Raw genomic sequence first — 464014 nt, 5'->3', positions numbered from 1 at the left:
GAGAACCAAGGCTGGGGATAAGCAGCCCAGGGGCCAAGATTTGAAGCCCTTCAGCTTCCCTTTCTGGAATGAATATGCCCAGAGGGATGGGCAATGGGGAAAAGCCTCTGACATCAACCCATGCCAGCAAGGTGCTAATGAGTGACTTTAGAGGCATTTTCTCATTTAATCCTGACCACATCCCCATGATATAGGCGCTATGATTATGCCTAATTTACAATTGAGGAACCTGAGGCCAGAATTCAACAACTGTTTGAAGATTCTTCTCCTAATCCAAGGACTGTGCTGGGCTCCCTGGAGGCCAGAGAAATCACAAGACTGTGTCCCCTATAATCAACCTGTGAGAAGCCTGACCTAGCTCCTGGCCTTCGGAAAGAGGACAGGCTCCAGGAATCAGGACCTTTGATGCTGGGTAACCTTACCCACACAACAAACTGTGGAAAATTCTTAAAGAGATGGGAATAAATACAAGACCACCTGACCTGCCTCCTGAGAAATCTGTATACAGGTCAAGAAACAACAGTTAGAACCAGACATGGAGCAACAGACTGGTTCCAAATTGGGAAAGGAGTACATCAAGTCTGTCTACTGTCATCCTGCTTATTCAACTTCTATGCAGAGTGCATCATGTGAAATGCTGGGCTGGATGAAGCACAAGCTGGAATCATGATTGCTGGGAGAAATATCAATAACCTCAGATAGGCAGATGACACCACCCTTATGGCAGAAAGCAAAGAAGAACTAAAGAGCCTCTTGATAAAAGTGAAAGAGGAGAGTGATAAAGTTGGCCTAAAACTCAGCATTCAAAAAGCGAAGATCATGCAATCTGGTTCCATTGCTTCATGGCAAATAGATAGGGAAACAATGGAAACAGTGACAGACTTAATTTTTCTGGGCTCCGAAATCACTGCAGATGGTGACTGCAGCCATGAAATTAAAAGACACTTGCTCCTTGGAAGAAGAGCTATGACCAACCTAGACAGCATATTAGAAAGCAGAGACGTTATTTTACTGACAAAGGTCTGTATAGTCAAAGCTATGGTTTTTCCAGTAGTCATGTATGGATATGAAAGCTGGACCATAAAAGCTGAGCTGAGCACCAAAGAACTGATGCTTTTGAGCTGTGGTTTTGGAGAAGACTCTTGAGAGTCCCTTGGACTGCAAGGAGATCCAACCAGTCAATCCTAAAGGAAATCAGTCCTGAATATTCATTGGAAGGACTGATGCAGAAACTGAAACTCCTATACTTTGGCCACCTGATGCGAAAAACTGACTCATTGGAAAAGACCCTGATGCTGGGAAAGATTTAAGACAGGAAGAGAAGTAGACAACAGAGGATGAGATGGTTGGATGGCATCACCAACTCAATGGACATGGGTTTGCGTAAACTATGGGAGTTAGTGATGAACAGGCAAAGGTACGCAAAGCCTGGTGTCCATGGCGTTGCAAAGAGCTGGACATGACTGAGCAACTGAACTGAACTGAACTGAACCTAACCAGGGGCTTCTGGTGGCTCAGTGGTAAAGAATCCGCCTGCCAATGCCAGAGACTTGGGTTTGATCCCTCAGTCGGGAAGATCGCCTAAAGAAAGAAATGGCAACCCATTCCAGTATTCTTGCCTGGGAAATCCCATGGACAGAGGAGCCTGGCAGGCTGCAGTCCACGGGATCACAAAAGACTTGGACACGACTTAGCAACGATACAACAACAACAACAACCTGACCCAGAGGGGATGGGGCTGGAGTTCAAGGCAGGGACTGTGTACCTGCCAGCATCAGGGGTCAAGCCAGGAGGTGAGTGGGGGAGACAGGGAACTGCGGGAAGCTGTGATGGCCCAGGTACCCAGGGCTGTGACCTTTCTGACCTCATATCCTGGCACTTCCTCTTCTCCCTTATCCTGTCGCTCTCAAGCTTACACACATAGACTCACCCTTCCGTGCCTTTGCACAAGCTGTTCCCTGAGCCTGGAATGCCCTTTGAGTGCATGCTAAGTTGCTTCAGTTGTGTTCACAGGCAAATTACTGTCGTTCTCTAAGACTCAGCTCCAAGTGTCTGGCTCTGGGCTCCCACCTCTAGCTCATCCCTATCTATTAGATCATAATTGACTCCTTGAGAGTCCCCAGGACCTGGCAGAGGAGTGTTGGGGGGCAGGGGTGGGATGATGGTAATTCCTCTTCATCACTGCTGGACTGCCTTGTGTTCCAGCCCCTCATCCCCAGTGGTCACTCTCAGGGGACCTCCTCCCCCATGTCTGGCGCCAGAATTCCTTCATTATTCTAGTACCTACCACAGGGAGGCACAGAGATCCTTCAATGAGCAAAGGCTGGCAGTGGCAGCTCCGGTTGGTCTCAGGTCCCGCCGATTGGGCCCCAGGTGGCGCTATCAGCCAAGGCAAGAGCTGGGAACCCTCAAGCTGTGGAGCCTCTAGCCCTGGTGCAGCCTGGCACACAGAGATGGTGCAAGGCTGTCAAACCCTTAAATTCCAGAGCTGCTTCTCATCCTATTCAGTGTGTCATATCTAATTTAAAAGCTCAGGATGTCAGGCCTAGACTGACAGTGGTGATCCTCCCAGTGCCCAGATACACAGGAACAGCGATCCTTGCAAGGCCACACAACTGAACCAAGAGTGCCCGTGTCTCCTGAGAGGTCCAGCGTGGGCAAACACCTGGGCACAGTCATTTCACCCAGACTCTGCCACTATCAGCTATATGACGGGATAGCCATCTCCTCTCTTTGAGTCGAAATCCTACTGCCTCCTGTGGGCAGTGAGAGCTGAAAAAATGGCCAGAGTGCTGGATTCTGGTGCAGGGGTACTGTTTTGGCCAGTGCCCAATCCCTGAGCCTCAAGGACACTGGCTGTGAAATGGGAGCCAGATCCAAGGGTTCTGAGCAGCTGGCGTCAGGATACCTCTGGGCAAGGGAGGCCTGGGTGTGGGGCCAGTGCCTTGGCCAAGGACAGGCCGCTCCTGGAGCTGCCAGACGGGAAGCATTTTCCGGGAGCCGGAAGGGCTGGCGGAGCCCAGGGCTAGGCTGAGTGGCCACAATGGACCCTTGTGTGGAGGTTTAGCTTGGACCCACCCGCGGGCCTGGCCTGGGATGGGGTGGGTCCAGTTTTCTGATCTGCAGCCAGACCCAGCTTCCAAGCAACTCATCCCATGCCCAGAGACTGGGATCCCAGTCCAGCTCCAGACTGATGCCCACAGGCTCGCTGCCTGTGCCTGAATTTCCACCATCTGTCTTCCTGGAATCTGCTTGCCTGAATGACCTCACACAAAATGAAAAAGTCCATCTCCCCAAGAGGAGCCCCAAGAGGGCAGGGGTGGGCCTACTCCTCTGGCCAAAGGGAGCTCAGGATAGACTCCAGAGCCTGCCTGGTTCAAGTTTGACAAAGATTCCTGGTTAGGGGGCCCATCTGGGAGATCTCAGCTCTAGCCTTGGCTGAGCCTTCATTTTCTCCTCTGCTAATGAGAAGGAAGGAGGGGTGGTAATCCTCATTTGAGGGGACCCAAATGCTGGTGGGGGGACTTTCAATGAATCTGGCTCCCTCTCTGCCTCAGGAAGGACTCCACCTAAACCAGACAGTCTCCACTCATTCTCCCCTTCTGCGGGCTCCCAATCAGACTCACCCTTAGAACCCTGCCTTTGAGGCAGCCCTCAGGAACCCCTCTGGACCCTCATGTAGGCTACACGGTCTCCATTTTGGGGGGCTCCCATGGTCTTATATCCATCACTGCTTGGAGCAGAGGATCCTGTCCACCTAATGCTCATGGTCATCTCAGCAGCTGTTGCTGGGCCCCCTGACATGATCAGGCTCACCAGGGAGCGCTTCACATCAGCCATCTCTGTGAGGTCCAGTAAACTGCACTAAGCATGAAAGGAGATGATGCAGAAGAAGCTGTACATAAACTGTATATACCTCTATGAATTGCTAATATTTACAAGACGGAAATTTTAAAAAGACCTTGTACTTAGATCAAATTTATAAAGCCTTGGGGTCTAAGATGAGAGGAAAACAGTGGAACGTGACCAGCACAAAGGTGGATTTGCTATCTGGATGCATTAGCAGAGGCTTAAAGCCTAGAATGTGGGAGGTGGCCAACCAGCTCTTCTGGGTAGTTTTGTGCCCATGTCTCAGGAATGACTTTGGCACTGATGCCCCTGCCCAGGTGGTTTTAGACCAGGAACAGAGAAGATGCAGAGTCACTGTCCTCCCAGCTTGATAGGGCCACTTGGGGCCATAGGGCAGCTGACTTTGTGCCCCAAAGGAGACTTGGGGAGATCCTAGGAGGCTGGTCTCAGCTCAGAGTGAGAAAGGCAGTCCTTCAGCAGAAGGAGCTTCTTCTAGGGATAAGCAGTGAGGGTGTGAGAGTGGGGTTTGGATGAACCCAGCTGGGGAGTCTGTGAAGCGGAGCCCTCTTCTGGTGGGGTGGACTGAAAGCTTAGGAGACCCTGTCCATGCTAGAGCTTTGAGAGAGTCTAAGCTCCTGGATCGTGCTAAGAATCTGAGCTTCTGAAGCCAATGGCGCCTTGGCCCGAAGCCACTGGGAGTGGGTATCTCAGCAACACCAGAAGCCATGCCATCACCTCTGTTTGCTTTGTGTGGCTTTGTTGCAGGGTGTGGACCAATATACCTTAAAAAAAAATGCCAACAGGAGGCAAGATCCTGCTGTCCCAAGGTCGTTTCTGTTGATCTTTGTCGCTGTCACAACCGGGTAGCTAGGAGCCTCGGCGGTGTTTGGAGTTGGCCCTTGGCTTCCTCCTCCCCCTACTTCCTTGCATTGTCAGCCCTGGATCCCAAACCTAGGGACAAGAAAACAAGCTTTGGAAGTAAACAAACTCAGGCTTGAGTTTCTGCACTACCATCTACCAGCTGGGTGGTCTTAGGCAAGGGGCTTTGCCTCTCTGAACCTCTGTTCTTTCCATGACTTGTTAAACATGGTCAAGAATGTCTGCTTTGAAAGTTGTGGGGATTAGAAAGAATATGTGTTAAGGATCTGGCACATACAGAAGCCCAGGAAGTGTGGGCTCCTTTCTCCTTGCCCTTTCTTCTCCTTGGAAGACTTTGGAGCAGTAAGAAAATCTAGACTGGGAGTCAGGACGTTCTGAGTCTGGTCTGTAGGTTTTGTTGTTCACTGGCTGCCTGGCCTCAGGCAAGTCTCTGGCCTTCTCTGACACTGCTTCATCATCTGAGAAACAAATCAGGGGCACCAGACCATCTCTCTAGGGGTCCTTTCCTTTGCCCAGATGCAGAAAGAACACTGACTTTCCTGAGCATGGCTGGGAAATGCTCTGACCGGGAGGCAGCCCTCTGGTATGAGGCTAGACCCTGTCCTGACCCACAGGTGACCAAGGACATACTTTTTTCTCCTCTGGACCTTGGTCTTTCCTGTAGTGTAATGGAATGGATGTCATGGGCTCTGTAGCCCCTTTGGCTCTGATGATCCAGGATCCAGTGACCCCCATGGGTCGGGCAGGTCCCCTGTCCATGGACACTCCCATCCGCCTCCCCACCTATAGCAATAATCTCAAGTATCGCATTCTCTGTGGCAGAGTCCACCCTATATCCAGCCTCATGGTCTTTCCTTCACCATCTTCTCTAAGACCCTGAGAGCTACTGGAACTCTTACCTCACATTTCCCTTCTCAGTGTTCAGTGTCCCATGAGCCACTGGCTCTGTCTAGGTCCTTCTTCCCTGAAATCAGGATTTTCCCCAGTAGGGAATCATCTTGACCCCCTCCCACTCATCTCACAAGAACAGAAGGAATGCTTGCTTGTGGAAAAGCCTTCATGTAATGATGGCTGCACTTCTGAGCACATTGCCTATATCCCCACCATAGCAGAGGCATCCTTTTTCCTGAAGCTCTGCAGAAACGCATGCCTCAGGTTGGGCTATAGGCCCAGAGGACTTTACACTTTGCACGTCCTTGGAGAGGCATCCAGAGCACTTGAGAGAGCCCTGCACTTTGGCGTCATGAGCCCTGGCATGTGAGGTGAGAGGCGGTTGCTGTGTTGATCCGGTTCCAGACAGCTGGCAAATGGCAAGTTCACAGCCTCACACCCACTGTGAGGGCTCTAGAGGGCATCTGGAATGGTGAGAGGCCATCACGGCTGCTGGAGCCCCGCCCCTGCTCAGTGTCACCACGGGGGCCCTGCCCAGGTACCGCCCCACCTGCAGGAAGAGGGCTGCCCAGGTGCAGAGGCCGGGTCCACCCTGCCAGCTCCACCACGATCTTCATCTGATTTCCTCATGAAGAGGTTACCAGAGATAGAACTTGAGGTCCTCCTTCCCTGTGGAATTGCTGGCCTTATTGGCTGCCCTGCTACCAAGTTAGTGAGGTCTAGTCAGTATTTCTAAACACACCTGTTCCCCTCCCTCACACTCTGAGGCTGGGGGCCTCCACAGTCCTGAGCCCTGTTTCCCATGGACTAGCTGACCACATTGTGCATGGCAGTCAGCATACTCCCCAGCTCGAGTTCTCTGGGGAAAGGGGATTGAGTCATCTTGATCTCCATGGCCCATGTTAGGGCTTAGCAAAAAATAGATACTAAATTGTTTCTCCCATCTATGCCCTGTTTTGAGTCCTCCCAGCACTGACCCATAAAGGCCCTAGCAGGGACCTTCTTCCAACAGAAACAAAGAGCCATTGGAGTGGGCCGTCCTAAGCTACAAATGATGGAATGCTAACGTTAGCCTCGAAGCAGATCGTGAAGGGAAAGCAGGGCTTGTGAATGAGATATGAAGGGCGCTGTGGGGTCCCGCCAGTCCCTCCGCTTTGGTCTCAGCCCGCTGTCTGCTTACATCCTGATTCCAGCCCAGCCAGACGTGCTGCCTGTGAACTGCCACATTTCTAGGTGTTCCATCTCAGGGCTGGGCCTCTCACTACTTCCTCCTCTTGAATGCTTTCTTCATCCCCTTTTCCCTGGAAATCCTCCTGGCTCCAGAGTCTACTAACTGTGGCACACAGAAGTGACCTTTCCTCTCCACATTCTCTCGGTTTTTTCTGCTTATCAACTCACTTGGCCCCAGAGCTGTTGGTGCTGTTTTTTTTAATCTGTCTCAGGAAGGTGCTCTGAGAGAAAGCAAATAGCAGCCTCTGCAGCCTCAATTCCCCATCTGTAAGATGGGGACAGTGATCCCTACCCTTCCAGGCTGATATAAGGATTAAATGAAATTAGTCAGGTCAGAACACAGCCCAGAGTCATGGCACTTGTCTACACACATGGCAGAAGGTAAGGCGTAGCCAACCTGCACCAAAGATTCAGGGGTCTCTGGGCTGGGGTTCTCAGCCCAGTGGCAAAACTCTGTTAAATCACTGAACACCTCACCTCACCTCACCTCCCAGGCACAGGGAGGAGTGGTCTGGGGACATGGGAGTTCAAGGGGAGAGGGCAGGCACATTTTAATGTCTAAGAAATTAACATTGCTAGTGACTATTAACTACAATCCAGACTTTAATTGGATCTCACCAGTTTTTCCAGCAATGTCCTCTTTTCTTCCAGGATCCAATCCAGGATACCACATTGCATTTAGTCGCTGAGCCTCCCACTCTGGTCTGTAGTAAAAGAGACTGATTTTTTTTTTTTAACTGGAGGATAATTGCTTTACAATGTTGTGTTAGTTTCTGCTGTACAACAATGTGACTCAGCTATACATATACATAAATCGCCTCTCTCTCTTTAGCCTCTCCCCATTCCCACCCCCCGCCCCCCCCCCCGCCACCGCTCTAGGCCATCAGAGTAACAAGCTGAGCTCCCTAGAGACTGACTTTTTAACTGATGATTTCACATGGAAAACAAGAGTGATTTTATCGTGGCTTGCTTCACTTTCACTTTCACAATTTCACTTTAGAAAATCCCCGTGATCCGTGACTCTTCTCACAGGAGCAGTCCACTCCTTCACTGTGATGCCCCTCCCAGCTTTCAGGCCCCTGGATGCCCCAAAGAGCTCATGCCCATCTCATTCTCCCTTTCCCTCCTTTTTCTTACTGCAGGGATATTTAATTCTGCCCTGCTGCTGCAACCCACCATGCCACATCGTCTTTAAGAATGCCAATGGCCTTTATAATGGGAATTACGAAACAGCTGAAATTTTAGTTCTACTTCGACTCTCTTCTTGGGGCAGAAACATTTTGCTCTCAGAGGAATGAATGGGGAGAATCACCAACACAAAATTCCCCCCCAGTTCATCCTCCCTTTCTTCTTTTCTGCAGTTCACACTTCCCTTTAGGGAACCCTGTGGTCCCAGGGAAGGCAGCTCGAGGGGTGGAAATAAGACCTAAGGTAGACCAGTCAGTACATTCCATCTCTTGGCCACAGTGATTGGTTCAGGAGAGGCTTGTCACCCGAGGTGACCAGCCAGAGTGAAACTTGGGACTTTTGCAGGCACCCTGTTTCACAAGTTCTCTGTTTTGCTTGGGGTGGGGTGGGGGTGGGGGGTTGGGATGCATCCTTTGGAGGTGAGAGGTCAGTGGCCATTTTGTTATCGCAAGTGATTGTCAAGGAGTTTCATTCAACCTGTTGAGGTGGACAACATGAAGCAATTCTGGGTCTTTTTTTCTTCCTAATTACTCCCTTTCCTCTTTCCTCTTTTTTTTTTTTTTTTAACATCATGGATAGAGTTTTTATAACTTTCTGGTCTCATTCAGTTATTTAAACTCAGACCAGCAAAGTTTAAAACTTCAGTCTCCTATCCAATTCATAGCAATTCTTTTACGCTATCCAGCCTAGAATTGTGACTAGAGGGGCTTAGCATGGGAATGGACCATGATGTGCCAGTGACACACTCTGCTCTTTGCTGGTCACTAACTCCTGGGGCTGGGGAGGAAGCTTGACAAGATCTCCTGCCAGCCCAACTTCAACCTGCAGTAGAGAGGGTTCCCTGGTCTTGCTCTGGGTCTTTCTGGCCTTGGTGGCCTCTGTGATATGGTGGTCTCCACAGAGGGGATGTGTGTGGTTTCTTGGGTGCTGTTTAGCTCTACATTGGCCCCCTCTTTGCCAAGGATCTCCACAGATAGGGGCCACCTGGCCTCCCTTTGTCCCTACCATTGGCTAGTCCCCAGCCTGTCCCTTGGATCAGGGGTCCTACTGCTTGGCCTTGTGCCTGCTGATTGGCCATCTGGTTCCTGTACCTCCTCTGACCCTCACACTCTTTCATAAGGAGCCATGGGAAGTATGAGGAACTGGGAGGGGTGGCCCTATTTTCCTCCACCATATCCTGGTTTTGACAAGCTTGCTGACATAGGCCCTTCCATGAGCTTATCTCCAGAATGCTCTAATCCACTATCTGTGTTCACAAACAACCCCTGTCTCATGGGAACACAGCCTGGGTCCTCCCTGCCCACAGCCCGGCTTTCTCCCTACACTTTATTCAGGCAGCAGCACCAGCATGAGCCTTCAGGGTTCTAGCTCAGAGAGAATATCCAGAGGCAGAAGCCTCTCCCCCCTGTGCAGGCACCCCAGTCTCTTCAAGGAAGCTCTTGGATGTCTCTATTCTCTCTCCTCTGCCTTCCATATGCACTTCTTAGCTTTGAAGGGGAAGAGAAATCCGGAAGATTTAGAACCTCTATTGGTTGAAATGTGGAAGAATTAGCATTAAAAGGGGCCTGGAAAGCCGCAGTGGAATTTTCAGCCAGGATCTTCTCTCTCACTTCAAAGATGAGCCCTATGCCTACATCTTTGATCCCCGCCTTTCTCCAGCACTAAGTAGGCCCCTGCCTGCCTCAGCTCTGAGCTCTCCATCTCCTATAAAGGGGAAAAATGACGTACTTAGCTGAACTAGCTCAGAGGTACATCTACCACAAGATGGCTTTCCTGATCACAGTGAAAATAAGTGCTGGAGTGTTTCAAATTCCTAAGTCCTTCGCATTCATTAGTTTGCCCTTCAATCTGATTAGCAAGTAGGGGCCAGCAAGTGCCAATCCTCCTGGGTACCAGACTCTCCTCAGTGGAAGAAAGGATGCCCAGGGCTTTAGCCTGAGCTTCAGACTGGCTCTGTAAAACTGTCTATTGGTTGCTAGCCTCCTGCCTGCATCAGCCCATGTCTCCTGCCAGGAAAGCAGACTCAGGAGGCTGGGTATATCAGCATCCCTTCTGCCTCCCCAGTTGGCACTGGCTCCTGCAGCCAGAACTCTGCTGCTCTTTCTTATTCTCTGAGGACTGCCCAACTCACCTCCCCTTCTTCTTCCTCCCACTCAGTTAACAGGGAGAATTTCAGAGATAGCATCATTTAGGGGCCCAGCAAGGCCCAGATGGCCCACTCAATGGAAAATGGAGGATGTTTCTTTTCTTTCTTTCATTAAAAATTTGTTTTTCTTTTTGGCTGCACTGTGCAACATGTGAAACTTCCCCAACCAGGGACCAGGGATGGAACCCGTGCCCCCTGCAGTGGAAGCGAGGAGTCTTAACCACTGGCCCACCAGGGAAGTCTGAGTATAGGGGAACCTGAAGTGCAATAACCTGGAGCTAGTAGTAACAGAATGGCCTGAATGGCCGAGGGGGGTGAGGAGCAGTTACTAGAACCTGGAATGAGAGAGTCACATAGAGTCAGCCTCTTTGAGAGGAGCAGTGACCTTTAGTTGAGGGACAGAGCCAACCCAAGTCACTGCCACAAGAAGGGAGCCAAGGGAGTAAATTACCCTGCCCTCACTCTCCTCCCTCCCTGGGATCTCCATTGGCCAAGCCCAGCCTGAAGCCAGAAGCAAGGACTTCTGTTAACTAAGTCCACCCAGGTCAGCCTTCTGGGGCAGAGAGCAGAGTAGGGAAGGCTAGAGAATGGAAAATATCCAGCATAGGCAATCCAGCATCTGGGGAGTTTGTACCTTTTTCAGTAAAGCTTCCCTATCGCTGTACCCATGGTTATCTGTTCTAGCCAGGCCAGATTCTCCAAGTACATCTTGTCCTACAGCTCATGGCTCACAGAACAAATCTTTTCAGTCTTAACACACGTGGGGAGCACTTGTCTCCTTTCTGTTGTCTTTAAGATAAACCAATCCTGGCACCTCTCCTTATCACTGCATACCACTTTAAATGGCACTGGTCATTCTTGCACAGAGTTGAAGGCACTGAATTGCAGCTTTGAATCCATGTTTGGTTCCTACTGCCAGAGCCTCTGCCTGCCTGCCTGCTAAGTCACTTCAGTTGTGTCTGACTCTTTGTGATCCTATGGATTGTAGCCTGCCAGGCTCCACTGTCCGTGGGATTCTCCAGGCAAGAATATTGAAGTGGGTTGCCATGCACTTTTCCAGCCAGAGCCTAAAACCTCTTAATTTTTGCCAATTTTCTCCTTCCATCCCACCACCATCCTGTAACATTTCATTGGGAAGCTCTAACCACGACTCAGCATCCTCCTCTCTTGTCCCAGGAGCTACGATCCCTGCAAATATCTCTCCTTTCTGGTAGCATGTAGCCTTGACCAGAGGTTTTCAGTGCTTGTCTAGGAGTCAGCTCCATAGAAGCAGCTCCAGCTCCAGGAAATCCTGTCTCTGAAGCTAAGGCTGAGACGGGAGGGAGTGGGGGGGCCAAGTCAGCCAAGGGTATCTCCCCCAGTCTCCCTCGCCCCTTCCTGGAGATACTCTGGCTTCTTAATAAGTCATGTGTTCTTCAAGGTTCGATTAAACAGCCCGGGGTCACACAAGGAAGTTTGGGGGAGGGGGTTTGACATCAATCTTCTGAGCTCATTTCATAAGGGTACACATCTCTGTTTTTCACGGACTGCTATTTTTCCTATTCCCATTTCTGGTATCAGCACCTTGATTTCCTTTGGGAGATTTCCCTGCCTGTGCTCTCAATTCAAGGATTTCTTGTGTGGCTCACCCCATCCTCCTAGCTCCAGGGTTGGAGAAGTAACTCAGCAGGCCCATAAGACTCAACCCTGGTACTTTCCGCAGAACTCAGGACAGTAAGCTCTTTCTAGTAGTGTTGATGATATCCTGATTGTACTTCAGGGCATCATCTTGCCACCTCATGGGGGGACATAAACTGAGAGAGAAGCCAACACAAAAGAAGGCAGAGTGGTGAGATGGAGACAAATTCTTGGAGCCTGGATCTAGCCACTCCTGAAGCTAGCCCTATTCCTGGCTTTCACATTTTTGTAAGCCAATAATTCCACCCTCTCCTTTTATGTCTTAGGGTTTTCTTTACTTGATTTGATTAACACATTAGAGTTGAACTTCTGTAATTTGCAACCAAAAGGATCATGATTAATATACCTTCTGAACAATCCACTTTTTAAAATTGAATTATAGTTAATTTATAAGGTTGTATTAGTTTCAAGTGTGTAAAGTGATTCAAAAGAATATATATATTCTTCAGATTCTTTTTCATTATAGGTTATTATAACATATTCAGAGAAGACAGTGGCACCCCACTCCAGTACTCTTGCCTGGAAAATCCCATGGATGGAGGAGCCTGGTGGGCTGCAGTCCATGGGGTCGCTAAGAGTTGGACACGACTGAGCGACTTCACTTTCACTTTCATGCATTGGAGAAGGAAATGGCAACCCACTCCAGTGTTCTTGCCTGGAGAATCCCAGGGACGAGGGAACCTGTGCCTCGATAATCTGGCTACCTGATGTAAAGAGCTGACTTGTTGGAAAAGAGCCTGATGATTGGAAAGATTGAAGGGCAAAGGAGAAAGAGGCAACAGAGGATAAGATGATTAGATAGCATCACTTACTCAGTGGATGTGAATCTGAGCAAACTCTGGGAGTTAATGGAGGACAGTGGAGCCTGGCATGCTACAGTCCATGAGCCAGACGTGACTTAGTGGCTGAACGACAACAAGAACCCTTGCTATCCCCTTTGGTAACTGTAAGTTTGTTTGCTATGTCTGTGAGTCTATTTCTTTCTTGTAAATGAGTTCATCGGTATCATTTTCTTTTTACATTCCACGTATAAACAATATCGTATGATATTTGTTGTTCTCTGCCTGACTTATTTCACTTAAGATGATAGTGTTGGGAATTCCCTAGTGGTTCAGTGGCTAACACCCTGTGCTTCCAATGCAGGGGGCCCAGGTTCAATCCTTGTTTAGGGAACTAGATCGCACATGCCACAAAGAAGATCCTGGCTGCCTCAACTAAGACCCAGTACAGCCAAAAATGAGATAATCTCTAAGTCCATTCACAACGCTGCATTATTTCATTCTTTTTTATGGCTGAGTAATGTTCCATTACATATATATACGACATCTTTTTTATCCATTCACCTGTTGATAGACATTTAGGTTGCTTCCATGTCTTGGCTATTGTGAATAGTGCTGCTATGAACGTTGGGGTGTATGTATCTTTTTGAATTATAGTTTTCTCCAGATATGTGCCCAGGAGTGGGATTCCTAGATCATATAACAACTCTATTTTTAGTTTTTTCAGGAAAGCCCATACTGTTCTCAATAGTGGCTGCACTAAGTCACATTCCCACCAACAGTGTAAGAGGGTTCCTTTGTCTCCACACCTTTTTGAAAACTCCATTCTTGATCAGGCCAGAATGCTGACCTCATAGCCACAACTTCCCTTTGGCAATGAGGTAATAGTCTAGGGTCATCTCTACTTGGGCTGAATCAGCCCACACTGGCACTTTTGCACCAGTAGGGAGGGAGTAGCATGTTGACTTTTTAATTTTTATACTGCTAAGAACTGCAGATGGTGATTGCAGCCATGAAATTAAAAGACGCTTACTCCTTGGAAGGAAAGTTATGACCAACCTAGATAGCATATTAAAAAGCAGAGATATTACTTTGCCAACAAAGGTCCATCTACTCAAGGCTATGGTTTTACCAGTGGTCATGTATGGATATGAGAGTTGGACTGTGAAGAAAGCTGAGCACCGAAGAATTGATGCTTTTGAACTGTGGTGTTGGAGAAGACTTTTGAGAGTCCCTTGGACTGCAAGGAGATCCAACCAGTCCATCCTAAAGGAGACCAGTCCTGGGTGTTCATTGGAAGGACTATTGCTGAGGCTGAAACTCCAATACTTTGGCCACCTCATGCAAAGAGTTGACTCATTGGAAAAGACCCTGATGCTGGGAGGGATTGGGGGCAGGAGAAGAAGGGGACGACAGAGGATAAGATGGCTGGATGGCATCAACGACTCGATGGACATGAATTTGGGTGGACTCTGGGAGTTGGTGATGGACAGGGAGGCCTGGTGTGCTGTGATTCATGGGGTCTCGAAGAGTCCGACACGACTGAGCGACTGAACTAAACTGAACTCAAGAACACTCAAAAAAAAAAAAAAAAAAAAACACTCAACGTGAGATTTACCCTCTCCTAAGTCCACAATAGAGTAACGTTAACTGTAGGTACAATGTTGTATGTTTGGCTCTTTACTTAGGGTAATGATCGAAACCCATATTAAGTTGAAAATTTAATTTCCTATCAAAAGCCCCAGGCAGGCAGCTACTGAGACCACGTGCCACAACTACTGAAGCATGCCTACCCTAAAGCCCATGCTCTGAAACAAGAGAAGCCACCTCAGTGAGAAGCCTGCACTCCACATCTGAACAGTAGCCCTGGCAGCAATGAAGACCCAGCACAGCCAAAAGTAAATAAATAAAGTAAAAAAAAAAAAAAAAGCCCCGGGCAGGGTCCAAAATTGCACTTCAGGTGTGTCTGCCCTCCCACCACAGCCTCTACTCATGGACCTCACCAAGGAGCAAGCAAGACTCAATACTCCTCTCAATTATCCTAAAGCAGATCCTCACTGGGCTTCCCAGGTGGCTCAGTGGTAAAGAATCTGCCTTCCAGTGTAGGACATGGGTTGGATCCCTGGGTGGGAAAGACCCCCTGGAGAAGGAAATGGCTACCCACGCCAGTATTCTTGCCTAGAGAACCATGGACAGAGAAGCCTGGTGGGCTATAGTCCATGGGGTCGCAAAGAGTCAGACATGACTTAGTGACTGAGCACAAGCATGAACTCTTCACCACGAGGCCTTAGTGAGAAATTGCCGTCATATTGAAGACTGCTGTTTAGAGATGGAGTAGGGTTTACATCAGATGACTCTCTCCCCTCAAGTTATCCCAAGCCTTTCTCTTTTCCAGGGTTTCCCATGCCCTCTTTTCCTGCCTCCTTTTTTTGAAGCACAGTTTGCTCTGGGCTTTTCTTCCTTACCCATGATATAAGGCTGTGATCTAGTGTAGGAAAGGCCAGCACCCTGAATTAGACTTTGTTCTCAGCAAACCAGAAACCCTCGAACTACCTTGTTATAGCTTCCTGAGAAGGCATGGGAGGAAGGGAGGTTTTAAATTGTCTGAAACAAATATATATATATATATATATATATATATATATACACACACACACATATATATACACACATATATATGTTTATATATGTGTGTATATATATTCCTGCCATGTGTTTTAATTCTTTAGAATCAAAGATATACCTCTATACTAAATCACCCTCTAACTGAAATTTCTGCAAGTTACCTGGAGTCTTTTTAAGAAATTATTCTTCTGCTTAAATTGGTCAGTTTGTTTCTGTCACTGGTTCCCACAGCCCAACTGATGCAGTGGCTCTCTTCTTTTCCTTAGCCTCTGCTTGCTCCTATTCTGACTCAAGTCCTTCTCTCTGTCTTCCTGCTTCATCTCCTGCTGCTAATGGCTTGGCTCCTTCCTCAGAAGGAGGATGAGGAATGCTGGGCCCACCTAAGCCTTGTTGCCCCAACTTGGGAAGAGCTCTGGGCCTGGCCATCTCTGCAGCCTCCAGCAAGTTTGTAAACCAGCTGCTGTTGGGATGCTCAGCCTTAGCTAAGGGAGGGGGCGGGGGAGCATATAGAACAGGAGGAGGGGAGACTCCTTCACAAAACAGCAAGCATAGCAAACACTCTGGGGTTTGGTCGTTCAGAACTGGAGGTGACCGTCCCTTTACCTCAGAGCTGGTCACATCACACCTGGGTTGTGGCCTCTGAATCCAATTCCCAATCCAGGAGAGAGCCCTGGACTGACTGAGGCCTGGGTGACCAGAAGAGACAGACAAAGAGGGAACCGAGAGGGAACATCACCTACAAGGGCCTGGTGTGGGAAGGAGGGAGCCCAAAGGACATGGTCTCCATCTGTACCTACTGACAGCTCTCCTAGCACAGGAGCAGAGTTGTCCTAGGTGGCCTGGAAGGAGCACCAGAAGCACATGTGAACATTACAAGGGGGCTGAGAAATATGTTCTTACAGCCAGAGCTGTGCCACAACAGTCCAGGCGACCTCTGACGACAGTGAGCGCTCTATTGTTAGAACTGGGTAAAGTCCAGGTGACTATCTGGCAAAGCTCCAATGGAGAGGGTTCCTATGAGATTAAATTGGCTGAACCAGGTACTCTGTGAGGGCTCTTCCAGTCCTGAGCTTTGATATTTTGTATGTTGCCTTGGAATAAATAAAGACTGAATGACTACTTAGTACTTTGTTTGCTAAATGCAGGTTGATTTGTGAAATCAGAAAGAAAGTGAAAGATTTAAATTAACTGGTTGTTCCAATAAATGTAAGATGCTTGAATAAAGACTGGTTCATTCATTGATTAGCTGAATGAAGATTGATTGCTTTGTTGCAAGAATGAATTAACAAATACAGGGCATAGATAATCAGGCTGGTTAAATGAAGGTTTGATTCAGTTCCTTGGTTCCTGCTGTATTCACTTATCGTATCCTTTATCCTGCTTGTCTCTCTTTTTCTTCCTAGTGTAGTCTTGAAGAAATGTTTTCATTTTTGTGCTGGGTATGGAAAACATTGCAGGCTAAAGATTCCTCTTCCATAATCAGGATTTCATTGTAGGCAAATTTAGTTGCCCAGGCATGTGCCTATGGTGACTGATCTAACCTGCTTCATGACTGATGAGAGATCTGAATTTAGCATCTTGCCAGGGGAACTGAAGGTCAGAGCTGGGGCTGGGCCTCATCTGGGCTGGCTCATGTGTAGGCAGAAAAATGCTATCTTTGTGGGTTAGCATAGGGTGCCTATTTGACAAGAAAATATCTTCCCAGGGTTTCCCTGGTGGTACAAAGGATAAAAATCCACATGCCAATGCAGGGGACATGGGTTCCATCCTTCCTCTGGAAAGATCCCACAAGCCGCGAGACAGCTGAGCCTGTGCACCATAACTACTGGCCCAGGGCTCTAGAGCCCTCGAGCTGCAACTACTGAGCCCATGTGCCATAGCTACTGAAATCTGCATGCCTAGAACTCATGCTCCATGACAAGAGAAGCCATCACAATGAGAAGCCTGCACACCACACAACTAGAGAAAGCCCATGTGAAGCAATAAAGAGCCAGTGCAAACAAAATTTGATTTATATATATAAAAAGAAAATATCTTCCCAAACATTTGTTTCAAGGTTCCTAAAATTCCAGCAGTACAGAATCACACCTTCTTTGCACAACAGAGCTGAAAGACTGTCAAGGTGGTACATTCCAACAACCTATTGCTCAGATGATTGCCTTTTGAAGTAAGAGCCCTGGTAAAATGTGAATGGAATCAGGGAAGGGATGTATGTGAAACTCTAGTGGGTAGATTAACCTACTAGCGCCATCAACTCCTTGAGTTGCTTTGGTCTGTCCCCAGTGTGGTTCAGAGGGATCTGGACACAGGCTGGATAAGTCTGATAGAGAGAGACAACCCGAACACCTGAGTACAATCCTGGGGTGTAGACCTGGGGGAGGGGGCATGGTGGAACCTTGAAGAAGAGCAGCTGGGAGCTCTGGAAGGGTACCCGAGAAGGACCTGCAGGAAGTGAAGTGCAGAAAGAGGCCCAGAGTTGGCTTTCCCTCCCATTTCCCAGGGTTGTCTTGAGCTGACTTGGGTGCAGAGCGATAATACACTTGTCTGTTCCCCCTCACCCTGCCTCAGGAAGTTGAGAACTACATGGAACTGGTATGATTACTCCATCAGCTTAGGATACAAATTATAATCACATTCCCCCACCCCACCCCAATAATCGCCTAGACTCCCACAAGATCTTATTAATAGCAGGTTTTATTTGTAAGACTGTCCCTCTGGAGGCTGCTTCTCCCACCTCATCAGACTGCTCACACACCTCAGGGATTAACTGATTTCAAACAAGGTTGGTGCTGAGCTCCAGGCTTGTTCCACCCACTGCTCAGAAGCCCAGCAGCTAGGAACACACAACCACCAGCACAAGTCCCCTCTCCCATACCACTGAGTTCCCCTGGGAGACCCAGGGGTCCTTACCCCTCTGAGCAGTGGAGCTTATTGGGGATAGCTGTCTTGGGACAGACTTGAATACTTTTGAACCTCACAAGGGAAGGGGCTGGGCCTTCTTCCACCAGCATTCTGGAAGCTCCTTCAGTTCAGCTCAGTCATTCAGTCATAACGACTCTGACACCACATGGACTGCAGCATGCCAGGCCTCCCTGTCCATCACCAACTCCCGGAGCTTACTCAAACCCATGTTTGAGTATGGAATGGATGGATGGAATCGCTGATGCCATCCAACCATCTCATCCTCTGTCATCCCCTTCTCCTCCTGCCTTCAATCTTTCCCAGAATCAGGGTCTTTTCAAATGAGTCAGTTCTTCACATCAGGTGGCCAAGTATTGGAGTTTCATCTTCAGCAGCAGTCCTTCCGATGAATATTCAGGACTGATTTCCTTTAGGATGGACTGATTGGATCTCCTTGCAGTCCAAGGGACTCTCAAGAGTCTTCTCCAACACCACAGTTCAAAAGCATCAATTCTTGCGTGCTCAGCTTTCTTTATTGCCGGGGTCCAGCCCCGGTGGATCCAGGGAATTCGAAGTGGGGATGGCGTCGGTGAGGATCAGGAAACAATTGCTTAATTAAACGTTAATTAAGGATATAAAAAGTGGTGAAATAAGGATAGCTCAGTGAGAAAATTCAGTGGAGAAAAGAGGCTGAATAACTTGGTTTATGTGAAAAGCTAATAAAATTCCAAAATAAGGAATTTACATCACCTACATAGGCCACAGGCATCCTCCCGTTCTCCCAAAGGAGAGGAGACACTAAGGCCTCCCCGGTAAGATCTTAGAAGCCCAGGGAAAATTAGTAGGCTTGACGAGCCTCCACGCCCCAGATGGGAATTCAGCCGGAAGGTGAGAGAAAGAACGACATGGGGTGACCAAGTTTCGGTGAACAAGGCCCGCACTTTATTTTCCAAAGTAGTTTTTATATCTTAAGTTGTGCATAGAGGATGATGGGGGAAGGGGTAGAGTCAGCAGTAAGCCAGGCTTTCTTCCTGCAAACTTATCATATGCAAAAGTTTAGGTGATTTACATCATCTTTTGGCCCGGAGGCCTGTCAACATTTTTAGATCCTTTTTTCAGAAAACTTATTTTTCTCTAAAGGTGATTATTCTAAAGTGAGGCGCCACCCTCCGAAAACATTAGATAAAGTTGCATTCCTATAGGGCAAAGGTGTGGTGGGCTATAACAAGAAAAGAATTAACTCAAGGGTCCAAAGTTACAAACATTAAAGCTACTACTTACATTCCTATACACCAATTATATTAATCAATACACTTCCAGGGACACAGTAGGTAAGGGATATGGAAACTTAGCAGCAAACATTAGCCCAACAAGTGAAAAACCCTTCACCAATACAATTTCTAATCAATCTTTTAACTGCTCAAAGGAATCTGTATTTAGATAGTTTAGAACATCTCATGCCTCTCACAGTTGGGAGGCTCTGAACAATCACAAACAACCTGAACAACCACATCCCCATGGAAAAGAAATGCAAAAAAGCAAAATGGCTGTCTGGGGAGGCCTTACAAATAGCTGTGAAAAGAAGAGAAGTGAAAAGCAAAGGCGAAAAGGAAAGATATAAACATCTGAATGCAGAGTTCCAAAGAATATCAAGAAGACATAAGAAAGCCTTCTTCAACGATCAATGCAAAGAAATAGAGGAAAACAACAGAATGGGAAAGACTAGGGATCTCTTCAAGAAAATCAGAGATACCAAAGGAATATTTCATGCAAAGATGGGCTCGATAAAGGACAGAAATGGTATGGACCTAACAGAAGCAGAAGATATTAAGAAGAGATGGCAAGAATACACAGAAGAACTGTACAAAAATGATCTTCACGACCCAGAAAATCACGATGGTGTGATTACTCACCTAGAGCCAGACATCCTGGAATGTGAAGTCAAGTGGGCCTTAGAAAACACCACTACGAACAAAGCTAGTGGAGGTGATGGAATTCCAGCTGAGCTATTCCAAATCCTGAAAGATGATGCTGTGAAAGTGCTGCACTCAATATGCCAGCAAATTTGGAAAACTGAGCAATGGCCACAGGACTGGAAAAGGTAAGTTTTCATTCCAATCCAAAGAAAGGCAATGCCAAAGAATGCTCAAACTACCGCACAATTGCACTCATCTCACATGCTAGTAAAGTCATGCTCAAAATTCTCCAAGCCAGGCTTCAACAATATGTGAACCGTGAACTTCCAGATGTTCAAGCTGGTTTTAGAAAAGGCAGAGGAACCAGAGATCAAATTGCCAACATCCGCTGGATCATGGAAAAAGCAAGAGAGTTCCAGAAAAGCATCTATTTCTGCTTTCTTGACTATGCCAAAGCCTTTGACTGTGTGGATCACAATAAACTGTGGAAAATTCTGAAAGAGATGGGAATACCAGACCACTTGATCTGCCTCTTGAGAAATTTGTATGCAGGTCAGGAAGCAACAGTTAGAACTGGACATGGAACAACAGACTGGTTCCAAATAGGAAAAGGAGTACATCAAGGCTGTATATTGTCACCCTGTTTATTTAACTTCTATGCAGAGTACATTATGAGAAACGCTGGACTGGAAGAAACACAAGCTGGAATCAAGATTGCCGGGAGAAATATCAATAACCTCAGAGATGTAGATGACACCAACCTTATGGCAGAAAGTGAAGAGGAACTCAAAAGCCTCTTGATGAAAGTGAAAGAGGAGAGTGAAGAAGTTGGCTTAAAACTCAACATTCAGAAAACGAAGATCATGGCATCCGGTCCCATCACTTCATGGGAAATAGATGGGGAAACAGTGGAAACAGTGTCAGACTTTATTTTTCTGGGCTCCAAAATCACTGCAGGTGGTGACTGCAGCCATGAAATTAAAAGACACTTACTCCTTGGAAGGAAAGTTATGACCAACCTAGATAGCATATTCAAAAGCAGAGACATTACTTTGCCAACAAAGTTTCGTCTAGTCAAGGCTATGGTTTTTCCTGTGGTCATGTATGGATGTGAGAGTTGGACTGTGAAGAAGGCTGAGTGGTGAAGAATTGATGCTTTTGAACTGTGGTGTTGGAGAAGACTCTTGAGAGTCCCTTGGACTGCAAGGAGATCCAACCAGTCCATTCTGAAGGAGATCAGCCCTGGGCTTTCTTTGGAAGGAATGATGCTAAAGCTGAAACTCCAGTGTTTTGGCCACTTCATGTGAAGAGTTGAGTCATTGGAAAAGACTCTGATGCTGGGAGGGATTGGGGCAAGAGGAGAAGGGGACGACAGAGGATGAGATGGCTGGATGGCATCACCGACTTGATGGACGTGAGTCTGAGTGAACTCTGGGAGTTGGTGATGGACAGGGAGGCCTGGCGTGCTGTGATTTATGGGGTCGCAAAGAGTTGGACATGACTGAGCGACTGATCTGATCTGATCTGAACAATCACATGTGGCCGGAAGAACCTATTCAGGCAGGCTAGAGGACTTCCAAAGGAGTTTGTAGTTTGAAACACTCTTGTCACGCCCAGGAACTTTATTAACTGGAGCTGTAAGTTAACTCTTTTTCAGAGAGAGGTGGTGGGGGACAGCCCCCCGTAAAGTAAGAGGTGTAAGTGAGAGCACAAAGCAGTAAAGTAGGCAGATTCTGGTTTTGGGGGTAGATGCTTGAGAATTTCCAGGGGGACTCCTGAGGCTCAATCCCGCCTTTGCATATGCCAAGCCTCCTTCCTCATGACCTTTGCCATGGGCAGAGTTCCTCACACTGGCTCCCGGCACTTTATAGTTCAACTCTCACATCCATACATAACTACTAGAAAAACCATAGGCTTGACTAGACGGATCTTTGTTGGCAAAGTAATGTCTCTGCTTTTTAATATGCTGTCTAGGTTGGTCATAACTTTTCTCCAAAGGAGCAAGCGTCTTTTAATTACATGGCTTCAGTCACCTTCTGCAGTGATTTTGGAGCCCCCCAAAATAAAGTCTGTCACTGTTTCCCCATCTATTTGCCATGAAGTGATGGGACTGGATACCATGATCTTAATTTTCTGAATGTTGAGTTTTAAGCCAACTTTTTCATTCTCTTTTACTTTCATCAAGAGACTCTTTAGTTCTTCTTTGCTTTCTGCCATAAGAGTGGTATCATCTGCGTATCTGAGGTTATTGATATTTCTCCCAGCAATCTTGATTCCAGCTTGTGCTTCTTCCAGCCCAGCGTTTCTCATGATGTACTCTGCATATAAATTAAACAAGCAGAGTGACAATATACAGCCTTGACATACTCCTTTCCCTATTTGGAACCAGTCTGTTTTTCCATGTCCAGTTCTAACTGTTGCTTTCTGACCTGCATACAGATTTCTCAAGAGACAGGTCAGGTGGTCTGGTATTCCCATCTCCTTCAGAATTTTCCACAGCTTGTTGTGATCCACACAGTCAAAAGCTTTGGTGTAGTCAATAAAGCAGAAATAGATGTTTTTCTGTAACTTTCTTACTTTTTCAATGATCCAACAGATGTTTGGCAATTTGATTCTTCTGCCTTTTCTAAATCCAGCTTGAACATCTGGAGGTTCATGGTTCATGTACTGTTGAAGCCTGGCTTGGAGAATTTTGAGCATTACTTTACTAGTGTGTGAGATGAGTGCAATTGTGTGGTAGTTTGAGCATTCTTTGGCATTGCCTTTCTTTGGGTTTGGAATGAAAACTGACTTTTTCCAGTCCTGTGGCCACTGCTGACTTTTCCAAATTTGCTGGCATGTTGAGTACAGCACTTTCAAAGTATCATTTAGGATTTGAAATAGCTCAGCTGGAATTCCATCACCTCCACTAGCTTTGTTTGTAGTGATGCTTTCTAAGGCCCACTTGACTTCACATTCTAGGATGTCTGGCTCTAGGTGAGTGATTACACCATCATGATTATCAGGGTCATGAAGATCTCTTTTGTATAGTTCTTCTGTGTTTTCTTGCCACCTCTTCTTAGTATCTTCTGCTTCTTTTAGGTCCATACTATTTCTGTCCTTTATTGTGCCCATCTTTGCATGAAACGTTCCCTTGGTATCTCTAATTTTCTTGAAGAGATCTCTAGTCTTTCCCATTTTACTGTTTTCCTCTATTTCTTTGCACTGATCACTGAGGAAGGCTTTCTTATTTCTCCTTGCTATTTTTTGGAACTCTGCATTCACATGGGTGTATCTTTCCTTTCCTCCTTTGTTTTTCACTTCTCTCCTTTCTCAGCTACTTGTAAGGCCTCCTCGGATAGCAATTTTACTTTTTTGCATTTCTTTTTCTTGGGGATGGCCTTGCTCCCTGCCTCCTTATACAATGTCATGAACCTCTGTCCATAGTTCTTCAGACACTCTGTCTATCAGATCTTACCCTTTGAATCTATTTCTCACTTCTACTGTATAAGGGATTTGATTTAGGTCATACCTGAATGGTCTAGTGGTTTTCCCTACTTTCTTCAATTTAAATCTGAATTTGGCAGTAAGGAGTTCACGATCTGAGCCACACTCAGCTCTCAGTCTTGTTTTTGCTGACTATATAGAGCTTCTCCATCTTTGGCTGCAAAGAATATAATCAATCTGATTTCAGTGTTGGCCATCTGGTGATGTCCATGTGTAGAGTCTTCTCTTGTGTTGTTGGAAGAGGGTGTTTGCTATGACCAGTTTGCCAGTTTTGCTATGGGAAAACTCTATTAGCCTTTGCTCTGCTTTGGAAGCTCCTTTGTCCCCTGCAAATGTGTTGCCTTCCTCCCCAACTCTGCATCCCATTGGATCTTGTGAGAGATAGCCTTTGTCAGGCCACAAGCATTCTGTTTTGTTCTGCCAGGGGCTGTTTACATCTGATAACCTAAAGTGGCTGCTAAAACAGAGAGGGCCTCCTCCAAGCTGGCTGGCTAAGTCCTTCCTCAAGGACAAAGAACAAGAAACTTCCTCCTGTTACACCCAGCCTCCTCCACTTAGCACTGTAGAAGAGAAGTGGCCATGAGTCAGGGACATTTTGAAACGATGGAATCCAGTTGGGACTGGAACCCACAGTCATTTAACTGAGATCACACACCTGGCTTCAGGACTTAATGAAGCTCTGGTTCTTGATGTCTCATTGCAGAAAGAATTCAGTGAGAGACAAAATGATAGGTAAGAAGTGGATTTATTTAGAGAAAGACACACTCCACAGACAAAGTGTAGTCCACCTCAGAAGGCGAGACAGGTACTAGGGTATGGGGTTGTCATTTTTTATGCTGTTATTGTTCAGCTGCTAAGTCGTGTCTGACTCTTTATGACCCCATGGACTGCAGCATGTCGGGCTTCCCTGTTTTTCACTCTCTCCCAAAGTTTGCTCAGATTCATGTTCATTGAGTCAGTGATGCTATCTAACCATCTCATCCTCTGTCATCCCCTTCTCCTCCCGCCTTCAGTCTTTCTCAGCATCAGGGTCTTTTCCAATGAGTTGGCTCTTCGAATCAGATGGCCAAAGTATTGGAACTTCAGCTTCAGCATCAGTCCTTCTAATGAATATTCAGGGTTGATTTCTTTTGGGATTGACTGGTTTGATCTTGGACCTATTTGATTCTAATTAGTTTATGTCACATCCTCGGGTTATGTCGTTCTTTTAAGGGTTATGTCTTGCCCATTTCCTTCCTGTTTCAATTTTACACTGTGCCACCAAGTTCCTTAGAAAGACTTCAGGGACCTCTAGGTGGGGGACAGGGAAGGAGACAGGGAAGGAGAGACCGAAAGAAAGTATCCTCACACATGAGCACCCCACCCCAACACGTCACCAGCCCTTCTTGTCTCCAGTCAGCCACTGCCAGCTCCTCACCTAGACTTCATGAAGCCACCCAGAGAGGAGGCATGCCCTGCCCAAAGTGACACACTTTCATAACTCACTGCCCAGTGGTCTCTCCTGGGCTGGGATGCTGAGAACAGACCACGCTGGGGATGGCAGTGTCTCTCTGGGAGGTGATAATCTGTGGCTTCCTGGCTCTAGAAGCCTCTTCATCTGGGCCATGGTGGGGCCCAAGTCACTAGGAATCAAAACTAGGATGGTCCCCAGGGAACTCTGCTCAATGTTATGTGGCAGCCTGGATAGGAAGGGAGTTTGGGGGAGAATGGATACATGTATATGTATGGCTGAGTCCCTTTGCTGTCCACCCAAATCTATCACATTGTTAATCTGCTCTATTTCAATGCAAAATAAAAATTGAAAGTTTGAAAAAAAAAAAAAAAAGCAAACTAGGGTGGTCCCACACCTAGGTGCAGAGGCAGCCACCTCCTTCTAGATGTGGCAGTGTCGTCCCTACCCCCAAGCACTTCCCTGCCCATATACTTCCTCCTCCAGCCATGCCCCCTCCATCATGATTTCTCCCAACTCACAGTGTCCTTAATCATTTTTCCAGCCTATGTCCTCAGGAGACCCCTTCAGGCACAGGATGACAAGGCAAGACAAACTGATAGCTCAGACAGTAGGTTGCCCAGAGGAGTTTATCCAGTCAACCAACTGTCACCAAGAGGCTGCCTGAGGTGCTGGGGAACTTTGATTTGGAGAGCAGGGTGTTTGGGGCCAAGGTCAGGGGCCTAGAGGACAGACATCTCCTCCTACTCTAGCTGCTCTTGCAGGCCTAAAATTCCCTGTCCTTAATTTCCCAGCAAAGTGAGAAAGTTTTAATGGAACCCATTCCCAGCCTCAGAGGTCAAACAGCAAGGCCCTGACCTGTGGGGAAATCTTGGAGCGCTTCCTGACGTAAGGGACCCCCAATTTGAAATCCAAGCAATCTATGAAAGTTGGGCAAGCCCAAAGGGTAAGAATTAGAGGGAGGTGGTCTAGTCATAAGGAGGTAGCTCTCACACTGCCATCGGGGCCTCTGTGTCCTGAAGACCCAGTGTGAGCTGGGATGGGGGGAGGGTATAGGAGAGGATGGTTCTGGGTCCTTGCACGGAGGGATGGGGAGGGACGGTAGGGGATGGCCTGTTTAGGAACCTTCAGTTCAGTTTAGTTCAGTCGCTCAGTTGTGTCTGAGTCTTTGCAGCATGCCAGGCTTCCCTGTCTTATCACCAACTCCTGGAGCTTGTTCAAACTCGTCCATTGAGTTGGTGATGCCATCCAACCATCTCATTCTCTGTCGTCCCCCTCTCCTCCTGCCTTCAGTCTTTCCCAGAATCAGGGTCCTTTTCAAAGAGTCAGTTCTCCGAATCAGGTGGTCAAAGCACTGGAGCTTCAGTTTCAGCATCAGTCCTTTCAGTGAATATTCAGGACTGATTTCCTTTAGGATGGACTGGTTTGATCTCCTTGCAGTCCAAGGGACTCTCAAGAGTCTTCTCCAGCACTACAGTTCGAAAGCATCAGTTCTTTGGTGCTCAGCTTTCTTTATGGTCCAATTTTCACATCCATACATGACTACTGGAAAAACCACAGCTTTGACTAGATGGACCTTTGTTGGCAAAGTAAGGTCTCTGCTTTTTAATATGCTTTCTAGGTTGGTCATAGCTCTTCTTCCAAAAAGCAAGTGTCTTTTAATTTCATGGCTGAAGTCACCATCTTCAATGATTTTGGAGCCCAAGAAAATAAAGTCTGTCACTGTTTCCATTGTTTCCCATCTATTTGCCATGAAGTGATGGGATTGGATGCCATGATCTTAGTTTTCTGAATGTTGAGTTTTAAGCCAGCTTTTTAGAGGAGAGTCTTACACAGGTGAGGGCAAGGTGCCCAGACCTCTCAGGAGCCCAGGATATGGAATCCCACCACCCTGGGAGGAGCCTCCAGGCCTTCCAGGGTGGGTCTTAGCTGACAGCCTGGCTGGTTGTGAGAGCTCTATTTGGCCTGGTGGCTTTCTTCCTGACAACTTCCAAACTCCCTCAGGATGTTTGCTTTATCTCCATCTGATAACCCTCTCTCCCCCTACCCCAGGCTCCTCTTCTCTGCCTCTGTTTCCACCTATCAGCCTGGTGCAGCACTGGCCTCAGAGATGGGTTTGGGATGACCTGTGTGGGGTGGGGGGTGAAGGGGGGGTGGGGATAAGATTGCAGTTCATTATTATTTGGAACCCTATCACATCAGCCAGAAGGGGACATGGGAATTGTCTAACACAAATTAACTATTTGATTAACGAAGAAGCCTAGACCTAGACCTCGATGTGGGGAAGGAGTTGTCCAGAGTTATTCAGTGAGCTAGGAACAGAAACAAGATTAGAACCTGGGTCTTCTGAATCCTACTGAGCACCTTCTTTCTCTGCCCAGAATCCTGCAGGAAGGAAATAAGCCTTGTAGCTAGAGCAGTGAGTCTCAACCTTATGTCAGTTCGAGACACTGTACTGAAGTTCAGTGTGGCCTTGCGGGATTCTTTGGAGCCAGTTTGCTGATAAACCCAGACATGGGGACTGATGCCTGATTTTTTGGTTTGTTTCTTTATTTTTGCTGCTTAGTTTATTTTATTATTATTTTTTAAACTTTTTATTTTGTGTTAGGGTACAATTGATCAGGGCTTCCCTTGTGGCTCAGACAGTAAAGAATCTGCTTGTAGTGCAGGAGACGTGGGTCTGTGGCTTTGATTCCTGGGTCAGGAAGATCTCCTGGAGAAGAGAATGACTATCCACTCTAATGTTTTTGCCTGGAAAATTCCATGGACAGAGGAACCTGGTGGGGATCCATGGGATTGCAGAGTTAGACACGACTGAGCTACTAACACTTACACTTTCATAGCTGATTAACAAAGAATATTGTTAATACTTTCAGGTGAATAGCAAAGGGACTCAGCCATACATACAGGTATCCACTCTCCCCCAAACGGCTCTCTTATCCAGGCTGCCATATAACACTGAGCAGAGTTCCATGTGGTATACAGTAGGTCTTTATTGATTATCCATTTTAACTATAGCAGTGTACAAGCAACTATAGTTTATTCTGGAAGTCTTTCAGTCTGTTTCTGCTTTGTAAATAAGTTCATTTGTATCATTTCTTTTTAGATTCCACATGTAAAGGATGCCATGTCTGACTTACGATACTTCTCTGTCTGACTTACTTCACTCAGTATAACACTCTCTAGGTTCATTCATGTTGCTGCAAATGGCATTATCTCACTCTTTTTAATGGTAATATTAAAATATTCCATTATTTTATGGAGTATTATTGGAGTACATATATAATGGAGTAATATTCCATTGTATATATGTACCACATCTTCTTTATCCACTCCTCTTTTGATGGACATTTAGGTTACTTCCATGTCTTGGCTGTTGTTAACAGTGCTGCAATGAATACTGGTGTGCATGTGTCTTTTCGGATCATGGTTTTTTCTGGATAAATGCTCAGGAGTGGGATTGCAGGGTATATGGTGGCTCTATTTTTAGTTTTCTAAAGGAACCTCCAGCCCAGTGTTTCTCATGATGTACTCTGCATATAAGTTAAATAAGCAGGGTGACAATATACAGCCTTGACGTACTCCTTTTCCTATTTGGAACCAGTCTGTTTTTCCATGTCTGGTTCTAACTGTTGCTTCCTGACCTGCATACAGACTTCTCAAGAGGCAGGTGAGGTGGTCTGGTATTCCCATCTCTTTCAGAATTTTCCACAGTTTATTGTGATCCACACAGTCAAAGGCTTTGGCATAGTCAAGAAAGCATAAATAGATGTTTTTCTAGAATTCTCTTGCTTTTTCCATGATCCAGCGGATGTTGGCAATTTGATCTCTGGTTCCTCTGCCTTTTCTAAAACTAGCTTGAACATCAGGAAGTTCCCGGTTCATGTATTGCTGAAGCCTGGCTTGGAGAATTTTGAGCATAACTTTACTAGCATGTGAGATGAGTGCAATTGTGCAGTAGCTTGAGCATTCTTTGGCTTTGCGTTTCTTTGGGATTGGAATGAAAAGTGACCTTTTCCAGTCCTGTGGCCACTGCTGAGTTTTCCAAATTTGCTGGCATACTGAGTGCAGCACTTTCACAGCATCATCTTTCAGGATTTGAAATAGCTCAGCTGGAATTCCATCACCTCCATTAGCTTTGTTTGTAGTGATGCTTTCTAAGGCCCACTTGACTTCACATTCCAGGATGTGGAAACAGTGTCAGACTTTATTTTGGGGGGCTCCAAAATCACTGCAGATGGTGACTGCAGCCATGAAATTAAAAGACGCTTACTCCTTGGAAGGAAAGTTATGACCAACCTAGATAGCGTATTCAAAAGCAGAGACATTACTTTGCCAACAAAGTTTCGTCTAGTCAAGGCTATGGTTTTCCCAGTTGTCATGTGTGGATGTGAGAGTTGGACTGTGAAGAAAGCTGAGCGCCGAAGAATTGATGCTTTTGAACTGTGGTGTTGGAGGACTCTTGAGAGTTCCTTGGACTGCAAGGAGATCCAACCAGTCCATTCTGAAGGAGATCAGCCCTGGGCTTTCTTTGGAAGGAATGATGCTAAAGCTGAAACTCCAGTACTTTAGCCACCTCATGCAAAGAGTTGACTCATTGGAAAAGACTCTGATGCTGGGAGGGATTGGGGGCAGGAGGAGAAGGGGATGACAGAGGATGAGATGGCTGGATGGGATCACTGACTAATGGACATGGGTCTGGGTGAACTCCGGGAGTTGGTGATGGATAGGGAGGCCTGGCATGCTGCTATTCATGGGGTCTCAAAGAGTCGGACACAGCTGAGCAACTGAACTGAACTGAACTGAATAATTAGCGATGTTGAACATCTTTTCATGTGCCTATTAGCCATTTGTATGTCTTCTTTGAAGAGATGTCTATTTAGGTCTTCTGCCCACTTTTTGAGTGAGTTGTTTTGATGCCGTTAAGCATCATGAGCTGTTTATAAATTTTGGAGATTAATCCCATATTGATCACATCATTTGCAAATATTTTCTCCCACTCTGTGTGTCTTTTCATTTTGTTGTTTCCTTTGCTGTGCAAAACCTTTTGAGCTTAAGTAGGTCCCATTTGTTTGTTTTTGTTTTTATTTCCACTATTCTGAGAAATGGATAGAAAACATATTGCTGCAATTTATGTCAGAGTGTTCTGCTTGTGTTTTCCTCTAGGAGTTTCATAGTGTCCAGTCTCACATTTAGATCTTTAATCCATTTTGAGCTTATTTTTGTGACTGTAGTTAAAGAATGATCTAATTTCATTTTTTTTTTTTTTTTACATGTAGCTGTCCAGTTTTCCCAGCATCATTATTGAAGAGATTGCCTTAACAACATTGTGTGATCTTGTCTCTTTTGTCATAGATTCATTGGCCATGGGTGCATGGACTTATTTCTAGGTTTTCTATCCTCTTCCATCGATCTGTATGTCTATTTTTGTGCCAGTACCATACTGTTTGATAGAAAAGGGCATGGCAACCCACTCCAGTATTCTTGCTTGGAGAATCCCCATGGACAGAGGCAGAGGAGCCTGGCGAGCTATATTATAGTCCAAAGGGTCACAAAGAGTCAGACCTGACTGAGTGATTGACACATACACCATACTGTTCTGATGACTAGCTTTGTAGGATAGTCTGAAGTCAGGGAACCTGATTCCTCCACTCAGTTTTTCTTTCTCAGGGCAGGAGACTGATGCCTGTTTTATTAGATGTTCTGCATTCCAGCCATGCCAGGATATTCTCCTGTCAATTTGTTTGTTGTTGTTTAGTTGCTAAGCCATATCCAACCCTTTCACAACTCCATGGACTGTAGCCTGCCAGGCTCCTCTTTCCATGGGATTTCCCAGGCAAGAATACTGGAGCAAGTTGCCATTTCCTTCTCCAGGGGGTCTTCCTGACCCCGGGGTTGAACACAGGTCTCCTGGGTTGCAGGTAAATTCTTTATCACTGAGCCATCTGGGAAGCCAATCAATTTGTTTAGATTATTATTATTTTAAAAAATATTTATTTATTTGGCTGCATCTTAGTTGTGGGTTTCCCAAGTGGTGCTAGTGGTAGTAAAGAACCCACCTCCCAATGTAGGAGATGTAAGAGATGTGTGTTTGATGCCTGGGTTGGGAAGATCCCGTGGAGGAGGGCATGGTAACCCACTCCAGTGTTCTTGCTTGGAGAATCCCATGGACAGAGAAGCCTGGTGGTCTATGGTCCATAGGGTTGCAAAGAGTCGAACACAACTGAAGCAACGTAGCACACATGCATGCATTTTAGTTGTGACACAGGATCTTTGTTGTGTCATTCGGGATCTTTCGTTGTGGTGCACGGACTCTCTAGTTGTGGCCTGCAGACTCAGCAGTTGCTGTGCTCAGGCTTAGTCGCCCTGTGGCACATGGGATCTTAGTTCCCCAGCCAGGGATTGAACTCAAGTCCTGTGCACTGCATGGTGAATTTTTACCCACTGGATCACCAGGGAAGTCCTTGTTTAGTCCATTAATTAAAGTGAATGTATAACATTCTGAAATTCAGGTAGTGATTTTGCAGACACTCATGACTGAGGCTAGAAACCCGGTTTGAGAAATGAGCTGGAATGACAGACAATCCTGGAGAGGTGAGCAGACAGATCTACACTGCAGAGTCCTTGTGATAGGGCACAGTGTGGGGCTGGACTCCTGCCCTCTGCCCCACGCCCCAGTCCCTCAGCCTTTGCCCTGTGACAGGCAGTCCTGGGAGTGTCCTTCCTGTGGTTTGACCACATGAGAATCTGCAGGTTCCCGACAGAAGTCAGAGTCCTTCCTTGATGAGGGATCCTGGGCTGGACATGCCCTTTTCTGGGCTTCAACCTCCGCCTGTAATTCAATGAAGTGAAGGGATTGGTGGGGAAAGGGTAGGGGGAAGGAAGCAGGAGCATCTGTTTGTTAGAGCTGCTGCTGAAAACTGGGCAGCTTTTCTGGTAGTTGAGATAGGTCCAGAGCTAAAAAGATCATCTTACCCTTTGCTCCAATTCTGAGACGTTGTCTTTCAGAAACAATCCAAGAGGGAAAGGTATGGCTCTAGAAAAAACTGATAATCATCCTTTGGTTATAATCCAGTTTGCCCCTCAACTGGAGGTTCCTTGTGTCAGCCCTGGAAAATCAACAGATCCCTCCAAGTTCCCCCAAAGTGATCTCAAATTGTTATAGCAGGATTTCCCTGGTAGTTCAGTGGTTAGGACTCCATGCTTCCAGGGGGTGGGAGAAGGAAGCGAATCAGTGTGAAGTCAGGGGACCCAGAGCTCGAGCACAATAGGCCTGGTCCTGGAGAAATGGAAGTCCAGCTGACCTCAGTGAAGTTAAGAGCCAGGACTAGGGCCACCTCTTTTTTTCACCCTCTGTGGGCCTCCCAGCTTCTTTGGCTCAGGAACGCCCAGGATTCCGGGCATGTCTGCCTGTAGCCTTCTAAAAATACCCCGGCTGCCCAACGCCTCCCAGATGTCTGAGCGCTGACTCTGTGATTTCCCTGCTGGTAATAGGTCAGTCCTGACATGGGCAATTGGGCTGGCTCAAGCCACTTCCTGTGCCTCCCACCACCCAGTCTACCAGAAGCTTAGCCCAGCCCCTCCTCCCAACCCTTGAAAGGCAGGCAAGGGTAGAGGCCTGATGGCCTGAACGGAGAGAGCTCAGATTGTTGACTCCAGGCCCTTCTGAGAACAGACAGGAGACCTGAGGTCTGAGGACTTGCCCAGGGCTCTTTGGAGCAATAAGGTCCTCCCCAGTCCACTCCCCAGTGCCGCCAAAATCTTGGCTGTCTGGGTGTTGATACTACACTCTGGCTAACTTTAGGATGCTTCAGAGGCCCCTGAAACAACTCAAAGAGAAATATTAAAATAATTAGGTTCATCTGGTAGGTTAAATTATGTGGGAAGTATTATCAAATGAGTAATGAATCTTCTTAGGTTATATTATATGGTAAATATCACTAATATAAATATTCTATAAGTTATATGGAGTTCCTAAAATTCTGACATGTCCTGCTAAAATGTTATCAGTCATGATTCTAGTCACTATCTTAGAGTATTGTGTGTCACAACACCAGCACCCTATTCATGCCTGCTGCCCACTTGCCACTTGCTGTCTGGGGTCCAGATCTGAAAGCCAGATCTGACTTCCCCACTTCAGCTGTAAGCTCCTGACAGCAGCAATGGGGAGGATCTCTGTGATCTCCATGGTGCCTGGAAGAGTCTCCAATCTGGTGCACATGTCAATAAATGTAGATGGGATTAAATGCCATAGTGGCAGCTAGGGCTGTGTGCAGAGCCCTGGACCAGGGCCTAGAGCCTCTGGGTTCTAATCCAGGGTCAGCCCCTGTGATGCTGTTCAGTTCAGTTCAGTTGCTCAGTTGTGTCTGACTTTTTGTGACCAGATGGACTACAGCATGCCAGGCTTCCCTGTCCATCACCAACTCCCAGTGTTTACTTAGACCCATGTCCATTTAGGCGGTAATGCCACCCAACCATCTCATCCTCTGTTGTCACCTTCTCCTCCTGCCTTCAATCTTTCCCAGAATCAGGGTCTTTTCAAATGAGTCAGTTCTTCACATCAGGTGGCCAAGTATTGGAGTTTCAGCTTCAGCAGCAGTCCTTCCAATGAATATTCAGGACTGATTTCCTTTAGGGATAGACTGGTTGGATCTCCTTGCAGTCCAAGGGACTCTCAAGAGTCTTCTCCAACACCACAGTTCAAAAGCATCAATTCTTCTGCACTCAACCTTCTTCACAGTCCAACTCTCACATCCATACATGACCACTGGAAAAACCACAGCTTTGACTAGATGGACCTTTGTTGGCAAAGTATTGTCTCTGCTTTTTAATATGCTGTCTAGGTTGGTCATAACTTTTCTTCCAAGGAGTAAGCATCTTTTAATTTCATGGCTGCAGTCAGCATCCTCAGTGATTTTTTGAACCCAAAAAAATAAAGTCAGCCACTGTTTCCACTGTTTTCCCATTTATTTGCCATGAAGTGATGGGACTGGATGCCATGATCTTCGTTTTCTGAACGTTGAACTTTAAGCCAACTTTTTCACTCTCCTCTTTCACTTTCAAGAGGCTCTTTGTGTTCTTCTTCACTTTTTGCCATAAGGATGGTGTCATCTGCATATCTAAGGTTATTGACATTTCTCCCGGCAATCTTGATTCCAGCCTGTGCTTCATCCAGCCCAGCATTTCTCGTGATGTACTCTGCATATAAGTTAAATAAGCAGGGTGACGATATACAGCCTTGATGTATTCCTGTCCATGTCCAGATCTAACTGTTGCTTCTTGATCTGCATACAGATTTTTCAGGAGGCAGGTAAGGTGGTCTGGTATTCCTGTCTCTCAGAATTTTCCACAGTTTGTGGTGATCCACATAGTAAAAGGCTTTGGCATAGTCAATAAAGCAGAAGTAGATGTTTTTCTGGAACTCTCCTTCTTTTTCTATGATCCAGTGGATGTTGGCAATTTGATCTCTGGTTCCTCTGCCTTTTCTAAATCCAGCTTGAACATCTGGACGTTCACGGTTCACATACTGTTGAAGCCTGGCTTGGAGAATTTTGAGCATTACTTTATTAGCATGTGAGATGAGTACAATTGTGCGGTAGTTTGAGCATTCTTTGGCATTGCCTTTCTTTGGGATTGGAATGAAAACTGACCTTTTCCAGTCCTGTGGCCACTGCTGACTTTTCCAAATTTGCTGGCATATAGAGTACAGCACTTTCACAGCATCATCTTTTAGGATTTGAAATAGCTCAACTGGAATTCCATTGCCTCCACTAGTTCATAGTGATGCTTCCTAAGGCCCACTTGACTTCACATTCCAGGATGTCTGGCTCTAGGTGAGTGATCATACCATCGTGATTATCGGGGTCATGAAGATCTTTTTTGTATAGTTCTTCTGTGTATTCTTGCCACCTTTTCTTAGTATCTTCTGCTTCTGTTAGGTCCATACCATTTCTTCCTTTATTGAGCCCATCTTTCCATGAAATGTTTCCTTGGTATCTCTAATTTTCTTGAAGAGCTCTCTAGTCTTTCCCATTCTATTGTGATGCTGTATGTCCTCGTTAATTGCTCTGAATGAGCCTCCAATTAATGGGCTCTGGAGGAGATGGTGTCCAGGGTCTGAGCCAGCTCTGCTGTCCCAAAGCCATGAACTGATGGTCCGTTAGGTATTCCTGTCTTCTTTGCTCCACTGTGTGTGGGGAGAGATGGCATATCTGGCTGGTTCCATCCAGCTCTAGGTTCTCAGCTTCTACTCATCCCTGGGTATCTCTGAACATCCCACCTCTGGCCCCACCCCTACCCCTAGACCCCACTCTTCCAGAGATGCCACCTTCTGACTCTGCAGTTGGGTACCCAGGAGTGAACACACCCACCCCATCCCCCTACCTACTAACTGAATGAACTTAGGCAGAGCATTGAGCTTTTCTGGGTGTCTGTTTTATCACCTGTACAATGGAGATATGTTAGAGGAATGTTAGGAGAATCAAAGGAGATTCCACCTGCAGAATGTCTTCCCTGACCTGTCAGAATGGCTCAGGTGCCTTTGCTGGCTCCCCGGTTCTGCCTCCCTCCCTCAAACCATGTCCACACTGTGTGGTCATTGTCTCTCCATGCATCCATCCCCCACCAGACTGGGGGCTCCTCAAGGCCATAAGTCCCCAGGGCCTAATACAGAGTCTTCACAAATGAAGATCATGGGAAGCTTGTTGACCAACAACGTGTGAATAAAGCCTGGGGGAAAGGCAAAGGGTCATGTAGAAGTCTGGGAGTCTGATTTTGGAAGGGCTTTGAGAGCAGACAAGAATGGTAGGTAGGAATACGGAAAGCTGCTTGCAGCCCTGCTTTCACTTCTCTGATTGGCGAGTTTATCTATGAAGATCCCTGAGAAGCAATTTCTTCCCTGAGAAAGCTAGTCATCTGGGCACATGATGCACTCCACTGTAGAACTCTTTACATGTTTGTCTCTCTCCTCACAATGTGCTGAGTTCCCTGAAGACAAGACCTTGTTGGATCTCATTATGAAGGTGAAAGTGAAAGTCGTGTCTGACTCTTTGCGGACTATACAGTCCATGGAATTCTCCAGGCCAGAAAAATGGAGATTCAACCCCATGTCAGATTCAGAAATCATTGTCTCCATCTATTTTTTTCTCTCCACAACCTTTTCTGTACTCACACTGGATCTAGTGCTTGTGGCTCAGCTGGTAAAGAATCTTCCTGCAGTGCAGGAGACCCAGGTTCAATTCCTGGGTTGGGAAGATCCCCTGGAGAAGGAAATGGCAACCCAGTCCAGTATTCTTGCCTGGGAAATCCCATGGACAGAGGAGCCTGGCAGGCTATAGTCCATGGGGTCGCAAGAGTGGGACACAACTTAGCGACTAAACCACCACCACCAGCCTTGGGGATGAAACTAAGTTACCAAGTGGTTGTCTTCCTTCGAGAGGCACAGGAGGGTTAATTTAAGTATGACCAGCGAGGACTGGTAAAGAGTTGTAAGAATATATTCCCAAACCCCATTTTTGAGCTTGGACTTTTCTCTGCTGAGGGAAGGCTGTAGAAGCCAGACTCTTAAGTATAAAAGGTCCCTGAATAAACCAAAGATGTTTCTCAAGCCCTTGATCTGAGCCTGTTTACTTGCATCTTACACATTAATTTTACACCCTTGGTGATCTGGTTGTAGACCATTTAAAGATTAATTGGCAGCCAGCTTAGGGGTGAGAAGTTGCTGTTGCAGTCAAGTAGGTGGGCACTTACCAAGGCAGCAGAGAAGCAACACTGTCGGATGGGGGCAGTGAAAGGCAGACAGAAGAACAAAACATTAGACAGGCAAAAACACTTACGAGCAACACAGATTGGGACTATTTAGTTCAGGTTGGGCTAAGTCGCTCAGTCATGTCTGACTGTTTGCAAACCTGTGAACTGTAGCCCGCCAGGCTTCTCTGTCCATAGGATTCTCCAGGAAAGAACACTGGGGTGGATTGTCCTTTCCTTCTCCAGGGGATCTTCCCAACCCAGGGATCAAACTCGTGTCCCTTAAGTCTCCTGCATTGGCAAGGGGGTTCTTTACCACTAGTACCACCTGGGAAGCCCTTTTAGTTCAGGTCAGGCCTCCCTAAAATCAATGCCCTGGGTACGTCACTGCTTCTGTTCTGGGGAAATCCCTTTTTGAACCTCAGTCTTGTGGAGGCTTCCCAGGTGGCGCTAGTGGTAAAGAACTTGCCTGCAATGCAGGAGACATAAGAGTTGCAGGTTTGATCCCCTAGAAGGGATGGATACCATTCCAGTATTCTTGCCTGGAGAGGCTCCAAAGAGTCGGACACGACTGGAGCACCTTAGAACGCTTGCACACTTCCCACCTGTAAAACAGACAGGCTCCATCAAGGGCTCTGAGTGTTAATAATTCTGCAAGAGTTCCCTCATGTGAGGCTGTTCACTTCACAGCTATACAGGTCAAATGAGGTCAAGACTCCAATCTCCGGGATTTTGGGTAATCAGGCTTTCCTGCCACAAATCCCCAAGTGTGGAGACTGTCCTTAGCGGGAGTCCACCACCAAACCTATCTGGGCTGGGCCCCCAGAAAAAAGAAAACTCCCAGGAGCTGGCATACAGCCCGTAGCCCATGGTCAGCTTGCTGCCTAGGGAAGGGGTGAAAAGGAAGCCTGACTCTGAGTGAAACGGAAGTGCCTGAGGTCTGACAGTTGCTCTCAGCGTTCTGCAGCCAAGAAGGAAGTAAAACTGTCTGGGCACCTTGCAGCTTCCACCCTGAAAGCCCATGGGACAGCAACAGGTGAGAGCATAAGTGTGTTCTCTGGTCCAGAGCTGGGGCCCATTCTGGTGGGGGTGGCTGGGAGACAGAAGTCCCTGGAGAATAGGGAGATATTCACAGCCTAGTGGGAGATAGTTAAAAGAATCATGGATTGACTGTGATTATCAGTGTACATATGGGTGCTGAAAACCTGTCAACAGAGAGCACCCAATCTAGCCTGGGGTCAGGGAGAGCTCCAGAGTGGGTTAAGTGACAGAGAACCTGCCCAAGGTCACAGAGCTAAAAAGCAGTCCCACTGTACCAGAGACTTGAAAGGAAGAGGAGTTCAGAAAAAGACACAACTAAATAGAAATCTAGTCAGCTTGCGCTTAGTGCTGGCATCCAGATCTTAACATGGCCATGGAGACCTAGAGGCAGGAAGATTAATTCTGATCTGGGAGAAGGAGGAAGGTTTTCCAGGAGCAGGGATTTTGAGTAGAAGTTTGGAGGATGAATATGAGTTTATCAGGCAGAGAAGAGGAGGGAAAGGGTGAAGGTGGAGGGAACAGCAAGTTCAGAAATGTCAAGCTGCTAAAAGAACCTGATGAGGTCTGGAGAGGTGTGTATAAATGTTGTGTTTGGAACAAAAGGCACCTAAAATGGTGAGACTGAGAGGTGAGGCCCAGTAGGTTAGCAGGGGTCATGTGGTGAAAAGCCTGGAAACTCACATTAAGAAGCCTGGGCTTCATCTGGAGGATGGAGGAGCCTCAGAAGAGTCTTGAGCCACAGGAGGGCAGAGGATAGAAGAAAGCTGGGTTGGGGGAGAGACAGGAATGTTGGCAAGGAGGCAGTGACAGAAGATTGAGAGTATTAGGTCACTGTCAGACCCAACCCCTGTTGAGAAATTGAAACTTTTTAGGAGACTACAGAGGCATGGAGGAAATGGGAACTGAAACCTGGGCCCTGTTGCGGCTGCGGTCTGGGCAGGTGTGCTTAGCAAGGGAAGTGAAAGCGTTTGGCTGACTGGCAGCCCAAACCTGAGGAAGGTGAGAGAGCTTGGGAGGGAATGTGGGAGACTTGTTCTGGGGTGAGAGCCCTGTTGCAGGCTAAGGCAGCGTTAGGTGCCACGTCCCAGGAGGCAGAGAGGCACCTGCCACTGCCACTGTGCCGCCCTCTAGGTCCCTGCCCCTCAGAGATCTCACTTCCTTCTGCCAAGCCTTTGCTCAGATGTCTCTTGAGATAAGCTTTTTGTCCCTCTCCTCTCTGCCTTTCCAGCACCCTGTGATTCCCCATCAGGCCCTGCCCGGCGCTCCAGGGAGCCTTCTCTGGGCAGAGCAGGTTCCTGACTTCCCACCCTGCCTGAGTGGAGGCCTGGCCATGCCCTGCCTTGAGGCAGGTCTTGTTCTGTGGTCTTGGTTCACTACTCCAGTCACTGTTACCTTGCAGCAAGAGCCCCTCTCTCATCTGACTCTTCCCACAAGAGTGCATTTAGAGAGGACAGTCATAATCAGACCCTGGGGCCCTCAAAGAAGCCACACTGCACTTGTTTGTCCTAGAGCAGGTGCATGGGAGGGCTGTTCATAGGCCACGCTGGTTGGGTCTTTGTTCTGGAGAAAATCTCGACCTGACATGAGTCAAACAGGCAGGTCTAGGTGGAGGGTCCCGTATTCTTTTTTATAGTCTCTCTCTCTCTTTTTTTTCTTTTAATTGAAGTATAGTTGATATTGGAGAAGGAAATGGCAACCCACTCCAATGTTCTTGCCTGGAGAGTCCCAGGGACGGGGGAGACTGGTGGGCTGCCGTCTATGCGGTCGCACAGAGTCGGACACGACTGAAGCGACTTAGCAGCAGCAGCAGCATAGTTGATACACAATATGATGTAAGTTACAGGTATACAATATAGTGATTCACAATTTTAAAGGTTATATTCCATTTATAGTTATTATAAAATATTGGCTATATTCCAACCTTGTAACTTATTTTATACATAATAGTTTGTATTATGCCTATCCATCCATATATTACCCCTCCCCCTCCTCCTCCCCCTCCCCACTGGTTTGCTCTGTATATCTGTGAGTCTGTTCCTTTTCTGTTATTTTTACGAGTTTGTTATATTTTCTAGATTCTAGTTTCCACATATACGTGATATCATTTGGTATTTGTCTTTGTCTGATTTATTACATTTAGTATAGTAGTCAGGAGGCTAGCAGGAAGCAATTCACCTCTAAGGGTTCGATAGAAGGGGCTTAATGAAGGGACTGCTGTATTGAGATGTGGGCTGGCGAATGGAACAAATGAAAAATGGTGAGGGACCCACTCAGAGACTAGGGCTGAAAGGAGGGACAGGAGTCCCATCACTGGAGCCCAGTGAGAGGTGGGCCTGCCAAGAAGAAATGGGATCAAGGAGGTCGGAGGGGAGGCAGCAAAGCAGGGAGGGAGCAAAGGGAGAAAGCCCAATGTCTCTCTTCTCTCATCCTCTGGTCTCCTGTCATTTCTCATCATCAAAACCCAAGTAGAAGCCAGTTAGCAAGGGTGCCTTGTGATGCAGCCCGCAGGGATCAACCTCTTGCAGGGCTGAGGGTCTGGGTCGGGGTGCAAATAGAGGATAACCATCTCCAGATATGCCTGAAAATTTGTCACCCAGATGAATATCTGGATGATGCCTATGGCTTTGACCCAGTCATTTCTCTGTGATCAGTGCTGGGGTGGAGAAGGCTTTCCTTACTGCCCTAGAAAGAAAGGACCAAACTTCACGTTTACCTTCCTATTGCTATCATCTAGAAAGCACTGTCTGGGGACTTGGAGAATAACAGAGCCACAAGGGTCTCAAGGGTAACCATGTGTTTTGCTGAAAGTTTTAACTTTCATTTCAGGTTCAAAGGATTTGTTAACAAAAGAAACCACTTGTTATAAGTAAACAATTCCAATATTTAATAGAGAATTATCTATCTTACTTTCAGTATACAATCATTAAAAAAAAGAGAATCAATATATAATAGAGAATTATCTATTTTACTTCCAATAAACAGTCATTAAAAGGAAAGAGAAATAGAATACGAAAGGAGAGTAATAGTACATACATCACCAAATTGGGTTTTGACCGACATGCATATTCAAACAGCGCTGAGAAGTCCCGTGTAACAGCAATCTGGAGTCCCAGTTCAGGAAAAGTCCCGGGCAGCGCGTCTACTCCAAGAGTGAGACTTCAAAATTGTAGTTTGGGGGTTCCCCTTATAATCCCAGGCTGCGAACTGATAGCATCATCAGAGCAAACTGCAGCTCTGGTTTAATCTTTTTTATAGTGCTATTTGTTTTGTTTTGCAAATCTTGGAATGTTGTTAAGCCCAGCATGGGTGGCCAGACCCCCTCCAGGGGCTCAACAATTCCAAGATCTGTCCCCTATCTAATCTGTGGTGCCAGGTGGCTTGTACTCACAGCAGGCAGGTAGTCAGGACAGTGTCCAGGCAGGTCAGAAGCAAGGTCAGAGGCCTGCGCTGCTTCCTCAGTCTCTGAAGCCTAAACAAGATTTTTGTTGTTCAGTCACTCAGTTGTGTCTGACTCTTTGCAACCCCATGGACTACAGCATGCCAAGCTTCCCTGTCCATCACCATCTCCCAGAGTTTGCTCAAACTCATGTCCATTGAGTCGGCAATGCCACCCAACCATCTCATCTTCTGTTGTCCCCTTCTCTTCCTGCCTTTGATCTTTCCTAGCATCAGGAGCTTTTCCAATGAGTCGGTTCTTTGCATCAGGTAGCCAAAATATTAGAGTTCCAGCTTCAGCATCAGTCCTTCTAATGAACATTCAGGGTTGATTTCCTTTAGGACTGATTGATTTGATCTCCTTGCAGTCCAAGGGAATCTCAAGAGTCTTCTGTAGCACCACAGTTCGAAGGCATGGATTCTCTTGTGCTTAGCCTTTTTTTTGTCCAGCTCTCATGTCCATACATGACTACTGGAAAAACTATAACTTTGACTATATGGACATTTGTAGGTAAAATAATGTCTCTGTTTTTTAACACGCTGTTTAGGTTTGTCATTGCTTTTCTTCCAGGGAGGAAGCAAGAAAGTCTTTTAATTTCATGGCTGCAGTCACCATCCACAGTGATTCCCTAATACCATGCCAACATACATAGTACCTGAGAGACAGAGAGAGCTGGGCCAATGTGAGATAAACAGTATCCAGATTATACAGTGAAGGGCCACATAGCTAGAAAGCAGTAGAGCCACAATTCAAACCAGTTAGTCTGACTTGTTTGAATTTTGGACAGAGGAGCCTGGTGGGCCACAGTCCATGGGGTTGCTAAGTGTCGGACATAACTGAGTGGCTAAGCACAGCACAGTCTGACTTAGAACTTAACCCAAGCTCTTAGCCATGACCCCAAGCTGAATGCCCAGTGTACAGGGAGGAAAGGCAATGGAGTTAGTGTGACCCAGCGCAAGGTGCATTGTCCTTCAGACCTACCCAATGTCCCCTTTGTGGTCCGTGCACTCACAAGCCTCCCACTGTGGGGAGAAGCAGTGAAGTCACTACCCAGTGTACCTTGTGAGGACAGAGGGCTCAACAAAAACAGACGACAGGCCTGAATAGGCCCTCAGGCAACACCCTCCCTTAAGGAGCTGTACTGGGCCTTCTATTCTATTATCTGGCTGCCCACACTTAACACTCCACTGCTGGTAAGCCTCAGGTTCTTCAGGCTTCCCAATCCATCCATCCATCCATCCAGGATCCCTTGTCCTAAGTGCTGGGAACATAGTGACAAATAAAACCTCCTCCCAGAGGTCTATGGGGACGGGGAGCACTGATAGGATGGGTGAGAGGAATGCACATGCTTATTACAAAGTGTGAGAAACACCCTAAAGGGGTATCACTTTTCCCAAAAAAATCATTTTAAATTTTATTTATTTTTGGCTGGGCTGGGTCTTCATTGCGGTATGTGGTCTTCTCGTTGCAGTGGCTTCTCTAGTTGCAGAGCATGGACTCTAGGTGTGCGGGCTTCACTAGTTACAGCATGCAGGCTCAGTAGTGGTGGCTCGTGGGCACTAGAGGGTGGTTTAGTTGCCTCACGGCATGGATCTTACTGGACGGGATTGAACTTGTGTCCCTGCATTGGCAGGCAGATTCCTAACCACTGGGCCACCAGGGAAGCCCAACACTTTTCAACATTTAGAGCAAACATCAAAGTGGGACACCCATGGAAGACCACAGTTTACCTCTGCAGGCTGATTTCCTAGGATTCACTACTCAGGCTGCTCCTAAACATGGCTCAGGCCCATCCAGCCTGTGGTTTTTGCTCTCTCTCACTGTTCCTCTCCTGGGAATGTCCACCTCCCATGCATCAAAGCCCACTTCCCGTTCAGCCTTCCGAGTCCCCTCTTTTAGACAGAGGCAGCTTCCCCACTTGGAGCTAGCACAGCTAGCTTTGGAATTTCTTACTCATGCTGGAACAATAGTGAAGCAATTCTAGATCTTGTTTCTCCATCTGTAGCTCCTGTTAATTCAACTTTTCATTTTCTCCTCCTTGAATACTACATTTGCTCTAAAAGTTTGACAGTTTGGCAGCCCAGTTTTTGAGAGAAGAGGTTGCATGAGGCCAGAAACTATGACAGAGTCGTTAATCATCTGGATACCGGAGTTGCAATCCTGCTTCTAACTGTGTGATCACGGGGAAGTTATTTAACCTCTCTGACTTTTGTTTTCCCATCCTTAGTGAAGTGAAAGTCACTCAGTCATGTACGACTCTTTGCGACCCCATGGACTATACAGTCCATGGAATTCTCCAGGCCACAATACTGTAGTGGGTAGCCTTTCCCTTCTCCAGGGGATCTTCCCAACCCAGGGTTCGAACCCAGGTCTCCCACATTGCAGGTGGACTCTTTACCAACTGAGCTATCAGGGAAGCCCTTCCCATCCTTAAAGTCAGGATAACTGGTGTTGTGAGAATCAATGAGTTAATATAGTCAAAGCCCAAAGTACCAGGCTGTGCCTGGTACTCCATCCGCGTATAAGAAATTTTAGCTATTATTATTACAGCTATCATGAGGGGTCAGACCAATGTGTAAACAACTCCTCACACCCAAGCAAAGCTTGTGCAGATACACAGAGAGGCTCAACACACAGGCACACTTTGAAGATGAGGCTGGGTGGGTAACTGTAACCTCATTTTAGAGATGGGCATAGGCTCAGACAAGGCAGGGGCATTCATTCATCTAACAAATATTTATGGGCAATTACCACATGTCAGGCACTGCCTCTCTTCCCACACAAAGATTTCTGAATCCTCAGGGAGGGGATGAAGGTACTGTGTTTTAAACAAGCACCCTTAGGTGATTCTCAGCTGAGGCAAGTCTGCAAAAAACACTTAGATTCCAGGATACTAGGGCAAGCATCTGGCCAGATTCCAAATTTGGAACTGGGTTTGATAGGAAATACCATCTTCTGGTGGCAGATTTGCACATTAGTTAAGAGCACAGACCCTGGAGCCTTGATTAATTGGGTACAAATCTTAGTTTGCATTACCCTTAGCGACTGCAGGGTAAAATGTGGCCAATAGTATTACCTACTTCAAAGTTGTTGTGAGAATTAAATTATTTATGTGATGTGCTGACACATAGTAGCTATTATAAAGTGTGAGTTATTATTATTACTGTGCCCACTGTAGATAAGCATCAGAGAAGGCAGGGGTGGTGGATTTGACGCTTCTTACCCCAGGATTGGCTCTGCCTACAGTGTTGGCGGTGTCTGTCTCTTCAGGGAGACTCACCACCTGCTCCCTTCCGCTGGAAGAGCTTTCCTGAGCCAGGGAATTCCCTCTCATAGCAAGTGACAGAAGCTCCCAGCATTCTGATGCCACGTGCACTGCCCACAGCAACATGGCAGGAATTAGATCCCATCGTGGGGCCAAGGCTGGACAGGGAAGACAGGTGGGTTTAGGGATTGGAGCTGTCCATTTAGGAGGGCTGAAAATCAGAGAGGGAGTACAGGTCCTGGGGAAGCTTCTCTCCACACACTGGGCCAACTTTGGTTGAGAGCGGTGCTCAGCTCACCCATGCCACAGTACGCTGGTGTGTGGATGGATGTGTTGCAGACAGGCAAAGGGTGGGTGCCCAGAGAGAAGGCAGGATGCTCAGGGCCTCTGCCAGCCCTCCAGGACACTCATTCTGGCCTACAGGCCCCCCAGCAGGGAGCAGGCAAGCATGTTCTGTTTTGGCATTAACTAGGCAAGCTGTGGGAAAGTAAGCAGCAGGCTTCCTAAGCTGAATAGGGTCTGCTCCCTCCACAGGCCAGTGCACTGTGGTTATAGAGCGGTCCCTCCCCGGCAACAATTCTCTCCCCTGCTCCCTGCCTAACCCCCCAACCCCCAGCTCAGCCCGGAGGGTCTTCTCCGTGGAAGAGGCTCCCAGATGGGTAGCATCCCATGCCTTCCAGGCTGGGAAGCCCCAGTGTCCCAGAAGAGGAAACGAAGGCTGAGGGAGGGCAGGGACTTCCCGGGTCCTCACAGTGAGTCAGGACAAAACCAAGACTGTAGCTGGGCTCAACCTCCTCCCAAGGGAATTCCTCTTTTTGTGTTTTATTATTTTTTTAAACTTGCAAACAAAACCAGAATGAAAATGCAGGGAAGCTGAAGGAAAACACATGCACACACAGAGGAAACTCATATTTGTAGGCCAGTATGTTGTAGGCATTTTATATAAACATTCCCATTTAATTCCCGTCACAACCCTGCAAAAAATCATTATTCTCCTTTTATGGACAAGGGAACCTGGTTTAAAAGAGGTTTTAGGACTTGGTCAAGAATCCAAAGCTAGGCAGAGGAGGAGCTGGACATCTGACCCAGGTTTGCTGACCCCAAATCCCTGTGCTGTCCACCCAAACCTGTTTTCCCCATTGGTCCAGCTGTACCCATTGGTCCAGCTTCATAGAGTTGTAATCACAGTGCAGCTCCCAGTGGGAAGCCCTGGTCAGCATCCCACATGGCAGTCATTCAGCCTTCCTTAACGTATCCCAGGTTGGGTAGTCACTGGCTTACATAGCCCCCCAGCCCTTTACAGATCATGTACCTGTTATTTCATTGGACCTGCACCCACCCACCTAGGAGGAACAAAGGACAGAATCTGCAATGTGCCAAAGGTCACACTCAGCAAATGCCTGGTAGAGATAGGACTAGATCTGTGGCTTCCTGCCTCTTGATGTCAAAATCATGTGATGGTTAGCTCCTATTATAGCCTTGGGACTGTCCCCTTACCTCCACCCCGAGCTGTAATACTCCTTGACAGGGGCACCGACAGAGCACGTAATTCCCTACCCCAGTGCCTGCCTCTCAGGGACTCACCTCTGGCCTTAGATCCCTGCTACCTGACTCTCCTGGGCTGACCTGCATGTCCTGACCTTACTGCATACCTTTGGTTCATGTGTTGAGATTGTGGGCTGCTGGAGTACAGGGCCTGGAGTATACCCCAGATAGCTGCTTACAAATGAGCCCAGAATAAGGGGCTTGTTGATGCTGGATAGAATCTAAGATCTAGTTCTGCCACAGACCCACTTTGTGCCCTAGGAAGAGCTCTGCCCTCTTCTTGTGGCTGATTTTGAAGCTTCACTCCAGTGGGCTGTGATTCTCTGTCTGAGAGCTGTGGAGGAGACAGGCTCATTTCTACATCAGGCTTAACAGAGGCCTGTGTGAGAGATACCTCAGGCAGGAGCAAAACCCAGTGTGTGTATGTGTGTGTGTGTGTGTGTGTGTGAGCTGGAGATACAAGGGGAAAGGTGACTAGGGTAGAAGGGAGGTGAATGGGGGTGGGGTTCACAGACTGCATTGTCTGCAGCAGCATCCCCAGGTCGGCTTGCAGGGGTGGGGTGCGGGGCTCAGGCAGGAGATAGCTGGCGTCTGGATGGGGAGACAGGTAGTCCTGAGCAGTCTGCAACAGTGTGAGTGGGAGATAATGACAAAGCAAGGAAGGGAGTAGAGGAGGTTTTGAATCCCCACTACAGCAAGGGGTGCCTTGGTGCACAATGGGCAGATGGGATGCTGGCCACCTTCTCTGGAGAAAGCTTTGAATGGAGTACTAACCTGTCGTGGGTGTCCATTCTGGGGTGCTGGAGTGGGTGAGGTGGGGTGCTGTTCCATGTTAGCCATGCTCAAGTGCTGGTGCATACTTTACCTGAGGTTTCTCCTGGGAGTCCTGTGGAATATGAGAATAGCTTGTCTTTCAATGCCCACTCTTACATCTGTACCAGGTCAACGTTCAGTCCTGGCTCTGACTTAAACTTAGAATCACATTCCTTCCAGGAGACTATATAGCTGCAGGCATGCTGAAGGGAGAGCACAGCTTCAGAGCCAGAGGTAGTCAGGGGCTAGGCTTCGCTCTCCTGTCCTAACTGTGTGACCTTGGGTAGGTCATTTTACTTCTGGGCCTCAGATTGTGAAATCTGTGAAATGGGTCATATGTACTGCTAGGGTTTGTGGTGAGGGTTAGAAGCAATGAAAATAATATGCTTAGTTCAGAGCTTGAAACATGGAAGAGGCGAAATAAATGGTGGCTATTATTAATTCCTTCCCAGGGTAAGAATCCCATCTGTGGCCTCCTCGATGGAAGGGAGCCAGCACCTGGTTGCACAGTCACAGGGATGGAGGAGCTCACTCCCTCCAGGGGCCACTCTGCCTGGAAAACCTCCTTCTTGAGATGCAGCTGAGACCTGTACCAGTTCGGTCTCCAGGGCCACAGGAATGTATTATGGCATTTCCCCCAAAGAATCTCAAGAGGTCTGACTGTAAAAGAGTGCTTGCCTGCATCGCAGGAGCAAGGCTCTGGAAGTACCCAGCCTGGTTCAAAGGGGACATTTTAGTCAGGCTTACATTATATAGAAATCTCTTTCTCTATCCCTGTGGAGTCTGGAACATATGGATTGTACCCTCCCAAATCTGCTTTTTCCCCTGGGTGAACTCTCCCAATTCCTTTGAACACTTCTCATAGAGGCAACCTCAGGTGGTGCAGTGGTAAAGAATCCACCTGCCAACGCATGAGATGGGAGTTTGATGCCTGGGTCAGGAAGATCATCTGGAGGAGGAAATGGCTACCCACTCCAGTATTCCTGCCTGGGAAATCCCACGGACAGAAGAGCCTGGCGGGCTACAGTCCATAGGATCACAGGGAGTCGGACACAACTGAGTGGCTGAGCACACATAGAGGCAAACAGGAGAACTGAGTTCTGGTCCCAAATCCATCACTTCAGGGCAAGTCACTTATCTTTACCGAGCCTCTGGTTCCTCATTTGTAAAATGAAGAAAACAACACTCCCTCATAGGATGATAGTGAAGATTAGTTTGGAAAAGTAATACAAAAGTCTGGGGTTGGGAAAAGGCACTTGGTAAATATTAAACACATTTTAAAAGAAACCACATTTTTGAGAAAGCAGTTAGCAAGTAAGCCCATCTGATGTTGCCTCCTAGCTTCTTACAACACCTGTAAAGGAAATCATTCCAGAAAGTCAGTGCCATTCCTGGCTTCAAAATAAGGGCAAATCAGGTGGAGGGTACCCTCCTCAATCCATAAAGTCAAGTCCCAGGGTTTGACTTCAGCTGTGAAGAGCTTACTAGGTTCCAGGCTCATTCACTTACCTTATTCTGCAATTGTGGATCAAGGCCTAGAGAAGGCTTAGCAGATCAATGATAGAGACTGGATCCCAAATTTCCCAACATCCAGCACCTTTATATGCCTAGTGCTCACTTCCAATAAAGAGAGGTGAAGGGAGGGTAATTTCTGGACCAGGCTAGTTGTAATCTTTTTTTGCAGGACACTGCATCTGGGCAAGCAGTTACCCCTTCCTCTCCACTAGCCCAGTGTCATTCATGGAATGGTTAGCCTGGAACTCAGCCACGGTGAAGGCCCAGGCTGATTGTTCCTTGTTCACCCTTGTGTCCCCAGTGTCTGATCCAAGGCTTGGCACAAAGCAGGACCTTAGAAAATACTTTTTGGATAAATGATGAATCAGCCAGCATGTATTAAGCACTATACGAGAGGCCCTGTGGTAGAAGAAATTTTATTTAATATAACGAGCCTGTGAGGCTGGTTTTAGATGCCCATTTTACAGGTGAGGAAATATAGGTTGAAAGAGATGAACTGATTAGGTCAAGGCCTCACAATGAACTGCTGGTAGAACTGAGCCCAGCCTGGCTACCTCCACCCTAGGCACTAGCTGCCAGCCCCACAGAGGTCAGGGAGCTGGGCCTCCACCCACTTGTTCCCTTGCCCCAGGCTTTCCCAGATACTAATTGAGGACTCTGATAAAGGGTTCACTTTGAGTGGCCTCAAGGAAACCAGAAATAGCAAGCCTAGTCTTCCAATTCCTATACAGGTTAATCTGCCTCAAGCATAGCTCTGATTCTATCAACTTCCTATTCAAGAATCTAGGCTAACAATGTAAACAATCTAGGTTGTTCCATCGTCCTAATAGCTGGCCAAGAGGATTTGGTCAAGTTACTTGGGTCTCTCCAGGCTTCACTCACTTTCCTCTTTTGCCTGACCCCGCTTCTGAGAACAGGTGTTTGAGACCCCAACTTCTGATTAACTGGGGCATTCTAATTCACCCTCCACACATCCCTATGGCTCTGGAAGAGGTGTTTTTCATTTTTCTAAGGACTTCAAGGGAGGCTGATATCCCTACACCCAGATGGTCTGGATAGAGGAGGAAGACGGAGTCCGGGAAGCAGACCAGAGCATCCTCGTTGGGAGATGAGGAAGCTTGAGCTCACCCAAATAGCTAGGCGCAGGCAGAGTGGACTGGCACCCAGAGTGGGATGGCACCTAGAGGTCCTGACTCTCATTCAAGAGCTTCCTCCACTGCCCCTGGAGCCTCCTTTACTTTTCCTCTTGATTATCATCTGCACCTGTTTCTCTGTACCCTCAAGAACACTCCGTTACCCAGAGATTCTAGCACTGCTGTGTAACCTTCATGAAGTCTCCACTCCTCTGGCCTTCCATCTGTGAAATGCGGGATGGGGTGGGTCCTGGCCTTAACGACCTCATGCTCTTTGACTTGGACGCCCTGTAGCAGACGACCGATTTTTCCTTTGCAGGGCAACTAGTCGCCCTCGCCCTCACCCAAGCCAGGCATTCAGCGCCGCTGCGAAAGGACTTCTCCGCGCTCGCTCCTAGGTGCCTTGGCCCGCCAGGCTCATCTGCACGAGAGGGTAGGGGTGTTGGAGGACCATGAAGCAAAAAAGGCACTCTGCTACTCCCTCAAACAAATAGGCGTACTGCCTGACCCCCCTCCCGCCACACTGTAACTAACACACACACACACACACACACACACACACACACACACACACACACACACACACACACACACACACACACACACACACACACACACACACACACACACACACACACACACACACACATACACACACACACACACACACAAGTGGGCGTCAGGAGAAGACGGAGGCTTACGCGCGTGCGTCGGCGCAGAGCCCTCTCCCGCCCACGTGCGCGCCCCCGCCGGAGGCGCGCACCGCGGCGGGCAGGCGGGAAAGCGCGCGGGAAGCCCCCGGTTGGCTCCGGCTGTGGGGGAGGGAGGACAGGAGGCGTTTGGAACGTGCCATTCTCGTAGAGAACGGGGGGGATTTCCGTGCTGCGATAGCGTTGTTACCCCTCTCATTCGCCGACCGATCCGTTAGCTCCCTCCGTTCCCCGCCGCCATACGGAGCCCCGAGCTGCGGCCGCGCTCCCTCCCAGAAGCCTGGCCCGGCCCCTCGAGCCCGGCTGTGGCCTAAGCTGTCCCCTCCGCCGCCGGAGTGGGGCGCTGCGCCGCGCGTTGGGGCCGGAAATTCCCGCGGCCTGAGTGGAGGAACCGAAGCACAGAGCGCGGCGCCGCCTACCACCTCCCGGGTCCCGGCAGAGAGGGTCGGGCTGCCTTAGTGGGGGTGGGAGGGCCGCGTGTGAGGAACTGCGGAGCCGGTGGCGAGTGGGGAGGCGCGGAGGGCAGGGGACGAGACGACAGGGTTGCTGCTCCAGAGGCGCTGGGAGACCCTGCGCCCCCGCAGCCGGGCCCCCGCCCCCTCGCGGTCTCCGCCTCCTTGCCTCACACACCCCCCGGGCCGCCAGAGCCCAGGCCTTCCCGGGGCTCCTCCTCCTTCTCTTCACACTCACCCTCCGACCCGGGTTCTCCTGCCACCCGCCGGCCTTGCAGCTTCCCGGGCGAGTCTTCGTTCTCAGGCTCTCCTTACACACACACACACACAAGCACACGCCGGCTCCCGGGGCGGCCCTCTCCTCTCGACCCTCCTTTTCCCCTCCTCACTTACGCTGCCGTGGGAGGAGGATTGATGTCCCTTCAGCATCATGCAGCCGCCGCCGAGGAAGGTGAGGATGCAGCTGGGGGTCTTTGAGGTTTTGGGCGGGGATGCGTACAAGGAACGCGGCTGGGGCACCGCGGCGCCCCCTCCCCCTTTGCGCAGGGGGCCGTGACCGCCGTCGTCTCGGGCTTGTCACTCACTTGCCGCCGGTTCCTGGAGGGGGGCGCGCGTGTTTGGTGCCTTCGCGGCGGAGGGGCGGCCGTGGCTCGTCCCCTCCACCGCACAGGAGACCACCCCCCAACCCTAGACATTTCACAAGAGTTTCGAGTGTGCGTGTGTGTGTGTGTGAGCGAGCGCGCATGGCAGTGCTACTCTCTGCAAAGTGCTTTCTCTGGGGCTGCACCGAGGGGAGGTGGGGGAGCCCTTGCAGCTTTGCAGAGCCTTGTGTTTGAGTGATTGTTTAGTCTGCACCAGGTTTGAGCCCCCCTCTCGCTTGTTGCCACCCTCGCGCATTTGCCGATTTACAGAACATTTGTTACCAGCCTGGCCTTAAGATTTGGCCCGCTTTCCCCACCGGGCGACCGAAAAGAAGTCGCAATAGCCACCCCACCCCAGGGGAAAACAACAAATTAAGCATTGAACGGTCCTGCCTTTCTCTTCCCGGTTCCTGCCCCGCCCCTCCGACAAGGGGGAGAGGAAGGTGGTGATTCTCTTCCCAGGAGAGCGAGAACCTGGCGGTGCGTGGCGTGTTCGCTGCGATCTGGGCTTGGAGTGGGAGTGACGAGTGCTCCGGGCTTGTCAGCAGCTTCAACCCTTCCAGAACTGTTTCAGTGTCCTCTTCCCCAGTTTTTTTTTTCCCCCAGGGACAGAGGCTGTGTCCTTGTCGTTTCAATCTTGCAGATGGTTACTGTCTACTCAGGGTGCTGGGTGGAGGAGGCTGTTCTGTCCTCCCCTTGTGGGCAAACATTTGGTGAATGCCTAACTCACTCGTGTCTGCTCCCTCTTCTTTTCTGTTTTTCACCGGGTTCTCCAAGTGAGTCTTTTTCTTTTCACACGTAGCCCTCCGGTAGCCCTGCTCCGGTGGCGGCGAGGGTTCCAGGCCCACTGTAACCTGAATCCTGGCCTGGCGGGTGAGGCACTGGCCAATTTGCATTTACTGTGCTGTTTGAAGTGGAAATGCCACGGGAACCGGCTTGCTGGGGTGGCTTAAAAGCACTGCCTATGCTGGAAGGTCACTTTTGCTTTCTTCTTCGTGAACAAGAGATTGTGATTTGATGTGCTGTCAGCAAGGGCGGCATCCTGCCAGTGTGCTTCTCCTAGCCATTATAAAATACTTTTTGTAGTTGATGGATGCATATAATTTCATGATTGTGTAAATTTCAGTCATTAGATATTAGGCATTCTTATATCCCCTTCTCCCATCTATGCTCTGCTCACCTCTCCTTATGGTTAAGACATTTGAATCCTGTTTGGAAGAAATAGAAGACAGACTCTTTTAAAGCTCTAAGAAGACCTAGATAGGTATTGTACATGAAATGAAACGACTGGCAGTTTATTTTGCACCTCTTTAATCTGTAATTTTTATACTCATGTACTTTCATTTAGCTTCTGCTTCAGGTGATTTTGGCTAGTTGTTAAAATTAAGTATCTGCAGTAAACAAAATTAGGTGGCTAATAACAGGATTGTGGTCCTCAGAGGAGAGGCAAGTAACAGTTATATATTCTGACAAGTATTACATATTTTCCTTAAATAATTTTTTAAAGTTGCGGTAAGCCCTTATAAATATATGGTATATTTCAGGTGAAAGTTACACAGGAACTGAAAAACATTCAAGTTGAACAGATGACAAAACTTCAAGCCAAACATCAAGCAGAATGTGATTTGCTTGAAGATATGAGGTAAGGTTATAGTAAATAGTTGGAGAACTTCTATATCTCTGTTTCAAAGAACCTTTGAGTTACCAAGCCCCAGGAACTGATGATGGAATTTCCTTTTGGATTTCCTGCCTTAAGGCTGTTAGAGCTTTAACTCAGCTAAAAATTTTAACTGGAACTAACACAATACAAACTTTTTTCCTTCAGTGGAGAAACCTATAACTTTCACTTATTTTTATGAAAAAAAAAAAGTTCTTACAAATTTATCAAATTATATAAACAGTGAAATGGAAATTTTTATTTAATCCTTCTACTAAATTGACCTTTCTGCATTTATTGACCTAAACGATTTCACATGGAATTTTAAACTGACACCTGGTTAATGATTAATATCTGGGGGTGAGCCAGTCAACCTCAGGTGATTATTAGAACATGACAAATATAAGTTTGAACATTAAATTTAGTGGGACATGTGTTTATCAGATTTTATTGTTAAACTTAACCTGTATCCACAATCAGCTAACTTTGAATTTAAAAGGTAAGACATCTTGCCAGCATTGGGAAAGTCAGTAACTTTCTTTATAGAGGTAATCATGACTCAGTTTATTGAAAGAAACACCACTGTTTTAGCAGTTCTATAATACAAACTGACAGTTCAGCAAACATATTTTTGTAAAGGTTGATTTGCATGTTGAAACAGAGTAGCTGCCATTCTTATTTCCCTATATTAATGTACTTATTAAATTGAAATTGGGTCTGTAAGCCTCATCAGATTTTTTCCTGTGCTGCACAAAACCTCATGTTGATTTCATGAAAAATACCAACTATATGTTGTCATATTTATGTGTTCAGTTAGCTGAATTGTTCATAGCCCAAAGATTTTTATTTGATAGTTCTTTTTTTCCCCCCTCCCATATTTAATTTAGGTAGCGTTTATGACTATTTCTACTATTTACGTACCTTTTCAGGGTTTCTAACTAAGGCATATTAATTAGACTCATCCAAACTTGGATAAACCAAGATCATTGTTTTCTGACTGGAAACTACTTTTTTTTTTAACTTTTATTTTTACTTTGGCATATAGGTGAGTAACAATGTGTTAGTTTCAGGTGAAAACTATTTTAGTTCTGTATTTGTTTCTTTGCTTTTCTTGTGTCCACAGGGATGTTTTTAGACTTAAATAATTCCTGTGCAAGATACCCGAAATTTTTCATATGGTTAAAATTAAGTTTGTAACAACTATTAAGTGAACTAAGGCATTTTATATTTTAGCAGTTTAGGAAGGCAGACTCAGTTTGTAAGTAAAGTTCCTCTGTGGGGTATGAATAGTCAGTAGTCATTGTCCTTTTGATTATATTCTAAAGACTTCTTGTTTGCATTCTTTTCTCTGTTTCCCCTGTTGCCTCTTCCTTGACTTATGGTCAACTAGATGGACACACAGTTGCTGCCAAGTTGGCGTAGGTTGTTGCTCCCGCTGCTACTGTTTAGTTGTTTGTATTATTCCTGACTTAATTACATTTCACTTGCATTGTTGTGGTAATATCCTAATTATTGCTTTAGTGTTCTCGTATCTTCTAATCTTCTCCCAATCTCCGTTTAAATCTGTTTTCCACATTGTCTTCAGTTAACTCTCTAATCACTGTTACATATGAGGTTCTCTGTGGTCTTCTGAATAAAGACCAAACACTTTGATATAGCATATGTAGCCCTTTGCAACCCAGTTGCAAGCTACAAGCTCCGTTTTCCTGGCTTAGTTACTACCATTTCATGCCCATTTATCCTTCCTTCTTAATCCTCTGGCTTGGCCACTCAGGACTTCTGGTTATCTAATTGTGTTCTCTACATTCATGCCTTTGTTTGCACCCTCCCGGTTTTCATCTGGCAAATTCTGGTTGCCATTTAAGTTTGTGAGTTTGCTCTTCTCTGTGATCTCAAATGATTTTGATTTGCACATGCTTCTGTCTTCCCCCATCATATGAATTCCTTGAAGTCATAGGCTAAGTCTTACTCGGGTTTGTATCTTTGTACTTTTTGTTTAAGCTGGCAGAATTGTTAAGTGGATGTAACTGTTAAGTGGATTATTTAAGTGCAGTTTATTAGTTTTTAGGTGATATATTTTATAAGCTCTATTTACAGGGAGCTGTAGGTAGTGTTGGGTCTTCTTGGGTGGTTCAGTGGTAAATAATCTGCTTGTCAATGCAGGAGAAGCGTGTTCAGTTCCTGGGTCAGGAAGATCCCCTGGAGAAGGGAATGACAACCCACTCCAGTATTCTTGCCTGGGAAATCCCATGCACAGAGGAGCCTGATGGGCTACAGTCCATGGGGTCGAAAAGGAGTTGGACACAACTTAGTGACTAACAACAATAGGTGGTGTCATTGAGCTTGTGTTTTAATTTGACTCATGTAGGCACTTTAAGTTGTACTTTGGCTATTTGATGTTGAGTATATCTGTGTATGTGCATGCTCTTTGTGACCCCCATGGACTGTAACCCACCAGGTTCCTCTGTCCATGGGATTTTCCCGGTAAGAATACTAGAGTGGGTTGCCATGTCCTCCAGGGAATCTTCCTGACCCAGGGATTGAACCAGAGTCTCCTGCATTGGCAGGAGAATTCTTTACTACTGAGCCACCTAGGAAGCCAGAGTATTTATGTATTTATGTATAATATGTAAATACAGTGAATGTTGGTGTGCCAAGGATTAATGGGATTCTTTATATTTTAAAGGAGTGTGTCCTCCTTTGTATTAAATAAATGAGATGAATCCCTTCAGTCTTATATAGTTGTGAGCAGAATACTATATTACCTTCTAAAACATAACTTTAGATTTCTGATTTGCTTTTTTCTCCCTAATGGTAATGCAGAATTGGAAGTTTAAAATTGTCTATTCTCAATAGTCATAACTTTTATTGCTTGAGGAGAAGGTGGTCTGGCTTTTCTGGTCTGTCTTAGCAAGTGGAATGACCTTTTAAAAATTCATTAGAAATCTCTGAGCTTGGATTTTTATATGTATTTTGTTGTAAAGGATCTTGCCTGCTTTTCCTTTTTTGAGGCTCTCACCACCACCTTCCTCCCTAAAATCCCATAAATAGCTCTCCTTCTCACTGATGCATCCCCCACCAGTGTTATACTCAGTTTAAATTACTATGAATTTACTCTCCCCAAATTCAGATAACTTTGATTTTTAACATAAAGAAGTAGACAGAGAAAAAATTTTTGTGACTTTAAAAAAGGTTAAAAAAAAAAAAAAGTCCACAACACATTAAACTGTAAATAGGAAAATTTTATTCTGGGTTATAGCTTCCCTTGGAGAAGGCAATGGCACCCCACTCCAGTACTTTTGCCTGGAAAATCCCATGGATGGAGGAGCCTGGTAGGCTGCAGTCCATGGGGTCACTAAGAGTTGGACACGACTTCACTTTCACTTTCATTTTTCACTTTCATGCATTGGAGAAGGAAATGGCAACCCACTCCAGTGTTCTTGCCTGGAGAATCCCAGGGACGGGGGAGCCTGGTGGGCTGCCGTCTATGGGTCGCACAGAGTCGGACACGACTGAAGTGACTTAGCATACAACATTCTGGAAAAAGCAAAAATTATGAAGATGGATCTTAAAAAATTATATAAATGAACTTATTTACAAAACAGAAATAGATTCACAGACCTAAAAAACAAACTTATTGATTACTAAAGGGGATGGGGGTCTGCGTGTTTGATCCCTGGGTGTGGAAGATACCCTGGAGAAGGAAATGACAACCCACTCCAGTATTCTTGCCTGGGGAAATCCCATGGATAGAGGAACCTGGTGGACTACAGTCCATGGGGTCATAGAGAGTCAGACACAACTTAGTGACTAAACCACTATTACCACCAACCATGGCTAGTTCCCCACTCCCTCTCACCTTGTGGAATTTTGAAAGGAGGCCGATTATGGTATTGTGTTTTTTTCCCATTGCTCTCCTCCCCTTCTTCAGTTTATTTGTTCTAGGGGTGCATGTGGAAGCTGGTGTATTGGGAGTGAAGTATGAGAAGGAAAGATAACTCATTTGTTGTTAATCAGGGACATTCCATGCTTTGGGGAGATTTTATACTGAAGTGTTTCCTGTTGACTTTTGCTGTCAGCAGTAGACAAGCACACTTTACTTTCTTTTTAGTTTATTATTAGTTTATTCTCTCTTTGCTTTCTAAGGCCATGTATAAGTAAGTTTCTGAATCCTACAGCCTATGTGTTGTTTATTAATATAATGTATTTCTTGTTTATTCTAATGACGTGCTAACTCCAGTCAATAAAGAAAGTTCTTTGAAGGGACCCAGAATATAAAGAACTGCCTTCTTAGCAGACATTTTTAGGTTGTTATATAATATTTTAAAAATCTTAGAATTTTAGAGTCAGGTGGATACTATGGTATTTGTTGATTTTATAGATGAAAATGGAAACCAAGGCACAGTTGAGAGGAAGTAAATCATATTGAGGTGGACTCTACCCACTCCAGTATTCTGGCCTGGAGAATTCCATGGACTGGATAGTTCACAGAGTCACAAAGAGTTGGACATGACTGAGTGACTTTCACTTCACTAGACTTGTTTACTTTCCCGTATCTGTATTTCCCAAGCTTTTAACCAAGGAACTCATAATGGCTCCCATATTTGGAAACATTTGCCTATCAGAATACATTTAACAAATAATTTGTGGTCTTTTTATTTTTCATATACTGAGCTGTGAGTCAGCTTTGAGTCAGTATTTTAAAGCTAGTAACACGAGTACAACCAAAGGCAAAGATACGTAAACTTTACCTCAGAGAGGGCTAAGTGTATGTATGATTTCTTACAGATGTTCTGAAAAATTTAAACTGGCTCAAGAAGCACTTGTCTTTTCACTGTAGACATCTGCAGGTCTAGTGACCTCAAGTGAGGAATTGCTGTGCTATATGTTACCTTCTCTAAACTATTGGTTCATGGGGGTCACTGGGGATTGGATTCTGAAGTCTGTTGATGTGAGCTCTGAGACTTTTTTTTCATTGTCTCAGATACCTTTATATATAAAAGGGAAACTTATAGGTAATCTGGCTTCCCAAGGGTTCCTAGCGGTAAAGAACCAGCCAGTGCAGGAGACCTAAGAGACTCAGGTTTGATCCCTGGGTCAGGAGGATCCCCTGGAGGAGGGCATGGCAACCCACTCCAGTATTCTTGCCTGGAGAATCCCATGGGTAGAGGAGCCTGGCGGGCTACAGTCCATAGGGTCGTACAGAGTCGGATACGGCTGAGTTGGCTTAGCACACAGAAGTAATCTGGTCTTGTTTGTTGTTCATACGCTCGTTTGTTTCCGACTCTTTGGGACTCCATGGACTGCAGCATGCCAGGCTTCTCTGTGCCTCACTGTCTTCTGGAGCTTGCTCAAACTCATGTCCATAGAGTTGGTGATGCTATCCAACCATCTCATCCTTTTCCCCCTTCTCCTCCTGCCTTCAATCTTTCCCAGCATCAGGATCTTTTCTAATGAGTTAGCTCTTTACATCACGTGGCCAAAGTATTGGAGCTTCAAAATAAGTCCTCCCAATAAATACTCAGAATTGATTTCATTTAGGGTTGATTGGTTTGATCTCCTTGCAGTCCGAGGGACTCCCAGGAGTCTTCTCCAGCACCACAGTTCAAAAGCATCAACTCTTTGACAATCAGCCTTCTTTATGGTCCAAGTCTCACATTAGTACATGACTACTGGAAAAACCATAACTTTGACTAGATGGACCTTTGTCATTAAAGTAATGTCTGCTTTTTAATACACTGTCTAGGTTTGTTATAGCTTTCCTTCTAATGAGGGAGCATCTTTTAATTTCATGGTTACACTTACTGTCTGCAGTGATTTTGGAGCCCAAGAAGATAAAGTCTATCGTTTTCTAATTTTTCCCCATCTATTTGCCATGAAGTGATGGGACCAGATACCATGATCTTAGTTTTTTGAATGTTGAGTTTCAAGCCAGCTTTTTCACTCTCCTCTTTCACCTTCATCAAGAGACTCTTTAGTTCCTCTTCGCTTTTTGCCGTAAGGGTGGTGTTATCTGCATATCTCAGGTTATTGATATTTCTCCTGGCAATCTTGATTCCAGCTTGTGTTTCATCCAGCCTGGCATTTCACGTGATGTACTCTGCATATAAGTTAAGAAGGGTCAGATCAAATCAGTCGCTCAGTCGGGTCCGACTCTTTGCGACCCCATGAATCGCAGCACGCCAGGCCTCCCTGTCCATCACCAACTCCCGGAGTTCACTCAGACTCCTGTCCATCGAGTCAGTGAGGCCATCCAGCCATCTCATCCTCTGTCGTCCCCTTCTCCTCCTGCCCCCAATCCCTCCCAGCATCAGAGTCTTTTCCAATGAGTCAACTCTTCGCATGAGGTGGCCAAAGTACTGGAGTTTCAGCTTTAGCATCATTCCTTCCAAAGAACGCCCAGGACTGATCTCCTTCAGAATGGACTGGTTGGATCTCCTTGCAGTCCAAGGGACTCTCAAGAGTCTTCTCCAACACCACAGTTCAAAAGCATCAATTCTTCGGTGCTCAGCCTTCTTCACAGTCCAACTCTCACATCCATACATGACCACAGGAAAAACCATAGCCTTGACTAGATGAACCTTTGTTGGCAAAGTAATGTCTCTGCTTTTGAATATTGTATCTAGGTTGGTCATAACTTGCCTTCCAAGGAGTAAGCGTCTTTTAATTTCATGGCTGCAGTCACCATCTGCAGTGATTTTGGAGCCCAGAAAAATAAAGTCAGCCACTGATTCTACTGTTTCCCCATCTATTTCCCATGAAGTGATGGAACTGGATACCATGATCTTTGTTTTCTGAATGTTGAGCTTTAAGCCAACTTTTTCACTCTCCACTTTCACTTTCATCAAGAGGCTTTTGAGTTCCTCTTCACTTTCTGCCATAAGGGTGGTGTCATCTGCATATCTGAGGTTATTGATATTTCTCCCGGCAATCTTGATTCCAGTTTGTGTTTCTTCCTGTCCAGCGTTTCTCATGATGTACTCTGCATATAAGTTAAATAAGCAGGGTGACAATATACAGCCTTGACGTACTCCTTTTCCTATTTGGAACCAGTCTGTTGTTCCATGTCCAGTTCTAACTGTTGCTTCCTGACCTGCATACACATTTCTCAAGAGGCAGATCAGGTGTTCTGGTATTCCCATCTCTTTCAGAATTTTCCACAGTTTATTGTGATCCACACAGTCAAAGGCTTTGGCATAGTCAAGAAAGCAGAAATAGATGTTTTTCTGGAACTCTCTTGCTTTTTCCATGATCCAGCGGATGTTGGCAATTTGATCTCTGGTTCCTCTGCCTTTTCTAAAACCAGCTTGAACATCAGGAAGTTCACGGTTCACATATTGCTGAAGCCTGGCTTGGAGAATTTTGAGCATGACTTTACTAGCATGTGAGATGAGTGCAATTGTGCGGTAGTTTGAGCATTCTTTGGCATTGCCTTTCTTTGGGATTGGAATGAAAACTTACCTTTTCCAGTCCTGTGGCCACTGCTGAGTTTTCCAAATTTGCTGGCATATTGAGTGCAGCACTTTCACAGCATCATCTTTCAGGATTTGGAATAACTCAGCTGGAATTCCATCACCTCCACTAGCTTTGTTCATAGTGATGCTTTCTAAGACCCACTTGACTTCACATTCCAGGATGTCTGGCTCTAGGTCATTGATCACACCATCGTGATTTTCTGGGTCGTGAAGATCTTTTTTGTACAGTTCTTCTGTGTATTCTTGCCATTTCTTCTTAATATCTTCTGCTTCTGTTAGGTCCATACCATTTCTGTCCTTTATTGTGCCTATCTTTGCATGAAATGTTCCTTTGGTATCTCTGATTTTCTTGAAGAGATCCCTAGTCTTTCCCATTCTGTTGTTTTCCTCTATTTCTTTGCATTGATCACTGAAGAAGGCTTTCTTATGTCTTCTTGCTATTCTTTGGAACTCTGCATTCAGATGTTTATATCTTTCCTTTTCTCCTTTGCTTTTCACTTCTCTTCTTTTCACAGCTATTTGTAAGGCCTCCCCAGACAGCCATTTTGCTTTTTTGCATTTCTTTTCTATGGGAATGGTCTTGATCCCTGTCTCCTGTAGTGTCACGAACCTCATTCCATAGTTTATCAGGCACTCTATCTATCAGATCTAGGCCCTTAAATCTATTTCTCACTTCCACTGTATAATCATAAGGGATTTGATTTAGGTCATACCTGAATGGTCTAGTGGTTTTCCCTACTTTCTTCAATTTCAGTCTGAATTTGGCAATAAGGAGTTCATGGTCTGAGCCACAGTCAGCTCCTGGTCTTGTTTTTGCTGACCATATAGAGCTTCTCTATCTTTGGCTGCAAAGAATATAATCAATCTGATTTCATTGTTGACCATCTGGTGATGTCCACGTGTAGAGTCTTCTCTTGTGTTGTTGGAAGAGGGTGTTTGTTATGAGCAGTGCATTTTCTTGTCAAAACTCTATTAGTCTTTGCCTTGCTTCATTCCGTATTCAAGGCCAAATTTGCCTGTTACTCCAGGTGTTTCTTGACTTCCTACTTTTGCATTCCAGTCCCCTATAATGAAAAGGACATCTTTTTTGGGTGTTGGTTCTAAAAGGTCTTGTAGGTCTTCATAGAACTGTTCAACTTCAGCTTCTTCAGCGTTACTGCTTGGGGCATAGACTTGGATTACTGTGATATTGAATGGTTTGCCTTGGAAATGAACAGAGATCATTCTGTCGTTTTTGAGATTGCATCCAAGTACTGCATTTTGGACTCTTTCGTTGACCATGATGGCTACTCCATTTCTTCTGAGGGATTCCTGCCCACAGTAGTAGATATAATGGTTATCTGAGTTAAATTCACCCATTCCAGTCCATTTCAGTTCGTTGATTCCTAGAATGTCGACATTCACTCTTGTCATCTCTTGTTTGACCACTTCCAATTTGCCTTGATTCATGGACGTGACATCCCAGGTTCCTATGCAATATTGCTCTTTACAGCATCAGACCTTGCTCCTGTCACCAGTCACATCCACAGCTGGGTATTCTTTTTGTTTTGGCTCCATCCCTTCATTCTTTCTGGAGTTATTTCTCCACTGATCTCCAGTAGCATATTGGGCACCTACTGACCTGGGGAGTTCCTCTTTCAGTATCCTATCATTTTGCCTTTTCATACTGTTCATGGGGTTCTCAAGGCAAGAATACTGAAGTGGTTTGCCATTCCCTTCTCCAGTGGACCACATTCTGTCAAATCTCTCCACCATGACCCACCCGTCTTGGGTTGCCCCTCGGGCATGGCTTAGTTTTATTGAGTTAGACAAGGCTGTGGTCCTAGTGTGATTAGATTGACTAGTTTTCTGTGAGTATGGTTTCAGTGTGTTTGCCCTCTGATGCCCTCTTGCAACACCTACCGTCTTACTTGGGTTTCTCTTACCTTGGGCGTGGGGTATCTCTTCACGGCTGCTCCAGCAAAGCGCAGCCATTGCTCCTTACTTGGATGAGGGGTATCTCCTCACCGCAGCCCTTCCTGACCTTCAACGTGGGATAGCTCCTCTAGGCCCTCCTGCGCCCGCGCAGCCACGGTCCTTGGACGTGGGGTTGGTCCTCCCGGCCACCGCCCCTGGCCTCGGTCGTGGGGTAGCTCCTCCCGCCCGTCACCCCTGGCCTCGGGCTTGGGGCGTGGGGTATCTCCTCCCGGCTGCCGCCCCTGACCTCAGACGCAGGGTAACTCCTCTCGTCGCCGCCCCTGACCTCGAACATGGGGTAACTCCTCTCGTCGGCCCCCCTGACCTCGGACGCTGGGTATCTCCTCGCGGCTGCTGCCCCTGACCTTGGACGTGGGGTAACTCCTCTTGGCCGCTACCCTTCGGGCATGGGGTCCTCCCGGCTTCTGCAGAATTGTTTTTGAAGCTTATTGTCTTCTGTCACCTAATATTATTTATGATAATTCTTCTGACAGTTGTTTGGTTTTTAACTTTTAGCCACACCCCGAGGCATGTGGGCCCTTAGTTCCCCAAACAGGGATCAAGCCTGTGCCCCCTCCACTGGAAGGCAGAGTCTTAACCTCTGGACGTCCAGAGAAATCTCTAGAGGGTTTTTACAAAACAGATTTATTGAGATCTAATTCACTTGCCATACAATTAACCCATTCAGAGTGAGTTTTTTTTGGGGGGGGGTATATTCATAGGGTTATACAACCATCATTATACTTCAGAACATTTTTGGTCTCCTTTCAAGAAAGTGCTTATTAGCAGTCACTTCCCATCACCTTATCCAGCCTTAAGCAATTACGTTCTTTCTCTGTGGAAGTAAAATCTATATAAATGGAATCATACAACATATGGTCTTCAGCTTTTACTTAGCGTAATATTTTCAAGGTTCATCCATGTTATGGCATCAGTACTTCATTCCTTTTTTATGGCAGGATAATATTCCATTGTGTGGATATATTACATTCTTTTAATCTGTTCATCAGTTGATGGACTTTTTTGCTATTATGAATAATGTTCCTTTGAGCAAATTTTTCTGTGGACTTATGTTTTCATTTCTCTTGGGTATATACCTAGTAGTGGAATTGCTGAGTCATGCTGCCGCTATGTCGCTTCAGTCGTGTCATTGCTGAGTCATGAGGTAACTCTGTATAAACTTTTTGAGGAACTTTGAAATTGTTTTGAAATTGTTTTCTGAAGTGGCTATACCATTTTATATTCCTGCTAGCTCTAATGTATGAAGGTTCCAGTTTCTATACATTTTTGTTATTTATAATGTTTGTTATTGATTATAACAAACATCAAATCAAATCAAAATGGCTTTTGATTATAGCCATTCTAGTAGGCGTGATTGTTGTTGCTTAGTTGCTAAATTATGTCTGACTCTTTGTGGCCCCATGAACTATAGCCCGTCAGGCTCCTCTGTCCGTGGAAGTTTTCAGGCAAGAATACTGGAGTGGTTTGGCCTTTCCTTCTCCAGGGATCAGTCTAACCCAAGTCTCCTGCTTGGCAGGCCTATTCTTTACCACAGAACCACCTGGGAAGCCTTTATTAGGTGTGAAGTGGTATCATATTTTGGCTTTGATTTGCATTTCCCTAATAGCTTATGATGTTGAGCGCTTTTGTGCGTGCTTATTGGCTGTTTGCATATCTTCTTTGGAGAAATGTCTATTCAAATCCTTTGCTCATTTTTAAATTGGATTGTCTTTTTCCTGTTGAGTTGTAAGAGTTCCTTTTTTGGCTCTGCTGGGTCTTAATTGTCATGTGTGCTTCTCTAGTTGTGGCACGGGGGCTCTTTAGTAATGGCATGAAGGCTTAGTTGCCCCATGGCATGTGGGATCTTAGTTCCTCAACCAGGTATCGAACCCATGTTCCCTGCATTGGAAGGCAGATTCTTAGCCACTGGGCCATCAGGGAAGTCCCATAAACGTTCTTTATACATTTATCTTATCAGCTATATGATTTGCAAATATATTCAGTATTTTTCCCACTCTGAGGTGATTCTTATGTGCTCTAAATTTTGAGAACCACTCCAGTGGTAAAAAAGAGTAAGAACTTTGAAGATAGACCAGAGATTGAAACCCAGCTCTGCCACTTATTAGCTGGATCATCTAGGACAAATTACTAAGTTCTCTGAGCTTCATATTTCGTGTATATAAAATAAGGTTAATGCCTAACTTTTTGCTGCTCTGTAAAGAGTTAAACAAGATAGGTAAAACGCCAAGTATGGTAGATGTTCACCGTTGGTAGCTTCAGGACATGCAAGATAACAAAGTAAGTTATTGTGTTTTTTTTTAATTTAGTTTTAATTTATTTTTAATTGGAGGATAGTTTCTTTTCAGTGTTGTGGTTTCTGCCATACATCAGTATGAATCAGCCATAGGTATACATGTGTCCCTTCCCTCTTGAATGTCCCACCCCATCCCACTTCTCTAGGTTGTAATAGAACACCAGTTTGAGCTCCCTGAGTCATACAGCAGATTCCCACTGGCTATCTATATTTATTGTGTTTTATTAATTCTCATAAGCATATATTTTTACATTCTTAGATTTCTAAAATCTGGATCCATCTTATAGTTGCTTTTGTTTGTGATGTGGTGGTTGTCTCTTCATGCACAGAACTTGCAGAGTAGTTTTCAGCAGGCTTGGAAGAAAATCTCAGAGATATGGTTTGAATACAAATGCTGGATCACCCAGGGATTTCATGGCACAGAAGATGATATTGTGTGGAAAAACAGTAGTGACTGATTTAAAAAAGTGATTCAGAAGAATTTGAGCCTGAGTGTGACCAATTTATTCACCAATTTATTTCTTTTACCTTTTAAAAATTATGCACAGGAGCAATGTATGCTAAAATTTTAATGAAGTTTAAAAGAGCTCTTTTAATAAGTAAAGTTGTGATACAGCATTGTATCAATTTAAATGGGAGCATTTTTTCTTAGTGTAACACAGTGTGACTTGTAATCAGTGGAGTTTTAGATAATGAAAATTGGAAGTCGCAAGTCAGGTTCTGGACCCTGGTCTTTTTTGTTCATTCAGCAAATACTATTGTTTCTCAATCTAGTATTCTTTCAAATTAGAATTTAAAGATGAAGTAAATCATGAGAGGGAGAATTTTTTTTAAACAGAGTTAGGTAGAATTAAACTAAGGACTAATAATGAAAGTTACCCACCACTTGGGTTAAGAACAGAAGTGCTGAAGAATTTTTATGTGCGATTTTCCTTGATTTGGTCTTTTTAGCCACAGTTATGTGAGTATGGAGATTGTAAAGGTGATCTGAGTGGTAGGGTAGCTGATCACAGCTACTAGAATGAGCCCTAGCTTAGAGATATACAACATGAATATGAATCCTAGTTGTTAATCTTTATTAATTATGTGACTTTGGGCACAAGTCACTTAAACTTCTCTGAGCCTCATGTTTCTTATCATCAATGATAGTTTTAATACCTTAGGGGGTTATTTTGATAATTAAAGTAGCTCACATAAAAGCTTTCTTGCTTAGTGCATGGAACATAGTAGATGCTCAACAGATGCATGTGGAATGTAATTTTGTTAAGTAATTAAGAACATCAGTTCAGAAATCATGGTCTTTGACTTACTCATCCTGTAAAGAGTTAACCTGTGAATTAAAAACTGTAATGAACCTCAAGGATAAACTGTTCAGTAATGCTGAAGAATTTCCTCCACCAAGTTCAGCAGTCCTAGGTACCTTCCATCTTTCTATGTGTTGATAATGACTCCCCTTGTGATTGCAGATGGCATATGCAATTCTAAGATGCTAATCTCATGCAACATTAGGTGGAAAAAGAGGAAGTGCAATTTTTCCTTATGCAAAATTTCTCTCCTTACCTTCCCTCCTTTCCTTTTACGAGGGAAGACAATTTCTACCAGAAATTTTCCCAAAAGACTTTCCCTTGTATCTTGTTGCTTGAGTTTGCTTCATATGCCCTTGCAGCCTAGCTGCAGAGGAGGCTGGGAATGTGATTACCTTCTTGGAGAAGTGGTACTTGCCAGTAAGAAATAGATATTGGTGGCACTAATACAGCTTTTCCACGTTACTTATTGCCCTGTTTGCCACAGGGACCCATTTCTAGTTTACTCCTAGTAGTTCCCATAAAAGTGTAAAAGATATGTTGATGTTAGATTATGAAAAATATAGCTAGAATTCCAGTTGTTCCAAGAAGATTAGGAATAAGAGATTCTTTAGAAACCATTTGTATCTCCTTTCGATTCCTTTGAAGTTCACTGACTTAGGCCAGGAGCAGGTTTTTGCATTTACCTTAAAAAATGGGCCAGTAAGCCAGTAGCCTCTTAGGAGTCTCCTCTTAAAAACACAGGAGTGGTTAATGATCTTGCCACTTTGGGCCTTCTGATAATTTGGGGAAATCATGGTCTAAGGACCCTCCAGATAGTACCATTTTTGCTAAAGTCCTTTTACTTTTTAGGTGAAAGCATTAATAAGTAGTAAAGTGGCTAAACTGAAAGCTGGGAAGGACAAATATGAGCTTGAATTACTCCTAGCTGAGTAATTTACCCTAATAATTGAGGATTGGCAATTCAGTCTTGAATGTATAAAGTATGAAACCTTTTACCTGAGGAGGCCTGTGGTGCTCAGTTGATGTTTGTCTTTGTAAATTCTTTGAATGCCCGTTTGAATCTCACAGATGCTGTTTGTTGGTATCATTCTTGAGGAATGATCTGATGCATAAGCAGGAGTTAGTTTGTAAGTCTGGTTTGTGCTGTTGACTCTTGAGTGACTAGTTTGGGAAGTAGGCACAGAAACTTGCAACCATCTCCTTCGTTCCATTGCTGCAGATTCCCTGTCTTGTGTTGGTCAGGACTAACTTAATAGAATATTAGCTGTTATTTTTATTTCATTTTATTGTTTCTTCATAGTAGTCTTGGTTATACTTTACATTCCATTTGATCTCATTTTCGGCATTCATGTGCGAGTATCTTGTCATCTGGTTGTTTTCTGTTTTGTGAGTAATCCCAATTCAAAAAGAAAATGTTATTTCTGGTGTTAAAGAAAAGTGTTAGCACATCTGTGGTCCTACAGGAAACAACTGGGAATGTATACCCCTTGATTATATTTTAGTGTTGTTTACCCTCCACTGGTGGCTGGAGAAGGAGATAAGAGGCAGAGACTTTTAAAAATAAATATTTTTGGCTATACCCCACAACGTGTGGGACCTTAGTTCTCCGATGGGATTGAACCAGTGCCCCCTGCATTGTGAGGCCAAGTCTGGACGATCAGGGAAGTCCCTTAGACTTTTTATTGTATGCCTTTTTGTGTAACTTTGAATTTGAAACTATGTAAATATTATATACTCTTAAAACTAAAACTAAATGATTCAGTATTGGTAAAACAAAATTTTTTTTAAGCTCTACCATTAAGTGTCAATGTAGCATTTACTTATTTATTTATTTTTTTGGTTGCGCTGCGTCTTCGTTGCTAGTCGTGGGCTTTCTCTAATTGTGACGAGTGGGGGCTCCTCTTCATTGCAGGGCACGAGCTTCTCATTGCGGTGGTTTCTCTTGTTGCAGAGCACAGGCTGTGGGTGCATGGGCTTCAGTATTTGCAGCATTCAGGCTCAGTAGTTGTGGCACATGGGCCTAGTTCCTCAGCATGTGGAATCTTCCCAGGCCAGGGATTGAACCTGTGTCCCTTGTCTTGGCTGATGGATTTCTATCTACTGTACCACCAGGGAAGTCCAGTATTGGTAAATATTTTATTGCATGTCTGTTAGAGATAATAAACTGTAAGAGTTTATATTGGGGGCTTCCCTGGTGGCTCAGAGGATAAAGCATCTGCCTGCAATGCAGGAGACCCGGATTCGATCCCTGGGTTGGGAAGATCCCCTAGAGAAGGAAATGACAACCCACTCCAGTATTCTTGCCTGGAGAATCCCATGGACAGAGGAGCCAGTTGATGATAAAATGTCATTTTTGGCTTTCTTTATTTTTATTTTATGTTTTCAGTTTTGGCCTTTAATTAGTATTTAGTGAAGTTATTTTCATCATTAATAGACTTTACAGTTTATTTCTAATATATGCCAAATATTAAGAACACTTGATTCACAGACTTCTGTTTGTAAAACGACTGATCTCAAGCAGGTTATAATTCAGAGTTGGGAGAAACAGGCTTTGTGTACTACTCTGTTCCTTTCTTTCTGTGTTTTTTAATTGTTTTGTCTTGAAACAAGCAAACATTGGGTGATTAGATCATGTCCAGGCTCAAATTTTATTTTAGTTAACTTTATTCAGAGGTTTTATATCATAGTCATCATTTAACATATTGTTTCTATGGTAAAATGTATTTTGCATTATTAGCCAACTTTCTCGTTGGGGAATTCTTTTCGTCTGTTTTACTGTAGAGGTATGTTATATACTAGTTTTCTCAGCTCTATTGACCTAAGTGAATATTTTTGGTATTCCGTTTTCTTCTCTTGCAATTTTAGCTATACCTGTCTTTTTTTCAGGTGGTGGTTTTAGGTGTTACACCATGAGTTTTTAATCTATCATTGTTTATCTTGAGTTAATAATACTAGATTGGTGAAAAGTAATTGTGGTTTCGGACCATGAATTTTAAATCATTATAACTAGATGCAGACATATCTTTATTAATCAAAATAGGAACCATTACAATCAACACATTTTTGCCAACGAGAAATAAGTCTATTTATGCCTGTAGCTTAAAAATCCATGCCTTGGGATTCAGTGAACTCTTGGAAAGCATTTTCTGCCTCCTGCTGGTTGTGGAAGCATTTTGCTTGCAAAAAGTTGTTGAGATGCTTAAAGAAGTGGTAGTCGGTTGGAGAGAGGTCAGGTGAATGTGGCAGATGAGGCAGTACTTCGTAGCCCAGTTTGTTCAACTTAAGTGTTGGTTGTGCCACGTGCAGTCGGGCATTGTGGAGAATGGGGCCCTTTCTGTTGACCAATGCCGGCTGCAGGCGTTGCAGTTTTCGGTGCATCTCATCTATTTGCTGAGCATACTTTTCCGATGTAATGGTTTCACCAGGATTCAGAGAGCTGTAGTGGATCAGACTGGCAGCAGGCCACCAGTGACCATGACCTTTTTTTTTTTTTGGAAGTTCTTTGGAGCCTCTTCTCGGTCCATTCACTGAGCTGGTTGTCACATAAAAATCCACTTTTTGTCACAAATAACCACCGATTGAGAAGTGGTTCATTGTTGTTGCATAGAATAAGAGAAGATGACACTTCAAAACAATGATTTTTTTTTTTATCTGCAGTTAGCTCACGAGGTACCTACTTATCTAGCTTTTTCATCTTTCCAATTTGCTTCCAATGCCAAATGACCATAGAATGGTCGACATTGAGTTCATGGGCAACTTCTTATGTAGCTATAAGAGGATCAGCTTCAGTGATCAGTAATCAGCTGATTGTTGTTAGCTTTTGATGCTCCGCCACTACTCTCCTCATCTTCAAGGCTCTCATTTCCTTTGCAAAACTTCTTGAACCACCACTGCACTGTATGTTCGTTAGCAGTTCCTGGGCCAAATGTATTGATGTTGTGCGTTGTCTCCGTTGTTTTATGACCCATTTTGAACTTGAATAAGAAAATCACTCAAATTTGCTTTTTGTTTAACATCATTTCCATAGTCTAAAATGCATATAAAATAAATAGCAAGTAATAATTCATTAGCAAATGACATAAAGCAAGAAATGCACATTAAAATGATATATAACATAACCACATTTATTTAAGAATGTATTCCAATATCAAATGGCAAAGTTCAGCAGTGTAAAACTGCAATTACTTTTGCACCAGTCTAATACAAAGTGTAATGTAATATCTCATTGTGGTTTAAATTGCATTTCCATTTAGTGTATCTTGAAGTTCAGGTCTGCTAGTGACAATTTAGTTTTGTTTTATGTGAAAATTTCATCATATAGTCATTTTGAGGGTATAGTTGCTGGGTAGTGATTGCTGGCTTGACACTTTATTAAAATTGAAGTGTAGTTGGTTTACAATGTTGTACTGTATAGCAAAGTGATTCAGTTTTATATATATATATATATATATATATATACACACACACACACACACATATACATATGTATGTGTGTGTGTAGTCTTTTCAGATCATTTTCCATCGTAGGATGTTGGACATAGTTCCCTTTGCTATATAGTAGGACCTTGTTGTTTATCTACTTTATTTTTTATAATTTTATTTATTTGGCTGCATCAAGTTTTACTGGCTGCACGTGGGGTCTTTGTTGCACCATGTGTGATCTTTTGTTGTGGTGCATGGACTCTTTAGTTGTGGCTTGAGGGCTCAGTAGTTGCAGGACACAGGCTCTCTAGTTGTGTTGAGCAGGCTCCAGAGCTTTTGGGCTCAGTAGTTGTGGTGCATGGGCTTAGTTGCTCTGCAGCATTTGGGATCATAGTTCCCTGACCAGAGATTGAACCCTGGTCTCCTTCATTACAGGGTGGATTCTTAACCACTGGACCACCAGGGAAGTCCCGTTTATCTATTTTATATATAGTAGTGAGTACTTGTTAACACTCCTAATTTATCTCTCTCAGCCCTTTTTTTCCCTTTGGTAACTCTGTTTTCTGTGTCGTCTGTTTATGTTTTTTAAATAAGTTCATTTGTATCATTTTTTAGATTTCTTATATAAGTGATATCATAGGATATTTGCCTTTCTCTGTCGGATTTTACTTAGTATAATAATCTTCAAGTCCATCCATGCTGCTGCAAATGGCATTTTTCATTCTTTTTTATGACTGAAAGATATTCCATTTTATTTATATGCCATATCTGCTTTATCCATTCATTTGTTGATGGGCATTTAGGTTGTTTTCATATGTACTGTAAATAGTGCTGCTGTGAACATTGAGGTGCATGTATCTTTTCAAATTAAGAGTTTTCCCTGGATGTTTGCTTGCAAGTGGGATTGCCAGGTCGTATGGTAGCTCTGCTTTTAGTTTTTTGTGGAACCGCCATACTGCTTTCCATAGCAGCTGTATCAATTTACATTTCCACCAACAGTTTGAAGTGCTCTGAAGTGTTCCCTTTTCTCCACATCCTCTCCAGCATTATTATTTGTAGGCTTTTGATGATAGCCATTCTGACCAGTGTGAAGTGATACCTCATTGTAGTTTTGATTTGTATTTCTCTAATAGTCAACATTGTTGAGCATCTTTCCATATGCTTGTTGGCCATCTGTATGTCTTCTTTGGAGAAATGTCTGTTTAAGTCTTCTGCCCAATTTTTGATTTTTTTGTTTTTTTGATATTGAGCTGTTTGATCTATTTGTATATTTCGGAAATTAAACCCTTTTTTGTCACAGCATTTGCAGGTATTTTCTCTCTGGGAAATATTTCTCACCATTCTGTAGGTGGTCTTTCATTTTGAATACATTTCCTTTGCTGTGCAAAAGCTTGTAAGTTTGTTTAGATCCCCTTTGTTTATTTTTGCTTTTATTTCTAGGATATACCACATTTCATTTATCCATTCATTAGTTGATGGACGTTTGGGTTGTTTCACTTTTGGCTATTATGAATAAGCTTTCTGGGAACATTCATGTACATGTTTTTCCCATATACGTGTGTCTTTACTTTTTTTTTTTTTTAACAGCAAGGCACTTTGAATAGATTGATTTTTTAATTTGTTTATTTTTGGCTGTGCTGAGTCTTCTCTAATTGTGGTGAGTTATGGCTACTCTTTGTTGTGGTATGTGGGCTTCTCACTGTGGGCCTCTCTTATTGTAAAGCACAGGCTTTAGGTGCATGGACTTCAGTACTGCAGGCTCAGTAGTTATGGAACATAGGCTTAACCTGCCACACTACATGTGAAATCTTCCTGGACCAGGAGTTGAACCCGTGTCCCCTGAATTGGCAGGCAGATTCTTAATCACTGGACTACGAGGGAAGTCCTATTTTCATTTCTTTTGAAAATATACCTACTTGTGGACTTGCTTGGTGATATTTTTTTACTCTGTCTGTATTTTTATTTATTTATTTGGCTGCATGGCATGCAGGATTTTAGTTCTCTGACCAGGGATAAAACCTGTTCCCCCTGCAGTGGAAGCACAGGGTCTTAACTACTAGACAGTTAGGGAAGTCCCTTTTTTCTCTAAATATTCAAGGAACTTCCAGACTGTTTACCAAACAGGGACTACACCATTTTATATTCCTACAACGATATATTTTTCTAATTTCTCCATATTCTTGTCAGCACTAGTTGTTGTCAGTTCAGTTTAGTCACTCAGTTGTGTCTGACTCTTCGCGATGCCATGGACCACAGCACACCAGGCCTCCCTGTCCATCACCAACTCCTGGAGTCTACTCAAACTCATCTCCATTGAGTTGGTGATGCCACCCAACCATCTCATCCTCTGTTGTCCCCTTCTCCTCCTGCCTTCAATCTTTCCCAGCATCAAGGTCTTCTCAAATGAGTCAGCTCTTTGCATCAGGTGGCCAAAGTATTGGAGTTTCCGCTTCAGCATCAGTCCTTCCAATGAATATTCAGGACTGATTCCCTTAAGGATGGACTGGTTGGACCTCCTTGCGGTCCAAGGGACTCTCAAGAGTCTTCTCCAACACCACAGTTCAAAAGCATCAATTCTTCTGTGCTCAGCCTTCTTAATAGTCCAACTCTCACATCCATACATGACTACTGGAAAAACCGTAGCCTTGACGAGACAGACCTTTGTTGGCAAAGTAGTGTCTCTGCTGTCTAGGTTGGTCATAACTTTCCTTCCAAGGAGTAAGCGTCTTTTAATTTCATGGTTGTAGTCACCATCTGCAGTGATTTTGGAGCCCCCAAAAATAAAGACAGCCACTGTTTCCACTGTTTCCCATCTATTTGCCATGAAGTGATGGGACTGGATGCCATGATTTTCGTTTTCTGAATGTTGAGCTTTAAGCCAACTTTTTCACTCTCCTTTTTCACTTTCATCAAGAGGCTCTTGAGTTCTTCTTCGCTTTCTGCCATAAGGGCCGTGTCATCTGCGTATCTGAGGTTATTGATATTTCTCCCGGCAATCTTGATTCCAGCTTGTGCCTCACCCCAGTCCAGCGTTTCTCATGATGTACTCTGCATATAAGTTAAGTAAGCAGGGTGACAATATATATATATAGCCTTGACGTACTCCTCTCCCAGTTTGGAACCAGTGTGTTGTTCCATGTCCAGTTCTAACTGTTGCTTCCTGACCTGCATACGTATTTCTCAAGAGGCAGGTCAGGTGGTCTGGTATGCCCATCTCTTTCAGAATTTTCCACAGTTTGTGGTGATCCACACAGTCAAAGGCTTTGGCATAGTCAAGAAAGCAGAAATAGATGTTTTTCTGGAACTGTCTTGTTTTTTTGGTGATCCAGCGGATGTTGGCAATTTGATCTCTGGTTCCTCTGCCTTTTCTAAAACCAGCTTGAACATCAGGAAGTTCACGGTTCACGTATTGCTGAAGCCTGGCTTGGAGAATTTTGAGCATGACTTTACTAGCGTGTGAGATTGTACATTAGTTATATCTCAGAGCCTCCCAGCAACAATAAATTCTGTCATCATTGTTGTCATCATCATCACCCCCAGTTTATAGAGAAGGAGACTGAGTGTCAGATTGGTTAAGTGACTTGCCCAAGATCAGAGTACTGAGTGATGAAATATTTGGCTTTGAACCTGTGTGTATGCCTGATTTTAAAATTTAAGTTCTGTGTTTCATTGAAAATCACTGGTATATATTGTTTGAAATCAAGTGAAATTTCATACTGTTTCCGAGCAGTGACAGCACCTATGTAGATATTTTCTCAGTCTTTATTAGATTTGGGCAGAAATCCAGTGAATATAGGAACATGGTTTCCCTAGTTTTGATAGTTGTACTCAGTTCTCTTAAAAGTAGAAGGCAGACATCTTTCAGGATTATTTTAAATAAATGGGGCACAGCATTTTTAGTGCCTACATGTCTAGATATTTGGGAGGGAGTGTCTTTGTTTCAAGAGTTACTACTTAGAATAGATACCAAAGAAGAAGTGTAAGATTCAGTGCCTTGCAAATCTTTCAGTCTGGCTAATTAGTACAGGATGGAAGAAGGTCCACTGGGTGGAATTTCATGGTTTTTCTGATCCAGGATTGTAGAAGTACTACGTGAAAAAATGGAGTTTTAAAGATCTCTTGGCTCTTCCAATAATGATATCTAGGTTAGGTTATATTTTGAAATACTTCCATAGTCAAAAATGCCCTTTTTTTGGGTTGTTTTATAAGTTAAGACCAGGATGTTTTGTGGTCACAGGGTGAAGGATACCATTTCTGAATAGAGCTAAAGTCCTGCTATATACCAAGATTTTTTCTGGCCACCTAATGATGTTTATTTTTAACCTTCTGCCAATGTACCTAAAATAAAATATATTCCACAAATAGCTTAGAATCAGCTCATACTGGGTGGTAGAAATGTGTATATTCTCATGATACTTTATATTAGTAAATTCACTTTAATAAAAGATTGCTATTTAAATGTTTGAAGCTAATGTTATGAAAGTATTGAAATGCTTTTTATTTAGGAAATAGGTGCTTATTAGCCAATTACATTGTTTCATTTTATATGCATGAGGACAAATACTTTCCTGAGGAAAGAATGGTTGTATATTTACTTTTAGGAAAATAATCATATTTTCAAAGTTTCATTTCATACTTTATAAAAAATATAGAAGAATAATAGTAGCAAATTGTAAAACTTTGTTAAGGCTTAAAAAATGGCTTTGACGATGGCCTATTTTGTTAATATAGCATCTTTTGACATTTGGTCTAGTCTTGATATATTAGCACATGTACTAAAATTTAAGTCTTCACACCTCCTATATGTTATATATCAGTGTTGTTTTAAGGAAGGAGAAAGCGAGGAAAAAGACGTCACTGTTTAATTTTATGAGTAACTGTCAGGCTGAAAGCTGTGAAAAATTTATGATGTACTATCTTTTAAATGTACAGTGTAATTCAAGTGTGAGGAATAAGATATATCTTGCACTAATGATATTTAAAGACAAATAGTAGGAGATTGTTTGCTTTAATTTGCATCCTTTAGAAATAAAAATTTTCATTTAATTAAATTGTTTGATATTTGTTCTTTGCCATGATCTCAAAAGAATGTGTGTTCCATTTCAATAAAAGATTATCTGACTAATGAATGTTTCCCACTCTTTTCCTGGCAAAGAAGACTTGGCATCTTAAATTGGATCTTAAACACGATATATCATAAATGGAAACATTTAGAGTCATGGTATTCAATGGTGAACTTGATTATGGATCTCCTGACAAAATGATTTGGCAACTTGGTTAATATTGATAAATCTTAATGAATGGTAACTTTTTTTTTCTAACTTAAAAATGCAGTTTTAGGTGGGATTTTTTAATACTTTCATTCAGGTCTTTTGTGTGAGTGTGCACATGTGCCATGAGATCAACATTTTGAAAAATGAGAGGACATAGTAATCTGTTATCATGCAACTTTTACTGAACTGAACTGATGCTATTTAAAGGATGTTATGATAAAATGCATTGGAAGAATTCTTGTGACTGTCTCATCTTAGGGCCTATTTTTTTTTTTTAAACTTATTTATTAGGCTTCACCGGATCTTGGTTGCAGCATATGGGCTCTAGTTCCCTAACCAGGAATCGAACCCCAGACCCTTGCATTGGGAGCTTGGAGTTTTAGCCACTGGACCACCAAGGAAGTCCTTTTTTTTCCCCTTAGGGCCTATTCATGACAAGCTTGGTTTCCATTTCTTTGTGATAAAATTATCTGTTTTCAGGTAACTAATTTTGACGTTAGTTCTCTTTATTTATACATAAAGAGACAAAGTACATCAACAGCTTAAAGGCAAAGAAATTTAAAGATGCCCAATTAATATGTCAGTTGATCAACACATGTAACTAGAGAAAAAGCAGCTCTATTTTAGGCTGCATTTAATCACTCTGAGAAGTTATGTTCTCCAGCTCTTGTGTTTGGAAGTAGGGGGCAGGGAAAGGAGGAAAAATAGTTATGTGATGAGGAAGATCATAGAGTTTTTCCAGATTTTTGAATATTGCCATCACAATTTGATGACATTGCCTTCTTTGAAATAGTTTTGAATTCTCTGAATCAAACATAGGTTATTCAGATATAGGTGCTAACAATGCATTGTATAAGGAAGAATCACCTGTGTACGTTACAAATGATTGGCCCTACTCTTAAGATGGAATAGGAAATGGTGACCCACTCTAGTTTTCTTGCCTGGAGGGTCCCATGGATGGAGGGGCCTGGCGAGCCACAGTCCACGGGATTGCAGAGAGTCAGACACAACTGAGCAACTAACACACATACTCTTAAGAATCACAGTTGGTTGATTTGGGGGAGAGATCTGGGCATATATGTATTTAAAGGCATCACAGATTATTCATATTTGTGAATAAAGATGAGAACTGGTGTTATAGGAGTTGCCTAATACACATTTCAGATCTTCTTCCTGACCTTAGGCATTCCAGGAAATATTCCCTTGGCTAAGAGATGCTATAGGAGAGGTGGATTTCTAAGATGTTTAGAATTATCAGTTGGACAGTCAGTCCTGAATAGATTATTTGTAGGTTGAAAATGTCAACAAAGGACTTCCCTGGCAGTCCAGTGGTTAAGACGCTATGCTTTTACTGCAAAGGATGCAGGTTCAGTCCCTGGTCGGGGAATTGAGATCCCACATGCCACATGGTGCGGGCGAAAAAAGAGAACATGTCAGCGAAATAATGTGTGACTTTTCAAGTTTATTTTACTTTTAACAAAACCTTGTTAGATTAGTAAGAAGGTGCTGGTCTCCTTTGTTATTGTTTTTCTTCCTTTCATGTGTACATGATTTTTAAAACTATATCTATAATGACTTAATTATTTTGTTTTTGGTGAAACAAGGAAGGATGAGTAGTTTTATAATTTTAATTCTCTGATTCTCAAAGTGTGTTTCCTAGATTAGTAGTATCTGTACCAACTAGGAACTTGTTAGAAGTACAGTTTGGGGGAAAAATGAGGATTATAGTTTGGAAGATAGCCTCTCAGATAGCCCCAAGGAACCGCTCTGAGGAGGTAAGAGGAAAGATCAGCTATATGTGATTTTGGTGAAGGGCGATATGTGCAATTAAGCATACATTTTGGTAGAAGGTTGCTGCTAGTCACAAGAAGGTTGCTACTAGTCACAAGAAGCAGATGTCTCTGTTAATGATTTTAGTGCTTTTCTAGATGGGAGAAAATGTAAGAAATCGGGCTCATAAAATCTTCTCCTGAAGATATCTAACTAATAGGACTTTAGAAGTCCTGTTCTGCCAGTTTTTTCCAGAGAACAGAGTGCCTGATTCCTTATCTCCACCTTGAACTCCTTTCAGGAGTTCACACTCCTTTCAGGCTGTTTGAAGTTTAGCAGCTGCGTTGGCAGTGACCTAATCCTTGTAGAGGCAGATGGTAAGGGACAATTTTTGGTTAGCTCAGTCCCCTCATTGTCCTAAATTCTACTTTGGTTTGGGAGGCACTTCATGACCATTTCTGTTTTGTCCCATGGTGCTAGGAATGCTCATTCCTAGGTCAGGCAGGGATTTTGTTGATAGTCACAAAATGCGCTTTTACTGGACTGCTGCTGCTGCTGCTAAGTCACTTCAGTCGTGTCCAACTCTGTGCGACCCCATAGACGGCAGCCCACACCAGGCTCCCCCGTCCCTGGGATTCTCCAGGCAAGAACACTGGAGTGGGTTGCCATTTCCTTCTCCAATGCATGAAAGTGAAAAGTGAAAGTGAAGTCGCTCAGTCGCGTCCGACTCCCAGCGACCCCATGGACTGCAGCCTACCAGGCTCCTCCATCCGTGGGATTTTCCAGGCAAGAGTACTGGAGTGGGGTGCCATCGCCTTCTGCATTTACTGGACTAGGTCCTGTTAATAGTAGCTGAAGTCTCTGGACCACCTGTCACACCACCTGGTATGGTCCAGGAAATGATTCCCTCTGTTGCTTCTTCCCATATGTAAACTGTTACAATCATTGACCTTATATAGAACTATTTAGTCAGCTGCTTCAAGTCACCTAGTAGTCATTTTATCAGAGGCTCATGCACACATTTGGTAATGCAAGAAAGAATAATTTTGCAAAACAGGCAAAATACAAATAATATAGCTAGTAGTGTTAGTAAGGTCATAAGAATTTAAGCCAAGAACTTCTGCTAGGTGTTGCCTAGTGTATTCTCAGATCATTTTACTTAGCCTGTTCTGTACCAATCCTTATCTTTGGGGAGATTATATTTTGGTATTATTCATAGGCACCCAGCCCAATTTCCTAGTATTATTAATATGGTTTCTTGATTCCCAACATGAGGGGAATCTTAAATCTAAATGACTGCAGCCTGGTGTTAACCACATAAATCCATTCCACAATTGAGGGAGGTTATATTCTTTGGCTGAAATTTTGCTTGTTGTTCTGATTGAGTTTGAGTGACCCTGAAAACAAATTTGTGTTTATGGCCAGGGTCATACACAGCAGGTATTATTAATTGGCCAGGTGAGGGTATCCCACCTAATAACATCGGCTAGTTGCCTGAACAGAATTATATCTTTTTTCTAGAGCAAATTTCCTAAGGGCTATTCAGTTAGAGCCTTGGAGTGGAGAAATCCACCAGGGTAGCCCGAAAGTACTGGATACAGGTAATTGACCATAAAGCTAACAATTAGATTAACTTTAACTGTGTATAAGGTTGTGAAATGCATTTAGTTAGCAAGCAGAGATGTGAGCAGTTATCAAAGTAATTGGTATACAGGCCTGGTCTTGCATCTTGGATCACCTGTCTACTTCAGATGTTGTCATCTTCTCATCCTGGCTTGGTAGTGTCTTCTCTGTTTGGGCCTTGTTTTAAGGTCAGCTACCCTCTCTATAGGCCAATCCATGCAGGGACTTGTTCTAAGTGTAAATATTAATTCAAGAGTCTGTTCCCTTCAGTTTTGCTGTGCAGGAGGTAGTTAAGAGTATTTGATGTGTCCTCCATCTAGGTGAGAGATTGCTCTTTAAATTATGTCTCTTCTAGTATACACAATACCCTGGTTTCAGGTCATGGGCATCTGATTTTCATCCAAAGATTATTTAGATAAGCTTTAGAAACAAACAAAATTTTAATAATTCAATTAAACTTTTAATTGACTTTATTTTTTACAATAATAAAACATAACAGCAAGGAGCTGTCTGAGAAGTAAGTCTTAGGTAGTAAATACAGACCTCAATTAACAAACCTAGAGTTTAATATCCACTGAAACATAATACTTTTCTCTCTCAAAATTACCCTCGTTTCTACTGAATATAGCCAAATTAAGACTAATTTATTTGCAAAATAAATCTGGTTTCAATAAACTTGGCCTGATGATTTATATAATTGATCACATGGGGTTTTTAAAAATTGGCTTTGCTGGAACTTTTTATAAGGAATTTCAGATTAAACTTTTTAAAAGTAAAAGAAGCCAGCTTTTCTGGCCACTTAGATCCAGGAAAGCCATGCCAAAGGCCTGTCACATATTTCACCTTCAGATCTAGGTGAATTCCTCCCTTTTTGAAGTCCCCCAAGTGCGTGTGGATCACAATAAACTGTGGAAAATTCTTAAAGAGATGGCAATACCAGACCATCTGACCTGTCTCTTGAGAAACCTGTATGCAGGTCAGGGAGCAACAGTTAGAACTGGACCTGCTGGAAAAACAGACTGATTCCAAATAGGAAAAGGAGTACGTCAAGGCTGTATATTGTCACCCTGCTTATTTAACTTCTGTGCAGAGTACATCATGAGAAACGCTGGACTGGAAGAAGCACAAGCTGGAATCAAGATTGCCGGGAGAAATATCAATAACCTCAGATATGCAGACGATACCACCCTTATGGCAGAAAGTGAAGAGGAACTAAAAAGCCTCTTGATGAAAGTGAAGGAGGAGAGTGAAAAAGTTGGCTTAAAGCTCAACATTCAGAAAACTAAGATCTTGGCATCTGGTTCCATCACTTCATGGGAAATAGATGGGGAAACAGTGGAAACAGTGTCAGATCTTATTTTTTTGGGCTCCGAAATCACTGCAGATGGTCACTGCAGCCATGAAATTAAAAGACACTTACTCCTTGGAAGGAAAGTTATGACCAACCTAGATAGCATATTTAAAAGCAGAGACATTACTTTGCCAACAAAGGTCCATCTAGTCAAGGCTATGGTTTTTCCAGTAGTCATGTACGGATGTGAGAAAGCTGTGAAGAAAGCTGAGTGCCGAAGAATTGATGCTTTTGAACTGTGGTGTTGGAGAAGACTCTTGAGAGTCCCTTGGACTGCAAGGAGGTCCAACCAGTCCATCCTAAAGAAGATCAGTCCTGCGTGTTCATTGGAAGGACTGATGTTGAAGCTGAAACTCCAATACTTTGGCCACCTCATGCAAAGAGTTGACTCATTGGAAAAGACCCTAATGCTGGGATGGATTAGAGGCAGGAGGAGAAGGGGAGGACAGAGGATGAGATAGCTGGATGGCATCACCGACTTGATGGACATGAGTTTGGGTAGACTCCAGGAGTTGGTGATGGACAGGGAGGCCTGGCGTGCTGCGATTCATGGGGTCGCAGAGAGTCAGACATGACCGAGCGACTGAACTGAACTGAAATACCTTGAGATTCCTGCCCCTGTTAGGAGATGGCCTTCCTAATTTATCTGATAAAACTGCTGGTAACTTGAGCGTTTTCAGCTTCTGGGAGGATCAGGTAGAGAAAAAAGATAAATGTTTCAGTTCTGCTTACAAAGGTATAGTTGCCAAATTTCTGTAAGTCATAATTAGCTTGAGGGGAGGGATTTCCTTATATCTGGAAAACAGATTTAAAACTAATAATGTTGCCAGTCCAGGTTCGATGCATGATGCTGGATGCTTGGGGCTGGTGCACTGGGATGGCCCAGAGGGATGGTATGGGGAGGGAGGAGGGAGGAGGGTCGGGATGGGGAACACATGTATACCTGTGGCGGATTCATTTTGATATTTGGCAAAACTAATACAATTATGTAAAGTTTAAAAATAAAATAAAATTAGAGAAAAAAAAAAAAAAAAAAAACTAATAATGTTTCAAACAAAAATCAGTGTGCTACTTGTGAGTTTAACTCCTCTAGGAGTCACCCTCGAGTCATTTCAGCCCTCTTAAGTGGCTCAGTTTCTCCTTTGTTAGTCTGAGACCACTGTGGATATTCAGATCACTGAATGGCCAATTCTTCATGACCTGTCCACCCTCCACCCCAGGTGAGAGCAAGTCTTAATGAGTGGGTTTCACTATGGGACCACTGCATGGTATGAGGACTCTGCGTACATCACTCATATTTCAGTTTCCCGAGGAAGCTGTAACCGATGGGGAGGAATCTTGTCCCTCTTCTTCGGAGCGAGGCTCACATGTAATATCTTTACTTTTATCTCAACAAATTCTGTCAATACACTTTTCTAAATTTGGCTATAGTTGCTTCACAATCTTATGTTAGTTTCTGCTGTACCATGAAGTGAACCAGCTCTTATGTATCCATATATCCCCCTTGTCACTGTTAGAGCACTTGCTGAAATCTTAACCAATACTAATGTGATGGTATTAGTCAGTGGGCCTTAGGAAGGTATTTACATTCAATTTTTGGTATCATTAGGTTTTTCTAGTACTCTGTTCTGATGTGAGTGAGAGGACTAAAATTCATGCTTGAATTTTACCTTATGGTTAAAGAAGAACTGGTTAAAGAACATCAGTCCTTTTCAGAATCTTCAAAAAAACAGAAAATGAGGGAACACGCCTAACTCTATGATGTCCTTATTACCTTGATAACCAGTCAGGCAAAGATACCACAAAAAACTACAGATCAGTATCCCATATGAACATTGACTTAAAAATCCTTAACAAATACTAGCAAACTGAGTCCAACAACACATTAGAAGGGTTATACACTATGACAAAGAAAAATTGATTCAGGAATGCAAAAGTTCAACATAAAAAAATCAAGGAATAGAATGAAAGGAGAAAAAAAAACACATGAACATTTCAGTAGAGGCAGAAAAAGCATTTGACAAAATTCAGTACCCTTTCATGGTAAAAACACTCAGTAAACTAGGAATTGAAGGAAGCTTCCTTAATATGATAAAGGGCACATATGAAAAACCCACAAGTAACATTATACTCAGTGGTGAAAGGCTAAAAAGCTTTCCTCCTAAAGGGACAAGCCTGGCAGCCCACTCTCACCACTGCTTCTCTCTTGTGACTTTTTGACACTCTATAAGCATATCTGGAAGCAGTGTTTGCCTCACTGGGGTTTTTTGTTTGTTTTTTAAGTTTTAAAAATTCATCTGCTCTCTGGCAGCACTTTTCTCATGAATGTTTCTCAGCTACTCTCTTTTTCTTGTGCCTTTTTTTCTTCTTAAAATTTTGTATTTGCATAGATCTATTCTTGCTCCCTTTGGGGTTATTTTTGAATGAACAGGGTTTTTCTTGTACAACTTTCTAGGATACCAAACTTTTTAGAATACCAACTTTTTAGGGAAGTTACAGTCTTTCACATTTACAGTCATTTTTGTTGTACCAGGATTGAGTGTATGAGTTGTTTTATTTCTCCTCAGCCGGAGAAGGTTGGCTACTGCAGGACCATGCATAGTACAGGCTCTCTCATATTTTTTTTCTACTACACCAGCAATCTAATTTCTACCAGTGTAAATTGTTTGTGTGATTTCTAATTTAATACTTTCTCCTCTATTTCTTCAAACTAAACAGCAAAGCTTCCTCCACCAGCCTATGTCCCTTGTTCTTGTTGTTGGGAATGTGGTTTAAATTTTATACCTCAGTAAGTGCAGTTGAAGAAATGTACTCCCCACATCTTTTTGAGTTTTGTAACCTCATGCCTTATATTTTACCCTCTTTCTCCGATTTAATTGTCTCTCCTCAGGCCTCTCTTCCACTTACATTTCATGTTTCCTAGTTTTATTGGAGGTCATGTTTGCATTTTGTTTTTTATTCTATTTGTTGCTTTGGGGTAATTTCTGAGAGGAGAAGGGAGATTCTGACTTTATTATTTAAGACCAGAAGTACTTTAAATATATTTTTTGGTAGTGCTTTGCATATTTAATATTTTAACTGGATTAAATTTCATAATTATAAACTGTGGGTGTGATATTTTCACTTAGTAAATACTTTTCTAGTGTTTGCTGTGTACCAAGTCTAAGTGCTTTACCAATATGTACTCATTTAATCCTCATAATAATCCTATATGAGATAGATGTTCTTTTTATTCCTATTTCATGATAGGAAACTGAAACATGATCAGGAAAATTAACTTGCCCAAGGTTACCTAATTAATAAGAAATAAAAATGCTTTCTACTTTTCACTCTATGCCTATAGTATTTGTGGATCTTGGCATCATTTGTTTATCTTATACTAATAAATACCTTGAGAGCAGAGTCCATGTCTCATTCATTTTTACACACCCAGTGCATATTTAGTAGAATACCTGAAATTCAGAAGATGCTCAATGAATGTTGTTGGTGAATTAATATTTTTTATTAGGAGCAAAATAATTTTCTCTCTGTCAGATTTGTATAACTTCAGTTGTTCATTCTACTTGCCTTGTTCAAAATAAACTTTTTTTTTTGTATTCTCATGTCATCATTTTAATGCTATTGCCATATTTTTGGTAATAATATCTCTAAAAACAGGTGCTATATTCCAGGACAAAACTGTAAAGTTTTCTTTATGAAAGAGTCACCAGTGTCCTGATAAATAACTAGTAGTTCCCTTACCCCAGTTTGCTATCTGTGCTAATGAATGATTTTTTATTCTGATGTTATTGTTCAACTTTGTTATTTGTAAAGTAAGAGGTCAACTAACTCAGAGTAGTAGAAATGTGGTGATCATCTTACAGTTCATTTGTTTTTCTTGCTCAGTTTTATTCCACTGTAAGAATGTATCACTGTTTGTTGGCCTACTGTCCCACTGGTATAATTTCCTGTTTAGGGCTATTTATGAATAAAAGTGCTATAAATATTTTTGTTAAGTGTTTTTGTGGACATTTGTTATCATTTCTCTTGGTAAATTTCTAGCATTAGAAATATGTCAAGATGGATGTTTAGTTACGTAAGAATATATTTTTTTCTTTTCCCTCAAAATGGTTGTACCATTTTATATTCCCACAAACAACATGTAGAGTTTCATTGTGTTTTGTGATACTTATCAGTCTTTTTAATTTTAGCCATTGTGGTGGGTGTGTTTATTTTTAATATTCATCATTATGGTTTTGATGTCCCATCTCTACTACCACCATTAATAAATTGAATGTTCTTAGGTGTTCTGCTTATCCTGGTGATGAATTACAGAGTTAGGGAGTCCCCAGACAACTCTCACTCCTGATACCAATTGCAGATCTGGAGGCCTCCTAAGACCTCCTCACTTAACAGACTATTTTCTAAAACAGGTGTACCATGTTACATTGCTGTAAGCACTGTATGAGAGTTTTCAGTTCTCTAGGTCCTTGTTGGCACTTGTTTTTGTTCATCTTTTAGTAATAGCAGCCATTAATATTTTAAAAGAGATTTTATGAGAAACTGATGTTGACTATTAACAAATGCCTTTACGTCTTATATGAAGATTATCAGAAGATTTTTTGCTCTATTCTCTTGCTATCGGTTCAGTTCAGTTCAGTCATTCAGTCATGTCTGATTATCTGTGACCCCATGAACCGCAGCATGCCAGGCCTCCCTCTCCATCACCGACTCCCGGAGTCCACCCAAACTCATGTCCATTGAGTCAGTGATGCCATCCAACAACCGTCTCATCCTCTGTCGTCTCCTCCTCCTGCCCTCAATCTTTCCCAGCATCAGGGTCTTTTCAAATGAGTCAGCTCTCCGCACAAGGTGGCCAAAGTATTGGAGCTTCAGCTTCAACATCAGTCCTTCCAATGAACACCCAGGACTGATTTCCTTTAGGATGGACTGGTTGGATCTTCTTGCAGTCCAGGGGACTCTCAAGAGTCTTCTCCAACACCACAGTTCAAAAGCATCAATTCTTCTGTGCTCAGCTTTCTTTATAGTCCAACTCTCACATCCACACACGACCACTGGAAAAACCATAGCCTTGACTAGACAGACCTTTGTTGGCAAAGTAATGTCTCTGCTTTTTAATATGCGGTCTAGGTTGGTCATAACTTTCCTTCCAAGTAGTAAGCATCTTTTAATTTCATGGCTGCAATCACCATCAGCAATGATTTTGGAGCCCAAAAAAATAAAGTCAGCCACTGTTTCCACTGTTTCCCCTATGGTAAAATCCATAAAAAATTTGCTATCTTAACTGTTTATAAGTGTAGAGTTTAGTGCTGTTAAGTACATTCATTTTGTTCCACTGCCACGACCATCCATCTTCAGGACTCTTTGCATCTTGCAAAACTGAAACTCTGTGCTTCTTAAGTAATAACTACTTTATCCCCTCTTCTTAGCTCCTGGAAACTACCATTCTACTTTGTGTCCATGTGATTTTGACTGCTCTAAGTCAAATCTTACATAAATGATAACATACAGTATTTGTCTTCTTGTGACTGATTTATTTCACTCAGCATAATGATCTCAGAGATCTCACAGTTCATTTGTGTTGTTGTGTATGTCAGAATTTCCTTCCTTTTTAAATTTAAATAATAGTTATTCATCCAAAACAAATGTAGCAAAATCTTAAATACTTTCAGTTTTTATATGAGATGAATAGTTATGTTGGTAAATTTAAATAATTATTAAAATGAGTTTTGTTTTATTGCCTTTTTTCTATTCCAGCTCTTTTCTGTATATTTTTCACTTTTCACTTTGATATCTCTGCCTTATTGAAGTGTTTTTAAGAACACAGATACCTGACACCTCAGAGAAAAGCCTTTAAACCCAATATACATGCATGTGTGCTAAGTTGCTTCAGTCATGTCCAACTCTTTGTGATCCAATGCACTGTAGCCCACCAGGGTCTTCTGTCTATGGGATTCTCCAGGGAAGAATACTGGAGTGGGTTGCCATGCCGTCCTCCAGTTAAACTCAATATATTCAAGGTAAATTGTTAATGTTATCATGTTTCATTGACTCTACCTTGCCTGTGGTTTGTAAAAAGTGAAAGTGAAAAGTTGCTGAGTCGAGTTGGACTCTTTGCAACCCCATGGACTGTAGCAGCCCACCAGGATCCTCTCTGTCCATGGAATTCTCCAGGCAAGAACACTGGAATGGGTAGCCATTCCCTTCTCCAGGGGATCTTCCTGACCCAGGGATTGAACCTGGGTCTCCTGCATTGCAGGCAGATTCTTTACCACTAGCGGTGGTTTGTAAGGTCCACTGGTATTTCATGTACTGTTAAGATAGAAGAAATACTGCTAATTACTTAAAAAATGAATAATAATATCATAAAATGGGGCTTCCCTGGTGGTGCTAGTGGTAAAGAATTTACCTGCCAATCCAGGAGATGCAAGAGATGTGGGTTCGATTCCTGGGTTGGGAAGATCCCTTGGAGAAGGGCATGGCAACCCACTCTAGTATTCATGCCTGGAGAATCCCATGGACAGAGGAACTTGTCAAAATTGTTTACTGTAAAATCTATGAAATATAATACATGTGTGAAAAAGGCTCTCATCATACTATAACATGTGGTCCCCTTGTACTTTGTTGACTCTTATAAAAGACTAGAATGAAGGAAATTATTTGACTATTTCATGTTGAGAAGCTGATCAAAACTTGATTTTTGCCTTGTTTTCTGTGGTTCCCTCTATGTTATTATATTCAGTAAACATTTTTATACCTACTATGCACTAGCCATACTGATGACAGTAGCTAACGTGCACACACACAAATATATCCACACCTGTCTTTTACTCTGTGCTAGACACTATTTTGAGCACTTTATATATTGTCATTTACTAAATTTTACATTATCCCTATGAGGTAGATACTATTACTATACCCATTTTACCAAATAGAAACCTGAGGCACAGAGAAATCAAGTGACTTGACCAAGGTCATACAGCTAATAAGTGGTGGAGCTAGGATTTGAATGTCCTAAGATTGTCTTAACTCCAGTCTATGGTGTCAGTGGTATTCTTAGATACATAGATCATTGACATATTGTGCCTTCCCTCAACACAGCTTATGAAACAGTGTTTGAGGGTATGTTGATAACTTTGCATAAAATTATTATTATTTTTTTGGTAACGAATTTTTACTTTTATTTGTGTTTTTAGGACATTCAGTCAGAAGAAGGCTGCTATTGAAAGAGAGTATGCACAGGTAAGCTGGCAAGAGGAGGTCCCTATCCTCTCATCCTTCTTTGGCTTACAGGCAGATATGGTTGTTGGAGAGAAGCATTGGTATCCCTGCGTTCTCCTCTTCTTTGGCTCTCTCACTTTTTCCCTCCTTTTACTCCATTTGAATCTTCAGATGAGGAACTGAGTTGCTTCTTACTACAAAGAAGTTTATGAACATTCTGGGAGAAAATAATATTCACAATATTCTGAAGTATTTACAAGTATAAATAATAGTGAATAGATTTTACAAGTATATATATTCACAACCGTACATTTCATCCCTACGACTCATTTATTTTGTAACTGAAAGTTTGCTCCATTTGATTTCTCTCACCTGTTTTACTTACCTGGTTACTTGTCTCATAAAAAGCTTTTTTGAATAATCCAGGTTTTTTTCTTCATGATTAGATTTAGGTTAAATTTTTAACAAAAATACTGCACAGGTGATGTTGAGCCTAATGAGGTTTTATGGTTTGTTGTTACAGATAAACTAGAGCACATCCCTGATATTGCCAATTTTCTAGCCTGATTGAATCTTTAACAGTGATAGCAGACCATTTTATCATTTATCAGTTTTCAAGATCAGTTTTCATGCCTTTTCTGTTTTTTGGGGTTTTTTTTGCGCTAAAAAAATGAATATTTGTTATGTTAAAAACATTTGCAAGGCATAATTAAAAATTAAACATCTGAGAATGTTTTAATTTTAACTTACACATTTCAGTTTAAATTATTAAATTTTTTAAAATGTCAAAGTTGGTGTATTCTTAGCTTTCATTTATACACATTTAAAAATCTACTGAAAATCAGAACATTTATCTCTTGCTGTGGAAATTTCCTTTAGAGAGTCTGCTTGTTGTTAAATTGAAAGTATGTGGAACGTTTATGCTGCCACCTATCTAATGGATAATATTTGATAATGACACTTCCTTTCTGGGACATTCCATAGTTTTGGCTATTTGTTGTTGGTACATCATCTAAACAATCAAGACTATTTAAATATATTTAAGAAATGGGATCATAATTTATGTGAACAACTTCTTTGAATTTTTAGTTTTCTTTATCAATTTTACCAATTTTAAAGCAGTCTTTTAAAATATGGTAGTTGTGTTTTTTGTTTCTTTCTTGTATTTAATATTCTTTTTTTCCATGTGGTATATAATAGGTCTTTGTTGGTTATCCATTTATAGCAGTGTATTTAATATTCTTTTAAGTATTTTAATATTTTGGTTCATCTCTGTCAGGAGCTAAGTCTTATGAATATTGATAATTTCCTTAGTTGAACTGTAGGTGAATGGGGAATCTATGCTCTGTAAGGAATTACTCTAATTTTCTTATAAAAGTATTATTTTAAAATTAGTTTATTTAAAGATATACCACTTTTCATGTGTTGAGAAAATATTTTGAGCACTCTTCCAGCTTTTGTGGATATGCATGCCAAAAAAAGAAGAAGAAAAAAAGTCCTAGTACTTACAGAACTTCTATGGTTGTATATTAACTTCCAATTAAATGTATTAAATTCGTTCTCTTCAGGGAGTTCCCTGGTGGTCCAGTGGTTAGGACTCTGCACTCTGTCAAGGGTTTGATTCCTGTTTGGAGAACTAAAATTCCATAGGCTGTGAAGTGCTGCCAAAAAGAATAATAATAAAATTTAAAAATAAAAAATAAAAAAAATTCTCTTCAAAACAACTGATGTGGCATTATAGTCAATTGAAAAGAATGAAGTTATTCATAGAAGTTATTACTTATGGTATATGTTGTCATCGTCTACACAAAGAATTAATGCGCCAAAAAGTTTGAGTATTATTTGTGAGATTTAGAGATCATACAGATGAGCTGTTCCAATAAAAAAAATATGAAGGAAAAGAATTTAAGTGGGATTGATCAGATGACAGCAACTTTAAAAATAGTACCTTGAGTACATGCAACCCACTCCAGTGTTCTTGCCTGGAGAATCCCAGGGATGGGGGAGCCTGGTGGTCTGCTGTCTATGGGGTCGCACAGAGTTGGACACAACTGAAGTGACTTAGCAGCAGCAGCAGCAGCAGCAGCAAGTACATACAGACTAAACTTGTAATATGTTTTTAGGGGAATGTTAGAAGAAAGAAAGAAAACAATACTGTATATCCTTATTTACACTTGAAGGAATTTGAGCCCTAAATTTTTTCAGGTTTCTTGCTACTTTCAATTTCCTATAAGAACATTAATGTTTTATTTTTAAGCACGGTTTGTGAAATTCATTTTGTAATTCTCCAGAAATAATAGATGTATGGCATATCTATTTATACAAATAGAGCAAATGAATCTCTAAAAACACAGAAGCAATGTGAGTCATTAAACAGCATTAAGTATTAGGGTAAAATTTAGTCTGGCTTTTGACTACAGTTAGCTAACCACTGAGGTATTGGTAAAATTATTTGGAATACTCAAACTGAAGTTGCTAAAGGCGAGTTCTGTGTATTAATATACTTCCTGTAGTCTTTGGCAGAATGCTGGTAGTGAAGGAAGGATACAAAAGGTTACTGTGGCTGGAGAGAAAGAGCAGGAAAAGTTTGTGAGCTTTAAGGGCGGCTCCTTGTCTGAGGACAAACACAGAGCAAATACGGACACCCTGTCAAAAAGCCTGTGGTATCATACAGTCACACCTCAAGTGCAACTTTTTGCTATTTTTATTCTTTTAAGAAAGAAATTTATGAAGAGTTGGGCATACTACCCACTATCCTGTGTGTGTGGCAGGGTTCTGTTTTAGTGAATTTGCTCACAGTAAAAGTTTCAAATGTAACTTAATCTAGCTGTGTACAGTTAGCTTTCTGGCCATTGCTCTTAAAGAATCATTGGTAAAGTTATTTAAAACACTGGACTATATACTTGGAGTTTTCTATTTTGCTAGCCTTGTCCTGTAGAGCAATAAAGAAAACTATCTTGAGAAAAAGTTGAGGATTATTTTCTGTGTTCATGTTGATACTTATGTTTTAAAATTATTTTACTTTTGAACTCCTTAACTTATGCAACAATAATTAGAAATAAATTTTGGGAGAAAAGCAGACAGATTTTTTTCCTCGAAATTCTTGATATACATAGTTTGATTTTTAAAGTTTTAAGAACTATTAGGAGAAACAGTGGTAGATCTGAGTAAACATTAGTATTCTTTGGCATGTAGATTTGCTATTATAGTTTAGTATTTTTTTAAGAAACTTTGTTATATTTAGTTTTATTATCTTGCTTGTTTATTTGTTTTAATTTTAAGAACTTATTTAGCTCTGATCACACATATAATTGAGGATTTATATGCAGGATATACTTTAAAATTTTATTTTTTATTTTTTCATTGAAGTATAATCAATTTACAATATTTTATTAGTTTCCCAGTGTACATACAGTATAGTGATTGAGTTTCTTGCATATTATATTCCATTATACGTTATTATAAGAAATTAGGTATAATTCCCTGTGCTGTACAGTAAATCCTTATTGCTGATCTATCTTATGTATAGTGGTTTGTTAATTTTATACCCCTAACTTGTTGCTTCCTCCTTTCCTCTTCCCTTTTGTAACCACAAGTTTGTTTTCTATGTCTTCGAGTCTCTTTTTGTTTTGCCTATACCTTGATTTGTATTTTTAGATTCCACATATCAGTGGTATTATACTGTATTTTCTTTCTCTGTGTGACTTACTTACGAAGCGTTATGTTCTCTAGGTGTGTCTACAGTGCTGCAAATGGAGGTATTTCATTCTTCTTTATGGTTGAGTTCATATTCCAGTGCATGTGCCACATGTGTGTATCTCATATCTTCTTAACCCAGTTGTTCCTTGATGGGCACTTGGGTTGCTTCCATGTTATCATGGCTGTTGTAAATGGTGCTGCTGTGAACATTGAGATGCATATATCTTTTCAAATTAGTGTTTTCATTTTTTCCTCATACAGATCCAGGAGTGGAATTGTTGGATCATATGGTAGTTCTATCTTTAGTTTCTTGAGGAACCTCCATACTGTTTTTCATAGTGGCTACAACAATTTACATTCCCACCAACCATGTAGAAGGGTTCTCTTTTCTTTAATGGCTGGCTCCTTAAAGGGAAAAAGTGAAAAATGACAGGAGGGAAAACTATTAAGTCTGAGAACGAGAAAGAAAAAGAATTGAAGAAAAGAAAACAGAGCCTAAAGAAACTGTGTGATACTGTCAAACAGACTAATTATACATTGTAGGAGTCCCAGAAGGAGAAGAGAAAAGGTTAGAACTAGGCTTTGAGTGGTGTTATATCATGTTTGAACAGGGTATATTTTGCTTAGTTTTTTTTTAAAAGAACTTTTAAATAAGGATAGTGGATATAGCAGGACAATACACTATTTGCATTGTTAAATAGGAATATTTTTTGATGTTATCATAAATGAGATTGTTTTCTTAGTTTTCTTTTTATATAGGTTGTTGATATAAAGAAGCACAACTAATTTTAGTATGTTGATTTTTGTTTTCTTCAACTTTAATAAATTCATTTATTCTGATAGTTTTTTTTTTAAATAGAGTCTTTAGCATTTTCTGCATATGGGATTATGTATTTGTAAACAGATAATTTTGCTTTTTCCTTTCTGATTTGGATGCTTTTTCTTTATTTTTTATTGTCTGATTGCTCTTGCTAGTACTTCCAGCATTATGTTGAATAGAAGTGGCAAGAGTGGGCACCTTATGTAAGTTGTGTATATAACTTTTTAATCATGTTTTGGACTAGTAAGTTTTAAAGTCAGGAATCTAGTCAGTTAATTTTTAGGTGATTGATGGGCAAATTGTGATGATATCTAGTTATAACAATGTTACATTAATATGTTACATCTGAGATTGTCTATTTAAAATAGAATATTGGCATATGTAATATATGTATGTTTACATATTACTATGTAATGCCTGATTTTCAGAGTCATTTGTGCAGTAATAACCTCAGATCTTAATGCCAAGTTGCTATAGCATAAGCCTGACTGGTTTCATGACTTTTAGAAAAGTGTTGTAGAACTTTTAAAGAATGCAGAATTGGCAGTCCTGGCAGCTCAGTGCCTCATGCCTCTCTTAGTTCACTGAAAGGCTGAGGTATTCTCATTCCTGGTATTACTGTGGGGGTGCAATACATTACGTGGGAAGCTCTGATTTAGAGCTAGTAGATAAGGAACATATTCTCCTTTAGAGCCTCAAAAAGAAACAAGGCTGCTGACACCTTTATTTCAGACTTCTAGTCAGCAGAATTCTGGGAGAATACATTTCTTTTTTAAAAATGTATTTATTTATTTGACTGTGCTGGGTCTTTGTTGTTTGGGCTTTCTCTAGTTGTGGCGAGTAGGGACTACTCCCTAGTTGTGATGCATGGGCTTCTCACTGCGTGGCTTCTCTTCTTGCAGAGCACAGGCTCGAGAGCATTTGGGCTTCAATAGTTTCAGGTCCCGGGCTTTAGATTACAGGCTTAGTAGTTATGGTGCATGGGCTTAGTTGTCCTGTGTTGTGTGGGATCTTTCTGGACCAGGGATCAAACTGGTCCATGTCTTTGGTATTGGCAGGATTCTTTACCACTGAGCCACCAGGGAAGCCCTATTTCTCTTTTAAGCCACCTAGTTTATGATACTTTATTACAGCAGCTCTTGGAAACTAGTATAGTAACCGACAATAATTTTCTTATTCTGGTATTAATTTGAGACACTTGATGTAGTTACATGTATAAATATGATTGAAAAGAGGATATTTTCCCTCCTGACTTATGGTAACCATAGTTTTTGAAATACTAAGTATTCGCTAGACATCATTATTTTATTTAAATTCTTAAACACTATAAGATACTATTATATCTTGTACTTTAAAAGTAAGTCACCAAGACTCAGAAAGGGGAACCCTTACGCAGTCTGAATGTTGGTGTCTGACCAAAGCCTATGTTTTCTTTCCTCTCTCACTGTTTCTTTATGTACTAACAGAGGCCAGTTTCTGTTGGTGGCAGTAGCTAGTATTTATAGATTTTCTTCTTTAACTCACAATTTACGTTTGTATAATCTACACAGATAAAGAAAGACGGTCTCTTAAATGTGCCTTTTCCTAAAGTTCTGAGTTCTATATAATTTTAGTATTTTCTTGCATTTTTTATTTTCAGCCAAAGGCCAGAATATAGAAATAAATTATATTATTCTGTTCATCTGGGATCATCAAATAACTAAAACCATTAAGTACCAAAAATTTCTCATGGAAGTTCTGAAAACTTTAGAGTTACCTCTAGAGAATCAGAATGATTACAATATCCATTCTTGTTTATTAGCAGCTTAAAGTAGATCATTCAGAACAAATGGCTAGTGATTGACTTTTATTTAAGAGAGCCCCCCAAATGGAGTGACTGCTAATAAAGATGAATGTAATTGATACAGTATCATCTATCCCATTTATGATGACTGGTTATAGAGAAAATCAAACCTTTAAAGTATCTTTAGTGGAAGAAGATGACACGGTCTTGAACATGATGGTTTTCATGTTTGACGACAGATGTTTTTGGAGGGGGACTTGTGACACTGCTGGATAAATATTGAAACACTGCAGGGATCAAATGTATATTTGTGCAGCTTCTTAATTCAATCCCTTTGCAAATAGTATTTATTAACAGTGTAGTTTGGCTAACATTGAAGACCTACCATGTGGCGGCTGTTCTTAGGTGGTAAGAATGTCCTTAATAACATTAGAATATTTCCTTTCTGAAGTGAAGTGAAAAATTTGTATGGGTAATGAAAAATAACATTTTAATTGGCCTTGTTGTTCTTCAGTTGCTAAGTCTTGCCTGATTCTTTGTGACCCATTGACTATCCTTCACTAGAACTTTGCAAATATACAAGTAGAGTTTTTAAAAGTAGTATATATAGGTAGTTAATTTGATCATGGTATCTGGTCCCATCACGTCATGGGAAATAGATGGGGAAACAGTGGAAACAGTGTCAGACTTTAATTTTTTGGGCTCCAAAATCACTGTAGATGGTGACTGCAGCCTTGAAATTAAAAGACGCTTACTCCTTGGAAGGAAAGTTATGGCCAACCTAGATAGTATATTCAAAAGCAGAGATATTACTTTGCCAACAAAGGTCCGTCTAGTCAAGGCTATGGTTTTTCCAGTGGTCATGTATAGATGTGAGAGTTGGACTGTGAAGAAAGCTGAGCACTGAAGAATTGATGCTTTTGAAGTGTCATGTTGGAGAAGACTCTTGAGAGTCCCTTGGACTGCAAGGAGATCCAACCAGTCCATCCTAAAGGAGATCAGTCCTGGGTGTTCATTGGAAGGACTGATGCTGAAGCTGAAACTCCAATACTTTGACCACCTCATGCGAAGAGTTGACTCATTGGAAAAGACCCTGATGCTGGGAGGGATTGGGGGCAGGAGGAGAAGGGGATGACAGAGGATGAGATGGCTGGATAGCATCGCTGACTCGATGGACGTGAGTTTGAGTGAACTCCGGGAGTTGGTGATGGACAGGGAGGCCTGGTGTGCTGCAATTCATGGGGTCGCAAAGAGTCGAATATGACTGAGCAACTGAACTGAACTGAATTTGATATTATATATAGTTTAAGCTTTAGTAATAAAGGAGGAGCATGCATTCTAGGATATTAAAAATCTGAAAGAAGAGAAGCAGTCTCTGTAAAATAAAATATTTTTATTAATTTGTAGTTATTAGCAGGAATCATATAGCACTGTTTCTTTGTGATGGAATTGAATTGTTACATTCTTCATAAAAGTAAAAAGGACATGCTTACTGTCTTTGAGTTAAATCTTAATCTAATGGAGAAATAGATCCATAAACAAACGAAACTAGCTCATCTAATTTTGTGTAAGAGAATCATTATCCATTGTTAAATAAATGCATGTCTAGGAAGCATCACGATGAACAAACCTAGTGGAGGTGATGGAATTCCCGTTGAGCTATTTCAAATCCTGAACGATGATGCTGTGAAAGTGCTGCGCTCAATATGCCAGCAAATTTGGAAGTGGCTACAGGACTGGAAAAGGTCAGTTTTCATTCCAGTCCCAAAGAAAGGCAATGCCAAAGAATGCTCAAACTACCGCAGAATTGCACTCATCTCACATGCTAGTAAAGTAATGCTCAAAATTCTCCAAGCCAGGCTTCAGCAATATGTGAACCATGAACTTCCAGATGTTCAAGCTGGATTTAGAAAAGGCAGAGGAACCAGAGATCAAATTGCCAACATCCGCTGGATCATCGAAAAAGCAAGAGAGTTCCAGAAAAATATCTGTTTCTGCTTTATTGACTATGCCAAAGCCTTTGACTGTGTGGATCACAATAAACTGTGGAAAATTCTGAAAGAGATGTGACTATCAGACCACCTGACCTGCCTCCTGAGAAACCTGTATTGCAGGTCAGGAAGCAACGGTTAGAACCAGACATGGAAAAACAGGCTGGTTCCAAATAGGAAAAGGAGTACGTCAAGGCTGTGTATTGTAACCCTGCTTATTTAACTTATATGCAGAGTACATCATGAGAAGTGCTGGGCTGGAAGAAGCACAAGCTGGAATCAAGATTGCTGGGAGAAATATCAATAACCTCAGATATGCAGATGATACCACCCTTATGGCAGAAAGTGAAGAAGAACTAAACAGCCTCTTGATGAAAGTGAAAGAAGAGAGTGAAAAAGTTGGCTTAAAGCTCAACATTCAGAAAACTAAGATCATGGCATCTGGTCCCATCACTTCATGGCAAATAGATGGGGAAACAGTGGAAATGGTGGCTGACTTTATTTTTCTGGGCTCTAAAAATCATGCAGATTGTGACTGTAGCCATGAGAAGAAAAGATGCTTATCCCTTGGAAGGAAAGTTATGACCAACCTAGACAGCGTACTAAAAAGCAGAGATATTACTTTGTCAACAAAGGTCCAAATAGTCAAGGCTATGGTTTTTCCAGTAGTCATGTATGGATGTGAGAGTTAGACTATAAAGAAAGCTGAGCGCCGAAGAAATTGATGCTTTTGAACTGTGGTGTTGGAGAAGACTCTTGAGAGTCCCTTGGACTACAAGGAGATCCAACCAGTCTATCCTAAAGGAGATCAGTCCTGGATGTTCATTGGAAGGACTGATGTTGAAGCTGAAACTCCAGTACTTTGGGCACCTGATGCAAAGAGCCAACTCATATGAAAAAACCCTGATGCTGGGAAAGATTGAGGGCTGGAGGAGAAGGGGACGACAGAGGATAAATTGGTTGGCTAGCATCACTGACTCAATGGACATGGGTTTTGGTGGACTCCGGGAGTTGGTGATGGACAGGGAGGCCTGGAGTGCTGCGGTTCATGGGGTTGTAGAGTTGGACGTGACTGAGCGACTGAAGTGAATTGAGTGCTCTTCAGTAGAGCACTGCTTCAAAGTATTGCCCACGTGAGAGAAAGATTTTGCACTTTAAATCACCAGTTCAGTTGAGTTTGAATTTGAAATTCATATCTGAAATCAGTTTTTATCTTTTCTCTTAATGTACATGTTGTGTCTTTTATGATCAGCAGTCACATAGGTCTCTTGTTTTTTGTATCTGAACATTAGTTGTTCTGTGGTAAGTGGAACTGTCTGTCTCTTTGATGAATTCTTTACATAACCTGCAGAGTGACTTCTGGGTAAGCAGCATAGCCTTATTTTAAATCAGCTGGTCTCAAAGAATGTAAAAATGGGTGAAACTCCATCCAGCCTTTTAATATAATGTATGAGTAAAAATAATGAGCAGAAATTTGATTTTAATTTAAGTTTTAATTTAGTTTAAACTGCTGTTACTCTAACATACGGAGAAGGCAATGGCACCCCACTCCAGTACTCCTGCCTGGAAAATCACATGGATGGAGGAGCCTGGTAGGCTGCAGTCCATGGGGTCGCTAAGAGTCGGACATGACTGAGCAACTTCACTTTCACTTTTCACTTTCATGCATTGGAGAAGGAAATGGCAATCCACTCCAGTGTTCTTGCCTCTAGAACCCCCGGGAAGGGTGGGCTGCCGTCTCTGGGGTCGCACAGAGTTGGACACGACTGAAGCGACTTAGCAGCAGCAGCAGCACTCTAACATAAATTGTTGCTCTTTCTAATTCTCTAAGTTGGTTTGCTTTATGGATTTTCTGAGAAAGCAGGAAATGACCTAATGCTTTTGCTTTAAAAGAAGAAACCATAACACTGCCCAGGAAATACTCACCCCTCACTTCCCCACCTAGAGAGTCCTTTAATACAGGATTATATTTCCCTCGTGATTTATGTCTAGTACTTAGTACAATATCTGGCACACCATAAATGCTTAAATAACATTTGGTGGGTGAAATGAAGAATGCTTTTTTCATGTCTGCTATGAAAATTCCAACTCAGAATAGGAATCAATAAAATGTTATTCTTAAGCCAAAAAGGTGATATTGCTAGAAAGAAAGAAAAGCATATCTTTTGACCATTAATTGATAGCCACAGGTGGCTTGTGTAATGTAAATTTATCCTTTATATTCTCAGAAATCAATCATTTAATGAAGTTTATATTTAAATAGTTTGCAGAAACTTTATTTCTCATATGCTGGGGTCCGGCCCCGGCTGATCCAGGGAGTTCAAAGCGGGGACGGCGTCGGCGAGGATCAGGATACAATAGCTTCAATTAGGTATTAATTAGAGATATAAAGAATAATAGAATGAGGATAGCTCAGTAGGAAAAATCAGTGGAGAAAAGAGGCTGAGTAGCTTGGTTTACACGGGAGACCGATAAAACTTCAAGACAAGAAGCTTGCACCACTTACGTAGGCCGCAGGCATCCTTCCGTTCTCCCGAAGGAGAGGAGACACTGAGGCCTCCCCGGTCGGATCTTAGAAGCCCAGGCATAATTAGTAAGCATGGCAGGTTCCGCGCTCCAGATGGAGACTCAGCCAGAATTTGAGAGAGAGAGAGACATGGGGAGACCAGTCTTTCGAGGAACTGATCCCAATTCTTTATTTTCCGTGGTCTACGTTTATACACTGAGATGTTATGCAAAAGTCATGCAGGGCTCAGCAGTCCTGACTTTTATCAAAGTCAGGTGCTTCATACAAATGTATACAGAGGTCTTAGGGGTGTTACATCATCTTCTGGCCAGGGGGCCTGCTGACAATTTATGACCCTCTCCTTGTGACAGCAGTCAGTCAACCAGGACACTTATTTCTCCAGGGGTGATTATTCTTGAAACAGACACCACCCAAATAAAGTTACATTCCTATAGGGTGAGGGTGTAGTGGGTTTTAGTTAAGTAAAGAATTTACTTAGCCTAAGGTCTAACGTGATTAATATCAAAGGTTAATACTTATTTCTTCTATATATTCATTAATGTGTGTAAGGGCAGGGGATGTGGAGACTTAGCAACAAACATTGGCTCAACAAATGAAAACCCTTCACCAATACAATTTCTAGTCAGCCCACTATACTTATACTAATGGTTTTCTAACTTTTCTAAGGAACCTGTTTTTAGAAGGTTTAAAGCGTCTCATGCCTCTCATGGTTGGGAGGCTGTGAGCAATCACATGTGGCCGGACAAGCCTGTCAGGCAGGCCAGAAAACCTTCAGAGGAGTTTGTAGGTTAAAACACTCTTGTCACGCCCAGGAGTTTTTATTAACTGGAGCTCTAAGTTAACTCCTTCTCCAAAAGAGGTGGTGGGGGACGGCCCCCCGTAAAGTCAGAGGTGTAGGTGAAAGCACAAAATAGTAAAGTAGGCAGGCTCTGGTTATGGGGGTAGATGCTCGAGGATTTCCAGAGGGACTCCTGAGGCTTATCCCGCCTTTGCGTATGTCAGGCCTCCTTCCTCATGACCTTTGCCATGGGCCGAGTGCCTCACTCTGGCCCTCAACACTCATAGTAGGATTAAACTCTTACATCCACTTAATGACATTTGCATTCAGTTTTTAAAATATTATATGTATATAATTTAGCAGAATTATACTCTTCGTCTTCACAAACTAATAAATGTAAACTAAACATTGATTCAAGGATTATTCATTTGTATTGAACTGCTATTAATGTTGTTAACTAATTTGAATGAACATATATTAAAATAATTTTATTTATTTATTTATAACTGCAATGGGTCTTAGTTTCAGCATGTGGGGTCTTTCACTGTGGTGTAGGCTTTTTGTTCTGGTGCTTGAACTCCAGAGTGTGTGGACTTAGTAATTGAGGTGTATAGTAGTTGCGGTGCACAGGCTCAGTTGCCCTGCAGCGTGTGGGATCTTAGTTCCCTGACCAGGGATTGAACCTGTGTTCCCTGCATTGGACGGCATATTCTTAACCTCTGGACCACCAGGGAAGTCTCCAAATATTTTTTAGTGACTTAAACTTTAGAACTCGATGAGTTAGGAAATATAAGCAAGTGGTTTCTTAAATCATTTTTTTCAGGGTCTCTACAAAGATAAATAAAACTTGATTCTTTATCCTCAGAGGATTTAGTCATGTAGGATAAAGCAGATATGAGAATGAATATATAGTATAAGGCATAAAGAATAAATAGTAGAAGGCAAAATCAAGTAGTTTCTAAATCACTACTAAGTAAAAAGTACTAATTTAGTAGTTTCTAAACCACTACTTAGTAGTGATTTAGTAGATTCTAAAATCTTGTATTTAGCAAGATTATAAACAGAAACAATACATATAATAGTGAATGATAAGAGAAGACTGTGGATAAGGCATTGACTATCAATTACTTTTGGAATAAGATATGCCAGTTCTTAAACTGAGGCTCTCTTTGTCCAGTTTGGCTCAGTTCTTAAACACTGGGGCCCATTTTCAATGCTTTTAGATTTGGGGAATTAGGCATCTTGACTATTTGCTAAATATGGTTCTCTAGAGAATAAGAATTTTCTAAATGAAGAATATAACGTGATGGTTAAGAATATGGTGTGAATCCTAAGTCTGTCATTTACTAGCTGTATAACATTGGGTGGTTTACTTAATCACTCTGTGCTTCAGATAACCAATCTATAAAAATAGTATGATGATGATAATAATAATACCATATAGAGTGCTGCTGCTAACTTGCTTCAGTCGTATCCGACTCTGTGCGACCCCATAGACAGCAGCCCACCAGGCTCCCCCGTCCCTGGGATTCTCCAGGCAAGAACACTGGAGTGGGTTGCCATTTCCTTCTCCAATGCATGAAAGTGAAAAGTGAAAGTGAAGTCGCTCAGTCGTGTCCGACTCTAGCGACCCCATGGACTGCAGCCTACCAGGCTCCTCCGTCCATGGGATTTTCCAGGCAAGAGTACTGGAGTGGGGTGCCATATAGAGTAGAATAGAATAGAGTAGTCATTTGTCTTTATTTCTTAATAGAATATGCATTCTCATGGATAGACACTTCATAGCAGAATAAATGACTGGAGAGTCTAAGATAAACAAGGTAACAATGCATGTGAATCTATGTGTGTGCATGCACACACTCACATAGATTAAGAATCCAATTGTAGTGAAGTGAGATTATAACTATACTTAAAATAAGGGCAGGGAAACTGAGCATTTTTGTTACTGTTGTTGTTCAGTTGCTTGGTCATGTCCGGCTCTTTGCGATCCCATGGACTGCAGTGCACCAGGCTTCACTGTCCTTCACTATCTCCCAGAGTTTGTTCAAACTCACATCCATTGAGTCGGTGATGCCATCCAATCATCTCGTCCTCTGTCGTCCCCTTCTCCTGCCCTCAATCTTTCCCAATATTAGGGTCTTCTCCAATGAGTCAGTTCTTCACATCAGATGGCCAAAATATTGGAGCTTCAGCTTTTCAGTCCTTCCAATGAATATTCATGGTTGATTTCCTTTATGATTGACTGATTTGATCTCCTTGCTGTCCATGAAACTCTTAGGAGTCTTCTCTAGCACCGCAATTTGAAAGCATCAATTCTTTGGCACTCAGCCTTCTTTATGGTCTAGCTCTCACATTTGTACATGACTATTGGAAAAACCATAGCTTTGATGAGCATTTTAGAGCAATCTAGGATTTTTAATATATCCCAAGTTTCAGGAAGAGAGCAACTGCTTTTTGCTTTTTTGTAGAGAACATTGATGTTTAGGTCAGAAACAGTGCTAGAATTCTGAGCGATCTAAAGCCTGGATGGTAGTTACCTAAGTACCTTCTCTGATTTTTAAAATATTTTCTCTGACTCCTTAAAAATGATCAGTACAAACTGAATGAGACCCCCCCTTTTCTTCTATTTAATTTTCCATTGTGTGCTGTTAACTAGTTCTCTATTTCTGTTTTTAATTCAAATAATTTAATTTGTACTTGTGAAGCAAGTACAAATTTAATTTGTACTTGTGCTTCCTTCCAAATTCTTTCTTTGCAGCCAAGTATATTGTAGTAACTAAATTTTTCAACTATTGTCATATTGAAAGGATGTTAAAATGGTAATATGCTTAATTTTATTCCCTTTTATTATTAATACATCTAAACATGCAGCAAAGTTGAAGAATATAACAGTTAACACCCATATACCCACCTACCATTTAGTATACTTGCTTTATCACGTATCTATCCATATATTGGTCTTTCTTTCATTTAGTATTCCATTTTATTTTTGATGTGTTTCAAAGTAAATGCAGACATCAGGACTCTTTCCTCTAAATTCCTCAACTAAACTTTGTTTTTGAAAGATCTATTTTTCCCCTTTTTTATTTCAGTGCGCACTGATGTTTTAAAACTTTTTATTTTCTATTTATTTGCTTTATTTTATTTGTATTATTTTTGTTATGACTGCACTGGATCTTCATTGCTCTGCGTGGTCTTTCTCTAGGTGCCGCCGGCAGGGGCTACTCTTTGTGGGGTGCATGGGTGTCGCATTGCAGTGGCTTCTCTTCTGCGGAGCACAGATCTAGGTGTGTGTGGGTTTCAGCAGTTGCGTCACTCAGGCTCAGTAGTTTCAGCATGTGGGCTCAGTAGTTGTGGCGCATGGACTTAGTTGGTCTACAGAATGTGGGATCTTCCCAGACCAGGGATGGAATCCATGTCCCCTACATTGGCAGGCAATTCTTATCCACTATACACCAAGGAAGAAGTCCCATTCTCCCTTTTTAATATAAAAGACAGGTTGGCAAGCTACAGCCATCTGGCTTGACACCTGCTTTTGTAAGTAAAGTTTTATTGGACCATAGTCAGTGCTCATTTGTTAGTGTTATCTCTGGCTGCTTTCTTGGTGCACTGGCAGAGGTGACACAGGGATCATATGGCCTGCAAAGCCGAGAGTGTTTACTCTCCTCCCTTTACAGAAAAAACCTGCAGCCACTCATACAGAGGCCATGGAACTTCTTTCTGATTCACTGATAGTGATTTTGTCAATCAAGGCATTTATCTTCTATCCTATTTATGTGGAGCAAAAATCTTCTTTTCCAGTTAATCTTCTTGGATGCATGACAGTCTTTTGGGAATTTGAAGACAACTTATATGCTTGCTCTCATCTCTTTCTGCAAGTCTGTGCACCACTCCTAGTCTTCCCAGTCGTAAAATTGTGTGGTTTATTCAGTTCACACTTGAATGACCTATGTAACTCAATTTTAAACCTTTCACCTATCTTGTTTCCTATCATTATTCCTCAGACATTGATACTCAGATCAAAATCCAGTTTGTTAATCCTATGGCTCAGAGCAGTCTGTTTCTTCTATATTTTAATTTTTATTAAGTTTTACTATGCATTTCTTATGTACTGTTCACCCAGTGATGTTATTACTGTTAATATGGACTAAGATGCATTATCCTTACAGGTAGCTATATTATATTAGTGGCTTTTATTGAACTTAAATTCAGAACCACTAAGTCTTTTATGTATCTTACTGTTATAGCAGATCTTCTCCATTCTTTTCTGAACCCGCAGCAGAACTTTTACCTTTGTGAGAGTCCACTGTATCGACATAGCTGACTTTGCCAGTTTTATTGAGAAGTTTTTGCATCTTGAGTCTGTCATTCTTATGTTTTCTATTTTTCTTAGTTGTCCTGTGAGAATTTAACAGTAGTTACTTCATCATCACCTTGCTACATGTGCACAATCATTGAACACAAGTGAAATTTTTGTGGGAGTTTCTCTTAGAACTTGTGGTAAAGTGAATAATTTCTCAGCAAATAATCCTCTCCCATCCTTTTCCTTGGGCTGATATACTCATCTCTGACTCACTGACTTTGGACTTGATCATATGGCTTCCCTGAGCCAATAGAATGGAGATGGAAGTGGCAGCAGGCAGTTTCTAAGATGAGGCTTTAAGAGCCCTGCAAAGTTTCTTTTAGCTCTCTTGTACTTCACCCATTTCCTACAAGAAAAAAAAGATTGCCTCAGTTAATTACTGCCCCTTTGGATTGGGTTCCAAAATAAAAGATAAGTGAAGGAGCACTGAACTTGATTCACAAACCTAAAGAAGAGATACTCCAGCCAAATCTGAGTTCATAACGAATTTGTATTTAATACTGTAAGCCATTGGCATTTTTGGAGTTGTTTGTTATGCAGCATTAGTTCACCAATAGCTGATCCTTATACGGTTAAGCAAGCCATTCTGTTTGTAGGGAATCGTCTCTGAAATGCCTATTACTTGTAAATAGCAAAGTGATACTAGACCATCTTGAACCCTGGGTGAAAGGAGATCAGAGGTAAATTTTGTGCTAAGATGCATGTCCATGGCAGAAGATAAGAGATCCTCTGAGGAAAGGAACTATAATTACTAAATTATACAGGATACACAGATATATGCTACTGCTCTGGCTTGTGCCTCAAATGCTTTGGGTCATTTCCTTACTTCTTTGCAGTTTGATTTACTACCATTGTTCGTTTTTTCTACTTTTATCTGTTCTGTTTTCTATTCCTCCTCATGTTCTGTGACGTTTTATCACTTTTGGAAATAGTATATGTTTTCACAGACTATAAGTAGTATGTAAAGAAATAACAGAATAAGACCACTGGAGTTCTAGTTCTGGCTCTATCATTTGTTAACACAACCACTCCAAATAAGTTACTTACACCATTTCCTCCTTTTCATAGTGGGGTTAATAAATAACTCACAGTTGCTGCTAAGCTGAAATGAAATGACAGAGTCATTGGCTCAGCATCATTTGTATATAGTCGTTTAGGAAATACTTATTGAGTGAACTCTGAGGAATACAGTGCTTTGCACATTATAAAAAAATCAATGCATTTTATGGCATTTTGATAATCACAGTCCTAGAAAGTACTTGTTGGTATCATATTGATGCCAAATGAAAAGAAAAAAGAATTCGACTTCTATCTGTGGAATAAAGAAGATAAATATTTGCTGCTGGAAATCATGGAACAGTTTTATAGATGTGTTTTGTGTTACATCATAGCTTAATACTTTATTTCAGGACTTTTTACAGTATCCTTGAAAGTGAATAGGTATTGTCAATAGCTGTTGTCTTGTTTTTTTATTTTTATTTTTTTTAAATTTTGGCTGTGCTGTGTCTTCATTGCTGTGTGCAGGCTTTCTCTAGTTGTGGCGAACGGGGGCTACTCTTCATTGCTATGCTCGGGCTTCTCATTGTAGTGGCTTCTCTTGTTGTAGTCCAGAGGCTCTGCTGCTGCTGCTAAGTTGCTTCAGTCGTGTCCGACTCTGTGCGACCCCATGGACTGCAGCCTACCAGGCTCCTCCGTCCATGGGATTTTCCAGGCGAGAGTACTGGACTGGGGTGCCGTTGCCTTCTCTGACAGAGGCTCTAGGCACAGGTTTTAGTGGTTGTGGTGCATGCTCCGCAGCACGTGGAATCTTCCCGACCAGGGATCGAGCCCACGTTCCCTGTGTTGTCAGGCAGATTCTTATCCACTATACCAATAGGTGGTATTTTTTGTTCTATCTGAAGAACAGATATTAAGAAATAAAACTGCCTTTATTCATATAGTTCTATCTTTATTCATATAGTTACTTTTTATTCATATAGTTCTATCTATATGAATCCAAGACAGAATATAATAAGATTGTTTATGCTCTGTTCCCTCTTCTAGTTTACATTTATTCAGAATATAAATTCAAGTATATATCATGCCACTGAATATTATGAATGATCATATTCTTTTCATATAACCTTGGATAAGATACAGTGAAAACAATGAGGCTAACAACTTTTCTCTCCTATTATTTGGGCATGTATCAGACATTTTGACTAGTTCATAGGAATCCTTTTGTTTTAATTTAAAAATTAGTTGTAATTTTAAGAATTCACACATTACAGAGGTACATACACTAAAATCAATTGTCTTCTTTAGTTTCTTTTCAAATTCACCTCCTTTTGTTTGGCGTGAGTCTTTTCCTTGCACAGGGGAAGTATTGATAGGCCAGACCTGAATGTGGCTTGCATTATTTCTTCCCACTTTCCATTTGCTGAAACTTAGTCACACGGTCAAATCTAATTTAAGAGGAGGCTGGAAAAATCTCATCTGTGTGTATGCCTTGAAGGAGGGGAAAACATGGATACCAGTAAAGCTAGCAGTCTCTGCTATATGTTTGATTTTAAAATTCAGAAATATTTTTTTATTCTGAAAATACTATTTTATCTATACTGTATACTGCTGAGTCAGTGTTTTAAGAGAACAATAATAATTGTATGTAATTTAATTGATTAATTCCTTTAGTTACACAAATGGTCAATGGGTCTGGTAACCCAAATAGGAAGGAACAATTAAAGAAATAGAAATTTTAAGTGATATATTTTAAATTCTTGGCAGGTTGCCCAGAAAAGTAGGTGGAGAGTGATAAATATTTGTCTATGAAAGCTAATAATATTTGCATTCACTACTTAATAGAGGCTTTTAATGATTTAATCTATGATGCAAAGAGTTTTGTCCTATACCTAATAGAAATCTTGTGTATATTTCATTACATATATAACTGAGTATTTCATTTTTTAAATGATTATGTAAATGGTATTATGATTTTAAGTTCCACTTTTCATTGCTCGTTTGTAAGAAAGTAAGTGACTCTTGTGTATTAACTTTGTATCCTGCAACCTTACTGCAATTATGTCATTAGTTCTGGAGGGTTTTTTTGTTGTTGATACTTTAGGATTTTCTGCATAGATGATCATGTCATCTGCAAACAAAAGGCAATTTTATTTCTTCCTTTCCAATCTGTATATCTTTTATTTCTTCTCCTTGTCTTATTACATTAGCTAGTATTTCCAGTATGATGTCAAAAAGGAGTAGTGAGAAGGGACACCCTTGCCTTGTTATCTTATCAGGAAAGCTTCAAATCACCCACCACTAAGTATAATACTAGTATTTATCAAGTTGAGAGAGTTCCTCTTTATTCCTGGTTTGCATGCATGTATGCTCAGTCACTTTAGTTGTGTCTAACTCTTAAACCCTATGAACTGTAGTCTGCCAGGCTCCTCTGTCAATGGGATTCTCCAGACAAGAATACTGGAGAGGGTTGCCTTGCCCTCCTCCAGGGGATCTTCTTGACCCAGGGATCAAACCCATGTCTCCTGTATCTCCTGCACTGCAGGTGGATTCTTTACCCACTGAGCCACCTGGGAAGCCTGATTCCTAGTTTACTGAGAGTTTTATCCTAAGTGGGTGTTAGGTTTTGTCAGATGCTTTTCTGCATCTGTTAATATGATAATGTGACTTTCTTATTTTTGGCCTGTTGATGTGATGGATTACATTAATTGATTTTCAAATGTTGAATCAACCTTGCATCAGATCAGATCAGTCACTCAGTTGTGTCCGACTCTTTGCGACCCCATGAATCGCAGCATGCCAGGCCTCCCTGTCCATCACCAACTCCCAGAGTTCACTGAGACTCACGTCCATAGAGTCAGTGATGCCATCCAGCCATCTCATCCTCTGTCGTCCCCTTCTCCTCCTGCCCCCAATCCCTCCCAGCATCAGAGTCTTTTCCAATGAGTCAACTCTTCGCATGAGGTGGCCAAAGTACTGGAGTTTCAGCTTTAACATCATTCCTTCCAAAGAAATCCCAGGGCTGATCTCCTTCAGAATGGACTGGTTGGATCTCCTTGCAGTCCAAGGGACTCTCAAGAGTCTTCTCCAACACCACAGTTCGAAAGCATCAACTCTTCGGCGCTCAGCCTCCTTCACAGTCCAACTCTCACATCCATACATGACCACAGGAAAAACCATACCCTGGGATAAATTTCACTTGGTCATGGCATATTTTATACATCACTGGGTTCCATTTGTTAGTATTTTATTGAGAGTTTTTGCATCTACACTCATGAGTTTAAATCTGTAATTTTCTTGTAATGTCTTTGTCTAGTTTTGGTATTAGGGTAATGCTGGCCTCATGGAGTAAGTTAGGAACTATCCATTCTGCTCTGTCCTCTGAAAGAGATTCTAGAGGATAAAGCTCAACATTCAGAAAACTAAGATTATGGCATCCAGTCCCATCACTTCATGGCAAATAGATGGGGAAACAGTGGAAACAGTGGCTGACTTAATTTTTCTGGGCTCCAAAATCACTGCAGATGATGATTGCAGCCATGAAATTAAAAGACGCTTACTCCTTGGAAGGAAAGTTATGACCAACCTAGACAGCATATTAAAAAGCAGAGACGTTACTTTGTCAACAAAGGTCCATCTAGTCAAGGCTATGGTTTTTCCAGTGGGCATGTATGGATGTGAGAGTTGGACTATAAAGACAGGTGAGCACCAAAGAATTGATGCTTTTGAACTGTGGTTTGGAGAAGACTCTTGAGAGTCCCTTGGACTGCAAGGAAATCCAACCAGTCCATTCTAAAGGAGATCAGTCCTGGATGTTCATTGGAAGGACTGATGTTGAAGCTGAAACTCCAATACTTTGTCCACCTGATGTGAAGAGCTGATTCATTTGAAAAGACCCTGATGCTGGGAAATATTGAGGGCAGGAGGAGAAGGGGACGACAGAGGATGAGATGGTTGGATGGCATCACCGACTCCATGGACATGGGTGTGGTTGAACTCCAGGAGTTGGTGATGGACAGGGAGGCCTGGTGTGCTGTGGTTCATGGGGTTGCAAAGAGTCGGACATGACTGACTGACTGAACTGAACTGATATAATTTCTTCCTTAAGTGTTTGGTGGAATTGACCAGTGAACCCATTTGGACCTGGTGCTTTCTTTTTTGGAAAGTTATTATTGATTCAGCATCTTTAATCACTTGAACATCAATTATTTAAATGTACTAATTAAAAGATTGGATCAATAAATAATACCCAACAATATGTTGTTGACAACAAATTCATTTTATATATATGTTTGTGTATATATGTGTGTGTGTGTCTGTGTGTGTGTTCAGGGGAGGCCTATTCGTATTGTTTATTTCTTCTTGTGTGAGTTTTGGGCCAAATTGTGTCATTCAAGGGATTAGTGTGTTTCTTCTAGGTTATTGAATTTATGGGCATAGAATTACTCATAGTATTCTTTTATTATCCTTTTTATGTCCATAGGATCTGTAGTGATACTCCCATCTTTCACATCCTATATAAGTAGTTTATATCCTGTCTCTTTTTTTCTTAGCCTGGCTAGAAGCTTATCAATTTAATTGATTTTTTTCAAAGAACCAGCTTTTTGTTTTATTGATATTCTCTGTTGGCTTCCTGTTTTCAATTTCACTGATTTCTTTTCTAAGTCTTATTATTATTTATTTTCTTGTACTTCCTTTGAATTTAATTTACTATTTTTTCCCCTTAGTTTTCTGAGGTGAAACTTAGATTATTGATTTTAGATATTCTTTTTATTTAATTGAAATAAAATAATTGATTTATTTGACTTGACAGTGTTGTGTTAATTTCTGCTGTACAATAGAGTGATTCAGTTATACATATATATACATTCTTTTTCCTATTTTTCCATGATGGTTTATGACAGGATATTGAATACAGTTCACTGTGATATATATAGTAGGACCTTGTTGTTTGTTCATACTATATATAATAGTTTGCATCTGCTAATCCCAAATTCACAATTCATCCCTTCAACCCCCACCCCCACCCCAGGAACCAGAAGTCTGTTCTCTGTGTCTGTGAATCTTTTGTTTCGTAGGTAAATTCACCTGTGTCATATTTTAGATTCCACATATAAATGATGTCATATGATATTTTTTTCTTTTTCTGACTTAGTATGGTATTCTCTAGATCCATCCTAAAACATATGGAAATTAAATAACACACTTCTAGATAATACATGGGTCAAAGAAGAACCTCAGGAGAAATCTCAAGAGAAATGTTAAAATATGTTAAACTAAATGAAAATGTAAACAACTTATCGAAATTTGTGGGATACAATGATACCAGAGTTTAAAGGGGTATTTATAATATTAAATGCATAACATATTTTCACTGTGGTCTGAAAGCAGTCATTGTATGATTTCTGGTCTTTAAAATATTATAACTTGTGTTTTATGGTCTATCATGTGGTCTGTCTTGGTGAATCTTCCATGTGAACATGAGAAGAATGTGTATTCTACTATTCTTGTATGAAATAGTTTGTAGATGTCAGTTATTTGGTTGATGGTGTTATTGAGTTCCACTGTGTCCTTCTTGATATTCTGCCTGCTGGATCTGTCCATTTCCAGCAGAGGGGTGCTGGGGTCTCCAAATATGATAGTGGATGTATCTAAAAATTTTATTTATTTTAATAGAGGCTAAAAAGCAGAGACATTATTTTGCCAACAAAGGTCCATCTAGTCAAGGCTATGGTTTTTCCAGTAGTCATGTATGGGTGTGAGAGTTGGACTATAAAGAAAGCTGAGCACCGAAAAATTGATACTTTTGAACTGTGGTGTTGGAGAAGACTCTTGAGAGTCCCTTGGACTGCAAGGAGATCCAACTAGTCCATTCTGAAGGAGATCAGCCCTGGGTGTTCATTGGAAGGACTGATGTTGAAGCTGAAACTCCAGTGCTTTGGCCACCTAATGCAAAGAGCTGACTCATTTGAAAAGACCCTGATGCTGGGAGGGATTGGGGGCAGGAGGAGAAGGGGACGACAGAGGACGAGATGGTTGGATGGCATCACCGACTCAATGGACATGAGTTTGGGTAAACTCTGGGAGTTTGTGATGGATGGGGAAGCCTGGCGTCCATGGAGTCGCAAAGAGTTGGACATGACTGAGCGACTGAACTGAACTGAATTACTTTATAATGTTGTGGTGGGTTTTGCCATACATCGACATGCATCAGCCATGGGTGTACCTGTGTCCCACCATCCTGAACCTCTTCTTACAGTTCTACTAGTTTTTGTCTCACGTGGTTTAGTGCTCTGTTGTTAGTCATATGCATATTAAGCGTTGTTATGTCTTTATGAAGAACTGGCCCTCTTATTAATGCCCTTACTTATACCTGATAACTTTCCTTGCTTTGAAGTCTGCTCTGTGTGAAATTCGTGTAGCTACTCTTGCTTCCTTTTGATTACTGTTAGCATAATGTATTTTTCTCCATCCACTTACTTTTAATCTATAAATGTCTTTATATCAAAAGTGGGTTTCTTGTATACAACATATCATTGCATCTTATTTATTGATCTACTCTGACAGTGTCTGTCTTTTACTTGATGCGTTTAAACCACTGGTGTTCAGAGTAGTTATTGATATTGTCAAATTTATGTCTCCCATATTGGTTACTATTTTCTATTGCTGTTGTTCTTTGTTCCTTTTTTAGTATTCCACTTTTTCTCCTGCTTTTTGTGGTTTTGACTGGGCCTTTTATATTATTCCATTTTTGTCCTTTCTTAGCATATTAGTTATATTTCTTTTTAAAATTTTTTATCATTTGCCCTAGAGTTTGTACTATACTGCTGCTGCTGCTGCTAAGTCGCTTCAGTCGTGTCTGACTCTGTGCGACCCCATCTATTTGCCATGAAGTGATGGGACCAGATTCCATGATCTTAGTTTTTTGAATGTTGAGTTTTAAGCCAGGCTTTTCACTCCTCTTTCACTTTCATCAAGAGGCTTTTTAATTCTTCTTTGCTTTCTGCCATAAGGGTGGTATCATCTACATATCTGAGGTTATTGATCTTTCTCCTGGCAGTCTTGATTCCAGCTTGTGCTTCATCCAGCCTGGCATTTCGCATGATGTACTCTGTATATAAGTTAAATAAGCAGGGTGACAATATACAGCCTTGACGTACTCCTTTCCCAGTTTGGAACCAGTCTGTTTTTCCAGGTCCAGTTCTAACTATTGCTTCTTGACCTGCACAGAGATTTCTCAGGAGGCAGGTAAAGTGGTCTGGTATCCTCATCTCTTTAAGAATTCTCCACAGTTTGTTGTGATCCACACAGTCCAAGGCTTTGGCATTAGTCAATAAAGCAGAAGTAGATGTTTTTCTGGAACTCTCTTGCTTCTGTGATCCAATGGAAGTTGGCAGTTTGATCTCTGGTTTTGCCTTTTCTAAATCCAACTTGAACATCTGGAAGTTCTTGAACTGTTGAAGCCTCACTTGGAGAATTTTGAGCATTACTTTACTAGCGTGTGCTGCTGCTGCTAAGTCGCTTCAGTCGTGTCCGACTCTGCGACCCCACAGACGGCAGCCCACCAGGCTCCCCCGTCCCTGGGATTCTCCAGGCAAGAACACTGGAGTGGGTTGCCATTTCCTTCTCCAGTGCATGAAAGTGAAAAGTGAAAGTGAAGTTACTCAGTCATGTCCGACTCTTTGCGACCTCATGGACTGCAGCCTACCAGGCTCCTCCGTCCATGGGATTTTCCAGGCAAGAGTACTGGAGTGGGTTGCCACTGATGAGTGCAATTGTGTGGTAGTTTGAACATTCTTTGGCATTGCCTTTCTTTGGTATTGGAGTGAAAAGTGACCTTTCCAGTCCTGTGGCCACTGCTGAGTTTTCTAGATTTGCTGGCATATTGAGTGCAACACTTTCACAGCATCATCTTTTAAGATTTGAAATAGCTCAACTGGAATTCCATCACCTCCACTAGCTTTGTTCGTAATGATGCTCCCTAAGGCCTACTTGACTTCACATTCCAGGATGTCTGGCTCTAGGTAAGCGATCACACCATCGTGATTATCTGGGTCATTAAAATCTTTTTTGTATGGTTCTTCTGTGTATTCTAGTCTCCTCTTCTTACTATCTTCTGCTTCTGTTAGGTCTGTACCATTTCTGTCCTTTATTGTGCCCATCTTTGCATGCTATCTTCCCTTGGTATCTCTCATTTCTTAATGAGACCTCTAGTCTTAAGTCTTTCTCATTCTAATGTTTTCTTGTATTTCTTTACATGATTACTAAGAAAGGCTTTCTTACCTCTCCTTACTATTCTTTGGAACTCTGCATTCAGATGGATATATCTTTTTTTTTCTCCTTTACCTTCAGCTTCTTTTCTTTTCTCAGCTATTTGTAAGGCCTCCTCAGACAACCATTTTGCCTTTTTGCATTTCTTTTTCTTAGGGACAGTCTTCATCACTGCCTCCTGTACAATGTCACGAACTTCTGTCCATAGTTCTTTAGGCACTCTGTTTAAGCATATAGAATAAGAATAGTTCTTATTTCCACTTTGCCAGACAACATTTATCTTATGCCTATAGATGCGGTGGTCAAAAGTTAATCTATTTCTGTATATATCTTATTGATAAGTGAAGATATAACCTATAGAAGAGACTTGGTATTGTTAAGAAAGCAGAGCAGAGTTTCGCAGCAAGGAGAACTTAAGGAAGAGGGTGGAATAAGCTGTGTATGCCATCTGAGAAATAGACATCAAACACAAGGACACATACACAACCCTCCTGATTGCCACCCCTGCCCCCGAATACATACAGTATACAGCCTTTTCACATTGGCATCTTTCACTTGGTAATATGCACTCAAGACTCTTCCGTGTCTTTTCATTACATGTGTTTGTGTATGTGTGTTTTTAGATCTTACACATATTGTGGTGGTAGTCTTAATGAAAGCACTTTGCCTACACCAAGGAAAAAAAAAAAAAACCTGCTTGTTTTTCCACATGACTGCAGAACAATTATAGCTTCTACTAGGAGCCCTTCTCCTGTTCCTGGGAAAATAGCTGGGTTGGCTGGCATTTGCATAATCGTCTTTAGGGCTATTGTGGGTGGGTTTGGACTGCTGACACAGAGCTGCAGACTGGCCACCTGTCCAGAACTTGGCTTTTGTGCAACATTATTATCTATTTCTTTATAGTGTTATTTCTGAGTGATGAATACTTTGATTAAAATATTATGAAACCATTAGGAAATGTTGAACTTAATTCTTCCATTTTGGGGGAGAGAGAAATTTCCTGTCTCTTCCACTGGCACAACTATATATTTCCATGCCCCCCCTGGCATAGTTTTGTAACTGCCTTTGTGAAATTATCCTCATGAATATTAATTAGGGATGTGAGAATTTAAAAGGAAACTTCAAAATGATTTGTATTCATTCTTCTATAAATTATAAATTAAGTATTGTCTAATGTTTTGTATAAGTCCATTTCACTTATGTGGAATAGTTAAACATTTGAAGTCAGCAAAAGAAGAAGAAATATCTAAGGTCTTGCAATGCTAACCAGTCCTACTTCATTCACTTTCCTTGATAATTAATCCCATAACTCATTTAGGAAGTCTCTGTCATAATAGTGCACACATTGCTGTTTTAACTAATTTTACTAGTCATCTATATTCAGTCTATGATGGGAAATTTTTGTTGTTTTTTTACACTTACATATGACATAATGTTGATATTTCTTATACATAATAACCAACTGAATTAAATTTTTATGTTAAAATTAACCTATAATTGATTGACCCTATAATCATACTATGTAAGGGAAGTATAAAAATCAAAGAAGTGATCAGTGACTTAGTAAGCATTTTTTAAAAAAATTACATGCCAGAGTTATTTGAGGACAAAATTTATATGGTTGTGATAGTCACTTCTCATAGTTCTCATTAAATATTTATTGAATGAATTAAAGATTGAATACTGCCAAGAGACATTATTAAATACCTATAGTATACACATCAGGTACTTTTTTAGTGTGCTGTTTCATTTGTTTAATGCAAGTCTATTTTTTGAGGTAGATGGTATTCTTATTTTTTAATAGACTTTAAGTTTTAGGAGTTTTAGGTTTCCAGTAATTTTGAGCAGTAAGTTTAGAATTCCCACATACCCTCTGCCCCTGCACATGCATGGGGCATGTGGGCATGTGACTTCCCTATTAACATTCTACACCAGAATGATACATTTGTTACAGCCAATGAACCTCCATTAACATTATCATCACCTGAAGTCCATAGTTTACATTAGGGTTAACTCTTCATGTTATACAGTCTATGGATTTTGATAAATGTTTGGTGACATGTATCCAGCATCATCAGATCAGATCAGATCAGTCGCTCAGTCATGTCCAACTCTTTGCGACCCCATGAATCGCAGCACGCCAGGCCTCCCTGTCCATCACCAACTCCCAGAGTTCACTGAGACTCACGTCCATCGAGTCAGTGATGCCATCCAGCCATCTCATCCTCTGTCGTCCCCTTCTCCTCCTGCCCCCAGTCCCTCCCAGCATCAGAGTCTTTTCCAATGAGTCAACTCTTCGCATGAGGTGGCCAGAGTACTGGAGTTTCAGCTTTAGCATCATTCCCTCCAAAGAAATCCCAGGGCTGATCTTCAGAATCAGACTGGTTGGATCTCCTTGCAGTCCAAGGGACTCTCAAGAGTCTTCTCCAACACCACAGTTCAAAAGCATCAATTCTTCGGCACTCAGCCTTCTTCACAGTCCAATTCTCACATCCATACATGACCACTGGAAAAACCATAGCCTTAACTAGACGAACCTTTGTTGGCAAAGTAATGTCTCTGCTTTTCAATATGCTATCTAGACTGGTCATAACTTTCCTTCCAAGGAGTAAGCGTCTTTTAATCTCATACTATCACACAAAATAATTTCAATGAGCTAAAAATCATCTGTGCTCGACCTGTTTCCCTTTTATCCCTCCTAACTCATGGAAACCTCTGATCTTTTTACTGTTCCATAGTCTTTCTTTTTCTAGAATGTCATATGGTTGAAATCGCACAGAATATAGCCTTTCAGCTTGCCTTCTTTCCCATTATGATATCTAAGGTTCTTCTGTGTTTTTTCTTTTGAGAGCTCATTTCCTTTGAATGCTCGGTAGGTGTTGTGAGAGGCATCAGAGGGCAGACACACAAACCATAATCACAGAAAACTAGTCAATCTAATCACATGGACTACAGCCTTGTCTAACTCAATGAAACTAAGCCACGCCGTGTGGGGCCACCCAAGATGGGTGGGTCATGGTGGAGAGGTCTGACAGAATGTGGTCCACTGGAGAAGAGAATGGCAAACCACTTCAGTGATGTTAACAGTGATGTTAAAGCAGAGACATTACTTTGCCAACAAAGATCCATCTAGTCAAGGCTGTGGTTTTTCCAGTGGTCACGTATGGATGTGAGAGTTGGACTGTGAAGAAGGCTGAGCACCGAAGAATTGATGCTTTTGAACTGTGGTGTTGGAGAAGACTCTTGAGAGTCCCTTGGACTGCAAGGAGATCCAACCGGTCCATCCTAAAGAAGATCAGTCCTGGGTGTTCATTGAAAGGACTGATGCTAAAGCTGAAACTCCAGTACTTTGGCCACCTCATGCGAAGAGTTGACTCATTGGAAAAGACTCTGATGCTGGGAGGGATTGGGGGCAGGAGGAGAAGGGGACGACAGAGGATGAGATGGCTGGATGACATCACTGACTCAATGGACATGAGTTTGGGTGAACTCCAGGAGTTGGTGATGGACAGGGAGGCCTGGCGTGCTGCGATTCATGGGGTTACAAAGAGTTGGACACGACTGAGTGACTGAACTGAACCACTTTTATGGTTGTTCAGTCACTAAGTCTTCTAAGTCTTCAGTCACTAAGGCTTCTCCGTCCTTTACTATCTCCCAGAGTTAGCTCAAGCTCCTATCCATTCAGTCAGTGATGCCATCCAGTCATCTCCTCCTCTGTTGCCCCCATCTCTTCCTACTCTCAGTCTTTCCCAGCATCAGGGTCTTTTCCAATGAGTCGGCTCTTCAATTAGGTCGACAAAATATTGGAGCTTCAGCTTCAACATCAGTCCTTTCAGTGAATATTCAGGGTGATTTCCTTTAGTATTGACTGATTTGATCTCCTTGCAGTCCAAGGGACTTTCAAGAGTCTTCTCCAGCACCACAGTTCAAAAGCATCAATTCTTCAACATTCAGCCTTCATTCTCACATTTGTACATGACTACTGGAAAAACCATAACTTTCTCTGTACAGACCTTTGTTGACAATGTGATGTCTCTGTTTTTTAATATGCTATGTTCATCATAGCTTTTCTTTTTTTTTTTTTTTCATAGCTTTTCTTCCAAGGAGCAAGCTTTTTTTAATTTCATCACTGCAGTCACCATACCCAGAGATTTTGGAGCCCAAGAAAATAAAGTCTGTCACTGTTTTCATTTTTTCCCCCATGTATTTGGCATGAAGGTGGGACTGGATGCCATGATCTTAGTTTTTTGAATGTTGAGTTTTAAGACAGTTTTTTACTCTGCTCTTTCACCTTCAAGAGGCTCTTTAGTTCCTGTTTGCTTTCTGCCATTAGGGAGATATCATTGGCATATCTGAAGTTATTGATATTTCTCCTGGCAATCTTGATTCCAGCTTGTGCTTCATCCAGCTCAGCATTTCACATGATGTACTCTGTATATAAGTTAAATAAGCAGGGTGACAATAGATAGCTTTGATGTACTCCTTTCCCAATTTGGAACCAGTCTGTTGTTCCATGTCCAGTTCTAACTGTTGCTTCTTGACCTGTATACAAGTTTCTCAAGGGGCAGGTAAGGTGGTCTGGTATTTCCATCTCTTTAAGAATTTTCCAGTTTGTTGTGATCCACACAGTCAAAATATTTAGTGTAGTCAGTGAAGCAGAAGTAAATGTTTTTCTGGAATTCTCTTGATTTCTCTATGGTTCAGTGAATGTTGGCAGTTTAATCTTTGGTTCCTCTGCCTTTTCTAAATCCAACTTGTACATCTGGAAGTTCTCGATTCACATACTGTTGAAGCTTTACTTGAAGGTTTTTGAGCATTACCTTTCTACCACGTGAAATGAGCTCAGTTGTATGGTAGTTTGAACATTCTTTGGCATTGCCCTTCTTTGAGGTTGGAATGAAAACTGACCTTTCCCTGTCCTGTGGCCCCTACTGAGTTTTCCAAATTTGCTGGCATATTGAGTGTAACACTTCAACAGGACCATCTTCTAGAAGTTGAATAGCTCAACTGGAATTCCATCACCTCTACTAGCTTTGTTCGTAGTAATGCTTCCTAAGGCCCACTTGACTTCATACTTCAGGATGTCTGGCTCTAGGTGAGTGACCACACCATTGTGGTTATCTCGGTCATTAAGACCTTTTTTGTATAATTCTTCTGTATATTCTTGCCACCTCTTCTTAATCTCTTCTGCTTTTGATTGGTCCTTCCTGTTTCTGTCCTTATTGTGTCCATCTTTGCATGCTATATTCCCTTGGTATCTCTAATTTTCTTGAACCGCTTTTATAATGAGGAGCTTTAAACTTGTAACTGTCTTGAGATAGTATTTATTGGCATATAACATATGAGCCTATCAAATTGGAAAGTTAACTATCGAATATTTATCTCATCTCTTTAAAGTTGTGTTTTTGTTATGCTTTCTAGTCAATATAATACATAAATACAAAGCATTGGGGTTATTATTTAAAACTAAATATACATATACTTTTTAAATGATAGATTATTCAATTGAAATAGCTTTGGGATCTCTACTCTAAATTATACTAGTTCATTTTGAAAGATCTCATGATAATTAAAAAAGTAAACTATTTTATTGTAACCTTCCTCTCCTTTTAAGTTTATCTGGATACTCGTTATCTTCCCTTCTTTGTTTGAAACAGTGTTCATCTTTCTAGTCAACCTTTCGTCTTGACCCTAACCCTTTCCAGGTATGTTAACCTTATTTTTATGTGCTGTGCTTAGTTGCTCAGTCATGTCCAACTCTTTGTGACCCCATGGACTGTAGCCTACCAGGCTCCTCTCTCCGTGGGGATTCTCCAGGCATGAATACTGGAATAGGTTGCCATGCCTTCCTCAAATAATGTTTTCTCTTGGTTTTCAATTCCTGTTAACACTGGCTTCTTCTCTCAGTCTGTTTTTCTTCCATTTTTAAATTAACAAACAAAACCTTCCCTTTAACACACCTCTTATCAAATTTCTGCCTTCCCTTTATATATATTTATGTGCGTGTGTGTGTGTGAGAGAGAGAGTGATGTGTTGCTATCCTTGATTGGAGGAGGCAACTGTATTGGAGAATACTTTAGCACCTGCCATCCAGGAACTTCCTGGTGGCTCAGACGGTAAAGAATCTACCTGCAGTGCAGGAGACATGGGTTTGATATCTGGGTTGGTAAGATCCCCTGGAAAAGGGAATGGCAACTCTAGTATTCTTGCCTGGAGAATTACATGGACAGAGAAACCTGGTGGGCTGCAGTCCATGGGGTTGCAAAGAGTTGGACACGACTAGCAACTAACACTTTGACTTTCATACATGAAGAGGAATTTAAAAAGCCTCTTGATGAGGGTGAGAGAGGAGAGTGAAAAAGCTGGCTTAAAATTCAACATTCAAAATACTAAGATCATGGCATCTTGTACCATCACACCATGGCAGATAGAAGGGGAAAAAGTGGAAAACAGGGACAGATTTTATCTTCTTGGGTCCAAAATCACTACAGATGGTGACTGCAGCCATGATATTAAAAGATGCTTGCTCCTTGGAAGGAAAGCTATGAGAAACCCTAGACAGCATATTAAAAAGCAGAGCTATCACTTTGCCAGCAAAAGTCCATCTAGTCAAAGCTATGGTTTTTCCAGTAGTCATGTTCAGATGTGAGATTTAGACCATAAAGAAGTCTGAGCACCAAAGAATTGATGCTTTTGAATTGTGGTACTGGAGAAGACTCTCGAGAGTCCTTTGGACAGCAAGGAGATCAAACCAGTCAATCCTAAAGGAAATCAATCCTGAATATTCATTGGAAGGACTGAAGCTGAAGCTCTAATACTTTGGCCACCTGACATGAAGAGCCGACTCCTTGGAAAAGACCTTCATGCTAGGAAAGATTGAGGGCAGGAGGAGAAGGGGACTGCAAAGAATGAGTTGGTTGGATAGCATCACTGATTCAACGAACATGAGTTTGAGCAACTCTGGGAGATAATGAAGAACAGGGAAGCCTGGGGGTGCTGCAGTCATTTAGCAAGAAGTCAAATACAACTTAGCGACTGAACAACAACAGTACATGAAATTGTATCAGAGACTGACCTCATGCTTTATGGAAAGAAAAGCTCAGATTCTCTCCTTAGTTTGTGTGTGATTTTTTTTTTTTATTTCAAAGTTTTTTACTGTGTTATTTTTTACTGTTAAAATACACATACAATTTATCATCTTAACATTTTAAGTATGCAGTTTAGACATTGTTGTACAATCTCCAGAAGTTTTTCATCCTGTCAAACTAGAGCTTTATATCCATTAAATAATTAGTGTCCGTTCTCATCTCCCTTCAGCCCCTGAAAACCACTGTTTTATTTTTTGTCTGGTGAATCTACCTCATTTAAGTGAAAACTGTATAGTATTTTTCTTTCTTTGTCTGCCTTCTTTCATTTAGCATTATGTCCTCAAGGCTTATTTGTATGATAGGTGTGCATCAGAATTTCTTTTCTTTTTACAACTGAATAATATGAAATTGTTTGTATATACCACAGTTTGTTTATCCATTGGTAGATACTTCAGTTGCTTACATCTTTTGGCTATTATGAATAATGCTGCTATGAATATGTGTGTGTGCCCAATCATATCCAAGCCTTTTCGACCCGTAGACTGTAGCATGTCAAGCTCCTCTGTCCGTGGAATTTTTTAGGGGAGAATACTGGAGTGGGTTGCCATTTCCACCTGTAGGGGATTTTCCTGATCTAGGGATTGAACTCAGATCTCCAGTGTCTCCCGCATTGGCAGGCAGATTCTTTACCACTGTGCGACTTGGGAAGGCTATGATTATGGGTGTATAAATATCTATTTGAGTCCATCCTTTAATTCTTTTGAATATATACCCAGAAATGGAATTGCTGGACTGTCAGGGGAGTGTATAATTTCCTTGGTTCTGTCTCAATGCAGCAAAGATTTGAAATGGGGCAGGGGTTGGGGAAAGCAGTGTTATAGCTCGGTTACAGCTCAGTTTTATTTGAGAAGCAAAGGAAAATACATCCTCAAGGCATGATGGTGGGCTGACCCAAAAGAAGAGAGGGGCTCAATTTGGGCTCTTTTTATATGGGTTTTCTCCTCCTGCTGAGCCTGCTCTTGTAAACTGGGCTAGCCACGAGGGCTGTTTGTTTCACCTGATGTTCTTATTCTGGCTCTCACTCTGGTCCTTGGATTTTCTTTTGTTCCATTTTCACAGGCTTTTCCTTTCTTTGTCTTTTAGCCACTGCCATTTTGGACTCCTTTTTCCTGTTCTAACTACCCAACAGGACCATATGATAATTCTATACTTAGTTTCTTTTTTATTCCCTTAAAAAAATTTTTTTATTTGAGTATAGTTGATTTAAATGTGCTAGTTTCAGCTGTACAGCAAAGTGATTCAGTTACACATACATGTGTCTTCTTTCTTTTTCATAATCTTTTCCCATATAGGTTTTTACAGAATACTGAATAGAGTTCCCTGTGCTCTGCAGTAGGTCCTTGTTGGTTCTATTTTATCTATAGTTGTGTTTATGTTAATCCAAAACTCTGAATTAACCCTTCGCCCCCATACTTAATTTCTTAAGGAACCTCCATACTGTTTTTCCTAGTGGCTGTACCATTTTACATTCCCACCAACAGTTCTAGTTTCCTGCATCCTCATCAACACTTGTTGTTTTCTGTTTTTTTTTTTTTTTGATAGTAGCCACCCTAATGGGTAGTGAAGCTTTTAGACTTTTAAATTTATGATCAATATTAAGATATTTTTAATGGTAATTAGTTTTGATTTTGTCTGGGGAGTGTGTAATTTCCTTGATTCTGTCTCATCACAACAAAAATTTGAAGCTACAGACGGACCAGTGTTACAGCCACGTGTAATTTCCTCATACAGACCAGTGTTATAACTCCATGTTACAGCTCAGTTTTATTTAGAAAGCAAAAGAGAATATATCCTCGAGGCATGAGGGCGGGCCAACCCAAAAGACGCAAAGAGAAGCTCCCCCCCCTGCCCCCCACCCAATTTTGGCTCCTCTGTTTATATGTTTTTCTCCTCCCCCTGGGCCTGCCCTATGTAAATTGGGCTAGCCAGGAGTGCTGTTTGTTTTATCTGAGGTCCTCACTCAGGTCCTCGAACCTTCCTTTGTTCTGTTTTCATGGGCTTTTCCCTTCTTTGTCTTTTAGCCACCAGCATTCTGGACTCCTTTTTCTTATTCTAACTACCCAACATTCCCCCTTTAAGAGACTTGAGGCCCAGTTCTTTGGGAATAGTGTGTCGAGGTCTCTCTGGCTACTTCCTGCTGAACTGGGATGGTGAGGGGCATTGGGCCTCCCCTCTTGCTAGTCTCAGGTCTCAGAGCCCTTATAGTGGTGTCCATCAAAGGGTGAGTGATATTTTCTCTGTTTGGCTGTAGTTTTATATGTTCTTGTTGAACAGGCACTGCATATTGTAGCTTGTTGACCTGGGCAGAGACAAAACAGGTTAGACAATTGGTAATATGTGGAGCAATCATAAGCAGCATCAATATGGTGATGACAGGGACTAGTAGGGGCATTAGCCAACTCCAGATTTCCCATTGCCAGGAAGATCCCCCAAAGAGAGATTGTAGCCACCCTGAGAACTCTCCAGCTCATTCTTTGAGATCCTGTAGGGTCTGAATGTTTTTCTTGAGGACTGTGAGACTTTAACTTGGCTGGAGGTATTTACCCAGAAACGACAAGTCTCATTCAAGATGACTCAAGTCCCTCCTTGTTCAGGAATCAGGAGATCTATCTCCTGTCTATTTTGAAGTACAACCCCTGTTAAGCAGTGTTGGCTCTGTAGAACTATCCTGAGAAATCTTATGCCCCAAAACTTAGTTTTGAGGGTGTTCATTAGAATGACACTCATTTGTAGTCCTAAATAGGTTTCTGAGATCTCCCAGGAGCTCACAGGTGTGTTGAGTGTCCTCTTCTGTTTTCTTCCATGGCTTGACTAGTGAGTAGTGAATCCAGGAATCATGTCCTGGTACCTTGACTGCTGTGGGGGTAGAAAGTATTACAGGGTAGGGGCCCTTCCATGTGGGCTGGAGTTGAGCCTTTGGAGACCCATCTTTCCAGACTTTAATTAGGACTTGAGTCCCTGGAGTATATAGTGGTGGCGCTTTAGAATCTTTTGGGTCCTGGTTGACACCCCCAAGCATATATCCTATTGGAATTGCCCAAAGCCATGGTATAAGACTGGAGGGTCTGAATCTCTGGATCTAGGAAGAGGTCATTGACATAAACAAAAGGTCTCCCATATAGCATCTCTTAAGGACTAAGACCAGCCTGTTCCTTAGGGGCAATACAGGTGTGGAGGAGAGCTATTGGTAAAGCCTCCTTCCATCCCAGGGAGGTCTCCTGGGTTATCTTTTTTATCGCTGATTATAAGAATTCATTGGCTCTTTCTACTTTTCCTAAAGACTGAGGCCTCCAGGCACAGTGGAGATAATAAGTAATGCCCAATGCTCTAGAGACCTCTTGGGTGACCTTAGAAATAAATGATGTCCCATTGTCGCTTTGTAATGACCTGGGCAGACCAAATCTCAGAATGATTTCATGGAGCAGTTTTTTTTTTTTTTTTAACCACCTCCTCAACCTTCTGAGTCTGGGTGGGAAAACCTTCAGTCCATCCTGTGAATGTATCTGTCATGACTAATAAGTATTTATACCCTTGAGAAACTGGCATCTGGGTGAAGTCCATCTGCCAGTCCTCTTCTGTGTAGGTCCCATGTCATTGAACGGGCTGGGCCAGCTGGGGTCTTCAAGCTCCTTGGGAATTGTTTAATTGGCAAGTGGGACAAGAGGAGACCACTTGGCTTATAGTTGTTTGAAGGCCTGTCCGTCTGAAGGGCCTTTCTAATAATCTTTGGAGGGCCTTTTCCCTTAAATGAGTGGTGGCATGTAAGGAGTTAACCAACTTCCATTGGAGGTTCCCAGGCAGAAAAAAGAGTCCCTCCTTTTGGAACCACCCCATATGATCTTCTTGAAAGCCCTCACTCTTAGCCTTAAGAGTCTTACCTTCAGTATATTGAAGGAGTTTCTGGCAAATTAGTCTGTGGAACTAAGGTGGCAACCCCTATTACATCATTGTTCTGTAATGCTTCTCTCTTAGCTGCCTGATCAGCTGCTTGGTTCCTTCATGCCACTTCTGTGCTCCCTTTTTGGTGTCCTTTACAGTGGGAACTGAAACCTCGGTGGGCAGATGTACTGCCTCTAAGAGCCTAAGGATTTGGTCACCATATTTGACTGGGGACCCTTGGGTGGTCAAGTGGCCTCTTTCTTTCCAAATAGCAGCATGTTCATGTAGCGCCAGAAAGGCATATTTGGAGTCAGAGTAAATGGCTACTCTTTTTCCTTTTCCCAGCTCTAAAGCTTGAGTCAGGTCTATGAGCTCAGCTAATTGGGCTAAAGTACCTGGTGGCAAAGGTTTACAGCCTTTATGGTCTCAAAATTGGAGACTACTGCATATCCAACTTTTCTTTTTCCATCCAAGACAAAGCTGCTTCCATCAGTGTACTAGATTTCTGCAGGATTGATCAGAGGATCTTCTTACAATCCCTCTTGGGGTTTTATCCAATGGTCCAAAATTTCTAGGCAAGAGTAAAAGGGGAGAGAGCCCTTGGGGGTAGGCAGGAAGGTAGCTGGGTTAAGAACCTGACAAGAGGTTATAGTCAGGCCTGGATTTTCCATCAACAATACTTGATATCTGAAGATCCTTTGGTCAGACATCCATAAATGGCCTTTCCCATTCAGGAGTTATTTCACTTGGTGGCTGGTAAAAATAGTTTGCCCCCAAGAGAGAGTTTTAAAGCATCTTCTATCAGGACTGCAATAGCTGCAAGATTTCAAAGGCAGGGAAAGATCTCTTCCTAATAAGGGAGTGGGACACTCAGGGACCACCAGAAACTGGTGGGAAAATATTTATCCATCCCAGCAACAAAGAAGTGCTCAGGTGAATATTTTTGCAATTGTTTTTCCTGTAGCACCCGAAATGGTACACGTTTGCGGGGAGAAGGCTCTGGAGCAGGAGGTCAGGACAGAGTAGGTAGCCCCTGTATCAACCAAGAAATTCTCGGACCTACTTGCCACATCCAGTTGCACCCTTGGCTCCAGCCCCTTGATGGTTGTCTGTAACAGGCAGGCTGGCTGGAGTGGGCTGCTTTAGTCCTGTTGAACCATCATGAGGGGAGGCTTGGCGCTTGATCTTGAGGCTCTTGGGTCCTGAGGGCAGAGTGTCACCCAGTGTCCCAGTTGATGGCATTTGTAGCAAGCAGTTTTAGGAGACTTGTCACGGTTTGGACACACTTTGGTCCGGTGTCTCACCTGTCTACAGATTAGGCATTTGCCTTGTGCCTAAGACTTGGGGTTTGACGTAGGGCTTCCCTGGAGGGCGGTCAGCATCTGGGCATGCCTTGTCTCTTTCCTTTTCTCCCTTTCCTGGGTCATGGCCTCCCTTTCCTGTTCTCTGTTATAAAAGGTTTTGGTGGCTCTCTGGACCATCTCATCTAAAGAGGCGGCAGTGTCCTGCTGGTGTAGCTGTTGTATCTTTATCCTGATGTCTGATGCACATTGGAACAGGAATTTGTCCCTTAAAATCACTTGTCCCTCGTAAGAGTCTTAAGTCCAGATTTGTAAACTTTTGGAGGGCCTCTTTTAACCTTTCCAGAAAAGCAATGGGGTTCTTGTTGGGCTGCTGAGTTATTGCTGAGACTGGGCATAATACCACAGCTAGGCTTCTTTCTATTTCCATGGGTGGACTTCCTTAGGGATGAGTCTTTCTGAAGCTTATCCTACCCAGTACTGTTGCAACCTGAGGCCCGGGCATCCCTGGATCAGGGTGCAGATCCCCAGGCAGGTTGAGGCATGGCAGCTTCCTGGAGATCAGCAGGTCAAGGCATGTTGGCCTCCCGAGAATTGGTCCCTGGGCAGGTTGAGGCATGTCGACCTCCTGGGACCCATGGACTGGCGGATCCCCGAGCAGGTTGAGGCGTGACAGCCTTCCGAGGGCCAGATCCTTAGGCAGGTCAAGGCAGGTCTACCCCCTGGGACCCCCAGACTGGAGTTGGGTATCCCCAAGGTCTCCAATGTGACCAGTGCTGGGTAGAATTAAGGGGTTGTAATCTTAACTCATTGCTGGTTTGTCCACTGTGGATGAGAATAGATAACATGATGTAAAATAATTCAAGCCTGTGTCCTGAGACTGCAAACCTGGTGAAACAGTCATAAGCCTTATCATCTTATTGCTCTGAGGGAATGTAAGTCACTGATTTCCTCCCCTAGTCCTCCATAAGAGCAGTTTAGGGTGTTTCCAATGGTAAACATTTCATTGTCATAGACCCGCTTTAGTAGTTGCAGATGTAATGACAAAGGAGTGGGTTATTTGGTCCTGTTAGGGGCATTAAGAGTATTTTAATAATAAGTGGGGTGGAGCAATGTGGCCTACAAGGGGGCAGGGTCCTGACTGTAGAGTTAGTAAGTGGCTTAAGAACAAATTGGTAAGAGGCAACAGACCAGATGTTCCATAAAAGTGGAGTGGAGATTTGGTCCAAAGTTATGTTTGTAACTTTAGGAGAAGTGTGGCAAGGGTTTGGGCCCAAACAGCCTGCAGGGCTAACTCCCAAAGTGGCAAACATTATCCCTGGAAGCCCAATTGCCCTTGAAGGGATGCCACCAACAGATGGACTTCTAGCAGGCATTGTGTGTTCGTCACCCACCCTGGCGGGTCCACTGAGAGATGCTGTTGTTGCATGTTGTAGGAAACATGGAAGATGAAGGGCTGACTATCTAGAGGGCTTGGATATTGTACATTTTTCTCTCCCAAGGGCCAGCTGTTTTCTGGTTGTCCCTCCAGAATATTGTAGAGGCACCATTGTGGACCCAGATGCAACTCAGGAAAAGAGCATGAAACAGGAGGGAAGGAGTCAGGGCACAACTTTTCAAAGAATGACATAGCCCAAGGGCATAACATAAACCAATTAAAATCAAATTGGTCCAAGATGACAAGTCAAATTCAACTAAACCTTGAGCCCCAGTCTGCAAGCAAAATGATACAGAGGTGCCAGGACAGTTCCAAGGCACTGTCAAAAGACTGAGGAGTGGGTGGTTCCCCAATTGTTGGAGTGATCCTCCCACTCATTACCATATGGAATCACCTAGCTCATAAAAACTAACCACACCAGATTCCATGACCAGCGCCCTCACCCTCTGTGATAGCCCACACCCTGTGGAGTACAGCCCTGGGATTTCTTTGGAAGGAATGATGCTAAAGCTGAAACTCCAGTACTTTGGCCACCTCATGCAAAGAGTTGACTCATTGGAAAAGACTCTGATGCTGGGAGGGATTGGGGGCAGGAGGAGAAGGGGACGACAGAGGATGAGATGGCTGGATGGCATCACTGACACAATGGACATGAGTCTGAGTGAACTCCAGGAGTTGGTGACGGACAGGGAGGCCTGGCGTGCTGCGATTCATGGGGTGCAAAGAGTGGGACATGACTGAGCAACTGAACTGAACTGAACTGAACTACTCCTTGGAAGAAAAGTTATGACCAACCTAGATCAGATCAGATCAGTCGCTTAGTCATGTCCGACTCTTTGCGACCCCATGAATCGCAGCACGCCAGGCCTCCCTGTCCATCACCAACTCCCGGAGTTCACTCAGACTCATGTCCATCGAGTCAGTGATGCCATCCAGCCATCTCATCCTCTGTCGTCCCCTTCTCCTCCTGCCCCCAGTCCCTCCCAGCATCAGAGTCTTATCCAATGAGTCAACTATTCGCATGAGGTGGCCAAAGTACTGGAGACCAACCTAGACAGCATATTAAAAAGCAGAGACATTACTTTGCCAACAAAGTAATGCTAGTCAATGCTATGGTTTTTCCAGTAGTCATGTATAGATGTGAGAGTTGGACTATAAAGAAGGCTGAGCACCGAAGAATTGATGCTTTTGAACTGTGGTGTTGGAGAAGACTCTTGAGAGTCCCTTGGACTTCAAGGAGATCCAACCAGTCCATCCTAAAGGAAATCAGTCCTGAATAGTCATTGGAAGGACTGATGCTGAAGCTGAAACTCCAATACTTTGGCCACCTGATGTGAAGAACTGACTCATTTGAAAAGACCCTGATTCTGGGAAAGATTGAAGGCAGAAGAAGAAGGGGATGACAGAGGATGAGATGATTGGATGGCATCACCAACCTGATGGACATGAGCTTGAGCAAACTCTGAGAGTTGGCGATGGACAGGAAAGCCTGGCGTGCTGCAGTCCATGGGATCACAAAGAGTCAGACACGACTGAGCAACTGAATTGAACTGAACTGGACTGTAGCCCACCAGCCTCCTCTGTCCATTGGATTCTCCAGACAAGAATACTAGAGTGGGTTGCCATTTCCTTCTCCAGGAAAGGATCGAAACTGCATCTCCTGTAATGGCAGGTGGATCCTTCACCACTGAGCCACCAGGGAAGCCTGACTTTAAATATTAGTTGAGTGTGAACATTAAGTACTCAGCTGTTAGCTTTAATGGTTAATTATGTTTTCTATCCTACAGGAGAAATGAGGAAGAATGGCTTTCATTGGCCTTAAATATTCAGTCACATTTTGTCTGTCTCTTCTGGATTGCTCCCCTCTATTTTAAGATAACTAAGGATGCTTTCCATACTGTTTATGGAGTTCTTACAACAAGAATACTGGAGTGGTTTGCTATTCCCTCCTTCGGTTGGAAGGAAAACTGTAACCAACCTAGACAGCATATTAAAAAGCAGAGACATCACTTTGCTAACCAAAGTCCATATAGTCAAAGCTATGGTTTTTTGAGTAGTCATGTACAGATATGAGAGTTGAACCATAAAGAAGGCTGAGCAGCAAAGAATTGATGCTTTTGAATTGTGGTGTTAAAAAGACTCTTGAGAGTCCCTTGTACTGCAAGGGAGATGAAAGCAGTCAATCCTGAAGAATTGAATATTCATTGGAGGGACTGATGCTGAAACTGAAACTCCAATACTTTTGCCACCTGATGCGAAGAGCCAACTCATTGGAAAAGACCGTGATGCTAGGAAAGATTGAAGGCAAAATGATAAGGGGGTGGCAGAGGATGAGATGGCTAGACAGTATCACTGACTCAGTGGATGTGAATCTGAACAAACTCTGGGAGCTAGTGAAGGATAATGGAGTCTGGCATGTTGCAGTCCATGGGATCCAAAGAGTCAGTCATGAGTTAACGACTGAACAACAAAAAACAAAGGGTCCAGCTCATGAAATTATTTACTTGTTGATTTGAAACATTCCAGTTTCTGCTTGAAGAAGGAACTGCTTTTTTAGCTGTCTTTGAGATCAAGTGGATAGTTCAGTTATGTTGACTAATATAACACTTTTGTTATTATTTAAAAACAACAGCACCTACCTTGTTTTTCCCCCTCAATAAGACCCTTCAGTCAGAAGCTTACAAATAGCTATCAGCTAATCCAAGCCTTGAAATCTAACTTTAATTTTAACAATTGAAAAAAACATAATTTTGATGATGTCTAGTGACTCTTTAACATTCTAAATAAGGCAAAGTTAGTATATTTTGCTCTAAAAATGTGTCATCATTTATGTCTTCAAATTGGTAATGTTTTAGGTATTATAAAATAAATCCCTTAAATTTATTTTTTGACAGCAAATAATATAAATCTCTATTGGAATATGACTGTAACACTTAGTGAAAACTATTGTTTTTCTTACTAATGGCTTCTAGCAATGTGAAAAGAAAAATTCCCAAAATGTGGGGGGAAGAAAAAAAATTCATAAAAGTATAATCATCATTTTGTGGTTAAACAGTCTACTGAAAAATGGAAAAATGCAGTAAAAACTATTGAAGTAAGAGAGAGAAGCTAAGTCAGTGCTTTTAGTCAGTAGGATTTTCTCGATTAAAACTTGTATATAAATTGTTTGGGAATAAATGGAAGAACTCTATAGGAGTCAACAAAACTGTCTGGAGTGGGATGGTTGACGTGAACTTGAAAATGATCAGATAACTGACATTTAGTATTTAATATCAGGTAGATTTGGCCTTTTGCCTCCTAAAAGGAAGATAACCTTTTACTGGGCAAACTGCCAAGTTATGTTGGCAACAGCATTGTATAAACTGGACATTTAACATGTCTTCTCTATTTAAGTCCAACAGGATTTATGCACATACTTTCTCTTCATTGTTGTAATAGCAACATTCATTGGATAGCTAAGCATAATTCAAGCAGATAATTTTCTACCTCTTATTTATGTTAAAGGAAACACAGCTTTATAAGCACAGTAAATTAACTTAAAATGATGTATCCTAGTTATTATTAAGACCACAACTCTTCAAGAAAACATCTTTTAAAATGTGTTTTTATGATTGCATTTTAAGCACAGTGGTAGTAATAGTGCTTTTACTCTGAGTTATGTAAAAGAAAGACATTGGAGGGTCTTTCTTAAAGTACAGGAATAACTTCATGGAAAACTTCTTTGAGAGTAGTTATCTCCTAAATACTAAAGAAGAGTTCATTATATAAAGTGTAAATGTAAGCTTTAAAGAACAAGTTGGTTGCTTTGAAGTAAAAATTTACCCCACCAACACTCCTCTGCATTTTCTTTATTATTTTTTATATCACAGTTTTTTTTTTTTTTTCATCTAAGTTTTGCCAAAACCTGAAACACCGCCTTCCTTTCTCAGGTGGTCAAATTCATATTTGCCTTTTTCAGATCCAGTTCCAGAGTACTTAAGTTCACATAGGTTTTCCTGACATCTCTCACTTTAGGAGAGTTAGTGACTTCTCTTTTCTTATACTTCTGCTAAATCTAGGATCATTTGTATCATAATCCAGCAGCCCTTTCTGCAATTAAGTAGCCTGCCTGTGTATTCATCCCTGGGGAAGATACCACTATCTGTCCATTTGTATAAAGCCAAAATACAGAGAGTCATCTTTGTTGTTTCCTTCCTTTTTATCTCTTCCTCTTGTGTGTTCATCTGCTCAGTTCAGTTCAGTCGCTCGGTCGTGTCTGACTCTTGGCGACCCCATGAACCGCAGCACGCCAGACCTCCCTGTCCATCACCAACTCCTGGAGTCTACCCAAACTCATGTCCATTGAGTTGGTGATGCCACCCAACCATCTCATCCTCTGTCATCCCCTTCTCCTGCCTTCAATCTTTCCCAGCATCAGGGTCTTTTCAAATGAGTCAGCTTTTCACATCAGGTGGCCAAAGTATTGAAGTTCCAGCTTCAACATCAGTCCTTCCAATGAACACCCAGGACTGATTTCCTTTAGGATGGACTGGTTGGATCTCTTCACCGTCCAAAGGACTCTCAAGAGTCTTCTCCAACACCACAGTTCAAAAGCATCAGTTCTTCAGTGCTCAGCTTTCTTTATAGTCCAACTCTCACATCCATACATGACTACTGGAAAAACCATAGCCTTGACTAGACGGACCTTTGTTGGTAAAGTAATGTCTCTGCTTTTAAATATGGTATCTAGGTTGGTCATAACTTTCCTTCCAAGGAGTAAGCGTCTTTTCTTTTCATGGCTGCAGTCACCATCTGCAGTGATTTTGGAGCCCCCCAAAATAAAGTCAGCCACTGATTCTACCGTTTCCCCATCTATTTCCCATGAAGTGATGGGACCAGATGCCATGATCTTAGTTTTCTGAATGTTGAGCTTAAGCCAACTTTTTCACTCTCCTCTTTCACTTTCATCAAGAGGTTCTTTAGTTCTTCGCTTTCTGCCACAAGGGAGGTGTCATCTGCGTATCTGAGGTTATTGATATTTCTCCCAGCAATCTTGATTCCAGCTTGTGCCTCACCCCAGCACAGCATTTCTCATGATGTACTCTGCATATAAGTTAAGTAAGCAGGGTGACAGTATATAGCTTTGACGTACTCCTTTCCCAATTTGGAACCAGTCTGTTGTTCCATGTCCAGTTCTAACTGTTGCTTCCTGACCTGCATACAGGTTTCTCAAGAGGCAGGTCAGGTGGTCTGATAGTCACATCTCTTTCAGAATTTTCCACAGTTTATTGTGATCCACACAGTCATATAAAGCAGAAATAGATGTTTTTCTAGAACTCTCTTGCTTTTTCCATGATCCAGCAATTTGATCTCTGGTTCCTCTCCCTTTTCTAAATCCAGCTTGAACACCTGGAAGTTCATGGTTCACATATTGCAGAAGCCTGGCTTGGAGAATTTTGAGCATTACTTTACTAGCATGTGAGATGAGTGCAATTGTGGTGTAGCTTGAGCATTCTTTGGCATTGCCTTTCTTTGGGAGTGGAATGAAAACTGACCTTTTCCAGTCCTGTGGCCACTGCTGAGCTTTCCAAATTTTCTGGCATGTTGAGTGTAGCACTTTCACAGCATCGTCTTCCAGGATTTGAAATAATAGCTTAACTGGAATTCCATCACCTCCACTAGTTGTGTTCGTAGTGATGTTTCCTAAGGCCTACTTGACTTCACATTCCAGGATGTCTGGCTCTAGGTGAGTGATCACACCATTGTGATTATCTGAAGATCTTTTTTGTACAGTTCTTCTGTGTATTCTTGCTCCCTCTTCTTAATATCTTCTGCTTCTGATAGGTCCATACCATTTCTGTCTTTTATTGAGCCCATCTTTGCATAAAATGTTCCCTTGGTATCTCTAATTTTCTTGAAGAGATCTCTAGTCTTTCCCATTCTATTGTTTTCCTCTATTTCTTTGCACTGATCACTCTCCTTGCTATTCTGTGGAACTCTGCACTCAGATGCTTTTATCTTTCCTTTTCTCCTTTGCCTTTTGCCTCTCTTCTTTTCACAGCTATTTGTAAGGCCTCCTCAGACAGCCATTTTGCTTTTTTGCATTTCTTTCTCATTCGCTCAGTCATGTCCAATTCTTTGCAACCCTATATGAACTGTAGCCTGCTAGGCTCCTCTGTCCATGGAATTTTCCCAACACTATACTGGAGCTGTTGACATTTCCTCCTCCAGGGTTCCCACCCCACAGATCAAACTCGAGTTGGCAGTCCAATTCTTTACTACTGAACTGCCCGGGAAGCCGACCATTACCAACCATTATCATGTCAGTTTTCCCTGCTAAATATCTTTATCAGTCTGGTTTGATCTCCAGTGTCTCCTCCACATTTTGAACTCTCATCATCTCTGCCAGAGTTGCATAGGGCAAGTGTATATGGGGAGGGGTGTAGGGCTTCCTTGCCTTCCCTGCATATGTCATTCTCCCACCATCTACGCATTTTCACCAACCTGAAAACTCTCTACCCCATACTGTTGGGATGTTTATGGAGGCTTCATCATGTGAGTATGATCAATTATTCACTCCATTCTGGCCCCTTTCTCCTCTCTAGAGATTAAGAAATGGGGCTGGAAATTCCAGGAATATGGCTTGGTCTTTCTGGTGACCAGCCCTCATCCAGGAGACCACCTCGAGTCACCCGATAGAACAAAAGACATTGCTATCACCCAGGAAAATCAGTGAGACTTAGGAACTCTGTGTCATGAACTGGGGCTCAAAGGCTAAATGTTAGAACAAAATTCTCCTAGCACCTCTATCTACAAGAGTTTTATGAGCTCTGTGCCAGGAACTAGGGACAAAGACCAACACGTATTTTATTTCACAAGGTATATATATAGCTTTTTTATTTGTTTTTTCCCACTTGACAAAATGCATTTAAGATTTATCCAGGACTTCCCTGGCAGTCTAGTGGTCAAGACTCTACACTTCCACTGTGGGGGATACAGGTTCAATCCCTGGCTGGAGAACTAAGATCATGCCTGCTGTGCAGCATGGCCAAAAATTTTCTGGAAGAAAAGACTTCAACATGAATGTTGAGGTTAGACAGAAAACAACAAAACTCTGTAAAGCAATCATCCTTCACTAAAAGATAAATTTTAACAAGAAGAAAAGGCTTATTCAAGTTGTACAAATTTTTTTATTAGTTTTTATTTTTATTTAGTTTTTATTACTGCATGGTACTCTGTTGTAATGATGTACCACAGTTTGTTCGTCTATTAAGGGACGTCTTGGCTGCTTCCACTTTCATGAATAAAGCCGCTTGAAACATTCATGTGCAGGGTTTTGTGTGAACATAAATTTTCTCATCAGTTTGTGGACTACCTAGGAGTGCTATTGCTGAGTCGTATGGGAAGTCTTTAATTTTATAGGAAGTTTCCAAATTGTTTTCCAGAGTGGTTGTACCATTTTACATTTCTGCCAATAGAGGCATGTCCTATGGCTCTGCATTCTCATTAACATTTAACATTGTAGTATTTTTTTAAATTTGAGCTATTCTAATAGGTATGTAGTGGTACCTCATTGTTTTAATCTGCATTTTCATAGTGACAAGTGATGTTCAGTATTTTTCATATACTTATTTACTATCATTACATCATCTTAATGAAGTGTGTGTTCAGATCTTTTGCTCTTTTAAAAAACTGGGTTGGTTTTATCCTTACTGTTGAGTTTTAAGGGCTCTATATATATTTTGGATGCAGTCCTTTATCAGATATGTTATTTGCATGTATTTTTCCTAGTGTCTTTCCCAAAGGAAAGTTTATTGTGATAAAGTCCAATTTTTAATTTTTTCCGTTATGTGTTACTTTTGATATTATGTGCAAAAGCTGTTTGCCAGAGGTAAAAGAGATTTGTATTCCCCTACATGTTTTGTACATGTGCTTTACATTTATATTTATGAACTATTTTGAATTAATTTTTGTATAAGTTATGAGATATGTGTTTATGTTCATTTTTTGGCATTTGATTATCCAGTTGTTCCAAGCATTTATTCATATAGACTATCCTTTCTTCATCTGATTGCATTTGTGCTTTGTGAAAAATCAGTTTACTGTATTTGTATGGATCTATTTCTTGTCTCTCTTTTATTCCATTGATCTGTGTGTCCTTTCTTTTGCCAGTACCACACTGTAACATTATAGTGTAGTGTTGTAACTAGCTTTGAACTCATAATGTGAGTCCTCTGACTTTGTTCATATTTTCAGAATTGTTGGGCTATTTCTGGTACCTTTACCTTTCCATGTACATTTTAAAATCAGTCTTTTGATATTTAGCTTTCTGGAATTTTTATTTGGATTGCCGTGAATGAATAAGTGAAATTCAGAATAAGTGAGATCTTAATAATGTGAACTCTTCTAATCCATTAACATGGGATTTTCTGATTTTTTTCATCAGTGTTTTGGACTTTTCCAAAAAGTGTTTTGTTAGATTTATTCCTGAGTGTCGTTTTGCCCACAATGCTATCTTTTTTTTTTTTTTAAGTTTCAAATACTACTTGTTCATTACAGGTGCACAGGAGAACAATTGAGTTTTATATGTTGTCCTTGTATCTTGCCACCTGCTAAACTTAATTATTAGTTCCAGGAGGTTTTTTTGTAGATTATTTGGGGTTTTCTACATAGACAATCATTTCATCTTTGAATAAAGGTAGTTTTATTTTTTCCTGTCCGTCTGTATCTCTTTTAACTTCCTTTGTTTGCCTGTTTGTACTAGGTGGGACTATGCATGAAAGTGAAAGTGTTAGTCACGCAGTCGTGTCCAACTCTTTGTGACCTCATGGACTGTAGCCCGCCAGGCTCCTCTGTCCATTCTTCAGGCAAGAATCCTGGAGTGGGTTGCCATTCCCTTCTCCAGGAGATCTTCCCAACCCAGGGATTGGACTTGGGTCTCCTGCATTGCAGGCAGTTTCTTTACTGGTTGAGCCACTAGGGACTACACATACAATGTGGTAAAGGATGGTGAGAGAGCACATCTTTGCCTTATTCTCAGTCTCACAGGGAAAGCATTCATTTTCTACTAGAAGTATGTTAACTGTAGGCTTTTTGTATATACCTTTTATTAGGTTAAGGAAGTTTCCTTCTGTTGCTAGTTTTTGAGAGTTTTTTTTATCATGGGTGAGTGTTAAATTCTTTCTCTTTTTGATTCTGTTCGGTTCTAAAATCAAATAGGTCATTTAATATGTCGTTGTTGTTCAGTTGCTGAGTCGTGTCTGACTCTTTGCAATTCCATGGACTGCAGCACGGCAGGCTTTCCTGTCCCTCACTGTCTACTGGAGTCTGCTCAGATTCATGTCCATTGAGTTGGTGATGCTGTCTAACCATCACATCCTCTGCTGCCCCCTAATATGTCATTAGAACTTAAATAATTACATTTTTTCTTATATAATTACATTTAAACACAATCTTTATTTTTGATAAAAGGAAGAGTCTTAAAATATGTAAATACATGTTTAATATGTAACATGAGATTAATACCTCATTTTATCATGGAATGAATAGAAAAATATGTAAAGGCAATTTATTATGTAATTTTAAATAATTTTTTTTTCTTTAACTTAAATTATATGATGTACAAAACAATGAAAAATATTTCAAAACTTCCCTTAAGGGGAGGGTGTTAAGTTCTTTATTACTATTAAAATAATTTTAGAATCGGAAAGGCATTGTATAATATACATCAGTTTGAGAAGTATCCAACTTATTCTGTGGACTTTAGTTTTTAACAATCATTTACACAATGTTGGGAATTTCATGACAAAATTGGATGCAGAAAAACTTGTGTGAGAGCCAGAGAGCACACTTCTGCTCAGCTTCTTGTGATAAATGGACAAAAGGTTAAGCCATCAGTCCATTTCCCAGTGTCTATTAAACAGTGACTTTCTTTGTGTTGCTTCACTTGTTAGAGCAATATAACAAGTGTTATTGAGAGGTGAAACAAAGCAAGTCTTACATCAGACACTGATAGCTTTTTAAAAGTTGAAATGGGATGTTATTGGGTGTTCCAAAGAGTATACTGATAGTACATTTTTGTGGAAACCACTGCTCCAGAGTAAACTGTATTAGAAATCAAATCAGCATTATATTTTAATGATCCTAATGTAAATATAAATAAATATTGTGTGTCTAATGCACCAGTTTTAGATAGTAATATTGTGGGCTAGGGAAGAAATTTAAAAAAAAAAAAATTGCCAGCCACAGGTTTATTTTCCTTAGCCATTTACTCATGGTAGAGTTTATTTTCTGTACAAAGAAACCTTTTATACATAAGATATAGCCTTAAGCATGATGTAAAAGGTAGACCAGTTAAGTATATAATGCTTTCAGAAGCATGCAGTGTTATTTATGACTTTTCCTATCATGGCCATGGAGTATTTCTTGAGCGTCCATGCAGATTAGATCTTGAACAGCTGCATGGAACACACAGGAGTCGTGATTCCTGTTTCTGTGAACTAACTTGAATAAAGTCTTTCATCTAAAGCTCTCGCTGTTTGTCTATTTCATGAATCCCTCATCTCATCTCTGAAGGGCTCCATTCAGTTTAATACAGTTCAACATTGTAGTTTAGATCTCTAGAAATTGCTTTTGTAACTCATAATGCACAAAAAAGATAACAAGTTGAAATAATTTCAAAAAAATTTTAAAGAATTATATAAAATCTACTTCAAAATGATTTTGAGGGTGAAGATTTAGAATGATAACTAGGGATTCTAATTCAAACTTAACTAGTTTTGTTAACTACTTAACTTCAAGTAGAATTTGTGTATTCTGAGTGTCCAGAAATTTTTCTGTATTGTAACAGGGCCTAATGGAATTATGAGAGATAAGTGTGTTGAGATGTTTGTTAATGAGTTCACTTGTTTTATGTATCTTTATAGTGCTGCCATTCTGGCCTCTTAGTCCTCATAATCTGAGGCTACTGTCACATCCCATGTTCTGTATGAAGTGTTCTGCAGCCACTTTAGCAGTGATTAAACTGAAAAAGTCACTATAATATTATTTAAATTAATTTGTTAGGAAAATATCAGATAATTTTTTCCTCCTGGGTACTTGTATCACTTACTGCCACTTTTAAGGCAGTAACCCATCTGTTGCTTTCCATTTTATGTTGAATGCTTCTTACTCTGTCTACATATTACAATTTCTTTAAGCTCAGGAATCTTAATTTACTTGAATCTTCATAAAATATGTACTTTTTTCATTGCCTGGGTATCTACATGTGTGTTCCCTTTTGATAATGAAGATGGTCAAATTTGACTGTAATTTTATTAATGAGCTTATTTATCATATTAAAACCATCTGGTCATAATGTTAGAAATCTGGTATATGTTTTTTTTCTTTGAGTGTATGAAAATTAAGGAGCCAGAGAAATTTTGGTCTAAAGGTTTCTAACTTCAAATGGCAAAAACACAAAAGGAGTTTGAGTATTATATATTAGGAATGAAATTATGTAGGTGGCATTTATTTATGCAGTCAGGGAACATTATTGGTATCAACTGAATACTAGGCTCTGCTATATATAGCCTGGAGACAGAGTGATTAAAAAAATGACAAGATTGGTACCTGAAAGAGCTTATAGTCAGCAAATAGACAAAACATGTTGAAACCAGACAGTAACAATGAGCAGTGTATAAGGATTATGAATACTGTAGGGTAGTGTGTTCATTGGAAGGAATGATGCTAAAGCTGAAGCTCCAATACTTTGGCCACCTCATGCGAAGAGTTGACTCATTGGAAAAGACTCTGATGCTGGGAGGGATTGGGGGCAGGAGGAGAAGGGGATGACAGAGGATGAGATAGCTGGATGGCATCACCGACTTGATGGACATGAGTTTGGGTGAACTCCGGGGGTTGGTGATGGACAGGGAGGCCTGGCATGCTGCGATTCATGGGGTCGCAAAGAGTCGGACACGACTGAGCGACTGAACTGAACTGAACTGAGGGTAGTGTGAGAGATAGCAGCTGAGTGAAGGGTGAGCTACTTTGTATACAGTGTGATTAGAAAAGCCCTCTTAGAGGAAGATACAAAGTATGACCAAAAGGAAGTACCTAGAATTCTGGTCTCTGAATATGGTTTCTCTCTGAAAGGAATCAGAATTCCTCGGAAAACTAGCTTACTGAAGATCTGGAATAGGAACTGTAAAAGAAAACAAAATTATTTAAATATGTTGGGGTCATAATGTGGGCACCAACTTGGAGGAACTCCCACTGACCACTGATGTAGCATTTGGAGCACTGAGAGAATAATGACTGCAATAGATTGAAACACATCCATTATTCAAAACATGTGAGTGCATAATGTTACTTTAAAAATTCATTCTTCACTTTTGGACCAAAACTAGGCAGTCAAATATTTATCTTGCCTTTCCTATAAGAATTGTACCTTAGCATACCCAAATAGTCCATGAGGGGATACTTCTTTAAAAAAGAATTCAAGCTAACAAATGCATAAAGAATGATAAACTGTTCTCTTTTAATGAAATGAAACCAAACAGGCAGTGAAACTTTCTACATTTTTCTTTATATACATTTTAATATTTTGTGTTAGGAAATCTAAAAATCAGTTTAAAGGAGAAGCAGCAAGAATTCAGCCAGTAGGAATGAGAGTGATGGGAAGATATTTCATACAAATAACGCTTTGAAAAAGGTACAAAATTGAAAAAAAATCTGTCCAGATTCAGAGAAGTTTTAATAATTGTGTTCCCTAAAGTACAAGGCATGTAAATGAGAGTGTTGTGGATAAGCAGTTGTTTGTTAGTTTTCAGAATACATAGGACCTGAAAACAGTGAAACCAAACTATTGTCAAGTTCAAAAGGAATTGAGATTCAAAGGAGCTTCTCTATTATTCTTGCTTGGGCTCATTAAAAAAATAATAAACATTATTATTTTATTCAACAGAAGCATTCAACAGTGGATTTAATTAAGCCAAATTGATTTGGCATCAGACCTTACTAGAAAGGTATCATGTATAGAATGCACCATCGATTTTACTCGGGCAATTTGTGCTGAAAGTAGGCAGCCAATTAATGTGATTGTTCTTCATCTCAGCACTTGATTTGTTCTTTTTAAAGTTGCATGTATGGAGATGAATACCCCAAACTTAACTATTTCTGATCCATTACATTGGGCCCTGTTACAATATTAGGGGACCACATATGTTTCCTTCTAAAAGTAGTATGTTCTATACTCTGAGTAATTTAACCTCTCTTGCCAATGAAATCTTCTTCTCTATTCAAATTCTGATACCCACTGTACGTGTTACGAATAAATACTGTTTTGTCTAGGTTCATGTTTGTATGGATAACAATAATTGGGTATTTCTTTGTGAAACAAATTTTTCCCATTTAAGTGATTTGTGCCATGGTGTTATTTAAAAAGAAGAAGAAGAAAAAAAAAACAAACCCTGAAGTCTTGTCTTGAAAATTACTAGTATGGAATAGCACCAGAGTTTGTGCATTAATTTTTCAAGCCTGTATTTACCTGTCTGCTCCAAATTGAATGTGTTGTACTATTTTCTGGTATATGAGTTTGGCTCCTTGGATTCAGAAATGCAATAAATGCTGCAACAGAGGAAAGATGGGAAATTGAGATGTCAGACTGAGTCATCAGAGCTCTGGAGGTGGACAGCTGTGTTCCCTGTGATATACCAGGGGTAGTTTGTTTCTATGGCTGGTCACATAGTTTGGTGAAATGAAAAGCATTTCAATTAAGTTTCAATTTTCTCATCTTTATACTTACCTTTTTCCTAAAAATGAGAACAAAAGAAGACTTTGAAAATAATGAAACCAGTTATAGTATTCTGCCATTTATCATTGATTCTTTACTTCTGAATTAAATTTACATATAGAAAGATGGGATTTGCTAAGTAGTATATTTTAAGGAAAAGAGCTTCCTTTATAGCACAATATTTATTTTATAATTTAATTTATATTACATTTGTATTTTTTAACAGGGTATCCAGAAGTTGGCTAGTCAGTATCTGAAGAGAGATTGGCCCGGAATAAAAGCTGATGATCGGAATGATTACAGGTAACTTAATCAGTATTCTTGCCCATTTTCTTTAAAACTTGTTTCACACAGAGCCATGTCACATATATATAATATAAAGACTCCAGGATTTTAAAAAATTTCTTCCTTTCTTTTGCTGTGTTTTTAGACATAATGTCAAAATTATTAAACAGTGTTAATGTTATACAACTTATATAATCTATATGCAGTAGATCATTTTCATGTATCTTAAGTCTAGATTATGTTCTGTTAAATTGATGGACACTCTCATAAAGAATTTAAAGTAGATGACAATGGAACACAACTTGTTTCCTCAGTGACCTATAGATGAAACACACTCTTATAGCAATAATGAAACAGGATAATGATGTTCTATCATGATCTTGATTCTTTACTTCTGAAACAAATTCTACATTTGAAAAGATAGAATTGTGTGAGCCTAGGGAAAAAGAGTTTGTGTGTGTGTGTGTGTGTATACTTTATACACACCCAGGGTATCCAGAAATTGACTAGTCAATATCCACATACAAATTTTAAAGAAGGTAGGTAACAATGGAATATAAATTGTGTCATCATACAGACGTTTTATAGCTGATTAACAATTTTGTGACAGTTTCAGGTGAACAGTGAAGGAACTCAGCCATACATATACATGTATCCATTCTCTCCCAAACCCTGCTCTCATCCACATTGCCACATAACATTGAGTAGAATTTCATGTGCTATACAGTGGGTCCTTGTTGGTTATCCATTATAAATATAGCAGTGTGTACATGTTCATCCCACACTCCCTAACTATCCCCAGAAACTGATTTGTTCTCTAAGTCTGTGAGTCTCTGTTTTTAAGTAAGTTCATTTGTATCATTTCTTTTTCGATTCCAGGTGTACAGATATCATATGATATTTTTTCTTCTCTGTCTGACTTAGTTCACTCAGTATGACAATCTCTAGGTCCATTTGTGTTGCTGCAAATGGCATTATTTCATTCTTTTTAATGACTGAATCAGATTCCATTGTATATATGTACCACGTCTTCTTTATCTATTCTTCTATTGATAGATATTCAGGTTGCTTCCATGTCTTGACTAATGTAAAGAGTACTACAGTGAACATTGGGGTGCATGTATCCATCATTCTGACTGGTATGAGGTGATACCTCATTGTAGTTTTGATTTGCATTTCTCTAATAATTAGCAGTGTTGAACATATTTTCATGTGCCTCTTGGCCATCTGTATGTTTCCTTCAGAGAGATGTTTACTTACATCTTCTGCCCATTTGTTGATAGGATTGTTTGCTTTAATGCTGTTAAACCTCATGAGCTCTTTGTAAATTTTGGAGACTAATCCCTTGTTGGTCACATCATTTGCAAATATTTTCTCCAAATCCATACAGATATCTTTAAAGTATTTATAATTTTGTTTAGACTTGGATGTCTTTTTTTGCAGTTAATTTGGAAGTATTTATTAGGTTTTGTACTCAAGACTGTCCTTAGTGTTGAGGGAAACTATGTCAAAGACAGGGTTTCAGAGTTTGCAGTCTGGTTGAAGTTACGACTAATTATTACTCATGAAGCAATAGCAGAGAATCCAGGGTAATTAAGAACTCAGTATTGAAATGTGTGGTTTGGAATCTGAATATTTATCAGGTTACTGGATCATAAGATAATTTCTTAACAGAGCTAGAAAACTGAAGAATATACAAGAAACCTTAACAGTATTGCTGATGTAAGTAAAGCCTGACCTAGAAAGAGGTTGCTTGCTAAACAGTAGAGAAGAACTCCAACTTATAGATAGGTTATATTCCAAGTTTGTTTGAAATTCAGGATGTGGGCTGCCAAAGAAATAAGGCTAAGGTTATGCCCCCAGGCTAACTTATACAACCTAACTTTTAAAAGTATGGTAAGCCACTGGAAAAGGGAATGGCAAACCACTTCAGTATTCTTGCTTTGAGAACTTCAGGAATACTATGAAAAGGCAAAAAGATAGGACACTGAAAGATGAACTCCCCAGGTCAGTAGGTGCCCAATACGCTACTGGAGGTCAGTGGAGAAATAACTCCAGAAAGAATGAAGGGATGGAGCCAAAGCAAAAAGAATACCCAGCGGTGGATGTGACTGGTGACAGAAGCAAGGTCCGATGCTGTAAAGAGCAATATTGCATAGGAACCTGGAATGTCAGGTCCATGAATCAAGGCAAATTAGAAGTGGTCAAGCAGGAGATGGCAAGAGTGATGGTCGACATTTTAGGAATCAGTGAACTAAAATGGACTGGAATGGGTGAATTTAACTCAGATGACCATTATATCTACTACTGTTGGCAAGAATCCCTTAGAAGAAATGGAGTAGCCATCATAGTCAATGAAAGAGTCCAAAATGTAATACTTGGATGCAATCTCAAAAATGACAGAATGATCCCTGTTCGTTTCCAAGGCAAACCATTCAAAATTGTAGTAATCCAAGTCTGCCCCAACCAGTAATGCTGAAGAAGCTGAAGTTGAACGGTTCTATGAAGACATACAAGATCTTCTAGAACACCAAAAAAGATGTCCTTTTCATTAAAGGGGACTGGAATGCAAAAGTAGGAAGTCAGAAACACCTGGAATAACAGGCAAATTTGGCCTTGGAGTACAGAATGAAGCAGGGCAAAAGCTAATAGAGTTTTGCCGAGAGAATGCACTGATCATAGCAAACACGTTCTTCCGATAACATAAGAGAAGACTCTATACGTTGACATCACCAGATGGTCAATACCGAAATCAGATTGATTATTTTCTTTGCAGCCAGATGGAGAAGCTCTATATAGTCAGCAAAAACAAGATTCCCTGGAGAAGGGAATGGCTACCCATTCCGGTATTCTGGCCTGGAGAATTCCATGGACAGAGGAGCCTGGAGGGCTACAGTCCATGGGGTTGCTAAGGGTTGGACACGACTGAGCGACTTCACTTTCACTTTCCACTTTCATGCATTGGAGAAGGAAATGGCAACCCACTCCAGTGTTCTTGCCTGTAGAATCCCAGGGACGGGGGAGCCTGGTGGGCTGCTGTCTTTGGGGTGGCACAGAGTCAGACATGACTGAAGCTACTTAGCAGCAGCAGCAGCAGCATTCTGCCTTCCTCTGCAAAACCTCACCTCCTAATACCATTATCACCTTTGAGGAACAGGATTTCCACATATGAATTCTGGGGGAACACAGACATTCAGACCATAGCAGGTCTTTTCTATGTAAATATTCCTTGGAGTTCCCTCAGCTCTCTAGTGACTATTTTAAGTAATCTTATCTATTTTCCTGTCTTTAAATATTGCCTATAAACTAGTAATGATCTGTGTTTTTATGAACTCTGCAGCTTGGGAACAGACCTCATTTTCTCTTAGGAATGTTAAGTAGCTGCTTCTCTGCTTTCACAGTTTCATTTGCCACAGTACCACCAACCATATATATGTCTTTGTAAAACAGGCCTACTCTCACCCCTTACTTGAAAATTTTCTATTGTTTCTCCCTTCTAATAGTATGAAATTTTTTAAAAATTATGATATCCAAAGCCACAAGGAATCTTGACCCCAAATTACCCTTCTTTCCTCCTTTCTGGCCATTCTCTTTGTTTCGTGCTTGGTTCCCCAGCTCTTGGGAGCGTTAAGCTGCAGCTGTATTGTAGTTCTTACTACACCTCGACTGGACTAAGTATCAGTCATTCCCTGCTTTTACTTCTGTTATCTAGGATGAGGGTAGTCTCCCTATGTACTACCAAGACCAACAATACGTGGACACTTATTTATTAAGCACCATACTTTTTCCTTGTATCAGTCACTATATAAGTTAATCTTAGATTATGAATTTAACTTGCCAGCGTTTTCTAGAGTCTTCTTGATGTGTGATGTTGTTTTCCAAGTCAAGAAAGATCTGTGATTTTGTTTGTTAGTTTTTACTTAAAAAGAGTAATAATGGTTTCATGTGCAGTTTTAAGAAATAAGACAAAGAGCGCTCTTACGATCTTCACTCAGTTTCCCCGGTGGCATTATCTTGCATAACTGTAATACAGCATCACAATTAAGACATCAATATTGATACAATCCACCAGTCTAATTCAGAATTCACCAGTTTTACATGCACTCGTTTGTGTGTATGTAGGTGTATGCATATTAAGTTCTGTGGTGTTTTATCACATATGTAGGTTTATGTGACCACTGCTGCAGTCAAATAAATTTGTTGGTTTGTTTCCTAATAAAAATTTTTCCTGATAAGGTTTGATCTGTTTTCCAGTGCATTAGTTATATGAGAAATAGTTTACAGCATGATTTTAGGTGGTATATGATCAGTTTTGTTTTTTTTTTTTAAATTTTTTTGCCACATCATGCAGTATGTAAAATCTTAGTTCCCCATAGGAATCAAAGCCATGCGTCCTACTTTGGGAGTGTGGGATCTTTTTTTTCCCATTATTTTTTTTTATTTGAATTGAAGGATAATTGCTTTACAATATTGTGATCTTTTTTTTTTTTTGCCATATATCAACATGAATTGGCCACAGGTATACATGTGTCCCCCCATCCTGAATCCCCCTCCCACCTCCATCCCCACCCTATCCTTCTGGATTGTCCCAGAGCACTGACTTCGGGTGCCCTGCTTCATGCACTGAACTTGCACTGGTCATCTGTTTTACATATGCTGATGTACATGTTTCAGTGCTATTCTCTCAAATCATCCCATCTTTGCCTTCTCCCACTGAGTCCAAAAGTCTGTTCTTTACATCTGTGTCGCCTTTGCTGCCCTGCATGTAGGATCATCAGTCCTGTCTTTCTAAATTCCATATATATGCATTAATATACAGTATTTATCTTTCTCTTTCTGACTTACTTCAGTCTGTAACAGAGGGAGTATGGAGTCTTAACCACTGGACCAGTGAGGAATCCTAGATCGATATTTTTGGATTCTACTAATTATAACTTAATTATTATGGCAAGTTTTATTTTTTAATTATAGTAGAATATGAATTGTAAGATACATATATCTTAATTTAAGAGGTCAGTCATTTTAACAAAAAAGATAACAATGGTATAGGAGATATGAGGCACAAACTATGTAAGATATACATGAAGAACTTAGGATACCCTTTTTATTAGAGTGAAGACACTTTTTTTTTTACTTTTTATTTTATTTTTGGTTGCGTTGGGTCTTCATTGATTCGCACGGGCTTTCTCTCATTGCAGCATGCAGGACCTACTCTTCGTTGTGGTGCGCAGGTTTCTCGTTGCAGTGGCTTCTCTTGTTGCGGAGCACAGGCTTTAGGTGCATGGCCTTCAGTAGTTGTGTCTTGCAGGCTTAGTTTCTGTGTAGTATGTGGAATCTTTCCAGACCAGGGATTGAACCCATATCCCCTGCATCGGCAGTTGGATTCCTATCCATTGCCCCACCAGGGAAGTCCAAGACTCTTTTAAAAAATTCTTTAATAGTATTGCTGGGACCAGGAGCAATCTTATGTCAACAGAATCGCAGAGGTTTGGAAGCCAGACAGATCCTGGGTTTGAATGTGGTCTCTATCATTCCCTCCTCTCCTTCCTCCCATAAATATATATTGAGTGAGTGCCTGCTGTGCCAGACCCTGTTCTGTGTGCTGAGGATACCAGAGTGAATAAGACAAAGCTTCTGCTTTGTAAAAGTAAAGATAAAATCAGAGTGTCTTCACTCTAATAAAGGGGTATCCTAAGTTCTTCATGTATATCTTACACAGTTTGTGCCTTATATCTCCTGTGCCATTGTTATCTTTTTTTGTTAAAATGACTCAACTTTTAAATTAAAAATATATATCTTACAATTCATATTCTATTCTAATTGAAAAATAAAAGCCTTCATTCTAATGAAAGACAAGACAATAAGCATATGAGTAATTAAACATTATGTCACTCTATGATAAATATAGTAAGCATAGTAAGAAGAACACACAGTACTGAGAAGTGCTGGGCACTGCAGTGGCTATACTGTGTAGACCATAGACTTTAGGAAGATAAGAGCAGAATCAGAGAGAGGTCATTTAGGTTATTATAGTAATCCAAGTATGGGATAATGGTGGCTAAAACCAGGGTAGTAGCAGTGGATAGACAGAGATAGACAGTAATCCATTTCCTTTATATTTAAAAAATCTAGTGAACAGTATTTCTTGGTGGATCAGATGTGGAATATGAAGGGAAAAAAAGAATCAGTGATAACTCTAGTGGTTTGGGCTTGAACACCTAGAAGTTTTGAGTAGCTGTCAATGAGGTGAAATAGATTAATCGAATATTTTAGGGAAATCAAGAATTTGGTTTCAGACATTAAGTTTTAAGATACTTACTAAATATCCAAGTCAGATATGTTAAACAGGCAACTGAGTGGTTACAGAAGATGTCTGAATTAAAAATTCAGAAATAGTCAGCATATTGACAGTATTTAAAGCCATGACACTGCATGAGCTTATCTAAGAGACTGTGTGGTTATGGGAGAGTAGAAGTTGTAGGAGAGAAGAAGCTGACTGTGTGGACACTCCAGCATTTACAGGGCAAAGACATCGAAAGGAACCAGCAAAGGAGACTAATCTGTGCCTAGTGAGATAAAAGTAGACCAAGAGAGAGTAATAATCTGGAAGCCAAGTGAAGAAAACATTTTAAGGAGGATAAATTAGATCAGTACTGCTGATAGGCTGAATAATAGGCCTAAACTTGAATTGACTATTTGGATTAGCCCACGGGGAGATCTTTGATGACTTTGACAAGTGATTTCAGAATGGTGAATGTTAAAGCCTTATTTGAATTGAATCAGGAGTGACTAGGAAGAGAAACAGAAGCAGTAATTTCAGGCATTTCTTTCGAGGAGTTTTGCTGTTAAAGGGAACAGACATTGGGGTGATAGCTAGAGAGAAATGGAAGGGTTGATGGAAGATTTATGTATTTATTTATTTTTAAGATGGAAGATATTATATGTATGATCCAGTAGAAAGGAAAAAGTTGATATTGTAGGAAAAAGCACAATTGCTGGATTGCTATTCTTGAGTTCAGTTTAGTTCATTCAGTCGTCTCTGACTCTTTGCGATGCCATGAACCACAGCATGCCAGGTCTCCCTTCCCATCACCAACCCCCAGAGTTTACTCAAACTCATGTCCATTGAGTCGGTGCTGCAATCCAACCATCTCATCTTCTGTCATCCCTTCTCCTCCTGCCATCCATATTTCCCAGCATCAGTGTCTTTTCAAATGAGTCAGTTTTTCGCATAAGGTGGCCAAAGTATTGGAGTTTCAGCTTCAGCATCAGTCTTTCCAATGAATATTCAGGACTAATTTCTTTAAGGATGGACTGGTTGGATCTCTTTGCAGTCCAAGGGACTCTGAAGAGTCTCCAACACCACAGTTCAAAAGCATCAATTCTTTGATGCTCAGCTTTCTTTATCGTCCAACTCTCACATCCATACATGACTACTGGAAAAACCATAGCTTTGACTAGATGGACCTTTGTTGGCAGAGTAATGTCTCTGCTTTTTAATATACTGTCTAGGTTGGTCATAACTTTCCTTCCAAGGAGTAAGCGTCTTTTACTTCCATGGCTGTAGTCACCATCTGCGGTAATTTTGGAGCCCAAAAAAATAAAGTCTGTCACATTTTCCATTGCTTCCCCATCTATTTGCCATGAACTGATGGGACCGGATGCCATGATCTTAGTTTTCTGAATGTTGAGCTTAAGCCAACTTTTTCACTCTCTGCTTTCACTTTCATCAAGAGGCTCTTGAGTTCTTCTTCACTTTCTTCCATAAGGGTGGTGTCATCTGCATATCTGAGGTTATTGATATTTCTCCTGGCAATCTTGATTCCAGCTTGTGCTTCTTCCAGCCCACCATTTCTCATGATGTACTTTGCATGTAAGTTAAATAAGCAAAACAATATACAGTCTTGACGTACTCCTTTTCCTAATTGGAACCAGTCTGTTGTTTCATGTCCAGTTCTAACTGTTACTTCCTGACCTGCATACAGATTTCTCAGGAGGCAGGTCAGGTTGTGTGATATTCCCATCTCTTTCAGAATTTTCCATAGTTTATTGTGATCCACAGTCAAAAGCTTTGGCATAGTCAATAAAGCAGAAATAGATGTTTTTTTGGAACTCTCTTGCTTTTTCCATGATCCAGTGGATGTTGGCAATTTGATCTCAGGTTTCTCTGCCTTTTCTAAAACCAGCTTGAACATCTGGAAGTTCACAGTTCATGTACTGTGGAAGTCTGGCTTGGAGAATTTTGAGCATTACTTTACTAACATGTGAGATGAGTGCAATTGTGCGGTAGTTTGAGCATTCTTGGATTACCTGGTGGGCTCAGACAGTAAAGCGTCTGCCCACAACACAGAGACCTGGGTTTGATCCCCGAGTTGGGAAGATCCCCTGGAGAAGGAAATGGCAACCCACTCCAGTACTCTTGCCTAGAAAATTCCATGGATCAAGGAGCCTGGTGGGCTACAGTCCATGGAATCGCAAAGAGTCGGACACGACTGAGCGACTTCACTTTGACTTTGAGCATTCTTTGGCATAGCCTTTCTTAGGGACTGGAATGAAAACTGACATTTTCCAGTGCTGTGGCCACTGCTGACTTTTCCAAATTTACTGGCATACCGAGTGCAGCACTCTCACAGCATCATCTTTTAGGATTTGAAATAGCTCAACTGGAATTCCATCACCTCCACTAGCTTTGTTTGTAGTGATACTTCCTAAGGCCCACTTGACTTCATATTCTAGGATGTCTGGCTCCAGGTGAGTGATCACACCATCGTGGTTATCTGGGTCGTGAAGATCGTTTTTGTACAGTTCTTCTGTGTATTCTGGCCACCTCTTAGTATCTTCTGCTTCTGTTAGGTCCATACCATTTCTGTCCTTTATTGAGCCCATCTTTGCATGAAATGTTTCCTCGGTATCTCTAATTTTCTTGAAGAGATCTCTAGTCTTTCCCATTCTATAGTTTTCCTCTATTTCTTTGCACTGATCACTGAGGAAGGCTTTCTTATGTCTCCTTGCTATTTTTTGGAACTCTGCATTCAAATGGGTTTATCTTTCCTTTTCTCCTTTGCTTTTTTCTTCTCTTCTTTTCACAGCTATTTGTAAGGCCTCCTCAGACAGAGGTTGTATAATGTACAGATGTGAAAAATTGGCCTTCAGAACATAAGTAATTTTTGGAGTAAAAAGAAGGAAAACACAGTATATGGGTGCAAAAGCAGGGAGAAAGGTAGATGTAGAGGGAGCATGTGGACGTTGTCTTCATGCTTCATTATCAGCTGAAAAGTGTGGTCATATTAGAGGTTTGAGATGAGAGGAAAATGTAGGAAATAATTATCTATAAGAGTAAGCAAATAAGTAAATTAGGGGAATATAGTAGGATTGCTGGGTAACACGGGCTTCCCTGATAGCTCAGTTGGTAAAGAATCCACCTGCAGTGTGGGAGACCCCAGTTCGATTCCTAGGTTGGGAAGATCCCTTGGAGAAGGGTAACACTAAGGTTTATTTGCAATTTAAACTGAGAATAGGTAGCATGATTATTTTCTCCAGCAGTGTTCTGTTGCACAGACATTGGTATGGTGTAAACAGAATTTTGGATTTAAACAAGTTTGGAATTTGTACATTATAATGATGGAAAGAGAGTGAGGCAGAGGTAACTAGGGTGTACATTAGAGAGTGATAATATTGGAAATCTAGTCTGGATAAAGAGAGCCGTAACTGGAGATTATGAGAAGGGAGTAAAAGACAGTGGAAAGGAGGCAGGTGAAATGGTTTGTGGGCTCTGATTGGGTTGAGTAATTGTTGAAGTGAGAATCCTAAAGGGAGTGAGGAGAAGCAAGAGGTGTTGGTCAGAGATTAGATGATTAAATTGGTATTAGAGTAGAGGGGTAGTTATTGATAATGGCAAAGTCTAGGTTATGACCATGAGAGTACTAGTTCCTGGTGAATAGCCACAGAAAAATTTCTCAGCTTCTTCAAGCCTTACTTTTTCTCCTCTGCAGAATGGGGATAATGCCTATCTTACAAAGTTGTCCTAAGGATTAAATGATGTAGTACATGTAAAATACACGCCATAGTGCCTAGCATGTGATAGGTTCTTAAGAGAATGTCCTTGCTTTCTTTTATAATTTTGAGTCTTTTTTCCTTAACTGAGCAGAATAGTAAAATACTGTAAATGCTTGATACCTTTCCTTATGTTTCAAAATTTTATATATGAAGCCTAGTGAAATGAAACTTTTAGGAACTCACTCTACAACCCATTATTATTTTTTCAATTGAAATGAAAAACACCACTGTCATTGGAACTACGACTATTATATTAAGAAGAAGTATTTCTACAAGGTACTTCTGTAGTATTTCTTCTACAGTTCTGTGACTGTTACTACTTATTCATTTAAAAGAATCTGTATGGCAAGAATTTTCACATCGTTTGTATTTAATTGTTATAATAGCCCTTTGAGGTGCATAGTGCTGATATTTTTATTATTTTTCCATTTGCCAGTAGAGGAAATCAAAGTGTAGTGAGATGTGTTACAGAAGATTTTATTGGTTAAACCAGAACTGGAACCCAGATCTTCTCACTAACTGGTAACCGAATTTCAGGCAATTCATGGTGTTCCATTGTTGAAAATATTTGCCTGCTATTTATTTGTTTGCTAATCTCTAAAGATCTCTTTTTCAACTCTATAATGAAAGGATTTTTCTTTTTATTTTACAGTCCTTATGATTTATACATTCATCCATCCATTCATTGTTTTCATTCAATACATACTTATTATAACCTTTCTAATTATTAGGCCATGTGCTAGGCCATAGAAATACAATTGTGAGAAAGACATACACCCCTGCCTTCAGGAAATTTTTTCCATAGTGAGACAGACAAACGTTAACAATTACATATAGATACTTATAATTGAAGGAAAAGTGCTAGCACCATGTGAACCATGTGAATAGTGAGGGGTTTGATTGCGTCTGTGTACTGGTTTGGTGGTGATCATGAGACTTCCCTGTAAGTGTCAGTCACTCAGTCGTGTCCGACTCTTTGTCACCCCATGGCCTGAAACCCACCAGGCTCCTCTGTCCATGGAATTTTCCAGCAAGAATACTGGAGTGGGTTGCCATTCCCTTCTCCAGGGAGACTTCCCTGAGGAAGTTCCATTTAAGCTGAGATTTGAAGGATGAGCAGCAGTCAGTTAGATGGAGAGGTAAAAGGAAGAAGGGGCAAGCATGGATGAAGGAATTCTTTCTTCCCTATTCCCCTCATCTCCTAAGATTTCTCTTCTTGCGTCTAGTGGATTTCCTACTACAGCACATGGTCCTCTATATTGCTGTAGTAGGAAATCCATAGACGCAAGAAGAGAAATCTTAGGAGATGAATATTATATCATTGCAATATCTCTTTTTAGCAAACTATAACTCATTGTTATAAGTTATAAAATATGTTTATAACTAGTATAGGATCATGTTGGGACTAAGGCATTTAGGAAAGCAGAAGAGAAGGTTTGAAAAGGAAATTGACTACGGAAAGCAAAGGATGAATAATTCTTTGACATTATCAAAAGATTGATGAGAGCACATTTATCAAGCAAAGGTGATGGAACTTGGTTGGAATGACTCCAAGCTGCAATGAGATGCTGGCTAAGTGTTATTACAACAGAGAAACAGATGTAGAGCAATAATACCATAGACTTCTTTTGTCTAACAAATAGACTTCTCAAGAACACAAGCAATTGTTCATGATTTTTTTTTTCCAGTCACATCCATTTATGTAAGAGAGCAATATAATATAGTTGAAAGAAAAGGTACTTTAGAGGTATTTGTCTGTATCTCAGTACTGCCACATTCTTGTGTAAGCTAGGGTGATCTTCTAAATCTGAGCCTCAGTTACCTCATCTCTAAAATCAGGAAAATACCTTAATGGAATAATGAAATTTGGTATTCATAATGACAGTCCTGAAACAGTGAAAGGCCTGAAAAGTCTGAATTATTCACTAATTTTTTATAGTGTTAGCTTTGTCTAGAATTGTAATCCTTGTATCACTTTACTCCAGTATCAAGAATAGCTAATGAATCAAAACAGCCCATTGTCAGGCTATAGAGAAATAGAGCGTATTCCATGTTTCTACTTGTTATGTATGCTAAAAACATTACTACCTATGAACCAATATAAATACACTTTAAACTATAAAGAAAGTATTAATTCTGTTTGTCGGTGCTAGCCAGAGAGCAAAAGGTTAGGCAACTTATTCTTCCTTTTCTCTGCCTAATACTTTTCTGTTCTTCTTTGAATTTAGGAGCATGTATCCTGTTTGGAAATCTTTTCTCGAGGGAACAATGCAGGTAGCCCAGTCTCGGATCAATATATGTGAAAACTATAAAAACTTCATTTCTGAGCCTGCAAGGACAGTGAGAAGCCTAAAAGAACAGCAGCTAAAACGGGTATTGTTTCTATTTGTTCTTTTCCTTTAATATCTCATTACTACATTTATAATCTGCAAGATTATGTTCAATTGCATTTTACGCTTTGAGTTTTTCTCTATGGTCCAAATGTTTCTGATTTTAACATAGATTGTCTGATTTCAACATGTTCCCTCTGGCTACTGTATTTTATTAATTGACAAAGGTGAGTGTGATTTGAATCTGAAAGCTCAGTAAACATTTCTTAGAAATAGCACTTTTCAATTTAACTCAAGGAAGAAGACCTACTTAGGTTGGTGTATGTTAAAACAATTACAATGTTATTAATCCCACTAAGTCTTGAGAAAATCTTAGTTTCAGTTTGATCCATTTTGCATAATTTAAAGGAAATTGACACATCTTGACCATATATAGCGAAAAGTGAAAGTGAAGTGAAGTTATTACCAAATTTGGGTTACTCTAAGGTTTAATTATATGGACTACATAAAAGTTTTTAAATGATTATACAGAATTTTAAAATTCATAGAATAGTATGATTTTTATTAAAAGCTTGTGATTGAAAGTAGGTAATTGAATTATATCCTCTTAGGAAATAGTTATAAAATTAGAGATTATCATGATGCCTATAATGGAAGTATTAATACTTTAAAAATTATTAAAGTAATTATTTAAAGAAATAATATTTCACAAGCCATTGTTTTGATTCTAATTGTCCTTTGGATTTTCACTAATTTTTACAAACAAAAACTAAATAAACTAATCTTCCATGTTTGCCAAAGATGATTTTAGTAGCACAAAATCAATGTTATTAATAAATATATCTCTTTCAAGCATTTACATAGTATCAATGGGTTTTAACATATTTCTATAATAATGCCTCTGCTCAAAATTCTCTTTCAAAACGGTACATGACCACTGACCAAACAAAGCTTTCGATTGGAAGAAAAAATGTTTTTTGTGTGTGTGTGTATCCGTCAGCGCACACAGAGAGAGAGTGGGAGACAGAGGTAGAGAACTGATCCAACTCCCTCCTAACTGGGAGGAAATATGATGTTTCAAATAGCCAGTGCATTCACCAAATCTAATTGAATTATTGGAAGTTCTGCATTTCTTAATATCAGAATATTTTGAAAGAGTTAACCAATTTGTGCTCTTCTATGATCTGAATTTCACTTAACATACCTGGGCAAAGAATGTTTAATGAGGTTTGACAAGTCCACTTATCTGTGAATTAACTTATATTATAGCCAGTAATAATGGTGTTTATGTTTTATCTAAGCAGTTGTTGAACACTAAATATATTTTGAGCATTCGAGGAGGGAATGGCAACCCACTCCAGTATTCTTGCCTGGAGAATACCACGGACAGAGGAGCCTGGCAGGCTCTTCATAGGTCACAAAGAGTTGAACAACAACTGAAGCGAGTTACACACACACCATATATTGAGCATACCTATCAGGACTCTGAAATTGCAGATGACAGAAACTTACTTCAAACTGACTTTAAACCAAGAAGAGAATGTATAAAAATTTCAGCATGGATGGAATCCAGACAGGAGTGGATCCAGGACCTCAAATGATGGCATTAGAATTCATGTTTCTTCCCATCCATTAGCTCTACTTTCCCCAGTGGCTTCATTCTTCAGCAACTCTCCATGGCATAGCAACTCTCCCCACATTGTGCCGCCCCTAACTTGCCGGATTTACAAATATCAGAGCTAGCAAGTCCACATTTTCCACTTTCCCCAAAGTTCTAACAAAATTATCAGAATTGAGGCTCATTGACTTATCTTGAGTTACAGAGGTTACAGTCCTCATGCAAACTACATGGATTAAAAACGGGAAAAGATGATTCTCCAAACAAAAATTGAGATGGATTCCCAATGGAGCAAGAAAAGCAGCACATGGTCACAAATATTGACTTCTCCATTGTACTTCCCAAACTTTACAACAAATTGACTCCACATAGGATCAAAAATCATCTATTTTTCCTTCTGTACTCCAACCCTTTCTTCGTACTTTCTTTTTTCTTTAGCCTCCTTTTGGATTAATCTTGTATTTTTCTTTTTTCTTTTAGTGTGATGAGAACACTTAACATGAGATCTACCCTGTTAACAGATTTTTAAAGTGTACAATACAGTATTGTTATCTATAAGCACAATGTTGTGCAGACAATCTCTAAAACTTATTCATTTTGTATAACTGAATTTTTTTATGTTTGATTATTTTATGTATTTCATGTAAGTGGAATCATGCAGTATTTGTTCTTCTGTGACTGGCTTATTTCACTTGGCATAATGTCCTCTAGTTTCAACCATGTTGTTGCATGGATGCATGCATGGGATATCTTTCTTTTTTAAGGCTGAATAATATTCTACTGAATGTATATACCATATTTTTAAATACATTCATGCATTTATCCACATTTTGGTTATTTCCATATTTTGACTTTTGTGAATAGTGCTGCAGTAAACATGGGAATACTAATATTCTTTGAGATCCTGATTTCACTTCTTTTGGATAAATACCTAGAAGTTGGATTGCTGGATGATGTGTGGTAGTTGTAGTTTTAATTTTTTGAGGAATCACTATACTCTTTTCCATAAAGAGCTGCACCACTTTGCATTCTCACCAACAGTGCACAAGGGTTCCAATTTCCCCCCAACCTTGCCAATACTTGTTGTCATTTGTTTTTTTGGTAATAAGCATCCTAACAGGTATGAGGTGATATCTCATTGTGGTTTTGATTTGTAGTTTCCCTGGTGATTAATGACATTGAGCAATCTTACACATTTTATTATTAAAATTTCCTTCACTATTAGCTTTTTAATTTTATAATTTTGTTATTCTTTTAGTAATTACTTTAGAGATTGCAATGTGCTTTTTTGACGTACTGTAAATTACCATGAATTGATACTTTTACTGCTCTTCAAACTTTAAGTCTATTGTGAATTAGTATTTTGTCACCTCTTAAACAACGTAAAAATGTTTTAATAACATAATTCCATTTACCTCCCTGTTAGGACTTCTTTGCTATTAGACTTTTTGTCTCTGTCCATGTCTTTTGTACTTTTTCTGCACTTTCTTTATTAATGTGCTTTTCTGTGCACTTCAGTCTGAATTTTCAACTGTTATCTCCCAGTTGATTAACACTCTGTTCTGCTATTTATCTTTTTCTTTCTGTGTGTTTTTACAGATTGAAGTAGAGTTAATTTACAGTACTGTGTTATTTTCAGGTGTACAGTAAAGTGATTCAGTTTTATATATTTTTCAGATCATTTTCCAGTAAAAGTTATTTCAAGATATTAAATATAGGTCCCTATTGCTATACAGTAAATCCTTGTTACTTACCTGTTTTATTCGTAGTAGTTTGCATCTGTTCAGATCAGATCAGTTGCTCAGTCGTGTCCGACTCTTTGCGACCCCATGAATCGAAGCACGCCAGGCCTCCCTGTCCATCACCAACTCCTGGAGTTCACTCAGACTCACGTCCATCAAGTCAGTGATGCCATCCAGTCATCTCATCCTCTGTCGTCCCCTTCTCCTCCTGCCCCCAATCCCTCCCAGCATCATGGTCTTTTCCAATGAATCAACTCTTCACATGAGGTGGCCAAAGTACTGGAGTTTCAGCTTTAGCATCATTCCCTCCAAAGAAATCCCAGGGCTGATCTCCTTCAGAATGGACTGATTGGATCTCCTTGCACTCCAAGGGACTCCCAAGAGTCTTCTCCAACACCACAGTTTAAAAGCATCAATTCTTCGGCGCTCAGCCTTCTTCACAGTCCAACTCTCACATCCATACATGACCACAGGAAAAACCATAGCCTTGACTCGACGGACCTTTGTTGGCAAAGTAATGTCTCTGCTTTTGAATATGCTATCCAGGTTGGTCATAACTTTCCTTCCAAGGAGTAAGCGTCTTTTCATTTCATGGTTGCAGTGACCATCTGCAGTGATTTTGGGGCCCAGAAAAATAAAGTCTGACACTGTTTCCACTGTTTCCCCATCTATTTCCCATGAAGTGATGGGACCGGATGCCATGATCTTTGTTTTCTGAATGTTGAGCTTTAAGCCAACTTTTTCACTCTCCACTTTCACTTTCATCAAGAGACTTTTGAGTTCCTCTTCACTTTCTGCCGTAAGGGTGGTGTCATCTGCATATCTGAGGTTATTGATATTTCTCCCGGCAATCTTGATTCCAGCTTGTGTTTCGTCCAGTCCAGCGTTTCTCATGATGTACTCTGCATATAAGTTAAATAAACAGGGTGACAATATACAGCCTTGACGAACTCCTTTTCCTATTTGGAACCAGTCTGTTGTTCCATGTCCAATTCTAACTGTTGCTTACTGACCTGCATAAAATTTCTCAAGAGGCAGATCAGGTGTTCTGGTATTCCCATCTCTTTCAGAGTTTTCCACAGTTTATTGTGATCCACACAGTCAAAGGCTTTGGCATAGTCAGTAAAGCAGAAATAGATGTTTTTCTGGAACTCTCTTGCTTTTTCCATGATCCAGCGGATGTTGGCAATTTGATCTCTGATTCCTCTGCCTTTTCTAAAACCAGCTTGAACATAAGAAAGTTCACAGTTCACATATTGCTGAAGCCTGGCTTGGAGAATTTTGAGCATGACTTTACTAGCATGTGAGATGAGTGCAATTGTGCAGTAGTTTGAGCATTCTTTGGCATTGCCTTTCTTTGGGATTGGAATGAAAACTGACCTTTTCCAGTCCTGTGGCCACTGCTGAGTTTTCCAAATTTGCTGGCATATTGAGTGCAGCACTTTCACAGCATCATCTTTCAGGATTTGGAATAGCTCAACTGGAATTCCATCACCTCCACTAGCTTTGTTCGTAGTGATGCTTTCTAAGGCCCACTTGACTTCACATTCCAGGATGTCTGGCTCTAGGTCAGTGATCACACCATCGTGATTATCTGGGTCGTGAAGATCGTTTTTGTACAGTTCTTCTGTGTATTCTGGCCACCTCTTAGTATCTTCTGCTTCTGTTAGGTCCATACCATTTCTGTCCTTTATCGAGCTCATCTTTGTGTGAAATGTTCCTTTGGTATCTCTGATTTTCTTGAAGAGATCCCTAGTCTTTCCCATTCTGTTGTTTTCCTCTATTTCTTTGCATTGATCGCTGAAGAAGGCTTTCTTATCTCTTCTTGCTATTCTTTGGAACTCTGCATTCAGATGTTTATATCTTTCCTTTTCTCCTTTGCTTTTCACTTCTCTTCTATTCACAGCTATTTGTAAGGCCTCCCCATACTAATTTATCCCTTCTCTCCTGCTTTTTCTCTTTGATAATATGTTTGTTTTATATGTCTGTGAGTCTATTTCTGTTTGTATATAGATTCATTTGTATTTTTTGGATTCCACATATAAGTGCTATCATATAATATTTGTTTTTGTCTTATTTCTTCATTTAGTATGATATTCTGTAGGTCCATCCATGTTTCTGCAGATGGCAAAATTTTGCTCTTTTTATCCCTAAATAATAGTCCAGTGTGTGTATGTGTATCGTGTATGCCACATCTTTAAATTTTTTTGAGTATCGTTGATTTATAATGTTGTCTTAGTTTCTGCTGTAGTGTAGTTATATACACTTATATCCACTCTTTTTTAGATTCTGTTTTCGTATAGGTTGTTACAAATGTTGTTTTCATTTCTTGACTATTGTGCATAGTGCTCCTGTGCTGTTCTGCTATTTCTAATCTGCTTTTAAAACTTATCTTTTGGAATCTTAGTGTATTCTTCAGTTCTAGAATTTTTTATTTTTTAAAAAATGGAGTCAATGTTTCTGATGCAATTCTTCATGTTTTTTCTTTCTCCTGTTTAATGTATTACTCCTAATCTCTGTTTCATAGTTCCACTATGTGAACACTATAGGTCTCTTTTTATCATTATCTGTTTTTTTGTTTGTTTGCTTGTTTTTAGTTATTTGGGTCTACTGCTTTTGTAAGCCTCATGGTGCTGGATATTATGGATAAAAATTGTAGAGGCTATGGAAGATGTTTTCTGTTTCCAAAGAGAGTTAAGTTTTTTAGCACGCAGATAGAATACTATTTAATCACTTTGATTCTGTTAGGGTCTATCTAGCGTTAGACTTTTTAGGCTTGTCTTTTTCACTTTTGTCCTTACTTCTGGGGTCTTACCTGAAAGTATAGGATATTTACCAAAGCCTTTCTGTTTTGACAAGACTTGAACTCCAGCCTTTTTCTTCTCAACATCATGTAGCTGCTCTGCTTATGTAGCTGTTCGTTGCTCAGCTCATTAGCCTTTTAGTTACTGTTCTTTCCTGAATTTCTTGGAGCTTCATTCCACACATGACATTTAGAAGTCAACTGATGACTTGGGGAAATTGCATTCAGATTTTGTGGCTTGCTTGTCTGTAGTACTCTACTTCCAAGATTGAGTCTCTCAAGTTCCTACTCTTTTGGCACCCTCAAACTCCAACCTCTGTTTCCACAGTCTAGTTAAAAAGAGCAAAAAAAAAAAAAACAAACAAACCCACTTTCTGTTTATATTCTACTTCTCTGTGCTGCTGCTGCTGCTGCTAAGTCGCTTCTGTCGTGTCTGACTCTGTGTGACCCCAGAGACCAGCCCACCAGGCTCCCCCATCCCTGGGATTCTCCAAGCAAGAACACTGGAGTGGGTTGCCATGTCCTCCTCCAGTGCATGAAAGTGAAAGTGAAAGTGAAGTCGCTCAGTCATGTCTGACTCTTAGCGACCCCATGGACTGCAGCCTACCAGGCTCCTCCGTCCATGGGATTCTCCAGGCAAGAGTACTGGAGTGGGGTGCCATTGCCTTCTCCGTACTTCTCTGTACCATGATTCAAAAATTGCCATAAGGGAAAAAGTCAAGGTGAATGTAGAGCTTACCTAGCTATGCTTCTCTTCTTCCAGATATCAAGTCCCTTAAGTCCAGTGTGTATTGCTATTCTTTAATTCTGGCTATTTCTAAAAATCTCTGTTGTCTAACTTTTATAGTTAATAGAGTAGAAGAGGATAGTCTAAAACAAATTGTTCATGATCAAAACCAATTTGACTTAAAATTCTCTAATATCTTTTTAATTGAAATATAGTTGATTTATAGTATTAATTTATTTTGAGTTGAATAATATAATGGTTTAAAATATTTATTGATTATGCTTCATTTATAGTTACTATATAGTACTGGATATATTCTTCGTGCTGCACAATATATTCATGTATCTTATCTCTTGCCCCTCTCCCCTTATCTCACTCCACTGGTAACCACTGGTCTGTTCTTTATATATACGAGTCTGCTTCTTCTTTGTTGTATTCACTACTTTATTTTTTAAATTCCACATATAAATATTAATGTACACTGTTTGGCTTTCTCTGACTTATTTCACTAAGCATAATACCCTCCAAATCCATCCATGTTGTTGCAAATGGCAAATTTTCATTCTTTTTTATGACTGAGTAGTATTCCTTCGTGTGTGAGCTATATGTATACCATATCTTCTTTACCTATTCATCTGTTGATGGACACTTAGATTACTTCCAAATCTTGGCAATTGTAAATAATGCTGCTCTGAACACTGAGGTGCATGTATCTTTTTAAATTAGTGTTTTCATTTTCTATGGATATATTGCCAGGAGTAGACTATTGGATCATATGGTAGTTCTAAGTTTTTTTAAGGAACCTTCATACTGTTTGCCACAGTGGCTGCCCCAATTTTTATTCCCACCAACAGAGTACCAAGGTTCCCTTTTTTCCCACACCCTTGCCAGCGTTTGTTATTTGTGGTCTTTTTGATGATAGTCATACTGATAGGTGTGAAGTCATACCTCACTGTAGTTTTGATGTGCATTTTTCTGATGACTAGTGATGTTGAGCATCTTTTCATGTGCCTGTTGGCCATCTGCATATCTTCTTTGGAAAATTGTCTATTCAGGTCTTCTGCCCATTTTTTAATCAGGTTTTTTTTAATATCAAATTGTTTGAACTGTTTATATATTTGAATGTTAACCCCTCTGTAACATTTTAATGTTCATGTTCTTTTTTAAAATTTTCTCTATTTTGTCAATTTTATTTATTGTTTAAATAGTTTTACAGAAAAATAGCTTCTTCACCTCAGTAGACTATTTATGTTTTCTACTCCTTTACCTTCTTAGTTTTTATAGTAGTTGTAATTAATACATGGATAATTATTTTTAGAGTATTCTGTTTTTTTGCGTTCTCTATTTCCTAATTTATTGTTAATGTTTCTATACAAGCTTTATGTTTATTATTTTTTACTTCTGAATACATCTTTCATTTATTCTGCTTTATGTAATCACTCCTCTGTTTTATTACCACTAAGGTAATAAGAATTCAATTTTTTTAAAGTTATTTTCTTAGGATGAACTTCCAGGACATGATTACCAGGTCAGAGAACCTTCAAGTTGTTAGCAGGTCTATCTATCCTAGTATCTGTGTCATACTCAGGAATCATACTTTTAATTTCTTCAGTAGAATTCTGAATTATAATATCCACGTTTTTCATTTTGTATGATCCCTTAGCTCTAATGTAAACTTACATTCATGTCTCTATTCAGTGCTAATACCTCTTAGGAAAAAGTTGGACATGTATCACATCAAGGCTTTTCTTAACCTAGGTACTATTAAGCTTCTTTTTAAGTATATAACTTAATCCTCCTCCGAAAATTGTATTTCTACAGAAAAAAAAATTTTATTTTAAAAATTGGAAAGGAAATCCTATTCCTTTGCAAATTAAGTTTGATGACTTATTTAATAAATATTTTTGGTATTTTGCTGTGTGCAAGCATTTTCCTTTGAAGAAGAACCCAAATTACTGTCACTTGAAAGAGTCCACTTGGGTGGTGGAAAACACTTGGTTGTTATTTTAATGAATGCTAGGGAAGAAAGGTCACAAGAGATCTCTTCATTGTGCACACAGGCTCTCTCTAATACTGTTTGATAAACTATCTTAGAAACTTATGTAAAGAGAAAAAGCAAGTAGGATAGACCCAACTAGAGTTTAATGAAGAGATTTTTGAGAAGTGCTTTTAAAAATATGAATAACACAAAATTCATCTAATATTGTGGCACATATAGAATGTAATTTAATTAACAACCTTTTATAGATGGAAATTAATTAATATTTATGAGTTATTAGCTTACCTGGGAGTAAGGAGAGATGTCTTTTCCTTCAAAGGGTAGGGATATAAGGAGTGAGTGGCTCTGTGTGTGTGTGTGTGTGTGTGTGTATGTGTGTGTATATGCATGTGCTTGTGTGTATGTGCTCATGTACATGTACCCATGGTGTTCACTCTGTGTGAATATTCCAAGATTCTATCCACATGGCTTGCAATCCTCAGGAAAACCTTTGACCTACTGTGTTTCATTTCCTCTCAAAATATTCAAATTAGCAACCTTTTCAGTGCTGTGTATCACCATGGGACTCTTGGGCTTCCCTTCATTGATTAGTTTTTCTGAAGCCAAGTTTCATTGTTTTGGATGTACATTTTGGATATAGATACCTTACACCTGACTCTTTTAAATAATCCATCCCTTTTGCCCATTAAACACAGCTGTATTTTTTCAGGCTATGCTCCACTTCCTGACTATTAATATCTAATTGTAGCCATGGAGCATTCTCTTAGCTCTTCACACATGCAAGCCTGGCATTATTGGGATGTTTAGCACTATTCTGTGGGAGTGTTAGGTTGTCGTGAAGGAGGAAAGAGGTGTTTTTGTTTGGTTCTACCCTTTATTCATAGCCTGACACTTATTACATGCTCAATAAATGTACCCATAGGGAACCTTTCAGATCTCTCTCTTCCTGTAGAGTAGTCCCTTTCTTAACACCTAAGTTACTGAGAAACTCTAGCCTGTATGTCAAATGTTTAAATTTCAATTTATTTGTGCTTTACCCTTGCTCTTCGGATGTTCTTGTTCTACTCTACACTGTTCATCCTGGCACAGTAGTCTCTTAACCAGTGTCTCTTCCTGCTTTGCTGATTTCTTCAGTCTCCACCATGTATTGACAGTGTTATTCCACGCTCAGAAGTTTTTCAATGGAGGTTTGAGCTGAATTGAGCTCAAACTGGGGAAACTGGCCTCAAACTGTTTCCAACTGGGGAAAAAAATTCCACTTTGGACATCCAGAAGGGTCCCAAAGCAGTGTTACTTGGGCCCCATTGTGTTATAAGAGTTATTCATTAAATATTTCTTTGAGTTATTATGTCTGTCCCTTCTCCTTGAATCTGTATGTGTATCCAAAGAGTTGAATTTGGGATAGTTTTGAGTAATAATTGTTATGTGGTACCCAGGTTTCTTAGTTTTCTCCTTCATCTTGGACTTACCATGTTAAACTCAGATTTCACTCTTCCTTCACTCACTTCTGACATGAATCCTTCAGTATCGTTTGTGCCGTCAGTTCCCCAAACATATAGATAGGAGACTTTATTAATATTATGAAGATTACAGAATTGCTTTAATCTTTTGCCTTTATTGCTGTGCTCCAACACTGAGAACATTTTCTTTGTTGCTCTTCTTATGCCCTAGTCAGTTATCAGCAGCACTCAGAGGTTATTTCTCAAAGCAGAGTTATTAGGCAAAATGTGACACTATTCCATACATTACTTGAAATGGGAGTACCAGCTGTTCACTGGGTTTTAATTTGCAATTTGAAGGGTTCTAAATGTGCTGATTCTTCTCCTGGGTTTCCATCCTGAGGGCATAGTGCATAGTTCTTAGGACAGACTCATTTTCTGTAAGCCTAAAGACTAAAATCATAATAACTGCACTTTGTATTTTACAGTGTGTGGACCAGTTGACAAAGATCCAAACTGAACTGCAAGAGACAGTAAAAGATTTAGCTAAAGGCAAGAAGAAGTACTTTGAGACTGAACAGATGGCTCATGCAGTACGAGAGAAAGCTGACATCGAGTCAAAGTATGTGTTTTAGCATTTCTGAAAAAGTAATTATGCAAATAAATGTTATTTTTGCCAGTACTTTGTTTTCTGTTAGTACAGGGCATTTCATCAGACCTGTAAATGTTACATACTTTAGATCAAATTTTTCTCTTACATTGGTTGATTTTATTTACATTAATATTAGCAAAATGAGAATGTTTGATCAGTTTTCACATTAAATTGAATTTTGAAAAAGAAAGGAGACAAATGAACATTGTATTGGAAGCTTAGCAAGAGTCTGCTTAAGTTGCTTAGATGTCTGAATATCAGGGTTTTAGAGCCTCATTTTTCTCATGCCAGACTAAATCAATTGTAGTTGAAAAATCCCTGATGCTCAGTGTGCCACTGAAGGATGATGGACACATCAAGTGAACAAGAGCACTGACCTCAGTGTAGAAATCCTGCTCTAGAATTTTCTCTTATATGAAGTTCTAACATACACTTTTTAATGTATGCTTTAGCAACTGTGTGTGATTTTCACTTTCAGTATATGTGAATTACAAGTCCTTTATTTAAAAATAATTAGGAAAAGAACGAACTGGCAGTTTATAACACAAAGAAATGTAAAGCTAGCAGTTAGAGATTTTTGCAATGACAGCTTGAGGAAAGATTAAAATTTCTTAAGAATAAGGACACCTGTGTTATTGAATGGTATTCTGAAGATGTCTATAAGGAAGGGTAATACTCCCATTCACTTAGTTCACCGATGGAAAATGTAGGAGTTTGAACTCCTAGTCATGGAATCAGAAAGTCTGTACAATTGAACACTTGTGCAGACTAGGAAGGAGTCAGGGGTGTCTTTCTAATATATTTTTCTGTCTGCAGGAAATTAAGCAATCTCATAGGCAAATGTTGTGAAAATTTAGGGGCTCCTGGAAAGTGTATTTTGTACCAAGGGATGGTAAATGAATATTCATAACGTGCTTAATGTTACTGGAAAACATATTTAACATTTCCCTTAGTTTATTTTCTTAATTATTTTATTTTTATAAGCATACAGATATTTCCTATACTTTCTTAAGAGTTGGTGAACCCATCTTCTCAGTAAGATCTGAAGTTTTTAGATTAGATTCTCTCCAATTAGGGATATCCTGTCATGGTGGTTTTTAAGAACTTGTTTTTTTTAATTCTCAGAGATTTGAAAACAGAGAATTGACAGATTTTGTAGAGCATATATAAATACCTACTTGAGCCAAGGTCCACGGGTGAAAATGAGGACAGTTATGGGGCTTTTCTTGAGAGGTATGGATTTGACACAGGGACTTTCCTGTAGCTCAAACGGTTAAGAATCTGCCTGGGATGCAGAAGATCAGGGTTCGATTCCCGGGTGGGGAAGTTCCTCTGGAGAAGGGAATGGCAGTCCCCTCTAGTATTCTTGCCTGGAGAATTCCATGGACAGAGAAGCCTGACAGGCTACAGTCCGCGGGATCACAAAGAGTTGGACACGACTGAGCGACTAACACACACACAAATGGATTTGGCACAGATGCTGATCACAAGAAACTGCCTCCTAATATGGTTCAGATTCAAAGAGGGTACAGCAGATCAGACATTTAGTTCCACGTGTAACTTTTCATGAAAATTAATTCTACAACAGGGAAAGAAATATCTCTTTATTCACTTGCTAAGTTTTTTTTTGAATGATTAGTCTATACTGGGTACCATGGATCCAGAAATCAGTAAGATAAGCTTTGCCCTCAAAAAGTCTAAAGCCTAGAATTAAAAACAAATGTGTATTAAAGTAAATTTATGGTTTGTTTATTCACAGTAAACTCAAAGAAAGTAAATGCCGAATGTCACCTAGTCATTATTTTAGTAGTTATGTGAAAACACTGTTATATAAGTCTAGAAGATAGATTAATTTTGCCTAATGAGAAAGGAAACCTTTATAGAAGAAGTGGTATTTGGGCACAGTTCTGAAGAATGGTTTTTCTAAGTAGAGATGAGAAGAAAGACCAGGAAGGGGAAGTGAAAACTGGGGTATATACAGTTTTGACAGATGATTTGACAGGTAATGGGATGTGTACATTCAGATGTGTACATGAGGAGAGAGCATAGAAGGAAGTATACAGTTTGATGGATGAGTTCCGCTTTAAATATATAGGTTCTGAAAAACCTGTGGGACCGTGGAGTTAATGTATTTGGTAGAAGGTTATATATCTGACTCTCACAGGAGAATTTGGGCCTGAAGATCTTGCTTTGGGGGTTAGTTGCATATCAGATGATAGTTAAAATGATGGCATCATATATAAAATGAGATGAGAAGTTGAGTTTGGAAACCTAAGGAACATTAACATTTGGAAAGTGGGTGAGGAAGGGGGAGTATGCAGTATAGTTCATTGTTTGTATCAATATATATTTTATTTGTTCTAGATGATAATCTTTGAAGTTAGAAACTTTATTATTTTACTTGTTACTAGTATTTTCTTTATTGCCACCCAAGGATTGTATGAGGATTGGCAAATGAAGCAGAAACCATAAACTTAAATCCTTATATTAGAAAATCCAGATGCAACTCAGACTATTTAGATAATGGCTACAAAAAAAGTAGAAATAAGTATACCCCAAACACAGTCTTTCTTAACCCTGAACAGGCACTCCAATTTTAAAGTCTGTAGCCTTTGCTTTTCTAGATCAAAATGAATAGGAATCTGACTAATAAAACCCCCATCAAGTATGAATATAATAACAAAGTAGAAAAATAACAGGAGTATTTTAGATCCAACTATTTTTTTTAAACAGTGGAGCAGTTGGGAGGCATATTTGTGCATCTAACAAGAGAGTGTTTTTCTCTTTTTAGAAAGTTGAGAGACAGCTTTTGCTATCCTCTTCACATTGGCTCATCAGAGACTGTCTTGCTCTGTCTTCCAGTACCAAATAGCCTGCAACTTTACTTCATATTATGGCATAGTGTCCAGCACATGCATTGACTTTTCCCATGGCAATCACCATGACACTGTAGTCAAGACAAACATTGCAGCTTCAAAAATCACTGGTCGTGGGAATGTTGGTTGTTCTTTAGCATTTGTCTGTTGACTTTCTCCTTACTTTTACCTCTAGTTGTTTGGGTAAAGCGAAATGGCAACCTACTCCAGTATTCTTGCCTGGAGAATCCCATGGATGGATGAGCCTGGTGGTCGCAAAGAGTCGGACACAACTGAGCGACTTCACTTCACTTCACCATATTTTTATTACTGATTTTAATTGTGGTTCCCCTCACAAGCTGAGAGGGATTGAGAGAAATAAGTACCCCAGAAAAGAGAAGGTTAAACAGAGTAAAATCATACAGGGTAGAAAGTTGCAGGGCTTTATCACTATGTTCTGAGTACTATGTTAAGAGTGGAGGGAGCACTCCAACAAGAACTGTTAGTGGGAGACATGATGGAATTAAGGCCTTTGTAGAGCCTGTCAATATCATTCCGTAGGTTGCCTTCCTGGCATTGTTACAGCCTGTTGCAGCCTATTGTTACAGGCCGGGGAAGCCTGCTAATCTTTGCCTCCATAGGTTGGTTGTCCATGGGCTTCTTTAAGCTTCCTTGCAGGTACTAAAGTATGTGCAACTATATGGTACTGGGAATAACCTATAGTTTGATGGCTTCTGTTTATTAGGCAATACCAACATACTAAATTTGTCAAATTGTATTTTCTCATTCAGGATATTTTTATTTTATTAATCCCACTATTTTCTTTTTCACCATAATATTAAATTCTTCCTGTAGTAAAATAAAGGAAAATAATAATTGCGTTTGGTTTTCTATTTATCTAGTTCTCTTTTAGAATGGTGTTATGGGAAAATGTCACTTTTTAAAAAAATTATTAATTATAATCATTATGTAATTTGATAGTTATTAAATATACTTTTCTATTTTCATTATAGATCTAAACTTAGTCTTTTTCAATCAAGAATCAGTTTACAGAAGGCAAGCGTAAAGGTGAGTTTTTGAAAACTTTATTTCACAAGAAACCTTAGCTTAAAAAAAAAAGAACTGGGCCTTTTGAAGGTGCAGTTAAATTATTTCCATCTAGTTTCCGTATAGAGAAGCATTTTAAAGTCATTAGGGAAGAACTTTTTTCCCAGTTCATGGAGTTTTTCAACGAGGTGTCAGCCCTTTGGATACTCCCTGCTTCTCAAGATTGCTTTAGAGGTAAATTTCTGTGCCTAACCTGCTTAGGACTGTTGCCTTTAGCACTTAGTCCAAGAGACTTTAACTGATCTTTGGGCTTTAGAAAGCTTTACAAAATCCATTTCACTTAGGTTTATACCTCTAAGCACAATATTCTAGGCCAGATGCAGGTGAATTTTTCCTGTGGTATCCTCAAGCTGTAGAATACCTGATAAATAAACTTAGTGACCTGCCTTTGTCTGCTAAGCTCCCCTCTAGCATGCATTTCTTTTGCCACATTAGAGTGTGTTGATTTTTTTAAAATGATTTTCTAACTCTAGCAGATTTACTGATGTCTTTGAAGATAAGAGACTTACTTAATTTGAGAATCATTATTGTCCCATCAGAATAAAATGAGCATACAATTTTGAAGTTCTCTCAAAAGCTTTGAAAATACATAAAGTATAAATAATAAATATTTGAAAACCCTCTTATTATGTGAGGCCTGGCGTGCTGCAGCTCATGGGGCCGCAAAGAGTCGGACACAACTGAGTGACTGAACTGAACTGAACTTACTATGTGGCAAAGTTCTGGTCACTGTTTATTGAGTTCTTCAATAGTGTTGAAGAATTCTTACATGCATATAAATGTTTCTTCACCTGGTCATCTTTACTTTTATTGGGGAACTGATTAAGAGTGGTAGTGCCCTTGTATGTTTTTCAGTGCTGTGTCGGTTTGCACTAACTATTTTTTCCTCTTACTATGTTTTAGTTAAAAGCCCGGCGATCTGAGTGTAATTCCAAAGCTACCCACGCAAGGAATGATTATCTTCTTACATTAGCGGCAGCAAATGCACACCAGGATCGCTACTATCAAACAGATTTAGTTAATATCATGAAGGTAATACAGCCTTAATATCTGCAGTAATTTTGTTTGAGTTGACTGTTGGGTGTATGGGATTGAGTCTATAGAATAGCAGGCAATACCTTGCTTTTTGCTGGAATATGGAATATACTTTGTATTGTCTATGTAACCTCTGTTTCATATAATTCTGAATTAATTTTAGTATAAGAAAATGTTTAAGAAAAATCATAGTAAAAGGTTGTATTATTCCCTAGCAGCAGCATTTATTTACTGTATAGTGTTTATTAATATATGATTATTTTTTAAAAGCTTCATTTCAGTTCAGTTCAGTCACTCAGTCACGTCTGACTCTTTGCGACCCCGTGAACTGTGGCACGCCAGGCCTCCCTGTCCATTACCAACTCCCGGAGTCCACCCAAACCCATGTCCATCAAGTCGGTGATGCCATCCAACCATCTCATCCTCTGTTGTCCCCTTCTCCTCCTGCCCTCAATCTTTCCCAGCATCAGGGTATTTTCCAATGAGTCAGCTCTTTGCATCAGGTGGCCAAAGTATTGGAGTTTCAGCTTCAATATCAGTCCTTCCAGTGAACACCCAGGACTGATTTCCTATAGGATGGACTGGTTGGATCTCCTTGCAGTCCAAGGGACTCTCAAGAGTCTTCTCCAACACCACAGTTCAAAAGCATCAATTCTTCGGCACTCAGCCTTCTTTATAGTCCAACTCTCCCATCCATACATGACCACAGGAAAAACCATAGCCTTGACTAGTTGGACCTTTGTTGGCAAAGTAATGTCTCTGCTTTTTAATATGCTGTCTAGATTGGTCATAACTTTCCTTCCAAGGAGTAAACGTCTTTTAATTTCATTGCTGCAGTCACCATCTGCAGTGATTTTGGAGCCCAGAAAAATAAAGTCAGCCACTGTTCCCACTGTTTCCCCATCTATCTGCCATGAAGTGATGGGACTGGGTGCCATGATCTTCGTTTTCTGAATGTTGAGCTTTAAGCCAACTTTTTCACTCTCCTCTTTCACTTTCATCAGGAGGCTTTTTAGTTCCTCTTCACTTTCTGCCATAAGGGTGGTGTCATCTGCATTTCTGAGGTTATTGATATTTCTCCCGGCAATCTTGATTCCAGCTTGTGCTTCATCCAGCCCAACGTTTCTCATGATGTACTCTGCATATAAGTTAAATAAGCAGGGTGACAATATACAGCCTTGACATACTCCTTTTCCTATTTGGAACCAGTCTGTTGTTCCATGTCCAGTTCTAACTGTTGCTTCCTGACCTGCATACAGGTTTCTCAAGAGGCAGATCAGGTGGTCTGGTATGCCCATCTCTTTCAGAATTTTCCACAGTTTATTGTGATACACACAGTCAGAGGCTTAGATTTTTAAAATTTAATCATTTTATACTTAATTGATAGATAAGCTTGTGCATTAATGTTTTATGATTTTGAGGTGCCTAGGGGTAAAACAAGAGAAAATATAACTAGTAGTTATATGAGGATGTTAGAATGGGTTACAGTTACTTATATACCAAAATTCGATCTTGGTTTTCCTCTATTTATACATCTATATGTATCTTTAACTTTAACTCAAGGAAAAGACAAAGGGTGGAGAAGAAACTTTTTTTAACCTGCTGCCAGTTTTGCCCTCATGGCTGGTAGACAAGTTCTGCTTTGAAATTGTATCTCTTTTTCTTCTGTCTTCTCAAGGGCCCAAACTTGATTATTCTGTTTTTATTTTCAACCCATCCCTCTCAAATACATTATTCTTAATGACTGTCCAAACACATTGCTTTGATTGAATTGCTTGCTCTACAAATCAGAGATGTTGAGAAGGGAGTGCAGCAAGTTATTGTTTTTTCCTTTTTTTTTTTTTTTTGATATGATGGCTCTGAGAAAGAGATAAACTGTCCAAAAACTACAAGTTCTTTCCTTGAAAATAGAGACAGGTCATATACTGGAACCTTTAAGGAAAAATGAAGGGATGGAGAGAGTACTGCTGAACTAAGAAGTATCCTATTGCAGTTTTTTTATTTCCTTTTGATTTATTGTGTGAAACCCCTTTTCCTGATTTCTGTGCTATTCTGACTTCTGCTGGTTAGAATATAAGAGATGAGAGAGATCTGAATTATTTTGACATCTCAGACGAGAACTCTTCAGACATTTTCCCATAAAATAGTTGACCTAGAGGTTTAGACATGTTATTAGGGGTTGCATGTGCTTCAGACTTACAAGGACCAACTGGAGACTTGGCAAATATATACTTTCCCCTTTGAATATTTTTAAATGAACATTGTATTAATTTAAACAGTAGCAAAAATAAAATATATATTTTTTTAATTGAATCCACAGTCAAAAAAGATTTCTTACCTAAAATCCTATGACCTTTTATATACCAGCAAAGGTACAGTATTATTTGGGGATCTGCTTCCTGCCAGAAAAAAAGAGGAGATTAATGGGCCTAGCTGGACCTCAGATTATGTATCTTTGAATACACTTTGAAGTCCTTTTACACCTAGGTATTTGATCATCATTGGGTAGATGTGCTTCAGATTACTCATTTCATGAAACATTATAGGGTATTGAATGATAAAAAATCAAGGCAGGAATCCCTCCTGTCCTTTAGAAACAGGAAATTGTATTCTCAAATTTCACATTGTGTGTGCTAATTCATTTCCTTCGTTATGCAAATTCTGTAGTCTGCAATATTGAATAATATCTATTAATTATACTGTTAGCTACTTAGTAAGTTTCTATCATTGAATTGATAGTGGCCCTTTAGTGGCTGTCTATTTTCTGGATTTTTGTTAATGTTTCTGGACTTTTGTTAATAGCTTAACTGGAATCTTTTAAACAAAATTTTTATGATGGTATAGATGATCTTATGTGCAAAGCAGAAGTAGAGACTCAGATGTAGAGAACAAATGTATGAATATCAAGGGGATAGTGGGTACGTGGGAGGAATTGAGCGATTGGGATTGACATATATACACTATTGATAATATGTACAAAATAGATAACCAGTGAGAACCTGCTGTACAGCCCAGGGAATTCTATTATATGCTCTGTGGTGACCTAAATGGGAAGGAAATCCAAAAAAGAGGGGATATATGTATACGTATAACTGATTCACTTTCTTCTACAGTAGAAACTAACACAACATTGTAAAGTAACTATACTCCAAAAAAAAATTAATTAAAAAGGTTTTATATGAATAGCTTGAAAGCAGGAAATTTAAGTCATTGATTTTATCATACAGTGATACACATTTAATAGTTACTTATAGTATGGTTGGAGAAGGAAATGGCAACCCACTCCAGTATTGCCTGGAGAATCCCATGGACCCAGGAGCCTGGTGGGCTACAGTCCACGGGATCGCGAAGAGTCCGACACTACTGAGTGACTTCACTTTCACTATAGTATGGTAGCTACTGTGCTAGGCTTTGGAAGAAGCAAAAATAAACAAGACACTCTTCTTATTCTTAAAGGGCTCAGACTAGTTAAAGAGAGATAATTTAGAAATGATAAATCAGAATAATGAATTCACATAAAAGGACCATGGATAGTAGTAATCATAACTGTCTTTTTTTTTTTTTTTTTTGATTACTTGATATTACCCTGCTGTTGCTGCTGCTGCTGCTGCTGCTGCTAAGTCGCTTCAGTCATGTCTGACTCTGTGCAACCCCATAGATGGCAGCCCACCAGGCTCCCCTGTCCCTGGGATTCTCCAGGCAATTCTAATCATTTTATGCATATTATCCTTTCTCATTTTCTTCTTTGACCTGGTTAGTGTGTATAGTTCATTATTTAAATAACACACTAGCCTATAAATGAATGAAATCCCAACTTTGGATGAACCACTCTTTACCAGCATCTAAATAATCAAGTCCTATTGAAGAAAATCTTTCAATAAAGCAGATTCATGATCATAAATTAATGTGGCTGTGCTGGGCTTAGTTGCTAAGTCATGTCTGACTCTTTGTGACCCCATGGACTGTATCCCACCAGGCTCCTCTGTCCATGGGGATTCTCCAGGCAAGAATACTGGGGTGGGTTGCCAGGTCCTCCTCCAGGGGATCTTGGAGGGGATGGAACCGAGGTCCTGTGCATTGCAGGTGGATTCTTTACCATCTGAGCTACCAGGGAAGCCCAAATTAATGTGGATCCAGTTTCAAATGGATCCTCAAAACTGTTCAGATATCCTCCTGTATTTCCCTGATTGACTTTCTCTACTATTTTCAACAATTTTGTCAACTTTTTCCCTTCTCTTAAAATCTCAGACTTATCCCAGCTCTTTCACACTTGGCAGGTGGTCTTTCTTGCTAATTTTTAGAGAAAAGAGAAACCATTAAAAGGGAATTCCATTACTGTCCTATTACAGGCTTCATCTGTATTGAAGACTCTTCCAAGAAGTCTAATATCAAGAGTTGTTTCTCCTTTCTAAAGATGATCGTTTCACTTCAGCTTTGGATGGTATCTCATTCCCTCGCACCTTCTCAGGGATTTAAAACAATTGACTATTCCTGTTTTTTTCCCTTATATTTCTGGGATGTTCTATTCTTAGATTAACAGTTGATAGCATCTTAGACGACAGCCCTCCTTATGTTTATCTTTTGTGTTACACTGCTCTGGTCTGGTTTAATTGCCCTCTGTGTGCCCTGTAATGGGGTTATTCTGGGACCTCTCTTCGCCTGTCTCCTGTGTAGTGTCCTCAACTGCCTGTATCGCATCTTCTTTGTTCTTAGTATACTTTGCTCCTTGGTGGAATACATCCTCTAGTACTTTCTTGAGAGAGTGGGCATGAGAGGTAAGTTTTTTAACATACTATGTTATGAAGGTGTTATTTTTCTGTGCTCATACTTAGGTGTAGAATTAAAGGTTAAAAACCTTTTTTATTCAAATATTGAAGACGATTGTTATCTTGTTTCCTGTTGTCTTGTATAGTCCATGGGGTCACAAAGATATTGAGAACTCTGAACCATCTGATTCTTCATCCTTCATATCTGCTCTAGTGTTTTTTCTTTTCAGCTTATGAAATATTTCTAGAATGTCCTTTGATTCTTAAATTAGTTTTTCCCTTTTTTTTTTTTTCTCTTTCTGGAACTCCTGTTATTAAGATGTTAGATCTCCAGGTCTAGTCCTGCAAATTTCTTTTTTCTTCTTTTATTGTCCTTTTTCATTATGCTCTACTGTCTGAGATACCTCTTCAGCTTTATAGTTTTTTGTTAAGTTTTTAATTATTTTCAGCATGGTTTTAATATCCTTTTGTTCTTTCGTTCATTTATTATCCTAAATTTTGATCCTTTAATATCCTGAATATCCCTTTTTTTATATATAACAGGTTTCTGTGCTTTATCTTCTCTTTTTAATTCTGATGGTCTCAATGATAGAGTTTATTTTGAAGTTTTCTTTTCCGTACGTGGTCTCCCTTTTAGTCTGTGGGTAGGACTTATGAACTTTGAGCTTCCCTAAATGGTGTTCTGGTGGGCCGTTTGTAGGGGAAGCTGAATATCAGTATCTTTATATCTCTCCTCTTGAGCTGATCAGAACTACTACTTTGCTCTTTTCATCATTTCTTCAGATCTCTTTTCTTGTGTTCTCCTTAACCCAGTTACACTCCCACCCAATCTGATGGTCTCATAAAATGATTTATCACATCTTTGAAGCACTTTGAAACATGGTTGTAGTTTTACCTGTATTTATGTGATTTATATGATAACTGCCTTATCTTCCACTTAATTATACATTCCATGAGGACAGTAATTATTGTCTGTATCACTTGAGGCTCCATCCTTGCTATCTAGTACAGTGTTTGATTCCTAATACATGTGAATGTTTATAAATTAATACTTATTGAAGAGTGAATGAACGATTACTCTCATTTTTATCCTTGCAGAATGAATCATTCTCATTTTACAAATGAGGAAACTATGACAAAGCCTAGATTCAACTCTGGCAGGTTTCTCTGCCTTCAGAGCTGGTGCCATTAGCTCTTTAAATTATACCCATTCATTAGACTTATTTCCTCTTTCCTTGTTAAATGTGGAATAATCCTGCCCTATCGTATCTCTTTTGATTTCTGTCAGGAGTGAATAAGACAATGAAGAGTGTTTTGTTAATTTTGAAAATTGGCATACATGTCATTATCATCCTATTAAATAACATAAATTCTGTTATTCTGTTTTAAATAAATCTTACTTTTTTAGGATAAGGACGGGGAGAGCGTAGAAGAGACCTTGAATGCTTGGGAGTGAGAATAGAGCAACTGTTTGGATGTCTAACATTGCTAGGTTCTTCTCTAGGTAGCTTAAAATACATTATTTCATTTAGCTTTTCATAATTTCATTATTTCATAATATCTTTCGAAGTAAATATTATGTTTTTCCCTGTTTTACAAATCAGATGGTGGAGGCACAGTGAGATTCAGCTGATCTATATAATAGTTAGGACTTAAATCAAGATTTCTGTAACTTCATACCCATATCTTTCCTAGATTTCATGCTGTGTTCTTTTCTACATACCATTCCAATATTATTGATAGTAAAATTTAGTATAATAAGCAGTAACATACCATGAATGTCATAAATTCTGAGAGAACTATAGAATAAAATTAACAATTGAAAATTGCAAATTCTGCCCCGTCATGATTATTCTAAAGAGTAAGATCATGTCAGTTTCTAAATAAAAGTATTTAGACAGGTTTCCCAAGGAATACTTTGTATACTTTATGATTAGAGTGGACATTAAATATATTGCTAGTGTCTGAGTATTGTCAGGCAGGTTTTTTTGAACACCAAAATAAAACAACAATAGCAACAACAAAAAAAGCTGTTGCTTGGCCATGCAAACTGGATAACTGATTTCATCAAATCTATGGGAAAGCAGTTCAGCTGACTGCTAGGACGTCTTGTAATTTGTTCCTCAAATGCTCCTTTTTTGTAGTGTTCTTGTGCAATATATAAGCTGATATTTTTACTTTTAGAAGCTTGCGAAATATTTTCTTAGTGGTTTGGATGAGGAACAATGAAGTATAATGCATCCTAGTAGAAAAGAGAACAAAATGTCAATCTAATGAAAGACTTTTTGAGAGCTTAATCAGATCGGATCAGTCGCTGAGTCGTGTCCGACTCTTTGCGACCTCATGAATCGCAGCACGCCAGGCCTCCCTGTCCATCACCAACTCCCGGAGTTCACCCAGACTCACGTCCATCAAGTCAGTGATGCCATCCAGCCATCTCATCCTCTGTCGTCCCCTTCTCCTCTTGCCCCCAGTCCCTTCCAGCATCAGAGTCTTTTCCAATGAGTCAACTCTTCGCATGAGGTGGCCAAAGTACTGGAGTTTCAGCTTTAGCATCATTCCCTCCAAAGAAATCCCAGGGCTGATCTCCTTCAGAATGAACTGGTTGATCTCCTTGCAGTCCAAGGGACTCTCAAGAGTCTTCTCCAACACCACAGTTCAAAAGCATCAATTCTTTGGCGCTCAGCCTTCTTCACAGTCCAACTCTCACATCCATACATGACCACAGGAAAAACCATAGCCTTGACTAGATGAACTTAATACCAGGACCCTATTTCTAGACAGATATTAAGTGGATGCCAAACATATCTGACTAGTTGATAATTAGGCAAAGTAACAAAAGGTGAACATCTTTATATGTGACCAAAATATAGAAAATACAATAATATGGTGTATCTTTTACAGACATTTGTCTTGGTTAAATGAAGAGAAAGTCATTATTGGTATCCAGGCCTCTTATTTTTAAGGCTTTTCTGACTAAAATACTAATTATTCCAAAAGTCTTCTTCATTCTCATGTAGAATTTGTAACTCTCATCTTCTTGATTTTAAATCATAACTCTTTTGGTTTCCCTGCCATCGCTCTAGATGTTATACCTCTGATTCACCTAGTAATGTTTATTCACTTAATAAATTAACATGGAAGACCTCAAAGAGGTTGACTTCAACAGAAGAGTCAAGACTGGCTCTCTGCTTCTCTTTACATACTTTTTCTTGGAGGGAGTAATTATTTGGCCTGTTTTTTTTTTTTAGTATTGTATGATTCTCAAATGTATTTGTAACTTTGCCCTTAAAAATTATCCATACTTTTGCCTTTCCATCAGTGGCTGAAACTTTCTAAACTAGAGGCAACTCTTCTTGAAGAACCCCCTCCTAGATTTCAGGTGACAACTGAAGCAGCAGCTGTACTATCAAATATGGTAGTCCTTAGGTTCATGTGACTATTTAAAGTAATTAAACATAAGTAAAATTTTTAATTCTGTTCTTTAGTAACAAGAGTCACATTTTAGGTACTCAAAAGTGACTTGGGTAGTGGCTGTCATATTGAACAGTACAGATATAGAATATTACCATCATCACAGAAAGTTCTATTGGACAGCAGAGATCTAAAGCTTATTTAGTTTTTGTTTTGCTCCCATCCTCCTTAATCTGACTATCAATAACCCTGGTCATCATTGTCCCCAGTAACCATAGCCATAATTGTATTCATATATTTTGGATTAATTGCTTCTTCATTTGCATTCTATATCTTGAAATCGAACAGAAAGAGGTGAGCAGCATTTTCTGTAAAGGGCCTAATAGTAAATATTTTAGATTGCTCTGTTACAGGCACTCAACTCTGATGCTGTAGGATAGTCATTGGTAATATGTAAGCAAATGAATGGCTGTGTTCCAGTAAAACTTTATTATAAAACTAAACATCAGGCTGGATTTGACCCACAGGCCATAGTTTCTGACCCTTGGTATAGGACTTTAAAACCTATGTATCAAATTTTCTAAATGTACAAATACATTCAGAGAAAAATTAAATGACTACCCATTAGCTTACCACTCAGCTTCAGAAATGAAATAGTACTAGCAAAATGGAAGCTCCCCGTGTGACTGCATCTCATTTTCTTAACTGAAATTTTAGTTGTTTTTGTTTTACTTTTATAAACAGTACTGCTATCAACATTGTTGTATGTGTCTCTTGGTGTATTTATGCAAGAATTTCTTAAGGAAATATACATAGAGTGGTATGTATTAGCAGCTTTACCAAAGAGACGATATTGTATTACAGCACTTTTTCTTATATCTTTTAACATTGTTTGTGTGTCATCTTAAACTCAACAAGTATCTAAGTGTATATTTGGTGATAGGCATGGTGATACGGAGATAAATTGGACATGATCCATATAAGTAGTGAGACAGAAACAAGAAGGTTATAATTCTCTAGAACAGCCCCTAAAGAGTACATGGAATATGAGATTATAGATCCTTTCTGCTGTTTTATTGTTTATATTATGACTGGCTCCCTGTGACACAAAAAGAGAAAATTAGGAGGCTTCTTGCCAATTTTTACCAAACTTCTAAAGCAGTGATTTTAAAATATTTTTAACAGTTGAATAATTGTTACAAGCTCCTACATAACAGTTGAATAACTGCTACAAACTCCTACGTGGAATCCTTATATAGAAAGCAGATAAAAGGGAAGTTGTTTGGTTAAAGCTGTGAGCTTTTTTCCCTTTTGGTTGGGCCCCATTACCCATACATGCATATGTCATCTTCTGCTTCTTTCCGTTAGTTCCTGAGACATTATGCTGAATACTAGAGTTCCTTGAAATATGATTTGAAAACAACTGTTCCAAGACAGGGTTTTGTTTTGTTTTGTTTTAAATAGAATTCTAAGCTTTAGCTGGCTAATCCTCATGCTACTTTTTTTTTTTTCAAAGTAATCTCTTAAAAATGTAAATCAGATCATGATAATGTACTGTTCATATTCTCCACTGGACAGGGCCAACAGGAAATTGAGTATTCTTACTTGAGAGCTTAATTGGGTGTCTTGGGCTGGAGAGTCAACAATAATTGATGGACAAAGGCAATCTTGAGAAAAAAGAACAAAGCTGGAGTATCATGCCCCCTCACTTTGTAAATCTTTGTTTTACAAAGCTACAGTAATTAATAAAAAGCATGATCCTGGTACAAAAACAGATGCATAGATCAGTGGAGTAGAACAGAGAGTCCAGAAATAAACTGACACACGTAGAGTCATTTAATCTACAGCAATAAAGGTAAAAATGTACAATGGAGAAAAGATAATTCCTTCTATAAGTGGTGTTGGGAAAACTAGGCAGCTACATTAAAAGGATGAAATTAGAACATTTTCTCACACTATTAAGAAAAAACTCAAATGGATTAAAAACCTAAATATAAGACCTGAAACCATAAAATTCCTAGAAGAGAACATAGGCAGAATACTCTTTCACATAAATCCTAGTGATTATTTTTTTTAGATCTGTTTATACTAAGGCAAAAGAAACAAAAGCAAAAATAAACAACTATGATCTAATTAAACATAACAGCTTTGCATAGCAAAGGAAATTGTGGACAAAACAGAAAGCCTACTAAATGGGAGAAAATATTTGCAAATGGAATGACCAATAGAGGATAAATATCCAAAATGTGTACACAGCTCATATAACTTAATGTTAAAAAAAAAAAAAGAAAAACAATCCGATTTAAAGATGGATAGAAAATCTGAATAGACATTTTTCCAAGGAAGATATACAGATGGTCAACAGACATATGAAGAAATGCCCAACATAGCTGATCATCAGAGAAATGCAGATCAAATCCACAATGAGATATCACCTCACACCTGTCAAAATGGCTGTCATCAAAAAGTCTACAAGTAAGCAGAGCTCCCTTGCCTACCCACTTGCATCTCTTACAAGCATCCTATATTAATAATTCTATGTCCTGCCTATCACTTTGCCTCTCCCTGAATTCCTTCTGTGCTGAGACACAAAGAACCTGAGCCTCAGTAAGTCCAGATACCAGATGCTAAAACCACCACCAAATGGAAGAAATTAACTATGTGATGATCATGAGCATGTAGCCTCAAGACCTATGGGTATTGAGGAGTGTAATGTTAACCCCTGTGATACTTCCCTGTTACCTCACCGTCAGCCAATCAAAAAGAATTGTGCATTAGCTGATCACATACTCTGGTGTGCCTCTTTCACCTTGCCTTTGAAAATGCTTTGCTGAAACTCTTCAGTAGTTCAGGGGTTTTGGAGCATGAACCACCCTTTCTCCTTGTATTGGTGCCTTGTGATAAGCACTGCACTTTCTTTCACCACTATCAGATGTCACTAGATTGGCTTTCTGGGCACAGGTAGACATGTTATCAAATCTAGGCTTGTTCTGCTCCCTGCACAGCAGGCCAGTAAATGTAAGAGACAGGGTCTTGAGGCAAGGAGTAAAACTTTATTTGGAAAGCCAGCTGACCAAGAAGATGGCAGACTAATGTCTCAAAATAACCATCTTCTGTGGGTCTGAATGCCAGGTTGTTTTATAAAACAGAGATGGGGGAAGGTGAGGAAATATTAATAAAATTAAAAAGGCAGAATGGAGAGGGAGAGGTGGTGAGGAAATAAAGTAAAAGGGGGCCATCCGTCCTGCAAACGTCTCTGGTAATGGCCAGCCTTCTAAAAGGAAGCCTTCTATGAGGGAGGGAGACTAATCTGGCACAGGCAGTATTGCCTTTTATGAAATAGTCTCAGAGGTCATAGAGTGTTCTGCATTGCATTCACTGAAAAAGTTACAAAGTTGTACCCATCATCAAAAGGGATTGATAGCATAGATTCTACCTCTCAATGGGGTGAGAGTACAGGGGATGCAGAGTTTATGGAAGAACATGTGCACCAGAAATATTGCTGTGGCTTTTTTTTTCTTTTTGCAAATGCACTTTTGCCACATGACCTTGTGTCCTACAGTCTTCCTAAATTCAGTTATTCTGCTGTCTTTTTTGTGGATTCTTTACAATTTTCAGTGATCATGATCATGGCAAATTGAATAAAGATAGTCTTTCTAGTCTATAAGTCTTTTTATTTCTTGCCATATATCACTGGCTAAGATCCTTAGTACAGTTGAATAGAAGTGGTGAAAGTGGTCATGCTTGCCTTGTTCTGAGATCTTTTGGGGAAAGGAAAGTGAGAAAACTAACTTTTTAATTATTCTGGTAAGATATAAATAACATAAAATTTACCATTTTAATCATTTTTATATGTGTAGTTTGGTGATGTTAGGTACATGCACCATGTTGTACAGCCATCACCACTATCCACCTCCACTGTCCCTCCTTTTTCATCTTCTCAAACTGAAACTCTGTACCCATTAAATAATAGCTCCCCATTCCCTTCTCTAGCCCCCTGGAAACTACTTTTCAACTCTCTATCTCTATTAATATGACTACTGTAGGTATCTCATGTAAGTGAAATCATACAATATTTGTTCCTCTGTGTTTGCTTTATTTCACTTAGCATAATGTCTTTAAGGTTCACTCATGTTATAAGTGGGCTTCCCAGGTGGCTCAGTGGGTAAAGAATCCACCAGCAATGTAGGGGACACAGGAGACTCGGGTTCCATTCCTGGGTTGGGAAGATGCCCTGGAGCAGAGCATGGCAACCCACTCCAATAATCTTGCCTAGAGAATCTCATGAACAGAGGAACCTAGTGGGCTCTAGTCCATAGGGTTGCAGACAGTCAGACACCCTGAAGCAACTGAGCACTCGTGCATAGATGTTATTAGTGTGTCAGAATTTCATTCATTTTTAAGACTGCACTTTTATTTTCTTCATTCTGTATAGCATGTAATTCTTCTTTACTGAAGAAGTGAGATGTTTGCAGTGTGAATCCTTGCTACTGGGGCCTTTAAAATTAGAAGTGGAATGAAGACCTTCATAAAAATAACTACATTCTAAGAACATGTAATAGTAATAGCTGTTATTTATTGGGGTTTTATTCTGTACAGGATTTACATTCATATGATCTCATGTAATCTTCAAGGCAACTCTATATGTACATGAATACTTCCTTCCAATTATGCATTACTATGAATACAAATGGTACAGATAGCAATCAGATCTCATTGGAATGTAAGATTCCTGAGAGTAGGTTGTCTTGTTTTGTTCCCTGTTTTATACTTGGCACCTAAAATTGACATTGAATGAATGAGGAGGGAGTGGTTCCAGTCGGTCTTTCTTTGTGGAGGGCCTTTCTTCATAGTTAGCATCTTAGCCAGGCCTTATATGGGATGTAGGATGTATGGTGGCAGAGTACATGATTTCACAGGAATGCACTCTATGAGCAGGGGGCCGAAAGTGATATATTGCAGAAATCACTGCTTCCATCTATCTTGGGGAGAGGTATGAGTGAGGAGAGAGCTTTGGCAGAGCTGAGAGTTCTTGCAATAGGGATTTTTAATGAAAGTGAAAAAATTTTGACCTTGAGGAAAAAATTCTAAAATGCCTTTAAAGTAGCTTTAAAAAAAAAAAAATAATGTGAGCAAATTAGGATGTGAATATTAGACTATTTATTATCCTAGCTTTTTATGCAGTTTTCAATGAAGTTTAATCTTTTTCCATTAAATTTGATTATTTTTTGTGTTAGGCCACTTTTATATATTAGAAATATTAGATTATTTTTTCTCACTGGAAATATAGATTTAGGTTTTCATTGGTCTTCCTAGATTCTGTAATGTATTTACTGTTGGTTAAAAAACTTGAAGTAGTGGAGATTGATGGTGTTAGCTTTGGGGCTAAGAAACGAAGTGACATGTGAACAAAGTCTTCAGCATTCTTAGCCATTTCTGGCTTTAGAAAGTTTTCTTTGTTTGTCAGTCATTTATCAAAACCTTTCCCTTTTGTTTTTCCTTTTCAAGCTATTTTGAAAAGGCACATAGTATTCATTTTTCTGATATTCTGGTAGCTTTTGCTTCTGAGTCTCAGGCTGATGTAATGATGTCACAGAATATAACACAGATTATATTCTGTCACTGAGGTAGTTAGTCACAGTTAAAAATAGTCTTTGCCTTCAGACAGGTGTTTTTCTGAGCAGAGTGTCTTATTCCTATGATTGAGGATCAGGCCTCACTTGGTGCGTTTGGTGATGTTTTACCTAGTGTGGACAATGTGTAGGTTTGAAGTTTCATTGAGGAAAGCATTTACACTTAAATTTTGTATTTCTTTATCACAAATAACAAGCATAAACTTTGCTCTGTGCTCAAACTCATAGAGTTTGCTGAATTCCAGTTTCAGACATGATTTTATAATATCTAACTTAAACACATGTCAGGTCATTTTGTTTTCTTATTAAATCAGTTAGTTGACACATACCATATTTCCTTGATTCTAAGATTCAGGGTTTTTAAAAATCTTTTAATGTTTTTAAATCAGCGGTGCATCTTATATTTAGTGATTTCTTAAAGAAAAAGGAAGATAATTTTTCCTAAATTTCTACTTTGTACAAAGCACAGACGAAGAAGTAAAAAAAAAAAGGTGATTAAACACTCTACTCTCAAAAAAATAAAGGCAAAGACTGGTCTTTGTCTCTTTCTTTTTGTCTCTCTTTTTGTTTCTGTCTCTCAGATGTACTTTTAAAAGTTAACTGACCAAAAAAAAAAAAGTTAACTGACTATGCAAGGTGGTACAGCCTAAATTCTTAGTAACCTTTTCTGCATAATTCATTAATCTGATTTTTATTCTTGAGAAAAATAGCTCAAAGCTAAATGAAATGAAATGATTTTAATACGATCCAAGAAGGAGTAAGTCTGTAGACGAAGAAGCACTGGGATGGAGTTTATTCTCTCATAAGATTTTGAAGGGAATAAGTAGACAATTAGCATTGAATCTAACATTCTGCAGCAGAGTTTATGTATTTACTTTAACAAGTGAGACTGAGGCTAAGTGATGTTCCAGGTGTACTATTGAAATTGATCTTAAAGAAAAGCTGATAAAAGGTAATGTATATACACACACAAATACATACATGCACACGCACGTGTGTGTGTAAGAAAAATCGTTTTTCATGTGATATGAATCCTTGGATGAGGCCTTAAAGTCATTACCCATAAATTTTTGAAGGGAACTAGCTGGTCTTGGTTTTTGTTTTGTTTTGCCAGTTTGTAGCAACATCTTTTAACATTACTATTATAAAACCATCAAAGCACCAAGGAGAAGTGTTGGTCAGAAAATGAATCTCAGATACATAGACGCACCGCTGGATCCCTGGAGTGAAGGTGACTGATCAGAAGCATTGACTTCTCTGAGCAGGCCTTATGTTTATCAAGTAGTTCATGGCCCTTAATGCCATCAAGAACAGTAGTGAGTTTTAAGACTTTCTGGAATTCCATCTCAGCACTATCATTTTGGAAATCAGAATAAAGGCTCATTTAGGAAATGAAAATTTATCCTCCATCAATATAGTTGGAAATAAAGATTATTTGACAAGAAGTGTTATAAAAGTTTTAATCAGAAGACAGAGAGATTTCTGCATGTTATAAAGAGCATTGAGTTGTATATCAAGAAGTCTATTTATTTGTTCAGAAAGTAATTTTGGAAGTGCTACTCCATACCCTACATAGAAACCTCATGGCTTCTTATTCCTCCAAAGGAAACCAAAAGGAAGTCAAGATAATTTAAAAGACACTGCTTGCTCTGTTCTTTTGCCAACTTTATTTCTTGATATTTAGATGTAATTTGCTTACCATAAAATTCACCATTTTAGGGTGTCGTGGGTTTTACTATATTCACAAGGTTTTACAACTCACACCCTACTATCTGTCTTAGTCTAGAGTATGTTCATCTTCCCAAGAAGAAACATTAGACCTCATTAACATCACTCTCTGTTTTCCCTCTCCACTAGCTCCTGCCAGACTAAACTGCTTTCTATCTCCATGGATTTGCTTTGTTCTTAATATTTCATAGAAATGGAATCATGCAATACGTGGCCATTTGTGTCTGGCTTCTTTCACTTCGTATAATGTTTTCAAAATTCCTGCATATTATAGCATGAATCAACATTTTATTCTTTCTATGATGAAACTCTACTCCATTGCATGGCTATACCATATCTTGTTTATCCATTCATCAGTTGATGGACATTTGGGTTATTTCACTTTTTTACCCTTTGTCTCTTTATTCTCATTTCATGAATCTCCCTACTTCACTCTGCACTTCAGTAAATGATTCTCTTGCTTTCCTGCCTGTCCCCCAGTATACTTTCTACCTCGTGAAGGCAAAGTTGTGTCTGTTTTATACTCAAAATTGTATCCCTGGAGCTTGACACAGTACCTAGCATATAATTATTTGCTTTCCTTGCCCTCTTGCTTTCCTGCCTGTCCCCCAGTATACTTTCTACCTCGTGAAGGCAAAGTTGTGTCTGTTTTATACTCAAAATTGCATCCCTGGAGCTTGACACAGTACCTAGCATATAATTATTTGTTGAATATATTAATGTATGGATCTGTTTACAAGTATTAAGAGCATAAAAATGAGAAACACTCTGCCCACATGAAGTGTACAGTGCAGAGCCAAGCAGGCAAGTAAGCAGTTATTTTGCAATAAATAATGCTATAATGGCACTATGTACAAATATAATGAGACCAGAGGAAGGAGGAAGAAAGTCAGGAAAGGCTTCACAGAGGTGTTTTTTAATGCAAGTTATTCTGTCTCACTTGATAGAATGTAAGGCCTTGAAAGGAGGAACTGTGTATTATTTACTGTTGTGTTTTATTCCATAGAATAGTGCTCAGTAAATATTTATAGAATTGAATCAAATCCAGTTTTCCTAGAAAACAGGCAAATTGAGAACATTCTAAATATAGAGACAACTATGATGCCGGACTACAGAGGTACGGTATCTGTACAGTAGAATGTGCAGTAGGAGCACATAGCAAGAGATAGGACCGGGCTGGAGGAAGAGCATATTACTGGACTTATATGCCCTACTGAGAAGATTCTGTGGACAGTGGGCTCTGAATCAAGAAGTGAAATGATCAGATTTTCACATTAGGAAGATGACTATGGCAGCAGTGTGAAAGATGGATACTACAAGCAAGAATAAAAATAAGGCCATTACCACCTGACCTGGGGGGCTTTAGTTTAAAAGGATGAGAGCATTGATTCAGAAGTTACTAGGAGGATTCTGCTGATCATGATGATAAAAGTTAACATAGAGTGCCTACTATATGTCAGGAACTGTGCTGGCCTCCAGATGAAAAGATAATGAATGACACAGCACTTGTCCTTGAGGGATGAGAAGGACAAATGTGTACCTTTAGAACATGGACACAGTGTGATAGAGCACAGAGTAGAAAGAATGACCAACCTGGTCTCAGGGAGTAAGGAAGACTTCTCAGAGATAGTGACATTTGTGTTGGGCCTTGAAGGATAGACGGTGGGATTTTCCTGTTCAAAGAAGAGCTGTAAGAGGCATCTTAAGCAGAGAGAAGAACCAGTGCAAAGGCCAGTAGAGTGTTTTTTCTCATCAGTGTGGTTGGAACATCAGTGTGGTTAGAGCCTTCAACCAGTCATCCTTTATCCTGTACATATTCCACTGATTTTTTTGCATTTGTTCCTTTAAAATTAATCCTCTTGATTTCTGTTCCATTATTCCAGTCTTTGGAGATTCATTTGAATCTTGATTCTTTCATTCTTGATATTTCATCTTTGTACATTTGATAAGCTTTCCTTCTATTTATTCCCCCAGGATTAGATAAAATCATTGAAATGGATAGAACTCTGTGGTTACTAGGTTAGTAAAGATCTACTTCCAAGTTTACCTGCCTCTTAATTAGCCACTGTTAATTCAACAGCTGTGAAACCTGTTAGCTATTAACACTCAATTTTTTCATCCAAGTTTTTTTCAGTTTTATTCATAATTAAGTATAATGTAATGGTTAAAGGAGAGAAGTTTTGGAGCAAAATCTGATTTGATTCTTGGCTCCATCACTTGATAGTTTTGTGACCTTGAGCAAATTATTTCCGTTTTGTCAGTTAACTCATCTGTAAAATGAGGCTGCTAAGTGTCCATATTGATTTGAGGAATATTTTGTGAGGTAAATGTTTATTAAGTACTGTCTCCTTTTGCCCAGAATATAGCAGGCACACAACTTGGTGGAAAAGTGCATGCTTGAATGCTCAGTAGCTTCAGTCATGTTCGATTCTTGGCAACCCCATGGACTTAACCCGCCAGGCTCGTCTGTCCATGGGATTTTCCAGACAAGAATACTAGAGTGGGTTGCCATGCCCTCCTTGGGGGATCTTCCCAAGTCAGGGATCAAACCCACATTTCTAAACTACACATATTTAAAGCAGCACTAAATACAGAGGAACACAATTCAAAATGGCCTGGAAGCACCACGATTTGATATACTTGTAGTTCAGTTCAGTTCAGTTGCTCAGTCGTGTCCCACTCTTTGCAACCCCATGAACTGCAGCATCACCAACTGTCCATCACCAACTCCCAGAGTCCACCCAAACCCATGTCCATTGAGTCGGTGATGCCATCCAACCATCTCATCCTCTGTCTTCCCCTTCTCCTCCTGCCCTCGATCTTTCCAGCATCAGGGTCTTTTCAAACAAGTCAGCTCTTCTCATCGGGTGGCCAAAGTATTGGAGTTGCAGCTTCAACATCAGTCCTACCAATGAACACCCAGGACTGATCTCCTTTAGGATAGACTGGTTGGATCTGCTCACAGTCCAAGGGACTCTAAAGAGTCTTCTCCAACACCACAGTTCAAAAGCATCAATTCTTTGGCACTCAGCTTTCTTTATAGTCCAATTCTCACATCCATACATGACCTCTGGAAAAACCATAGCCTTGACTAGACAGACCTTTGTGGACAAAGTAATGTCTCTGCTTTTTAATATGCTGTCTGCTGCTGCTAAGTCGCTTCAGTCGTGTCTGACTCTGTGCAACCCCAGAGATGGCAGCCCACCAGGCTCCTCCGTCCATGGGATTTGCCAGGCAAGAACACTGGAGTGGGTTGCCATTTCCTTCTCCAATGCATGAAAGTGAAAAGTGAAAGTGAAGTCGCCCAGTCGTGTCCGACTCCTAGTGACCCCATGGACTGCAGCCCACCGGGCTTCTCCGTCCATGGGATTTGCCAGGCAAGAGTACTGGAGTGGGGTGCCACTGCCTTCTCCAATATGCTGTCTAGGTTGGTCATAACTTTCCTTCCAAGCAGTAAGCGTACTTGTAGAGCAGCTAACAATTAGGGCAGGCAGAGAACATACTTTTTTTTTTAACTGAGCATTAAAAAAGAAAAGCAAGGCTAAAAGTTGCAATATTAAAATTGGAAGGCGTTTGATGTAAGCATTGCTAAGGAGCCTCACATGTAGCCTCACATGTACAATACCTTCCCATCCCTACGTCATCATAGATAACCCCACTTTGCAACCAACCAGTAGTATCTCAGATTGAAAGTAGGAAAGCATGGTGAATAAGTGTGCTTGTCTCCCCAAGAATAATTTACTCTCTGTAGCCTCATCCCTAAATTTCTGGCTCAGCTTTCTTAACATCTGGGAATTCTTTTAGTCACAGCCTTTCTTTACTTGGCATCCTTTAAGCCGTAAGATTATTACTCTCTCCCTATCCTATACCTTCCCTCCACCCCCAACATTATCCAAGCAGAGACAACTTTTTGGTGGCTTACAGAAGAGATACTATTTGCTAAAAATCTTGGCAAATCTAAAAGAAATGGGAAAGGCAAGTGAGTTTTGGTGTATGTCCCAATTGTAATAAATTAGTGGCTGTTTGGAATGCTGGGCCAAGAAGTATTCTGAGACTGCTAGGCTCAAAGGCCATGATCCATTAGCAGTTTCTGTTGTGAGTGTGAGAGGAGCAAATGCTAGCACATGGGCCCCATATTCGATGTCCCCAACCTAGTAAATCTCTGCTTTGGATTCATTTAGATCTATAGGAACAGCAGATTAAAACATACATATGCCAAATTAATATGTATTTGAAGTATGTAGATTTTTTCTATATATCTGTCCTTTTTAAAATATCTTCCTCAAACTCAGACTTAGGTCAGTGCATTAAATATCTGAGGTATCTTAATGACAGCAAAAACAAAACAAAACAAAAAACACCCCCAGAAACTTAGAGGAACTTGAATTGTAGTTCTACCTCTACCATTCAGTATGTGACTTACTTATAATTGACCCAGTGTCTGACATGCAATATTAAATACTTTTATTGCTCCTTTCAAAAAACACAGAAAGCTATTGGGAGCAGAGCTGAGAAATGGCTATCTTTGCGATTTATTGAAATCAGGCCCACCCTTTGTGGGGACTTGTCATTTAGTGTGACACTTGACCAACTATAGGAGCAGATCTTAAATTGACAGTCCAGATTGTTAATCTCAAAACAGACCAAGCCTTTCTGTTGAACAAAGACTGTAGACTATATGAAGTAGAAGAGAAAGATGACCATTAATCCAGGATTAAAGTTTCTGAAATTGGTGGAGTACTGACAGAAACTTAGAAACATCCAGGCTTGCAAATCATTTTAACCCACCAGCTCACCCTCCAGATAGAGGATGGCATATGCACACCCTAAGTATTTCTGGTGAACATGTATCATATTCTTTAGGTGTGTCAGGGGAAGAAAAGCAATTGAGAGACTGATCTAGTCCAGTGCTAGTTCCAAAGATGGAAACAGGTTAGGCATTTTGGTAGACTAGAAAGTTCTATTCTGAAACAAGATTCTGGAGTTTTGTTTTCAGCTTTAAAAAATTACTTCTTAGGAGTATTTGGTTAAGGTAGACTCTTTTTCCTAAATCTGATACGTTTTAAGTGATTACCGATAAGAATTAAGGAGATGAGACCTTTCTCTGAATGTGGTTTTTAATAAAAGGAGAATATAGAATTGGTGAACTTGGGTAGAAACTGATTGATCAATGTGGGAAAGTACTTTTCTATAAAAAAAATCCAGTTAGTAGATTTTGTCCCACAGTGTTTATTTACTTGAAATCCAATGACTGTTTTAGACCATTTCATTCTGTTTTTGTATTCTGCTCCTTAGTTCCAAAGGTTCACCTGCGATTTGACTTAAAGCAAGGCATTTTTCGCTTTGTAAAATACTGCTTAAGTTTGCAGGTGAAATAAAGTCAAAATCTTAAAGATTAAAGCAGAGTGAAGTAGTTAAGTGGTAAAAACATGATCGTGTGTACGTGTGTGTGTGTTTTCACATATGTATGTATGTATACAGTTATTGGACTTCCCATGTGGCCATAGGGGTAAAGAACTCACCTGCCAATGTGGGAGACATAAGAGACATGCATTCAGTCCGTGGGTTGGGAAGATTACCTGGAGGAGAGCATGGCAACCCACTCCAGCATTCTTTTTCTTTTTAAATAATATTATTTATTTATTTATTTTGGCTTTGCTGGGTCTTCATTGGAGAAGGCAATGGCACCCCACTCCAGTACTCTTGCCTGGAAAATCCCGTGGGTGGAGGAGCCTGGTGGGCTGCAGTCCATGGGGTCTCGAAGAGTCGGACACGACTGAGCGACTTCACTTTCACTTTTCACTTTCATGCATTGGAGAAGGAAATGGCAACCCACTCCAGTGTTCTTGCCTGGAGAATACGCGGGCTTTTCTCAAGTTGTGGTGAGTGGGGACTACTCTCCAGTTACGGTGTCCAGGCTTCTCATTGCAATGGGTTCTCTTGTTGCGGAGCACAGGCTCTAGGACGCACTGGTTTCAGTAGTTGTGACACGTGGGCTCAGTAATTGTGCTTCTCAAACTCTAGAGCACAGGCTTAATAGTTGTAGCACATGGACTTAGCTGCTCCACCACCTGTGCAGTCGTCCCAGATGAGGGATCGAACTCTGGTCTCTTGCATTGGCAGGCGGGTCTTTTACCATTAGCACCCCCTGGGAAGCCCACTACTCCAGTATTCTTGCCCGGAGTATCCCCATGGAGGAAGAGCCTAGTGGGCTGCAGTCCATAGGATCGCAAAGAGTTGAACACTACTGAAGCGACTTAGCATTCATGTACGGGTGCATATAGTTATCACTCAATTTTTAAAAGGTTAATTTTTATGTTAATTGTTATTTTAAATAATTTATGTTTGTATCATTCCCACCCTATAGAAAAATTGCAAGAACAGTAAAAAATGAGAAATCCCATTTAGCTGCATTCCTCCATTGATGTTTTATTCATTTTCTTCTTCTCCATTTAACATGTAATATATATGTATGTATGTGTTTGTAAGTGTATCCATTGTCATTATTCTTTTTCCAATCCATTTGAGAGCAAATTGCAGACATAATGCCCTGCCACTTCTAAATGCTCTAGAATGTTTTTTACCCCAAATAAAGCTACTCTTCTACCTAACTATCCAAACCTTAAACCATCCATATCAGGAAATTAGTATTAATACAGCACTACCATCCAGTCCATAGACACAATACAAATTTTACCAGTGTTCCAACAATAGCTTTTTTTTTTTTTTATTTCTAATGTGAAATTCAATCCAATACCATTGTACTGGTTCCATTTAGCTCTCATGTCTCTTTAGTCTTCTTCATTCTGGAAGAGTTCCTCTGTTTTTTCCTGCATTTCATGATCTTCGCAGTTTAAAGAGTATAGGCCTTTGATTCTGTAGGTTGTCCCTCATCAGGCTGGGTTTGTCCAGCATTGCTACATGTCCAATGTCAGGCCGTACATTCTTGACAAAAAGACCTCAGAAATGATCCTGTGCTCTTCTTATCATATCAAGAGACACATGATGTCAACCTCTCCTACCACTGGTGATGTTAATCAGTTGGTTTGTTATCTGATTGGTTGTTTTGCACTATAAAGTCACTATTCTTTCCTATACAGTGTTAAGTATTTTAGGGGAAAAGTGTGCCAACATCCTGTTGTTCATCAAACCACTACCCACAGTCTTAGCATACTTTGATGAAACCTTCCTGAGTCAGCCACTTCTCTGATGGTTGCCGAATGATGAAATATTTTCATCATTTCTTCTACATTTGTTAGTTGTCACTCTACCATAAGGAAGAAGTTTCTGTTCTTATCTGTCTACCTATGTATTCATATCATAGTCATGGATTTCTATTTTATTCAGTGGATTGCAGTTTGTTGCTTTTTTTATTTATTGTTGTGCTTAAATTGCTCCATGCTTGATCAATAGGAATCTCGTCAAGTTGGCTCCTGTCCTTCACACATGTGCCTATTATTCTCTTAGTGTTTCCTTTCTGGTGAAAGATACTCCAGTCTTATCATTTACTATCTTTGTCCTGATTCTGGAGTAAACTGTTTCCTAGTAGAAGATAATATTTAGAAGCTAAATTCTTGGTAATCAGTATGCTCATTGCTTCTGGGAATTATTGCTTCTAGTCCCTTTCAGTGACCAGGGCTAGGATGTGTAGACATATGCACAGCTATACCTGTTTCTGTATCTGTCCATGAGTGTGTAAACATAAATTCACCTTGAGATGTCCAGTTCCAATCTTACTACCTCAGAATTCCATCTAAGTTTCCCCTTATCTGTATTTGTATGCAAATGCTTTCTTTGACAGAAGTTAGGCTCCTGTTATCCTCAATATATTTACTGAAGCTCGGTCTCTTTGTATATTACTCATCTCATGACCACTCTGGTCACCTGCTAAACTTGGATTTTCCCCTCCCAAACTTGCCACTCTTGAATTTTCCTAATCTCAGTAATTGCAGCTATGTCCTTGCAATTGCTCGGGCCAGTGTCACACTTGTTGCCCCTCTCCAAATCCTGTATCTGTCCCACCAGTAGGTGCCTTCAGCTGTACCTATAAATAGGACCATTTTTTCCCCATCCCCACTGCTATTATTATTCTAAACTGAGCCACTGTTATTATCTCTTGCATGTACCTTAGCAAATCTATTTGACTCTCTGCTTCTACCCCTCCCTTCAGTGACTGTTCTTCATGCAACAGCCAAAGCAGTCCTTTTAAAACCCAAGTCAAGACTTCGCTGGCAGTTCAGTGGTTAAGACTCTGTGCTTCCAGTGCCGGCAGCACAGTTTCAATTCCTGGCTGGGGAACCCGCATGCCTCACAGTGCCCTACCCCAGAAAATAAAAAAACCTAAGTCAGAAGTCATTCCTTTGCTCAAAACCTTCTGGTAGCTTCTCTTCTCACTCATTTTAAAAGTCAAAACTATTAAGTCCTATGTCATCTACCACTTTTCCATCACTGTAATTCAACCATATTGGCCTTCTCACTATCAACAATCATTCTCTCACCTCAGGACCTTTGCCCTTGCGATTTCCTTAGCAAGTATCCCCCAGATATCCATATAACTTACTGTTTCTTCACTTTAGGTCTTGGTTTGAATGTGACTTTACTAGTGAGGCTTTTCTGATTACTCAATGTAAGATAGCATCCTTTTCTTCACTGTCTAATCCTTTACTTTGTTCTTCTTTATTGTACTTGTTATAACCAGTCATAATAATTAAGAACAGGGATTTGGTCTGGTTTTTCTTTCCACACAATATCCCCACCACCTTAGAGTAATGTATGACAAGTAGTAGACTCTCAATAAATATTTGTTGAATGACTTTTTGCGTATTCACATTTAATAAATTTGGGGAGATAAAAATGGTTTGGGTGACACATTAGTGATGTCTGTTTATATAGCTGTAAATTATGTATTTTACATTTTTTATGAGGAGAATTAGTGTCAATAAGCTAATAAGTATCAAGTAACCTGGCTTTTAGTGTCAGTTAACTTTCAAACTGTAAATCAGAATATAGAATTAGAGATTAGGGATATTTTGACAAAGACCCTGTTAACGGAATTGGCATCACCAGTTATAAGTTTCCAAGACCTGGATTTTACTTTTCTGCCTTAGTTTCTGATGCTTGGCAAACCCTCTTAAGACCATTTCTCAGAATATTCTTCCTGAAGTTTAATCTTTCTTTCTGATCCAAGACTGTTAGGCATCTCATTTTTTTTCTGGCATATTTTATTTTGTTTAATATTTAATATCATATTTATTTTATTTTCTATTGGAATACAGTAACTTCACACATTTATTTTATTCTTTCCACTTCCAGTAATAAAATTTTTTGAAATTTGATTTAGAGCCAGTAGAGAAATAGCTCTTTTTGCTTCAGGGTAGCCTGAGGTTCTTGAGAAGGTGAACTGTTTTTTTCACTTGAGGGGAGTTGTTATTGAAGTATAATTGCTATACAGCCTTGAGGTTAAACGACTGACATTAAGAAAAAGATAATTTTATCATGAAAGTCTTCCTCCAAGAGTAGGTTTTCATTGCCTTATATCTCTTGACCTGTGCAATCCTGTTTCTTCATCAGTCAAAAAGGGCTAACAGTATCCTTTTCATGAGTTGTAAATGTATGTAGGGACTTCCTTCGTGGCTCAGACGGTAAAGCGTCTGCCTACAATGCAGGAGACCCAGGTTCTATCCCTGGGTTGGGAAGATCCTCTGGAGAAGGAAATGGCAACCCACTCCAGTACTCTTGCCTAGAAAATTCCATGGATGGAGGAGCCTGGTGGGCTACAGTTCATGGGGTTGCAAAGAATCGGACACGACTGAGGGACTTCACTTTCAAACGTGTATAAGTGATTGGCACGTAGTAAGTGTTCTTTGAGTATTCAGTTTCTCTTTCCACCTTCTGTGATCTTCTATTAATCAACATAACAGCATTTTCAGTTCAGTCCAGTTCAGTTGCTCAGTCGTGTCCGATTCTTTGCAACCCCATGGAGCACTCCAGGCCTCCCTGTCCATCACCAACTCCCGGAGTTTACTCAGACTCATGTCCATTGAGTTGGTGATGCCATCAGCATTTTAGCTATATTAATAAACTCCTTTGTATCTAACCAAATTTTCTTACCAGGATAGCTAAAGTTGGTGAACACAAGTAAACAGAAAAGTAAGTATATGGAACTGTTTTTTGCTCTAAAAATACTGAAGGCTAATAGTAGATTAGTGTTTTCCCTTACAGACCTTATGTATCTTTCTGGCATTAAAATAGAGAAGAGAAAGTGACTTCACCTGAGTAACCAAGCAAAACCTATATAAATGAAAGTATGTAGGGAGTTTCCAAGCATTAGACTCGTGGCACTCTTCCTTCTTAACTTTATCTTCCTTTGGTAAAACATATGCAGGCATAATATGATGTAGGGATTTTTTTGGTTCTTACCAGAATAAAATGCTCTAAAATGTGCCTGTTGAGAGTGCTAACAGCGTGTGGATTCAGAAAGTTATCTTTTAAGTGAAAGAATGTGTTTTTTATAGTATTCTTGTCAGTTAGAATATTCTCTCAGCGTTATGAATAGCACCTTTATCTGCTTCACTCAACTCTAGCCTCATTTCCTCAGCAAGCATGATTGATCTCAGTTAGATATTAAGAGCTTATAAACAAACTTTGAAAAGGTAGATTTCAAATGAGTGGGAAAGTTGATTATAAAGGTAATGATGGTGAGGCTCTCTAGAGAAAGGAAAATTCTGATCCCTATACATACCAGATTTTAGATTTGTTAAAGATAAACATAACAGAGAAAAACATAGGTGAAAATTTAGCTGATCTTAGTACTCTTGCCTGGAAAATCCCACGGACAGAGAAGCCTGGTGGGCTGCAGTCCGTGGGGTCGCTAAGAGTCAGACACAGCTGAGCGACTTCACTTTCACTTTTCACTTTCATGCATTGGAGAAGGAAATGGCAACCCACTCCAGTGTTCCTGCCTGGAGAATCCCAGGGACGGGGGAGCCTGGTGGGCTGCCGTCTGTGGGGTCTCACAGTCGGACACGACTGAACCGACTTAGCAGAGGCAGTGTGAGGAGGAGATTTTTAAGTATTCTGGCAAAAGTGGACACTATATGGGAATATGGTGATAAATTTGACAATCCCAGAATTTTAAAATGTGTAATGCAACAACGATAATAACCACAATAAGTAACTTTTATTGAGCTAAGTGCCAAGGCTTGTAGTAAGTGCTTCACATGTAAACCACAGTGCCAAGATTGAGAAACTCTGTCTTAGAAGTAAACAATCTATAACTCTGGTCTACTGACCATGTTATACAGGCAGCAGTATCATCTGATGTTTTGCCATAGTATAACAAGTATTTCCAGCTTTCCAATCTGCAGCATGTTTTCTCTACTACGCTGCTTAGCAGATGTCACCTATACTAGCTTTTTGGTGGTTGTTGTTATTGTTATAAGAGCATTCCACTACAAGATACTAGTTCTGCATTAACTAGGATACAGGTTAACCTACAGAAATAGAGAGACTCAAAATGTAATGGCTCAAACACAATAGATGTTAATTATTTCTCATCCCATAGTTCAGGGTAGACAGGTTCTGCCTCAGCAAATTATTCAAGTACCCAGGTAGCAAGATGACTCTACCACTTTCTCAAATCACCTGTTTGGCCAAACCTGGATCTTGACTTATTTGCCTTCTAGCTAAAGAGTACAGGAAAGAGAACCTTTCTCTGGAGAGCAAAGATGTACTAGATCTTAAGATGTAGTGCTGAAAGTGGCATATATTACTCCTGTTCACGTTTGTGTTGGCTCCAAGGCCCACACCTAACAGCAGGGAAAGCCAGGAAGTATAATCCCACCACATTCCCAGGAAAAAAGGGAGAACAGATTTTGGTGGATAGTAGATAGTTTCTACCACAGCGACTATCTGTGCTGTTTCTAAATATCTGATAAGGTAGATGACAATGTAGAAGTGAAAAGGTTCTTATAAATCAGTAAGAAAAATTAAAACATCCTAAAAGAAATAAGAAAAAATTACAAACCGAGTTTTTAAAAAAGGAGATAATACTTTCATATATAAGTTTAACTAATTTTTTACAAAGGAGCCAAAAATATTCAAGGGGAAAGGATAGCCACTTCAATAAATGGTTTTGGGGAAACTGGATTTAACTGTATATATACAGAAGAAATTGGACCCCCTACTTTATACCATATACAAAAATTAACTCAAAATGGATTAAAGACTTAAGCATAAGACCTGATATCATAAAACTCCTAGAAGAAAACATAGGGAAAAAGCTGTTTCACATTGGTCTTGGCAGATTTTTTTAGATATGACACCAAAAGCACAAGTAACAGAAGCAAAGACATTTAAATAAGTAGGACTGCATCAAACAAAAGCTTCTGAACAGCTGAAGAAACTATCCACAAAATGAGAAGGCAACCTGTGGAATGGGAGAAAATATTTGCAAATCATAGATAAGGGGTTCACATCTACATTATATAAAGAAATCATGCAATTCAATAGCAAAAATCAAAAACCAAGCCCCTAAAAATCTCAGGTGAAAAATGGACAGAGAAACTAAATAGACATGCATGAGATTACAATGAGGTGAAAAATTAAAAGGAACTAAAATGTTTAAAAATAAAATATTTAATAATTTGAAGTAATATACTTTAAAATATAATTATTTAATAACAAATAGAATGTTATATATAACATTAATTTGTACAATATAAATATGTAATATAAAATATAAGCAATGATTAAGATATACCTAGTTGTTATATGTTATAATTCCTCTTTAACTTATGTTGTAGAAGATTATTTAATGACATGGAAAATAACACTATACTAACTTTAAATAGCTCATAAATAATATATAATATATAGCCTTAAATTTATTTTTAAAGTCTATTGTATAAATACATGTCCAGATAGATAGGATAGTCATCAAAATATTTAGAAGTGATTATTTCTAGATAGATTATGATTTTTGTACAGAATGATTTCCCATATATTCCTCCAACCCCATAAAATTCTGTTCCCTCTGTTCTAGCTGCTCTTTGTATATAGTGTACAGTTTTCAAATTCCATGTTAGTTTCTGATGCTGTCTCTTGAATAGACTGACATTTGTGTTTTATATACTACTCTACCACACAGGAGTGACTAAGCTATAATGTTTCCCTTAGAAGCATATTTTAGATGACACTCTGGTTACTTCTGCCCATTTGATTTGAATTTAACTGTATATATTACATACGTTTTTTATTTTATTATGTATATTGTTTTTACATTATATACTTTAATATAATTTATAGTTTTAACCTATATAATGCTAAGCAATAAGTGAAATACTATTCCATAGCAGTTTACCTATTTTCTGTTCACAGACACAATGAAGTACACAATAGAGTGAGAGTGTCATTAGTGTATATGTTAAGTCATGGGGGTAAAGCTGACCAGAAGATAGCTGCCCAAATTATAAATCAAAATCAATTATCAGTGTAAGTGAAAGGTGAATTAATGTATTTCTGTTGTTCATCTATCTGCTAAGTCACCTCAATCGTGTCCGACTCTGTGCAACCCCATAGACGGCAGCCAACCAGGCTTCCCTGTCCCTGGGATTCTCCAGGCAAGAACACTGGAGTGGGTTGCCATTTCCTTCTCCAGTGCATGAAAGTGAAAAGTGAAAGTGAAGTCGCTCAGTTGTGTCCGACCCTCAGCGACCCCATGGACTGTAGCCTACCAGGCTCCTCCGTCCATGGGATTTTCCAGGCAGGAGTACTGGAGTGGGGTGCCATTGCCTTCTCCGGTTGTTCATCTATAAACCTCATCAATAATTCTCTTCCGTTTTCTCCCCTTTAATTACAGCTGTTAATAACTAACAAAAGTGTGTGAATTTTACCTCTCCTGCCTTTCTGTAATCAAAGGTAGAAACCTTAATGAGTACTGAAATTAGAGAAAGTGAAGAAGCAGAAGAGATTTCTTTCAAAACCCCTAAATTAGCTGTAGATTTGTTTTCTACAGAATTTTAAGTCCCAACCAAGACTTGAGTCTTCCTGAACATCTGTGCTCTCCCATACCAGTATATACCATGCCATTCTGTGCTGACTTTGTCCTGATACAATCTCCCACTAATAACTTTCTCTCTCAAACCTTTCTGTCAGGCATCTTGGACTTTTGTTCAGTAGTAAACAAATTTCCTATTTCAACATCAACAAATTATAAAATATTTCAAACATATAGAAAAATATAAAAATAATATAAATGTTCATGTGTCCATTACTAAAGTTATCAAACTAGATTTAGATAAAATTTTTTTAAGGAAATCAGATACAGATATATTTTAAATCCCTTTGTGACTCATCTCTTCCATTTCTTCTTTCCTTGTTCCCTTGTTTCTACCCTAGGGACAGCCACTATTCTGAGGTTACCATCTTTTATTCTAACCATGTTTTCAATACTTTTTACAAATTCACAAAGTATATATTCATAAGCAATTTTAAAAATTGCTGTGTGCCTTTAAAGAAATTGTATACAGTGGCATTGTGCTTATTCTGCAACTTAATATTTTTAATTAACACATTATAGTTTTGAAACTTATCTAAATATATATAACTCATTCATTTTAGCATCTGTATTAAATGCCTTTTTATAAACTGCATTTGATTTACATATGCTATTGAAAGTATTTGAGTGATTTCTAATAGTTTACTATTAAAATGATGCTCCTGTGAATATTCTTGTACATATTTTCATATACACATACATCTGCACCGGAAATTACTAAACCACAGAGTATATACATAGTCTGCTGCTGCTGCTGAGTTGCTTCAGTCGTGTCCGACTCTGTGCGACCCCATAGACAGCAGCCCACCAGGCTTCCCTGTCCCTGGGATTCTCCAGGCAAGAACACTGGAGTGGGTTGCCATTTCCTTCTCCAATGCATGAAAGTGAAAAGTGAAAGTGAAGTCACTCAGTCATGTCCGACTCTAGCAACCCCATGGACTGCAGCCTACCAGGCTCCTCCGTCCATGGGATTTTCTAGGCAAAAGTACTGGAGTGGGGTGCCATGGCCTTCTCCGATAGTCTAGTACTACCCAAAGAACTGCACCACTGCATACTGTCTCCAGTACTGTATAGGTGTACCCATTTTCCCACATCCTCCTTAGGGCATAATATTGCAGATATTTTAATTTTTACCAGTTGTTGCGTTTTAAATGGTATTTTCTATTTTCATTTCCCTTATCACTAGTGAAGTTGAGCATTGTTCATCATTCCTGTTTTTTCTGCTGTGAATTGCTTACTCATATCCTTCATCATTTTTCTTTTTTTTTTTTTAATGTTTTTAAATTTTTATTTTATTTATTTTTGGCTATGCTGAGTCTTTGTTGCTGCACATGAGGATTTCTCTAGTTGTGGTGAGCAGGAGCTGCTCTCTAGTTGCAGTATGCAAGTTTCTCATTGCAGTGGTTTCTGTTGTGGAGCACTGGCTCTAGGGTGTGCCAGCTTCAGTAATTGTGGCACATGGGCTTAGTTGCTCCACAGCATGTGGAATCTTCCCAGATGAGGAATCAAACCCATGTCTCCTGGATTGGCAGGCAGATTCTTAACCACTGGACCATGAGGGATGTCCTGTTATATTTTCCTTATTGATTTGTAGGAATTCTTTTTATGTTATGGATACTAATTGTTTGTTATATATTAAAGGTAACAAAGTCCAGGAAGTTCCCCCATAGTTCAGTGATGCTGCCACTGCAAGGATCTTAGTGGGTTCTATTCCTGGTTGGACAACTTAAGATCCTCCATGCTGTGCAGCGCAGGCCACCCCCCACCCCTACAAAAGTAACAAAGCCTAATGCTTTTAAATTTATATCTATGAACAGAAGATTTGAATTTTTATGTAATCATAAATTATCATTCTTTTCCATTATTGTATTTTTTATGCTTCTGCCTAGATATCATATGGTTATTAATCTGTGTTTTCTTCTAGATGTTCTGAATTTTTTTTTTATAGACTTAGCCTTTAATCCTTTTGTAATTTACCTGTATGTATGGTTTAAGATAGGAATTCTATATTTCCTCTTTCTAGATAACCACTTGTCCTAATACCATTTGTTGAACAGTCAAATTTGGACTCATCTCTATTATAAATCTGTTGGACAATCTGATTTGGACTGACCTCTTTTATGAATCAGTTCCCTTATACATGCACATTTATTTCTTGGTTTTGGGATTGTTTCATTGGTCTTTTTGTCTGTTCCTGTCCAATATCACACTGTCTGTTCTTCAAAATTATATTGATTTGTAATGATCCTTCTCTGTTACCTTTAGAATCAGCTTATTGCTCTGTGTGTAGTTTAATTGGGATTACATTTAATTTATAGATTACTTGGATGATGTATTTTAATCTCGAGTCTTCTCATCTCAGCACCGGTTTCCTCTGTCAACTGAAAGTAGAGTGTTTCTATGAAACCTTTTATAAGCCAAAGTGGCATAAAACAAAGGAGCAATTACCTTAGGACACATCTTGCCAACAAATGCACAGAGTAAATAAAACACAGCTGCTAACAGGCACAGTTCAAAGCTCCGGTGGCTTGGTGCTGAGAGGCTGAGTGTAGTTTCTGGGGAAGGACTTGGCAGTGCCAGTCTCGAAGCTTGGGATGCGCACTACCTCTGTAACAACTCACTCCAAAACAAATGCTGAATGCTATTTTTGCTCTCTCTCTCTTTGTTTTTTAAAATGAAAATCCTCTTTAGATTTCTTTCAGTTAGCAAAAAATATATACTAATGTAAGCCTTTCATAAAAGTGAAATAGCATCGAGCAAGCTTTCAGAAAGTGGTTGCTGCTGCTAAGTCACTTCAGTCGTGTCCGACTCTGTGCGACCCCATAGACGGCAACCCACCAGGCTCCCCCGTCCCTGGGATTCTCCAGGCAAGAACACTGGAGTGGGTTTCCATTTCCTTCTCCAATGCATGAAAGTGAAAAGTGAAAGTGAAGTCGCTCAGTCGTGTCCAACTCTTAGTGACCCCATGGACTGCAGCCTACCAGGCTCCTCCATCCATGGGATTTTCCAGGCAAGAGTACTGGAGTGGGGTGCCATTGCCTTCTCCATCAGAAAGTGGTAGATACCTATATTTTTAGGATTTTTTTCTTACATCATTCAGTTAATGTTTATAATTTTCTTCCTGCTGATGTGGAACATCTTTTTTTTTCTATTATATAGTGTCTGTTGCTTTTTTGGATATATTTGCCTTATATTCCTTACATATTTCATTCATAATGCATATGAATGTAACTTTATTAATATATTGACAGTTTTTTAAAACAGCTTTATTAAGATAATTTTCATACCATAAAATTCACCCATGATAAATACACAATTCAGTCAAGAAAATTTATAAAATTTATAATTTTATTTTAGAAAACTTCTGTCACCCCTAAAAGTTCCTTTATACCTGTTTGCGGCTAATGCCAGCTCCCACTGTCAGCCCCAGACAACCACCAGTCTGTTTTATGTGTCTGTGGGTTGCTTTTTCTGTAGATTTTATATAAATGGAATCATACAATTTGTGGCTTTTTGTGTTTGGCTTCTTTTACTTAGCATGGTATTTTTTGAGATTTCATCAACTTTGTACCATGTACCAGCAGTTCATTCATGTGCAAGGCTTTGTGTCATCTATTGCTTTTATTTCTCAATGCATGGATATCCAGCTATGGAGATTCCTTATTCATTAAGTGGTTATTATATTTTCCTTTTAATTCTTTGAGCAAAATTTCCTTTGAACATTTTTTTTTCTAATTATTTACTTATTTGGCTGCAGTGGATCTTACTTGCAGTATGTGGGATCTAGTTTCCTGGCCAGGGATCGAACCAGGCTGCCTACATTGGGAACATAGAGTGTTAACCACTGGGCCACCAGGGAAGTCTTACCTTTGAACATTTTATAAAACTTGCTTTAAGGTCTGCTTCTACTAAATCAAATATATTGGCCTCTCAGGCAATATTTATTGCCTCTTTTTTTTCTCTGAGTATGGCAGACATTTTAACGTTTCTTTGCATGTCTCATAATATTTTGTTGAAAATTGGACTTCTGAAATTACAATTCTGAAAGATCTGGGTTCTTTACCCCATCCTACCCGCTAAGGGTTATTTTTGTTGAGTTGGGTAGTTGATTGGGTCATTGTGTGCCCAGACTAATTCTGCAGAATCTGTCTATTCTGCTGTATGCTGCTACTGGTCTCTTTGCTCAGTTTCTTTTTTATTCTTATTTTTAAGCCTGGATCTCGGTGATTCATCCCTGAGTCTGCATAGTTTGGTAGTCAGTCTGTGATTGGTCAGAAATTGCACTCAAATATCTCAAACCAGTAAGGCTTTTACCCTTTGGGTAAATGTGATTTTTGCTGGGGAGTGTATTCAAAGTCTAGTCCTTCTTACCTTGCTTTTTTTCCTCCTGTGTCTTCGAAGGTCTCATCTGGATGTACAAATAGCCTTCCTATTAATCTTGTGTGGCCTCAGCCTACAAAGGCTTGGAACGGGATTTGGATTCCCAGCCAGAGATTGAGACCATGTTACAGCAGTAAAAGCACCAGATCCTAGCCACTAGACCAGTGATCAGTGACAAGGGCCCTGGTCCTTTGTCCAGAAAAGAATTTCCAGAAAGACAGAAAGTAGTGAAGCAAGTAAAGTATTTATTAAGAGGAAAAAAAGAGTACAGTATGTGTGGATAGACACACAGGCAAACTCAGAGGAAGAGTCTCTGAGTCATGCCCTCTTGGCAGTTTAAATCATTTATATGGGCATTTCTTCTGGTTCTCCTTTGGGCAGTCATTTTGCTTTGCCTTATTCACAGTCCATATTTGGTATTCTTAGGATCCTTCCTGTGGTGCACACATTTCTTAGCCAGGATGGATCCTACCGAAGAGGCGTATGGGTAGCTCATCCCTTGACATTGCTCCCCTCTTTGGCCTGCAAGTAGCTTTTCTGTGCATATGTGGTCAGGGAGGTTTTGGGACTTCAGGAATAAGAGATATGTGGTCTGGGCAGGGCCCAGCCTCCTCTCTTAATTGTCCTGTTACTCTTGTCTTGGAGTCTCGGTCAATAGAGAATGAATCTCCAATTGCTTTATGGTGGGAGGTGGGGGTCATGGGTTGGCATCTACCTCATGCTTCACTATCAGTTAGGGATACATGGTAAGTTTCTGCTGTTTCATTTCCAGGATCTTTATGTTAAATTTATGGCTAATCTGCTCAGATGATCACCTCAGATGAGACTAGGACCATAGTCTCAGACTAGCAGAGCTACTGGTTTTCCTGATGCACTTCCTACCAAGATTACTACTTTTGTTAAATATCTCTAGACAGGGTACTCACCCTCTATGATGGCCCATACTTTGTGGAGTGTGTTTCTCTCTGAATAAATCTACTTCTTGCCTATCTTAAAACGAAACAAAACCCTCTGGACATGAGTTTTTTAACCCTTTGCTCCAAATCAAGTTAGTCTCTCTGGCAGTGAACCTGCTGGTTTTCATTGCCACCATTATCCTAATAGAACTATTACGTAACTGAATGGAGATGGGACCAACCCTAGGCAAAAATGCCTCACCTTGCCAGTATTCTTACCCAGAGGTCAACAGTTTTTCAATATATTGTTTGCTTTTGGTTGATTTCCAGAGCCTGTAATAGGTTTAAGTGAAAGCTGCTCAGTCATATCCAACTCTTTGCAAGCCCATGGACTGTACAGTCCATGGAATTCTCGAGGCCAGAATACTGGAGTGGGTAGCCTTTCCTTTCTTCAGGGGTTCTTCCAACCCAGGGTTCGAACCCAGGTCTCCGGCATTACAGATGGATACTTTACCAGCTGAGCCACAAGAGAAGCCCAAGAATACTGGAGTGGGTAGCCTATCCCTTCTCCAGGGGATCTTCCCAGCCCAGGAATCGAACTGGGGTCTCCTGCATTGTAGGCGGATTCTTTACCAACTGAGCTATCAGAGAAGTGTAATAGGTGTAAACACATACATTAAAAAAGAAGAAAAATCTCAAATCACTAACCTAACCTTCCATCTTAGGAACTAGAAAAATGAGAGGAAACTAAACCAAAGCAAGGAGAAGGAAGGAAATAATAAACATTAGAGCAGAGATAAATGAGGTAAGAAATAGAAAAACAATAGAATCAGCAAAACCAGAAGTTGGTTCTCTGAAAAGGTCAACAAAATTGACAGACTTTAGATAGACTGACTATATTTCTCTCCTACGCCTGCCATAACAAATTATCACAAATATGATGGCTTAGAGCAACAAAAATTTATTTCTGTCACAACTCTGGAAGCCCGAAGTCTAAAATCAAGCTGTCAACAGGATTGGTTCTTTGTGGAGGTTCTGAGGGAAGAGAATCCATTCCATACTCCCGCAAGTTTCTTGTGGTTGCTGGTAATCCCTAGCAGTCCCTTGGCATGTAGACTGGCATCACTCTGCTTTTGTTTTCATCTTACTTTTTCCCCTGTCTCTTTTTCTACTGTCTCTTACAAAAGAACGGATGAGAGTCTTAATTACACATGTAAAGCCCCTTTTTCCAAATAAGATCAGTTTCATAGGTTTGAGGAGTTAAGACATGGATATATCTTTTCCTTTTTTTTTTTTGACTGCACAGGGCTTAGAGGATTTTAGTTGCCCAACCAGGGATTGAACCACCACCCTTGACAGTGAAAAGACAGATTCCTACCCACTGAAGCTCCAGGGAAGTCACAAGACATGGATATATCTTTTATGGGCCACCATTCAATCCACTACACTGATACCTCCCCTCGTCCCACCCCCCCCCCCAAAAAAAAAAGATTTAAATTACTAAAATGGAATGGAAGTGTGATATTATTACCAGTATTACAGAAATCAGGATTACAAGAGAATACTATAAAAAACAGATGCCAATAAATAACATAGACAAAATGGACAGATTCCTAAAAACACAAACTCAAAACTAACTGAAGAAGAAATAGAAAAATGTAAACGATTTTATAATAAGTAAAGTGATTGAATCATAGTAAAAAAATTCCACTATAGAAAAATGTAGTACCAGATGGCTTCATAGGTGAATTCTCCCACATATTTGAAGAATTACCAAATTCTTCCAAAAAAACAGAGGGAGAACTTCCTGACTCATTCTATGAGGGTAGCATTATCCTGATACCTTCTAATTTTTTCTATGCATATATTGTATATACATGCTTCAAAATTGGTATCATTTTGTTTTCACAAGTACTTTTTTCATATAAAATGCATTTTGAAATATTCTTGCCTTTAAATATTACTTGAAAATGTGATTTTAATGACTGCATAGTATTTTATTATATTAACATGCCATAGATTTTCATGTCCCTTTTTGGGCTTCTCTGGTGGCTCAGAGGTTAAAGCATCTACCTGGAATTCAGGAGACCCAGGTTCAATCCCTGGGTCGGGAACATCCCCTAGAGAGGGAAATGGCAACCCACTCCAGTACTCTTGCCTGGAGAATCCCATGGATGGAGGATCCTGGTAGGCTACAGTCCATGGGGTCGCAAACAGTCGGACACAACTGAGCGACTTCACTTCACTTCACTTTGTCCGTTTATATAAATCTGTAGTGACGATTTTTTAATACTAATTTTTGTATACCTCTTTGATAACTTCCTTAAGACAGCCTTTAAGAAATGTGTTCCCTGGTCAAAAACAAAGATTCGTTAATATTTTCTGTATAGACTCATTACCTTCCACAAAGATTATATCAATTTATACCTGAAAATCTATGTGCAAAAGTACCTATTCCTGATGTTATCAAAGCTGTGTTTTAAAATTAAATAAATATACCTATAAGAGCAACAGTTTGGATGAATGTAATACTCTTAATTTAATATTATTTTAATTTTTTCCTACTGGTAAATTGCACGTTTTTATTTTGTGCTATGTAAACAACTCTTCAGAACAGTTAAAAGTTGAAGAAAAGAATGGATCATTAAATGGATAAGATAGTTAATGCTAAAGATAGTGATGATACATTAATAGAGTTGGAGTTCATATTTTATACCAAACAAACTGACAGCCAACATATTTTTACTAAGTACTTATATTCTCTTACATACTACTTTACATATGGAAGATATAGTACGGTTAGCTCACATTTTCATTGCAGGGCATTCATTCATTGATAATTTAACAGATATTTACTCAGTGCCTTCTGTGTGCCTTTTGTTGGAGATACAACATTTAACAAGATCCAGATGACCTCTGGCCCCTTAAAGGAGAATAAAAATATCAAAATAGTCTTATTCATTGACTACTTATTATTTTCCACTCATATTGATACTAACCTCATTACATACATTATTTTCTTTGATATTAAACTAATATTTGGAAACTGCATTTTGTAGACTTGCATGTGTCTGATCAAACCCATTCATATCAAATAAAATACTAACTTGCTTTTTAAAAGGCCTTTAGGTATTAAAAGTGTGGTGCTTTTGTGATAAGCCTAGAATGAACACACACACACATACACACAAAGCCTCATTCTATTTAAATGTTGTAACACTTTCAGTCTTCAGGCTATTGGTAGTTATGAGTTTAAAAGGCTAAGGAAGCTGATTCCCACTTAGGGCTAAAATTTATTTGTCCTGCTTCTATGAAATTAGAGCTAAGAATAATCATAAATGCCTTTTTAGTTTGGCTTTGATTGCACCTTCTACATAGAGGCTATTAGCACTGTTGCATAAAACTCTAATGGCTCTTGCCAGAGGAGACTGAAAAAACAGTCAGATGTTGTTGAAGAAGCTCCCTGAATTTTACTTCTTGATTACAGGAAGATTCACTCACCATCTTCATAGATTTCCTGTAAACCAGATAGTTTTCTCTAAGAGATCAAAATCTAACAGAGAAAAACTGGAATGTTTTTACCAAATAGGCAGCGTTTAAAATCAGAATAAACCTCTGTATCTCTTTAAAGAAATCTATTATAGGTACCATGTATGGAACTTTGGAATAAAAAACAGAAACTTAATTTTTGTCTGATAATTTTAAACCATTACTTAAAAAGATATTTAAGGCACAGTCTGTTACACCTGCAGTCTTACTTAGTGGGTACAAAAATGCTTAGTTATAACTTTTAGAAGCGGAATCATTGTTCTTGCTGAAAAATGGATCCTGTCTTTCTTGACCTTCCTTCCTTCTTTTTTGAATGTCCTGAGCTAATGCTTTTTCTGTGTTCGATTACTGCTGAGCACAGCAGAGCTTGTTGCTGGAACTGACTTCAGTATGGACATGTGAGTGTTTATAATAAGAAAAGCCAAATTATTTTCCATGGACTCTACACTTGAAAGCTTTGATACACTGAGTAACGATATGCCTCCCACTGCAACCCCCCTTATACTTGACTACTCTATTAAAATATGAAAACATTTTGCTTTACATGTTTAACTCAGAGCCCGCTTTTAAGACCAAAATGTCTGTGGTTCTTATCCTTACTGTATTTTTTAGAAAACATTTGTAATCTTAAATCAGCTTTAGAGTACAACTTAAAAACCATTTTAAAACCTACTGAATTGATTTATTAGGAAAACAAAAATAATCAAAATGATGTTAGTCTTAGGTAAGCATTGATAAATACTAAATCAGGAAAACAAAAATAATCAAAATGATGTTAGTCTTAGGTAAGCATTGATAAATACTAAATCAGTTGCTAAGAATTGAGCCACTTTTTAAAATTTAAAATGTGACAATGTAATTCTTAAGGTTTTCACATGTGCTCAGGCATCATTTCCTCCAGAAAATCTTCCTTAAACCTCCACATTTGTTCCAGTGCCTCTCTACTAGAACCCTGTATAATTAAATCATACTATTACATGCTTGTCTCCAATACTTGGCCAAATTCTTCATGGTTATGTACTCAAATACACACATATAAACACAGACTCAACCCTTAGCATCATTCTTGGCACAGTGTAGAACCTCAAGAAATACTTTTTGAACTGAACTGTTGAATAATTATTTTTTAACTTTTTTTTATTGGTGTATAGTTGATTAACCATATTGTGTTAGTTTCAGGTGTACAGCAAAGTGATTCAGTTATACATATACATATACATACATCCTTTTAAAAATTCTTTCCCCGTTTAGACTATTAACATAATATTGAGCAGAGTTCCCCTTTGCTATAGAATTAAGTCCTTGTATCATAGTACAAATTAATAGAAAATTCAGGTGCAAAGAAATGTAGCTATCATATATTAATGTACCATATATCTAAGATTGTTCCTGTCAGAGGCTATCTTTGAGCTATAAAAGATCAGACCCCATTCAGTACAACCACTTGTTGTAGTTCAGAAGAGCACTAATCTATTTCCTTTCCATTAATGGTTCTGTATATCCAAGAAATGCGTATTAACTCTTCCCTGAAATTTCAGTGTGAGAAACTTTCAGATTGCCTATATCTGGAATAATGCTTCCTGAATTAAAACTAGGGCTTTATATTCTTCATGCTAAATACTTTTGGCGTTTCAATACTTCAGTCTCAAAAGTGCACTCAAAAGATGATATTTAAATAACACAATCAAAAGATGAATGTGGGAAAATTCTAGATTCCATTCTAAGTTGGAATGCCAAAAATTCTTCTGTTTTCAACAGTCCTGTTTACTGACATTTATGTTTTTCTGGTTTACGTACCTAAAGATCTGAGTTTCAGTCATGTTAATAGACTTTCTCCTTTCTGTGTCCTTCAGTCTTTTGTCTCTTCACATCTTCTTGCTTCCAGCTATGAAACTATACCCATATCATCACTTCCTGTTGGTCATCAGGACCACAGCCGAGGAAGAGCCCCATTTTAGTATGGGAGTGGTACAGTTGGTAAACAAAAGTCTGCTATTTAACTAAGCAGGAGGCATGCCCTGTGGTGGAGTAAAAACTGAAAGAATGATGAAACTTTTTACCTTTGAATAATTTAGGACCCTGTTTTTCATGGGCAAAAATTCCTGTAGGCAGGCTCTTAGATTATTTTGATTACATTGTTATATAAATATGTATAAAAAAGCCTGGGTTAAAAATGTATGCTTTTGGCTTTTCTACAAGTATAAAACCAAAACAGTTATTTAATCCCAAGCAAATCTATAAAATCAGTGAAATTCAAATTGACAAAATTAATTAAATATAATAACTGATAATGATCCATTGACCCTAAATTGCTCCTCGAAATGTAAGTTATGATATTCTCTTCAGGGTCGAGTTCTCAGTGCCTGTACTACCTTATGCCTATAGTGACTCTGTTCTCTCACCACCCTGTTTGCTTTGTTAGTATAGCATCCACTGATGTCATTTTATCTTCACTGTGTTTCAAGTATGTCATTGACATTTTCAATTTACCATCATTTTAAGTTCAGAATCTATTCTCTTTAACCTAGGACCACTGGAGTAAAACTGCTAGGCCCACTGTTTGTAAACAAAAGCATTGGCACAGAAATCACATGGCAATACTCCAATAAAAGATGATCATCTGTATAATCCTGGGTTAAATTATATCCTTTAAAATGATTTATTAAAATGAAAGCAAAAAATGTAAATTCTCACAGATAATTTGTGGAGGGCAAAAATTATGTGATTATATCCCCAGCTTCCATTATAAGGAAAGCTACTCTAATTATTTTTGCCTCCAAGTATATATGTGAGTGACAAAATAGATTTGAGACTGGGATGGGGCAAAAGAGATTTCCTAAAGTATATACTCAGGCCAGTATAGTCTTGGTGTGAGTCCCTTGAAGTATGCTGCTTTAATTTACTCACCTTTGTCACATAATTTTACTTGATTGGTAATTCTGCTGTGTTTATTAAAAATGAAGATTGTTTAGCAGAAGGGTGAGATGGAAAATAATGAATGTCTGAGGGACTAAAATTCATGGATATTTAAAAGACAGTTGAAATGATATACATTAAAGCTTTTAAATCAAGTATTTGTGGAGTGCATGAAGTTCCTTACAAAGTTCTGAGATTCCCTGGAGCGCAGAGATAAAACATGATCACTAAATAAACAAATAGCAGCAGCAACAACAAATCCTAGGGAGAGGGGAATCTGATTTCTGGGCTTCCCAGGTGGCACTAGTGGTAAAGAACCTGCCTGCCAATGCAGGAGACATAAGAGACACAGGTTCCATCCCTGGGTCAGGAAGACCCCCGGAGAAGGGCACGGCAACCCACTCGAGTATCTTTCCCTGGAGAATCCCATGGACAGAGGAGCCTGGCAGGCTACAGCCCACAGGGTCACAAAGAGTCAGACACAACTGAAGCAACTTAGTGCAGGACAGAATTGCCACATTATATTTAAATGTCCTATTCTTAACCAAAAACCAGACATATAAAGAAACAAGACGATATAACCCATTCACAGAAACAAAAAGGGGCCAATAGAAACTGACCTCAAGGAAGCCCATACTAGAACTTACTAGACAAAGATTCTATTAAATCACCTCTTTATGAACGAAGATCATAAATATGATTAAAGAGCTAAATGAAACCACGTCCAAAGAAATAAAAGAAAGTATGAGAACAATGTTTTACCAAAGAGAGAATATCAACAAAGAGACAGAAATTATAAAAGGAAACCAAGTAGAAATTTCTGAAGTTGAAAAGTGCAGTAACTAAACCTAAAACACAGAGAAGGATTTGGCAGTAAAGCTGAACCAACAAAAGAAAAAATCCATGAACTTAAAGATCAGTTGAGATGATCCAGTCTGCAAAAGGAGTAGATAATTTAAGTCTGATTTAAAATATAGTGTAAAGTAATTAACCTCCAATTAAAATAAATAAATTATATTTTTTAAAAAAATAAATAAAATATAGTGCCTAAGGCAAACATTATAAAGTTTTGATGGGCTTATACTATATGAAGATATATCTCTATGATAATAATAGCACAGAAGACGGAGAGTAGAGCTATAAAGGGGCATAGTTTTTGTATTCTGTTGAAATTAAGTTTGCATTAATCCAAACCAGTTTGCTTACGTTAAAGTGTTAACTGTAATCCTCAGGCAACCACTACAAAAATCTTAAAAAGATCTAGTAAAAGAAACAAGGGACTTAAAACAGTATACTATTTTACAGACCTCATGAGGAGATACTATTCTTATCTCTCTATAGATGAGGAAACTGAGGCTTAGAGAGGTTATACAGCTTAAGTACATAATAGAATCAAGACTCAAAACCAAATCTTTCATCAAAATCCTGTATTATAGGTCCTCTATGGGAAATAGGTGAAATTCTTGGGTAGAATATAGAAATATTTAAGCTTTATTATTTTAATAACCGTCTTTTGTAAGTACCATACTCTCTAGTCTCTTATCAGATCAGAAATTTAAATTGGGGTCAGTGTTTCCCCAAAGTGTCGTTGCTAGTTAAGTGGTAGGTCTGAGATTTGAATGCAGGTGTATGTGGTTCAAGGCTTTCTATTGGACCATGCTGCTTTGAGGTTGCAACCCAAATATTGAGATGGTTTTAGCACATTCACAACTAGATGACACATGCTTCTAAGTAACTGAAAGAGGATGATACAGACTTTACAGAAAAGCAGTATTAAATTTTCCTTTCCTGGCTTTGTAATTCACAGATAGAAGCTTTGTTTTCCTCTTTCATAGAACCTGAAGTAACTCAGTGCTTTTAAATAAAATAACCAAGTAAAAATTTAGGTGACATGTTTCTAATTTTACTTTATATCAATTGACAAATTCAACCATATATTAAAGATATTTACAGTGATGCAAATTTAACCCAGAATTTGCTTTGATCTCTTTAAATTTGTAAAAATCTACTTTCTCTTTGCATCCTAGTTAAGTGCAGCTTAAAGTCTTCTCAGAAAGATACACAAGTGCAGGCAGGCAATCGTTGTTTTGCATCAATAAAGGAGGACTAGAATTTCATGATTTAATTTTAAGACAGCTCTTATTTATCATCATCTTGATATTTATATTCTTGACTTTTATCAAAGACTATTTAGAATGCCCATTGCTCTCAGAAAAAGAAGAGTTTGTTTTTTCTAGGCTTCATTAAGGAAACTCAAGAGATTTCAGCATAGCTCTGTTACTACAAAATCTCTGCCCTTCCTGGATCTATATAAGGAGGCCACTGTTTAAAGTTCTTGCGTTAGGGGAAATTGCATCAAATGCTTAGAAAAATGACACATTTTCTTTCTCCTAACTCCTAATTAATTTCCCTCTTCAAACAAGTTCCAGGAATTTATACTTTCCTATAAAATAAATGTGTAGTGGAACACCCTATAATTCTAAGCCTCTGAATTTGTCTTTAGGATATCCCAATTTTCCTTTACTATTTTGAGGATTTACTACTGTGAGTTTGGGTTCCAAACTCAACTGATTTTAGAGATCAAGTTGATCAAATGAATAAAGAAAGCAAAAGTAATATATAAAGGAATACTGTAATATGTAAGGAACATATATATATATATATATATATAATATAAGTAATATATAAGGAATCTGAAAAGAATATGGATGTTCAAAAGCATTCAGAAGCCTTTCAGCTTTTTCAGACTATTAAAATGATTAAAACAAAAGCCTCATGGTTTCTCAATTTAGATATTATAGACTTCTTCCCATAGCAATTGGTACCAAGTAGTCAGAAACAAAATTTGTGTTTAAAAGTTATATTTGAGTGAGTTCCCTACCAAATTTTTGCATGGTGAAGACCACTGAGAATCTCATACTGCCAGATTAACTCATATTTGTATAAACCTTGAAAGAATGCTTATCCTGCCATTTCTGAGGATATATATGAATTCTAATGTATCAATGAATATGAAATTTATGGTTGTGCATGCAGATCTCTATAGGGATAGAAGTTTGTGCACATCTACTGGTTTGAAATTGAACAAACAAGTGTACTTAGAGAACATTCTTGTGCCTTGTCATGTAAATGCTAGACAGGGCTCAGATGCATCTTTATCATGCATGTCCTTGTCAAACTTATAGTTGGGACACTTTTATTGTAAGCTTTAAAAGTTTTTACCTTACTTTAAATTTATAAGAAATACATGTAGCTTTTGGGTTGTATCTGATTAGGCTTTGAAATAAAAATTGTCTATTTCAAGCTTTTGGATCTGTTTAATTGAAAAGAAGCAGAAATAGTAAGGCAAGCTGTTGAATTATTATCACTTGCACCTAGTGATCTGTATGAATCAAGGGTGACAAGAGTGGAAGCTGCAAAAGCAGGCCCCAATTATAAGAGAGGGGAGGCACTGAAGATTTATTTTGAGAGTGAAGTAGATATAATCAGGCATTTACTTTATCTTAATTGGGTCGGCTTTACTCTGATGAAAAAATAACATTTAGCATGTAATTTACAGACTTAAATTTTAACCAGTCACTATTTCCCTTCTCTGAGCTTCACACTTATATATCATACTGTCTCTTGAGCTAAACCATTGTCTTCTCCAGTTGCGCTTCTTCTTGTGTTCTTGGCTCAATGTATGATATCTACTCACCTGCCTAGATCAGACACTTGGAGGTAAAGGTTTACTTTCCCCTCTGCCTTTCTTTCAACATCTAATCACTAAATCTTGTTGATTTCATTTCTTACTTATCTACTACCTTCCAGACATCCTGTTTCATCTGGGTTATTGCAGCAATCTCCTATTGCCCTGTATCTTGCCAACCCATTTCTACAGTGCAGCTAGGAGAATGCTTCCAAACCACGTATTTTACTTGACTGCTAGACTATGTTCATTAACGACTCATTGCATTTAAATTAAAGTACAAGCAAAACAAAAAAATCTTCTGACTGCATGATCTGGACAGGACTTACCTCTTGATTCTTCACTTATTCTCCCCATTTCTCTTCCCTGTTATCCCAACAATGTACATCTTTTAGTTCTTCCAATATTCCTCTCTTGCCTCTAGGTTTTCACAAAGGCTTTTCCTCTTTGTTGACGTCTATCTGTCCCTCTCCTTGGTTTTGCTAACTCTTGCTTATTAAGATTTTCACTTAATCATTATCTATTCTGGACAGCCCTCTTGTCTTTTTGCTTCATAACTCCTAATGATAGCATAAAATCTTAGCATAAAATAGGCACTTACAATGCCTATTTGTCTGTCTTTCCTTTTGGTTTGTTAAGTTCCGTGAAGGGAAGGATCTTGTCTGTTTACCCCTGTGTCTTCTGTGCTGAGTTCAGAGTTTGACATACTGGTAGTATTTAATATGTATCTGTTAAACAAATAATATGCCAGTCAGAATTCACATGCTAAAAAACAAAAAGAAAAATGAGCCCATACTCAAGTCCCATATCAGAAAGGTAAGCCTTTCCAGTATAAGCTGGAAAAGAAATTAATTTCACAAAACTTTGTCTAATGCAGTAGTTCCAAACCTTTTTAGTAGTGGCATTTTTTATATGGAATCCCAAGACATAAAACATATATGACTCTGCATCCCTTCTCTCCCTCAAATCCTATTCTCTTGACCACAGGGGTAAACTTACAGGCCAAGCTGGTATGCAAGAGAGAGCATCACACCCCTGCCCCTTCCTCAGGGTTATTGAGCAGATTTTGGCACTTGACCTAAATTAGGTGATCTCTGGGATGGAAGGTGAAAGATAAGTTGAAAATGGCCTATTCTTCCCACTAGGAGACTCAGACCAACTCACAGGGAAAAGCAGTGATGAGAAACTTGGCAGAGTAAAGCTGGGAGTGAGGAGCAGAGAAGAGGGGCAGAGACTGTCCTTGAATTGGGTAGTTCCTGAGCAAGCATCATCTTGTCCTTGTGATTTGTTTACCTGAGCCAACAAACTCCCATTTTGTGCAAGTTACTTTGAGTTGAATCTTTGTTATCTGCAGTTAAGAGACTCCTTACTAAAGGGTGATAGATGGTAATTGTAGCTTATATCAGCCCTTCCAGTAGGCAATTTAGAAGCATCCTCCTATCTGCAGTGTGCAAATGAGTTGGTGGGAGGGACAACTGTATGCCGAGCAATAGGAGATTGCAGCAATAATCCAAATGATATAGTTACTAAGTACTGTGATAGATAGCGATAAAGTACTCTGTGTGATAAGGATAAGTACTGTGATGGAAGAGTTTTTATAAAGCATTTTCAAGCTTCTCCTTTTTTTCCCAGTAATTTAATTCTGTTTTAGGGAACTAATTCTTTTTAATTATTGGATTTTTATCAAAGTCCATATATGCAATCTACCTAGTAAACACAAACCAGGTTGAGATAGTACTACCCAGAATTGCTTTGAACTTCATCTCTCAGACCATCACTGGTTCAAACAACTGTAGTTAACTTGAGGCAGGGGTAGAGCCAGTCATAGGGTAATCATCCACTTCTTTTGCTTTGAATTCTAACCATTTCTTAAGTTTTGTACCTCCTGCATTAACTTTATGAACATGAGCAATAATACACCTAGGCCGGAAGGCCTCCAGCTATCTTATTCTTATCAACCAGAAAAATTGGTACATAGGTAAGTTAATGAATTCTGTAACCCTATAAAATTTGGGGAGTTCTGGTTGGGTTCCCAGAATTCTTAATATTCTCATCATGTTCTGGGGAACATGATTATATGATGAAAGAAATATTTTAAAATTAATCTCTGTCTGGTAGAAGATACTTCCAATCACTTGACCCACCTCCTACCTAATGTAAATTCGTTAAGCCTCATTTGAATTGCTGAAGCCAAGAGATGCCTTTACTGTGTTTGGTACATGATTAATGATACATTTTTCTCTTAACTGGAATACAGTGAGAATAGCTTGCCTATGGGCTTCCGAGGTAGCACAATGGTAAAGAATTCGCGTGCTAATGCAGGAGACGCGAGAGACTCAGGTTCAACCCCTGGGTTGGGAAGATCCCCTGGAGTAGGAAATGGCAAACCACTCCAGTATTTGTGCCAAAAAATTCCATGGACAGAGGAGCCTGACAGGCTATAGTCCATAGGGTTGCAAAGAGTTGAACACAAGTGAGCAACTCCGTGTGGGTGCACATGTGTGCGTCCACGCGCGCACACACATACACACACAGACACACACACGCGGAGTGCCTCTAAGCTGGCTAATTCAGGGCATTTTTGTTGCTATATTAAACTCTGTAGAGTAAAGCATTCTTTCATTTATTCTGTAAATGTCTTTGAGCATCTGCTATCTGCCAGGCTCTGTGCCTGAAAAAGACTTAATCCATGACTTGCAGTAATACCCATGCAATATACAAATTATAGAAACACTAAGGAGGAACTGGTTAAATCAGTTTTGTAAAGCATTTGCAATATTAGTAAGCCATTAATAAATATTAGTTGCCTGTTAGCCATCATTATTACTATTTGAGTAGGTGAGAGAAGGGGAATGACATTGCAGGCTAAGAGAATAACTTAATTGGAAACGTGATAGTAAATGTCATTTTCCAGAATGACTTGTTGTGGTTGGGATATGATTACAGTACAGACAACAGTGATGAGAGATGATACTGATGAGAGGTAATTTGGGACTAGATTATAAAGGATCTTAGATACCAGCTAAAGAATTTTAACTTTTCAAAATGTATAGTGGGAGCTTAAAATTTTGGGGGATAGCACCACTTTTTCTTTCTAGTCTGATATTCTGATTTTCTTTTTTTATGGAAAATTTCCCATATACACCAAAGTAAAAATAGTAATATAATGACCCCCATGTATTCATCACTCAGCTTTAATGATTATCAATATGTAGCCAGTCCATTGAAGACTTTTTATGACATTTTTTTATTTGAATTTATTTATTTTAATTGGAGGCTAATTACTTTACAATATTGGTGATTTTTAAGCAAAGCAAAAAAGGTGACTAACACTGTGCCATTCCCTTACATTAGTTGATCTTTACAGTGTTCCATGGAGTATGTGGTATTCCCACTTTCCCTATTTATAGAAGAGAGAACCATCAAAATAATGAAGTAAAGGTTCTGAGATTCTAACCCATATCCAGCTTATTTTCAGAACTCAAGTTCTTTCCCATGCTGCCTTTGTAACTCTGAAGTAGAGCATGGTTCTCAGTTGCTCATTTGGCTACTTGATATATTGGTGCTATTGACCCTATTCACGATGGATTTCTACCTCCAGTCACTGTGCTGGAGTCACAGGGTCACCAGGATCTAAGTCTATGTAAATATTCAACCTAATCAGCTAAAATGACTATTTAGTCCAGTGGTTGTCAAAGTATGGTCCCCAGACCACCAGCAGCAAGTTGTTAGAAAATACAAATTCTCAGGCCCCACCCCCAATCTACTCAGAAACTTTGGGGATGGCAGCGCATGATGCCTGTATTCCCATTTGCTATGTTAAATAAGACGCTCCAGTGGTTTCCTGCAAACACAAGGTTATGACTATCTACCAAGAGCATTTCTAAAGCAAAAACCTCATATCAGCTGCATGTTCATTTTTTAACAAGTTCATGAAAAGTAGTCATAAGGTAAGAATTATTATTCAGACTTAACACCAGCAGTCTCTCTGGGGATGTTACATAACCTCATGGAAAGAAATCTTAAGGAATTTGCACTGTCTATATTTATAGTGCTTGCTGGTGCCATCTAGTGGTTTAAGCACAATGGAATTTGCAGTTTTATTACTGCTTTGAGGACACAATTTGTGGTTTTAAGTCAGTTTTATAGTGAATGTTTAATTAAATAACCAAAGTAAGAAAAAAATATTTTTCCTTACTATAAAACCTCCATTGAGAATTCTTAGATATAGCACAAAACACAAGCGAAAAAAATAGTTAAATTAGGCCACAACAAAATTTAAAACTTTTGTACATCAAAGGACACTATTGATAGAGTGAAAGGGTGCCCCAACAAAGTGGGAGAATATATTTGAAAATCATATATCTAGTAAGATGTACTTAGTCTCTCAGTTTTGTCTGACTCTTTGCAACTCTTCGGACTGTAGCCCTCTAGGCTCCTCTGTACATGGAATTTGTCAGGCAAGAATACTGGAGTGGGTTGCCATTTCCTTCTCCAGGAAATCTTCCTGACCCAGGGATCAAACCTGTGCCTCCTGTGTCTCCTGCATTACAGATGGATTCTTTACTCTCTGAGCCATCGGGGAAGTCCATCTAGTAATATATATGTATCCAAATATATACATATATGCTAAATCATTTTAGTCATGTTCAACTCTTAGCAACCCTATGGACAGTAGCCCACCAGGCTCCTCTGTCCATGGGATTTTCCAGGCAAGAATACTGGAGTGGGTTGCCATGACTTCCTCCAGGAGATTTTCCCCACCCAGGGATCAAAGCCGTGTCTCTTACTTCTCCTGCATTGACAAGCAGGGTCTTTACCACTAGTGCCACCTGGGAAGCCCAAATATATAAATAGTACCCAAATATATAAAGAACTCTTACAACTCAACAACAAAAAGACAAACAACACCAATTTAAAAAATGAGTGGAAACTGTTATATTTAAAATGGATAACCAGTAAGAGCCTATCCTATAGCACAGGGCACTCTGCAATGTTTTGTGGCAGCCTGGGTGGGAGAGGAGTCTAGGGGAGAATCGATACATGTATATGTGTGGTTGAGTCGCTTTGCTGTCCACCTGGAACCATCACAACATTGTTAATGGGCTGTACTCCAACATAAGATGAAAAGTTTTGAAAAAGTGTGTATTGGTGGGCTGCCATCTATGGGGTCGCACAGAGTTGGACATGACTGAAGTGACTTAGCAGTAGCAGTAGCAGACATTTCTTCAGAGAATATATACACATGGCCAGTAAGCACTTGAATAGACACTCAACACTATTAGTCATTAGAAAAATGCAAAATCAAAACCACAATGAGATACTACTTGGGCAGCTTGAATAATTAAAAAACAAAACAAAACAGAAAATGGCAGATGTTGTTGAGATTGTAGAGAAACTGGAACGTTTATATATTGCTGATGGGGATGTAAAACAGTGCAGCCACTGTGGAAAACAGATTGTCTGTTCCTTAAATAGTTAGACATAGAATTTCTGTCAGGAGACCCAGCAATTCCACTACTAATTATATACCCAAGAGAATTGGAAACAGGTGTTCAAACAAAAACTTGTACACAGATGTCCACAGAGCATTATTCATAATAGCTAAAAAGTGAAAACAACCCAAAGATTCACCAACTAATGAATAAATAAACAAAATGTGGCATATCCATAAAATGTAATATTTTTTAGCCATAAAGTGAAAGTTGCTCAGTCATGTCCAACTCTTTGCAACCCCATGGACCATACAGTCCATGGAATTCTCCAGGCCAGAATATTAGAGTGGGTAGCCTTTCTCTTCTCCAGGGTATCTTCCCAACCCAGGGATCGAACCCAAGTCTCCCGCATTGCAGGGGGATTCTTTACCAGCTGAGCCACAAGGGAAGCCCGAGAATACTGGAGTGGGTAGCCTATCCCTTCTCCAGGGGATCTTCCGGACCCCAGGAATCGAGCCGGGATCTGGCATTGCAGGCGGATTCCTTACCAACTGAGCTATCAGGGAAGCCATAAAATGATGTACTAATTCACTGATGAACCTTGAAAATATGTTAAATGACAGAGGCTGGCACAAAAAACCACATATCATGTGATTCCATTTATATGGAATGTCCAGAAGAGGCAAATTCATTGAGTTAGAAAGTAGATTAGTCGAAGATACAGAGAACAGACTTGTGAACATAGTGGGGGAAGGAGAGAGTGGGATGAATGGAGAAAGTAGTATAGCTCTATATACACTGCCATGTATAAAACAGGTAGTTGGTGAGAAGTTGCTGTATAACACAGGGAGCCCAGCAAGGTACTCTATGGTGTTCTAGAGGGGTAGGGTGGGGGGAGGGGAGGGAGACCCAAGAGACAGGTGAGATATAGATATATGTATATGTATGTAATTGTGGCTGGTTTGAGTGGTTGTATGACAGAAACCAATACAACATTTATAATGTTGTAGCAATTTTCCTCAACTTAAAAGAAGAAGAAAGTAGATTAGTGGTTGCCAGAGAGGGAGAGAAAGGTAGGAATGGATGTGACTACTTAATGGGTATGGGATTTCTTTTGGAAGCAATGCAGATGCCCTGGAATTAGATAGTAGTGATGGTTGTACAACATTGTGAGTGTACTGAAAGTCAATGAATTGCACACTTTAAAATAGTTCAATGGTGACTTAAATGTATGAATTTTCCCTGGTTTTAAGATCTCTGTTGATTTGCAAGAACCTTTATTTTTATTATTATTGATGTATTGATATATTTTCCCATCATTGTTGCTAATATGTATGTATTCTATTTGTTCTGCTTTTTTAACCGAAAATTGTTCAATGCATTGTTTACCATCTACACAGTTTCCACGATTTTTGTTTTGGTGGCTGTGCATATTTTAGTCACTATGTATATCATAACTTAAATCATTTCTCAAATGTTTAGTGGTTTTCTCTTTTTTTCAATTTTTAAGGAGTCCTGATCTAAATACTTAAATAAATAAGAATGTTTAAATTTCTTTGTAGATATTGTATTGATGTTTCTTTCCCAAAACAGAATTTCTGACTCTTTTTTTAAATTTTACTATTTCTATTGTGGTTTTTCTCTGATTGCTGTATAGTAAGAATATATGAATTTAGAATCCTACCAATAATGGATGAGGGAAAATGGAGGAAATTAATGTTTATAGAATGTCCATTCTGTTCCAGGCACTGCATATGGATCCTTTTCATCTATTATTTCATTCAGCTGCCATGCTTAATCTTATAAACGGACTAGAAATGTTGACATAGCTAGTAAGCAGATGAGCAAATATCAGAAACCAAGCATTTTGTCTCTCAAGTTTTATACTGTCCCCACATCTTTACCAGTATTGGGCTCTACCTTTTTTGAGTTCCTACTTATTAGAAAAATTCAGTGTTTTCCCAAGTGATTGTTTAAGATTTATATTTATTCTTTACTTAGCAACCTACCTATACCTTTTATTTTATATTAATAGATTTTAAACTGAATTTAACATTTAAACAGCAAGCATTGTATATCAGAGCTTTTTCATAATTTTTTTGCTTTTGTTTACTCTTTTATAGGCTCTTGATGGAAATGTGTATGACCATCTTAAGGATTATTTAATCGCCTTCAGCCGGACTGAGCTAGAGACATGCCAAGCTGTGCAGAACACATTCCAGTTTTTATTAGAAACCTCCAGCAAGGCAAGTTACCTTCAGTGAAGTATGCGATATATCCATTTAGAATCAAAAATGTCTTTAGATACAAACAAAATGAATGTACCAATGACATTAGAATGCTTTAAAGGACAAATTTTTTGAAAACAGTATTCCTTCTAACAAAGTTGAAAGGTGTTTCGTTCTTCTTGATGAAGGTCAAAAAGGGAGGTGATGATACAGGCTGTCTCAGGACAGCAGTCATTATTAGCATGTCTGTTGCTTTTGAAAAGAATAGTTTTAAGAACTTTATTTTCCACTCAAATTAATTTTGAATGCACTCAGTTCATAAAACAACAGAGTCATGTGTCGATGCGAAGAATAATAAAGGGACACAAAAAGGAAAATTAAAATTTTATAATTGATAAACAAATTAATGTTATAATTAACTTGCTTTAAACAATTAACCTTGCCTTCTATATGCTATCATTCTTTGATAGTTATCTTTTCATTCAAGTTTGCTAGCATGTCACACTGTTTACATAGAAAATAAATCAAATTGTTTTTCTTTAGGATCTGACAGATTAAAATTTTTTACAGTAGAGAAAGTATCCTTGGGAAGATAAATTGTTCCTGTGGTTAATTAATCTTATTTTCTTTCTGATAAATTAAGTGCATAGTAAATGTTTCCTGACTGAATGCATTTATTAAAATACATTCATTTTATGACTATTATTTTAAAAGATCCAGTTCAATTCTCATTTTTGGCCAGAGGAGTGGGAACTGGCCAGTACCTTAGAAAGTTGTTTGGAAAGGAATCAGGGTATCCATATTACAAGACAGAGGCCAAAGACAGGAAAGAAAAGGGCGCAGTCTATGTCCCTTTTCTTTTCCTGAATTGCCTCCATGTGTATTTATTATTTTCAGTGTACCATAGCTCCAATTCTATTTTTAGAAAAAAATTTTAAATGCTAAGTTCTCGTGGAAATACAAATATCACTAGTCTGGTGCTTTGAAATCTTGTCATATTTTTGTATTCTTATATTTTTACCCCTAGGATTCAATAAAAGATGTAAAAGGATGAACATATAGAGAGGATAAATGGATGGGTAGATGGATAGTTATGAAAGACAATGTAGAAAAAATGTTAATTAAAGAGTCTAGGTGGTGGTTTACAGGTGTTTCTGCACAGTTCTTTTTAATGTGTATACATTTGACATTTTCCACAAGAGAATGTTGGGGGTAGAAGTCTATAAAAATGTCTTGGTTTGTTCCTTTTATGAAGAAGTTGATTTTTAACTAGTAATCAGATTGTTTATATGTACTGGTCCATTCGGGTTTTCTGTATCTTTTTTAGTGTATTTTGGTAACTTCACTTTCCTAGACAAATTGTCTATTTCATTTATCAAATTTGAAGGCATAAATTTGCATATAAACTTGTTTGCCTCTGTAATCGTCTCCCTTTTTATTTCTAATATTATTTGTGCTTTCTCTCTTATTTTGATTGGACTTGCCAATCTATTTTATTAATCTTTTCCAAAAGCCAACTCTTGTTCTACTTCTCAGTGTTATTGTTCCCTATCTCCTTAATTACTACCTTTATAGTCATTATTTCTTTCTACTTTATTACAGTTAATGTTTGTAGGCTTCTTTTTCTATTAGGTTCTCTATTTTCAGCCTTTTCAAATAAATCCACTTGAGCCTAAAAAATTTCTCTTTCTACTGTAATTGCATTCTGTGATAGGTACATAGGGCTTTTTAAAATAGCATCTGCATTTTCCCCCCTCATTAACCCATGAATTATTTAGAAGTTTTTCCAGTTTCCATTTAATGGAGGGAGTACTTAGTGAGTGACATTTTTCATTCCTAATTTTGTCAGAGAGATTGTCCCTAGACAAAATTTTTTTTGAAATATTTTTCCAAGAATGTTTGAGCATACTGTCTTTAGTTTATAAAACAGATAAGCATTTAGTCTTTAAAATGTGCTACTATTTTATATAGCAGTTCACAGTTTTCTAGTTTTTAACACAACCTCCACGAGGTTGGTATTATCTTGCTCATTCTGTAGAAAGAAAAACAGACCCAGGAAGTTTATGTGATTTGCCTGAGGTCACAAACACACACATACTGTTTTCCATGCTCTACTAATGTCTATATTATCTCTTTAGCTTATATTGTTTTCATAGAAAATGAATTAAAAATGTATAAACTGAATTGGACACATAAAGAGATAAGCCTTTATTTTCCTCTACATTCACTCATATGGGTATCTTACTCCCCAGGGATGAGGAAGAAATAAGATGCTCTTATGTTTAGATTGAAAGTGGTAGTAATAAAAATTTAATAAGAATGATGTAACTAGGAGATGTGCCCTTTTATTCCTAGTACCAGAAGAGCTCACACCTAGAAGTTTTATGCCATGTGCTTTTCTGTTAACAAAGAGCTTGTTCTGCTACTTTTGTTATCCTGCTAAAAGCAACCTAGTGATCTGATAATCCAGAAAGAAGTTTAAAATTTTTTTTATTTTTATTCTACACCATTACTAGCTTGTCTTTGGAGGAAGTTCATTTTTTTTTCCACAGATCTAAATTGTAACTGTACATGTATTTTGGGGGTAATCCATAGACACATTGTAAATTTTATAATGCCCTCTATACGTTTCATTCCCTAAAGGGAAACAGCTGGCCCTAGGAACTTCTGTTTAATTTTAATTATTTATGAAAGCTTGCTTTTCTTCTTAATATTTTATGAAATGCATTGTTCATGTAACTGAAGCAGATACTGTCAGAGAGATTTTCTCTAGTATAGTAATTCTAAAGGTGGTTCTACTGGCCTTACAATTTGTTTATGTATGCTTGCTTTCTGTCTGTATAAGGAAATTCCTACCAATTAATAATATAGCTCTTTTAGCAACTCAAAAATAGCAGGGTTATTCTATATTTCTTCAGAAATTAAATTGTCTAGTATTGTCACTCTTAATACCTTAAAGATGTGCCAAAAAAAAACTTAATAAAATAAAGGGGAAAATCACATGATCACCTCAAAAACACAGGAAAAGCATATGACAAAATTCAGTACTCTCTTATGATAAAAATGCTCAGCAAATTAGGAATAGAAGGAAACTTCCTGAACGTGGTAAAAGGCATTTTTAAAAAACCTACATCATATATCATACTCACTGTTGAAAGACTGAAAGCTTTCCCTATCTAAGATAGGATCAGACAAGGATGCCCGCTTTCACCACTACTATTCACCACTGTGGTGAATGGGCCTCCCTTGTGGCTCAGCTGGTAAAGAATCCGCCTGCAGTGTGGGAGACCTGGATTCAATCCCTGGGTTGGAATGATCCCCTGGAGAAGGGCGAGGCTATTCACTCCAGTATTCTGGCCTGGAGAATTCCATGGACTGTATAGTCCATGGGTCGCAAAGAATTGGACAGGAATAAGTGACTTTCACTCATTCACCATTGTGCTGAACGTCCTGATCTGAGCAGTTAGGCAGGAAACAGAAATAGGAGGCACCAAAATGGAAAGAAAGAAGTAAAGGATATATTTGCACATGACATGATTATATATAAAAAACCTCATGCTGCTACTGCTACTAAGTCACTTCAGTCATGGCCGACTCTGTGCGACCCCAGAGATGGCAGCCCACCAGGCTCCCCCGTCCCTGGGATTCTCCAGGCAAGAACACTGGAGTGGATTGCCATTTCCTTCTCTAATGTATCAAAGTGAAAAGTGAAAGTGAAGTTGCTCAGTCGTGCCCGACTCTTAGCGACCCCATGGACTGCAGCCTACCAGGCTCCTCCATCCATGGGATTTTCCAGGCAAGAGTATTGGAGTGGGGTGCCATTGCCTTCTCTAAAAAACCCTATAGAATCCACAAAAGTCCTGGAGCTAGTAAATGAACTCAGCAAAAGTTGTAAATACAAAATCAAAACACAAAAATCTGTTATGTTTCTATACTTCATCAGTGAATTAACTGAAAGAAAATTATGAAAATAATTCGAGTTACAATAGTATTTGAAGAATAAATACCTAGAAATAAATTTAACCAAAACACAAAAGACTTGTACATTGAAAAATTATAAAACATTGCTGAAATTAAAGAAGACCCAAATAAATGGAAATAATAAATGTTTATGGATTAGAAGATTTCATATCTCTAATATTTCAGTATTCCCCAAAGCAATTTATAGATTCAGTGCTGCTGCTGCTAAGTCACTTCAGTTGTGTCCAACTCTTCATGACCCCATGGACTGCAGCCTACCAGGCTCCTCCGTCCATGGAATTTTCCAGGTAAGAGTACTGGAGTGGGGTGCCATTGCCTTCTCCGAGATTCAGTGCAATTCCGATCAAAATTCCAATGACCTTTTTTGCAGAAATGGAACAGCCAGTCCTCAAATTCATGTGGAACTACAAGGGATCCTGAAACATTGAAAAGGAAAAACAAAATTGGAGGACTCACACATCCCAGTTTTAAAACTTACTACAAAGCTATAATAGTTAAGAGTGTGGTGCTAGCATAAGGCTAGACATGTAAGAATTGAGAGTCCAGAAATAAGCTCAAACATCTGTGGCCAATTGATTTCCACAAGGTTGTCAAGGCCATTTGATAGAGAAAGAATAGTCTCTTCAACAAGAGGTGATAAAACAATAGCATAACCACATACAAAAGAATAAAGTTAAACCCCTTCCTCACTCCATATAAAAAAATTAACTCAAAATGGGCCAACAACCTAAAACTGTAAAATTATAGAAGAAAATACAGAAGTAAATCTTTGTGACCGCAGGTTTGCCAGTTTATTCTTAGAGTTAACATGAAAGCGCAGCAGCAAAAGACGATAGATAACTGAACTGGTGGGCTGCAGTCCATGAGGTCGCGGAGACTGAGCGACTTCACTTTCACTTTTCACTTTCATGCATTGGAGAAGGAAATGGCAACCCGATCCAGTGTTCTTGCCTGGAGAATCCCAGGGACAGGGGAGCCTGGTGGGCCGACGTCTGTGGGGTCGTACAGAGTCGGACACGACTGAAGTGACTTAGCAGCAGCAGCAGCAGCAGCATCAAATTACAAGTTTTTGTGCATCAAAGAACATTGTGGAAAATGTGAAAAAGGCCATAGAATGGGAGAAATATTTATAAATCATGTGCCTGTTAGGAATTTAATATTCAAAATATATAAATAACTTTTACAACTCAACACATAAAAGACAAATGACCCAATTTAAAAATGGGCAAAGGACTTGAATAGATATTTTTCCAAGGAAAATGTACACATTGTAAGATCCTAAGCACCATTTGTTATTCAGTTCAGTTCAGGTCAGTCGCTCAGTCGTGTCCGACTCTTTGCGACCCCATGAATCGCAGCACGCCCAGGCCTCCCTGTCCATCACCAACTCCTGGAGTTCACCCAGACTCACATCCATCGAGTCAGTGATGCCATCCAGCCATCTCATCCTCTGTCATCCCCTTCTCCTCCTGCCCCCAATCTCGCCCAGCATCAGAGTCTTTTCCAATGAGTCAACTCTTTACATGAGGTGGCCAAAGTACTGGAGTTTCAGCTTTAGCATCATTCCTTCCAAAGAAATCCCAGGGCTGATCTCCTTCAGAATGGACTAGTTGGATCTCCTTGCAGTCCAAGGGACTCTCAAGAGTCTTCTCCAACACCACAGTTCAAAAGCATCAGTTCTTCGATGCTCAGCTTTCTTCACAGTCCAACTCTCACATCCATACATGACCACTGGAAAAACCATAGCCTTGACTAGACGAACCTTTGTTGGCAAAGTAATGTCTCTGCTTTTGAATATGCGATCTAGTTTGGTCATAACTTGCCTTCCAAGGAGTAAGTGTCTTTTAATTTCATGACTACAGTCACCATCTGCAGTGATTTTGGAGCCCAAAAAAATAAAGTCAGCCACTGTTTCCACTGTTTCCCCATCTATTTCCCATGAAGTGATGGGACCAGATGCCATGATCTTTGTTTTCTGAATGTTGAGCTTTAAGCCAACTTTTTCACTCTCCACTTTCACTTTCATCAAGAGGCTTTTGAGTTCCTCTTCACTTTCACCGCCATAAGGGTGGTGTCATTTGCACATCTGAGGCTATTGATATTTCTCCCAGCAATCTTGATTCCAGCTTGTGCTTCTTCCAGCACAGCGTTTCTCATGATGTACTCTGCGTATAAGTTGAATAAGCAGGGTGACCATATACAGCCTTGACATACTCCTTTTCCTATTTGAAACCAGTCTGTTGTTCCATGTCCAGTTCTGACTGTTGCTTCCTGACCTGCATACAGGTTTCTCAAGAAGCAGGTCAGGTGGTCTGGTATTCCCATCTCTTTCAGAATTTTCCACAGTTTATTGTGATCCACACAGTCAAAGACTTTGGCATAGTCAATGAAGCAGAAATAGATGTTTTTCTGGAAGTCTCTTGCTTTTTCCATGATCCAGCGGATGTTGGCAATTTGATCTCTGGTTCCTCTGCCTTTTCTAAAACCAGCTTGAACATCTGGAAGTTCGGGGTTCACGTATTGCTGAAGCCTGGCTTGGAGAATTTTGAGCATGACTTTACTAGTGTGTGAGATGAGTGTAATTGTGCAGTAGTTTGAGCATTCTTTGGCATTGCCTTTCTTTGGGATTGGAATGAAAACTGACCTTTTCCAGTCCTATGGCCATTGCTAACTTTTCCAAATTTGCTGGCATATTGAGTGCAGCACTTTCACAGCATCATCTTTCAGGATGTGAAATAGCTCAACGGGAATTCCATCACCTCCACTAGCTTTGTTCATATTGATGCTGTCTAAGGCCCACTCGACTTCACATTCCAGGATGTCCGGCTCTAGGTGAGTGATCACACCGTCGTGATTATCTGGGTCGTGAAGATCTTTTTTGTCCAGTTCTTCCATTAGTTATTGGAGAAATGTAAATGAAAAGCAAAAGCACAATGAAATACCACTTCCTACCTAGTAGGATAGCGTTAATAATTAAAACAACACACATATAATAGTAAATGTTAGCAGGGATGTGGTAAAATTATAAACCTTGTACGTTATAGGAATGTAAAATGGTGTAGCCACTGTGGAAAACAGTTCAGTAATTCCTCAAAAAGTGAGACAGAGTTACCATATGACACTTCCACTTTTTTTGAAAACAAATGTTTAAACAAAAAAATTGTACAAAAATGTTCATAGCAGTGTTATTCATAGTGAAGTCATTCAGTTGTGTCCGACTCTTAGCAACCCCATGGACTGTAGCCTACGAGGCTCCTCCATCCAAGGGATTTTCCAGGCAAGAATACTAGAGTGGGTTGCCATTTCCTTCTCCAGGAGATAATAGCCAAAATTGTAAATACCCTAAATGTCAATCAACTGGTGATTAGATAAATAAAATACAGTTTATCCATACTATGGAATATTATTTGTTCATAAAAAGGAATGAACTACTGATATATCATATAACACATGTCCCACAGAATAAAAGAATACAAACAGCTATTACCATATAAAAAAGATGTTTTTATGGGCTAAGTTGTATCCCCTAAAATTCATATGTGGAAGTCCTAACCTCTGGTACCTCAGAATGTGACTGTTCTTGGATATCAGGCCTTTAAAGAGGTTAAGTAAAATGAGGTCATACAGATGAGCTCTAATCCAATATGACTGGTGTTCATAGAAGGTTAGAGTGCGAATAGGCACAAAGGGAAGTCCACATAAGACACCAGGAAAAGACGATCATCTGCAAGCCAAGGAAAGAGGCCCTCAGAAGAAACCACCCCTGCCAACACATTGATCTTGGGCTTCTAGCCTCCAGAACTGTGAGGAAACAGAATTACCTTGTTTAAGCCACCTCCTCTATGATCCTTTGTCATGGAAGCCCTAGGAAACTAGTACAGATGCTTAAATTTACTATTAATCAAAGAATTGGAAATTAAAATCACTATGAGATTCTATTTTACACTTATAAGATTGACAAAAATTGAGAAGAATGATTGTTGATGAGAATATGGATTAACAGAAGCTTGTATACTGCCCTGAGGGGTACAGATTGATATATCCAATTTCAACACATTTGGCGTTATCTAGTCAATTTAAAGATGCACTTAGCTTATGACTCAGTAGTTCTACTTCTTAGAATATAACATAGAGAAACTCTGGCCCCAGAGTGGGTACCAGAAGACTTTGAGATATTGTTCATAGCAACTTCCTTTGTCAGATTAGAAAAAGCTAGAAATAACTGTCCACCACCAGTGAGATGAATAATGGAATACCATATAGCAATAAAAATGAAAGCTCTGTAGGCACATGCATTAATATGGATGAGATTCACAAATATGATGTTAAGCAAATTGCAAAACAAGGACCTACTGTATAGCACAGGGAACTGTACTCAGTATAGTAACCTATAATGGAGAAGAATCTGAAAAAGAATGTGTATGTGTATGTATAGCTAAATCACTTTGCTTTAGCACTTGGAACTAACACAACATTGTAAATTAATGATAACTTCAATTTTTAGAAAAGCAACTTGCAAAGAATACACACACATTTATACAGCATTCAGAAACATCCAAGAAAACAGTATAATTTTGAGATATATCATATGTAATAACACTGTTAAAAGGAAATTTAAAAAGAAGAGCACAGTAAAATTTAGTAAAATGGTTATATCTAGAGGAGCATGCATTCATAGAGGGGCAGATAGTCCCCCAAAGGAGTAAAAAGTGCTTCTGGATGTTGAGGGGTTGTTTGCCAAAAGAATCTTATATGTTACAATGGGCCACAGTACATAAATATATAACATATACTTGTGATATTAAAATGTAATCAAAGAGGGCAACTAGGGGGAAAATGTCTTAAAGGGGTCCTTGGATTGGGGAATGGGAGAGATTCCTCAACTTAAAAAAAAATTTAAAAAAGGAAAGGTTGAACATGCCTTAGGAAGTAAGGTGGGAATGTAATAAGGAGAGGATGTATAGATTTCTACTGTAATGGTAATGTTTTATTTAATCTCAATGGTGGATACGGAGGTGTTCTTTAACAGCTGTTTATTGAATACTACTTTAGACAGAAGTCATTGTGCTATTTGCTGAAGGTTACATGAGTAACGAGATTGAAGGCTGGATCTCAGTTGTTACAAGGAGTGACTGAAGGAAGCAGAAAGGGAAAGATTACAAAGGGAATGAAGAAACTTTTGAAAATGAGGGATATGTCCATTATCTTGATTGTGATGATTTTTACAGATACATAGGAAAGTTAAAATTTATCAAAATATACACTTTAAATATGTACAGATTATTGTATGTATGTCAGTTATACTTCAGTAACACTTTTACAGAGAGAAAAATAGGCCATATATCCTAGAAAAAATGAAAATTTATTTTCACACAGAAGCTTACACACAAATGTTCAGAGTAGCTTTTAGGCATAATAGTTGAAAACTGGAAGCTCCTTAAATGACCTTCAGTGAGTGAAGGACCAAAATAAATGGTGGTGTTTCCATACTATGAAGTACTACTCAGCAATAAAAAGGAGTGAACTCCTTTTTGATACATGCAACAAATTGGATGAACTTGAAGGAAAGTATGCTGAATGAAAATAGACTTCCCTAGTGGTCCAGTGGTTAAGATTCCACACTTCCACTACGAGGGGCATGGGTTTGATCCCTGATTGAAGAACTAAGATCCCTCATGTTATGCCATGCAGCCAAAAACATATACCAAAAGGTATATGGTGCATGATTCCATTATGTAATATTTGTGAAATAGTATATTTATAGAAATAGAGAACAGATAAGCAGTTGCCAGGAATTAGGGATGAGGAGAGTAGAAGGAAGGGACTTTCCAGGTAGTTCAATGGTAAAGAATCTAAAGTTCAGGAGATGCAAGTTCAATCCCTGGATGAGGAAGATCCCCTGGAGAAGGAAATGACAACCCACTCCAGTATTCTTGCCTGGGAAATCCCATAGACAGAGGAGCCTGGGAGGCTACAGTCCATGAGATGGCAAAAAAGTCAGATGCGACTTAGTCACTAAACAAACAAAGTAGAGGGAAGTATTATGGAATAGCACAAGGGAGTCATGTGGCAGTGGTTCAGTTAAATATCTTGATTGGGATAGTGGTTGCATGAAGTTATACATGTGATAAAATTGTAGAAACCTTTACACACACATATCCCCAAATGAGTGCATATATTAATATAACTGGTGACATCTAAATAAGCTTTATGTTTTGTACCAGTGTCAATTTCCTGATTTTCACATTTACTGTATTTATGCAAGATGCTAACACTGGGAGGTGCACAGGATCTCTTTGCAACTTCCTTTCAAAATGAATTGTTCGAGAGAGACCAGTTACTAACCCGGTGACTCTATTGTACAGGTCTGGTTTTCCATGTACTTCTCCTACTCACTTTAAAAAAACAAAACATAGTGGCTGTACTAGTTTGCATTCCCACCAACAGTGTAAGAGAGTTCCCTTTTCTCCACACCCTCTCCAGCATTGATTGCTTATAGACTTTTGGATTGCAGCCATTCTGACTGGCGTGAAATGGGACCTCATAGTGGTTTTGATTTGCATTTCTCTGATAATGAGTGATGTTGAGCATCTTTTCATGTGTTTGTTAGCCATCTGTATGTCTTCTTTGGAGAAATGTCTATTTAGTTCTTTGGCCCATTTTTTGATTGGGTCATTTATTTTTCTGGAATTGAGCTGTAGGAGTTGCTTGTATATTTTTGAAATTAGTTGTTTGTCAGTTGCTTTATTTGCTATTATTTTCTCCCATTCTGAAGGCTGTCTTTTCACCTTGCTTATAGTTTCCTTTGTTGTGCAGAAGCTTTTAAGTTTAATTAGGTCCCATTTGTTTATTTTTGCTTTTATTTCCAATATTCTGGGAGGTGGGTCATAGAGGATCCTGCTGTGATGTATGTCGGAGAGTGTTTTGCCTATGTTATCCTCTAGGAGTTTTATAGTTTCTCTGATCTTATGTTTAGATCTTTAATCCATTTTGAGTTTATTTTTGTGTATGGTGTTAGAAAGTGCTCTAGTTTCATTCTTTTACAAGTGGTTGACCAGTTTTCTCAGCACCACTTGTTAAAGAGATTGTCTTTAATCCATTGTATATTCTTGCCTCCTTTGTCAAAGATAAGGTGTCCATGTGTGCGTGGATTTATCTCTGGGCTTTCTATTTTGTTCCATTGATCTATATTTCTGTCTTTGTGCCAGTACCATACTGCCTTGATGACTGTGGCTTTGTAGTAGAGCCTGAAGTCAGGCAGGTTGATTCCTCCAGTGTGGAGATTCCTTAAAAAACTGGAAATAGAACTGCCTTATGATCCAGCAATCCCACTGCTGGGCATACACACTGAGGAAACCAGAATTGAAAGAGACACGTGTACCCCAATGTTCATCGCAGCACTGTTTATAATAGCCAGGACATGGAAGCAACCTAGATGTCCATCAGCAGATGAATGGATAAGAAAGCTGTGGTACATATACATAATGGAGTATTACTCAGCCATTAAAAAGAATACATTTGAATCAGTTCTAATGAGGTGGATGAAACTGGAGCCTATTATACAGAGTGAAGTAAGCCAGAAAGAAAAACACCAATACAGTATACTAACACATTTATATGGAATTTAGAAAGGTGGTAACAATAACCCTGTATACGAGACAGCAAAAGAGACACTGATGTATAGAACAGTCTTTTGGACTCTGTGGGAGAGGGAGAGGGTGGGATGATTTGGGAGAATGGCATTGAAATACATATAATATCATATATGGAACGTGTCGCCAGTCCAGGTTCGATGCACGATACTGGATGCTTGGGGCTGGTGCACTGGGACGACCCAGAGGGATGGTATGGGGAGGGAGGAGGGAGGAGGGTTCAGGATGGGGAACACATGTATACCTGTGGTGGATTCATTTCGATATTTGGCAAAACCAATACAATATTGTAAAGTTTAAAAATAAAAATAAAAAGAATATTCAAAAAAATAAAATAAAATAAAAAAATAAAAAAACAAAACAGTGCTTCTTGGGAAAATGGCACTGATTCTAGATCTGGGACATAAAATATTTAAGGTAAACATTAAATAATTAGTCATAATGGAAAGCAAGGAGACTATCAAAAACTACTAGGTCATCTCCAGGGACTCAAGATATGATCTTGTTAGCCAAAGATGGGATTATTTTAGCATTGATAATCATAGCAGTAGATTGAAATAATCAAATATTTTTAAATCCATGACTTTAATAAATAATAATTTATTAAAGCTATAATTGATCATTCATTTGAGGTTACTAGGGAAACAGACCAATTTGAAAACTAGATAATCAAGGGAAGAGGCAAGTGTTTATCCTGTCTTATACGAAATCAGCCTCAAGGTAACTAAATAATTGAGTTTGAAAGTTTCTCTTATAGAAGTATTCTAGCTAATAAATGAAAAAGGAATGATGGAACCCTTGATAAAGTGATAGAAACATAGAAAACTCTCTAGTTCTTGCAGCCCCTAATGTCTAGGCATTTATCATCGTAGGTCTGTTCTATTCATTTCCTAGGGTTACTATCGGAGAAGGCAATGGCACTCCACTCCAGTACTCTTGCCTGGAAAATCCCATGGACGGAGGAGCCTGGTAGGCTACAGTCCATGGGGTCGCTAAGAGTCGGACACGACTGAGCAACTTCACTTTCACTTTTCACTTTCCTGCATTGGAGAAGGAAATGGCAACCCACTCCAGTGTTCTTGCCTGAAGAATCCCAGGGACGGGGGAGCCTGGTAGGCTACCGTCTATGGGGTCACACAGAGTTGGACACGACTGAAGTGACTTAACATAGCATAGCATAGGGTTACTATACAAATTACCATAGGGGATGACTTAAAATGACTGACATTTATTCCCTCTCAGTTCTGGAAGCCAGAAGTCAGAAGTGAAAGTGTCAACAAGGCTGCACTCCCACCAAAGGCTTTAGAGGATAATCGGTTTCTTACCTCTTTCAGCTTCTGATAGCTTCAGACTTTTGTTTGTCTGTGGTCACATCACTCCAGTCTCTGCCTCTTGTCTCACTGGCTCCTCTTCTGTGTTTCCTTCTGTTTGTCTTTTATAATATCACTTATCATTACTTTCAGAGACCAACCACAGAATCCAGAATATTTCCTAGTCTCAAAATCCATAATAATTATATCTGCAATGGACGTTTTTCCAAATGAGGTAGCATTGACATGTTCAGTGCCAAGGGCAGGGGTCTGTCTTTTGGAGAGCCACCATTCGTTCAGCCCACTACAGCTGTTAACGGCAAAAAGAGGCAAGTCAGAGGCAAGCCTCCTCACAGAAATAAACACCACCTTGCCAAAAAATAAAACAATAAATGTGAATGCAGTGAAACATCAACTTACAGGACACACAAGAAATAGAACACTACAAGGATGGAGTGAGCAAAATTCAGACTATGGGAAACTACAGAACAAAAACTCAGTTTCTTCAGCGGGTAAATTGCAAGTGAGGTGGGTGAGGGAGATGGAGGAAGAAACATATGTGATTTTTTTTTGGGGGGGAGGGTGCGCCACACCATGTGCCATGTGGGATCTCAGTTCCCTGATCAGGGATCAGACCTGCAGCCTCTGCACTGTAGCATGGATTCTTAGCCACTGTATTTCCAAGGAAGTCCCAAGAATCTATATATGAAAAGAAGCCTAAGCAACATCATCCATATGCTCTGTAGGAACCTTATTGTGATCCTAATGTGAAAAACTTTAAAAAATATGAACAAAAAATTAAAGTTACTGTTTTATAATGTTCATTGTACATTTTAATATACGTTTTCTAAAGTCTGTCTTTTAGATGTTACACTGAAATATTTATAGGTAACATAATATGTCTAGGACTTCCTTCAGTTTAATAGAAGGTGGAAGGGGTAGGTGGATTTTAGATGAAACAAAAATTGGTGTGTTTTGGAAGTTGGTTGATAGTATGTGGGGACACATTATAGTGTTTTCTTTTTAAAATATTCCATACCAAAAAGTTAAAATTTTTAAAAAGATTAATACCTCCCTCTTGAAAGGAAGGAAGTTGTATTTGTTGTGCTTCAGGGTTTTGGTTTAGCAACCAGAGGATGATCCTCTTAGCTTTTTCTGCATGGTGACTAGTGAGGCTGTGTCTCAGGACTGTATCAGGAGCTTTCTCAGTTATTCTAGCTTAAAGCTGGAATCCAGGAAAAGAAAAAACACATTTCCCTTTAAGAATATGTTTATTCAGCCAGCCTTCCCTGACCATGTATTTCCAATCACTCCTCCCTCCACCCCACCCCGGAGTCTGAATTAAATAGCACTTGCGCTCTCCTGGTGCCTTCTATGTACTTTGTTAGCGTATTTTAATTGTGTAATCTGTTTAATTGTCCGAGTTTCTAGATTATAAATTCCTTGAAGATACTAACTTTGTTTATTCATATTTATTCCTCTGTGTATAACCCCTTCTCTGCTGCGTTTAATATTAGGCCTGGTAAATTCTCTCAGTAAATGGTTGTTGAACGAAGGGGAGGGAAACAATAGAGAATTGGGATGTATTGGTAAGTAAAATACAAAATATACCTCCTACTTTCTCCATCTCCTGAATGAATTCTTTTCCCAGGTCTACTAAAGTATAGCCAAAGACTGCTGTAAACTTTATTTCCTTCTTCTGCCCATCTTCTGGCAGAGGTCTAATGAGCTTTAGCAGGTGAAAGACAAGTCAAGGGTAAGCAGTGTAGCAAACAAGAAACTGGATTTCTGTACAATCAAATGTTGTTGGTTTCTACTCTTTCCCAGGGAATATAGCAGTGAACTCTTTTTTAGAGGGCTCTCTTTCAGTGCTATTTGTTTTGCTAGTTTCTGTGTATCAAAATTTCTCTTCTCTGTAAAGTACTGTCTAGTCTGTTCTTCTTGGTATGCTTTAAGATGGTAATTGGATATAACTTCCTTAGAAATGTGGCGAGAAGTACTAGAAAAATACTGTTTTGTGTTGTGTACAAGGTTATCTGGCAGTTTCCTAGTAGATGGCAGTCTCCATAAAGCAAACTTTAAGAGGCCTTTAAAACTTTAGAACTGGTTTAGAAAAAACTGATGTGCTTCCCTGTTTGCATCTACCTATCCCCGTTCAAAAGAATAACATCTTGTGTAATAGCCATCTTTCTGCAGTCTTAAAATAGTACATATTGTCTAGTCCCCAAATCTGGGCTAGTTTCTAACCTAGTACTTTCCATATTTAGATTCTTGAGAAAATGGGGCACAAGGATAACAACTGTTATCCAAAATGAAGGGCTTCCCTGGTGGCTGGGGCTCCACACTTCCATTGCAGGAGGCCCAGTTTTCAATCCCTGGTCAGGGAAATGGATCCCACATGCTCAACTAAGACCTGATGCAGCCAAATAAATAAATAAAAATTTTAAAAATAAATGAAATGAAAAAAATTGTAATTATCATTTCTTTTTGACCACGTAGTACTGGATGATTTATCATTTTTGAAAACTACAGAAAAAACCCTAAATTTAAAAAATGCAATTATTGAACATTTTAACCTTAAAGATATTTTATTTTCTCTTTAGGTGGTACGAGACTATAATCTTCAGCTGTTTTTACAAGAGAATGCTGTGTTTCACAAACCCCAGCCCTTCCAGTTCCAGCCTTGTGACAGTGATACTGTAAGGGAATTCCAGATTTTCATTTTATTTGTTTTTAAGCTATGTTTGTGCTTCAATAACTATTCTCTTTGGAATAGACAGACAAAAAAGACTGAGTATATCTCAATTTTATAACAAAACTGTAAGGGTGCCAAGAAACTGTGACATTCCTTTCTAAAATATGACTGACACACCCAACATCTTTATGCTAACAACTTTCTACTTAGTAGGGTTAAATTATAGAACAAGTTACTGGAAATCTGAAAACTGAACTGAGGGAAGAAGAGAAAAATATTCAATAAATTTTTTTCAATTCAGATGTAAATTTATACTTTCTATTTATGAAATTCTTCACATGTATACTCTTCTGAAGAAACCAATGGTTTTTAACTAGAATGGAATTAATAAATAGAATAATGAATATGTGTATACAAATATTTTACTGGGTTTGTTTAAAAATTATAGGCCCTTTCAGATTTCAGATTTCTTAGGCTATGGAAGTATTAACACAAATGCCAATGTAACACGAATGGCAATGTATAAAAAGCAAACATTAATCATATACTTTTATCCTTGAGTTTGCTCTATGAAAAATGATAGCCATTTTGTAATTAAAAAAAAAAAAGAACCAGAATACTAATTTAATAACATTTTTTCAAAGGTATTTTACTTCTGTAAGGTAAGAAAGCACATATCTACCACATTCTCTCAATGCAGGTAAGCCAAGAGGGAAGTTAAGTTATGTTGGTAAAGTCTCTGGTAAACTTAGAATCAAGACCAGGGGAGTTTATGATACCAGAGTTTAATGGTATCAGTTTAATAGAAACCTTTGCTGGAGGTGTCTTCATTACTTTTCCTACTAAATTTAAAGCCCTGTTAGTGGCTATATAAAGGAATGTAGGAAATCAGGATTTCCCGCTAGATTATTAACCCTTGCCCTTAGTAGTGCCTTTTTTAATCTATCAGCTTTTGCTTAACGACTCAGAGACATTGTCCTGAGGATACCGGGTATGGACAAGTTTGTCAAGCTTGACTTAAAATTGTGACCCATTTGAGATTATTTTACCTTTTCCCAGTTTCCTCAGGAAAATGAGGCTGATAGGGACTCATCTCACTCATCTGAAGTCCCATGACAACCCTGAATCCTTCTTTGTTTCTAAACGCTGTGCTAAATGTTCTTAGCTCTGTGTCCCTGTTTGCCTTACAATTCTAACTCTATGCTGTTTTCTGTCCTTGTGCAATCTGTACTGGGCAGAGTTTAAAAGCTGCCCAGCTGGTGGATATTGAGTTCTCCCCTGTCAGTGCTCTGAGAATGAGCATAGCTGAGGTATTTGGGGGTATGGGTCAGGGGTGGGAGGGATGGGGTATGTGGGTTTGCATGTTAAAAGAAGGGTGGGACCTGGTACTGGGATGAAAGTTATAAATATATGTGTAAGGGGCTACTGAATGAATAAGCTGGGGCTTTTCCTTTTCCCTTATAAATTAGGGATTTCTTTTCTTATTTATAGTAAAAAGATTGAGCTTCTCATTTGTCATCTTGTCTGAAGCATCTTAGTTTTCCTCAATAGGAGTGCTGGAAAGAACCTTAGAACTAATCTTACCTTTATTAAAGAGGAAACTGAAGCCTAAAAAGGAAAAGAGAGTTGTCCAGAGTCATACAGTGAATTAATGACACATTGACATCCTAATTGCAGTTTAATGTTCTTTCTAAATGCTACTGTGTTTTCAGGGAAGAAATGTTCAGCACTTGGGGAGCAATTAATCTTTTCATAATGGAAAACGATAAATGCTCACACATTTATAAAAATCATCCCAGATTGTCAACTGTTGAAAGTTTTAGAATAATCATTTTGAAAATGTTTTTACCTGTAAAATTTGTTGTATATACTTTTTGTTTTGTTTTAGATTAAGTATTCATATTGCCCCCAAAAAATAAAATCCCAAGTAATTGTTTTTACCCAGCATAGACTAGTACTGTTCTTTTATATGAGAACGGAACCATTGTTTCCGTTGCTTTTCTGGTTTCCTCTTGGAGTTGGTAGCACTAAGCCTGTCACAGAGTGGACAGCACCAGTCACTGCCCCATCAATTTACTTCTCCTGTTGGGTAAATGTAGGGCATGTAGGAAGGACTAATTGCCACTATCTTCTGTTGTGTTTCTGAAATTGCTATTGTTCCTATCCTCTTCTGGAGCACATTTCAGTGCAACAGACATTGAGTTCCTACTGTATCTATCTGAGTGCCAATCATGCAGACAGATGCTGAGGATAGCTTCTACATGTGAAGAGCCCAAACTCAAGAAGTTCACTGACATGTACACAAATAAGTAAAATATAATCAGGCAAGTGCTGTACCTGACAGAATGCTCTTGGTGTCCATTGATGAGTACAGTTAATGCATCCTGATGTGGTATAATTTTTTTTTTTACAAATTTATAGAGACATTTACATATCATATAATTCACCCATTTCAAGTGTATTATTCACTGGTTTTTAGTAAATATACCAAATTGTACAACCAGCATCACAAATAAGTTTTAGAACATTTTCATGACCCCAGTAAGATCCCTCATGTCCATTTACTGTTAATCCATATTCCCATCCCCCTGTGCAGGCAACCTCTAATCTATTTTCTTTCTTGATAGGTTTACCTTCTCTAGACATTTCATATAAATTGAACCATACAATACGTGGTCTCTTATGTCTTGCTTCTTTCACTTAGCAAGTTTTTGAGGTTCATCTTTGTCTTAGAATGTATCGACAGTTTGTTCCTTTTTATTGCTGAATAGTATTCCACACACTACATATTGTTTATCTGTTAATCAGTGATAGAAATTTAGGTTATTACCCACTTTTGGCTATCATCAGTAATGCTAATATTAACATTTGTGTACAAGTTAATGTATGAATATGTTTTCATTACTCTTGAGTTGCTGAATCAATCGTATGGTAACTTATGTTTAACTTTTTAAGAAATTGCCAGACTTTTCCAAAGTGGCTACCATTTTGTGTTTCTGCCTGCCATTGTATGTGTGTTTTGTTTCTTTGTATCTTCACTGCCATTTGTTATCATCTGTCTCTTTGCTTATAGTCATCCTAGAGGATATAAAATAGAATCTCATTGCAGTTTTGATATGCATTAACCTAATGACTGATGATATTGAATATCTTCTTATGACTTATTAGTGATTCATATATTTACTTTGATAAAATGTCTGTTCAGATCTTTAGTTTTTTTTTTTTTTATCAGATTGTGTGTCTTCTTAATATGGATTAGATCTTAAAGGTGAATTGAAATTTACTCTGCAGGATTGGGAAAAAAAACATGCTGGGAAGTGAAAATAATAATTGAAAATAATAAAAATAATAAGTGACATTCACTGAAGGTTTATTTCATGTTAGACATTTTTCTAATTGAATTCCTTGAATTAACTCATTTAATCCTCTCAACAATCCTATATTTTAGGTGCTTTTTTTAATCTTCATAGTTTAGGAAGCTGTGTTTAAGAAATTTGCTCAAGATCACTCAGCTAATAAGTATTAGAGCCAGAAAAGCTTGAAAATGCATTACGGTATTTGAAATAGCAAGTAGGTTTGGTATGGTGAAGGAGTTGAACAACACTGTAAATGCAGGTTGCAGCCAGATTTTGTGTTTGAGTTTTACATATGATAACTATGGAACCTTTTCACGTATGACAGCCATGTGGTAATTGCAAACAAGTTCCCTCTGCAGGACAGTATTGTTCCTTTATTTTACTTTGGATTTTGTAATTTATGTTAGGAACTTTGAATCCTTATGGATTTAACACATTCATTTTTATTCACCCAATAGATATTTATTGCATATAATTTGTATATGCCCTTGCCTTAAATAGAGAAGAGTAGTCAATAAATATTTGATTTAGATAAGTTAAATTTAGGAAAGCTATATGACTTTTAAAGTCAACATCATGATTAAATGTAACTTATTTTCTTCTGAAAAGTTTCTAATATAAACTATTTCAGATTCCAATATTTTCCCTACAAAAGCAAAAAATGTACAGTTGAAAACAGTCACAATATTAACCACTGGGATTTAGTTAAGGGTTGAAAGTATTACATTTCTTGTTTTTTGTTTTTTGGTGTTTTGTTTTGTTTTGTTTTGTTTGGCTTAATCTTTTTTTATCTGCTAGTACATCAAAATTCCTTTTCATTTTATTTTAATATATGATTATTTTAAGTCATGTTTTAGAGTGATATACCAAAGGGAACTGGCCAAAATTATTTTCTAAAGTCACAATGATCTATACTATACAGCCATAGAATTAAATTAGGAATCTTAGTTTAACCTTAAGATGATGATAAGTGACAGTGATCAGTGGCAAGTTCCATCTGATGTAGTAATTTAGTAGCTGGCTCATGGTTAATACTGAAAGATTTATATGTCTCTGTTTCCATATAGAATTGCTGATTTCCAAGGTATCCCTTCTTTGTATCTCCTGGTATCAGATGACCTGAAAGGCAAAAATCTTTCTAGAAATAATAAAGTTCATCTTTCTTCACTTAAATGAAAGTTTTTAGTATAAGATTGTTCTAAGAAGGATATGAAATGTACCCTAAAATTCCCCCCCAAAAAAATAAGGATAAATGTAAATTCTGTGAGAGAGATTTTACAAGTACATTTATCAGAATCTCTGTGTTTAAAGTCATTCAGCTGTCACATGGGTGATAACTTTGTGTTAGAGATTCATGCAGGTGTTGTACAATGAGAAATCATGGGCTTTGGAGTCAAATCCTAGCTATGCTATGTGCTGGCTGTATTTATTTACATATTTATATATATTTAACCTCTGTGATTCAGCTTCCTTATATGAAATGACTGTACTTTATTGAGTTTGAAAATTAGATTTGACTCAATGCCTGGCACATAGTAGATAGAAAATAAATGTTAACAGCCTTTTTTCTCCTATCCTCAAGACAAGCATGTTTCTTTTCTTTTTTTTTTTTTTAGGTTGTGCCACAAATTACTATGGGAAATACTTAAATATAAAATATAGAAGACATTACCAAGATAATGAAATATAATAACACTTTGTAGTCATGGCCTCCAGTTTTCAACTCCCTTACTGAGTTGATCACTGGAAGTTCCTTGGGATTTTCTCTCCTGTTTTATTCTACAAAGGATAACTCACCAACCTCTCAGCAGTTTTTAAGGCTAAGAGGCAATATGTCTGGAATAAAAAGTAGCTAATAGTTACTGTCCATTCTTATTCCTCTTAAAAGTACATGACTTGCTCTGCTCAGCACCTCTCTGCCCTACATACATCTCAGTGTGTCTCCCTTCCATTATCAGAACTAGTGTTGTGTACACTTAGGGAGCATTTCCTCACATCTTGTGACAAAGGACAAAATTAACCTGGGAAAGAATACAAGAAACATGCATGTCCACAAAACTTAGATAAGTATGATCTATACAAGCAGGCAGTGGTTCAGTGGTAAAAAATCCGCCTGCAACGCAGGAGATACGGATTCAATTCCTGGGTAGGGAAGAGCCCCCGGAGTAGGAAATGGCAAATCACTCCAGTATTCTTGCCTGATAAATCCCATGGACAAAGGAGCGTGTCAGGCCACAGTTCATGGGGTCACAAAGAGTCAGACATGGCTGAAGCAGCTGCACACACAGCACACACACAAGCAGGAAAACCTTAAGGGAACATTTCCCTCGAACTTCCTGGTGGGGATGAGAGGACCCTTTCCTGTTTACCTTCTCTGAACTACAAATAATAAAATCTTCACAGAAACGATGAAAAAAAGAAAAGAGCTGACAATTAATTTCCAATATATGATCTTTTCCTATTATTTAAAATGCTACTTCTGACATTTAATTCCACCTTCTATAGGTTAACAGTTATATTAAATAAGACAACCGCTTGCTGTAATTAGAATTTTGCATATTAAAGTTTCACTTAAGTGGGGCAATTTTTGCATCTATTTAAAAATAAGTATTAGCAAAAATGTCCTTGTCTGGACTTCCCTGGTGGTCTATTGGCTAAGACTTAGTGCTCCCACTGCAAGGGACCTGGGTTCCATCCCTAGTCAGAGAACTAGATCTACCATGCCGCAACTAAAAGATCCCATGTGCCTCAACTAAGACCCAACACAGCCAAATAAATAAATATATTTTAAATGCCCTTGTCTATAAAAACATCTATATGTGATCAATATATCATGCAAAGCATTTACCTGAAAATTCTCACTGTTACAAGTGGCTCTTGCTGTTGATGGGAATCTTACATTACATTTAGCATTGACTCATCAGAGAAGGCGATGGCACCCCACTCCAGTACTCTTGCCTGGAAAATCTCATGGCTGGAGGAGCCTGGTAGGCTGCAGTCCATGGGGTCGCTAAGAGTCGGACACGACTGAGCGACTTCCCTTTCACTTTTCACTTTCATGCATTGGAGAAGGAAATGGCAACCCACTCCAGTGTTCTTGCCTGGAGAATCCCAGGGATGGGGGAGCCTGGTGGGCTGCTGTCTCTGGGGTTGCACAGAGTTGGACACGACTGAAGTGACTTAGCAGCAGCAGCAGCATCAACATGAACACATTGTGGTAGAGAATTTATGGAAAATACTCCTGATGAATAGATAGATACCATCCTCCTGTACATATACTGGCAATAATATCCAAATGGAAAGATTCTGATTATAGACATGAGTGTCCCTTTCTAGAATCAGCAGTGTCTACTGTCAGGTGTTCAGAGAGGACTGTCTTAAGTTCTTCAGCCTTAGGACAGAAAGGAAATTCAGAAAGGGAATTCCCTGGCAGACCACTGGTTAGGACTCCTGCTTTTACTGCTGAGGGCCTACATTCAATCCCTGGTCAGGGAATTAAGATCCCGCAAGCCACAGGAGCAGCCACCCCCCCCAAAAAATTTTTTTTTGTAGTGTAGTTCTTTAAAGTTATTTAATAACTATAAATTTTGAAAAGACTTTATTTTAATATTACTTTCTAAAAAGATGGGTGATTTTTTTTTTTTTTTTTTGGATTGGTGATTTTTGAAAGTAACATTGCTAGGCTCTGAAAGCCTTCCTAAACTCTTGAAATGGTTTGACTTTTGTTTTTTTAAAAACAACATTACATCAAAAAATATCTTCTTCTTCTTTTTTTTTTTTTTTGGCTACACTGTGCAGCTTACAGGATCTTAGTTTCCATCCAGAGATGGAACTTGTGTTCCTGCAGTGTAAGTGTGAAGTCCTAGCCACTGGACCACCAGGGAAGTCCCACACTTTCCAATATCCTTGACATATTAGTTTAAGCCTAAAGATGTCTTAGCATTCAGTAAAAGCTTAGCCAAAATTTCATTGAAAAGAAATTTGTATTTTAGCAATGTCTTTTTCAGTATTACTCTCTCTATGTTAGCAGTGTTAGATAAATAGAACAATTAATAGACAGTATGGTCATATAAGTATGGGCTTCCCTTGTGGCTCAGCTGGCAAAGAATCTGCCTGCAATGAGGGAGACCTGGGTTTGATTCCTGGGTTGGGAATATCCTCTGGAAAAGGGAAAGACTACCCACTCCACTATTCTGACCTGGAAAATTCCATGGACTGTATAGTCCATGGGGTCGCAAAGAATCTGACACGACTGAGTGACTTTCTCTGTCTCTCTCTGTGGTCATAAAAAGATAGCAGGAATCTCAAGAAGTCTCAACACAAACTCTGGATCTAGCTCTTACTGGCTAAAAGGCTTTAGAGAGACATATATCTTTTTTGAGCCTAGATTTCCACACCTATAAATTGAGAATAGTCTCTATCAGTATTGTTTTGAGATCTAAATGTATGTAAAACACACATTTAAGCACAGAGCTTAAATATTCAATAAATGATACCCTTTTAAAAATTAAAATAGCTGTATAGTTTTCTAATTATAAAAAAGCATTAAAAATTTTTTCACCTAAACCCTCACTATTCAGAGGTAACCACAGGTAACATTTTGGCCAATATCCTTCTGAACATTTCTCTGCAGATATATACTTACCTAGATAATGGACACACAACTTTTTATAAGTAGATTTTTTTATAAGTAGATTATTAATAGACTTGAATTTAAGCTATTTTTTTCTCAGTCAATAGTGCATCATGGATATTTAATATCTGCATTATCTGTACTCCCTAACCATCTTAGAAATTTGACATCCTGCACCTTCCATGGTTTGTCTTTATGATTTTCATCTCCAATACATCCTAAAATTATGTCATGAATTAAAAATTCCAAGTAAATTTATAGGTTTTTAGAATATTTTAATAATCTTTACAAAGGCCCTTCTGCTCTTGAGACTATCATCTCAGATAATGCTAAGAAGAAATTTGGAGCAGAGAACAGTAGCAATAGAATAGCATAATTTCTGGGTCTCTTACACAGAGAAACACACTGTTCCCTCTGATTACAGCCAATGCGTGAGCCTGTTCTCTTAATTGCAGCACTGGTAAGGATCTGGGATTTCATCTCATCTAGAGATGTCTAGATTTTCAGTTGAGAAAGCTGCGGCCCAGAGAGGAAGTTAAGTATATGAGCCAGAGTGACATACCCAGGCCTCTTTGAGGAGTGAATGCACTTCATATTCAATGGCTACTTTTTAAAGAACAAATAAATTTCATAAAATAAAATGTATAAAGATTCCTTAAGTTGGGGAATCAAAAAAAAAAAATTCCTTCCTTAGCCATCCATTTTGAATGGATTTTGTAGTGAGAATTTAAACATGAAAAAAGAGATCTTTTATTTTACAAGAGCAGAGGGATCTCAGTCCTAAAATGAGCTTTGAGAATCTGGATTAAAATGCACGGCATTAATTTACTATTAGTCCTCTTTCTCCTCTGTTCATCCTGTTCTTCTCCACACAAAATACTTTCCTTTATCCATTAGAAACTGATTCCAATTCAGTATGTTATTCTCATCACTTCTGAAGGCACCATACTAGTAACCTGGTGGCCTGGCCCTCACTTTAGGTTGTATTTGTTAACCAGCCTTTACTGAGGGCATTCTGTGTACTGTTAGGCATGGTGCTACATGCCAGGAATGAATCCTTTAGGGCCTCATATTGCCTGAAGACAAACAGGAAGAAACTTATGTACAGTAGTCACAGTATAACGTTATGTTAGCCTGACAGCAGCCACATAGTAGATGTCTTACAAATGAATAAATTAATATAATGGAGATATGTCTAAACTGAAGGAATCCCTGAGTCTGTCTGGGAATATCAGGGAAGATTTTGCAGAGAACGTGGACTTGAACTGAGATTTGAAAAATAACTGGGAATTTGTCTGTGGACCAAAAAAGATAGGGTAGTTATTCCAACCAGAAAGAAGAGTACTCAAAAGCATAGGCTTGTGTTTGGATTGACATTTATTTTCCAGGGAAAGATCTGTCTGCTTCTGGAATGTTTTATTAAAGCTTGTATGATTTCTGAAATCTGATGTTTCCAAAAATTTCAAGAATCATGTGAGTTGACCTGAGTTATCAAATAATCCAAACTGACAGACTAATAAACTACCTAACCTACATTTAAAAGTTGATAGGAAATTCCTTTTATAGCATTTCTCTTCAGTTTGTAATTTGAACTATTTTTGTCTATTATGCAGAGAATTGTTATAAAATAATCAAGTTAAATAAGTGAACTTTTCCAGAGCTAATCTACTGTGTTGTGTGGTATTTAATTTTTAGTCTCATATTCTGCTTTAGGAAAATAACAGTGTTTTTTAAATTATTTCTGAATAGCCTATGTATGTTACTGTTCTTTTATATATTTTAACATATTTTTAAGAAATAGAGGAAAAGTATTAAAAGTATGAACTAAAGATTAAATTAGCCACCATTTTAAAAAGAAGCAGTCACTAACAGATCCTTTCCTGGAATCAACCACTACTGATACTACCATCTTAAAAAGGTAGTGATCTTTACTAGATTCTCATTTATGTTGACCTTTATTTGTGGGAGTGGCATTAGAACATTTCTTTATGTATTGTTTAGTACCCTGGCCTGTGTTTTCCTTATAAGGAATTCTCATTTGTCTAGAACTGTATTATAGTTAGCCATGTTTTTCCATGGCTTGATGTCAGAATTCATGAAAGCAATCAATCTACTTGAATTTTTGTTACATGTCATTCCTTGCCCAGAAGTTCCCAAAATCACATCTCCCAGTCAGTGGTATTTGTGATCTGTCCTGATCATCGGCACTCCATTCTGAGTAATAGTAAACCCATAGGGAATGAGGGAAAAAAAGCACAGCTTTCAAGCACAGATAATACTCAGTAAAAAGGTACAGATTCTGTGTAGGCAAGTTGGCCATGCAGCCAAGACACATTTTAGACCAGTTTACCAGTTCCTACAATGTGCCTCAGTAATAAAAATTAAAGTTCTGTGTTAGCTGCCTCCTTTCTCATCTACTCTGTGCTCTACAGTTTTATTCTTTTTGGATCTCAATCTTTCATTATATCACCTTGTTTTTGACTCATTATTTGGGCTATCAGGAACTTGGGAATTATTTGGGGTTTTTTATTAGCAATAATGCTAATTTTTTTGTTTCAAGTAATTTTCTTTTGGGTCTTTAGCAATTACCATCTATTGGATACTTACACATATGCTATAAGAAAATGTTTAAAATATGACCTCATTTTGTCCTAAATAACCCCTTTGAGATAGATGGCATTTTCACCAATTTCAACTGTAACTAAAACGCAGATTAACTAACAACCCAAAAGATCATAAAGCTAGTAAATGGCATAGAGAAGATTAAAACTGGATCTTTCTGGCTCAAAAATCTGTACCTGAGCTTTTCAGAGTATACCTTTCTACCATACATCCTATAGATTACATTTCCATTCTGCATTCAGGGTTTAACATTTTAAACCTTGGCTTCTGAGTACAGAGATGAATTTAAATGCCTAGATCCTTTTGCAAACCAAATATAATTCCCTAATAGCCCAAAGAATGAATCAGTATAAAATGTAAATGTAAAGTTGGTTAGATTTAGATATGTTTCAATTCTTTTATCATTATATAATCTAGCTTTAGCTGAAATGTCTGCATAGAGAAAAAGTTTTTCAACCTTGCCTACAGTCCCCCCCCAAAATATTAAATTTTTAATCCAATTTTAATAAAGATTGTTTTTTTATGAATTCTTCATTCTTTAGAAGAAGTTAAAACAGTTTAATGATTAAGAGCTCTAGTTCTGGAATCAGAAGTTGTAACATTTACTATCTGGTAGACACTGGAAATTTTATTTAACATCTCTGAGCCTCAGTTTCCTTTTCTATAAAATGACCATGTGACCCATTTCATAAAATTATTATAAAAGTTACATGAAGCACTTGCCACAGTACCTTGCATAATAGGAGTTAACTATTAACTGTTGTTTAGTTAGATTTTGCAGTTTGTTCTTTGTGATCATTTGCTCTAGCATCCCTATCTTTGAGATGACAAGTAAAGCCCAGAAGAAGGACAAAAGCTAGCTTGAGGTTTGGTGGTAAGTTGGTGATGGACCTGTAACTAAAGCCCAGTATTTTTGAGGATGGTTAGGTTGTGTTGCTATTATTGTATTGTTTTATTTTTTTTCTTTTCACTTCTATCCAATGATTCCTGCTTTAATCCCATTGAAATTATTAAATTGTTTCTGTTTTGTCTATGCAGCTATTTTAGTGTCATAGTAAGTTGGCATGAATACTTTTTTGCTTAGCTTAGTTTTCTTCACACCCAAAATGGGTCAAGCTACAGTATTAGAGATGAAGCTTTAATGTTCAGCAGTGGAAGACAAAAATCTGTGGTCATTTATGATTTTTATACCATCCTCTTTGTCTTCTGCTAATCTCCTATGACATGAGACATTGCTTTCCACAGTAGTGGAGCATGCCTCCTGTTTTGAGTGCTGATTAAATGAAGGCCCTCTGGTCTACCTACAAAATGGTAGTGATTTCAACAAGGATAACAGTACTTTTCCCTCTGTTCTCTCTTGTGTTGTAGAGCCGACAGCTAGAATCAGAAACAGGGACCACAGAAGAGCACAGTTTAAACAAAGAGGCTCGGAAATGGGCCACACGTGTGGCACGGGAGCACAAAACTATTGTTCACCAACAACGGGTAAGTGCAATAGTAGGTTACATCTAACTTTAAGTAGGTTATATCTGCTGCTGCTGTTAAGCTGCTTCAGTTGTGTCCGACTCTGTGCAACCCCATAGACGGAAGCCCACCAGGCTTGCCCGTCCCTGGGATTCTCCAGGCAAGAACACTGAAGTGGGTTGCCATTTCCTTCTCCAATGCATGAAAGTGAAAAGTGAAAGGGAAGTTGCTCAGTAGTGTCTGACTCTTAGCTACCCCATGGACTACAGCCTACCAGACTCCTCCATCCATGGGATTTTCCAGGCAAGAGTACTGAAGTGGGGTGCCATTGCCTTCTCCGAGGTTATATCTAACTTAAGTCAAACATCAAACCAGTTTAAGGAGTTGAATTTTATTGTGTGAAAAATATCTGATATATATTTTTCCTATAATTGAACACTCAGCAATGTTTTCCACTATCTACTAAATACCTGTACAATATATTCCTATAGCTTCTTAACTTTATGCATGTTTATACCTCTTAATCCCCTGCCCCTATTTTGCCCCTACCTCATTCTCTCTTTCCACTGGTAACCACTAGTTTGTTCTCTATATCTGTGAATCTGTTTCTTTTTTGTTATTTTCACTAGTTTGTTTTATATTTTAGATTCCACATATAAGTGCTAACATATAGTATTTGTCTTTCTCTGACTTAAAAAAAAAAATTTGTAATTAGATTTATTTGTAATTTCAGTGAAATCTCAGTGAAACTTTAAAAATATTTTCAAAGGAACTTCATCTGATCCTAAAACATGTCTGATATCTGCCTACCTAGCAGGAGAAACAGATTCGATTCCTGACTTGGGACGATCCTCTGGAGGAGGGCATGGCAACCCACTCCAGTATTCTTGCCTAGGAAATCCCATGGACAGAGGAGCCTAGCGGTCTATAGCCATGGGGTCGCAAAAGAATCTGACACAACTTAATGACTAAACAGCAAAACAGCAATAGCCAGTAATAATAATAATGAGATATTTGTAGTTTTAAAGCTGTAGTATCATACAGAAGTTAACAAATGTATCAAAGAAAATGATCTGTGTATGTATGGACCTTTAGATATTGATTCGAAAAAACACTATAAAAAGTCGTTTTTCGACAAGCAGGGAATTTTAATGATGCACAGTATATTAAGGTGACCAAGGGATTATTGTGAAGTCTGATAATAGTATTATGGTTGTATTTTTTTTAAGTTTTTAGAGACTTTTACTAAAGCATGTAGGAATGAAATGACAAGATGTCTAGAATTTGCTTTAAAATGCTTTTCATTAGCACAGAAAAATAAAGAATGGGTAAAACAAATGTGGAGAAGTTTCATTAACTGTTGAATCTTGGAGATTAATATTTAATAATTCATCATACTAGTCTATTTTTGTATTTTAGTGTATTTAAAATACACTAGTCTATTGAGTGTATTTAAATATTTCATAATAAAAACTTGTTAATGGCATTTCAAATCTTTGAGTAAAGGATTTACTCAGGAAATGGCATTATAGCAATTATTTGTGTATTTGGAAAAATATATAAAGTTAGATTTCTCCCTTCTGCCGTATGCAAGGTAAATTTCAAAAGAATTAAAGACCTGAGTGCTAGACACAAGACTACTGAAAACTAAAAAAAAAAAGAATAAGAATATTTTTGGCATATTACAAATGGTTTCTTAAGTAAGACACAAAACCCAGAACCTATACAGTAAGATGATTGATGAATGTGACTACATAAAAGCTAAAACTTTCTGTAAAACAACAGGTTTTCTGAAAGTTAAGAGAAAGGCAATAAAATGGGAGGAAATATTTATGACATAAATAACAGAAAAAGGACTCATATCTAGAAGGAAATATATTTAAATAATAATTAAAAAATTAGAAAAATGAATAGAGGATATGAAATGATGCTCTATTACAGAGAAACAAAAATTGAAACAATGAGATAATCTTTTTAAAATTTCAAAGATTGATGGTATCCAGTGTTGGTGAAATGTGGAGAAATGTGCTCTTACACACTACTAGAAAAATAGGTACAGCCTCTTGTGAGCAATTTGGCAATGTCTATAAAAATGTACAATTTCTACTTTTATGTTTTTGCCTTAGATAAATATCCTCATGTGTTCAAAGAGTCATTGACTAGGTTGTTGTTGTTTTTGTTTAGTTGCAAAGTCTTGTCTGACTCTTTCGTGACCTCGTGCACAGTAGCCTGCCAGTATCCTTTGTTCATGAGATTTTTCAGGCAAGAATACTGGAGTAGGTTGCCATTTCCTTCTCCAGGGAATCTTCCTGACCCAGGGATTAAACCTGCATCTCCTATGTTATAGGCAGATTCCTTACCACTGAGCCACCTGGGAAGCCCAGGTAGTTAGTACAGTAATATTTATAATATTGAGAAATTTGAAAACTCAAATGGCAGTAAAGTAAGAGCAAATGAAGTATGATACAGTTGAATTATTGAATCAGTGGATTAGAGGATGATGTCTATTTGTACAAACACACAAAGGTTTCTTAGACACATTTGATAGATCTTATTATTTTTTAAAACTGGGCAAAGTTTATAGGAAATATGTAATAAACGGTTTGATAAAATGCAAGTAAATTGATGGGACAGTGGTTATCTTGAAGTAGGGAACACCTGGTAGGGTATGAAGCTACAATAGACTTTCTGCCATTTTGTATTAGTTGTTGTTTGGAAGCAGTGCTTTATATTCATGTCATTTTTAAGTTAAAGGTGTGCATATAAAAAAAATGCAATTCAAATAAGATTTATAGATTGTGCCAATGTCAGTTTCCTGGATTTTATCTTATACAGTAGTTAGACAGGTTTTTACTGTTGGGGAATCTGGGTGAAGAGACTCTCTGTCCTACTTTTGCAACTTCTTGTAAGTCTGTAATTACTTCAGAGCTTTTTAAAAATTTTTTAAAATAAATAAATGGAAACAAAGGTTAAAAAGGGAGTCATGGAAACTTGTCACTAAAGTCTTTAAAATTATCTAGACGTTCTAGTCATTTAATAAGAGAAAAATAGAAAACAATTATCATTTTCCTATTTTCTTTAATAGGTTCTAGATGATCTGGAATGCCATGGAGTTTCAGTATCAGAACAAAACCGAGCAGAGTTGGAACAGAAAATAGATGAAGCTAAAGAAAATATCCGTAAAGCAGAGGTGAGGTGGGAGCTAGTTGTGGCGTTTAGCCCAGCTCCAGCAGTGTCACAGCCGCGATGTGGACCTTTAGAATCCAGTCTCTATACACTGACTGATTTGAAGGATGATTCACCATCTGTGTCCAGAGTATTATTTTTATATGTCTGTTTCATACAGGGTAGTACACATAACAAAAATACACTAAGCCCACTATGAAGGGTTTACAATCATGAAATATTAAATAGCAAAAGAATTAGGCCACAATAAAGATTAATAGTACAGAAACTGATCCATGTAAATTTAGTGCCAAGAGTTGATTAAGCAGACAAGGCAAAAAAAAAAAGTTAAAGCATTTTAATCTTTCGGGGAGTCATGGAATCCTTTGAGGATTATATGACAGTATAAAACCCTCTCTACCACAGAAAAATACACATATTATGTGTAGTGTTCAGAAGTTCGTGTACCATACACTAATATTCTGTGACCTAGAGAGGGACAAGTTGAGATGGAAAGAAAAGTTATTTGCAAAGGAGAAAGATATAGGATATAGTTGGCAGTTGGATTTGATTAGGATAGAAGATTTTTGTAAGAAAATGTGGTGCAAAGTAAGGAAAGTCATCACGGTTAAGACCAGTTCATGGAGGACCCCTGCTCATTTGTATTTAGTTACATATCCAATGCATCATAGTAAAGGGATATGGAAGTAGACATTTAAAAAAAAGACTGAGTGTGCAGCCCTCAGTGAGAACACGTTCTTATTAGAAAGGCTGAAAGAATGCCCAAGATAGTTAAGACTCTAAAGCATAAGTGCCAAGAAGTAGTGGTCTACACATAAGGAAACCAAAGGGCACACGGGTCGCTGTGGGATAAGTTATTAGGGCAGGTAATACAAAGAGGTAAAACTTACGATGGGCATTGACAGATGGAAAAGGGATAGCACAGTTTTGTGCCCTGCAACCTTAAGAGGCAGAGCTAGAACTAAAAGCAGAAGGTAGGAAGAAGGCAGATTTGAGCTTGCTACTGGGAAATACTTTCTAACAGTCAGATATGCCCAGTGGCAGAATAAGTTGCCCAGGATCTAGTGCAGCAGTGTAAGTGTGTAAGAAGATTCTGTATAAGCACTTCTTGCATTGGATTGAGCATTAATCTAAACTAGTGATTTTCAAACACTCTCTCAGATCTCTAGATTTGAGGAAGTGTTTCAGTGATTGAGGTGGGGCAAGGAGTAGGGGTTGGTAGTGAGCGGAAAGGCAGCATCAGCAAAGACAGGGAATATGAGTGTGTTTGTGATACCACCCATGGAAGTGATCTGAACCAGACAAGGCTTGCTGTCTACCTGGCCTGTAGAAGCCCCAGTAACCCCAGCTTGCCTTTATTCCTAGCACATGACCCACAGCCTCCATAGTAAAGAGAGCAGAGTGAACAATAAATAGCCCTTTTCCTCACTGAATTCAAGGTCATGGCTAAACAGCTGCCCTAGAGTGCTGGCCAAGTACATTGGCAGGCTCTTGCCTAGTCTGAGAAACATGGGCTTGTGTAGAAGAGCTTTTCTTGTTTGATGTTTCTCCAAACTCTGGGTGAAGTCAATTTCAAAGTCTTGACAGGACAAGTCTCAGAAGTTTTCTGAAGGATGTGTTCTCTCTTGTATTTTCCATTTCCAGACTTTATCCGTAGTGTCACTATCTGGTACCCTACCTCCACCATGCCCTCCAGTAATAGCAGTAGTAGGTATCAGTCACACAAAGTCTGCATTTAGGTTGAATGACCTGTTATTTCCATGAATGTGCTAAACTGCCCTGTGTTTGTAAAGCTTAAAATATGAAGTGAGATTCACACAACAGAATGTCTCATCTCTCCTAATACTAGTATGTAAGTCTGTATTCTCAAAGATAACTTTTTTTTTACCAGAAATATGAAATATTCTAAAAACCACAATGCCAGAATCATTGTCTGTTTTTAATATCTGTGAAATGCAGTTAATCCTACCACTTGTATAAAACGATCTCTGACTTGATTTCCACTTATCAGTTACAAAAAATAATCCAGTTAAATTAGATGGCAAATATGAGGGTAGTATTAGGGGATTATTTGCAGTATTGTCATGATGAGATTTTTGTATAGGCTGGACCATTAGAGCCTTCAGAGGAATTGACAGTAATAGTTTCAATAGATTTCCTTTTTCTTTCTTCTGCCTGTATATCATTTGCATTGGATTTTCTCTTTCCATTCAACAGTTACTTAATTATAAATACTGAAACAGAAGGGAGAAGAAACTAGTTAAAAATCCGTTATATCCTTTATGTTTGGTGTTTAACTCCTACAACATGAATCCTACCCTCCCTTGTTGGTTAATCTGCTTTATCTAATCTTTTCTATATTGTGTTTCTATTTAGTGTTGCTAATTAGAATAGAAACCTTTATGGTACTCAGTAATAGATTAAAAAAATTTTCCAGTCATAAGAAATTGAAAATGTAAATGGCCTGTGCTTTTCTAAAGAATAAGAATAGATTGCTATTTCCAAAGAACAGTATAATAGAGGTTGTGTAATGATTAAATAATTATTGGCTGGTTAATTTCAGGATGGACTCCTTGATTAGTTTAACAAACAATTAATGAGTGTCTGCTGTGTGCCAGATTCTGATGAATATACTAGACGTAAACTGATGAACAAAATTATTGTTACATTGTTATGATCTCTATGACTGCTAGCTGTGCTACTCTTTGTAGCCCCTAGTTTAAGAACTGAAATGAGGCAACAGCTGCTCAAATTAAAATTTAAAGAGTTTTCTTAATCTGGTATTTAGGTATTTGAATTTTTTGAAATGTCTTTTGTCATACAGATACACATTTCTTGATCTGACATGCTAGTGCTCAGTCATATCAGTCATGTCCGACTCTTTGCAACCCTATGGACCATAGCCCACCAGGCTCCTCTGTCCTTGTGATTTTTCTGGCAAGAATACTGGAGTGGGTTGCCACGCCCTCCTCCAAGGGATCTTCCTGACCCAGGAATAAAACCTGTGTCTCCTGTGTGTTCTGCATTGCAGGCAAATTCTTTACTGCTGAGCCACCCATATCATACCCATTTTTAAGATAGCTTTTCAAGAAACTAGGAGTTTTAAATGCCCTTTCGGGAAGCTGTACATGACTTGTGTTTCAGGACACAATTCTCTTGTACTTGAGTAATTCAAAATTACAGTGTCACTTTTGTACTCAAAGACTGGGAAATGGTAAGACCTTTGCCATAATGCTATCAGAGAAGTATACAAACTTCAGTTGCATAAAATGTGAGGTCTCATTGTTGTTTAGTCACTAAGTTGTGTCCGACTGTTTTGTGACCCCATGGGCTATAGCCTACCAGGCTCCTCTGTCCATGGGATTTCCCAGGCAAGAATATTGGGATGGGTTGCCGTTTCCTTCTCCCAGGGATCTTCCCGAACCAGGGATCAAACCCGTGTCTCCTGCATTGCAGGCGGATTCTTTACCACTGAGCCACTTGGGAAGCTGCTCAGTCCTCATTGCTACAAGGTTAATGAAATGCTAAGGGTGACCCTGCTATAAAAACAAAATTTCCAATCATATATATCCAAATTTATATTACCTTCAGATTTGTTTATTGCAAGGTGATACTGTACTCTTATAATGTAGCATGTTGGTAGACGTCTTAACTAATCACTTTCTTCAGTTTTTAATGTGAAAATTTTTCAAATGTACAAAAAAGATGAGTATTTTTCAACATGCTAAATCAACTATTAATATTTTACAGTATAAAATTTATGAATGTATTTCTGTGCTATAAGTTACAAGTTTAAAGGCCTGATCATAGTCTTATTTTAGGCAAGAATACTTTATAGATGATACTGTTTTTCAACATAGTATGTTTTTATCAAGTTTTCTCACAATTGATGCTAAGAATAGTCACTTTCAATTTAGGTGGTACTACCAAATCTTTCCACTGTTAAAGTTCTTTTTTCTTTTTCCATTGCAATTAACAAGTATTAGTCACCTCCAGTGGCTGCAAGTGAGTCTTTTTCTCCCTTTCTTAAGTATCATTACAATGTCATCCTGGAATTTTAAAAATCAATTTTATTAAGGTATAATATACATAAAATGTAACCATTTCAAGTAAACATTTTGATGTGCTTTGACAAATGCATACCCCTATATATCTACCTCCACAGCCAAGATAGAAAATATTTCTGTCATCCCAAAAATTCTTTTGTGACCAGGCAACAAATGATCTGATGTCAGATAGGTTAGTTCAATTCCAACAACATGAATAATACATCACTTGATATTGTCCTACACATCACATATAAAGATCACCCTACACACTTTTACCAGCCTTATTTTTTATCATAATCTCAGTTTGATGAGTTGTTATGTATTCAAGTTCATGAATCTTTTCTTCTGTAGTTATAACCTGCTATTAAGGCTATCCTGTGAATTTTTATTTCATATATTACATTTTTAGGTCTATAAGTTTGGTTTGTTCCTTATATCTGCCAGTTCACCCTTGTTTATTTTCATGATGTCCTTTTAGTCCTTAAGTATATTTATAAAAGTGACTTTAAAGTTCTCATCTACTCATTCTGTGATTTCTCACTCTCTACTGACTGATTTTTCCTTTGGTTGTGGCTTGTATTTTTCTCTTATTCAAATACTTAGTACTTTTTTTTGTTCACTGAATATAAGAAATAGTGACTGTTTGGCTATTGAGTGAATGTCTGGATTCTCTTTCCTCTGTTAAAGCCTGCTGAGTTTTATTTGGGCAGCCAGCTCAGTTTGATCTGCGGATCAGTTAGATCTGTTCAAGACTTATTTTTAAGCTTTGTTTAGATTGGTTTAGAGTAGCCTTTCCAGTAGGTCTAGTTTAGCCTTATTACTAATGGATCTCCTTTCTGCCATTTCTTCTTATGCCTTGAGAATCCAACAAGGTCTCTGGTCTCTCAGCTCTGGCTGGATAGAACTGCAACATCTTTCAGCCCTATACAATCTCTGGGAGTTTTTCAGTTCACAGCTCCATGGTAGACATTCTTTCCACAGTACTTATTCTTTGTGTCTCCTCATGGAGTTCCACTTTATGTACTTTCAATTTATTATGGATTTTTATTCATTTGATGTATTTTTAATATTATAGTTATCCTACTTTAAGCCCCATATTGTCTAAATTTGGCCAGTGAGAGTCCATTTAAGCTAACTTCTGTGTCCTTTTCATATTACTCTTCTTAGTCTTTTAACATTAATTTGTTTTCTAGCACAGCAAGCTATCTTACTGCTGTTCAGTTGCTCAGTCATGTCCAACTCATTGCAGCCCCATGGACTGCAGCATGCCAGGCTTCCCTGTCCTTCACCATCTTCTGGAGCTTGCTCAAACTCATGTCCATTGAGTTGGTGATGCCATCCAATCTCACCCTCTGTCATCCCCTTCTCCTCCTGCCTTCAGTCTTTCCCAGCATCAGGGTCTTTTCTAATGTGTCAGGTGGCCAACATATTGGAACTTCAGCTTCAGCATCAGTCCTTCCAATGAATATTCAAGATTGATTTCCTTTAGGATTGACTATATTAATCTTCTTGCAGTCTGTGGGACTCTCAAGAGTCTTCTTAAACACCACAGTTCAAAAGCATCAATTCTTTGGTGCTTAGCTTTCTTTATGGTCCAACTCTCACATCCATACATGACTACTGGAAAAACCGTAGCTTTACTAGACGGACCTTTGTCAGCAAAGTAATATCTCTGCTTTTTAATTTGCTGTCTAGGTTGGTCATAGCTTTTCTTCCAAGGAGCAAGTGTCTTTTAATTTCATGGCTGCAGTCACCATCTGCAGTGATTTTGGAGCCCAAGAAAATAAAGTCTGTCACTGTTTCCATTGTTTCTCCATCTATTTGCCATGAAGTGATGGGACCGGATGCCATGATCATTTTTTGAATGTTGAGTTTTAAGCCAGCTTTTTCACTCTCCTCTTTCACTTTCATCAAAAGGCTCTTTAGTTCCTCTTCACTTTCTTCCATAAGGGTGGTGTCATCTGCATATCTAAGGTTATTGATATTTCTCCTGGCAGTTTTGTTCCAGCTTGTGCTTCATCCAGCCTGGCATTTCGCATGATGTTAGACAACAACTCTGCATAGAAGTTAAATAAACAGGGTGACAATGCAGCCTTCATGTACTCCTTTCCCAATTTGGAACCAGTCTGTTGTTCCTTGTATAGTTCTAACTGTTGGATCTTGACCTGCATACAGGTTTCTCAAGAGGCAGGTAAGGTGGTCTGGTATTCCCGTCTCTTGAAGAATTTTCCAGTTTGTTGTGATCCACATAGTCAAAGGCTTTAGTGTGGTCAGTGAAGCAGAAGTAGATGTTTTTCTGGAATTCTCTTGCTTTTTCTATGATTCAGTGGATGTTGCCAATTGATCTCTGGTTCCTCTGTCTTTTCTAAATAACAGCTTGAACATCTGGAAGTTCTTGGTTCAGGTACTGTTGAAGCATAGCTTGGAGGATTTTGAGAATTAATTACTTTGCTAGCATGTGAAATGAGTGAAAGCTATCTTAGGCTTGCTTTGTATTCTCTCTACCCATATTTAGAATTAACCTTTTCTCCAAGAAGCCCTGATTTCTTTTAGTATATAGAATAATATTTAGATACCAAAGTCTAGGCTGTGAAGGTGCTTATTGCACCTGGTTTGTGGTATAGAAATAAATGGGAGTCATCTATTTCTTGGGCCTTTCTTTTTGGTTTAGAGCTAGGAATTTTTTTAGAATCGTGAGTTCGTACTGATATTTTCAGTTAAAATTTAAAATTGGAAAGATTTTATTAAACTTCTTTGGGTTTTATGTGTATATCTTTTATTTTATATTGAGATTTTTAGTTCCTATATTATCATGATATTTTATTTTCTTTATTCTACATATGTATTAAATAGTTTCTAAATTTAAATGCAAATATTAATAATACTACAGAGTGACATTTAAGATCTCTTGGAATTCTTCTTGAATGTAGGCTATATCTCTTCAAGGGTGTCTGCTTCTGATAATAAGGGACTAGCTTATATCCTCTTTTAGATAACAATTACTAATCTAATCTAGGGTAAAAATATTTAAAATACCTATTTGGTAGAACTGGAAAATGCCCCAAAGCATATAAGAACTTGAGAGGAATAGACTCTTCAAAGAATGGGACTATACTTGGTGGCATTTACATTTTACAGCTCTTCCTGAAGGGCTGTACAACTAAGATTCAGGCAGAGAGCCTCAGCCTCACTGGCTTGAGCTGGGATGTCAGGGAGTTCTCAGATTTGCATATAAATAACCATCCAAATCCTTGGCCAAACCTAAATAGACATGTGGAACAGAAATTCCAAGGAACTTGGCAAGAAACAACAGCTAGAAGGGCCCCCCCACCCCCCCCAAAAAAAAAATGAGCATAAATTTCAGCTGTTGTTCATCACAGGGAAGCAATGCTAATCATTAGAAAATGGAAGTGATTATATTAATATCAGACAAAATGGGTGGCATAAGAAATGTTAAGAGAGATGATTCATAATGATGAAAAAGAAGTACAGTTCATCAAAACAATCCTAAATGTGTTTGTAGCTAATAATAGTTACAGAATAGTTCATGTAAAAACTGACAACAAAATGAAAAATAAACACATCTATAATCGTAGTTTGAGACTTCAGCCTTCCGTTCTGTAGTTGATAGAACAAGGAGCTAGAAAATTAGTAAATATATAGAAGACTTAAATAACACATGAGCCAACTTTACCTAATAGACATTTATAGAACCCTCCACTCCACAGGAGTAGAATATACTGTTATGTTCTTTTAAAGTAGACATGGAGAAATTCCCTGGTAGTCTAGGGGTTAAGACTTTGTGCTTTCACTGCTGGGGGCCTGGGTTCAATCCCTGGTCAGGGAACTAAGCTCCTACAACCCATGAGGCCTGGACAAAAAAAATAATATAAATAAAGTAGATAGAGAATATTTAGCAAGACCATAGACTATACCACAAACCCATGTCACTGAGTCTTAAAGGATGTTATGTGGAGTATGTTCTCTGACCCATCAGAATAAAATTAGAAAGCAGTAACAGAAAGATATCCCAGATATTTGGGAATTAAATTATTTAAGTACAGTAATTTGTTGTTGCCCTTAGGGAAAAAAAAATCCAGCTTAATGGCAAAAACAACAATGATTTATTGTCTTTCATCATCTGGGTTTTGTCTGTGTAGTTCTTCCCATGACTTGTCCATGATTACTCAAAGAGCTGCACACAGCTAAAGGACTAGGTCTTTTTTCCATATGGCCCTCCATCCTCAAATAGGCTAAACAGGTCTTCCTCACATAGTGGAGGCATATACCAAGAAATCAAGTCCTAGTAACACTCTTATCAAGCCTCTGCTTTTATCAGATTTGTATATGTTCCATTGGCCAAAAAGATAATCATATGGACAAGGCCACAATCAACGTGGGAGGGGATGCATGGAGACTCCCACGTTTCATTGGACGTAACCTTTTACCACAATTGATATGACCTTGGTTAAATCATTTTCTCACCTATTCAGTAGAGTTTGTGATATACATTCTCAGGCTTGTTGTATGAATTAAATGAAATAGTATAATTATATAGTACCTAGTATATATGATAAAAGTTGTTTGGGGGTGAGGAGGGGTTTAAGATACCAAAAGTAATTGAGTGGCAAATGGTATTATCTACCAGTATTCATTTCCTGCTGTATGCACTGACGTAAATAGTAGGGTTACAAATAGACACAGTTATTATCCTTAGAGAAATGATATTTTGAATATAAGTTAATTAAGCCCAAATTAGGTTTACAGATTTTGTAACTGTCAAAAAGTTTCATAAACTCAACCATGGTGTGACACTTGGATACGTGTATGTTCAGTTTTACATTAAAGTTGGTTAATTGACAGTGTTAATACACCAAGGTTATATATCTTAAAAGATCTGACTTTTTAAAACATCATTTTAAAAAGCTCTATCTTTTTACAAGTTTTAAAGATGATTTGGTCAAGCAGTATTTGGAATGCCATCCAGTTTCAGAGAGCGATGCTCTGCAGAATTTTAATCAATTGGCAGATCATCAAAATGCACTTGAAAACACTGCAAAGTTCTGCTTTTAAATAGTTGTTGAAATATAAACAGTTGGAACTCTGAAGAAAGGCTAACATAGTTTATTCTGGAACTGCAGTCTAAGTTTGCAAATACCATGTTCTTTAATTGTTTGGCAAAGTACCGACAAAAATAAATCTTATGAAAACTAGACTACTTAGATTTGAGAAAATAGAATATACTGATCTCTCTTATGTGTGTGTGTGTGTGTACATGTGTCTTTTTCTCCCTCTCTTTCTTTGTATTTTCTTTGCTTCTCTGCTTTAGCAGTTAAATGACTTACAGTTATAATTTCCAAAAAGAGGTTTGTTAGTTTACTCATTTTTTAAAAACATTTCATTGCCTATATTAGTTTAAAATACATACTAGAATGGTTCTGAGACTACCAGATATCCACATGCAAAAGAATGAAGCTGGACCCTGACCTCACACCATATACAAAAATAAACTCAACTCAGAATGATCAAATACCCATGAAACAGTTAAAACTATAAAACCCTTATAAGAAACATGGGGATTAACCTTTGTGACCTTGAATTAATTTCTTCGATATGACACCAAAAACCCAAGCTACAAAAGAAAATAAATAAATTGGACTTAATCAAAATTTTAACTTTTATGTTTCACTGTTAAGAAGTGAAAGACAACCCATAGAATGGGGAAAAATATTTGCAAATCATTGCAGATGGTGACTGCAGCCATGAAATTAAAAGATGCTTGCTTCGTGGAAGAAAAACTATGACAAACCTAGACAGCATATTAAAAAGCAGAAAATAAAAAAGTAGAGACATTACTTTGCTGACAAAGTTCCATCTAGACAAACCTATGGTTTTTCCAGTAGTCATATATGGACGTGAGAGCTGAACCATAAAGAAAGCTGGGTGCCGAAGGGTTAAGGCTTTTAAACTGTGGTGTTGGAGAAGACTCTGGAGAGTCCCTGGGGCTGCTAGGAGATCAAACCAGTCCATCCTAAAGGAAATCAGTCCTGAGTATTCATTGAAACGACTGATGCTGAAGCTGAAACTCCAATACTTTGGCTACCTGATGTGAAGAGCTGACTCATTGGAAAAGACCCTGAAGCTGGGAAAGATTGTAGGCAGGAGGAGAAGGGGACAACAGAGGAAGAGATGATTTGATGGCATCACCGACTCAATGGACATGAGTTTGAGCAAGCTCCAGGAGTTAGTGATGTACAGGGAGGCCTGGCGTGCTGCAGTCTGTGGGGTCACAGAGAGTTGGACACGCTGAGCTACTGAACTGACCTGATTTGCAAATCAGATATCTAATAAGGGACTTTTTATCTAAAATACATCAAAAGGCTTAACAATAAAAAGACAAAGACACAATAAAAACAGTAAAAAGACAACCCAACTTTAAAATGGACAAAAGTTTTGAATAGACATTTTTCTAGAGAAGATATACAGATGATTAATAAGCACATGAAAAGATGCTTGACATCATTAGTCATCAGGGAACAAATCAAAACCCGAGTGAAATGCCACTTCACACCAACTTCGATGGCTAGAGTCAAAACTGGCAAACATTAGCAAGTGTTGCCAGGATGTGAAGAAATGGTAATCCTCATACCCTGCTGGTGTGATCGTTAAGTGAGATAGCTGCTTTGAAAAACAATTTCCCCAAATGGTCAAACATACTGTGACTTTATAACTAAGTAAGTCCAGTCCTAGGTATATATCTACAAGAAATGAAAACATAGGTCTACAGGAAAACTTGTACACTGATGTATAAGTTGTATACAAATGTTCATAGCAACATTTTCATATTAGCTGAAAAGTTGAAACAACCCATCAACTGACAAATGGATAAACAAAATGTGTTATATCCATGCAATATCCATAAAAAGGAATGAAATACTTATACATGTTACAACATGGATGGACTTTAGAAATATTATTCTAAGTAAGAGAAGCCAGACAGCAAATATTGTATGGTTCTATTTATATTAAATGTTCAGAATAGGCAAATCTAAAACCTGGGTTGAGAAGATCCCCTGGAGATGGGAAAGGCCACCCACTCCAGTATTCTGGCCTGGAGAATTCTGTGAACTGTACAATCTATGAGGTCGCAAAGAATCCGACACGACTGAATGACTTTCACTTTCTTTCATAGCAAAAGACAGTAGGTTAGTGGTTCCAGAGGCTACAGAGAATAAGGGATAGGGGAGCAATAGCTAAAGGACATGGCGGGGATGTGGAGAGGTTTGGAGGTGATTAAACTGTTCTAAAACTGTGGTGACAGTGCTATAGTTAAAATGGATAACCAACAAGGATCTACTGTATAGCACTAGCACAGGGAACTCTGCTCAATATTATGTAACAACCTAAATGGGATAGTAATTTGAAAAAGAATAGATAATGTATATGTATATCTGAATCACTTTGCTGTGTACCTGAAACTGTCACATTGTTAAATAACTGTACTCCAATTTAAAATAAAAAGTTAAAAAATAAATAAAAGAAAGTTGTGATAATTGCATGTATCTGTGAATATGCTGTAAGTCAAGTGTATTATATAATTTAAATGAGTAAATTATATGTGCACTTTATCTCAATAAAGTTGTTACTAAGAAAAAATTATTAGAAGAAACAGATTTTTGCAAGTCTGTTTACCAAGTAGTGTGCCACAAGCCAGAATCTTTAATTACTGTATATTAAGGTCTATGTGATATCCAAAACCACTGAATTGTGTACTTTAAAGTGACTAATATGGTTAATCTTATATAATATGAATTTTTATCTCTCTTTTTTTTTTCTTTGGCTGCCCCATGTGGCATATAGAATCTTCGTTTCCCAACCAGGGATCAAACTTGTGCCCCCTGCAGTGGAAGAGCGGAATCTTAACCACTGGAGTGCCAGGGAAGTCTCACTGTGCAAAACTTAGAAATACAAAGTAAATTTAGCAATGAGAGCTCAGTGAAAGAAGTCAGAGCTCAGATTCTTTTTGATACCAACTCCCTTAGCAGACAGTCCAGAGCATGATCAAAATTGTATACTGTAAGGGCTCAGTGAGCACACTTGTTTGTCCAAGAGTCCCATAGAAGGCCATCCAGTGAAGGTTCTCAAAATTATCTCAATGGTGCCTTCAAATGTTGAGGAAGACACCACCACTCTTAATACGAAGAACAGTGAGGCTGAGTTTACTACTTGCTAAAGCAAAAAAAGAATGATATTTACAAAATATAATCTCTCTGACAAAGTAGAACTGATGCAAAGGGTTTTGAGAAGTGTGGGTTTCAGGGACTGGCAGATTTTCAAAACTGGAAATGTACTACATACTTGCACACCACTTTTAACTGGTGTGTAGAGATAGGACTTCCCTAGTAATTGGTAGGGAAGGAGGTCTATTCTTCCCTAGACAGTGAAGAATCCGTCTGCAATGCAGGAGACCTGGGTTTGATCCCTGGGTTGGGAAGATCCCCTGGAGGAGGGCATGAGAGCCCACTCCACTATTCTTCCCTGGAAAATCCCCCACAAACAGAGGAGCCTGGCGGACTACAGTCTATGGGGTCTCAAAGAGTCAGACACAACTGAGTGACTAAGCACTAGCACACAGAGATTGGTGGACTGTTGGAAGCAGGAGTGGAAGCTTGACTGCTGATGCTTACTGGAGTGAGGCTGTGGTTGACTGGCTGCCTTGCCGAAGCGAGGGACTGTCATTGATTGGCTGACTTAGAGGCATGGCTACTGGGCAAAGCAGTTACTGTTTGATTGGGACAGGTTTGAAGTAATTCTATGATTACTTGCTTATGGCTTGGAACAAGAGCTAAAGAATGGGCAGTGTTTCCTTTTCTTGAATTTGGAGCATAGAAACTTCTTTTATTCCTCAACATCTCCTGTTTCTGATAGCTGCATTAGAATCTAATTTAAAATCTTTACTCAGTAGGCAGTCAGGAATCACGGGTGTTTTTAAGTAGAGAAGTGACTGATGAGATCGTTCCTAGACTTGTAAAAGGTGGATTATAGAGGAGAAGAGAAAGTCCAGGAAATGGTTTAGAAGGCTGTTGAAAATGTTAAACTTTAGAATGTTCTGAGGCATAGCCTTATTAACAGGAGAAGAAAGCAGACTTTATGTTGCATTAACATCTTCCTTTTCCTTCCCGGTTACCACTCTCTCTCTCTCTCATCAAGTGAAAAATTAACATCTATGCCAAGGAAGAATTACTAGTGAATATCAAGATTGTCCTAATTACTAAATCAGGAATAACTTTAAAGCAATTAATTTGAGGAAAGAATGCTTTGCTTTCTGACCATTTTCTTGGTTCTCTTAGATAATTAAGTTGAAAGCTGAAGCCCGACTGGACCTACTAAAGCAGATTGGCGTTTCTGTCGACACATGGCTAAAGAGTGCAATGAACCAAGTGATGGAAGAACTGGAAAATGAGCGATGGGCCCGCCTTCCTGCAGTGACGAATAATGGAACCTTACACTCGGTACAGTTTCTCTTGAATATGATGGGCTAACTCCACTAAAGGATGCTCTCCTATGACTGTGTAACCAAACTTGATAATAGCCAAAATTTTAAAGAAAAAGTAATGGATTTTCTAATGGTTTGTGGTTTTTTCCTTTAGTCTATCACTAATTGAGTTAAACTTAGTGTAGGAAAGAAAGAGAGAAGAAAAGAATAGTACTTTTTTAAAAATGTGCATTATATAGTGACAAAATATTATCACTAGTAGATTTATCATTATCCCATTCATAAAAGTAGGTATATTTCTTATCCGGAGGTAGCAGGATAAAAATTTTAGTAGAAAGTTTCCAGAGTTTTCAGAGGTCTTCTTCAGTGTAAATGAAAATAAACATCCGGAGCATTGTAAACAGTGTTAAAGAAGGGAAAGGAACACAGTCTATGACTTAGTCTGTTCAGTTCACAAGGACTGTCACACTCTGCTCACAGTCTCTTTCTTTCATCAGGGAGACAGTGCTACAGGTATAGGTTTATGAATAAGGCCAGAACTCGTGCTTAAGTTTTCTTACTTCAGGTTAAGAGTGTTCTCCACTCTGATGTCATCCAGTTCAACCATGGTTTTTCATCCTGGAAATCTGAGTATCAGAAAAGTTCAGTGATTTGCCTGATATTACATAGGTGGATATATAATGCCTTGCTGGTCAAACTATTTTTTCCTGCTATCTCCCTACCCATTATTCTCTCTCATCGAGTTTATTTCCATATGGCATTTATTACAATCTGTGTTTGTCTTCTTGTTTTATTTTATTTATCATCTACCTTCTTCCCTGAAATGCAATTTCCGTGCCTACCTGGTTCACTGTTCTGCACAGCAGAGTGTCTGGCACATGTCAGTACAAAGTGAATGAATCAACAGATAAATGGAATAGTGTGTGTGCTCAGTCTCTCAGTCATGTCTGACTCTTTGCAACCCCCTAGACTAGCCCCCTAGAGTAGCCCACCAGGCTTCTCTGTCTATGGAACTTTCCAAGCAAGAATACTGGAGTGGGTTGCCATTTCTTACTTCAGGGGATCTTCCCAACTCAGGGATCAAACCTGTGTCTCTTTGTCTCCTGCACTGGCAGGTGGATTCCTTACCTCTGCACCACCTGGGAAGCCCAGATGGCATAGCAGCAAACTAAAACTCTAATCTCCTGACTTTCCACTATATCCATAATGCCTCTTCATATTTGTGCCCTTCAGATAAAAGGAATTGAGCTAGAGAAAGCGGCCATAGTTTAAGAACATTCCTGGAAGTTTTGTCAGTTTTTTCACATGGCATTCTGACTTTCTAATGAGAATACGCTTGTACATTTAAAGAAGATTGTGAGTGTATGTGCATTTTAAGGAAAAGCAATCTACCGAAGGCTTATTTTTATTTCAATATTAATGGTAATCCAGCTGGGGAAAATAAGTACATATCACCTATTTGACGTTGGAGTTAGAAGAACTTAGCCTGTTTCAAATACAACAGAGTTGCTCTGTCTCATGGAATATCTCTTCCCATTTCGTCTTTTTAAAAGCCACAACTTCCATCTAATTCATGTTATTCTGTTTAACAAAGCTTACAATGATAACAAATTCCAGATACATTCTTGCTTTTGGCTTCTTCAACAGTACTTACTGTTGGCAACTTATCAACCCCATGGTTTTCCTCAGACTAGCATCTTTTCTATCAACTGGGCAGGCATTTATCCCTATGTGCCCACTTCCTGGGCAAATTGGAGATGAACAAGACTTGGTGTTTCTCCTCAAAAAGCTTACACACTGGTAGAGCAGACAGACTTCTATGGATCTTAATGATACATGGAAGTGTATGACTGAACTATTGTGTAGCAAACTTGAACTTGATAACTACTAACTCCTTAGCACATATTGGAAAAAGTCTCTGGATTTCAGAAATTCTAAGATACCCTCCAGCTCCAAAATCTCATGGTTTTGTAAAATTGTATCAGAAAAACTTAACATATCTTATTATTGCATTTCACTTTATTGTGCTCACAAACAATTGCATTTTTTAACAAATTAAAGGTTTCCTTTTTCATTTTACATTTGTTATGGTGATTTGTGATCAGCTATCTGTGATGTTACCACTGTAACATTTTGGGACACCACAAATCCCACCTGTTAATTGATAAATGTTTGTGTGTTTTGACTGCTTCCCTGACTAGCCTTTCCTCTGTCTCTCTCCGTCTCTTCTGGCCTCCCTATTCCTAGAGATGCAACCATATTGAAATTAGGCTGATTAATAATCTATAGAGTGGTCAGGTGAAAGGGAGAGTTGCACATCTCTCAGTCTGAATCAAAAGCTAGAAATGATTGAGCTTAATGAGAAAGGAACATCAAAAGCCAACATAGGCCAAAAGCTAGACCTCTTGAACCAAATGTTTGGCCATGTTATGGATGCAAATGAAAAGTTCTTAAGGGAAATGAAAAGTACTACTCCAGTGAATATGTGAATGATAAGAAAGAAAAAAAGCTTTATTACTGGTAGCAAGGAAGTTTTAGTGGTCTAGATAGATGATCAAACCAGCCACAACATTCCATTAAGCCAAAGCTTAATCCAGAGCAAGGCCCTAACTGTTTTCAATTCTATGAAGGCTGAAAGAAGTAAGGAAGCTGTAAAAGAAAAGTTGGAAGCTAGCAGAGGTTGGTTCATGAAGTTTAAGGAAAGAAACTGTCTTTGTAACATATAAGTGCAAGGTGAAGCAGCAAATGCTGATGGCGGAAGCTACAGCAGGTTATCCAGAAGATCTAGCTAAGATCATTAATGAAGGTAGTCACACTGAAAAATAGATTTTCAATGTAGACAGAATAGCTTTGCCATGGGAAAAGATGTCACCTAGGACTTACAGAGATAGAGCGAAGGCAATGCCTGGCTTCAAAGCTTCGAAGCCCAGGCTGACTGTTTTGTTAGGGGCTAAGGAAGCTGGTGACTTTAAGTTGAAGCTGGTGCTCATTTACCATTCTGAAAATTCTAGGGACTTTAAGGCAATGGCACCCCACTCCAGTACTCTTTCTTGGAAAATCCCACAGACGGAGGAGCGTGGTAGGCTGCAGTCCATGGGGTTGTGAAGAGTTGGACACGACTGAGTGACTTCCCTTTCACTTTTCACTTTCCTGCATTGGAGAAGGAAATGGCAACCCACTCCAGTGTTCTTGCCTGGAGAATCCCAGGGATGGTGGAGCCTGGTGGGCTGCCGTCTATGGGGTCACACAGAGTCAGACACGACTGAAGCGACTTAGCAGCAGCAGCAGGGACTTTAAGAATTATGCTAAGTCTACTCTGCTATGCTCTGTAAATGGAACAAAACCTGGATGACAGTGTATCACTTTACAACATGTCTTTATGAATATTTTATACCCACTGTTTAAGATCTACTACGCAGTCTTCCCTGGTGGCTCAGTGGTAAAGAATCTGCCCTGCCAATGCAGGAGACAGGGGTTTGATCCTTAGTTTGGGAAGATGCCACATGCCACAGAGCAACTAAGCCTGTGAGCCACAACTGCTGAGCCCATGTGCTGCAGCTACTGAAACCTGCGTCCCTGGAGCCTGTGCTCTGCAACAAGAGAAGCCACCACAATGCAAAGCCCTCCCACTGCAGCTAGAGAACAGCCCCTGCTTGCCACAACTAGAGAAAAGCCCATGCAGCAACCAAGACCCAGCACAGCCAAAAAAACATAAATAATTTTTTTTTTAATTTTAAAAGATCTACTACTCAGAAAAAAAGATTTCTTTGCAAATATTACTGTTCATTGGCAATGCACCTGGTCACCCAAGAGCTCTGATGGAGATGTACAATGAGATTCATGTTGTTTTCATACCTGCTAATACAATATCCCTTTGGTAGCCCATGGATCAAGGAGTAATTTTGATGTTCAGGTCTAATGACTTAAGATATACATTTCATAAGTCTGTAGTTGCCTTAGATAGTTATTCTTCTGATGCCTCTAGGCAGAGTAAGTTGAAAACCTTTTGGAAAGGATTCACCATTTTAGATGCCACTTAGAACACTCATGATTCATGGGAAGAGGTCAAAATATCAATATGAACAGGACTTTGGAAGTTGATTCCAACCCTCATGGATGACTTTGAGGGATTCAAGAATTCAATGGAGGAAGTAATGCAAGAGTAGTAGTAATAGCAAGAGATCTAGAACTAGAAGTGGAGCTTCAAGATGTGACTGATTGCTGCAGTCATGTAATAAAACTTCAATGGATTAAGAGTTACTTCTTATGTATGAGCAAAGAAAGTGGTTTCTTGAGATGGAATTTACTCCTGGTGAAGATGTTGTGAAGACTGCTGATGTAACAACAAAAGGTTTAGACTATTACATGACCTTAGTTGATAAATCAGGGTTTAAGAGGATTGCCTCCAGTTTTGAAAGTTTTACCGTGGGTAAAATGCTATCAAATAGCTTTGCATGCTACAGAGAAATAGTTCATGAGAGGAAGAGTCAATCAGTACCACAAACTTCAGTGTTATCCCATTTTAAGAAATTGCCATGGACACCCCAACTTTCAGCAGCCACCACCTTGATCAGTCAGTATCCATCAACATCAAAGCAAGACCTTTTTACCAGCAAAAAGATTATGACTCACTGAAGACTCAAATGATAGCATTTTTTGGCTATGAAGTATTTCTTAATTAAGGTATATAAATTTTTTAGACATACAGTATTGCATGCTTAATAACTACAGTATAATATAAACATAGATTTATGTGCATAGAGATCAAACCAGTCAATCCTAAAGGAAATCAGTCCTGAATATTCATTGGAAGGACTGATGCTGGAGCTAAAGCTCCAATACTTTGGTCACCTGATGCACAGAACTGACTCATCGGAAAAGACCCTGATGCTGGGAAAGATTGAAGGCAGGAGGAGAAGTAGACGACAGAGGATGAGTTGGTTGGATGGCATCACTGACTGGATGGACATGTGTTTGAGCAAGCTCCAGGAGTTGATGATGGACAGGGAAGCCTGATGTTCTGCTGTCCATGGTGTCACAAAAAGTCATAGATGACTAAGCGACTGAACTGAACTGACTTTACTGTGGTGGTCCGAAACCAAACCCACAATATCTCCAAGGTATGCTTATACCAGCTCGAAAAATGGGAGAGAAGGAAATGCCATTTGGGATAGTCTTTAAAGAAATTTAACAAGAGATAAAGGAAGGCATCTGAGTATGAAGGAAGGAAATGAAGGAGATGTCCCTAGTATAGTATCTGGCAGTAAGTAGTACAGACTGGCTATAAGTGTTGAATAAATCGATTATTTTTGACAACTGTCCCAAAACATCAGCTCATCTAGAGACATGTTGTATCCTCTTGAAAGGAGCATTTTGCAATCCCGTTCCACTCTTTCTTCCCTCTAGTCACTCTTACAGAACCTGTGTTTTCTCAGTTTCAGCTGAGGGATGTATTTTGTGGATGCTCTACTATCAGTACAAATAAGGGAAAGATGTAAGCATAAAATAGTTTAATGAAGTCCCAATATTTATTTAACCTGATTTTAAATGACAACCCTGAAATAACTTGGAGGAATTTGTAGCTCTTCACGCTGACAGCTAGCTGGAAAGGAACAGAGAGTAGAAATACACATTCGGGGGCCAAATGATTTCTTCCATTACAGATGCCAGCAAAAGCATTAATCATCAGGTTTAGAATTCCCTTTCTTCTGGAAAACATAGTTAATAGTACTATTAGACATTAATAATGTAAAGTGCCCTATAGAGATAAATATTTTTAAAAACGTATATTGTTTATCTTATAGAATAAGGAAGGGACTATACTTTCTTGAGTATTAACTCTTTGCCTTCTGTATTATGCTGTGGTGCAGAATATAGGAATAGGAAGGGAAAAAATCACAATATAGCAACATTTTTTAATGGAGGGCATTCTACTGGTATAACTGTTCAGTTGATGATTAATCAGACCCTGCCTACAGTCTCCTATGATTGGATTGCTGCCAGTGACCCAGTCACCCCTTCTGTCACTTATCCCTTCTCATTTTCTTGCCTTCTCTTACTCAGAAACCCATACCCAGTTTAAAACCTAATTTTGAAATTATATTAATTATAGAATAGAAAAATTATATAACTAGATAACAAAAAATTAGGAAGTATGGCAGAGAAGAAAATAAAGAAAGCGCCATCCTTATAACAACACTGTTAGCAACTTAATTGAATTCCTTCCTCTTTCTACTATTCCTTTTTTGAACACCTGCATCATAATAAGGTTAATTTTGGATATTTTTATCTAACATTCCCTATTGATGGATGACCTTCATAATCATCCTTTTAATGTCTGTGTAATATCCCATCAGGAATGCATTTACTTAACTCTTTGTGTTTAGTATTTGGCTTGCCTCCACATAGTCTAAATAACACTCTTTAAAACATTTTTACACATTTTTCCATACCGGGGATTTTTTTTCTGTAAGTTAGAATCTTAGAATTACTGAGTCAGAGATTCTTAGTTTGATGTTGGTTTATTTTTGTTCTTTCTGTCTGTTGTTTTTTCCCCTCTAGATTTTCAGACTGTAGCTGACAGTGTTTACATGACTTCCTTGTTTTCAACCACTTCCCCCAACTACTATGCCAAGGCATCCTGACATCTACTCTGTTGGGAAGCATCCCTAAGTATATGAGCATTTCACAGAGTTGCATAGAAATAAGTTCTAGGTCTGTTCATTATGAAGATCATGCTCAGTATGTGTTTGAAAGGCAAGAGTAAAAATTTTAAACCTTTAGGATGCTAATTTGGTTCCCATCTGCCTCAGTAATGCCTTATAGTCCTTGCATCCAATGGGCTTTGTTTTTATAACGCGGAAACCTGTTTGTTGGCTTGAGCTAAATCCCAAAGAAATGAACAATGGATTTTCATGATGAGAGAAATGTAAACTATAGAAAATAATGGGATACACCTACAAAAATCTTCAGTTGCTTTTTTATTTACAGTATTTCCAGATGGGCATTCACCTTTTTACTGGACTAAACTCCATACTAAAAATGTCCACACTTTTAATGAAACTGACATTTCAGGTTCCCAGTAGGATCAGTTTAATTCAATTCAGTAAGCATGTATTGAGCCTTCACTGCTCATGAGACCCTTTGCCAGGGGCTGGAAATTATCTAGCTGCATATAATGACTGTTGGGTTGGTGTCCACAGATCAAGAGAACCAGTGTCACATACTGACAGCCAAGACCAAAGATGGGCATTGAAAAGCTAGAGCATTTCACTTCTAAGAGAAGTATCTCTAGCCGTTTTATGTTCTTTGACTTTCTCCATAGCCATAACAAGTAAAGTGCTTGACACAGGTCCTAACACATGATACATGTTCAAAAATATTAATCTGAACTTTAAGCAGTTTATTCCAGTTCTACCAACTAAGCTAAAAATACTACCGAAAAGAGGGTATTCACTTTGGTAAATCATCTGTTCTGTACCAGGTACCATGTCAGGCACATTCATATATTATTTTAATTAATGATCACAACCATCCTGAATGTATTTACAGATGAGAAGGTAGAAGAATTAACGATCTAGCCCAGCAGCACGCAGCTAGTAAGTGGAGAGAGCTGGGATTAGAACCCAAATATGTCTGCCTCTAAAGCCCTGCTTTTTTTCCTCACTCCTTAGATGACTGTTTATTCCTCTAACCTTTTTTGTGATTCATTTCAAGTGCTGTATCTTTTCTTTTTTCATTTCTTGTTTTAAGCCTCTGGTGAATTATCGACTGCCCTATTTTGATGTAATTAATGGTCTTATAGCATCTTCAAGTACTGTGCAACCAGTTGTCATTAAAATTCCCAAGCTTTATTATTCTTAACAGTTTTACTGAAGTATAATTGAAATACAATAGATAACACATATTTAAAAACATACACTTTGTTTGACCTCTTTCATACAGCATAATTATTTTGAGTAGCATCCATGTTGTTACATGTCAGTCTTTTAATTGCTGAGTTATATTCTGTTGTATGAATATACCACAAAATTTGTTTATTCATTCACTCTGATGATGGGCATTTGAGTTGTTTGGGGCTCTTTCAGGTAAAACTGCTGTGTGTGTCTGTTTTAGCTGGGTCATATAGTGGCTATATGTTTAATATTTTAAGTAACTCTCAGGCTATTTTCCAAAGTGGTTGTACCATTTTACATTCCTATCAATGGAGTACTAGTGTTCCGGTTGTTCCACTACCTTGCCAGTAGCTAGTATGGTCAATCTTTTTAATTTTAGATATTTTAATAGATGTGCAGTAGTGTATCATTATCATTTTAATTTACATTTCACTAATAATGTTGAGCATCTTTTCACATGCTTGTTTTCCACATGTATATCTTCTTCAGTGAACTATCCATTCAGATCTTTCAGGCATATTTCATTAGGTTGTTTGTTCTCTTTTTATTGTATTTTGAGAGTTCTTTTTATACTCTGGATACAAATCTTTTATCAGATAGATGATTTATGTAATTTTCTCCTAGTCTGTACCTTGTCTTTTCATTTTCTTAACAGTATCTTTCAAAGAGCAGAAATTTTTTGGTGAAGTCCAACTTACTTTTTTTTCTCTTTCACAGACCATGCTGTGATATAACCAGGAAACCTTTGTCCAACCCAAAGTCATAAAGATTTTCTTGTATGTTTTATAATTTTAGGTTTTACATTTAAGTTTGTGATTGTATGAGTTAAGAAGAGTGAGTACAATTCTTTTTTCTTGTTGTTGAAAAGACTGTCATTTCTCTACTGAAATGCCTTTACATCTTTGTCAAAAATCAACTAACCATATATGTATGGGTCTGTATTTGGACCTCCTATTCTGTTTCATTGATCTATTTGCCTAGCTTGATGACAGTGCTGCTGTGTCTTAATTATTGTAACTTTTAAGTCCGGAAGTCAGGTAAAATCTTCCACCTTTCTTCCTTTTCAAAATTGTTTTGGATATTCTCATTCCTTTGCTTTTCCATATAAATTTTATTTTTTTTTCATATAAATTTTAAAATTGGTTTTCTACCAGAAAAACCTACCAGAATTTTTTCATTAGGATTACAGTGAATTTGTAGATCAGCTTGAAGATACTTGATATCATAACAATATTGAGTCTTTCAATTGTCTTTCACTTCTCTAAGCAGTGTTTGATAGTTTTCAGTGTGTAGATGTTGTACATCTTTTGTCAGACTTATCTCTAGTTCATAGTTTTTGATGCTGTCCTAATAGTTTTTATTCCAACTTCTGATTTTTCATTACTAACGTATAGAAATACAATTGATTTTTGTATATCGATATTGTATCCTACAACATTGCTAAACTCATTCATTAGTTTTTTTTTAATGTAGATTTTCTATATAGATAATCATGTAACCTCTATACAAAGACAGTTTTACTTCTTCCTTTCCAATTCAAAATGCCTTTTATCTCCTTCTATGCTTACTTCCCCCCCCCCCCACCCCCCTTACTGTAACAGCTCCAGTGTCCAGTACACTGCTTGAATAGAAGTGGTGAGAACCAACATGATGTTCTTGCGTTGTTCCCAAACTTAGGGAGAAAGCATAGTCTTTCACCATTAAGTATGATGTTCACAGTAGGATTTTTGTAGATGCCCTTTCCCATGTCAAGGAACTTTCCTCCATTTTTTGTTTAGTTTACTGATAGGAATGGATGTTGAAGTGAAGTGTTCGTTGCTCAATCGTGTCTGACTCCTTGCAACCCCACGGGCTGTAGCCCGCTAGGCTTCTCTGTCCGTAGGACTCTCCAGGCAAGAATGCTGGACTGAATTGCCATTCCCTTCTCCAGAGGATCTTCCTGACTCAGGGATCAAACCCCAGTCTCCTATTGCAGGCAGATTCTTGATTGTTTGAGCTACAGCAAAGTCCTAAATATTAAATGATTTTTCTTATTAGTTTGTTAATATGGTGAAGTACGCTGATGATTTTTCACATATTAAACCAACTTTGCATTCCTGATGAACTGTTATCCTTTTTATATATTGATTAGAATTGATTTGTTTAAATTTTGATTAGCATTTTATATGTCTGATTATGGCAGATACTTTATTAGTCTATAGTTTTCTTAAACTGTTTTTGTATGATTTTGGAATAATGCTTGTCTCATAAAATAATTTGAATCCCTTCCTCTTCAATTTTCTGGAAGCCTATGTAGAATTTTTCTCTTCCTTATATGTTTAGTAGAACTCAACAGAGCCCGGACCTGGAGGGGAGTTTTGTGGGAGTTTTTTAAGCAACAAACTCAATTCCTTTAATTGAGATAGGGTTCTTCAACTTAGTCTTCTTGAATAGACTTTGATCATTTGTGTCTTTCAAAGAATTTGTTTGTTTCATGTAAGTTGCCACATTTATTGGCATAAAGTTGTTCATAATATTTTTTATTATTTGATTGTCAGGAGGATCTGTAGTGATATCACTTCTCCTACTCCTTGATGCTGGTTATTTGTTTCTCCTTTTTTTCCCCCTTGATCATCCTACTAGAGGTTTGTAAATTTGATGTATCGTCACCAAAAAACAAAACAGCTTTTGATTTCATTGACTTTTTTCCCTATTGTTTTGTTTTTTTATTTTATTGATTTCTGCTCTTGTTTTTTATTATTTCCTTTTCCTGATTAATTTGGACTTAATTTGCTGTTTCCTAGTATTTTTAACATGGAAGCTGAGGTCACTGATATGAGACTTAACTTCTTTTTCAGTATAGGCATGTCATACTAAACATTTCCCACTACATGTTGCTTAAGCACCACCACACAAACTCAGATATATTGTGTTATTATTTCCATTCAATTTTAAATATTTTCTAATTGGTCTTTTAATTTCTTCTTTGTTTCATGGATTATTTAGAAGTGTTATTGAGTTTCCAAATATTTGGCAATTTTACAGATACCTTTCTGTTAATGACATAATTTATTTCCATTGTGGTCAGATAACACACTTGAATCATTTTTAATTTATCAAGACTTGTTTTGTGGCCCATTATATGGTATATCTCAATAAATGTTCCATGTGTACTTGAAAAGAATATATAATCTGCTATTGTTAGGTGTTATCTTTTATAAATGTCAATTAAATTGGTTTGTAGTGTTGTTCAAGTCTTCCGCATCCTTACTGATTTTCTCATTTCTCTACCTGATGCCCTATGCCTTGTGAGGTTTTCTGCTCTGTTAAGAGGGAACAGGAAATGTTCCCAGGCCCGTGTGAATGCTGAGGATGGTTCCCTCTAATCCTTTGAGGGGTTCTATCAGTGGCTTCGAGTCATTCTTGATGTACATGTGCTGATCAGTGCTTAGCTGAAGACTTAAGGAGGACCCTCTGCAGATTTCCCGAGTTCTCTCTATGCATTTCTCTTTTCTTCATTACTGTGCAAGCCCTAGCCACTTTGGCCTTCCTGAAGTCCCAGTTTCATGTCTTCAATTCCAGTAGATCACCAACCTCTTCTAGGTTCCCTCCTGGTGTATGTCATTTTGGAAACTTTTTTCAGGTAGTAGGTTGGGGAAATTGTTTGTTTCCCACAAGGATCACTGTTCTTCATCACATAATGTCCAGTGTCTTGAAAGCGGTTCTTTTATAAATTTTAAACAGTTTTTTAGCCTTTTCTGGAAGGTTTAAACCTGGTCCCTGATACTCCATCTTGCCTGGAAACAGAAATCCATTTGGCTGATATTTTCAACATCATCTTTTATAATATACCTGTGTTGTATTTGGAATGATGTTCACAGTGACCACTTTTCTGTCTAGATGGAATTCAGAGGTTCTGCTAGCTGTCTTCCTCTAAGCTGGATATCACCAGATATTTTTTTTTTAATCTATCTTCTCCTTTCCTCATAAAAACAACAATTATGTATTAAGTGTCACCTTTGTACCAAGCATATATTAAGGGTTTAAGTGTTGCCTCACTTAATCCTCATGATAACTTTGTTAAGAAGTAATTGTCTTCATTATGGAGATGACGTAATTGAAGTTGAGAAATCAAATTGCCCAAGGTCATACAGCAAATAAATGGCATAGTCAGCATTCAGACCCAAGTCTGTCAGAGGTAATTTGCTGAGTATGAGGTCAGCTACTAAAACCAACTCAGAAAGGTTCTTCTTATCTGCCATTGCAGTAAGAGTAAGCATTTTACAACATCTCAGAAAGGAAAATTATTAGTACCACTGAAAAGAATAGTTTTGATTAAAATTCTGTCAGGGGACAGGAAGGAAAAGGGATAAGTGAGAAGTTAAGAAACAGGAAGAATGTGCTTTTAGAAATGCTAGGTCAAGAAAACATTGCAACAGTTAAAAAAAAAAAAAAGGAAACGTTGCAACAGTTAAGGTACAGAAGGTGGCAGAGGAAAAAGGAAGAAGCTGTCCTGAGATGACATACTTTGGAAAACTGCAAGAGCAGTGCAAAAGCATGTAGCAGTGACCCCTGCTGCCATCACTGCAACCTTCCATTCCCTTCTGTGAGAATCAGAAAATGAATTCAAAATAAAGAAGAAAAAAAGAATGTTTAGTATCAGATAACATTGCCAAGATGAAACATTTTGAACTGATTCCCAGTGCCAAACACAGTACATATTAACATTCCTTACACTGTATTTTTGGAATCTTGCTCTACCCACATTGGCTTTAATTTTTTCATGGATGTAAGGGTGTTTTGTTTTGCTTTTTGTGCCCACAGTTGTCTGTAACCTTTTCTAGAATATAAAGGCATCTTCCAAGTATATGTAAATATGTTTGTTAGTTTGAGGGCTTCCCAGGTGGCGCTAGTTGTAAAGAACCTGCCTGCCAACCCCAAGAGGGTTCAGTCCCTGGGTCGGAAGATACCCTGGAGAAGGGCATGCCCACCTGCTCCAGTATTTGCCTGGAGAATCCCATGGACAGAAATCTGCTCTGACCTTCTTCTCGAGTCACTCTGTCCACACTCACAGGGCCGTCTGTGCACTCAGCGTTTGGGTATGCTGACTTCCCACTCTAGGTTGTGAACTCCTGCAAAGCAGACTGTGTCCTTCATTTCATATCTCAGAGCCTAGCTTAGTGTTCAGCATTAAGTAGGTGTTTGATATTTTAATTAATTGTTCTACCATAAGGCCCAATTCTGACTGCCCATCCCTTATGTCCTTACTGTGTAAATCTTAGTGCCTTTGTATGTTTGAACATTGGGAAAAGTAGCCAAATAAGTGTTTGTATGTAGCTAGAAACCAAGAAACCTTTGAACTTATTTTGTTTCTTCATTGATGGATTTTTAATTTAAAAAGTAAAACTTACTTTTTGTTTATAGTTCAGAGATACATAGAACAAGCCAATCTCCTATGTTCCCCAGTCTTAGTCCTTCTTACTCTGCCTACCTCTGTCAGATGTTTATGCTCATTTAAGTGTTATTTGCATTTTAATGTAATAGACAGTACTCTAGATAAATACATTTTTACACTGAATACCATTTTAATTAATATATGCCTTTTAGCTATGGCCAGTAATATACCTTGAAACTGGATTTATTTTCATTTATTTTCCTTGAAATTACATTTCAAAAGAAACTGTGCCCTTTTCTGTGGCAAAATATATGCAACATAAACTTCATCATTTAAACCATTTTAAAATACCAAGTTCAGTGGCATTAAGTGCATTCACATTTTTTTGTGCAACCATTAACCATCATCCATCTCCAGAACTCTTTTTATCTTGCAAAAAGTGAAACTCTATACCAATTAAAGAGTAGCTCCCCATTCCCCCAGCCCCAAAATCCCTGACAACCAGCATTCTACTTTCTGTCTCTATAAATTTGACTACTCTAGGTAGTTCATATAAGTAGAATCATGCAGTATTTGTCTTCTTTGTGACTGGCGCATTTCATTTAATATTAATGCCCTTAGGGTTCACCCATACTGTAGCATGTGTCAGAATGGCCTTCCTTTTTAAAGCTAAGTAATATTCTGCTGTCATATGCCACAGTTTGTTCATCCAGCCATGTCAGTGGATGCTTGGGTTGCTTCCACCTTGTGGCTATTGTGAATAAATGCTGCTGTCAACATTGGTATACAAATATCTATTCACATCCCTGCTTTCAAAGTCTTTTGGGAAAAATAATTGAAAGAACAGAATAGAAATTAAAATTGAAGAGCATTGGGAGTACAGAAGTGAAATTGCTGGATTATACGGTAATTCTATGTTAAACTTTTTTAAGGAACCAGCATAGCATTTTTCCAAAGCAGCTACACCATTTTACATTCCTACCAGCAGAGCACACATGCTCTAATTTATCCGTATCTATTTTTTTTAAGTAATTTTATTTATTTATTGTTTTGGGCTGTGCTGGGTCTTCATTGCTATGCAGGCTTTTTTTTCAAGGAGGTACCAGTTTATGTTTAAACCAGCCATAGACAAAAACCTATTTCTCTACATCGTTGGTTCAGTTCATTCAGTTTAGTCACTCACTCGTGTCCGACTCCTTTCGACCCCATGAATCGCAGCACTCCAGGCCTCCCTATCCATCACCAACTCCTGGAGTTCACCCAAACTCATGTGCATTGAGTCGGTAATGCCATTCAGCCATCTCATCCTCTGTCGTCCCCTTCTCCTCCTGCCCCCAAATCCCTCCCAGTATCAGGGTCTTTTCCAGTGAGTCAACTCTTCGCATGAGGTGGCCAAAGTATTGGAGTTTCAGCCTCAGCATCAGTCCTTCCAATGAATGCCCAGGACTGATCTTCAGAATGGACTGGTTGAATCTCCTTGCAGTCCAAGGCATTGGTAGCATTTAGAAATCTTTTTAATGTTTGCTAATATGATCAGTTTTAAATGGTAAGAGGCCTTCATTAGTCAGTATTTAACTGACTCTTGGTTTTAAAAAGAAAGAAAAATGTCAGTCCTTTCATAACATGAAAAATGCAAGTGAGAACAGAACAGACACTTTTCTATGTGCAGTTGAATGAGTAAATTAACATTTTGAAACAATCCGGTTGTTTGCTGCTTTCATGCATCTTCTTGAAGTAACTAAGTAAGCTAGCCAGTGGCCTCTGATTTTTCCTAGTTTAATGCAGATACTGAAAGAGAAGAAGGAGAAGAGTTTGAGGACAACATGGATGTTTTTGATGACAGCAGTTCCAGCCCTTCTGGTACCTTAAGAAATTACCCACTCACCTGCAAAGTTGTTTATTCCTATAAGGTTTGTATTTCTCTAACATATTTCTCATGTTAAATTGTGACAACTCTGAAGGTACAAGTAATGGTATCTACCCAGCCTCTTATGCTGTACTTACCATAATGTTGGTGTTCTGTTCATATTAGAGGCAATGTAACATAACAGGGAAGAGTCTAGGCTCTGATGTCAGACGGCCTCAGTTAAAATCTTGTCTCTGCCACTTACAAGCTACATAACCACGCTAGTCCCTTGGTCACTGTGAGCCTCAGTTTTCTTATCTATATTATGGGGATAATACTATAGGGCTAATGTGGAGACTAAATGAGATAACACTTGTATAGCAAAGCATTTAGCACAGTGCCTGGCATCTAGTAAATTTTCTGTAAATAAGACTCCTCTTCTTATCAGTTGCCTGCTTGGCACAAGGCCTGGCATCTAGTAAATTTTCTGTAAATAAGACTCCTTTCCTTATCAGTTGCCTGCTTGGCACAAGGCTCTCCATTAGGATAGTTTTCAAAATTGGTATTAAAGTAAAATTGCTTGAAAAAACAGTTTTGTTAAACTTTGCCTATCCTAATATTAATATAACCATCTCTTGTTTCCAGGTTAAGCAGGGGCCTGGATAAATAGATTTTTCTTCTAACTTCCAAAGCTGATTTGGTATAATAGTTTTTAATCTCTCTTACCCCTGCCCTGCTTTCACATTAACTTTTTACTCAAAGTAGATTGAGTTTCTTTTCCCAGTTCTTCTCTTTTCTCACTCCCTTCATCAGTCAATAGCCAGTCCTGTTGACTCCACCTCCAAAACATATTCGGAATCCATTCACATTTCACATCTTGGTCTAGGCCGTTACTTTGATTAGTGTAAAAAAAAAATTAGTGATTGGTATCCCTTCTTCATACTTGTCTGCCAAAAGTCCACTTTCCACCCTACAGCCAAACTTATCTTTAACATATATAGGAGATTATTTTATTCCCCTGCCTAAAATTCTTTTTAAGCTTTCCATCACACAAAGAAAAACAAACTCTTTACTAGGCTCTGTAATGTCCAGACTGATCTGGCCCCTTCCAGTCTCCTTAGCTTCATGTTAGACCAACCCACTGAACCTACTCACTACACGTTAGCAACTCTGGCTGCCTTTCAGTCTTCAAAAGCACTGTGCTCCTTCCTGACTTGACAACTTTGCACTTGCTTTCCCTTACCTAGAACTGCCTTTTCCCAATTCTTGGTTGGCTGCCCAGTGCACTTCATATAGGCTTAACTCAAATAGTGCCTCCTCAGGTTTCCCCGACCACCTAAATACATACACAACTTTCCAGTCACTACTCTATCCCATTGCCCTTCTGTCCTCATTTATTAATTGATACTATATAGAACCTATCACCAACCAAAATAACCCTTCTGTCCTCATTTATTAATTGATACTATCACCAACCAAACTTAATCTTGTTTATTTTCACATTTCTTTATCTAACTCTGCACTGAAGTTCCCTAAAGGCAGAAACTTTGTGTGCCTTGCATATATGTCTTCAGCACCTAGGACAGTGCCTGGCACATAGTTGGTCCTCAGGTAATAATTGTGGAACGAATAAATGCATGATGTGAGGGAAGCTTGAATGAATGAATCCCTTTCATTTTAATGAATCCCTTTCATGTTAATGCCATGCTTGAGGAACAACAACAGAGGAAGTATGTGGAGAGAATCTTAAGCATATGTGGAATACTCTCACTCCCACCAGCACCATGCCTGGAGAGTGAAAAACTGACATCATTTACTCCTCAATATCGGTGATTACCAGACTTCTTTTCATTTAACATCCTTTTATTATATATTTAACAGTACTTCTTCTTTTCTAAAAGAGTTGGGATTTGTCTTCCCAATGTAAACTGTTTTGATAATCTTCTGAAAATTTGAAGTCATCTTTAAAACACTTACACAATGTTTTTAAAATATTATACAGCTAGTTTGGGATTGTTTCCCTGTCTTCTGTCTCAGTGTAATATTTACTCTGAAGTTCCAGAATTAAATTTAAGGTCTTTAAATGGAGAGGGTCCTAAGGATCTGAGTGATTGATTATTGCATCTGAGGAATTTTGCAGATAAGGTAGCATTTCAGTGAGGTCAGGAGTAAGGTCTTTCTAGTCACAATGATGAGGTAGAGAAGGGAAAGACCCTTCTAAGCAAACAACAGATGCAGAGACACAGTTTGATGAGATAATAGAGTGTCCAGGAAATGACAGGTATGTGAGCATCAAACGTGGGAAACAGAGCAGCTGGAAGTAAAGATGTCAGATAGACCTGTAGATCACACCAAGGTTTGGCTTCTATCCTGGCTGAAGGAAGCCATAACGTGTCCTAAAATCAGACTGGGCTTTAAAATAAGGTAACCCTGCTCATGGTATAGATATTCCAGAGAGGGTAGGTTAGAGTAGAGAGAGGCTTAACTATAAGCCTAATTGTGATTCCTATGGTCCAGACAAGCAAAGAAAGCCTAAATTAATCTAGCAAGAGCAAAGAAAAGCTAAATTTAAGGATTCGTTTCAAAAGCCTTAAAAATGCTTGTCACTTTGACCCTACTAGCATTTGTCCTAAGCAAGTGACCCACAATATAGAAAAATATTCTGGGTACAAAATTTTTTTTCATCATAGTATTACTTTATAAGAGCAAAGTTAGCAGTCCAATAAGGAAATAATTAAATAAATTAACCATTCATATAATATAATCATAACAATATTATGAGGATAATTGAAAAATTACATTTGAGGTTTTTTTTGTAAGAAGAAATGATACATCAAGAAAGTAAGATGCCAAATTGTATTACCTTAAGATCTCGATTATACCTATTTCTAGCTTTTCTACAGTGAACATTTATTACTTTTATGATCAGGAAAAAACATATTGTTTTAACAGAAAACAGGAAATTTAGAAAGGTGGTGGTAGAAGCAGAGGGCATGGCTGCTTCTGGGGTTCTGGCGGTCACTGTGTATCAAGACTTCATGAAGTAGTGTGTGACCATGTGTTTATTTAATAACCATTTACTAACTACTTGCTGTCCTTGGTTGGGATGAGTGAGAAGAATTACATTCCCTGCCTTAAAGAAGTCATTCTGTTAGAAAGCCCACAAGTGCAAACAGCTAACTTGAGTGCCACAATAGTCAGTGTTAGAGGGACGCTCAAAGCTTTATAAGAATAAAAGGAGGAAAAAGCAACCAGCTCATTGTGGGTGGTCTTGGTATACATATAAGCCAGGCATCAAATCATGGGTAATAATGATAGCCACCATTTATGAATTCCTGTGTGCCTAGTATCTATCTATATATATATATATATATATATATTTCTAATCCCTTCAATAATCCTATAAGGAAGAAATTATCAACCAATCCATTAATTCAACAAATACTACTTGAGTACCTTCCATGTACCATGCTGTGCTCTTTTCTAGGCTTTGAGATACAGCACTGATCAACACAGACAGAAATCTCTGCCTTCATGGAGCTTGCGTTGTAATAGGAATAAAAAAGAAAACTGAGACTCTGAAAGGTCTTAGAGTCACTTGCCTGTAGAAAGAGACTGAAGCTGGACTTGAACTCACAGTAATCTAATTCCAGTTACCAAATGGGAAAGAGGGATCAAGGCCTCTTGGAAGAAAGGCATAGAGACAATACATAACATGGTGTATTCAGATACTAGGGATTAGTTTGCTGGGGCCAAAACATCAGGAGACCACAGGGTCTTGAGTGTCATGGGAAGAACTTGACCTTGTCAAGTGAAAGAATTGGTCACTGCTTAGGTATGGTATGATCAAGCTAGTATAACAATGCTATATTCAGCACTGCTTATGTAACAAAGTGTTTAACTCTCCTGCTTTGTTCTCACACACATTGAAATCTGATTGTATTGATAACCTTTGAAAAGTTTTGCCACAGAATTAGGAAAAACATCTTTGTTATATAGGTGCCTTTTCCTGGTATATTCAAGGCATAGTGTGGTTTCAGATTAGTGAAGAAGTTCCACTGGAAAAGCCATTAGAAATCAGTGGACTCTTTTTTTCTCTTATTTTGTTAGGTCAGAGGTAATCTGCTTAAAATTCTGATCCTGTAGTAGTTCTGTAATTAGTCAGCCATTTTCAGTACTGTTTTTCTATCTCAAGCAGCTGTTATAGCAATGTCCAGAATCTGGGTTTGATGAAATGTACATGCAATGGGAAATGAGTCTTGGGAAATGAGCCTTGCCTTATTTTTGCTTATGTAACTTGGAGATATTTTTATACTTTGAGACTGTGAGATCTGAAAAGCTATATGGTCTTAACTGATAGTTTTCACTGATCTTGAGACTTGGGGAAAGATTTTACAACTGTTCACTAAGAACCAGAAGATGCCTGCAGATCCCTCCTGTTACATGTAACAGACAGGTCTCTTCAGGAAACAAAGTCTCTTCCTCTAACCCCTCTGCAGAGTCCCTGAGAGTTTGCCCTCAGATTCTACAGCCTCACGGGCAGCATTTGGGTGTCCAATGCCAGTGGACTCCTGCTTTTATTTACTTTAAAAATAAAAAAAGTCACAGCAACTTCTGCAGAAGCACCCAAATGGATCAGCCCAGTGTCTACAGTTAAGTTGGAGCATCTTAAATCCAAGCCTTGACCAATATCAATCATTTCTCTCCTACAACTTACTTCTCTTGGCCACTATTTTATGGTGATTTGAGACCAATTCCAGGCACCGCTCAAGCTGTCATTCAGTCCATGTACATAGCTCTTTGCATTCTCACCGCCTGCACCTCCACTGTAGCCCTGTGGTGCAGTTCTGGTTCACTGCTTTCTCCTTTGCCTGTGCTTCCCAAACCATCATGGTTCTGTGCTTACTCATCCCACACTGACTCCACCCACCCCCCACCACCCCCATCTTCCCGAGAATGGCGGGATTGTCATTTTGAAGAAATGGAGACATCAAGAAGTTGAATAACTTACCAATAGATACATAAGCTGGAGCTGGAACCCAGGTCCCCTACTCCAGCAGAGTGCTGTGTTCACTGAGCCTGACTGCCTCTTGAGGATTCCGTTTCTCCAGTTTTTGTTGTGGCTTTATTTTGTTTACTTTTTTAAGTAAAACTTCACCTCATTATGATAGTTTTACAACACTCAAATTTTTATGTTCAATACGTTTTTCAAAATCATTTCAATATTTTGATCCCCAGTTTCTGTTATGATCAGTTCACATCTGCTCTTTATCTAACCTTTTTAATTTTGTCCATGACCATCCTACATTGCAGGCTTCTCAACCAGATGAGTTGACCATTGAGGAACATGAGGTGTTAGAAGTGATTGAAGATGGAGATATGGAAGACTGGGTAAAGGTATATTCCTTTGCTCATATCACCCCTTCTTGTGACATTTTCAGGAGTTTGTTTTGGTTCTTGTTGTACCCTGTCCAAATTGTGTGTGCAAACCTGTTTTGTCACATGTCTTTTACTCAGGCTCGAAATAAAGTCGGCCAAGTGGGTTATGTGCCAGAAAAGTACCTACAGTTTCCCACCTCGAACAGTCTGCTGAGCATGCTGCAGTCCTTGGCTGCCTTGGACAGTCGGTCACACACATCCAGCAATTCCACGGAGGCCGAACTCGTTTCAGGCAGCCTCAACGGAGATGCCAGTGGTAAAGACTGAAACAAGGCACTCTTTATTTGGTCACATTTGGTATAAACCCTATTACCCTGGAGTCAGCCTTCAGTTGGTTAAAAACGTGGGTTTATTCCCTTTCTGTAATGTATTTATTTGGCCACGTGTATCATGTACAGTAGAACCCTAGAGTTGCTCTTCAGTGAGTACAAGATCACAGCTCTGCTCTTATTCCATTTGACACTCTTTAGTTGTCACTTGTGCATGGGGTGGTTGTAAGAGTTACCTGGTTGTCAGTGTTCTTACTGCCTTTTTCTCTCTTGCTACCTAGTCTGTTTCGTGAAAGCACTTTATGACTACGAGGGCCAGACAGATGATGAATTATCTTTTCCTGAGGGAGCAATCATCCGAATCTTGAACAAAGAAAACCAGGATGACGATGGCTTCTGGGAAGGAGAATTCAATGGGCGGATTGGAGTTTTCCCATCGGTGCTAGTGGAAGAACTTTCAACCTCAGAAAATGGTGACACTCCATGGATGCGAGAGATTCAGGTGCACAACAGGGGAAGAAAGCGGAATGAAAAGATATTTAAAGAAAATAACTCCCAAAGAGTCTGTTGACCCACACAGAAGTGGGCTGTGGTCTCAACCTTGCCCTTACCACTCCAATTTTTGGTTGCCAGGTTTCCACAAGACTGAATCTGGGAAGCAGAGACTTGTCAGTCAGGCTCTGTGTAATGGCTATATTACACTTCATGTCTCCCACATTCTGCTCTCTGAATTGAGGAACCAAAATACTACAGTGTGTGTGACCTACAAAAGACTGGTTTGGCAAGGAGAAAGAAAGAAACTGGAGAGGGAATATACTGTCTCTGTGGTTAGTGTATACAGTAAAAATATTAGCAACCTCTTTCTCTCCCTCACTGTCAGAACCTCCCTGCCCAGCCCAGGTCCTTCTAGTCCTTTTCAGAGAACTAATGAGACTTCCAAAGCCCCATGGACTCATGTGGCCCGAGGCTTACTTCATCATAGCAAAACTTGTCTTTACGGGAAACTCCTAATTCAGATATGTCACAACAGGCTTGGCAGGTCCAGGACCATAAGGAATATGTCTGCCCATCTTGCTTGTACAGTATTATGACCATTGAACATGACAATTACAAAGCCTGGGGAAGTCAGAAACTCAGCCAGTTATTTTATCTTCACCGAAAAATACAACTTGTTCTTTTTTTTGTTCTTCATTGAATTGACTAATTTGATATGTTTTCAATAGAACTCTAGAGAATGGTTTGACTTGGTAACTGTTTAAACTAAAATCAGTAGTATAATGAGATCTATGGAAGGAAAAAGTTAAATGCAACACAAAACTAGTGGCAGTGTGGTTATTCCAGGCTCATTTGCTTTTTTATTTTACTTTTTTTTAATTATGAAAGGATGATAACAGATTCACAGGAGACTTGGAAAATACAAAGCAGGGTTGCATATAGTTCTACCATGTTTTACAATTATTTTTTAAGTAGATAAATTAAGGCTTTTAGATGGAGTTTCAATATCAAACTCTCAAACATTAGTAGAATGAATATACAGAGAAGTAGGATATAGTAGGCCTGAAAAGCACTGTGAACCAATTCAATGTAATTAAGATTTATACAATTTTCACACAATAGTAGGATACAAATTCTCTTCAAGTTCCCATAGAGTGTAAATTAGGAGACACTGGAACATATACAGGGACATAAAACAAGGTGCAAAAATGTCATGGTCTAAAGGTATTGAAATCATACAGAGTCTCTTCTCTTAGCACTGTGGAATTATGTTAGAAATCAATATCAAAAGATACTTTAACCCACATATTTTCAAGTGTGGCTTCCCAGGTGGTGCTAGTGGTAAAGAACCTGCCTGCCAGCGCAGGAGACGTAAGAGTCGTGGGTTCGATCCCTGGGTCTGGAAGATCCCCTGGAGGAGGGCATGGCAATCCATTCCAGTATTCTTGCCTGGAGAATTCCCACAGACAGAGGAGCATGGCAAGCTACAATCCATGGGGTCACAAAGAGTCAGACACAACTGAAGCGACTTAGCATGCATGCATTTACCAAGAGAGATCATCTTCAAATGGCAACCCACTCCAGTGTTCTTGCCTGGAGAATCCCAGGGACTGGGGAGCCTGGTGGGCTTCCGTCTATGGGGTCTCACAGAGTCAGACACAACTGAAGCGACTTAGCAGCAGCAGCAGCAGGCTGGTCAAAACAGTTAACAATCATAACTTAGCTCCAGAGAAAGGTTATTTGCCAGGAGCAGCCAGAGAAGCCAGCTGATCTCCTTCCTGAAGTGAGCACTATGTAACCTCTGTTTCCTTTGCTGCAGGTCTCTCCTTCCCCCAAACCGCCCGGCTCCCTGCCTCCACTGCCGCTGTACGACCAGCCTCCCAGCAGCCCTTACCCCAGCCCAGATAAGAGGGGCTCCCAGTACTTCTCCCGTTCTCCTTCAGCAAACGGTAAGGGGTCTCCTGGGCATGTATCAAAATACACTTTAATTTAGAAAGCCACGTGTTCATCTGAAGGGTAAACAGATCTGAATTACCATCTATATTGCTCAGCAACACAAATAAATTGAGCTTCTTTGATTCCCTCCCTTAGAAAACAGCTTCCATGCCGAATCGCCAGGATTCTCGCAGGCATCCAGGCATACTCCTGAGACCTCATATGGGAAACTGCGACCTGTAAGTCTCTTATCTAGCAGAGTAATAGAGTGCATAGTTCTTCCAGATTGAAAGTTAGAAATTAATGGAGCTCCATGACCCCTGTGTTGTTGCTAATTTCTTCCATGCCAGGTTGCGATGGACTTGGTAAATTAAACAAAGCTCTGGAAAAGGAAGGCTATAGAAATCAATACATCTTGGGAGGTCTAGCTTATTACGCTGGCACTTTCCTCACTGAGCCATGGTGAGATTGCCAGGTGACAACTATGGAAAGTATATTTAAATTATAACAAGCTCTGTGAGCATTAAAGCAGTCTAATTGTGAAACAGAAGCTTTTTTTTTCCAGCAGGCATTTATTGAGAACTTTTTTCCCAGGCCTCTACTTTCCTCTTCGACAGACAGTGAGATGATATAAGATACATGCCCTTTTGAGGTTTGAGAGCTTCTATTCTCAAAGAAAATCTGTCCTTTACAAATAATCACCTCTACCCACCCCTCACTCGGCTGTCATCAAATCCATCCCACTACCTCACTGTGAAATAGTTCTTCCAGGGTCATAACTTCCACATGGTAATCTAGTTATATTTGCGGTTTTATTTTCCTAGACCCTCTTATCAGCATTTGACACAGTTCTTTGAGCCACTTAGAACCTTTGTCTTTGTTCATTCAGCAGATACTGAGTGCCTTGTTAAGGACTTGGTTCGTGATCCTAAATGTGATAGGAAGCTGTTGTAAGATTATAAGCCAGATAGTGGTATGACTGATTGTGCATTTTTAAAAATTATTTTTACTTACTAATTTTTATAACTTTATGTTGGCTGCACTTGGTCTTAATTGTAGCATGTGGGCTTTTTGTCACTGGGCATGGGCTTCTCTTTAGTTGGAGTGAGTGGGCTTAGTTGCCTTGAAGCATGTGGGATCTTAGTTCCCCAACCAAGGATCAAGCCTGCATCCCTTGAATTTAGAGACAGATTTTTAACCACTAGACCACCAGGGACATCCCAGCTTTTTAAAAACACACTGTGGCAGCTCGGTGGAGAATGAGTAGAAAGTGACAGAATGAACATGGGGAGTCGTTAGGAGGCTGGAGCAATGGTCCAAGCAAGAGAGGACAGCAATGTGAACTAGTGGGGAAGAGCAGTAATGGAGAGAAGTGGACCCATTTGTTCCACCACACTTTCCTGGTCTGCTTTCTACTTCCTGGCTTTCTTTTTCATTGACCTTTGAGGGATTCTCTGCCTTTATGCAACTCTGTTGATGCTTCTCAGGGTTCCGTCCACTGACCGCTTCCCTCTTTTTTTTTTTTTTTTTTAATTTGTTTGACTGCGTCAGGTTTTAGTTGCAGCAAGTGGAATCTTTGTTGTATCGTGTGGGATCTTTTCGATGCACTGCACGGACTCTGTAGTGTGGGCTGCAGCGCACGCAGCTTCAGTAGCCACTGTGTGCAGGTTCAGTAGTTGGGCATTCAGGTCGGCCTCTCAGTTGTTCCATGGCATGTGAGATCTTAGGTCCATGACTAGGAGTTGAACCCATGTCCCCTGCATTGCAAGGCAAATTCTTCACCACTGAGCAACCAGAGGAGTCCCAGGGCTACTGCTCTTAAAGTCGTTAAACTTACTCCTGAGTTATCTCATTTACTCCCAAGATTTTGATAACCATTTATTTACTGACAACTCCAAGATTTATAACTACCTATCCAATCTCTTCTCTGAGCTTCAGATCTGTGGAAATCTCAGTGTATATATATAACAAACCCCCAAAACTCAGCAAAAAACTGGCTAATTATCTTCCTTCTCAGACGTCATCCTTCTTCCTTATTTCCCATCCTGGTGAGTGGTACCCCTATCCTGCCAGTGCTCTGGCATCACTCGTGACACCTCCCTGACCCTGCCTTTCGTGAAGAGTCATCGCAGGGCCTGCCAGGGTTACCTAGAGATGACTGTCAGATTGTCCCCCTCTATTCCCCCAGTGCCAGCCAACATCAGCTCTCTTTCAGACGACCACAGGAGGCTCCAAAACTGTCAACCTGTATTCTTGCCCTCCACCACTGTTTTCTTCAAACTTTTATCTGAGTCATCTTTTCACACATCTGGTATTACTGCTTAAAATCCCCCAAAGACTCTTCCTTGCCTACAGAATAAAGCTCAGATTTTTAAATATGACTTAATGAGGCCCTTCATGACTTACCCCAGCCTGTCTCTCTAGTCTCATCTCTTGCATCTCTCCTTCCAAGACATGTTTAAAGGTTTTTCAGTTCTCCAAGCATTGCTCTCTCTCGCTTCCAACTCTAGGCCTTTGCTTGGGCCAAGGTTGTCAGGACTACAAAGACTCTTGTGGCCATGAGGCTTTCAGCCCAGGGAAGAACCTGAATCGTGAGTTTCACATTTCATCCAGAGCAGTCTGTCCTTCTCAATGTAAGAAGCTGCGAAAATTAAGTTGAAAGCACATGCCTAGAACATTTCTGAGAGCCCTCAAGTGCCCATGTCCTTGAATAAATGATTGGTCAGATTTCGATGCTTCAGCCACTGAATCAGGAAGCTGACTGACCATGTGATGGTTTCCTGCTCAGGTCCGGGCAGCTCCCCCTCCTCCTACGCAGAACCACCGAAGGCCCGCAGAGAAGATCGAGGATGTGGAAATCACACTGGTGTGATGATGGGTTTGCCTGTCCGTTACTGCTACAATCAAGGCCAGGCTTGGAGTTTGGCCAGTCTTGTTTTTTAGGCACCTTTGCTTGCATGATGATGACTCGAACAGAGCAAAAACAAGGAGGACTATATGTGACCGGGTGGCCTGGTTGACACCTCCCACGTTTTTAATATTTCGTGCCTTTTTTTGTTGTCATTTTCTATGTCATCTCTCCTAGCACAGCACAAATCCTAGTGGGCCCTAGAAGCAGAGAAGGGGAACAGTCCTCTTGCCTACCAGGGACCCATTTTTGTATGAGACTCAAGACCAGGCCTCGTTCAGGGCACAGTCACAGAGATGCTGATCATATGCACTCGTACAGTATATTACTGTGGCCACGAGGACGTGGCAGAGATGCTCATCTTTCTTCAAGTGGCTTTGGCTTATCTGATTGAGTTTAATCAGATCATGTTGGCTACATAAGGAAAGCAGCAGGAGGGATTTCAGGAGAGGCTGGCTCCTCCCCGCAGTTGGTCCCCAAACTGAGAAACTGAAACCTTATTGGAAAAAAGTAGACTGCCCTGAGTTTAGCACCGATTGCAATAATGCACATCTCTTCCACAGCTAACAGATTTAAAACAATTAACAGTGTCCTTTGTATTAATATTTATGCCATTCATTTAGTATTAGCAGAGCTAACATGGAGGGGCTGAACTAGTAGCCGAATCTCATCCATCACATAGACTAATAGAAAGGGGGCTGCGGCTAAAGCAGAAATGGAGCTTCCAGATCTGCAATGAGCCGACTTAGTGTTCTTTTTATATTTGGGTATTTTTCATCTTAATTTTTGCAGCATATACTATCATGACCAGTATCCTTAGAATTTGAATGTCTTGATAAAACTGGGGACACATACTTGCCTTGTCAAGCTTCTCTACTGGAGAGGCACCTAGCATTATTTTATTCCCAAGCTAGTCCACTGGCCCAGGCAGCCAAGTTGTGGCTGGCCCAGACCAGCAGCCACCCACCACATGAAATGCAGCTTCCCAGGTCCCACTGACCTGACATTTCCTTGGGAGGAAGAATCTGTGGCTCAAGGAGTAAACCAGCTTCCTATGAAGAAGGACAAAAGGATTGCACGGTGCAAATTGACAAGGAAAGGACAAGTTCTCCATGTCACAGGGAGAGCCAGGAGGAGCCTTCCCTGCAGACTAACAAACCCACAGCAGTGGCTCCCAGAGGCCTCTGGTGGCCCTCCACCTCCAATGGAAGATAGGGAGTGCATTACTTAGGAACTAAGGGATGTTTGCCAGTTGCTTTTTTTTCCTTTTTTTTTAAAAATCAAAATTCTCAGAATTTAATCCAAAAGTTGTCTTTTGCTTTGAAAATGCCATCCCTCCTAAGAATCTCTAAAAACTTGAAATGCTCGCCAAATGTCCCCATGGGATTTTTGACCAGAAATAAAACTGAAGAAGTTTTCAGATAGTCATTTGATCACTTTAATGACAGTATCCATTGATGAATCTTCTCTGATTTGAGGATTTTTATTTTTTTTTTTGCATTTCTTAAAACCTTTTGATCTATTTGAGGTCTTTTTGTGTTTATCAAACTTATTCTTAAGTTTACAAAAGAAATTAAAAGGGTGGGTTTTTTTTTTTTAGGATTTTAAGGTTTGTGGACAAGTTAAAAATCTTCAAAGCACTTTAAAAATCTTCAAAGTGCTGAAATTGGGCAGTTCTTGCCACCCAGTCTTGTATTCTCTCTTTAGCTAGCAAAATTGTCCTTGAATCTGGGTTTTCCACATTCTCAGAGAGTTATTTGAAATCTTTTGTTATATTTTAAATATTTTTTGGAAGAGCTGCTAATTTTATTTTAAAAAAACGAAGTTGTAAAAATATGCCTCCTTTTTAATAAGAACCCGTCCCTCCAGGACATGTAACCCCGCACCACAGTGCACAGGGCTGGGCTCAGAGGAGGCACCTCTGTGCAGAAGTGCTTTCTTTACAGTGGCTGTAAAAACTTTGTATTTATTATGTATAAAATGTTGAATAATAAAAAAAAAATGGAATTACGTTTTCTAAGTTTTTCTTACAAGATTTGGGTAAACAGGCTTTTCCAAATAGACAGTGCTTCTTTTAAAGACACTCTCAGGCCCTCCTTTAAATCTTACAACAGATACAAAGAGAGGGAAGTAAATTAACCCATCCATGGAACAAACAGCCCTTCGTGCCACCCACCTGCCAGGGGTAATACCCTGAATGCTAGAAATAAAAATAAGTAAGTTGTGGCCTTGGCCATCGAGGTTCTTTCCATGGAGAGAAAAAACAGTATACACCTGAGGACAGTACTGTATGATATGTGCTGGACAGGAGAAGCAGAGAATGTGCTGAGGTGACTGAGGGAGCCCCAAATCTGCAGCTGCGAGGGCCAGGAGGAGGCCACTGAGTCCCCTCAGACTGATGCGACTGCTGACTCCCAGCAGTGGGCACTCTGTAGTCCTCTGTCCTTTTCCTAAACCTCTACCCTGAGGAGTCATGAGCCAAGAGAAGGAGATTTTACAGGGGTGGCTGGAGGATTCCAGGTAGAAAGCTGAGTCCATCTGGCTACCAGCCACCCCAGTGAGGACCACTGTTTGAGGAGGGCCCCCACAACCCTCTTCCAGAGCTGGGCAAGTATGATATGTAACCTTCCAGACGTCTTCTGTGCATAGAACTTACATGTGCCAACATTGCCTTTTCATATGTGAAATTATATAATACATTTAGATTTACCTCATTCTTTCTGAAGGCAGCATTATATTCCATTGTTTGGGCATAGCATGATTTAAACATTCCTATAGTGATGGATGTTGAGGTTGTATCCATTCATTTGCTATCAGAGAGCTGAAATTAATACCTTTTTACCTAATTGTTTATAAATTTGTTCCAGTAAAAATATCAGCTAAATTCCTAAATGTGTAATTTAAGAGTTAAAAATGTACGTGTGTATTTCATTTTGTCATGCTGTATGCTAAGTCGCTTCAGCCATCTCCAACTCTTTGCAACCCTGTGGACCGTGGCCCACCAGGCTCCTGTGTCCATAGGATTCTCCAGGCAAGAATACTGGAGTGAGTTGCCATGCCCTCCTCCAGGGAATTTTCCTGACCCAGGGATCGAACTTGCATCTCTTACATCTCCTGTGTTGGCAGGCAGGTTCTTTACCACTAGCACCACAAAAAATATGTATAGGTTTGATTTTGTCAGATGTTGCCGAATTGGCCTCCAAAATGATTTTATCTGTTGACACTCCCACCAACAGCATAGAAGACAACGTGGACTTTGGACTCAGAAGGTCTGAGTTAAATCCTGGGTCCCACTGAAGCTGTGGAACCCAGCTTCAGTGTCCCCATCAGAAACCTAGTAATGCCGTGGCTTCAAGAAGGACATGTGAAGTGTGCAGCACAGCGTGGTCTTCCTCAGCATCACTGCCCCACCTTCAGCACCTCCCCTACACAGCTGTGCCTTGCTGTCCTTCCAGAGCTGTCATAAGGCCCAAAGGAAGGAGTGGGTGTGAAAGTGCCTTACCATAAATATGTTAAGGGCTATCAGTACACATTAATATCATCTCCATCTTCTGTCTTCCCCTGCTAATGAAAGGTGCTCACATTTAAGACTACCGTTGGTACCAGAGGCCTGGTCTATGACCAGGGGACAGAATTAAGTTGATTGCCCCACCCCTGTATCATAGTTATAGCGGGGCCTCCTTCATCATAGGAACTAAACGTGAGGCAGCCAAACCAGAGTCACAGCACAGCACCTGAATCCCTTTCCTCTATAACCCGCCCCGCCCACCCCAGCCCACAGCCACAGGCAGGCAGAAGCGAGTGGGAGGATATCCTGCAGCCTCAGCCCTGCCACCGCTTGATGGATACCCTTTCCACTGGGCTGCCACACCCCCCAGCTTTAAAAGAAGCAGAATGAGATGATTTCCAAGGACTCATCCAACCTTTATGTTCCACGTAAGTTCAGTTTGTAGATGCACAATGAGAACATCACACAAAAAAGTCACAGTATTTGAGAAGACTCTACTAAAACAGACCTCTTGGGATGGCCAGAAGTTGAAGATTCAAGCCACTGGACTCTCCACCAGGACAAAACAAACTCCTTCCTCTGGGTTGTAATCTCACTGTGCTGCACCCTTCACTCACTGCCCAGGGAACCCAGCCAAAGCTTTCTATAGTGAGGCAAGTTATTTCTTTGGCCTCTGAGTGGCTTTATGACACAATCTGGCTGAATCTTTGCATTTAATTGCTCATTATGAAGCTGTTTTTCACGACAAAAATACAACCAAGTTGCAGAAATTTTGGTTTATAAGGAGAGAGTTGTAATTTGTCCCCAAATCCTACAACTTAACACAACCAGTGTAAGTTTCCTCTTAGAGGCTGTTACCTACCGCTTGATCTGTCAAGAATTAATTCCAGAGGGCGTTTGATTCCTGAACCACTTTCCCCTGGTCCCACTGGCTGAAAACATAAATGCAGTACTTCTGTCTCGTCTGTTTCAGAGAGCCCTGGTCTGGAAATAGTTTACTGGAATGTTATCCTGAAACAGAAAGGAACACCTCTTCCACACTGTGTGCTAAACAAATACACATGCTTCTTGTCACTCACTTGCTCCTGTGAACAGCAGGGGAGTGGTTAAGAGACCTGTATTCAAGTCCCTGGGCTTCCTCACTTAGCTGTAACCTTAGACTCATCCTTTCACCCTTCTGGGCCTTGCTTTTATCATCTGTAAAGTGGGAAGGAGAAGACAATACGAGTTTCATAAGAGCCAGGAGAATCGAGTAAGATAATGCAGAGATAAGCTGAAATATTATTGACTGGTGAAATGTGCATCTATAAAAAGAAAACAGCGTGTACCAGACATGGCATTTCACATATCACAGATGGGTCCACACCTCGTGCCACCAGGATTCCTCCAGAGCAGAACTAAGGTCCAAGACCACCTCTGCTCAATCACTGTCCAGTCAGCAACTTACTGCCCCAGGCCACGTTCTGGTCATGGAGACACAAATGGCTCAGTTCCCATTCCTGTCACCAGAGGGCTTATGTCTGGTGGGGGTGACTTGGCAACAGCAGTTTGAAGCCAAGGTGCCTCTCCCAGGACAGGGAGATGACCAGGGGCAGTAAGAGCCCAGGACAAGAACCTCTGTCGTGTCTCCCCCTCAAGCCTCAGGCTGGCAGAGGAGGCGGTACTCATGTCTGTACACCAACCTGGGGAAGAGCCAGGTCCCCACTGGTGAGGCCCAGAGCCATGCAGCAGGAAGGGTCTCACAGGTGGGGAAAATCCACCCACTGTGATTTGCCCACGGTCTCAGGAAGACAACTGGGAGTGGAACCTAGAACCTCTCCTCCAGAAGATGGGTCAGCACCTCTGCAGAACCAGGTTCCAGTTTTGAGAAGAGTGAATCAGGAGCCTGGATTCTTATCCTGGTTCTGCTGGTTCCTCTCTGGACCTCAATCCGTATGGACAGCAAGGACAACAGTTTTGAAGGGTTTTTTTTTTTTTATATTTATTTATTTGGCTGCATCGGGTCTCAGTTGCGGCACTCAGGACCTCTGTAGCATCACGCGGGGTCTTTTGCTGTGGCTCAGACTCCTTTGTGTGGTTCTTTGACTCCAGAGCACACGGGCTCAGTGGTTGCGTCGTACGGGCTCAGTTGCTCTGCAGCATGTGGAATCTTAGTTCCTTGACCAAGGATCGAACCTGTGCCTCCTACCTTGCAAAGACGACTGGACCACCAGGGAAGTCCCAAAGGTGACAGTTTGGACTTTAGGGAACAAACTCAGGCCAGCAACCTCAGAGTAGGCTGAGTAGCGACTGAACACCTGAGTAGTGACTGGAGAACGGAAACCCAGAGCAGTCTTCCGTACAGGGTTCTGGCCCTGCCCAGGACCGCAAGGACTAGAGGTGCAGCCTGCCCAGCTGGCACCCCTCCGAGCTCTTCCCCTGCATGGCATTACCAACCCTTCTCCTCACACTTGCCTCATCCCCTGGAATGCCTAGGCCCATTTCTGACCCTCCAGACTTGCTCCTTCAGGAAGTATTCCTTCCAAGTAAATTAAGGTGTGCACGTGCTCCCTGAGGTGAGGCAAGCGTGTGCTGCCCCATGAAGAAAGGGAGGCTTGAGGGGAATGGAGGGCACTCTGCCAGGAGTTGAGTCAGGGCATTTCCTGATGACCGCTTCTGTGTCCTCTAAGCCGTCTCCACTGCAGTCCCGGGAGGTGCTTGCCCCAGATGGTGGAACTGGTAACAGCCTTCCAGGATCAAGTTCATGTCCCTCCTGTAGCCCTGCATGTCCCTCAGTTCAAAGGATACTAATCCTCCAGGCTCAGACATAGGCTCCCAGAGCCAGAATGAAGAAGAGAAGATGCAGGGAGGGATTTCAGTAATTTTTTTTTGTTTTTGTTTTTTTTTGACTGTGCTGGATCTTCGTTGCTACATGTAGGCTTGCTCTCGTTGCAGTGAGAGGGGGCTACTCTCTAGTTGCAGTGGACAGGTGTCTCCTTGCAGTGATTTCTCTTGTTGCAGAACACGGGCTCTAGGCAGGCAGGCTTCAGGAGTTTCAGCTTGCAGGCCCTGGAGAACAGGCTCAGTAGATGTGGCACATGGGCTTAGTTGCCCTGCAGCATGTGCAGCAGTGATCGAACCTGTGACCCTTTCATTGGCTGGTGGATTCCTAACCACTGGACCACCAGGGAAGTCCAGGGAGCTAGAATCGCCCACCTGGTGGTGGAGGCCGTGGGCGCGCCGCTGGAGCATGGCAGGGAATGCCCTATAGCTCTGCTTAACTGGGAGCCCGATTCTCTGATATTTAATAGTTTAAAGACCACAGTCCAGCTGTGCCAGCTCTGGTGACCTCATATCTATCACTTACCCTCGCTGAGCCTTGATCTTCTCATCTGTAAGATAGCTACATCACAAGGTGGTTGGGAGAACAAGTAAGATACTGGATAGAAGGCACAGGGCCTGACAGCTCAGTAATGGCGGCTGCTGGAAGCATTGGTCTTTCCACCCCAGGAGGTGGGAAAATGGCCTCGGCAGACCTAGGCAGCTGCTGACTCCTGGTGGCCGCTAGAGACTTCGACTGTCAGACTTGCTGAGTCCTCGAGTAAGAGAATTTAATCATTTAATAAACATCTCCTGAGGCTTTCTCTGTGCCTCTGAGGCCTGATCCCAGAGAGTGCTTTGCTCCCATCCTGGCCTCCTTCAAGAGCTCCCTGACCGAGACAGAGGGAGGCAGACCCAAAGCAGGGAGGCACAGAGACGGAGGAGGCTCCTAGCCGGCCTGGCAGGTGAGGAAAGGCTCTCAGTGAGGGGATCCTAAAGGACAAATTTGAATTAGAGGCTGGGCAGGAAGAACATTCTGGGCAGAGAGAAAACCCTGTGTGAGACACACTGCAGAGCAGCAAGGAGGTGAAGATGCAGCTGAGGCCAGCAGGGCCACATCCTGCGGGTAAGGAGTTTCTCTGCAGGCAGTGGAGAACTTCAAAGGGCCGGATGTCTGACCAACATGCATCCTCAGAAAGTCACTCTGGCTGTGGCAAAAAGGGGTCTAGGTTGGAGAGATAGCAGGTCTAGGAGAAGGTGGCCTGCAGTGGCAGCAGGAATGGAGAGTTAGACACAACAGCCCCAGGACTTTGTGGCCAAGAAGATGTGGGGTGTGAGGGGAAGAGATGATGCCTAGGAGGCAGCTGGGTATGTCACCAGAGCCCAGGGTTGAGCTGGGATCAGCAGAGTGTAGATTTGGGTATGCGCTGTGCCAGGGACTTTACAAATACTAATACACTGAGTCCTTACAACAATCTTTGAGGTAGATATTACTGTTAGCCCCTTTTACAGAGGAGGAAACTAAGGCACAAAGACATGAAGGTAACTTGCTCAAAATCATTCAGCTACTAAATAATAGAGCAGAGATTCAAACCCAGACAGTCTAGCTGCAGAGTCCAGGCTCTTAGCTCTCTCCTGCCCATCCTGGAAATGGTTTTCCAAAACCCTGGGACTGGCAGCAGGACTCCCCAGGGAGGATTCTGTAAGGTAATAAACAGAGGAGGCCAAGAGTTGCAGAGTAAAGCCTTTGACTCTCAATTAGGCAGACCCCCAGAGGTCAGCCCCCATCACTCAGAGATAGGCATCCCCTTCGACACCCGGTGACCAGCAGTGGCTGTCCTTCTGACCCTCCTCCATGCCCTCGGTTGGGGAAGAAAGTGGGGTGCCCAGGTTCCACCCTACTACGTCTGCTCTAGAGGCTTGTCCTGTGGATTAAATCTGTTAAAGTAAGTGAAGGCCCTGGCCCAGCCCATGGCTGTCCTCCCTGACACACGCGGAAGGTATTCCCCACCCACTCCAGGGTCTGCCTCTGGGACACGAACATGGCCCTGTCTAAAGGCAGGCCTGGTGTTCAGAGTACCTGACGTCACTCTGGTTTTTTAGGCTTCTTTCCACAGGGCCCCCTCCAGGCTGTCTCTTGCTCGTCTCTCAGAACTCACATGGTCCCTCCTCAGCCTCAGTCTACCCTGGGCACCTGAAGAGAGGGCCCAAGAACCAGGACTATCTTGGAGCACAGGAGAAACGTCCACGGCTCCAAAACCACTGCCCTTTGCTGCCTCTGGGCCTTTTTTCCTGCTGTCTCCTGATAAGACCGCTCCGCCCCGGCTCTGTATGGAAGGGACTGGAACCAAGCCTGGGTCTCCATGTGCCTCCAGCCAGAGGCTTCTCCATTCCCTAAATGCTGAAGAGAAGCAAGCACATACCAGTTTAAATGCATTTTTTTCCCCCACTTTTGCCAGGAAAGTGAAGAAATAGATAAAAAAACAAAATAATACTGTGATTCCCCCCACACACACACCAACCCACACCTTGTTTTTAAACCAACAGGCCAGGTCCTGCCAGGCCTTCTTACCCATTAAACACCCTGAGCCACCCCCACCCCGCTGCTAGCTCTGAAGTGTCTGGGGCAGTGGGGAACTCCTCCGGCTTCAGGCTTCAGACTAGAGCCTCAGCTCAGGCAAGGAAGTCGTGGCGCTAGTGCCAGAGCACAACCTTCCTGGCCTGGTCCACGCTCACCACGTGGTTCCCAGAGTAGCACCAGGCCACGGCGTTGACAGCAGCGCTGAGGAGAGGGAGAGACAGGATTCAGGAGCGTCGGGAGCTGGCCCTGCCCCTCCTCACTGGACCTGGGCTGTGTGAGGGCCTCTCTGCGCCCATCGCCTCACTGTAAAGTGGGCTCTAAGGGCTGTGGTGGGAGTGGACCCAGGCGCACATGGCAAGACTGAGCTGTGAAGGGCTCTGGGGGCAGGGATGGAAGGCATGGGACACGGGCCGGGGGCTCCAGAGCCCAAGCATGTCAGGACCTGGGATCCGCTTAGCAGGACTGGCCGTGGGGCTGGGGTGGTGGTCAGTGGCCATGCTCACCTGTGGGGTCCCCGAAGGCTACTCTCTAGTTTCCCAGTGTCCACGTTCCAGATGTAAAGGGCTCCATCCCAGGACCCTGCTAGGGCATAGCTTCTGTCTGGGCTTCAGGAGCCACAGCAGAGCAAGAGAGAAAAGACCAGAGGTAAGGACATGGACATGCAGACACCCAGACAGACAGGACACACTCAGGCACGGGTGCTCTCATGGACACACCTGAACACAGCTTTGGTCCAGTCAGAACCGCACTTGAAACCATCAGCCCTGAGAATAGACAGGTCAGGATGGAGGGGGCTGCCACTTCCTGCCCTCAGCCCAAAACTTAACGAGCTTCCCCTCTGTCAAGGGCTTCAGCACCTCAGCAGGCCCTGGTCCAGAGGGGCCTCCACGGAGGGCCCCCCACCAACAGGCCTTTCACAGGCCCAGCTGCCCCAGTCAAAGCCACAGGGCCGGTGGACACAAGGCAGGTACCTGAACACCTGGCGGATGTTGCTGACACGCAGGTCAATGACCTTGAGTGTGTCATCTCGGGAACAGCTGAGCAGATGCAGCTGGTCGTGGCTGAGGCTCAGGGAGGTGACCCGGCCTTGCACAGGGATGACCTGGGTGCAGCGGGGCCCCCTGAGGAGCAGGAAAGGAGACGAGGGTGAGGAGCAATCACCTTGACAAGGCTGCTCCTGACAGACCAACAAAAGTCCAGAGCCAGCCCTCAGGCCCCAAGGCTGACAACTAATCTCCCACCACAGCCAGCGCCTTCCAGCAGGAACTTACTTGAAGCCAGAGCCCCTGAAACCCTTGAGCCACTAAAAGAAGTACTGGGGGGAAAGCAATGAAAGTCTGTCTTTAAATATGTGAAAGGTAGAGCAAAGGGTTTCAAAGGCAATCGCTACAGATGAGGAAGAAGCAGCCTGAGGCAGGGCTGGCTCTAGCTCTGGTTCTAGCCTTAGCTATTTTTATAAACCATTCAAGCCTGACGCTGGGCTCTTGGGTTCTTTTTGACTAAAAAGTGGTGACTGCGTGGGAACTGTGGTGTTGGAGAAGACTCTGGAGAGTCCCTTGGACTCCAAGGAGATCCAACCAGTCCATCCAAAGGAGTTCAGTCCTGGGTGTTCACTGGAAGGACTGATGCTGAAGCTGAAACTCCAATACTTTGGCCACCTCATGTGAAGAGCTGACTCATTTGAAAAGACCCTGATGCTGGGAAAGATTGAGGGCAGGAGGAGAAGGGGACGACAGAGGATGAGATGATTGGATGCCATCACCAATGCAATGGACATGGGTTTGGGTGAACTCTGGGAGTTGGTGATGGACAGGGAGGCCTGGCATGCTGCAGTTCATGGGGTCGCGAAGAGTTGGACACGACTGAGCGACTGAACTGAACTGAACATGGGACTCGGTTGGCAAGACCCAGCAGAGTATGGTGGTTGGATCAAGGGTCAATAAGGAGGCACAATTCTCCAGAGGCCACAAAGCCTTCAAGGGACCAAGCCTAGCACAGAGGCCACCAGAGCCTCACTTCCCCAAGGTACCCTCAGCTGCTCCATGGCCAGAAAAAGGAAGAGAACACAGGAGCCCTGTCCCACCTCCCCTGCCCACAGCCTGCACCTATCACCTGCTGTCCCAGAACCGGATCTTCTGGTCATTGTGACCACTAATGATGATATGGTCCCCACACACCACGTCGTTACAGTAGGAAAGGACATTGATGGTCCTGGAACCTAAACCAAGGAGTAGAGAGAACCCTGGACTCAGAGAAGGATTATGAGCCAGCCCACTGGACGTGTGGAGATGCTGAAGCCCAGAAGCCCCAGAGGTACAGTGTCCTCCCAGAACTAGAACCCAGGCCCCTGTTTTCCAGCCCAAAGCCTGAGGTAACCAAGAAACCAGGAAAAGCGTCACCAATGGAGGACGCAAGAGGAGCCTTAGGAGGTTTCATCCCAAATGCCTGTAAGTCTTGGAGCCCCTCCCAGAGATCAGATTGCAGCCCCCCATGGCCCCGCCTGCAAGGGTCCTGGTGAGGGGAGAAGGGGAGGGCTGGGCCTCACAGTAGGCTCGGCAGAGGTCCCACTCCTTCACTGTTCGGTCCCGGCTCCCGGTCACTGCCTGGTGCCTCGTCAGCTTGAATTTGGCAGCCGTCACCTTGTCTGTGTGTCCAGATAGTGTCTCCTGTGCATCCCAGGGAAGTGTCAAGGGCATGGCCAAGACCCTGTCAGCAACCCCTCCACCCGAGGCATGACCCCTGACCCCCAGGCTGCCTCCGCAGTCAGACCTCACCTTGGACTGTGCCTCCCCAACTTTCCAGAGCTGGGCGGCCTTATTGTAAGTAGCTGCCAGTAGCTGGGAGCCCTGGGGAGAAGGGACAGGAAAGAAGAGATCCTGGGCCTGGCCAGAAAGCTGGAGTCGGGCCGCCTCAGCGCTTCCCCTGGCCCAGGTCACCCAGGCAGGCAGAGGAGAATCAAGGCCCAGGAGAAGGATTTATCCAGGCACCCTCTCAGGACACACGGCTCTAGGATACCCATGATGTTCCCCCAGAGCCCCACCTGCCCGGTGTGGAGACTCGGGGAGGGGCATCCCATGCCACCCAGGTCCTCTCACCGAGGGGTCAAAGTCCACACTGGTGATGCTGCCGCCAGCTCCTTCAAGAGTCTGGTTGGCCTTCAGGTGCCCTGGGGGGACCAGGGGAAGGAACAAGCGAAATGAAGTCACTAATCTCATGAAACGGAGGAGCCTGTACTGTGAGTGGGAAGATGAATCTCTCCCAAGTTAGAGGACAGAATTGCTGGGTCTGTTCTTGGGGGTCGGGGGACTCTAGCTAGAGGCTGCACCTTCCTGAACTGCCAGCAGGGGGCTGCAGGTCACCTCACAGATGTCCGGAGAGGACTAGAGAGAAGGGACTGTCCCTAGGTCACACAGCAAGCCAGGCCAGGCAGCTGGGGACTTGCCTCCTCCAAGAAGCCTCTAGGAGCCAGCGTTCGCTCCCCAGTGCTCCCCCATCTTCAGAGCACAGAGCAGACAGCTAACACGTGTCTCAGAACTGAGTTCTGAGAGCTCAGTGATGCTAGGTGGCCTGGTGGACCCAAGAGACCTGCTCAAGGGTCTATCCCCGTAGCATGTCCTGACATGGTATCCTCACCACCCCAACAGGGACCATCTGAGCTGAGCCCTGCCCACCGTGCAGGCCTCGACTCCAGGAAGTGAGAGGCTCTGCCCTTCTTAGGAGCACTGAGCCCAGAACTCTTGCCAAGGGGTCATCTGGCCACTACCCACAAGGATGACCGGGTGAGGAAACACAGAGAGACCCAACACCTTTCCCAAGGAGCAAGCTGAGAGTGAGGTCTGGAGAGAAAGGACTGAGCTTGCCTGAAGGCAGCGACCCTCACCTCCCACGACATTCCAGAGGAGGATGAGGCGGTCAGCCCCTCCGGTAGCCAGGAGGCTGCTGTTGGGGCCAAAACGAACAGCACTGACCTCGGAGAGGTGGGCATCCTGTGAGGAAAAAGGGAGGTCAGTGCTCCTGGTCCTCGCCACACACGCCTCTTTGTGCACACTCACAGCCAGCTCTCTGTCACCATCCTTGCACACATGAGGTCTCTCTCTGAACTCAAGTTTCAAACTTGGCCCCACGCCTCCTCCCATGTTCCCAGTACTCCCCTACCTGGCCTCCTGTCTCTCCCTCTCGTTATAAAATGCCGAAGGGCTCCCAGCACAAGCTGTAGGAGGAAAACTGCTCCCACTGAAGGGCCTATCCTTGCTTCCCCAGCCTCCTGAGACTGCTCCTGGGACCGGCACTCCCATATGGTACCCCATGCACTTGGCCCAGCTCCTCCTTACCAGCACATCATGAGCTTGGGTGGGAAGTCGGGTGGTCACATACACGGGGATGCTCTGGTATCGCTGCTCAGGGGCTCCCCCGATTGAGTGGCCTCTTCTCTTCTTGAAACTGGGGGAGGGGGTCAGGAGGGCATTCAGCAAGGCCTTCTGAGAAGGAGAAGGCCCTTCAAGCTCTCCTGAAGCAACAGCAACAGGAAGCAGACACAGAAGGCGGCAGAACATGGCCAGCGGCACTGAGACAAGTACAGAGGCAGGACGGGGTTGGTGGACCCTGAGAAACCTCGGAGCACTGCTTGGTTGACACTGTGACCCTGAACGAAGCCCTGACATTTCTGAGCCTGTTTCCCAAATGAGTGGTAGTTCCTGTCTGACCTCACCTTGGAGCCCTTGGTCCCCTGTGAGGACCCTGGATGAAGGACAGAGCCCAGAAGACAGCCAGGCAGGGGCTAGGAATGAGGCCATGCACCCAGCTCCTGCCTCGGGCTCAGCAGAGACACACACACAGTGCTGCGCAGAGTATGGAAGGACAGACCAGGACTCATACACAGCCCAGGCCTGGGCTCCAGGAGTCTGACACAGGCATCCAAGGCGCCCAACACCTTCACACACACGGCGCTGCACACACACTTACTCCAGAAGCCCCTTCACTACATCCACACAGCGGGACATCGTCAGGGAGGTGGCAGAGGCTGACCTGGGGCAGAATTGAGAGAGATGTTTATTTGGACCGCAGTCACTCATCCCTACACTCTTGAGCCAGAAGAAGAACTTACTCCTCCAATGCCAGGAGAGCACGGTGACCCAGGGCAGTCCCAGGAAGGTGGAGGAGGGCAGGGATTTGGAATGAAGTCTCCCAGTTTCACCATGATAGGTAAAAACTGCCTCACCACCCAGGTGCCCCCCAACAAAATTCATGGGAGGCTGAGCTGGGACCTGTGGGGTAGGATGGAGGTGCCCTCAACCTGAGATAGCACAAGGCTGGCGACAGGGGTGTGGGGAAACCTAGACCCCAGAAATACCCAGGAAAGCATGTGTCCTGAGATGACCCGGCCCACCAGGGCTGCCAAGGCTTTGAGGACCAGCATCTCATGCCCCTCCCCAGGGTTCCTTCACCACCCTGAGGCCTGGACACCAGCCACCTGCAAGAAAGGGCTAGAGGAGGGGGGCAGTTTCAATGCCAGGCAAATCAAGATAGATGGGGGAGATGGAGGGAGGGGCACCCAAGGACTGAAGCCTCAATCAGGTCCCACCCATGTGAGTTCACATCTACACATGCTTCACACGCATTCAGGTACGCTCACCTAAGTCTGTACACATACATGCTCTGATGTCCCCATGTGTGTACACGCATGCTTGTGACAGCTGAGCCTTGGGCCTTGCCCACAAGCTCCCTCCTGTCACCGTCTTTCACCAACCTGCCATCCCAACCCCAGAGCTCTGGTCTTAGGAAGGAGGAAAAAGGAGAGGACAAAGGTTGGAGTCCCTGGAGTGGCACTGACCCCAAGGGGCTCCAGGTACTGAAGTTTCAGCTGCCCTGGGGTCCAAGAGTACCCCAGTCTCTCCGCAAAGCCCTCTCAACCCAAAGGCTGGCCCAAGGTCCTTTAGGAAGACTGGAGGGGCCCAGCTCTGAGCTCGGGATAGTCCTCACCTTAGAAAGATTGGAGGGGACCAGCTCAGAGTGCTGGGACAGTCCTCACCTGAAGGGCCGCTTCCATTTCTCACCAGCCTCACTCTCCAGGGACCCTGGCTTAGCAGCCACGACCAGAGTTTCTGCTTCCTCTCTGATCCCATCGCCTAGTGTGTCTGGGCTCCTGGGAGAGAGAATGAAGCTTAGGACGACTAAGGGACCAGGCCAGCCGCTCCGTGCCCCTGCGCCCTACTCGGTGAAGACTGGCATCCCCAGAGACGAGGGTCAGTGCGGGAGCATGTGTGGTGGGCGCAGATGCTGGCTCCTATGACCACCTGTTTCCGCACGTGTCCTGGGCTCAGTCTCCCCGGGGGCTTCGGCACGGTGACTGTGCACACTTGTGGTCAGGTGCACAGATGGCCGCAGGCAGGTGGGGGCAGGGTAGAACAGCAGCGGCCCGGGGCTGGGGGCGGGGGGGTGGGGGTGGGAAGGGCACTGCAGAGCCCCCAGCGGAGGCTCGTCAGACAGGTCCCCGGCGCATCCCCGTTCTTACTCGCTTATGCTCACTGTCCGCTTGGCTGCCTTCTTCAGCTCCTGGGACACCCGCGCTTGCTTGGCCCTGGGATAGAAAAGCCTCCAGAGTCGGGTGGTTCACGTGTCGGGACAGGGGGGTCGGGCCCCTCCCTACCAGGACAGCTCGCCTCCCAGACTGACCCCCGGGGCGCTCTCACCTTTCCCTGCGCTCATTGCGTAGGTTGCGCTCGGCGGCGGCGCGCGCCTTGCGCTGCACCAGCCGCTCCAGCAGGTCGCGCGCCTCCTCCTCGAGCCTGCGCAGAGCCGCCTCCTGGTGCCCAACGCGCGCGCGCAGCGCCTCGTAAGCCGCCCGCTGCTCCTCATTCAGCGCGCGCCGCGCGTGCACCTGTCCGGCCTTCTTCGCACGAACCTCCTCCAGCTGCTCCACGCGGGCCTTCAGAGCTGCCAGCCTAGAGGACCGGGATCATCTCCGTCACCACCCTGGGGGAACCGGTCTGAGAGCTGAGACAGACTTGCTCCTGGCCACGCGGCCAGCGCGGAGGCTAAGCCACGTCTCCCTCGAAGTCCTGCAGCTCCCGGCCTCTGCGACCAGCCACAGGCCTAGGGGGCGTTACGCTGTCGGGCCCTTCTGGAGACCCGCGGGGTGACCCCGCGCCCCCCACCCCGGCAGTGATGGCCTGGAGCCTCCCCGAGGTGCGCCCCGCCCGCGCCTCACCTGCTCTGCCGCTCCTCCAGCTGCGACTCCAAAGTGCCCAGGGTCGCGCTCTTCTCCACCACCTGGTAGGCCATCTGCAGCGGCGGAGGCGTGGGACAGGTAGGCATGGGCGCCTCTGGGCAGAGCCTCCGGCCCCTCTCCAGCGGGAGAGACTGGTAGGACGGGGTATGCCTCTCTTCCCACCCGCCCCCTACCTCAGCAGAAAGCTGAGAAGCAGACAGCTAAGGCATGAAGCACAGGAATACACGGCTGTTTCAGGGATCAACGGAAGGGCCTTAGGCTCTGTAGCCTAACACCTGAGTTTCACTCCTTGCATCACCACTTTCTCTGTGACCCGCGGTAGTGATTTAACCGCTCTGAACCTGTCCAACGTGAATAGTAGTGCTTACCTCGTAGGGTAACACTGAATTACTATAAGGAATAGTATTTCAAATAATGGTGACTGGTTATGTAGCACTTAACATGTGCTGGGTCTTGTTCTGAGCACTCTACAGTACCAACTCTTTTATAATCTAGTAGTTACTGCCATTCTCCCCAGTTTACAGATGAGGACATTGACACTTCTCTAGTTAAGTGTCTTGCCCAAAGTCATACAGCTAAGTGGCAGAACTGATATCTGAACCCAGGCCACCTAACATGCTCCAAGTAAAGGGCTGCAAGTGTTCAAGGGATGTGTGTTCTGTTCCCCACCTCTCCAAGCCTTGGCTTACCAAGCCTAAGTCCCAGAGAGCAACAAGATGCTCTGAGCAGAGGCACGCAGGCTAAGAACAGGAATGGACTGTGCGAGCACAGGGCCCAGACTGAATACTGGAGCTGCCCCCCAGCCCCAGAGTCCGGGGAGGGTCATCTCATCTGTCCCCCGCCTTACTGAACCATCCATCCAAGAGCCAAGAGCTGGGGAAAGCACAGAGCTGAAGGGTCAGTGAGAGAGACAGATGCTTAGAGAAGCAGTGCCCAGCGCAGTGGCAAGAGGAACATGAAAGCACTGAAGCTGGGGGCTCTTGCTACTAACCCGTCCCTGAGCTCTTCCTCGAGTGGGCCTGGTGCAAGATGGACTGAGGAGCAAGGCTGGTGTCTGCCTGCACTGACTCCCTGTGTGTGGGCTGGGGTAGGGGCCTTGCACATTCAGGGTCTATAACTGGCCCAGGTTTTTTCTTTTTTAATATTTATTTAGATGTGCCAGGTCTTAGCTGCAGCACATGAGATCTCAGTTGCGGCATACAGGATCTAGTTCCCTGAACAAGAATCGAACCTGCACCCCCTGCATTAGGAGGCATGGAGTCTTAGCCACTGGACCACCAGGGAAGCCCCGGCCCAGTTTATAACATTTATAATTCCTTCCACCATTAAACAATCTGACCCTCGCTTCTGTTTCCTCACCTATCATATACTTTCATTGATGTTTTGGGATTCAGTATTTTTTGATGCTTTTCAAAATCCAAATAATAGAGGTGGAAAACAGATTAGTGGTTAGGAGTTAGGGATTGTCTGAGGAGAGGGCTGAGTTGTGACTAAAACAGGGTGGTCATGAACTTGTGCTATATCTTGATGGGCACACAGATCTACACAGGTGGCAAAATGACAAAGACCTGTATACACGTCATCCTAACATCTACTCCCTGACTGTGTGTGCTACAGTCAGGCATAAGATGTGACCACTGGGAGGTACTGGGTAAATGGCTGCACAGGACCTCTCTGTGCTGTCTTTGCAACTTCCGGTGGATCTAAAATTATTTCAGTAAAAAGTTAAAATGATAACACATGTTTGTTGTGATGTGTGAAACAGGACTAAGAATTAAAGAAAAAGTCTCTCCTTGTCCTTGGCGTATCCAATGGGAACTGACTGGTTTGTGGCTGAGGATGTCATGAGGAGGCAGTGCTGAGGACAAGGGGCGCCTGGAAGTAGCCCAGACAAGGGGACCAGGAGCTCAGGACAAGAGAGGGGCAGGAAATGCAACCTGAGGCTGGAGAACCCAACTGGGGAGCCAGGCTAAGCTTTGGAGAATAGGCACCAAACTGATAATGGGGAGAGTGGCGAAAGGGGCTTTTACTTTTTTACTCTATGGACTTCTGTTCTCTTGAAATGTTCACAACAAGCATGTATTTGTGTATTACTTGTCTTTTTTAATAGAGATCATTGTTTATTATAAAAAATATATCACTCTGAGTACTGAATGGAGAAAGGACAGGGTGCCAAAAGAGGAGTTATCCAGAGAGTAATGAGAATAACTTGGACCAGGTCAGATGGGGTACAGGAAGTAGAAGTTGATGGATTTGGAGGCAGGATCCATGAGCTGGTGACTAGCTCAGGATGGATGGAAGGTTGCAATGGATGGAAGGGCAGTGGTGACCCTGGGTTTCCTGACTGATAACTACCAATGGAGGGGGGAATGATCTACCTCGTTTTCTTAAGTATCCTTTAAAAAAAAAAAAAACTATTTAGGTGTGTCTTTGTTGTGGCATGTGGGATCTAATTCCCTGACCAGGGATCAAACCCAGGCCCCTTGCATTGGGAGAGTGGAGTTTTAGCCACTGGACCACCAGGGAAGTCCCAATTGTTGACTGAACAATTGTTGTTCAGTCACTAAGTCATGTCCGACTCTTTGTGACCGCATGAACTGCAGCACGCCAGGCTTCCCTGTCCTTCATTATCTCCCTGAGTTTGCTCAAACTCATGTCCACTGAGTCAGTGATGCCATCCAACCGTCTCATCCTCTGTCACCCCCTTCTTCTCTTGCCCTCAATCTTTCCCAGTATCAGGGTCTTTCCCAGTGAGTTGGCTCTTTGCATCAGATGGCCAAAGTATCTACCTCATTTATCACCTGCTGCTGCTGCTGCTGCTAAGTCGCTTTAGTCGTGTCCGACTCTGTGTGACCCCATGGACGGCAGCCCACCAGGCTCCCCTGTCCCTGGGATTCTCCAGGCAAGAATACTGGAGTGGGTTGCCATTGCCTTCTCCAATGCATGAAAGTGAAAAGTGAAAGTGAAGTCGTTCAGTTGTGTCCGACTCTTAGCGACCCCATGGACTGCAGCCTACCAGGCTCCTCCGTCCATGGGATTTTCCAGGCAAGAGTACTGGAGTGGGGTGCCATTGCCTTCTCCGCATTTATCACCTAGTCTATAAATATTCATCAGCATGGACTGTGGAGACAGGCCCCAGAGATATAATGGACAAAGCAAAGATAGCTCAATCCTTGGGGTGCTCACAGCCCAGAAAGGGGCTCAGATGTTTGAGAATCACCTCTCAAATGTGGCTGCAACTACAGTAGGGGCTCTGAGGGAGGGGCTCTCCCTGGGTTCATAGTCCCAGCTGGACATTAGTTGAGCAAGTGACCTGGCAATCCTTCAAGCTAGGCTTCAGCAGTATGTGAACCAAGAACTTCCAGATCTATAAGCTCAGTTTAGAAAAGACGGAGGAACCAGAGATCAAATTGCCAACATTCACTGGATCATAGAGAAAGCAAGGAAATTCCATAAAGACATCTATCTCTGCTTCATTGACTACCCTAAAGCCTTTGATTGCATGGATCACAACAAACTGTGGAAAATTCTTAAAGAGATGGGAATACCAGACCACCTTACCTGCCTCCTGAGAAAACCTGTATGTGGGTCAAGAAGCAACAGTTAGAACCAGATATGGAATAATGGACTGGTTACAAATTGGGAAACAGGTATGTGAAGACTGTATATTGTCACCCTGCTTACTTAACTTTTATGCAGAGTACATCATGTGAAATGCCAGGCTCGATGAAGCACAAGATGGAATCGTAAATTGCCAGGAGAAATATCAACAACTTGAGATATGCAGATGATACCTCCCTAAAGGCAGAAAGTGAAGAGGAACTAAAGAGCTTCTTGATGAAGGTGAAAGAGGAAAGTGAAAAGGCTGGCTTAAAACTCAACATTCAAAAAATGAAGATCATGGCATCTGGTCCCATCACTTCATGGGGAAACAATGGAAACAATGACAGATTTTATTTTCTTGGGCTCCAAAATCACTGCAGATGGTACTGCAGCCATGAAATTAAAAGATGCTTGCTTGCTGGAAGGAAAGCTATGACAAACCTAGACAGTGTATTAAAAAGCAGACATCTGTTGATGTATGGCAGAAACTAACACAAAATGTAAAGCAATTATCCATCAATTAAAAATAAATACTTTTTTTAAGTAAAAAAATAAATGCAGAGACATCACTTTGCCAATGAAAGTCCATATAGGCAAAGCTATGGTTTTTCTAGTAGTCATGTATGGATGTAAAATTTGGACCATAAAGAAGGCTGGGCACCAAAGAATTGATGCTTTTGAATTGTAGTGTTGGAGAAGACTCTTGAGAGTCCCTTGGACTGAAAGGAGATCAAACCAGTTGATCCAAAGGAAAAAAAAAAAAAACCCTAAATATTCATTGGAAGGACTGATGCTGAAGCTGACACTCCAATACTTCGGTCACCTGATGCAAAGAGCTGACTCATTGGAAAAGTCCCTGATGCTGGGAAAGACTGAGGGCAGGAGAAGAGGATGACAGAAGATGAGATAGTTGGATGGTATCAATAACTCAATGGACTTGAGTTTGAGCAAAAGCTGGGAGACAGCAAAGGACAGGGAAGCCTAGTGCGCTGCAGTCCATGGGGTTGCAAAGAGTTGGACACAGCTTAGTGACTGAACAACAACATCTAGGTAGGTATTTAATGGCTCCTCAGCCTCCTCCAGTGGACTAGAAGGTTCATGGGGCCAGGTCTTGTTTACTGCTGCACTGACTGTGCCTTGAATATAGTACTTGTCAATAAATATTTGTTGACAGAATAAATGGAGATCAAAGAAAGCAGATTCGTGTAGGAGGGAGTTCAGATCCTGGCTCTACCTCTCAAAGCCTCTGCTTCCTCTGAAACCATAAAGTAGAGGATTAGCTGAAGTAACACTTAACCCAGTATCATCAATGTAGTGTTGACCATATTATTACAGGGGCGACGATGAGTCTGGTTTTAGATATGAAGTCCAAAAAGCAGCTGAGAAAGAGTCTGGAGCTCCTAAGAGAAACCTGAGCTACAGATGGATCTGGGAGTTAGCAAACACAGAAAGTCCACGGGAGTCAGTGAACCCACCCAAGTTCTAAAGAACACCCACATCTACAGGGAGGGGGATAAAGAGGAGGGAAAGTAGCTTCCCAAAAAGGAAGTTCAGAAGCAACAAAAGCCAAGAGACACCATGGCAGCAGGAGAGGTGGGGGGGGTGGGGTGGTCAGTATCAGGTAGAGGTAGCACACCCCGCCATGGAGGTGGACCACCTTATTTTCAGTCTGCAAATGTGTATTGAGCGTCAGCTGGTGCTGGGCCCCAGGGTTTGCAGGGCAAGTGATGAGCAGAGCAGGCTGAACCATCCAAGGGGAACAGAGGCTGCCTGTTTCCTGCACACCTCACACTCCTCCCCGAGCTCTCACCTCACTTCCTCCAGCTACTGTTGGAGCCCACTTCATCCTAGGCTGCCAGGGCCAAGCTCGAGAGCACTCTGAGCCCTGTCTGGTCTCAAGGCATTGGACTTGGGGAATCTCCCTCACTTGCTGGCTCCCTTGGACCACATCTCCCAGCCTCAAAGTTCTGGATCCTGGGCCCACCCCATTCTCTCTCAGACCCCTGCCCCGCCTACCTCTCCACACACCAGCCGGAGCCCCTCCGCCTCCTCTTGCCACTTCACCCTCAGAGCTGCTGGTGATAGGCCTTGGTGTGACTCCTTCTCCCTGCCAACCAATCAGAGCGGTGTTCGTTTTCCCACCGTTCATCCAGAGGATGCGTGTGAAAAGTCTGAAGCCAGAGCTATGCATTTTCTCCTGAGGAAGGTGGGAGCCCAAAAGTCAGCAGATGAAAGATCAAATCTCCAGGAACTGGAGCTGCCCATGACTCCTCTGCTCTGGGCTTGCCCCAGAGTTCCCCTGCCAGGACCCCTCTCAAGAAGCATCTCCAACTCTGAGCCCCAGCCCATCCCTGGTTCTCATTTTCACTCCTTCTTTGAAATAGGTGGCATCATGTACTTTCTGTAGGCATCAGGTGAGAATCAGGCAAACAGAAAGACAGATGTGCAGAGGGGCTGAGGGGGAGGGGTGGGATAAAGGCAGAGAGATGAACTGAGAAGGACATTCTAAGCAGCTGGCCTGGGGGAAGGCTCAAGAGCCTGCCTCCCCCTCCCCTGGGTAGCAGCCAAGGGCCAATGAGGTGCCAGGGAGAGAATGAACCCAGCAGAGGTGGTGGGGGCAGGGCCGGGGCACAGGAAGCCCATTGTGACCACAGACACAAACACTCACCAGGGACCCTGGTGGACAGAGGGAGTGACATCGTCTGGCTCTGGCTGCAGCTCCTCTGAGAATCGGGCCAGCAGCTCAGCTTTCTCCAGGAGGCGGTTATCTAGGGGTGCAAAAGGGTGAGCCTGGAGCAAAGATGGACACTTTCCAGCAGACCCCAGGCAGACAAGCTACCTCTCTGGCTGGGAGGGCTGCAGGAGTCCAGTGATGCAGAAGGGGGAGCCACTGGCAGGCTGGGCTCTGCCTTGCCTGCAGGGGATGAGTGCAGCTCCATCAGGACCTCCAGCCCTTGCACAGCCTCCTAAGAGCATAACCCCCAGACCCTCCCAGGAGAAGACCTGCTCTCCCAGGGACAGAGAAGGACACCCATTAGGGGAAAGGAGATAGCTGGCCAACGCCTGCTGAGGGTCTCAAGGGAAGGAAGGGGCCAGGGATTGATTCAACCTCCCCCAAGACAGGGCCTGGCCCTAGAGTGATGAAACAAACTAAGCTCCACTAGCCTGTGGCCTTTGGCAAGATACTTCCCTTCCAGGAGCTCTAACTTTCTGTAGCAGTACTAAAAAACAGTCCTGACTTCCCCTGGGTTGTTGTAAGTTTCCCCTCAGGCCAGAACAGAAAGTTCTTGAGTTTGGTAGTTTCTGTTACAGACCCTGGAATACAGCCCCTCCACCCCATCCCTGGTCATTTCCTCTTTTCTCATCAGTTTCAGGGTGGGGTAGAGGTGAGGCCCAGGCCTGACTCCTCAGCCCCTTTCCCTCTCCCTGTTCCCTACTGGTCACCTAGGTCAATCACCTAGGTTGCTGGATCACCTAAGTTGCCGGCCTTGTTCTCACACAAAACCCCACCCCAAGCCCCAGGGCACTGTTCTGGCCCCCCTAGCAAATCTAAAGAGGATGCCATTTTGCCCACTTTATGAGTGAGAAATCTGAGGTTTAGGGTTAAGATTTGTCCAAGACCACAAAGAAGACTGGACCTGCAATGTCTCTGAGTTCAGCCCTCCAGGATCACTCCACTCCCACAGATTTGCAGCTCCCAGTGGGTCGGTGGGGGTGACTCCTCTCTCATATTGGAGGGTTCCATTGTCCATTAGAGCAGTGGAGAAGTGAGGCTGCCTACAGGTAGAGGGCTGGCCTCACATCCCCAGAGAGGATCAACAGCTTGGAAGGTTGCAAAGAAGTGTCCCAGGACGAGAGCAATAAGTTCAGTTGTGAGGCTGGGGGAGATGGTTAAGCAGCAGCCAAGATTAGGACCAGTGTTGGAGCTGGAGGGACTGTGGTTAGACTTTGAACCTCAGACATACAATCTCAGATAACCAGAGGTGCACACACAGATGCACACTTGCTCATCCTGGCTTGAACTGCCACACCCCTTCCTGACCAGCTCCCCAGAAACAATTCTCAGAATCTGACTTCCCCAGGCTCAGCCACCTCCCTCTGCAGCCTGGAGCCCCTACTTCCCCCTCAGGCTGGGGTTGGTTGGGCACCGAGATGCTCCAAAAACCTGAACGAGGATCACCTGTCTGTGGCGAAACCTCGGACTCTGAGCTCCCTCTCTAGAGATTCAGAGTTTAGAAGTAGCTGTTCTGGCCAGTCCCGAGATCTTTCACTGTGCTTATAGGGACCAAATGGGCTGATAGGTCCTGGGGACTTCCCAGGAAGGGGAAGGCTAAGAGACCCTAAAAATCCAACACTGGCTTATGAGCCCGTGCATAGGAAGCCCAGCCCATCCCAGGCCCTGAGGGGCGAGAAAGAGGGGGAGAACCAGGAGGGAGCTCGGTCCAGGAGAGGGGGGTTCGCCGCAGAGCCTGGATCGGAAAAGGTAGGAACGCTGGCTAGTCGGAGATGGGGCGTAATAGATAGAGGGGCCAGAAGGCCCCAGGCTTCGGAGGCGACCAGGCATCGGTGCACTTGAGTCACAACCGGAAGAGCCAGCCAAACCCTCTCCCGGGGCCGGAGCCCCATCCCCTCGACGGTCCCCGGGCGCAGTGCACTCACAGGCCGGCACCAGCTCCAGGAATAGGGCCTTTTGCGTTCGATCCCGCTGTCGAAGCTGCCGCACGATGTGGCGCTTCCAGCGGGCGGCGGGGGCGCCGAGGACGCCGGGCCCCTCCATGGCCGCCCTCTCCGGCCAGCACCGCGCGCGGTTCTAGTCTAGGGAGGCGCGGCCGAGCAGGGGCGGGGCCCCGAGGGGACTCCGTGACGTCAGGGGGCGGGCCGCGGCGGGGAATCCCCGGGTTGTACCAAGTGGGGTCCTGGGGGGAGAACGGAACGAAACCGGCAGGGAACCGCCGACGGGGTCTAGACCACCAGGAGTCCACAAAAAGTCTCACCTCTCTGGGGGCTCCTATGGCAGTCGGAGCTGTGAGCGAGGACCGAGATCGGAGCCTCTGAGACGGCTTCCCTCTCCTGTTGGCGCGCTCCGCAGGCGGGGCTTCTGGGGGGGGCGGGGCCTATTTCCTTAACCCCACCGCTCCCGGACCGAAGTCAACAATAACAGACACTCTGGACCAGGCAGTACACTAAACTGGGGACCTGGAGATCCCCTCACACCCGGACCCTCCTCTCGAGGCGCTCAAGATCTGTGAGGGGAGGCGACACAGACAAGGCAGACAGTGTGAAATAGCGAGATACGAAAGTACGGAAGAGGAAGGGACTGAGGGACGAGGCCCTGCTTTGCGGAGGTGATGGCACTGATCTGGATCATGAGGAATGAAATAGGAATTCGCCGAGAGAAACGGATACCAGGCAGCGAGCGAGAAGAACAAACGCAGAGCTTTGTGGATATAAAAACTTCCAGTAGATTCTGGCCTGAAAGGACTGGAGGCAGAACTGCCCTTGTCCGAAGCAAGGTTTTCGGCTCCAGTTAATCGCAGAAAATGTACGACCTTGAGAGTAAAGGAATGCAGCTGATTTCATCGAGCAAACCCCTGGCCCAGAGGGGAAAAAAAGGCTTTCCTGAGACTGCACGAGAGGGGATGGCTGAGCCGGCCAGCAGTATCCTGACTCGGGGCTGCACCTATCACTCCATGTGGGCGGCTCTGGAAGAGCGGCGGCATTTCTTGCTGGTACACTCACTTGAGTCCTCAGCTTGCAGGAACTGTGATAAAACTGTCTCCAGCGAGACCCCAGTCCAGAGCTCTGCAAACAGGCTGCTGTGAAGTATGAAAGGAGTGATTCAGTGGAGCCCTGCAGGTCGTAGAGGTGACAGGTCTGTTGAAATGCAAATGGGAATGGGTGGCAGGTCTTGGAAAGCTGTAACTGCTGGAGACCCCTGCAGGAGCGTGAATGCTGCTGTGCTTTGAAACCACAATGAATTGCGCTCAGTCCTCCTGTGCCATTGTCTTTGACCCTCATTTCCTTTGAACATGCCATGCGTGTTGTGTGCAACACCTTTCCCTCTAGTGGGCCTGACTCCTACTCATAAGTCACCTCTTCCAGGAAAGCTTTGTTGAGCCTGCACTTCAGTTAAGCCTTCCCTAAACTCGGCCCCAGCCCAAGCCTAGCCTTGTCCCTTGAAGGAATGGGTGGTGGGTGTTAACATTAACTAGAAGGTGTGCCCAGGAGAAGGAGATGGTACCCATGGAGGCTCAGGGCCAATTGGCAACAATTAAATTCCCTCTTAGAAGTGAGTGACTTGCAGGTGCCTGGGGACGCCATCAAAGGAACTGAGGCTATTGTATATTGAAGGGCATATTGTCAAGGCTCTGCCTTACTGTGAGGCAGAGAGGTATTATTTCTCTCAGTTGGAGAGTCATATTGTGGTCAGGATTTCCGAATCTAGGAAATTTAAAATAATTTTCTCATGTTTGAATAGTATAGGATAAAGAAGTATCTGATTTTGACTAAAAATATTTTTATCTTTAGAATATGAAAAGTTGTACTATAAAGTTCACTTAAATTTTTAGATGATATTCATAATATATAGACAAATTATTTATGCTTCACATTTAACATGCTGCTTAATATATCTTTGATTATGTTAGAAAGCCATGATGTGATGACCAATAAATATAAAAAGTGGTTATATCATGATTTAGAGACCTAATGTACTTTAGAGTGCAGTTTGAAACTTGCTCCTGGATTAGGCATCTCCCAGCAGCCAGTGATTATTAAAACCTAAATCAGTTCCTGTTACTCTACTTAAAACCCTCCTAAAGCTTTTCCTGCATATTCAACTCAAATCCCTAAATCCTTTCTGTTGCTTTCAAGGCCCTGCTTAGTCTGGCTCCTGCCCACATCTCTGACTTTACCTCTTCTACTGTTGGATGAAACCTTATTCACAACACTGAAATAACTGCTAAGACTTCCCCGGTGGATCAGTGGTAAAGAATCTGCCTGCCAATGCAGAAGACAGGGATTCTATCCCTGGTCCGGGAAGATCCCACAAACTGAGGGGCAACTCGGCCTGTGCACCATAACTACAGCCTGTACTCTAGAGCCTGGGAGCCGCAACTACTGAAGCCCTAGAGCTTGTGCTTGGCAACAAGAGAAGCCACTGCAATTAGAGTAGTCCCCACTCACTGCAAGTAGAGAAAAACCTGCGCAGCAACAAAAACTCAGTAGAGCCAAAAATAAATCAATTTTTCTAAAAAAAGAAAAATAAATCACAGGCAAACTCCCACTGTGGAAACTTTGCCCTGGCTGTCCCCTGTTTCTGGTGCTCTTCTTCCTAAACTTTTATGGGCTGACTCTTGCCTACAAGTCAGATTTCAGAAGACCCAATCTGAATGAAATAGCTTCTATCCTAATCAGTGTCTGGAGATCATCCAGTTGTTCCTTTCAGAGCATTTATCACTCTCAGAAAGGATCATGTTTCTGTGTTGTTTGTTTTGTTGTTTATGACCTATCTCTCCTACCAGGCTGGAAGCTTCAGGAAAGCCAGGACCAGTTCAGCCTTGATCCCAGCTCTGTCTTCAAGCACCTAGAACAGGGCCTGGCGTCAACTGACTAGGTGATCAGTAAATATTTACCCCTGTTGCTCTCATTAAAAACATGCAGAAACAATTCTCATGACCCAGTGCACAGAAGTTTGGAATTCAAAATTGTAAATATTTTTAATTGAAAAATAACATGTACATAGTCAAAAATTCAAATAGTATAAGACAGAGCCTCTTTGCTTCACATGTTTCTATTGGCTAGCATAGGACAGACTGTTCAGTGGTCTCTTGGTTTGGTGTGTGTATGTGTGTTCAGCCTGCCAGGCTCCTCTGTCTATGGGATTTCCCAGGCAAGAATGCTGGAGTGGGTTGCCATTTCCTCCTCCAGGTCTCTTGGTTATTTTTTACTTAATACAACTGTTTCTTAAGAGCTCTCGTGATTCTGAGTGTTGGCTGAGCTCTGGTGATTCTTGCTTTGAGTCTCTTACATAGTTGTAGTCACAACCACTGGGGTCATATGAAGACTCAGCGGGGCTGGTTGCTGATAATGGCTCACTTATTTAACCAGCAGGAGATGCTGGCTATTGACTGGAAGATGAATCCTAGCCGAAAACCTAAAATGAAAGCCCTGCATGTGGCCCCTCACACAGCTCAGGTTTCTCCAAACACGGTGGCTAGGCTCTGAAAGGATACATCCCAAAACAAACATTCCAGCAGACAGCAAGAATGCTGCTAGTCTATTAAGGTTCGAGACTGGACACTAGCACAGCCTTACTTCCTCTGTGTTTTGTTGGCCAGAGCAGTCCTAGTCGAGCCCAGATTCCGGGACAAAGACCCCAGCTTTCAGAATAAGCCTTCAGATCTCAGTGGCTTAAAACAAACATTTGTCTCCCTCATATTCCAGTGCCGGGTAGACCATGTTGGTGTACTATTCTCCTTCAGCAGTGACTCAGATCCAAGCTGCTTCCACCAGCATCTCCATCATCACAAAGTACTTTGATCCCAACTGTTCAGATGGGAAAAAGGTTGTGGTGGGGGGAGAAGGGGGTGGACATTCACACTGATAATTAATTGCCTTAGACCTGAAGTGACACACTCTTTGCCCACATCCTCACTGGTGAGATCACATCTCCTAGGAAGGTTAGGAAACACAGTGTTCCCCTGCTCCCTGGAAGAGAAAAATGGGCGTGAACACATCATTTTATGGATGCATACCAACTTCCCAGTCTCCTTCTCTAGAAGCATCACCATTAACAATTAACACCATTAACAATTTAGTGTGTACCCATCCTTTCAGAAATATTTATATATGTGAAAGTGGAAGTAAAAGTCACTCAGCCGTGTCTGATTCTTTGTGACCTCATGGTATATACAAGAATATAAAAACACAAATGTAGCATTTGCACACTGTTCTACATGTTGCTTCTTTATGTAACAATATATTTTCGCTATATCTTAAAGAACTTCTCATATCAGACTACATAGATCTACTTCATTCCTTTTTTTTTCACTTGAAGAAGACCACCAAATTTATTTTGTACACATTGATTTATAATATGGTATTAACCTTTTTTTATTTGCCCAGAATTTTATTTTCTCTTTTTTAAAATTGAAATATAATTGCTTTACAATGTTATGTTGGTTTCTGCCATACAACATGAATCACCCATAAATATACATATGCCCCCTCCCTCCTGAACCTCCCTCCCACCCCCATCCCTTCCTACCCCTCTAGGCTGTCACTGAGCACCGAGTTGAGCTTCTTGTGTTACACAGCAACCTCCCATAGGTCATTCCTTTTAAAGCTGCAAAATAGGGTATTCCCTGGCAGGCAGTGCTTAGGTCTCTGCACTTTCACTGTTGAGGGCCCCGGGTTCAATCCCTTGTCGGAGAACAAAGATCCCACAAGCCAGGGGGCATGGTCAAAAATAAATAAAATAAAGCTTCAAAGTATTTCATTGTTTAGATGTATTACATATATAAATCAATATCATAATGATAAATATTTAGATTATTTCTGATTATTTGCTTTTACGGTGCTACACTGAACAACCTTGTATATAGATCTCTGCTTAACTCTGTTAGTAAACCTGTAGGAAGGTTTCTATAAGTAATATACAGAAAATATATTCAGAAGTTATTATGCATCCCAGTAATGTCCAGTTAGAAAATGTAGTAAAAATAAAGTCATTCATGACAGCAACAAAAACAAATATATTTAGAAGTATAACAAGAAAAAATGTACTAGCTGAAAATGAACAACATAAATTAATTCGATCATATCAATTATATATTTAATGTATCTTAATGGAATCAATTAAATTAACTGAAGAACATACAAGAATATCTAAATGAAAGAAAAAATATAAATGTTTGGAGTTGGAAAGACTAAAAATAAAAATGTAATTTACACAAATTATGAAGTCAATATATTCCTATTATATTCCAATAGGATTTCATTGTTATGGAATTTGACAAGTTGTTTCTAAAACTCATCTCAAAAAGAATACCACAAAAATATTTTTAAGACTGAGGAAAGACTAATATAATGAAAATTGTGTGCTGCTTGTTCAAAAATAGGCAAGATAATAATAGAATAGAGAACAAAAATAGATCCTCCCATGTAGGAATTTAATATAAGATGAAGGTAGCATTTCAAATATATAGAAAAAAGAAATCTTTTCAATAATTTATGTAAGGACAATTAGTTATCCAGTTAGCAAAAGTATATAGTTATAATTAATTTTTTTCTTCACACCATATGCAAAAGTAAATTCCAGATGGATTATATTACATTATGACTTATAAAATGATAAAGATATCAGAAACAAGTAGAATAATTTATTGATAACCTTGGGATAGGGAAGACCTTCCTAAACAACATGCATAACACAAAAGTCATAAGGGAAAAGATAGATAATTTAACCATATCAAAATAAAAAATTTCTGGACAATAAAACACATCATGCCCTATCAAAATTACAAGTCTTTCATGCAGAAATGGAAATGCCAATCCTAAAATTCATATGGAATTACAAGGGATCCTGAATAGCCAAAATAATCTTGAAAAAGGATATATTTGAAGGACTTTACCCTTCAAGATATACTACAAAGCTACAACAGTAAAAAAAAAAGCAGGGGAGGGTTTGTAATGGCATCAAGATAGACACAAGGACCATTAGAATAAAATTGAGATCCAGGAGTAAATCCATACATCAATGGCCAATTGCTTTTTGACAAGAATGCCAACTCAATTCAATAGAGAAATATTTTTTTCTTCAAAAAATGGCTGAGACAACTGGATCTGCATATGCAAAAGAATAAAATCAGACCCTTACCTCATGTCATATACAAGACAGCTAACTCAAAATGGACCTAAACTTAAGAGCTAAAACTATTTTAAAAGTCTTTGAACAAGCATTAGGGAAAATCTTTATGACTATAATTTTATGAATATGAAAGCAAAAGCTGCTGCTGCTGCTAAGTTGCATCAGTCGTGTCCGACTCTGTGCGACCCCATAGACGGCAGCCCACCAGGCTCCCCCGTCCCTGGGATTCTCCAGGCAAGAACACTGGAGTGGGTTGCCATTTCCTTCTCCAATGCATGGAAGTGAAAAGTGAAAGTGAAGTTGCTCAGTCGTGTCCAACTCTTAGCAACCCCATGGACTGCAGCCTACCAGGCTCCTCCGTCCATGGGATTTTCCAGGCTAGAGTACTGGAGTGGGGTGCCATTGCCTTTTCCAGATACCAAAAGCACAGGCAATAAAGGAAGAAAAGAGCTTTTGTGCATCAAAGGAGATGATCAAGAAAGTGAGAAGACAACCTACAGAATAGGAGAAATTATTTGCAGATATATCTCTGATAAGGGTCTAGTATCCAGAAAAAATAAAGAATTCCTAAAACTCAACACCCTCTTGATGAGAGTGAGAGAGGAGAGTGAAAAAGCTGGCTTTAAATTCAATATTCGAAAAACTAAGATCATGACATCTGGTCCCATCACTTCATGACAAATAGAAGGGGGAAAAAGTGGAAGCAGTGACAGATTTTATTTTCTTCGGCTCCATCACTGCAGACAGTGACTGCAGCCATGAAATTAAGAGGTTTGCTCCTTGGGAGGAAAACTATGACAAACCTAGAAAGCATATTAAAAAGCAGAGACATCACTTTGCCGACAGAGGTCCAATAGGCAAAGCTATGGTTTTTCTAGTAGTCATGTACAAATACAGTGTTGGATCATAAAAGAAGGCTGAGCACCAAAGAATTGATCCTTTCGAATTGTGGTCCTGGACAAGACTCTTGAGAGTCCCTTGGACTGCAAGGAGATTAAAACAGTCAATCCTAAAGGAATTAGTCCTGAATATTCACTGGAAGGACTGATGCTGAAGCTGAAACTCCAATACTCTGGCCACCTGATGTGAAGAGCTGACTCTTTGAAAAAGACCCTGATGCTGGGAAAGACTGAAGGCAAAAGGAAAAGGGAGTTGGGGCAGAAGAGGAAATGGTTAGATAACATCACCGAGACTCAGTGGACATGAATCTGAACAAACTCTGGGAGACAGTGAAGGACAGGGGAGCCAGGCATGCTACAGTCCATGGGGTCACAAAAAGTCAGATACAACCTAGTGACTGAACAACAACAAAAATAACCCAATTCAAAAAATGAGCAAATAATTTGAATAGACATTTCTTCAAAGAAGATATACAAAAGACCAATAAACATATGAAAGAGTGCTCAGTGTTGTTATTCATTCAGTTCAGTTCAGTTCAGTCACTCAGTCGTGTCCGACTCTTTGCGACCCCATGAATCGCAGCATGCCAGGCCTCCCTATCCATCACCAAATCCCAGAGTTCACTCAGACTCACATCCATCGAGTCAGTGATGCCATCTAGTCATCTCATCCTCTGTCGTCCCCTTCTCCTCCTGCCCCCAATCCCTCACAGCATCAGAGGCTTTTCCAATGAATCAACTCTTTGCATGAGGTAGCCAAAGTCCTAGAGTTTCAGCTCTAGCATCATTCCTTCCAAAGAAATCTCAGGGCTGATTTCCTTCAGAATGGACTGGTTGGATCGCCTTGCAGTCCAAGGGACTCTCAAGAGTCTTCTCCAACACCACAGTTCAAAAGCATCAATTCTTCAGTGCTCAGCTTTCTTCACAGTCCAACTCTCACATCCATACATGACCACAGGAAAAACCGTAGCCTTGACTAGACGGACCTTTGTTGGCAAAGTAATGTCTCTGCTTTTGAATATGCTATCTAGGTTGGTCATAACTTTCCTTCCAAGGAGTAAGCGTCTTTTAATTTCATGGCTGCAGTCACCATCTGCAGTGATTTTGGAGCTCAAAAAAATAAAGTCTGACACTGTTTCCACTCTTTCCCCATCTATTTCCCATCTATTCCCCATGCTAGTAAAGTAATGCTCAAAATTCTCCAAGCCAGGCTTCAGCAATACGTGAACCGTGAACTTCCTGATGTTCAAGCTGGTTTTAGAAAAGGCAGAGGAACCAGAGATCAAATTGCCAACATCTGCTGGATCATGGAAAAAGCAAGAGAGTTCCAGAAAAACATCTCTTTCTGCTTTCTTGACTATGGCAAAGCCTTTGACTGTGTGGATCACAATAAACTGTGGGAAATTCTGAAAGAGATGGGAATACCAGACCACCTGACCTGCCTTTTGAGAAATCTGTATGCAGGTCAGGAAGCAACAGTTAGAACTGGACATGGAACAACAGACTGGTTCCAAATAGGAAAAGGAGTACATCAAGGTTGTATATTGTCACCCTGCTTATTTAACTTATATACAGAGTACATCATGAGAAACGCTGGACTGGAAGAAGCACAAGCTGGAATCAAGATTGCCAGGAGACATATCAATAACCTCAGATATGCAGATGACACCACCCTTATGGCAAAAAGTGAAGAGGAAATCAAAAGCCTCTTGATGAAAGTGAAAGTGGAGAGTGAAAAAGTTGGCTTAAAGCTCAATATTCAGAAAATGAAGATCATGGCTTCCGGACCCATCACTTCATGGGAAATAGATGGGGAAACAGTGGAAACAGATATTTGTATAATCTTGTTCATAATGGGGCTTCCCCAGTGGCTCAGCAAGTAAAGAATCCGCCTGCAATGGAGGAGACATAGGAGACTCAGGTTCGATCCCTGCATCAGGAGGATCCTCTGGAGGAGGTAATGGCAACCTACTCCAGAATTCTTGCCTGGAGAACCCCACGGGCAAAGAAGCCTGGCGGGCTACAGTCTGTGCAATTGCAAAGAGTTGGAGATGACTGAAGCGACTTAGCACGCATGCACGAGCACAGGCACTGGGTCATAATAAATAATATTATTCACACACACAAAAAAGCGGAAACAACTCGTGTCCATTAACAGGTGAATAAATAAGCAAAATGCGGTTTATACATACAGTGAAATGTTATTCAGCCATAAAAAGCAATGAAGTTCTGATACATGCTATAACTTCTATGAACCTTGAAAATTTATACCACATGAAATGTCAGACACAAAAGGACAAATATTTTGTGACCACTTATATAAAATGTATAGAATAGTAAATTCATGAAAACAGAATGTAGATTAAAGGTTACAGAGGCATGTGGAGGAAATGGGTAGTTATTACTTAATGTTTGCAGAATTTCTGTTTGAGATGATGAAACAGTTTTAGAAATAGTGGTAATGGTTTTACAACATGATGAATGTAATTAATGCCACTGAACTATTGTACACTTAAAAATGATTAAAATGGTAATATATGTATATATTTTTAGGCTGCTCCCTGTGATCTTAGTTCCCTGACTAGGGATAGGACCTGTACTCCCTGCTGTTGAAGTGTGGAGTCTTAACCACTGGACCAGGGAAGTCCTTAAAATAGTAATTTTACGTTATATATTTTTTTTTATCAAAAAAAGACACTATGTACAAAGTAAAAAGAGGCAAATAGAGAGGTAGATGAGGAGAAAATGTTTGCAACATGTATAACAAATTAGTAAAAATCCAAAGGATGTAAAGAACTTCCACAAGTCAGCTGAAGAGCAGAAAACCTAATATAAAAATGGGCAATGATTTTTATCGAAGAACAAAACCAAATGGTCCACCCACAAAAATTATGCACAACTAGTGAAATGTAAGTTAAAGTATGAATGAGAGGTCATGTTACAGTCATCAGATCGGTAAAAATTAAGAAATTTATTAATATTTAGAGTTGGTGAGGGTGTGGGAAATGGAACCATCATTCCTGCTGGTGGGAGTGTAAACAGACCTAACCTCTTGGGTGGGCACTTTGGCTACATCATAGTCACACACACACACACACACAGAATCATTCAAACACACCCTTGGTCCCAGTAGTTGCACTCCAGTATATGACAAGATGCATGGTTATATGTGGTATACTCAAAAGATGGAATTCAGTACAACCCAAAGAAGAAACTGGATCTGTGTGTCCTAACATTGGAAGTATATGTCTGAAATACTTCATAATACTTTTTAAAATCCAACAGGTTTATTTTTTTGTTTCTAATGTTTATGTTTTGTTTCTAAATGATGAGATTAAAGGTTCAGACTGTTGTTTGCAAGCAGTTTTCACAAATGACACCTATGAGAGTAGACTGGCTTTATTCTCCATACACGAAAAGCCATCATGTCTGCTTTTTTTCTCTTTCTTCTAGCTGTGGCTTTGTAGTCTCTGTGACATCTGGATATGCTGTATATAAATTTTGATTGGATGAATGCAAGAATCTGGTAACAATCATCTTTAGACAGATTTACAGGTTTATTTTTATGCTTTTCTTTTAATAGTTGTTTATGTCTATAATCAATGGTCCACCAAAGATTATGAATTAAACAATATAGAACTAAAAATTAAATGGTTTAGAAGCATGAAGAGGTCAAAACGCTCAGGGTTTGAGGGAAACAAGATCATCTGTAGCTGATGGGGTCCTAGGACCCCCAACCTTCCTCACAAACCACATGAACACACTGTTGACTATTGCTTTAAAGGGAAAACAATGTTTGGAATGGGATACTGAAGCTATATCCACCAAGGAGAGAAACTTGTGATTTGGGCATCAGTCAATACGGGTAAATGTAAACAGTGCTTTGAAATGGATGGGAAAGATGACCCCTTTTCATTTTCCAAAAAGTTAGGTCAAAGTTACATGAATAAGAGGAATACAAACATCTTTGGTAGATGAGACGTGGCAGAGGTGAAGTGGAATAGAAATGGCTAGAGGGTCCTTCACATGGAAGTTAAATCCTCAAGATGTTGAAGTATATTTGCTTTTAGCTGTGTTTAAGAGAAAACCAAACACAGCCCAAGATGAAGCTTCTTCCCACAGCGTTCACCCTCCCTCCAGGCAGCAGGCAGGCCACACCTCACCCTTCTGCATAGCCACCAGGCTCAGTGAAAACAGTTGGCTATGAAATTTCCAAGGTACTAGTAGGGTCTAAGACTGGATGAGCTGGAGACACCACTGGAAAAGCTTCCAGGGAGGGAACCATGAGAGATGAGGAGGGGAAACAGGTGGGATTGCCTCTGCAGTCTCTTTCTTGAGGGCCCGGCTATTACTGAGGGATCAGGGGAAAGGGGCAGAGTAATTGAGACCCACTTTCCACTTGCAGCCCCCAACCCCCGCCCCCCCCCCCAGCTTTCTAAGGTTTGGGCTGCTGACCTATGTGAAAAGCAGCTGATCCAGCGTGCTGCAGTTTGAGGACAGTGTGCGAGGAGGTATCTGACCCAGGTGAGGAGTGTCCCTACCCACATCATGGTCAGAGGTGGTCAGTGCATAGTTCTTACGTGAAGCACAGCAGTGAAAAGTGGCTGCCCCTCCCCTCCAAAAAAAGATTCAGTGTTAAATTCACGGAGTTTAAGGAACCTGAGTCAACCAGAAGTAGATGTCTCAGAGGCCAAAGAGAGACCTAAGCCATAAATTGTGGGATCATCAGCTTAGGGATGGAAGTGAATGAGGTCATCCAAAGAGAGTATGCAGTGAAGAGAGGGCCTGTGAGGGAACCTGGAGGACACCAGTATTTCAGGGTGTTCTAACCCAATCAGTCAAAGACCACCGGGGACAATCCATAGTCCAGTGGAGTCAGGTTTATTGACCCATTGCTATGAGGAAGACAGCACATCAGAGGAATCATGGAGTGTCCTACCAAACAGAAAAAGAGTTCTTATAGGATCTGAGAGAGGTGGAATTAGGTGAAATGTAAATCAGGCAGTAGTTGATAGCTCAAAGCAAACCAAAGCTGTGTGTAAAGTAGCCTACATCAGGTCTGGACTGCTCAGTGGACTCAGGGTCTTGTTTCCTTGGAAACAATAAAGTTAAGGCTCATGTGGAATACATGTTTAGAAGTCCCTTTTCTGAATCTCTCCGCACCTGGGTTTTAAACCCTGTCCTCTTAGTGATTTAGCTCTTCCAGGCAAGAGTTGCATTCCTATTCTAAAAGCAAAATTTCTGATATTCTATGATTTTAGAAAACAAAATTGCTCAGTGAGTAAGAAAGAAATAGTCACTCCATGAAGAGGGTTGTTACGGTATTTTATAGCTGCAGTATGTCCCTGGGAAAAATTTTGTTTCTTATTAATTTTGTGGCTGGCTTTCTCTCTGTCTGTTATTCCAGCCTGATGAATACCACAGCAGGTTTTTACAGCCTGAACTAATTTTTAGATTTTTAAGGGACACACAAAGGAGGTGGAATCTGCAAAGACTGAGTAGGCAATGTGGACAAAAAAAAATGTTGCCTGTCAAGTAAGTAAACAAAAATGTTTCCTGCTGTCAAGTCATCAGCCCCTGCAGTTACCCCCTACAATGGGCGCACCCTGGGGGGGAGTTCTGGATGGAGAAAAACAGTATACTAACCCTAGATAGTTTAAGATGCATCAGTTCAGTTCAGTTGCTCAGTCATGTCCAACTCTTTGCGACCCCATGGACTACAGCACACCAGGCCTCCCTGTCCATCGCCAACTCCTGGAGTTTACTCAAGCTCATGTCCATTGAGTCAGTGATGCCATCCAACCATCTCATCCTCTGTCGTCTACTTCTCCTGCCTTCAATCTTTCCCAGCATCAGGGTCTTTTCCAATGAGTCAGTTCTTCACATCAGGTAGCCAAAGTATTGGAGTTTCAGCTTCAGCATCAGTTCTTCTGATGAATATTCAGGAGTGATTTCCTTTAGGATGGACTAGTTGGATCTCCTTGCTGTCCAAGGGACTGTCAAGAGTCTTCTCCAACACCACAATTCAAAAGCATCCCAAAGGAATAATTTCAGTGAGCCTAGACTCTTGCATTTTCCCATACATAAAAGGGCACTAAGAGTTAATTTGTGACGTCTGGTTTCTTGTGTATGAATAGCAATAATCTTTGGATGTTCACTATACATTTTTTTTTTTTCAGGAAAAATTCCTTGCTCCTCCCTTACCTCTTTTGAACAGTCCTTCAGAGCTATCTGAGAGGCTGCCATCCCAAATTATAGTCCTCAGTAAGGCTACAAATAAAACGTAGTTCTCAACTTTTACGTGGTACTGTTTTTCAGTCCAGAGTAGAAAGAAAACTATAAAGTCTTAGGTCTCACAAACCAGGAAGATGATTGCTGATTATGAACACTGTGCACTGTGGAATAAGGTGGCCACTAGCCATAGCGGAAACTCCAGTACTTTGGCCACCTGATGCAAAGAACTACCTCACTGGAAAAGACCCTGATGCTGGGAAAGATCGAAGGCAGGAGGAGAAGAGGACGATAGAGGATGAGATGGTTGGATGGCATCACCGACTCAATGGACATGAGTTTGAGTAGGCTCCGGGAGTTGGTAATGAACAGGGAAGCCTGGCAGGCTGCAGTCCATGGGGTCCCACAGAGTCGGAAGCAACTGAGTGACTGAGCTGAGCCCATAGGTGGCTATTTAAATTTAACTAAAAGTAATTAATTTGATTTAATTTTTAAATAAATTCAAATATTTTTCTTTCTTCATGGCACTTAAACTCATGTCAAATGTTCAGTAGCCACAGGCTAGTCTCTACCCTATTGGACAGTGCTGCTGCTAAGTCACTTCAGTCGTGTCCGACTCTGTGCGACCCCATAGACGGCAGCCCACTAGGCTCCTCTGTCCCTGGGATTCTCCAGGCAAGAACACTGGAGTGGGTTGCCATTTCCTTCTCCAATGCATGAAAGGGAAAAGTGAAAGTGAATTCGCTCAGTCGTGTCTGACTCTTTGCGACCCCATGGACTGCAGCCTACCAGGCTCCTCCGTCCATGGGATTTTCCAAGCAAGAGTACTGGAGTAGGTGGCCATTGCCGTCTCCAATTGGACAGTGCAGCTGTAGAATATCTCCATCGTTACAAGCAGTAAGAGAACTGAGAGTCACAGGCGATGGTGACCCCTGGGAGTGTAGTATCACCCCAACACTCAGCCCAGCAGAGTTATTCTTTTCGTTTGACAGCTACCGTGTAACTGTAGCTTGAACCACGACCAAGGCTAAAAGCCGGAGGCTCCACCGCTTCTTCTCGATTCCCTTCCTGCACAAACTACCATCGCCACACTCTATCTCCCAGCAAGCCCCGGGCCCGTCTTCTGAGACGCTCGCCTCTTGGACTTCTGGGAAATGTAGTTTAAGCAGAGTTCCAACTCTGGGAAGGTTCTAGCCACGAACTAAGGCTCCCATGAGGCAGTGCGTGGTCAGTTCCACTGCAATTCACCGCGGCCGCCAAGTGTGCCATGAGGGGCCCGAAAGTCTGCACCCGAGTCTTAGCGCAACGGTGACTTGAGATGCAGGAGTCTGGAGGGACAATGCTGTGCCTCTCCCTGCCACTGCTTAGATCTCCGCCGCTCCGGAGTTGCAGAGACGCCTCAACCCAAGGCGGAGCCGACCGGGCCCCAAGGAACCGTAGTTACACTCCAGCCACAACCACTAGGGGACTTGAAAGCAGCGTCCGACGGCGATCTGTGGGGCGATCCCTGACGGGAAGCGCACGCGCAAATGCCGGGCCTCAGGGCTTCTGTAAACACCGAAGAGCGCCTGCGCGAACGGAGCGCCTGGGGATGGACACGCGGGGGCGCCTTAGCAAAGATAACAGTAATAAACAGTAACGTAACGGTCCAGTTATTTTTCTGCCCCCCCCCCCTTTTTTTTAATGGTTTGCTAAGCACAGCTCCCTTCATTGAGCACTCATTTTACCAGTGGGACAGCGGGTCAGAGAAAGTGATACAGCGGGAGTCCTAGCATCTTTGCGTGTGAGGGACCAACGATGGTTCAGGATGCAAGGACTCTAGACTCTGTCTTTGAGTTGCTGTGTGACCTTGGTAGTTCTGTTCCCCTGAGGACCTAAGCTTTCTGATTTGAAAATGGAAATAGGATATTGGAAGGATCAAATAAGATGCAGAAATGAAACTAAGTTGCCGAGCAATCTATAAGGGCAGAAGATTATTATAATCGGGGGATTGCAGATTGAGGAACTATTTCATCATACTACAAATTGCAAAACTGAGGGGCCCCTACAGGGGCAGGAGCTTGCTCCAGGTCTCAGCAGTCTGTGAGCAAGGGCTAAAACCTAGGCTGCCAGCGTTTGGGCTTGGAGCCCTTCCCTGCACCTCCTGGATTAGTGTCTTTTTTGCATACAGGCTTAGAGAGACAGACTGTGCCCAGAGTCTAGAGAAGCCCCTATTACTAATCCTCCTACCTGCTGGGCCTAGTGGAGGAAGACCCTGCTCTGTTGAGATGACTACCAAAGGCATGAAATTAAGGAGGAACTGGAGAATCCTGGAGACAGAGGACAGTGTGGCAGAAGCTGTACAGATCCTACTTCTCAGAAGAGTGGCCCAGGTAAGGGAAGGAGATCAGATGTGACAGATGAGGGGCTAATGTTAAGGGGACCGACCCTGAATGGAAAAGGGTGGTCTCTATTTCTGAACCTGAGAGGAATTGGGTGCTCAGATGATTCCATCTGGGGCTCTGACAGCTGCCCATGACAGCTGGAGGTGGTACCTGTGCTGGCTTGGATGCTGAGAGGAGGTGATGCAGGTTGAGCTGAGAGGCTTTAGGAGCCACTCGCCCACCAGGTGGAGCTGTCAGGTGGCATCGTGGGCAAAGCATACCACCAACCAAGATACTGACCTCTCTGTCCCTTGGAGTGGGGCTGTGCCCAGTTGTCTCTCTGGAGTGCTCTTAGAAGTTCTGGACATAGGTGTGGGAGGGGCTTGGAGCCGCTAAGGTCCGGTTGCAAATGGGGCCTCCTCAGGCAAGTCACGAAAGGAAGGTGTTTGTAGAAATAGAAATTCAACATCTTCCCCACCTCTAACTGTCTCATTCTCTGGGCCTTCACTTGTCTCTGTTTTCAGCAGGGGAAACTGAGGCTAACGGAAGAAAACATTCTCTTCAGGACACACAAGGAGCTGGCGTAAAACTGGACTAGGATAGGGATCTTTCCATGACATGGCAGCGATCAAACATCTTCATCAAACATTTATTGAGTGTCTAATGTATACGCTGAGAAGAGCTACCTTAGGGTACAAACAGAAGCCAGGATTGCAGTCAGACTCAGCTTTTAACTTGCCCTCCCAGTGACTTAATGCTGTGATCCTTGGTGAGTCACTACCCTACTCTGAGCCTCACTGTCTCTAGAGTGGGAGTGGTAAGCCGTATCCAGGGCTGTCTGAAGTGTAACTATGAATTAAATGAGTTAAGAACTGTTAAGTGCATATAACAGCACTAGGCCCATGGTACCCGCTCAGTAACTAAGCCGCTCTTTGTTACTCATGAACATAGGTGGAGGCCAGCTGGAGATAGGGTTCTCCCAGAGTCCAGCAGGGGCGGAGATGCCACCACCCCTGGTCTGTCTGCCTCCCAGATACCTCCACTCTGCGCCCAGGCAGCCTGTGTTTATGAAAGTTGAGGCGGGGGACACTTGCATCCCCATTTCTCCCTCTGGCACTAGGAACCTGGCGGGGAGCATTTTACACCTCCACACACATATGATTCATGTTCCTGATGACCTGGGTCCAGAGTTAAGGTGATTCTTGCCCAGTACAGCTGTACAGTACAGCCCTGGGCAGTGAGACCAGAACCATGACCCTTCCTCCCTGCAGGGCAGAAGTCCCAAAAGGCTGACAGCAGGGTCTTGACCTGTGTGTGTTCCCTGAACAGAGCAGGAGCTGGGGGCAGAGAGGCCCCTGGGTGGAAGACAGGGCCCAATATCAGATACCCTCCCCCCAGCTCACCCCGTTTGAAGGTGGTGGTCTGGTCCATTGGTACTTTCAGCTCTGGTCCAGGCCACCCTAGTGGAGGTCTGGTTCAAACCCCTTATTTATAGAGAAGGAAAGAGATGACCACCGAGCTCACCCAGAGCCCCACAGTAAGGTGGGGGTGAGTCTAGGCCAGAACTCAGGTGTCGTGGTGTTTGGCCAGGGCTCTGCCTGGCAGCTGGTTGGGAGGGGGCAGGCCTTGGCTCCATCTCTCTTTTCCCCCTGCCACTGCAGTCACACTTGGAGCCAGATGTGGACACCTGGGTGGGTTGTGGGTTGGGGCGCAGCAGGGTGGGGGTGGGTGCACAGACAGGTAAAGGGAAGGGGAGTGCAGGACCTGGTCAGAGAGCAGTCCAGAGCCGAGCTGGGGTGGGTGGACTGGGGAGCTCTCAGTGGTGTGTGTGTGGCTGCTGCAGGATTCTAGGGCCTTATTAATCAGTCTGAGGCAGCAGGAGATAAAAATACCGTGGGAGCACACTCCTGGAGGAGGGTAGCAAAGCAGATTCAGTAATGAGTCACAGAGCCCAAGCCCTAAATTTAGAAGGTGCTGAAGGAGGCAGCCGCCCCCGGGGAAGCACCCTAGAGATGCCCACTAAGCAGGGGTACCAGTGCCTGAGGGCAGAGGGCAGTGGTTGGCAGGAGTCCCCAACACAGCAATGCCCAGGGAAGCTGGGCTTCTTCTAGGCCTGCCCAAGGTACGAATTTTGGACCTCAAAATGAACCCAGACCCAGTCTTCAGCCCCACTCACTGACAGAGCTCCTAGCAAGCCTTCCCCACATGAGCCCTTCAAAGGGTCCTAGAAACCAGCCCCGGGGGCGTGGACATCTCAGTACTGTCCTGCCTGCTGGCTGGGCACAGCCAGGCTCCCTGGAGCCTGCTGCTGTCCTGGTGCCCTGTTGTCAGACACTGAGAAGGGGGCTGTGTGGATGCAAGGAGCTCATGTCGTTGAGTGAAGGCCTCCCAAAGGGGACCCATCCAGGCCTTTGTAGCTCTGTTGGGAATTGGGGTGAGGGAGGGGGGCAAGATGTTATAATGGCCACTTCTGCTTTATTCTCAGCCCTCCAGGTTCCAGGTGAACTTAGATTGTTTCTTTTTCTCCAGGTCAGAAGAGGGAGGCACTGCCTCCAAGTCAAGGAGCAGAGACTTAGAAAAGAGGCTATGCCTTGGGGACAGCTGCCAGACCTGGGGTAAGGGAGCTTAGGAGACAAGAATTGATAGTAGCTGTGGTGTTTATTGCGGAGAAGGCAATGGCGCCCCACTCCAGTACTCCTGCCTGGAAAATCCCATGGACGGAGGAGCCTGGAAGGCTGTAGTCCATGGGGTCGATGAGGGTCGGACACAACTGAGCGACTTCACTTTCACTTTTCACTTTCATGCGTTGGAGAAGGAAATGGCAACCCACTCCAGTGCTCTTGCCTGGAGAATCCCAGGGACAGGGGAGCCTGGTGGGCTGCCGTCTATGGGGTCACACAGAGTCGGACACGACTGAAGTGACTTAGCAGCAGCAACAGTGGCATTTATTGAGCGCTTGTTGCTTGCCAGGCACTGTGCTAAGCTCTCCACGTGCATGAACTCACTTCATCCTGGAGGCAATGATCTAAGTTCTATTAGCCTACTTGTTCATAGGTGTGGGAGTACCAAGACAGAGAGGTTAAGTAACTTATTCTAGATCACACAGTAAGAGGTTCTAACCTAGACGGCCTAGCTCCCTAGCTCAGGCTCTTAGCCATTATGCTAGACTGCTGAGCAGGGTATTTTACCCCATCTGTGCTGCCTCCTCTCCTGTCCTTCCTTCCCAGTCCTCCAGGAACTGGGAGCTTCTCTCTGGGCCTTGCAGGGTCTTGATGCCCAGGGTGCTCCTAGGCTTGGAGGAAAGAAGAGCTCTACTGCATGCACCCCCCACCATGCAGGACTCCACAGTTTACAGAGCCCACCCAGCTGCCCCAGGCCAGGAGAGAGGCATCTTAAGCACCTCAGCAGGAAAACAGACCAGAAAGGTGCCAGGCCTTGCCCACAGTCGGTGGGGCCCAGAGTAGAACCATAGGGACTTCCTCTTTGGGAGGGCCCCAGACCCAGATGGCTAGCACCCACTCTGCAGGCTCGGTCCTCCTCCTGCTAATGTCTGTTAGGCACTGCCGCCTGCAGGAACCCAGTTCGATTGCTGGGTCGATGCAACCTTCTGAAAGCCCTGGAGTTTTCTGTCAGAGGCTCTTGATCCATCTGCCTGACCCCAGGCCCTGCCTTCAGCTCTGTGCTCAGGCTGGATGGCAGTGGGGGTGGAGGTGTCTTTGTGTGTCTTTGGGGAGGACTAGGTTGTCTGGCCCTTTTACCAGGGCAAGAGCTCCAGCCCTGGGATGACGCTTTCTTTTCTGGAAGCGCCCCCCCACACCTTCCTTCTTCTGGTTTCTTCATATTTTTTCATCTCAAAGCTGAGCCCGCAGTGCCCTGACAGAACAGTTTCCACCTCCTGGAACTAGAGGGGCCTCTTGGGGAGCTATTAGTATCACCCTTGAATGGGGGAAGGGTCAGAGGGCCCACCCCTAAACCCCTAGGCTATTGTTCCTGGCGGGAAGAGGCTCCTTTGAGAGGCCTGCTTGAGGAGCTCAGACCTGCCAGGGACACAGCCTGGCCCAGGTGTAATAAGACTTCCCTTACACCCCTTCTACCCTCTGCCGGAGATCACATGTGGGGATACCACAAATAGGTTCTGTTTCTTGCTGGGCCTTATTTTCCTCATTTTTCAAATGGGGCTAAGAGTCCCAGCATGACCTTCCACCTAAGGTTATTGTGAAGGTTAGACAAAATGAGTGTGGTAGACTCTTACTCTGCCCCAGGACCTCTTCACAGAGAGGGATGTGCCAGGCCATTTGTGTGTGTGTGTGTGTGTGCAACAGCTGTAACCCAGGTGCTGACCTCATTCCCAGGGCAGGCAAGAGACTGAGGTCTGTGAGGGGACTGGTGTGTAGCTCTTTGAGGCTGTGTGATGTGGGTACGACAGGGCCCCAGGTGTAAGGTTGCCAGACTTAGCAAATACTTGAAACATGCTAACAGTGATTTTCCTTATCTGAAAATCAAGTTTCAAGATGTGTCCTGTGTTTTATCTGGCAAGCCTACTTGGGTGACCTGGCGTGCTCAAGCCAGCGTGCCCCTGTTGGACTCCCCCGCATGAGACTGAGATGGTATGTGGCTGTGTGGACTGAGGCAGGAGATGGGTGTGATCAACTGGGGTCGTTTCAGCGGGGCTCCGAAAAGCTTCGATACCATAGTCCTTCATGTCAGCGTGGAGAAGAATCCAGCGAGAGCAAAGTAGTAGATAAGAAATGATTTATGAGAATAAAACCCTTGTGAGGCTTACAAGCAGATGGGTGGGAAGTGCCCCCAGAACTTAGTGGGCTGCAGTTTTATAATCAAAGGAAAAGTGGGGAGGGGGAGAAGACCTTCTTTGTCTCTCTTGAGTAGACGTGACGTTTTCATCAGCAGCTCCTCCCCAGACAGGGCAGGGAAGTTTACTTGTCCCTCCCTGTATGGTTAGGCCAGGACTGTCATAGGACTTTCGAAAAATTTCTTCAGGTCTCAGTACAGTGAGGGTCTTTCATTTTGAAAAGTCACCTTCCCATAAATGATGGGGTTTTTTTTATGTGTGCACAGAGCCTGCTTTGGGGGTCATTAACTCACTGAGCTCACTGGTCTGGATGTGGGTCTCATGCCACCACTGTTTTATTGTTTGGGGGCATGTTCTGTGCTCTGTTGCATGGTTTTATTGCTAAGCAAGCCTGCTTAGTTTTGTGGTTAAGCAAACCTGCTTTTTCGAGTAATCATTAATTTACAGGAGTTTCCCATATTTTTCTACTTATAATCCCCTAGTGGGATTAACTATTTAATCACTTATTTTTGTCCCTCTATTCTGTCACCCAGGAGATCAGCCCTGGGTGTTCTTTGGAAGGAATGATGCTGAAGCTGAAACTCCAGTAATTTGGCCACCTCATGAGAAGAGTTGACTCATTGGAAAAGACTCTGATGCTGGGAGGGATTGGGGGCAGGAGGAGAAGGGGATGACAGAGGATGAGATGGCTGGCTGGCATCACTGACTCAATGGACGTGAGTTTGGGTGGACTCCAGGAGATGGTGATGGACAGGGAGGCCTGGCGTGCTGCGATTCATGGGGTCGCAAAGAGTCGGACACGACTGAGCGACTGAATTGAACTGACTGATTCTGTTCGTATCACAGCACTTGGCTGTGTCAGCGTCACCAGCAGGAGAGGGGATGTGGGTAACTCTGACTGTGTGCTCTGTGTTTCCCTGAGGCTCTAGCAGCTCATTCAGGTCAGTGTTTGAGCTGTTTACTCAGTGAGGCCCAGCAGGGGTAGGAGACCCTCCCTGGGCAAACACTCAGATCCGGCTCCAGGTGGGACTAGGGTGCTGAACCTGTTGCTGCCTGCCATCAAACTGTAAAGGACACATCCCTCAAGGCCATGCCAGCCCTGGGGGCCTCAGAGTGCTCTGTCCTCAGCCGTTCCAGGGGGGCCTCTGGAATCCCCTCTCTGCTGCTTCCTGGTGACATCACACAGGTCATTGCTCAGTCTTCTAGAACGGTGCCCCCAGGATACAGCCTCGTTCCCCTAGGCAACCTGGGAATTTTCTCACCCAAACTGGCAAGGCTGGTTACCCCAGAGGAGAGGAGCTGGGGGAAGAAGGGGTCAGGGGGGCCTTCTCCTCATCTCCCAGAGGGGAGATCGAGGCAGCCCTCCGTCTGTCTGACTAGATGGTGAGTAGGAAGGAGCACCAGGAGCAAGTCAGGACATGGAAGCCCTTCATTGTCTAGGACACTTGGGCAGGGGAGGAATCTTGAAGAAGGTGGTGACTGCCCCCAAGGTCACCCCTAGGGTAGTGAAAGAGGTGGCATATAAGTGGGGAGCACGGACAGAGCCTGGGGTTAGGAGCTGGGAGACCTAAGATCTTATCTGTGCTCTGACCCTGCTGCTTGGGCCTTTGTTTCTTCATCTGTACAGTTAGGGGCTGTGGCCAGGTGATGTTAGTCTGCAGGTCTTTAGTCTTGATGGGAGCTCAGTGAGGGGAGTTGAGAGAGCAGTGTTATGGACCAGGTCATGGATGGCTCCAGGCAGGTGTCCTGACTCTGTTCCAACAGCTGGCAGGGGTCAGTGAGCAAGAACTGGTGTGAATATCTCCAAACAACCCCCCACCCCATTCCGGGAGTCCTACCGGGTACTTGTGGTCCCCAGATGGCTTCTGTCTTACTTTAATTTAGGGGCGTCCCTATGCCTCCCACACCTCAGCTTCTCTCTGTGAGGGGCACTTGTAAAACCCACACTTGCTCAGCGCCCTGGGCCATGATTCCTCGCATTCTTATGATGCCTCTCAGCTTGCTAAGCACCTTCTCTTTCTCCTACATGCTCCCGCCTTCCACCCGACTCTGAGTCCTGCTTGGTGTTGTCCCCATCCTGGGGCTGGGGCCCGGAAGGGCACCTCCACCCAATCCACTTTCTATTGACCCCTGTGACTGGGACAGGGGCTGCAGGGGCAGACAGGGTCATGCTTTGCCAACATTTTCCACTGTTTACTCTTTCATGAGAACCTTAACAACCATCCTATCAAGGTATTTCCTTAACACTTTTTGTAGGAAATATGCCGTTTTTGAACAGTGTATTTATTCCTCCCTACCTTTCCCCTTCTTTTTAGTAATTTGGGCATGAAACCGACATGTATACAACTCTTTTCCTTGCAATAATTCTCAGAGAGTAGGTATTATTATTCTAGATGAAGAAACTGAAACTCAGACAGGACATGTCACCTGCTCTTGGTCACACGTTTAGGAAATGGTATCAACAGGATTTGAACCCAGGTCCACTTTGCACCGGAGAAGGCAATGGCACCCCACTCAGTACTCTTGCCTGGAAAATCCCATGGATGGAGGAGCCTGGTAGGCTGCAGTCCATGGGGTCGCTAAGAGTTGGACACGACTGAGCGACTTCACTTTCACTTTTCACTTTCATGCGTTGGAGAAGGAAATGGCAACCCACTCCAGTGTTCTTACCTGGAGAATCCCAGGGATGGGGGAGCCAGATGGGCTGCCGTCTATGGGGTCGCACAGAGTCGGACACAACTGAAGTGACTTAACAGTAGCAGCCACTTTGCACTTCCAGGCTGTGGGAAGCTGCTGCTGCTAAGTTGCTTCAGTTGTGTCCAACTCGTAGCGACCCCATGGACTGCAGCCTACCAGGCTCCTCCGCCCGTGGGATTTTCCAGGCAAGAGTACTGGAGTGGGGTGCCATTATCACCAAATCCTAGGACTCCTTTCCAGGCTCCTCCCCCAGGTCACGCATCCCAGCCCTCCTAGCCTTCTGTCTGCTGCTCAGGGGTGTTTGAGATGGGATATGAATCTGCTTTGATCCAGGCATGTTCGGGCGGTTGTTATGAACCCTTGAGCCAGAGATACCTAAATTCCTGGGGGACTGGGAGGGCCTGCAAGGGCAAATTGTTGATGAAGGAGAACTTATGCTCCAGCCAGCCTGGCCTAAACCTCCAGGCAGGGTTGAGCCCAAGGCATGGCCACCTGAGCCCAGGGGTACCAGGTCACCCACCTTTTCTGACCCAAGACCCAAAAGATTCATTCTTGGTTAATCTATATTTGGATTTGAGTGCTGATTTGATTTCTGCCATCACTACCTCCCTGAATTTGTGTGTCTCAGACTGGCAGTGCTCTCGGGGGTGGAGAAGCCCTGTGAGCCTGTCCTCACTGCTATCTCCTGCTGTCACTTCAGCCTTATCTCTTCCTCCCAGTACTAGGCGATGGGGACGAGAGGTGTATAGTCCTGGTGCCTGGCTGTCAGCCGATGGGTGTCACTGGGGCCCTAAAAAGGCAGAAGCCACCAGGCCAGTGCTCCTCTCCCTTTTCCTCATGGCAGACCCCAGAGGCTACAGTTCACAAAACAGGCTCTGTACACCCCTCTTTTGAGTCTCTCATCAGCCTGGGTATGAGGCTGTCAGATAAAACCACTGAAGCCAGGGGAGGGGCAGTGAACTGCCTACGGCTGCGGTGAAGGCAGAGGATGTGTATAGCAGGGAGCCAGAGCCCTGGCCTCTTGAACCCAGAGCCCACCCCCACCCACCCCACCCCCAGGCCACCCAGTACCACACACTTAAAGAATGTGGGTTAGAAGAGCCAAGGATGATTATCTGACTGTGCTGCTCACACTGGAGATCCAGGGTAACATGGGGACCTGCAACTCATTTTACAAGACTTACTTTGCAGAATGCCCCTTGGGGTGACTTGCCATCACAGTTCCCTCCTCACCCCCTTGACTTTTAAAATTGGGCCTGATTCACAAATGTCTCAGAGCCCTAAGCACTTGAGGAAGAAACACCTCTATTTGTGAATCCACCGTGACAACTCCTCATCTTTCTCTAGCACCTTTAAGAAAAGCTGTTCCATCCTAGAGCTCGAGGATGGTGAGGCTAGGAGGTTATACATTCTGATGCTCACATTCTACAGATGGGAAACTCAGGCCCAGAGAGATGGGGCAGCCAGAGCCAAGGGAACCCTGGGGTGGGAGGAGGCTGAGATCTGGGATCTTGGCAGGTTGGCCATGTACTCACTGATGACACTGGGCAAGTGATGGGGCACTTGTGCCCTATTAGCTGCCCATCCAGGGGAGCTCACGATGAGCCCTCCCTAGTCACTAGGGTAGTGAATGCTCAGCCTTGGGCCTGTTGCCACACTCATATTGGCCTGGCCTCAGAAAAACTGAGCTATTGGCCTCAGTTAACACAGAGCAGCTGGAGACAGAGCTAGCACTAGGACCCAGGGGGCAGGTAGCAGTCTCTCTGGCTGGAAGGGGTGGCTGGAGTGCTGGTGGACATATCTCCCCTGTGGCTGTGGAGCTCTGGCCAGCTCTGCCTGGGGAGGGCCAGGGAGCCCCAGAGCTCTGGAGCCAGATGCTCTGGAAAGCCTAGTCTAATCCATGGGAGGTGTGTACAGGGGTGCGCAGGAGGACTAGGGGTGGACAAGGACCAGAGTCCGGGACTGGAGGAGGATTAAAGCTCCCAGCTGGGAGTGCGATGGGAGTGGAGATTTTGCCCAAGTCTAGCCACCTTGAGAACCTTGAGGCCAGTGGTTGGTAGGGGAGGCAAGCTGTGGGCTCTTGATTGTGGTGGGAGTGTGCCCATCTTTGGGTCTGAGGGGTGTGGTGTGGGGATGTCTCTGGGTGGTTCTAGGGACAGCTGCTTGTGTGTCTTAAGTAGGCTGTTGCAGAGGTGTGTACCTGTGAGTGTGGGAAGGTGTTGGAGATAAAGGGTTCACAATTAACTTCCAGGATCCCTCTTCTAGCACCTCCTCGCTCTTCCTCTCAGAGCCCTATCATCTTGGACCCCTCCTCAACCCCTGCCTGAGGACTGGTCCCCAGGTCCTCTTCGGGGGCGATGGGGGCGGGCGCTAGGACCCGGCTGGGCGGGGTGGGGCGGGGCTCCAAGCCCCGTCAGCTGTACCTCCGCAGCCTGGAAAATACCAAGCGCAGGCGAGCGGAGCCCCCGAAGCCCCCAGCCTAGCCCCTGGGGAGGGAGGAAGGTGGAGTGGGGGGCGTCCGCGGGGCAGGGGGACGCGGGGCGGGGCCGGGCGGCGGGACCCACTGCTCCTCCCCCTAGAACCCCCGCGCGGCCCCGGTCGCCCGGGCAGCGGCGGCGGCGGCGGCGGCGGCGGCGGCAGAGGCGCTCGCACCCCTGGCCCCGGCTGGCCCCGGCGAGTAGCGGGCACAGGTGAGCCTGCGGGCCCCGTGGGCGCCCCACCCCGCCCCCACCACCGGCCCCGCGCGCTTCCCGCGCCGGCGCCGCTGCAGAGTTAGTTGAACCAGTCCGGCCAGCGCTGCGCGGACCCCACCGGACAGTTCGTCACCTCGGGTCCCGGCCTCCCCCGGGTCCCGACGGGCTTCCCCTGCACCCCGATACGCAGCCCCCACTCCGGCTCCCATCCCCGGCGGTCTGAGGTCGCGCTTTTGCGGAGAGAGAGAGGGGCGTACTGCCCAGTGGCGGCGGTACGCTCTGGCCAGGGGGCCAGCCCCTGCCTCTCTCGAACTCGCTACCTGCCAGGACCCCGGACAGCCGCACGCGCGCCCGCAGCGTTCTGACTCCGGTTCCCAAACCGGTCTTGCAGGTCCCTGGAAGGTGGCGTCAGCATCTGCAGCCGCGTCGACGTTGTCGGAGCCTCCGCGGAGGACCCAGGAGAGCCGGACCAGGACCAGGGCCCTGGGCCTCCTCATGGAGCAGTCAGCTGCCTCCCCAGAGCCCCCGGGGCCTCGGCCAGTCCTGGGTCGCGACAGCGTCCAGGTGCCCGACGACCAGGACTTCCGCAGCTTCCGGTCAGAGTGTGAGGCCGAGGCGGGCTGGAACCTGACCTACAGCAAAGCTGGTGTGTCTGTGTGGGTGCAGGCTGTGGAGATGGATCGTACCCTGCACAAGATCAAGGTAGGGTGGCCCCGCAGCAGGTGCAGCCGGCACTGCGCCCTGACTCCCTCTGACTGGGAGTCTCCCGGTCCTCCAGCAGGGGTACAGACACCTGGCTGTGCACCTCAGAGTCTCCTGCGAGAACCCAGGAGGCACAGTTTGCTGGCCAAGCCCCCAGCTCACAGATGGGCCAGCTGAGGCCTGGAGACAGGGGGTGTGACTCACTCAGCCCCTGCCTGCTCAGGGAGGTGGACCACTGCCAAGCCCACCTAGGAGAATGGTCTTGCTCAAGGAGCCCTCTGCCCTTGAAGCCTTTATCAGGTCCTGACTTGAGTCATCTCAGGTGGGAGACTGAGCCCTTCAGTCCCGAATTCCTGATTCTCTCAGCCTGAACTGGGTCTCATTCCACACTCTCTGCACTTCTTCCTGCCTGATGCCCTGCTCTTCCCTCTTGCCTCCTGGCTGTCCCCTGAGTCTCTCCTGCAGGGACTCAGGATCCTGGATGGCAGATCCTGAAAGCAGGGCTTAGATGTCCCTGCCTCACACAGGGCCAGGCTGGGCCGGCAGGCTGGGGGAGGAGGGACCAGGGTGTAGGCCAGCAGAGGCAGGGAAGATGCAGGCATAGCTGGCCTCTCTCACAGCCATCCACTCCACTCCTCACAACCCCATGGTTTTCTTCTCTTTGTCAAAGGAGGGCCGGCTTGGGGCTTGGGACCCTGTGAGCCCACCTCCCCTGGGGGACTAGATGGGGGATAGGCTAGTGAAGACTCTGATGAGAGGCCTCAGTGACTGCCTCCAACACAACACATCTAGCATTGCTGTGAGTACCACTTTTCAAGGCAGCAGATCTCCCTTCCGCGGCTCCTGGCAGTAGACTGTGCCCTCCCCTCTGTCTTGCCTCAGCCTTCCCGCTCTCCTTCTCAAACACATGGAGAAGTGTATTTCTGTGGTGGAAGCCGGCAGAGGTGGGAGCAGAGCAGTGGACTTGGAGAGCACGCCTGCCCTCCCCCTCTCCAGCCCCTCCTGCCTGGGACCTGCTCTTGGATTCGGATTTAGCTCTGGCATCAGGGCCTCATAACAGGGCCAGAGATGTCTGACCTTCCCTACCTGACCCTGGGCCTTTCTGTCTCACTTTGTCTTAGTCATTTAGAGCTTTGTCCCTCTGTCCCCACGTAGGCACCTGGCTCACCCGTTCTGCCTTCCCTGCTCCCTTCTTGACTCTCTGTCTGCACCCTGGCTATCTGTGTTTTTCTCTCCCAGTTCCCACGTCTGTCTCCTTTTCTCCCTTTCTGGGACTCTCTACCCGGGCCTGAGGACCCTGGGCCGGGGGCTTCCCCAGAGCTGGACCTGTGTCTAAGCCTGAGGAGCCAGGAAGGGCAGGGCCACTGGCATGTTCCAGCTTAGTGCTCTCCAGGGACAGGGACACATCCTATCCTTTGAGTCCTCAGCCTCCAACACAGGCCCAGCAGGGATGTTGGTTAAATGAAAGATGGAAAGAAGGAACAAATGAAGGAACAAATTGAATATAAAGTGAGCAAAGTTGTTGTGAGAAAAAGGTTGTTTTCCTGCCTGTAACCTGGGAAAGACTTAGGCTGGCCTGTGCCATGGGATAGGGAAGCATAATCTCCCCATCAAGCTGACTCTCCAGAAGGAAGGGTAGGGGAAAGTCTGAACTGAGCCTGGGACTCCCACCCTCTGTGTCAACAGAGTGGAGCTGCCTCCTCCATCTGGCTTGGTTAATGAATAAACCCAGCCCAGTCCAGGACTGGAATTGGTGAGTCTGGAAGCCAGACCTCCACAATAGACCCCTTGTGGCCATATCAGATTTGTCAGGTGTTCTTCCTTGAGAGTAGAGGGGATTGGGAAAACTGTGGTGTTATTGGCTTATAGTTAGGGCGTACACTTGACCTTCCTTCCCTATCAGACTGAGCAGAGGTTGGAGGTGCCTTTGCAATCCCCCTTTCAAATTCACTGCTTACTGGAGTGCAAGTCCAGAGAGGAGCAGGGGCTAGCCCAGGCTCACACAGCCAAGCCCCAGCCAAGCCAGGCTTGGAACCCAGATCTCTAGCCTCCTTGCCTAGTTCTCTCTTTTGTGCTCCCCACAGTGAAGGGGGCTGGGGCCAGGAGGTGAGCAGAGCTGGGGCCTAAGGAGGGTGCTGGGCCTTGGCTCAGGGAAGGGAGGTGATCTCGAGATCTCGGATCCCCTCAGCACAGCCACGTGGAGCTTTGGGGGACAGGCAGAGGTCTCCAAGCTCCCCCATCCCCAAGACTCCAGGAATCTTGTTTCTGATAAGAACCCCTGCTCTGAATCGAGCATTTGTCTCCATTGCCTGATTGACCTTCAGACCAGTCCGGGGCAGTAGTAGGCTTATCTCCAAGCTACAAAGAAACTGAGGCTGAGAGAGGTGAGGTCACTTGCCTGAGGTCACACAGTAGCTGAGGCAGGAGTGGAACCCAGGGCAGCCTGGCTCCAGAGCCGCTGCCTCTCTCCACTTGGGCTCACATCTTGTTAACATTTTGGCATTTGACCCCATTGGTAACTCTCTGAAGGACATGGTGTTCTCATTATCCCATTCCTGTTGATAAATGAAAAAGCTGAGTCCCAGAAAGAGGAGTGGCTTGCCAAGGTCACACGGCAGGTCTGAAGCCAGAGTTCCCAGGGTCACTCCAGGAGACTGGGACTCAACCACAGGTATTTGTTGAGCTCCCTGCTCCCTGCAGCCGGTTCTTGGTCTGCCCCCTGAGCTGGGAAAGCCAGCTGCCCGCTGGACATGCCCTGTGCACGTGAATCTAGCATAGGGGAGGAGCCACCTAGCTGCCTACCTGATTGATTTCCTCTACCTCACCCCCCTTCCCCCAGACTTATCTTCTCCCTACCCCTGTGTCCAGAGGTTCCTGGAAGTCACTGTGGCTCTGGCCCAGCATTTGGAGCCAGAAGAAAGGGACAGAGCTGCTGGAGGCCACCTCTGCCCTTTCCCTCCCTCTGGTCTGGCCTGGTCCCACGCCTGCATAGTGCTCTGAGCACCAAATAGGAGGCAGATACCGCCTCCTGTGAGGTCAGGCCATGTCCCAAAGGCTGATGCTGAACATGGATCCTGGGCCCAGGGCAGGGGGCTGCTGGGCACCTGAATGCAGGTCTCTCAGTGCCCGGGCCAGGCTTCCTCAGAGCTGCTGTAGAGGAGAGAATTGGGAAACCAGGGGGCTGTCATTTATTTAAGCAGGGCCAGCTGGAGAAGGGGCTGAGGTCCAGTCCTGGTTATGGTGTTCTTTTGCTCTGTGTGTGACTGTGGGCACATCCCTGCCCTCTCTGGGCTCTTTCTCCATCTGTGCCATGGGGCTCTCCTGGCTCCAAGAGCCTCTAGACTCAGTACCTGTGCTGGGTCCCATGGACAGGGATGAGGCACAGGGGACAGAAAGCCGGGGTTGGCATGGCATGGCAGGCCTGGTCCTGTCCTGATGCTCACGTACTCTCTGATCCTGCTGTGCACCTAGCCACCTGAGAGGCAGAGGGTGGCCAGACCTCCAGAGGGTGGAGAGAGACTGACAATTCCAGATGGCTCCCTGCCCACTGCGTGAGGCAGATATTCACAGGCAAGTGACTGAGGCAGGAGTGGGTCCCAGTGAGTAGGGGCCTTGAGGGCCTTGGCTGGAGCAGGGGTATGAAGTCTCCTGGGGGAGCATGGCTGAGAACCTGAGGTTCCTCTTGCCACAGGAAGCTGAGCAGTGGGGACCTATCTCTTCTGACTTCCTGTCCTACGACTGCTCCTCTTCCCCTTTGGAGAAAGCTTGGTGACCCTCTCTGACCTGTCTCACTGTCCACCTGCTTCCATACCACAGCCTCCTGGGTTCCAAGCTCTTAGGCTAGTGCTCAGCCCTGTCCTGTCTCAGCACCTCTTTTTCTTCCCCTGTGAAATTTGGGATCATCTCAGGGATCTCCAAGGACCCTTCTTACTCTTAATGGTCTATGGGACTCAAAAGGGTCATGGGGATGGTGGAGACAGTCACAGGGCCAGGGATTTTCTTCATGTCTTTCCACTGAATCTTCACAAGTGTCTTACGAACTCCATTGAACAGATGTGGAAGCTGAGGTTCAGGGCAGGAATTCACTTGTGCAGTCAAACAGCTTGAAGGCGGCTGAGGCAGGATCAGAACCCAGGTCCTTGAGACTCCAAGGCCAGGATAACTTCAGTGTCTCGGGCCTGCTCATTAGCACCACTGGGCCCTTCGATCTCCTGGACCCTGTCGCTCAGAACCCACCCCTCTCTCCTGCCTTAGTTCTCCCTGTGCTGTGTCATTGTGAGAGGGCACCCTGGAGGGGTCCCAGCCAAGCAAGAGCCCGGTCCTCACTGTGTAACCTCGGGGTTCACTTTACCTTTCTGGGTCAGTCTTCTTATCTGTGGTGGCAGAGGCAGGTTTTAGGGGTTTGGATTGGTGAGCTCAAGTTTAGGCTGGGCTTCTGCCCCCTCGGGGGCTCAGTTTCCCTATTTCTCTAGAAAGATGCTGGGCAGGTGGTTTGTAGAGCCTGGCCTTAGGCCATGGTGAGGGTGTCTGCAGTACTGGACACAGGGTAAGGATGGAGAGCTAAAGCCTTGCTGGTCTGTGCTGTCTGAGAGGTCCCCAGATGGGGCTTCCGAGTCCAGGCTGAGGTCCTGATAACCCCTGGCCTGGATTCCTGGATGGTTCTAGCTCTGACTTGGTGTTGGGGGCAGCTGGAGGAAGTTGTCCAGACCTGTCCTTAAGAAACAGGGCTCCCAGAGAGCTGCCCCCCAAAGTCGGGGTCTGGATCTTCAGGTGGAAGAAATCAGAGATAGGAAAGGTCAGAGCTGGCTGGAGGCTTTAGGGAGGTATTCCTGGAGGTCCTTCCTACAGGGGGAGAGAACAGGGTTCAGGGTCCTGGCCATGTGGCCTTGGGCAGATTGCTGCCCCTGCCCCAGCTTTAGCTTCCTCATCTGTCACATGCGAGCAGCTGTGCTGGCCTGCCTATCTTTGGGCCCTTCATTCAGGTTGGAGACAAAGAGGGAAATCAGGATGCTGGAACAGACACTTGTCACAGGAGCTGCAGAGACCTGGAGGGGGCCTCTGAGCCATCCCTGGAGACCAGGGAAGGCTTCTCAGAGGAGGAATGCTCAGGTGATCGGTTTGGAATTGGGTTGAGAATGAGGAGTACAGGTTTGACAGCACTGGGAACATTTCATACAAAGGAAGAGCTATGTAAAGGCCCCCGAGGAAGGAAACAGGGCAATGTTAGAACTGCAGGTGGTATATTGTGGGGTTTGGAACTCAGAGGGGTGGAGGGGATTAGACAACTAGATCAAGGCTCTTGAATTTGGGTCCCGAAGGTTCTAGGCTACTGGGGAGGGTTTTAGACAAGGTGGGTGGTAGGAGGAAGATGCCGCTCTATTTGTCTGCACAGACATGCCAAGGCCTGCACTAAAGTAGGGCCTGTGGGGAGTGGAGCACGGGATTGCCTCCAGAAAGATTTAGGAGGGATAAGGGACAACATGGTGGTTACAGCATAACTCCTGTGCAGGCTGGGATGTGAGATAGGATAAACTGTGCAGTCCCCGGGAGCAAGGAGCTGGTGTTGGGGGGTGCCTTCAGTCAGTCCACACTGGGCGCAGAAGAGCCCTCAGGCCCACAGGCTGGCTCTGTGCCTCCACGACCAGCTCCCCAGCCCCTGGCTTTTAAACTTTAACGAACCCCAGCTCAGTTTCCAGCCGAGAGTCTTTAAAGTTTCAGGAGATGAGAGAAAGGAGGCAGTTCTGGAGACAGATGGGTTTTCTTTCTTCCCCTGTGTCTCTGTGCCTGGTAGAGGCACCTGGAGCCAGGGCTGTGGGTGCCATGACCCCGGAGGCCTGGCACTCTTTAGGGATCTTGGACCTCAGCTGGACCTCTCCAGTCTGTTAATGAGGGACCAGCAACCACCAATGGAGTTAGAGACTCTATTCCCTCCCTGCTCTCTTACCTTTACCCCTTACCTGGGCAGGTGAGCATCACCCCCACCCGCCCCCTCAACAGGTTGAGAGGAAAGGTGCTCAGACCAGGCACTGGGCTTGAGGTGCCTGGGCCCCCGTGCTTCACTTTGTCTTCTCAAGCATATTTGGTCTGGCCTCAATGCTCCAGGACCCCTGGAGCTGCAGAAACACAGGCCGTGGAGGAAAGTATCAGGCCCAGAACTTAGTGGTGGGTCCCACACCAAATACAGACCCCTCTCACTTGTCGTTAAAGAGAGGCTGGGCAGGTGGCACTGGGCAGCTGGAGCTGTTCTCTGGGGCTTTAGTATAACAACTGCCTCCCTATCTCTCAGCCTGGCTCCCCGAAGGCAGCTGCTTGTTGCTTCCGACCTGTGTCTAGAATCCTTCTGTCTTGGGGCAGTTGAACAATGCCTGCAAGTTTTCCTCCTCCATGGGAAGTAGGGGTAAATCCCACCTTTGGTGTCCTCTGCATCGCCTGGGCCATTTAATCTCATTCTTTGAGTTTCCTGTCATCTAACCCTGGCTTTCTGAGAATCCCCTCCAGCCTCTCCTTGATGCCCCCTTCCTAGTTTTGGACTCTTCTAGATTGCCTTGGGCCTGGTACTGGACCAGAGAAGTGTTAAGTCTGAAGGCAGAGGCCTGACAACCAGAGCGGATGGAGTTCCCTTGTGTGTCTCCAGTCTTCATTCATTCAACATACTATATGGTGAACATACTATACACCAAGTATATCCAGGAATTCGGTGGCAAACCAAACAGATCAGACCCTGTTGTCATGAGTTTACATCCTGAGGGGGAGACAAGCATAAGATACCAGATGGTGTTTGTGTGTTATGAAGACAGGATGATGTGATGGGAGTTGTCTGGCCTTCTATATTTGGGCCTTGTGTGTGTGGAGCTGGACTGAGGGTGCCTGTGTGTATGATCTGGTCCTTGGTTGGGTAGACTGTGAGCCCCTCAGGGGCAGGGCTCCTGATAAGGGTCATTCAATCCATATTGAATGTGTGTGTGTGTCTGTACGTGCACCTGAGGTTGTGTGTGTCTGTGCCTCTGAGTGTGAGACTGTGTGTGTTTCTGTGTCTGGCATTACTCTGTGTGTGTGAGTCACACCCCCTCACTGCAGCAGAGTTGTCTCTGATCCAATTATGTCTCCTCAGCTGTCTCCCAGCGGCTTCCGCCCCCCCAGCTCAGCTCTGGCTCTGCCTTGGTCTTCCCCTGCCTGCTTCCCTGCAGCCTCCTGTCTTTGCCTCTGGGCCTGGCTCTGGGTCTCCAAGTCTCCCCTTAGGGTGACTCTATCCCTGTCTGTGATGGTTACTACCTCTGCCTGTGTGTCTCTACTTGCCCTTTTCTCCCTCCCACCTTTTTTTTTCCTGTCTCAGTCATTTATTTGTTCAGCAAACCTCTTCTCATGCCTCCACCCACTCTACCAGCCTCTGTGCTGGTGCTTGGGGCCTGGGGATGGATCACACCTGAGTCCTGCTCTGAAGTCCTAGTGGGGAGACTGACGGAGATGGTGACAGCCTTCCGTGACTCCTCAGACCAAGGGAGATGTGGGTGACAGCATGGTGGAGGGCAGTAGTATCTGGGTAAGACCTGGGGGGCCCAACAGCAGTTAGGTGGCAGGCTGAGCAGGTCTTGGTGGGTGCGGACTCAGGGTGAGGAAGGAGAGGAGGCTGAGCCAGAGTGGGGAGGACGTTTTAGGGTTTGATCTTGAAGTCCGGGAGAAGCAGCAGAGGCTTTCAGGCTGGGCAGTGCCATCATCACTGGGTTTTATTTTTTATTTTATTTGGCTGTGCCACATGGCTTGTGGGATCTTAGTTCCCTGACCAGGGATCGAGCCTAGGGCCTTAGCAGTGAAAGCACAGAGTCTTAACCCACTGGACCACCAGGGAATTCCCATCACTGGGTTTTAGAAGCTCCTGGCCGCAGGTGACAGCTCGACCTGAAAGTCAGGAAACCAGTGTTGAAGGTGCGGCTGCAGTGTGGTCCAAGCAAGGATGGTCAGGCCTGCCTGAGTCTGGCAAAGGGAGGTTGTTGGGAAGGTCATGGCCAAGCGGAATCCCAGGTTCCAGGCGCAGGAGGGGAGCAGAGGCGGGTGGGCATTGGGGTTGGGTAATACAGCAAAAGTGAACATGGTCAGGGTGAGCTTTGTGGGCTGTGCAGGGGGTGGTGCCCAGGAAGCTGTTGAAGATGCAGTCCAGAGCTTCCTAGAGAGCTCTGGGCGCGGGAGGCTGCTGGCGGCCCCTGAAGCCCTGGGAAGTGTTTATCCAGTTTGTCTCTCTCTGCTTGTCTGTGTGTCGGCCCTGGCCCCTGTCTTGTCTCACTTATCTCCCCACCGGTCCTTATTTTCTTGCAGGCCCACCCACTCTGTTCTTTCCCAGGCCTCCCTCCTCTGTCAGGCTCCCCCACCTCCCCCAGGGCTGGAACAAAGTGGCAGGAGCTCCAGACCAGGAGGTCAGCTTCTCAGAGGTCAGAGCAGGGTGTGCCTCAGAGGAGGCCTGGGGGGCAGGGGCGAGGGTCCAGGGAGGCTGCTGGAGACTAGGGGGAGGGCAGGGGGATGGAGGCACAGTAGGGCTGAGTCACTCAGCCCTGGTGGAGAGCAGCAGAGGGGCCTAGCTCGGCCTGCTTGAGCAGCCTCTGGGAGCTGTGTTTCGGATAGACATGCAGTACCACCTCCCACCAGTCTCAGGAGGGCCACACTTTCATAGAGATGGGTTGAGGTTGTCTGGTGCCAGATGCTCTTCCCTTCAGAAGAGGCTTGTCTAGTCATTTTGCAGATGAGAACTCTGAGCCAGAAGCTGGGGAAAGGAAACCCTGTGAGGGGCCCACACCAAACCTGCTGCATGCTTCCAGCTCCCCTCACTGTAGGCTGCCTCCATAGCCCAGTCCCTAGTGGGGATCCCCTGGGACAGGCCTTATCTGGCCAAGTGCTGGCCCACCTGGGATTCCTTGAGTCCTTGACAGAGCAGAGCCTAAATCTTAAAGAACAACTTTAGCAGTCGACTTTGGGTCACACTGGGCTCCTGAATGGTTCTTCACTTTTCTCAGCCACCATTTACAAGTGGGCCTAATCTTCCCTCCTCCTGGGTAGTTGAGAGGATGGAATTAGGAGAATTTGCAAGGCCCCAGCACAGCACCGGGCATAGAGCTGGCACGCTGTTAACGTTTGCTGAATGGATGAATGAATGAACAGTCTGAGGTGCCCAAGGGACAGCTCCATTTCCTCCCGCTTCCATCCTTCTTCACTCGGGTTACCTTGTGGAACCCCATGAGCTCTGTCCTTCCCCCAGCCAGTCCAGGCCCTTTCCAGTCCAGCAGCTCTACCAGGAGCCTCTTCCCTATCCTTACACGAGGTTGCCATCTGCTATACATCCTATAAGATCCTGCTTCAGGGTGCCCCTCCCTGTACCTGCGTCCCCCTACTTTTCTCTGTCCCTGCCCTGAGCCCCCAGGGCATGTGCCTGTGTCCTGGCTGAGAATGGAAGGACTCTGAGTCCCCTCTGGCTCCACTCTCAGCATGGCTGTACTACACAGAGCATTTCCAAGGCAGCTCAGCATCATCCTGGGCAACGTCAGGCCCATCTCAGCTGAATCCAGGCTCCCAGGTCCAGGGAACAAGGCCCTTGGGATTCTGGACCAACGCTATTAACCTAGAGAAAAAATATATAGTTTCTTTATCTTGTATAAACTCTATTGTACCGACAATAACAAGAACCCCAAAGTGAGGCACAGCCAGCCTCAATTCCTGAGTAAAACTTTTCCCTGTTTCCTTCCAGCTCTCATTCGAGGATGTAGATAATTTATATACAATCGAGCCTGTGGCACAGATACAAGTTTGTGTCCTCTTTTGTTCATTTAACACTGCATCTGTGGAAATTTCTTGCATTGCTACAGAATTATTAATTCAGGAACATTACTGGCAGCTGCTGCCTGCCAGGCCTCTTCTGGGTTTGGAGGGGCCCCTGCCCCTGCCCCTGTCCAGAGGGACCCTACTGTCCTTCCTCAGCAGTGGGGCGATAATATTCAAGGTGATGAATCATTCTTAACCAGGCCCTGCTGTTGGTGGTGTTCCAGGCTGCCCTCCAATATATTCTGCTAATTACAAATGCAATGTTACTGTCATGAATATTGTAACAGAACTTTTTTTCTTATTTTGTATTATCCCACCCCCACCCACCAAGTAAAATTTTCAGTTCCTAGAGGTTCAGAAACTGAGTTAAGAGATACATTTTTATGATTTTAAAAATATTTGCCAAATTGATTTTTAGAATAGTGGAACCAGCTTTTGCTGTCACCAACTGGGTAACAGTTTTACCATATCCTCATGGGCAGTGGGTATTTTGTATATTTTTGCTAATTTACTCAGGGTAAATTGATGTTTCAGTACAGATTTAATTTACCCTTTTTTAAAATCAGAGTTATTAAAGGTCTTACAGAAAGTCCCAGAACCTCCCTTAACTAGTCTCTGCCCCCTCTCCCCACTTACACTCCATTTTATAAGAGGATGAGGGTAGAAGTAGAAATCAGCCTCACATGCCACAGAGAGTTTGATGAGCGTCCAGGAGGTCTTCACAACGACCCTTCCTTCTTTCTCCACAGAGCACTGAGGGCCACCAGTCGTGGCCCAGAGCTCTAAAAGTCGAGAAGCTCACACGGGCTTGGCATCTTTGGTGGCTCACCTGTCCCTCTTTCCATTCAGGCAATGTTTCTTTACTAAACTACGCCAGGCACTGGGGACACCGAGACGAACAAGGGGCCAAGATTAATCAGTGCATCACAGCGCTGCTGATGAAGGGAGCCAGTGGGCGGAGGAGCAGGCCCCAAGACCAACCTGCAGAGTGCAGGGACAGGGTGGGCTGTGTGGGCAGGGCACAGCCAGGCTCAAGTGTGAGGACAACATAGCGAAGAACCAGCGAGTGGCCGTCTTGGGAAAGCAGGCCTCAGCGGACCTCTCTCCTCTTGCACACCTCCACCTCTGCTTCCCTGGTCCCTTGTGTCAGTGCCCTGGAGCTGCTCTTGAGATTTGGGGCGGCCATGAGAAGGCCTCACGGTCTCCATTCTGAGGCCCCAGAAACCCAGAGGCAAGGGCGGGTGCTCTAGCAGCTGGGCTTCATGTTGGCCCTGTGGGGCCTCTGGGAGGGGCAGTGGAAGGCCCCGAAGCCAGCGAGCAGGCGGTGAGCAGCCCCGGGGAGGAGGACTGGGAGCAGAAACAGCCAAGGCAGAGGGGCTGCTAGCACGGAGCCTCTCTTGTGCCGTGTGCCCTGGGCCAGTCTCTGCGTCCTTCAGCACCTGGACTGACACGGTGAGGGCAGTGCCTGGTGGTGGGCTGTGAGGGTGGAACCTGTGGGCTTGGGTAGGGTCCTCCCACCCTCTCCCTGTCCATCCAGCCTGTGGAGGGATCTGGGGTATTCTTGTTGTTTTCAGCTTTCTTCCTATTCCTTTATCCTGCCTTTTGGTGTTAGCAGGCAGGGCCTGCAAAGTCAGGGAAAACTGTGGGGGCCTAAGGCTGGAGGCAGGGCAGCTGCCACCGGGGGCTTGGTGTGTAAGTCTCCTTTAATCCTCACAGCTTTACTCTGAGGGGAGGATTATCCCTGTTTGACAGATGAAGATACTGGGACTCAGAACTGAAGTCCTTTGCCCAGGCCAAGGCCACACAGGCAGGCAGTGGCAGGGCAGAGGCCTGTCTGACCAGACAGCCTGGAATTGCTGTGAGTGTGAGCCTGGGAGGGAAATGCAATGCTCCAGTCTTCTCAGAGGAGACTTCCAAGTGCAGAGCTCCAGGGCTGGGCTTCAGAAAAAGCATGGCCCTGCCTTTCAGCCCAGTGAGAGCCGAGGATGGAGTCAGGAATTTGGTTCAGAGGAAGAATCGCTGAGCTTTGCCCTCCTTGGTCAGCAAGTCCTTCTGAATACAGTGAGCACTTCATAATAACCACCAATTAACTAAGGCAGTTTCCAGTTGCCAGCATGTTTGCTTTTGCTGGCTCAGTCCTGCCTCTTGAGGAGGGGAGCATAAAGTCCTGATGCTTTCAGGTCGGGCTCCCCAGGCACTGGTTTGCTCCACCACTGTTAGCTTTGTGGCTGTGGTCGGTCATTGTACCTCTCTGAGCCTCACTTTCTCCATCTGTAAAATGGGGTTTGATAATATCCATCAGAGTGTTGGGAGGGTAAGAGACAGTGTCTGCACAGGATGCACCTTGGCACCCTTGACAGCTGGCAGAGGTGGTCTGACCTAAATTTCAGCCCCTGTGGGGTCCACGGTCTGGTGCTGCCGTCTCCTTTGTGGGATAATGAACTGGTGATTTGGAGCACTCGATAGTGGTTGTTGAGCTCTATTACTTGGGGCTGTGATTGATTTGATAGTTAGTGCTCCACCCTGGTCAGGAGTGCTGCTTCTGTGTTTAATATGGTTCTTTTGGGAGAGGCTGATGTGCTTAATAGTTGTTCTTCAACAAAACTGCTCAAATGCAACACGGTGGGAAGTCAGCACAGCCTGAGGGAGGTTTCGGAGCCCAAAGGACTGCTTCCCCTTCTCTGGGCCTCAGCTCCCCTGGTGGTAAACTGAAGAGGAATAGTGGAAGAGGTTCTCTCTGGAGTCCCCAGGACTCTGGGATAATCTGTATGCCCCGTCTATTCCACAGGCAAGCATATTGGAGACCCGCTGTGTGAGGTCTCAGTGTCTGAGCCAGACTGGGATCCATCTGCCCACGTCTCAGTTTCCTTGTTCCTGCCCTGGCCATTGACCCTCAAGGTCACACCACGGCCCCGTGGACATGACCTGACTTCTTTTCTTCTGTCTTTGGTCAGCCATCTCCCTGGGTCCTGGGAGATACTGCAGTCCCTCCCCCCTACACTTCCCTCCTCTACTGGACCATCTGCCAGAGAAGCACAGGGCAAGGGGTGGGAGAGAGGAGGAGAGGAGAGTGAGACACCGGGATGGCCCTGGATCTTGCTCTGTACTGATTTATTCAAGCCTCCAGGCCTTTGCACCCACCAGTCTTGCTGCTGGAAATGCCCTCTCTCCTCTTTCAGCAATTCAGCTCTGTTTAGGTTCAGTTGCCCTCTGATCCCACAGTTCCCATACCCCCTGCCAAGTTCATTCTCCACTGGGGTTTTATGTCCCCGTCTCTCCCACTTGCCACTTGATGGGCCCTCTTTGGGGCAAGGCCCAGGTGTGGTTTACTTACCCATCCCTGCTGCCCAGTTGTAGGCCTGGCATGCAGCAGAATACTCCAGAAGGTAGTGAATGGATGGATGGAAGGGCAGGGCCAGGTGAGGCCAGAGAGCACCTGGGGCCCAGAATATAAAGAGATGCATGCACGTGTCTGTGGTCCTGGCCTTATGGAAGGGTGCCTGGCTGCTTGTGGAAGCCTGCTTAAGTAATAACAGCTACTGGTTTGGGGGATACCTGCCACGTGCCAGGCATATTGCATACGTTGAAGTGAAAGTGTCAGTTGCTCAGTTGTGTCCAACTCTCTGCAACCCCATGGACTCTAGCCTGCTGGTCTCCTTTGTCCATGAAATTCTGTGGGAAAGAATACTGGAAAGCAGATGGTTGCCATTTGCTTCTCCAGGGGATCTTCCCAACCCAGGGCTTGAACCCTGGTCTCCTGCATGGCAGATAGATTCTCTACTGTTTGAGCTACCAGGGAGCTCATTTTTGTCTCATATATTATCTCATTTAATTTGACCACAACATCCCCATGAGGTAGGTATTTTTATTATCCCCATTTTTCATACAAGGAAACAAAGACTCAAACGAACCAAATCTCATGCCTAAGGAGAGGAGTAGAAATTGGAACCTGGGATTACCAGACTCAAAGTGTGCAGGTGTCACCCTGATGGCCTTCCTTGCTTGTCCATTCCCTCTGACCGTGGTTCTGTGGGGGTTCTGGGCAATCTCAATTTTCTACATCAAGGAGTCTGGTGGAGTGTAGCGGGTACAGGGTCTAAAAATTTCTCTGGTGTCACCTGCTCCCTCTGGGCCTCAGTTTTCTCAGCTGTAAAATGATTGCATGTGAGACTTCCTGCAGTAAACCAGGCCGTAAGAGCTTTGCAGCCAAGCATGGCTTGCTCCCTGGCTGAGCAGCTCTGGCACTGCCTCCGGTTCAGTTATGGTTTCCAGGAGGAGCTCCCAGGTGTCCAGCCAAAGTGACTGACTTGCCCAGGGCCCACTGGCTATGGATTCTGGTCACAGCCCTGCCCACCAGGTGCTCTCTGATGACTCACCTCTGCCCCCACCCAGCCCTCCAGAAGCCTCTTAGAATTACTTTGCCCATGTGGCGGCTGCAGCTGCACACAGGAACGACGCTGGATGTAACTGACCTCTCTTGGCTCAGCCCTGCAGCCTCCTGGGGGCTGTGGAAAGAGGCAGGCCCAGAGCCAGGCTGGTCGCCTGGACTGCCTCAGTCTCCTTACCTGCAGTGCCACCACCGCAGCCTGGGTTCTCACCTTCCCAGCAGGCCCCGCAGCCGACCTTCCTCCCGAGGAACGTACCATGAGCATGGGAAACTTTTGAAGTTTCCTTCTTTATCTTAAAGATAAAATATCACACAGACTTTATGCTCAGCTTGGTGCCTGTTCTGTCTTGTGCTCTGCGTGCTCCTCCCACTGCCTGCTGTCTCAGAGCGAGGCCCCAGGTCCTGAACGACAGCAGTCCAGAGGGACAAGAGGGCCTCTCTCAGTGTGCACCCAGCCGTGGGCGCAGCAGGCCCTGGGGGCACTGAGGCTGGCCTGAGGGAGGAGGACTTCCCGGGTGGATGCTAACCTACAAAGCACAATTCTGTTGTCACTCCCTCTTCATACACTCACAGCCTGAGACTACACGTTTGAGGACTTGCAAAGCCAAACCAGCTTCCAAACTTGGTTTAGAGAAGTTCTGGTTTCCTGAGAAGTCACACGTGAGTGCTCCTTGAGGGTTAAGAGTATCGGAAGATCCGGTTTTTAAGTTTTGCTGCTTTCTTGCTCTATGATTTGGGCAGGTTGCTTCCTCTCCTGAGCCTCGGCTTTCTGTTTCGCAGCACAGTGGAGAAGTTGGGGGTGAAGGGTGGGTGTGTGTGTTGACCGTCCGGTGCAGCACCTGGACCTGTGTGTCGCCACACAGCGGACACTTGCCTGGGTGCTCCTGAGGATGCAGATGCAGCCTCTGCCATCTTCTCCATCGCATCCCTCTCATCGCTCTGTTTACTCACTCATTTATTCACTCACTTGTGTTCCATTCGTCTCTCCTAGTCTGATATAGTTCCTGAGTCTTTCCTTGACTTTCGTGACCCTTAGAGGCCAGATATTTTGTAAAAGCCCCTCATGTAGGGTTTGTCTGGTCCTCCTCATGATGAGATTTAGATCATGCATCTTTCATTGCATTCTGCCAGGAAGCATCTGAGTCGCAACTTGCCCTGTCACTAATGACGTTCCCTTTGATTACTTGATTAAGGTGGTATCTGCCAGGCAAAGTGAATTTACTGATTTGATGGGAAGGTACTTTGAAACTCTGCAAATACCCTATTCCTCATTAAACATTCAATGTATTTATTTATTCATACCTATATATACTTTGGTTTCCTATTTTAATCAGTGGAATATAATCTGTTACTATCATTATTTACCTTAATACATGAGTTGGCCCAGCTTTCGCCCATGGTAGGGGACCAACTGTCTTAGTTTGCCTGGGACTGAGCAGTTTCCTGGGATAAGAACTTTCAGTGCTAAACTGGCAAACCCTGATGAGTTGGTTATGGAACCAGTGGGGAGCCCTTCACACCTGCTCCTGTGTCTGCTAGGCAAGGTCCCTATCATTTTGTGAATACACTGTCTTTACTCTCTGGCACAGTAAGACGTTGCAGGCTCCTCCTATACGTACTCCCACCCAGTCCCAGGATCACACATTTCTCCAACAAGACCTGGAAGCAGGACCTTTTGAGTATTAGGCTGCAGCACACCCTGGGCATTGGAGCAGATGGAGCTCATTCAGCTGGCCTACAGGCCACTCTGTCCTCTCTGTCGCGGCCTCTTGCTGGACGCCTACTTTACACACTGAGCTTCTCTGGAAGCCTGATGCCCCGCGTCTCACCCCACACAGCTGACCACCTCCTCTATGTCCCCTTGGACGGTCTGGGCACCTCCCCATTTCCACACTAGTCTCCTCTCTCAACTGGAAGCCTCTGAAGGACAGGCCTCAGATTCATCTCTGACTCTTCTGTGCTCTGCACAGAGCTGAAGCTGGTGAAGTGACTGAATCTAGTCATACCTTCTTGTGGAGTAGAAAAGCAGACAGAGGGTGGGGAAGGAGTGAGTCTTTTCAGTATGAAGCTGTTCTTCAATTTCAGTTTTCTTTTTTTTCCCCTTATTTATTTATTTGGCTGTGCTGGGTCTTAGTCGTGGCATGCAGGCTCTTCCGTCTTCATTTTGGCACGTGGGATCTAGTTCCTTGACCAGGGATCAAACCGAGGCCCCTCTGCATTGGGAGCACAGATTCTTAACCCCTGGACCACCAGGGAAGTCCCAAACTTCAGTGTTCATGACTAAAATGAGGCCTCACCTCAAAGTGATAGTGTGTAGAAAGCACTTAGGATAGTACCTGGCAGGTGGTGAGCACACCTCTCAGGATCTCTGGGGAATCTTTTTATTTAATTTTTTTTCATTATTGAAGAGGCAGTGCTATATATTTTAGAAAATTAGAAATATAGACAGCAAAAAGAAAATAAAACTATCATATGCTCATCATTTAGAGATTGCTGCTGTTAATACCTTAGCTTCCCAGGCCTTTTCTGTGCATAGATTTCCACCCCCACCCCTGACCCCCAAAATGGGATTATATCATGCATCCATTCTGTAACTTGCTTTTTCTTCAGGCAGCAGTATCCACAATTTTGTTTCAGTAAATTTTCAGCACATCTAATTAATACTCAGATCATGTTCACATTTCTCCAGTTGTCCCAAATGTGTCCTTTCTGCTGTTGTGTCCAAGCCAGTATGCAATCCAGGACTGCACTTTCTATCTGGTTATTTGTCCTATAAATCTCAGTCCCTTCTTTATGACATCGACGTGTAGAAAGACTAGACCAGCAGCCCTGCAGAATATCTCATCATCTGGCTTTGTCTTGTATTCTTGTGGTGACACTTAACTTGTTCCTCTGTCCATTGTATTTTTGTTAAGTGAGGCATATCCAGGGCTTGATGAGCTCACGGTGCCTAGAATGCTCAATGGGTAGTGTCCTTCCTTGTCCTTTCATCACCATTAGTGGGGCCAAGGCCTAACAAGATTAGGGGGAAGGCGATGTGACCCCTCCCTCATATGGTTGCATGTATTTACTTTTTAGTAGAAAGTAGTATGTCTAACGGAGAAGGCAATGGCACCCCACTCCAGTACTCCTGCCTGGAAAATCCCATGGACAGAGGAGCCTGGTAGGCTGCAGTCCATGAGGTCGCTGAGTTGGACACGACTGAGCGACTTCACTTTCACTTTTCACTTTCATGCACTGGAGAAGGAAATGGCAACCCACTCCAGTGTTCTTGCCTGGAGAATCCCAGGGACAGAGGAGCCTAGTAGGAGGCCGTCTATGGGGTTGCACAGAGTCGGACACGACTGAAGCAACTCAGCAGCAGGAGCAGCAACAGCAGCAGTATGTCTAAATACCCAGTTCTCGGAAACTTTTTTAAGCTACACAATAGAATTCATCCATTTGCCGAGGGGAACTTGATCCTGGGGTTTGGGCTTTCGGGTGAAAAAAAAAATCACAGAACAGGATACAGACTGAGTTTCATCTTGCCGAGTGTAAATCTAATGAAACCTGGTTCTGTTTTTATTTGCTTTCTGGACGTGTGATCTAGGTGAAGTCCCAGCTTTTTTTTTTTACTTTTTGGCCACACCCTGTGGCATGTGGGATCTTAGTTCCCCACCAGGGATAGAATTCGTGCCCCTTGTACTGGAAGGTGGAGTCTTAACCACTGGATCACCAGGGAAGTCCCAACCCCAGCTTTGCTGCTTATCAACTGGGTGACTGTGAGCAAGTTCCTTAACCTCTCTGAGCCTTAAGTTCCTCTTTGGATTTCTTATCTGGCAGAGTTATTGTGTGGGTTAAATTTTTTTTTTTTTTAAGGTTTCCTCTGCTCTTTTCTCTCTAGCTGGAAAGCTCTTTGAGAACAAGGCTAATAAGTAATAAGAATTCAAAGATGTTTGTTGGGGGAATTCCTTGGTGGTCCAGTGGTGAGGACTCTGTGTTCCACTGAAGTGGGGGCATGGGTTTGATCTGTGGTAGGGGAACTAAGATCCCACATACCGCATGATGGGGGTCAAAAACAAAACAAAAAGATGGTGGAAAAAAAGAAAGGAGGGCAAATGGTATGGCCAGTGATAAGTACCATGGGGGAAAGACATCCATTTAGGCATTCATTCATTCATGCTTTCATTTAACATGTACTCATGCCAGGCCCTGTACTGAATCGACTGAGCCTCTGCCCATGAAATTCAGGGGCCTGGAGAGCACAGATAAAGAGGAGGAGAGCACAGTGTATAGGAGTCCAGAAGGTTGGCTGGGTAATTCAGGAAGACTTCCTGGAGGAGGAGACCGGGACGAATGGGGAGGTTTGGTGGGGGCTGAGATGGGGGAGATAGTGTCTAGATGCAGAGGCTAACTTTGTCTGGCACACGTGGCTTCTGGGAGGGCTGGATGGGGCTCATGACAAGAGGTGAGTCCATGTTGGCTTCAGAGGTCTCTGTTCCTCCCTGTCCTCCTTCTCCTCCTACCCCCGCCCCCTTTGCCTGCATGCCTTCCTATCCTGATTAGCGCTTTGAGCCCTGTGTGACCCTGACAACCCATGTGTCTATCTGCAGTGTCGGATGGAGTGCCGCGATGTGCCAGCAGAGACACTCTACGATGTCCTACATGACATTGAATACCGCAAGAAGTGGGACAGCAACGTCATTGAAACTTTCGACATTGCTCGCTTGACAGTCAACGCTGATGTGGGCTATTATTCTTGTGAGCAGATGCAAGCACACCAATCCCAGCCCCCTCCACCTCTACCCAGGCCTCCAGCCCAGCCTCTTCCTACCTGCTTCCCTCCTCACAGTCACTCCCGGGGCCAGGCTGCTCAGAGACCTGAGTGTAGAGATGTAGGGCTGCCTTCCCTGAATCCTTGTCCGCTCCCACATACTTGAGCATATAGAAACGAGTACTTACAAACACACATACACTCCCATGTTCATGCATGCACATTCCAGACAAACACACTTGCACGGAGTAATGTATAAAACCCACAGCCACATGCCACCTACTCACCCACCTACCCACACTTCAGGGAGACACAATAATACCACTGTTTTCTCCTACACTCACATTCACATACACAAACTGATCAGGCCAGCAAGGTAAGGGCTCTGTGAGGTGGTGAGGAGCAGGGGAAGCTGGATGCAGGAAGGGAGAGGGGCTGTTCTGTCTCCTTCCTAGCTCCAGAAATTAGGTCTGGGGTCCCTGTTTACATCAGGGGGAGTCGGCAGTTAACCAAGCATCCCTGTGTCTCTGGGCTTTGCCACCCCCTTTCAGGCAGGCAGGCTAGTAGTCTGGCTGAACTGTCCCTTGCCCTCCACAGGGAGGTGTCCAAAGCCCCTGAAGAATCGTGATGTCATCACCCTCCGTTCCTGGCTGCCCATGGGCACTGATTACATCATTATGAACTACTCAGTCAAACATCCTGTGAGTCAACCTGCCTTCCCTGCTGGGTGGGCAGGGGAAGGTACCAGGTAGGGCTAGGCCAGCAGGCGTAGCCCAGGGAGAGGCCCCTGGCTGCCACCAAGACTTCCCTGTGACTTCAGTCCAGACACAAAGCCTCCTATCCCTGTTTCCTACCTACACAGTGAGAATAATGGCTCGTCTCCCTGCTGGGGCTTTTAAGCAGACGAGTGTGGACCATCACTCTGGACAAGTGGGTGGGAGGGGCTGGCTGGGAAAAAGGGAACAGGAGTGAGAGGTAGGGTCCCCTGGCCCTCCCTGAGGCTGTGTTTTGATTTCCATGGCAGGCAGGACAGGCAAGTGCAGGTGGCCTGGGAAAGGATGAGTGTGTGTATGTGTGTGTGTGTGTATGCACACACCTGTGTGTGTACTTATAAACCCTCACCCCAGACTGGGGTCTTTCTGGAGGGGAACAGAGGAAATTTAGAGGGATAATGATGACCTAGTCCGACTCCTCTCTTTCTTCTTACCCTGATATCAGGCCTGGCCTGGAGTCAATGCCAGGGCATGTGAACCAATTCTGTGTGTGTATTTAGTACTCACAAAGACACCACCTTTTCCCACACCTTGAGTCTCACCTCCCTGTGCCTTCCATCCCCAGAAATACCCACCTCGGAAAGACTTGGTCCGAGCTGTGTCCATCCAGACGGGCTACCTCATCCAGAGCACGGGGCCCAAGAGCTGCGTCATCACCTACCTGGCCCAGGTGGACCCCAAAGGTGAGGGCTTGGCCCTGGAATCCCATCATGGGATCCTTCCCTATACCACGGCGATGGGACTTGATCTAGTTGATCTACTGGGATCCAGAAGGGCCTCTGTTAAGAGGGGTTTTGTATTTTGGGGCATCTGTACCCAAAACATTCTTTGAGCCAAAGTTTGAGACTTTATAGTGTTTTGAAAAGCAAGGATCAAGGTGGTAGTCACTGCCCCAAGATGAAGCTTACAGCTCTGTTCCTGGGCTCCTATGCCCCCATGCTCTGACTTGCTCCCCTCTCACTGGCTACTCCCCCTCTGTCTTGTTGGCTTCTATCCTGGAGGTCTGGGTTTCCCAGACCCCAGTCCTTTTTCCCTTGGGAGGGCTCAGCCACTCCCCAGGCTTCTGTGGCTAGGTGACCACATATCTCTCTGCTGAGATCCAGGTCCCGGTGGCCATTGGCCTCCTCAATGTGTCCCTCAGGATGTCTCTTAGGACCTGAGGCTCGATGTGTCCAATGCTGAACTGTCTCCCTCCCTAACTTGTCCCTTCTCCTGAGTCTCTTCCCTCTAGTCACTCATGCCCAAAACATGGTGGTTGTGGGGGGTCCCCTCATGTCAGCTCCCAAATCGTTAATTAGTATTGATTCTACCTCCTAAATAGCTCCTGAATCTGTCATTTCTTTCCGCACTCAGCCACCCTGTCTGTCCATACAGATTTTTTCCAAAGGACTTATTTCCTTGTGACTCTCTTCTGCTTAAAATCCTTTTGTGGTTTTTCTATTGTCCTCACAGTGAAGTCTAAGCCCCCCTCCCTAGGTTTCCCAGTCCCTTCTCAGAGCTATACCTTCCTACTTGTCTAAGCAACCCTTTCCCTCAGCCTAAAACACCTCTCTGCCCTTACTTATCCCTCCAGGGCTGCTTCACCTCCTCTATCCCTGATACCCAGAGGAGCTGCTGGCTCCCTGCCCTGTGGGCCCATCCCCCTCTAGCAGAGCACTTGGCACACTGTCGGGCTCCCCCAGACAGTGAGTTCCTCTCTGGGTCCCCAGGGCTGGTCCAGGGTGGGTGTCACTGAGTGACTGTGGAGTGAGTGAGGGAATGAATGAATGACTAGAGGAGGGGTAGGCTCTTGAGCATCTTTGCCTGGGTATCCCCCCAGCATCACTGAGGGTCCACTGGCCCAGGCCCAGAGCTCCCCAGCACCTCACTGAGTGAGTTTTTTGGGTGTCAGAGGCAGAGCAGACACTTGGGGATGAGGCGGGTGGAGAATCGGGCCACGGATTCCAGGTCAGGCCAGGCTGAAGAGGTCATGCAGCAGGGGGCTTAAAAGGATAGGCAGAGCAGGGGATGAGCATCAGGGCCATTCAAGATAGTGGGACTGGGTATGAGAAAAGGGGGGTAAGTGTGAGTTGAGGGGAGGCAGCAGGCAGAAGCTTGATTGGCCAGGATTTTAACTCATGTGTGGCCTGTGATCACCTTGGACCCTGTGGTCTTCCTTCATGCAGCCCTTGGACTCAGCAGAGGGCAGAGGCAGTCGGGTGGTAGAGGTGGAGGGTGGTAGAGGTGGAGAGTTGAGCCTGAGGACCTTGGTCTGAGGTGGAAAGAGGGAGTGAAGTCGATGACGTCTTACAGGACTTGCCTCACTCTGCCCCCTCCCTATGGAGAAGAGTGTGTTCTACCTGGAAACCCCAGGTTGGAGTAAGGGAGCTGGTGTGTGTGTTTGTGGGGGGCTGGATCCTTGAATCCCTACGGCTGCTGCTTCCTTTTTCTTCTCACTACCCTTTCCTGCCCTCATAGGCTCCTTACCCAAATGGGTGGTGAATAAATCTTCTCAGTTCCTGGCTCCCAAGGTGAGTGACCATGGGACTTGGCGGGTGTGGAGGTTTCGGGGAGAGCGTTCTGGGATACAGGGATGGAGTCCGGGAATGGGAGTCAGGGGGCGGGGCCAGGGCTGAGGGGCGGGGTTACGAAACCCGAGCAGGAGTCAGGATCCTGGGAACAGCGGTCTGAGCCGCTGGAGGGCGTGGGAGCGGGCGTGGTGAAGGCCTAGTCCCGCTCCCAGCTCACCCCTTATCCGGCGGTACAACCGGTCCTCAGGCCATGAAGAAGATGTACAAGGCGTGCGTCAAATACCCTGAGTGGAAGCAGAAGCATCAACCACACTTCAAACCGTGGCTACACCCGGAGCAGAGCTCGTTGCCCAGCCTGGCGCTGTCGGAGCTGTCGGTGCAACATGCGGACTCGCTGGAGAACATCGACGAGAGCGCGGTGGCAGAGAGCCGGGAGGATCGCACAGGCAGCGCCGGCGGCGAGGGCAGCGATGACGACACTTCGCTCACCTGAGCGCTGCACCATGGCAGGGACGGCGATACGACGGGGCGGAGCCCAGAGGCGGCGGATCCTCCCCCGCTTTCTCCTCTCTCCCACCTCCTGCGCCTCCTGGGGACGCTGGGCTCGGGCCCAGGCTGGCGCTGCGGCCTGGCTGGACACAGCCCCAATAAATGATCCCACAGCCTCATCTGGCTCATCACTGTGCCTCCTTCCCACTTGCTCGGGGCACGGGCACCGCCCTCGGTCCCTTTGTTCTACAGTTCATTTTGTTAATTTTATTACTGATCATGGGCTTTTGCTCCTTTAGACATCCCCTCGTTTCTCCATGTGAAGCGGGGGTGGTTGTCAACCCTCCTGTCCGTGGTGTGTTCATTCTTTAGTTTACTCTTCATTCATCCACCTGTCCTTGTTGTGTGTTCATCCTGCTATTCACTCAGGCTCTTAGGCTAACTTTCACTGCTCTAAGAGAAGAAGCAGGTCTGGTCAGGGTCAGAGAATGGGGTTCTATTGTAAGACCTGCAGCCTAAGACTCCCTGGGTCCAACCTATGGGCTGGGGGTCTGACACGTGCCTGTTGTGACAGAAGGAGGGGCAGAGAGCACCTTGGCTCTCAGACCACAGGGCTGTAGGCCCAGAGCTTAGGTTGGGGCAGCATTCTCTGGAGGAAGTTTGGGGGTTGAGGGGAATGTCATCAGACTCCAGTGTAGTGAAGGGACCAGGCCCTGTGAATTGAGTTCTTTCTACTTCAGGCCTGTGCTAACAGAAAAGGTGGGGCCTCCAACCCCTTGCCAAGATGCCAGTTCCCTGGTCCTGTGTTCCCCACAGCAGCTTTGAAGTCTAGAGGGATGCTTGGGCCTCTCCTTTTCTCTGTAGCCCACAGGTGCCCTCTGCTGCTTGAGGGTCACCTCTGCTCTCAGGTCTGGAGGAGGGCCCTGTGCTCCACCCCTCTCCAGTGTTTAAGTTCTCCCCAAGGTCTGGCCCTCCACACTCCTGGGAAACGACCTACCTTTGCCTTGTCAGGAAGACACTTGGAGTCCACTTTTTCCTGGAAGGGCAGGGTGAATATCCAGTAGGGGTAGGCAGGAGATTCTGTAACTCACTAAGACTTGGCTGGTTTACCCAATACTGGCTTTGTAACTTTGGGCAAGCCCTGGAGCTTCTTTGGAGTCTCGTTTCCTAATCTATAACCTGGGGTAATAGTTTTTACCTTCAGGCAGATTGAGACAGAAGAAATAAGTTGCCCAGCCCTGGGCTTGGCATGTAGTAGGTGCTCAAATTAATGACACCCAATCTCAGCCCTGGACACAGGACCTGGGAATGCCTGTCAAACCCCAGACCCTCATCTGCTGTGTATGCGGGTAGGATGAGTGGAAATCTCCCATTCTCTAGGCCGGGGAAGCTGCCTGGCCGCCGGGATCTCAGGCTGCAGCCTTTAACCAAGGGATCCTTGGACACTCTGACTTGCATCTTCCCCACCACCTTGCTCCTGAGAGATGTGGGCCCAGGGACAGAAGTAGGATATTCTCGAAGAATGAAGTGGGTAAGGACTTCTGGAGGAAGAGGTCGGGAACTTGGGTTTTCCAGCTTCCCACTGCCCCTTACCGCTCTGGGGGTGGGGCGGTTTGTGACTTGTCCCTCCCAGGGAGAGGGATGGCAGGAGGCGGAGAGGCTCAGGAGGAGATGGGAGACTCAGAGGGCGGGGATAGGGGAGGCAGACCTCAGCTTCAGGAGACGTAGACGGATCTGTGAGCAGCGAGATGGACAGGGGAGACGCACAGATCAACGTGTCCCCAAGGCCGGCGAACTCCAGGACCGTGACTGGGCGTGGCCGGGAAGGGGGCGGGTCCTTGTCCCCTTCCCCGCCCTCCCCTCCCCGGGGCGTCACGTGGGGCGGGCGGAAGCGCCCGGCTGGGTGGGCGCGCCCGGCCTGCGGCCGCGAGTTGACTACAACGGTGCAGTTGGTGGCGCCGGGGCCCCGGCTACGCGCGTGGAGTCTTGGATCAGAACAGGTCAGTACGGCAGCCAGGGCTTCCCTGTCCGCCGCCCCTTGGCCATGTGTGGCCCGGAGTTTCCCCATTCCGCGGAAGGGAAAGCCGAGGCTGCGCGGCAACTCTGCGCCCGGCACCTACTTCCGCGGGAGTTTCTCTAGGTCACGTCTTCTGACTGGCGGCGGGGATGCAGTCGCCTCCTGAGGATATGCGGTCGGACCAGAGACGGTAGGGAGGAGGGCGAACCGGCGGGAAAGGGGGCTTCCAGCCCTTAGCCCTTTGGCGTGAAGCCTCCCAGGTTCCAGAGCTAACCCGCTTTCGGGCGCCTTGATTTTTTCATCTGTGAAATGAAGGCTCCCACTTCGTTGACTGCGGAGACCCTTACAGGTCTGCTGGTTCATATGACCTTATGCACTGGACCTGGGGCTCTAGTGATCTTGGGCAGACGACTTCCGGTCTTTGCGCCCCAATTCCCCATCAGTAAATGGGGGCATGGCCTCCCAAGAGCCCCTACTTGGCCCAGTTGCTGGAAAAAGGAGGTGTGTGTGTTCACTGAACGGGGTCAAGCCGGGAGTGGGTTATTGGGACTGGAGGAAGCAAACTCTGAATGCGGTCTGAGGGTGTGTGGTGGGTGTCTGGTCCCAGATCTCCAGGGCCGATTTTTAGTGCTGGGGAGCTCTGGTCGGCATCTGGTATATGCACCCCACTCCCCCAAGGCTCCTGTCCTGGGGAGCCTGCTTTGATCCCCAGGTTTGGTGGCGGGAGCGCTATAGGGTTGGACAGATGTACGGAGGTACTCAGGGAAGGATTTGACTGTGCAGCAAGGTCCAGACAGAGACACCCAGAATACCTGTGCTCAGAGAGCAGTGTGTCTAGGCTGGGAGAGACCTCCCAGCAAGCTCATTACAGGGTAGAAGGAGCCCAGCAGCGTCCATATACAGGTGCAGACAGGTACTGGGGTGGAATCAGACACTGAGACTCTTGGAGGCTCAGAGAGGAGATGATTGGAATTGGCCTTGGCAGTTAAGTGGTAATTCACAAGGATAAGGACTCTCAGAGGAAGGCAAAGCTTGTGCAAAGGCAGGAACTTGCGTGGTGTGTTTGAGGAATGACAAAGAGATGGAAGTGGCTGGAATGGGTGGCAGAGGTAGGGTGTAGAGAGAACCAGTCCCCCCAGACCCATGGTTGGCTGAGGATGGTCCAGACCCTGCCTTGGAGATCCCCTCTCCCCGTTTGCTGCTTGCTCACTGGAGTAGGGCAGGAGGGGATGTTCCCAGGCAAGAGTCCTAACAACTGTGAAGTGGAAGTGGACAGATTTCTCCCAGGCTTCGTTGGGGCATTCAGGCCTCCCCAGTCAACCCTAGCCTCAACCCCACCATCTCTCGGACTCCAGTCATGCCTTTCCACGTGTCAAGCCTCAGCTGTTTGTGCAGGTTGCTTGTCTTCTCCACTACCCGTCTGCCCCCCGCCCCCTCCCGCCTGGGGAAGTTTTCTCCCCATCAAACCTCCTGGATCTCCTTGGAACTCTGTGATAAAGGGGACTGCAGAGCCCAGGACTGACTGGGACCTGGGACAGTCTCTGTGCAGCCACCAAACTCTGTGTGACTCTGCACATTCCCAGACTTCTCCATTTCCCTGTCTGCAGGGTTGAGTAATAAGACCTGGTTCCAAGCTCCAAAGAGAGAGACTGCTGGAGCAAGAATTGAGCCTGTCTGAGTCTAAATCCACCCCCACACCTCCACCAAGAGTGTTTGGGAGAATACTCACTGACCCACAAGGAGAACACTCACCCCCAGGGAGAACCTGGGGGGAAGGAGTCACTTCAGAGGGGTAAGGGGCCTCTGAGAGTCCAAGGGGCTAGGTGTGGACTAGCTTAGTACAAAGCCCTAGGAGAGAAGGGAGTCCCCTCCACTCTCCAGGGGCCCTTTCCCTTCCCCACCCCACTCTTCCTTTGGCTGAGCTCAAAGCCAGCCAGCTGATGCTCAAACAAGTGGCCTCTGTTCCTAGGATAGGGGGAGGGGAGGCAGGCCCTGGGCTGCAGGCCCGTCTGTCCAGCACTGACCCTGGCCCCCCGCCCTTCACTCTGGATCTTAACCCTTGGGGACCTGGGGTGGGTACTGGGCTGCTTGTAAGCGGGTACCTCTTGCCCACCAGCTGTCCTCTCCACCCCACTTTAGGGTTCCCAGGGTTCTGTTGCTGAAGGAGTGGGTGCAGTAGGACATGAATTGGAAATGGAGAAGCAAGGACGGAATGGAGGTGGGAAGGAGGCCACGGACAGTTAGGAATCACTTGGCCCAGAAGCTTTTTTCATAGATAAGGAGACCGAGGTCAGGGGCCAGAGATCAGACCAGGATCACACAGCAAGCCCTGGGCTGAGGCGGGGCAGGAGGGGGTGTCCAAAGTGACCCAACTTCTCGTCTGGGCCCTCTTGGGGAGAGGAAAGGGAAATGGAGAGAGCTCTACTTGATTTGAATACCTACCGTGTGCCTGACACCGCAAATTTGTTACTTTATTTAACTTGACATCATTCTGTGAGACAAGGGTCATCTTCTAGTAACATAGAGGAAGAAACAGCCTCAGAGAGAGCTGAGTAATAGCTTCAGTGAGAATGACCTCGGCAAAGCACACAGCACCTCTGTGGGCACTATTACATATGTTAACTGGTTTCGTCCTCCCAACAAGCTAAGAAGTCAAGTACCGTTCTACAGATAAAGAAACTGAGGCACAGAGAGGTTAGATAACTTGCCCAAGATCACAGCAAATAAGTGGTAGAGGCAGGGTCAGGACCCAGGCGTTGGTTTGCCTCTTGTGATCTGATTTCCCCTCCCCCAGCCTGACATCACTCCTTGAGCTCACTCCTTGAGCTCCATCCAGGGTTCCTCTCAGTGAGGGGCTTTCTCCTGGGTAGTGGCCAACGCAGCCTCTAGCACAGAGTGTGACCCCAGCCAAGCAGACCTGGCCCTCCCTTAGGAGCAGAATCCAGTCCCTCCCTTAGGAGCAGAATCCAGTTCCTTGGGCCGCCCCTGTCCCACGTCTCAGTCAGGCTGGACTCTTTTCCCCCTCCACAGCCCCGTGTGGCAGGGCATTTCTTGTTTCAGGAAGAGATTCTGCACCAAGGATTTGAACAGCTGGAGGATATGAGGAGGCCGTCAGAGATTCCCTACAAGTACATTCCCAACAAAGTTCGGGGACTTAACACCAATACCCCAGCCCTGATCAGAGAGGACATCTTGTCCACTTAGACTCCCCCTCACCCCACTGTCAGGCCCCCTGACCTGTAGATTCTAACCAGGGTTCTGGAGAGGACAGTCCCAGCCCCTGAAGGCAGATGACCCCAGGTTCAGGGGAGGCCAGAGGTGGAGGGAGGGAGGGCAGTGCATAGCTGGTCTTCCACGTGACCTTCCTGTGGAATTTCTCGCTGTCTCATCCTTTAGAACATAGTTCAGAAGGGGAAGAAAGATTCTGTCCCATAAACAGGACGTCTGTCCCAGACCATTGGGACAGTCAGAGTTGCTGGGAGGAGGTGTGGAGTTAAGTGACCAATTCAATAACAAAATTATTTTTTGATAGTAATACTAGTAGCAGTAGCTACTGTTTCTTGGAAGCTTATTATGTTTCAATCACCATGCTAAACATTTTATGTAGTGATTTCATTTAATCCTCAGCAATAGTTTTATGGATTAGGCACTGTTCCCATTTTACAAATGAAGAAACTGAGGCCTTGAGAAGTTATGTAATTTTCCTGAGATCGTTTATTATATGGAAGAGCTGGGAGTCTGAATTTCTGAAACTTCACAGTGAGAACCCTGAGCACTAGGAGATACTGCAGGCAGACAAGAGCCAAACCCCATCCTTCCCTGGAAACTCCTGGTTGGGGAGGCAGGCAGGGACTAGAGGGCCGCCCGGGCAGGTGACTTTCCTGGTGATGTGCTGTGGGAATGGGATGCCAGCTTGCAGGCTGTACTGGGTGCCGTCGCCCTAGGATGAGGGAACTCCTGCTCACTGCTCTTGTCCTGTCCAGTTGGGACAGTGGTTCTCCTATATAAACTGGACAGGAAAGGGCAGTGGTTGAGTACAGTGGTTCTCCTTTTTACTGATGAGAAAACTGAGGTCAGTAGATGTTAAGTGACGTGCCTAGAATCTTTCAGCTGAGGAAAGGGAGAACTGGGACTTGGAGGCACTCCACCTCTCCGCCTGGTCAGGGCCTTCTGGGCCTCTGAAGCTCTGAGCTTCCTTCAAGTACTGCTCACCTGCCTTGTCACAGAGTCCAAGTCTTCCTCTCTGACCAAACCAGTGTCAATGGAAAAAATAGTCACAACCTAGCAGTTGAGAGTTCTGTTTTATTTCGTGGCAATTTTTAGGACTTCAGGCCTCAGAAACAGCATCTCCAGTGACCCCGAGAGAACTATTCCCAGGAGTCTGGGGGAGGAGTCACGGAAGCTTGCTGCAAGGGGCAGGTAGTTTGAACATCAAAAGATTATTGTTAATTAAGGAGAATCAGATATCTCAAATTAAGGAATTTAGCGCTTTTCTGTGTATGGGAACATGCAAGGAAATACTTCATTTCACACCGGAATGGATTCCTATCAAGGTACCTGGGGCCTGGTACCTGCGGGATATCTGAGACTGAATGAACAAACCTGGGGAACGTGGTTCCAGAGCTAAGAGGCCGAGAAGCAGAGACCAGCTGTGGTCAAGAGTGTGATGCCCATGGCCAGTGGGATCTAGAGGAGAATTCAGGGATCAGAGAGCACACCTACCCCACCCTGGGAGGAGGATGTGGCAAAATCTTCCTCCTCCTCATTGTTGTGAGGACAAGCAGGACCCTGACCTCTCACAGCTACCCCTCTGTCCCTATTTTCAGGGCAGGGAATCTGAGGTCACACCTGGAATCTCAGCTGCCCAGGGCCTTTGGCAGAGCCTAGCCCTCCTTCCCAGCGCTGCCCTCCCTCCTGGCCAGGCCAGTGCTGGGGTGGGTCAGACTGAAGGACAGGGGAGCAGGAACCGGGCTGACTATGTACCAGTGCAGATTGTCCCCTCTCCCAGGTGCCTGGGTCTCCTCTGTGGCCTTCGCTCCCCCCGCTGGGGGCACTGTCCTGCCTTTGGGCATCCCCTTCTCTCCTTCCCTCCCCTCCTTCTTTTTCCCACCGTAATGCTGGGCCAGGGCTCTGCCTATAGTCAGGCCTAGAGTCAGGTGCTTGGCCGGTCTGTCCCTGGCCTCTGGTTCAGTGAGAGACCTTTGGCTGGTCATGGACTCAACTTTCCTGGAACTTCAGGGAAGGAGCAAGAAGCAACAGCACCGTTTTAAAAATATCTGTATTTATAGAAATACGCTAAGATATGGCAACCCAAATATCTCCTGTTGATTTATGAATATGATCAATAGGAGCTGCTATAGAACAGAAGAAAAGGTAAATCCTTAAAATACTCAATTCTAAAAAAAAAAAGCAGTACCTGGGACTTCCCAGGCTCCCAGGTTCAGACAGCTCAGGACAGAAACCAAACAGCACAGATAGGGGGTTGGGGTGGGCTTCTCCATTCCTGCACTCCCTCTCCCCACATTGGGCAGCTGGGATTTTAGGAGTCTTGAGATTGTAGGCATTGGGATTCAGGGGTTTTATGTGTTGGTGATTCCAGCTTCCAGTTTTCTTAGATTGGAGAGTCCAAGAGTCTGCAGAGCCTCGAGATGGGCTGAGTGGATCCTGAGTTGAGGCTAAGCCCTGTGCCACACTCTGGCCATCTGGTGCCAGATGGACAAGGCCTGGAAAGTTTCTCAGGGCTGCCTGGGGTGGGGGTGGGGCAGGGGGGAGACAGAGGCCCAGCCACCTCCAGGCCCTGTGTGCCCTTTGTACCCACTGCTCCCAGCAGACACACCCAGGAGGCACACACCTCTCAAAAAATCTGAAAACCAGGCCCTGGAATGGACTAGGTGGTAGCTGAAGAGATAGCCATCTTAATGGGGGTGGGGGAGAAGACAGACAGCGGCCAGCCCTCCTCTTTACTCCCTGGGGGTGGTGGGGCTGTGCTCCTGGACACCGGACTAGGATTGAGAGGGGCCCAGCTCGGCTCCCAGAGCAATGCCTGGTCACACTGCTGGTGCACCAGGCCCTCTCAGGACGTGTGGAATGTGGCTTAGCAGGCCCAGGTTCAGCTCTGAAGTGTCAGAGCCAGGCTCAAGGGCTCTGATGGGATGGTGGACAGAGGCCTGGGCCCGGGAGGCCCTGAGCCTCCTCAGGAGACAGGGAGACTGGGCCTTGGCTGAGAGCCTTCAGGTAGTTCACAGTGCCTCCCCCATCTCCTCCCAGTGCCCATGTGGGTCTGTGGGCACCGCAGTTGCCCTCAAAGAGACCTGGGCATGGAGGCAAGAGCTGCCCCATGGGGTGGAGAGCTGTTCCCACCCCATGAGGGAAGTGCAAGACTTCCTGCCTGGGTGAGCCCCTTTCTGCTGCGTGTTCCTGTGTGTGCATGGGTGTGTTCTCAAACCCAGGTTCTTCCTTGGAGGACTGTGCTTTTGCCTTTGCATGTGTGCCATCAGCATTCCATGTCCCTGGCTCTGCACTCCTTGATATGTGAGCTGGGTGAACCTTTTGCCCATTTGAATGGGGACCTTCACCCAGTCACGTCCTGTGTGGTTCTGTGTTTCCAGAGGCTCTAGCATGTTAGGGAGACAGGGCCTCCCCAAGGGGCAGGTTGGGGACTGAGCTTTGCCAGAGGACAGTAAGACAGCTTTGGGCTGGAATCTCTTGCTTGGTAAAGGGGTCCTGGAGGCCCAACTCAGGTCCTGCCTTGTCCCTCAGTTCAATTCAGTTCAGTCGCTCAGTCATGTCCGACTCTTTGTGACCCCATGGACTGCAGCACGCCAGGCCTCCCTGTCCATCACCAACTCTCGGAGTTGACTCAAACTCATGTCCATTAAGTCAGTGATGCCTTTTCCTCAGATTGGGGCTGTTCCTCCTGGTGTCTCCTTGCTGTAAAGACGGATAGCTGAGTCTAGGGAGGCCAGAGATGCAGGGAGTGTCTAATGGTTCTAAGGGCTCTGTTCCAGGATGTGAACCCAAACAGTCATCTGCCTCTACTGCCTGTGACTTGAAAATCCACATTTCTTAGTGTGGGACTGGCCCAGCCACTTGGAGATGGGGGGTTAGTCCAGTGTCTCTGAGGTCACCTCCCCCTGATACTTCTTTTCTTGGGAATAGTTCTTTCCAGTTCAGGCTGGGTGGTCTGGGTCCTGTCCTGACTTGTGTGGCCCTGGTTAGGTTCTTGTTCCTTTCTGGGGCTGACTTTCCCCTTCTGGAGGTGGGGAGGATTGGGTTAGGAGGTTCCTAAATGGCTCAGGAGCAGGTGCTTGGGGATGTGGGGCCAGGAAAAGACAGGACTGGGATCTGACAGGCAGGAGCTGGAGCTGCAACTAGTGGGTGTGAGCAGAATGGGAGGCATCTGGTCTGGCGGCCTGAGGGCCAGGTTCTAGCCACTGATAGCAGTGTGACCTTGGGCACATCATCACTTGCCTGGGATCCTAGCTCTCCACTTGTAAAATCAGGAGATTTCATTCAAGCAGTAGATATTCCCTGTCTGCCAACCTTAGGCTGGTAGCTGAGGATGCAGGGAAATCAGACCCTGGTCCTGCCTTCAGGGGGCACCCAGCCAAAGCTGGGGTGAGATGTGACACAATGATAGTGACATCTCTGTGTGACCCAGGCTGTGACCATGGGGGTTGGAAACTGCTGCCTGGAGAAGGTGACACTTGAAGGGTGAGGTAGAGGGAACATGATGAGCAAACTCCTGGAGATCTAGTGTCCAGAGGTGAGAGTGGAGGGAATGGACTGGAAGGGAGGAGTGAGGGGCGGGAGCCAGAGGGTGGGGGGAAATGGGGAGCCATGGAAGGAGCAGGCAGGCAGGCAGGAGAGGCAGGTGTTGAGCTCAGAGACTTCTGGAAGTCTAGGGCTGTTCAGACCTGCTCCAGGGAACCGTCAGTGGTGTCTGAGAGTCAGGACTTCCCCTGTGTGGGTGAGGGCCCCTCAGCAGTGTTTTTCTGGCCGGCCCAGTAGGAAGTGGCTAGAGCAACCTCAAAGGTGGAGAGAAAGGGCAGGCCCAGCCACGGAGGGTGCCAAGGCATCTCAGAGTTAAATCTTTCACTCCTTGAGCTCCGGACTCGAACCTTGAACCTCGACACCTGCCTCCTCCAGCCATCCCTTACCCTACCCATGTCACGGGCTCCTGCCCCAAGTTCCTGACCAGGGTAAGTCAGGCCTCTGTAGATGTCCGTTCATCCACCACCCCTCTCCACCCCCGCCCCAGGCCAGACACTTGTAACCACTGGGGATAGAGCCATGAAGGAGACAGTGCTTCATCCTCCAGCTGAGGAGACTAACAAATGAACAAATAAATATGTAATCCAGTGTCTGCTGGAAAAAGCCTAAGAGTGAGTTGCACCGGTGTCTGGAAGAGCATTTCAGGCAGAGGGGGCTCCAGGGCCCAGCCCTGAGGCGAGAGCACTCGGAGTAGGTTGGGATGATATCGAGGCAGGGACAGACCATGCAGGCCTGGTGGACTTTGGCTTTTACTCTGAGGGAGGTGGGAAGTCACTGGGGAGGGAGAACGGGTAGGCTGGGCTCTGTTTTGAAGGCTTATATTTATTCCTACAAGCCCAGTGTACAGATAGTGAAACCAAGACTCAGAGAAGTTAAGTGAATTCCCAAGTCTCACAGCAGTAGGACCCATGGCCACCCGCCTGCCCGTGGCCCCGTGCACCCTGCAGCTCTTCATGGCTCCCTGTTGTCTGGACAGTCAGGCTGAGTGGTCTTCAAGGCCCTTCTCAGACTGCACTCATGCTGCCTTCCCTCTCCCACCTGACCTCCTTGCTCCTGATCTCCACACTCTCCCCTCGGAGGACGTGGAGTGGAAGGAGGGGCTCCAGTGTGATGTTGGGCAAGTTGCTTAACCTCTCTGAGACTCAGTTTTCTTCCTCGTCTGTAAAGTTGGGCTAAAACCGTCCAGTTTTTAGAGTGTCATGAAAATTATATGAAGCTATCCACGTAGCAGGGTTGGCCCAGCGCCTGGAGGTGGGAAGCACTCCATAACTGTGGCCTTTTGTCTTTTTAGGCAGGGATGGCTGGGTCAGATAAGTGGGTTAGAATGTCCCCTGTGAGTGAGAGAGGAGAGTTTTTCCTGCCTCTTATCTGACTATAGAGTGGGGGGCAGCTGAGGTCCCACAACAGACTGGAGACCAGAGCCCGTGGGGCTGGTCCCCCTGCCCCCGCCCCCCATCTCCCTCTCTCCCTTCCAGCCCCTGCCCTGCCCATCTGGTTACCTCCATGCACCGAAACAGGAGCTTCCCCTTTCAGGTGCCAGCAGCAAGGGCCCTGCTGATCATCTGGCTTGTCACTTCCAGGGACCCACCTAGGGAGAGGACAGGGTCAGGTCCTGTTCTGGGAGGTTGCTTCTGGGTGCAGAGGAGCCCCAGGCTCTCCTCCCGGGTGGCAGGCGTGTTAGGTACCTGGTCGCCTCAGAGCGGGTGGAGTCAAGCTGCCTTCCCCCCTGCCCCTACACCCCCTGTCAAGCCAGGGCTGTCCTCCGTCCCTCTGGCATGAAGTGAGGGTCTGACGAACCTGTCTGCTTCTGTCCACTCCTGCTGCTTGGGAGCCCCTCGTCAGCTGTGTGCACTCTCATCCTCCATGTGGTTAGCCCTGTTTCTTCCTGTTTCTGCCTTGTTTGCAGTGTTAAGAGCCCCCCCAAATCCCTCCTGGGGGGCAGTGGTCACAGAAGAGGATCGTCCTGAAGTCGTGCTGTGGTATACCTCAGCACCTTTGGTGGGGGTGGGCTTCCTGTCCTGCCTAGGGCGTTCCCAGCCCAGGAGGGTGTGTCTGTGACTGAGGCGCCAGGGGGCCAGGCCAGAGCCCTGCTTTCCTGATGAGAGGGCCCCGGGTCTCTCCAGGTGCAGGGCGGCTGGCTGGGCCACCCTTCAAGGCAAGAAGGGTGGGACCTGAAGAGTAAAGGGTTGGGGGTCTAGGGAAGGTGGATGGATGTGGCTCAGGGCTGTGGGGTTTGGAGGAGCTCTGTCTTGAAGGAGGGTGGTTACAGGAGCAGGTGGAGGATGCTCTGATTAAAGGTAGCAGAAGGGCAGGAGGTAGGGAGGAGGGCCCCGGGATCAGGCCGGCTGGGGAGGGGCAGATGGAGAAGAGGGGTGAGTTAGAAACATGGCAGTGGGGAGACGGGGCAACGGGAGGGAGTGGTCCAGGGTGATCCGCTTGGGGGGCGGGTACTGGTAGGGCCAAGGAGGCTAGTATGTCATAGACTTTTTTTTTTAATTGAATCATAGTTGATGTATAATGAATGTTGGATTAATTTCTGCTGTACAGCAAAGTGATTCAGTTATATAGTACATATAGATTCCTTTTTATATTCTTTTTCATTATGGTTTATCCCAAGATATTAAATACAGTGCCCTGTGCTGTACAGTAGAATCTTGTTTGTCTGTCATGGGCTTATGACAAGGCCTGAAAATCAAGCCTTTTAACTTTCCACTTCATTTACCGTGAGTGAGGTACTTCAGACATTCACACTTCGTCCTCTCCAGAGTAGAGAGGGGCTTGGGCGTAAGAGTGGGAAGGTTTGGGGGAATGTGGGTGAGGGGCAGTGATAGGGTGGGGTCAGATGCTGTCTAGAGGCAAACCACAGGAACCCTGGAGTCTCCTGTTCATAATGGACTCAGTCCACTTCACATTTGAAAGTTCGTGGGCTTTAGTCTGTGATTGGCCTCTGGACCTCTGGTTGGTGGCTGGCAGTGGAGGGGGGAGGTTGTTATTTGATAAACTATGTCTGAGAACTTTGGGTGGATAAGACAGTGAGGGAGGAGGTAAGCTTTGCAGCTAAGTTTTGCATCTTCCAGTCCAGACGGGCCAGAAAATCAGTTCCGTTTACTATAGTTCTCTTGGAATTCTCTGCATATTATATTTAAAATAAAAAAGGTACTTTATAATGATGGTTTTAGGGGAGAAACTGGGACAAACTCAATTCTAATAGACTGAAAATACTTTTATCGTTTTTTATTCTAATTATGAAAGTGATAATGCAACTGTGAAAACTTTAAACAGTCCAGATGTGGAGGTTGTAGAAAGTGATTAATCTTTCAAGATTGGGGTAGGAGTTAGGAGTAGGTCTGAAATTTAGGTCGGGAAAGTTCACCGTCCCTTAAATGTGCATCGATCATTAATAAGACTAGTTTTATATTTATTAGGGTGATGCTCAAGGGACTGCTCTAAGGAGGTTGTTAAAATATCCTGCCTCTCACCTGGTCCACTGGGTTTAGATGTGCACTGCCCAAGGGTACCTGGCTGGGGGAGGGTTGGGAGAGGGGGATTGAAACTCAGCCTGTTTTCTTTGCTGAGCTGTATGCCCTGCTATGGGCTTTTTTAGCAAGAGGTATTTTGTCTAATTTGCTCAACGGCCTCACCGGCTTTCCCCAGGAGAGGGGAGTGGGTGGGTTCGCTGTGGGGTGGAGAATGCACTGTATCTGGGGTTCCTCTAGAAGAAGATCCAGGAGACAGTGGGATATCCAGTCTGGAGCCCTATAGAGGGACATGGCTGGAGGCAGGGTGCAGGAGTCATTGGTATCTGGGAAACTGAGAATTCCAGGGTGTTGGTGTCTAGACTAGAGTCTGGCTCCAGGGCCAGCACCAAGGACCCTTCTGGACAGGCCCAGCCAAGGCCTTGGGGCTCAGAACAGGAAGTGTCTAAGCAGCGGAGGAGTAAACAGATGCTGAGTGAGTGTGGCCTCTAGTACACACATGGTCATGTGTCACGGTCATCTGGGTGACAGCTCTGTTCTGTGGAAGGGGAAACTGAGGCTCAGAATGTGACGTGACTTGCCCAAGGTTTCAGGTGAAAAGTAATGGAGCCAGAACCGGAACCTGATCTTGCCTGGCATCCTTGGGGGGATGGGTTCTGGGCTAGAGCTAGTGGCCCCCAGCTCCCCACCAGATAGATGGCCAAGGCAAGCCCTGGAGCCTGGACTCAGTCAGTCCTCACTGCTCTATGGGCTGTACCTTGTCAGCCGCCATCATTCCTGGGACCCAGGAGGACAGGCTACATCAAAGACAGGGTGGGGGCAGAAATACAGTGGGCTGGTGAAGGGCCAGAGATCTGGGGCTGGGGTTGGGGCAGGAGACCCCAGTGTGCCTCCTCGGAGCCCGTGTGGCCATCAGTCCCTGAGAAACAGAAAACAGGCTTCTTGGTTCAGGGGTTCGTCAGCTGCCTGCCTGAGCGCTGCACCTGCTACCTTGCCTGGCAGGCCCCGAGAGAGCTGGCAGAGATCTGCAGAGGGCGGGGGCCACTTCTGCACACTCTGGGCTGGGAACCCAGCCCCCACCTAGTTCCTCATATTTGAGGGAAGTGTCTCCAAGTCCTCTTGTCTATGTCAACGCAACCCTGAGAACGCCAGGAGGGGAGCAGCTGAGGGTGACCCTGCCCACAGGTATGACCTGGTGCTTGGGCGGGGGGTGTGGGCAGCGTGGGGCTCTGGCAGTTGGCCACAGTCAGACTGTTGGTAGTGAGTGTGGGGACTGAAGGCTGTGTGTGGTGGGGTCAGGTGGGCCGTGTGGGTGCTAGGTGGGGTGGAAGGTGTGTATCCCTGGAGGCTGTGTGAGGTGTGCAGTTTGTGGTACGAGTGGGCTGTGGTTAGTAGACCCAGGCCTAGCTGGATGTGTACTGCTGTTAGTTCCTGTGTGGAGGGCCTGAGGGCTTTCCTGAGGTCTGGGCGCTGGGGTCCCTGCCCAGCCTGCCTTGAGTGGGGTGCTGTGAGGGGGAGGAGGGGTTGGAGGGTGGAGAGATACAGGCCCTAGCTCTGAAGCTCTAGGCCTGCCTTCGTCCCCTTCCACTCCCTCCACCATTGGGCCTGCTCTTGAATCTGGAGCACAGCTCTGTGTGGGGGGCCGGGGGCGGGCTTTGAAAATACAGTTGGGAAGGGTCCTCACTGAGAGGACTCCAGAACTGAGTGGGGAAGGAGTTAGGATCAGCAAGGCCTCCAGATCCAGGCTGGACTCGTTCATACAAATCAGAATGCGAAGGAGGCTCACGCCCACCTGGGCCGCCAAGGGCAGACCCCTCCACCTCCCCGGGTGTCCTTTGTGTCCCCTGTCCCTGCCCCACTGAGCTCTCCCCATCTCTGCATCTGCCAGGTCCTTTCCCATCCCCGGGCCCTGCACACTTGAGTTCCCTTGGCTTAGAAGTGCAGTCTCCTGCTTATCCTTCAAGGCCCAGCTCATGAGTACCCCCTGGAAGCTTCTCTGCCTCCGCCAGACAGACAGTCACATCCTTTGAAGGCTGCCTCTTGGCTCTGCAAGTGACCCAGCACTTCACACAGCCTCCATTGAAATGGGATAAAAAACCCAGGCTTGGGCCTTTTTTATGGTGATGATTCAGGTGAAGGTGGAAATCTTGTGGGGGCTGGACATGCGGCAGGTATTTAGGAAATCAAGGAAGTGGGAGTGTGCTTGTCCTTAGCTGAGGCTCAGGGCTGCCTTTCTACTGGACTGGCATTGTTGGGGTCCTCAGTCAGGAGTGAGCAGGGATGCTTGAGAGAGATGCTGGGCTGGGGCAGAGAAGGGGGCGATGAGATTTAAACTCTGCCCTTGGGGTTGGAATGGTAGTTAAAAGACAGAAGTGTAACAGCTTTGGCTCCAGCAAGAGGGACTCAGACTAGACCTAAAGAAGGACTAGTTGCCATGGGTAGAGACTCCAAACGACCCTTACTTACTCCTGGCCTAAGTAAGTGTCCTTGTGAGCCCAGTCAGGTCCTGGGCTCTATTGTGGAGGGCAGGGGGAACAAAAAGGTACAGGCTCTCAGGCCAGGATGGAGGTTGGGTAGAGGTTGGGTAGACCCCCCTCACAAATGGGACAGCCAGGAACCGAGCAGGAGCAGCACTGAGCTGCATGAGTCAGCATCTGAGGCTTAGGAGCCCAGGGGGCGGTCAGGGAGGACTTTCTGGAGGAGGCAGCCGAGTCAGCACCCGAAGGTGGGAGGATGTGGTTCATTTGCTCATTGTCAGCAGACCATCTGGGGGGCTTCCATGTGTTAAGCTGGTGCCAAAAATGAAACGGAGGGAGTAGTGGGCCAACTGAGCTTGGTTGGGGCTTGGGGCACGTCTCGACAACTTGAGCAAGTCACTTCCTCCCTGTGGGTGTTTGTTTCTTCATCTGTAAACGGCAGGGCTGGAGCCGGTCGAACGATGGTCCAAGGAGGTGTACTTGAGGACACTGAGAATAGTGGGACAGGTTTTGAGCCAGAGTGGGACCCAGGTTGGCCCAGCAGAGTTGCTGGAGGGAGCCAGGGTAACAGCAGGAGCAGGGTGGGCTGGTGAGATGCTAAAGCCTGAGCTGGGCCCTTGGGGTGTTGGGGAGGGAAACCCCCAAACTTGTGGCCAGGCTGTCGCAACGGGATGATACTCTCCTCTGCTGGTCCCTGCTTCCCTGCAGTGGAGATTCAGTGATGTGTCATAGCAGGGGAAGGGCTTAAACCTCCAGACTCCAGACCAGAATTAGCGTGGAGCAAGTGAGGCAGAATAAATGAGTGCAAAATAAGGGGGAGCGGGAGACCAAAAAGCTCAAGGTAATCCAGGTAAATATTTTTCAGCAATATTTTTTTTAAATGAAAATTAATGAAAAAAATCCAAGATAAGCAAAATATCCAAAATTTAAATAAAGAGGTTTAGTATTGCAGATTTTTTTGTCTTTTTAGGCCCTAGCGTGGTTCAGCAGCGCACTGCTCCATACTTCTTTTTTCAAAGGACTGCTTCCTTCAGGAAGCCTTCCCCAACCCCCAGCCTGGTGAGGGCCCTGTGGGCTGTTTTTCGCTGGCTGGGTGGTATCTGATGCCGTCAAGCCTGAGATTCCTGAAGGGTGGGTTGAGGTTGGTCTGGCTCATGCTTTCAATGCCTTGAATGAGGCTGTCCTAGAGGAGTGTCAGTGCGGAGTCCCTGAGTCTGATCTTGGCCTGAAGCCCTTAGTGCAGGAATAGGAACTAGAGAGAGGCCCTGGAGGGGGCTGGGCCCTTCTCAGGGAGGAGAGGTAGTTTCCTGTTTCCCAGCCCTGGTCATTCCAGTAGCCTGGTTGGGCTGTCATGCATCAATCCATGTTGAATCCTGAGAACAGTGCCTGGCCTGCAGCAGCTGCTCAGTCAGAGCTTGTCGTTTTTGAAAGGCAGTGTGTAGAGTGGTTAAGAGTCTGGAGCTGCACTGTCCGGTAGCAATGTGATGCAAGCCACAAATGCAATTTAAAGTTTTCTAGTAGCCACATTAAAAATGAACAGGTGAAATTAATTTTAATACCATAGTTAATCCAAATATCCAAAATGCTATAATTTCATTATGTAATACAAAGTTATTGAGATATTTCATGTTCTTATTTTTTTTACTAAGTCTTCAGAATCCAGTGTGTGTTGTATAGAGCACACTTCACTATATGGTCGCATCTGGAGTTTCAGTACCTGTATGTGGCTTCTAGAAGTTATTGTATTGCAGGTCTAGACTATATTTAAATTACCCCTTCCCAGCTGTGTGACTTTGGGCAAGTTACTTAACCTCTCTGTGCCTCAGTTGCTTCATCTTAAATTGTGAAGTATGTACCTCCTAGGGTTGCTATGAGAATTAAACAAGTTAATAAAAAGTGCTTTAGTTGTCTGGTGTATATTGACAGTAAAGACTATTTGCTGCTGCTATTTAGTTGCTCAGTCGTGTCCAACTCTTTGCAACTCCATGGACTGTAGCCTGCCAGGCTCCTCTTCCATGAGATTATCCAGGCAAGAATACTGGAGCAGGTTGCTGTTTGCTTCTCCAGAGAATCTTTCTGACCCAGGGATCAAACCTGCATTTCCTGCTTGGCAGGTAGATTCTTTACCACCGAGCCACCTGGGAAACTCAAAGACTACATTGTGTTATTAAATTGTTTTTTTAAAAAAACATCATTTGAGTAGTACTGCCATTTTTTTTTTCAAACTTTTATGAAGTACTAATTACTTAAGATTTATTTAAAAATACTCACTTTTAAAACCTGTACCCCCTAAAGTCACCCTGCAGAGACCAGCAGTTTGCGGTTGACCCTGCGCTAGTGGCAGGAAGCGTGGCTCTGCCCAAGACCTGCCCCTTCCACCCACCCTCCTGAGCAGAGCCCCGGCCTTCTGGCCTTGCTGGTGGCCTGACCTTTGGGATGGCCACTTCTTTCTCCTGCCTGGAAACACCTTCTTTTGGTCCCCATGCACATTTAGGAGCAGGGCCCCTGGGGTCTCGTGGCCCTGCCTCACCCCTCCACCCCGCCAGCTCCCGGGCTTACAGCCTTGTCTCCTTGGATCTCCCCAGGTTCCCCTTCTCTTTCTAGCAGACTCTGCATTGTGGGGACCCTGCCTCCATCGTGGAGCTGCATCTACCACTTTCCCATGTCTTCTTGGGGGGCAGTCCAGCCTCCTGGCCAGGCCACTGGTCCTGGGGGAGGGCCAGAGAACAGGGGGTCCTGGCCCCCCTCTTCCATGGTGTGGTCTCCACCTCCAGGCAGGCCTGTTGGGTCTGCTTCTCACCCCCTTGTCAGTCAGCCCCACGGGAAGGCCCTCCTCCCTTTAACCATCGCCTGCTTTCTTTCGGCTCCCTGAGCCCTCCCTTCTCTTCCTCGGTCCTCTTCCCCTTCTCGCTTTCTTACTTCTCTTTCCTTTTCCCCGTCTTTTCCCCCCACCCCTTCCCCTTTCCTCCTTCTTCTTCCTGGCATCCAGCCACTCAAAGTGACCTTGCCTCTTAGACTTTCTCGTTTACCCTTGTCCTTGCAGCTTCCACCTCAGGCCAAGATGAGGAGCCATTCCGAGTAGCTGCTGCCTCTGGGGGACCCCGGCATCCTGGGCAGCCCCACTGGTGAGTCAGGGGGAACTGGGGAGCTGGGCTGGGTGTTGTAGGCTAAGCCTCCACCAAGGCCTCATGAAGGTGAGACCCAGCGTCCTGTTTTCCATTTATTTGTGTATTTTTGGCTGCATGGGGTCTTCGTTGCTGCACATGGGCTTTCTCTACTTGTGGAGAGCGGGCACTACTCTCCAGCTGCCTTGCGTGGTCTTCTCGTTGCAGTGGCTTCTCTCTTGTTGCAGAGTGCGGGCTCTGTGGTGTGTGGGCTTCGGTAGCTGTGGGCCTTGGGCTCTTGAGCACAGGCTAAGTAGCTGTGCTGCATGGCCTTAGTTGCCCCGTGGCACGGAGCATCTTCCGGACCAGGGATCAAACTGGTGTCTCCTGCATGGCAAGGCAGAGTCCTGACCATTGGACCACTGGGGAAGCCCCTGTTTTCCATTTTGAAAAACTGAGGTTAAGAGGCAGAGAGAAAGGGTGAAGCCAGAGATCTTGCGAAGAACTTCTTAGGAGGGTTTTGAAGGATGGAGTCAGGCAGGGATCAGTGAGGCAGGTGGGGTGTGTACCTGATGACTTGATTTCCTTCCATGCCTGGTGCATTATGGTCTTATTCTTAATTCCAGATGATCCTGTTATCGTCTAAATTGTAATTTGTTGGAAAATGGTATAAAATTAAAAAGATAAAGAGGATACAGTGAAAGGTAACCCTCCCTTTCTTGTCCTCCAGCTGGGAGTCTCCTCCTCAACAGCAGTGTCCTGTATACGTATCCAAGTGTTTTATGTATACGTGTGTGTGTATGTACATGTATATATTTTCTTTTTCTTTACCCTAGATTTTTATATGATAAAACACTGTTCTGCATCTTGCTTTCCCATCCAACAATAGATCTTTAATATCCATGAATATGAACTTTATTTTTTGGCCGTACCTTGTTTTTTGGCTGTGCCTCGTGGCGTAGGGGATCCTTAGTTCCCTGACCAGGGGTTGAACCTGCATCCCTTGCATTGAAAGCACAGTCTTACCCACTGAACTGCCAGGGAATTCCCTGAATATGAACTTCAGAATCTGCCTGTGGGTAATTTTAATTGGGATTGTGTTAGCTTTAACTTAACCTGGGAAGAACTGCTGTCTTTATAATGTCGAGAGCCCCTTATCAAAGAACATCAAATGTATTTCTGTTTGTTTGTGTCTTCCTTTGGGACCCTCAGGAGCCTTTTAGAAAAATTCACATAGTTCAAAATTTGGGTAATAGAAAAAGATGTAAAGTGAAAAGTTTATCTCCACTTGGAGCTGGGTTTCCAGGGAAGCTGATGGGGCCCAGCGAGGGCCCGGGCAGTGTGTGCATGTGGTTGTTTTTTGGTAAATTTTTAACAAACCCTCCCATCCCCCTCAGCCCTCAGCATTCCTCCTTAGAGGCAACCAGCATCGCCTGTATCCTCTGTATCATTTCAGAGATCTGCATTTAGCCGTGGACACACACTGATCTATCCTCTCCTTTTGTTTATTATTGTTTTTTTTTCATGCGAAAGGCAGCATGTTCTGTATGGTGTTTTGAACCTTTCTTTAGTCAGTTGATACATATCGAAGGTCATCCTCATGAGCACGTAGAGTTCCTTCCTTCTTTATGGAGTTTCTTCATTTTTCTTTAGTCATTTAGCAACTCCTTTAGGAGGTCACCCCACACTACTGTGTAAGGAGTTTCCTCATTTTCTATGGCTCAGTGTTCTCCTGTGTGATTACACTGTAATTCAGTTAACCATTCTCCAGTCTATGCATATTTTGATTACTTCATACCTTTTGTTGTTGTACACAATGAGGTAGCCAGTACCCTACGTCCGTCCTTTTGGACGCGCACCAGGAAGACTGCAAGGGAACTAGCCACGGGCGGCTAGGTGAGAAGGCCCAGAGCACTGAGGTTTTCGCAGCTCTGGTGGCGCTGCCCTTCCCAGCAGCACTGCCCCATCCTGGGAGGGGAATGCCTCACCTTGTCACCACTCAGTGTAAGGAGGGTGAGTTCCATGTTCCATGTCCTGTGTTAGAACCATTTATACTTCTCTTTCTGTCAGTTCATCTGCTTTGCCCATTTATCTGTCAGATTATTGGTCTGTTTCTTATTTCTAGGTGTTTTTAACTGCCTAGGAAAATTAGCCTGTGCTTGGGGTAGGAGTGATACCCCTAGTTTGTCATTTATCCCCCTTGGCCTTGTTTATGGTGTCTTTTTTTTTTTTTAATTGTGCAGGAATGTTTTGTCTACAGTTGAATATTGTAGTCTTTTCTTTATCCTTCTGGATTTGTATCATTTCCAAAAGGCCTTTGCCTCTCTGAGACAAAGATTTTCCATATCCTTTCGTGATTTATTGTAACTTATCCTGTTGTAAGGTATAGGGGTCCAGCTTTGTAGCTCACTACACAGTTGCACTAACAATTTAATAATCCATCTTTTTCCTACTAGTCTGAGATGTTACTTTTGTTGTATTACTAAATTCTTAAATGTATTTGGGTCTTTTTTTAAAAATTTTTATTAGTTATTTATTTGACTGCCTAAGGGATCTTTGGGAGAAGGCAATGGCACCCCACTCCAGTACTGTTGTCCGGAAAATCCCATGGATGGAGGAGCCTGGTAGGCTACAGTCCATGGGGTCTCGAAGAGTTGGACACGACTGAGTGACTTCACTTTCACTTTCCACTTTCATGCATTGGAGAAGGAAATGGCAACCCACTCCCTTGTTCTTGCCTGGAGAATCCCATGGACGGAGAAGCCTGGTAGGCTGCAGTCCATGGGGTCGTACAGAGTCGGACACGACTGGAGTGATTTAGCAGCAGCAGCAGCAGCAAGGGATCTTTAATTGTGGTATCTAGGATCTAGTTCCCTGACCAAGCATTGAACCGCACCCCCTGCTTTGGAAGGTGAAATCTTAACCCCTAGACCACCAGGGAAGTCCCTAACCTGTGCTGTTTTAATTATTAATTAATTTATATGTTTTAATATGTGGTGAGGCTGATTCTCACTCTACCCTTCCTTTGCCCACTCCTTCACTTCCAGAATTTTCCTGCTTGTTTGTTTTTTCCACATGAACTTTCAAATCAGCTTGTCTAGCCACCACCACCCATCCCTCCAAAAAGTTCTATGTGTATGTTTAGGAGGATAGTACATATTTATAAATTAACTTAGGGTTAATATCTGTATGATGCTCTCTATCCAGGAACATACGATGTCTTTCTGTGTATCCAGAACTTCTTTTTGCACCTTAATATCAGTCCACATTTTTCTCCCTATAGATTCTATGCATTTCTTTTTAAGTTTATTCTTGGTGGTTTTTATTTTGTGATGCTGTTTGTAAATGAGGTCTTTCATCCTGGTTTCTACTTTGTTATTGCTTATAAATATTGATTCTATTAATTTTGAACCTGGCTATCTTACTAAATTCTTTTACTGTTTGTAATACTTTCTCAGCTGAACTTTTCGGGTTTTCCAATTCAGAACTCATGTTAAAGTAATGGATTAACTTTTCTTTCCCAGTTTTTATACCAATGGTGTATTTTTGTTGAACTTTTAGAGTAGTATTAAGAATAATGATGGAAGTTTTTCTCTTGTTTTTCTGTTAAGCAAAGTGCTGGTTTTATTTTAAGAAAGTGTCGATCTGTTTCTGTTCTACTAAAATTTTTGTTTAAGTGTACTGGATATTGAGTTTTATCATATGCCTCTTTAGTATCTGTGGAGATGAGCAGATAAGCATTTTTTTTTTGATCTGTTAATCACTGCTTGGCATCATCTGTTCCTTGACTCCTGCCAGATCAGGAGTTCTTGAATATCAGTAGGGGACCTCAGTACCCATTGCCCAGTACAAGGCTGTTTTGAAAGAATGAATGAATGGCTTATCCTATCCATTCCCACCTTTCCCTCCTAAGTGGTGGGAAGGGGTTACTCACCCACAGGCCCAGGACATCAAACTGTGTGGTGCTGTGTTGACGCACCTCCTGGAGTAATCTGCTCCCTTCAGGGGCATGGAGGTGGGGGTAAGGCTCACCCCACAGACTGGGCCTATAAAGGTGCAGCAGTGGTACCCCTCAATCCCACCTGTACTTGCTAGTATCCCTGGGGCCTGGGCCTCTGCTGAAAACTGGTGCCTGAGAAGGAATTGTGTCCTTGCCTGGGTCTTGCAGAGCGTGGGAGGGGCATGGGTGCAGACACAGCCACAGCAGTGGCCAAGGCCGTGGATGGGGATTAAGACAGCACCAACTCTGAAGGTCCTGGAGGACTTCCTGGAGGAGCTGGATGCTAGGAGGCCACAGAGGTGGGCTGGGGGAGGAGGTGGAAGGTTTCAGGCATTAGGAGAAGCCTGTGTGTTCAGAGTCCAGGCAGTACCTCACCTTGCCTGGCACGTGGGATGCAGGGGAGAAAGCTCAAACACAGAGCTTAGCCCATGGTATGGAAAAGCCACAGAGAATTGTTGATTGGAGACCTGTACCTGGACAGCCTGCCTCTGACCTGTCCCCGTGTGTCTATTCCAGGTCTGGACAGAGCCCTGCTGGCTGGCCTCTGCTGGTAGGAACCATGGCGGAGGCCGGGGACGGGGCGCTCTCAGTGGCTGAGTGGCTGCGAGCGCTGCACCTGGAGCAGTACACGAGGCTCTTCGAGCAGCACGGCCTGGTGTGGGCCACAGACTGCCAAGGCCTCAGCGACACCCGCCTGGTAGACATGGGCATGGTGCTCCCTGGCCACCGCCGTCGCATCCTGGCTGGCCTGCTCCGTGCCCACGCACCCCCAGCCCCTGCACCCCGCCTGGCCCCACGGCCCGTGCCCATGAAGCGTCATGTCTTCCGCTCACCACCCACGCCCACCACTCCCCCGGAGCCACTGCCTGCGGCTGGAGAGGACGAGGGGCTGCCCACTGCCCCACCCATCCCGCCCCGGAAGAGCTGCCTTCCGCCCACCTGCTTCTCCGCCCCATCCACAGCGGCCCCGGACCCTGTGGTGCCCCCACTGCCCGCCAAGCGGCATTTGACAGAGCTCAGCCTTCCGCCCGTGCCCCCCCGCACTGGGCACCCCCGCCCACTGGTGAGGTGAGTGGATGCGTGCAGGGTGGGAGGGACATGGGCAGAGGATCTAGAGGGTCACTATGGGGAGGGAGCAGGAGGGAAGGTTGTGGCCTTTGACACTGGGGTAAGAAAGGCACCTTGGTGGCAGGAACAACATGCGCAAAGCTCAGAGGTGGGAAGTGCAGTCCTCGTGGCTCTGAACAGACAATGCGGTGTGAGTGATGGTGAGACTTGTGGATGGCACTGGTGGGACATGCCGTGAAGGCCAGGTGGGGAGCCGGGAGAGTTTTCAGCAGAGCAATCAATTGCTGAGTACGAAAGAATGACCCTGGCTGCTGGTAACGTTGGTGGAGGAGGAGGCTGGGAGACCAGTGAGAGGCACAGGGCCACCTGTGAGGCCCCCACTAAGGCTGTACGCATGAGACTGGAGAGGAGTGGGCAGACTGGAGTGAGAGCTTGGCCCCAGGGTGGACAGGGCTTGGGGCTGGGCCGGGCATGAGCAGAGAGGGCACGAGGAAGCACATGGCATCCAGGTTTCCATCTTGATGGTCCGTCCTTGATCTGTGATCTGAGCACAGAGGGGAGTTTGGGAGGAGGTTGGGTTCATTTTGGGGCTTGGCGAGTATTAGATACTAGGAAACTGGCACCTATATCTGCAGTCGGGAGGTAACATGTGGAGGAAATGGGGAGTCTGGAATGAAGAACTTGTCCTGGAGGTCGCAGCAACGGCCCAGGGCTTGGTGCTGGGGCTCCTGTCTTCCCCTTTCACATGGCTCCTGCCAAATGTCAGTTCTCAGGCCACATCCTGCTCACCCTCTCTCCTCCCCAGAACCATTTTCCCCCCTCCTAGCTCCTGGTACTCCTGTTTCCTTTCTTTTTCAGTATGTTTTTATTTTGGGGGGTGGGGGCACCGCTGCATGTGGCATGTGAGATCTTAGTTCCCTGACCAGGGACTGAACCCATGATTTCTGCATTGGGAGCATGGAGTCTAAATCACTGGGCCACCAGGGAAGTCCCCTTCTTGTTTTCCTGAGTTTCCGCCTACTTCTGTGGACATTGCATTTAACCTCCTTTACAAATGCCCTCCCTTCCTGCAACTTGCTGGGGTGCCCAGCTTAGGGGAGATCCTCAGGTGTGGCTGTGTATGTAATGAAGGGTATAATGGGGCTTTATTGTAGCACTTGGGCCAAGTCAGCCTAATCTGGGAAGGCTTCTTGGAGGAGGAACAGACGTGCAGAGAGAGATCCCCTGGTCTCTGTTATTGTTGGGCACTGTGCTTGGTGCTTAACTTACATAACCTTGTTCGATCCCTGCTCAGGTCCTCTGGGGCATTTGTGTCCCATTTCAAGTAGAGAAACTAAGGGTCAGAGAAGAGAGGGGAGCACTGGCTGGATCCATGCCTAGTACATGCCGAGGGAGCCCCTGTGGGGAGGACCTGGGAGGTTTTCCCCCTTAGAGGAGAGGGGCATTAAAGGGCCTTCTGAGGCCAAGCCAGGGCTGTGGTGTTTTGAGGTTTGATTGATAAGAGCACAAAAAGAGTTTATTGTGCCTTTCATAGGTTCACACACTGGGAGCAGTAATGGGATTCCCCCTAGGAGCTTGGCTCGGAGAAGGCAATGGCACCCCACTCCAGTACTCTTGCCTGGAAAATCCCATGGACGGAGGAGCCTGGTAGGCTGCAGTCCATGGGGTCGCTACGAGTCGGATACGACTGAGCGACTTCACTTTCACTTTTCACTTTCATGCATTGGAGAAGGAAATGGCAACCCACTCCAGTGTTCTTGCCCAGAGAATCCCAGGGATGGGCTGCTGTCTATGGGGTCGCACAGAGTCGGACACGACTGAAGTGACTTAGCAGCAGCAGCCACAGGAGCTTGGCTTAGAGACCAGATTGGAGTTTGCTGGCGCCACTGCACCCTCTAGTGGCCACCCTCCTGCATGCAGAAGTAATTTTTATTTAACTCCATCTTTAGAATGAGATGTGTGTGCATGCACACCTGTCTCTGAGGCTTGGGAATAGGTGAACAAGGGCAGGAGGCAGGGCCCTGTCCATAGAACGTTCATGAGGGCTGAGGAGGCAAAAACGCTAGCCAAGAAGTGTACGCCTGGGTTCCTGCTTAGAAGGCGAGGTACCTGAGCAGGTCCAGCTGGCTGCGTGATTCTGACTAGGAAAAGCTGCTCCTCTGGGCCTGTTTCCCCATCAGGTATCCTCCTTGGCTCTCCATGGCCCTCCTGAATTCAGGAGACTTTCTGGGTAGAGCAAGGGTCCTGTCTTTGCCCTAGGGTGCCAGACCGCGCTCTCAGATCCTCGTTCTGAACTTAGCCAACCTCTGTGAGAAGCCAGATTCCCATGGTCAGGAACCTGGCCCCTTGTAGCTAGAGAACCCAAAATTCATTCCAGGCTGAGAGACTTCGTAGGCAATTATTCCTTGCAATGTGGGGCTGTTCCTTGCAGTAGAGTGGCAGGTGTGCTGCCAAGCCTGGCTTCTGTATCCTGGGGTCTTTGACACTTGGAATTGTGGGCATCTGCAGTCCTAGCCTCCTGGGCTTCCAGGGTGTACAAAGTCTTTACAGTCCAGAGATAGAAAAACTCTAAGGGCAGAGAGAGCCTCACGTGTGGGTAACAGACAAAGGCTGGGCCACGTGTGGGTAACAGGTAAAGGCTGGGCAGGTTTTGGACCCTGACTGGCTTCCCCGTCCCCTCACAACCCTGTGACCCCAGGCTCTGTGCTACACAGTGGAAGACGGCCCAGCCTGGCCGGCCCCTGCCTCCGTTGCAGGAGTCCCCACTTCCTGATCTGGCCTTCCTGTCCTTGCTTGTACCCTCTAGTGACGTAGGTCTTACTCTCTCAATCGTAGGGCCTCTTACACCAGATCATGTGGTGACTGAGGGAGTGTTTTTCCCTGGCTCCGGTCCATCACTGGGCTCCCCAGTGGAATTTGTGATTGATTACTGTGTGTGCGTGTGTGTACTTAGGACGGAGTAACTCCATGTGAGGGCATGGCGGGCCAGTTTGTGTGCGCCTGTAGGTGTGCATCTAGCAGGGTAGTAGCATGTCTGTGTATTTCTGCATCCGCACATGTTCTAAGGGAGGAAATGTGTAATAATTATACACAGGTGGGGATTTATACGATTTCAGTGGTTACGTGGTATAGTGTGTGTACAAATTTATCAAGGCCTGTGTGTACACAGACATGTGCCCAAGTGTTCTGTACTTTGGGGGCTCCAAGAACATGAGTGCATTTGTGAGTGCTTGTGTTGTGGGTGGTGAGTTGTTTTTTGTGTACGGTCAGGTGTGAGCCAGTGTGTACTTGTGCTGTGTTTGCATGTGCTTCCAAGAGGCCAAGCCGCCTAGAATGTCAGCTTCATTAGGGCTCAGGTCCTTGTCAGTTTCGTTTACTGCCGCATCCCCAACATTGAAACAATGCCAGCTGCCTGACAGGCACTCAGAAAGTGTTTGTTGTGTGAGTAAATAGATGAGACCTGCATGAGCTTCTGTACCACCAGGCACTGAACTTGTGTGCTGCCCATGCTGACTCAGCACCCTGTGAGTGCCCTCCACACACACTGGACCCTGGACAGTAGGGTTAGGGTTAGGGTTAGACAGTAGGGTTACAGAATACCCCAAATCCCTTCCCACTACCTGACCTCTGTCACCCCAGGCATCTTGGAAAGGGAGAGACCTTTAGGGGAGGCAGGCAGAAAATGAGCGAGGATGGGGTCTCTTCCCCTCTGCCCCAGCTGGGTCAGAACTCTCAGAAGCAGGTTCGCTGTTTGCCTGGCCTAGGAGGACTCTATTTCACCCCCAAAGGGTCTGTACCCCCACCATCACTTAAGCCTGTAATAGGTAACTGACAAGTCCAGAGACACTGAGAAACTTGTTCAAAGTCACACAACCCAGCACAGGAGAAGGCAGTGTTCAAACCCTGCCTGTTGGCCTGGGACTGTCTACTCAGCTTCAAGTGTCATAGATGTGAACCCTCTGGGCCCGCTTCCCTGAGCGTGGCAGAGAGGTCATTTCTGACCCAGGGTCACTCTGCAGAGCCTCCCGTAGCCTGCTCTGGGCCTCTGTGTTCTACTTCGATACCTGGATGTCTGGAGAAACCTGGAGAAGAGGGAGGATTTGCCCAGAATGGGCAGCAGCCAGCTGGAATCACCTCGCAAAGCCTCCCACCTGTGCCCTCGACCCTCTGCAGCCCAGCCAATCCCTGGGCTTCTTGAAGACTGATCACTTGTTGCTAGGGCAGAACTTGCTCTCTTCAAAGAGCCTCTTTCCTAGCTTCTCTGGGCCTTCTTGTGTGAGTGGGGAGGGGCCAGCCAGAATATCCACTCTGGAAGGCCCTGCTCCATGTCACTGGGGTAGTTTGTCCACCCACTTCAGCCTAGAGGGGAGAGCCAGCCTGGGGGCGGAAAGGAAGTGTCTGCCCCAGGGGATTCTGGGTGACTTTTCTCTGTCTCAGTCGTGTTTTCAGGAAGTGTGTGCGTTGGCCAGGGCTGCAGGGGGCGGAGGGAGGCGGAGAGCAGGAAGCTAGAGGAGACCAAAGCTGGATTCAGACACAGACACGCACGTACACGTACACACACTCACTCTTCCAGACAGACTCACAGTTACACACAGAAACACACACTCAGACAAGTGATCACAAACACTCCGACACAAATCACGGGAGTGCAGAGCCGAGCCATACCTGGAACCAGACGTGGCCTCAGGCACACCCAGGGAGTGGGGCCAGGCTGTCTGCGAGACCAGCCCGGGTCGGACACAGGCTGAACAGTTAGGTACACGGCGCACACTGGGCCCAGCTGGCCGGAACCACGGGAGCTCTTGGGCCCTGGATCCAGAGGGCGTCTGAGGGTGAGCAAGGGGCCACCGTGGGCTGGGCTGTCGGCTGAGGGAAGGGGGCAGTCTCCTCCTATGGGCCTGGGAGGGCAGGAATCCCAGACTGTCTGTCTGTCTGTCACCTCTCCACAGGTTAGGTTTTCTGTGCTGCTCTCCTCCCCCTCCCTTTTTTACTCTCAGACTTCCCTCTCTTCTTTCACTTTCTCTATATTTTCTGTTTTTCTCCTGCCCTTTCCTTTTCTTCCCTCTCTCTTCCCCACTTCTGCCCTGGGCTTTCCACATCTCCATCTCCCCCTAAGTGTCTCTCCTGGGTTTGTTGGTAGCCTCCGGGGCCTGTCTTCTGGGCTGCATGGACTGCTTCTCTGTGGGGTCTCTGCCCTAAAGCGATCTGGTACTGGTCTCACTTCTGGCTCCTTGCACCCCGCTGAGAATTCCCTTTGGAGGCTTAGGTGACTTATCTCAGGGTTAAGTTCAAGGGTGCTGTAGCTCTGGAAGCTCGCCTATCCAAGCCCTCTTGCCCTCTCCCCTTCCAGGCAATAGGGAAACCTGCCAAGGGCTGACCCTTAGTTGATGTCTTCCTACCCCTTCTTCCAGGCCTGCTGGTGTGGTGGGTGTGCCTTTGTTACTGGGGGGATCTCCCCAGTTGCTGTAACCCCCAATGAACTCAGTAACCCTGTACTTGGGCCACTAGGGGCAAAGAGATTCCTCTAAGCAGATTCTGTCTGTGTGCCTGGCCCACCCCTGCACCCTCGGCTCGTCTTTCCACAGGGCCCAGCAAACACCTGCACCTTCTCCTCTGGCCAGGCCAGCCCAGGGATGGGGGAGAGGGGCTAGTACAGTCGTGCACTCTCTGAAGGGTGAACTTCCTCCCCCCACTGCCTTCACAAGCCAGCACTGGGTCAGGCCTGGGAGGTGTGAAGAGCTGCTATGGGAGACCTAGGCCTCAGCCCTTTGCTGCCCACGACAGCAGGGTGCCCAACTGTGAGCTTAGAGGAGGGAGCAGTTGGGTGGACTTCCTGAAGGAGGAGGCGTGTCTTGAGCACAGAGTTGATGATTTGGGTCATCATGAGGATTAAATGAAAAAAAAAAAGACTTCCAGGAGAATGCCTGGCACAAAGGGGATACTTAGCCAGTGGTAGTTATATTGTGCCAAGGGGATGTGCAAAGAGCTGGGTGAAACCTTGGTTTTAAAGGTGGGTGCCAGGTCAGTTGGGCACTGCTCTATGGAGGGATGGAGAGCTGCTGACCTCCAGTAGTCAGTATGTGAGTGGGGTGATGGTCATTCATTCACTCAAAACGCAGTCACCAAAACCCCCTCTGTGTTGGGTGATGCTGTGGCATGGAGAGGGCTTGGCCTGAGAGGACTCACAGCTTATGCAAAAGCTGAGAGGCGTCCAGCAGACATCACGTCTAAGGAGTGAGACCCTGGGAAGGACTTTCTCCGCTGTGGCTTGGGCAGAAGTAAATAGAACAGAACCCGGAAAGTGCTAGAGGAGCTGAGCTTTGGGCCTCATGATGGAGAAGGAAGGACAAGGGCAGCCTTGGAGGAAGAAAAAAGCATAGGGCTAAGGCCTGGGCCCCGAGGAGGATGAGGAAGTGGGCAGTTGGGAAAGTCTGCCCTCGTGGGTAGAGGAGGTCAGGAGAGGAGGCCGACGTGTCCAAACCGTGGTCTGACCCTACCTCTTGGCGCTGCTGGTGCAAGTCCAGGGGCTGGTTTGGGCTGGGTCCCTCCAAGGCCTGTGTGACCCTTTAGGGAGAAGGTCCTGACTCAGGACTGGGTGTAGACCTGGGTCCTTGGTCCTCCGAGGTCAGCACAGTGAAGCAGACAATGACAGATAAAACTATATGAGTGCTCAGAAGTCTGAAGGCTAGAGAAGCCTCAAGGAGACCCCAACCCAGCCAGGGGTACGAAGGGAGGCACAAAGAGGAGGGGAAGGATGTATGACTTGCACCTTTGGAAGGAAAAGTAGGAGGCGGCCGGGCAGGGAGCTGTGTTCCTGGTGGAAGGAACAGTGTGGACAAAAGCCTGCAAGTCCGCATTTATGGAAAGCAGCTCAGCTCAGGATGGCTGGAGTGTGGGTGAGGGATGAGCTCCAGGCCAGCCTGAGATATTCAAACTGCCCCGTCCTGCATGCCGGCCCATCTGCCTGTGGGGTGACTGAGATCCAGGGCCACCCTGGAGGAGGGGCCATGAAGCAGGTTCCTGGTTCAGCCTGTGCAGCTGGGGCCTCCTGCAGGGTGGCCCTGTGGCCTCACCCAGCCACAGCCAGGGTGAGAAAATTGTGTTAATGACTTGTGACCATGGCTCTCTACTGGTTGTCAGCAAGCCAGGAAGCAGATCAGAGGGGAACCTGAGGCTTAGAGGTGAAGTGATATGCTTTGTAAGGACACAGACCAATGAGTGGTTTAGCTGGATTGGAGGCCCAGGGCTGCCTGGCTGCCAAGCTCTGCCTCTTACCTACCACATGTGACCACGTGTCTTGTTTCGTCCAGGATAGGCCCACTTGCACCTGTGCCCTGACATAGTTATTAATAGTGCCTCTTTGGCAATTCCTGGTGGTCAAGTGGGTGAGATTCTACACTTGTCCACAATGCAGGGGGCACAGGTTTGATCTCTGGTCAGGGAACTAAGATCCCACATGCTGCAAAAAAAAAAAAAAGTGCCTCTTTTAACTCTTGGAAATGTTATCGTTTATCTGATTAATTACATGGTCACCCTACTCCTCTGTTCTTACCCATTCTGGCTTGGGAGCCTCACATGTCCCCTAACCCATAGATATGTAAGGTTGGCTGTGTGTATTTGCTGTAACCCAGTAAAACAAATCTCCTTAGGCTAAGGGCCCAGGCTGGGGTGGCCCCTGCCCTAGAGTGCCTAGCCTTGCTCTGGGCATAATGTGGAGAGCAGATAGGTCCTTATGCCACTTGGACAGAGAAGAAAGGGGCTGAAGGAGCAGAGGGGCCAGGAATGAGGGGCAGGAGGAGAGCAGCTCTGCGTGGGAGTCTCGGAGGCTGCCCAGAGGAGGCCTATTGAGCCATGTTCGGAGGTATAGACAGGTTTTCCACAAGCTGAGATGTAGGGAGAGGGCCGGGAGATGTAGGCAGGAAGAAGTGGTGTGAGCAGAGGCTTGGAGGCAGGGCTGCTGAGTCCATGCCCAGGCCTGGGACTGATCTTCTGGTCTTGTAGGGTCAGAGGTCAGTGGCAGCATCCCAGATGGGCTTCAGCTACAGATTGGAGCTGGGGCTGCTCTAAGCTGTACAGGCACTGAGTGGTCAGGACTCGCTGGTTTTCGGTCACTCTGTGGGCACTGCCCCGTCCCCCGGAATTTCCAACATCTGTGCCTTCCGGATGCCACTTCTCCTTTCCTGGGCTTGGCCCTGACTCAGCATGGCCCTGGTCCCCCGTGGCAGGCAGAGAGGGGGATCAGCTAGGAGGCTTCCTGGAAGAGATGTCTAGAATGAGATTGGGAGGCCCATGGGGTCCCCTTGCTCCGCTTTCTTGGCATACAACCCTTTTCCTACAAACACTTTGCTGGGAAAGGAGCCCTTAGCATCTGTTCCTCTCTCCCTTATCACTATGGTAACAGGGCCATCAGAAATGTGATCACATTTCCTTTTGGATGGAACATCAACTCAGAGCTGTCTGGATCCTGAGTTGTAGCCAATGTGAGGAGGCAGATCTCAGAGAAGCCCTGGGATCCCGGCTGTGGCCTCGTTTGCTCCTGGTGGTTGAGTTTGCCACTGTGGTGCTGTACTTCCTGGGTGAACATCCTAGCTGTGGGACCAAGAACAAATTACTTCCTGTCTCTGTGTCTCAGTTTCCTCATCTGTAAAGTGGGGATAGCAAGAAGCCCTGCCTTAGGGAACCCTTGTGATGAGTAAATGAATGAATCCACTTAAAGCTCCTGGGAAAATATACATACACACACATACTTAATAAGAATTAAGTAATCCAGGTCTTCATTTATTAATCTGCTGAGTGCTGGGCACACAGTAGTGAAGAAGGAGGGTATGGCACTTCTCTTAAGGAACCCACATGCTGGGGAGCCGGCCTCAGGAAGGGCAGGTCCCTCACAGGTGATCAGGATGGTGGTGGGGAAGGACTAGGGGCCAGAGATGAGAGGGCTGATGCTGCCTGGGTTCTGAGGATGCTCTGTTGCCATCAGCTTTGCCTCAGTGCTGGCTCTCATTCCTGGGGGAGGCAGGGAGCCAGGCCGACATAGCCCTACTTGGCATTGGAAGGGCAGAGGCTGTCCCCCCTGCTCTGAGCACGTCTGATTGATCCTGACCCAACGTCTAAGAGCTCTGCTCTCAGCTGATCACAGGCCAGGCCTCCAAGGGTCCCTTCCTAGTAGAGTCTGGGAGACTGTGTGTGATCGTCTGCCCATGCCCTCGGGCCTGCCTTTTATTTGCTTCCCTCTTGACCCTATTGGCCAACCTGTCCACCTGCCTATCCACCCACCCGCCCATCCAACGTGCTCTTGTTGCTATCTCAGCCAGGCCCTGTACTAGGTGGGCTGTGGGGAGAAAGAGTCAAGATCAAGGCTGCCCTTGCCCTAAAGAGATTCACGGTCACACTGAGGAGACAGCCTAGTACAGTGCTCATTGTAGGGGGAGTCTTCACAGGTCCAGCTAAACTCCTAGCCTAGGCCCACTTGGCATCAGATTCTCTGAGAAGCATAGAGAGGGAAGACCTGGCCACCAGGACAGCAGTGCGTCTACCTCTGCTGGAGGGTCTTCCTGGCAGTCACTGCCGCCGTCCACACAGCTGTCTGGGAGCCATTCTCTGTGGTCTTCCAGGGGGCAGCTTGGGGGTGGGGGATGAGACTCACAGTGGACAAGTGTGGGAGCCACCCTGGCTTGGAGACCTCTTGCTCCAAGGAGCCAATATGTCTTCTAGCAACCTAGCAAGTGTGGCTTCAGGTCCTTTGCACAGGCTGTGCCCAGTAACAAGCCACCACACTCTGGGAAGCCCAGAGCTTCAGCTTCTCCCCCAGATCAAGAGATCACTTAGAGTTTCTCCCAGTCCAGGTGCAGTTCGGCACTCAAGCCACTCTTGCCAAAGGTAGTGTCGCCTGGGAGCGTGGCTGACATACCACCTTTACCAGGTTTCTAGGGAGAAAGAGTTTTGTCCATTCTTTACCTATGGAGAAGAAGACGATAGGGTTCAGGGTGATGTAGAAGTAGCCACTGCGTGTCCTAAGAAGCATCCAGACTCTGGCATCAGAGTTCAGGTCTGGCTTAGATGCTAGCACAGTACCTGGCACAAAGGAAGGCGTTACTACAAATCGGGTTACTTGGAATAATTCACCTAAAAGCTCATCACAGAGGATAACATGCGCAGGGCCTAGGGGAGCAGGAAGGAGGGGTCAGGAAAGACTTTGAGAAAAGGGGCATTGAGTGAGAAGTTAAAGAATGAGTAGATCTCAGTGCAAAGAAATAGAGGAAAACAATACAATGGGAAAGACTAGAGATCTCTTCAAGAAATTAGAGATACCAAGGGAACATTTCATGCAAAGATGGGCACAATAAAGGACAGAAATGATATGGACCTAACAGAAGAAGATATTAAGAAGAGGTGGCAAGAATACACAGAAGAACTGTACAAAAAAGGTCTTCACCACCCAGATAATCACGATGGTATGATCACTTACCTGGAGCCATACATCCTGGAATGCAAAGTCAAATGGGCCTTAGGAAGCATCACTACGAACAAAGCTAGTGGAGGTGATGGGATTCCAGTTGAGCTACTTCAAATCTTAAAAGATGATGCTGTGAAACTGCTGCACTCAATATGCCAGCAAATTTGGAAAAGTTAGCAATGGCCACAGGACTGGAAAAGGTCAGCTTTCATTCCAATCCCAAAGAAAGGCAATGCCAAAGAATGTTCAAACTACCGCACAATTGCACTCATCTCAATTGTTAGTAAAATAATGCTCAAAATCCTCCAGGCCAGGCTTCAACAGTACATGAACCGTGAACGTCCAGATGTTCAAGCTGGTTTTCGAAAAGGCAGAGGAACCAGAGATCAAATTGCCAACATCTGTTGGATCATCGAAAAAGCAAGAGAGGTCCAGAAAAACATCTATTTCTGCTTTGTTGACTATGTCAAAGCCTTTGACTGTGTGGATCACAACAAACTGTGGAAGATTCTTAAAGAGATGGGAAAACCAGACCACCTGACCTGCCTCCTGAGAAATCTGTATGCAGGTCAGGAAGCAACAGTTAGAATTAGACATGGAAGAACAGACTGGTTCCAAATTGGGAAAGGAGTACATCAAGTTGTATATTGTCACCCTGCTTATTTAACTTATATGTAGAGTGCATCATGAGAAACACTGGGCTGGATAAAGCACAAGCTGGAATCAAGATTGCTGGGAGAAATATCAGTAACCTCATGTGCAGATGACACCACCCTTACAGCAGAAAGCAAAGAAGAACTAAAGAGCCTCTTGATGAAAGTGGAGAGTGAAAAAGTTGGCTTAAAACTCAACATTCAGGAAACAAAGATCATGGCATCTGGTCCCATCACTTCATGGCAAATAGATGGGGAAACAGTGATAGCCTTTATTTTGGGGGGCTCCAAAATCACTGCAGATGGTGACTACAGCCATGAAATTAAAAAGACACTCCTTGGAAGAAAAGTTATGACCAACCTAGACAGCATGTTAAAAAGCAGAGACATTACTTTGCCAACAAAGGTCCGTCTAGTCAAAGCTGTGGTTTTTCCAGTAGTCATGTGTGGATGTGAGAGTTGAACTATAAAGAAAGCTGAGCGCCGAAGAATTGATGCTTTTGAACTGTGGTGTTGAATAAGACTCTTGAGAGCCCCTTGGACTGCCCCTTGGACTGAAAGGAGATCAAACCAGTCCATCCTAAAGGAAATTAGTCCTGAATATTCATTGGAAGAACTGATGCTAAAGCTGAAACTCCAGTACTTTGTCCACCTGATGCGAAGAACTGACTCATTTGAAAAGACCCTGATGCTGGGAAAGATTGAAGGCAGGAGGAGAAGGGGATGACGGAGGATGAGATGGTTGGATGGCATCACCGACTCAATGGACATGAGTTTGAGTAAACTCTGGGAGTTGGTGATGGATAGGGAGGCCTGGCATGCTGCAGTCCATGGGGTCTCAAAGAGTTGGACATGACTGAGCAACTGAACTGAACTGAGATCTCTGATCAGAGACCAGGGAGCAAGGTATTCCTGGAGGAAGCAAGAGCAGGAGCCAAGGCCTGGCATTGTGTTCATGCCCAGCCCTTCCTTGCTTTCTTGGTGGTCACACACTCTCAGCCACTGCCAGGGACACTGGGCAGTAGAGAGGCTGAGGTCAGCGGTGGGGAAAGTGGCCCACTGCTCGTGTGCTCCTTCTCAGCCCCTGCTGGACACTGGCAGAGATGGCAGTTGGTGCCAGGCTTCCAGGGCTCAGGCAACTGATCCGGCTGGTGGTCTCTGCCTCGTGTGTTGGCCCGTGACACGCCACGTCTTGTTTAATCCTCCAGCCATCCTGCCACAATGGTTTGGTAGTCCTCAGTTCACCAAAGAAGAAACTGAGGCTCAGAAAAGCTAGGTGCTTGCCTCAGGGCACACAGGAACTGAGACCGAGGCAAGGCTCAAACCCATGTCTCTGATGCTGAAGCCCTTTGGAGACACTCAGCCTGCAGGGAGCAGTGTGATCTGTGCTGAGACAGACAGACAGACAGGAGCCTAGTGGCTTTGGGAGCCCAGGTCTTGGAGTCTGGAGGGCTTCCTGGGGCAGGGGTAGCAGAGATAAGAAGCAGGGAGTGTGGTGGGTTCAGATGAGTTTGAGGGATCTGAGGGACCTAGAGGACGATGAATATCCAAGACAAGAAAGAAGGTGGTCGTGAGCCAGAGATCCACGACTTGTTGCCTCAGGACTTGGTTTCTGAGGCTCTGGTCTGTGCCCTTGGCCTCGATGCCCATTTCAGTCTTGTCTCGTCCATTCTCAGACAAACGCCTTCTTCATAAAAGCTCAGGTCCAACCTTCCCTGATTCCCTAGGCTGGGAAGCAAACTGCCTCCCACCCCCTTCTAGTCTTCAGCCCTCTTTTAGAGTGGAGACCCAGTAGGTACGTGTGGCTAAAGGTTAGCACTTCGGGGCCAGTTGACCCTGCCCAGCAGTGCAGGGCTAGCTCATGAAGCCAAGGAAGGCACCTGCTTTGGGGAGCCTGGAGAGTTTGGGCAGGGGAGTGAGGCAAGGCAGGCTTATCTCTGAGTGTGTGGAATGAATGAGTTGTGCCGCAGCTCAGGGGAGCTTGGGGCTCGATGAGTTTCAGTCCTGGCCCTGTTGCAGTGTTGCTGACTCAGTGACTCAGCCACACTGAGGTTGATGCCCAACTTTTGGTCTGTTCCCAGCCTTCCCTCCAAGGAAGAGGAGGTACTATCACCACCATCACCGCCCCCTCCCCAACTGGAGCCTGTGGAGCCCCTGGCCACTTTCCCCAGGGGGCCTCCTCAGCCCCTGTCTGCACCTTGCAGCCCCCCAGAGGTCCCTCCGAAGCCCCACCGCCTGCCCCCGGAGTTTGGTAAGTGCTGTAATGCAGCATGGGACTTGGGGAGGGTAGCCTGGGTTCAGGGCTGAAGAGTCTATAAGGATGCAAGGATCACACTCCCCTTTGTCCTGGGCCCTGCCACTGACCCACTGTGTGGCCCTGGACAGGTAAGCATCCTTCCCTTCAGCCTCTGAATGGAGACAGCACCCAGCTCTCTAACCGACTGGCTGTTAGGTGGGGACAGATGGCAGACTTCTTGAGTTACTCATGGTTTAAAGTCTAGGACTATTTTCCATGGTCATGGGCAGTTTGCTTTTCCTTGGCTTGTCCACTTTTCTTGAGTCTCGATTCTTGGTTTTGTGTTTTTTTTTTTTTTAACCTTTTTAGGAGAGTCCCTGCCCTGACCCCCGAGCTTACTGCCTAGTTAGACCTCCCTGTGGCGGCCTGGCCTCTCCTTCGGCAACCCCCTAATTCTGTCCTGTGAAGCCTCGAGAGTATAAATAGCACTTCCTGTCCCTTGTGTCTTGTTTTGAAAGCCAAGCCAGAGTCGGGGCAGGGGTCACTCATGGGCTGGGGGAGGCCTGGTTTCCTTGCCTCTGAGTCTCTCCCACCCGTCTACCTCCCCAGATGACTCTGACTACGATGAGGTCCCAGAGGAGGGGCCGAGGGCCCCAGCTGCCGTGATGACCAAGAAGGTAGGGCAGGCGGTGGTTAGGGTTTAGGCTGTCTGCCTGTCAGCATGGAGGGTGGGCCACCCGCTGCCTTTCAGACCCTGGGGACCACCTGATAGAGAGTGGGCAGCCGACTCCCTGGAGAGTTCCCTTCCTCTTCTCTGTCCAGCTGTGCAAGGGACTGGGGACTCTGGTTTGTGGCTCCTGATCTAGTCTTAAGCTACATCTTGGATGGCTGTGTGACCGCCTCTTTCCCTCTCTTTTGGGGTATCTGTCCCTGTGTTTGTCTGTTTCACTTTCTGTGTCCCTGTCTCTCTTGAGTGTCTTAACTTTCCATCCATGTCTTTATCTCTTTATCTTTTTGTCTTTGTCTCTGACCTGGGCCTCTGCCTGCACTGGTTTTCTCTGTCTATGTGACCCCATCTCCTTGGGTCCCTGGGTAGTCTGCCGGGGGCTGGGGAGGAGAGGTGGGTGAGGAAACAGAAGTGCTGAGTTGTGTGGGCACTGGGCCTGGACAAGAGAGGGGTGTGGCAACCCTTGGTGGTGTGATCTCGGGCTTGAAGGAGAGCGTGACACTGAGTGGGTCTGGGGGGCAGGAGGAGCCCCCTGCGAGTCAAGTCCCACGGGCCGTGCGTGTGGCCAGTCTGCTGAGCGAGGGGGAGGACCTGTCTGGAGATGACCAAGGGGATGAAGATGAGGATGACTATGCCTACGAGCATGTCCCCAAGTAAGTGTCCACTCCTCTAGGGTTGTTCTCCCAACTCGCCACCCTCCTTCCCCACGCCCAGCCTGTTCTCTCCATCTCCGCCCCAGCCCTGTGGGAGTCCCCACTCTGGCCCCTTCATCCCCTCTCTTCTCCCCACAGTGGTGACTGGCACACCAGCAGCCTGAGCTCATCTTTGCCCAGCAGCCTCCTGACCCCTGAGCTTCCCCCGCACCCCATGGACGGGCTGCCCGTGGGCCCCACACCCACCCCACTGGTCATCAAGGCTGGCTGGCTGGACAAGAACCCCCCGCAGGGGTGAGTGAGGCCTGTTGGGTCGTGCTGGTGCTCTGCATGGGATGGGCTTAGTCTAGTATATTTAGTATCACGGGTCGGAAAACCAGAAGGGACAAGGTTATTTGAGCAGGTCTCCCTCTAGGTAGACTGTAACTGCCTATCATCCCCACCAGATTTATGTATTATTACCCTTAAAACTGGGAAGTCCTTTTCCTGGTGGTCCAGTGGGCAAAACTCTGTGCTCCTAAAGCAGTGGGGACAGGTTCAATCCATGGTCAGGGAACTTAAGAATCCCCCAGGCTGCATGGCATGGCCAAAAACAAAACAAGAAAAACTCCGAGAAGTCCTACTTTGAGTCCGATTTCATTCACTCTTGCTATAGGTGAAGTCCATTTTCTTCTCCATGATCATTTGGGATCCTTCCTGCCTTCGATCTGGCTGTTTCTAACTTTGTATGTGACTGCCACAGGGGGCTAGGGTGATCTTGGAACTGCTCCCTAATTCCCAGTCCTTTGCTCTGTTGTTGTTCTGCGTCTCCCTCTCCAGATCTTACATCTATCAGAAGCGATGGGTGAGACTGGATGCCAATCACCTGCGATACTTTGATAGTAACAAGGTGAGGCCTGTTAGTCCCTGACATGACCCTGCTCCAGCCTGAACCATGATACCTACCAGAGTCCCTGCCTAGATGAGTCCTCACCAGAGCTCTACTCCGACTCCATGGACTGTGTTCTCCTGGCCCATTGACCAGCCGTGGCCTTGGCCCGGGTTGGTATAGCGACTGTCACTGACCACCTGTGGGAGATGGGACTGCTACCTTCATTTCAGCAGAGGTTGAGGGGGTCACAGAGAGGCTGGGCCTCTGTGGTCCTCACCCCCCTAGTCTGGCTCCTCTCTCTCCCCTAGGATGCCTACTCAAAGCGCTTTGTCCCCGTGGCCTGCATCTCCCGAGTGGCTGCCATTGGGGACCAAAAGTTCGAAGTGATCACGAACAACCGGACCTTTGCCTTCCGGGCAGAGAGTGATGGTAGGGAGTGGGGTGGAGAGAAGACTGGCAGTTTGGCCTGAGAAGTTGGGGAGGAGAACCAGGGAACATCTGCTCCCCCCATATCAGACCCAGAGAGGAGTCAACCCTCTGTGAAGTAGAGGAGGGGAGGGCCCTCTCTGACCAGCTTTGTGCTTGAGACACCACTGAGTCCTCAGCACCACACATCCCCATTTCAGGGGATACAGGCTCGGAGAGGCCAAGGGCCTTGCCCACCCTAAGTGGCACAGCTGGGATCGGAGCCTGAGCTGGTCCACATCAGAGAACTTGGAGATGAACAGAGACAGGAGGGCTGGTCTGGGTGGGCTTTCTGGCAGTTGTGTTGCCTGAGGAGCTTGGAGTGGGGAACCCCGAGGAAACCCCTGCCTGTGTGAGCTCAGGCTTCCTTTTGCCCGCAGCGGAGCGGAAGGAGTGGATGCAGGCCCTGCAGCAGGCGGTGGCTGAGCAGCGTGCCCGGGCCCGCGTGTCTAGTGCTTACCCATTGGGTGTTCAAGGCTCAGAGCCCCATGACCATGCTGGCAGCCTGGAGCTACGTGGCTTCAAGAATAAACTCTATGTGGCCGTGGTCGGGGACAAAGTTGAGCTTTACAAGAATCTGGAGGTGTGACTGGTCTGCCAGGCTGCTGAACCTTTCCCTTGTCCCCTGCCCACCAAGTCCCTTAGTCCCGCCTTTCACCCACTGGGTCCTTCAGCCACAGCCCTCCGCCCTGGTCCCTCAGGCCCACCTACTTGGTCCTCAGCCCTCCCCTTGCCCTTTCCCTCTTCTCCTGACTCAGCCCTTTGCCTGCCGCCTCATCCTGCCGCTTGTTCTGACCCCTTCTCCCACCTGGTCCCTGAGCGTTACCCTCCCATCACCACCCTGGCTCTTGTATTGCCTATTTATTGCAACATGGCCTCTGATCAAGGTCTGTTTACTCATGCCCAGATTCCTGAGCCCTCCCTTACCTCCTTCCTGGGCACTTTCTAGTCCCTAAAGTCCCACTTCCCCTTCCTCTCTCCCCTGTCCCTGGGTCTTGCGCCCCACCCCCCAGCCTTGCCCTCACCCTTTCCCACCTACTACCAGGAGTACCGCCTGGGCATCGGCATCACCTTCATTGACATGAGTGTGGGCAACGTGAAGGAAGCGGCCGACCGGCGCAGCTTCGACCTCACCACCCCCTACCGCATCTTCAGGTGAGCCTCCCACCCCTTGCTCACCTGCATCCTCACTCCCTGATCGTATTTTCTTCTTGCATGTGGAGGAAGCTGCCCCTGCTTCTGGGTTCCTTTTCTCCCCTCTCTTCCCAGCCCTGCGCACCTTGCTGGGCCTTGCCCTTCCCTTGCTGACCTGCTCTGATCCCTTCCAAGAAGTCTCACATCCACCCTCCCCGCCCCCAGTCCATCACCGTCTCCCCTTCCCTGCCACACTGCTCGTGTATGGACTTCTGCGCCGCCCACTCACCCTGCTGTCCCCAGCAGCCTGCCCTGCTCCCCTCACAGGTGCTTGTCTGTCACTGACAGTGGCTTGAGATCCAAAGCTGCTCCTCACTCCCTGTCTCGTGCCCATCCTGTGTGCTGCTCCCTGAGCCTCCAGGACTCTTCCAGCTTGGTTTCCTCTGATCTCAGCTGCCCATCAGTGATCTGTCTCTGTTCTCCGTCCTCTCCCTGGAGAAAATTGCCCACTCCTAGACCTTCAGTCACCTCCTCTGAGGTTCTGTGCCGTGGCCTGGATTCAAATGCTTTGTATCAGTCAGCTCAGCTGCCGTGATAGAATACCACAAACCCCAGATCTTAAACAACAGGTTCATTTTCTCACAGTTCTGGAGGCTGGAAGTCCAAGGTCAAGATGCTGTCAGGGTTAGTTTCTGGCGAGGCCTCTCTTCCTGGCTTATAGGTGGCTTCCTCCTCCTCCCTGGGTCCTCAAAGGCCTTTCCTCTGTGCACATAGAGAGAGGGATGTCTGGTGTCTCTTCCTCTCTTTATAAAGTAGCCAGTCTTGTCGGCTCAGAGCCCTGCTCTTACAACGTCACTTAACCTTAATTACCTCCCTTAGTGGCCCTATTTCCAGATGCAGTCACACTGGGGTTTGAGGCTTCAACCTCTGAACTTCAGGGGACACAATCAGTATAATATCCTGGGCCCATCACTGGGTCACTGTGTGACCTGGACACATCATGTGACCACTCTGTGCCTCAGTTTCCTTCTCTGTGAGCAGGATCACGGCCGTCTCTGTAAAGCCATTATTGACACAGAATCACCATCCCTCCACGTTGTCTTTTTTGTCCTTAGTCAGATCTTCGCTGCCTCCGGTGGCTCTTTCTCCTGAACTCTAGATCTGCATGTCTAATAGTTCTGTGGACATTCCCCGCTTAGTCCCTCCTCAGCTCACTGCTCCTCCCTGGCCCCCGTCTCCACCCACGGGGACCCTGCCTCTCCTGCTCACTGCTGGGCAGACCTGTCATCACCCCTCCCTTCCTTCCATCACGTTTCACCTCTGTGTGGCCCCTCTCCTGCAGGCCCTAGGCCTGTGGGCCTTCTGGCCTGGCTCCTGCTTCCTCACCCTTTGGCTGTCTATCTGTGACCACCAGAGGGTTCTTTTTCTTTTTTGAAAGCCAAGTTTGCATTTGTCCATTTCTTACATTCGTAGTCATCTTTGGTTGACATCTGTGGCCAGAGATTCTTTGCCATCCTCCTTAACCGCCACGTGACTAGTGGACACTTCCTCTGGAGTTTTCCTTTCCTGTCAGTTTTACAGAGCCTTGCCCATTTCTCTAGTTCCTTGTTGTCATGAACTTTAATTCAGTTGATTTGGTATTCAGCACCAAGGGCCTCCACCAGCCTGACACACGTGGGCTCACAGTCAGATGTAAGTACACAGAGATGGGCTTAGCACTTGGCTAAAGCCTTGGCATTTTGCAGATTCAGTACACTAGGATTTAATGGATGAGGGTGGTCTTCACACCTCTCGTGTTGACGTGTTGGCATCTATTCCATCTCCAGCAGCAGTACCTGCCTTGGCCATGGCAGTGGGTTACGGGTGAGCTGAATCTTGAGTGCACACGTGAGACTTGGTGGCAATAGGGAAGGAGCAGAGGGAAAAGATCTCTGTACCCCCTGAAACCTGCTGCTGCTTCTGTGTTGTCCTCCGGGTGCACTTTGACCTCCTCTGCAGCCCGCTCTGTCAGCTTCTTTTCTGCCAGTACGCCCACTGGAATGCCCTGTGTACCCTCATGTCCCTTTGCACGTGCTGTTCCCTCTGTCTTGAACACCTTTCCACCTCTTCACCTCACCACCCCTCTCATCTGTCAGGTCTTAGGCCCCATTTCTTCCCAGCATCACTTTCTACTCCCTGGGTGGGGCCGAGGTTGTGGGGTCCCTGTTGCTGTCCATGCCTATCCTCCCCAGGGGCCCTGGGCACCTCCCTCTTCTGACTGTCAGCTCTCAATGCATGGTTACCACCACTTCATGCTGTGCCCCCTCAGGCTGCCCCCAATCTCGCTGGGCCCCTTTCCCAACCAGTCCCCCACCCCACTCCTGTGTCCCCAGCTTCTCAGCCGAATCGGAGCTGGAGAAGGAGCAGTGGCTGGAGGCCATGCAGGGAGCCATCGCCGAGGCCCTGTCCACCTCGGAGGTGGCCGAGCGCATCTGGGCCATGGCCCCCAACAGGTTCTGTGCTGACTGCGGGGCTGCCCAGCCTGACTGGGCCTCCATCAATCTCTGTGTTGTCATCTGTAAGCGCTGTGCAGGTATGAAGCGAGCAGGGTGCCAGGCCAGGGCAAGACAGGGCTGGGGTGTCCAGAAGGCAGGTGGTCTGTCTGGCTGGAGGGGCTGGAGCGAAGGCAGTGTCAGAGAGCATCATTGATGAAGTGGCGCTTATGTGTAGAGCCTTTCCCACCATGATTAACCTGCATGGCAGGGATTCAACTTCTCATGTACCATGGGGACTCTGAGGCACAGAAAAGGAAAAGGGCTTCTTCGGGGTCCCCTGGCAAGTGAGTGAGTCTGGATTTGAGCCCAGGCCTGTTGGAATCCAGCACCCCGGTCACATCAGAGGAGCGGAAGTAGGCTAGGTCAGGCAGGGCTTTGCAGGCAGAGGCGGAAGCTAGTGTTTTCATCCACAGGGGGATGGAACTGTGTGCGAACTGCAGGCCTAGCCCTGGGGTCCTGCCCAAGGCCTCTCCCTGACTGCCCCCATGAGCCCTGAGGTGTGGTGGGGGAAGGGGGCTGCTCCTGTAAAGCAGAGGGCCCCCCGATGACCATGTGTCTGGCCTTCTGCTGCAGGAGAGCACCGTGGCCTGGGCGCTGGTATCTCCAAGGTGCGGAGCCTGAAGATGGACAGGAAGGTGTGGACGGAAACACTCATCGAGGTGGGGAGCCAGCTGTGTTTGGGGTCTGCCCCCCTTGGCTGTTGCCTGGGTCTCCCACCCATTTCCCCCCACCTCACCAGCCCCAGTGCCTTGGAGCTAAAGAGACCTTTGGGATCATCTAGTAGGTGGAGTTTGGAGCAAGTTGATTTTTGGCAAAGTTAGCAAACTGGTTGGTGAGCTAAGAATGTTTTTACAATTTTAAAGGTTGCTAAAAAAGAAGAAGAAGAAGAAAAAGAATATGTCACAGAGACTATCCTGCAAAGCCTAAAATATTTACTTCATTTTATCTCTACTCACGTGTGCCAGTGGGTCTGAGTCTGTCCTTTTGGGGGATACTCACACATGTACATTTGTGCCTGTGTGCTTGGGGTTGCCAGGTACTGATATGTATGATAGTCACAGGGGAAAACCTGCAAAAGGAGGCTGGGCCAGGGCCCGACCACACACCACCCTCCTTACTGCCCCAGCCAAGCTGCAGACTCCAGAGCAGTTTGGGTGTCATATCCCCTGTGACTTAGGGTTAGAACCCCAGTTTACAGAGGATACTGAGACACAGGGAGAGAAAATGACTTTCCCGGAATCACAATGTGAGTCAGTGGCTGGGACTGCTTCTGCTTTGTTCTCTGCTCTGACTCCAGCACCCCACGCAGCACCTGGCAAGCAGGCAAGCTGGGGGCCCCAGGAAATAGCTGTGGCACAAGCGATGAGCACAGTGAAAGAATGCATACCCTGAGTGTCGGAGCCCTGCGAAATCTGCCCTTACCCCTCTTCCTCTGAGCCCAGAGAGGAATGTCAGGGACAGGAGATGTTTCCATAATCCCTGTCCACCCAGTTGGCTGACAGGCTAGGCCCCCACCAGCTGTGATAGTCTTAGGAATGCAGAGTTCCAGATGTGGGACTAGGTGGGGAGATAGCAAGGCACCCAACCAGGCACCCAACCTGGGCCTCCACCTGTTAGACTGTCTGTCTCTGGTCCCATAACTGAGCTGAGGGGCTGGGCTCAGGCCCAGCGTTAGTGAGGGAGCACCCAGGGCCACCAGCAGGCCAGGCTGTCCCCTCAGCTTCCCTGATGGGAGAGTGGGCGGATGGCCTGGCTCTTCCAGCCCCTCACTTAACAACCTCAAAACCAAGGCTTTGCTAGGCATGGGCCCCAGCTGTACGTTGCCCTTCTGACCTCTTTCCTGCACCCACAGCTCTTCTTACAGCTGGGCAATGCTGCCGGGAACCACTTCTGGGCAGCCAACGTGCCCCCCAGTGAGGCCCTGCAGCCCAACAGCAGCCCCAGTGCCCGGCGGTGCCACCTCGAAGCCAAATACCGCGAGGGCAAGTACCGCCGTTACCACCCACTCTTTGGCAACCAGGAGGAGCTGGACAAGGTCAGGGCACTGGGCCCGTGAGGCCCCCTGAAACCACCCGCGTTACTCATGCCCCCATCATTCCTCACTCTGTCTCAGCCCAGCTTTCCCACTAGCTCAGAGTGAGGAGCGGTCCTGTAGGGAAACTGACGCCCAGACAGCAGAAGGACACTGCCTAAGCCACAGGGACAGTTGGGCCAAAGCAAGGAGGAGCCAGGCCTGACCCTTGGGCCAAGGCCACGTCCTCAGCATCTGTCTGCCTCCCTCCCCCCGATTCCTCTGTCTCCGCACCCCATCCTGCTCCTTCTGAATCCTGCCAAAAGGAGTGAACTTGATGGGGATGCTATTTCCTGTCAGGCTCATGAAAAACAGCTGGCTGCTCCGACCCGCCCCCCCATCCACACCCCACTCAAGATGAGGCCCCTCATGGGCCCCCAAGCTCCAGCAGACCGGGAGCCAAGCCCTGTCCCTGGTCTGGCTTGGCCTGAGTGGGAGGTAACCGCCTCTGAAGCAGGGGGGTGCCACTTGTGACCTCTGGTCAACCTTCAGCCCTTCCCCCAAGTAGCCCCACCCAGTCAGGCTGAGTCCGGTTAGAAGCCCAGTGGGAGCCAGGCCTCCACCTCCCAGGAACCCAGGCGTTCAGCCCCCAGCCCAGCCCAGTCTAGCCGCCAGCCAGGAGGGGCGGCAACTCCCATTGGTTGGGAGGGATGGGCAGGCGGTGAGGAATTCAAATGTGGGAGGAATGCGCTACAAAGCACCCCCCCTGCCCTTCCTCAAGGCAGAGGGAGCTTGAGATCCTCTAGAGAACAGGCCTGGTGGCTGACGGTCCCAGGGGGCTGTCGGCAGGGTGAGGCCTGGATGGCTAGAACCCCTAAGGGGATGCCCCTCCCCGCTCGCTCCCTTTGCCCTTTCTTTTCTCCTCTTGTCAGTCTTCCTCCCTTGCTTCTCTTTCACTCTGAGGGTGGGCCCTTGACCTGGGTGGCTCCTTCCTCTTCCTCCCTCACCCCTGCATGACACTGTCCCACTGGCCCCTCGCTCCGGCTCGGCCTGACCCTCCCCCCCGCCCTTCTTCCAGGCCCTGTGTGCCGCAGTCACCACCTCAGACCTGGCTGAGACCCAGGCACTCCTGGGCTGTGGGGCTGGGGTCAACTGCTTCTCAGGGGACCCCAAGGCCCCCACGCCCCTGGCTCTTGCCGAGCAGGCGGGACAGACACTGCAGATGGAATTCCTTCGGAACAACCGGACCACAGGTGAGTGGGACTGTTCACCTCAAGGGATGGCACCTCCCTGCTGCCAGGCTCAGGCCCTTGGGAGGGGATGGATGCTGGTTGTTGGGTGCCAGTGGAGGGGTATCGCCCTGTGAGGTCTGGTTCATATACCACTTGAGCTGTCACTGCAGCTTTTCCAGGGGTCCTGGTGCAACAGTGTGTGTATGACATTTACATGACTTTTGGGCATTTGTGCCTCTGGCTTCCCCTTCATACACGTGTCTCTTTGTGTTTCTGTCTCTGCATCTCTCTTTATGTGTTTGTGGGTCCCTCCCTGGCCCACAGTGTGGGACCTCTGGGCAGCGTCCATGAGCCCGGGTCTGTGTGTCTCTGAGCTGCTGTGGCTTTGCTTCCTTGCACCTGGGGGTGTTGAGGGCCTCAGGGTTTGTGTGTGTGTGTGTGCAGAGCGTGTCTGTGTTGCTGTGTATGTGGGGGGTGTACTGCATTTCCTGTGTGCAGAGGGACTCACCCGGGCAGCCCTGTCTGCCGCTCTCTGGGTGGGGCTCTGTTGCAGTTGGGTTGGGTCCCATTTGGCTCCCAGTCTCGGGGTAGCTGAGAAGCGGGTGGTGGGGGTGAGCGTCGCTGGTCATGGCCCAGTACTAGCCTCTGGGGCTACATCGTAGGACCGAGGGTGGAGCCCGGCGGCCAGGACTGGGCTCAGGGCCATGGGTGGGTGGGGCGCACTGGGCTGGAGGGAGCCCAGGTGTCCGGGAAGGCACAGGAGACCACCCAGCTGGCTTGGGCTTTGGGACCGCTGGGAGCAGGGCTGGAGCCAGGCTGCTTCCTTAGGCTTTGCATTGTCTGAGACAAGCTCCCTCTGGGGATTGTTAGAGAGTTTGCTCCAGGCCCCCCTCATTCTAGTGTGCTGGCCCTGTGCTTCCAACAGGAAGAGCTGGGCTGGAGAGTCAGGGAAGCTCCCTGGAAGGAGAGGTACTGGAGCCAGGCCTTGTGAGTGGGACGGAATTTACACAAAGTGGGAAAGGTGGAGAAAGGTTTAGGCAAAATCCGGAATGCGGCAGTAGGAGCCCAAGGGTGCTAGTCAGGGAGCAGTGCTAGGGAGCAGGGGTGGGTGAGTTGAGTGCCAGCTTAAATACCCAGTCCAGGTGGGGGTGAGAGGGGACTCCCTTGGATAGTGACCAGCCACTCTTTCCCTCCCTTCCCCAAAGAGGCACCTCGGCTGGATTCAGTGAGGCCCCTGGAAAAGCACTACTCGGTTATCCTGCCAACTGTGAGCCACAGCAGCTTCGTCTACAAGACTGCTTCTGCAGGGAAGCTGCTGCAGGACCGCCGGGCTCGGGAAGGTGGGTGCCAGGACCCCGCCCTGGCCATGGCATTCTGGCATGGTGGCAGAGCCAGAGAAGCCAGAGCTGGCCAGGCTGGGGGACCCCCTGAGGGTGCCGAGTGCACTCTGGTCTAGTCACCCTGCAGGGTGTCCTGGGTGTGGTCTTGGGTATACAGTGAGTGCTTAATAAATGGGCTGATCCGGTGAGAGTGGAGCATGGCACTGCAGAGTGAGTCACTTCCAGAGTTTCCTTGAGCTCAAAGAAGCCCTTTATTGAGCACCTACCAGGTGTGGGCCCTGTGCTGGGGCAGCTGGTATTTGGAGTACTTGGATGTTGGGAAGTTTAAAGACTGAGCTTAAAGGTCTGTCATCTCTCTCCTTAGCCTTCCGTTTGCTCCCATCTCTGAGTACATTCTGAGTACAGTCCTTATTACCAATGCCTGCAAGGATGCGCACATCGGCTGCCCCACCCCATTAACTTGCTGACTCCTCTCCAGCTTTACTGGCCTCCTTGCTGCTTCTTAAACATACACACTCACCAGACCCTTTGTACTTGTGGTTCCCTCTGCCCAAAGTGTGTTTCCCTAAATATCTGCATGGTTAGTCCCTTACTTAAAAAGAGATCTCTTTCAGTGTCACTCCGTGAAGACTTTATTCCCAGCCACTTAATCCAAAATAGCAAGCCCTTCTTACCCTACTTTCACACTACTTACCTGACCTTAATTTGTCTATTTCTGAGTCTGTTTATGGTTCTCTGTGGGCCTGTGTGCTGCAGGGCCACAGGATGAGGAATGACTGAGGCAGGGCGGGAAGGACTGAAGGAAGCTCAGCCTGAGAGGCAGCCTCTGGGGCACACCGCCCTCAGAGGGCAAATGTCATGTCCTCCTAAACAGGATGAGAGACTCTGCTGTGTGAGCACTGTTGAGGCCGTTGCTCACTGCATCCCTCAGCACCCCCAGAGGAAGCTCTCCAACTCCCAAACAGATTTCTTGAGAACTCTGTGCAGCTCACCACCTCACTGCCTCTGGGGCACTGCCCCTAGTCTATTTCCCTCTGCTCGGCAATATCATTTATGTAACTGCCTGACTCATCCTTTTTTTTTTTTGCCGTGGATGCCAGGAAGCTCTGAGCCTATGTGATGCTCAGTGCTATGAATTCTACGAGCCTGCGTGACCTTGACAGTCTGTATTTTTTCCTGCTTTCCTGGTCCAGACTCCCATTTCTGTTCCTTTATGGGATCGTGTCAGTCTCCTTAGATCCATTATAGGAGGAAGCAGAGTACAGAGCAGTAGGTCCTGCTGGCAGAGGAGGGTGGGGCATGGGGGTTACGTTACAGAAGTCTTCCTGGGCATTTGGGCTGGCCTTGGAGGGTGGGAGGGTGTGGGTAAAGGAAATAGGGCGAGCAAAAGCAGGGAGTGTGGGATGTGTATCCAGAGTGGTCAGAGAGGTGGCTGGAGAGGTGGGTGGGGCTGGCTTGCTGGGGCTACAGGGAGGAAGATAGGTTTGGGGGAAGCTTGTGAATTAGAGTGAAGAGGACATGAGTCAGATGGGAGTGGAGGCCCAGGGAGGATGCAGTGGTAATGTTCAGGTGAAGGTGGAGGGCTCCCTTACGGTTCCCCTGCCTGTCTTCTCCCCAGAGTTCAGCCGACGCTGGTGTGTGCTTAGCGACGGGGTCCTGAGCTACTATGAGAATGAGCGGGCAGTGACCCCCAACGGGGAGATTCGGGCCAGTGAGATTGTGTGTCTGGCAGTGCCCACTCCTGACACCCATGGGTGAGCACCCCTGGGCAGAATCACAGACTGTTATTGATGTAAGGTCCAGCCCTCCACTGGGGAGATTGGGAAACAGGCCCAGAGATGGGTGGGATCTCCCTGGAGTCACACAGCAAGCTGGTGCTATGCAAGGGCTAAACCAGGTCTCCTACGGCCCTAACCTCTTACGGGACCAGGGAAGGGTAGTCACAGGGGCAGTGGGTGGAGGTGGGCCAGTGCTTGGCAGAGTGGGCCTGAATCCTGGCCTGTGTATCAACAGTTTTGAGCACACTTTTGAGGTGTACACAGAAGGAGAGCGGCTATACCTGTTTGGGCTGGAGACCGCAGAGCAGGCTCGTGAGTGGATCAAGTGCATTGCCAAGGTGGGCCTGGGTTAAGCAGGCTGGTGTGGGGGGAGTCTGTTGGGGTGCTGGGTAGGACCCCCGGCTTTCCCGCATTATGGATCAGGGCTGGATGGAAGGCAGAAGACACAGGACCCAGGGCCAGATGTAATTTGCAGCCCTCCGGGGGTCAGGGGAAGGGGGCAGTCAGGAGACCTAGCTCAACTCTGTGAAGTAGGGCCGTGAGCCTGAGCTCCCTAGGTGCTCAGTATATGTTTACTAATGAAAGGCAGAGCCATCCTGAGATGGATAGTGCTGCTGCTGGGGGAGCGAGCGCCTTGTCCTGGAGGAAGGAGGCAGGGAGGCTGCAGAGGAGAGCTCTGCCCTGGGGACTAGAATCAGGCACCCTGTAGGGTCCCTGTGTTTTGAGGGTCTGTGACTCTTTCTCTGGTTCATTGGTCAATCATCTGGGGGCCTCCTGAGGGTCAGTCCTCAGAGCCCTGGGGACCTGGATGAACCAGTCATGGTCCCAGCTCCTCAGTGGCTCCCAGGCTGGTAGAGGAGACAGATGGGTCAAACAGCAGAAACTGTAATTGGTACTACAACAGAGGGCAAGAATGCCTTGGTGCCCCAGGGAAGGGACATCCCTAATGGTGTCTGGGAAGGCATACCAGAGGAGGGCATATCTGAATGGTATGAAATGGGGCATGATACCCACGTTGGTTCACTGCACTGCATGGAAAATCGGTACATGCCCACAAGCCAAACAGCTGGGATATCCCAGGTGGGCAGTGCTGTTGGCTGATGCAGTCTCCCTGGCCATCTCCACTGTCCCTGGCCTCCCCACCAGGCGTTCGTGCCTCCCCTGGCTGAGGATCTGCTGGCTCGGGACTTTGAGAGGCTTGGACGCCTTCCCTACAAAGCTGGCCTGAGCCTACAGCGGGCGCAGGAGGGCTGGTTTGCCCTCACCGGCTCCGAGCTCTACGCTGTCTTCCCAGAAGGCCCCTGTGAGGAGCCACTGCAACTTCGGAAATTACAGGAGCTTTGTGCGTACGCCTGGACCTGGGCCCCAATCTCCAGGGCACCCTATCCTGGGCTCCCAGGCCCCAGCCCCTCTCCTTAAGTCTGAACTTTACCCTAACCCAGCCAGAAGGAGCAGCCTGCCTGCTCATGTCCTCTCCTGTCCTTGGGATGCATCTCAGCCACCCCATGGATTGGTGGGTGGGTCCCAGGGGTGCGTGGACCCAGAGAGCTTTGGGAGGGAGCAGGTTAGGAACCATGAACGAGGCCTGGACCTCACCTCAACTGGCTTCTCCACAGCCGTCCAGGGGGACAGCGAGAACCAGGTGCTGGTGCTGGTGGAGCGACGGAGGTGAGCCTTGGCTTCCTGAAGGGGCTCTGAGAAGCCTGGGCAGTCTGACAGGCCTGGGAGAGGTGGGACAGGTGGTGGGTCCCCCAAGTGACTGACTTCCCGGCCCAGGACGCTGTACATCCAGGGGGAGCGGCGGCTGGATTTCATGGGCTGGCTAGGGGCCATCCAGAAAGCAGCGGCCAGCTCCGGGGACACATTGTCAGAGCAGCAGCTGGGAGATTCGGATATCCCCGTGATTGTGTACCGCTGTGTGGACTACATCACGCAGTACGGTGAGCTCGGCCTCCATGCACAGGCCCCGCCCCGCCCCTCCTAGAGAGACTCACCTCCTGCCGCAGAGGCCGAGCCTCGCCTTCCTGAGATCTCCCTGAAAGCCTCGAGGCCCGCCCCTTGCCCAATGCCCATAGTCCCTCATGTTTGGCCACGCCCCGGCTCGGCCACGCCCCCAGCTGAGCCCCACCCTTCTCCAGGCCTGACCTCCGAGGGCATCTACCGCAAGTGTGGGCAGACGTCAAAAACACTACGGCTGCTGGAGAGCCTACGGTTGGACGCTCGCTCTGTGCGCCTCAAGGAGGGCGAGCAGCACGTGGACGACGTCTCCTCCGCACTCAAGCGCTTCTTGCGAGATCTGCCCGATGGGCTCTTCACTCGAGTCCAGCGCCTAGCCTGGCTGGAGGCCTCAGGTAGGCCCTGCAGCCCATGCCCAGTCTGAGACCCAGGCCAGTGCTGCTGACTTGTACACTCTGATCTCAGTTTTCCCTGCCCTCCCCATCATGCGCTTGGGGCTAAGCATGCCCCAGCGGTGGACTCTAGCGCCCCTTCCTCCTTGCCTCTCATTCCCATTGTCACTCTATGCAGAGCTGGCATCCCTTGGAGTTGGAGAATTTTTTCCTTTTGTTACATGGCTGGCCTTATTTGACTTAGAGCGGGGTAGAGAGTGATATCACCTAGGATGGGAGGCAGAGTAGCCCGAGGGGTGGGACAGGGAAGGTGGTTACTGGGGGGGATTCCTGACCTGATCCATCTCTCCCTACCCAGAGATTGAGGATGAGGAGGAGAAGGTGTCCAGGTACCGAGAGCTTCTGGCACGTCTGCCCCCAGTCAACCGGGCCACAGTGAAGGCTCTTATCAGCCACTTGTACTGGTGAGGAGCAGCACTCCTGGGGGGCTGGGGTGGATAAGACTCTTCTACTCCCAACCTGGCTGACTCTTCTCCCCTGGGAACCAGGTGGGTCTGGGAACTGAGTGTTGCCTTATGATGTGCCCTGGTCTTGGACACTTTGGCTCCCAGCTTGCTTCCTTCAGGGTGGGAGAGTAGAGGAGGTTTCAGCTAGCAGCCACATCTCTCAGGTTCCCAGCCTTACTTCTCCCTGGGACCCAAAACTTGGTCAGAAAGACTGTCCCCTCTTCCTCTTAACTAGTGGTCCTCTCTGACTGGGACCTACCATGGCCTCACTCCAGGAGCCATTCATGGACCGGGCAGGAATTAGGAAGGTGAGGTAGGGAAGTCCTGGGTTAGACCCCTCATTCAAGGCTTCCGTCCTTCTGTGTCCAGTGTCCAGTGCTTCTCAGACACGAACCAGATGAACACGCACAACCTGGCTATTGTGTTTGGGCCCACGCTCTTCCAGACAGATGGGCAGGACTACAAGGCCGGCCGTGTGGTGGAAGACCTCATCAGCCACTATGTGGTGGTATTCAGTGTGCGTTCCCCAGCAGGCGGGCAGCGGTGGGCAGCATTCAGCCTCATGGGCAGCAGTGACTGTCTGTCCCTGTCCCTTCCCCCTTTACAGGTGGATGAGGAGGAGCTGAGGAAGCAGCGGGAGGAGGTCACTGCCATCGTGAAGATGCGTGTGGCTGGCACTGCTAGCGGAACCCAGGTGAAGGGCAGGGCCTGGGGTGGGGGGCTCAGGCCAGGCACCTGCACCCACTCCCCAGGCCTCCCGCTGAGCCCTGTTTCCCTACAGCACGCCGGTGACTTCATCTGTACCGTGTACCTAGAGGAGAAGAAGGCGGAGGCAGAGCAACACGTCAAGGTGGGGACCAGGGACCGAGAGGCCAAGGGGCTAGGAGAGTCAGGCTGGACCAGGCACAGGCTCCGATGACCAGGGAGCATGGCTTCCACCCCCAGGGGAGCCCTGGTTTGGGACCTGTATCTGGCCAGTGCCAGAGCCTGTCTCTTTCCCCTCTCACCCATCAGGACCACTCAGAGACAGCCTCCTGCATCCCAGTACTCCAGAGGACACTGAGAGGGGTGGGCTCACAACCACACAGCAAGGTTGTGACAGAGTGAGGGCTGGGGGTTGGGTAGGCTGATCTCCTCCTCCTCCTGGGTCCACACAGATCCCAGCATCCATGACTGCAGAGGAGCTTACCTTGGAGATCCTGGATCGCAGGAATGTGGGCATCAGGGAGAAGGACTATTGGACCTGCTTCGAGGTCAACGAGAGGGAGGAGGCAGGTGCGTGACCACCAGGACTGGTGCAGGAAATGGGGCAGCCCCAGTCTGTCGTCCTCTATCCCAGTTTGGCGATACCGGTGGCAAGGGGGTGTTTTAGGTGATGGATGTGGCTGTCGAGTTGTGACCTCAGTGATGGTGGTGAAAGCGTGCTGGCGGGGGTTCAGGTGGCAGCTGTAACATGGCTGATGGGAGGGATGGTGAAGGAGTGGATCGTGTCAGCTATGGCACTTTCTCTAGTGTTAATGAGATTGGTGTTGCTTGCAATGGTGGAGATGCTGAATTTGATAATGGGGTTGTGAGTGACAGCATGGGTGGTGAGAAGCATGCTGGAGAAACGGGGTGCAGTGCTGGTGCTGTTAAGGGGCCACGGTGGTAAAGGGGGGTGATAAGGCATTTTAGGGTGAAGGATGGTCTCAGTGGCAGTGGAGGTTGAGGGTGTGTCTGTTCATTTGTTTTACTGTTGTTTGTTGAGTGCCAGGCAGTCAGCAGGAGAGTTGGGCACGTAGTCCCTTCCCTCACAGGGGTTACTCTAGTATGGAATAGAGATTCTGATCCTGTGATCACACCCATAAACACACAACTACAGCTGTGTTAACTTCTGTGAAAGAAAGGGCCATAATGCCACCAAAGCTTATAACAAGGTCTCTGGCTTTGGAGCCCCTGGACTAGGAGGTTAAGGAAGAGTAGGGGTTACTTGGCGAAGAAGAGAGGAACGTACTTCCAGGCAGTGGGGACAGCGTGGACAAAGGCCGTGTGGTGGCCAGGGGCTCTGTACTTTCAAGGAGCTTGAGATAAGGGCAGTGAGGTGTGTGGCACAGGGTGGGGCTGAAGATGGAGGCAGAGGCCACTCTCATGGCCTGACAACAACACAAGGCCATTGAAAAGTTAGTGGTTGGGAGCTGGAAAAGATTCCTCCTTACTGCTGGGTAGAGGGACACGGAGAGAGGGGATGAGCGCCCATGGCAGGGACTGCTTCAGAGGCCACACCATTGGTCCAGGAAGATGGTATCACGCGCCAGGTTGGCTGCCAGGAGCTGGAAAGAAGCAGAGAGATTCGACACATTGCAGACTGAGAGGGAGGAGAGTTTATTTCCGGCTTGAGTAGCCTGGTGGGGGGTGCTCTTTGCCCTGATGAGGACGCACAGGAAAGATCACCAGCTTGGTTTTGAACGTGGCAGGTTGGAACAGATTTGGTCCTGCCCAGATGTGTCAGGAGTGGTCAGGGGAGCCGTGTGGCAGTAGGAGGCAGAGGCGGTGGGCAGTGCCATTCGCCACGTTGGTGATGGGTGTCTGTGGGCCAGCTCTCAGTGCTGTCTGGCCTTGTGGCCCCAGTGACCAAGTGTCCCCTCCCCAGAGCGCCCCCTGCACTTTGCGGAGAAGGTGCTTCCCATCCTGCACGGGCTGGGCACAGACAGCTACCTGGTGGTGAAGAAGCACCAGTCCATGGAGGCCATGCTGCTGTACCTAGGTAGGTGGTGTCCCTGGGTGGGCGGTGCCTGCGGGGCTGGGAAGCCTGGTGGGGGGTGGGGGGGTCCCTCCATCTAGACCTGGAGCAGGATATGGTGGAGCCAGGCAGGAGAGGCTCAGGCAGCAAGTACCAGGGGGGCAGGCCTCTTCAGAGGCTGGAGCAGGACAGGGCAGTTTCCTTCATTGGGGGACCCCGCCCCGGGTGTCTGTGTCCACGGGTGGGCACAGCTTGTGCCCACTCCACTCCTCCCCCAGCCAGCCACGTGGGTGAGACCAAGCACGGCATGATGAAGTTCCGAGAGGACCGCAGCCTCCTGGGCCTGGGCCTGCCCACGGGCGGCTTCCACGATCGCTACTTCATCCTCAACAGCAGCTGCCTGCGGCTCTATAAGGAGGTCCGGGTACGTGATCCTGCCAGGTCCTGGCCTGCAGTGGGCACCCGCACCCACGCGTGCTCGGTCACCCAGGCTCCAGTGTCCCCCTGGGCCTGATGGCGGGAGCATCCCCATCGTGGGGTCTTGATACAGCACAGCACTGGTTGTGGGGAGCTGTGGACTCTCAGAGACCCTCCTGCTGTGGCTCTGGCTTTGCCCTGGGGCCCTCCCAGGCCCTGGTACCTGAATGCCATTACATCAGGCATGTGCTATCCCCCCGTGCCTGGTCATGTCACCCAAAAGAACCTGCTGAGGTGACAGCCCCACGTTGTGGCCTGTGCATGCCTTGTTGCTTCATAGGCCATACCCACTGCCGACCCACTCTGTGCCCACGCTGTCCACATGTCAGATGTCCTCCCTGACCAGACACCATCTCCATCCCAGTGCCTCCCCCTCATCTTTTGCACATACGAGCCACATCCCGCCACGCACCACAACACACACCGTCCTAGCCCTGGGCCTCCTTCGTCCGTAACCCTGATCCTCTATCAAACAGAGCCAGAGGCCATGGAGCGGGGCCCCTGAGACCGTGAGTAGCTCCGGGTCAACTGCCAGCTGCCTTACACCGCCTGGGGGTCAAATGAGCCTGGTGGGAGCACAGGGTCACAGCCAGAGCTCCTGGCCATCTCCAGGCATGGTTTCTTGGCCTCTACCTGGGGTCTGTGGCCTAGGCTCCTGCCCTTCTCATCACCAGCCCTGTCCCAGAGTCCTTCGCCAGGGTCCCCATCAGTGCTTTCGAGTTCTCCAAAGGACTCAGCTGTGGAACCAGTTAGTGGAGGCCCGTAGGAACCACCCTCTTTCCAACCCCGGAGAGAGTTCCAGTGCTATTAGAACATCATTGTTACTTTCCTTATCCTAAAACAGGAGAGCAGGACTACAGAAGCTTGTGGTATATTCCCCACTGGCAGCTGGTTGCCAGCCTGTGTTTACATACCCTGAGAGAGGGAAGCTCAACCTCTCCTCTCTGGGGGGCTGCCCTATCTCTAGAATGATACTCCTGTCTGGGAGAAAGACCTTGCTCAGGTTCAGCTGAGACCTGCCTCCCACAATACCCCTGTGGACCCCAGCTGTGCCTTGGGTACCACAGAGTGCAGATGCTCTGTGCAGATGGTCAGCAGAAACATGTTTCTACGCCCAGGGGTTCAGCCTGAGCTCCTACCAGTGTCTCCTAAGGACATCTGAAGAGGCCTGGCTGCCATGGAGGGAGCAGAGCAGATAGAGCAGGACCTTCGCCTCCCTCTGTTTGCTCACTGTATCTCTGTTAATGCAACCTGGGCTCCTGCTGACCCTTGTGGGTAAGGCCTCCTCTTTGCTCTTTTGCCTCCATCATCGTTATCACTTCCTTACTTCTGTGCCTTAGCCCTCTAGTCAGTCCTCCTTGCTTCTGGGATGCCTTTTTCCTGGCTCCCTCCCTCTAGGGACTATTTGTGTGTTGACAGAGAGAAGGGAGGATGGCTGGGCCACCTGAAAGAGCATCAGCGTCTGCTGATCCCTTGACTTGGAGGAGGGAAGGCGGGAGAGCTAGAAGGAGGAAGCAGATCTCATGTCTGTGGAGCCAGGCTTTGTGTCCGGCCTTTCCCATACTGGGACATGCAATCTCTCTGCTGTCCTCTGGGGAGGGGCATTGTCCCCACTTCACAGGGAGAAAGCAGGCTTCAAGTGCTTTGTCCAAGGCCATCTCTAGGCGGTAGACTGGGTTTCAAATCCAGATTTGTAAGCCTCAGAGCTCCAGTTTTTACCCCCTGAAGTACAGGGGCAAAGGCCTCGGCAGCGAGGGCTGGTCAGTGTGGGCCCTGGCGGTGCAGTCCCGGGGCAGCCAGCACCAGTCTCATAGGAGCCAGTAGTGAGCTGCTTGTAATCCTGGAATTCGCTAGTGTGTGGGGCAACAGGAAGGAAGACTTGAATTTGGAACAACCCCTGGCAGTTCAGGATAGGTGAAAACCCACGTCTCATCCTGGGGTCTCCCGTTGTTAAAGACCCTGAGGCACCTGGAAAGGCACATTCTAGAAAGATCTGGGTTCTCGCAGAGGTCTTTGAGCTTCGTTCCCTGTCAGTGACCTTATACCTCGGAAATGCTGGGAAGATAAGCTGCTTGATCAGAAGGTTACATTGACTGACGCGCCCCTTGCCCCCCAGAACCCCCTCGGCCTCCCTGTCTTGGCCACGCTCATGTCACACACCTGCCACGCATACGCCACGCTCACCAAGCCCTGGGGCTTGAGGGCGGTGCTTTTCTGATGCTCACAGAGCCACAGCCTGGCGTGAACGCCTTCATTCCCACAGTTTTCTCCTCGCCCTGCTCCACCCACTCTCAGTTCACCTTGCTCCTTGATTTTAGTCCTCATCCCTTCACACCCGCAGCCTGACTTCTTGAAGCCTGCTGCCTGCTTTCATTCCCAGCCTGTTTCCGTCTGTGCCTGCAGCCCAGCCTCCCCCGCATCCTTTCTCCAGTCATGCCCGGAGCCGGACGTTTTCCACGCCGACAGCCTACGTTCTCTTATGACCTCTGTCTCCGTCTTTCCATTCCCGCTGCCTGGTTTCTTCCAACCTCAGTCTGGTTTTGTTAGTGCTCCCAGCCTTGTGTCTTCCCTGCTTGCACATAGGCATCTCCCCTGCTGTATTCTCACACCTTGTTCCTCTCGTATCCACAGCCTGATTTCCCTTCCCTCCGCCCAGTTCAGTTTCCTCCCTGCCCGCAGCCCCGCTTGTTCCTGGCCCTCTTGGGCACCATTGTCCTGCTATATACAGGAGATATAGGGCTCCCCAACCAGAGGCCTGGTCGTTAGGGGGACTAGGGGTGAAAGCGTGATGAAGGTTCCTAATAAGCTCCTAAACCACAAGCCTGTGACAGTGCCAGAGTCTCCACTGATCCCCAGTCAGCCCATCCTATTGCGACCTCACAAGGAAGTCCACCAGTTCCCAAACGCTCCCGCTTCCTGCCCATCCCCTAGGTCCCCTCTTTTTGTTCCCGCTGAGGAGCCATGCCTGGGGGTGGCTGGGAGCAATGGTGGGGAACAGAGCAGAGGTGGCTCAACTTTTGACCCCCAGTTTCGGTTGTAAGTGAGTCCCCCCTCCCCTGCCATCCACCCTGGTGTCCCTGCTGGTACCAGGGTTGCCTGGTGGGGGCAGGGCTTCAAGCAAGTGGCTCCCAGAGCAGGAGGAAGGCTCATCAGCTTGACCTCTAACTAACTGCTTCCCTGGAGGTCATTGCTCCCATTCCCCTGCCTCCGAGCCAGCCTGCTTCTTCCAAGCCCAGACCCATATGCAGAGGCGGGGACCAGAGGTGAGCACGTCAGTGATCTGGTGCCCCTCCCCAGTACATTGGTCTGCTGCTTCCTGACCTAGACCATTGGGAAGTTCTTCCTGTGGTCTACCGAACAGCCATTCTGCTTCAGCTTGAGTCATTAGTCTTCACTTTGTGGAATCAAAGAATCAGTAACTGCTCACCCCACAAGCCTTCTGTTCACACAGTCAACCCTGGAGCCTCCGCAGGGCAGGGAGGGGTGAGGAATAAACGACCTGAGACAGACAGACACAAGCAGCCAGCCGAGGTGCTCAGCTTGCACACGCCCATTTAGTTCAGTGCCAGAGGGCGATGTGCCGCGCGCAGATGTGTCCCTCCACAGACGAGCTGGATCAGCTGCTGCTGCGCGTCAGTTCTCATCGGCAGGGCAGCAGGCGGGACCGGGGGCGCTGCTGTGGACAGCTGCCCGGGACTGAGGGTTGACTGTCTGATGCTGCTGCAGGGAGAGAGGCCTGGGGGCTCTGTTGGGCTGGATTATGATCAGGGAGGGCTTTGTCAGGAAGGCTTCCCAGAGGAGAGCCCCTGTGCTGGGATATGGAGGGGCTGGGAGAAGGGGGAGGGAGGCACCCAGTTGGGAGACCTGCCCCAGGGCCCACCCTGACTGGCTGAAGTGCCCGCTCCCTCTGCCCTCCCCAACCCAGAGTCACCGGCCTGAGAAGGAGTGGCCTGTCAGGAGTCTCAAAGTCTACCTGGGAGTGAAGAAGAAACTCCGGCCGCCCACCTGGTGAGCTGGGGAAGTGGGTCTGTGGCGCTCAGAACTGACGGGGGAGACGCGGCTGAGGGCTGTGAACTTGACAATTTTCAGTAGTTCTAAAGTTGTGGTCTCCCAGACCAGCAGCATCAGCATCACCTGGAAACGTGTTAGAAACCCAGATTCTCGGGCACCATGCCAGCTGTGCTAAATGATGGATTCTGGGGGTGGGGGCAGCAGTCTGGGCTGGTACAAGCCATCTTGGGAACTCTGATGCTTGCTCATGTCTAAGAACCTTTGGCCTGGATGGAAATCCAGTTAGTCACTGAGTAACTCTGGGACCTCTGTGTGCCTCCCTTCCCACATCTGTAGAATGGGAAAAATAATGGCACACCTGTTCCAAAAGGTGGCTGTGTTTCTTTTTTTAAATTGAAATATAGTTGAGATGTTTGTATGTTTCAAACGTTGAAAAGCGATGCACAGCCACTACCATTGTTACTAATTACAGTCCCTCGACTTGGGTTTCTGGCATTCTCCTCTTAGCCCCTGGCTGTGCCTGCTTGTCTCTGGGGGATAGGGCTCGGGGGGTAGGCAGCCAAGGCCCTGGGAGGCTGGTGGGGCGGGGGGAGCTGTGAGAGGAGGAGACAGAGGCTGGGATGTGCTGTGCCTGCTGAAGGCCCTGAACTCTGCCCCCAGCCCTGGCCTAGGCTGCTGGGCTGTGAGGCCTGTCCGGGTTGTCAAGTGACCCCACCTGCTCCTTCTCTGCAGCTGGGGCTTCACGGTGATACACGAGACGGAGAAACACGAGAAGCAGCAGTGGTGAGTGAGGGTCCCAGGCCGAGGAGAGGTGGTAGCACGTCCCCCTGGACTGGGTCCCCTCACTGTCCAGGTCTGGGCCCTGCCCCTGAGACCCTGGGCAAGGGAGCAGGGCAGGGTGTCCCTGCTCAGCCGGGCCGGCCCTGATGGTGTCCAGATCTGTGCCCCACCCTGCAGGTACCTGTGCTGTGAGACACAGATGGAGCTCCGGGAGTGGCTAGCCACCTTCCTCTTCGTGCAGGTACCAGGCGCGGGGTGCAGGGCGGGGGTGGGGTCCCAGAAGGCCTCCATTACAGAGCATGTGTGTGTGTGTGCTGCTTCACTGTTCAGGCCACTGATTGCTTCAGGATTTTGAATTGCTTTTAAGGCATTTGTATGTTCGTTCTCTTATAAACCCTTCCTGGCACCTGCTGTGGTCCAGCCTGGAGCCAGGCATGCTAGAGACATAGGGTGCAGGCCCCTGCCCTCGGGCACTCACTCCCCACGTGGAAAGGAAAACAGATCCAGAAGGGGCCTGTTAGAGCCGAGCGCTTGGGTGACAGGGAAGCCAGGGACACTACCTCGTGGAGGTGGTGGCAGGGTGGGGAAGGCAGCAGGAGAGGGTATCATGGAAGTGGAATCTGTGGGGATCAAGGAGTGGTCCCCAAGCAAAGGTAGGGGCGGGGGGGATTCTAGGCCAAGGAAACAGTTTGCTCACAGGCATGGCAGGACTGTCCAAGAGGGCATAAAGGGAGAAGCCTGGAAGTGCTAGACACTGGTACTGAGAGGTTGCTGGGAGTCAAATCTCAGTCTTGAAGGCCACGCCAAGAAAGCTGAACTTGTCAGTCAGCAGTTCTAAGGGAGACTTTTTATGCAAGAGTGGTGTGCAGGTTTGCGTCTGAGAGGGTTCATTGTGGGTGCGGCTTGTAGGGAAGGATGGACTGAGGGCTGAGCCTGGAGGTGAGGGGTCCCGTGAGGTGGCTGCTGCAGGGGGCTATGTGGGAGCGGGTTGGAGAGGACTTGAAGCCAGAACAGGGCTAGAGGGGTGGGCTGGAAAACAGGTGTGTTTTTGTTTTTGTTTTGGCCTCACGGCATGTGGGATCTTCGTTCCCTGCTGCTGCTACTGCTGCTAAGTCACTTCAGTCGTGTCTGACTGTGTGCGACCCCGTGGACTGGTGCCTACCAGGCTCCTCCATCCATGGGATTTTCCAGGCAAGAGTACTGGAGTGGGGTGCCATTGCCTTCTCTGCTTGATTCCCTGAGCAGGGATCAAACCCTACATTGGGAGCACAGAGTCCACTGGACCACCAGGGAAGTCCCCAAACAGGGTTTTAAATGAGAACTCAGAATCGTTTGGGGAAAAGGGAGACAGGAGTGTACCAGGGCCTCGGGTTGAGCTCTTGTAGCCCTGAGCTTCCTGGTAGTCAGCGTCTAAAGGGAATCAGAGTGGATTCTGTAGCTTTCTGGGTTTCTGGTGAAAGGAAGCAGGCTTGTTCCTGTAGAACTGTTTTCTTGGCGCTGCATTCTTGGAGTGGTTTGCTTGTGGGCCTGGAAATGAGAGTTGTTGAGTAATATAATTGCCTGGGCTTTGCCGGAGACACAGTCATGTTCTCTAGCAGCTGCTTCTCATATCGGCTCGGATCAAAGCAGAAGGTTTCACCTCAGATCATAGCCGAGGCATTTCTGGGAAGGGTGGGTGGATCCAGAGCCGAGCCTGGGCCCAGCGGAAGCCGAGCCCAGGCCCAGCGCCCCTCCTCTCCCCTGCCGCCCAGCACGACGGCCTGGTGTGGCCCTCGGAGCCCTCACGCGTGTCCCGGGCGGCGCCTGAGGTCCGGCTGGGCAGCATTTCATTGATCCCCCTGCGAGGCAGTGAGAATGAGATGCGCCGGAGTGTGGCTGCCTTTTCTGCGGACCCCCTTTCTGTGAGTGGCTCTCCATCCCTGTGTGCAGTGTCTGGGGACCCAGCTTCTCCCTGACTTACCTTTGTTCCTCCTCTCTGAGTGCCCTCCGGCCCCATCCGCCCGTCCTCATTGGGAGCCCTGACAGGCCCCTTGGGTTCACCAGGTTCACAGGAGCCCCCTTTATTGCTGGTCCCTGGCCCCCTACTCCCTGTGAGTCTTCACAAATGTGTTCATGGAATCTGGGCTTCTCTGCCTTCCCACAGCTTCTCCGAAACGTCTGAGCCCTGTTGGGACTCTGCCATGCCACCGCCGCCGTGAAGCCTTCCTGGGCAGATGCCCTCATGCCCTGCGTGCCTGGCGTGAGCCAGCAGGGGGCGCCTGAGGAAGCCACATCTCCACGCCCCTCATCCTGACTGCAGCCTGGGGTTCCCTGGCCAGGACATGGCAGGGCAGGCAGCAGGGTCTGCCTGAGGAGGAATCCCTTACCTGCTCTGTCCAGGTGCTCAGCCCTCCTGGCCTGCTGTCCCATAGGGTCACCCACCCTGACTTTGGAGGGGTTGGAAAGATGGGCATCTGTCAGAAACCCTGGCAGGCTGCTGTCCTTTCAGAGGCTCGAGGTCCCGAGGCCCCCGCTGGAAGGGAGCCCACCCTTTGGCCACAAACTCCAGAACAGCCGAAAGTGGATGCTCTGAAGGAACACTCAGCTGGGGTGGGGAGGGAGCTCTGGGTAAATGTGTACAGGGCTGAGAACTGGACTTAGGGGACTTCTGCCCCTCCTCTGGTCTGGGCTTACTGGGAGGGCCCAGGCTGCCCGGTGCCCCTTCCCCACTTTGGGGACCTTTTGATAATATAAATATATCTGTATATTTTATCCCCTGGTGCTGAGGTCTGTAATTGGTTGTGGGTTTCCAGTATCCCAGGGTAAGAGGGGCCAGGAGGTCCAGAGGTGAATGCCTTGTGCCCCGAAGCTGGGGACCTGGCCCTGCTCCCTCTAGGCTCTCCCCTGTTCAGACACTCTCCGCCTGCCCCAGGCAGAGCCCCGGCCGGGCTCCGGGCCACCCTCATTGTACTCCTGTGCAGCCAGGCTGGGAATTGCGGGTCCTGACTCTGGCCAGGACAGACCCCAGCTGGACTCGCCCTGCTGTGCAGCCTGATTCTGAGCCAGGGGTTGGGTGTGTGGCATATGAGTGATTCAGGGTAGCTTGTCAGCCCCTCTAGAGACACAAGGTCACAGAGGCACCAGAGCTATATTAGGAAGAAGGGCCTCAGGTTACCCTGGGCTTCTGTGCATACCCCTCCAGAGGTGCCCTGCCTTGGGCCAGGAAGCTGCCCTCACTGGGCACTGCCTGACCGTCTCCTCCAAGAAGACAAGGCCCTGGCAAGTGGGGTGCAGAGACGAATTTGGGACTCCCTGGGAAGGTGCCAGACACCACATTGCTACCTCTGCCTAAAGCCTCATTACCAGCCTCTCTCCGGGGACCAGTGGGCAGACAGGCTGACCTCCCAGCCTAAGCCACTGGGGCTGGGCAAAGTGGGTTGGGGTGGGTCAATCACATGACTTCTGACTGATCCGGTTCAGTGGGGAGGCCTGGGTGTGGAGGGGGGTCTTGGGGACCTGGACTCCAGGCTTCTTGTTCCTGTCTCTTGGGAAGGGAAAGTGGATGCCAGACTGAAATAGGTTCTCTGGCAACTTTTGTCTTAGGTGGGCTGCTCCAGACCAAGCTGGCCATCCTACCTGCACCTAAGATAAGACTCTTGTCCAAGTGCTTTGGGGCTGGAATTCTTCCCTGGATCTGACCTTGAACTGACCAGCTAGCCCTGTGCCCCAGAGAAAGGGTGGGTGAGACTGGAGGTACTCCCCTGCTAGGCTGCCAAGTGTCATTTACCCCAACTCAGGGACAGACAGGCTGCAGTGACTGCACTGGGCCACCAGAGGGCAGCCATGGACAACTCAACACTGCTGGTTCCACCCAGCACAGACTCTGGAAGGCCCTCTTGTGGCTGTCGTCTGTTGGAGTGTCGGGTGGGACCTGGCCCTGCTTTTGACCCTAGTGCTGGTGATATTCTGGAAGGCAGCACAATGGAGGAAGTGCTTTGGACTCCCAGGCTTTTGGAGTCCGAAGGAGGGAGGAAAGGCCTTTGTGGGTCAATGCCTGTGTAGGCGCTATCCTGGCAGAGGAAGAAAGGCCCAGAGAAGGGAAGCGACTTGTGCGAGGTCACACAGCTCTCCTGAATCAGGGTTGTGATTCATTTCTACCGCCCCACTTTGGGAGATTCTCCTTCCTCCACTCCTGATTCTGACTCTGCTGTCCCTTCTCATAAGTGGCCCCATTTGTCTCCTGGGGAAGGGGATCTGAACTGTGTAGAGTTAATGATAGCTTAAAGTACTTTTCCTAGGGATCAGGGATGACATCCCAATAGGAGCCTCCGGGGCCTCAACTTGATGAAACATGGCAAAGACAGCAGTATTGTGTGGATTAGGGCAGGAGGCTCTGCTGGTCTTTGTCACAAAGATTTCTAGAAATGGGGCCCCTTGGGGCCTTAGATGGTTTGTTCACATATTATTTGAAGTTGGATTGAGGGAGATGAATATAAGGAACCTGGAGCCAGACCTGCCAAGGTGTGGGCAGCAGCTCTTGGAGAGGGAGGAGGCTTGCTGGAGGAGGAGGTGCCCCTAAGTTGGCACTGAAGACCGGAAGCCTTGCTGGGTACACATAGTAAGGAGGGGGTGCAAGTTGGGATGGGGGAGGGGGACAGGCCTTTGGGGTCAACCCAAGTCTGGGCCTAACGGCAGGAAACCATGCAGAGCCCTGGGAGAGAAGGCTGTGGCATGTCAGGTTTCTGGGGTGAAGGCATTGTAGATGGAGAGGAGGCTGAGCTGGGGGAGGGCTGGGAGGTGGGGTAGAGTGTCGGTCTCTCTTTTGCCTCCTTCCTGCTCAACCTGTCCACCCTGCAAAGTGTTCAGCAGCCATCCAGCTGTCAAGGGCCTCCAGGCCTCAGGAGACCCCTGGGCTCCACAAGAAATCAATGGGGTGGGGGAGGGGAAGGTGGACTATGCCTCCTCCTTGCTTCCCCCTGAGCCCAGGCATTAGAAGGGGGGTCTGGAGCTGAGGCCTTCTTTCCCGGCCCCATGCTCTTGCTCCCAAGCCGCCTGCCCACAACTGGTGGTTTTGAAAAGCATGGGTGCAGGACTTCTCTGGTAGTCCAGTGGCTAAGACCTCGCACTCTCAATGCAGGGGGCCTGGGTTCGATCCCTGATCAGGGAACTAGATCCCACATGCCACAACCTGGCACAGCCAGATAGATAATAATAAAAGCATGGGTGTGGATGCCAACTGGGAAGATGCCAACACTCCCGTCTACACACTAATTTTGGCTGAGTTCCCAAGATCTTGGGTCCTCAGTGTTCTGTTCTGTACTTTGGAGATATTAATAGCACCCACTAAGGGGAAGACTAAATGAGCTAATAAGTGTGAAGTCCCTAGCACTGTCCCTCAATAATCCCCTCCCAGATACATCTGGAGAGACATCATGGCACCCAGAGTCCTTGCCAGGACCAGCATGTTTTCATTCCACAAGCTTTTCTTGAACACTTACTGTGCATGCAGGGCTTCACAGAACACCAAAAAGCTGGAGCAGGTGAACAGGTGGGGTGGGGGAAGGAAGAGCTCTTCTGGTTGGGGGAAACTGATCAGGAAGACTCTGAGGAGCTTGGAGGGACAGGTGCTGTTTCTGCAGGTGGAGTTGAGAGGGAGATATTTCTGGGAGAGGGATTGGCATGAGCCACAGGCAAGGTGATGTGGCCCCACAGTGAGCCATCTGTTTTGAGTGGAGCCTAGTGCACCATGGGCACTCTGGGACCTGTCTCCCTGGCCTCTGGTGTTGGGATCTTCCCCAACCAGCTTCCCTTCACTCTGTGACTTAAGTGACCCAGTCTTTGATCTGAGGAGAGTCTGTATCATACTCATAAGTGTAGCTGGCATGAACCTCCAACCTCTCCTCCAGTATGACACCTCCTTCAGGAAGCTGTCTTGGATTGCGCCTCCATCATATTGCACTGTGCGCACTTAGGGTGTGTGTATGCACCCAGACTGCTGGAATCCAGCTAGAGATTGGCCAGGGAAGAGCTGTCAGGGACAGGGTTTCCTGGTCAGCCCAAGTTGGTTCAGCCCTAGGATGTTCCCCTCTCCCACGCCTCTTTCAGCCTATGGAAATTTCTTCATTTTCTCTGCCCTGGTTATAGCTCCTACTGCTGTATTTATCACCCTGGAGACACAGTGGCACGGGCGCACACAGCACACACACACACACTGCCTGCACACCTCCTCCTGAACTTCCAGACACACACACGTGTGCATACAGACTGCACGTGTGTGAGCACCCCCACACACAAAGCTCTCTAGGAAAATTGCCCCCCTCCCTCCTGCCCTTCCTCCTCCTCCACTCTGTCCTCCCACCACCACCCACCTAAAAACACTGAGACCAAAGAGATGGGCTGGATGGCGCCTCCCACCGCTTGCCAGCTTGGGAGGCACTTCCCCCTTCGTGACTGCAGTGAGTTCTTCCCCACCACCCCACCCTTCGCCTAGTCTCCGGCTCTCCCTGCCTTCCCCCATCTCTGCCGTTCCTTTGTGTGTCTTCCTCCACTCGGTCAGAGTCCCTCTCTGTCATTCCTCTGACCCTCTGAGCTGGAAGGTGTTCTTCCTCCCTGCCCTCTGTCCTGAGTGGCTTGTGGCACTGATGGAGAGAGAGCCAGGCTCGCAGGCCCCAGGGCCTAAGCTGCCTCAGCTCCTGTCACTTCCAGTTCCTCCTCCTGGGTGAAGGGAGGATTGTGTGCCTAGCACCATGGAGACCAGCGTCATGGCAACACAGCCCAGGTGGGCGCAGCCTTCCTCCTCCAGGGTCCTGTGGAGACCCCAGGAGGAGCTGCCAAGAGGCCCCAAGGAGGTGGGCCTTGTACTGGTGCCCAGTGCTGGCTGCCGAGCCCGCCTCCAGCTCACACCACCCCCAGATCACCGGCATCCTGACCAACTCTACTTCCACTGCAGCTTCCAGTGCCACAAGCCACTAATCCCAGTGGAGTAAAGTCTTTTTGCAAATATGAACTCCAGAGCTGGGGATCTTGTGGGCTCATTTATAGACTAAGGGCCAGAGAGGGCAGGGGCTTGCCCAGGGGCACACAGGTCGTCCGCCAAGCTCCTGTCTCAGATCTCAGTTCTCTCTGGCCTCCCACCTTCCACTCAGATCAGCTGTTACTGGGGCAAAAGGGTCATTTCAGCCACCGGGGAGGTCTCCAGCCAGTCCTTAGCATTGGCAGTAAGAATGATGTAAATAATGCTGCTGATAAGCCTTTATGAAGCACCCACCACTCCTGGGCTAAGGGTTTGCGTGTGTCATTTTATGTAATCCTTGTAACGAACCATATGGAAAAGATACCTCTTGTTCTCATTATATCGGTGAAGAGACGGACATAGACTCAGGAGTGTCAGGTGACTGGTGAGCGGTAGGGCTGGGACGGGAACACAGGTCCTCTCCAGCTGGGCGGTGAGCCAAGGCTTCATGCCTTGTGCCCTCCCCAGCAGGCACTCTTTTCCAAATCAGTGACAAGCTATGTTTCAGTTCTGTCTTTCCTTCTGTAAAGAGTTCCTGGGGGAAGATCTAGGGTTTAGTCTAGGTCTGGCCTTAGGGTCTTTACACGTCAGGAGGCTTCTTAGGTGATGGAGAGGGAACAGAGCCTTCCTCGCACGCCCTAGAGAAAACCTCTCTTGCAGTACAGCAATGCATAAACTAGCTTGCAGTCTCCAGGTCTAAGTCGCTAAGCTGCTAAGTCGCTTCAGTCATATCCAACTCTGCGACCCCATAGACGGCAGCCCACCAGGCTCCCCGTCCCTGGGATTCTCCAGGCAAGAACACTGGAGTGGGTTGCCATTTCCTTCTCCAGTGCATGAAAGTGAAAAGTGAAAGTGAAGTCGCTCAGTCGTGTCTGACTCGTAGTGACCCCATGGACTGCAGCCTACCAGGCCCCTCCGTCCATGGGATTTTCCAGGCAAGAGTACTGGAGTGGGTTGCCATTGCCTTCTCCGGTCCTTTTAGAGTCCTGTCTAAACCCAGCTTGGAACCTCAGAATGCAGGAAGGAGACCCTGCCTCCTGGGTCCAGACTCAACTTCTCTCCCGACCTTGATGGAGTCACGTTGCAGCTGCTTCCCTCTTAGCTTATGTAATCATTCAAATATAGCAGCTGCCTTTATCCCACTGAGTCACACCCCCTCCTCCCCCCCAACTCAGGTGCAGGGAGTTAAGGGGAAAGAGGTAGATCAGGGCTGAGTGGGTGGCTCAGGGCCTCCTGGCAAGGACAATCCTAGTGTGCTGGGTTGGAGGGTGGTGGAAGTGAGGGAGCTGGGCCAGGGCCCCAGCAGTTCCAGAGTTTGAAGCCACAGTCATTTCTGCTCTGACCTGTGTCTGCTGAAATGACGTGTTCCTGGGGATCCCTTTCCTGAGTTATAAGCTGTATCTGCAGACTTCCCTCCCAGCCCTCAGTCTGGCTGAAAGCGGGAGAAGGAAGATTACAAGAGGAGGAGCTAGTCTGGTGGGGCAGTGACCAGGAGTCCTTGATCCTAGGCCCAGCCCTGTCCTTTACTCCCTGCGACCTGGACCTGTTTCTGCCCTCCCTCACCTGTTTCCCCGTCTGTACAATGAGGGATTGGCCTCTGCTGCCTCTAGCATCTTGAGCTGACTGATCCACATCCCAGGAGGTGACCTCAATCTTAGGCAGAAGGCACTGCCAAGTGTCTGGTTCAGCCCCATGCCAGGCTGACTTCCTGCTCTGCCTTTTCTCTGCCCACCCTAAATCTGCCCATCTTCCCTGGACCAGTTCAGCATTCCCGCCCCATCCATGGGCGGTCTAGGTAGGAAGGGAGGCTTCTGAGAGGGGCTGCCTCTCCCTTCTCTAAACTTTCTGTCTGTTCCACCGCTTTATCCCCCTGCCCAGCAGACATGGAGAGCTTACTGCCCCCCTCCCGAGGTCACTCCTTCCCCCATAGGGCACCTCTGGCTGCTCTGGGAACCTGAAGTAGGCCCACAGTGCCTCAGCCCTCATTCCTGCATCCCCAAAGCCACCTTCCTGAAATGTGGAAGAAGCCATTCCAGAAGCAGTGGTGGATTTTGTTCGTTTATGCAAAGGCCTTGTCACCACTATGTGGTGGGGTCTGTGCTTAATGTGACAATGCAGGGAACTATGTCAGGCTGTTGCCAAGGACATGGTGCACCTCTCACCATTGTCCTTGGAGCCACAGGTGGCAGCTTCCGACCGAGGAGGAGAAGCACCATGAGATGTTTCTCTGTGAGGGCTCCCCCACTCCCCTGATGGGCTCCTGTTGCCAAGACCCAGATGTGGACATCCTGGCTCCCAGCCAGAGGGAGTCACCCAGGGGTTTTCAGGTCAACCCTCCGTGAAATCCATGTTCCACCAATTACCAGCCTTACCCTGGAGTGAAGTGATCTGTTTCACACTCCACAGCCTCAGTCTTCCCCGGCAGGGAAGGTGGATTCCAACAGAGCAGGTCAGTAAGCACCCTCTCCAAACACACACCACCTGTGTCCCCACATCCACCTGCAGCCTCTTTTTGAGGCTCCAGTGTGTCCTGGACCGAGCTCCGAAGTGCCCCATCATATTTCCACACTCTCTTTGTGTCGCCTTCCTACTTTACTCCATTAACATTTTTCAATAGTACCTGGTGAGGCCATTCGAAGGCAGGGGCCCAGTGCCAGGGTGAAAAGGACTGCTGCCTGTCCTTGAGGAAGATGAGATCCAGTGGGAGAAAGGAGGTGAACCTGAGCAGAGGAATGAGATGTTGGGACAGGTGGCAAGTCAGGGGGGTGAGTCAGCCAGGCCTGCCCTGCCCAGAATCCAGGGATCCCTCCTGCCTATCATCCACTGTGAGTGGGGGTAGGTGTGTGTTGAACTTGCTCAGAAAGGCTGGGCCAGGATTTTGCATGGGCAGAGAAAAGGAAGGTGAGAGAAAGGGAAGTCAACCTAGGAAGGGAGACAGACTGTACCAAATCAAGGAGGAAGAAAGGACCAGCGTGTCCTTAGGGACCAGACCCTTCTCCACTTGGAGCAGATGATGGAGGGGTCAGCCAGGGTCGATCATGAGAGCCCTCAAATGTCAGGCTGAGGAGCTTGACATTTATCCTGAAAGCACTAAGAACCAAGCAAGCGTTTTGAGGAAGAGTCATATGACCAGCTGGATGTCTTAGAAAGTCAGTGCTTTTGACGCTGGGTGAAGGTGGAATAAAGGGGTTGAGTTGGAATAAGGGGCTGGAGAATGATAGGGAAGGGGGGAAGTAAGCTGGGGCTCGGGGCAAGGAGGGGTAGATGGAAGAGAGGGAGATTTGACAGAGGAAGTGAAGGGGAGAGAGGGAAGAGGCAAAGCGACTTTGAAGTTTCCAGACCGGGGATTAGACGTTTACTGATGCCTTTGATAGAGACAAAAGATGTCAATATTGGATATAGAGTATTGTGAGTGTTAGGGCCCTAATGAGATGTTCCCAGATGCATTCAGTGGGTAGCCACGCTGATGGTATAATGGTGAGCATAGCTGCTTTCCAGGAGGTAGCCTGTACTGGACGTCTGGAGCTCCAGAGAGAAGGCTGGCACTCAGGGGTTGGTGTATTGGGGTGGACTTCATGCTCCGTGGGGGTGAGGTGGAGAATGAGGGGAAACAGGGTCCAGTGCTCCAGTGAGGGGGTGAAAAATAGGAAAAATCAGTTAGTGAGACAAAGGAGAGGCCGGCTGGAAGGTGGGAGGGAAACAGCCACAGGGGAGGGGCCGGGGAGGACACAGAAGAAACGGCCTTCTTAGGCAATGAGGAGGTAGCTGGAGCCTTTGGAGCCTGCAGTCCTTCCGAGGCGGTGGGCGCGGGGCGGAGGCCGAATCCCAGAGGCTGTATCCTCCCATCGCTTTGGGCGGCCCCCCGCCTCTCAGGAGCGTCCTGCTTCCCCTCACCTTTCTCCAGCCCCGCAACAAGCCCCCCAAAATGGTGTATGCTGGCACACTACGGGCCAGAGCCTGTGAACGCGACACGCGCCGATCAGCACCATGGAGAAAGGCGGGGGCGGGGCCTGCTGTGGGGCGGGGCTTCGCCGTAATTGCGCTGGGTCATTGGTTCCTGCCCTGGCTGGTCTAGAAGGCCGGTTCTAGGTGGAGGAGAGAAGTGCAGGCCCGGACAGTCTCAGGGCTTCTCCCTTTTCCTCACTTCCCCGCTCCCAACACTGCCTTGCAGCAACCCCTACCCCAGCATTTGCTGCTGTTACTCCCTTGGCCCCATCAATTCAACCTCTTTAGGAGAGGGAAGCGGAGGGAACTATGTACTGGAAACTCGATGGACACTCCCCAAACCTCATAACTCTTTGAGTCACTCATCATTCAGATGAGAAAACTAAAGTGAAATTCAGAGAGGTGAACTTGCCCAGGGCACATGGCAGTGCTGGGGTTTGAATTCCCGCCTGCCTGGCTCTAAGCCTTGGAGGGCCCATGGTCCTGAATCTTGCACCTCATTACTACAGACTCCTTACTTGTGGGACAGCTGTGGAGGCTGGTGTGGTAGTGGGATGGGGAGGAGACCCTCCCTGCCACCTGACCTGCGTGAGCATAATCCCAGGAGACTTTTGAGGATGAGGACTCCACCATCGTTTCCAGAGCAAGAGAACAGAAAGAAGGCTGAGGGCCAAGTGAGGCCTCAGTGCACCTGCGCCCCTCCGGGAGGCACCCTCCTTTGAACTCCTCTGACTCAGCTTCTTCCCGCCAGGATCCTCAGGGCGTGAAGGAGAGCTGTGAGAGGCCAGGACTGGACATAGTCCAGGGCCTTTGCTTTCTGAGCCCATAGAATGCCTTCCTGGCTGGCAGGTGTGGAGGAGCAAGGCCCTAGGGATGGGCCTGGCTGAGGATGCAGTTTGCCCACAGCTTTCAGAGATCTAAAATTCCACCTTCTGAGGCCACAATGTGAAGCAAAAACTCCCTCACATTTTCTTTCCTAACACTCCCTAAGCCACAGACAACTGCCCTCTGTAGCACTCAGCCTGGGCAGGCCTCCTGCACAAGCCCAGTCATTCCTGTCCACCCCCCACTACTGTGCACCCCCATGCCCCTCAGCAGGGTCAGGTTTCCACTCAGCCTCATGGATTTTTCTGCCTGGAGCTTGGTATGTGCAGCAGGAGTTACTCCCCCCACAGCTCAGAGAGGAAGGGTTAACTGTTGAGGGTTACGTATAACTCCTCTATCTTGGAATACACTCCCTTTTCCTGGGGCCCTCTCCTTGCCTTAAAAAAACTCAGCTGAGAGACTTCCCTGGTGGCCCAGTGGCTAAGAATCTGCTCCCAATGCAGGGGGCCTGGGTTCGATCCCCGGTCAGGGATCTAGATCCCACATGCCACAACTAAGATCAAAGATTGAAACTAAGACCTGGTACAGCCAAATAAATATTTTTTTAAAATCCAGCTGATGTCCTCTCTTTTGGAAATGCTTGCCAACTGCTGGGCTCCCCCTAGGCACCACAGACCTTCCTCTCTGTCATACAGCCAAGTACCCCCTTCCCCTTGCCTGGGTGCTTCTCCAAGGCAAAGCACAATCTGAATCATATCTGATGAGATTGGCCAGTGGTAGGGGTTTGTGAATAAATGAGGAAATTAGTGGTGGAACCAGGACTTGAACCCCTATCTCCTGCCTCCAGTTGTAGAGCTTTCTTTCCAGTTATTCACCTGACCCTCATCCCCAGATCCCATCCTGGCCCACAAGAACTGCACATGCCTCAAAATCCCTCTTCCTCACACCTGTCTCTCTGGGCTCCTCTGTCAGCTTCTCTCTCTGTGTCTCCATTTCCATCTCTGCTTTTTTCCCCGGTCTATGTTCCTCTGTGTGTGTTTTTCCCTATGCCTCTCTGATCTCTTTGTATTTCCATCTTGATCTCTATGAGGCTCTGATCGCTGTCTCCTCTCCTTGGTGTGTTTCTCTGCGCCTCCCTGTCTCTCTCTCTCAGTCTCTCCTTCTGTGTGTGTCTTTCTTTTCCTCCCTCCCAGCCAGTCTCTCTACCCCTCCCTCCTCTCCCTCTCCGTCTGGGTCTCTCGGTTCCTCCTCCCTCCTCCCTCCCCCTTCTGCATTATCAGACCTGCTCCAACCTCCTGCCAGAGCCAGCCTAGCGGCAGAGGCGGTGACAGCGGGAGAAGCGGGAACTGCCAGGGCAGCAGGGCTGGATTGGGGTGTTGAGTCCAGGCTGAGTCGGGGACAGGCCACTGTTCTTGGTCCCCGTGCCTGCTGGGCCAGGCGCCCTGCCTGGAGCCCCGGGCAGGGTGGACAGGGTGAGGTGCCACTTTAGTCTGGTTGGGGAGGCAGACGATGAGGAGCGATGGGGCAGGCATGCGGCCACTCCATCCTCTGCAGGAGCCAGCAGTACCCGGCTGCGCGACCGGCTGAGCCGTGAGTACTGTTGAGGGGCTGGGGTCTGGGTGAGTGGCTCAGGAGGTGCTGTGGACTGGGTCCTGGGAGTCCCTCCAAGGAGCTGGGGTTGGTGTGGAGCTGAGCCACGTGGGAACATCGATCCTGCTCCGGGGTGCCGGGTTGCTGGACCGTAGCATGGCGGGGGCGGCAGGGGGGGGAGGGGGTGGGATCTCTGTGTAGGGCGGGGGTGCCTGACATAAGTCTAGGATGTGTTGCGGCTGGGGTCCCATAGAAGGGGCTGGTGGCTAGGAGAGGGGTTGGTGATGAACATGAACCATCCCTTCAGGGGCTGGGGGGTGGGGGAGTTCTGTGGGGAGTGTATGTGTTGGGGTGGGGGGTGGGTGTTGAGGGTATTTCCAAGGAGCTCCAGAGTCTGATAGACTGATTCAGGACCCTGGAGAGGGATGATGTCCCAGATCAGGGTGTGTGTGTATATGTGTGTGTGTGTGTGTGTGTGTGTGGAGAGAGAGAACATGAATTATGAATAAGAGTGGCCCTGGAGCAGGAGAAGGTCTGGGGGAACTGCCCTCCATGGAATGGGGATTGGGATTCAGAGTCACCAGTCTAGGCAAGTTTGTCCCCAAAGCCCGTATCCCAGAGAGAACCATGGGGCCGGTTGGAATGAGACTCCTGTGCACCAACCTCGTGAGCACCCACGTGCAGGGAGACACATATGCAGGTGAGCAGAAGGGGCTCCGTGGAGGTGCCCCTCCATCATCTGAGGGCTGCCAAGGTAGCAGGCAAGTGACATGTGTCTCCAAGTCAGTGATAGTGCAGGTCCGAGCCAGGCTGTGTGAGGGGGTGTGTGTGTGTTTGTGTATAAATGTTGGGGTGTAAGGGAACATGTAGGGTATCAAAGGGCATGTAGGGATCCTTGGTGGTTGGTTATGCAGCAGGGTGTGTGAGCATCCCAGTGTGACTCTTGAGAGTTTAGGTAAGAGTGTGTGTGTGTGTGTATGTGTGTGTGTGCACACACTTGAATTTGTGTATTGGCATGCATGTTAATATGTGTGCTGTGTCTGCAAAATAAAATGACTCAATATTGAGCATGTCATTTGATTCTATGTGTATTCATGTTTGTGTGTATGCTTATTGGTGTCTGAATATTAGTGCTACTGTGTGTGTGTGTGTGTGTGTTATGTAGGTGTCTATGTTAGCTTAAGTGTTCTTGTGTGGGTGTGTGATCATGGGTCCTAGTGTGCATGAGTGTGTATGTTGGTGCTTGTGTGGCTGGTATGTGTGTGTGTCTATATGTGTGTGTTCATCTGAGTGTGTGTGGGTGGTTGTTTCCTTCCCTGGTGGTTGGGGACACAGCTGGGACACTGTGGCCCACCAAGGCTGGGCGGGGGTGGCTAAATGTGTGACCACCTCCATGAGCTCAGGACAATTCATTCTACACCCTGCGGGGAGATGGAGAAAACAAATAGGCAATAATGGCTCTGCTCTCTGGGGCCTCTTAAGCTTCCTAACATAAAATAGCTTGAACATAATTAAGCAGTAAAGACCAAGAACAAGCTAACAGGTGGGGGTGGTGGGCATAGTATAAGCAAAGGCCCTGGGTTAGGATTGGGCATGTGCCTGGAGCCATGAGGAGGCTGGAGGGCTGGGCAGGGACCATATCCTACAGGACTTTGACCTCCAGGCCTCTTGGGCTTTATCCTAAGGCCCCTGGGGAGTCCAGGAAGGTTTTGTACAACACGGGGTATAATCAGTTTTGGGATTTAGAAAGTTGCCTCAATGGAACTGTCAAGGTTGAACTGGAAGGGAAGGGTGGCAGCCAGGAGACCAGTGTGAAGGCTAAACCACTGTGGTATCAGGGACATCTGGGGCCTATTGGACCGAGAGGCAGATGAGACCAGGGGCTTTCTGAAGGGAGAGTTCTGGGCGCTTGGAAGAGAGGATAGGGGCAAGGGAGCGTGGAGGTGGCTCAGGCTTGGGCTAGAGTTGGGGGTGCAGTGGCAGGACCTCAGAGGGTATACATGTGGGAAAGGAAGAGCTCTTGGAAGGCTGAGACAAGGAAGGTAGTGGAGGGACCTGGTAGGGTTTATAGCCGGGCAGAGAGTTGGAGATACTGGAGCCATCTCTTCCCAGACAGAGAAAGCGAAACTGTTGCTTTGACTCTCTCCTCTGGCTGCCAGGCTGGACCTGGAGCCTCAGGTCCCTTCCTCTTCAGGCCTGCTCAGCACCTCTTGGTTGCCTGAGCTGGATGGCTCTGTGAGGGTTAACTGCCTTTACACTCCTGCACCTCCCAGTTCCCGCTGCCCACCAAGCACTCCTCCTGCTACTCTTCCTGCCTCCCACTCCAGCTTCTTGTCCCTGGGGATTACTGATGGCTTGGCTGGGATCTAGCCAAATGGGGGAGGCAGGACTCCCAGCAATACCCTCCTTCAGCCTTAATGGACTGGGAGTCTCACCCTCAGCCGTGCTGCTGTTGGGTCCAGCCTGCACTCCTCAGGCTTCTGCTGCTCCGGCCTTTCCACCCACTGGGCCTGCGTCCATTCCTGCATTCAGTCATTCATGTCTTCATTCCTTTATTCAACAGAGATCCCCCAGTGCCTGCTTGGTGCCCAGTGGGCTGGCCTCTGAAGACACAGAGAGCACACTGACCCAGACCTTGCTCTCAGGGAGTGCCCAGTCTGATGAGGGAGGCAGAAGTGGAAACTTACAACCCTCCAGGGAATAGTGCTGGGCAGAGAGAAGTCTTGGGAATGGGGGACCCACACCAAGTCAGGGTGGCCGAGGAAGAGACATTTGAGCTGGATCTTGAGGGATGGATAAGAATTTCCCGGGCAGGGAAGGGCAGAGAAAAAAGCCTATAAAAGTGGGTGGATGTGAGAAAGTGCAGTGTGTTCAATGGACAGAGTTTGGATTGGAAGAAGTGAGAAGGGAGATGAAAAGAGGAAGAGAGAGACAGAGGGGTCAGATTCCATTGGGTCTCAACTGCCAGGCTAAGGGGCTTATAGAGGCTTAGACTTTTCCTCTTAAAATTAGGGAGCTAGGGAAAGGTTTCTGAATAGGAGACCTCCCCTAGGAAGCCCTCCTTGGTTCCCTCTTCCCTCTGACCCCATGACCCACCCTGAAGTCTTTCTCCCTGATGGTGCAGGATCAAGCACCACGGGACTTCCCTGGTGGTCCAGTGGCTGGGACGCCACTCTCCTGGTGCAGGGAGCCTGGGTTCCATCCCTGGTTGGGGAACTAGATCCTGTATGCTGCGACTAAGACCTGGCACAGCCAAATAAGTACTAAATAAATATATATTTTTTAAATGCAGCCCCAACTTAGCCTTCCCCTGTGATGTCCCCTGTGTGAGCTCCTTATCCAGCAAGCCAAGGAATTCCTCAAAGGCAGGCCCACCTCCTTGTGCTTCTCCACCTCACTCACAGCACGGGGTTTGGCACCCAGCACAGTGCAGCTTCCCAGGTTGGGGGAGGACATAAAGAGCATCTGGGCCACTGTCCAGCATTTACTCCACTCCTCTCTACAGCTTGCCCTCAGATCTGTCCAGCTCTGCTTACATGCCCCCAGGGTCAGGATGCTCATTCCTTCCCTCTTGGGCAGCCCTTCCCTTGTGGGCTCAGCTACTCCAGGCTGCCTGGCCTTGCATCATTTCTTGATCCAGGGTCACTCTCCTTTCTAAGCAGGGCCAGGCTGGGGCATGGCAGTTCAGTAGTGCTAGGAACACGCCTTGGGCAGAGAGAGGGGAGAGATTAGCAGCCTTTATTCCAACTATAGATGGTAAAACTGAGATAGAGCAGTCCCTGAGCCCTCTCCAAGAATAAAGAAGCAGGCATGGCCAGAGTAGGGAGTGAGGGTAGACAATGAGGAGAACTTCCTACCAGCACAGAGGGGCTATAGAATCACCTGGCTTCACAAGAGCAGACTGTGGGCATGAAGAAGGGCGTTTCCAGGACCGGAGGGGGAGTTGGAGGCAGAGGCACAACTTAGCCGTGTTTTTCCTGCAGTTGAGTGATGTCCTCAGGGAGAGGGGACTGGAGGGGCTCAGACATACAGAGGAGAGGGGTCAGGATTCATTCATTCCTTCCTTCGTTCAGCAGCCATTCAATGGATTGCTGCCCAACCAAACATGGCAGCCCTGCGGGGAGAGGGACAGAGCCAGTGACCACTTGGAGGGAAGCCTGTGGTCTTTCCTACCTCTGCCAGTGTCAGACGAAGACATTTAGGAGGAGGGGCCTTGGGCTGGCCTTAAAAGGAAGAGTCACTTCTCCAGACAGAGCTGAGAGAGAGCTCCAGGAAGAGGGAATGCCACATGCAAAGACCTTGAGGTGAGCGCAAACACGGTTTTGTTTATGTGAGGACTATCAACGTTCGAAGTGGCCTAAGTGTGAAGTTCAAGGGCAGGGGGCGGAGGACTGGGCAGAGATGGAGCAGGAGAGAAGTAAGGGAATGGAAGTTAGAAGACAGGCACTTTCTGCCACCAAAGGGTCCTCCAGCAGCTTTGACATGTAGGCCCTATGCAACTTCTCGGTCTCTCCCAGTGCCCCCAGCAGGGCCTGCGGAGGGTCTCCTCCTCCTTTGAGAATGGAGACTCTGGAAGTGAGGGAGGAGCAGCGGCTGAAGAATGTGAGCCCCTTCCAGAAAGTGGCATGCAAATGAATGCAAAGCAATATGCAAATAAACCAGCCCAGGCTTGGCAGTTTTGGCTGGGAGGATGAGACATCACCCCCTTCCATGCTGGCCTCCCACCCCTTCTGCCCCAGCCCCCGGGACAGCCAGAGTAGCCTGGTCTGCTGCTCTGAACACTCCAGCATGCCTGAACCACAGGACTGTGGCCTCTAGGGTGGGGGCCGTGGGGTCCCTGTCAGCACCCCCATCCTCTCAGGGAAGTAGATATATTTAGTAACAGGGATGTTTTCAACACATTTATCTCCCATTGTTCAGCTGCCTGTTCCCTGGGAAAGGCCAGGTCCCAGGGGATGTGACCCACTTCTTTAAGTCCCTGAAGTCACCCTTCTCACTGCCTACCCTGAAAAACAGGGAGCAGTGGGGGCTTGGTGCAGCAGGAGGGATTTAAGTTAGACAACCGGGAGGACTTCCCAACAGTGTGGTTGCTGAGATATGAGAACCCTGGGGCTTCCAGGCTCCCACTCTTTGGATGGCTATCTTGGGTTCAGAGGGGGCTTTGAAAACAGGATTGAGAAGGTGGCAGACAGATATAGTTTCCAGTTTCAGTAACTTTATTCTGTCATCCTGGGTGACTTCTTTCTCTGAACCCCATGTGAATAATGGAGTGGGAATAACAGTACTTTCCTGGCAGGGTGACTGAAGAATCTGGAAGTGGAGCACTTAGCACCAGGCATGCAGCAGGTGCTCATAAAGGTTAGCTGCTGCCATTATGAAACACCCACTCTCACCTACACTTTTAGAAAGATTCAGTGAGGGGCTGGAGCGGGAGAGACCAGAGCTAGAGAGCCCAGAAGCTGTCATCCTGTGGGTGAGACAAGAAGTCTGAAATGGAGCCGTCGTGGTGGGAATGGTGAGAAGTGTGGATGCTCTGTGGGAGGAGCTGAGGGGCCTTAGAGACATGTAACCACCTCCCCAGGCTGCTTGGTCTGGGCTGAGATTAATCCCCAGGGAAAACAATGGCGGAAAGGGCTTGATGAGGGCTCAAGTCTGTGGCCACGCCCATGACAGTCTGTGAGTCATTCTGGGAGTTGTAGTCTCGAGTGAACTTGCAGTGAGTACGTTTTGTACTGCCACCTTGGATCCAAATCCATGCCCTGCTGCTGAGGTTGGCTGGGGCAGGCCCTGGTGAATGCTGGAACATTCGAGGCCCCAAAGGTGAAGCAGCCTGCATCCCTTCCCTCAGGGATCACTCAGCCTGCTGAGTGTTGGCAGGTGCAGGGGGCAGGGATAAAAGGATTAAGCCATAATTATGACTCTTCACACGTTCACAGAGAAATTTACAGCTTCCAGAGCACTGTTTGCACATCTATGATCTCATTTAATCCTCACCACAAACCCAAGAGACTGCTGTCTTCTAGATGAAGAGACAGAGGATCTGAGAGGGGAAATAACTGGCCCAGAGGTATTCAGCTAATCCCTAGAGCACAGACCTGTCAGTGTTGTTCAGTTGCTAAGTCGTGTACAACTGTTTGTTTGTGACCCCGTGGACTGCAGCACATCAGGCTTCCCTGTCCTCCACTATGTCCTGGAGTTTGCTCAAGTTCATGTCCATTGTGTTGGTGATGCACAGCTCTGTCTGCCCCTAAAGCTCCTGCCCTTTCCATGAATTATTGTCCCAGATGGCAGAGGCCAGGCTTCAAAGGACAGATAAGATATGGACAATTAGACATCTCAGCAGAGGAACAGCTGAGCAAAGACCTGGCTCAAAGGTGAGAAGGCCAGGGTTGGGTTCCTTGGGATATGAGACTAACAGATGGATTGGTCAACCCCAGAGGCCTAGCTCTAGACTGAGTTTGGACTTCTTGCTGTGGCTCACCAGGATTTACCGAAGGGTTCTGAGCAGAGGCAGGACTGATTAGAACTGGTCTTGGGGAGGCTTGGACTCATTGGATAGAAGTGGAGAAGCCCGAGATGGCCTGAGGCTTCTGAACTCCACTCCTGGTGCTCCCAGAATTTTGCTCCTCTTCCTCTGGTACACTTCTTCGCAACCTCTCCTTTCCCCCCCCCACCACCACCCCCACCCCCGACAGCCCCCCACGTCCTCTTCTTTCTCTCCCTTCTAACAGTTGCCCTCCACTACAGCCTGGGGAGTGATGACCAGGTTATCTTAGAGCTGTGCTGTAATGCCACAGATCTCCAGCAGGGGTGCTATCACATAAGTCCATTCTAGCCTGGGTCTTCAAATTTGAAGGATAAGGAGTAGAAATGAAGAGTAGGGAGAGCAGAACCCATTGTTCTCCACTTGCCTTGTGCTGGAAGGTAAGAGGGTCCTGCTGAAGTAACCTAGAGAGATAGGGATGCTGAAGAGAGGCTGGACCCCACGCAACAAGGACAGACACACTGGAGGGGCTGAGCCTGGAGGCAAGAAATTTGTTCCTCACAGTTCTGGGGCAGGTTTAGATTTGGAAATGGATTTAGATTGAAATTATAGATAGTGTCTGGATTTCTACTGGATGGCGATTTCCCTGATACTGAGGTGAGGGTGAGGTTGGTTGGTTTCTTTGTGTTTCTGTGTGTGTTAATGTGACCTTCCAGTTGTATGTGAGAAGGTGAGAGCATTTGGATCAGTGTTTGTATAGAAGTGTGGGCATATTTGTATGCATGAATATGTGACTGTCCATTCTTATGCCCGATGTATTGTTAGATGGGTATATGCGTGCTGGTGTGGCTTGTGTGTATGTGTGCCTGTGTATAGAGTGTTATGCACATTGTTCTGTAAAACTGTGTGTATATGTCTGTGTCTGTGTATGTGGGTGTCCATGTCCAAGCAGGAGAGCACAGATGAGTGGGTATGTGTGAAGGCTCAAATACCTGCTCTGCTGACAGCAAGGCCACACCCCAAGTATAGCTGCTGCTGCTGCTGCTAAGTCGCTTCAGTTGTGTCCAACTCTGTGCGACAACACTTTGTCTCCTGGGTACCACCTGTCTAAAGAAAGAGAAAAGATGTGTGTAGACTTAGGCTGAATGGGCTGTCATGTGTGGGACTGGGCTTCCCTTTGGGGACTCTGGCCTGCTCCTAGTCAGTGAAGGCCCTGGAAGGAGCAGATTGTCTCTATATTCAGACTCAGGTAGGGCCAGCCAGGATATTGAGCCATCATATTGAAATGCTGGACATAGCTGAGAGGTGTCTAGCTTCCATTCTCCTGGGAACTCTTAATGGCCACACCTGTGCCCTATTAGAAAGTTTCAGGGACTCTCAGCCCAATCTTCTCATTATATAAATGCAAAAATATAAGCCCAGAGAGAGGCTAGTGATTAACCCAAGATTACACTGCAGGATCCAGGAAATGGCAACCCACTCCAGTATTCTTGCCTGGAGAATCCCGTGGACAGAGGAACCTGGCGGGCTATAGTCCACGGGGTCGCAAAGAGTCGGACACGACTGAGCGACTTCACTTTCACTTTACACTGCAGGATCCAGGGAAGGGTGGCAGGGCTTGGAGCAGAAAGAGGGGTTATGTCTGGCTGGGAGACCTCCCTCCCTCTAGCCTGGAGCAGGCGGAGAGCTTGGGGTAGAGAGTCAAGTCTGTGGCAGGAGGCCACCCCTGTGCCTGGGCATTTCCACCCCTCCCAGGCCTCAGATGCTGCCTCTGAAGTTTCTACCAGAGCTTCTGCCTGCTGTGAGAGTCCTCCCGGGAACCTATGAATTCTGTCTCTCCGCAGAGCATGGGAGAGTCCAGCAGTGGGGCAGGACCAGGGAGGGGCCTCCTCTAAGAAGCCTCGGTGTCCTCATCTTTTCATCAGACACATTTTTAGGTTTCGAGTGGTCTAACATTCTAGGCTTTCCCTAAAATCTCTCCATGGGCTCTTAGTACTGAGACAGTGCTGGGCCCTGAGGGAGTCCTGGAGGCCCAGCTTGGCTCAATGTCAGGGGTGGGCAGGGCAGCCCCATAGCGGGAGGGTCTGCCCTGGGGAAGGAAGGATGAGCTGCCTGTCCATGGGGCGGGCAGGTATGAGCAGGGGCTGAGCAGCCTGGTTAGGGAGACAGCCAGTGAGACTCCTGTCCTAGCAGGGAAGTTGGTGGCAAAGTCTCTGAAGTTTGTTCAGTCTGTAGCTGCCATGGAGAGGCCAGAGAAGGACATGCCTTTGCCCCTGCCATCAAGCAAGGGGAGGTTTTTGAACTCCAGGGTGCTCCCCCTGGCGGCCTGGGCAGCGGGAAGGTGTGAGATGAGACCATCCAGCTGGAGGCAGAGAGCTCCCCTTCCTTAGGGGAATGTGAGAGAAATCTGTCTTCCTGGAGATTTGGGGTTGGAGGCAGGGGAACTGGCCGTGAGGATGCTCCGGTGGAGATGGGAGTGCAATGGCTAGGGCTGGGCCACTCTGCCAAGGTTTTGCTGGTTCAGCACTGGTGGGGAGGGAGCAGACAGCAGGTGTGCACACAGGAGGCAGCTTCCTTTGTGCTGAGTCGTGGGGAGTCTAGGGTGGGATGCTGCTGGCTGGGGGCTCAGACTTTGACTCTGAGTGAGGCAGTGTGGAGGCTTCCTAGGGCTAGGGGCTGGGCAGGAATTAGGGTAGCAGAGGAGAGGAGCAGGCAGTCCAGTATTGCATCCTTCCAAAGCCAGAGAGAATGCAGAGCTATCTTAAAACTTCAAGTGGTATGGGGCTTGGGGGCTAGAAGGAGAGAACTAATGTTTACAGAGTGCCCTTTGTATTCTGGTGGGGGGATGGTTGCAGGATCCTCTGTGGACACCAAACTCCAAGAAAGCTCAAGTCCCTTATCATTTCAGTTGCTCAGTTGTGTCCGACTCTTTGCGACCCCATGGACTGCAGCATGCCAGGTTTTCCTGTCCATCACCGGCTCCCGGAGCTCACTCAAGCTCATGTCCGTCAAGTCAATGATACAAGTCCCTTATAGAAAATGTCATAGTATTTGCATATAACCTCCCATGTATTTACTTTAAATCCTCTGTTAGTAATCATTTACAGTACCTAATATAATGCAAATGCTCTGTAAGTAGTTGTAAATACAATGTAAATACTACGTAAATGGTTGCAGCAAGTGGCAAATTCAAGTTTTGCCTTGTGGAACTTTCTGGATTTTTTTTTTTTTTCCAAATATTTCCGATCCATGGTTGGTTGAATGCATGGATGCAGAACCTGCAGATACGGAGGGCCAACTGTAGATTTAAATCACCTTTAATCACCTCAACTACCCTTCAAGGAGCTAGCACTGTTTTGTGTCGGGGAAACAGATGACACACTCAGGTGGTTTAATTGAAGGCAGTTTGATGAAGCAATGATTACAGAGGTGGGGTAGGATTAAGAGAACCAACAGGGCATGTGGAGGCACTTAAGACTTGCATCTGAGAGACCCGAGGAGCAAGGAGAGTGCTCCAGACCCTAGCTGGGGTTCTGGACGAGGGCTGCCCTACAGAGGCCATCAGAGGAGGTGGGGTGGGTGAGGGTGTCAATACCCTGGGTCCTCTTCCTTCTCACCACCCCCTCCCACCCTCACTGGCAGAACCAGATTGGAAGCCAGAGAATAAGGGAGCCTGTTGAAGCAGCACTGGACATCAGCCTTGGGGCACAGAAAAGGGCAGGAAATGATGGAGAGTTGGAGGGACAAATGGATGATGGGAAACTGAAACCCAGAGAGTATGCCCACTTGCCCAAGGTCACACAGCCAGTAGGTCTCACAGCTGGAGCCAGAAGCCAGGCCCTGCCTCTGAACACCTACTTTGTCATGTCCAGTGGGGCACGGTGAGTGACCTAGTTATCTGCTCTTGGGCTTGAGCCGCTTCCCTGTCTGAGCAGCACTGGAACTGCTGAAGAGTGTCATCCAGGCTATGGTGAACTTTGGGTTTAGGAAGTCCTAAGTGAAGGGAGAACTAAAGAGCCTGTTGATGAAAGTGAAAGAGGAGAGTGAAAAAGTTGGCTTAAAGGTCAACATTCAGAAAACTAAGATCACGGCATCTGTCCCATCACTTCATGGCAAATAGATGGGGAAACAGTGGAAACAATGGCTGACTTTATTTTTGGGGGCTCCAAAATCACTGCAGATGGTGATTGCAGCCATGGAATGAAAAGACGCTTACTCCTTGGAAGGAAAGTTATGACCAACCTAGACAGCATATTAAAAAACAGAGACATTACTTTGCCAACAAAGGTCCATCTAGTCAAGGCTATGGTTTTTCCAGTGGTCATGTATGGATGTGAGAGTTGGACTGTGAAGAAAGCTGAGTGCCGAAGAATTGATGCTTTTGAACTGTGGTGTTGGAGAAGACTCTTGAGAGTCCCTTGGACTTCAAGGAGATCCAACCAGTCTATCCTAAAGGAGATCAGTCCTGGGTGTTCATCAGAGGGACTGATGTTGAAGCTGAAACTCCAATACTTTGGCCACCTGATGCGAAGAGCTGACTTATTGGAAAAGACCCTGATGCTGGGAAAGATTGAGGGCAGGAGGAGAAGGGGACGACAGAGGATGAGATGGTTGGATGGCATCACCGACTCAATGGGCATGAGTTTAGGTAAACTCTGGGAGTTGGTGAAGGACAGGGAGGCCTGGCGTGCTGCAGTTCATGGGGTCACCAAGAGTCAGACACGACTGAGCAACTGAACTGAACTGAACTGAACTGAAAGGAGAGTTGGAGGAGCCAGTGAGGAGGCTGGTGTGGAGACCCAAGCGAGGGGCAAGAAGGCTGCATCAGGGATGGCTGGACACATGAGTGGCATTGACAGGTCAGGGGAGGAGTGACAGCGCCCACCCCCACCTCATCTGCCTGAGCTAGGGCCCTAGTTCCGTTGTCTGCCCACCTACGCAGGGATGTGTGACAACTCGAGATCCCCCTCCAGGAGCTCTCCTCCCTGATTCGTCCCGCCTGGGGCTTCCACACTCCACGGCACCCATCCATGGCACTCATAAGCCACCCCCTCAGACTATGGCCCCCCAGGAACAAAGTTATGTCACCGCTGCCTCATCTCTTAATAACATGATCTGTCCACTGCCAAATCGGATTAAAGTCCTCCCATTTGAGACCTTCCTGCTGGAGTTTGATCTCAATCCTTCTTGCTTGTTTAGAGTCCAGTCCTTGGGCCTCCCTGGGAGATGAGTCAGTGAGATGCCCCCTCCTGGTGCTGGGGTGGTGAGGGGCCTTGGCCTAGCCAGCTCATCTGAGTGCCCTGTGCCAATGGGGACCCACTCTCAGCCTCTGCTGGGCCTCAGGCCACTGACTCAGTATCAGTGATAATTAGCATCTCCAGGGCAGCCTTCCACCCCACTAAGTGCTTGACAGTCATTAGGTGCTATTGTGAGAGGCTGCATTGCCACCCCCAGCCCCAGGCTGCTCCTCCAGTACCAAGTGCCCTGGCTGCAGACACACCGCTCCAGGCCTGGGGGAAACAAGTGCAAGCAAAGAGAAAAGCAACACAAGAAGAAGCAGACCACAGCCCACAGGCATGGAGAGCCCCACACAGAAACATCAAAATACACCAGGAAACAGACACAGGGTCAATCTGCAGTTTGACCTGAACGCAGAAGGAACAGAGTGAACTGCAGTGCCCTTGCATACAACCCAGGTATACAGAGGCAGACACGTGACACAGATGTGGATTCAGCACACGCACACAGAAACACTTGTACTTCGCATAAACACAGAATGCCCATCAGGTGGCCAGGTCGAGCTCCCTTGGGTTCCCCACCTGCCCAGCATCTCTCACTCTGGGCTGTTGCATATGCTGTTCCTTTTGCCTGGAACACCTTTCCTCAACAGCCCCTCCCTTCATGGCTAACTCCTATCATTCTCCAGGTCTTGGTGGCCCTTCCATACTCCCCAGCCACATAGCATCACTGATGGTTTTCCAACCAGTCTTTACAAGTTTGGGGATGAAGACTTTTTGCCTGTGCTGGGTGAGGTGATGACTAAATTCTGAGTGGGTGATTAGGGCCAAGAAACTTTAGGAAGAGTGAGTCAGGAATAGCTGTGAGGAGCCCTGGCTACTCAGGGCCTGAACAGGCATTTAACATACCAGCCAGCATAGCTAGATGCCCTCTGCCTCATTTTTCAGATTCTGATTCCTTTTGCCTTTCTTCCAGGCTTGTTGCCTGACCCAGTTCCCTCCTTCCCAAGGCCGGCTCAGCCTCTTGCCACGTCTCTGAGCTCACTCACAGGCTCATTTGCCATCTTCACTTGGGTGTGCTCCACCTCCACTTCTAAGCCTCGTGAAAACCTCATTAATGAAGGCCTTGGGTCAGAGGCACATCCTCTGTGTACAGCTTCCTAACCCCCGCCACTTAGTGTGGGAAAGGGAGGTGGCGGAGACGAGGGATGATGAGCCCGAGCCTTGGGCACCGCCTCCTGGTTCAGCTCTCAACTCCTCACTTCTTAGCTGCAGGACCTGTGCTGAGTTCTGCCACCTTTGTTCCCTCTTCTGTAAAAAGGGGACGATAATAGAGCCCACCTCATTAGGGCTGCTGTGAGGATGAACTGAGACAAATTGTGTGATGCACCTGTGCTCAGTTCAGCTCCCTCCCCGGGGCCCGTGTGAGAGCAGGGGAGCCAATGAGATCAAGCCAAGTGTACCCAGGAGGTGCCTAGTGAGTCCTTGCTGATAGGGACTGAATGAAACCGGCATCTGTGGTGTGAGCACCTACTGTGCACCTCCCGTGGCTGGTTTTCTGCACCTCTCTGCCTCAGTTTCCACACGGCTGCCAATGCTGCATGGCTTTTATACTATGGCGCAGAAGGTGGGGGTGTGACCTCTTTAAAAAATTCTTCACATCCATTTTATTGAGGCATAATTTACATACAGTAAAATCACCAATTTAAACTGTATGATTCGATGAGTTTTGGTGAATCTATACAGTCATATAACCATCATTATTTCAATCACAAAAAGATTATTTTTATCATCTCCTGAGACTTTCCTTGTGCCATTTGCAGTCGGTGCCCCTTGAGGGTAATGTCTTCCAGGGCTGTGAGAGGTGCTGGGTTTTCCTTGAGCTGATAACCTGGGCACAGAGCTTTTGCATGCTGGGAGACACCGAGGAATGGCTTGCGCTCTCTCAGCCTTGGTTCTTGTGGACTGGTGAGGAGCCAGAGGCCAGGGGAGGGAAGGGATGCTCAGGCCACAGCATCCTGAGGGTCGGCCCTGGGTCTAAGGGCTGGGTCAGCTGGAAGTGGTGGCCTCAGAAATCCACAGTGTGGATGACAGAGATTAGGGAGTTGGTGTTCCCCAAACCTGCCTGTCCTGGAATCAGATGTGCCCCGTGGCCAAGGTGGAAATGGCCACATATTGTTCAAGCAGGGGCTTGTGCAACATGATTCCACTTCTTATCTCCCCCCGCCAGGGGCCATAAACCCCTCTAGGGACCAGAGATTCCCCTAAAAGAAGGGGGCTCTTTTGTTCCCCACTCTCAGAACCAAATATTAAAGCAATTATGTAACTAGCAATAAATTACTTAAAGTAGTGACTCACTCAGCTTAATTAGAGCACAAGCAGGGAGAGATTAAGGTATTTTTAGCACACACACCTCACTCCCTCCTGTGGAGGGAGGCCTCTGAGCAAGGTGGGGGTGGAGAAAAGACTGGGAGCTTATAGGAGGACCCCAGGTGTCTGCAAGGAGATGAAAGCTGATCCTCTGCCCACTAAGGTCCCAACAAAGAGAGGGCAAGTCAGAGCTGCAGCAGCAGGGATTCAGTTGAGACTCAAGGAACACTTCCCAGTGGTGCTCCTTAAAGAGCTGGGACAGGTAAACTAGATTTTGAGCTCTCTGAGGGCAGATACTATGTCTGTGAGCCCCTCTCCACCCAGGAACAGAATAAGAATGAGACTTGGGGTCACACAGGGATTCCCAGGTGGTGCAGTGGTAAAGAAGCCACCTGCCAATGCAGGAGATGCAAGAGATGCAGGTTCAATCCTTGCGTCAGGAAGATCCCCTGGAGTAAGAAATGGCAACCTACTCCAGTATTCTTGCCTGGAAAATCCCATGGACAGAGGAACCTGGTGGGCTACAGTCCATGGGGTCACTCAGTTGGACACGACTGAGTGACTTAACACACTTGGGGTCAGACAAGTCTTGGTTTGAATCCCACCTTACTGGGTACTAGCTGTGTGGCCTTAGGCAGTTCCTTTATCACCCCCAAGCTTCTATTTTCTTCACTGTAAAAATGGGCATAATAATATCCCCCTTTGTATATATTGTAAGGATCAAATGGATTACTGTGACATGTGAAGCAAACCCCAGTACTGACTTTACAGGACCCAAACCTCCAAAAGGGCAGGAATTAAGTCTGTTTTGTGTAATGTATCCCAAGCTCCATTCACAGGGCCACACATAGTAGACGTTCAATAAATGCTTATTGAGTGAATAGATGTTAGTTTCATTTCCATTCTCCAGATCCATATGGGCTCCTTGTTTTGAGGTTTTGTGAATAAAGGAACTTGGTGAGTAGAGGGCAGGGGTACCTCACATTTGGCCTTTCTCTCTCAGGCAGAGAAGAACAGGTGACTTCCAACAGAAAAGAGGCAGACTTCTGGGGAGAGGCGTGGGAGGGTTCAGGACCACGGACAGCCCCAAACTGCATCTCCCATGTGGCCAGGAGACTTGCTGGGATGAAAGGGTCCACCATATGTGCCCTCCACAACCATAGTGGGAGGAGGAGCCAGCAGTCCAGTCTGACTGGGGAGACCAGGACCTTCACCCACCATCACTGGGAGTTCAGGGGAGGAGGCAGGGTGGGGCATCCTGAACAGCCAGGCGTCTGCAAAATGTGATAGCAATTCTGACTCTGTAGGTGTCCTGGGGAGATTAAATGAGTTACTTCTTAGGAATGCCTGGCACATGACTGCCTGGAGAGGGCACAACATGGGTTCACTTCCCTCCACCCCTTCTCAGCCCCTGTGGCATGAGGAGGAACATCCCCCTGCTCTGTTGAGGGCCTGGACATCTGCTCATAGGCCCCAGTGTGGGAACTTCCTCTTCTGGCCTCCACTGACCCCCACCTCTGAGGCTGGGCTGAGATAGGCACACAGTAGGTGCAAAGGACAGCCCGGGGAAAGGTCTGCCCTCTTTTTTCCTACCGGAGCATTGGGAAGCTGAGAGAAGGTCACTGATGACCCTCCTCCAGGCCCAGAGCCCCAGGGCTCCTGCCCCCAGTGACCACTCTGATCAGTTCTGACCAGCTCTCTTCACACCTCGCTGGCCTTCCAGGGCTCAGGCGATGAATTAGTGATGACAGCATCTCAGCATCACTATGACGACCAGGCATGTCCTTAGCCTCCAGTCAGAGTGCAGTGGCAGAGGCCAGAGACCCCTTTGACTCTGGGCCTTGGGACTGGTGTGTGTGTGTGTGACAGGGGCCAAAGGGGAGAGAGGGCGGGGCAGGACCAGACATGGGGGCTCCATCTGGAGAGGACTGGAGTTCATTCAGATTGTTAGCTCCACAGGGACCTTGGAGACAGCTGTTTCTCTCTCCTTCCTTCCTCATCTCTTTCTTTTCATTCCTCCCTCCCTCGTTGCTTCCTTCCATATCCCTAAGACCCTTCTCTGTCCAAGGTCCTGAGCTGCCCACCACCTTCACACACACCCTTCAGTTGGGGAATGAGGCCCAGCCTGACCCTCACCCGTGGGAGCTCAGAGTGAGATGGGGACATAGACACTTCCTGGTCTAGGCTCCAGAGAAGGTGTGTTGGCCGCTGGTGGCTCTGTGGAGGGGGTGGTCCTGGCTTAGCCCTGCCAGGGTCTGTGCAAATGGCTTTGCAGAGGGGGTGATAACTCTTCCAGCCCTGTTGATTGAGGAGGGGATTTTTCCAATGGAGAGACAGAGGTCCAGGGAATTCCCTGGCAGTCCCTGGCAATGGTTAGGACTCAGTGCTTTCACTCAGGACCCTTAGTTCCCATTCTGCAAGTCACACCACTCAGGAACAAAGAGGAGAGAGAGACAGGTCCAGAGGTGAACTGGTTAAACCATGAGGTGTAAGTCCATAGGTGAAACATAAAGAGGGATGAGGGATTGATGAAAGTCCAGAACAGCGTAAGTGTGGGGTCGGCCGTAGGGAGCACAGGAGGAATGGAGCCTGGGGAAGGATTGGGAAGGAGTGGATGCAGTGAGGAGTTTGCAGTTTGTCTCACAGGGGAAGAGGAGCCCCGAAGAATGTTGTTGTTGGTGCTTGTTCCTCCCATTTTAGGGATGGGAAAACTGAGGCCCAGAGAGGGAAAGTGACTGCATTCAGTTCAATGAGGTCCTCAGGGACAGCCTGAGACTATGGGCTCTGCTAGGGTCCACTAGACCCCAGCTAGGGCTTCTTGCCCCAGACTTGCTGATGGGAATTTTCCCAGGTAACCACTACCTCCACTGGATGGGGAGGCCCGTGGGCGACTTTGCCCTCAGATATAAGGAAATTTGCATAGGCATGGGTTGTGCTTATGGCCCTTCCTGCCTTGGAAGGATTGGGTGTGAGTGGGAGGGTAGTGGGGGAGGGCATCCAGGTAAGGCCCTGGAGTAATTCAGGGGCTTGGCTAAGGTCAGCAAGAAATTAGACTTAGAAATTGAATCAAGCTTTGGTCTCTGGGCTCCCAGCCCCACACAGTGCCACGTCCCCTTACTTTACACCTTCAGGGATCTTCAACTGAGTTGGGCACTGATATAAGAGGTAAAGGCCTCTCTGAGCCCCTCATTCTCCCCTAAGGGTTCTTCCTGGTCCTGGCGTCTGCTGAGGCTGGAACTCATCTAGGCTGAGAGGAGACATTTAGCTCCATTGTTCTGATGAAGACACTGAGGTCCCAAGGTAACAGTGACTCACTCAGTAACAGGTCAGAACCAGACTGGGCCTGACTGCCTGGCCCTTAGCTTGTCCACACTTCCCCCACCCAAAGCTGTCCCTTGCTTCTCTTCATCCCGCTGTGCAGCCTTGCTGGGCCTGCCAGCTTTGATGGATGGCCCCACATCTCAGCCTCCCTTCCATTCCTTTCCGGGTGCTGGGCTGTTAGCCTCCTAATCACCAGTCCTGCCTGTGGTTCGCCAAGCCATCCATCTCTCCAAAAAACCTCACCCAGCGCAGGTGGGTTTTTTGGGGTTCAGCAGGTCCCCCTTCTCTAAGGCCAAGCTGAAAGTGTGGCTGCAGGCCCTACTCCAGGGGAGTCAGGGGTCAGGAAGCTGTTTACACCCCGTTGCTAGAGGGCCAGAAATCCCCACGAGAACTTCCAAGGGAACTTATACATGCATACATGTGCATACACACATGTGAGCACAAACACTTGCTCACAAAAACAGTATTAAAAGCTTTCATGTATCAAAAAAATTACTGTATGCCAAGCATTGTGCCAGAGCTCTGCAAGTATGATCTCATTCAGCTAGTTGATTACTGTTGATAACCCCAATGTACAGATAAGGAAACTGAGGCTCAGAGAGGTTAAGTAACTTGCACAGAGTCACATATCCAGAAGATGGAGGAACTGGGATTTGAACTCAGGTCATATTGGCTCACTTTTGTATTTGCCACTTCTCTGTTCTACTGACTTACGCATGCACACAAGTGCACACACACACATGAGTACATGCACACATGCATGCACAAACACCAGCCTCCGTGTGGACCCCTGCCCCGTCTGTCTCCCTGGACCTGGTTCCTAAGGAGTAGAGAGAGTGCTGGGCTGAGGAAGAGACGAGGGGTCACTACTTATTGTCCCCCAGGCTGCCCCCAGACTCTCACCCTGACAGTGACACTGATCAGCCATGGAGGCTGCATGGAGGAGGCAGCCTCCAGGCAGTAGGAAGAGGAGGCTGAGAGGCAGTCAATCGATTGATTACCCCTGCAGCACTGCCTTCCAGGAACCTGGGCCCAGGGGAGTGTGGCGCCATGGGTCGATCATCTGGGATGCAGCCCAGGTTCCACATGCTGGGGGTGTGTATGTGGAGTGAGTCTGGCATAGGTCCCCTGCCTGCCCCCTTCCCCCTACTTTGCCGACCCTACACCTTCCCCCTGCTCTTCCCGCTGCCCCCCACCATGGGCACTGCAGCTGGGAATCAAGCTACCTGTTCCCAGACACCTATGTGCACCCACTCCTGTGGGATTACTGTGCTCCAGAGGCTGATCCTAGGGTTGCTGCTTCGAGGTGAGGAGAGGTCAGGCAGGGAGGCCAGGGGCCAGGAGTTGCAGGGGGTGGGAGTGAGCCTTCATAGACCTTTGTGGCCAATTTAATAAGATAATGAATGTAAAGTGCTTCGTACCACCAGGGCATGCAATAGGAGCTTAGTCTTTGCTGGTTCCTCCCTCAGGAGTCTGCAGAGAGTGAGGCTGATGGGGGTGGATGGGGTGCCTCTGAGGGCACCTGAGCTCCCAGAGGGACTGTTGGGTGCCACTGACAGTGTTAACAATGGCAGGAACGATTTAGCTCTGAAAAAGAAAGAGGGAGAGAGATTAGTACCTGACAAGTGTCAGAGTCTAGCCAAGAATTATCATCTTTCTGACACGGGGAGGGGAACAGCTGGTGCTGGGAGGAGTGGCTGGGAACCTTCCCCACCCTCCTACTGGGAAGGGCCCCTGAACAGGTCTGTGTTGCCCCCTTCCTGGATCTGCTTCCATTCTGGCAGAGGGACCTCCAACAGGCCCTCCAACTTGCACTGGTCCCCAAGAGACCTGGGTTCAAGTCCTGGTTCAGGCACCTGCTGGCTGGTGCTGGTTAGGGCAAGTCACTTTCCACCTGTCTTCTCTGTGGCAGTCCTCTCTGAGGGCCTCTGTCTTCTCATCTGTGGCAAGTCCCCAAGAGGATTAAATGAGATGTCACGTGTCCAGTGCCTGCCATTTCCCTGCCCACAATGGGCCAAGCCCCCTGGGTTCCCCAGAGCCTGCCTTCCCTGTTCACAGCCCCAAGAGTGACAGCTGTGGTCCATCTCTACCCTGGACGCCATCCGCTCCACCTTGGGTCCCCACTGTCCTGACTCAGAGCCTGTTGTTGAGGAAGAAGTAGGCAGGGGATCACATCACAGGCTCCGTCATCTTCTCTCTCACTGTGGGGAGAAGAGTGGGAGGACAGTGGACCTCTCTGTACTGACGGTGACTCCATGGGTCACCAAGGCCCGGTCTGACTTCGATGGGTGTTGGCACCGGGCTCAGGACTGGGATTCCCAGGGCCTGACTTCCTACTGTTCTGGACACTGCCTTACTGTACGAGCTTGGGCAAGACCTGTCCTGGGGGGTGGGGTAAGAGAGACACGGAACCTCTCTGACCAGCCTCTCTTCTGAGGGTGTGTACCTGGATGATTCTGTGTTCTGGGGGAGAGGCTGGGTGGTGAGGTGGTGGTACAAGGCTGGTGACCTCCATGCCACAGATGGGCAAGCCTGTAGAGGAGGAGGGGCTCGGGACTGGGGCCTGCCTAGGACTCCTGTGGTCCCGGCGCCTTTTGTCCCCATACCACCCCTGCCACTGTCTGCTCTGCCCCCAGGCCCGTTGCCCCCCACCCCCCAACCTGCTCCTCCATTCCTAGTCCTCTCTTCCTTTATTATGTCTCTGTATTGCCTCCTGCCTTGGGCTTATCTCCTTCTTTCGCACTTCCATCCATCTCTGTCATTCCCCTGTGGCTGCCTCCTGCTCCCTGGCACACCCTTTCCCCACCGCAGGAGTTGGGCTTGTCTGAGAGTCTGTTCCTCTCTACCACTTGCGTGACTCAGTGGTCTCTGAGTCTCAGCTCTTGTCTTCCTCCGCTTTCCTGAATCTCCCTCTCTCTGACGGTGTCTCTGTCTTTTGCTGTCTCTGATCCCCCTTAGTCTGTCTCTGTAAGTCTTTCTTTGGCTTTGTCTCTGGGTCTCTGTCTCTTAGGACCTGCCTGGTCCTGTCTTCTCTGCCTCCCTTCCTCCTCTCGCAAGCCCAGCCAGAGCAGCGGGTACAGCCCTCCAGCCTGGAAAGCGGAGTGGTCCACCCTCCCTCTCTCTCTTGCTGGTTGCCTTCGAGGCCCCTGACAATTGCCCTCCGCCCTGCACCACTCAGGGCCTCGTTGCTAGGCCTTGGGCTGGCAGCACCTGGCTTCCATAGCGACGGGTGCCTAGAAACAAAATGCCATGTCTGCCGGTCCCACATGGAGTCTTGGCAGATCCAGCTCCTTTCGATCAATCAGGACAGGAAACGTGGCCATCTCTGGGCTGCCTCCAGCTTGAAGAGGCGAGAAGAGGAGACCACAGTCTCTGCCTTCTGGAACTTGGGGAGCCACTGGCGTGAGAGGACCTGCTCCAGTGTGGTCCTGAAGTCAAAGAGGGAGCCCTCTCCCCTCTGGGCTCTTCTCAGAGGCATGCGTTTGCAAGGGGCTGGGTTTGGGTCACTGTTCTACTATTTCTAGCTGTGTGACTTTAGACAAATGACCTTCTGTCCTGGGACTGCGGTTTTATCAACTGTAAAGTTGGACTAATAATATAATGATGATTAAATAAGATGTGTGGGCCTGGCACTTAGTAGGTAGTCCCTGACAGCATTGTCGTTCCTGCCCCTTCAAAGTTGTCTCAGATTTAATTAGCAGAGATGAGGGCGATGGAACTTTAGGCATGGATAGTGGTGTGAACAAAAGGTGGAGGCTGGAAGGCAAGTGTGGGGGCTCACAGGGGCCCTCTCTTCACCAGTATTCACAGAAACATGAGATGCAGCCCACAGACCAGCAAGCTCTGAGGGCTGTAGAAACCCTGGAGCTGGAGTCCTAGAGTCTCGGTGTTATAGGCAGTTAGGATAATAGAGTGTTAGGATCTTGGGCTCCGACATTTTCAGAGCTCCAGGCTCTCACATTCATAGGCTGTAAAAAGCACAGATTTTTCTAATAAAGGGATTTACAATGGAAACTCTGATTTTCTTAGATCACAAAGCTCTGGGAGTTCTTGGAACCTGGAAGCCGCAAACTGGGTCTCCCTCTATGACTGTGTCTGAACAGGCAGAGAGTTTTCAGAGCATGGGGCTTTGGGTCCCTGTTGCTTAGAATTTCTTGTGCCTTGGCACCCCTCATGGGCTCAGCTCTGAGCAGTCCTGGTGTGTGTGTGTGTGTGTATGTGTGTGCCCATGTGCATGGGGCACTGGGGTCCGTGACCAACTGCAGCCCGAGGCACCTCTGGAGAAGGGCCGGCTCAGGAATAGCTGGTAAAGGAAAGTTGGGCAGCTCCTGTGCTGCAGCTGTCCAGGTGGTGCTGGGTGGGTCTCTGGAAGCCACCCTTGGCCGAGGACCTGCTTGCCTTCATCCACCCAGCCTGCCCAACAGGTCTCAGGAGGAAGCATCCCATGGGACATCCTAGGGTTGGAGTTATGGCAGCTCCTTGGGGCCCTGCAGCCTAGAGGACAGGAGGCACCTGTGAGGGGAAGAATTGGGGTATGTGGGAGCTTGGGGGATGAGAGAAAGAGTGGGCTCAGTCGGGGGATAGTGCCCAGTGGAGTCTATAGTAGTGATTCTCAGCACTGCACTCTCTGTGCACTGTCCCAGGCTCCTGGGGATAGTGATTTGGGTTGGGGGAGCCTAAGCACCCTGAACCCACCTGCCTATAGTAGCCTGGGGTAGTCTCAGAGGAACAAGCTCCTTTTCCCACCTCTGCCCAAAGCTGGAAAGGCTGGTGGAGCTGTTGAGAAAGCTGGAATCTGGTTTTCTTTTGCTCGTCTTCCTTCCCAGTTTCCATGGGAATCATGGCTCAGGATGATCAGGGTTTGATGGGATGGTGCTGTGGGAGGAGTCAGCGTCAGGCAGAGACATCCCACATGGGTAGGAGTCTGCTGCCAGGAAAGCGAGCTCCCCGCCCCTGGGAGCATGCAAGCAGAGGCTGGATTGCCAGCCTCTGGATTGCCTCAGGGTAACTTCAGAAAGGAGCTTAAGTGGGGAAAGGTGGGCTTTGTATGACTGGCCCAGGGGACCACCCCTTCTAGACATCCCTGTGCTTCGTTAAGGTGGGGTCACCATCTGCCCCCATCCCCTGCTCCTGCTCTGTGTGCCTGGCCCTGTGCCAGAAACAGACATGGACACAGACACGTGGAGCTGAATTAGACCCCAGTCTCTTTCGGGTCTGGTGGGAGAGGCACTTAAGGAAACAAATAGAGATGGGCAAGTCCTTCAAAAGTGGCAGATCAGTTTGGGTGGAAGTTTCTACCACTGATTCCTGCAGTCCACAGATGTCTTTTTGAGCAATTTCTCTGGGTCAAGCCTTGTTCTAGATGTGGAGCCACAGCAATGAGCAAAACAGAAAGTGAGCCCTGTCCCCTGGAGCTGACAGCATAGTGCCTGGCAAAAGTACAGAGGTGCTGGTTGGAGGAGTGGTGAGTGGTGAGGGGTGTGGCCAGGAGACAGTGTGGGTGGAGAATGAGAGGATGGTTTGGAGGCGGGGTTAAGGAGGATGAAGGCCGAAGGCCAGGACCAGAACTCCAACTTTATCCAGTTGGGGCAGTGGGGAGCCATGTGGCTGTGGAGAGTCAGACTTGAGGGACGAAAAGATCACTCCAGCAGATATGGACATCGGTGAGAAGACGACACAGTGGCCCCCAAAGGAGGCACTAGGGCAGCTGTGCCCATTAGTGTTCCATGTGCCAGAGCCATGTGAGCATGTGTAAAGGGATGAGTCTGTATATAGGAGTGTGTGTGTGTGTGTGTAGGAGTGATGGGAGTGTGTATGCGTATCTATAAAAAGATAGTAAATTGTATAGATGATTGTGTGTCTCCTGTGATAGCTTTGTGTAGCAGAAGACTCTTGGGGTTTGTAGAAAATAGGGGGCAGATACCAAGGTGTGCCAAGGCCCGAGTCCCCTGGACCTCAGCCCATATGTGAGTTGGCAGGTCCTGGACTAGTCTAGACTAGAATCCTCCCGGCTCTAGTCTAGACTAGAATCCTTCCCCCTCTAAGGTCACGGAGCTGGCCATCTGCTGCAGAGAAGACAAATGTGTATGCAAGTAACATGGGGATGGATGAGACCTGTGGTTGACCACCCCCCCAACCCCTTGTCCCTTGAGCCTGAGTTCACTCAGCCTGTGTTCTTTCCCACTCAGAGCTGCTGTGGGGGCTCTGGGAGCCGGCCCTGCCCACTCTGAACCCAGATCCACATTGTCCCCAGCACCTGCCTGTGGCCAGATCCTTTCTCTGTAAGGGTCACCCCCACATCTGGGGCCAGTGCCTGTGGACACTCACAGCTGAC

General features: G+C 44.5%; 4 protein-coding genes and 1 long non-coding RNA gene across 31 annotated transcripts; 3 read left to right on the top strand and 2 right to left on the bottom strand.

Moving 5' to 3' along the window:
- Window positions 1-48777: 48777 nt before the first annotated feature.
- On the bottom strand, window positions 48778-50337 carry LOC147358221 (uncharacterized). The gene is made up of 2 exons (XR_015142159.1): window positions 50212-50337; window positions 48778-49931 (listed from the first exon to the last, which is right to left on the bottom strand). It is a non-coding gene; the product is annotated as an uncharacterized LOC147358221 (long non-coding RNA).
- FCHSD2 (FCH and double SH3 domains 2) lies at window positions 50226-294381 on the top strand. Of its 5 annotated transcripts, none has more exons than XM_086340649.1 (20): window positions 50226-51123; window positions 52858-52955; window positions 87658-87703; window positions 140656-140732; window positions 152999-153143; window positions 163917-164050; window positions 167949-168003; window positions 168946-169074; window positions 221662-221784; window positions 237313-237408; window positions 249384-249500; window positions 252565-252669; window positions 266065-266226; window positions 281255-281389; window positions 286639-286722; window positions 286843-287020; window positions 287315-287535; window positions 289348-289477; window positions 289620-289702; window positions 292252-294381. In XM_086340649.1, the coding sequence occupies exons 1-20, from the start codon at window positions 51103-51105 to the stop codon at window positions 292333-292335; spliced, it is 2223 nt and encodes a 740-aa protein (XP_086196775.1). In that variant the 5' UTR covers window positions 50226-51102; the 3' UTR covers window positions 292336-294381. The 5 variants fall into 5 exon arrangements, 4 of the variants coding, with proteins under 4 accessions (XP_086196775.1, XP_086196778.1, XP_086196777.1 ...); XM_086340651.1 differs by lacking the exon at window positions 50226-51123 and adding an exon at window positions 51744-51793; XM_086340650.1 differs by lacking the exon at window positions 50226-51123 and adding an exon at window positions 51775-52759.
- Window positions 294382-297833: 3452 nt separating this feature from the next.
- On the bottom strand, window positions 297834-316945 carry ATG16L2 (autophagy related 16 like 2). Of its 8 annotated transcripts, XM_086340657.1 has the most exons (19): window positions 316750-316915; window positions 314759-314858; window positions 314107-314197; window positions 308467-308540; window positions 307949-308200; window positions 307771-307836; window positions 307288-307401; window positions 306610-306742; window positions 306222-306284; window positions 305591-305699; window positions 305140-305245; window positions 304355-304425; window positions 304034-304105; window positions 303805-303925; window positions 303372-303477; window positions 302231-302380; window positions 301976-302023; window positions 301763-301864; window positions 297834-301460 (listed from the first exon to the last, which is right to left on the bottom strand). In XM_086340657.1, exons 7-19 carry the CDS (start codon window positions 307379-307381, stop codon window positions 301373-301375), a joined length of 1263 nt encoding a protein of 420 aa, XP_086196783.1. In that variant the 5' UTR covers window positions 307382-307401; window positions 307771-307836; window positions 307949-308200; window positions 308467-308540; window positions 314107-314197; window positions 314759-314858; window positions 316750-316915; the 3' UTR covers window positions 297834-301372. The 8 variants fall into 8 exon arrangements, 4 of the variants coding, with proteins under 4 accessions (XP_086196783.1, XP_086196779.1, XP_086196780.1 ...); XM_086340653.1 differs by lacking the exon at window positions 306610-306742 and having other exon boundaries at window positions 316750-316945; XR_015142155.1 differs by lacking the exon at window positions 306610-306742 and having other exon boundaries at window positions 301101-301460; window positions 304300-304425; window positions 316750-316945.
- A 279-nt stretch (window positions 316946-317224) lies between these two features.
- Window positions 317225-366250, top strand: STARD10 (StAR related lipid transfer domain containing 10). Of its 8 annotated transcripts, XM_086340666.1 has the most exons (8): window positions 331669-332446; window positions 334980-335027; window positions 343043-343355; window positions 362139-362286; window positions 362897-363000; window positions 363638-363755; window positions 365530-365582; window positions 365830-366250. In XM_086340666.1, exons 1-8 carry the CDS (start codon window positions 332358-332360, stop codon window positions 366073-366075), a joined length of 1119 nt encoding a protein of 372 aa, XP_086196792.1. In that variant the 5' UTR covers window positions 331669-332357; the 3' UTR covers window positions 366076-366250. The 8 variants fall into 8 exon arrangements, with proteins under 8 accessions (XP_086196789.1, XP_086196786.1, XP_086196792.1 ...); XM_086340663.1 differs by lacking the exons at window positions 331669-332446; window positions 334980-335027 and adding an exon at window positions 317225-317962 and having other exon boundaries at window positions 343045-343355; XM_086340660.1 differs by lacking the exon at window positions 334980-335027 and having other exon boundaries at window positions 331655-332462; window positions 343045-343355.
- A 1521-nt stretch (window positions 366251-367771) lies between these two features.
- ARAP1 (ArfGAP with RhoGAP domain, ankyrin repeat and PH domain 1) lies at window positions 367772-429668 on the top strand. Of its 9 annotated transcripts, none has more exons than XM_086340636.1 (35): window positions 367772-368071; window positions 384858-384939; window positions 389435-389986; window positions 403177-403346; window positions 403941-404008; window positions 404581-404711; window positions 404850-405005; window positions 405531-405600; window positions 405891-406011; window positions 406428-406630; window positions 407093-407202; window positions 409554-409753; window positions 410289-410374; window positions 411568-411750; window positions 412805-412979; window positions 414164-414298; window positions 415917-416052; window positions 416312-416414; window positions 417223-417418; window positions 417693-417744; window positions 417853-418016; window positions 418215-418427; window positions 418783-418888; window positions 419300-419447; window positions 419538-419624; window positions 419712-419780; window positions 420088-420205; window positions 421560-421673; window positions 421928-422073; window positions 422603-422635; window positions 426052-426134; window positions 426870-426920; window positions 427095-427158; window positions 428669-428818; window positions 429061-429668. In XM_086340636.1, exons 3-35 carry the CDS (start codon window positions 389478-389480, stop codon window positions 429076-429078), a joined length of 4368 nt encoding a protein of 1455 aa, XP_086196762.1. In that variant the 5' UTR covers window positions 367772-368071; window positions 384858-384939; window positions 389435-389477; the 3' UTR covers window positions 429079-429668. The 9 variants fall into 9 exon arrangements, with proteins under 9 accessions (XP_086196762.1, XP_086196763.1, XP_086196766.1 ...); XM_086340638.1 differs by lacking the exon at window positions 367772-368071 and adding an exon at window positions 368258-368278; XM_086340639.1 differs by lacking the exon at window positions 367772-368071 and adding an exon at window positions 380504-380522.
- Window positions 429669-464014: the final 34346 nt, after the last annotated feature.

The sequence above is a fragment of the Bos grunniens genome, chromosome 15 (assembly GCF_055505025.1).
Source record: "Bos grunniens cultivar Pamir isolate PY7600 chromosome 15, Bosgru_T2T1.0, whole genome shotgun sequence".
NCBI lineage: Eukaryota > Metazoa > Chordata > Mammalia > Artiodactyla > Bovidae > Bos > Bos grunniens.
This window is presented reverse-complemented; position numbering and strand designations above follow the sequence as displayed.

Excerpts from the sequence above, each read along its gene's own strand:
- FCHSD2 (XM_086340649.1), top strand. The coding sequence starts at position 51,103 with ATGCAGCCGCCGCCGAGGAAG. Across the intron at positions 168,004-168,945 it reads TACAGAAGGCAAGCGTAAAG|TTAAAAGCCCGGCGATCTGA; the intron begins GTGAGTTTTTGA and ends ACTATGTTTTAG. Across the intron at positions 287,021-287,314 it reads CCTCAACGGAGATGCCAGTG|TCTGTTTCGTGAAAGCACTT; the intron begins GTAAAGACTGAA and ends CTTGCTACCTAG.
- ATG16L2 (XM_086340653.1), bottom strand. The coding sequence starts at position 316,867 with ATGGAGGGGCCCGGCGTCCTCGGCGCCCCCGCCGCCCGCTGGAAGCGC. Across the intron at positions 314,198-314,758 it reads TCTGTCCACCAGGGTCCCTG|GGAGAAGGAGTCACACCAAG; the intron begins GTGAGTGTTTGT and ends ATTGGTTGGCAG. Across the intron at positions 308,541-314,106 it reads TCCGGCTGGTGTGTGGAGAG|ATGGCCTACCAGGTGGTGGA; the intron begins GTAGGCGGGGCA and ends CCGCCGCTGCAG.
- STARD10 (XM_086340666.1), top strand. The coding sequence starts at position 332,358 with ATGACTACCAAAGGCATGAAATTAAGGAGGAACTGGAGAATCCTGGAG. Across the intron at positions 343,356-362,138 it reads GTACCCTGCACAAGATCAAG|TGTCGGATGGAGTGCCGCGA; the intron begins GTAGGGTGGCCC and ends GTCTATCTGCAG. Across the intron at positions 363,001-363,637 it reads ACTACTCAGTCAAACATCCT|AAATACCCACCTCGGAAAGA; the intron begins GTGAGTCAACCT and ends TTCCATCCCCAG.
- ARAP1 (XM_086340636.1), top strand. The coding sequence starts at position 389,478 with ATGGCGGAGGCCGGGGACGGGGCGCTCTCAGTGGCTGAGTGGCTGCGA. Across the intron at positions 412,980-414,163 it reads TCGGAACAACCGGACCACAG|AGGCACCTCGGCTGGATTCA; the intron begins GTGAGTGGGACT and ends CCTTCCCCAAAG. Across the intron at positions 420,206-421,559 it reads CAACGAGAGGGAGGAGGCAG|AGCGCCCCCTGCACTTTGCG; the intron begins GTGCGTGACCAC and ends TCCCCTCCCCAG.